This window comes from Colletotrichum fructicola (genome assembly GCF_000319635.2).
Source record: "Colletotrichum fructicola Nara gc5 chromosome Unknown KSG_Nara_v1_contig09, whole genome shotgun sequence".
Lineage (NCBI taxonomy): Eukaryota > Fungi > Ascomycota > Sordariomycetes > Glomerellales > Glomerellaceae > Colletotrichum > Colletotrichum fructicola.
In genome coordinates this window covers 515,461-1,047,501 of record NW_027094059.1, presented here as the reverse complement: position 1 = coordinate 1,047,501, position 532,041 = coordinate 515,461, and the positions used below count along the sequence as shown (strand labels likewise).

The following is a 532,041-nucleotide window of genomic DNA, read 5'->3' as shown; positions in this document are numbered from 1 at the left end:
GGAGCGGGGTTAATTACTTTCAGCCAATATGAAGATCGTGAAGTTGTGAAACTGCACATTGTGGAAAATGTGGTAAGCAGCATCATGCAAGAAGAAATGGAAAGGGTAAAGGAGGGTCGATCTGGCGAGAACATTAGGGTCGTACAACCACACGTCGCTGGAGGCGCCTATCGACGGATGGACTTTTGCGGCAGGCTGAGCTGGCGGTCAGTCGGCTTAGACTGAGGGTGGACTGCTTCGTGTCGTTGCGGATCCATAGGGTCACAATCTCAGGAATACGAAATTAAGAGGGAATCGAAGGGAGCCTTGTTGTTGAGTCCGTATGTAAAAAGTACTGGGGAACCTAAGCATATCTAGTATCAATCTATGTGAAAGAGAAACCCCACGAGATAGGGATCCTTTTTCCTTGACTTTACTGTCCACATATTCTATGTCTACATGTATCCAGTTGTACTTCTGCGTGAGTTTGGAGACAGTAGTTTAAGGACGAAATTCAGAAAAAAGATGACAAAAGCGATACCAGAAACCAGAGGAGCTGTGATTAACGATGCAAATTATAGACAGATAAGCCGTAGACATTAAGTGTCTTATCCGCGTTCAATTAGCAGGTGAAGTCTTCTTAACAGAATCTGAATATCAGACTTCACGAACACCCAAGCAAGTCAGATGGTCTTTGAAGTCCAAAAGAGATACCCCACCTCTCCAGCCCTGCAGCTCCGACAGTGACGATCTCGGCGATGAAAACCCTCGGGGCGGGGCGGACCCTGGCCGTGCCGAGCCGGATGGCGCCATGACCGGCACACGGTCAAGATGCCGTTGAGTGCGGCGTCCCAAGCTGCCTCGATTCGGCCGGACACGGACGAGGTCATACTCGACAATTTGCTGGCACAATCATTACGGAGCTGACAAATATCCGTCTTATCATCGTATGGGAGGGTGACAAACCGTAAATAGACTTCGTTGTCCCGCGCGCTACGCGACGCTCGGGTTTCCGAACCGCGCGGGAACTGCGGGGAAGTCGAATTTCCACGGAGATTTACGTCACCAGATGCTGCAACAGCCTGCACACTATTCTGGCGTGCTCTTTGCAGCTTTACCTTCTAGCGCACCCATGACTAATTGAGCATCCCGCCGACTTCAAACGTCGACTTCATAATTCAGTCAGTTCAATCAGTTCGCATTGTGTCTTTCTCAGTTCACTTATCAACTCGCTCAAGCGCAAAAGGTCATTGTACCTTCATCAACGTTTCCCTGGAAGCAAAGTAGAAGCCGAGTGTTTCCTATCATCAACATGGGCGAAGAGGCATGTCCGAGTTGTTGTTTTCAACGTGCAATTGGCTGACGATCTGGTAGAAGGACCCAATCAGATACCAGCCCGGAAAAGGCGGGGGTTTCGAGCGAACTGAGGCTCAGTTCCGCAACTTCATCACCAAAGACCCGAACTCCAAGTTTCCGGCCGAAAATGGTCGCTATGCACTCTACGTTAGCCCAGGATGCCCATGGGTAGGTTCACTTTCTCTGCAAACACACGGGCGCTGACCGCCTCCCAGTGCCACAGAGTCATGATCGTCCGCGCCCTCAAGCGGCTGGAGGACTACGTCGACCTGTACATCGCCGACATGGGCATGGGCAAAGAGGGTTGGCACTTCACCGACAGCCCCGAGGCCGCCAAGTACGGTGTTCTCCCCGAGGATCCCGTGTACGGTTTCAAGACCATCAAGGAACTTTACCTCAAGGCTAGTCCAGGGTATGAGGGTCGTGTGACGGTCCCTGTTCTATGGGACAAGAAGGCGCACACGCTGGTCAGCAACGAGTCGAGCGAGATTATCCGCATGTTGTATACTGAGTTTGATCACCTCCTTCCTGAGGCCGACCGCGAAGACAGCAGGCCTGGCGGCGGGCTGTACCCTCAGAAGCTGCAGAAGGAGATCGATGAGATTAATGAGTGGGTGTACCACACCGTCAACAACGGGGTTTACAAGTGCGGCTTTGCGTTCACGCAGACGGCTTATGAGGATAACGTCGACCATTTGTTCCAGTCGTTGGATCGCTTGGAGAGCATCTTGGAAAACAGGCCCTTCCTATTGGGAGACCACATAACCGAGGCCGATGTACGACTGTTTCCCACTATCGCGAGATTCGACGTGGCATATGTGCCCATCTTTCAGTGCAACTTGGGCACCATCCGAAACAATTATCCCAACTTGCATCTTTGGTATCGGAGGCTTTACTGGGACCAGAGTGAGAGGACTCACGGTGCATTCTTCAATACCACTGACACCTGGATTTCGAGGTTCAAGGAGGGCTATGGCAATGCGAGGGCCAGGGTTCTAGGCATCCAGGGCCCGCTCATCATTCCGAAGGGACCTCGGGTGTTGATTCATGAGTTGAAGGATGAAGAGAAGTTGTAATTAGTTGCAGAACAGGAAGGAAACTCGACGGGACGATGCGAGGGTGTTAACGGAATCCAAGCCAGGCCCACAGTATGTTAAAGTCAATGACAGCTCTCAGAATACAGATCACAGATTCCGTCACAGCCTACAGGCTATTACTCTGAGTCTGTTCATGCGCAGCAAGCAGTGTGCGGGGTCGACTGTCGGTTGGAAGATCCGGGGAGGACATCGCAACTCCGTCCTCTGCAGGATCAATTGCGCAATTGCGCGAGACTCGATCGGACAAGATGCCTATGAGGAACTCATTCTAGCCAAGTCCGGGAGTCGCCAAAGGGCCGACGACGGCGATAAGAGCTTTTCTCGCCAAGGATGCTAACATCGGAGAGGCACCGACAGAATCCACCGCGTCGGGGCCCGCCCGCCAGCACGCAATTATGCCACCCGACGAGCCCCGACCAACGCCTTCGTGGGTCTCCAACAGCGCGAAGCGGCCATCAACCGTCGGCATCAATTGCCGCAGGGTAATGCTTGACGGTGTATGCGTCGGTGAGATTGTGTTATATATGCATAATACCTTCACTTTGCCAAGGGGTTTGACTCACCGGGGTGTGTTTTCCTTCAGTGTGGTTTTCGATATCTCAGTTGCAGTTCACTGAACAGCGCCAAATCTTACCCAGACTCAAGCGCTGAGACCACAAACACGCCAAAGACTCACTGAAAATTCATCACCCTCAGTGAGCCTCAAAATGACGGCCGACATCCGGGTCGCCATTGACCGCGGCGGCACCTTCTGCGACGTCATCGCAGACATTGACGGCCGCAATCCCATCATCTTCAAACTTCTGTCGGAAGACCCTGCAAACTACCCAGATGCACCAACAGAAGCGATCCGCCGCATCCTCTCAACCGTCGAGAACAAGACCATCCCCGTCGGTGAGAAGCTCGACGGCTCCCGCATTGGTAACCCCTCACCTCAGCCCCTGAATCCGCCGTCTGAATGCCCTCACTAACCTCGCTCACCAGCATCCTGCCGTATCGGCACAACAGTAGCCACAAATGCCCTCCTGGAGCACAAGGGCGAGCGCTTCGCCTTCCTCACCACAAAAGGCTTCAAAGACGTCTGCGTAATCGGCGACCAGTCTCGCCCCAAGCTCTTTGACCTCAACATCCGCAAACCCAAAGCCCTCCACGAGACCGTTGTCGAGGTCGACGAGCGCATCATCCCCGCAGACTACGACCTCAACCCGGAACCCTTCTCCAAAGATGCACTGGCGTCACAAGATGGCCTCATTCGCACGCCGAGCGGCGAGTTCGTCCGCGTCCTTCGCGCCCCCGACCTCGACGCTGTTCGCCCTCAACTCCTCGCCCTCCGCGAGCAGGGCTACACCAACCTTGCGATCTGTTTCATGCACGCCTACCTCTACCCGGCTCATGAAGATCTCGTCGCAGACCTCGCCCGCTCCCTCGGCTTCGCCTTCGTGACAACCTCCGCCCAGACATCCCCGACGATCAAGTTCCTCAACCGCAGCACCTCCACCTGCTCCGAGGCCTACCTCTACCCCGTCATCCAGCGCTACGTCTCCTCCTTCACCTCGGGTTTCCGCATTCCCCCGCAGCGCGTTGACTTTATGTGCTCCGACGGCGGCCTCAAAGCAGCCACCCGATTCCGCGGAAATGAGGCCCTCCTCTCCGGTCCCGCAGGCGGCGTCGTCAGCATCGCCCGCTCTTGCTACGACCCGGCCGACGGCACCCCCATCATCGGCTTCGATATGGGCGGCACCAGCACTGACGTCTCCCGCTACGACGGCCGTTACGACTACCTCACCGAGACCTCCATTGCCGGCCGCACAATCACTGTACCCATGCTCAACATCGCCACAGTAGCGGCAGGCGGCGGTTCCATCCTGTTCGCCCGCAACGGCCTCCTCGCCGTCGGTCCTGAATCTGCCGGCGCACACCCCGGCCCCGCCTGCTATCGCAAGAACGGGCCCCTGACCGTCACTGACGCGAACCTCTTCCTCGGCCGCCTTGTGCTCTCCTCCTTCCCGTCCATCTTCGGAGCTAACGCGGATGAGCCCCTGGACGCGGCTGTCGTGGCGGAGAAGTTTGCTAGCATCACCGCCGACTTCAATGCGCAGACGAACCAATCCCTGACGCCGCACGACGTCGCCCTTGGCTTCCTCAACGTTGCCAACGAGACGATGTCCCGCCCGATCCGCAACGCCACCGAGGCCCGCGGCTTCGCGCCCGAGAACCATCACCTCGTCTCGTTCGGTGGCGCTGGCGGTCAGCACGCGTGTGACATTGCCGACCGCCTTGGCATCCGCCGCATCCTCATCCACAAGTTCTCATCCCTGTTGTCCGCCTACGGTATCGCGCAGGCGGAGCTGCAGCACGAGGCACTTGAGCCGTATGGCAGCAAGCTCGATGCCTCTGCGGAAGCCCATGTCGCGGATCGTCTGGCGGTGCTCAAGGCTAAGGTGTCAGATGAACTTCTCTCCCAGGGCGCTGATGCAGAGTCCTTGATCTTTGACGAGAGTCTCGTCCTGCGCTACTTCGGCACCGACACGAACCTGACCATCTCCAAGCCGGAGGATGGTGACTACGCCGCCAAGTTCGAGGCAACACATCTCCGCGAGTTCGCCTTCTCGATGAAGCGCGATATCGTCATCGAGTCTGTCAAAGTCCGCGGCACAGGCAGTGCGGGCTCTCAGGCCCCAGAGTCTTCCGCCCTCAAGGAGCTCTCTTCCACCACACCGCTGTCGCCCCCCGAGCCACAAGAGACGCAACAGGTCTACGTCGATGGTGCCTGGCATGCAACCAACATCTACCACCTCCCTCAGATCCCCAAGTCCACCGCCATCCCTGGGCCGGCCCTCATCATCGACCAGACCCAGACCATTTTCGTGTCTCCAACCTTTACCGCTCACATTCTCACATCCCATGTCCTCCTCCAGAAACAAACCCTCACCAGCCCTCTCGCCTCAACTCTTCAAGACCCCTCCTCTTCACCCGTCGATCCCATTCAGCTGTCCGTCTTTGCCCACCGCTTCATGGCCATCGCCGAACAAATGGGCACAACCCTTCAGCGCACCTCGATCTCCACCTCCATCAAAGAACGCCTCGACTTCTCCTGCGCAATCTTCTCCCCCTCTGGCAAACTCGTCGCCAACGCCCCTCACATCCCCATCCACCTCGGGTCCATGCAGTTCGCAATCCAAGCCCAACACCGCCTCTGGGCCGGCAAACTCTCCCCCGGCGACGTCCTCCTCACGAACCACCCCCAATGGGGCGGCACCCACCTCCCCGACCTCACCGTCGTCACCCCCGTCTTCATCCCCTCCCCCGCCACCGGCAACGAAGAAATCGCCTTCTACGTCGCCAGCAGAGGCCACCACACCGACATCGGCGGCAAGGGCATCACCTCCATGATGCCCGAGTCCCGCGAGCTCTGGGAGGAAGGCCTCAACGTGCCCTCCCTCAAGATTGTCGCCGCCGGCACTTTCCTCGAGACCGAAGTTCGCGAGGCCTTTGAGCGCGCGGGGTCGTTTCCGGGGTGCTCCACCTCGCGCCGGCTGGCGGACAACATCTCCGACCTTAAGGCGCAGACCTCCGCCAACCAGCGCGGCATCACCCTCCTCCGCAAGCTGTGCGCGGAGGCCTCGCTGCCTGTGGTGCACAAATACATGGGCGCGATCCAGAACAACGCCGAGCTCGCAGTGCGGTCGTTCTTCAAAGCTGTCGCGGCGCGGAACAGCGGGCGCCCGCTGGAGGCGACGGATTATCTGGACGATGGCACGCCCATGCGCGTCAAGATTAGCATCGATCCCGACACGGGCTCTGCCGTATATGATTTTGAGGGTAGTGGTCCGCAGATGTGGGGGAACTACAACTGTCCCATCTCCATCTGCCACTCGGCCATCATCTACACCGTCCGCTGTCTCGTTGATGTTGATATACCCCTGAACGAGGGCTGTCTCGCTCCCGTGGAGATCCGCGTGCCGCCGGGCTCGGTGCTTAACCCAGGCCCGAGGGCAGCTATCTGTGGAAGCACGCTCGCCTCGCAGCGCGTGATCGACGTGATCTTGCGTGCCTTCGGGCGTTGCGCGGCGTCCCAGGGCTGCGCGAATAGTTTCGGCTGGGGCATGGGCGGGAAAGATCCTGCTACGGGGGTTGTTACCAAGGGTTGGAACTACGGCGAGAGCATTGGTGGTGGTGTAGGTGCTGGGGATGGGTATGAGGGCGAGCATTCGACGCATGTGCATTCTACGAACACGAAGCAGACAGACGCGGAGGTTGTTGAGAAGCGGACGGCGGTGTTGGTACGTAAGTACGAGATCCGACGGGGCAGTGGTGGACAAGGCAGATGGAGGGGCGGAGACGGCATCACGAGAGAGGTGGAGGCACGTGTGCCGTTGAAGTTTAGCATTTTGAGTGATAGACGTGTGTATAGGCCGTACGGCATGGGCGGTGGCGGGCCGGGGATGAGAGGAGAGAACTTTGCGTTCTTGAAGGGTGAGGACGGAGGTGAGATGGAGAGGATTAACTTGGGAGGAAAGGCGATTGTGAACTTAGGAGTTGGAGAGTATGTGCAAGTTAACACGCCTGGCGGTGGAGGTTTCGGAGGAGATGAAGTAGAAGATAGACATCGGGGATATGTGTAAACGATAGATGATAGATGGGTTCCCATGCATTTACAATCGAGTTCTGCCCCATGGCTCTACAATTTCCCGAGGGCAAACCAGAGTCTCAACCTTTCAAACTCTTCAGGATACTAATCCCTTCATCAAGTGGTCACAATCGAACGGCCAGTATTCCTCATTGCAGAGACTTTCCGAAAGAGGCGCCTAGGCATAAGATACCCTGGGGAAATGCCCTGATTGGCGGATATCGGGATGGAAGACTGTGGTCATTGTTTTGACCAAGATGGTTGTCATCTTTGGAAGCATTGTATCGAAGGAAAAGTCTTAAATTCAGCCATTTGTGGCGTGGGTTGTTTTCTTCATGCACCTGAATCCAACAAGTAGTGCATGTTTTATCTTCTTGATCCTTCTTGATCCACATTGCTCCCTGAGGTAAGGTAGGGGTTCCCACGCCACAGTCCAAGCCACCAAGTGACCACGATGCATTCTCGCTAATTCTCATCGTCATTATTGTTGTCATCGTTGTTTTCGTTGTCCTACATCATTGCCATCCGTTGTAATCTTTCGTTGTTATCCTGCTTTGTTGTATTCTCTGTTCTCCGCCGTTGTATTCGTCGTCGTCGTCGTCGGTAGGCTAGTCTTCCCTGTCATTGTCCACTCTGTCACCCATGTCCACTAGCATCTGTCAAACCCGGAAGTAAACCGTTTTTGTCGTCATCATAGCTCCGCTTTGGTGGTAGAGTTTTGCCCGTGCATTCTACCATAGCACAGGACGGCCATCGCCGACGACAACTTGGTGCTTCAGCTTGTAAAACATATTGATCACTTTCTTGCCAGCGCCGCTGGTACGGCTCAACGACAGAATGAAGTTGATGGAATAGTCCCCACGCTGAACTCCATGCGAAAAGCGGCGGAAATCCTCGACGAGGTGCTTCGTGTGGCCGTCCAGGTGAAGCTTCTTGAGGGAGGTTGGAAGCTTCAGGAAGACGTTGTCAACATCAGAGGGTCGTTTCTCACACTTCGTGGGAGGATCTTCAGCAGGAGCCTTCTGCTTCTGACCAGATTCGTCGACTGCACTTAGCAGCGCGGCGGTGATCCAAAGTTTCTCTAGGGCGACAAAGTCTCTGAGGTCGGCGATGACGTACTCGTTGTCTTTGTCCTCGGCCAAAGGACGTCTCTTGAAGCCCAGAGTGTGCAGAGTACGGGCATGTTTCTTCAACGCCTCAATCGTGTCTGCGATACTGATCGGTTGCACATTGCCGACGAGAATGAATTTTTTCAGTGTCGTAAGCCTCTGGATAAGTCGACACAGCTCTGGGGTCTTGATAGGCGATAGGTTGAGAGTCAGTGAGGTTATTTTGGACTCAGTCATCTGCGTGGCTTGGAACTCGCACATCTGTCCGTAAACCTCGCAAGACGGCTGCATGCCGAACATGGAACGGAAACCTCTGTCGCGGTCGTCGTCTCGATACTTGAAGGAGGTGATGCTGATAGCGAGGGTTTTGAGTCGTAGAATAGCCGCGTGGGAAAGCCTGATGCAACGTGCTTTTGCCCAAATGTGAATCATCCAGCGGTAGGCTTGCAGGCTGATCACGAGAGTGAGATCTTGTACTTTAGGCAAGAGGAGAATAAGAAGCAGCGTTACGTAGCCCAAGAAAAGGTCGCAACGTAGGTACACGGTGTGGTTGGCGACGTCTTTGAGAGTGATGAATTTTCGATCGTCTCCGAACAGGTCGAGAATCAACTTGGTTGTGTCGATGCTCACGGCGGCGGCGGCGTTCTCCAGAGCTCTTACCGGGATAGGTGAAAGTCTATAGGGCATCTCCACCGTCCGCTCATCTTCCACGGTGTAAAAGAACAGATGGAGGCTGCGGGTGCGAACTCGTCCTCCCGGGTTATTTAGGAGCCCGCCGATCATGGTTATCAGATCCCAGACGGCGTCTTCTTTGAAGTCTTGGTTTGAAACGATCGTGGTGAAGAGTAGGGTGTCTCGGAGGTTGTTGTACTTTTTGCAAGTGCGGCAAAAGCTTTTCAACGACTTCAAGTTGCGGCGGTCGCGAAGGACCTCCTGATACTGGTCGACTTTGCCGGACTCTTTTCCGTCGAGGATGTCCTTGCCGTGGAGATCAGGTCGCACAAAGGAGCAGATTTCGAGAATAGTCTCCGGTGGCAGGTCTGACAGTTGTGCCATGTTTTGTTATTGCCGTCGCTCTGATGTCGTTGTCGTACTTGTCGCACGTCGTTCTTGCACGTCGTCTTCGTCCGTCGTGGTCGTAATTGCTATGGCTTCAAGTCGCGCTTGATCGAAGTAGGAGATCAGTTAGGTACAAAAATGATGTAGACGCGCGGGGATGTGGAAGGTGGTCGCGTAGAATCTGTGTGAGGTAGACGAAGGAGAAAAGCAACCGCTCACTGCTGCTGTTTGTTATATGGGGTAGCAAATGCGCAGGAGGATGATGGGGATCTGGGCAGGTGCAGCTGCCCAGCGCCTTCTCCAGGCATGAATATCAAGAAGAGGGAAGGCCTGTGGGTAGTGCCTGCTTCACGTTCCTTCCTTCTTTGTCGGAACACCGCCTGTTCATGCCTGTCTCTCCGAACAATGAACAAAACACAAAGTTTTACAAGTGATATCATTATCATTGCTTGTAGCCACCTCCCTTTGCTCACACATAGATCCCAATCATAGAAATTTGAGACAGGCCACGCTTCCGCACATTTGATATTTAACCAACACATGAACGTGGTCAGGGCTCAGTGATGAATTGAGAGCCAACATACCGTGAGCTTATGGCCGCCCGGTCCTGTGCTTTGATGAGATTGCCTAACCACCATATGCTAGAGCAACTATCATCCCTATAGGTTCATATATACCTTACAGCTAGTGCTATTGTTATTATTATTGTGATCGCTGTCGTTATTACCTCCACCATCATTTATGGTCGTCGTTTATGGGCGTCTTTTATCGTTATCACTTCTGTTAACTTTTACCCTTTTACCATTGCCCCTGGTTAGACTTACTCAGTATATAGGAAATATAGTGGCTCTGGCGGAGGCAAAAATAGGCAGTCTCTGTTTGATTCCTTTTACGGTTACTGAGCATGATTCCACTGGATTGTAGACGGCTTGTCCATGGCCAGGATGATATGCAATTCACTTCTAATGCTGTTTTGAAGGGACGCTTCCGCATGTCACCGCGGCCCGGATGTCATATATAGCACCCATTGGAACAGACTTTTGTAAGACTTGAAGACAGATACCACGCAAGGCTAAAGTTAGGTTTTGGGGTTGAATGTGGTTCTCAAATGTATCTTGTGGCAAGATAGCTGATCACACAGAAGTCAAGAAGACCAGGCAAAGTCATATCAAGTGTGTATTATTTAGTAAATACGACCACATAGTGGTGAGGTATCCTCATCTCTCATCAACACATCATCTCCAAAGCACCCCGGGATATCATTTCCAGCACCCATGACAAACACATCCAAATACCAATTACATCCCCGTTACAGGTCATATATCAGATCAAATAATTAGGCAACCTCCTTTTCGGGCTTGGGCTCGATCGTGCCTGGCGCAACGACGTCCGCGATGGTCTCGTCGGTGAACTTGAGGTCGTCCTCGAGCGCGACGGTGTCCTTGATCTTCCAGAAGATGATGGGGGCGCCGATGATGAGGGCGGCGGCGAGGCAGCCCCAGGTGGCGCCGAACATGGTGTCGTACGGCTCCTTGTTGGAGTCCAGGGCCCAGAAGATGGCAGCGCCGGCGGATTGGATTCCTAATTATCTATTAGTAATCGTGTATCAGCGATGTGGAAAGATTTGGGCCCACCCTTGTAGAAACCAGCCAAGTTGGCGGCCTTGCGAGAAGAGTTGGACAGAGCGCCCATGTACCAGTAAATGCAAGTCTGCCAGACCGCGTCGAAGAAGCCGTAGAAGATGTAGAGGAACATGGGGCCAAGGTACGTGGAGCCGCCGTCGGTCCAGTCGATCTTAACGAAGTCCTCCGCGCCGGCAGCCTCACGAGTAGGCTGCTTCTTCTGCCAAGCCCAGCCGCCACCCCAGATGACCATGGTGAGCACGGTGAGTGCAATGTAAGAGCCCTTGGCGCGGACGCTGCGGCGGACGGAGTGCAGGTCGAGGGCGTAGCCGAAGATGAGGGCGCCAAAGATCTGGAAGAGCCAGTAGAGCAAGTTGTTGAGAGCACGGGTGCGGACGTTGAACTGGCCGGCATTCATGTTGTTGGTCTGGTAGGTGTAGAAGATGTTGGAAGTGAAGAAGAGGGGGAAGAGGAGGAGGATCCAGGGCTCGTTGTAGAGCGTCTCCCAGAGACCCTTGAACTCGGACTGCCAGGTGGGGTTCTTCATCATGATGACCTTGGAGCCGTCCTCGCGGTAGACCTTGGGGACGTCGCACATGAACAGAGCGATGACGGCGCCGAGGAACATGAGGACGATGAAGGCCGCATAGGTGCCGTCGGACACGGGGCCGGAGATGGTGTGGATGTTTTGCGCGAGGGGGATCAGAGAGCCGATGACGGCACCAAGGTTGAAGATCATCCAGAACCATGAGATGTAGCGACCCTTCTCCTTCTCGGTGGGGTAGGACATCATGATGGCGCCCTGACCGGTCCATAGAAGACCGGCGCAGACACCGAGGAAGGCGCCTGAGAAGATGACGAAGCCGCGGTTCTGGGTGTGTGAGTAGCACAGGAACGAAGCGGCGTAGATGCAGTATCCCAAGCCTCCGAGAGCAAGGGTGAGGCGCAGGCCGAGACGGTTGGCAACAGTGCCGGCGAAGAAAGCGACGACGGCAAAGGTGGAGTTGAGAGCGGTGTTGGCGTCGGTCTGGGCCTTTGTGTCGACTTGACCACCGCCACCGAGACCGGTCAGGGCGTTAAACATGCCGGGGCACAGGAAGCAGATGAAGGACACCATGAACAGCTGGATGCGCGGGGAAGCGTACCACAGCTCATGGCCACGGACGCGGAAGCCCTTGTACATCCAGCCGGCCGGGCGCGGGGCGGGGCCGTCGACATCGGGGGTGGTGGAGTGCACTGTGTCGCCCGGAGTGGTGGCGGACTCGGGTTGGAGTTTCTCTTCTGTAGACATGGTTGCGGCTTGGTGATGTCTGAGGTTGGATGAGTGAGGTGAGGTCAATTGAAGCGAAGTGAGGTTCCTTCGACAAGCGCGTCGCGCCTCGGCAGTTCAAATGCGGTCGGCAGTGGTATGAGCCGGGGCGCTTGTTGTGACTGAGAATTGTCGGAGGTTGCAAACTCAATCGTGACCGGACGATGGCGGCTTCGGCTGGGCGCAGGGCGCAGATTAGGCGCGCAATTGGGGTTGAGAAGGGGAAGGGAGGAGAATGAGACCACGAGGTTGAAAGAAGGGGTCCGGGGACGGATGCGGTGCTTCTTTATGGGACGGTTTATCGGGCTGCAGGTTGCAGTTGCACTGGGCGATGATCGTGAGTGGAGTCGGTGGTCTGGAGGAAGAGCCGGGGTGGTTTGATGGGAGTGTGGGTGTTTGGTGGTGGTTTTGGTGCGTGGCGTGTGGTAGGGTAGCGAGGGGCAGGGAAGTGAAGGGATGGGATGGGCATGGGTAAGGGAGGTGAGGAAGAGGAGGAGGAGGAGGAGGATGAGACCGGGGGATGGTGGTGGTGGCGGTGATTGGAGATTTGGGGAAAGGGATGCTTTGGGGGACGTTTGTTCGGGATGCAAAGACGTTAGTCTCAGCTGGGAAAGAGATCACCAGAGACCGCACGGGTCCTGCTTCCCTCTGATTTACAAAATCCGATACGAAATTCACTTTGCCGGCGCCAAAGGCAGCGGCAAGGCACGAAGGGCATCGAAAGGCAGGAAGGCACGACCACGGAAGCTATGACTGGCCGAGGAAAGATGTGCAGAGCTAGCCGTGGAGGATGAGGAAGGCAGCGCCGACCGAATGGACGGTCAGAACTGGGCCGGAGCTACCCCGGTCTGTAGGTAGGTATCTGTGAGGCAAGGCAAGGTAAGGTAGCAGCGAGAAGGAGCTGCCTGCGGTAGTCGCTGCTGCGCGTGTGCCCGTCTGACGTGTGGTAGGAACCTACTGGCCATAGGAAAGAACGAAAAGGCATCGCAACTGCTGTCCATCGTGTTGAAGGATTCTCGACATTCGCGTCTCCAAACAAGCCCCAGTGACACAACCAACCAGAGGCAAAAAGGTGTGGTAGAGTCCATGTCTTGGACCTGGTGCCTATCAGCTGGAGGAGAAGGCTGGGCGACTCAGACGGGAGGCAATCTGGGCTGAGATCAAGCTGGTGAAGGATGGTGGTAGGCGTCCGGAGATGCGGATTAGGTATGTGGCAGGCTACGGCTACGGTTACAGCGAAGGCGAAAGGCGAAGGGCACATGCACCAACGAGACGAAACGAAACGGACTAGAACACCCATCACCATCAGCACCAATTCCAATTGAGATGGAGTTGCACACTAGCACCAGTCATCCTGTGTCCGCCTCCCCCACCTTTTAGAGCTCGGGCGGACGCCGACTTGACCACTTGAAAGGTGACAATGGCAATCTTTGCAGGTGAACAATGGCTCGTTGGGTCGAGTGTTGGGTCATGATCGTGGCCCGCGCAGAGTGAAATTGAAAAAAAGGAACAAAAAAAAAGCATATGGGTGGTGTGGTGCTGGGCAACGGGGGAGCAGCCGATGGGCGGGAGGAGCCCAGGCCATTTCCAGGGTTCATCAGCAAGCACAGCATCCTTGAGGCTCCTCACCTCCGTTCCTGGGGTGTGTGTTCCACTGATATGGATGGAGACCCGGGACGTCGCCGTTTGATAAGCAACGACGGTTCCCGGTCTTGTTTGGCCGGAGATACGGTCGAATCCTGTCGCATCGTCTGATAATCCGTAGACAAACTCGGTTATGACGAAAGGCTTGATTGACTTGCTCTTTGGCATCAAAAGCCAGGCAGGCAGGCAGGCAAATCATCACCTCATCTCGCCTCGGCAGACACACGAAAACACGACGCCAGGCAAGAAAGATCCGGTTGCCGCAGCCCGTCAGCCAATTTTAGACACAAACTTCAACGGTCCCGGACGGCACGCCGCGGCGATCCCAAGCCATGGCGATGGGGGCGGGCGGCTTCTGTTTGCGGCGCCCGGCAGCCTGCGTGAGTGACTCGCCCGGGAAGTCATCGCACCACATTTGCAGATGCAGCCGGCCTTGATCAACTTGAGAACTGCCAGGTATCGCGTACAAAGTTTTAATCTTAATTCGAGTGCGTTTGTTTGTCGCCTTTGCGTGAAACGTGAGGATTGCTGGCGATCACTGGGCTGTTGGTTTGTGGTCGTGTGCTGTGGCTCGGGAGTCGGCGAGGCGAGATTGGGACTTCGAAAACAGTGAAAACCAGGGCCCCATATGCTCCACTTTACACCAATCGATAACAGTCGAACAAAGGGCCGAGATCACGAGGTGGCGGCGCGACCTCCTGATTTCCTCAGGCTTCGGCTGGCGATTGGCCCCTGCGACTCGTGCCGATTGGGGAAGGAGCACGAACTGCGCCACGACGGCAGACGAAGTCAAGTTTGGTGGTGGCTTCAACTTTGTGGACTTTGGCCTGGGCAAAGCTGGACACTGTGCCATCGCAATGCCGAACGATACATCTACCTACTACCGCACTGCAGATGCCACCGCCATCACCTGCATCCCGTTAAATGCTGACACGAGATCTGGGATAGAAGGGCACCATGCCATTGGCTCTACGCGGAAGACTGACTGTGCGGCGCAGACGACGGACGAGACACAACACAACGTGCGGCTGACTCTCCTTCTGTCTGCGACAGTGGCGCTATTAACTGCTGGGAAAATACGAAGCGCCCTGCTGATGGATAGCGGAATTCCAGTGCGGTGTAAGACGCCTGATTCAGTTGGGGCTTTTGATGCTTCAGACATGCCAATTGTAATGCCGTATCGTGCCTTCCCTTCTCTTTCATCCTTCGCTCCTCCTGTCACTATCCGTCTGATTTGACAAGAGGCAAGTGCGAGAGTGGCTGCATGCCTGCCATCAGCTCAACGCGTGCTCCGCTCCTCCCCGTGCGGAGAAATAAAAGTGGCACACCCCAAAAAGCCAAGATAGAGACAAGCGTTCAGCCAATGGGCGCTAGCTGATGGCGTGGCCCGTGCTGGCATGTAACGTTTCTCTCGATTCCAGACGACCAGGAAGGAGCGTCGCAACTACTCTTTACCTTCCCTACTATCTTTTTCTGCAGCACGAGACCCTTTATCAAGGTTGAGTTTGGTTATCACAAGTGAAGAATCAAGGTGCGACGGGGACTCGAAGCTTTTCTGCAGCGGGAGGCCAGTTGCATTGTCCACCTCCGTCGTCGTGGGCTCGTTACACTGATAAGGCCCTGCTGCAGTGCGTCCCTGTCTTCTTCACTGCCTGACAGCTACTGGCAGGTCGCACCGGTCAAGGTACACTGCTCCGGGCCGTCTGTCAAAGTGAGCACCCAACCGTGCCGGCCGTCCGCAGCCCGGCGTCCAGCTCCGCCATACTCGGGCGCCGTCTGACTGCTTCACGATCCGGTCATGCGCACCTCATTATCGGCCCTTCCGACCCATGAAGTCATCACATTACAGCAACACATCCCATCTGGCCCTATTGACTGACAGCAATATCTTGATACCATTGTTGCACCCTCCAAACCCCCGCGTATCTCAACGGTAACATGCCTTACCCCACACTTCAACGTCCAACCGCAACGACCATCAAAGGTTACATGTCCCTAATGGGCCCCCATTCAGTGTCCCCCAGTTCAAACACGTGGGGCTCCTCTAGCGTCGAGCACCTTTACTTCACTTTTACAATGTTTCCCGGTCCACGGCACTGGGTCTTCTGTCCAAAGATTGTCGTATCGGCCGAGATATGTCCTTATTCACGTTGCTGCTGAGAAATCGTGGTGGTCGCAACGTATTGCCTAGAGTAGCATCAGGTAGCTATTGCCTCATCTTCAGCAAGAAGCTTCCAGCTGAGGCCGGCGTTATCGCCTAAACTCAACGTCCATGCAGGTACCGTGCTACGATGTCAAAGTCGGAGTATTCCTGCTGTCTTCGGCGCCGGAGACGCCCCACTCTTGGTCTTAGGAAGACTTCCATGCTGTCTGTCCCACTGCCGCGCCAGGTAATGTGCTATTGTCCGAGAAGAGTGCCAACTGTGACATTCTTTTTCCATGCCAGAAGATTGGTAGATTGAAGGACGTTAATTCACGACTACTTTCCGCATCGCCGTGCCTTCGACAGCGACTTACCGTTAAGGATTTCAACCGGTTTGCAGATTTACAACTTGGTAGAATTCAACAAAACTAACATTGAGCAAGCTCACCGCGCCACAACCAATTGAATCCCAATCGGGCCACATGTATCAGAAAGCCCGTTGCCTCCGCCAACTCCTCTGCCTCGCACATCATCCCCGGCTCTTTTGCAGGTCTGCAATCGCCTCGTCCTTAGCTTCTCCCTTCTGTAGAGTTTCACTCATTTTCCGAGTTGACGCTTGTCTCAACAGCTGAATAATCTCCACGTTCCCTGCTTTCTCTGCAAGCTTGAGAGCTGTGAGGCTTTTGCCGTACCCCCCTTTCTTTTCCACATCTGCACCATGCTCTAGAAATAGGCGCACGTACTTGATGGCACTTCTCTTAACAGAGAGATGCAATGGAGTGAAAGGAGGAAAGCCGCTCGGCTCATTAGGATCCGCCCCTTTTTGCAGAAGAAGCTTTGCAGAAGAAGCCGCACGACTTCTTCAAAGTCTCCGTCCATAGCAAGGTGAAGTGCTGTTTGGTTAGGAAGACGACGAGAAGTCTTCATGTTTGGGTCCGCCTCGAATCGGAGTAATTCTTGGGCAATCTCTGTCTGAGATTTGAGAAGAGATTCCATGAGAAGACTGTGGTTTGAATGAGGTTGAGAAGCATCAAACGAGATGTTTGGGTCCGCTCCGTAACTGAGCAATAGCCTAACAGGCTCAAGGGTCCCACGTTCGACAGCAAGCCGCAGTGAGTTGTACCTGGAGCTTGTGTTAGGCTGTATTTCTGCGCCAGCCTCAAGAAGGATCTCCAATATAATCTTGCGTCCAGCGCTCCATGAATCATGCCTCTTTATGAACCTGTAAATAATATTTCCAAGGCCTGGAATATGGTCATTCGCGTCGGCTCCGTGTTCCAAGAGATATCGCATTACTTCTGGTGACTCGCGCATGCATGCCATGGCCAAGAAGTTTCCAAGTTGGCTCTGAGAAGCATTGACATTTGCTCCTGTATGCAATAGAATTTCGATGATACGATGGTGACCTCCCGCAACAGCTGCACAGAGGGCGCCCTCAAAGCTACCACCTTGGGTATGGACATTAGCTCCGTTATCTCGCAAAAGCGTAACGAGATCTTGATTCCCTCTCGCAGCAGCCGTGTAGAGAGCGGTCTCCATGATGCCATCATCGGCAGCTGCTGATTTGTCTAGAAAGATCTTAACGATATCTCCATGCCCCTTTTTAGCGGCAACTTGGAGGGCCGTGTCATAGAAACCATAGATCTCGCCTTCGGTATCGCCGTTTGCTCCTCTTTCCAGCAAAAGCCTAACGACATCTTCGTGACTGGCTTGAGCAGAAGCTTTGAGAGCACGCCAATAGGTGTTGCGTTGATCTCTGGAACCAGCTCCTTTTTCTAGCAAAAGCCCCACGATACCTTTTTGGCCCTCCTTCACGGCAGCTTGGAGAACATATCCATAGGCAATGTCTTCAGCGTCGGAATTTCCTCCTTTTTCCAGCAAAAGCCCAACGACATCTTCGTCGCCCCAGCTAACGCCAGTTGTGAGAGTATGTTCATAAGCTTCGTCTTCAGCATTGATTTTGGCCCCTCTGCCCACCAGGATCTTGATGATATGTCTGTGGTACAGTTGAAAAGCTGTTTGAAGGGCGCTGCCATAAGTGTTCTCGCTTGGGGCATTTGAATCTGCGGCTCCGTCTAGAAGAAGCGTGATGATATTATTGTCATTCACTTCAATAGCAGCTTGGAGAGCATGGCCACCAGCGCCGCCTTTGGCATGGACATCTGCCCCCCCATCCAGCAATGTCTTAACACTGTTTGCGCGGCGTAATTGGACAGCTGCTTGTAGAGCGCTCCCATAGGCGGTGTTGCTTGAGGCGTTTGGATCTGCGCCATGATCCAGCAGGAGTTTGAGCGTATGTCGGTGGTTTCCCTCGGCGGCAGCTTGGAGCGCGTGGCCGTGAGGCCCGCCTTTGGCGTTCACTTTCGCCCCATGCTTTAAAAGCGCTGCAATAATCTCATAAAACCCTGCATGAGCTGCTGCTTGTAGCGCGCTGCCGAAATAGCCGCTATCTGCATTGACATCAGCTCCCTCGTCAAGTAGCAGATGCACGAGCTCCACATCCCCTTTCGTGATAGCAATCTGAAGGGGACTTCCTCTCTCCTTGTTATCACCCTCTATTCTATTGAGATCGGCTCCTTTTCTTGCAAGAAGCCTCACCATATCATATTTGTGCTCCCTAAGATCTGCTCCTTTTCTTGCAATACCTAGTCTTGCGAAATGATTTCTTGCCAAAGGCCTCGTGTTATTATATCTGACCTGCTCACAAGAACATCTGAAGGCACTTCCGTAGCTTCTTCCACCACCTTTAGTGTCAGGGCTGACACCGAGGTCTAGCAGAACCCTCACAACTTCCACATGATTCATGTGCGCCGCGATTTCTATGGGGCTCATTCTCTCTTTGGGTTGGTGGTTGATGTCCACACCGCGAGCTGCCAAGGTCTTGGTTATTTCTGGAAGGTTCGAGTAGCAAGTAAAATGGACGTAGCTTGCATATTCGCTGAAATCATGGTGATCCGTTTCTGCCCCCTGGGTACACCAGAATGGATGTTTCTGGAAGTCATTTTGCAGCTGGTCAGCAATAGCAGAGACAGCCTTTGACGACCCCTCGGCAGCTGGAGCTTGTTGGATCCACATGGCGCTCGCAAGTTCAGCAAAGGGAAACAGCATTTCGTGGTCTGCCTTCTGTTCAGATTTCCGCATCCCCATGTAGGGTGTTTGTTTGCTCAGATCCTCCTTTTCCTTGGGGACCATACTAAGCAAGTATGAGAGACAGGTGCGCGCAATGCTCACGCTTGCATCTATACCAACGAACGTAAAGGCAGGGCTCTCGTACCGAAGAAGATACTCCTTCACTGACAAATGGGCCAGATGGAGTTCTTTCCTCGGTGATAGATCTGAAGTTTTGCCACCCACAATTGACAAGAGGTTTGGGCACAATCTAACGATATCTTCAGGGCAGATCCGGTCGGTCGCAGTGAATATTCGAAAGTCGGAGCGCACCGAAACGATGTCGACAGCTTCCGCAATTTGGAGTGGCCTGTGTGCATTGACAAGAAATTGGAGGATACGGACTGCTTTCGCATGGTATTTTGGCGGTATTCTTTCGATGCTTCTCTTGTATGTTTCTTGAATTGTATCCGGCAAGGAGCGCAAGACGTGCTCAATGTCCTCGGGGCCGAGACAACTAACGATGTCATCAATTTGGCATGCTGCATATCGGAACCTATTAATTTGTAAGCCTTTTTTCAACGCAAACATAGCATGGATGCAAGAACTTACATTCCGTCGGCCTTTTGAATGAGTCTTTCTGGAATCCATTTCACTAAAGGATGATTTGGTGCCTGGGTGTGAAACCCTGGCCTTTGTTCTAAATATCCTTTGATGTATAACTCGATATCAGCCTTGATTCCTTGTTTAGCGAGTGCTACGCATTTCGCGTCTGCTAGTTCGGGGTCTAGCCATTTCTTGAAAGCAGCCTCCGGCCGCGCGGTGGTGATGATTTTCACATGTTTTAGGCTGGGTGCTGAGCCCATTTCAAGTATCCATCTTATAAGTTTATCCTGTGGTTCGTTTTCTTCTTTACACTCGTCTAGCGCATCCATTAGGATAATTATCTCTTGAAACGTTTCAAGAACGTCTTTCAAGCATTGCGAAAGGTCGTCAGTGGTCGGGGAATCTTTACCATTGTCGTAGGACTTACGTAGATCGTCGACTTTCTGGTCACTTGCCTCCTTGATTGCATACAGCTGGAAGATTAGAGAGCGTAATAGGCCATCCAAATTACGCTTCTTATCATCGCTGAAGTCGAAAAAGAAATACAGTATAACCCCAGTACGATTTTCTCTGAGAAAATCAAGAATAGTAGAGGTGAGAACTGTTTTGCCGCAGCCACCTGCTCCGTAGAGACAGAGATGTCGGTATTCATCTTCTAACCATCCTTGGAATGCGGGAGAATTCAGGAACCATGTGCCTGCTTTCTCGAATCGCAAATCCTTGGCATGTTTTGCGTTGTCTGATGGCTCGGCCGGGCGTAGCCAGTTTTTGATATTCATTGTACGCTGTTGAGACTCTATACTATCAACTGCGCTTCTCATATCTTTCAAAATGTCATGCTGCTCTGTCTGGATGGAAGCCACTACGTAATTGTTAGACGCTATCAAGACTCTTTTGTTAGGAAGCCCCACTTACCAGAGAGAATAAGATCTGAAAGCTTCCGTTCCCCTTCCACTGCAGTAATATTGACTAGCCCCAAGAGGTCTTTCGCGTAAGCTGCGGCCACCATCGCCGCATAAGGCTGCCAAACTGAATTCTTGTGAGTGTCGGCGTAGTCGCAGATGCCACGAACTACTAGACACGGGAAGTGATTCATAAGGCCTGCGGCTTCCATCTCGAAACAAAGGACCCCTCGTTGAATGAACTTATTCCTCTTCACGGCGTCCTTCATGACTTGATTAGACGATGCAATCAAGCCGTAATGAACAGTTGGGTTGTCGTCGTCATCGCTTCGCGTGGGGCGATGTACTAAGTCGTCTGATCTAAAACCACATGTGACGGCACAATTGCTGAATAGGCCACTGGGATGGATGACCCCGGGCTGGTATAGTCGATCTGCGTCGTCTGATGGGCGAGCATACTTTTTCTTGAATGGCTTGCGTTGCTTCTCCAGAGCTTTGTTCACCTTGGCATTGAGCTGAGGTCCTTCGATGTCGTATTTTGCATCAAGAGCTGCAGCGGCCGTCAATAGGGCAGGGGGTGGTTGATTCAGATGACCCGTTTCCGTGAAGTCTTGACCCTGTATCGCTTTGCCGTAGTCAAATTGAATGACACCGCCAGTACCTTTACCGCAACTGCTCACCACAACGTCGCCAAGTCGGATATCATGTTCCTGGCTTGGAGCCCCCCCACCAATACCAACCATCAAGCCCAGTCGCATTTGTGGAAAGCTGCGTACCATGTCCTTTGCAGTCGTGGCAGCTGTGGCAGTCCCATACTCATTCTGAGGCATGACGGCAATTACCACGTTGTGCTTCCCAATTCTTCCGGTGACATAGCTGTTGCTATCTGACACATCGTTCGGCAACTCATGTCGATCGTCAAGGAAGACCTGCGCTGCTGCAGACTCCACGGACAGAGCGCATATCCAGCCGATGGTATAAGCGTTTCGGTCCAAGATCATGTCTGCCACGACTTTCGTCGCTCTGTCCGTCAGCAGACAATTGGCGAATCTGCTTGGATTGAGAGGGGAGGAATTGTTTATAACGAGATGACGCTCAAGATACCATTAGAAGGGCAGGCGCGGAAGAAGGACAGAAATCATCAGGTGTCGTTCAGTCTCTGATATCCGTTCTTGGTGAAAGTCTGCCGAACAATGAAGATGGGCGGGGTAGTTCGCTTTATGTGGTGCTGGGTCGATCCGCCGAAGAAATCTGGCTGCAAGAGAGCTTTGCTTGCTTACTGATTGCCTCAAGAGTCCGGCATCCTTGCAGGCCAGAGTTTTCTACCACACCATTACCAGTAATCAGCTCCAATAGCGTCAACGCGGTTGAGGGCTGGACCAATGGCACCTTGCAGTTGTCTGTCCAGTCCTTGCGATCGCTCAATCAAGCACGACCTGTAAGCCAAGCCAAGAACACACGGCACAGCTACGGAAATTGCTACATCCGTGGGCCCTTGAATGGATGCAATTCAGTCTGCACCCCCTAGAATAGATACACTTCAGAAAAAGAGGCATCACTGCGGCCTATGTGCAAGGACTATTTCAAAAAGCCGAGTCTCATGCTCACAGCAAAGAGCATTTCCTTAATAGCTCTCGAATTTTACGTAACCTAGATATTGTAACAAACAAGACACCTCTTTAGGAGAATGTCCCCCTTACGCCAATAGCCAAACCGGAAATCATGCGTAAACTTCGTCGCAGCTGAACCAAACATTGTGGAATTGCTGACAGCCAGACCCAGTTGGGCCATTGATCTGGTTCCAGTATCCACACCGTCCGTTATCTCCTCTATCCCAAGTGACGGAGCAGACGCTGCCCTGGCCCGCGCCTCCTGTTACTTTCATGGTGCCTTGGGTCACTCCGGTACCATACGGGAAGTCCCCAGACAGGTACTGGCGAGGGTCGGCCGAGGTCTTTCCAGGAACCCACCTGTAAAGAAATTCGGTCAGTATGAAGGACTCGGCTGGAAAGCTGCAGACATTGGTAGTGTGATGAATGGAACGTACATCTTGCAATTACAATGGTCAAGGATGGGACCACCGCAACGCTTGTCGACCGTGCCGTCTGCGGCCTTTTTGCAGAGGTCTACTGGGTTGGCACATGCTGATGACGCAGCAACGAGTAGAAGAAAAGCCGACTTGAAGTTCATTTTGGAGGAAATCAGTCCAACGGTGTTGGTTCAATCAGACAAAACGAGTGTGGGGATGAGCGGGTTGGTCCTGGTGGTGGCTTGGCAAAGGGTAACGGAATGCTCCTTTCTTTATGCTATTTCATGTCAGGGAGCCGCGGAAATGGCCGAGAATATACTTTCTTAAACACATTGCTGTCAGTATAGCTTATCAGCAGCAATCTATGTCGTACACATTCCTGCTTGTTGACACTGACTCGTGACAACCCTCACTTCGTGCTCACCGATTGACGGTCCATGTCTTATGAGCATCTAGAACGGTTGAGGTGCAAGGCAACTCTTCGAAATCTATTCACACCATCTAATGTTCTTGACCACTCAAAAGTATTGGTACACGTCGATAGTCTTCAACTTGCCATGCGGTAGGAATGGCCAATTTCGACAGCAGAAGCTGCTACTTGAGTCCAGCCCGCCCTTCTCGAATTAGGTGCGAGTGCCTTTAGAACAGCAAAATTTTGACCCCGTGAATGAAGGGCCCAGAGCCTTTTACCTCATTAGCAAAGGTTAGCGAAGTTCAAATCACAATTAATTAAGCACTTCTTTTCGTTGAAGGTATTCTGCAACTGCTGCGGGAAGGTGGAACGTGTTGTTTAGCCTGATCCCTAAGCTCGGTCATTCGTGCAGCAAAGTTTTTCTCGAGATGCAAAAGACTCACATCAAATCACCGATGAAAGTTTACAGATCCAAGACTCCATACTAGATCGACATTTGCGATACCGAGGGGAAGAAATCACCGGCTGTGCAGAGCTTCGTTCAACTTCTTTTCTCTACTTAAACTGCCATTTCGTCGGTTGAAAGTTGTTCGTACGCCATAGTCACCACCATCTGTCTCGTATTTTCCCTCAGAAACTATTCCCAAGATGAACAAATTCTTCCTTCCCGCACTTCGTGTGCTCTTCATGGCGCTCTTCTGGCAACTAGCCATTGCGGAAGCGACTTGCGCGGATGCACCTGTTGAAATTACCCCTCTCTTCAGTTCTTGGACCTCATTGATTCGCCAACCCAGCGGAGTCTACCACGGAACACTGCAAGTCGGTGCCGCTCAGGGCCAACCCCCCAGGGCGGAATGCACATACAGCCAGCCGAGCTCGGCCAGCAAAGGCGTCGTTCAGTTCATCAGCCGCGCCAACTTCCGTCAAATCATGTGCGTTGCTGAAGACAAGACTGATCACACTACGGCCAAATGCTTCTGGCTGAATGCTGGCGATACCTGCAAGACAAACATACTGCTGCGTGGTTACTTCTTCATTGTAAGTAAAACCATGGAAATATACTGCAACAATACTGACTGCATAGGCTGGGCCAAAACTTTGATAACACAATGCAACCGCAACCGCATCGAAGATGGCAGTGGTATTTCTTATGCGAATCGAGCACTGCCTCTGGGGCTGGTGGGTACTATGATCTGCTTATTTTGGTATCACTGTTCGTGTGGGATAGATGTTACCATGCTGCAAGGGCTGGAAGATGGTCTGCTTCCACGTGGTTATCCGTCAAGCTGTCCTGCGGGGAAATCCACAGATTTGCTTTGGCTCGCGGGGTCAGATCTATTTGACAATATAACCAACCTTCGAGCTGTCCTTCGATTTCAATGATGCGCTTCATTGTGGGTGCGATATTATTTCCTCGCTGCAGCATCTGCAGCATGAACTGGTTTTCCCGTTGCGCGGGCAATGAAACCGGCGGAGCTGGAGTGGCAGGAATGGCGACGCCGACCGTTTTAGGCGCGATGGGTGTGTCCGCTCCGGTGGGTGAATCCGTCCCGGTGGATGAGTCCGGCGAAGAGTAGTTGCATCCGCAGTTCTAAGTATGAATTCGCGACGATTATTGACTCGTCGGGTAAGCTGCAAGTTTCAATAATAATATATGTTCCTGAACAGCCATGCCAACATGATCGTCCGACCCGCTCGGAGAAACAAGCTTTCAAAAGGGGGCACATCATCGGACCGCAGGGGGCACCCACGTTTTCGCAATCAACTTTGGAGGCTTGACAGCTTGTTTACCCCACCCTAGAAAGCTTACAACAGTGCGTCCCATCATATTCGGGCTGAGCGTTCAGGGGGCGCTTTAACCGCAATACGAGCCCAAATTGTTTTCGGCGAATGCCTCATTATTCCCCGGTGAATAGCAGGAGGTGGCGGCGGGATGGCCGTAGAACTTAATGATAATAATAGCCTTCATCGTCACACAACGGGTGGGAGATCAACACGGAGAGGACTCTGGCTCCCCGCTAGTTTGCCGTTCATCCGATCTCAGACAACGATCAGCGTGGTTCCTCAACATTAAGAATCCTTTAGGATTCCAGCAGATCCGAAGATCTGCTAGGTGAAGAGCAATATAAATATTGAGGTCTTGGCTCCCCGTCTTGTTCAATCTTGGCAGCACCTTCATCTCCAATCACACAATTACGGGATTTAATCAAACTTGAACTTTACATTCGTTAAAACTATCACAAAAATGCGCACTTCTTTCATTTCAGTAATTGTTGGCTTTGCAGTCTTTGCAGCTGCTAGCCCAATGCCCGAGCCTACCGCGCCACCAGCCGTGAGCGACTGCACAATTACCGTTACACACTTTGACCCTGGGTTCACTGGCGACTTCCAGCCCACGACGACGATCACACAGTACAACAGCACAGTCACTGTACCAAGCCCCGTCGACTGCCATGGCTGTGCTCACGTTACTACTGCCGACGCGCAGGCTCCTAACTGGGGTGGCCACGGACCCGCCTATGAGAAGGTCATCTACGTCCCGGCCACAGTGCCTACGACGGTGACGTCGCCGGTTTGCGCCACACCAACGGCTTTTTAGAGCAAGAATGGGGTTAAAGAATGGTTGGAAAGCAATGGGATACAGGAAACAGACCATATTCAGGACGACATGGGATCCATCTGTTAGCATCCGGAGTTAAAGGTTTATTTGGCAGCTTGTCTTGTCCAGGGAAAGGGAAATTGGAAATCCAGAATATCAATAATAGCCCTTTGGTGCATTTCTGTGTCACATCTATGTCCCTGCCACGTCTCCGCCATGTCTTTTCCGTGTTTGGTGGTACAGTGCAGCTTATTACTTGCAAAATCCATGCGAACCGAGCTGGCCTGAGCAGTATTTAGATGAAAACCTTTTCCATTGGTACAGAATGTCCAGACTTCCATCTGAATCATCGCAAACATTGCAAGAGAACGTTCGGCATTCGAGTGCCGGGTTGCTTATGCTGACAACGGCCGAAGCGAGTAGGCCCGCGCCGGTGTCTAAGACAGTAACGCTCGCGTCGAGGCTCATCATGATCTACACGCCGGATGTCAGCATTTAGACGCAACCGAGCCAAGGAAATGAGAAACGGAAATCACCATTCATAGGTTTCAAAGCTCAATATTCCTGCAACGTGCCACGCTGTGCAACTAACGGACTACTCGGGAGTTCAACGCTTCAATGCCCCCGCTTTGCAGCCTCTCGTCAGCTGTCTCTTGCTTACACGAGCCGGTGAAGATCCCGCTCTGCCTCCGCCTCAAGTCCTCCTCGATCTCATCAAGTGGAAAAAAAATCGGATCCTCGGCAAACATGGCGTCGAACTTCCGCTTGATGTCTTCAGGAAGCTCGGGCGAGTTTTCGCTATCGCTCAGCCAGATCCGGATGAGATGTCTAGGATTCGTGATTTCCTCGGTAAAGCCGCGGCGTGCATGTTGAAGGTGAAGATTGTTCACCCTAAATGGGTCTTAGTCAGAGGGAGAACGGGTACGAGGAGGACTTGAAAGTAACGTACCATTCGATATCACCTACTTCAAGGTCTGTCTTGAGACTGTACTCGTCGGCCACCCATTGCCAGCCCGCAAAGGCCTCTCGCTCTTCGAAGGACAATGGTGGATAATCGGCATCCCGATCGGGCATCTACCAATCGTCAGCCACTTTACTTCACCTATCATATTCAAGACTCACCTCTCCGTAGCCAATGAAAGTCCGTGTCGAGAAATTGAGAAATAGGCGGCCGTCTTTGTTATGAATCAAGTGCACCCCATCTTCGGGTATGCCGTTGCTAAATACCGTGAGAACCTTCCAATTTTTGCTGGGGGATAGACGTACGCTCTCCAGCGGAACTTCTTCTCAGCCAGAAGCCGGACAATGTCAGGTCGATGTATGGCAAGATGGTTGTACACTTGTCCAGCGCTGGCGACAGTCGATGCACCTCCGTGACCTGAAAGGCTCACAGCCATGAGTCCAACTACATCACTGCCGGCGTCGCTGTGAAAGAATTGTGCGTTGGTGTCTTGAGCAGAAACATAGATCTTTCCACGGTTTTCTGAGTTCAAATGCGAAATGCTCTGGCAACTGTCAGCAACCCATGGACGAAGGCGGCATGGATATTTGATGCACACCTTGATGTGGCATATTGCTCGGTCTGCTCCCTGATTGAGACGTCGATCACCGACCCAAGCATTTATTCCGAGAAAAGCAATAATTTGGTCCGTCTTGTCGTACTTCTGGACCGGGAAGCCCCTGAGAATCTGAACCCCGATGCCGTTGTAGATTTCATCGGATATTCCGCGCAGCATTGGCCCCAGGACAGGAAGCGTGAAGTTCGCTTGACTAATATTGGCGAGAGGAAGGGATTGCTTCTTCCAATCCTGTGATAACGGGCATGAGACTTTCGTCTGTTCATTGAAGTAAGGGCGCGCTCGACATGCACTCACCTTGATAGCAGCATCTATCTCATCGATATGCTCTTGGGAGAGGTGCTTGATGTACTTTTCGGCTGCATAGAATCAGCATTCGCCCTTTGTCTCTGTCTTACAAGTACACAACTTACGATGCTGTTCTAAATATTGACCAGTCCACGTCTGAGGCCCAGAAAATTGAGATGGCCACCCCTTTGGAACTAAGCCAAAGCTCGAGGTTTCGGGGTGAGCTGCATTTGCTTTCTCCCATTCAAGCTTATTGAGCAAAAAGCCTGGAGCGTCTGAATAGAGCTCATACGGAATGATGTAGGCAGCCATGGCTGTATTGATAGGGGTCTTTATTGCCCAAAGACCTGGAGGCTCTGTCAGCTCCAAATGTTGATCAATAGTCCGCGGTCAGACGCTCGTCATATTAAAGGGCTTTTTCTCTTCATCGATCTCACGCTCTAGCGCATTGGAAGCCAGACCGCCCACATTCCGGACAATGAGCGATACTTGGTCATCAATCTGTCGGATGCACGATGGCGCAATTATCAGGATTGATGGTAAATCGTCCTAGGCGGTCGGGACGACACGGGTGTTGCGCGGACATGCAGCAAGCCGGCTTTCGGCCCCGGTTTCTGTTAATCGACCACCTCTTCTCCAATCATCACATCTCTCTGCGTCTACTACCTAGGTGACGAAGAGCGTTGGCGTGAAATACCGATCCACAATGCCGGCATTGCATCATTCCTTGGGTGCCATGGTATCAAGAATGGGCAGAACTAGATTGCTCCGCATCGCTTCTTCGCGCTCCTGATAAGTAATACGATCTGCTTGCTTCTTGTTCAAGCCCGTCGTATCATCTGCGAGGCCTTCCAACCAGATCTGCAAAATGGCCGACAAGTCTAGTTTGACTCAGGATCAAGATTCATCGCACACCAAGCGAGATGACATTGTTCATAATGTTGTCGGTGATGTGGAAGGGGAGGCTGCTGGTGAGCGGAAACGTGGTTGGTTTCACCGAAGCGGTAGGTCTGAGGAACGAAAGCTTCTGCTGAAACTCGACTTCTTCATTCTGTAAGTATACTGAGTGAACTCCACTTCCTTCACGTGAGTTACTGACATTACAAGCTCCTGGGCATGTTTTGGATACTTCCTTAGACTTTTGGACGCTTCAAATCTTCGTAAGTACTTACAAGCCTGTCTGCAACGTATGATTCTTACACAAAAACATCTAACCGCTATTGCAGGAAATGCATACGTGTCTGGTATGAAAGAAGTAAATACTTGGAATACGACCACCGGTGGCGATTTCTTGTGCTAATGGCAACAGGATTTGGAACTCTTCGCCGACCAATACAACTACTCTCAAACATTGTGGACAATAGGCTACACAGTTGGCATGATTCCAAGCCAAATCATCGTTACCCTTGTGCGGCCCTCGATTTGGCTCCCATCCATCGAGGTGACATGGGCTATTCTCACCTTCTGCTTTGCCGCTGTCAAGAACTACAAGCACATCTATGCCCTTCGACTCTTGCTCGGACTCGCCGAGTCTCCCTTTTATGTCGGAGGCATGACGCTACTTGGAAGCTGGTACACTCCCAAGGGTAAACATCCTAGCTGCAAGCCCAGATATCCCCAACTGACGACTCAGCAGAGCTAGCCACTCGCGCTACCATTTTCTATTCGGCATCGTTCGCAGCCCAAATGTTCTCAGGATATATTCAAGCAGCGGTGTACACTGGACTTGACGGCGTCCACGAAATTCCAGGCTGGAGATGGCTCTTCATAATGTGCGGAATCATCAACGTTCCCGGGGCGGTCTGGGGCTTCTTTGCTGTCCCTGATAGTCCGTATGACACGCGGGTCTTTTATCTCAATGAAAAGGAGCGGGAACTAGCAAAGTCGCGAGTGGTTGAGGTCGGACGCAAGCGGTTCGAGGGTGTGACGCTTAAGACATTTAGGAGCGTTCTCAGTCGCCCGTTTGTTTGGGTCTTTATTCTCAACTACATGTGAGTTGCTCATATGGGTTAATGTTTCTAGCTAGTTAACACGACGAAGATTCTTCTGCATCGATACCTACGGCCTCGACTTCTTTGCAATTTACCTAAAGACTCTCAACGAGTACACGGTTCAAGAGATCAACGTGTGAGTATTCGACGAGTACGAAACACGTCCTTTGGCTGAAATCTTCCCAGCATCCCCACAGCCGCGTACGCAGTTGGTCTCGTCGGCACAATCTTGTTCGGCCTCTTATCTGACAGACTGGAGAATCGCATTTGGGTCGCGCTCATCATCACCTCCTTGAACTTTGTCACGTGTGTTGTGTTGGCCGCGGTTCCGTCAAAGGCGGGTGCGTTCTTCGGGTACCTCGTCAACCCGGCTACCCTCGCCTATGGGCCTGTAATCATCGTAAGCAGGTTCTCATTCGTTTCTCTTCATAAACAGATGCTGACTCGGGGGCAAGTCTTACCTTGGCGAAACCTTTGGCTCTTTGGCGGATGAGAGAGCTCTCATTCTTGGAATCGCTCAAGCCTTCGGTGCGACTTTCAACGCTTGGGTTCCCCTTCTCATCTTCAATACGGGAACACAGACGCCCTACTTTCGAGTAGGCTGGATAACCTCATCCGTTTGCGCCGTTGCTCAGGCTGGGGGTATACTGCTATTGGGATACTTCGGTCGAAAGGTTCGAAAAGCTACTGTTGATACCTAACTTGATTGCGTTGATTTACTGCAGCTGCAGCGGTAGTCAGATAGGGTCTGCAACGGGTACTTCATGGCGCGGAATGACGGATAAGGCTTTTGAGAAGGCGTAAAGGCTTCCCAGATGATAGAAATTCTAGAGGTCTATGTCTAGCGCTTGAGTCTGATAGTTTACTCCTCGGTCTGATGCCGCGTTCACAGCAATTTCTCCTCCTCGCTTAAGCCGGCCTTCCATGCCTTGTAGTCAAAGCCCAGTTGCTCCAAAGTCGTGACTTCGTGTCTCTTCTCACCCAGCTTCCTCGATGCGATCTTGATGAGTGGGAAGCGCTCTCTCGTCCACCTTTTCTCATCATCCCAGAATGGTGGAATCTTGCCGACGCCATCGTTCTCAAGTCCCTCACGCTTCGCAGCCTCCAGACTCCGAGCGTGGAGCATGTTGATGTAGTCTAAGTCTTTCGGGAAAGCAAGGTTGTGAAGCATCTTGCTTTCGCCCTTATCCTTCAGAATCTTTGCTTCCCATTCCCTCATCTTAGCGGTGCTTGGCAGAGGCAAGCGGTCAGCCCATGCCCGGGCAACGAATGCCGCTTGGCCTTCAGCAACGGGGAAGGGGACGATGCGTTGCGGGATACCTGCGAACGCCAATGTCGGGTCGTTAATGTAGAGAAGATGCTCATACAAGTTGCGAGCGTAGGCGCCGTCTGTGACGACAGGCGGGGAGAGGTCTCGAAGGAAGGGGAAGCTGTAGAAGTAGCCCGTGCAGAAAACTACACCATCAACGTCGGACTCAATCTCGCCGTTGGCAAGGCGTACTTTGCGGCCTTCGGGAATGAATTCGAGGATCTCGGGCACCATCTTGGCCCATGATGAGCGGTCTTCCGCTGGAGTATTCGGAGTGGTCTTTTCGGACACAATGATGGGGAGTTTGCAGACTGTAGAGATTTGGGCACTCAAGTCGATGCCGGACGCTGAGTTACCGACGACGATGACTTTCTGCATTGCCGAGTCAGCCCAGGCTTCGCACGACTGCATATTTGAGTGCGGCTTACCTTGCCCTCATATTGAGAAGGGTTCCTGTAGAACTTGGAATGGGAAATGGTGCCAGGATGCGCCTTGTCAAAGTCGGCGAGGCCTGAAATATCCGGGATAAAGGGGTCATTGTAGTGGCCGCTGGCGACCATCACCGCATCAAACTGGGATTTCGCTGTCTCATTCGTCTTGAGGTCTTGTGTCTCAATCTCCCAGCATACTTGGCTATCACTCTGTACCTTCTTCAAGCTCAAAACCTGCGTCGATAGTGAAATGATGGGCTTCAGTTCCTCGGCGTAGTCTTCGAGATACTTCTTCACGGTCTGGTGAGGAGGGAATAGCGAGGCAGTGGAGGGGAACTTCTTGTCGGAATAGTTCATGAGCGTGTGCGGGATGTTGGTTTCAAGGAAGTCATAGACTGGCGACACGAACTGCTTGGCCTCATGACCTTCAACGGCAATAGCCGTGTCCGGGTTCCTTGTGGGCTGCGTTCTCGGGATGCTGAAGTCATTATCAATGACGCTGAGAGAGCTGTAGGTCCAAACGCCACCGACGGTATCTCTTTGCTCGAAAATTTGGACTTTGGAAAACTTCTTCTCAGCCAAAAAGTATCTACAAGCCGGTAATTAGCATCGAGGTACTCCGGGCTGGCTCGGCCGGACGACAGCTTACTTCGCGGCGGCGAGACCACACGGTCCGGCGCCGATCACGGCGACCCGGTCGACATTGAGCTTATCCTCCGTGTACATGGGCGACATGGCTGCGGGGTTTAACCGGATCGGTGTGGAACGGGGTGTGGAAGAGTAGGGTTGGAATGATGATGAGGGGTATCGTAGCGCCGATGTACAGCTTGGAGGAAGCCTGTGAAGAGAGGAGATGACGGACTTAAATGAGTAAACACCCGTGAAGAGTTGTCTACGCTGGTGAAAGAACATCAGGCGATTGCATTCCCATATCTTCAGATTTCGGCAATAGGCACAAACCACTCATTCAGCTGGTGCAATCATGCTTTGCAATCGGACGAAAGGCCCGCTGGGATGGCGAGGCGAGAGTGACGGCCGATACTAATCGGCCTTGGCCCGACTGGCGCTATTGTACGAGTCGCGCGAACACTGAACTATTACATACACGCATCCTTCAGCCGGACTCCGGCTGCCGGAGACAAGCGGTCTTGGGACGAACAGCAGTCTCATGCAAGTCATATACTTCCCCGTCTTACAATTCTCTTGGCAGAGACTCTATCATTCATAGAGACATGAAGCTTCTGTTTTCCCATGTTCGCCAGTGATTGTAGCACGCACTTGTCTCCCATAAAGTCGCAATCCGGCCACCTAAGCAGAAAAGAAAATTCTTCAGCAGTACTAAGTCCGAACGACAGATCCCCGACAGCGGGGCAAAACATGGGCCATCTACTGGACAATTGTCCCTGAAGAAAGAATTCTCATTCGTCCACCCCCTCAGCCGATAGAGATTGCGTGCTCTGCGCCCGTTCGAGTCGTGCCTCTGTTGATTGCTATCAAACTGACTGCCGAAATGCCTGGGTCGTGCTAGCTGCCGGCGCAAGGCTTGAAAAAAATAAATGCTATCGGATCTGCGCGGACTGGACAGCCTGGCTGGAGTGCAACGCTGAAAGGGGGGAGAGAGGAAAGATTCGCACTCTGCAAAGATGCTGCGTTCTCTACGTCGACATACATGATAGAGATAGAAACGGATTGTTGCAGCATTACCACCACGTCGGAAGGGCCTGGCATCCATCCATGGCCTGAAGAGCAAGCTCAGCATAATAGCGGAGAGAGCCCCGACTCCGACTCAGATCGCCCCCACGACTCCTGGATTCCAAGCCATTCGATCCCCCCTATCATCTATGCGCCTGCGACGCGCCCGCGCACAGTGACCGACCGACCGATCGTCCCCCTTCCGACTCGAGACGGGCGTTGCGTCGGCGTCTCGCCGTCTTCACTGGCAAACCCGTCGCAATGTCTCCCGAACAGATCAAATCCAACATCCACCGCTTCCGCGTCCGACGAACATCCCCATCGTCTCCATCCACTCTCCGCCGCTCGGCTTCTCCGCCCGTGCTGCCTCGCGCATCTCTGCCGCCACCGCAGACATCACCAGCGCCAGCTGGAGGAGCCCCGGATATCACTCCCGATGTCTCATCTTCAGAAGTCGTCTCGGCAGCCGTAGGGACGACGTCTCTGCCGCCCCCTACGCCGTCGATACTGCCAAGTCCTATTGCTGCTGCCCCTGGACTTCCTTCGGGCGGCCCTGTTCCTAATGTCGCCAACGCCACCGCCTCGGCGAACACGGGAGTGGCGGCGTCCTCGCCTAAGGCGCCCCGCGATATTCCCGCTTGCGACCGGTGCCGTGCTTTCAAGAAGAAATGCTCACGCACATTTCCTATCTGCACGTTGTGTGCCAATGCTGGACACAAGTGTTCTTTCTCCACACCAGCTGCGTCGACAGCAGCCCAGACTCATCACCTGAGGGCGAGGATTGAATGGTTAACACGATACATCAACGAAAGCCATCCCGTGCCTGGAGGCGGGGTTGAGCATCTCGATACCGGAACGGACCTTGTTTCGCTCTTAGGGTCTTCACCCGGTGCCCTTTCCCAGCATCAGAGCCAGCAATTGGATATCAACCCATCAACGCCGGCGAATGGAGCCACGCCTGGATCCGCGAGTGTGGGGAGCAACCGAGGGGATGCGTTCCCGATACACGGCAACACCGGGTCGGTTGTCTTTGACCAGCGAAGCTTGGCCGTGAACGTTGACTCCGAGTCACCTTCATCAAGAGGGAATGATCACATGCGTGCTCTTCTCCAGCCAGCACCAGAGCCAGGGAGGATACTTGGTATTGAGTCTATCCGGGATGGAGGCTTCTCGTCATCGAGTTTGCCACGAGATGCTATTGCTCGTCGATTCGTGGACGCATATTTCCGGAACGTAAATCGAGCATATCCGTTCGTGAACAGGTCTAAAGTTCTCAGGGACTTGGAGAACTTGGGCGAGTCTTCCAAACGGCGGCGAGACTCAGATACGACCTTGTTGTACCTCATCATGGCCATCGGTTGCACTACCTTGCAGAGAGCAGGCCAGATACCGAACGACACGACGTCCAAGTTCGACGTGGCTTATGCCGACATTATCCAAGAATGTTTAGCTCGTGAAGACCTCGAGTCAATCCAGATTCTGGTCTTGGTGGCATTATACTCTCTCTTTGATCCGAAGGGCATCTCGACGTGGTCAATAGCTGGAATAGTCTCCCGTCAGGCAATGCTGCTAGGCCTAAGCCGCAGATCTTCTGAAGACAAGACGCTCTCTGCCATGGATATCGAGCTGCGGCATCGTCTCTTCTGGAGCATCTACGTTCTGGATCGGATGATGGCTATCTCATTGGGCTTGCCAGTGGCCCTTATTGACGAGAACATGGATGTTCCATTGCCCGGGCTGACGATTGAAGAATTCGCCTCTCCAGATCGACAACATTTTGCTTCTATTCTCCAGACAAACCGTCACGTCATCCAACTAAGGCAACTAGAAGATCGAATTCTCCGCCAGATTCACACACGAAAGCAGTCCGACGTCGCCGCTCTCTCCCAGGCTGACCGCCGTGCCATTGTCCAGGACATCAGATCAGAGATTGAGAACTGGTACAGCAACGGCTGCCTTGTGTCACCGTTGGAACCAGATAACGTGCCGATTCATAATTCGGTTACCTGGCTGAGTGCACGATACTACCATCTTTTGCTTCTGCTTCACTATCCTTGCCACTTTAACTCTTGCGGCTCTATCGTGTCCGCGGTCGAGCTCTTGCGCTTCGCACAGAAGCATCTTCAATCTACCTCGGTCCTTCTCCAGCAACGTCAGCTGCCGCTAAACCGCGTCACTCTATGCCGCTTGTTCCCTGTCGGGTTGGTCCTTATCCACAGCTTCATCGCCTGCGCCGCAGAGTGCACGTCGTTCTCGGCCAGGGACGAGGTCGCCGTCATTGTCAGCATCCTCGAAGCCTTCCCAGAGGGCTGGACCCACGCGCGACAAGCAGCACACGTCTTCCGCCAGTTCATGAGTCTAATCTCAGGCGTACCCAACAACGGCTACACCACTCTTCACTTCCCCGGCAGCAGTAACAATCTGTATGGCAATAACGGGCAGATGACCTCGTCGAGGGAGTCATACCAGGCGATGGTCCGTCCGATGATCACAAGTCTAGTCACTCTGATGCAAGAAGTACTTGGGAGGTCTACTTGTTACGCTTTCCATGAATGGCCCGATGATTGCGCCGGCCAGCCACCTACTACGACGGGCTTCAGGGGGCAAGCTGCTTTCTCGCCGACAGGAACACGACACTCGGCCGTCGCGGGAAATGAGGACTCTGCTATGGACTATGGATGGGGTTCGTTGGAATTGGGATTTCTTTGAATGCTTGTAGCTACCGTCGTCCTTTAGCGTTGCGCACCTGCTTTCAGATACCACGCGTCTTAAATTGAACAAAACAGTCATTCCTGAGCTGTGACGAAGTAGGAACCATCAAAATAATTGACGTTCCTGGATTCAAATGTTCAAGTGTCTTCGGATCTTGGGTAGCACCACTTCCGGCTTCTCTGCATGCACTCCATGATTCGCGTTCTCGACCATGAACAACTCAGCCCCAGGGATCTTCTCGGCAATCAACTTCGAGTTTTCTGTACTTGATGTCAGCTTGTGATTTACTCTGGTTGCTAACGAAGTTTTCAGTCACGCTTACCTGGAGGGCAGATCCAGTCCTTGTCACCGACAACCACCAACGTCTTGGCGGTAATCTGTGACAAGCGGTCTGTGTAGTCGAAGTACTTCTCCTTCTCTGAGTATAGATCATCTAAAACATGGTCAGTTTACTAAATTCTCCACTGGCATCGTTAACTTACTGTGCGATTCAGCCACATAAACGCCATCGAGATTGCTCTTCAGCGCCGCATCCGGGTCAAAAACCTCCCTGTAGAGTGGCATCATGGCGAAATAGATCAGCTGGAACTCACGATCACTCTCGTACGATCCAAAGACCTTGTTCCTCAGCATGTCAACAGAGAAGCTGGGAACTTTATGTATCCTTTCCTCCAGAGTCTTGATGGCCCCGGCCTCATCTGTATAAGAGTCAGTGATAACAGGGAGAACGCATGGCACAAGAGCTCACGGTGATGAGATGCAGCTGTGCCTCTGAGAATCAAGTGCGAAACTTTGGGGGCGTATTTGATCGCATAATGCTGAGCCAGAAAGCCGCCGAAGCTTCCACCGCAAATGATGACTTGCTTGTCACCGGCAAAGTGCTGCCTTACGCCCTCGATGTCGTCCACGATCTGCTCGAATGTGTACGGCTTGGTCAAAGAGCTCTGACCATGCCCACGGTAATCGAATGACAAGACTCGAATCTTGTCACTTAGCTGGCTGTAGACTTTGAAGTCCGACCTATGGTCACCTAAAGAGCTGTTCAGTCATGCAAAGTTGCCGATAGCAGAAAGGTTTCATGCTCACCCATTCCTCGGCCTCCGTGAAGAGTGATCATAAGAGGCGCGTCCTCCGGACCGGCTACACGATATGCCAGTCGGGCACCGTTGATGTCTACAAATTCAACCATAGTGAGACAAAATCCGACAGGGGCTGATTGGGTCAAAAGTCGGTGAGTTCAGCTCAATGCTCTGTTTGTAACTAAGTTGATACTCAACCGATGTGCAAATCTGGGAACCAGTCAATATCATGCCAGACAGCCTGGGCATTGAATCACGCCTTGATAGCGACATCTGAACCAACTCACCTATCGCACTGAACGCTGAAGCGGCGGGGTTCGGGCTTGCAGAAGGCGAACGGGGGATAAACCGGGGACTGCTGCGCGTACGAGTAAGGGTCCGACGACCGGGCGAGAAACCGGACAGCGTCCGACACAAACTACCTAAACGGGTAAAGAGGCAGGCCCCTCCCCGATACCACCATCAAAGGGACATATCCACCGCGCGGCACCGGGGTAAAATTGTTGTTTTGGCGTCCCAAGCACCCGGTCTTTTGCTGAATGTCACTGAGCGGACTGCCGATGTCGTGCTCGACCCAGAAAAAATCGTTATCCAATCATTGTCGGGCTATCGGCCACCTTGAGAACGGTTCAGGAGAGCGGTGGCTGTCATAAAGATCTGCTGCCCAGTCACCCCCAAACCTTCACCTTCTGTTAAGGGCGTCACCGAGCAGCATTCCTGGGTCCGACGCATGCGTTGTGCGAAGCGGTGCTTCTCCTTGTCTCCGAACACCCGAGTCATTTGCTCGTCACGCAGCCGAGTCAAACATGGCGCACCTCGACAACAACGCGTCGAACGCGATCAAGGCGGTCGACCCGGTCGACCGGGCCCACGACAAGGACGGCATTTCGACGACGTCCGCCGCCGCCGCTGCCGATACCAAGCCGGAGCCCCCACAAGAGCCTGAGCAGGCCGGGTGGTTCCACTGGCATGAGCCGGGCACATCTCCCGAAGAGAAGAAGCTCATCTTCAAGCTCGATTGGTTTCTGCTGAGCTTCGGTTGTTTGACGTATTTCATCAAACAGGTACGGTGCCTCCACCAAGCTTTTTCACCTCGCCGCTAATTTCACATCGGCAGCTCGACCAAAACAACATTTCAAATGCCTATGTGTCCGGCATGAGCGATGAGCTCGGCTTCGGCCCTGGCAACGAGCTTTCTTGGATGAACACGTACTTCAACATCGGCACTATCATCGGCGGATCTTTCGCGAACCTGATCATCACCGTTGTCCGCCCTCGCTACTGGTTGCCAGGCTGCCTCTTTGTGTGGTCGCTCTTCGTACTGTTTCTCTTCAAGTGCAACAGCGCGCACCAATTCTATGTTCTCCGCTTCTTTATCGGCCTGTTCGAGTCCAGCGCCTGGCCGGGTGTGATGTTCACCCTCGGCTCTTGGTACCGCAAGAGCGAACTTGCCCGTCGCTCTGGTCTGTTTGTCATGAGCGGCGTCTTGGGTCAGATGTTCTCTGGATACCTGCAATCCGCCCTTTACACCGGAATGGGCGGCAAGGGAGGTCTCTCGGCGTGGAGATGGCTCTTCATCTTTGACTTCATCCTCGCCATTCCAGTCGTTATCTACGGCGTTGTAAGTTGACAATTCCTTCCGCGCTCTAGTATGCATGTGCTAACCTTTCTGTCAGATTTGCTTCCCTGACACTCCACACACCACCCAAGCCTTCTACCTCAGCGACTGGGAGAAGGAGCGTGCCCGCCAGCGCATCGAAGAAGAGGGCCGCAAGCCCGTCGGTAAGATGAACTGGTCCGTCATCACCCGCGTCTTCGGCTCATGGCAGGTCTACGCCTTCACCGCCGCCTACTGCTTCTGGACCCTCACCTGCGGCTCCTACATCATCCAGTACTTCACTCTTTACCTTAAATCCACCAAGATGTACACGGTGCCTGAGATCAACAACATCCCAACCTGCGTCGGCGCAATCAACTTCGTCTTCATGGTCTCAACAGGTTACATTGCCGACAAGATGCGCAGCCGTGGCCCGATCTGCTTTGCGGTCGGCTGTCTGTTGACCTTTGTCTACGCCGTTCTCACCGCTTGGACTGTTCCTCATATGCTTCGGATGGCTGTCTTTATCCTTGCAGGATGTTATGGCTGCTACACGCCTCTGCTGGCGGGTTGGGCCAATGAGGCATGCGGTGGCGACCAGCAGAAGCGTGCTTTTGTCTTGGGGTTCATGGTATCTGTTGGACAGGCCGTTGTCATTCCGTTCCAGCAGCTGCAGATGCCCAGCGGACAGGCTCCAGCTTTCGCAAAGACGCATGGATGGGGCAGCGCTCTTGCCTTCGTCATCGCATTGACAGTTTGGACCGGTGTTGGACTTCCCTTATTGCAGAAGTGGAGGGAGTCAAGAGTAAAGGTTAGCACTCATGAGAGTGACAGTGATGAGGCTTGAGCTGGCGTATCGTGCGATATGTGCCACGTTGAACTAGGACTTCGCAACGATAATAGGGATATATCTAGTGTGTAATAGAATATCTAGAATGATGGTATGCTCAGTGTGTCTTCATTCTATGCTCAACCAACAGTTCTGCGCTTCTCATCAAATGCTATGCCGGCGAGTACCAGTCCAGGGGAGTTGGGCTACCAACAAACTCCAGACTGAGTATGTCCGAAACTCGCAATATCGGTCCACCCTGGTGCCGTCTTTGTGATGTTCATGATGACGCTAGCGCAATGTCCAGCATGCTCCCACGCATGCACTACCATGTCTGCCTTGGTTCCAAGATTCAAAGATGCGGCTGCTTGAAGAAGCAAGTACATGCAATGCGTCATATGATGTCCCACAGTCGTCCACGCTGGCGTTAAGATATCCAGCCCATTCAGCTCTTCCTCGGATATCTTTGCCCCGGGCTTGCCATCCTCATCTCTGTAGAAGACAAACTCCGGGACATCGCCGTCCAGGGCCTTGAAGACAGCCTCCTTCGCCGGTTCGAAATCAGCTGCGCAGTGTGGCGACATCCATCTGTTGTGAAGTTTGTTGAACGTGCATCCTCTTTTCTTGGCTTCAGCTGTTGTTGGACCGCACCAGTAGTGGCCTTCAGCTACTTCCGCTTGTTTCATCCATTTCAGGACATTGTCTGTGCCTTCGTCTGGCTGGGGATACCGTGGAGGCGGCTTCGAAGGGAATAGAAACCAGGTGATCAACAACAGTACTATCAAGAGTCCGGAAAAGCATTGCCATCTTCGTATCGCGGTATCTTTTCTTCGGAGCTCCAAGGTAAGTGCAGATGCATCTTCTGTTTGCCCATCTGCATCTTCCACTGGTGTGTAATTGGAGTGTCTCAAGAATGAAATTGGGTTCCAATATCGTGTGCCCCTTTGCCTGTCGGCATTGGAGTCTCCGTTTAGTGCATTGTACATTTCGGAAGGTTTCGAATCCTCGTCTTCGTCGTATGTACCCATTGTGTGTATGGGTGATTGCTATTCGGTTGGAAGGACCTAAAGTCAATTATTAGTCGACAGTTTTGACCATTTGAGTATTCTATTAAAAGTTTCCATGCCTTGAATTTGTATCAAAATCAACAACAAGGAGAGTTCAAACTTACGTTGGCCTTTGAGCAAAATCAACGACTGCCAATTTATTAGCAGGAGGGAAGGAATCGCCTACAAAGGGTCTTTGACAACGGTGGCCAATGATGCAGCGACCTCCAATCTTATGAACAGCCCATCATTTTGCTGATAGGAGTGCTGCTATCCTGTAGGACCCTTGTCGGTCTCTCGCTGTGACATTTCGGACCGAGAATCTGAGGGTTCGGACCGCCCATGCAATCAATCTAACCCATTCAGAAACCTTGATTAACATCTCTCATTAAGGTCAGCATTCGAAGCAAGACACTTCTTGATTTTTGGCCTCGCGTTCGCAATTGACTCGTCTCGAATGGGCAGCTAGTAAAAAAATACGCAAATGGTATGCATCAATTGAGAAAGTCGAGTTCTGTGAAATCCGAAGGAATGGGACAGTTGTGGAAACAGTAATCTTAAAGAACAAGCGCCAGAATCGACATGGAAATTTTCCACGTTTTCTTTCACGCCTAGTTGAAAGATGCTGCTACTGCCCTTTTGACAATCACGGTCTCGTCGTTGGTGCACAATTAGCCATAGGCCGGAGGTGCATCACCTGCCATGTCGGCGAGACTGGCAGGACGTGAGTCGCACTCCACGAGACTGCAATCTAAGCGGCGGGTGCAGATGCATCGCGCCCAAGCCATGTCCCTCAAATCCTTGGATACTATTTCTCAAAGTCTAACCCATGACGGACCTCTAAATACATCAGAGACTTCACTCAACCCCCGATCTTCGGCAGCTGAATGGGTTGAGGTATGCGGGGAAGGGGGACTCGCAGTGAAGCTGAGGGAACGCATCCCTGCTGATCTCTCCGCATCGTTCTCTCATTTTCATTACCGCATTGGGAAAGGCTCCTGGTCGCTGCACAACCCCACATCGCTGCATGGCCAACTTATGACACTCGAGGAGTCAAGTCCTAAGTATCATCTTCGGATTGGCTGTCGCGATCTGGACTCTCATTTTCACTTCTTAAATAGGCAGTGAGCTATTGTGGGCTTCTTCCTAAAGAGCTATGAGCTCCTGTAGCTTAGATTCGGTTCCCTCGGTAGAATATGAGTCAAATGAGCCGATGAAAACTGGTATGGCTATGCCTCAGAAGTTTGGCATTTTGCAAAATCCAAATAAAAAGAGGAGGCCCAGGGTGCCTTCGATTCGTCTTGATCATATTTCTACATTGTCTCGGTCACTTCTCCCACAGCTGACTATCTTGTCTCACAACTCCAAGAGCGCAATTTCCACAGCTTCCTCAGACCAGTTCATCAACAGAGATCAGCATGTTCGACGTCGTCGTTGTTGGTGCCGGCCTGAGCGGCCTTCAGGCTGCCTACTCTGCGCAGCAGGCAGGATTATCTGTCGTCGTTGTCGAGGCGAGAAATCGCGTTGGCGGCAAGACATGGAGCGTGCCCTTGGCATCTGGCCGAGGATATGCGGATCTTGGAGCTGCCTGGGTCAATGAAAACACCCAACCACGGATTACCAAGTACATCCGAAAGTTCGATCTTCCCATGGTTGCACAGCGACTAGTCGGGAAAGCAGTCATGCAAGTGTCCGAGAACGAGAGGATCGAGTTTCCATTTGGCATCACACCCGAGGTGAGTGGACGACCAGCATACCATCATGTTATTGTTTGAGGCACGGCTGATTGAGCGGTTGCAGTTCACTCCCGAAGAAAAGAAGAATCTGGAACTCATCCGAGACCACATTCAAGCCGAGTCGCTGAAGGGAGAGACTCCCAAAAGAGAAGATGACGGCGTGTCTTTGGATCAATACGTGCGAAATCTGGGTGCGCTTCCCAAGACTATCGCCATGATCAATCTTTGGGCGAAGGTAATGCATGGTGTCGAGTCTAAGGAAGAGTCTGCTGCTTGGTTCATCGACTACTGTCGTCGCAACAGAGGTCTCTTCTCGATTCGTGCTGATGACAAGACTGGTGGAAACTATCAGCGCTTGCACAAAGGTACATGGCCATTTCTCGTAGGGCATGAATTCGGACTGACCATGGTCGATAGGCACGCAACAAATCGCAAATGGCATTGCCGACCTGATAGGTCGCAGCAACATCCATCTTTCCGCACCCGTCGCGTCGATCGAAAATACCTCGGCTCATGTCACGGTCATCACTACCAACGGCCAACATTTCGTGGGAAGAAAGGCCATTATCTCCATCCCAAGCACCATGATGCGTGACCTGAACATCTCTCCACCCTTACCTTCAAGACTGCGTGAAGTCAACGATTCTTCTAGACTTGGGCACTACAACAAGGCTATCTTATGCTACGACAAGCCATGGTGGAGAGATCTCGGATACAATGGCTTCTTCATGAGCTACACTGGCCCAATCACCTTGGCTCGCGACACCAGTGTCGATGAGACGGGTTTCTACTCGCTGACTTGCTTCGTCAACGGCAAGTTCGGCGAAGAGTGGTCTCAGCTGCACCCCCACGAGCGTCGCAACGTGGTACTCAAGCAAGTAGGGAAGGCTTTCAATGTTGGGAAAAATTCGGAAGTCTTCCGTCCGATTGAAATCTTCGACCAGATCTGGAAGCATGAGCAGTACAGCAAAGGGGCACTGGCCCCGATCCAGGAGATTGGACACTACACGGAGTATGCCGATGTCTACGGCAAGCCCGTAGGCAACCTTCATTTTGTGGGTACGGAATACTCTACAGAATGGAAGGGATACATGGAGGGGGCACTGTGTTCTGGAGAGCAGGGTGCGAAGGAGGTGGTTGACGCCGTTCAACGTACTACACGTGCAAATCTGTAAGAAGATATGTCAAATGAGTATTGAAAATGCGACAAACGTGAGCTTCTTCTAGAGACCATAAGAGTTTACAATTTACAATTTGAAATGTTTAGGTGCTGCCACTCAAGCCATGTCTTTGCCCCCCTAAGTATTTACATGATGAAAACCCGCATACTCGGAATCAGTGCTGGCCAATTCGTCTCGCTCCCACGTCCAGTCTGGTCCCAGATACTTCTCAATAACTCTAAGGCCTTCAGTATGTTCAAAAACTGGTTACGATGATATTGCCGTAGCAAGAATTGTTCAAAGAATGACTGTTGCTCGTGATTGCGGCATTCCAGAGCGGCAATGAAGGTCGGCCAGACAAGGCAATGTTCGCCAACAGACCCGTCAGGTAAAGATTTTAGACCTTTCTGGTACGAGCTAATTAGTTCTGCCGAAGATTCTCCCATGATACTATCTCCCAAAGCGCGGTTTAGGTAGATATTGAACGCCTGCTGGCGAAGGTCCGCCAAGTGGTCGAACGTAGAACAGTAATCAGGGTATAAGCTGTGGTAGTAGTACAGACAATCGAAGCTTTCCTTCCCATGATACATGATGGCATCGACTCCAGCCTCCTGGCTTAGTAGCGGTGCAGCATAGACTCTCATCCTGTGAATACGTGTCAGTGATATGCTCAGTGGAGTAGGTTATCATGGAGGCTCACTTATGAATCTGCCGCAGGAGGAACCCGCCCATTTCCGCACCGTCCTTTATCACATCCTCTCCTCCGACTGCATCAATGGCTGATTCTAACATTTGAAAGACGATAGGGAAATCCGATAACCCGTTGACCATCACAGAAACAAGAAGGACCATGATTGCGAGAATGACAAACTGTCTCGTTTCCTTGTCCCAGTCCACCAGATCTTTTCGATTCAACAGCTGATGAATTGCCCGCGTATAAAGCCGGTACGGGTCTAAGTCAGCCTGGCTAGCAGCTTTTCCGGCAATATGAAAAGCTGACACAGCTAGGACAGAGTCCATTATCATTTCGTTGGTCCACGCAAGAGGAAGAACCAGATGCCGCCAACCGTTGAAACAGTCATCAATGACAACCATTTCAGGCGCGATGGATTCGGAAACTTTTCATTGCGTTAGTATCTCCATGGGGTCGTTCTATCCATAGAGCCTTACAGTGCGCGATCAAGAACTCTTTCCATGGCTCGAGTATGCTTAAGCTTGCCAGCATAGCCGGTTTGCGGGGCCTGACGACCGCCTCAACTTCAGTTGTTGTTGTTGAGGATGATGCATTTTCGGCAACATCCTTTTCTTCGACTGCGCTATTGTTTGGGACCTCGGGATCGGAGCCTTCATCGTTCATCCGTGGACTTGTCTGTAAGCAAGCATCTATCAATGCGTCTTGCTGGGCAGTGTCATAGAGGTCCAGTGTAGAACTCTCCCAATAGATGGCTTCCCAAGAATCATGGGGCTTTTCTTGTTCCAAAGTAGCAGCATGACAGTTGTGATATCGGAATCTCGACGATTTACTGGTTGATGATTGAGCGAGTGCGTCTTTCAGCAGCGCACTCCGGTTTCCAAGAGATCGAGACCTAGCCGTGCGAGAGAAGCCATCAAGAAACTTGTATTGCAAACCGAAACCACTGCACTGGATTCCTCGTGTTGTACATTTGAAGCAACTGGGTTTTGTCCCATCGCAGTCAATGCGGCGTTGGGAACATTCGTAACACCCTGTCGTTTGTCAGCCAAGTAATCCAATTTGAATAGTCACCACCTGAAAGATCCCTTCCGAAACTCACCCTTGACTTTGGGCACGTATTTCCTCTTTCTTCGAGCCATGAGATCTATCAGAACATCCACGTCGTCTTCATCTCAGGCTACTATCCAATGCTGAGGAGCCTATGACCTTGCAAATGTCATGTCTGATGACAGGCGAGGAAGCGGGGTTGCTTAGACCCGTCGAGCCCCAACAACACATCCACCCACCTGACCGGGAGGGGAGCTTATCTCGCTTCCCCGCACTGTTGGCAGCTGGCCTGCGTCTTATGCACCAGGGTTTGCGGCAGTGTTAGTGCATTTAACGCGGCCCTTTCTCCGGAGATCGGCATGCTCTGTGTTATCTCGTACTATGCCCGAAAAGGCAATCCAAATGAGAGCCCAAAACCCAAACACACTTTAAAGACATGGCCAACTAGATGAACTGGTTAGATGCGGTTTACATCAATACCTGCCCGGTGAATGTTTTCTATCACCCAGTCATGGTATATCATGAGTATCTCATTGGCGCAGGACCCAAGAATCCGAGGTTCGGCCGTCTCCTTCCGCATCAACAGAACGTTCTAGCACACGACATTAAGGTCACACTACATCCTCCGTCCAAAGCAATTCGCCCTCAACTAACTATGGCAGGCCACGTCAGGCATTAATTTCTTACTGTAAACGCGAGGTACCATTGATTGGTTGACTGTGATTGGATTGCGTACAATTTACCTGATCCTACATATAATACTTACCTAGTAGACCCATAGCTTATTTGGTTCGGACATGTTGCTAGTCTTCTGAGCCACACGCGACCTAGGGTTTGAGATAAGTCCACCGTAGTCTCCCATTACTCCAACTCCGCAATAGTAGCCTCCAGGAACTGCTTCTGGAGAGTCAGAAAATCTTTGGCTGCATCAACGTCGAATTCACGGCCAGCGCGCTCCCGCTCTCGGAGCTTTTTCGCCCCATCACGGAAGCGTTCTTCAAGCACATCCAAACGATAGTGACTCCACTGATAGTAGAGATCAGATCGAGTGCTGATAGGGCGAGAGCCTGTCAAGACAGTCTCGTCTCTGACAAGGGGACTCTTGGGCCGAAAGGCAGTGACCATGCTGATACGCTCCCGGCCACCCTTGGCCTTGAGGGCTTGGTGCTCAATGTAGCGGCCCTGCATGACGACCCCAGTTCCCTGAAGATAACAACTTGTCAAAGTCCTGCATGTATACTTTGTGAGGGACAACAACTTACCATCGCTGGTCCGCGGACTTTCATCACCTCTCCAGTGCCCGTCCGCATAGCCGTCTCGCCTCCGATCATACCGGTGCAATCGGAGAGCATTGTCACGCAGACAAAAGCATAACTATCCAGATGCCAGGCAAAGGCGGAAGAGTCATCGCTATTTTCGATCGCAGTGAGTTCAGTCGTGACATCATTGATGGAGATGTTGACGTGGCCGACCTCATATTCTATGGCTGGGACAAGGTCCACACCAGCGACCCTCGAGACCGCGTTGAGAACTTCGGGGCTGTTCCAAGCATCGAATATGAAGGGACAAAGTCTGGAAAGACGAGTCAGTACCGGAGCAAACTGACCAAACACCATTTCCCCCTACTTACCTAGGTCCATATCCTCGGATCATGTTCTTCGCAAAGTCAGAGGTGAACTGACAGCTTTGAAGGACGGGCTCGCTGAAGATCTCTGCTCTCATCTGCGCCACGGCCTCCGGTGTAAAGATGGAGAATGGGGAAGAAGCTGCAACCGGGGATATACCCTTTCCACCGAGCCCGATTTCCTGCATGGTAAAGATGCGCTCTGGTTCGACAATGTTCAGGTGTTTCTTTGGATCGAAAGCGACTTTCTCTACATCTCTCACTTCGTCGATCAGAAAGTCGGGCAACCGATTCGTGGGGCGCGTTGGCTCCTTGAGTTTCGGTCCCAGCACGGCTGGTGGAGCTGCAGGCATCAAAACTTCAGCGGCCATTGTGATTGGATACTGTTCTTTGGATGCAATATCGTAGAAGATCACTTGAGGTTGTTCAAGAAGGCTGTTTGAAAGAAAGACTACCGAGTGTCTCGCAGAGCGAAGTGCTGATTTGAGTTTGGTTGAGAAAGAAGTCTGATGAGTTTGGCAACGTGAGTTTTTGTTGATTTTATATCTGATCAAATATCTCCTGGTCGCATCAGAAGTACTGGCACAACTCTTCACGAACAGCATTGGGCTTTCGGAAGAGTCTCACGTGGAGATAGTGTATTTACGTTATGAGCGGGGTTGGGTTCACGCGGGACGAACCCCGGCTGGTAAGATAGATGTCCCGGAAAGTCTAGAATATACCCGCACTAGCTATTTCGAGGAATTATAATGAGACATCTTGAACATGAGTGGCTGCAACTTATCGTCACGAAACTAAAAAGATGCTGAGGGTGTCATCCCACCTCGGGCCGTCATGACAGGCCTAGCTACCAGACACCCTCAAACTCCTTTATCAATGACATGTGTTGCTGGCAACGCCGACTTCTTCCCACTGCCTGTTGGTTTTGTTGGCAGTATCATCTGTGAAACCCCACTATCCACATTACGATATCTCCATGATTCTGAGATCCGGGAAACGTCCCCAAGGCCCCGCAACGGGCGCTTAAAGGCCGTACTCCTCGCCCCAGTCATGTAACCACTTGATGGAAGGCATTGAAGATAGACATTCCCAATTAAGTAATGAAAGAAGAAACCAAGAATCCGAGGTGTACGATCTAGACTCTGTTCTTTCAAATTCTATTGCGTTTGGTGCCATAGTCTTGGCCATTGTAATCGACGACGGCAGGTGTAGAGCAAGAAGTGACCACCGCCTGACTTTGCTCTTACTCAACCAACCAATTCTCTGCTTTAACGTCCGGGATTGACCCTCACAGCCCATACTAGCAGCCAATTGAGCATAACCAAGGCACCGAGGCCCCAGAACGGAATACCAATGGCGTTGGTCTGCAGGCCCCAACTGAGGACCAAGCCGCCGATCACCGGTCCAAGCATACGAGCGCCTGCTGATGTGCTTGCAGCGATTCCATGCACCGTCCCCAAAGCAGCCGGTGGAGCAGCCTCATTCACCAGCAATATAGTGGCCGGTCCAACAAACGTTCTGGACAGCACCTGCGAGCTTAGCACCGCCGCCAAACACACCCAAAAGATATCACCCTTGCCAGGCAAAAGAGACAGAAATGGGATAGCGGTGTATGCCAGCAGACTGAACGGAAGGAAGAGTCGGTAGGAGGACGTAGCTCCGAGCTTTCCACTCACTGGCGGGAAAAGCAGGATCTGAAGAGGAAGGCCAACTATTCCAATGATGGTGTTCGCGAAACCCACCTGTTGTGATGTCAGACCAAGACCACCAGTGAATCGAAATGGTAGATGCTTGTCGACGTTCTTCGATCTTGCGAGTGGCAAGATGATGAAAAGCATGGCGTTATATGCCGACGTGTGGAGTGTGCAGAGGAAGTTTTGTGACAGGGTAAGAAGGACTTGATGAGTGAAGATCGACCGAGGAGCTTCGCTAGAAGCTTCTGTATGTGTGCGACCAGCAACTCGGCCAACGGGACGATCCGACAAAAGATCTTGATCAAGACGGGTGTATTCCACTCCTTCTTTGGTCTTTAGACAGCTGGAAATGTAGCGACCAATCTCCCGGCCACGATCTCTGCTGTCGCGAAGGGCCACGTGTGTTTCGTCCAAGCCGAGAATCACTCCCATCGCAGCGAGAAACAGGAAAGATGCCGACATGAGATAGGGAAGAGCATACGGATACTCCATCATCCATTGAACGCCGTCGGGGCCGCCGATCCGGGAGCCGGGGCCGAAAAGATCCGGATGTGAAGTGACGGGGTCTGCAAGGAAGCCGCCGAGAAGAGGGCCTACAATGACTCCCACATTGAAACACATTGGCAACAGAAGGAACGCTCTTGACCGTAACCTAAGTAAGAGTTATTAGTTGGTTCAAATTTCAATAATCGCAGCTCTCGTTCTACGCACCTTTTATCATCTACTACTTCCGATATCATCGTCCGTAGGACGCCAACGTTGCCGTTCAAGGCACCGGCGAGGACTCGGAAGAAGAGCGCGGCCAGAAAAGATCTAGAAAAAGCCAAACCCAAAGACGACATGCATGTACCAAGTAAGCCCATGATGAGGACGTTCTTCCGGCCGCATCGGGGGCTATCGGCGATGTAGCCCCACCACATCCCGGTCGCGCACTGGGCAGCGGCGAAAGCGGAGGTGAGAACGCCGGCCTGAGTTGCAATGGTTGCTTCCGAGAGGGTGTGGTCAAACCATTGCAGCTGAAAAAATAAGAAAGAAGCCAAGGATCTTTCGGCCAAAGGTTCCGCCAATCGTGCGAAGACGATCATGGCAAGCTGCCCTTTGTGAGGTAAGGCGGCCCATGATACTGGCTTTTCCGGAGAAGGGGACCGGGCCCTGGGATGGGGGGAACAGGAGCCATATCCTCGGGTCCTGGAGCGCGATCTTTCCAGCGATTTGGACATTTTTTTGAGATTGTCAAGTTGAGATCCAAACGCGACTTGTTTTGAAAGGGTCTCGTGCGCCAGAGATAATCGCGGGAGACGGGACCATCATAATAAACAACACCTCAGTCCACTTCCGATATCGACATGGCCAGCCAGCCCCGCCGGCGTTTCTCAGGGTAAATGTGAAGAACCATGCAAAATAACATTTATTAGTCAAGGACCCTGAAAGTTCAACCTCCCGCCAAGATGCGCAATTCGATCGTCTGTCGAGAACTCTGCACGCGCGGATCTAGCGCCTACAGATGTCCGACGTTTCGGCGAACCACTAACGACCGAGACAGTTGGCCTCGTATCGCCGGACTCCCACCAACGGAATACCCACTTAATGACTGGGGACCGTCGATCAGGAATCCTCTCACAGTGAGAGACTCGGCGGTTCTTCAACGCTTTGCCTTGGATACTACTTCATGACAGACCGAATTCGTGCCCCTTGATCGAATTTTCTCGCCACCGAATTGTTAATCGTGAAGACTTCACGAAGAGACGAATGTTTGACGGCAAATAGAATACATGTGATCTGTTGGACACGTGAAAGCCTCTAAATTGTGAGAGCTTAGACGTCTTCTCGTCTTTTCCTCGGGAATTTTCACGGGTTCTGAGACAGTTGGTTCCTTAAAGATGATGTCGGCAACCTTTGAAGTTGCTCTCTCCCACGTCTGCCGCTTTTGCGAATCATGTCACTTGAGTCATTACCCGATGAGGCAGCATTCTTCCGACCACCCACTTCATCCGGGATGGCGCGGTGTAACGTGCTTCTAGACCGACGGCCTAGCCTGGTGACACTATCCGGGATCCAGCTTCCATCTGCCTTGGTCAGTCCACTGAGTAAATTTTGGTCAACCACGTGTAGCCAGGGATGTTCGGACCTTCGGTTTAATTATCTTATCAGATGAAAGGATCTGATATGAACGATCTGGAGGGGCACAACGACGAAGCTGAGCCAAGCTGAAAGCTGAAGGTTGCATGTTAAATAGTGTCCTGTCGCATCAGCTCTCCCGCCTCAAATCCCGTTCTTCACAGACTTCAATCTTGCGTCGCGGGTGCTACTCCCAACGTCATTCATTCACGTCGCTGTGTGCAGTCGGAGCCCAACCCTCTCGTTCAGCCGACATGGCCACCACCGCTCCCCTGGACCGCGATGCTGAGACAGCACGCCCAGCCTCCCTCCCGTCCGACGACGCAAACGAAAAGTCGGGTGTTGCGGTCAACACATTGACCGCTGATCAAAGCGATGACGAAGATACCAGAAAGACTCAGGTGCCCTGGACTTGGAAGTTTGCGTCCATAGCCTTGGTTACGGCGATTGGTTTCGGGTCCCAATGGAGTTCCGGCATCTCAGGAGCCATGAAGAGCACCATCAAAAAGGAGCTAGGTATTAGCAACACCCAGTTCTCCCTGCTTGAGGCCAGCGAAGACTTCATGGTTACGGCCCTGATGCTTCTCAGTGGAATCGTGACGGATAGGATCGGCGGTGCTGGTAGGATTTTCCTTGGCGCAATTGTAGACGGACACGCTAACTCTGAACAGGCGCCATGTTGTATGGCAACTTCATCTACTCTGCCGGTTCTATTCTCGTCGCAGCCGCCGCCCAAACACGATCCTACAAGTTCATGGTCGCCGGTCGAGTCGTTCGCGCCTTGGGAGACATCGCCACACAGGTCGCACAGTACAAGGTCTTCTCATCCTGGTTTGCTCCGAGTAACGGTTTCGCCTCCACGCTTGGTTTTGAGTTAGGCATCGGCAAGATCGGTGCGTTTGCCGGAAAGTCCTCTGCGAACATTATCGCGAAGCGAACCGGGAATTTTGCCTGGGTTTTCTGGGTGGCGGTGTTCATGAACCTGTTTACGAATGTCGTCACTGTGTTCTTCTACTGGTTCACGAAAGTGGCCCACAAGAAGTTCCAAGGTGTCCGCGATCCAGCCACAGGAGAGCAGCTCACTGAAAAGTCCAAGAAGTTCCAGTTGCGCAAGGTTTTGGAACTGCCGTGGTCGTTTTGGGCTGTTATGGCCTTTTCCCTCTTCGAAACTAGCACTGCTATTGTGTTCTTGCAGAATGCCACAGAGCTGGCTGAGCAGCGATTCGGCACCAGCTCTATCACTGCCGGATGGTACAGCGCAACGCTCCAATATGCTGGTAAGCATTAACTTCATTGAAAGTTTTAGGAGATTATCAGGCTAACTAAACCAGGTTTCTTCGTTGTTCCTCTACTCGGGGTGTTCTTGGACGTCTTCGGCCAGCGTATCTCTATCCGTATGTCACCCACTCACCGCCCAACTCGATATGCTTCGGAAGACTAACGTGGGTTTCCAGTTGCATTCTGTGGAGTTGGCATGTTTACCTCCATGTTGTTGGTATGCTTTGCCAACAACACAACAGGTACTGCAGCGAGTTTTGGTGTCTTCGCATTTGCCTACTGCTTCGGTCCGGCCACTATCATCGATAGCACACGTACTGCGGTGTGGGACTCGTCGGTCTTTGGCTCAGCCTATTCGCTGAAGATCACCATGAACAATGCGTACGTACCATCAGCCTCCTAATTCAATCCCCTATCGGCGTAACATACTTACCAAGCTCTAGTATGAACATCATAGTCCGTATTGTGACCGGGGCAATCCAAGACGCGGACAACAACTCCTATGATAAGGTTACCATTGTCTACGTTATATTGGCCGGAATCTCAGTTGTCGTGTCTATTGGCTTGTTCTTGCTAGCTCTCAAGTTCACTGATCTTGGACATCTTCAGTGGTCGCGCAAGGTCCGCATTGCTCGAGGAGAAATCTTGAACGAGCAGAAGCGGAAGTTCCACGAAGAGGACGGCCACAAGAACAGGGTGATCTCCATGGCTTGTTTCGTTGCGCTGATCGCGCTGATCCTGGGCAGCTGGTGCGGGTACTTCTGGGGTGTTGCAACTGGAAACAACGACTAAAGAGGAGGAGCAAGACCACGTGCTCTGTGTTGGCTAACGACGGGTCATCTCGGAAGGACACAAACTAGAAGAGAATCCCGCGATTACGCAACATCTAAATCAAATCACATGATACTTCATGACCACTGTTGAACTCAATTTCATAAGTGCAAGTGCCGAGGCCATGGATTAAGCAAATGCATTGCGCCTGGCTTGAGTTGCCAGGCCCATTTGACTTCAGCGTACCATATCAAGTCAGATATACCGTTTGATTCAAGCGGTCTGGCGTTTTCTTTGGATCCTTCACCAAGAGCATCACTGATGTTCACAATTAGATAACTCATAGCAACCCGCGAGTCGTCGCATAGGGTTTCATTGACAACAGCGATGATGTCTACACCGTCTGTTGCCAAGACTGCAGTGCTTATGCTTATGATACCGATCACAATTTGTGATGCGTACCCTCATCAGCGTCATGTGACGTGAAACCTTTCTCGACTCGCTCTCTCGATGGTCTGACTGGTGCTCGTCTTGCTCCATTGCCAGTATCAAAGAATCACTAAAATGCGACGAAGTTGTTGTGTGTAAAATAGTCTACAGGCTTTGGAGTAAGTGATCAACCTATTCAGCGCTCTTAAAGAGAAGTATTGACTATTATGCTGACTCTGGAGCTGACGGGGAGGAACTGTAGAACCCTATTTGAATTTATTCAACCCGGTTATTGATATTGGTTGACGAACGCAGCTGTTCCAAAAACAGAGAAAACTTGCGAATAGCCTCGCTGCTCACGGCAGTCCAAAGAGGCTGAGCATAAATGACGCGGCCTTCACAACCTAATCGTTTCCAAATCATCGGAACCATGTGATGACATTGAACTCTGATAAGACAACATCGTGAGAAGTTTCTCGACCATGTGGTAAATACTAAAACTTGCGAGCCCGACAAAGCTTAACCGGCCAAAGACACGCAATACGCCGTGCCATTATATGGCTGGTGCGCTCAAATCACCTGCCCGCTTCATGGAGGCCGCGCGATCCAGCGGGCGGGGTGAAGGTGGAAGGCTCGAAACTTGCGCAAGATTTGAGACAGCAAAGGGGGATACAGCCCGTTTTATTCTCTCGTATCGCTAGGGTGAATGAATAAGCGACTCGGTAGTGCGGCAGCTCACCACCAACTGCACCGGCAACCACCGTTCGTCGCATGTCCAAAAAAGGGTCAGTCGAAACTGTTCCCGTCTCAGACGATTCCTTGATGGAACACCACTTCACACGATCAGACGGGCCTGCCGATCATGCTCTGGCAGCCCTGCCTCCACACAAAGTACCCGGCTCAACATTCCGATTTCAGATTTATTAGTTTGCGTGCTCCCGTAGTCTTGGCCAGAAGGTGGCAATCCATCTTGTTTGTTCATTCTACTTTTGGCAGGCCCAAAGCTGCGACTCCACTTTCTCCCGCCAAAATAACTCTATTTTCAACCGTATTCAATATTAAATCAAAACAAACCAATATGCTAGTGTCTACTTTCGCCGCAAGCCTGTTGGCTCTCTCTGGCCTCGCCATGGCCGTCCCCGCTCCTACTCTCAACGATGCCGCTCTGGAGATTCGCGCCAACAAGGACGTCAACCCTGCCGCAGTCAAGGACACCACTTGCACCGACAAGGCTGCGTAAGTACTCCTTCTCCAACAACCTGAGCAGGGACTTGTCAGACTAACGCGGGGTCGCAGCAAAATCGATACTCACGACATGAACGTTGCCACTCTCGCCATCTGTGGTGGCATCCAGGGTTCGATCCAGAAATGCGGCGGTGCGCCGAAGAGCACAACCGGCGTGTCGGGTACAGCCAAGTTCACCTTGAACCCGACCAGCTCTGGCGCTACACTCAATGTTTCTAAGGGCCGTTGGGAGGGTTGCATTCGCGCGGCCCGCGCTACTTGCCCGACTGGCAGCTTCAAGTCAACCTGTGTTGGTGGCGCAAGCACAGGCGATATTGCATTCACTCTTACCAACCCCTAAATGGCGAATGGGCGGGATTTCGTTGTAAATACTTTTAGCAATCAGAGAAATTTGACTCTTGGCTCGTACACCACTGTGCGACTCGCGACTTCGTCTGTTCTCTACGTTAACGGTTCGTCTCATGTGTAAGTGAATCTAACAATCTCAACCGCTGCGCTCCGTTCATTTTAGAATACTGGAACACTTGTATAGATCATGCAAAATCTTCTCTCAATTAAGGACTTTCGTTTTCAGGGAGGACGATTGCAATCTTGACTGTTACACGGAAGCCAACGAATCAATACAAGTTGGGAACGTCGAAAGTAATTCCAAAAAGTTGTGTCGCCTGTACTGTACTACCGGGCATTATGGACTTGCAGACTTTGGTATTCATTAAATATTTCAGCGCACGAAAGCCGGGCGACTGGGCGGTGCAGGTCTTAGTGTGCGGTCGTACTTGGCGGTGGCTGAGCTGAGTGTGGGGGAAGGAGCCCAAGCTAGTCGCCCGAGTGGCCGTCTGGGCCCCATGATGACTTTTGCACTTTGAAGTAGCCTATCCTAATCGAAGCCCCCGTGACACAATTTTGTTGAATCCTTCGGTGCACGAAAGGTCTTAAAGTGCCGCTAGTCTGCCCCTTGCCCATGTGTTGGAATGTTCTGTGAGAGTAAATGAGGCAGTGATCGTAGGGCTTAGACGACTTTTGGAATCCTCAAGGAACCAACAGCCAACAAGTCAGCCCTGCCTCTCCCAATTACTTCCTGGGCATATATGTCTTCATTGATTGCCACCAAAACGCTACGAAGACTTCTTTGCAAGTTTAAGCTGTTCCAAATTGATTCTATCACAACCAATCTTGCGCATCTAAGTTGCCGCTTGCTACCATCATCGTTCCAAAGTCCACGACAAATACCACGTCGGCACATACGCGGCCCCGAAGCCTACAATCTAAGCTACGATGCCCGTGATCAGGTCGGCGGACATCAGCTCCGCAGCCGATCTTTTGAATTTGCTACAGCCATCCTTTTCTATCAAACGCGACTTCAACGACACAGGGAGCCCGAGCTCCGGCCCACCCGCTGCGTTCCCTGCGATCATCTTTGGCTGCGTTGCGATTTCCATGGCAGTCGTCTTCGCGACTTGCATATTTTGCGCGAGGAAACGAATGAAGAAGAGGCAGACCGAGTACATGAAGATGTATATGAGAATAGCCACCTCCACTGAGGGCCCAGCGCAGAAAAACAAGCTTAGGAAGACCGGTATGGGCCAAGGAACATTCCCAGGTCCTCAATACGGCACATCAGAGGGAGGATACACCTATGCCGCTGGCTACAACGGCAGAAAATCTTCCCCTTATGATGGACCGCCTCCGGCTTACTCGAGCCACCAGTCAGGGGATTCAGGCATGGGTTCCAGCGGTGGCAGCGGTGGCAGTGGTGGCAGTGGTGGCAGTGGTGGCGGTGGCGTTTCGTCAAACACAAGTTCAAGTTGATTGCAAGTTGATTTGAAGGGCACTGGAGTTACAGCATCAAAGGCATTCTTATTTTGGGACTGTTCATATGGAGCAGGACGTTAATTGTGGCGATTTATAGAATAATCTTGATACCCAAGGATGAATAGTGATGTTGGCCTGTATAATATACACGTTTCAAAAAGAATAAACAGAAGCGTCTCTGGACCAGACTTTCACATTGCACAATATTGCTGAGGCTTCAATACCTGCGGATGTGTATGTAATCGTTTGCGACTAAGTGCTATCACAACTTGGCGCGAACTTCCGTTACTTTGCCTTGCTCCGAAGTCTCTCTGGCCTCCGCATTAAGCCTCCTCCACATTTCTTTGCGTCGCTCATGGCCGGCCATAAATCGTTCAAACCAGAACTTATTAAATGGCGGAAGTTCTCTGCCTCGGCCATTTGCAGAACCAGCAAGCTTTCTGACAGTCTCAAAGTACTCTTCAAAATCAGGGAACACCAAAGCAAACTTGGCTCCGTCCCCACGCTTTGCCACGCGATCATCTTCCCATTGTTTCTGCTCTTCCACCGGTGGCAATCTCGCCCGTCCAGCGAGTATTCTAGCTGCCAATACAGCTTGCCACTCAAATATTTTGAAAGTCAAGCCAGCATTGACAGCCCCAACAAAGAGTAGAGTTGGGTCTGGCCGATAGATGACATGCAGGTACAAGTCCGGCACCCGGTTATTCTTTGGCTTTGGCGTTGATCTATTCCTGCTCAGCGAATTGAAGAAGGGCAAGGTCCAGATATAGCCAGTTCCAAAAATGATGTTGTCAACATCAGCGACGGAAGTCCCGTCGGCGAAGTGTACGGTGCGGGTTCTAGGATCGATATGCGACACGGAGGGAACCTTCGTAATCTTCGGGTGGTTGAATGCTTCCCCACCGAAGTAGCCGTTGAAGTTGTGGCCAACGGTCACAGCATACACCGGAGCTTGAGCGGTCGAGGTCAGGTCGAAGGCGATGTCTGCTGCGGAAACAGAAGCGCCTACAACGACAACTCTCTGCGGACAATAGTCAGTCCCCATTTCCCATAGTCATCAAATGGTCTAACGCATCTCACCTTGTTCTTATAAGCATCACGGCCACGGAAGTGCTTGCTGTGGATCACACTTCCAGGTTTCCTTTTTGCAAAGTCCCCAAGACCCGGGATCAATGGAATGTAAGGCACGCTGTAATGCCCTGATGCCACAACGACAGCATCGAACCTCTCTTCCCACCAGTAATCTGTTTTCTCGCCGTCTTTGCGTAGAATTAGCCTCCACTCCCCACTGAGTTCATCCTTCTCGGCTTTCTCGACAGTGGTGTTGTACTCCACGAAGTCTTGATAGCCTCTTCTTTCGACAAGAGACCGTACATAGTCTTGCACTAGCGACCAGTGCCGGAAAGGCGTGTCGGCGCCGTGCACAGAAACAGACCACTCTGACTGTTTTTGTGGGAACGGCTCTTGGGTGAACTGCATCGGCAAGAAGTCGACGTTGGTTTCGAGGTACGGATATACTGTAGACTCTGCATAACGAGGATTTGGAAGCTTTGGGGTCTGAGCTGGTAGTTTGGAAGGAATGAAAGGGTAAATTGGGTCTGCTTTGCGTGTGCCGAGAAGATTGAGTTCATCGCGCTGGACAAGTGGCGGCGGTTTCGTCTCCCCAAGCCTGTGAGTCAACTGATATTAGCGCAACTCCGTTGATGAATATGTTCTTTGGGCTCACCAGCATCCGCCAGGACCTTCGCGTCTCTCAAAGACTCTAATAACTTCAAATGCTTTCTCCTGCGCAAGAGCATCGATTGTGATGGCACCTGCAGGGCCGGCTCCGATGACGGCAACGCGCTTTGCAGCTCCCATTTTGGATAACCTAGGCTGGTGAGAGTCGAACACCTCGAGGATCTCAGTTTGGGTTTGGCGACGGGATCGGCTAGGTCAAGGTATATATCGCGTGTGAAAGTACTAGCTTCCCCGGTGATTCGGTTTTGAACAAGCCGCTTCAAGGATGTACTGCTTCCCGATTGGATTTCATTTGAAACCCCGGGAACACGGAGCCGCATTCGAACGAGGAGTTTTTCAATTCTCGATTATATGATCTTTTGACTTTCAAATCCCGACATCTTCAGATAAGAGACCGGCGTTCGTCTTGGCGCGATGATGAAAGATGGCGTGCTTGGTAGGATTGTCACTCACATCCGGAGAAATGTGGAGAATCTTCAGCGAAGTGCTAGTATCTAGCCCGATACCCCATGTTCGGCCGGCATGGCACGCTGCTGAGTGGGCGTTGGGGGCTATTGCGTGATGGTCCCAAGAACGCGGCACCGCGACCAAGAGGGTCGACGGCACAAGGTTCTAGAATGTCTTTCAGGCGGAGTTAATCGATGTGCCTCCCAATTGGTCACAAGTGGACATGGCACCTGCCGAGAGATGATGCAAGAGACTGAGCTTCTGGAGGGCAAATGCCGAACAGAGACGAGACCAGCCTCCCGTCGTTCGGCCCAATAGTTAATCTTGCCCCATCCTATTAAATCTGCCGCCGATACTGCAAGTTGGGAGCCCAACTTGCAGTCTCGAAAGCTCACCTGGCACGATGGCTGAAGCAAAGCAGGAGCTGCAACTGGCCGATTCGCCCGGCTTTGCAACGCCGATATCTGAACAGGATTGGACGAACCATGAGGCAACCCAAGCTAGAAGGAAGTACGCTTCGCCATGTAATGAGGACAAGAACACAATCTGAGATTGCTAACTCGCTCGCAGGATTGACGGCTCAGTGCTGCCGTTGCTATATCTGGGGCTGCTTGTCTTTCAGCTGGATCGCATGAACCTGGCGAGTGCTCTTACTGGTGGTTTCGCGAAGGATATCGGAGTGGACCAGGATACAATCAATCTCGGAAACCAGTTGATGTTTCTAGGCATTGTGATTTTGGAAATCCCGTCCAATATGTTGCTTCAAAAAGTGAGTAACGGGTGCTGAATCATGAACAACACTACTGACATTGATACCATTCAGGTTGGCCCTCGCAAGTACATATCAGCTCAAGTCATGCTATTTGGCTTGGTTGCGACCCTTCAGATATTTCTCCGGGATAGAAAGGGCTTTCTGGCATCGCGAATGTTTCTCGGTCTGGCAGAGGCAGGCTATATACCAGGTGCCTGCTACACACTGTCGACATGGTATAAGAAGAAAGAGCTCGCGAAGCGGGTCGCTGTTTTCTTCTTTGGCATGTTCAGTGGTAATGCTCTGAGTCCGCTTCTGGCATCTGGCATTCTCAAGCTTGAGGGCGCACGGGGATTAAGAGGCTGGCAGTGGCTCTTTCTCAGTAAGTTCCACCATGTTGAGGCGTTTAGCTTGAAGAGACTCATTTTTCCCGTGTGGTGCTATCATGAACTAACATGAATTCAGTTGAGGGAGTGTTCACTATCTTCGTGGGACTCTCCCTGCTGTTCCTCCTCCCTGGGTCTCCCGATACGCCCGATCCCCTTTTGAGCCGAGGCCTCGTCCGCTTCAAAGGCTCGGAAAGAGCCATCATTCAACGCCGACTCGAGTTCGATGACAAGGAGAAGCGACATGGCGCGCAAGGAATGCACATCCCTCCAAAACTCGTGCTCAAGACGATTTTGCATTGGCAACGATGGCCCCATTTTCTGAGTAGCTTCGCCGTCTTCTCCACCTGGAGTCCTTTGACGACTTACACGCCAACTATCATCATGCAAGTAGCACGGTATGTGAGGCGAAGACGTTGTGCTAATCAGGAGTCTTGCAGGAACCTCGGCTTCAACCGCATCCAAGCCAACGCTCTTGCCGCCGTTGGCGCTTCCCTGGCACTTGTCGTCGTTTTCATAGTCGCCTGGATCAGTGACAAGACTAACAAGCGCGGTCTCTCGGTAATCGGTGCACACAGCTGCTATCTTATCGTCCTAATTGTGGCGAGGACTGCCCATCCTCATGTGGGCAAGTGGTCCCGCTGGGGTCTTTGGACAGCCCTCAATAGCTTTGCTGTGGGGTACCATCCAGCCAACAACTCATGGGTGCAGCTGAATTGCCGCGAGCCAGGAGAGAGGAGTATCAGTATTGCGTAGGTCGATGGTGTCTAGGGCGCAAGTTCAGGATCCAATACTGATATATGGCATAGAATATGGGTGATGCTTTCCATCAGTGGCCTGATGGTCGGAACGCAGTATTACCGAGGCAACGACACACCATTGTGAGTCTACAGAACAATTTCAAAGGATTACGACTGACGCTTTCGCAGCTATCAGACCGGCTTGAGGACTCAGATAATTATGGTCTCGATTGGGATGGGGTTCGCCATACTGCAGGTCATCATCTACACCTTGCATAACGAGCGTGTTGCCGAAGGAAAGTACAAGCCGGCCAAGGGGGAGGTGCCTCGAATTTACGTGCCCTAACAAGTAGACGCAAAAATTACAGATACGGGCCTGCTGCTGAAGACAGTTCTTTCTGGGTTAATAATGAGGAAGCGAGCAACGTATCGGAGACCTTGATGGAGATCACGCCTTGAGCTGGGTGATTTCAGTTCTAATCAATTTAAAAGCTTAACACTATCTCCATCCTCAGTTGTGTAATCATCCCCAATGCGTACACAGCAACAGACATTGTAGATAGGTGTGAGAGCATACTGAGTGCTAAGTTGACTTTTCGCGTGGTATCTTCCCTTGATGTGTCACTGGCTCCTCCGACTTGCGCACAGAGGTGATCACCTTTTCATTGTCTTGATGAGAATGTTTCATGGCGAAAGCATTTGTTTTTATGCTACTTTCATAGCCATCCCCTTTGATATCAAATTCCCTCTAGAAAGAGAGATCTATTTCCTAGCAGACATCCAGCACGCATGCCCCTTTGAAAGCTTCAGCACACAGCGTGATTTAGAAGCGCAGCCGCAAAAGAAGAGCAGAAAAATTCGTCCATGTTGGTTTTGCCTTCCTGAACAGTTCGCTATGTACGTCCTTGTTCTCATTCCAAAAGCGCCCAAGACAAGACCCAAATCAAAGCAATTTACCTTCTTCGCGGGCGTCCTGGAACTATTCAATCGAATACATTCAAGACAGAAACCACTAATAACAGAGACTGCACGCACATTGCAGAATGTGGAGAGGACTGAGCGGCTCCTCTGACCTGTTGACTTTGTGATCCGCACGCATACCAACACCGATTGCCAACGCGATCAACATTGCAACGAGACTTTCGAACACCCATTGCGCGGCCAAAAGGACATGGACTACCTCCCTTTACTCCCTTAAATAGATGGGGCAACGACATCATAATGGATAACCCAGCCAAGGAGCATATCTAAGAGTCCTACACAAGAAGCAAGCGTGACCTACCTTAGATTGCTTCTCTTTAAGAAATAATTAATTGTGAGGCGATGTTCTCAGGCTGTCTCTACCAGTTGCTGTTCCTTAACCATCTCATCAAAACAGTCTCTGACCCCATCAACAAGTCAAGTGATATCCTCAAGTAAGTCCTAACATCCAGCATGCTCTTATTCGCCCAACAACAGCTACAAACAGCAATGATGCCCAGCGATAACAACATCCCACCCCAAGACCGATCAAATGCTCAACATGGTACTTTAGCACATAATGAAGAATGAAAGTCAACTGCAGTGCCATCCAGCAAAGGCCATTAGACCTTCCATGGGTACAGCAACATTGCCCTGGCGTCATTTGCATCCATTCAAAGACCTTTCAATATATACTGCAGAGCGATCTCTGCACAACATCAATCGTTATGACGCAAGTGGAAGCCAGATGTACCACCAAGCGCCCTCCAACGTAGCCTTCGTTCGGGATGGCACTTCCCCAGGCAGCATATAAACCTAGTAACCCTCCCTACACAAGCCATTCTCCTTACCAAATTGTCCTTGATTGCTGCATCCGTTACTTGAAAGAAACATCAACACCATCACAGCGCCAACGCCAACCTCACACCCATCAAAACCCACCCACAAACTACCCTCCCGTCCCCCTTCCCACCATCCCTCATTTATCCCATTTATCCCACAGCAATACTATCCCATCACCACTACCCAGGGAGTCTTCCAACCATCATATCTCACTCCCCGCCTCATAAACACTAGCAGGGCACCACCCATCCCCATCTCCACAGCCCAGGTCCCAAAACACCGGTCCTTGGGAGACAGTCAGAAACCGAGTCGAATCAGAAACAATTTGTTATCCCTTCCAGTGCGGTGGTAAACTCGCAGGCCTTTATATGAGGAGCGGGCCCCCGGACCCCTACGACTTCATCCCTCGTCCGCCACATTAACCTCCGAGGAAACAAAACAGGTGGAGCTGGTAATATTACAAGAAACGGCGTCGTGATCCTTCTAGAAGAATCGCTCAAACCTTAGTTTAATAACTACGCCGCTGGCGAAATTTGGGTCTGCAAGCCGAAATTGTCATGTCTCACAGTCACTAAGTGGTAAGTAGGAAGATGCATAATTATTGATCATCAGGATTCTGAGTCCTATTCATGGTATCTACCTCCGCCCGCCACTCCAAAATCTGTATACAGAATTATCCTACATATACAGTGTACACTTTTGGTCTTTTTGGACGCCTCCAATGCTCAAAGAGCCTACCGCAACGCCGGTGTCCAAGATAAGGGCTCAAAGGCCTCGATTGGTGTGCCTCCAACTCCCCATCCATTCCAAGCCATGCCAGTAGCCCATCGGCCGTAATCCAAAATCTTCAAAGTAGGGTACATAGGGAACAGGAATACCACCCGACGGACGCGCGAGCGAATGTGAGCATTCCAACAGTGTGGTGGAGAGACCATCTCAGCCACCTCCAATAATACAGGATGACCACGCTCATCCCAACCGACATCCAAGCAATGCAATAAGCCAGCGCGCATGTATTCATCCATGGCGAATGAAGCCCCGAGCCGAGCCAAGAAACAGGGCACGAAGCAAATTAACGCCGAGTGCAGTGCGTTGATGAGGATAGAAGTCGTTCATGACATAAAGCCTCTGACGTGAGGTGAGAAAAATGGGGTATCAAAAGTGAAGCAGAATAAGGGGATATGTATGTCGTGGAAAATGTGGAAATGATGTTGTCTGTTAGAGATTGCCAGCAAGTCATGGACGTCTTTGACCGAGACCTCACATCGGCGTGGGTGTCGGCGCACCCCGGTCTCCTCGGCTCATCCAGCCGAAGAGGTCGCCGCTACGCTGAGTGGTGGTTGTGCTGGTTTGAGGCTCGGCGGGGGCGCGCATCGCCATCTCGCGAGGCTCCAACAGCAGACTCTTGCGGTAGTAGCTGACCTGGACATTCTGGCCCTGGTCGCTCTCGCGTACGCGGACGATCTGCGCCGTCATCCAATCTTGCATCTCAGGAAGCTCGTTGAGTCGGTAGGGGATCTGGAATCGCTGGAGCTCGCCAATGATCTTGGCCGTACGGGTATGCTTGTCGAAGTTGACAACGGTAAGGCCGCCGCCGTTTTCCTCGCAGCCATCACCTCCAAGTGTGGGAAGCTGTTTGGTGGCGGGGTTGCCAATGTCGACGAAGGTGAGATCGGTCAGATACATGCCGAGGAAAGGCAAGCAGGGCGGGACATGGTCATGGAGACGGGTTCGCAGGACCTTGTTGTTCTGCGATGGCTCGACAATTGCCTGCAGGTGGCGGAGCATATCGCGTCGCTTAGGAGAGACGGCATCCCAGGTCTTGCGGAGACGACTGATGGTGCTGCTGTTGAGACTGCAGATGATGGCCATGAGTCCGTCGTAGTTGTGAAGCTCGAGACACTGGTGAGCAACCTTGATCCATTGCTTTATAACAGCGGCGCGCTTCTTGACCTCGGGGTACTGGAGAATGGTCTCGGCGACGAGGTTGGAAAGATCAGTTGAGAGAGCCGACATGGCCTTGACATTGGGAGCATGAACGCCGCCCTTCTTCATCCACTGCGATGCGAGAAGCTCCTCGGGCATGATCGAGCAGAAAATGTTCATCTGCTTGATGGTGAGTTGACGAGCAATCTCAAGAGGATCGAAGTCGAGGATGGTAGGGTTACTGCCACCATTCTTCCACGACATGAGGTGGGAGAACTGGCTCTTGGTGATGGCCAAGGGCGGGTGGGGAGTGTCCGCCGGGACGTATTGCGCAATTGAAGTGTTGGTCTTGCCCATGGAAGACACCAGGCGAGGGACCAGGACATCGTTTGAGACACGCTGGGCCAATTCCAGAAGGCGGCGACCAGCTGAGGGCAGCACGCCGCCGAGTTCGTACTCGGCAAATGGCTCAATCAGGCTGAGGGCTTCGCGGTCAGTCTCGTCACGCCAGTGCGACTCGAGCCAACCCTTGAAGGCGTTGTAGACGCGCAGTCTGACCGGGCCAGCCATGTGGGGGGCCTCGGCAACGTAATGGAATCGCTCAATGAGAGTCTCGGCCAACTTTAGAGGACTGCAGAAGAGTCGGAAAGTGAGGTAAAATGTCGAAACAAAGGTCGCATCGGGGGTGGACTCGTGAGTTGTGAGACGCTCAACAAGTGCAGGGAGAGATCCGCCAGTTACTTGGCCTTCCTTGTTGAACATGAGCTCGTGAGCGTACGTCTTCTCCAACATCCTAGACTCGACTTCATCCACCTCGTCATGGTTGTGGGCGCTTCCGTTGTTGCTCAGCTCTGACATAGACGGCTTGCTTCTAGGCGCCAACATGTGGTCTGGGGTTGTTGCGCGGGTAGAAGTTTGGGAAACGAGGCTGGCCTCTGAGTCCCGGCTAAGGTAGGTGCTGCTGCTGCCCGCGCTGGATGCGGTCATACTGTCAACGCGGGAGGAATTGTGGTAGTCGCCGTCCTGTCCAACGTTTTCGATGGGGCCATACTCGTCTCCAGGGAGCAGGGATGTAGAGAGTTTGGGAAGAGGAGGCAAAGTCGGACGAATCGACGAGATGGAAGATGCCACGCTGGAAGTAGTATCATCGCCCAGTGAAGATGGTCGTGAATTACGTCCGTTGGAATTTTGCGACGAAGGTCGAACTCGGCGGGACTCTTCATCAGGTGAATCAGTGTGAGGTAGTTGAGGTAGTGGCTTGTCGTTGGCGACAATACTCGGTCGGTGGGGCGTTGGCGGCACAACAGAATGGACAGAGTCAGTACTCCTCGAAGATTCTGCTACGCTAGTCGCCTCGGTCGTTGCAGTCTCTGCAATTGACGGAGCGATGGATGGTCGTCGATAGTGAGGTTCCGGTGCGAGTTCCAATACGCTGAGGTCAATACCAAGCTCTCCAGCCTGGAATTCGCATTCAAAGTCGCCCACGCGCTCGATGACCCATTTAGTTTTGGCCACACATTCGCCAGCAGCTTTCACACAGCCAGTTGCGGCCATCAGCAGCATGCTGTTGTCTTGCGGCATAATGACATCCGCGTCCTGCATTACCGCATGGCGGATGATCTGGCCAGCCGCCGAGACCAATTCGCGAATGCGCTCAAACATCATCTCCCTGGCTCGGACCAGCATGTCCGAGCTAGTGCTATGCCCGCAGACGACATCGACAACAGCCAGCAACTCTCCACCAGATGTCGCTGACAGCTTGATGGCAAAAGCCAACTCCGGCCGAGACTGGGATTGTAAGTGCAAACGACCAATGAAGGATCCCAGGTGTGACAGGAAGGCGTCGTGGCTCTTGTTGAGGCGTTCCGAGACAAGATGACCAGGTCTTGACAGCGGCGAAGGTCCAGCCAATGAAACGCGATGGGAGATGTTGGATGAAAGCCGTTTGACATTCTGAGACAATCGGTGCGAGTTGGGGCTTGCAGGCGAGTAGAGCGTTGAAAGCCGCCTGCTAGCGGGCGATGACTGTGCCGCGTCGGTCGGTTGCGATGGTGCACCCCTGCCAGGTGCACCGTTCGTCATTCGGGAACCTGCATGAGTCTCGTCGAACTTGGTCTGATCTGCAGGTGGCGTCGGGGGAATGTAGGATTCCTCGATGACGGTCGCCATGACGGTCACCGCAGGGGCTCGTTGCCGTCGATCGTCTTCCAGGATGTCGAAAAACCTAACACCTTTGGTCACGATCTTGAAGGCCTTGAGGATCATCTCGTCGATGATGTCGTTAACGTCTTCGCGTGGTTGCAGGATACCCTTTTGCGCCTCCTGCAACTTCTTTGCCGTCTTCACCAACGCCGAAAGCTCAGAGAGCAGCGTCTTTCTCGCGCGCCTCAGGTTCTCGTTACGGGTGATGATGGCCGATTCTCTTGTCAAGCAGTGAGTGCGTTCCTGACGACCAATTAGTCCACTCAAATCCATAGTCTGGGTCACGAGCATTACTTACCAGAAGGTATCGCACTCCAGCGATGATACCCTTCATGAACTCCTGGTTTCCGAAGATCTCGCTATCGTTGACGGAAGTGCTTCGGAGCAAGTCCCAGAAGTTCAGCAGAGCCTTCAACAGATTCCTCATCTCCTCTGGGTCGTAAGCCTCGCAGTAGTTGGTGGGAAGCCATCCTCTTGCGCCCGATACCAGCAAAGTTCCATCGGCCCATCCGTTGGTATGAATTGAATGCACAAGAATAATGTCGCCTTCGTTCAATGGTAATGTCACGCTCGAGTCGGTCATGGCATAGCTCGGGTGAAAGGGGTAAAAGGCTCGCAGGAAGTTGTGGAATACTGGCGGCGGCATCTGCGCAGCCAGATCTTCCTGCGAGCCATTGGGTGTTGCGGGTGGTGTCATGTGTGTTGTTGAATATGACTTGGAGCTGTACTGGTCCTGCTTCGACGACAGCGCATCGCAGGATTGTGATTTGTGAAGCTTGAGAGGTGCCACTTGGAGACTGGCACGCATGGAATGGTCGCTCAGCATTACCATGGCTGCTGCTGGTTGCTCTCGTGGAGAAGCATGGGCGACAACGATGTAAGTGGGTTGGGCGTGATGTCAAGACGTTGATGTCGAGGTTGTCTCGCCCTCGATTAGGTGCAGTGAAAGAAAGTCCAGTCGAGTTCAGACTTCTCTTCAGATACGAATTGATCCTCCTGCTGCGCCTCTTCTGCGGCCCTGAAAGAATATCGGATAGGTCAATGGGTTGCAACTGCGTCGTTCGCAAAACTCGGGTCGATCGATGCGCCTCTAGCGTGTTATCCTTCACTTCGAACAGAAATCGTAAGTCGTAAGCCCCAACGTCGAGTAGGTGGCAATGCGGTCGGGTCTCCTCTTGGGACTGTCAAGGTGTTGTGATGACAGTCAGTTGACGGCGGACAAGGTGAATAGAGGAACAGGATGCTTGGCCTGTGTGTAGGTGGTTTTGATGGGAAGAGGCAGAGGATATGGAATGTAGGGAGGAGATGCGGGCATTGATGTGGGAGGGGAATAGGAACAACAGGAATGTCATAGCCCTGGGACGGACGTGTTGGAGGGATCCTTGCCCGTACTAATGGTGGATAAGTGCATACCAGGGACCAGGGCTTGACTCAAGGTTTCGGGAGCCCAAGAAGAGGCCCCCATGTGAGTGCCCAAAGCGAGGGACGATCACGTAGTAGGGAAGTGGAGGGGAGGAGACAAGCCAGGCCAGGCCAAGCGTCCGGAACTTTGGGAGGGTGGTGTGTGTGTGCCAGTGTGTGTAATGGGCGTTGGGAGTGGGCGACGAGGGGGTGTGGGAGTATGTTCCGTAAAATGATGCCCCGGTAGTCTGTAGCGTGCGTACCTTGCTGCTGCTCGTAGGTGGGCGGCGTTGGATTTGTTTTTTTCTTCCTTATTTCTTGTTCGTTTTGGGGCGAGGATTTTTCGACGTTGAAGATCAACTAGGGCCGCCCAGTCGGCTTGGTTGGTTTAGCGTGGAGCTCTTGGGCCAGTTTGGTTTTGCGACGGAGGCGAGCTTGTTGTATCGTGCGTCAGTCTGGCGTCTCTTGTCTCCCGAGGGACGGGCACACGCGAACCCAGAGAACAAAGGAAGAGTGCGAGGAGCTACGCGTTGAGTTGGTGATGATGGATGGGACGGAGACGCGCGAGGGAAGCATTTGAGCATCCATCCATCCTATGTAGCAAGAGTGGGATTCGCTCCAAAGGCGAGTGTAATTGCGCTCGTCTTTCCCTTTGCAGGGGGGGAAAGAGTGAATGCGAAGAAGAATTACAGAAGGCGCGAGGAATGCGATCTTGTGGTGTGCTGCTCGTGTCTTGTGCATATGCACATGCAGTGAAGGCCGAGCGAGTGCGACTCTGTGTGTGTGACAAGCAGCGACAGGTACGGCACAGCGGGCAGGAAGACAAGACAGACAGATGCCGGCCGCGGCCGCGGCGGCGCGGACGCAGGTGCAGGACCCGTCCCGTATCGTACCTTGCTCGCAGCTCGACTGTCCGCGCCGTATCTGTATCTTGTATCCGCCCTTCATCTGCATCCATCTGCATCCATCTGCACCTGAGGTGCCTACCTGTAGGCAGGCCTTGAAAGTCGGCAATGCAGAGGCGAGGTGAGGTGCATACAATAGCTTGGTTTCTAACAATAATTGCGATGTGACTGACGGCTCGCATTGCTTGCGCTCGCCGCAAAGTACTGGGTGCCCGACAATGAGCTGGAGCGTGTTGGGAAAGAAGGGCGAGGTCTCAATTTTGATCATTAGTCATTTTTTTTTCTGATGGAGTTAGGCGGCCGACGCATTTGTGTGTGCGCTTGCCGGTTCATCTGCATCTTGGACGGCCTCGGACGGTGCTGTGACCGAACAAGTTTGGAGGCGCAACGCGAGCGCACTGATGCCACGATATGATGATGATGGGAGACGGCCGACAGGAGCGCCGTGCGCCGTGCGCCGTTTCCTTTTCCTGAACAATGGGGAATGGCCAGGCCCATTGTGTGTATGAGAAGAGGAAAGCGCAAGTCGAGGCGAGGTCATCGAGGCCGTGGTTGTGTGCAACAACGCAGCAGCGGCGGCCAGGGCGAAGGAGGCATCTGTGTGTCCATGTAAGGAGAACGTGGAGGAGGGGCACGTTAAAGAAGCCATCGTATCCGGAAATCGGACGACAGATGCCCACCCCGAATCCTGCAAGGCGAAGCTGAAGTTGGTGCTGAGGTGATGCCGATGCTGGTTTCCATCGGCTTCCGGTGCTTGCTTGCCTGCTTGCCTCCCATTGTTCGGCTTGCTCCGAACGATGGTTGCGAGCTTCGTCGTGTTGGTCATGGCTCGGGACTGGACTGGGCTGAGCTGGAGAAAGAGCCGTGATCCCATATGGCAATCTCTCCTGCCGGCTTCCGATCATCAGATTGCAAGGCGCCGTCCGACGTTTTGCTGGCAAGATCGGTGCAAGAGCTCCCCTCTCCTTCTTTCTGGACTCTAGACTCCAGAGTCCGCAGTCTAGCGTCGATGGCCACCTCCCTGCCTGCCAAAACATCAGCAGCAACCACCTCACTTCGACAAGCCTCCAGGAGCTCTTGGAGCAACAGCCACTTCAATCGAATCGCCAATCCCAGATCTCCAATTGCTGCGTCTCGGGCCAGAACCGATGCCGCTCCTCCCACCGACCGTGAGGTAGCTTTCCCTTCCCTTCCAGTCGGAGGGAGCTCCCCACCTCTTCCTCAAGCCACGTACCGCGCCTCGCTGTAAGGTACCTTATCCTTACTGCAAGTCGTCAGCCATCGTAAGCCATCAGCCGTGGTACGTACACCGGCTGCGTCAGTGGTCTGGGTTGCGACGGGACCTGCGAGTGCCCGAAAACCTCTTCTTCCCTGCGACTGCGACGGTCGAGGTCAATTGGGACCTTTCCCCGACCAGCAACCCGCCCGTCCCCAGCGGCCAGTCCCTGGCGATGCCTCCCACTCTTAACGGTGCCATGGGTGCTCTCGCTTTGGCCCGTTCGTCACCCGCTTCCAGGCCAGCTTCGTTTCTTTTTCGTCTTCTTCTTCTTGTACCTTCTCCCTCCAGGCCTGTCAGTTGGTCGTCCCCGCCCCCGGTAATGAACTCTCTCTCTTCCTTTTCCACTTCCCCTTCGCACCGCACGCCCCCCCTAAGGCGTGCAGCAAAGGGCGGCCACAATTGCAAAAACCAAACTGCACCAGTGGACCTTTAGCGGATGCCCTGTAAGCCAGTGTGATTTAACAAGGGGTCTCTTAGTGAGCAACGGGGTCCCTCCCGGACTCTAGTCCAGGGCCAGGGTAACCAATTGGTTGCCCCCTTGTTTGCGCCCACTTCATTACTTCGAAGTCCTCTCTTCCCTCTTTCAGGTCCTCTCAGACTTCATCATCGCGAATACTGTATGCATGTGCCTGTGCGTTCTTTCGCTGTTGCTGGTCAGTGGCCTGAGGGATTTGACGGACTGCGCGCCGCGACAAGATAGCTGAAGGCTGCCATCAATCCATCGCCTCGGTCCCAATCCCTTCGACAGACTCACAGACGCTTGGCTGTGATGCTGATACTTGGGTCCCGGACAGAGTTTGTGGCTTTCCCCTGTCCTTTCCCTTTCCCTTGCTGCCTGCAGGACAGGTTCCACGCTTGCGGTTTGCTAGGGAGAGCAAACACGACGGGCAACCAACATCCAGCTCGAGTAAGCTGAGATGTTTTGCAGACCAAGAGGCAAGGCAAGTGGGCAACCGATATCCCAGAACCAGGGAAGCCAAACCCTGCGGCTTGCGACGACGCCCTGATCCCCCCTCTCCCCTCTTTCGACATCGAGGTCTGGCCTCGATCTCTCAGCCCTTGAGCCCTGTGCTCAGTGTCTATCGCCGTGCCCCAAACTGCTGGGTCCAACGAATCGAGTTCTGGTCCGTGTGGGCTGGTTCATATGGCGGTGGATGCTCCAGGCTCTCGGGAGCGACGCCGGGCGCAACGGCCACATCAAGGTAAAATGCCGTCAATCAGCGCCCAGCTAATTGATTGCTGCTCCAGCGACATGATATGATGGCAGCACCTCAAACGGGCTCTTGTCATCTTGTTCCGCCTGGCTCCTCATCCGTAGAAGCCGTGACCCCGTATCACAAGCAACCGTGCCGTTTTCTGTTGGTAAAGAAGCCGGGAAGGCCGTCGATTGCTAATCGAGTAAAAGCTCAATGCCGGCCGCCCCAAGTCACTGACGGTGCGAGGCAAGTAGCTTCGCTTTCGTACCGCAGCAATGCGTAACGGTCTTCGGCGCTCTGCCTTCTGGAACCTGCTGGACCATAAACTCTGTGTCCATGGATGTTTGCACCGCATTCAAGGTCTTCGGGTTTGGTAACCGGGCTATTTTTGCGCGCACTGCCAATGCCGGCGGGCAAGTAGGGCCCAAAACTGGGGCACTGTAGCATGTATGCTTCTTCTGAATCGCGGCATCAGGTCTTTGCGCCTTGCTTTCCGTAAGGCCTGGGACCTGTGTCATGATGCTGGTACCGGGCTTCGAAGCCGGGTGGGTATGCCATAACCTTCTATCCAGGCAATATTCAGAATTCCATGTCTTTCCTGGCCACGACCGGCCGGGGCGAGGTGAGAACCAGTGCGCCGATGCACTTACACCGTCGCGCCTCTGCCGTCTTACTCACCTGCCTGCGTGCCGCTTAATGTAGCGCTTGATGGGACAGTTCCAACAACACGATCCGGCTGCCAGACAAACCTTGGTGGCTTGACGAGTCGCGCTGGCATGCTGACTTTTCATTGAACACCCAGATTTGGAAACATCTAAGTCGTGCCGCCTGATTTGCCATGGCAACAATACGACCAAAATTCACACCTGCTATAGCCAAACAGCATGAGCAGTAAAACGAAGCATGCAGACCGAGACTAGAACTCCCCAATACTTCCGGACACGACCGCGCACAAATGGCCATTGTTCTTCCTCGTGTATGCTTCCTTTTAGTGTCTTGACGGTCGACAAAATTCGTAGACATGGTCTTGGATAGGTGCTTTGCCTGATGTGTCACAAGGAGTGCTCGCTTCTCAGTCGGAGCGCAGGGCGGCCCTGACGGCTGCCCCATGTCTAAGAGGCAGTGACGACAGCATTTGTGCGGCGCGCGGGCGGCTGTGGCACAGCGGGAGGTCAATGTGGCTGTCGTTTGGTGCCGCAGCACATGCCATCATCTGGGACTGCTTCCGACGGAGCAGAGGTCCGAGAGACGGCGCAGACAATCTCGCTGGATAATGAGGTACATTCCGTTGTAATTGGACAAGATGCCAAATGGTCCCGCATCACTTCGTGGTGCCGTTGTTTGGAGCGCGGCTCGGCAGCAGTCGGCCGTCCATCGGGGAGGCAGGCAAACGCAGATGAATCCTTGTTTCTCTTGATCTGCTCGGTGGCCGTCATGCGGGGGAGGGGGCGGTTGGGATTCTCTGCTTGTCAATTTTCTGGACTAGAAGACGGTCCGTCAGCTATGGCCTGATCTGACATGGTGATCAGAGGCAGAGACATGAGCTGACCGTGCTCGCCAGGGCGAAGGCTGACAGAGACAGTCCTGGTGATGGTGTCTGGGACATTATGCCACCTAGATCAGAGCTGTCAGGCTAGCGGCAGGGACAAGGCGAGGCTTGGTTGGCGGGCAAAGCTCCGGCGGCAGCGATGGGCCTTGCAACGAGGACTGGTCTGCGTGTGCATCCTTTTTCCCCATCTTCGTGCTGGAGCTTTCGAGGCCTGGAGTCTAGCGAGAATCGGAGCAGTCTGCCCGAAGCCTCATGCGGCGTGCACGGTGTGATTTGGCGCATGCTATGCGTGATGATAGAGTGATTCGCGGTGTGAAGAAGACGGATATGCATGTATCTGTCAGGGACACCGTCGATAGTGCCAAAGTGTTATGCAGTGCCGTCACGGCGGTTGGAGTTGGTCGGTACCTTACCGTACCGTTCCCCGGTTTGTATGCGATGCGACGTCGGCAGGGTGTAAGTGTGGTTGAGGGCAACGCTCCACGGCGTAATCTTCCATCGGATGGCAGCGAATGGTTCGAGGAATTGCGATTATCGGTGCCTTACGTTTCTCTGGATTGGCAGCCTGCCGTTTCCTTGCTTTTTGCTCGACATGTCAGTTCATGCTGGGCGGTTGAGCGCTTCAATTTCCGAGATGCTGCCGTAGCTGCCAAAGATGATCACCGCCGACGAAGAAGCAATGGAAGGCACTGGAGGCGGTGGAGGCGCATTGCGGTGGCAATGGTCTGGTGGACGGTGGTGATGTTGATGGACATTTGGAAAGTCCATGGTGGTCGTCAGGCTGCGAGGTCTCATGCAAAGGTGACGGAGGAGCGCAGGTGACGAAATTGTCATGGTCTTATCTAATCAAAGGCAGGTGATGCCTAATTCCGGCAGGTTTTCATCAGGAAGGTGCGACCTTCGCTGCTCCTGCTGTCTGTTCGTTGATGTTTTTTTTTTTCTGAGGTGTCGACGTCTTGCACAATCAGTACAGCGGCCTTCAGCAGCCAAGGCCCCCCTAAAGTGCGCTGAATTGCTGAACACCTTCGACCAGCGAGTCGGGCTGTATTATGTAATCAGGCCCGATACACAACCCTCCGACGTGATGCTTCACTTTTCGATCTCTGCACACGACCACCAACGACATGCACTTTCCCAATCTAGGTTCAGCTGCACCTTGTGGCGTCGGGCATCTTCACCGACATCCCCTGCGGGTGCAAACCCACCGCTCGTATCGATATCGATGCAGCCCTGGAAAATGGAAATCACGTTGCCGTCGCCTCTCCGGTCTGCCAAGCGAGCAGCTTCTCCAACCTGGTCAACGGTGCCTGCGGCTCAGCCAGCCCTGTTCCAACGACAGACAATGCAGCAGTCTCGTCACATACGAATACACCATCCACTTCTCGTCGCACTGCTCCAACACCGTTCCGTCGACCCGTCATCCCGTTGATCTCTGTCCGGTTCTTCGCCCCTCATGTCATGCCCCTTCTCAAAAAGGGAACCCCATCAAGGACCCTGGTCGTCTGAAGTTTGAGTTGTTCGCACACCACCAACACCATCCCGTCCTCCAGGCTTCGAGACGGGGCGAGGTAAGGCAGCGGCACGGCTGGAGCACAAGGCAGGATGAGGAAAGATGGTCATGCAGGGGCTTGGCCGCTTCGTCAATCTCGCCGGCCGACCCGTCCTCCGTCGACCAACTTGCTCTTGTCGACCATGACGATCCGGTTCCCCGTGCTTGGCCTCGCCTTGCCACTTCCCCTGGGGCCTCGGGACGGCATCAATCCGTACGGATATGGCACTAGGAGATGGCATCGATGTTTCCAGCAACATCCAAAGCAGCCAGCGAATTCGCTAGTTTGGATAACCTCCGGGTGCCGGTTTTCTAGCTCGTCGCGATCAGCGCTTCACAGACGCTACTGCCACTCCTCCCGTTCATCATCGACGACATTACGAATACAGACAGAGCTTCTTTGCCACAGCACTTCACACATGTCGTTGTTCTCAACTTACGCCTGCGTAATGCAAGCAGCGGCTCCCAAATCTCGTGTCGTGTTGCCATTCCTTCAGGGGACTGCACCTTTTGGGAATACACCAGACCGGAACTGAATATGCCCCTGTCCGCAAGTCGCATCCAACAGGCACGTGCATATTGCCAGCCAGCCCATCAACTTCAGTCTTCGTGCCAAGGAATAGGCCTCACAATGGGTCTTCGTCCGGCTGGCCTCCGGATGGCCAGCCATGATCATGTCCCGACACGTTCACGAGGTGGGCTGGTGGATATGCCACGCTAAGGGATCTATTGTCAATGTTCGCACGCACCACGCAGCAGTCTTCGGGTGATAACAAGCCACATACACATACGTGCGCACGCGGGCATAACGTGGCGACTCGAACTTTAGTCAGTGCACAGCATCTTTCATTTCTTCATTGCACCTCGACTTGCAACGGCTGCAGCGCAAGTACGGTACGAAAACAACATTCTGCAGCACGTCGACGATATGTCTGGACTGAGTCGAGTCCATGCACGCCCCGGAAATCACCGTGGCCGCGAGGGGTTTCGTACCCAGTTTGACAGCGGTGGTCGGGGGGGTTCAATCCGTTCTCACCGGCGCCTCGGATCGCCCAACGGCAACCAGGGTCCAGCGGCCTGCCTCTTCCTCACGACTCCCTGGACCTCACGCAAATTCTGCCCTTGGCCAACCTGAGCGACCCGTACTGTGACCCGTATTTTCCAGTGTTCAACGCTCCCTTCCCCATGCTACTGGGTTCGCGACAACATCTTCAGCGTCAGGTATGCGGTCTTCGGATTCGACATTCAGTCCGCAGGGCGGCTTGGCGATGAAGAGCAGGGACAGAAGAGCGCAAATGGCGATTTGACTCCGAACCGCCCGTCGCTAGCTTGGCTGCCGAAAATGCTCGTCCATTCTCTCACCGTTTGAGCCACTCTGTATTTCAAGCATGATCCTGATGACGTCCTTCGACACAGCTGGGAACGCTTCTGTTGCGAATAGTGTGTGTTGCAAACGCATGGGTCTAGTTGCAGCTCTGGTGAAAGACGGCGCAACATCCCCCTCATGTCAAAGTCAGCTAAGACCTAGGAACGTTGCCCAACAGCACAAAAGCATTCGAACTCAAAGTTTAGTTCACCTACGAACTGCTATTGAACCTGATAGTCCACGTCGCAGCGGAAATCTCCCCTGTCGTCCAATGTCGCCTTGGGAACGCAGGTGGGGAGGAACTTTTTGAACACTCAATGTCGGCAGCGTCACAACTTTTACAAGGCATTGGACAAGGGTCCCGGCATCAGATCTGACCTCGTTCTAGCCTCCCTCCGGCGCGGACATGGCAGGCGGAAGCAAAGTTCTCATCCACTCTTCTATCACTATCCATCAAGCTCGGGCACATCGATCCACTCAATACTTGTGTCCAGGCTCATTAGTCATTCCTCCAGCACAACATCATACATGGGGAATGGAGGTCTCCGTTTAACGGTAACCTCCGATATCCGCGTATCCTCTCACTACCAACAGAGCACGGCTTAGATGACTAGATTGGTCGAGAAGTCAATTTCCATCCCCCATCGCTGGGCGAGCATACCCAGGTACTGGTTACTAACGCCCCGTCTTCATCTGCAATGGAACAACATTGTCACCAACAAGTGCCTGCACGGGGAAGCAGTCCGGACCATGGGAGCTTCAGGAACTTCATCCCCGCTAGCTCGTAGCAGGGGCCAGATGAAGGCTTAGCGTCAAAAATGGACACCACGTCTGAGAATAGATACTAACCGGATCACCGATCCTCCAGCCTGGAGAACTTGCAAGTCGTAACTCAATTTGTCGAGAACATCTGTCTCGAATCACGGTATCCCACGGTTTTCACCTCGGCCTAGGGGTAGAGGAGTCGGCCGAAGACACAAATTTCGCCCGAGTACAAACGTCTGAACCCCGGATCTGTTCCAGAGCACATGGCAGTTCCGACGAAATCGAAACACCTTTCTCAAACAGTTGCACTCTGTCTCGCCTGAAGAATACCAAGTCGGCATCGCAGAGCATGAGTTTATCCACTCTAATCTGCCCTTGCTGACCCCTCGTACTTCAGATGCCTAGCCAAAGAAACGGACCCGGAGGTCGAGCCCGTCTCCGCGATATCTCGGGAAGCTGACCCACATGCCCAGATAGAGTTCCGTGATTGTGCGATCAGCGCCTCGACAATGCCTGGCCTGCTCAAACCATTACTCTGGTCTCAGTGTGATGGAAGACCGCTGATTGAGGGCGGGCCCAAAGGCGTTTTTGGTCAGATCTCATTGTCTCGCAGCAGTTCCGCCAGCTCTTTGCGAGATTATGAGCTTCTGTTATGTACGCCCCGTCATTCTGGAGGACGAGTGCACCCTGCATACGCCCTGCAATCTACTAACTCAAGCCTGAAGGACTTGGTCGCCTGTTGGTTCTCTCAACTGAGGCGAGCGTGCCGGGTTGCATGCACCCAGAAACCCGGAAAAGCGCATGTTCATTGGGTGATGGTCCTATCATCAACCCCAGCAAATGGGACAAACAAGTCCAGAGGAAGCAAACATGAACTCCTGGGAGGCTTTCGCCCCACCACAATATCACTGATCAGTGCAATTGTGGCGCCGGGGATCAGGAACAGGATCCGATCTTCACCGGTGGCAGCTGGCTCTATCCTCCTGGCTGGCTTCGGCGCCTGGTTCTTGGGCGTGTTGCCGTCTTGACGCAGGATTTGGTTGCAGGCCGGAGCCCGTCCGGCGTTCTGGCCGATCCGCGGCCTTCATCCTGGCTTCCGCTCATGGTTGCATACGCGGCTGCATAAGAGGGATCAACCTAAACCCAGGCACTGCGGGAGGTCGTTGGTTCGTTGAGCACAATAACTCAGATATGCAATCATCTGAGAGAAGATCCAACAGGCATCGGACACCCAGGTTTTCTCCTAGGAAGGCGCAGCGTTTAGGACGTCCTGATGGCGCCACTCCCAAACCAGAAGAGTTGTTGTCTTCACTCTTCGACTGCTGGAACAAGATCTCCACTGTGCAATTGACGAGACTTTGAGAAAACCAGGCCCCAGGCAAGCAAACTGCATGTTCGAGGTCCGTCGCGCATCTAGCGCACGACCACTCCTCAACGTGCTTCCCCGGGAGCGGTTGGACCCTGAGGCGGGCAAACAATCCCGACTTTCTCCACTCCACCATCCAATCTCGGCCATTCACTCACTCATTTTCACGCCGTCTCATGTTAGTGGCTCTTCGCGTCGACCTCGACGAGATGGCTGAACTCTTTTTTACTACTCGACAAACTTGGCCCTATGCCACCAGAATAGCTGAGGAATACTTGTGCCAGGGCTTGTTTCCAATTCAGGGTACCGGCCAGAATGCCCCTGTTCCCAGCGCGCGCGCGCGTCGTGGAGCGCATCTTCAATCGATGAGGTAATCGGCATGTAAAGCAGGTTGTTGTTCAATCTCCAAACTAAGCAGCCGCATTCTTCGGTGTGTGTCAATGTGGCTGTTAAGGCATAGCTGAGGGCTGGTGTCTCATCAACAATTTCCTGGGAATGCGCAATGACGTTTGTTTGACGGGAAAGGGCCGCAGGCGAGGCATTATCAATCATGATTTTCAGTCTCGTGCAAGCTCGGTGAGCACAGACTAGACACTTCAGGTGCTCTCTGAGGTCTCCACGAACCACAGCTATCAACTAATACGGCGTATGTGCTGTGCCACGAGGATGAATGCGACTGACTTGGGGGTGTGTCAAGCAGGCCGCGTGAGGAGGTCGTCGAACTATCGGTTGACCAAGCTGCCAACCTGCAAGAATCATCAGACTGCTAATTCTGACGCCCGCGAATGCCGCCGCTCCGAGGAAGCCAGGCTGCTTACGACAGCGTCGTGAGACCGAGGTGTGCCGCGATGCTGAAAAGAGACGGATGATTTCCCAGTCGGCGACCACTAGAGGCGCCCAGATCTTCGAAGCATGGTGCCCAGCTTAATTCAGGATCAGACCTAGCAGTCTCGTCCGTGCAGCCATTCTCTTCGAATGCTGGGGGAGGATAGTAATTACAGCTTATCCGCTAGGATGTTCATCAGGCCTAGCCTTCGAGCTGAGGAAAACAATTGGCCCGGAGGCGACGCCGATTTGTGGCAGCTTACTGCCCTATCGACGCCGTCGAGGGTTGGCTCAGGGTCCTGTAGCCATTCTCTGTGTGTGTGGCTTGTTCACATCAAGAGAGAAAGAGTTCGTGCTGTTTTTAGCCTGGCACGAACGGCTGTAACAGCGTTTCGGGGGGCGAAAATGCGGCCGTCGCATGGAATTGAGACATTCTTTCGAAGCTAGGAACTGGGGGGGATGAACATGCGATTGTTGGCCAAAAGGTGGGCGGCCAGAGCGCTTCTTAGCTCCGAAGCACCGAAGCAGGTCCCTGACGATCTGGCTCTCGTCCTGGGACCGTCAACCAAAGGGAAAGCTTCGGGATTCCTCATTGGGTGAGGAGATGGCCCGATGAACGAGTGATCTGCCTCGGGAAGTCGGCGAGCAAATGAGGTTTTGTTCATGATACGGTGATTTCAATTGGTATCTTAATTTCGCTGCTAAGTACATGTCTCAGAGTTCGTCATTTCGCATCATTAATAGACTAGCTCAGAACTCCCATCCCCCTCAACGGTTTGCGCAAAACCGCTAAAGAATATTTACGAGAAAGGTAAGATCGACGAGAAGAGAACAAAGGCTCAAGGTCCTTCGAGACTAACTGGAGCCTCCATTGAGAAGAGAAAGGGTCGTTTTCTGTCTTGGCGTTGCTTTTGGTTCAGACACCAGACGAAGAAAAGAGGACCCTGATTCATGAATCATGCTGCTGCTGGGGTTACGGATCCATTTCGGACTCGCACCTGACCTCGCTCTCCGGCACACGGCGACCTTGGAGATATAATGCCGATCGTTAAAGGGAACTGCCATCGCTCCGGGTTGGCAGGATACCGAAAATAAAGCCAGCATGGATCTGCAAGCAAAGGATCACGGGCTGGCTGCATGAACGACACTGCTCGGCACATGACAGCACTGCCCTGACACTGTGGCCGCCACCACTTACTTGCCACACATCATCTACTGCGGCGCATAGACGAACGCCAGTCTGTCAATCTCGTCACCGTCCCGTCCCAGGAAGCCGACAATCTGCCATCCTGAGGGGGCCGTGTGCGTCGCGCAGTCTGACGTGGACGCGCCGGCCTCGAGCGTCTTGCCGGCGCTGGTCGTGGCCTGGATGTAGAAGTTGCGCGTCTGGCCGTCCTTCTGGCCCCAGCACAGCTTCGCGGCGGTCCAGAACTCGGAGTCGCCAAGGGTCAACGTGGCGGCGGTGCCACCGGTGCCGCCGTGCGTGAAGACGGTGCCGTCGGCGAGGGTGAGGCCGACGGAGTCGAGGCGGTTGGCGCCGTGGAAGGTGAGCACAGAGGCCTTGGGCTTGGTCTTGCCGGCGAGGGCGGTCAGGTCGGAGAACCAGTTGCCGTGGGGCCCGCCGGAGAAGTCGGACTGGCGGAGGGTGGAGGACAGGGACCAGGTGAAGTTGCCGGTGACGGGGTTGTGGTCGGTCAGGATGCTGCCGTTGGACTGCAGGAACTTTGAGCTCTCGTAGGCGAAGTAGGTCGCCTTGACGTCGAGGATGGGGTTGCCACGGTAGAAGATCTTGTCGACGGTCTCGCAGTAGTTTGTGGTGCTGGGGTTGGCGCAGAGGGTCTCCTCGGTGGGGACGACGCCGTTGCGCTCGAGCTGCAGCCAGACGTCCGTCATGCCGTTCTGCGAGGCGAAGACGCCGATGTTGTCCGAGGTGCGGGTGTAGCGCGAGTTGGTGTCGCCGAAGATGAGGACGGCGTTGCCGGAGGAGTTTGCGTCGATGTAGTCGGCGACCTGGTGCAGGTTGCTGTTGCGGGCCGTGAGGTCGTCGGCCTCGGTGCCGGCGTCGGTGTGCAGGTTGTAGATGTCGACGTAGACGCCCTCGGCGATGCGGGCGCGGATGAAGGTGAAGCCCTTGGGCGTCAGGCAGTCGGAACCGGAGGCGTTGGAGCACGTGTTCCACTTGATGCGCTCGAAGTCGATCCAGTCAAAGTTGGCGAGGGTGTTGAGGCCGGAGCCGAAGGGGACGCCGCCCGAGGTCGCGGTGCGGTAGGCATGGTTGTCCGTCTCGTAGATGTAGGCGTGGTAGTTGAAGTCCTAAATTTGGGTGCATGATGCGTTAGGTTCATGATGCTTATTTTTGTCTTTTTGGGCAGGTCTGCAAGGCGCAATCGTTTATTCTGAAACAGTGACATCGTGGGGTGGTGGGTTTGGTGTTCAGAGGCCTCTTGGGGAGAGTCATGCTTTGGGGGGATGGTCCCTGGTGCATTGATGGGATCGGAGCAACTGTTGGCTCATGCGCAAAAGCTTTTTCTTATTTCTCACGTGTCGCTTCTCAGGGATAAGGGGTTGATGAAGCGTGCGAACAGCATCCTCGCTTGGAGGATGGGAAAGAATGATTTTTTGTGACTTTTGTTTTTGCTTACCTCTTGGACGTTGATGAAGTCATAGCCGTACTTTGCAAAGTAGGATCCGATGGTCCTGGAGTTTGTCGTCTTGTCGCCGGGGACCTCGTTGTTCTGGAGGATCTCGGGGAGACCAGCGACGTTCATCGCGAGGACGGTGAAGTCGCCGGATGTCGCCTGAGCGGAGGCGACGCCTGACATGGAGGAGATGGCACCTCCGGCGAGGAGCATCTTGATGCTGGAGGACTTCATGGCTGCTAGCTTTCTCTGAACGAATGTGGTGATGATGCTTCTGCGTGATGGAATACTCCGAAAAATTAGACGACGGACAGGAGAGCAGATATAGCTTTCGGGTGACTTTCGAGCAGAGGAAGCAAAAGAGAAAACGAGGAATTGGCACAGCAATAGCGACGATAATAGACCAGTGGCGGAGCTGGGACCAAGTGTTGAATTTATTAAAGCTGAAGATCATTCGCATGGAGATGAACCGGTTTCCTAGGCGAGGTGAACCCCGCAATATGGGATGATTTTAGCTTCACTCGTTTACACTAAAGATGGGATCAATAATAGGCATTTTTTTTTTACTGCTCATGACAGGCCGAATGAATCGAGAAGGTGACAGTGACAGCACCACCACCGCTGCTGTGGTGGGTTGGACATGGCATTGGCATGGGCTCTACACGGCTCGTGACGGTCATTTTGGGATATTCTGCCCAGTATCTCGCGAGCCCCCTCACCGACACATTGTAGGACTCAAATTGCACAGCGGCAGTTGTGACCGCTTTTGGGGTTAGCATGGAGAGCGCCCCTGGTCTTATCGGGTTGGCGATGTGACGCTGTCAGCAGCGTGTTCAGGCACATGGCGGAGTTCGTTGGTCGATGGGTGATGGGACGAAGGACGGGCAGGGGGGGCTTGAGGCCTTGAGAGCCTAAGAGGTGGGATTTATTTGGGCGCTATGTGACTGTTGTCGGGGTGGGAGGCCGGTGATGGAGCTTGATGGAGGACTCGTGATGGATGGGATGACGAATTTTGGGTGGTAAGTCGTCCTGGGCGATGGTAGTCTTTGGGAGATTGGAGATCTCGGCGGGTGCTGCCGTTTGCCGAGGCCTTTAGGAAGCTGGTCACGAAGGCATGTTGAGGATGTGATTGGGCAGTAAGGAGAGTCTTTGGAGCTTTTCACTACACGTGGATGGGACACTCGTTCTAGAGTTCCATTACTCTAATCTTGTTTGCCTTTCTTGCCTTTACTCATTTGAATACCGAAGGGGTCTTTTATCGGTTCACGTGGATCCACGTGGAGACGTTGGATTATGAGATTCGTTCAAGCGGGCATATCCCATGTTAATGTGGACTTGCCCAATATTTCTTTCTTTTTGGTCGCTTTTTCTTCAGCGGTAACGGTGAGGAAAAGGACCCGCGCTGGGCAGAAATATATTGGATGTGACCCCCAAAATCGGTCGGTACGCGGAAATCTGGCGAAAGGGAGCCGACGACCGGACCACGATGCGGTCATGGAGCCTATCTGCAGACCCGAGCCCCTCGTGTCCCTCGGCCGAGTTTGCCGGATCAACGAAATGAGGATCCCCACTGCCCTTGAACGAATGGGAAGGGTGGCATTTTCATGAACGGTCGCAAGTCATGTCTCGAGATATGTCCGAACGAACCTGAATGTTCATGTTGTATGAACTTGCGGAAAGGAGATGGGATGAATTGTCTCCGCTGCCGGATGACGGCGCGGCCTCGGATGAGTTTTGGATGAGGGTTGACGTGAACTACATACAACACCACGAACGCTCCGGCAGACAGCAATCTCTCATTCGGAACCGCTGGCCGAAGGCGCGATTCAGCTTCGATTGTGCGGGCATCCGTTGACTATATCTGCGACAGGGCGCGAAGAATGTTGGCTTGGCAGCAATGCAGCCATCTGGAAGACGTTATCCAAGGCAGGACCAGGGCCATGGCAGGGCTTCGCCGGCGAGCGGTTTGTCGTTTCGGCGGTGGTCTGGGGTGGCCGGCCCTCCGAGCAGTGCCTCTCTTTCGCCCCCGACCCCCGACCCGGCGACGTTTGCGAACGGAGCCTCCCGGTTTTTGGGGGTAGGCCGCGGTTCGCGGTCGTCGCCGGGGGCTTATTTCCTGTGCGGCTTGATGATTACGTGCTTTTTTAGGGCGCCGAAGCCAAACTTGCGTCTGCCGAACTACAAAACATTACGGGGCTGTATGCTTTCTTTTGCTGCATGTACTGCTCTCCCAATGATCTGGAACAGGCCCCGCCGCTGCTGCACTTAGCCGAAGCTCCCATTTTTAGAGTCGGTCCCTCAGGTTAGGCATAGGCAGAGACTCTTGCTGCATGGCGGCCTTCATCTGTGAAGGTTTCCAGGGAAGATGGAGGGGGCCCGGCGAAACGATCAAGCCACTGTGGAGATGAACGCCGTCTTTGTCGAACGACTGCGGATAAGAAAACTCAAATCAAGAGAGATTGATCGAGGGAGCGGGTTAGTGAGATATTGTGATACCAGCGGTTCCAGGCCTTTGTTCCTGGCGGTGTTTCGGGCTAAGGAAGTCCGCCGCCACGCAGCGTGGCGGCTGGGTCGGCGTGTGTTTTCTTGGCTTAGGGCCATTTTAAGAAATTCCATTTTAGAGATCGCGCGCGCGCGCTTATTCAGTGTTGAATAGGCTTTGATATGCTGCTATCTATGGCGGTTGATGGCGGCAGATAGATGAAGGCAAGGAAGACGTCATGACTCGAAATGGTTGTCGCGTGGCTGCAATCGCCATCTACGTGCGACTTAATGGACGTCACGACTCACTGTGGGAGACTGGCTGACTTGCCATTGCCCCAGTGGACACAGGGAGGCGAAGTACGCGGTAAGAGGAATAATAGCAGTATGATAGGTGACAGGCAGATAGCATCATGGCCTTGGTTGAATGACAAGACTCGGTCACTTTCGCATCCCATCTGACTCGATTGCTGTTTGGGGATGTCTGCGCACGGCCCCGGCGGTGATCAGGGACCGCCGTCGAGGTCTGGCCGGGAGGGTTGAGCTCCGGGTCTCAGAGTGTGTCGAGGGGACTCCATGCGGAGGAGGGGTGAAGGGTGGGTAGACGGCCATGGGTCCCGCATGGCCATGTGATGGTTATGAGGGCGATGAGCGGGAATTATTCAGATTTCCGTGGCTTCTGCATGCAAGCACTGTGGGAACATGCACCTTTGCCATGCGGGAGGCTGCCGTATGGGCAGAGGCAGACGTGGTGGCATTCGATATCATGGCTGTGCTATTGAGACTCGGTCAGGGTCATGGACGATACTTTTGGACCTGGCCCTACTGCCCTACCGGCGATACCGCCGGCAAGATAGAGTTGGAAAGTCAAGAGTACGTGATTCAGGTGCTTTACCTCGTATGCCTTGTCATTCAAGGCCCCTGGAATTCACATTTGGGCCCTTCAGTGACGGGTTACCGTCGTCACTAACAGACGAAATGTCCCCGACACGGCAGTTTACGGCGTTTGACGGGTTCCCAAGAGCGTGCTTCGTTCGCGATAAAGACATACCTTGGCAAACTCACGCGGCAATGGCAGACACTCGCTGAATCCATGCTTCCGGTTCATCCGGCACACATAACTCTGTCGCAGTTTAACTCGCGAAATAGCACAAAAGAAGTTCGTCTGCCCTGCCAAGACCTCGTGATATCTGGTCCGTGGCCAACATCCTCTTGGCCATTTAGTCAGCCGGCGAGCCGGCGAGAGGGCCTAGACCCGAGTTACCATTCGGCGAATTTCATGTGGGGGTCCGTCGTTGACAGCGGGATGCCGGCATGGGATTCTTGTCCTCTCGTCCTGCGCCAGCGGCCGTCCCAGGGCCTCCAGGGGACCTGACCTTGGACGAAAGACACAGTGCCTCGCCGTACCGTCCTGGCAGACAGAGAGGGTCGGTTCCATTGGGGAGGATGGTGAAACTGGGCCACCGTAGTATTCTAACGTCTGAGTGATATTAAGCATGATAACGTTACGGGCGTCCGGATTGTTTTAGACGGTATATTCCATGACTACGACTTACCCCCACTGGGTTTGGACCCTGATGGGCGATGGTGTTGAGGAGAGATGATGCCTGTCCCATGCTTGACGTGATTACGTGCTTCAAGATGGACTCTTCTCCCGAACCGCGCCCGTTCATTCGGTGTCTGTTCCGTGAAAGTATGGGCCCATCCTCTGAAATTCAATCCGGAGGGAGAGAAAGCAAATCCAGGAAACCGGGCTTTCGGTGGAGAGGGGCGGAAGGGATTCGTAGTCAAAGAAGGCTTGGATTTGCATCCCCACACGCAACTCGTCATCGAGACTTTGCTGGGGGAATGTGGGAAGACGACTATCGGGTCGCAGGGAATGGAGGACCGGAAAGATCGCTGGGGAATCGGCACGGTGTTGAGGGAGGCTCTTGCGTCCGGAGCTGCATACGTGTATTGTGGAATCCGTAAGTGGAGAGGAGGGCATTTGCAACTATCGAGGTGCCAGCCTGCTGGGAACTGGCCTTTTCTCAGAGGGACCTTCCAGGATGCGCCCTTGTGAGAGTCATGAAAAGGATATCTTGCCAAGACAGCTTGGGAGCGATCAAAGCTCCCTCCCACCATCCGAGGCACGGAAGCTTGCGATAAAGAGGATGATCCCATCTGTAACCACGTTTTTCTTCTTGTTGCCCTTGGGTGCGTGGCCCTCCAGGAAGTCGTTCATGCGATCGAAATCAGGGAAATTCGCAATAGCTTGATGTTTCTAATGTTTGGACTCTTCCTCGCAACCAGAGACAAACGCAGCTGTGGAGGGTCACAGGCCGGAACAGGCCGTGAGAAGGACGGTTCTTCGGATAGGCGCTTGTGTCTTGGGTTCCGTCGTCAGGTTGTATCAACGGTGCAGACTGTCTCGCGAGCGTCGAGAAAACGTGGAGCCGCAACGGAAGATGATGGGATGGATTAAGACACACTTTTCCCTTCGCTATCGGTCGCGTCGGACTGGAACGCGGCCAAGGCTGTGTGCGTCTGAACTCTCAGGTGTTTGACCAAAGAGAAAGGGGGAAAGGTGAGCAGGAAAAGTTGGGTTGACTTTTCCTTCCCCTTTTCGAGAACATTTCTCTTCCGGGCAATGTCGTACTCGCACGGGATGCGAACGGAGTTGTTGGAAATCAGTGGCCCGGTGATGTTGGTGATGGCTGCATACGGAGTCGGCGCCGGTACGGTACGGCGTGGCGCTCGCTTCTCCTCCGTGAGGGTCGCCGCTTCGCCGGCCGATTTCCCGAGCCAAGGGAGTAACCCAGTCAATAGTATTGTGCTCATCAACAAGCAAACAACCGAGCGCATGACAAGTGGCGGTCATTTCATCATCTTGATTGAACGTCATTTCTTTTCCCTCTCTCTGAAATGACTGAGTTCCCCTCTCTTCCTCTCCTCCATGTCCTGCACGCCCGGGCCCCCAGTGTCCACCACAACGTCTGATATCACACTCATCCCACGAGAAGCGTTTCACGGACCACGCCAGGCCCTGTGGGATTTTCCGCGAGGGCTTCGCTGTCCCCTCCCTCGCTTGTCTCTTTCCGCGTCCGTGCGTGCCAGGATCACAGGATTTACCCAACTGACAGTCCCGCCGAGAACGACATGCGGGACATCCTCGGCCTGTGGCTGTCTTCCCCTCTCTGACGGCTCTTTGAGAACATCGTTCCGGTGTCATTCATCACATCATCACAGCTCCGTGCCGCCATCGGGCATGCCATCCGCGGGCGAACAGACGCGCCCTTTAGTGATATTCGGCAGTCTCAAGTCGATGCTATTGACCAGGTGTCGTACTTGCGCGCGAGTTAGAAGGGAACCTCTCTACCGCCTCGGTAAACGGCCCTGCATGCCTCCCTTGTATCGCTTGACAGACTGCGGGGCTCCCAAGAAGCAAGCAAGGCCACCGACAGGCCTTTAGACAGCTGAATGTGGACGCGCGGGGGTTAGGCACTAGGTATTTCGCACATAAACCACCCAAGCTCCAGCTGTCAATGCGGGCAGAAAGCGCGGTTTCGCAGCCCATGTTGCGCAGCGAACAGCAACGCTGCGGTGGCTGTCTTTTCTTTCCTTCTTCCTTCCCGCACTGACCCTCCACACCTCCAGAATAGGCCAATACGGCCCTCCCTCCCCCCGGTTCCCTGGCGGGCCTGGTCTGGTCCTTGTCGATATCCCTTTTCGTGTTAATAACTGGCATCGTGGCCTTCAGGGTTCTGAAGCTGTCTGGGCTGAGAAGAGAGGGGTGGGCGTGGACATAGAATCAACACCAGCAAGTGATCGGGAGGGACCACCTGCAGGTCGAGACAAGCAAAAGATTCAATTAAAAGAAGGTGAGCAACGTGCTTCGTGCCATTGACGGGGGTTCGATTGACGCTGGTGAAAGAGTCCTCCTGCAGGGCAATGACACGACACCCCACTGTGATGTCCACCGTTTGACATTGAGATCGGCCCTGCACATTCCCTCCAACGGTGCGAACGCATGGGGGACTCTGCCTGTGGCATGCTCAACGCGGCATATCAGCTAGGCATGGTGGCATGCTATGACAGTGAGCAACTTCATGTGTGTAATATGCCGCGATAAGACGAGATGGCACGTTTTAGCATCTTCAAGCAGTGTGTGTTTGCCGAAGCATATCGCGGCGTATCGATCTAATCTTGCAGCTATTGCTACAGAAGATGCGGTGCATGCTGCGCCTTTCGGCGAGAGATCGGGACGTGTGTAGGTGTTCCCAGTCGCTGCGCAGCGGCTCGCAAGTGTTCTTCTAAAAGAGCTTCGCCGGCAAGTTCATCATGTGATACTCCCCGTCCGTATCCATCCCGCTCCAAGGGCCAAGCTGGCCTGGAAACCTAAATGCAAAAGGCTTCGCCGCTTGCCGAACATCAGACGGAGACCAAGAGCCAGACCAGGCCCCAAAAAAGTGCGCCCGCCTCTTCGCTTGCCTGCCGATGACACAACTCGGTAGGGATGGCCACATGGAAAACTCATCAGCCGAAAGAGAAGGACTTCGGGGTTGAGGGGGGAGAAGAGAACTCCACAGATCGCAGATGGCCAAGGGAAGGAACATCAGGCTCACGTTTCACATCTCGCCGGTAACAGCAGGGCCCCGCGTCGACGTGCTTTTGGGGAAATTTGATCATTATGCACTTAGACGCAACGGAGGGTTTTGCCTATTGACCGCTGGCGTGAAACGGCAATTGAAGGTGACGATTTGCCTTTGTGGCCATGTGGTTTTGGTGGGCGTTTCGACTCGTTCACTTGATGGACGTTTTGGAACGGTTGTGATTTCAGGGCCCGCGGCGTTTTGGAGGGTATAGCGGCTGTCAGTAAAGAGTGTTTAACGTATGATGTCGGGCTGGAAATAGTATGGCGTCTTTCAATGTGCATGATATAGTGACGTGCTTATTGCCTTAACATATTGATAACGAGCTATAGAGTTTCGGGAGTTGGGGTATTTTCGTTCTGAGCGCGGAAAGTTTCGGGGGCGTATTGACAACTCGTTCTAAGGGCTGAGATTCATAATAGCATAGTTTTGTCTAGTGGCTGACGTGAAGGCCGGCTAAGAGAGATAGGCATAGTGACAGCTTTTAATGGCCGAGGCCGCATATGTTTTCATTTGCGACTTGGCCAATCGTGGTTGTGGGATGTCTGTCGTTGATATCGTGATGCTCTGGTCATCCTCTAACCTCGAGGCGGGAAGCTCCGCAACTAGGCAGTTGCCGCAAGTTTCAGTTCTCGTGACCATTCCACAAGAGGCTAACACCCGTCCTGTAAAAGGATACTGCATACGATGATTTGAAAAATGACAGAAACAGAAACGCCAGGGAGGCCTTGGGATAAAAGGGCTTACCATAATCATCACAAAGCTTATGACGAAGATCATATTGACAGGTGTACGCGGACCTTAGCATGAACACAGGGACTATAGTATCAGTCTTCTAGAAGAGAGGTCTTACACGACGATCATGTTTCGTGAGCCAAATTCCATGTTGGAATCACCAACTTCTGGGAAATGGATGGAAAGGTGTGGCCCTTTCCTAAAGTTTCCAGCTTCGAGATGCAAGGCCACCACAACGACGCTGTATCCAAAATGAAACGCAAGATTATTAATAGGAATCTACAATAGTAATGTCCCGCCTGTGTATGGATTCACTTAGAGATGTTGGCTTTGATACGTGCGCATAGCTTGAACATAATGAAGATCTTAATCGCATACACGCATTTGATGATGGCCTCAAATCATGGGGCATTATACAGCAAAGCCCTTGAGTGAGTCATCTTGGTTGATCAGGCTGGGAGTTCGAACGACGCCAAATCAGTGCAGCCTTTCCTCAGCTGATACCTACTTTCGTTCTAATTCGAGCTGGTCCGTTGTGTGCCATGTCTGTCTTTGATAGTTGGAGCTACCCGAGGTTAGGAACTAAATTTTGAGACTGTTCTCATTGCTGAAAAAAAGTGAGGGAACCGTTGTGTGTACAATAGGACAGTCGAAGTTGCCTTCATTTGACTCTGTGTATGCGCATCGGTTGAGCACGCATTGACTGCGTTGAAGTTGTAGCATCAATAGTTAGTTCTCAACATCCTCCTCATCATCATCATCGTTCTCGTCGTTATTAACACTGTTGTTATCATGCCAACGACTTCATTACTCAACAAGCGTCAAAAGGATCATATGGACTTTGGTTTGAGGTTGAATAAATAGCATGAACGTGAATAAGCAAAATGACGACTCGTATAAATATTCCTTCAACGTAGCTGTTTGAACCGTTCGCAACCGCCTAAGTTGCCTACGTATATTGCCAGCGCCCTTCCGCCTTCGAAGAAACAAGTAGACACTTAAACTTGAACTTGAACGTGAACATTCTTTACGTGATGAAGTTTCAACGGCAACACAATGAAATTTGCTTTGATGACAATATGAACTTATCCGAGGAAAAACCACTTCAACTTACACTCCTTCAGGCGGGTACACTAATCCTGACCAACCCTTCTCACATCCATTCTTGGGTCAAACGAGCCGCCGCAGCCCAATTAAGAACTACATTGAACAAGCTCAGGGCCAGAACAGCACACAGTAGTCAAAGAAAAACGGTTTGCGCGAGTCTCTGTAGTGACGAAGGAAGACAAGATGCAGGGCGCCGACCCAAGTTTCCACCACCACACGAAGCTCCGCCCGCCACACCTAAGGCTCCGCAACCTCGCAGGTCTTCAACAACCAATCCGATATGGTGTAGTGGCCAACATGATGCCCTCTCATCTTCGAGAGGCAGGCATAGCCCCGAGTTCGATTCTCGGTTTCGGAAGTCATCCGCAACGCATGTTGAAATATGTCTTTTTGCCTCAATTCACGATATTTCTCAACCAACGCCTTTTCAGGTTCATGATCCGCAACTACTAACTCCTTTGACAAAGTTGCCTGCTTGGACATGACGTGATTGAGAACGACGGTATGTCACCCAACTTCTTGATGAGGAAAATCGCTGTATTCGCCTCATACCCAACTTCCACACTGCATGACATGCAATGCATGCAACCTCAAGTCCGTAATTACGCGCCCAGCTCTTGGTCCCATGTTCCAACTCGCATCAAAACATGCCCAGGACAAGAGTATTGAAGAGCAAGTTACTAAACGTCAACGCCTCATTGGCCCGAAATGCACACTCGTTGGTCTTGCAGGACAGCGTCGTGCGATGTTACTCGCTGCTGACGGCAGATCCCGCCTAGATCCGGATCCCGAGGCCAACCCGCATGTGAAATGCTTGCCCATGCATTGGTGCTGACGGCCCGCATATCTTTGATCTGATATTTGCAGCTCTCGTGTCTGATCTCTTTGGCTCGCCAGTGCTGTGGGCTCCACGGCAGCCTGCACGGCAGTCGCAATCGCAACTCTCAGCCTACTTGAGGTTACAGTGCCGGGCAACTCGTGTGGAGGGCAAATGCGATGCGGTCCACTAGGAGGAGCCAGTTGATCACACTGCGCGACGTATGTAATTTGCGTAAAACTGCCTATATCGGTAGTATGTTAGGTTACACAACGTTGGTTGTTGTTACAGTTGTTGATGCCAAGTGATATCAATGATGGCAGCCCAGAGGCTAGATCTTCATCAATGAGGAGGAGACTCAAACACAAGAAAAGAGGAGACTCAGACATAAGAAGGCAGAGGAGGAGTTGGTTCATGGACCTTTCCCCAGCTCTCAAGTCGCTTCCGTGCCTCCCCTCTGCATTTCTCCAAGTGAACCGTAGCACCCAGCCAAAACCGACATCATGAGCTTATTTTCATCAGTGTTCCACCCAGCCGCTTTGGCATTCATCCTCCTCCCATTCATCTACCTCATTGGAAGTTGGGCCCTCGCAGCCAGACGTCCCAAAAACTATCCCCCAGGGCCACCCGCGATCCTAGGCCTGGGCAACATCCTCCAGGTCCCACCGGAGAAGTCCTTCCTCAAGTTCACAGAATGGAAGCAAACCTACGGCGACATGGTCGGCCTCAAGATGGGCGGTCAGAACCTAGTCGTCCTCCAGACCGCCGAGCTCGTCCGCGAGCTCATCGAGAAGCGCGGCGCAATCTACTCGGACCGGGCCACGCCCTACATCCCCTCCCAGATCATCAACCCGGGCACCGTCATCTTCCAGCCCAACGACCACACGATCAAGAAGACGCGCACGGCGATGCAGTACATGTTCCGCCCTGCGGAGCTGAAGCGCGTCTTCGCGGTGCAGACGGCGCAGTCCGCGATCCTGATGCGCAAGATCCTGGATGATCCGAAAGAGTTCCGGACGCATATGAAGTATTGGGCGCTCGCGACGCCGCTGTCGATCCTGTGCGGGCGGAAGATCCAGGAGGAGGGCCCGAGTTCGACGGAGGAGTACTTTGCCACGCAGGCGAGGTGGCTGCGGTTTCTGAAGCCCGCGCAGGCGCCGCCGGTTGATTTGTTTCCGTTCATGAAGCACTTGCCTGACTTTCTTGCGAAGTGGCGGAAGGAGGCGCTGGTGTTGAGGAAGGATATGTGGAAGATGATTTACTACATGCTCGATGGCGCGAAGCTTCAACATGGTACTATTGCCAAGGGGCTGCGGAGTCATGATAATGAGTCTGTCATGTCGAGGATTATCATGGAAGCTGAAACGAATGAGGATATGCGGATGGGTGACCATGAGCTTGCGGTTTTCGGGGGTGGTACGTTGGATGCGGCGGTTGACACGGTCATCGCCTCCACTTCCAGCGTCGTCATGGTCTTTGCCGCGTTCCCTGAGGTTCAGAAGCGGGTTCAGGCCGAGGTCGACTCCATCTGGGGATATTCTCCTCCCACAGAAGAGAGGCTTCCAGAAGCCAAGTTCTTGAGAGCAGTCATGATGGAGGTAAGCTATCTACTAACTCAGATGTCTGTGATGAAGCTGACCATGATACAGGCCATGCGCTGGCGCGGTGCCGCGCCTCAAGCTGTCCCGCGAGTCTTGGCTCGCGACGACACCTACCGCGGGTACAAGTTCACCAAGGGCACCGTCTTCATCATGAACGTCTGGGCCATCCACCGGGATGAGAAATGGTACGAGAAACCCGAGGAGTTCAACCCGGACCGGTACATGGACAATCAGTGGGGCGTCAGGCCCGAGATGAAGACCGCAGCCGAGAAGGAGAACCGTCGGCCCACGTACAACTTTGGGGCGGGCCGCCGGATGTGTCCAGGCCTTGACTACGCCGAGAACCAGGTGTTGATTGTCTTGGCCAAGCTGGCCTGGGACTTCAATGTCGTCGCGAAGAAGCCGCTGGATCTTGACATCAACACTGGCTTCCATTCTAACCTGGTCCTAGAGCCTAACTCGTTTGATGTGGACTTTTTTGCCAGAGAGGACTTCAAGAAGAGCAAGATTGTGGAGGATGGAGAGAGAGCGAAGGAGGTTGTGTCTGCTTGGGTGGAGTGATGAAGCCTGAGAGATGTATTTGTCCTCGCCATAACCTCTTGGAAAAGGGCTTACTTGAGTTTTGAGACAGCACCAACGTCTACATATTCATGTAGGCTTGCTTGAGTCTTACTTGAGGAGGAATCCAAATTGCCACACGATAGTATAATTAAGAGCAGAGAACACGAACTAAGTACATGTAAAAACGATAATCGCTCGCCATCGTTTCGTGAAAGATCAACTTAGCACACCTATCTTGATGACCTTACCTTACCATTGGAATCTTGCATCCGGGCAGATAGTGATAAAAGGACACCGGGAGTAATAAGTATGAAAACGGTGAAAGTAACGACAGCATAACACCAATTCCGACGACGATAATAAGATCAACGTCGATAATGATGGCGAACACAACAATAAAATATGATTAGTCGCCCGCCAAGTTAGGTACAACTGGGGACCCGGATAGCAAATTTCAACCATGAATTCACTCTTGCTCCAACCCAGTCTTCAAGATCGGAGAGGCAATTCAGCGACAGTGACTACAAACCGGACCACGTGAAGGTTTGCTTCAATGCTTGGTGAAGAGGTTCCAGCTTGAACTGCCCAAGACGGAATGAGCCCCCTGAGTTCTCATGATATGCCTCTTGTGATAGCCCACCTAACTCAGCCGTTGAGTTTACGCAGTTGGCTCGTCGCTAAGCTAGGCGTTGAGGTTAATCGAGTCATCCAAATAAGCTTTTGCTCCGCCCGTCAGAAGCAAGTTCGCCCCAACCGAGGAAGCGAAGAGTTTAGACGATCTAGATCGCCCTCGGAAAACGCTATCAGAGTTCGTGATCCGAACTTTTGCATTGAATTTGAACCCATAAACATGCTCCATGCTCCGGTTCTGCAGGTAGCTTTTGCAGGTGGCTCAACATATTCAATGCCCCATTACACAGTGTGACGGATACCTCGGCGACACGCAACGTACAATACTTGGCTGATGTAACCACCTGCAGGTTCTCCTCACCCCAGAAATATGCATCTCGACACAGAAAAAAGGAGTTGAAAGAGACGTGTTCTTTGTCTCAAAGACCAAAAATTTGGCTTCAGGACTGTTCATGAACACCATCTTAAAGCCAACTGAAGAAGTAAACGCAAGTAAGTGTACTGCGTGGAGCCAACCGCCAAGCATGACTCGAGGTGTATGCTGCTGCAAGTGATTGACTGACAGTCCCAATAAATGACGAATCACCTGCTGCGCATCACAGCACGATCGGAAACAGCAGCGCAGAGACCTCTGCCCATTGCGAAAGCGATTCCGTGCGACGGGGGAGAAGAAACAAACAAGAAGACAAATGCCGTTCCACAGCCCATCGATCGCAACCCGGAGAAGCCGCAATCCTCCCTCCTTTCCGATTCGGTAGCGTCTCCCGGGTCGTCGGCAGGCTCGAGATCGCACTTCATTGGCTGAATCGGTCGTTCCGTCCCTTGCTTTTAATTACCCATCAATGCGGCGGTGCGCGCCTGCGCCTCACGTGGTCCAGCTCAAAGCAAGGCGCCAGCGCATCCAGCAGAGCAAGCAAGCAAGCACTCGCCCAGCAGGCAATATTTTGTGTTGCTGCCGCCCTGCGTTTTGCGACAGCCACACCAAAAAAACGCGTAAGACGGCGCCAGCAGCCGCTCGCTCCATTTTTTCCCTCTTCTTTCCCTTCCAAACATTTCATTTTTAGAGTGCCTGCCACAGTTGTCGTTCCAAAAGAGTTGAGGCCCGTACCGGCGTGCTCCGTCCGTTCCCCATTCCTCTCAACCACCACCCCCTCCGCCGAGATTTGCGTGAGCCGCCGCACTTGAATCGCCATGTCAACGACCGTGTCAACGACCGGCTCCGACGAGGAAGCGAAGAGGAAGCGGGATAAAGTGGGAGAGTTCCTGTAGGCGCGACCTTTTTCCCCTTGCTGTCCCCTGCCAATACTGGGCCTGGCGCACACCGCTTTTGCGCACCCTGGCAGCCCGTTCACTACGTCATCGCGATCCATTCGCGATGGTGAAGGAGGCCGCTTGAGATTGCTCTCACTGACACGGCGAACAGGCAGAAGAATCTCACAAAGGGTGAGCTCGCTCTCAAACACGCCATCGGCCTCGGCCACAAGCCAAATGTCGTTCCCGTCACACAGCCCATCCTCAACGGCCCGCCCCGGCCGGTCGAGGTCGGATGGCACCCTGTCGGCGGCCTCGCCGGAAAGTGGTTCGCGGAGGACACCGGCCTGGGGAAGATGATCACGGAGAGGATCAGGTACTACCCGGACCCGACGCAGCATTGGGCGGTACTCGTTGGAGAGTATGCGCACCAGCTCTGGATGGTTAGTTTTTTCACTGTTCGGGATCGTCGGAATGAGTTCGATGTGGATCCCGCGCATGGATGGTGAACGCTGACTGAGAGGTTGTCGCGCAGGATGAGCAGTTCCATGTCATCTACACCAACGAGAAGGTCAAGCGTGAGGAGTGGCGTACCTTCCCGGTGGGTGAGACGCGCTTTAATGATGATGCTCTGCGGCGAGCTGGTGAGTTTATGCGCTCGACCTCACTCTAGAGACTTGGTTGGCTAATTTTACGCAGGTGAATCCGTGATTCAAAGCATCAGAGAAAGGCAGCCTACCTACAATCTGATCACGAACAACTGCCAGACATACGCCTTGGAGCTACTCGATGCCATTAAAGTTGACGGCCACAAGGACTTCGGTACCACTCTCGCCGTCTACGAGAGACTCACTGGCCACGGCAAGGTCATGGACCTCTTCGCTACTCCAGAGCAACAGCAACAACAGCAACTCGCCGCGATCCAAGGCCCGCCATCACAACTCGCGCTTCCGGCTCCTCCAAGTCAACCGACGACACCGCAATATGGTACGCCGCCACCACTCTCCTCTCCATACGGAACACCACCCCCAGGCGCAATGTACCCACCTCCGCCTGGACCTCCCCCTCCGGGACATCCTCATGGACCTCCTCCTGGACTCCCGCCTCCAGGACCTTACCCCTACGGATACGCCTCACCACCCCCGGGTCACTCCCCGTATGGCACGCCGACTCACTCCTGGGGACCAGGAACCCCGCCTCCAGGCCCGCCGCCCGGCATGCACAATCACCCGGCATACGGGCCAATCACACCGCCTCCGGGCTCCCATCCATACATCCCCGGCTCGCCGCCACCAAGCATCTCCTACACGCCTGGTGCTACGAACGCGGGCACCGTGTCATACGCCCAGCAGCTTATGCATGACAACACGACGCAGCTCAACACGGAGGAGCAAGCGAAGAAGCACGATGGTGAGAGAGGGATGAAGGGGGATAAGAAGAGGAAGAGCTTTTTCTCGCTCTCGCGGTTTACTAAAAATTGAGTGCCGATGCTCTACATGGGGATACTCGGATACCCTTTCTCACGGCCTAAACCTCGCGTTTCCTGAATCCCTACACATGATATCCATAGAAGAGAGAGCTCTGTAGCAGATAATGAAGTAATGATTTTCATAACCGAAGCTCTCAGGGTCCCATGCCCAGTCAACGCCTTGTTCTCCAAAGACAACTGCATCCTGTCCACAACGTCATCGGCACCGAACGCTTTGCTGGTTTTTGCCTAAATTGGGGGTCGAATCTTGCGGTACTCGGACCAAATCAGCGGGAGTGTCTCCTCCGCTTGCCACGAATAAAGTCTGCTCTGTTCCACATCTCTAAAGTTGCCAATATCTTCCACCCAACTACCAGGGACTGATATTGGTGGCTCCTCTATCAGTTGCCAGAATTCTCCTGCAAAGTCTTCATACTCCCAAGTCCACCAAACTCTCCAGTCTTCCGGACGGTGGCCATATGTGATCCCGATGATCGAAAGTCGGGTATAGAGCCCCTTTGCATGGTGAATGAGACAACATCGCTGATTAAATACAACCCCGCGTTCTTGATAAATCTTCTATTCAGTTCGACCGTACTTGAGAAGATCTATGCCCGCTAAAGATACGGCGGTCGCCCAAAATCGAACTGCCGAGGAAAATCTCCTGTTACGTATACTCTGTTTGCCTTCCGTGCGCCACGGAGAGCCCTTGGTTGCGAGAATGATGACGAAGAATGGCGTCAGCGACGTCTGACCATAGTATTGGTACTTCCAAGAAGAGTCAATATGAAACAGACCTTCCGGATCTAAAGAAATGTAAGCGTGAACGGCCTTGAACCAGGGAAACTGAGTGAGAGGCGCAATCTGATTAAAATTCCGGAACACAAGTTCTCGTGCCATATAGTAGGCGAAAAAGTATGAATAAAGGAATAAACCCCGGGGGCTCGAGATGATTGTAACAATCGACGAAGATCGTGCTCTAATTCTGGTAGCCAGGTGGAGAAAACCTCAATATTGTCGACTACAATAGCATCTCGTGCATATCAAAGTCTCTCTTCAACTGGAAGAGAAAAGTAGTGATTTCCCATCACCACACTTAGTTTGCTTGTTCCAAATGGGCAGGGAAACCTTCGGTCCCCCATCAATCGGGGTTCCATATATTCGCTACCCATGAAATGAACCCACAAGTTTTCAGACGGTGCAATAATCTTTCGCTGCACGCCGTGGTCTTTGAGAAGTTGAATAATATCGTTCCCAGGATACGGACAGGCAGGACGCAGTCGCTCAAACATATCTTGAGCGAATATAAGTTCATGATATAACCAATGGTAAGTCAATCTAAGGTAATTAGTTCAGCTAATGCTACTAAGGAATCTGGTACCTACCTGTATCTTAAAAAGGTCACATTCTCAGAGCCAGATATTGTCAAGCCGGCGTTCAGCAATGCCCTCAAGACCTTTACGGATGAGTAGCGACAAGCTATCTGAGTGAATTACACAACGTCAGTGGTGTGCCTTTCCCACAGACAACGCATCGAACGAGAAACTTACTCGCAGCAAGGAGAAACCACGTTCATCACGCACAAATGGGGTCATTCTATGCTCATCTAGGAACCTGAAAACGGCAACAGGGTCATCGTCCCAAAAGTGGAGGAGGAGCACATCAGCCAAAGACTCCACCACTTCATACGCCCTGAGACTGACTTGCCACCCAGAAATACTTCTGAACGCGATGATGGAGTATACAGATGAGGAAAACCAGTATGGTGTCCGCAGGGAAAGTTGGAATTGTTCGTTAGAGCCAAGGGCGAAATGTAAACTGCCAAGGATGGTTTTTGCATGAGATATGCTGAAGATTTCCGCAGGGGCCTTAATTGCATAAACGACCTTGCAGCTAACATACTCTTGGGTCGAGCCAGAGCCATATTCCAGGGGATGTAAATGATGTTCGCCGCTGTCTGACCCCTCATGCTGTTTGGAATGTCTCTCGACATTCAGAATATGCGAAGAATTCATCAAAGCACTGTTCCCCGGTTCAGGCGTGTTAGTCATCAACGATTTCGAGATATAATAAAACATGGGGAGAACAAACATCATGTACTGCCCCTGCGCCATCTTGAAGAGATTCAAAGCTTGATCTAGTTTAGCATCCAGAGCTTTGATGTTGTCCTTCCGGAAGACAGCCTTTGTCGACCCAATCTTGCGCTTGTATCCCCGACCAGCGGTAGCTTGGTCAAGAAGATCGTCAATTATCTCTTGAAGTTCGCCTAATGCTGTTCGAGCTTTGGCGACATACTTCTGGAGAAGAGCGCTGTTCCAGGCCGTCGCAGGAAGCGAGTTCGTGGCCACTTGGAGTTCTGTGTCGACGAGAAACTCCTCGAAGTCTTGGATCTGCTCTGCTTTTTGAAGCAGCATGTAAGGGGCTTCTTTGACTTCATCCCATAGCCTTTTGAGCTTGATGCTGGCCCCTCCGACTTTCGTGGCCATGTCTACGACGGCGATTACACCCGAAGCTAGCCCCAAGGCTTCGGCCATGGCGAGGGGAAGGCTCGCAGCCTGGCGCTCCTGCTGTGGCCAGCAACGGCTAGAATGAACAGGTCAAGCAGTCAAACCAAGAGGAATGAACGGAATGATCCCCTGATGATGGCTTGCGGAGCGGATGAGGAGAGGTTCAAGGTTGGGATGGACGCGAGCAGGTGTTTGAACTGTGCTTTTTACTCTTCTGCAGGCTGCGCTGAGGCTGTGCCACAACGTCACGAGACTATCGGTTACTTTGACAAGTCAGCGTCAATGTTCTCATGCAGTCATCTTTATTTCTCAGGCCAGCATTCTGCCACAAGCAACGAATACTCGCTTTCTTACATGCCGTCCTCCGCCAATAAAATGCCTGCCCTCAGCCCCATCTGCAGACGCAAAGATCCATTGGTTGTCACATCGCCTGCCCGCTTCCCAGCCTGCAGGGCCGTAGTAAGGCATTTTCGCAAGGCTTACCAAACCGTTGAAAGAAAGCGACGATGCTACTGCTGGTATCATCAACAAATGAAGCAACGATATCGACAGACATCCACAGAAGAGTACCATGAATGCACCAGGCACCACAGTGTGTTCAAAATCTCGTTTGAAATGGTATTTTGTCATTGCGACCACTAAAAAAAAGGCCCGCTTAACTTCCTATCTCAAGACTCAGTGCTTAATTGGAATCATGAACGGCCGTCACAGCGAACGGGTTCGCTGTGAAAGTTCCGTTCGGGTCTGCTTTCGCCCTCGCCCTCCCAAGCCTCTGATACTTCTGCTCATCCTCATAGTAACACTTCCAAACCTTCTCATCCCCAAGGTTCCAATCTCCATGAGAGCCCCAGAGCAAACGTCTATCCTGTTTACTAAACGAGCTGTCCGGTCCATTCATCACCGCATCATTCTTCGCCTGCCACGCATCGGCATACTTCTTCGACTCAGCGTCCGCCTCGTGGAAGCAATCCAAAGTCTGGCAGACGGTCGTGTCTCTCCAGCTGTACGAGGTGCCATTGTCCCTATTGGCATAGAAGCGCGACTTCTCTCCGCCGAAGCACTGGATTTGCACCGACAGCTTGCATCGCAGATACCGCTCGTAATTTTTCTCGCCAGGCTGGCCATCAAGATACTGCTTCGGGTTGTAAATAAGGTCAATCCGGTCCACGACGTCTTTGACCCACCCGTCCTTGAGGAGAGTGGTCGAGTTGGTCGAATAGACACGCTTGACGTACGGCAGATCGAACTCGCGCTCCTTGGGGAAGAGCCACTGGCCCGTCATGTCCGACATTTCCATGTCGAACTCGCCAAATTGCAGCATCTCATCCTCTAGGCGGCTCTTGAGCTGGCGAAAGTTGTCGAACCAGGCGTCTATTTTGGCGTCGTACTTGTCCTCCTTGCTGGTGGGACACCATTGGGCATACAAGATAATCGACGCGGGGAACTTGCCGTTCAAGAACGCCAGGAACTTATCCTCGAGAACCTTCCTGATGTGGGCTTGCACGCGCTCCCAAACCGTTGCGTCATTCAATTCCTGGAAGAGCGTGGTGATGGGAAACTCTGTGCTCAGGACACTCACACAGAGGTCGAAGCCGCGGGGGAAGGTAGGATCAGCGGCCATTTTGGCCACAGCTGTGAGCAGCTTCTCAAGGACTTCGCGGGAGTAGATCCAGAGTGCCTTGATACCGTGTGGCCCCTTGAAGTTGTTTGGGCCAGCCACTGTGCCCAGGTAGCTCTTGGACTTGTATACCTCAAGGATGTAGTGAGTGATAATGCCAAAGTTGCCTGGGCTTCCGCCAAGAATGGCATAGAACAGATCAGGATCGTTTTCCTTGGTCACATCGCGGATGACGCCATCGTGTTGAACAATGCGAATAGTTCTGATGCTGTCGCCGAACAGACCAAAGCTACGGCCAAGCTGGCCGTAGCCCCCGGTCTGACCATGTCCACCGACGTTGACAGAAGCGCATTGACCCGTCGGCACGAAGAGTTTGTTATGCTTGAGGTATTGGTTGAGTTCCATCATTGTGGTACTCACGCCCATGTAAACAAGGGTGCGATCCTCCGCGATGGGGACCTTGGGTTTGAGGACCATGAGATCTTTGTAGGTGTTGGAGAGGTCGATCTGGATATTGTTGCCAAATGTAGAAGATGCACCGGAGTACTGGTGACCACCGCTCTTGACTGCCATAGCAACCTTGTTGTCGCGCGCCCAGTTCACGGCCCTGATTACGTCTTCGTCATGTTTGGGACGGACGATGAGGCTGGGGTTCATGTCGTGTTCCTTTTGGTAGGTTGAACTTGCGTATTGTTGGTTGAAGAAGGCGTAGTCCAGCTGCTCGGACTCATCGCCGGTGCGAGAGTATTGCATACCCTCGAAGTCCTGAATGCGAGCCATGATTTGCAAACCTAGTGAATTTGCTAGCGACAGAGTGTGAAGTGGTTGGACAAAGAAATACAATAGTGGAAAATGCGAGAGTCTATATACATATTCGTGCGGAACGGACCGCCGAGTAAGAGCGCACACTGCACATGTTCAGCTGAGCCATCATTATGTGAGTCTTCAATCTTGTGTTACTGTGGTATGTGGAAGTTTCGTATGAGTGGCCAGTTTACACGAGATGCCGGCGACAAGGTGGTCAGCGGAACACGCAGCCTCGCCGTGCGGCGTTGCAGTCAGCCGTCTGCTGCTGATAGCTACTGTCGGGGACGAATATGGTAAGTGTATGTAGACATGGTTTGCCCGATATAGCGGAGTGGCCGTCTTCTTCCAGGCAGCCTCGGGGCACGGAATTGCTTACAGGTGAGACGGACCAATCGAGTGGCTACCTGGTCACAGTGATAGCCTTCTGAATTCTCGCTTGCAACCCATTCCTCACGCCGCAGCTGATTCAGCTGAACTTCATGTGGAGTCTTCGATAATACGACCCAAGCAAGAACATTGGCGGACTGCCCGGACTATGCACTCAATAGCAAACCAATGGGATCTCGAAGCACGCTCGTTTAGCGAGGTTGAAGATGCTTTCACATGTTTATGTTTTTGTCTTCCCAATCAATCGGGTTAAATTGATGAGCTTTTCCGAAAGAAATACAAAGCTGACTTCATCTGTACACCGTATTTCCGTCCGCGTCCAAATTCAGGCGTTGTCTTGTACAGTCTGCTCTCCACTTTCGGAGACGGACCACTCTCCGCGAGTTGACTCGGACGAACAGACCTTTGAGCAGTGCATTCGAAAGAACTAACTTTGGTTGAAGCTTTGAAACAGGTGGTTACTTTGACTATGCGATTAAATCTCTCAAGGCCATAAAGGAGCTCAGGAACGTTAGAAATCGTAGACCGTTGTCAGTGGGGACGCTCTGCTAGGGATCATAGTCATCTTTTGCTTCCACCCCGCCACAGCAAGTTGTCTTCGTGGCTCAGTCGGTAGAGCGTTGGTCTCATATTATCTAATCAATATGACCCTGCCACAGGCAGAGACATCCAAAGGTCGAGAGTTCGAGCCTCTCCGAGGACATTACTTTTGCTTTTTGACGCACCTTATCTTTCCCCAAGTCAAGCTCACTCTGCACTCATTCACTGTGACTTTTGGAGTTGATCAAGAGAGTTTATCCCATGTTCAATGACTTCGAGTCTTGCATGCGTGAGCTTGGAAAGTGTTTGGCTGCATGGACCGTGCTTCTTCTCCACGTGACGCTGGCGAACCCCCAATCGCGTGTCGGGATATTTTCGGAACGCATCCGCCAAGACAAGGACCAGGGCGCCCCGGATGCCTCCCGCCCCCGCTGGTGCTTCGCTTCGTCCAACTGCCAGTCCCAATCCACCAGCCCCTTACCCCTCCATCTTTCCTACGCCTCCGACACCTTCGCCTGCCTGCAGGCGAGTCACACGGGTCCTTGGAGGGGCATATTTCAGCCAAGACGCGCTGCGACCAATTCACCACCGGGCTACCAGGCCATCTGATGGTTGTCCTGTCACAGCTCGCCCTAAACCATGTCACGGGCGCCTCCCACACAGACGATGCAGCCAAACGAGCTAGCTCTGACATAATGCATCCGATCGACTGGACTTGCCCTGCGACCCAGCCGTGCCTTTCTGGGGCAGGCGTTGGGGCAGATGTTTGGTCGCGCCGCCGGTACGAATACAGCTGCCCCGGCTGAGGGCTGAGACACGACACCTACTTGGGTGCGCCAATTCCCGTTCAGCCTGCCTCCATCATCTCGCCCATCCTTCCCTCGAGTCTCCATTCAACCAGGAACGCCTGCTTCTCGACACACACGGTCTTCCTTTGAGCCCTGAACCGTCAGCCTACCAACCACTTCGCCGCCAAGGCACCAATAACACCGAAATCTAGTCACACTTCCAACTATTGATCCGAGTGACCTTCGAGAGGCAAACAAGAGACAAGAGAAGGCAGACGCGAGAAAACCAGCATTTAAATACCGATCACCGCAGCCGTCGTAATCATGGGTGGACAAGACGAATCCAAGAGCCCCGCCGCGTCCTACGCAGACGAAATGCAGAAACAAACCCGCCGAGAACGTCGCTTCGACGATGTGGAAGCCGAGCTTCCCAACCCCACTGTCCCGACCTTGCAGTCAGCCTTCTTTACCGCCAGCGGCCTCCTGTCGCATCTGGGGAGCTACAACCCGTGGGGCAGACCTGTGACCGAGGATGACATTGTCTGGTTGATGGACAACACCGCATACAAGCCCTCGCGGCTAGGCAGCTGGCAAGCCGAGTTCATCGCCGCCGTGTTCGAGAAGGAGCCCAAGTGCAAGGTGGTCGACATCGTGCAGGGTGTCGCGAAAAAGTTGGGACTCGCTGATGATGCGGAGGAGTTGAAGACGATTGAGGAGAGGATACTGCCGTTCTTGTGGGATGTCCAGCCGTCGCGACACCTGCGGGTTATCAACCACAAGAAGGAACTCAAGCTGGGACCTTCGGCGTCGAACGGCATCAGTACCGACACGTTGAAGATCCACGAACAGCCGGCGGGCGCGATGGTTTCGTCGAGTGCCATGGTCCCACAGGGGACGTCGGGTTTGCTGAAGATGCACACGTTCTTTGCGGAGCCTGAGGGGTGGTCCATTCTTTCGGGTATGTATTTGAATGCTGCTTTTTGGGTGGACGTCGGCTAACAGTTGCAGATATTGACGACACCATCAAACTGACCCAGACGGGCGACCCCATTGGCATCCTCCGCGAGACTTTTGTCAATGAGCCGACACCAATCGAGGGCATGCCGGAGCTATACAAGAATATCCAGGCCATGCTGCCTCAGGGTTCTCCGTGGTTCTACCTCTCCGCGTCTCCGTACAATCTCTACCCGTTCCTGAGGGAGTTCCGAGACCAGTACTACCCCCCTGGAACCATCATTCTCCGCGATTCCAGCTGGAAGACCGTTGCAGGATTGCTGTCGGCCTTGACTCTGGCGACGGAGCAATACAAGGTAGAGCGCATCAAAAAGGTGCATGAATGGCTTCCCAAGCGGAAGATGATCCTCATTGGCGACTCGACGCAATCGGACCCCGAGGCTTATGGCGACATGTGAGTACTCACCGTCTAGCACATCCAGCAATTGGCTAACATTGCACAGCTACCGTCAGTTCAAGGGCTGGGTCAAGCTCATCCTGATCCGCAAAGTAACAGACATCGCAGCCGTGGGTCTCGCTGCCAAGAACGAACCGGAGCGCTTCGAGAAGGCGTTTAAGAACGTTCCTCGCGATGACTGGTTCGTATTCGAGAACCCAGTCGACTGTAACAAGATTATCCGCGACGTCATTGCACAGGGCTAAGCATCATTGCCGGAAAATGTGGGCATTATCGGTTTAAGGAGTCTGGCGCTGCATGATGTTTTTCCAATTTGAACAGACACGACAGTAACGACCTCAAGTCTCAACAGAAATTACGTAGCGAGCCTAATTGAATCCATATCTGCAGAAAGACACGCCGCCTAAGCCAATTCGCTGCATCGCGACTGTGAGATGGAGCATGCTGCAGACCAAGCCGTGAGATTGCGGAGAAGTCCCCTCATCCGCAGCAAACCAGCCGGCGGCGCCGTTGTCAGCACCGCCTCACTGAGCCTCCCTCCCGAGCCATTTCACCAACCGGCTTTCTCCAAATGGCGTTCGACCTGCAATCCGTCGCCAATTGGCCGCAGTTTCGTGCTATCAATGCGTTTCCAGGCAGACTGGCAGGCAACATTGGCCTCAAGCACCCTTAGTTTTCCGGCGCCGTGACTCATCCGGCGGCTGCCTCCGTGCGTTTGCTGTCCACTGGATGAGTGAAGCGGCCTGCATTGCGGCTCACGGCTGCCTGCCTTTAAGACACTGATGACCCCGAGCCGCATTTATCAGGCTGTTTGGTGTTTCTGTAGATCAGCAACAAGTTTCAAGAGCGAAATCAATCAATTCCATTGAATCGTCAACCATCCGGTCGCAGCAGGCCAGGCATCGGCACCACGCATCTAGACGAAGCCATCGCCATCACCAACATCATCAACAACATCACAAAAATGGCTAACCTAACCCTTACAATCCCCCTCGCGCCCAACCAGATCCACTCCTCCTCCAAGACCCTCCTCGGCCTGCCCCTCGAGCTCCGCACCCAAATCTGGCGCGCCGCCCTCGTGTCCCCGCCAAAGCACTCCCTCGACCACCACGCAGACTGCCACTTCCGCCAGAACCACACCCGCACCTCCATCGAGCCGCCCGCGCATCTCGTCCTCGAGCCCGCGGTCGAGCTCGTCGAGCCACGCCTGTACCCCTGGGACGCCCCCTCGCAGTGCCGCTGCGCGAAGCGCCGGGGCTTGAACCTGCTGCTCGCGAGCCGGCAGGTGCACGCGGAGGCGGCGCCGCTGTTCTGGGGCGAGAACACGTTCGTGTTCGAGAGCTCGGACGAGTTCACCGTCGCGGTGGGCAGCAGGCTGCGTGAGGCGTACCGGCGGCTGCTACGGAGCGTGTACGTGGGCGGGTTCCAGGAGGCGGACAAAAGCCTGAAGACGAGCGTGAACTTGTTCACGGGAGAGTACCTCGAGCAGCCGATCCAGCGGTGGTGCCAGTTCTGGGGGGTGCTGAACCAATGCCGCGGGCTGCGGGAGCTGGCGATCCGGCCTGAGGTGGTGCGGAAGCACGCGGTGTACCTGGCGAAGCTGCGCGAGCGGCTGCCGGAGCTGCGGAAGCTGGAGATGACGTATGTGGGGAAGCACAAGGACCGCAGTTGTCTGTACCGGCGGGACTGGGGGAGTTTCCGGGGGTGGGATAGGGATGTGCAGCGGGGGGTTGTGTTTGTGAGGGCGGCGGAGGAGGTTGAGCTGGAGAGTCTGAGGGGGATCGACGCGAAGGGGTGTAAGGAGATGTTCCGGGGGTTCACGACGAACTTTTGCGTGTACGTGGACCGGATTGTGCGGGAGAGGTTTTTGGGGTGCGAGGATGAGGAGGGGCAGCTGGATTTGTTTGAGGAGGGGGTGAAGGTGAATGATGCGCAGCGGGAGTTTGTGGTTGGGCTGCCGAACGGGACGGAGACGCGGATTGTGTTTATGGGGGTGCCGTTGAGCAAGGAGACGAGGGTGAGGTTGGCGATGGGGCGGATGGAGAGGGATCGGAGGTTGAGGGCGGAGGGGAAGAGGACGCCTGCGGAGGAGAAGTTGTATGAGGCGGGGAGGAAGAAGAGGGAGCTGTGGAAGGAGATGGAGGCTGACGAGGAGGTGCGCGTGAGGCAGCGGGTCTTGGATGGGAGGAGGTGGAGGGATGAGGACAGGGCCGAGGAGGAGAGGCGGGCGAGGGAGGCTGAGAGGGCTGAAGTGATGAGGGCGGCTGATGTTGCGAGGGATGAGAGGAAGATTGAGAGGAAGAGGGGCGGGAAGCTGGGGGTGGTCGAGGTGAAGGATGTGGTTGAGGAGGAGCTCGTGGAGGTGATGGGCAAGGCGAGGATTACCAAAGGTGCTGCGAAGGAGGAGACGAAGACTGCTAGGAAGAAGAAGGGGATGAGTAGGAAGAAGGGAGGCGTCAGTGAGATTGAGGAGGGCTTGGGAGACTTGGACTGGGACTCTTGGGACCCTTCTGGAGATGGGTGGTAAGGAGGAAGAATGGGAGATGACTGCCACGATAATGATACCCATAAGAACGTACGATCAGCCGGAGTTCAGGATATGAGCTAGAATAATTCGCAATGGCTTACACTTTATCCTGAATGACGATCATCTCTGTGTATTGGATTTCGTCGAAGAAAATTGCTCCAAGGGTTTCATATCCCCGTGGGAGGATGCACAATGGGCGTCGACACACCCCGTCCTCAGATATCTGTTCTCTAACTCGGAGGCTAGCAATATGATAATAGCTCTCACTTGAACAGCATGAGTTCCATCCGTACGGATAGAGGAAGAAGAAGGGGATAGATAGGAAGGAGGGAGGCGTGAATGAGATTGAGGAGGGCTTGGGAGACTTGGATTGGGACTCCTGGGACGCTTCTGGGGATGGGTGGTGAGATGGAAGATGACTGCTACGATATTGATACCCTCGTGATTCTATGATCTCATTTAAGTTGCCCCGGACAATTTCTTGCCTTTTTTGTTACACGATGACGAGCTCGGCCCTCCCGATTCTGGGAGACAAGGCAAGGTCCACGGGGCACTTTGGATCCCGAGGCACGAAACTTGCCCAACCTATCCTTCTGTACACATCTCTCGGGCCGGAAACCGGTAGCAAGATCATGGCATCGGCGGCAAACCAATAACCATCACGTGAACTGACCGTGTGAAGCAAAAGAATAGTCCGACCCTCACCTTCAAACTCGTATTCCGTAACATCCGCTTCCATCGACCCCGAAAGTTTAAAACCAATGTCAGTATCGGGCCAAAAGTGAATCCATCCATCCGGTTGCTTCTTGTACGAACATCCAAAACATGTGCCTCGTACTTCTAACCAAGCATCACTCACATCGGCCATTCCCTCAAAGGCGTTGGAAGTTGCGCCGGCGTCTATAATCTCCAATGCCATATGGTTCTCACAGTTTGGACGTTTCGCGTTAAACTGTGGCCAGACTGGGCCGTCAATAGATGCCCATGACCATGAAGGCGCCCTATATCGCTTAGGGAAGTGGGCCGCTCTCATCTTCTCAAGAGCCGTCCAATTCAACTGTGCGAGCAGCTGCGACCGCCAAACCCCAGCTAAATACGTGTCGCCGGTAAGTTCTTGGAAGGCTTTGGCGACACCAGCAAAAGCGACAAGCTTGTCCTCGGATTTGGTGAGCTTGCATTGCGAATACACGCCCACCAGCTTCTCCCAGAGTTTTAGAGTGGCTTCTGTCATTTCCCCGTATGAAGCTTCGGCGCTTTGTTGAACAGAGGCTAGCAGTTTGTCCATGATGCTGATCGAGTCTTCAAATGACTGGTATACACCCTCCCACTTACGGCCTTCGCAGCATTCCCAGCTAATACGCTGAGGGTGGAAGGAGAGCAATCGTGGGGCCAGAAATCTTTCCTGAAACACCCATCCGCGGTCCGCCAGAGTTGTCACCGTGACATTCCTGCTGTCGAAGTGATCATCGCGAACAACGTATCTCTGTGGTTGCCCTGATGACACACGAATTTCCACCAGGCCAGGGGACACATCGCTGGGGTGTCTGTACCGGAACAGGCCCCCTCCAGGTTCTGACGAGTCGCAGGCCACAACATTGCAACCGGAATTCGCGTACACATCTCTCATGGTAGATGCCTCGTGTTTCCAATCCTGGCTGCAGTCCTGTATGATGCATAGACAATCGATCCATACATACTTGAAGCCAAGTTTACGCGCTACCACGAAGAAGTCCTTGAATGTCTGAGATAGGTCGGCGATCGGCTTTCCGCCGAGAAAGTGTCCCAAGGTCGAAGTTCTTAGCATCAAGGCTTGTGGCTTTGATCCCCATCTATAACTGAGTGTCGCGTACTGGGCTGCTATTAGAATGCCAGCTTGGTCATCAGTGATGATGAGCCTCCAACTTTCATCTTGAGCCTGGCCAATTTCCACCAGGCGCGAAGGTACCCACCCGGGCTTACGAGTCGGCAGACTCCAGCATTTGCTGTGATTCAACCGACAGAACTGATACCAGTCGGCAGCTGTTTGCAACACTTCGGGAGATCCGGTGTTGTTGCTAATGGGAGTGACCGCCAGATCAGGGTCGCATGATGATTCTTGGTTTGATGAGCATATAAGTTCCGAAGATTAAGGGCTTGGGCTTACCTTTTGCGTCGATCAATGCGAACTCAGGCGTGTTATTTGGGTCGTAGAGTACTGCCGCAGCATTCTGCTGATACACTTTCATTCTCAACACCCCTATCACACCCCTCTCCTCGAGGGAAACAAAATAGGAGTATGTCAAAGGACACCAGTTCACCGCCCCAGAGCTTTCCCACTCCTTAGCGCGTCTTCGGTCGTAATTCCATACCCGATAACATATGATGCATTCATCCTTGACGGCTTTGAGAAATCACTCGGTCTGACCTTCTGGCGTTGAGATGCAGTCCGCTTTATTTTCCAAGAGTAAAGAGTCGTGCTGTACTGGTATTTGTTTAAGAACAGAACGGCAAATCGAACACAGTGGTGACAATGGTTTGGAGTAGTATGTGAGATCCTCCTTCGTCTGCAGGCCTAAAGCAGGCGAAGAATCAGATGCCATGTTGAGTTACTAAAGAATTTGCTGAGAAGATGACAAAAGCCCGGATTCAGACCCATAACGCGGGGGCACCAGCCTTTTATTATCAGCTGCGCACCAACAAACCCACCAGCGCCCGACATCATCTTCATAAGCGGCCCAATCAGATGCACAGCTGATAAGCGCAGTCTTTTGGTGGGCGCATTTCTACAGTTTGAGAGAGGTTGTGTTTGGAACGTCCGGCAAGAAGGCATAACGGCAGGTAAAGGAGGCAGAAGATATGATCTTGTGGCATTGGTGTTTGTAGTCTTTGTTCAAAAGCCCCTTATTCCTGTTCATTCCCAATTGTCTTTTTAATTTGTTCATTGTGCACCATCTGTCTTCTCGCGCGCTAGATAATAAAAGCTGGCCAGTAATAAGCAACCCATTAAATGAGACTCATAGAACGCAACCTAGCAACTACTTCAAGACTCTAAACTCATATTCCCACGCTAGTCTACAACCCCTTATTCAACACCGACGACACTTGCTTCCGTCTCATTCCGCTCACATGCTTCTCCAAAAGACGCTCAACTCCAAGACACAAGTACTTGTCCCCAATGATATTCTCTTGCTCGTTTTCGATATTCTGATTAATGAAGCAGTTGAGTCTCAGGAACCCATCACCTGGCTACTACTTTACAGCGACGTGGAGACGTGGACTGAAAGACTTTCCCTGGGGGTTGCCAGCGAGGAGGACGCGCTCCACAACCAAATGGAGTATAAGCATCGGAACAAGGTTCTTAGACAACGATTCCGAGCTACAGGGCTGCTTCGTCAGGTAAGCAAAGCAACCTGCCACTTGATTCAACGAAAATTTCGCCCAGCCATTGCATTCTATCACCTGGACAATAAGCCTGTCACCGCGCTGGTAATCCCTGAAATTGACCTTTTCGCAACTACACACCAACCTTATGCGTGGAACACTTTCAATTCCCTGGAGCTAGAGGTAGCAGCCGACGATAAGCGTCTCATATGGACCCTGCACAGCCCGGGGAGCGGAGCGCAGACAGTGCTCGACTACATACAGCACTACCATGTCCCCCTGCTGGACTGTACCGACCCAGTCCGTCGCGATCGTCTAGCAATAACACTGAAAATGCCTAGTCTCAAGGAGGTATGGATAGAGTGCGGCTGGATTTGGCGGAGACGTTATTGTAGGAAAACTCGACACGCAGGCATCCGACCGATCAGCTCCGGGGTATTTTCCCATTTGCACAAGCTTCAGCCCGTGTACCGGAGGGCATACTTCATCTTTCGGGAGCTTCAAAAGCGTGGTGTCAAACTGTACTGCGTCGGCAATTGGCACAAGAAGGATAAGGTAATTCAGATCTTCGTCACGAAAAACGATACTCAGATGCAATGGGTAAAGCCGAATTGCCCTGATTGCTTGAAAACAGGAAGCTCGTGCAATACAGATCCACATTCGGACACGGATTCGGACGCAGACTTGGGCCCTGATTGGGACTCAGACTGGGATATCTATTATGAGTCCTCTGTCGTTGATGATCTGGACTGGGATGTACAAGATCTATTCTACCCATAGTCACTTGCGGACGGATTCGACAGTGGTGTGGCGATACCGTCCTACTACCACGTTATGGCGAATTCAGACGATGTGTATGCGTCCATATGGCCATGATGCTGAGTAAATTGAAATAGTTTCAACGCAGTGTACAAGTTGTTGTAAGCTTTGATTTGCTGTGTAATCTTCCCCTCATTGAAATCCATGGATACCTCCAACTATGATTCCTTTTATGCTCAAAAACGGGCAGGTCAATTCTCACCGTGGTATCGACCATCCTAAGAACCTACAGTTACTGGTAGAGATCCACAGTGTAACAATACCTACAAATGCTATTGTTTTGTTGGGTCAATGTGACCCGATTTCTTCAACTGGCTACTGAATATAATCTTTCTACTGGTCACTGAGACGTTCGCTTATGGAATGAAGCAGTCGCTTTTCATGCCCCTTGCTATTCCGACAGTGCGAAGGATTGTGCCGACGCTATTTCAGGGCTACGAAGAGTTGTTCAACGGCAGAAAGGGTGAGTCGTTGGATTCGGTCCCCTCTGTTAGTGATTAGCTACGGCAGCCCGGGGGTTCTCTCTTCAGTATGTTGTCGTATTATTGGGTCTTTCCAGGCTTCGGGATCTGGGCTGCAGAGTAAGATGAAGGGCGAGATGACGGGGCTGCGTCCAAGTAATTACAAGCACGTGGAAGAAGTAGAAGCACAAAGTAATTCCAACAGTTTATCTGTGCGTACCTAATGATTTGAAGTTGTCGTCCTCATGATTTTGAGAACCTATAGTCTCCGTCACTATCACCCAGCAGCTGTACAGGAATGAGTCGTAGTAATATGTTTTCAAAATTGGACATAGCCAGAAACCAAGCAGTACCACGGGCACGTCCAATTTATTCTGTCTAAGACCGACCATTGCGGGATCATTTGAGCAAACACTCGAGTGACAGTTTGCTTGAGACTTGACAGAGAGTGTTTAATTACTGACTAATCTGTCACAATGGACAGCAGTATTTGACCAGATACGTGATCCATACGTATGCTTTATCCCGCTGACGACCTTTCTAGCATGACGTACCAGTGAGGAGCTTGATCTACTTATGTACCTATGAGTGACTACACCAGACTTAAAATGCCAGCTCGTCTACCTTTGATATAGAATCCAGTTATCAATCAAGAGATCTTATTTGCGGTTTCCTGTATTTCCTTCATGAATCTTTCCATGGGACTCATTCCATGGGTGTTTCTCGCCACCTTTTGGGCTACCTTCGAATCCAATGTAAGTCCCAATGACACAAGGTTACGAATGACGGCCATTTCATCCCTTCTTTGATCCTCCTCAACACTATGAATGTTTGTATCGATACCAAAATTGTGCTTTGTAAGGGCGGCATGCGACAGGCTCGACGGCTGCTCTCTGTTGTCCCCGCCGGATGCAGGGTTATTGCCACCCGGCCCGTCAGTCAGACATCCTTGAGCAGTGCCATGGGTGTTGGAGCTTCTGGTCCATAGTCAGCAAGGATTGGGGGATATGCTAATCGTGGAATGGAATAGAATGGCCGCGACATACCTCGAAACCGACGGCAAAGGCTTGGATGTGCTCGTCTGCGATGCCATTTGGACTGTGAAAAAGAGTCGCGAGACGTGCAGGTTGACGTGATCTGGACTGGAGATGCTCAGGATACTGGGTAGCGTAGCGTAATGGACAGTCAAGGATTGTAGGAATTTGTATTGGGTTTTGAGAGTGTGATGATTCCGAGGACACACGATTCATTGTTGAGGCCATGATAGACCTTAAATACAAGAGTAATAGAGGAGGGATACCGCTTGAATGACGGAGAAATCGTTGGGATTTCCCTGACCAAATGCTTGATCCACCATGACTTGGTCAAATATGCAAAAACGATATGAAGGGTGAAACTGCAGAAACCAGATTCTTCACACGTCAAAGGTCGTTGATCGATGCAAGTGCTGAGTGCACTCGCATGCGTGATCTAGGTCATGGATTGCAATGATGGACATTGCTAGGGACTATCACAAGGCTAAATCTGCAAAATGCAAATTGGGCACGTTGTTCCCACGGGTGGGAGCCTGGCGGGACGATTGCGCTTATGCAGGAGTGGGACTGCAAATCGCATCAGGTATGAAAATGCAAAATGCAATTTTCCCTTTTGCGCTAGTATCCTCTGACGGAACCACTCTCAAACAGGTTATCCAATCAAGTACGATTTGCACTTTTCTGCGTTGTATTATGTGGTTGTCCACCAACTAGAACTGCAGATTGCGCACAGCCTGCGCCTTGCTAATGCAGGTTGGCACATGTGTGGTGAGTCTGCCCCTTCCGTGGCTTGAGCCTGAGGCCGTCAAAACTCTTCATTTTCCCCGATAAAGCCCCTTCTTCAGTTTGGGTGGCGGTCGCGAAACAGTGAGTCTGTGTTGATAGGTCATGTCTGTGTCCTTGCGGTTCGTTGGTGTTAGTCTCAAGGCTAGTGTTGATCTTTTCTGGGACATTCAGAATGACGAAAGACTGGACGAACCTTCAACATGAGATTCAGCAGCTTTATGTTGTGAACAATCGAAAATTGGTGGACATAATGAGGATAGTCCAAACTCGCCATGGCTTCAAAGCGTCGTAAGTCATGCCAGCCAACGTTTCGGTCCCCGCAACATTTATGATTGTCTAAAATTTTCGTTAGCGAAAGGTCATATCGCACGCAGCTACGCAAATGGGGATATATGAAGTACAATGTCCAAGATAATCCACCGTCAAGACCAAAGCCCAGCACGTCAAAGAGAAATCGCTCCTCCGGTGGCGCTGATGCCCATGTCACCATATCTTCTACTCCATCTCTTGAAAGCCGAGATCTTGGCGCGAGGTATGCTTGAAACGTAGCCACTGGTGTTCTCATTCTTGACCGCGCTAACGAACAACAAGTCTCGTCAACTCCGTCAATGTCTCCGCAACTTCTTTCCACATCGGTCGTATACACAACTCATACTTTAGAGATCAGACCCCCCTTGCCTGATCAATCAACAACTTTAGAAAGACTCTGGGTGCGGAACTCCCATATGTGGCCTGAGGTTGAGGTGAGAAATCTATTTCTAGCTGTCCACAGCCAACATGAGGAGGAAGTGGAACGAGCTTTATCTGAGGGATCCCTGGCCAACTCGCAGGACGCTCAAGGCATTGGCGCCCTTTACTATGCCGCGAGTGGGACATCCTCCAAGATCGTCAGCCTATTGCTGAATCATGGGGCCGATGTGAACGCTAAAGGGCATTCGGGACAAACACCACTGCATCGGGCTGCCTCCAACGCCACAATCACTCATCTTCTGCTGGCCGCCGGAGCAGACGTCAACGCGCGAGATGTATGTGGAAACACGCCAGCTCATCTAGCCGTTCCATTTTCAACAGCTGAAATGGAGGAGACAAGCGCTCTCCATGTCCTTGTCGACCACGAACCCACTCTCAACACCCGAAATTACCTGGGGATCACCCCGTTTCACCTCATCTTGGAAGAACATGAACTAGATCTCGACTTTTTTCTTGAGCGAGGTGCCAGTGCCACGCTATGCTTCCCAGATGGCCGGACACCCCTGGATGTACTTCTATCCAAATTAGGAGATTTCGAAACTTGGGCAGTCCAATCCTGGGCAGACATAGTTCGCCTTATGATCGAGAAAGGCGCAGATCCATGCAGCTTGCTTCCCACGGGAAAACCTTTGGTTTTGGCATACATCGAGTCATTGCCCAAAATGGGCCACAGCTTCCGGGAAGACATGCCATTAGGGAGAGCCCTGTGCAAACATGCCGATTTCAATCTACCAATGTCTATTGGGGTTGAACCACAGGACACTCTATTGCACGCCTTATCACGAAATTGTGGCGCGAATGATGGATCAAAGCTCCAATTTGGTTGCCTATTCGACAATGTTCTGCGGCGGGGAGCGGACCCGAACGTCAGAGACAAGTCTGGAAGAACGCCATTGCTATTGTTGTTAATGAGCCAAAGGAACAATCGCAAAGCAGCGTTCGATTCCGCGAAAATCTTGGTTTCGCATGGGGCAAATCCCTGGATATCGGACTGGGAAGGGAACAGCGCCATTTCAGTGGCCAAAGAACCTCCACGGTACTCCGATGCATGTCTGCATTACCTTTTGAGAGCTTCACTGAAGTCACAGATTGGAATGATCTCGAAATGTGACCCGCGTAGTATTCTCCACTACTGTACATTTCGAGAATGGATCGAAGCAGTTGATGCGGACGACTGGACCGAATCCACACGATGCATCAGTGCTGCAGGTACAAGCTTTCGACCAGAAGGCTTGAAAACGTGTATGTTGAAAGTGCTCGCAGAATGGTACTTGGAAACATCCGTGGAGCGGTTTGAAGGGGTATCAGCGGGGATGGAGCAGCGACGTCGATACAACGCCCAGATCATCAGGGACTGCCACGTATTTGGCATCAGGCTTGACCTCGACTACTACGACTATCTTCTACAGCTGTGTCTTTGACTTCAATTGGGCTCAAGCGCGGGAAGCGGTCAGCTCAGTCCAATTAAGTTGCAACATGAAAAATAGGACTTCCATTGTTCAAAGCAATGTTGCTGTGTTACTGAATTGCTAGAGGTAATACAATACAACATAAAGTGCAAAACACTAGCTCTCCCCGTGATCTCTCGTTTTCTCCAGCTCTTCTCTAAGCCTCTCCAAGAACGGCGCAGAATTCCACTCCAGATCCAAAAGAATCTCGAATTTATCCTCGAGAAGCTCGCCCGTATCCATGTTTGAAACGTCCAGATTCATCCAGTCACTCTTCCACTGCGCCCCAGCCTCCCTTCCCCACACGATACCACGCTCGAGTGCGAGATCCATGAGATCCTCCGCATATCCGGGCATCGACATCCAATCTTTAGCAGTCATCTCTATCCCATTGTCTCTCGCCAACTCCGAGATCTGTTCGCTCGCCTTCTTCGAGGTGCAGAGCGCGTACCAGGCCCGGTCGACCAGGATAGTTCCCCCTTCCTCGACGCTCTTGCGGTCCGCGAAAAAGCCATAGAATTCCGACTCTGAGCCTTCCTCCTCTTTAATTCCTTTGTAGTATTCGAGTAGATCTTTGTCGGGGATACCGTCCGTATCAGACGTCCATGGAACCAGTTTGGGGTGGACCCAGGACCCTTCGTCTTGGCCTACCGTTCCGTCGATAGACTTCAGGTACTTCTGTTCCTCTTCTTCGGTGAGCTTTATCATCATGTAGATTTTGACATATTCAGCATCGATGTCATCGTCATTGGCGACATTGCTGAGCTGTGTATAGTCCCCTTCTGCCGACATGATGATGGTGGGGAAGGAATGTTCCTGGATGAAAAGTGATGCGTTATTCGGCGAACTTGACTCGACTTTGTTCGACTGCAATGATGGCAAAATGGTTGAAATCAGAGACAGCAATAAGATGAGCACTGCCATCATTGTTTGAGAAGAAGCCGGCCTGTTTATATATGGCAAGTAACGAGGTAAGCGGCCCGCCGTGTGCCGAAGATGCGAGGATTCATTCGGATAAGAGACGACCAGCGCTGACCACCCTTGGCATTTGCAGACCTAATCCTGAGGTCGAATCGATTTGCGCAGGATTGCTGCCTGGCCAGCGGCCGGCGAATCCTTCGCAGTGGAGATGCGGATCAACGGCAAAGCAGCGTGATTCAATAGGCAGGTGGTTCAAAAGATCTTTTTCAAAAAAAACTAGCAAAAAGCCTTTGGGTATCTCATCATGTTCATTGTTCTTCATACCCCCCAAACATCCCACTCGTCTTAAAAGGGCATGGCAAGCGCAACACCAGCCAGCGCCGCGAAAGTCCACACTGTAGCCAAGATTCCAACACCACCTCCGGAGGTAGTCATCCTCATGCCGTGAGCTGCACTAGCCCCCGTCCCCGACGGAGCTGCAGTGCCGCTTCCGCTGCCGCTGGCACCGCCAGTCTCTCCGGCCTCGCCCTTATTCACCAAGGTGACGGCCGGCTTGTACGCGACTGGGTACATACTTTCAGTGATCGCAGAAGCCGTGTACGTTGCGGTGCGAGTGCTGTACTCAATGGGACCCGAGGCGGTGTACGATATCACGCGACCCGTCACGACGGTGTTGTTGTAGGTTATGGCGGCCGTGACCTCGGTGTAGACATCGTTTGGGATGACCCTCCCGCAGGCCGTCTTTTCGCCGTATACGGTGTCCGGGACTGTTGAAAAGCAGCCGCCGTTGATGCCGACAGTGTAGTTTCTATTCCACCATTTAACAACGTGGATGAACTAAAGATCCGGGGAACTTACTCGGGACAACAAACAATCGCTGTCTCATCCTCGTCAAGAACCTCCATCAACACGTTCAGCGGCGGGTTGTAGCCAATCAAGCCGCCGGAGCGTAAACCGCTCGTCACAACCGGTGGCACGAATACGCCAGACGACGTGACGTTGCCGTCGCCGCCCCTGTGGGCTGAGCCCGCGGTCGTGTATGAATCCGGGCATTGGCTTGCAGGAGAGAAGTATACGATTGTCGCGCGGTCGTTATTCGCCTTGGTGCTTGCCGCAGATATTGCGTCGTCGAGCTCCTTACCGGACGGGAAGCATTCGCCCAACTTTGCGACGTCACAGTCTTGCTTGTAGTAAGCGGCGACGCGGTCAGATCCCCACGCGCCGCTGATTGCGAGATACAGCTCCGGTGATGCGGTCGCGCAGGAGGTCGGTGTTGTGAAGACCGTTGTTAGGGGTCCGACGTTGGTGATGGCAAATTGGGAGGTTGAAGTCGCGGTAGGCATTTTGACGGATTTGGTGAGACTGGCTAGGTGCAAGTGTACTTCGGCAGCATGGGATGAAGACCTGATTCTTTCAACAGAGAAAGGGGGTTCTTTTAATAACCGCTGGCACCATCGTGAGAACCACGAGGGCGGTGCCACCCGCAAGGGGGAAGCAATTAAGCTTGCTTACCCCAGACCGCAGATCAACGACTCCAGATGCTTAGCGCCAAGTGACAAACACAAGTCGGGCGTAACGACTCCCTGTCGCTTCGCGTCATAATATTCCTTCTTGGATTGACAGTTTGCGGCGAGCCACCTAATTGAGCTCCAACCAGCTGGCTTGGCGAGTTCAAATTGGCAAAATGGTTTTAAGCAACCAAGAAACCATGGGGCTGGAACAGTCGGTCTGGTGACGAAAGTGCCAATGACGGTTGAAGGATTTTGACCCGCGGAAGCCTTTGCAGCGAGGTCGCTTGTGCTGTGTTATGTGCTGATGCGGCGCAGTCGGGCGGTGATGACATCAGAGTATTAGGCGCTGGTCAAGAGTGGTCGACTTATCGTGACACATGGCTCCGCCCATTCTGCCCTACAGTCTTGGCAAGGAGCTATTTGCTGGATTACTCCGCAGAAGCGAATGGCGGCGATTGATGCCTTGGGGCTGTGAGATGGCAATCCGGCCGATCAGTAGAAGGCAGACCGTGAGGCTTCGCGAACTTCACACTCAAGGCACCGCGAGAATCGTGTTCATGGTTCGCGAAAACGATCAGTTTGATTAAGAATTTATCCCAGTCTTCCACGGACTGAGAGAGATACGATCTACGCCAAGATGACTCCCAACCCACCCCACCATTTTCTGACAATCTTACATACCACTTTTCTCATTTTTCCATTCACTGCTCTCCTTCAACCAAGTCTCAAAGTCCTGCAATCTGGGCTCTTCCTTTCTCAACATCTGGATGTCCGCCCCATAGCCTTCTCTCTTGAAGAACTCAAACATCCTTCCCACGTCGTTAATCGCCCACATCATGCCCCGCCCAAAGAACCCATACGTCTGCGGCATCTCGCTGCCAACAACTCTCTTGAAGACCTCCCGGGCCTTGGCGTAGGTGATGTCCTCGCCGGCCAGCGACAGCGCCCGGCGGTCCCATCTCTCCGGCTCCGCAATCGCCCGGGCGGCAAACAGGCCGATGTCTCTCACAGAGACAAACTGCAGTGAGCGGTCGGCCGGTAGGGTGGACCACATCGACGCAAACACCTTGCCAAACATGCCCGGGTTGGTGTTGTCCAGGAACGCCGTGGGCCGCAGGATGGTCCACCTTAGCCGGCGCCCGCTCTTCTCGAGCTCGTCGGCGCGGTCGCGCAAGTGCACCTCGATCTCGTGCTTCTGGTAGAAGTGCGGGACGTCAGTGGGGTTCTCCCAGGACTTGTCCTCGCCGCCGCGGTCGACGGAGGTAAGCACGATCTGCGTCGCGCCGGCGTCGATGGAGGCGTCGACCCAGGCCTTGCCGACGACGTGCTCATTCCCGGGGGTCGTGACGATGAAGGAGGTGTCGATGCGCGGGTGCGCGCGGAAGACGGGGATGGGCGACTTGAGGTCGCCTTCGACGGGGACGAGGGAGATGCCCTTGGGCCTGGCGGCCTCGGAGAGGGACTTGAGCTTGGCCGAGGCGGGGTTTCTTGTGAGTGCGAGGAGCTCGAGGGAAGGGCTGGCGCGCGGGAGGTTGAGGAGGCCGTCGATGACGGCGGAGCCTTGTTTTCCGGTCGCGCCGAGGATGAGGACTTTTCTTGTGGCCATTGTGATGTCTTTGGGGTGACTCTGTTGGTGAAGCGATGTAAACGATTGTCGGTTCAAGAGACAGAAGAGAGGCAATGAGAAGTGAGAGGTCAAAAGAAGCTCGATAACTAGGTACTGGGAGCTTGAGCCTTGTTGTAGGGATGAGCTTCCCGGCTGCCGATGTTTGATGTTTTGATGGCGTCATGACCTTGCGGCCGCACGACCACTTCCCCAACCCATGTCCGAGAGTGCATCTTGCACAGGGAGATACTGATCGCTTTCTCTCTACGAACCGATTACACTAAGCTTCTACTCCGGCCTGAGAAATGGAACATCAGCAGTTTTGTGCTGTGGGCTGGTGAAATGACTACCCGTATGATTTGGTGCCCTCGAAGGATTGTTGAGCTGTTGTAACGACATTGAAGATGTTTGTGACCTAGAAGTTCAGCAAACCTCACGGCCCCAAACTAGTCCGATCGCAAGGGTGAAACACTGCAAGGCGTTGGACGTCTTTGCTAGTACATATGCAACTCTGCTCAACTATTCATGCTGAACCGTCGACAAAGGTCTGGACATGGTGTCAATCCTGCTCCATAAGCTACTCCCGCAGGATCCGATTCCTGGGCCGGAGCGGAGCCCATTGCGGCGCCGCTGCCGTCGGCGAGATCTGTTCTGCATCGGAGCCGAGGTCGACCGGCCAGCAAGACAGAGCGGGACAGACTACAGCGATACCGCAAACCAATCAAAAGCATTCCAATGAAATGAAGATTTCTTTGAGCGACCTGCTAGGCTGCTGGAAAGATCTGGGGACGGAACAATCCAGATAGACGGAGCGGCCCGGCTAGAATGACCAATCCAGTTCCATAGGTGAACGATAGCATAGCATTCTCCATGATTTAGCAGTTAGTCTCGGTCCCGTTCGTGCCCTTTGCCCGTCGGATTGAATCCCTTCGCGACTTGGCATATTATAAAAAATACCGAAGAATTTGTACGATAGGTCACCCGCAAGCACGAAGTTGATCTTTTCATTTGTAAAATCGCGTAATCCGAACCGAATCTCTCGGTGATCGAGAAAGACCACTCCTTCAAACACACCATCACCCGCGCGGTTGCCGTATTCGCCAACAGCCTATTTGTAAACATCCATCGCTATCCGAAGTCGTCCCGGCTCCGAAGCGCGACATCCACTGCCTCATCGGGACCGGGGCCGGAACTACCGGAGATCCCCAAAGTCCGGCATTGAGGGGCCAACGAACGCGCTCGCGCCATGGGAAAGGCGACTCAGGCGGCCCTCGTCGGAGCGCGAACTCTGCGCGCGGAAAAAAGAGAACAAGTGTCTGGTTTAGCGGCTTCTCCTGCAAGACATGTTTCTCCTCTGTCAAAGATCGGACGCTTTCTGCAGATGACGTTGGCGGGGGCCGTTTAAAGAGAGCATGCAGCCCTCTGCGATTTTGACGCCGTTTGTGAGGTTGGGCAGACTTTCCGCAACTCAATTGGTGCTTGGGAGTTCAAGGCTGCAGAAGTAAACGGTGCTCAACTTACGTGAGAATACACTTACAGGCACATACATTACCTGCAAGATGTTTGGCCGCGTCCTGCTTACCCTCGACGGCATCCTGCTGCTCTTCGGCGCGTACCTTGCCGATTGGAATGAGACGCACATCCACAACCCGCGATGGCCTCCGCACGCCAAGTAAGTCATGCCGCTCTTTGCTCCTCACCCACGGCTACTAAATGCCGTTGACAGATTCCACAACGCTCAGACGATGACGCTCTCCCTCATCCTCGGCCTCGCCACGCTCTTCTTCACATGGCGGCCCACCACGTCGCCCGAAATGGCCAAGGAGTCGTTCCGCATCGCGGGGTTCCTCGGGTCCATCTACTGGGTGGCCGGGTGGGCGTCGCTGTTGTATCCGGGGACGGACGGCCTCGATCCCGAGTTCGGCGGGCCCGGCTTCCCGCAGAAGTACCCCTTCACGACGGCCCTGGGGCTCGCCGTGTCCGGGATGTATCTAGAGGGGGCGTTCTAGATTTGCCCTTCTCTTTGTTCTAAAAATGAACTACGGGTTGCAACCGCGAAAGACACGACGCGATATGAAAAAGGGCTGTCAGTAGCGGAGAATTGAGGCAAAGATCCATGGTTTGTGGAGTTTGGCATGTTGCAGCGGGAACGGGAATCCCAATGTCGGGGATCAGGGGGACGATGGGCGGGATATTTTTTTAGGGTTTCTCCTTTAGATTGAGGGCTACGTGGACGGCGGGCTGAGCTTCTTTTTTGTGGGAAGAGGGAGCATGTGTACATAGCTTCGAGCAGTGTGTTTATGTTTGCGCACGCATCACGGACTAAAACAAAACAATAAGCTGAGCCTCTTCATTTTTGACGCCCGCCGTGAAAATGGAACGGAGATAAAGTGAAGGGAGAAACCCTCTTTCGTCTGCGGAGGCAGAGTGACGACGACGCCGGAGGATTACACGCAACAGAAGCCACTAAATTGAGCCGGAAAGTGGGCGGACCACGGCAGCGGCGCATGACCGAGCGGGCGGCGTCCTCAATGGCCAAGACCCTTCCTCCGGACGGGACGACCGAATTGAGGAAAACCTCGGAGGGAGGCAAGGCGAGAAAGAAAGCAGCGGGAAGACGAAAGATTGGAAAGACGGACGGAAGGGTGAAAGCTGACGTGGAAAAGGGCTGGTTCTTGAAGCACTCACCACTGCGTCAATCTGTCTCGCCCAACGTTTGTTTCAAAGAGAACCGTTGTGGAACCCATCGAGACATCCTGTTGCACCAGACGAGAATGTTGCCTGGGTCGCTAAATGTCTTGGGCGCGCTTCTGCTTCTGAGGTGCGTTAGCGAATTCGCATGTTTCTCGACCCCCCCCCGGTTTCTGCGTGAGTGAGTTTCCTGGTTGGGCGGCGCGGCGGCGGACATTTTTTTCGTGCTTGGGAGAGTGAGAGAGGAGCCCAGAATGACGTGTGCTGAGACTCTTGGACGAGCAGGGGTCCAGGGGTTGGGTTGGTGGTGCTGGACAGGCTACTGGCTGTTCTTGTTGCTGTGGGATCTGGAGGAGGAAGAGGCGTTTGGTTCTTTGGTTGCTCGGCTCGGGTTCGCCCCATGGCTTTAGCCCCCGGCAAACGGCACAGGCACAGGGCGCGATGGCGCAACACTTGTTTGGTAGGGGGCAGCATGTTGCGGTAGAGTGGCATGTACGGTGACGGTGAGCTGGGACTGGCTTGGCTGGTATTTCTGGGTTGGGCTTGGGTTCGTATCTATACCGTTTTGATGGGAATGAGGACGGCACACGGCCTGTAAGGCGTCAAGCCATTTCGCGATCCAGCCGCACAGAAGGGCAGGCTGGCTTTTTGGGGAGTTGGCTCTGGAGATGGTGGAAGCAGGTCTCGGCGGCGGCTATCCGGTTAGCTCGGGATGAGACGGTTGGTCGCTGATCTATTACTGCATACAAACATTCCCAAGGAGCCAGCCAAGCTTGTCAAGACTCAAGACTCAAGACCGGTACAGAGTAAGAGTGGCCGTATTCTTTGGGGAAGCACACGAGCGCCACACACCGAAGCTCAATTTTAAACTGCGATTTTGGGTTTGGCAAAGAACCCTGGAGGTGCATCGGCAATATCTCCCGCTGCCATCCTCCTTTCTTTTCGTCGATACGGTCTTGACTCAACAGCGGAGGTACTCGCGTGACGTGTTACCGTACACCGGAGTGATGGGCAGTGGCAGTGAATGAACCCATCCCATCCATTTGGGCGGGAAATGGAGTCGCCGCGCAGCGGACGTGGGGAACCTTCGGGATGTGGACCTTGGCAAGTCATGACCCGTCGATGCGTATTTTGCAGCATGATGATGATGAGCCTGCTGCTTCTCTCTCCTCTTGTTGATGCAGACCTGGGAGGTTGCGCGTTGTCCAGACGGCAATAATACGTGCTCTTCATTCCCGGCAATCGGCAGCCGTTCAAGCCCGGAAGCAGACTAGACTCCAGCCACACCGACTTCTTTAGAAGAAAAAAAGGGTATTCGTACGCGCTACTGTCCAAGACAAGCGCCTCTTCAGGGCCGGCGGAACGCCCAGGAAATGGTAACACGGATACAACGGAATCGAAACACAGCACACGCACACACAAGAGTACATCCATCCATACAGCAACAGCAGCAATGGAGACCTGAACCACTCAATGTTGTGTGTCTGCCGCCAACCCGCCAGCCTCTCTGACGGATGTACGTCGTGTTCCCGTCGTCTGTCTGCAAAACCCCCTGATTCTCCTCGTCAATTCGCCGTTGCATACGGTTCTCCCGCCCGGCTGCCCCCCCGTCGCATGGCCCTGGCACCTGGGAAAGCAAAGCCGCAGCCACACAGACGTTCATCCTCACCCCCCGTTCAGATGACGGTCCCCACTGAGCTTACGACGACTGCACATCAAAGCAAGGATGTTCAGCAACGTCCACCACCGCAGCAACTGGAGCTCGCTCCCCGGTTCATCCCAGGTTTAGGGATTGTAGACGTTCGGAGGCAGCACAAGCCATCAGACGCCTGGCGAAAGCCTCTCCCGCCCTTCTCCCCGTCCAATCACTGTCTGTATGCGGCCGGGATGACGGTGAATGTCTCCTTGCGGCTTCGCCTCCAAATAGCAATGAGCGCTAGATGGCCCTTTGGTATTATTTTCCCCGTAGCCGTAGCCGTAGCCTGCCGACGAGGAGACGGGTTGTATGTACACCAACGTACGTGTACCGTAGCTACTGCGCCCAGAACAAAAACGCTGCTGGGCCACATCCCGCTTCGTAAGAGGAACGGGGAAGTAAGAAGAAAAAGACTGGAGAAGGGAACCACACCATATGCCCCCCTCCCTCCCCCTCCCCTGGTCTGATGCGCGCCGAGTGAGGGTCTGAGGGCCCTTTTTGAAGTCACCATCTTCCCCGTCTTCGTCGGCTCTCTGCCATGTTCCGTTGCTGCCAATCCTTCTGAACAAAACCCTTATTCACTGCATACCCGCCCACAGTGACGATCACTTCTTGCAACTCTCTTCCTTCTTTTTCTTTGTTTGTTCTCTTGTCTGTGGTTTTTTACATTCTAGAGCGTACCCCAGGCCAAACAAAAAAGCTTCGAGATCATCCGGTCGCCAGCCCAAACATTCCCGCCGTCCCGCCCGGCTCGCTTTTCTTGGCAGCAATTGACTTTTTGTTGTCTCTCGACTGCCGGCTTGGCACTGTACCACCATAAACGTTGTAACGTCAGCACACGACGGGCTTCCCATTTGGGCAGCTGAGGTGTTACCGCGCGGTATAGAGGAATAGAGAGGAACATCGACGACTAAGCATCGACGACTCAGCGAAGGCATCAAAGCAAATTGATTTATTGGGAAAAAGAAAGGGAAGGAACAATCGAAGAAAGAACACCGCCTGACAGCGCCTTCTTTCGACCGTCGATACTCATCACCACATCAAAAACCGACGAAAATCCCCATTTTGAGGGACGTATCATCAACACCAAACCGACATATCGACACCGCGAAGATCATGTCGAAAGAACTCCCCCGCCACGAGCGGCGGTCCTCATCCCCGTCCGGTCTCGGCGGCGGAAGCCCGTTCGACTGTAACCTGAGCCTCAAGACGCTGCTTGGCTTCATCTCAACGCGGGTGCTGCGCGGCGGACCGCGCTTCGTCATCCAAGTCATCCTCGCCCTCTTCGCCCTCATCGTTCTGGGCAGATTTTTCACCTCGTCATCATCAGATCTTATCAACGCACCAAAGTGGTCGTGGTCGCCGTTCGGCGGCAGTTCAGAGGATGCTAACCTGGCTGGTGGCGTGAGAGTGGTCGCCTTTGGATCTCCCGATATTGCGACGCCTGTCACCGGCAAGGGCAAGGGGTGGACCGAGATGTTCTGCGAGGAGGTAAGCTGTTTCATCATTCCGAAAATTCTCGTGTGACTAACATGGCCCAGCTCGGCTGCTCCGCCCACCACTCCTTCGTCCCCAAGATCAGCCTCCCCGCGCAGGCTCTCACCGCCCACGAGCACTACAACGAGACCCTCCAAAAGGTCCTCCGCGAGCTCGAGCAGGAGAAGGCGCCCGGCTACGACTACGACTTCATCCTCGAGCAGTTCCCCCTCGCCGGCGCCATCGCCGACCTCGCCGCCCAGGTCGACCAGTTCCTCGCCCAGCCCCAGGAGCGCTACCTCCCCAAGGAGACCATCTGGGTCTTCAGCTTCGGCACCTGGGACGTCTGGACGCTCGCCGCCCTCCCCCGTGACCTCGGCCAGGGCATCGTCGATCTCGCCGTCCGCGCCCTCTTCGCGCAGGTCGAGCGCATCTACCAGGCATCCCTCGACACCAACTCGGTCGCCTTCTCCGACTTCTGGGCCTACCAGGGCGCCGAGATCATCGACAAGCTGAACGCTATGGACACGGAAGGTGGCGAGGTTGACGAGCGCGAGGTGGAGAACTTCAGGGTCGTGATCCCCGAGATCTTCGATGTTTCTCTCACCCCCGGATGGCACGCGCAGAGACAGAGCCCGCCGGGCCCGCACACCAAGGCCGAGCAGATGACCAACGCCGCGCACCTCACGTCCCGCTGGAACTCTGAGATCCGCGGCCGTCTGGACGAGTGGACGCGCACCGCCGACCCGCAGCCCAAGGAGGGCGAGGAGCGCGGCCAGTTCGGGTACATCCCCGCCAGCCAACGCCGGTCACCCAAGCTCCGCCGCGCCGTGAAGGGAATGGAACCCCCCGCCGAGGGCGACGCGCTGCGTGTACCCTTCCCGCGCCGCGTGGGCGCGCAGGTGAACCACGCCGAGTTCGTCAGAGAGGCGATCGTGGAGCGCCAGATGAGACAGCACGGGCTGACGGACTCGGTCGGTCGCGGGAACAGGACCGAGCAGGACCGTGGCGTGTACTTCGCCGAGACATGGACACCGTGCATCTGGGCCAAGACGAGCGAGACGCCCGAGGTCGACGGCGGGTTCTCTGCCTGCGACATGCCGGGCGATTACCTGTTCCATTCGCCGTTTACGCTCAGCGAGCGCGCGATCCAGGAGGCTGCGAAGATTGCGGCGGCGGACGCGCGCGAGAAGCTTGCGTTCGTGGATGCTGTTGTGGAGAAGGAGAGGGAGCAGTTGCTGGGGGGTGGAGAGCAGACTGCGAAGGTGAAAAGGAATGAGAAGAGGGGCGCGAGTACCTTCCAGCGCATGGTGAAGCCGAACCACGCGTTGAGGATTGTGGAGTCGGCGTGCCCTACGTTGGATGTCTGCTAAGGGGAGCCTTGGAGATTCTGTTGGATAAATGATGGATTATTTGGCATTTCACGGCATTGGCGTTGGGGATGGGGGTTGGCACTCGTCATGGCATGACGCCCTCAACGAAAGGGCTGGATGGAGTTTAGGGGTTCCTTTTTTTTCTAAGACAGATACCGGGGATCATTATCCCGATGGTCATAGGCAATGACATTTCTTTATGTTCAATCATCGAAACCCTTTCGTCGCGTGAAAGTCTAGCGATACGTTTGGGGGGAAGGTTGTGTGTGCCACTTGTATCGGTGAATGATGGCACTCTGTCACTCCCCTTACACATATGTATAGGTGACTGGTCGTCTGTGGTCTGAGGGGTTACCAACATTCCGCTTGACTCTGCGTGGATGTAAAGCAAAGCATGGTGGAAGGAGGTCGGGCAGAGGCTGGGGCAATCAACAAACACAGCGATTCGCTGTGCGAATGTCTCACAAGCTGGTCATTGGTTGACAACAGCGTCAGCAGGAGCTTCGACATGATTGGGCTGCATCGAACTGTGTTCCTGCCGATCTTCCCGCAGAAGCTGACAACTGCAACAACAACACCATCGTGGAAGCCCCCACAGCGTCTCACGAACAAGATGGATCCATCGGTCTCTCTTGCGGCGGCAATCTCTGTTCGACGTTTAGGAAACATTTCCTTGAATGATGCTGCCTATCTCAGCCACTCATAGGCTGCGGCATGAGTCGAAAGCACTGCCCTAGAAAGCGAAGCACAATGAACGTTATCCCAAGTTTTTGACCGCGAAAATTACTGTCCGCCGGTTTGCAGTCAATATCCGCATGCACGCACAAGGGTCAGCGCCACAGATGCCTGTCTAGGCAGTAAGTACGACCAGTCAACTGCGCCCGACTAAATTTACATGACGTGTCTTCGTGCTGGGTGAGATAGAATGCTACCCCACGCTGCAGCCCAAGGCCAAGTGATCCTGCCGATGAGGGCTTACGGCCATCTTCAATCAGTAGCCAACAGCGACCGGTGAAGAAGCGACCTCACGGCTTGATCTAGCCGAGGTGTGTCCAGCCATGACTTCCATCAGACGGAAGTCCTTCCCAGCAAGCTCGACCTGACTGCAGCGGTTCGTCCCATTGGGGCAACTTCATGTCCATCTATTTCGGGTCGACCCGACATCTAGTCGGCCAACACAGCCGCCCCCGCGAGTCTACCTTCGCGACGTCGGCGGGCTTCTTCCGCGCCCGTCCCATTTTGCTACTATTGACGCAGAAACGCGGCGTTCGACGGTCAGCTCCAAGCGACCGCATCCCTCCGTGCAACCTTGTCTTCCCGCGCACGCGATCCTTCCAGAGTACGGGGCATCAGGTGTGTAAAAAGGACGCCGCAGCGGCGGAGATGAATCAAGCTCCACCGCAAACCCCATTCACGCAGAAGAAGCCAGAGATGCACTGCAGCTGACCAGCCACGAACACCCCGCTTTCCCACGCGTTTGAGATAACACGACTTGCTGTTCCCGTCTGTAGGGCTGATGCGGTGAGACTCGAAGGATGAAGTTGTGTGCTACCGTGGGCAGTGCCTGTTCGCTGGCACTGCCTTCATGTCAACCTGTGGCGTGAGTACAGTCTCAAAGGTGAGGATTTGAGGCTATTATCGTGACTCTTCTCCCAGGTGGTTGTTGCGATGTATAAAGTGAGAGGGATGCTCCGGAAAAAATGCACTTTCTCATCTCACAGAGCATCAAGCACTTCTCAGCATTCCAGTTCACTTTTCCTATCTCATTTCCTATTTCTCCTTTGTCTCTTCTCGGGGTTCATTGCTTTCGCATTTTCTTCGATCTAAACATATTTTCAACCACCATTTTCCTTTCGACTTTGTGTTGTGCGGTGTCTCATTCTTCGACTTAACCATATTGATCTCTTATTTCCCTTCACACATACACAACATGCCTTCCAGAACTTCCATCCGAAGCTTGTCCAGCTCATCTGGATCTACCCCATCCTTCCCAAGCCCCGACCTTTCCAGAAGAACATCCTTCCCGTTCCCCACCACAGACCTCGACAACATCCACTTCCCCCGGGCATGGGAGGCTGCATGGGACGCCGCAGGCCAGTCCAGTTTCGAGCGAGCCCAGGCTTTCCTCTTCTTCTACCGAGGCGACGACGTCGCTGTCAACACGGAACTCAGATGCATCGCCTCCAACCCTAAGCACCGAGATGTTGCATCCCTAGCTGCTGCGGTACAACAGCGCGTTTTCAGCAACCGCCATGCCAGCTTCAACACAAGCCCGCTCCTACAATGGGTGCGCTTCATGCTCATCAAGAGCCAAGCGCTCATCTCTTCCAAGACCAAACCTGTTCGCGACTTCTTTTTCGACCCATCAGTCGCTCGCAACCTCCCCCAACTCCCGGAAGATTCTGTTGAGTACTCTTATCCAGCCGCCCCCCTCAAGGTCATGATCGTTGGTGGCGGTCCTACCGGTCTCGCATCGGCAATCGCCCTGGCAGAGAAAGCAGGCACCAAGGTCGAAGTCCACGCCTACGAGGGCCGATGGGTCCAGCAGCCGGGAAGCTCGTTCGTCAACTACCCACCAGGCGCTCGCCGCCGCGATCAAGTTGTCACCCTCCAAGACTCCGTCACCGACCTCATGAGCGAACGAACTAGACTCGCTGTCTTTGGCGGCTGTCCCGAGAGAGTTTGGCCAGGATCAAGCAACCTCCAAATCCGCAAGCTCGAAGACGGTCTCCTTCGTCGCGCTCAAGACAGCCAGTTCCGCGACCTCATCTTTCTGCATGCCAGCCAAGTCCGCAGGGAAAACCTCGCACAGTATGGCGACTTCCACATCATGCTTGGTGCGGATGGCGCCGGATCCTGGCTTCGCGGTTCCTACTTCGAGGGACAAGAGTCGGTGGTCGGCAAGAGCTACGCCCTCGGGGTGGCCTTCGATAGACCCCGAGGTCTCCCCCGCTCTCAGCCTATCAACGTCTTCCTGACAATGGGTCAGACGCGTTATCTGCTCAATGCAAGCGACTTCGACGGCACGGGATACCTCAACATGCAGCTTACTGAAGCTGAGTGGGACCAGATGGTCTCTGTTGACGGCCACCCATGCACCTTTGGTCAGCCCAGCTGCTTAGAAGTGGGCGGTCGTTTGCCCGAGGGTTTCCAAGAGAACCAAGTCTTCGCACCGTCCCGCGACCCCAACAGTCCCCTTTGGAAGGCCATCCTCGACGGCCTCGAACTCTATGGCTTCAAAGAATGCGAAGTCACCAACATCGTCCGCATCCCAATCGTCGTCCGCAGGATCAATAAGGCAGTTGAGCAGCTGCCCCAATGCGACTCTTCAGCCCTCCACCGTCCTCATGGGCTTGTTGCTCTAGCCGGTGACGCTGCCATGACAGTGCACTTCTGGCCCGGTCGCGGTGCCAACTCAGGCATGAAGGCCGGTATTGCATGGGCCGATGAGGTTGCCCAAGCTCTGAACCGGGGGCATCTCGTCGGCCTGCAAGTCGGATCTCTCGGGATGTACGACGATTTCCTCCAGAAGCTGCAGCAGCGCGAGCACGGCGGCCGCAGCTTGCCCATCGTCAAGCAGTCCGGTGACCCGAACATGATGGCCTGGCTGATGGAGAACGCTCGCCTCATCCCACAACATGTCGCCATGGAATGGCTCGTCGGCACAATGCGTCGCGATGCCGTCCGGATCCAACAGCGTCCAGACTGGGCTTTCGAGCAGGAGACGAATCTTGAGTCCCAGCTCCGTGATATCTTGGAGAAGATGGACCCCATCAGTCTCCAGGAGATGGCCGCCACCTTCCCCTGGCCCACAAGGGAGATGGCTGGAGCTGAGGTTATGCCTATGAGGTCGGTCGTTGATGCCTGTCTGAGACAAGATGGCAGCAAGCAGAAAGAGATTCTCAAGTTAGAGAAGGAAGCCAAGGCGAAGAGGCAGGAGCGGAAGAAGAAGTCCAAGAGCGCGGAGATCACAATGTCAGGAGCTGATCTGTCTCCTGCCTTCTTGGCTACGATGGCGGGGGCGACGAAGCCTGCGCCGCGACAACGGTCTTGGAGGCCGTTCAGCTTTAGCCGGACCCCGCAAAGTGTCCAGGGATGATTTGATGGTTAAGATAAATGATGAAACAAACGAGTCAAGGTGCATTCAGCATTGGATAGCGTTGTCTGGGTTTTGGGAAGAGGCGTTCTGGGGTTCTTGCACGCATGGATCGTCGCCGGAGGTTGCATCAAAAATATCTTTCAGTCGCTCCTTAGTAGCTTTCACAATTGGAAAATCATAACGAAATCCAAGAAGTGCGCAGATGATTATAGAAGTGGTGATAAATCTGTTTTCCGTTCCCAGAGGGTTCCTTTGTCCCGACTCCCTGTAACTCTGCAGTACAAACTTTCAGTCGTAGCCGCCCAAAGCCCGGGTGGGTTGGTCAACTTTTATCCTTGTGTACGGTAGATTTGATGCCTCGTCAGGCCGTCTGTTTCTAAACCATTTCCTGCTGTTCCCATGATTCTGTAGTGCTGAGGTTCTCACCTAGCCGCTGAACACGCGACTAGATCGATCTGATGTTGTTCCTGGATGCAGGCAGTAAAATTTAGGCTTTGTAACAATAAACGCTTCTCGGTTCAAAGGCCGGAAAATTGGTCTTGCAATCGTCGCCGTTGTTGATCCAAAATAAGTTGTTGCGGACAGGAGTTTCGCCTCCTTGAACGGGGCCATTGACCGAAATAATGAACCTAGGGCCATAACCGTCGGACGCGATTCGCAATACCCCAGACGTGGACCCGGCGGAGGGAGGAGCATAGTGGACGTATACATGATCGCCGCATATAGCCTCATATCTTGGGCCGACTTTGAGGGTGAAACTCTTTACGTCGTATTCTTCGTTGTTTGGGGTGGGAGCTTGAGCGCATGTGACCTGTGCCCAAGCATGCGCCACAAGAGATGAAAAGAGAATTATTTGTATCATTTTCGATATTTCGTATGGTTCAAATGGACTGAACAGTGAAGCACTGAAAGAACAACAAAGGGGGGTTAAGCAAATCCGCGGTGAGTTTAGCAGCTTTCGTGATACTTACTTATAGTTCTCAATATGGATGGCTGTTATAAGCGAGCAGGCGCAAACGTCAGGGGTCTAGTAATAACTAGACTTAAGTTTCTTGGTATCTGCATAGCCATGTTATCTCCACCAGGAGAAGCCCGCCCGAACTTTAAATGAGGACAATAGAACAGATTAGGCCATATCTTCAAATTTTCCCAGACCACTAAGTAATCTCCAGCCGGAGTAGTCCTGCAGTGGTCGCGAGTCAGCCCATCCATCCCGTGAGACCCGGTTCGCCAGTTCTACGATAGTCTAAGATGATCCACCGGAAGAACTCCTTGGGCACTTTTCATCTGTGGTTGGTTCGTGGACCATGATGCTAATCCAATAGTTGGAAGCCGTCATTGGAATGCGGTATCCACATTTCCAAAAGCATTAATGTACTATTTCCTCGGTATTGAAATTCAGTATTGATGGGACTCAGCAGAAATATTCAAAAACAAGTATGTAGCGTTTGCTTCTCGCCGTCTACAGTCCGGCAACATGGCTGAGCTTCATATCTGGCCTGGAGCATTCCACTATTGCGACGCGTACGTTGCGGCACCGTTAGTCTCACAATGTCATGAGGTCTCAGGTCACGTCAGGTGGAATGCGTCTACGAGACTACGAGTACTTCATTTATATTGAACAATAATGACGCTCTGAAACTCCAAAGTCGCAAGCCGCTCCTGGTTACGGGCAACTTAGCGACTGTGTAGAATCAATTCATGGAAATGCTGAACATCGACTTCAATCTTTCTATCCCAACAATCGCTGAGAATACGTGCGAGATATCTACGTCTCTTTGATCTTTCCTCAAGTTCCCCCTTGAACATTTGGTCTGCTTTTCTCAAATGCTTTTCAGCCAACGCTCTCAGAATGGCCCTGGTCAAGGCTCCAGCGCATGGCATCTTCAAAGAACTAACGGAACCTTCAATTGTGCCCAGAGCTTCATCCCAGCTCGCTACTAACGCCGCTTGTTCCCACACAGATCAACGGTCACGCCACTGAGAATCGGCTTCGTTTTCGCATGATTCACTACTTGCTTCAAGGTATCCCAGGTCTGATTGCAGTAACAGCGCAAGAAGCTTGCCGGTCTTCTTGGAGGTCGCAGCTACAGAGATCGCGCTATTCCCTGACGAGTCTCGCAACCAAGGATTTGCATGATGATGCAACATGCATGCCACAATCCCCAAGATTGCAGAAGAATGGCTTTCAGTGTTGGAAATCAGTAGTTGCAGTGGAGTTACGCCCTTAGAGTTCAGCTTATTCGGATCAGCGCCTCGCTGGAGCAAAATCTGTACACAGTTCCGAACCGGAGATCGCTTCGACAATATTGGGTGCTCCAACAGCTCATGTAATACAGAGTTGCCGGCTGTGGTGACGCTTCCTGGTATAGACGAAAGCCTCGCAACCCTACAAAGGGCTTCTGACAGAGCAAAGGTCGCATTGGAGTGGCAGCCAGGCAAACATTGGAAGTAAGTCAAAGCACCCACTTTCCGGCCACCCCTGCATTCCGGCCACCCCTGCATTCCGGCCACCCAAAAATGATGCATTCATAACAACCACCACTTTATTAATCAACTATCGACTGGGTATCGCTGCCACTATTATACAGCTTTCGGCCTCACTAGGGTAATCAGAGGCGCTGGATTCATGTGTATCATCGAGGGCATCGCCAGCCTCAATCTGGGCCTGCCGTACGTCGCCAATGGTCGCGAACTTCGTGTTTGGGTCGATGTGAACAGCCTTCCTCTTCCTAGTGATGCTATTGTTGACTTGGGCCTGGAGGAGCTGTATTTGATGCTGGGCGGTAGCCAACTCCATGGACTGCTCTTGGAAGCCTTTCTTCACCTTTCTAAAGAGCTGGCGTTGTGTGGCGATACTTTGTTCCAGTTGACTATACAGATGTAGTTGGTCGCCAAGGTCCTTCATCTTCCTTGGCGTAGACCACTTAACAGCAGAGGAACCAGATACCCATTCCTCGTTATCCTGGGAATTCTGGGCATCATAAGCACCCTTAGCCTTCTTGTTGAGTGGTGTTGATAGTGCTAGTGATGCTGATGATGCCTTGGGTAGTAGTAGGGAGCTCATAAGTGGCTTTGCAGCAGCAACAGGCCATAACCCAGTGTATTTCCAGCCACTCTTTATATTGCTTTCTGTTAGACCAGCAAGGCGAGCCTTCTGATAGCATGTTATGAAGTTCCTCTTGCCTATGATAGTCGAATCGTTCCACTGGGTGAGGTAACTAAGCTCCTTACGATAGGCTGCCTTGACAGGGCTGAAGACTGACTGATCAAGTGGCTGGAGGACATGGGAGGTATGTGGTGGTAGGAATAATAGATGGATGTTGTTGGTATAGCATTCCCACATAAAATCTGTTGTCGTATGGCTCCCATGCCCATCTAGGATAAGCAGTCTGACCTGGTCAGGTTGAGAGGGCCTAGTCTGAGGGAGGAAGACTCTTTGCAGCCACTCAACAGCAGTATCATCAGTAGTCCATCCATTTTCTGTTGCTGTGAATTCCCATCCATTGTATGGGTCAAGGTCTAGAGGAAACCACTGCTGTTGGACCTTCTTGCCCTTATATATAACCAGTGGATGCAGTGCCTTGCCAACAGCAGAGATACACTCGATGATAGATACCCAGGCTCGTGATCCAGGCTGCTTTTTCCTAACTGACTTCGTGGCAGCCCTTCCCAGCACCAGCCCATTATCCCCCTTGCCCTCAAGGATGCCAGTCTCATCCATGTTATATCGATTAGCTGGTTTGATGGCTGTGATGCGAGGCATCGCGAGATATTTGAACCATTGCCTAATAACCTCAGTAGATGCCCCATTAACACGCCTGGAATCAATAGAGCGACTTCTCTGGACCTTGATATATGGGTTTCTTCGCAGGAATCCATCCATCCATCGCTTGCCTAGGGGTTGGGTATCCCCCATGGCATGGAGGATGCGCTGGGCGAAGTCCTTCACTTGTTGATGGGTTGGTGGCAGCCCGAGGTCAGCCTGGATTTGCACCCAGCTGGCCAGCTTAGCCTCCTGGGTATGGGATAGTCGCTGGAGGTCCTCAAAGGCAGCTGCTCTCTGTTGGGCGCCTTTAGTCCGGTCTTGAAGTGTTGATCGTGGTACTCCCCATCGCCTGGAGGCATTGCGGGCCGATATGCCATTTGCCATATCGGCAAGGGCTTGGTTAATCTCATTTTCGGTATACTGAACCATTAAGTAATCAAAAAGGTATCCTGAAAAAATGATGGAGTTTGGATAAAAACAGAAAATGTTGTAGTAGTTAGAAGTAGGAGGTTATCTAGAAAGTGGGTGGCTGGGCGGCATTTTTTGGGTGGCCGGAATGCAGGGGTGGCCGGAAAGTGGGTGCTTTGACTTATCCGGGAACGAGAGGCGCGCCGCAAGGGAGAAGTGTTTCCGGATTTGCCCCTTTCTCTATAAAGAGTTGGATCTCGCCAGCATGTTGTTCCTCATGCAAGAATGATGCTGATGCTTGGATTCTGCCGATATTGGCCAGGTAAGCCTGCAAGGGTGTTGTTCCATTGGGCAGTTCTAGTGCGATGTCGGCTCCGTGGGAAAGAAAGTGTTCCAGCCACGATGAAAATTGTGAGGTATGTGCGTGCTGATGTCCAACGAGCAAGTGGAAAGGCGTTGCCCCGCTGTGATTAGGAATATTGAAATCGCAGGCTGAGCGCATCAGTACTTCGATAGAAGAAGCAATCGATGCGGGATCTGAGTCCGCAATGGCTGGGAGTAGTGCTGTATGAAGGGGTGTGTTTCCATGGTGATCTTGCAACAATGGCTTTGCCCCAGCCTCTAACAAAATTGCCAGATTGGCACTGCTTGACACAGCCGCATGCAGAGGACACTGTCCAAGGTGCCCCCTAGCATTCACATCAGCGCCAAATCTAATCAAATGATGGACAATGATTTCAGACCCTTTACCAACGGCGTTGTGAAGAGGCTCATTCTCAGCAGTGTCTTTGGTATCCACAGGGGTACCGCGGTCGAGAAGACATTGGACTTTCTGGCTGTCTTGATTAATGATGGCGTTGTGTAGCTCCGTTTTGTCATCTTCTCCAGTGTAGATGTCGCTTGATGGATCAGGAAAGTTGAAGGAGAACTCAGGCGTGGCATTGATTGCTGATGGTGTTGAGTTTGTGCTATCGTAGCCGATACTACCGCTGCTGTTCGAAGTAGACGATACCCTTCGCGAAAGACTTTCCGAAGAATGAGTGAAATGAAGTCTTCTAAGAGAATCAAGAGAAGGTATCAATCACCTCGGAACTGTTGATGTAGCTGTCCTGCGACGGCGCCCAAAAGGCCTCGTTCCCAAGGACGCGGCTGGGTTGGATTCGGCATGATATCTCCTAAGCCCTCACTCTTGTAGCTTGCTGCGGTACGAACGTTCTCTGTGAGTATCGTGGTAAGTACATTGCCCATTGCCGGCCTATAGTTGCTAAAAGCACAGACTTACGAGGCACTGAATCCATGCCGCCCACGTATGATTCTCATGACATCGTCGAGCGTCTTGTTCCGAACATGGTAGAGATCATGAATGTCCGCCTTGACAGGTTCCCAGTCGATTGCCATGTCGAACAGTCGAATGATACAGCCATGCCATGTGCTTTGTCATTGAACAGGGGGCGCCAGTGGGTGACACGAGTCAAAGGCTGCGAGTTGTCGAGTTCTCTTGTCCGAAAGCGCCCTTGAGATGTGGTAAATGGCTGCAGGCTCAAGTCAAAGATCGCTGCGCACGGGACACGGCAGAGTTCTTTTTGGATCGAGAATGCTTGAGACGAGACGCGAACTGCGTGAGGCTCCGAGAGCTTCTTATCAAAGGTGAGCATTGAAATTCGATGTTTCGGCAGCGCCGCAAGAGGGGGCTGCGTATTCTACACCATAGCCCCTCCTTGGTGGCGATGTCTGTGGCGTGGCCGTCTAGCTGTAATTTTCCGAAACTGCAGAAATACCTTGCAGCGTGGTTGTGGGAGCTTGTGGACAATCTTACTGGCACTTTGGCCGCGGGGTGCAGTAGACGCATTTTGCAGTTTGATTCGTTGCCACTCGCCCCGAACCGCAGCCTGCTGACCAACTTCGACTGGTACTCTACGGGTGTGAGTGGTCCCAACCCGCGGGGCAAACGGACGTGGCGAAATGCTGAAGCATTGGATTCCGCCCGCTATCGTATGATGTCGTCATTTTATGGCGTTGAGAGTGCAAAAAGAGAATCCGACGACTGTTGTGGGGTTTTGGGAGGCGGTCACTGGAATTATCGCAGCTTCGCCAAATCTGAGTAAATGCGGCAAAATTGCAAATTCAGATTAGATGTGTCCTGATGACTGTCACCTTCAGCGTTGAAACCTTTTCGGCATTGCCTATTGCCACGGGACGGAACATGATGGCCTTGTAATTTGCACGGGACGTTTGATCATGGCGAGGACGTACAAATAAAGCCGTATGTCTACGGCTTTTCGAAGTCCGAAAAGATTCATGGTCCTTCGAACTTGCTGTTGTCGGCTTGAAACTCTAAGAGGAACGAGGTCATCACTGCGCAATTCCTTGAGCCAAGCAAATATTACGTAAACATGAGGTACGTGTTTGCAAAGCCCCTTGACATAGGCTTTTCTCATGTGGAGGAAGCAGCGTTGGTGAACACTCATCAGCGCACACTTGCAAGTTTATGTCATCTTGGTCGTTGACCTTGGACGTTGCGACTGACAAGATCCTCTGCAGTACCCACCAAAACCCCAACGCGGAACTGAAGCCTCTATCTGCCGAGAATCTTTCGACACATTTGGCTGCACCACGACACAGCGCGAACTATCTCGAGCGTATCCAAGAGCAAGATCGACAGGCCATATTGCGGGGCATGCGGGCATTAGGAGGGAAGCGCAGCATTGGGATCGAAGAGAAGGTTGCAGTCTCTGAAAAGGGCATGAGTCCAATGGAAAGGCTTTTGGGGCAATCTCAGATCGTGTCGGACAAGCAACGTGCCACAAGCAGCCACCATGCAACGAAGCCAGACTCTGATTGACTCCACGGGTGCCGCCAATCAAGTCTAGTTCTGCATGCAGGAACCTTAGAAAGTCCATATACCATCAGTAGATTCAAGATGTTGCCAATGAAGCCTCTTAAACACATCAACCCAGCCTGGGCGAAATGTGAAATGTTGCCCATCGGTTCTGTTCACCGCTGTTTCCCTCATTTCGTTGCTGACCATTGCTAGGCACCTAGGTACCTAGGCATCCATCCAGGCACTTCCCTTTTGGTTATCAATTGGTGCCTGCGAAGCCTGGCAAGAATGCAGGCAACCAAGCAGGCAAAGCATTCAGGAGCCGTAGGTGGCAAATCACATGTTCTAGCCAATCACTAGCCTAGACAGGTTTATTTGCCGGTCCTCATAGGCACCAAAAGTTTCCTTTTTCCATTTCCTCCGCCGTTCTAAATTTGGCCACCAATCGTGTATTTCAGCACGAGGCCGCCACCGAACAACAAGACGTTCCCAGCCACTGGCCCCGTCATATTGAGAATACTGAACGGCACCAACCATTTGACCTCCACAGGCTGCCGGACGGCATGATACAGATACCATGGGGAGGTGACGGTGAGCCATGTTGAAACCCAAATGTAGCCTACAATCTTGTGCCACAGTGGGACGTTCTTAGAATCCTCTGCACCCGCAACGCGGCGCCACACTTCCTGAACCCCGTCTTCAATCATGATAGCCACAGCAAAGGAGCCAAAGAAGGCCAATGTTGGCGCTTTGAGAGATGGCTCCCAGCAGAACATGTCGAGCATAACGTGGACTAGACCCGAACCCTTGAACACTAGAGCGATATTGAGATAACGCTCTAGACGCGAGGGTCGAGGAAGGCGCAAGAGGTCTCGGCAGATGTAGTTGCTGACTGACGTGAGAAACCAACGACAGTGTTGGTGCCAAAAGACGCTACGCATCCTCTTAGTCACAGAACTTCATTGCAAAGACTGTGTGGGATCTACTCACCTCCAAAAAGCTCGGATCGTGTATGCATCCCAGATGCTTCCAAAGAGAGGCGGCCAGTCCTCCGGAGATGCCATACCGCTCATGACAGAAACTACTGATAGGACTCGATAGACGATGTCCATTGTCACTCGAGCCGGGGCTAGCCAGGAGATTAAGCCAACAGCCACACGGGCTCCCCACTGCTCCGCGTTGGCGTTGATATACAGGAACTCTTTACCGGGGCTAAAGAGCTTCTCCGCGTCTTCCGGTGACGTATCCAAGGACGAGAGATACGTGAAGTCGAGAAAGAGGTACTGCCAGCAGATAATCTGCAACTGTCGCGCCACCCACGGCCCTTTGCGCAATTTTCCGTTCTCGGTATGCTTGTCGAGGCTCTGTGGAGCCGCGTTAATACGTGAGATCTGCCATGACGTGCCAATGCCTCGCAAGTTGAACATCAACCCAATGACGCTCTGAAGCTTGCGAACAAGCCCATCCGACGGCTGGTAAATATTTCCCTTCACGAAATCACCGGTATCGAGCCGCGTGAGGATGAGGAGATTGCAGCTTTGCAGAAGGACGAGACAGAGCTGTCCCATGGCAACGGTGTTGAGAACATAACTTGTTGTTATACCAGACAGCTGCACGAGTAAATGTCTAGCGATGAAGGGGACGACGGCGATCCAAGCGTATCTTATCACGGAGCTGGGGCCAGATTTAGGCGTCGAGATGAGGATTATCGCCGAAGGGACGCAAACGCCGAGAAGGAGGATTGCCGCCTTCGCGCAGCTGACGGCGGGGGTTTCTCGGTCGAGAGGCGCCATCATCGCTTCTCATATGGCATTTCGAGTCAATTTAGTATCGTGGGCGGTGAGATGCTTACGAGCAAAGTTTGAAAATGGTTGGAGAGCGCGTGTCGTCTTTTTATCCTGTTCCCCTGACTAGGTAGTGTGGGGATAGGACAGGGAACACTGAAAACGGCCGCTCCACGTCGGCTGTCACTGTTCCTTTCGAGCCCTTTCAGGGCTCGAACGAAGACGCGCTATGGGACTTTTGGTCCCTAGGATCCTCGCGCGCTTTTCCCGAATGACCCTAGTTTGAGTTCGCAAGTGCTTATCCCAGCGGCTCTCTGGAGCTCTGTTTGCTGGGATTTTGGCAAACGCCAAGGCCCACATCAGTAAATTGCCATTGTCCCATCCAAGCCAAGGCCATTGTCGTCTTCCCAGAGAAGACTCAGAATCAGATCTTCTCCGCCAAAATCCAGTGTCCCGAGATCGAGCTGAGAAGTGAGTAGGTTCTCGGTCGCAACTGTAGCTCCTGCATGCATGTTGTAGTTGTGATCTCTGGCATGGATCCGCGTTCCAGCATCGTGCCGGCTGCTTTCTGGGCTGCTTGACTTGTTGATCGAGAGCAGTCGTTCGACATAAGGGGCGGCGGTCTTGTCGCGTCCATGTGCAGAATGGTTACGATAAGTCTCTAGAGCGTGCGAGAAGCTCGTTAGGACGCGATGATACTGTCCCGCTTGCGGACTTAGACGTCCAAGGAACTCCAGTACTCGCAGCGTGTTGCGAAATGCGGCGCGGTTGTTTGGTCCTGTGTCTTGGTCAAGAAGTGAGAAGCCAAGAATGAGACCCGCGGCAAATAGCCAAGCCCTGATGGTTTATCAAGATTAGCAGGGTAAGTCGGAATGCCTTGTGTTTGCAACGTACTTGAGAATGCACATGTTTCCCATGATCACACCGGTGTCCAATGCATCGGAACACATCTCAGCCATATACGCAGCCGCGTCGACGCAAACTTTGGCCAGCTCCGCCGTCTTTTCGTTATCTTCACTTGACAGACAACCGTCAGTCACCACCCCCGCCTCGACTCGACCATCAATCTGAGGCATAATATGCTGGATAAGATACTCTCGCGTCGTCGTAATTATTCCAAAATAATATGCGCAAGCGACGTGGATGTTGCCTATTGTCGTCTCTCGGTCTGATGACGGCCGGGATCTGGCGGATGCATGTCTCAGCCCTTGCCGCAGTGCCAAGGGTAGGTTGCTACTCCAATCGCGGATCTCCTCTAGGAAGTCTTCAGCCACCTCGAGGCCGAGGTAGCCTTTGTCCGTGAGTTTCTCTACTATTCGATTCATGATTGGGGAGAAGTGGCAGGCTGCTGCGACCGACTGGCTTCGATGGTTGGCGGCGACAGGAGTTGTTGAAGAGCCCCCGTTACTGCGCCGCGGCAGACTGCTGGTCGGCCTTCCGAGAATTGAGCTGCAGACTACATCAAAGAGTCGAATGCTGCGGTCTATACGGGATCTGTGATGGATGGTCAGGGCCAAGAGGCAAAGTAGAAACTGAGAAGATTTACCTCAGGCTTCGCTCCGCTTCCGATAGCGACTGGAACTGGTCCGACATGTGCAGGCCTAATACTGAGGCCGCTTTGGTCGCGACCCCGAGATACATGAACGCCGCGTTGCGACGGCAGGCACCAAACATGTAGAACGCCATCAAAACGAACCCCCGCGCCATATTCAGCGTGAGATCTGTCAAGAAGCCGTGGAACGAGAGCGTTCGCGCTTGCGAAAAGTACTGGAATGCTTTCGGCATGTCTTCAGGACGACCTCGACATTGAGCGCCGATGGCAATCATCATGTACAGACAAACCCGGCCCTCGATGTCTGTGGCGAAGCCGGTGCTGGAACTGCTGACGCTCTTCTCTCGTGGATGAGTTGCATCCACGAGCGTGTCAATCTCGGATTTGTCGAAGAGGTCCAAGAGACCGCTCGACTTTGAAGTCTAGGTTAGCTATTGCGGTGAAAGCATGCATGAAAGACAGTTACTCACGGCATCTGAGAAGAGTTGGATGAGTTCTAGTTTCTCTTCATCGCTCATGTCATCCTGGAAGCCATCTGGTTGCTGGAGCGGCACCTGCGCCTCGAACATGCGATGGCCATTGTGGCTGATGGTGAAGCCGTTGGAACCCAGTATGTTACTCAGGCTGCCCCTGAGAAACTGCAGAAACGAGATAGCTGACGCATTGCCGACGAAAACTAAGAGATCCCACTATTGTCAGTTTGACTCAATTGAGCAAGCACGAGCACATAGAATCTGGCTTCTCGACCATACCCTTCTCTCCGCTGCATGTGTGCATCATGACCGGCCGAGGACCTGGCGGTGCACTCGACTTGTTCAAGTCCCTGGCATTCGAATTGGCATCACGATTTCGCGATGTAGGCTTTGCGCGCCGTTGTCTAGGTGAACTTGGCCCATCACTACGACTCTCCAAACTGCCTGGCGTAGCCTGTCGCTGATCCGTCCTGCGACGCGTTCTCGCGCGTTCGGAATATTCGCACGATGCCCCGTTGCCCCGATTCACGCAGGGCAGACATGGTGATCCTCCGTCGCATCGTTTCTTGGTGGAGCGGCACGCGATGCATGCTTTAGCCGACCGCTTCCGGTCCTCCGGTCTAACCGGTGGGCGACCCATAATGTACTGAAGGTAGGCGGGTCCGTTCAGGCCGAGCGGGTACGGGAAATATGGGGCCGGGCGCTGGCGCTGGGAGGTCGATGTTTTGGAGAAGTGGTGCGGTGGTGCAATTGCCGCTTAACAATTCAACCGAAAAGACGTATGATGTTGCAATTATTCGGATGGGAAAATGACCCTCCAGAAATCATTCTAGGAGGAGAAAGACCCCGTAAGACCGCAACGCCGTAAATCCGTATGTCAGCGGCGGAAGAGATAACTTAGTGAAGCGCCATTGGAAGATGGCTTATCTGAGGATATTGGGAGGGTCGTTGACCGGGATGTTTGCACTTTGTGGGTGCTCGGCCCGCGCACCAACCTCCCCATCCGCAGGTTTGTAATGCGGCACGTACGAATGGAGCTGGTTTACTAGCGGCTAGGTTAGCTAGGAGTTGGCATTGTTCATCGCTATTTAGTGAATCAAGAATGTCATTTCGCAACCTAACCCACGATTTCGGCCGGCGCTCGGTCCGGGACAGTAATACTGGGGGATAAGTTGGAGAGGCTTATCGCCACATGGGACGATCATGCGTAGTTGGCTTGATGTCAACTATGGGGAATATTTATTGCACTCGATATCCATTCTCACTTGAGGTGCGCTTCGGCTTCTAACCTTATCGTCAATCACCACATCACATCACAACGCAGCCTTCTCAATCATGCCTTACGCCGATATCACCAAGCCTCCAAAGCCTCTGCCCCAGAATCATCTAGAGTCTGTTGCAGAGGGAATTTCTCTGCTTCTACCACTGTCCCGGCGAGGGGTTGGACCTGGCCTCATCCTTCTTGTGCCTTCCCTTGACAAAGCTCTTGCTATCGAGGAAGGAGTACCTTCATTGCCAGTAAAATGGGCTGAAGAAGGATACACCGTCGTGGCTATTGAGCAAGGAGCTACGCAAGAAAAGGCCCCAGACGTTTTGAAGGCTGCAACAAAGGCTCTCAAAGCCTGCGATAAATGCGAACCTAAAGACGTGGTGGGTCTTGCTGGTAAGTCAATCAATATGTGCTTTGTCGTTGAGTTGCAGTGTTTGACACAGCTGCAGCGTATGATCCAGAAATGTGGAACTCGATTGCAACATCAATCTCAGAGTTCCCCGAGATCGTCAGTGCTGTGGTTTATGCGAATAGCCCCGACAAGAAGTCTCTAGCTCCATTACCGGTACCAGTAGCATACCACTTTGCTGGGAAGTCCGAAGGAGATGCTGAGCGCTCAAGCACCCGCATGGAGTACTTCTACCCAGCAGCAAAGTCTCACAAGTTCGCGACGCCGTTTCAGGACCATTTCCACTACAACACCGAGGCCCTCTCACATACCCGCAATCTCACACTTCTGAAAGGGCGGATGAAGAGCCCCATATTTGATTTGGAGGCCATTTGGGATGAGCATACGTGGTATGAGTTTGCGGACAGATCAGTGGAGCACACCATGAGCACAATGGTGCAAGAACCATATGTGAACCACGTTCCCACAGTGGGTGCCCTTGATATGTAGCGTCGCAAACTTGATCACTGACTGTTTTCCTCAGCTCACCGGTGGTGTAGGCCGCGGCCCGCTCACCAATTTCTACCGCCACAACTTCATCTTCAACAACTCAGCAGACACTGAGCTGGAGCTCATTAGCAGGACGATTGGTATTGACCGCGTGGTGGACGAGTTTATTTTCAAGTTCACCCATGAGCAGGAGATTGACTGGCTGTAAGATACACACTGCGAAATACTTGGACGCCTTGGCTGACCTCCTTCCCAGACTTCCCGGAATCCCTCCGACGGGTCGCTCAGCAGAAATACCCTTCGCGGCGGTCGTCAACATCCGTGGGGATCGGCTGTATCACGAACATATTAGCTGGGATCAAGGGACGGCATTGACGCAACTTGGGCTGCTGCCAGAGTATCTCCCGTTTCCGGGCGGAGAGTTGGAGTACCGGGTTCCCGTCGCAGGGCTGGAAACGGCGATGAAGTTGAGATCTCGCCACTCGGTGCAGTCGAATGAGATGTTCAACTTTAAAACAAGGAGCCTGGAGGACTCGGCAAAGTCGTAGCCTATATTAATAGTATATCAAAGTTGATTAGCCATCACATGCGGTGAATACCGACACATGAACCTGATCTCAAGCTCTGGGGTGCAAGACGAAAGCTCCGGAAGCTGAAGCAAGGGGCCGCTATAAAACAAATATCCCGCAGCGACATTTCAAGGATCAACCGGATATTTGCAAAGCGTGGAAGAACGTCGTTGGGAGACGAGCAGTATTCCGATTACCTCAAGCGGAAGAAGCTTTGTCACAATACGAACTCAGGAAGGTTTCAAATACTTCTTTACTTATTATCTTGGGTCTAGGAAGCTTCATGACACCCATCAATCAATGAGAGAAAGCAAAAGAAGCTGTAACCCAAGCAAACAAGTGTTCGCGTGTCTGATGGAGTTGTTGTGAGGCTGTAGGCTATAGCTTTTCACGGTGATTTCCTGGCAGTCAACAAGGTGTCAAGTGCCTCCATATTACTGCCTGCTATACGAAAGTATGAAAAAGGTTAGAAGGAAACACAATGGTCTCCAAATTAGCCAAACGTCGTCGTATTCCTCGTGATTGTCAAGTTTTCTATTCGAGCTTTTTTTCACGGGAAGTTCCTGATGAAAGCCGTCGGTTCGAAAGAAAACAAAGGAAAAGGGAAAAAACATGGAATCTCACTGGATTTTGAGGTCTTACTTGCCGTAGACTCAAACAAGTGGCCGAAGACCAGCATTATGTTTCGAGCCCGGTTCGATTCATACCATATTGACTCCTTGTAGAACTACGAAGATTTGCTTCTGCCAGGAATTCGTTCGGTCGCAAGAAATTGCGTATCTGCGGCTCGTCGCGCTGTTGAAACTGAGGTGGTTTTCAATGTCTTGTGTAGCGCCTTTGTTTATGATGCTCCCTGTGAGAAATTGTTCCGTTTGGATACATTTTGTTTGAGTGTCAAAGGCTTCGGAGCACAATTGAAATTTCTGGAAGAGATTCCATACACCGTCCTTGTTATTCCTAAACAACGCGCAGCGCTTCTGAATTTGGTGGCATGCGAGTTTATATCTTGAGCTTCATTCACCCTGCCCTTTTGCCTCGCCCTCAGTTCTGTCCGTTCGCCTAGCTACTCATTAATCTATCGCCCTCTCTAGATATATTGCTGCAGGCCACTCCCTCGAACTACTCTGGGTACCTTCCACTGGGGTCTATCATGTCCACAATGTCCGAGCCGAGTCAGCTTACCAATGGCGCTGATCCGAAAACAGATGGCACCTCGAGCAAGGAAGAACTTATGGCTGTGTACGAGCAGCTGAAGGATGAGCCCGGCCTCAAGTCCGTCGTCTCTGCGGACGATCATGAACTTTTGGCCAAGATGTTCTTTGATAGAAAGGGCTTGTCGCAAGAAGAGGGGGAGAAGGCAGCGGAGGATGCCAAGGTAAGCTATAGTTGCTAACTCCTTCCTTGCCACTGCTTTAAACCCTTTGCTTGACGCACAGCCGCTTTTATCAGAAGCCCGCGGGTGATGAGTGCGATTGTTGTTTAAACAACGTCTGCTGACAGGAGCTCCAGAAACTATGGCCTGCTTTGGTGACACTTGGCATGGGTCAAGTCCTTACAGGACGAGTTATGCGCATCATCTCGGAGGTTGCTGCTAAGCTACCTGAGGATTGGATATTCGAAGACGAAGCGATGGGTTTGTGGTTGTTTCTCATGGTGCGCGAAGCTAAGAAGCATGAGGAGGACCAGACTCCGACCGTTGAGTGAATGGGCGGGCGACTGGATGGTAACTCGTTTCTCATACTGGGGGACGTGGCTAGAATACGTTGTTGGAAAGACATTGTTTCCAAGGATATGTATAAACCTAGACTGCGGCGAAGCGGGTGATTCGTATGTTAGTTGAAGTTCGATGCGACAATCGGATCACAGTGTTTCCACAATGTCAAAGCCTCACGCCGCAATCCAGTCTCAATAGGGACGGAACCAGAGAGTGTCTTGGCTGTTGGTCTGATCCCCAGAGACAGATCATCATGGAATAGGGTTGTTATTTTATTACACCATACGGTTCATACGGTCCATGCGATCCATCCGGCCCATCTCGTAACTTTCATTATGCCCATCGTAATCACTTCTCGTGTCGTACTGCACCACCACCTCGTTCGTCTTGACGATCTTGCCAAACTCCACCTCCTCCTCATCCCCGAGGATGCTCTTGTCGCTTCGGTCGTCCGCGAGCTTGTCTTTCCTTCTGACGGAAGGCTTTCGTGTTGTCGTCGTTACTGTGACAGTATTCGTACGGGTGATGCCACCGCCGATCTGAGACCTGCCTGTTCGGGTACCGGTGGATCCGCCGTAGTATTTGCGGGCGGTGCTGGCGACATCGCGGACGAGGACACGGAGGACGGGGATGGAGGCGGCGGCGATGGTTACGCCGGACTCGCAGGTTCCCCAGATGACAAGGTCGCTGCCGTCGTCTGCAATATCGATCAGTCGAAGGCATCAAATCATAATGTGAAAGACCACTTACACGTAAAGTCACCCGACAGGAGGGTGGGGATGGTCGTGCACTTGACGATCGCAGTTGCACCGGCACTGGAGATCGATCTTAGCCGGAGGTCTGGAGGAATGGAGCGATTGTACCCACAAGAGACCCATACTCATAGCGATGGCAACGCCGATCTTCTCCTTCAACTTCATTTGGAGTCCCCAAACCAACTTCCATGGCAGCATGGCCAGGAGGATGTCCATCAACGCGGAGTATCCTAGACTTCCGTTAGATCATTTCCGCAACAAACTTCCACTGGCAACATACCGGCAGCAAAGACACCGTAGTACGCGGCAACCTTTGGATCCCAGCACTTTCCAGGTAGATCAGGATGCCAGTTCTTCTCGATTGGTGCACACTGAACCCAGCCGGCCATCGCGTTGAGCGCCATCAACAGGTTCATGCTGACGATGGCGAACCAAATCAAATGTCGTGTCCAACCCTTTCCTTCGATCCTTAGAAGCGTCATCGCGAACGAAGTCTTACTCCACACTGCTGCCGAGATCGATATCGTGCTGGAAACTTGGCCGTTGAGGCCGATCGCCGGGAAGTTGACGGGGTTAATCTCGAAGACATGCTTGCCGAAGCCGAGGGAAACGTTGACCGAACTCAATATCGCTGTGATTAAAAGGGCGACCTGCTCCATGTCAGGTTCGGCTCACGATCGGCTACGACACCGATCGAACTCACCCATGATGCTATGAGCACATGATCGTCCCACCACAGACCTCGATGCTTCTTGAACTTGCAATACACTCTCAGAGAGAGGAAGAAGGCCGCAAGCGCAACCTGAGACCAGACCACCGCATTGATCGTCGGGCCGTAGTCTGCTGGCCGCCCCATTTGACCAGCCAAAGGGGTGAAAGTCGTGATAGGCCCACGCACGTACCAGACGTCAAAAGAGGGTTGATGGAGGAAACAGACCAGCCGTTAAACGAAGGACGCGACGCAAGAAGCGGAAAAGGGAACGTCAAGAATGGCAACGCAGCGAGCGATGGGGTATCAAAAGGTAAAATAGATACAAAAGAAGGCAAAAGTGGGAAAGAGGGAACGTAAGACGGTCGCATCCACCGGGCGTGTGGGGGACGACTCTCGAGATATGCACCATCGGTTGACTTGGCTATCCACTCTTGGCCCTTTCAGCCTGGCCGCCAGACCCTGCAAGCCCGACATAACCATTCCACTGGGCTGCAGATTGGCCCTTCCCTGGTCTCGCTCCCGGTATGGAACACAGATGCCGGTGATCGACTTGTAAGGATGAGACGATGATCACGCAAAGGTGCTGACTGGATGTAGGGTTGGCCCCGGTTTCACATAAGGAAACCGGGGAAAAAGAAGGATGGGCGTTCTAGAAGAAAAGAAGCACAGTCACTCGTCTCAGCGTCTGCGGTGGTGGCCTTTCCATGTGGCGTGTCAGGAAGGCGGAGTCCAGCAGCTGGGCATGACAGAACGCCAGACGCCGTTCATAAAGGGGGAACTGGCGTCTCTGCGTGGTGGTGTGTGCTGTCATGGATATCCTGTTGCGTGTTGTGGGGGACGAACGACGAGACACTAAAAGAGGCTCATGACTCGACGTGCAAAGAAAGTTGGCTGTGTTCTGTCACTGCTGCGGGCACGAAGTCTCTTGGCGGAAAAGGGAAGTTTGGGGGAGAACCTGTGGTCTTGTCTCTGTTGTCCTTTGCTCGGGTTCGGTGTCGAGAAACATTCGCCGTCAAGTTTTACTTGCCGAGAGTGGAAGGGGCCCCGGATTGGGAAGCTCGTCGTTTTGGATAGACTGCGCCTCGCGTCTCTGTTAAACTGGCCGCGGGAGCAGCCCCGGCAGGGGTCGGGTAGGTGATGAACCCGCCCTAGCGCAGTAGTCAAAAATGATGGCTTAAATTGATGAGGAAGGTTACATTGACGTCCATCTAAGCTGTCCACGTCGCATTCTGGATGCTGGATGCTGCCCCTTAAAGTTAGGCAGACCGGATGGCAACCCCAAGGCGTGCATGCGGCCAAGCCCTTCCCTCATCACCCCCCTCTTTGGAAGATCACCGCGGGATCGTATCACGAAATTCAGAGGAATCCCATAATCTCGCGTGGGCGAACGCAAAATCGTCTTTCCTAGAAAAACCTGGCATTTCGCGATCTGTGCAGGGATGTTGCCCGAGTCAGAGGCTTTCGGGCTGCAGGACGGGAATCGTCCGCCGCCCCGAGACCGGGTCATCTGGCAGGCGCATGAGCGGACGTCGTCTCAGAGTGTCAATGCGGACAGGGAATTAACCTTTATCGCTCATCGCTCATCGAACGAAAAAAATGAGAGAGCCCCGGCCACGATTCTTGCCAAGACGTTGCACCGCTGGACCAATCGTATGGTAGGGCTGGGGTGACGGGGGAACGGTGTTTCAACCGATGTTATTTCGTCACCAGGTTGCTATTTAGGGGGAAACAGGTGGGTTCCAGTTTTTCGGTGTGGCCGTTCTTGTTAAATACAAGCACATTGCCTGCTGCTGCAAATTCCAATTCCTGATGTGAATCTGGCGTCTTGACCAACTGCCACGAGCTTCTTCCGTCGGTCGGATGATCTTGCGCACTGAAACGCGACATCTTCGCTCTGCTTGGAACCGTTAACAGCGTATTATGGACGGGCTACTCCGGCGCAGCCTTTGGAAATGATGCACAATCGATTCAATTTTAGGTTTTCTTTTCTCGCGTCTCTATTACGGATGCATCACTCCTGGCCTAAATCCAAAAGATTGACTCCACGACTTGGCTGGTTTCCAATTCCACCTAGGAAAGACATGACTTATCAAACCCAACGATGAAGCCCAGGTCAACTGGCAACACCAAAAACCTTGCCATTGACAAAATGAATTCTTGATAGTTTGCAGGTTGTTTCCGACAAGGACCCAAATTTCCAGTATTTCTGACACCCTGTTTCTTCACAACCAGCCAAGGTCCTCGCAGTAGCCCTGATTAGGATCAGCCCTACGTGAAAGAAGGCTATCAGTACAGGACCACGGGCAAATTATTCGAAGAGTGGCAAAGACTTACATGTATTCCCAGTTCCAATAGCCTGTTTGCCCGCCGTGTTTACAACCGTATGCCTCCTTTTCCATACCGTTCATACACTCTTTGGTTTTGATAGTGTTCGTTCCCCAGTTGATGTACTGAAATGCGTCAGTGATGATACTATGGTTTAGCTGGACATTGAATCGATGTGCAGTAGGACAAACAAAATGTTTTTGGATCAGGTTCCATCGGCGCCAGCCTTACCTTGAGCATAAAATCCCACTTCAGCCCATCCTTTTCTTGCATGCAAAAGCGACGTTGCTCCCCCTTATGCCACTTCATTTTGCCCCCACCCGCAATAGCGTTGCAAACAATTTCCATACGAGTCTTCTTCTTGAGTTCTTTTATCTCCTCCTTCAAAAACTTGCCCTTTTCGGCTGTCATCCCGCTGCTGAAGCATATTGCGGCCACGGTAGTAGCGGCTAGGATCATGAAGATCGCGGCTGATTTCATCTCGGCAATACGGTGATGCTGCGAAAGTATTTGCTGAAGATTGAGGCAATGTTGAGTGAGCTTTGAGTTCGAGCGTCTGGTTGATGTGTATGATAGTGATGAGAATGTCCTACATAAATACAGATACACAAAGCTGCTTGATACCGAATGACCCGGTGTTCCATGAGGCATTGTTGCATTCTCTAGAATCATATAAGACGTCATAAAAATAGCCGAGTGGCATTGGACATTGAATTTCGTATCGCAGGCTTAGGCTGAGTAACCCAACCAACAAAGACAGGCATTTTTGAATGATAGTTTTCATTTACACTCACTGGCGACTGACTTATGCTTGAGGCGGTTGGTAAATCTGCCTAAGTCTCAGTGCTTCACTTGAGTCCCCCTCCATATTCTTGCCAGATTATGTTGCGTTCGGCCACCTCATGACCATTACACGCGAGGGGATAGAACCAAGGATGAATGGCCTAGAATACGAAACAGATTCTATCAATACGGCGGTAAATCAAGGGAATATTTGATGCCAAGGTGATACCACATTTCACTGCCTAGTCTCGTGTAATTGTAAGCTCTGGGGATCTCTCCAAATGGTCTTCTGACAAAGAACAATAAGCGAAGGAGGGGCGATGATGATCACGAACTTTGAGTCTCCATGTGTTACGTTGAATAACGCAAGGAGACAAACTGTTACACTAGAAGCTATGTAGTAAATGATCAGTTCAAGGAAATAACAAAGAGTCCATCTTTTATTGGCTAATGATCTGGATGCTTATTAGGAGCAGTTCAATAGGATATGACGCCCAAGGGCTGGTGTGCACGCATGATCCCATTCTTTGCTACGATGTCGCCAATCCTCTCATGCCTCTCGCCATGGAAACCCTCATGTGCCCGACAACCAGGGGTTGTTCCTTGCTGGTCTCAACGCCCACTACCATTCTCATAGTGGTAATATTGACGACAACTATAGACCAAAGACAGTAGGAAAGCCGGATTGTCTCTGAGACACATGACAGCCCTAGGGGATTGGGTAGTTTCTTGGTGTTACCAAGATCACCCAAAAGAACCATAGCCAAAATACTTAAAGAAGCTGCTGGGGGCTAAAGACCTAGGAATTTGTGTCTGTAGATCATATGAGCCTCAAATTCGCTCTGAAGTTGGTCTTCTTGTCATTGTTTGTGACGAATTCAATATGTATCTGTCCTGGCAAATCCTCATATGGATCGCAGCATTGATTTCCACCACAGTGGCTGGAGTCATTCCCACGAGCGACGGCAGTCACTTCAACGAGGAATCGGACCTCATTACAAGCATTCAGCAGGAGCTTGTTGCTCATGGAGCAGCACCCAAAATCGAGGAAGTCACCAAGCTGGCCGTGGCTACGGCCCTTGGGGAACGATCAATGTAAGTTATCTATCGCTTTCTGTTGTATGAAGGACAGACTTCTGATCATGATTGAAGTGATGCTTCGATTGAAGCATCCTCCAGAGACACGGATACGATGGTTATCGGCAGCAACCCAGTCATTGACGTGGTGAGGGAAAGCCCGGAATCAATGAATGATCCCCAGTCATAGTAAGGTTTGATTCAGATGTATCCGATTCCACATTGGACCTTGCAGTGCAGATTAACTGATCACACCTGATCTGACAGCGATGTCATCGTTCGAGACCTTGATGGAAGCGGTGTGACTAATATGACAATGGAGTCGCTTGACAAGAGATCCATCGACTGGATATGGGATATCTCAGGTTTTAGTCGAAAGATGATATGCTGTGTGAGCACCCTCCCCCTTTTTGCCCGCATGGCGCAGTGGCGTGCGTCTGGCAACCCCTCTCCATCGTAGAGGGGGCTGGTTCGATTCCAGCTGCGAGCAAAAAAGCGTTTGGGTCGCGCTTTGCCACAGGCAATGGTTGAACCCGCTATATGCGGGTCTTCCGGTCTCCCCCAGCCGGAACAATGTGAGACCGGCGGCTGGTATGTCGTTAAGACCACTCAGCGGGGCCTAGGACCCTTTCCGGGCCCCTGCCAGGGTTTTCTCATATCCACACCCTCTAACCAAGAAAAAGTGGGCATGCGGCGCGTACACGTCGACAACCTAGTACTGGGGCAGGAATGGTCTTGTGCGAATCAGAACATGTACGAGGGCCTTAGCCCTCTCCGGACATATACAATTGAACTGGGGTACCAGTGGGAACCAGGGATAGACAGAACACATAGTAGCCTTCGGGCATGATTTGGAGGATGATTTGAACTGTATCTAGTAATAGTTATAGGGCTACAGCTCTCCACGCCATATACCCTTCGGGAGGTCGGCCGCAAGGGCGGCTGCGCCCTTGCCGCCACGGCGTTAAATACAACACACACACACACACACCCTCCCCCTTTTCGATCTCCAGCAGATGCAATCGGGTATGGCGGACTAATCAAATTCGACCTAGATCGCTTGCATCGCTCATTGCAGGACTCTCGTCATTCATAGGATTGTCGGCAGGACTGCCCCAGAGGCGATAAAACAACAGTGAGTAGATTGAGACCTCCAGAGTAGTCCAACTAATTAAACAAACGAATAGCTGCGTTTTCTCCACATGCTTTGCAAATTGGGCATGTGGACCTGATGAAGCTTCAATATATCAAAGAGTGTTTTCGGGTGCCGGTGAATTCGCACCTGAAGATTGCGAAGGTGCTTGTACTATCGCGGCTTATTACGATCCTTCTTGGCTGTTAGGACGACGTGCCGAAAATTCGTGCAAGAACTGTTGTAGATGACCGTGGCTACTCACCAACTGAAGCCGCACGGTAGGTATTTATCATGCCGCGAGGTTTCTCCCGACGGGCATCAATAAGGAGAAGGCACGAGTTATGGCGGATCCATGGATGCATACAAGTACTTGACTGATGAATCGATTTATGGCGAGCAGCATGGCGTTTCACATCAAAGAGTGCATCGTACTCTTTGATATCATCCACACTATTAGAATGTGGCTTGAGAAGTCTATCAAATCCAATCCTTCGGACTGCTCAGCCCCAGCTCTAGACTCATTTCAGCTGTTTCTTTCGCTTTCTTGTTGACGCTTTCCATCTCGAAACCGGCGACCTGCTTGTACACTTTACCGATACTCTCCAATTCTTCCTTTGGGACCACGTCGTAGACGTTCTCAAAACCATCTGGTGCTCGTTCTTCACATAGTTGCAGAACGTGGTCGGGGCCATTGGCGCGGTTTGCCATGATAATTCTAGCCGTGGCCGGGAGCCTCTCTGATTCGTAGGCTTTCAGAGCTGCCTCGATATCACCGACACTCTCGGTAAGAGTTCTTGCCAAAGTCTCCGCGTCGATGATGGCCTGAGATGCACCGTTCGAACCAATGGGATACATGGCGTGAGCAGCATCTCCAAGAAGAGTAAGTCGGCCGAAACTCCATCGCTCGACCGGGTCCCGATCACTCATTGGGAACTCAAACACCTTCTCTGTCTCGTCAATGAGACTCTTCATATCGAGACCTCCACATTTCCATCCGTGGAAAGGTCGCTCGAAGACTGATTTGTCCACAGCCTTGGTCCAGTCCGTTTTGGGTGGTGTCAGGTCTTCATCGTCCTTGTCTCTGATTCTGAGTTCCGCAATCCAGTTCACCAAGCTCTTGCCTTTGTCTGCTGACCGTTGGCTGATTGGGTATGCGATGAACTTCTGGTCGGCATGACCGGCCCACACCATTGATGCTCCAGTCAAGTAGGGATCACGCTCCAAGCAGCCTCGCCAGAGCATACGCCCAGAAAAGCGTGGTGGTCCTTCGTTCGGGTAGAGAATTCTTCTCGCGGTTGAGTTGATGCCGTCGGCAGCGATGAGTAGATCTCCCGTCACTTTAGACTGATCTGCTGGCGCACCATCCCTTCGTCGTGAAAACTCGGCTGTGATACCTTCGGCATCTTGAGAGAAGCCGGTCAAGGCGTGGTTGAGTGTGACGGCGGACTCGCCCAAGCGTTCTTTGACTGCGCTCAAGAGCAGCATCTGGATCTCTCCTCGGTGAATGCTGAGCTGCGGAACAGCATAGCCCGCTTTAATGCCTCTTGGCTCACTAAGAATTGGGTGACCATGGCGATTGTAGAAGTTCAATTCCTGGGTCTTGATGCCTGTCTTTCCCAGGGCTTCAATCAAGCCGAGGTTGCGAAGAATCAGCACGGCGGAAGGCTGGACATTGATTCCGACACCAAGCGTTGTGAGTTGCGACGAAGCCTCAAAAATGTGGATGTCGGTGAATCCGGCGGCGTGGAGCGACAGGGCCGCGGCAAGACCACCAATGCCGGCGCCGGCTATGATGATCTTGGGCTGGGGTTGCCGGTGGGATGGCATTGTGTCGGCTGCAAGACTGAGTTACACGCCAATGGTTGCAGTGACAATTGTGCCTAGATGCAGTGGCAGAACTCAATTGAAAAGATGCTTTAAAGCTGGACGTGACGTCGATCCCGAGTTCCGAACTTCGGAGACGGTGGAGTCTGTCGACTGCCGAGGGTTGATGCCGTGATCTGGAGCAGAATTTTCCTAGATCCACCAAACCCCATTTTGCCGGCACCCCGCTCACCCCGGATCGTGCGATCTTGCGGCGGCGGGTGATCCCGTGCTGAAAAGGTACGAGTACGGCCATATTTAACCTGATTGTCAGCCTCAAGGAAGTTGGAAGCTTATTCGAACTTTAAGGGCTAACGCAGGCACTCATGTGTAGTACCGGGTGTGTCCGTCGCGCACATTAAGATGCGGCACATCTTGCCGCGTACCATATGAACTACATACAACGTGTCAATGGCCACATATCACTGCGTGATAAAGTCTAGAACTTCAAGACCTTACCAGGTCTGATATCTGGACCGGCAATCTACTAGAGCCAGTCTGCGCGGCAATCAACGGACGTCAGGGGTTCTCCAAAGTCTTTCGAGGGGTGGCAGGAAGGGAAATTGCACCTCGGAGTCGCCCAGGATTGGCCCTGGAATGCGTTTTTGTCCTCATGCAACGCCACACGTGGCGCAAAGCCAAAATGGTGGCTTGCCTCAACACCCATCTCTCCTAAGGACGTAAATTATGCCATTGTCTGAAAGCAAGAATTACATCTAAATGAAGTTGTCTTACCGAGCTGCACTGCGATATGAGAACTACCTTTTTCCCCCGTCTATAGCCCTGCCAACTGGCTAAAGCAGTCAGCTCAAATGTAGATCAACGGTGCTATCTCAATACTTCGATTCGAGCTGAGATGTTACACATTAAACAGCAATTGGATCAAGACCAGAAGCAATCATGAATGGATTATGCGAGAGCTTTTGCAAGTTTTATATCTACATTAATTATCCAGAGGCCATCGATCAGAAGCCGGATGGAAGAAGATAGAACGTGATCATCCAAGGTAAAGATTCTTGAGTATGTCAGGCCCCACGCGGAGTGAATGAAGGACTGCAATCGTACCTAATCTTTTCAACATCCTCCATGAACGGTGGAACACCGCTCTCTCTGTTCTTTGCTTATTAACCCCAGGCATTGACCAAGTTGCTGCTATTGCGTGACCGTAATGGGCTTATTTGAAGAGTAAAGTGCTGCACCTACTTCATAGTGTACGGCAATTGCTAACGGAAGGCAACCAAGTCCTACCATCCGTGGATCTCAACGCTTCAAACTAAGGATTTGCTGGTAATCATTTTGATACTAGGAGCTTGTCCGTATGTTATCTTCAGGATAATACCACAGAATCTCATGGTGGCGTGGCCCGTGATAACATACCCCGGCCCAAGAGTATGTAAAGTGTGCTTGCCTCGGTCCTCGGTAGCAGTCATCCTGAGTCAAGCAACCAGCTTGGCGAAGCGAAAACGCGCGATGAGGAACATGGAGTCCTCAACAATCCTACCTTGAGCTATGGCAAATTTGTTAGACGAGGCATGGGCAGATTTAAAACCACTGGTGGCCGCGTAAGCATGCAGAGCCGAAAAGCCAAGTGTACCAAGTAGTTACAGTACAATGTCCAGCCCGGCCGGGGCAAATAGGCCTAAGCATCAATCTAGTATTAGCAGACCGTAATTCTTTTAGGAAGCGGTGCGGTATTAAATAGTGAAGTTTTGCCTCCTGAGGACTTGCTTCAAAAGAGATACACTCGCAGTGGATACTCACGGCTATCCCACTACAGGGCTCCGCGGCTATCAGCTAACCGAGCGTTCAAGGGAGATGAGCAAGCACATTCGCAATCGCAAAACCCTAGTCTGCTCAAGTTTACGTTACATCATCAGCTCGCAGCGCATGGCCGAGAGTGTACAGTCGTCTACAGACTGCAGAATTGTGATAATCGGCGGGGTGCCGTCACGATGTCCTGCTGAGGAATTAAGAAAAAGCAAGGTTGTGTAACACATCACGGTTAATTTCAAACAACTATTTTCGTGATCGTCATGTTTCTGCCAAAATCTTTTGGCTAATATTCTTTGTGGTTTTCAAGCTCCTGTACTATGGTATGGATCATGATAGCACCATAGCACCCCTTACATGTAGGCTTGAGTTACCCCAACTCAACCTGATACGTCAAGCCCCCCAAAACCAAGTGGAAAGCCCTTCCAAAATCACATCTCACATCATTTCTACCAATCCAACGCGCGACACGGACTTCGGGGCAGGCCGCCACTCCGTGATAGTCCCGGCGCGAAGCAAGGTCGGTCTCTGATTCTCTTCAAAGACTGGATGAAATAGGGGCCGCCCCACATAATTGTCCAATAGCACTGTGAGGGCCGTTAAGGGCGTCGTGCCTTGGCCCGGCGCCAAAACTGCACCTTCGCCGCTCTGCCACTGGCCCGAAACGGACATCTGTGGACCTTTCAGGCCGCGATTGAGCTGCTCCACACCGGTCAATTCCACATCTTGTCCGATTTTGTAAGGCCGGGTCCGATCCGGAAGGAATTCGCACTGTACCGACGTGCAGACTCCAAAAAGTCGATGACGGGGCGTCGTAGTGGGAGCCGGAATTCCAAAAAGGGGGAGGGCTAGTACTACACACGGTGCTTCTGACGGCTCGATTATAGCTAACAAGATTTGAGGATAGCAAAATGATAAATAGCTTGAGATGTTCTGCCATCTCAAACAATTCTCATCAGCATCTCAAACCATTTCTTCCTCATCTTTAAACATCACTAGCTTGCTTCTTTCATCATGAGCTCTTCAGCTTCTCAACTCCGCCAAATCGGCATTCACCGCAACCTGCCGACCTTTGACGACTCGCTCGATGGACTTACGGCCATCATCACCGGCGCCAATGGCATCTCTGGCTTCAACACCATGAGGGCTCTCCTTGACAGCCCCAAGCGCTGGAAGACCATCTACTGCCTCTCTCGCAAGCCCCCTCCGGAGGAGATGATGGCTCTTCTGTCCCCTGAAGCTCAGTCCCGCATCGAAATTGTCACCTGTGACTTCTTGCAGGAGCCTGCTTCGATCGCCAAGAGCATGACCCAAGCTGGTGTTCGGGCCGACCACATCTTCTTCTACTCCTACATCCACAAGGATTGGTCTGAAGCGGAAGCCCTTGTTGAAAGCAATGTCAAGCTCCTCAAGAACTTTCTCGGGGCCCTGGAGCTCGCCGAGATCAAGCCCAGCCGGTTCGTTCTGCAGACCGGCGGCAAGAACTACGGTGTGCACATTGGCCGTGTGCGGACTCCACTGTTGGAGTCTGACCCCCAGCCGCGACACCTGCAGCCCAACTTCTACTACCCTCAGGAGGACATGTTGAAGGAGTTCTGCGCAAAGCACGGTACTTCGTGGAACATCATCATGCCCACTGCTGTCATTGGTACTTCTTCGAACGCATCGATGAATACCTTTTGGTCTTTCGCTGTCTACGCTGCCATTCAAGCACGCAAGGGAGAGTCCCTTGCATTCGGGGGAGACTGGGAGCAGTGGCAGTATGAGTACTACCACTGCTCTGCCCGCATGACTGGCTACCTCAGCGAGTGGGCGGCCCTCGAACAGGGTTGCGCGAACCAGGCGTTTAACACTCAAGACGGTGGTCCGTTCACCTGGGAGCGTTTCTTTGCCGAGCTGGCCCGCTGGTTTGGTGCGAAGGGCGTGGTGCCGCCTCCTGATGACGAGTCAGGACTCAAGACAGTCGAAGGCAGGTCGGGCAAGAAGACCCCTCTGGGCTACGGACCCCCGCTGTCATACAAGTCCAGCTTCACTCTTCGGGACTGGGCCGCCGACAAGAAGAATGTAGAGACCTGGCATGCGATCATGAAGGAGTCTGGAGGCAAAATCACTCATGATCCCTTCAAAGACCCGGATACTTTCTTTATGGGAGACTTTGCTTATCTCAGGTTCGGAAGCGTGTCCTTGAACAAGGCCAGAAGATTTGGATGGACCGGATTTCTTGACACCATGGAGAGTATCTTTGAGTCTTATCAGGAGATGGAAAAGCTGGGCATGTTGCCAAGCATGCAGGTCGATGCTGCCCAGCCACTCGGCTGCTAGACGAATCATTGCCGGAGGACAAGCACCACATGAGATAGAGAAGGTAGAATTATCAGGGCAGTGAATACAATCCATCTGAATTTGGCCTCACTTTTGTAAACCTATTGAAGGACGGACCTTGAAATGTTATTGTTGATTAATGTGGGCTTCAAGGAAGCATATTCATAGCTCGACTACCTCTGAACTGGAGTCAGTTTGACATGCATCTTAGGCTTGGCCCAGAACACAACGGAAGTGAAGCTTGGCTTCACGTCCCAGTCACTATCTTCCGGTTTAAGCTCGATATCAAAGTGCCATATCAGCTTCGCCAGGAACATGCGCATCATTCCATAAGCAAAGCTGTTTTACTTGCTGTCAGTTGTGTCCTCATTGGATGAAGGGTGGAATGGCTTACCCTTTTCCCAGGCAATTTCTGGGCCCCTTAGCAAAAGGTTGACAGGCACCCTTCTGGTCTGCGGCAAAGCGGGGGTCGTCGGCCGAAGACTTCAACCACCGCTCTGGCAAGTAGGAGTTGGCCTCAAAGAAGTTGGAGTCCATGTGATGAGTTGCCCATTGCGGTACGCCCACAGTAGTCTAACCATGTTGATTAGCTTGGAAGTATGAACGGAATCGCAGGCCGCTTACCCCCTCAGGTATGTAGTGTCCATCCACCATGCCTCCGCCAGGCGGTCCAACTCTCGGAATGACTGCGGCAACAACAGGGCGCATGCGCATGCCTTCATCGATGCAGGCTGTCAAATACTCCATGGTCGCGAGTCTAGAGATGGTGATCTCTTCGTCACTCTCGATGGTTCGAAGCTCCTCAGTCAACCTCTTGTAGGCGTGAGGAGTAGTCAGGAGATGGAACATGACCACGGATAGTGTCGTGGCTGACGTCTCACTTCCGGCGAAGAAAAGAAGCTGAGCAAAGTTGATGATCTTATCCCTGGTCCATGACTCCCGGTCGTCATTCTCTGCCCAGATCATCGTCATGAAGTCGGGCCGGTCGTTTCCCATCTTCTCCCGCTTCTCGGCCTTCTGTGCAACAATATCTACTGTCTCAAGCCACGTCTTTAGGCCCTTCTGGCTTGACACCATCTTGTACAGCAGCCTGGTCAAGGGCAACCTGTTGAACAGTTGTAGAAGGCCAATGAAGGGGGAAACGTTCAAGATCATGTCAACAAAGGGATCCATCTCACCCTTCTCCATGCAGTACAGCGACTCGCCGGTAGACAGGTCGGCCATAACATCGGCAGTAGCGAATGTGACCCAGTCAACGATGTCGACGTCTTCCTGGACCCTATCACGGAGCTCCGAGATCATCATGTCGGCGTATCTCTGGATGATGGGTTCTTGGGCCTTGAGAGCCTTTTCCGAGAAGGCAGGTGCGACTTGGCGTCGCAGCGCGCGATGTGTCGGCTGGTCGGCCGAGATCATTGAGTCGTTCAGGGGCGTGCCCCGGACGTCATAGAAGACTGCATCTTTGGGAAACTCAAGCTTGCCTTTGGTCTTGACGCCGTAGATATCATCTAGAGCCTGGGCTGACGAGAACGAAAGCTCGTTGGGCCCGACTCTCACGACTGGGCCATACTTTTCGTGAAGGGCTTTGGCATGCCTCCAGTAGTCAGCCTTGTAGACTTGTCGGTAGAACTTTGGGAGCCAGGAGACAGCATAATGCGATGGGCCAGGGAAAGATTTCAAGGGATGGATGAAAAGATTGTAAATAATGATAGAGAGTCGATATGCAACAAACTGCTCCTGGTTAGTCAAGACCATTGCAGAGGGTCGTAACTTACGGCGCAGACGGCCAGTTGCCACATAGAACCCATTGCCAAATGAACTTCTCAACACCTACTGAGCGGTTTGATCTGCGCCGAGTTTACCTCCGGTGTTCGATTGTCTATATGCACGCGGCTCGTTCCTATCCTTCTTCTTCTAACTTTTGTTTTTCACAGTTTGCCGCCTGTGGCGCACCTTTTTGACTACCGTATGACACTGACGGGGAAATATGTAATGACCAGGATGGCAGAGAAACTTGTTGCTATTCTTTAGAATCATTGATATTAAAGGGCCAGGTTCCAATGCCCAGGAGATTTCTTGGCCGTGGAAAATCGGCATTCGATGTTGTTCTAGGTTCCCATGAGTTGCGGAACAATCCGTAGGCTTGCGGAATCCCACTTATTGAGACTGTCCAATGCGGCCGACCCATTCGGGCAGAAACGTGCCGATCAGGCGTAGCCGGGCAAGGTTGATGAATCGACAAACTGCGTTCTTCAGAGCGCCAGTCTTTTGATATATCCCACGTGGTGAACTGCCGGCGAACGACGCCCGTTCTTGGATATGGTCGAGCGTGAATGGCGGTAAAATAAGTGGGCACAAACATTCGGGGTCCCCGTGTGGTACGCTTCTCGCGTGTAGTATGGCCAATTGGTCACATCGGCCCTACACACTCACAGGATGCCAAGAGGAGGTCAGCACAAGCTTCAAGTGAGCACGAACTTAATCGTGTGCCCTGTAAGGCGGAGTATTTTCTGGGGAATCTGTCTCTAAGTGCGACTGCTATCAACCCCAGATTGGGAATGTGCGCCTGCAGTGTCTCCTTGATAACAAGGGGCAAATCAGGGATCGTGCATCATCAATTGAACGGTTGACCCGTAAACAACCAAGCTTCTCCAGTTGAGGTCGCGATAATTCACATGATGGACCCCTGGTGTTGAAGTTGAGGCTCGTGAACGGACTCTAGCAGGGCAGAATTTCAGCGAGTAATCTTTCCGCTAAAGGTCAACGTGTGGTGCGCGAGTCATTACTAAGCCCCTCGACGAGTGCTTTGATCTCCTGTCGTGGATATCGCGTTCATGGTGCTTGAGTCATATGAGAATCTGTCCCGATTCTTCGGGAAATGCCGTGATATCTAATCGAGTTGCATACTTTACAAGCCTGGGCGGGAGAGACGGCATATACATGCCCCATAATACCCAATGTGCAAAGTCATTTGTACCTTGTTTACCTCGTCTTATGTCTCTCTGCAGACCTCTGTGTCTTTTCAGTACTGAGTTTAGTACTTCTGTGTTCACACCTTGGATTATGTCTATTAGGGTTGCTTGGTCCGTTTCCATATCTGCACCTTGCTGTATATTGTACCTCGGCGCAGAGCACACTGGTCGTTGCTTGTAAAGCCCTTCTCCTCTTTGAGTTCTTTTTCACTATGGGCACACCTTTTTGACTGCTGTATGACGAGGGCCAGAATGGCTAACGGAGAAACGTCTAGGGCCACCCATGGGGTATATTAAGAGGACGCATCGCTGCTCGTAAATACAACAGTGACATCGAGACGCTGAAGTGTGAAAATACAAAGGCGTTGCACTCCAGCAAAAGATCGATCGCCAAAGTCCATTGCCCTCTTTCGCTACCACCAATCCTTTCTCTTCTTACTAAATTCATCAAAAGATGGCCGAAGAAATGTGGAAATATTCGATTCCTATTGATCCAGAGACGGTCAAGAGGACTGGGTGTTTCACAACTTTGCCAGTCAGAATCAACAACCGCGACGATCTTGCGAATGCTGCGTCCTCTCGCGTGCTCAAGGACTGGGCAGAGCACACCGGTAACCAAAACATTGACCCGAATAGAGTGTCATTCTCCCCAGTGGGAAGCTTCTGCTCTTTGATCTACTGCGAAACCATTCCCGAACGCTTGGATTCCATATCTTATCTTACGGATCTTTTCTTCTTGATCGACGGTATGTCTGTCAGCTTTTCATTCCGAGAAGGTTTACTGACTTAAGAAATCAGATGCAACCGAAGAGGTTGAGAACGACAAGGTCGCTCAAGAGCAATGGGCCGGTTTCTCAGGAGCCATGACCGATTCGCTTGGAGAGACACCCCAACGCGATCATGACTTGGATTCCATGAAGAAGAAGAAGCTGGTCGCTCGTGTGATGCTCGACTTCATGAGGTTAGACTCAGCCCTCGGCTTGGACCTCGTCAAGAGCTGCAAAGCTGGCTGGACTCCTCTAGCAGCTGGTGTTGAGTGGGAAACGATGGAGGACTACCTTCACTTCAGAAGGCTTAGTGCAGGCCTTGAGTAAGTCTTCGTGCCCCGGTATTGGGATTTTGTCGCTAACATGAGCAGCATCTACTGGACGAAAACTGTCTTCGGGCTTGGAGAAAAGCTCTCAGATGATGAGGAGAAGCTTATCCGGCCCATTGTATGGGCTGCTGAGAAGGCCGCCATGCTCAACAATGACTACTGGAGTTGGGATATCGAGTACTTCCAAGCGAACCAGAAGATCGACATGCTAACCAACGCCGTCGCGGTCTTGATGCGGAAAGAGGGCGTCACGGCCGAGGAAGGCAAGGATCGCATCAAAAACCTCATTCTGGGGTACGAGGCTGAGTACTCTCAGCTGAGAGCGCAGTTCTACCAAAGCCACCCTTCAGCGCGGCTTTACCTGCGCAAGCGAGTCGAACTTGCAGGCTCGATGGCGGCTGGTGTCAGTTTCTGGAGCGCCAACTCCCCTCGATATCACCTGCCAACGGACAAGCCCGGGTCATCCGTTGTTCCCGTAGAGGTCAAGTTCGAGGAGATGACCCTGAAAGGTTCTGCTGAAAGTGTTGCCAGCACCGAAAGCGAGAATTCAATGGACGAGAATTCGGGAAGCGGTACTGAACTTACGAGCCAGAGCTCACATTCAGACGACTTTAGAAAGCGTTACTTCGACGTCCCGAAATTGGGCCCGGCGGCAATCAACGAGCCCATCGACTACGTCAGCGGCATGCCGTCAAAAGGCGTTCGATCGTCCCTAATTGATGCCATGAACCAATGGTGTCAGGTCCCATCTGCACAGCTGGCGGTAGTCAAGCGTGTCATCGATCTTCTCCACAACTCGTCGTTGATACTTGACGACATCCAAGACGATTCGCCCATGCGCCGCGGCAAGACGGCGACACATTTGATCTTTGGCGAAGCCCAGTCCATCAATAGTGCCACCTTCTTGTACGTGCGTGTCGTGCAAGAGGTCCATGCTACTGGCAACGCCGCCTTGATGAAGGTGCTCCTTGAGGAGCTAGATGACCTGCATGTCGGTCAAAGCTGGGATCTGTACTGGAAGTATAATCTTAAATGGCCGACAGAGGAGGAGTACTTTAGCATGATTGACCTCAAGACCGGCGGACTCTTCCGGATGTTGGTGAGGATGATGCGCGCCCTCTGCCATCCAGAGTCAAATGAAGAGTTTGTCTGCGATGATCTTGTGTCCATGGTCAGCCGCTTCTTCCAGGTCCGAGACGACTACCTCAACCTCAATTCTCGGGAATACAGCAACCAGAAGGGGTGGTGTGAGGATCTTGACGAGGGCAAGTTCTCGTACCTCATCATCCACTGCCTCGAGAACAGCCCCAAGTATCGCGACCGGATTATGGGCCTCTTCAGGCAGAGGACTGGATGTTCAGGTCCGATGCCCAGCGTTGGAAAGGTTCAGATTATCGAGTACTTGCAAGAAGCAGGAAGCTTTGATGCCTGTTGGGAGCTGTTGAATAAGTTAGAAGACGAGATCGAGGCTGAGATCAGGAGATTGGAGGCCGTCACAAGGGAGGAGAACCCTCAGATGCACCTTCTGCTCAAGCTTCTTAGTGTGAAGAACGAGAAGCCAAACAAGGGCGCCGTGGTTGTACCATTAGGAGCGTAGCTTTTCTTTTTGTTAACTACACCTCGTCGAGATTACTTTCATTGGATATTATTTGAAGGTTCAAAAGCATTTGCGCTGTTCCCCGAGTAGCTGATGGTAAAGCAAGCTTCAGTAATGTTAACATCAGGCTATTGCCAAGCAAACGGTCGTGATAAATTAAGCCAGTTTCTGCCGTATTTGATAGACCTTGTCTGGCTTGTCCCCAGCCGTCTGCGACCTGGAGAAGATGGCCAGTGGTTGCAGTGAGCTCATCGAGGTAAACCATCGAGGTGAGCCCATCGAGGTCTGTTGGTCTTCAATGCCGGTATCCACCTTGAGCTACTTTGTATTGCTATGATTTCACTCAATTTGCCAAGAATGCTCCCTTTTATTTGAGTCTATTGCACGCCTTTACCATGTCATCGCCGATCTATTGGTGTCCAAGGTTGTCTCATCATAACCCCACGTTCAAATACTTTGGCTTTTCCAGGCATCTCACCCTCCGTGATGGTATCCAAATCATTTTTGATTATTTGTCCTATCTAATTCTTCTGATGTGCCTCTACCTTGGTTGATCTTTCTACGTAGCTGCTCGTCGCATTACCAAGGAATTGCTCGCTGCCATCTCACTCTCAAGCGGCTAATGGATGCTTACTCCTGCAGCAATGTGGCACCGTCCACATTCGAAGTGGAGTTCATCTCATAATTAGGTGATGCTGGCTGACCTTCAGACCAACCCGTTGGGTAAGAAAAACAAAGTTCGCTCAAGCTGCTCGTTGCACAACGTCGCCAAGCATAGTCTCGTGGGGTCGCAAATTAGCCTGCCATCCCATCTCTAACCTCTATTGGTATCCGGCAGTTTAAATCGCCGGCGAATTGGCTCCTCGTCCCGATGAACCCTGGTTTTCGGCCGTGCCTCGGTCTTACTTTCCCCGGATTTCGGTTTCGGGGGTCCCCCCTCCCGGCGTGGGTTGCAACCCCGCACGCCACGGTAGTATTCCCCCGCCAGGCTGGGCGAACTGCAAAGATGACTCCAATATCGGTTCCTGACCGTGATTTGATGGTCTGATGTCTGACCACGTTCGTGGGGTTTGGCTCGGTCGGAGGAACCTTGAACTCACATCCAGCGCGGATAACCAGGGTCACTGAAGATCCTGCACGGTGGTCGGTATTTGAACCTCGATGTTCCCCTTCAAACGAACTACCATCGGGTTCTTTCCATGCCCCTCATCCTGTTTTGAACCTACCGGCAACAGATCATGGCCATCGTCGGCGCGAAAGAAGAACACGTCGATCCGCAGTTGACGCGGATCGCGCAGAACGACAAGAAGGTATGGTACAAAAAGCCGAATCTGAGGTTCTTGTACCTTATCCTCATCCCGACCGGTCTCGGCGTGGAGTGGACCTCCGGATTTGACTCTTCAATGATGAACAGTCTTCAAGCCGTGGAATCATGGTTTGAATGTAGGCCGTCCTCTTGCCTCAAGACCATCAGCCGTGATGAAGCAGCTGACATTCCTATACAGACTTTGGTCGCCCCAATTCTTCTCGACTCGGTCTTCTCAACGCCATGTACTCCCTCGGTGCTCTCATGGCTATTCCTTTCGTCCCTATTGCGAGTAACTACCTCGGCCGTCGTCGCACAATCCTCCTTGGTTCATGGATCATGGTTTTGGGAGCGGGTCTTCAGGCTGGCTCTCGAAACCAGGACATGTTCTTGGCCTCACGTTGGGTTCTTGGTTTCGGCATCCCGTTCGCGATCATCAACGCGTCTTCTCTGCTGGGAGAACTCTCATATGCCAAAGAAAGATCCATCATGACGAGTCTATTCAACGCTTCCTGGTTCGTGGGTAAGTGATTATAGAGACGAGAAGTCAGCAAAGCCCGGGTGTACTGACAAGCCATTCTTCAGGAGCGATTATTGCCGCAGGCGTGACATACGGTACGTGCTTCTGATTCACTCTTGAGGTACCCAAGCGAAGTAGGATCCAGTACTGACGTGAAACCTGAAAGGCACGTTTCAAATGACCAGTACTTGGGCATGGAGAATCCCAAGTCTTCTTCAGCTAGTGCCCAGCGCGTGCCAGATCTGCTTCATGCCCTTCTGCCCCGAGTCGCCCCGATGGCTCATCTCAAAAGACCGAGGTGATGAAGCATTTGCAATCCTGCAGAAGTACCACAGTGAAGGCGAAAACGGCGATGAGTTTGTGCGTCTTGAATACGCCCAAATCCAGTCCACCATTCAACAAGAGAAGGCGGTTGCCAGCAAGTTCGCTTGGGGCGATGTCTTTAGAGATGCTGCCATGCGCAGACGTTTCATGATTGCAGGCATTGTCGGCTTCTTCACCCAGTGGAGTGGAAACGGTATGATCGAGATAATCGCAGATCTGGAATCTGTACTAACAATACGCAGGCCTCCTGTCTTTCTACATGAAGAAGATTCTTAACCTTGTCGGAATCACCGACAACCGAACTGTCCAGAAGATCATCCTTAGTAACACCTGCTGGGGTATGTTCCCCTTCCCCAATATGAGCATGAAATTCATGAATTACTTGATCGTTGATGACGCGTTTGTGTCTGCTCCTTTTGCAAGATTGATACTGACTATACAGGTTTGATAAACGCCACACCGATCGCTCTTATTGCGCCACGCTTCCCCCGTAGAAGGATGTTCCTCATTTGTACTATCGGTAAGGAGCCATGCTTGAAAATCTCCCAATTCTCCGCAGAGTCCACGGTGTAGTTGAAGCTTGATACATACGAGACCGTCACGAATCATGTTGAAGAAAAGAACCTCTTCAAAGGCCGGTGAGCATTGACATTCATCATCATGCTAATGGACTCGAACAGGCACTGCATGCGTTTACACCGTCTGGACTATTGCCTCTGCTAGGTTCGCAATCGACGGATCTAAAGCAGCCGCGATTCCCGTTCTGGTCTTCATCTACCTTTACTCGCCGTGAGTCAAGCTGACATACCCAAACATCTCGCTCAAATATTTGCCAGCTAACGCTTACTCTAAGATTCTATAACATTGGCTGGAATGCTCTCACGTATGACAAACCCTTCCGAAAAGACTGCGGAGACTTCTCTAACCATCAGCAGATATACCTATATGGTCGAGATTTTCCCGTACACCGTCCGGTCTCAAGGTATCGCCGTTGAGCAACTTACTGTCAGATTCGCTGTGTTTTTCAACACCTACGTGAATCCGATTGCCCTAGACAGCATCGGCTGGAAGTACTACTGCGTGTACTGCGTTTGGATCCTCGTTGAGATCGCGACAGTCTACTTCGTCTTCCCAGAGACATACGGCCGAACTCTCGAAGAGCTCAGCTTCATGTTTGAGGGCAAAGAAGTGCAGGACAAGGTGCAGAAGAACACTCAGAAGGTGCTCCAAGTTGAACTCGAAGATGTGGGCACGCGTGGTGGCTCCCGAGAGGAAGCGCGGGACACGAAGGTCTAGCGGTGATCAGTGGTCGGAAGTTCGGGGTTTAGCGGAAGTATGTGTGATGCGGTAATCGAATGGTCACGATACTTTCTTTGGGTATTTTCATTGAAGCTCACGTAAAAACACCAAAATTGATCGACAATCTTATCGTGTTGACCAAGCGTGATCCAGAGTGACGTCAACTTCTGGTCTCGAATTTGCCATCGGCCTGCGGGGGACCGCGGAGACGGGCCGAGTGGACCCACATTGTACGGAGGTTAGCTCCGCACGAAAGCCTCTCCGGCATGTAATTCTCAGAGATGTCCTTGCTCAAAATTGTATGAGTTTGTATGGTAAAATGCAATTACAAGTCCATCTCCCGGACGATTGCAAAAGTCTAACAGTAATAGCTCAGGGGCGCAAACAGGTAGACACGCGAACCAGGGGTACAGTGGAGCTCGCGGTCGCTCAAGTGAGACAATCAGAGGGTTGGGCCACCTATTAACAACCAGGAAGGGCTGTCTGGGAAAGGGACCCGATTTGCTCTCCATCAAATCGTTATTATGAGTAAATCCTACATGTGCGAAAGAGGCAAATTACTGAACGATCTTCCTCCCATCCCACAAAGTCAGCCTGTCAAACGAAGTATGCATGCGACCTTGCCGTGCTCCTGGTCCTCATGTTACTTTCTCAGGGCAACGCCAATGATCGACAGAGGGTAGTATAGTACCTGTGGCTTGGTATCTGCAGCTTTCCTCGCCTCTAGTGTCAGCCGCGTCATCTTCAGGGATTCCCATCGTTTGATGAACCGCATATCCGACGCCCTGCCAACTTGCGCAAGATGATCTTCAGCCCCGTGCTCGTCCTTCCTATCGTGCAGCGAACCAACAGGCCGGAGCTGCTGCTCCTTTACTTATTCCGGCCCCCTAGCACAGCATCCACCTGACCGCGGCGTGGCACGGCGTGGGATGTTTGCCAACAATAGCTGGCCCGTCACACAACAACATGGCAGGTCCTGTTGTTCCTGTCGCACAGCTGTTGGGTTCCGGCGATTCGGGATGACGACAACAGCACGTCAATTCGAATATCGGCTCGCTTTCAGGCAGTTTGAAGTCAAACAGACGGCATTAAATTGTTTCAAACTTCATACCTGTTTTTTTGTTCTGCCTTGGCGGTGAAGTCTCTCCACAAATTTGAAGAGCAGTGCAGTATTAAATTGCCCCGAGCCACACTCTCATAATGCTCACGATGCTCTTTACCTGTATTTAATATCGTCATTGTCGACTACAGCTTGCTACGCTGCAAAATCTCAGCAATTTCGCCCTTACTCCAGACTGATACAAGAGAACGTATCATTATTCATTCCCATATATTTGCAAAACAACATGTCATTGATCGCAAGAGCCGTTCGCGGCGCCGCGATATCGGCCCATGTGGGGCCGTCTCCGACATTCGTCGCACCGACAGCCATCACCCGGAAGTTCTCCGCACCGCAACCTCTGCATCCGCGCCGACCGTTTCACAGCACGCAATCCCGGAATCACGCTAAGCCCAAGAACCCCAAGCCAACCGACCACCCCGCGACCGAAATCAAGCCACCTCGGAGTACCAACTTTGGCAGCGGCCGCTTTTCCGACTTTGATCTGAAAGGCCGTACGTTTATCGTGACTGGTGGGGCGCAGGGTCTTGGCTTGAGCCTGGCAGAGGCGCTAGTAGAAGCTGGCGGCAAGGGTAGGTCCAGTGATGTCAGCATGACTTTGCAGTAATGGGTATCTGACGATGTCTCAGTTTACTGTCTTGATCAGCAAGAAAGGCCCCACGAAGACTACGCAGAGGCATCGAAACGTGTCGTTCCGGAATGGGGCGGATCGCTGCACTACAGACAAGCCGATGTTGTGGATACCGAAGGCCTTGACAAGGTCATCACCGAGATCGCCGATAAGAACCAGAGGCTGGATGGCGTAATAGCTGCTGCTGGAATTATGCAAATCGAGAGCGCCATGGATTACACAGTTCCCCAGATCGAAAAGATGCTTGCGGTCAATTACACCGGCGTCTTCATGACTGCGCAGTCCGCGGCCCGGAACATGTTCAAGTACAAGAACCACGGCAGCATCTGCCTGATCGCAAGCATGTCGGGACTCGTCGCAAATATCGGCATGCTTTCGCCTGCATATAACTCTTCGAAGGCAGCAGTAATACAGCTTGCACGAAATCTGGCAATGGAATGGAGTCCGATGAGGAAAGATGGCTCTGGAGGCATCCGAGTCAATTGTATTTCACCCGGCCACATCTTGACGCCGATGGTTGAGCAGAACTTCAGAGAAGTTCCGGGTTTGAAGGAGGAGTGGGAGGGCCACAACATGTTCGGTCGACTCGCCGAGACGACTGAGTTCAAGGGTGCTGGTCTATTCCTGATGAGCAATGCTAGCACTTTCATGACGGGAAGCCAGCTTGTTATCGATGGTGGTCATACTGCGTGGTGATAGTTCATTACGCTTTCTGTATTCAAAACTCCAGACTAAAAAATATTGTCAGACATGTCGAAGCCCGTGAACTACAATTCAGATGATCTTAACACTAACCTTCTGGAAAATACAAGAAGCTCGCAGTCTCAATTTCGGACCCTCGGCCCTGGGATGAAGAAACAGAAGTTTGAATCCTTTACCCTCTGGAACAACCAGAATCTTGTCCATTGACGAATCGTCCACTCCCCTGCAGCATCGCTGTTGACGGCCGGGTTGAGATTGATGCACGTTCGTCCTAAACAGCTACCTAAGCAGTAAGATGAAAGTGACTCAGGTAAAATGATTGACTTTACTACCAGAAAACAAGATTTTACATAATCTCCAACCCGTACAGTCGTGACGCGGAAAGCCAACATATTCCAACATTTGTTGCTAAGTCTTGCAACCTGCAGTGGGCCCTGTTACCCACGTGTTCACCAGCATCAGTACCTACTAGTAAATCAAGATAAGAAGCCCCCAAACCTGTGATCAGGACCATGAGAACCTGATGTTCTCAATGTCCATCTCCTCCTCTTGTGGGTCCCTCCCGGTCCGCACGTCTATGCTGATTTTCACCGGTACTTGGCCGCTGTTTGCTGCCCTGGCGATTTCCATACGAATGGCTTTTTCAAACTTCGCCTTCATCTCCTCAAACTGCTTCTCTTGTCCCAGTTCTATGACATCCTCTACCTCCGTATTTGAGGTCTCCATGAGGAATTGGAGTGACTCCACATCAGACAGCTGTACCCATGCTGGAAACTCAGTCAGTAGTTCAGAAAGCGTCTTTTGCCCGAAACCTCTTTTTGGCTTCCAGTGTCGCTCTCTGTATTTCGGATAGTGTGTCATAATTGTGTAGGTAAATTTGGGCTGCGCAACAACAGTTCTCTGGCCGACGCTGTTCGATTCAGCATTCTCGCTGCGTTGAGAGTCGGCTTTGGTGGCCGTTTCTTCAGGGACGACGGGTTCGGACATGAGAGTCCTAGTAGAAGGATGCACGCTTAAGACCTCTGATTCCATGTTCGGTTTCTCAGCCGCCTCTCCTTTCCTAGTCGTATTGGGAGACATTGCGAGATTCTTGGGAACATGTGTGGTCGTCAGGATGACCTCTGTGTCGGCGTTCTGTTGCATGGTCCACTCATCGATGAAATCGTTGACGGGGTCCTCTTGCGGTCCATACTCAACAGTTGGCCGAACCGAAGACGTGGCTGTTGCAACAGTAGCACCATCTGAAACACCCGGGTTGTTTCCAGTAGACTCCAGGTTTGATGGGCACTCTGGAGACTCTCCGGCGGCCCAGTACTGCTCCGGTGTAGCCCACTCCGGCTCTCTTCGCGGCTTTCGTTGTCTAGTCGATGAGCGATTGGCAACCTGTGTCGATGATGTGCGACCTCGTTTTGCAGACGACTCAGAGCGCGCGGACGACGAGTCAACTTCTCTTGCTCTTTTTGTCGACGGTGTCATCTCTGCAAATGGCGCAAGCTGCTTTGTGTTGTTTCATGATCAGCCGTCAGGTGCTCCCGTAGTCTGAATACATCATTCACAGGTTACAATTATGGACTTACAACTGGAGCCTGAGCACTGAGATCAGGGCTCTGTGGTACCAGATACGTATCTCTTGAGATGACCGAACGACTAGAGGCATCATCGGCAAGTTCTGACTCATTCGGGCCCTCGTCAACTGGATCCGCTCTCAAGGTGTGACTTCGCTCTCTGGCCGATCTATTGGCCCTATGTAAGCTTCATACCACAGCAAGACTTCATCATTCATCGCCTACCTCAGACCGGGCGGTTTTTCATCCTCGTGGCTCTCCACGTCTATGGGGTCACTACGATGGAGCCCGGATTCAAGTCCCTTGCCTACGTCATTTCCTTTACTCAGTGGGTTCCGACTTTTGTTGTTGCGATGGTCTTGAAGATTGAGTCGCCAAAAGAGTTGTCGCAAAATGTCCTTGATTCTGAAAACTGGTTAAAATGAAGTTCCCCTCTCCCGAGGGGTCTCGTTGCAGCACTCACCTATTCTGATCCGTTGAAAATTTGAGCTTTGTGGTATCAAGTGCACCATCATCTGGCCAAAACCTTTGTGGATTCCCGTCACGGTCTAGGAAGGATTGAACCATCTTCGACAGCGCGTTCTGTTGGTCACGAGATTTCCAGTCAATGAGATCTTTACCATTAAGTCCTCCATCACTCACGAAGACGTCTCGAGAGGATGCCATGGCGTTCCTAAATTTGGTGAACATCTCTTTCTTTGCATCGCCGTAGCCGAGCTGTGCCCGTAGGGCAGTGACGCTAGGAATAGCGGTTTGATTCGTAGGTGCTGGCATGATGAGGAGGCACGGGTTTGGTACAAATACGGGGACAAACGCGGAAGCAATCAAGGCTGAGTACTCCAGTATATGAAAGATGATCAAGACAATGACCTTCTGTTTTTGAAGGTCCTGGAGCGGCCCCTCCTTAACGGTCGTAACGTGGGCGCAGGCTGGCTTCCGTGGATCGAAGGCTCACGCAATAAATAAACATTAAGAAACTGTGGGAGGCTATCCATTTGGTCAAATACCGCAATGCATGAATGAATCGCTCACGCACGTTGGTGCGGCCGTCGTAGACGGCCGAACGACTTAACTATCGCTGCAGCACAGCCATTGCAGCCTGGCAGGGGCGTATCGTCTTGAGTGGTTGCAGGCCGAGGAAGTGTCCAGGTTCGAGCTGCTTCCTCCCCTGCAACTGCAGCTCTCAAGTCAGCCTGGTATACTGAGGGATACTATATTGATCGTTGGTGGCTTTCCCGTGCACCATTGACCGTTCTGAATGAAAAGCTTTTGATCAGTCCACGACCGCTCTTCAGTTGTAGGGTAACCGTTTGTATGAAGGCTGTTTACCTAGGTACCTATGTTACAACGTCACAAATTTTGTTCGTCTCAGGCTGCCCGCATCTTCGAGTTTGATAGGACCTCGTTCCAAGAAGACAGTCGGCCTAGGCATTATGATGCACAGAATTCATCCTTGTTGCTCATCATTGACATGCAGGGGGGTGCAGTGGTGTTAACTAGGTCAGTGACATGGGCAAGTTTTGTGACGTCGATATCTTTTTTTGCAAGCCCATGGTTTGCAAAGTTTGGATTTCGAAACATTCAGGAGGTGTTGTTCCTTTTGTAGTAGCGTCTCCGAGTGACAGTGACACATGAGTGGCTGCTGCGCCGCAAGCTTGCAGCGGAACCTGTCCAGGCCGTACACACAAGGCCCAGCTCGTTGGCGTTGGTTCTCAATACGAAGTTCTTTTGTCTCAGAAGTAGTTCAGCGGCTAATGCTCAACCGACCGTTGCTACTTTGGAGGTCTGGCTAGCCGCTTTTCACGCATAGGCGGCCTCCCATTGGGGCAGTGTGCTGCAGTGACGTCGAAAAGTCTTTTCTCGACTGGGCATGGCATCCAGGCTGTTATTTAGTGGAAGGTGTTTTCTCCACTTTCTTCCCGCGAAAGTGCGAGCAAGTGCAGGATTATGTTCTAGCGAAGGACAGAATATGACCGCAGTACCCTTCACTCCGGTTTGTATCACGGCTTCGATTAGGAAGATATATCGTGAATGAAACACTCCGGAAGTGCATAGTCTACAGTGAAATATTTCGAGTCAATACCACGTGCATTTAGTGCTAAAATCAAGGGACTCAATGCAGGCAACAGTACCGTAGTTGAGCATCAGCCTGTCAACAACACATCTAACATACTGAATTCCCAAATTTTATCAAAGCACATGGGACCACAGCTAGCATGCCAGAATAGGGTGGCAGGGTCCTAGACTGGCGCGGTTGGAGAGAGCACAGAGCTGGTCTCCAATCTCGAGCAGGGAGCTTTGCTGGCTACTGACGCCGTCCACGGGTATTCAAGGAGCTTGAGGCACAGTAGATGTCAGTCCAAGTTCAGCTCCGCATGTAGACTCTGGCAAAGGACACAAAATGGCAGAACTAGAAGTATCGAGACTTTGGACTAGTCTCCCTTCTGTAGGTCATGATGATATGTCATCGACGAGCATCCAGGATGAGGGCTAAGACGTGCTCCACTAAGGGCATACCTCGTAGATACGCTCAGATCTGATGTTGATATTCCAAAAGTGCTACCATACTGAGGAAGCTCTATAGAAGAAAACAGCCGTAAAAGCAATTCAGTCGGGGCACCGTCCAGCAAAGGGACTGCAATAGGTATACCAAGATATACCTCAAAGCTTTAGCTTCCTGGCAGGGCCGACGTGCCGGTACTCACTTAGCCTCTCGTTTGAATAAGACGCTGTCTTATCTTCGGCTAAGCCGACGACCTCCAATCCTCTGATGAGCAGGTGGTCTCATTGTTTAGTCTTTTCTCTTCAAGAGCTCCCGTAGCCCCTAAAAGATCCCAGACATGGTGATCATTTGACGGAGCCGCGCGATGGTGCGTGCCTCAATTTCCCACGAAACCCGCAGAGAAGTGACAGATTGTTTTTCAGCAAAAGGCGAACCATTTCGACAACCGCGACAATACTTGTATATTTGCAGTCTTCAAGAACTGATTGGCCACGGCATTAATTCGGTAGGTAGGCAAGGCAACCAGTACACTTGGTGCTTACAGAATATCTATTGCAGGTGGGCTGTTTTGCGCACCAAAACCAATGGATGGAACACACGTGCTACTATCAGTGGAAGCCTGGGCCTGACCCCTCACAGGGCTTCGTTGGGCTTACTTCGTCTGCGTTGCTGTTCCATACCTTGCCCTCGTGTACGAGCTTTCACCTGCCCAGCCAGGGTTATTCTGCCCATTCACCTACGTTAAGAAATCTTTCGCTGGCATCAGGTTTGCCATTCACCTTCCAACGGACGTACTACCAACCTCAAATCTGCACCTGTTGTGCTGAGGAGGGTCAACGCTGACGACCGAATATGGATCACTTCTCAGCTGCCACCGGCGTCGCTGGGCTCATCTCCTTGGGCATCCAACTGGGCAAAGGCCTCAAGACTTACTGTGAAGACTTCCAGTCAATGGACGATGATATCGCTTTACTCAGTAAGCATGCAGAGAGATTGGCCACCTTCGTGAAGATGCTTGACACTCGATTGGAGGGGCAAGATCAGGTCGACCCAGCGCTTTCCAGGTCTCTGAAGGAATGTTACGACGCTTGTAATATTTGTTTGCAGGACTTTAGAGCTCTGAGCACAAAGTACTCTCGAAATCCAGGAACCAAGCCCAAAGGCATGCGAGAGCGCTGGGAGGCTGCCTTGACTCACTTTCATTACCCGCTCCAGAAGAAGAGATTCGAGGATCTCGAGGCTAAAATGGAGACGTTCCGATTTCAGCTTTCGGCGAGACTTCAGCTTCTGAACTAGTAAGTCTTCTCATTTCGTGGTGGTGGTTTACGACCTAACGAGAGAACGCACACAGCGATGGCAATATTGAGCTCCGCAACAGCATCACCGTTGAGAATGCCAGACTTTTGTCTGCCATTGAGCCATTACAGCAGATCAAACAAGCTATTGATCAATTGCCTGAGATCCTTGTGTCTCAGATTATCACGGCTTTGAAGAGCGATTTGAACCTAACTAGGAAATCGACTTCACAGCTGTGTTCTGGCTCTGTCGAGAAATCGAAGTTGCATGTACTTGGCTCAGTCAGTGACACGCAGCAAGCGTCATTGCAACACGGGAGTTGTTCCTCTACGACTTCGCATCTTGGATATGTTGCTACCACTACACAAGAAAACACTCAATTTGTTGCAGCACCGGCTAGGCTGGAAAGACCAAGGGAGATGTTTTCCTCTAGACTGGTCATGCTAGCCGCATCATCCCAAGCTGGTTCAGTTCATCATGGTCGTTTTCAATCTTCGCGATTCCATGGTTTTAAATGCACCTGCAAACCCACGAGTCCGCGCCATCGCTCGGCTTCTCGGCGTTCTATCGATACTCATCACAAGGGGGACTGTCCAGTTGCCTTCCTCAATAGAAGTCGAGCTAGTGCAACAGGAATTCGTGTTCTCAAGACAGTTTTCAGGTGTTTAGCTTTGGTTACCGATTACAGAGTCGAGTACAATTTCACAGCTCGAGCGATCGTTCCGGGAAATAGCCCTGCTTTCCTGCTGATTGACAACTTGAATGACTTGAGGCTAGCGAGAAATGAATGTCAGCTAGAGAGCAGGTGTTTGACTATCCTAACAGACCTTAGGGAGATATTTCAGCAACAAAAGGGGTGGCCAACGGATACCTTATCGAATGACATGAACTTTCTCCATGTAGGTCAACAGGCCCCAAACCAAATCAAATTTCGGCTTGTTCAACCCTTTAACTCTGAATCACGTATCAGTGGGCCTGCTCTCGAATCTGCTGCGAGTGGTCTGAGCCTATGGCTCATGTTTATCTCAAGTTTCTTGAAGCCCTTGTTAACATGGGTGTCCCGGTTAATGGAACTGGTTCATACGGGTGAGTTACAATCGAGGTCACAATGCTATCGGGGTTACTAAATCAGCCTCAGTACCCCGCTACGATGGTTATTAAGTACCGGCTGCGCCAAACAGCTCGATTTCCCCAACTCTACTGACGCACTTCCATATGTGGCCAGGGGTTTGATAGGCTTGGACGCTTACTATGCGGAAAGTCCAAGCCAGTTTGGATATGAGTCGGCACACCACAGCAGTATGGGGGTATTCCCGTCAATTTATGGAGACCTTTCCAACTCGCTGGAAGGTACGTAGTTTGCGATGCGTTCTGAAAGTTTCAATGGCAATTGACAATTCCAACCAAGAAGCTTTTGATTACGGAGAGCTGTGCTGTGCACTTTTCCGGAAGTCCGAAGCATCTGTTCTCCAGATCATGAGCACATCGCCCGACCATATCTTCGAGAGAGGCCATCACAATCAAACGCCGCTCCACATAGCTGTCTACTGGCCGGACGGTTTGAGATTGCTTTTTGAGCTAGCACAAGAAGCGTGCCACGACATTATTGACGAGAAAGACAAAACCGGGTTAACCGCGATCCAATGCGCCATTGCTTGGCAACAAGCCGAATCTGTCAAGCTGTTGCTCGAAAAACGAGCAACTATCAACTTAGAGGATACGAGGAGCTTTTTCACGCGTGAGGCATTGTTTCCTCTCGGCCATCATACCACCACAGTCTGCGAGATACTAGCTAAGGAGCTGGCAAAGCAACGGAAGTCTATGCGAGACTATGCGTTTGACCAGCTTCCCGACAAAGAGGTGGAACGTTTTCAGCTGGGACGCAAAATGATACTACAAGGAGAGGCTCACGATGTGATCGGCTCTTTAAAGGCTGAAGGCGTTCGGGTTCCGGGGGAGTATGATCTTGTGCGGCCAGGATCAATTTATCACTCGCCAGTCATGACCGTCACCATAGCCGAAGCACTATTTCAGGCCGGCTTCTGTGAGGTTGATTTAATGTGGCAAGGCTACACTCCTCTGATGGTTGTGGCGCACTTGGATCTATGGGAAACATCGAGACTCGTCGACTGGTTTGACGAACATCAAGCCAACCTTTTTACCCCAATACCCCACGCGAGGGAAGCGAGCGATGGCCAAGAATTGAACACAAATGAGGAGGACTTCAAGGTAATTCATCGTTTAGCATATCTTCTCGGGCTTTGGACCTCAAGGAGAGTCCAATACTCCCCTCAGCCTCCTCTACTCTCGGGAAAATTCTTTACCAGTGCTCCTAGGGATCCTTGTCAGTGCTACTGTGCTCCAAACGGCTGCACTCCCGCTTCTGTACTTGCAAAGGGATGGTTAGGGGCATGCAAAGATAGTGGTCGACTTGATGAGGAAGCTTTTTCAGTTCATGGACGACGTCTCTGCCTCCTTCTTGAAGAGAATCAAGACGTTCCGGCTGACGTTATTCGAGTCTTTACCTTCGAAAGACTTGGAATGCGGCACACGTGCTGTGAACACAACGAGTACGACGCAAGAGTGGAGGACTTCGACATTCTACACTTCGCAGCTGTCCACGGCTTTGTCTCGGTAATGGACCCCTTTGAAGTGGCTGAGATAAGAGGAGATGCGTGTGACAATGGTAATGGGGGAGAGGATAGATATCTGGCGAAGGATTTGGAAGGACTAATGACGGAGTTCGGGGCTGCTCTTAATGATTTTGAAGATTTTGAAGAGTTTTGGGATTTCTGGGACGGTCGAATGGACAGGTTGGAGCAGGAAAAGCCTATGATGTCAAGAAATAGTAGACAGGGTCTTTCAGATCTCGGAGTTCATTTGGAGAGAGTACACGAGATTGAATCGGACGAAGAAGCTTCTTCTTTCTCCAAATGTTGATGTAGGTAATTCAGCTACACGGGTTAAGAGTTGCACCATGGCGGGCCGACGCGTGAAGCTAATGTGGTGTTGATTTCCACAGTCTGTTGCAGACCCATTCATTTTCTGGGTGCTTGATACTCCTGTTCGGTTTCGTCTCGCCTCAGCTGACGTCCGATATTTGTATCAGCTCAGCCCTGGGGAGCTCAACCCAGATGAACTCAAAATAAGGTTCTCAAGCTGAAGACTTCCAGATCCTTCGATTATTAAATCTTACTCGCAGAATTTGGGCGCTTTGCTTTGGCGCTTGGTTGGCCTAGAATGATAATAATACCTCAAACAAGGCCGGGGCCGCCGGTTGCAACTCTCCTTATCCCACCGGCTTCCACTTGACGCCAGAAAGGCCTCCCAATCTGATGACCCAGTTTTACGGCAGCCGATGGGATAAGTTAGGAGACAGTTTCACTTGGGTAGAAGACAGCTTATCACAAACCTCCCATCATAGATGTGTGCTTACTATGACTATAGTATATACTTCAATAGTGTAATCAGAGAAAATATTGACTTCCAGCATCTTTTATAAAAGCAAGTCGTAAGGCTTGAATGTCCCACGTTTAAAATCACTTACTCAACTCGGCTCACTCACTCATCAGTCAATTGCCTACGCCAACCCCCAAGGTTCCCCGAACACACCAAAGAACAACTCTTCATGTAAGCGTTCGGTGACGTAACCCTAGACCGTGTCAATCACTTACGTGTTTCTAGATTGTCCTACAAAAGTCAAAATGAAGTTCTACGCCCCTGTTGTCGGTCTCCTACTCTTGCAAACTGCAAGCTTAGTGACGGGTGCTTGTACCTGTCTTTCTGTGACCCCGGGGAAAAGGGATGATAACACCCCGGCTGCACAGAGATGCTGCGCTAAACTAGGGGCCAAGATGTCAGGCGACCTTTGCAGTGCTTCACAACAACAAATGAAGGACTGTTGTTCAACCGAGGCCGAAGGTCCGGGCGTAAGGTCTGCAGGTGTTAGGTGCGTTGGATAGGTCTTCTACATCTTTCTAGGGCCCAGGCGGGATGAGCATTCACTCTCTACTGCAGTACAGTTTAACTGCGGTTTTGTTTGCAGTCATTGACTTGGGGGGTAAATAGATTCTTTGAGTGAGAGGTGTTAGTGTCGCATAGATTCTATCTGGTATAGCAATGACAGAACATTCTACGTGTAGTATGATATCAGTAGCGACGATGGCATTGAATGATTATCGAGAAGACTCAGACGTCTCCATTCCGATGGTTAATTGAATCACGGCACTTCCCCGCAGAGTCAGCTTCTACCCATCGCAAGGTCGTTGCCGTTGTTGGGCCACCGTATATGAGGCCCAGAAACAACAGGGTCGCAAGCACCATCGGCAGAAGTCGATACCGGAGCCTGCCAGTCATGCCCCAATGATCATTCACAACCGCATCGCAGACTATATAACAGTGCCGGACAGGATGTCACCAGACTTTAGTAGCCCAACAGTGTCATCCGGCCGTTCGATTACCCTCTGCTTGAATGAGCTGAGGGACAATGCTGTCGAGGAGAACTCTCTATCTAGTTCTGCTAGGACTGGGGCGTCTTAGCAGCGTCACGTTGGCTCTGGTTTACTGCACCAGTCTAATGACCACGTAGAACAGCTATTGATATGGTCCCTAGCAGTTCACTTCCGCTGGTTAACAGCAGTCGCGTAGTTCTCCAGAAAAGATTGGAAATAGATTCGTAATTATGAAGCCTTGACGTTCGTTCCAGACCTGTCCTATAGATTGCTTCAACAACCTCGTTGTAATTGCACGTCTGCTAGAGTTGCTATGTTTGACTGTCATAGCCGTCTAATTCGAGTATTTGCAGTGCTTACACGGACCATAGGCCGGAAAAGGATGTCAGTGAGTGTGTCTCGATTACACAGAGACCGGGAGCCATGCCTGCTTTCCGCCGTCGTGGCACTATAGCGCATGTGTTCTGTACCGTAGCCTGAGCGTATCTGTCTGCTGCTATCATTACCTCCTCGCAGCTCAGTAACAGTGAGCTTCTGATGCTGGTGACGTTCTTTCATCATCCAAAATGCAGGGCGTATGTAAGTCAACACATGACATCATATGTCGTCCTCATGCATCTTTCAGATTCATATCCAGGCGCGTTTCGAAACGAAACTTCATTAACGACATCGCAACTTGGGACACAGTGTGTTCGCCTCGAACATGCATCGGCAAAGGTGCATGGACCTGTTTGGCTGACAAAGTTTTAGTGGCGGATGATGAACCCGGATAGTTACGTTTCGCAGCCTCCCATGAAAATTCTACAATGCCCGCATTCACCACTTAGCATCACCACCTTCATGGGGTGGGCAGCGACAAAATGAAGACCGAGACCGAGAGCAACGGGTGCAATCCGAAAGCGGCCTACCATGCGCGGGCACAAACACATCCACACCCAGTCGCCAAACGGCTGTTCGAGATCGCCGAAACCAAGAAGTCGAATTTGATCATTTCGGCCGACTTCAGAACCACCGCAGAGATGTTAAAATGTGCCTATGGTAGGCTCCCCATACGTGCTCTTGACCCCTGGACTGCCCTGCTGAGATAACATGTTCCAGACATAGGACCGTACATCGCCGTCTTCAAGACACACATCGACATGATATCAGACTTCTCCGACTTGACGATCAACGGGCTCAGGGCCATCGCGCGAACGCACAATTTCCTCATCTTCGAGGACCGAAAGTTCGTTGATATTGGGCACACCGTCATCGGGCAGTACCACGGCGGGGCGCTGCGCATCTCTGAATGGGCAGACATTGTCAACCTCTCCATCCTCGGCGGGGAGGGCATTGTAGATGCGCTCGACCAAACCATCAAGCACCCTACCTTTCCGTTTCAGGGGCACAGAGCGCTGCTGCTTCTAGCGGAGATGACCTCGCAAGGTAGTTTGGCCGGCGGCGAGTACACAGAGAGGTGCGTAGAGCTGGCGGCGAGGTACCCGGAGTCTGTCATTGGGTTCGTGGCCACCAAGGCTTTGACCACGGTTGGAGAGGGCGGAGACTTTGTGACCTTCACGACGGGGGTGAACAGGTCCGCAGAGGGGGACGAGCTTGGTCAGCAGTACCAGACGCCAAGGTCTGCGGTCCTTGGCGGCTCGGACTTCATCATTGCTGGAAGAGGTATTCTTGGGGCAACCTCTCCGGTTGCTGAGGCTATTCGGTACCGAAGGGAAGGTTGGGAAGCGTACCTGGACCGTACTGGACAAAGATGAAGAAATTTTTGCGACTTACTGGAGAGCAATATGAGTCAAGAGTGGTTTTGCGTTTCGCTTTGCTTTGTTAGATGGAGCTTGTTGTATGTTGCCACTGATCCAGAGGTTGCGACAGACCTGAAGTTGTGAGTCTCTTGAGTTTACCTGGAGCTTGAGTAATTGGAAGAGACTTTCACGGCAGTTGTCAAGGTCTGAGGTGCAGGTTCCTGAGCGGACATAGTTGAACTCAACTTTCCCAATCAGACTCGGTAGTATGGAGAGAATTTAGTTAATTGGGTAAAGGACTTGGTCATTCCTGTCGCCAAGGTGCTTTTCATTCTTAATCAAATTCCAGTTGTTTCTGTGGTCGCTCAAATTTGTCTCTGCAGTCCGTCCCCGTAACCACCGTTGTACCTCGCTATCTCCACTGTGATCTCTTGCAGTCATCCCTATTGTTCCTGGCTCCAGGCTGTCTTCTCTTTTGTCCTTGAGCTGCTGCGTCTCTCGCTGCTGTTCTTATTATGCCTCACAATTATCTCTCGTTCCTCGCTGTCATGTCTGCTACAGTCTACAGTCCCTCGATGCTGTCTCTGGCATTGCTCGGTGTTTTCTTGCTCGTGTGTGTTGTCTCTCGCCTGGGGTTTTCGCTGCCCATACTTCTCCGTTACCTCTACCATCCACCATTGAAGGTTACTACGCCACCTCCATCCATGTATGTCAACTTTGTAGTCTCTACTGTCACCTTTCATACATGCCAGTTGAAAACTTTGAAGAGCTCATGAATTCTTGACCCTAATGGCAGGAAAGATCGTAGATGGATGGATGGTGACAAATCCATTGAGCAGGAATGATACTTAAGCTGAAATTCCCTCTGGCCTGCTGCTGTCCTTCTTTCCCTTCCTTCTTCATCCTCTCGAGGCATACTACAAATCCTTCGCTTTTCAACATCGAACTTCTTCACTTTTTACTTCACACACTACTTTCACTTATCACTTCACACGCTACCTTTACTTCTCACTTCACGTATTACTCTATTTCCCACTCACCTACTTCATAATGAGCTCTCTTGCCTGGTCCGCTAACGCCGGCCCCCTTGCTCGGAAGACTAATAAAGCCGTTATGGCTCTTGGTGTCAGTAAGCGTGTTAGAGAACTGCGCGGCCTGCCTTCTAAGCGCAGTGATGAGTACCGTGTGAAGAAGAACGTTCGATCCCGCCATTCACCATCTTCTTTGTGGCTCGAAAAGCTGGATTTACATTACAACCCCGACAACCTCGACTACCTCCTAACCAAGCGCGAGCCCGTTCCCAGGCACAAGCGCTCTCGCCTTCTCGCGCCGGAGAGCTGCTACGAGGGCCTCAAGATATACGAGGATCCCAAGGAAAAGGTGACCCCGAAGAGGCCCGTTTCCGATGCCGAGGCCAGGATCCTCCAAGCCCTCACCCCGGATGAGCTCGCCACCCGCACCTCCAACTTCGATCTCTGGATCGCGCGGTTCGGCCACATCAACCTCGTCAACGGCCCAGACAGAAAGCTACCCGCCGGCGACGCCCTCAACGACGCTTTCGACGTCGGTGTCCGCGCCCTCAGCTATCCCTTCAAGGAGCGCGACGAGAAAGTCCTCATGTTCCTTCTCCGTCTCGTGGAGAAGCGCATCCACTGCCATGAACGCGACCGAACCGGATGGCTGCTCAGCGAACCAATCGACTTAGAGGTCGAAGACAAGTACCAAGTCGAGGACTTGATGCGCGAGGCCAGGTGGTCCCATGACTTTGGCTTCCTCAATTCCGTGGCCGACTCCATCGCCAACCGCATAGAAGAGGGTTGGGGCTTCACTGCGGAAGAAGAGGAGAACATGGGCCGCAACTCCTCCCTTTCCTACTTCCGCGACTACTAGCACCCCTTGCGCCGTCACTATCACGTCTGTCTGTCTCTATCTCAGTCGACGTCCGCCCCCGTTTTCTTTGTCCCGCCTCCCGCTAGCACTGCGTCCGGCTCATGTCAAGCAACAAGGTCAACCCACCCACCAAAAAAAAAAAAAAAAAAACACCAAGAAAACCAGGTGGCTGGACCTACGCATACCACATGGGAGGGCACCCAGCAACAACACAACAACCAGAAAAGCAACCAGTGCCCGGAACATCTTCAAAGCGGCCTGCGAGTACCACATTGAAGGGCACCTAACAACCAACATAAAAACAAAAACAAAAAACCATCAAAACCAATGGCTTGGACACCTTCGCAGCGGACTACGGACATCACAATGAACAACACCTAACAACCAACAACCAAAAAAACAAACCAAAAAAAAAGAGGAACAGCGGCTGGAACACCTTGCAACGGCTTGCAGAAACCACATTAAGGAGCGCCCAACAACAAAAAACAACCCGGAAAAAAGCCAGTGGTCGAGATATCTCGGCCTGAGTGAATGGAAGGATGGAGCTGGGGCGTCTTTGCAGCGACCTGTTGAGCAAAAGGACTCCAGGCCCCGTTATCTGCCGAGCCCGTGTCTCGTGAGGTCCCAGCATGGTGGATGATGGTAATGGGAAGTGATGATGGATAATGGATGATGGATGATGATGATCATATTAATGACTTATGATTGATGATGGGTTTCATGATGGATTATGATGATGGATGATGAGTTTAATGATGGATGATGAGGTTAATGATGGATGATGAGGTTAATGATGGATGATGAGGTTAATGATGGATGATGAGGTAAACTGGGATCAAGGTGGTGGATCCCAGGTGGTTCATGTGATGTGGAGGAAATGCTTGGACAACTTGGAGCTTCAACTCACAACTTACAACTTCAACTCGCAACTTGCTCCGTATTGCTTACATAAACTGTTCCAATACACTTAACCAAAACCAATATTTGAGTCTTCTGTGCCTTGTGATTATTGTTACTGACCTTGATTGTGAGATGTGTGATACGATGAGCCAGAATGATAAAATTTTGAGAGTCGCCGTCATCAACGAAGACACTCAAACAGGGTAGTCTCTTCCATCCAACCCTTCAAGACGATGGAATTCAGCAGTTGTGCCATTGTCTCGGCCGCCGTTCCCGCCAAACACAAACGGTCCTACCCTGGCGGGTTAGCTCGAGCCCACGGACCCCAGGGGTCGCAGTGCTTATCCCCCTGACGGGACCCCGCACTAGTCCTGTTCGGGCAAGGATCGCATGTCAAGCCAAATTGAGAGGACTTCTGTTTGCTGAAGGGAACTTCACGAACCCCGCCAAGCGGGTTGCAGAGCTGCTCAGCGAGGTGCCGGCCACACACGGGCCTTGGGCTTCGTCCGTCTTCATCCCAGTTCGTGTTTGCCCTTTCGACGATTGATACCCATTGCGCTGCGGCAGAGCTGAACGAGTCCAGTTTGCTACAAGTACTTGAAGTCCGACGGTTCGTCTTCTCCAACCAACTCCCCTTTTTTCTTCAATCCGGCGAGCCCCTCACCGCGTTTGCTGCCCCGCCTCGACCATTTCTGACCGCCTCCAGCACGCAAACACCATCGCAAGAATGGCCGACACCAAGGTCTACCGCGCCAGCACCACGGCGCCCGTCAACATCGCCGTCGTCAAGTACGCACATCTCCAACCTCACTCTCTCTCTGACAGTCGCTAATCGTCCACAGGTACTGGGGCAAGCGCGACGCCAAGCTCAACCTCCCAACCAACAGCTCCCTCTCCGTCACCCTCTCCCAGGCCGACCTGCGAACCCTCACGACCGCCTCCTGCTCCGCCTCCTACACCGACGGCGACTCCCTCATCCTCAATGGCGAATCCTCCGATGTCTCGGGCGCCCGCACCCAGGCCTGCTTCCGCGAGCTGCGCGCCCGCCGCGCCGCCCTCGAGGCCCAGAACACCTCCCTCCCCAAGCTCTCGACCTACCCCCTGAAGATCGTCACCGAGAACAACTTCCCCACCGCCGCCGGCCTGGCCTCCTCCGCCGCCGGTTTCGCCGCCCTCGTCCGGGCCATCGCCGACCTCTACGAGCTGCCCGACTCCCCCTCCGAGCTGTCCCTCGTCGCCCGCCAGGGCTCCGGCTCCGCCTGCCGCAGTCTGTTCGGCGGCTACGTCGCGTGGCGCATGGGCGAGCAGGCCGACGGCTCCGACTCCAAGGCCGACCTCGTCGCCGAGGCGTCCCACTGGCCCGAGATGCGCGCCCTCATCCTCGTCGTCAGCGCCGCCAAGAAGGGCGTCTCGTCCACCTCGGGCATGCAGCAGACCGTCGCCACGTCGGGCCTGTTCAAGCAGCGCGTCGCCGAGGTCGTGCCCAAGCACATGGCCGAGATGGAGGACGCCATCGCCCGCCGCGACTTTGCCCAGTTCGCCGAGGTCACCATGAAGGACTCCAACTCGTTCCACTCCTCGTGCTCCGACACCTACCCGCCCATCTTCTACATGAACGACGTCTCCCGCGCGGCCATCCGCGCTGTCGAGCAGATCAACGCCGCCGCCGGAAAGACCGTTGCCGCTTACACCTTCGACGCCGGCCCGAACGCCGTCATTTACTACCTCGAGGAGAACGCCGCCACCGTCGTCGGCGCGTTCACCCCCGTCTTGAGCGCCGTCACCGGCTGGAAGGATGGCGCCAGCAGCCTGCATTCGCCCGTCACTCTGGATGAGACCGTCGCTGGCATCATCAAGGGCGGCGTCAGCCGTGTCATTCAGACCGGTGTTGGCGAGGGTCCTATAAAGTCGGACATTTACCTTGTTGGTGAGGATGGCCAGCCCGCTAAGCGGTAGGCGCGACCGAAGTTGAATTTTCAATTGAGTAATAGTCACTGCAAAAAGCCACACATATAGAACAATTCGTATAATAAAACCACCTGTCGAGTTTCGCGCATCAACTTCCTTGTTTTCTTCTGTGATTTGTCGTTTGCGGCGTTGCTGCCTTGTTGAATCTGCAGTCGCACCTTCTCTCCCTGGCCTTCACCCTCCGTCCTTCGACCGACCCCACCTCACTTTCTGCCTTCTTCTCCAAGCCACATCTCAATCTCCATCACCACAACACAACCATTTCGCAACAGCCGCAAAATCGAGGGCGACGAGCAAGATGGCGTCGTCCAAGGAGCCAAAGGCGATCGTGATTGACGAGCGAGACTCCTCCGGCCTCATTCGTCGTCGCTGGCTTCACGACCACGACGGTCGCCTCACCGAGGTAAATCTGGCCCTGTCCAAACTCACCTTCACATCCTAATAAGCCACCCAGATGCCCACGGAGAATTCCCCCACCACAATTTCGCGTCTCTTGACAATGAACATCCGTCAAGTCTTCTCCGACGCCTTCTTCCCAATCGGCTACCCCGATTCCGTCTCCAAAGACTACTTGGGCTACCAGCTCTACGACTCCCTCCAGGCCTTCTTCTCCACCATCACCTCGCTGCTCGCCAACCGCGCGATCCTCCAGGGCCTCGGCGTCGGCGACGCAGACTCCTCTGCCACCTACGCCCTCCTCCTGACCATCCTCAAGGACGGCATCTCCCGCCTCGCCACCATCGGCTTCGCCTACCGCTTCGGCCTCGTCATCGAGCCCGAGTGCAAGAAGTACCGCTTTCTCGCTGATATCTTCAACGACAGCGCCTTCTTCCTCGACCTCTTCTCCCCGCTCTTCGGATCGTGGACCAAGGTCGCTGCGCTCGTCGTCGCCGAGGCCCTGCGCGCTATGTGCGGCGTCGCCGCCGGCGCGAGCAAGGCCGCGCTGTCGAAGCACTTTGCGCTCCGCGGCAACCTCAGCGAGCTCAACGCCAAGGAGTCGTCGCAGGAGACGGCTGTCGGGCTCATCGGATTGATCGTCGGCAGCTTCGTCGTGCGCCACGTGGAGAGCAGAGAGGCCGTCTTTGCGCTGATGATCATTCTCGTCTTCGTCCATCTCGGCATGAATTACCTCGGCGTTCGCTGCGTTCAGCTTAACAACTTCAACCAGCAGCGCGCCACCATCTTCTTCGAGGAGTACATGAAGACTATGGGCAATGTTAGGCTGACGCCTGCTGAGGTTGCGAAGAGGGAGAACATCATCTTCTGGAAGCCCGTCATCTACCACGACGGCCGCCCCTTTGCCAAGATTGTCTTCGCCAAGAGCTACGTTGATGCCATGGCCCCTGGATACGTGGTTCTCAAAGAGACTAAGCAGTATAAGCTCTGCCAGTGTAATACCTCAGGTCTGATCGTCATCAAGGTCCTTCTCTTTGGACACCCTTTGTCAGAGGGCATCAGCACCACGACCCTTTATGCCTGGTTTTCAGCGGTGTCTCTGGTCCACTCCATGATGCCTGACAATGACCCGGAAAGGGACTACGTTGAGAAGCTTTTCGCCAACCCTTCTCATCTGGCTCGCGCGGGCTGGGTTCAGGGCGATGTCAGCCTGGATACTTCTGCTGCATGGATGTTGCACCCCAGTGAAGAAGTTGACGGTAAGAAGGATCTGTAGACACGGCTCATGTTTCATGGAGTCTATCCCGCGGGGTGAAGATCAATCACAAAGAATCAGGGATCTGGCGTTCAGGACTGGCATACGGACGGAAGGAAATGTTTGCTCAATCACTTGCACCATAAGATACCAATAAAGCCTGAGGGGCATTGTTTGCTATTTCTCATTGCCCTTCGATGATATCTCATGATTCTCAGAAATAGACATCAACTGGTTTAATCATGAAGCCCACGAGGGGGCTCTTTCACACATGTTGTAGACTCAGGCTTACAAGCCTCCCAGGTCGCTTCTTCCCTAACTAGGAGGTACAGGGTGGTCACTTCCATGAAGGAGCACCCCGGACCTCCATTCCTGCCTTATTTGGTCGCTGAGGTGAGAAGAGACGCAAAAAGACTAAAAAAGAGTGACTAGAGCGCGGGTCGAACGATGCGTAAGATGAGAAGCGGCGGAAACTTCACGCACACACCAGTCACTGTGCCACCACCTCTCGACCACCTAGCCGGAATTGTTGGAAGGGAAGGAACCCTAAGTTCTTGATGAAGGTAGGTCTCAGTCTGGAGGCAGGTGCCCCTCCACCTCCTTCCCTTCATCTCTGACAATGATGATGGAATATGCAGGCCTGCTGGCCACACCTGTTCGAGATCGACCTTTTTCGTGGTCCTCTACTCGGCCACACTCGTGATATCCTCCCATCTCGGGAATATTTTGTACAGTGTCTGAGTGGGAAGACCATGCCCCCAAGGCATCTACGTCTATTACAAGTACAATATCAGCACAACCCCGCTATCAATGCATCCGCACATCATACCAGCGCTCTCTCGACGCATTTACACGCCTCTCTCACGCCAGCCCGGCCCCTCTCAGCGCCCTCATCTTCACACCCTCCCAGCTATTCAGCTTCGGCCTTACATCGAGGTAAAAGCTCGGCTTGCCCTGCGCGTCGGGCCGCCCCGCGTAAAAGTCAATCACATAATCCACCTGCACGCCGCAGCGGTCAATCACCCAGTCGTGCCGGTCGAACGGCGCCTGGTAGCCCAGCAGCGTGTTGAGTCGTGCCTTGGGGGACATGTTTGTGCTGAGGCCGGCGAAGGAGTGCAGGCGCGGGCCGTCGCAGCTGTGTTATTCTTTCGTCAGCAATCTCACATACCCGAGTTTGTTGTTTCCTCCGGGCTGGTGGTACTCACGCGGTCCCCTGCGTATACGGCACCTCCCACTCTTTAATCTCCTTCCACGCCCGCTCATTGACGGCGTTATGGATCGGCACTACGGTGCGCATGTCCGCCGCGCGCGTATCGTGCCCCTTGCGCTTCATGGCCTCGAAGAACATCTTTTCCGAGGGGTACACCCAGTTCCCCGTCGCGGCGTCCGCGCCCGTTTCCTGCTCGTTGTTTGATGGGGCGCCGTGGCTGCTTTGTAACGTCGTCGGCGGCGGCGCGGAGGCGGAGGGGGCGTCGTAGGGGTAGCTCGAGGTCGAGGTGCGCGGGATCGTGGAGACTTCGCGGTAGGTGTCGAGTGGATTTCTTCCCGTCGGTGATGGCTGAGCGGGAGGGGGAGGTGGCGAGGAGGTGAAGGGGACGTAGGAGCGGAGTGTTTGTGTCCAGGATGTCGTGGAGGGCGAGGGCTGTTGCGCTTGGGGAGGGAGGGCGTACGGCGGCGGGGAGTCGGGGTGAGGAGCGGCGTTGGCGTTGGCGGCGCGGGCTTGTTGGAGCCAGGCTTCGCGGGATTTATGGTCCACGGGACATGCGTCTGCGCCTGTCGTCGACGTCGTCTGTGATGATGTCCCGGAGAAGGGCGTGTAGGAGAGGAGAGATTGCGTCCACGACTGCGTCGTCGGCGGCGGGGTCTGGTTCGGGATCGGATGCGGCGGGGCTGGAGGGGTGGCGGCGTCGTTCGGGGCCGCGGCGCGGGCGTGCTGGAGCCAGGCTTCGCGGGCCTTGTGGTCGACGGGACACGTCTCGGCATCCTTTGGGTCTGCCATCTTGGCGGGGGGCGGCTGTGCGGGTTGCGTTAGGAGGATGAGGTCTAGTAGGTCTGTGGTTGCGGTGGACATGGTTGAGGATGGAGGGGGGCGATGATGCTTACCTAGAGTAGAGGGGAGGAGATCGGTGGCGGGCGGGTGCTGTCTACTTAAAGATGACCCGGTCGGCGGCCTTCAATCGTTCGTGGCGTGGTTTGTTTGTTTGTTTGCGGGGTGGTTATGCCGCATTGAATGCGCTGGCGCAACGGAGCCGGGAGCTTGGGATGCGATGACAGTTGGATTTTGCTTCAACTTTTTTGGTGGGTCCCTTTTTTTTCTTGGATGATGTGATTGGGTTCGTGTGATTGGTCAAGAATTGCAAGCCCATGTCGGGTCCATGTCGCGCGTTACTTCACCAGCACCAATGACGAAATAAACCATGTGATTTTGAGTAATTGAAAATAAGTTTAAGAATTCCGGTATTTGAAATTAAGTGTTAAGTTGCAGTTGACAAAGTAAGATGCTGTATTTCTCTATCATCATTTATACAAACGGCAAAATGATTCTGCTGGGGTACTCGGGACCAATGTGAACCTTGTGGAAACCCTTATTCTTGTCTTCAACCGGCGCCGCCTTCGCCTGTTCGTACTCCGGAATCATCGGGCTTTGCCCAGATATTTGCACCCTAAGGCTCTCGCCTTCTTCAAAATCAATACCCATAGCCCAGAGCCCAACTTCCAGCTCGACGACCTCACCAGGCGGAATCTTATCCGCTTTGGAGTGTGTGTGAAAGGGGTACTGAGGATGGATCGACATGGACGAGTCAATGGCTCGGTGGCTGGCCCGCAAAACGCCGAGGGGGCCAAAGTACAACAGAAGATTGCTCATCTCGTCCAGGGGTATGTCTTCCATCCTACAGTATGGCGCGGCCTTCCACGGGATATTGAGGTTCATCATCTCGTGACCGTCGCGATCCAGCTTGCGGATCAATACATAAATGACCATGTCATCAAGTTCATCGCAAGACATGTAAACAACTGCTTTCGGAAGGCCCATGAGACGCGTTTTGGATGTGAAAGTGTGCTTGAATCCGACAAAACCGTCTGTATCACCTGCCCCAGTCTCGGCATCGTATTTGACCGCGCTGTTAGACGTTGCAGGGCTCGAGCTGAGCGTCCCATCTTCCCTAAAGAACATCTCGCGATATTCTGTTCTCGGCAGTGGGAAGTCATCCTCAACGATGGGGTAGATTGGCTCCCGGTTGCCGAAATTGAGAGAGCTCATTCGGACTTTAGGTGTCTTGTCCCAGCCGTTGCTCTTTTCCCCTTTGAGATAATAGCCGAAGATGTAAGGGTCTAGGACAAGGTCGATGCCATTGGTCTAGCCTACTACTACGAGTACAATAAATCTTCTTGAAGAACAGGAAACAGAACCGTATCCTCCCTATTTCCTGGGCATTCTTATAACCTTGGCATTGACCTTGTCGATATTCCTGGAACCTTCTAGCGAATGCGCCATTGGATTTGGTGGGTCCAATGAGTCGTGGCTGAGGGTCTTGCCGAAGGCCGAACACCGGTCCATAGACCGTGACAATTACCCCCTCTCTCCCTCTGTAGGGCTCGGAAGAGAGTTTTTGAGTTCTTCATGTTTTGATAAGTATGTTTGCAGGGCGTCCGTCTCCATCAGTTCCGTGACCGGTTCCCATGTTGGCTTTTCGTATCCCGACCATTTTACTAGCACAGAAACCTTTCCCGTAGACTTATTGTGCTTGTGGCGAAGAATTTTGTCGACATAGTAAACCTCTTGTCCATTATCATCGACAATGGCTGGTAACTGTGGCTCGTGAACGATTTGTGATGGCAAGGGATCATTCGCTGACCTCCGAATGTTCAACACATGGAATACGTTATGAGGACCAGGAGGTGTATTCAACCGTACAGCGTGTGATCCGATTAACTCGGTTACCGTGTATTTGGCATTTTTCCAATCCATCTTTTTCGACGGCCTGTCGGTTTTCATGTTTCGAAGACTGAGCCAGACTTTGTCTCCAACTTTGTATTGTTCTGCGGGTTGCCTCGATCGATTGGCATATCGTTCGTAGTGTTCTTGGGCGTCAGCTATTAGAGCTTGCGCTACTTCAGAGGCTTGTCGGATCTTGGCAATAAAAGCCTCCCCTTTTGCAATAGGCGAGTCGGAGGTGGTACGAAGAGGCTCGTGTACTTCGATTGGGTCGATGTGGTAACCATGTGTGGCGAAGAAGGGACTCATTCCCGTTGCTCGTGAAGTTCGATTGTTTATGGCAATCATTGCAATAGCTAACAATTCTGGCCAATTGTCTTGGAAGTAGGTTGTATAGCATCGTAAGTAGCCTTCAAGCTCTTGGTTCATCCGTTCTGTGGCTCCGTCGGTCTCAGGGTGGTAGGCAGTTGAAAGCCGTCTTTGGATCTTCATCAACGCACAAATTCGTTGCCACATAAGTGAGGTAAACTGCGGACCTCTATCAGAAACGATGGCTCTGGGGAAACCATGATGCCGTATGAAACAGTCTCGCATTGCCTTGGCAACCGCTTCAGTGGTGATCTCTTTCATCGGTTCGAATATCGTGCTTTTGAACAGCCTATCAGTGACTACCATTATAGATGAATAGCCGTTGACGGTAGGTAGGTCTGTAATAAAGTCGACGGAGATTTCGGTCCACTGACGGTCTGGAATCGGTAGGGGTTTGAGTAGCCCTTGTCGTCGTTCTCTCCAAACTGCTTTGCTTCCGCAAATGTCGCAATTTCTTGTAAATTGGCGGACATCGTTAGACATCCCTGGCCAAGTGAATCGTCGGCTAATAATGGCTTTGAGGAGATCTCGTCCCGGGTGACCGGTAGCAGTCGAATCGTGAGATTGTTGGATAATTCGAGTACGCAGGGGCTCAAAATATGGAATCCAGATACGGTCCCTCCAACAAAGCCGTTTTCCATTATCGATAGAACACTCGGAGATTGATATCGGGAGCCCCCATTTGCTCGGGAACTGCCTGTCTGATCGTAAAACTGCCTGGCGGATAAGCCAGTACCGATTGTTGTTCTGGAGTGCTTGATCCCAGAGGTTACGTAGTTCTTCATCCATGAAAGGGCTTTCGGGTGGCTCTGACATGTCCGCGTTTTCGTCGGTAGTATAGTCTTTGTCGCCGCCAGACACCCATCCACTTGATATTTGCGTCTGGGGTTGTAGCGAGGTAATTGTTCTTGGAATCTGTACGGATCCGTCTTCTGCTACTTCGAGGAGCTGTTGGTAGCGTGCCCGTAGCCTCTCATCGTCGGCATCCTTCGGAAGGTCCTGGTCTCTGCGGGATAACGCGTCCGGAACTACTGCCTCTTTACCAGGCCTGTGAACGATTCTGAAGTTGTATCGTGATAGCTCTAATGCCCATCTGACTTGTCGCTCGGATAGTTGTTGTTTTTTCATAAAGTATTCGAGGTTCTTGTGATCCGATAGTACGGTGAATTCCCCAACGCTTCGTAGCATTCCAGACCATTGCTTTAGACATTCCACCACTGCCAAGAGTTCTTTGTCATGGATGAGGTAGTTTGACTCGGCGGAGGTATATCGTCTCGAATGGTAGGCTACTGGATGCCACTCATTAGTCTCGTTCAGTTGTGATAACTCTCCGCCCATAGCGTATCCGGATGAGTCTGGCTGCACGCGAGTTGGGCGTTCAGGGTCAAACTTCGCCAGGACGGGGGCCATTATTAATGCTGTCTTGAGCTTTTCGAATGCTTGTTGGCAATTATCGGTCCAGTGGTAGGGGACATCCTTTTTAGTGAGGTATGTTAATGGCGCAGCTGTTGTGGAAAAATCCGGAATGAAGTCTCGATAGTAGTTGGCGAATCCAAGGAATCCTCGTACGCCTCGAATAGTTGTTGGTGTTTCCCAGTGCTCAATAGCTTCGATTTTGTCTGGATCAACACTGATACCCGAGTCCACATCGACAATGTAGCCAAGGTACTTGACTCGTTTTTGTTCAAACTCGCACTTGTCGACATCCAGTTGCAGTCCGGCTTCTTGGAGCTTTTGTAACACCTTCAGGACTTTTTGTCGGTGATCATGTAGTGTCCCGTCCGTAAAAATTAAAATGTCGTCGATATAGGCAGAAACAAAGTCGTCTAGGTATTCTCTCAGAACATGGTTGATGTACCTCTGGAAGGTCGCTGGGGCACCAGTGAGGCCGAACGGAGTAACCAGCCATTCAAAAAGGCCATACCTAGTGCGGAACGCCGTCTTCCATTCATCCCCTTCGCGCATCCTGATTTTCCAAAATGCAGATGAGACATCCAGCTTGGTGAACCATTTTGCCTTTGAAAGCTGACGGAGAGTGTCTGCGATAAGGGGTATTGGGTATCGGTCTTTGCGGGTAATGGAATTTAGCTTACGGTAGTCCACACAGAACCGTAAACCACCTCCTGGCTTTCGTACGAAGAGTATAGGGGCAGCAGCAGGGGAGTTGCTGGCTCTGATGAAACCTTTATCCAGCAGATCCGTCAGGGTTTTCCGGAGAACTAGTAGCTCCTCCTTGGACATGCTGTAAATGGGCCCCCATGGTGGTTGCTTCTCGTTTCCGTGGTCGTCTTTCTCGAGCTGAATAGCGTGGTCAACACCAGGTCGGTGTGGTGGCAACCGGTCGGCTACTTCCTTCTTGAATAGATCGATCATATGGCGATAATGCGCTGGTAGTTTGGTTGCTGGATCGGTCGATTTTTTTTGGAACCTAGCAAGCGCTTTTTCGATATCTTTCATGGTAACCGAGAAGATCTGGATCGGTTTGTGGGATCGCCGAGAAGAACGTATTATCGTCGTGAGTGTGCTTGCAGCGACTGATCGGATCGTAGGGTCTGAGTCCCAGGTGGGGGAGTGCCGGATTGTAATGTACGTTCCGGTCGTTCCAACGTAAAGCTCGTTGTATCGGGGCCTGACTTGAACGTCTTGCTGGCGGGCCCAAGGGATACCGAGAATGACGTCTTCCGTTTGGTCTGGGATGACATAAGCAAAAACTCTCTGCTGCTTGTGTCCGTCGATATCGATATCAAAGTAGGCCACCTGTGTGATGGCTCGTTTTTGAACATGTGAGACTTGCAGAAGGTCTCTAGGGGTGATGTCGATAGTTGGGAGTCGAAGCTTTCTGGCCAGTTTCAAAGAAATAGACATGTAGCAGTGGCAACCATCGTCGTATAGGGCTCTGGTAAAATATGTTGTGTTGATTCCGATGTTCACATATAACCCTTCTTGGTCCATGCCGCCTTGATTCTGAAACTGATTCCATTCAGCTGTGACTCCCGCGCGTCCCTATTGATCTTCTTCGTTGTCTTCTTCGACTGCGGCTTCGGTAACTCTGTCTCTGTCCTTGGCGATGCTTCTGTAGTCAGATGTCTTCTGACCAGATGGGGGTACTGCTGCTGCCAACGGACAATAATCTATCCTGCAACCGTCTCTTCCACAACGGAGACACCTCCTCTCGATCCTTCGTTTCTCAAGCTCCGATTTATCGACCCACTTTGCTCGTTTTCCGAGAAGGGATTGGTCCTCTGGCCGCTGAGAGGGGTATCCGGTAATGTTCCTCTTTGGGTTGAATGTTCTAACTTGAACAGTATTCGTGGGCTCCCACTCCATCATGTCTCTCGTGGGAGCGGCATTGGGTTGCGAACGAGGCCACGTGGGCTTTTGCGGGGCGTTCGTTTTCTTCTCATAAGTCCATTCTCCAAACAACTCCATTTGATTGCTGATCTCCTCGCATTTCGTTGCGAATGCTTCATATAAGTCAAGTTGCGACTGGGAGCAGCCGATGAGGTGGGCTTTTAGCTTTGGGTGAAGAGCGTTTCGAAGGTAAGATATCTTGGCTGAGTCTTCCCATCCTTCGGCCTCCGCGTTGGCAATCTCTTTTTCGAACCGGGGGTAGAATGTGGTGAACGATTCGGTGTCCTTCTGCCGGATTGTGTGGAGAGCTTGAATAGCCTTGTCCTTTCGGTTCCTCTCGCCGTACAAAAGATCTAGTCGTCGAATCAAAGCCTGAGGCCTGGGGTATTCTTTTCCGAGTTCGAGTTCGTAGAAGGTGGTGATATTCGTTTTGGCTGATCCTTCTAAACGGGTGTATATATATCGCAACTGTGACTTCATGTTCCCAATCGCATCTGCGTCCTCCTCGATCTTGCCCTCCATCTCTAGCTTCCAACCGCGCCATTGCGACTTCAACCCATTGAACATCGGTGGGTGGGGAAGGCTATGGCGAGGTTTGCTGCTTTGTGTCTTCAGAACGTTGACAGGTGTTGGGCTGATGCCTTCGTTGGTCGCCATCTTGTCGATTCGTTGATGTGTTGAGATCTTCCGTAATAGTGTAACTCGTTCTGATTCCTACTGATTGGATAGTCGACGAGGTGCCCTGCGAAGCAGTGACCTTCTACCTGACGACTGAATGACTGTTGAACTGTCGACGAGGTGCCCTGCAAAGCAGTGACCTTCTACCTGACGACTGAATGACTGCTGAACTGTCGACGAGGTGCCCTGCAAAGCAGTGACCTTCTACCTGACGACTGAATGACTGCTGAACTGTCGACGAGGTGCCCTGCGAAGCAGTGACCTTCTACCTGACGACTGAATGACTGCTGAACTGTCGACGAGGTGCCCTGCGAAGCAGTGACCTTCTACCTGACGACTGACTAATTGTTGTCTGCGTCGACTACGGTGTCGCGTGGGCGTTCCGAAGTCTAAAGAAAAAGAATGGAAGAAGATTTATTGTAATGTAAGGGTCTAGGACAAGGTCGATGCCATTGGTCTAGCCTACTACTACGAGTACAATAAATCTTCTTGAAGAACAGGAAACAGAACCGTATCCTCCCTATTTCCTGGGCATTCTTATAACCTTGGCATTGACCTTGTCGATATTCCTGGAACCTTCTAGCGAATGCGCCATTGGATTTGGTGGGTCCAATGAGTCGTGGCTGAGGGTCTTGCCGAAGGCCGAACACCGGTCCATAGACCGTGACAGAAGAACTGAGCAAGCTCGTCCCTCGACTCTTTGACAACCCAAAGGTCGTACCATTCCTGGTAAGGGTCCCATCGGAGCCATTTCTCGTCCGTCTGCACGTCAAGCCAGCCGCGGACCGAGCCCATTGTGTGCACGAACGTGGAATAGGAGGCCACCACATAGGTCGGGATGCTAATCTTCTTGATGTCTGCGCGCTTGTCGGCCCAATAGGGGTTCATGGTCTGGCACCGGCGGTACATCTCGCGGAAGTCCTCTAGACCGTTGTGGCCGCGAATGACTTGTTTGGTGATGAGATCGAAGAGCCCGTTGTCCCATGCCCCGCCACGGACGAACTGCTCACGATACAGGTCGCCGCACGCTTCCCAGGGAGCTATGGCCTTGAGTGAAGGCGGCTGCGTCGCCGCGATAAACCACTGCACAATGCCTAGGTGAGAGTTCCCTGCGAGGCCGACTTTTCCGTTACACCAGTCCATCCCAGCTAGGGCTTCGATCACGTCGTGTCCATCTTCACCCTCCTGGGTGCCCATGATAACGATATCTCCATCGGAATGGCCAGCGCCGCGCGCATCAACGTTGACAATGGCAAAACCTTGTGGGCAATATTCGGCCGGATCCGGGCCTTCGAAGCGCTCCAGGCCACTGAGACAGCCGTCGGGGACGCCAACGCCCCAGCGGATCTTCTTCATCATCCCGATCCCGTTGTGATTCTTTCCAAATGGGCTCCAGCAGACGATTGCTGGGACCTGCGTTGGGTATTTGTGAGGCCGAAAGACGTCGCAGTATAGTGTGCACCCATCGCGGACCTTGATGCCAAGATCATGCTCGACAAAGATGTCTGAGTCGAGGGCGCGGGATTGGAACTTGTTCCAACCCTTTGGCAGGACCTCGGTGCGGTGTTCGAAGCCAACGTACCCGTTGTGGCCGACGGAAGGCTTCTCAATACGCAGATTCGCTACCTGGAAGGGTTGATTGGCCGGCATGGTCTGCAGGATTTTAGAAAGATTTGGCGATGTACAATTGCGAGTGCACTAAGCAGGATACCCGGGGCGAGCAATCACGTCGAGGTCGGGATAAGCTTGGTGCTGGACACATTGCAAGCTCTTTGTAGAAAATCCAGTCTCCATCGCGAACTTCCTACCGTGGATGTTCGTTACTAGGTCTCTGAGAACTGGGATTAATTCTCCGCGGGAAGCTGGGGGAAGCCAGATCCGGCCGACGGGCCGTGTGGGGGATCGCCATAGCATGCCGTGGGGGAGGCGCCGGACAACCAAACGCATGGCAGCGTGGCTATTGCTTTTCAGGGCACGTTAGCCAAGCGATGCGTGTGCGCTAATATGGTGTTATGAGTAAGTGAAACCTCCCGAGATGGTATGCCCCCTTTCAGGACCCGCGGATTCACGGACTATTCCGCCAGATATTCGGCAACGGATCGGACTCGATTGCTACCGCGTTTTCTCATCCGGCGGTTGGTCGCACGCGGAGCTCTACACAAGTGCGGCAGCATTCCCCGAGAGCCCGTGGCAATGGTGGTCAACTTGTGGCAACCGATGGTGTAGGTGTACTTGATGTCTTCAACTGGCACTGGTGGGTTCCTGGCGTGAATTATATAATGAAACAGACTCTTTAGCCAACGAAACAAAGACGATTTAATCGGCTTCATCACACCAGTCACCTTCGATATACAACTTCCATACTTGTTTCAGCGCAATCCCTCAACTTCACAATGGCCAGCGTAATCACCGAAACCGCCACAGAAGCGAACAAGTCCATTTTCGCCGTCCCGGACGACACCTCCGTTGGAACATTCCAAGACTGGCGAGATGACTTCTACCGTGATGGCTACGTCGTAATCAAGGGCGCCATCCCTGGAGCCAAGGCGGATATGTACCGCCAGAAAGCCTTGAATTGGATCACCAGCTTCAACAAAGGTCTCGACCTTAACGACTCCACGACCTGGACCAACGCCCACCTCCCTCAGAGCTTCAAAGCGGGCATGTACCTCAACTACTGCGCCGCCCACGAGAAGTACGTGTGGGACGCCCGCCAGGAGCCGGGTGTCCTCGAGGCTTTCGAGAAGATTGGGGCACTAACGAACTCGTCGTCTCCTTCGACACCATCAATGTCACCTTCCCGAACCGCAAGGACGTCAACTGGTCCCCGTGGCCGCATGTCGACCAGGCTCCTGAGCGCAAGGGCCTCTCCTGCGTTCAGGGCATTATCAACCTTTCCCGCGCGGGCCCCAAGGATGGCGGTCTTCTCCTCATGAAGGGGTCATCTAAGCTCTTTGACAAGTTCTTCGCGCTTAACCCCCCTGACAGGAGCCAGGGCATCGGCGCTAAACACTACGATTTCTATCCCTTTAAGGAGCACCACGTCAGGTGGTTCAAGGAGCAGGGCTGCGAGCTGATCAAGGTCTGCGCCGAACCCGGAGACCTCATCCTGTGGGATAGCCGTAGTATGCATTATGCTGCCTTCCCTGAGAGCGATACTATCCGCACTATCATCTACGCATGCTATACACCGGCTCGCTTTCTTCTCGAGGAAGACCGCCAGAAGAAGGTTGAAATATTCAAGCGATGGGAAGCGACTACTCACTGGCCCCATTGCAACCTTCACTCTCACGGAAAAGCCAAGATTAACGGCGAGGTGGACCCAGACGAGCGTGATGAGCCGATGGAGAAGCCAGAGCTTACTCCACAGCTCCTGAAGCTTGCTGGAGTCATCAAGTATGAGTGATTGGCAAAGGTTTGGAAACAAAGCGTCTGGTGGAAGTCAAGTTAGTTAGTGCTGTCGCCTAGTATGTTTGCGTTTGTTTTTCGTTGGCGAAGCAGGATTTCCTGTATAAGTTCGAAAACTCGTACCTTCCTTTCTTACCTTTCTTAGAAACGAATTGCAATTCGTATATCGCATAGCCGTAAAATACTAGGACAAGCGTATGTGCAGAGTGACATCCTTTGTCCCTCGAAGAGTGTACCTGTGACATTCTGAGCATGCGAGTCAAATGCATGGCATGAAAATGACATCACAGTTCCGTTTACATGTTCGCTGAAGGCCTAAACAGAATATTATCTCTTCAGGTACCTGAATAACAAGCAACTTCAACCGGTTTCGCTGGTTGCAAGTTTGTGGGAAGGAAGGAACAAGAATCATGGGGGAAAAGAGAGAAATGCAGCAAAATGGGAACTCATACAGTAACATTCTTCGGATGATTCTTCATCTGACATCTTTGAAATACATTTTCTCAGTGAATTCAAAAGGATTATCGAATGAATCAAGCTCAGAAACTCCATTCGAACCGCTGGTGTCGTCCTCCTCTACTGTCCTGGCCACAATATAGCCAAAAGGATCTCCCCAAAAGCCCCCCTCGACATCCAAAACAGCTTTTGCCGGGAAGCCCGTGTTCTGTTTGGAGTGATAAGATGCACTAATGGGATCAGCTGATGGCGCACCTATCAAACCATGACTACCATTGAAGGGATGATCCACGTGGAGATCCATATCTTGGCCAAGCGCAATGTCTGTCTGATTCACATCATGAAACAGCTGTTGATTGCCGATGGGCGTACTCGAGGGGTCCCAGCTCGAGCCGTCAAATTTGGCCTCCAAAGCTGACGCAGAGCTCACAAGCTGGGACACATGGAAGATGATCTCGCGCAATGGCTGTTCGTCTGGTACAGAGCGATGGTCCAGCCTAGATTCGAAGTCGAGTAGCGATCTGAGAATCATGGGACCCCTCTTCGATATCACACTCCCGCGTCCAATAGACTGCAATGCGACAATGCACCTTTCGACGCAATTACGGCGATGCCGAAGATCGTCAACATCTTCACCAGTACTGAAGAAGAGCAGGTCCAAACACATGAAGACGCCAGCGGCAACTGTCGATGCTTGAACGATCCTAAATAGCCATGCGTCAGAAACAGAGCGTGCGTGGAGTTCGAGATCTGTGAATACCAGCTTTTATTGAATAAGGGGGGAACATTGCGATGCTTCTCCCGAGCAATGATCTCAGCCGCTTCTCGCGCTTTTGCGTGAAACCCATCTGGGTCCGGCTGACGTCGCATCCAGCTCGTGATTAACGGTCTTGCTATTGTGAGGCGTAAGAATTGAACTGTGTGGTTGGCAAGGTATTGCTGCATGGACATCCACAGAGGCTGCCCGGTCTCGAGGTCTGTTTCTATCGAACGAAGATGACTCTGGCATTTGCTGTACACAGCCTCAACCTCTCTCATGGCTGAAGCTAACCTTTCGTAAGCAAAGGCTTCCCCGCGCCTAAGCTTTGAGCGAACGATGCCAGCCAGCTGTGACAATAAAGCGTGATAATGAAGATGTGATGTCTCGCACGAATCCGGAGAACTTGGGCCTTGCAGTGGGAGACAGACATCCTCGAGAGATCCTGAGGGATCGAGAACGGTGTCAAAACTCTGTGGGAGGACCGTTGAGTCGTGGTTCATCATGCCAAGCCTGTTATTAATTAACATCATAGTCAGCGCATCGCGAGAAGATGGGGATCAGACATGATGAGAAATACTTACCATTCGCAAATTACAAGTGTCCACCACAATCTTCTTCCTAAAGACCTCTGTTCATAGGTTGACCACAAGGGTATATTCTTGATTTCTGGAAGGAGCGAATCTTCGTTCCCGAGTTGGTGCATGTGAAGCATTCGGGCTATTCTCAATGCCGCGCTTAACAGTATTGCCTCTCTTGCCTTTTCACCAAAGACAGGACTCACAAGAGTCAAAACCGCGAATACTTGTAATGTCTCCAAGCGAGGCTTCCCTAGAAAGTCGGCCCTTTCGAGGACACGGAGCGAGGCTCGATACCAGTGCTTCGACGCTGATAACAAGGCATCCTCCCGGTATATCATGGGGTTGAGCCTTGCGTGAGACTGAGTATATTGAGGGTCAATGTAGTAGGCCCCAACCTGGAACAAAATCGGTATTCGTTTGCCAAATTTATCTTTCAATCGGAAGGCTTTTACGAACAGATAACACTGCAAAGTAAATGGCAGCGAAGGGAGTATCCAACGCCAGAAGGGCGGGGTCAGCCTCCAAAGCGTCCCAGAACCGACAGTGCTCTGCAACAAAGATGTCGGCCCTCAGCGCGCAATGAATCCATCCAAGATAGGTCATGGCAAACTGAACTATCGTCAAGCTGGTCTCTCGAGAAGGAAGATCTACTTGCGTCGTAGACTGTGGGGTTGTGCCAGCGACATCGGACACAGTAGCAGGGGTATCAAGCTCGCCATCTCCGAGCCCTAGGTTGAGCTGTTCAAAGGATATCTCTAGCATGTCATAGCTAGTATCCTTGGCGCCAGATATGTTCAATGGCAGCGAGCATGATGCCTCTGAATCTCGCCTATACTGCGCTAGTTGCTCCTCCAAGTCGGCAATATGCTCGTACAAGATAGCCACGGCCGGGCTAACAGGCGCATTGGAATCGAGGCTTAAGCCGTCAACTGCTAGGCTAGGTGTCAGGAGTCATGTTGTCAGCCTATGCGCACTTTTTACCCGACTCTCGTTACATGGCATTCACTACTATGAACCCACCGACTACTGCCGACGTGACTTGCCGCAGCCGCGAGAGGCTTCGACTGAAGGCAGAAGCGGCCAATGCCACGGGAAAGACACGGCTGGCATGGCCGCTCCCGATCACACCGTACTTTGCGACGAGAGCACTCATCACATGCCCGAAGTCGCAGGCGGCTGTTGATGACATGCATATTCAGGCCTCTGCCCGGCCAGCGTGGAAGAGTCTGCGCAAACCTCAGGAAGGGTTCGAGTTGATAGACTCGGCGGCGCCATCAACATCCAGTTTAATTGCATGTGAGGGACAGGGGGGCAGAGAAGAGATGAGAATGTCAGTAACCTGTTAGTGACTACATCAATCTTCCCCGCCGCAATCCGAGATCTTCACTTCCCCGTGGGGTCGGCTGTACGCGCATGTGGCAACGCCGCATTTGCCGAGCCGTGCCGATATTTCCACTTCCCGCCTGCTGCACTAGTTCCGTCCGAATCTGGGGTAGGCAACGCGGAGCAAATTCTCTGACTGAATTCCAAACACGTCGTACGCTTTACGACAGCTCACCCCCCCACTCCAAAATCACTGAAGGTCCAATGTTTTCCCCCTCTTTGTCCTGTAGCAGGGCGCTGGTTTCAATCTTGCAGCGTGTCACTCCTTTTCGCTTACTGAGGGGTTACTCCACCCCTCGGGGACTGAGTCTCGTTGGCCGCACAGGAATACTCGATGTTGACTGTTATTGATAATGCATGGCATTGTGCGCTCGTTCCAGAAAATGTTTCCCAGTGTGATCTTTATGTTTATTCGTTTTATGGAAACCGGCCTTCGATAACATATTCAACTCGAATTACATACGACGCCCTTGAAGTCTAATTGTCCAATCTTGTTCGCGTAAGAAGCTACCCAAGTCCGCGATCATGGCCAAAACAACCACTACCATCTCTCGTAAGGAGAGTGAGCTCAATTTCGCTGAGGTAGAAAACGCCTGCACGAAAGTCGAAAGTTCCGAGGCCAAAGCAGTAATGGGAACCGTCAGGCTTTTCAGCGATGATAACGACATTATTCTTATACCAACCCCCACCACGGATACTCATGATCCCCTCAACCTTCCTGACTGGCGAAAGATAATTATTGTCATCAATGTCTCGATTTTCGCTGCCGTCGCTACTCTCATAGCATCGTCCTTTGGTGCCATCCTACCGGTCGTCTCAAAGGAATACCCCGGAGATCCCGGAGTTCACGATCTAATTACCTTTCCGGCTTTGTTCATTGGTGTGGGCAATGCCATCTTCGTTCCGATCTCGCATGCCGTTGGCCGGCGTCCGGTCTACCTGTTCTCTCTTCTCATGATCATTGCATCCAGTATCTGGTGCGCTTGCAGCACCAGCCTGTCATCGCACGTCGCCGGAAGAAACATCCTGGCCCTGGCTGCTGGACAAGCAGAAGCCCTATGCCCCATCATGATTCAGGTATGCAGCAGCCACATCACTTGAAGTTCCTGATTTGCTGATGCATGCATCAACGAATGCTGATTGCGTCCCACAGGAAGTGCACTTCTTACATCAGAGAGGCACCATGATTGCCATATTCTGCGCTGCGCAGACTCTGGGTACGGCAATTCTGACAGTTGCCAGCTCTCACTTGGCCTTGGACCTTGGGTGGAGATGGTGGTATGGTATCTTTGCCATAATCAATTTCATCTGCCTCCTGGTGGCTGTCTTCTTTGTCACCGAGACCAAATACGAGCGATCAACAGAAGCTCTTTGTAGGTCCTTTCTCATCACCACATAAGCCTTCCAAAGTCTGATGTAGTATAGCTGGCAAAGGTCACCCCGGGTCGCTTACCCCTGAGTCCTTTCAGCCCGTCACCTCTCGTCAACGGCCTCCGATCGACCACGACAGATACCTGCCACGTACTCTCAGGTCAGACCTGGCTCTTTTCCATGGTCCTTTTCAATGGCACGAAACAATCACGTGCTGGAAGCATATGGGTCAAGTTGCTCTGTTCCCCAATGTCATTTGGCTCTATCTCGCTAGTGGCGCCTTTTTGGGCGTATTTGTAATGTTTGGTGCAGTGTTTGCCGATATTCTCGTTGCCCCACCGTACAACTTTGATTTTGAGTGGCTGGGCTACGTCTTTGCCGGGCAAATTGTTGTTTCCTTTGTTGTCGTACCTGTCCAAGGATACTTGAGCGACTACGTGGTCAAACTAATGGGTCGACGAAACTCTGGCATGACCGAGGTGAGAATCGGAAGTTGTGTTTAAAAGTCAAACCCAGGAAGCTGATCATACTCCTTGAATGCGCAGCCCGAGTATCGACTGACCACACTGATTCTTCCGTTTACGGCCGGTATCATTAGCACCGTTATCTTCGGCCAAGCTGGCGAACACCCATATCGTTGGAGCTGGGCCGCAATCGCTGTCACTTTCAACGCCGAGTTCTACGGCTTCGTTGGCGTCATAGTTGCGTCGTTCACCTACGTGATCGACAGCTATCCCTCTCGATCAGATGCCGCTCTAGTCGTACTCTGCTTTGCACGTGGAGTGGTGTCATTTGGCATGTCATATGGGGCCATCCGTTTTATCAACGCGAAGGGATACGCTGGATCTTTCAACATCTGCGCCATCATCATGGGATTGCTGGGTTTCCTCGGAATTTTCGTCTACGCGTTTGGCAAGAAGCTTAGACGCGTAACGCAGGCGTGGATTCACGACAATTCCAAATAACCTTCAAAATGGGCGCTAACAGTACACTAGTAGCTCAACTACTGAGAACTGAGGAAAATGTTTGATGCAAATTTTAAGAAGTTGATGGCTTGGCTTACACTGCACATCGTTGTTTTCGTACGGCAAGCTTGAATTACTCGTTCGCAACACGACTGGATGAGTCTCGTTATCATTTAGACGCCTAGTTTGCCTACATGTAATAAAAATTGGGTTTATTGAGTCTCACTCCTCTATTTTATCATTCATGAGGTGTTCAAAACCTACTCTGATTGCTGCTGCTGCTGCTGCTGTTGTTGTTCTACTTTTCGTCATCAGAGGTAGGCTCATATCGCTCACACCTACTTCAGGTATTTTCTCCATAACCCTCGTAAGCACCTCAGTTCCAACAACTACTGTTTTATTGATTAACCGTAACCCCTTGTGTTGTTGAATTCACTGTTATTTGCTTTTCTTTCTTTCCATGGCAATTGTCAAGTATCAATGCGCGTAATCACTTGTGCACAATAGGAACAGTATCATTAAGATTTTGTTGAAATGACTACCGCAATAACTGAACAGAAACATTGTGAGATGTTGTCTTATTGAGGAAGCTTCATAGCTCGGTCACCCTCTAAGAGTGTCCACAGTTGGTAAGTCCAGTAAGAGCACTTCGGCCGGTGCTTCGTCCAGTGAGAAGATCACAGTATACCTACGTACTTAGGGGTGAGATGTCGACTTAGTATTGCTTTCAATACCGAGCGTCCCTAATGGAGCTTAAATTTCTTCCGCCGCGAGCCAGCATGACGGTGACATGAGGGAATGAATATGTTATGACGATGGGCAACCCCAACTCAGCAAATCCCCACAATGTCCAAGGGCACCCCGCCGGATAGATGTGCCCGGAAAATGAGGGGGCCCGTGGGGTATGGAATCAGCGGAGGTTGCATACACATCGACCAAGTGTTCCGGACGATTGATCCCCTCGGGATTCATCAGCATTCCGATTATGTGGAATTTAGGGCGTTCGCGAGGACGGGTGGCGTTGCCACCGGAGAAGCGGAGCAGCTGGCGGAGATCAGCCATCCGGGGCATATGGTCCTTCGAGACACCTCGACTGCTCTATTCGGAATTGCGGGGCGAATGGCTCCAGAAAGATTCTTTTACTTTGTCTAGTTTAATTCACACGTACTCAAATATTTGCGGCGATGCAATAGATCATTCGAGGCGGGAAAAAGGGACCTAACCAACCCAAGGTAAAGCCACACGGTAACGGCGTCAAACTACTTCCGTCTTAGCACTTACGGCCAGAACATCAAAGACAATAGGAATTTGAAGAAAAAAAGTCAACATGAGCAAGGACAGTCAAGCTGCGGCACTGAAAGTTCTCATCGCGGGAGCAGGCATTGGTGGCCTCTCGGCAGCCATCGCCCTCCGTCAAGCCGGACATGCTGTCGAAGTAATGGCGAAATGTCTCCCCTTTCTACCTGTTCCAATCGCTAATAAGTAAGGAAGATCTTCGAATCGAGCAAATTTGCAGCTGAGGTTGGAGCTGCCATTCATCTACCCCCAAACGTAAACGTCCTCTTACGTCAGTTTGGCATGAACCCCGAGGAGCATGGGGCCAACGATGCCGAATGGGTGAGACAGGTCCTTGATCCATTCAAGAGCTGCTGAGAATTATAACACACATTGAAGGTTACTGTTTTGTCCTCGCAAGGAGACATTATCAGCCAAAAGTCACTCGCCGGCCTTAAAAAGGAGTTTTCCTGTGTACGACTCCAATTCCTCCGCGTCTCTAAGATATCCATAGCCTAACAATCGTCTCTCAGCCATGGCAGCTGATCCATCGGGTAGACTTACATGAGAGTCTGAAGACCATCGCAACGTCGCCTGAAGGTAAGGGCACGCCTGCTGTGTTGCACCTTGACGCGAAGGTCGTATCATGCGACCCAGCCAAACCATCTGTCCTTCTGGATGACGGTCGCGTTATCGAGGGTGATCTTCTGATCGGGGCCGATGGTGTTCACGCAAGTATCCCATCAAAATTGGGTTTTCGTTTTTTCGTTGTGTTACTAATTTGGGTTCAAAAGTCGGCTTTAAGGGCCATCATCAGCGGTGAAGACATTCCAACCTTCCCCTCTGGCGGGAGCGCGTTTCGTTTCCTTGTCCCCATCAACGAGGTAAAGGCAAACCCAGAAACAGCTTCCCTGGTTGCAAGAAGAGGAGAGCTGCAACTCTGGGAGGGGAAGTTTCGAAGACTTGTCATCTATCCTTGTCGGTACGTTCAAAAAGCTGGCTCAGTGGTTGATTTATAAAAACCAACGAAGGTTTGCACAGTTACAATACGGAGTTGAACTTCGTCTGCCTCCATCCAGACACAGCTAGTGAGAACAGCCAAGAAGGCAAGTCCTTCATCGCCCTTGTCTCTCGATCCGTGAGAGCCGTACACGCAGACAAAATTGATTGTTGACCAGTATAAGCAGGCTGGAGCAATGCGGCATCGGTAGAAGACCTCCTGAAAGTTTTCAGCGAGTATTGCAAACCCATGCAAACACTTCTGGGCATGGCAGACCCCTCCACGATCAAATTGTGGAAACTTTTTGACCGCCGAGTCTTGAAGACTTGGGTCAACGGTTACGCCGCCTTGCTGGGTGACGCAGCTCACCCTTTCCTACCCCACCAGGGTCAAGGTGGAGCACAAGCAATTGAAGACGCGGCTGCTCTTAGTGCACTCTTCCCAATGGGCACCCGCAAGGAAGATGTGAAAAGAAGATTGGGCGCTTATATGAAAGCGAGATATGACCGCGCCACGATGGTTCAGGACTTTTCAAGGCAGATGGCTTTCCAGACCGACGAGCAGGACAAAGTGGGTGGCTTTAGTATGGATCCGATGGAATTTTCCAAGATCAACTTCAACCACAATGCCTATGTTCACGCGAGGGAGATTTTGAATCAGCAACTCTAGATCGGCCTGCGTTTTGAGGTTAGATCTGTGAGTTCATTTGTCCGAGGATTATCCCCATAAATAGCCAACACTACCTAGTTACAATGATATTAGTCTATCCCAGATTACTTTCATTAGAGATTACTTTCACTAATGAAGAGTGAATTGGCACATTGAGAACGTAAGCAGACTTGAATGAAGCTGCCGTATTGGTGCTCAGGGAAAGGATTTGATACGTTAGTTCGGTCATTTCACTTGACATCTGACGGGTGAGTGGAAGTAGATATTCAGGGTTTTTGTAGCATATGGCCTGTTGTAAAGACGTATATTCCATGCGGCATTTAAAATCGCTATTCACAATGAATTTGTAACTTTATGAAGTTATGCCGCGGTGAAAGCACGCGAGATCAATCTAGATGCAGGAGATGACATTTTACAAGCAATACCTCAATACTATTCTTCAGAGATAAACAAATGTGACCCACAGGGATTCCACAAGGAATCTCATTCCTTCTTCATTGTGCCACAGCCAGAATTTGCACCCAAGAACCACCTATGAAGAATCTCACAACCTGTCTATTTCGATGGAATGATCGGCATCACCACGTAATTCTCATAACTGTTGCCAAAGTGGATTGAGTTTTGTCCTCCAAAGATGGAATGGGGTCTAATGCACCGTCAGTGTTGAGACCCAGGTATTTGTGTTCGATGTGGCCTTACCGATCCTTTTCATTCGTGTGTTTAAACAAACCACTGCCTTGAGTGTCGCCCGAACTGACCTCGAAAATGAGCTTTCCTCCCTTTTCCACCACGACATTGGTCGGCCACAATTCGATATCAACGGTGTAGATCTTGTCGTTCTCAACCTTCTGCACATCAGTGGAAAGATACTCCCTGTAAGGTAAATATTCTCGGTGGCGCGGGTGGTTCTCGTTGGTCTTTCGCAGGCTGACGCGCAGCCAGCCTTTGCAAACGGGGACATTGTCGCCAGAGGAGCCGGTGTAAAAGACCTCCTTTCCCGCGGGAGAAATGTGGCGCAGAGTAACAAAAATATCTAGATCGAAGTTTTCGGGAGGGGGGCTGGTGGCGGAGGTAGCGGAAACACTCAGTCGAGACACAATGTGGCCAGTGAACTCCGTCTCGTGCTCGAATGGTTGAGTGGTGAACTGGATCAAATGCTGATTCTCCATACTGCCAAGCGCCTCGTACGAGATCTTGGTGGTGTCTTCGGGTAGAAAGTCCGTGGTGAGACTACCTAAGTTCGACAGATAGTACTTGGTGTACTTGGTGCGTGCTATAGGCCACTCTTTCTCGTCTCGACGGCCAAAAAGCTTTTCAGCTTGCGGATTATTGAATCCAACGTCTCCCTTGCGGAGACAAACGCTCACAGGCGGCACTTCTCCTGTTGACCAGCCATCCCTGTCCTCACCTTTCAAAAAGGCGTCCAAGAAGCTTTTCTGAACGTCGACCTCTTCTTTATAGTAGAACGGCAAATCATGGCGTCCTACGATAAAGCGCAAGAACTTGTTCTTGGAGCCGGCCCACTGGTAACCTTGGATGTTGCCCCGAAGATGAAGCAGAATGCCACCCCAGTTTGCCACTGACAGAACAGGGACGTTGATTTGACCGAGGTCAAACTCTTTCGAGGCGTAGTAATCATCATCTCGAAAACGATTGGCCTCGTTGTCGATATTCTGATCGCGACGATTCATGGCACTAAAGGTGTTAGTAATCACGACATGAGATCTCGAGGAAAGTTAGGAACGCGAAACATACAGCTCCGACTCAGAAAGATCACCTTCGATAGTGTCTTCACCCCACTTGGACTTTGCTCGACCTGGCCTTCCATATTGATTTGTGATTACCTGCCGATTCCACCAGAAGTTGATGAAGTTGTTGGAGAAAATTCCGCCGTGGCGGCACCTGTCTCGATAGTAATCAGACATTCCCTCCCACGGCACTATTGCCGCGAGACCCTTGGGCCGCCGGGCAGCGACCCGCCATTGACTCCCTAGGCTCGGAGTATTAGTGACATGGTCTGAGAGAGCATCTCTGGCGGGTAATAGAGTAATACCTGCGTAGTAACTGACGCCCAGCAACCCGACCTTTCCAGACGACCATGGCTGTTCAGCGGCCCATTCTACTACTTCGAAGAAACACTCGCTCGTTCCCCTCGACATGGTATCAAGCAGACCGGGTGACTGCCCAAGCCCACGCTCGTCTGCTCTCACTATAATGTAGCCGTGCTTTGTCCAAAACACTGGTTCAGGAGTCTCCCATGCTGCGTATCGTGATTTGTGCTCGTTGGGCACCTCAGAGTATGACTTCTCATGAAAGCTTCGTTCGGATTTGAATCAGCCCAGCTCCTCTTATTACTCCCACGTCAATCGGGATGAGGATATACATACTCCCCATACCAAATGTCTTTTCCATAGGGACCATAGGTGACGAGCACTGGGTAGGTCTTGTTGAGTCCGGAATGTACAGGACGGTAAACGTTGCAACGAATCGGAAGGCCAGAAGTTCTCAGCGGAATATCTATATTCTTTTCAAAAATGAGGCCAAACTCTTTGTCTTCGAATACTTCGTGAAGTTTGCGCATTGAGTTCGGCATCGTGGCGACTTTCGAAAGGCCGTGCGTGGATGTCTGTCTTTGCCAATGTGAGATTTCTTCGTCGTGAAAACATTCAACAAGTAGTCGGGTTCGATAAGGTAATGTTATGACTTGCTTCAGGTCAGCTTAATCAACAGGAAAGCTGTTGATAAACGACACTCGCTGGGTGGTGGCACCCCGCTGTGAGCGAGGATTGTCGTGTGGTGGCGATCGGGCCGTGCTGACCTGGCGGACGGAATACGCGGCGGAACCCTCCCCCACCAGATCCGGTCAAACGCCGATCCTTCAGGCACGGGACAGGACGCTAGTACTCTCCCAGAGCTCATCTCTCAGGATTGTGACAATGTGCTTTTTTCGATGGGGTATATCGCGGTTTGTTCTAAACATCTAGGATGGCTAGGCTTTTAGTAGTCTGTCGTCCTGTGTAGCTTCCCAATTCAATGATCTCGATAGAACTTTACGGGAACACATCAGTATGCAGATTGAAACTTCGCGTCAACACTTAAGATTTCATATCAATTTGCCGAAGCGATTACTAACTCTCAACATACAGCACTACTTATTCCTGGGTTTACTTTCTACCACTCCCCTCCGATCCTGTACCGCGTCAAGCCTGGGTACCAGAGGCCTCCCGTGGCTTCCCATGTGCAAACCAAGGTCTGAATGTAGCATATGAGTAGTCAGTACCATATTGAAGTTACCCTTGTCCCAAAACATGTCAAGTTCAGCACATGGACACACTTACCGACTGAAGATGAACGCCGTTCAACATGACGGTTACGAATAAGAATTCAAACCCATTGGCACCGTTGGGTCTCTCGGCCTGATCCAAATGTCTGTTCACGGGACGATATGGTGGAATTCGGCGATATTGTGTCGGCCAGTTTGAAGGGTTTGGTGGAAGTGCTAATGAGGTTGGAATGGTTTCACTATGGGATTGCGTACTGGCCGATGAACCTGAAAGATGCAGAACATAGTCTTTCAGGTTGTTTTTCAATGTGGAGTACTCAGTAACTTCGGTTATTGCTGCTGCCATTGTCGCTGAAGCACTTGCAGTTGTGTTGCTGATTTGTTTTTTGGGGGCGTGAAACTGTTGAAGTCAGTGACAATCTATGATCGGGCCTAAAAGATGTAGATAAGAAGCACCGCAAAAAGAAAACTGTCCCCCATGGCTACATATCGGCAGAACGGATCGAAAACGCTTCTAATCTCCCTGCCATTTCGGTATCATAGATCGTTAGAGTCCCCCGCCTCTTCCGGATCTTCAAATCTGCTTGACCCAGACCGACTGTGGGCCTCCGCCCCCCTCTCTCACCCCACCATTACCGAGTGATGTCCCGGATTGTTCAGCAGCGGTCCCTGGTCCTGTGTAAGGGAAGAGCCCTCGATTGATATTGGCCAACCCGAACTGATAATTACCACTATTCTTGCCAACTCTTCAGCTACGTAATTCATCACAGCCGCAGCAATGGCTAATCACAGAAACAATGATCTTGACCAGATCGTTTTAGATCGCGTCACGGCTGCAGCTATCGACCGACGGGCGCATAACATCCGCTATCGACAACAGCAGCTCCAACAGCTCCATTCTTTCTTACGCAAACATGTCGACACCATCTGCAAACTCACCATGCAAGACTCTAATTACACTGATGAAGAAGCTGGTGTCGAGTTTTCTCTTACGGCCAATGCTGTCAAGACGCTATACGACCAGCTCGATTTTGATGAATGCCTGAAGAAAGAGTACGCGATCAGCCGGAATCAGAGCAACATTGGAGCCCGGACTCCCATTGGTATAGTTCTCATACGACCTGGAAGCCATTCAAGGTTCTTCTCCATTATTTCTCCGTTGGCGGCAGCTCTGGCATCAGGCAACTGTGTGATTCTAGAGGTTAGTGACTGGTGTTGGCTAGAAAAGCACATCATGCTAACTGAAAACAACAGCTACCACCCAGCCTGAGAGAGCTTGATTCTTTTCTCCGATCCGAGCTGACTATCTTGGACCACGATGCATTCGTCATTGTTTCATCTGCAGTCACTGATACCGATACACTATCCAGATGTTGCATTGTGGACCAATTAACCACAACGCCGCATGTGGGTACAACGCTGTCTTCAAAATCGGAATCCATGACAGTGGTTATTGTTGATAGAACAGCTAAAATGGAGGATGCCGTTGATGCTGTATGCACCGCGCGATTCAGCTTTGGTGGCCAGTCACCTTATGCCCCTGACTTGGTGCTGGTCAACGAGTGGGTCCGAGACGAGTTTGTGACTCTCTGCGTACAAAGATTGAGTGCAGAGGCAGCGAGATCAAAATCGGAGACATCCTCGGGTAGGGCAGTACGCCAGGATATCCCTATGAACGGCACAGCCCCTGTCGATGTTTTGTTCGATACCCGGGGCATCAAGCTGGTTGAATTACCTAGAAAGTAAGTAAATCTTTGCAAGCGTCATCTAATTCACGATATAACGTCCCTAGCACGACCAGCACCGACTGTAGCAAGGTATCGGAACGGACACTGAGGATAATGACAGTAAGTAGTCTTACTGATGCCGTCACTGTTGCGTCAAACAAGTAAGTATCTTGTGCCGTTCCTTCCATGACGATGACCTGAACAGTTCAAGTGGCCCATACCTCGCTGTTTATGCCTTTGGTAGCAAGGGCGTCTGTAAGTTTCTGTGTCAACATGTTGACTCGGACTTGGCCTTCATTAATGGCATTCCCGCATCACTCCTCGGTACAATGAGATCAACCTCCCTGTTACCTGCTTTTACCAACTAACCTTCGTCGCAGTTGGCCCAGCACGACCTGTTTCGGCAGCGAGCCCTTCAAGTATCGAGCTGCGGTATGAGACCCAAATGATGACGAGAACGCGTCCGGAATTTGTCTGCAGCCTGACTGGAGAAAAGTTCGAAGACATTGCCCTCGCGAGAAGTGCAAACGACACACCAAGCGGCCTGCGCAAAGAAAATGCTTACCGAAGTCTCCGCGAAGACGCATTGAGATCTCTTCGACCCATAGGGCAAGGCTCGGGATCTTCCATTGGCTTCTTCGACCAAGGCATTATTACGGGCATGTTGGCATTCGCGCTGCCCGCGCTGGCTATGTTGGGCTACGGAGGTTTTAAGACTGTGTTATTTTGCTGGAAGCTTTATGAGTCAAAGATGTAATGGAACTATGAACTCACCAGATCTTGAATCTCCAGATATGTTAGCTGTGTAACGTTCGAGTATAAGGATGTCGTGGAAATTGGAGCTGGGTTAGACGGAGGATATCTAGGCTATAAACAAGTAACACCGCATCAAAAGCAAGTAAGACGTTATATTCAGCTTGACTATCTAAGAACAGGGAGTAATAATGATGCCAGAGGCAGCACTACCGAAGCCTTTGCTTCGTGCCACAGTTGATTGCCTTGGCCCGCTCGGCACACTACCGATGTTCTAGAGTCGGGCTCTATGGCTGAATACTTGGCAAGAGATGCTTCCTTGTAAGAATGGACCTTTGACGTCTCTTAGGCGGTAAACCATACGCAATGTCAGTATTTGATCACGACATATTACCATTCTAGGCGAGTGGCTCGACTCCAAGCATGCTTATTCACTGGGCCAATTGATGAGCATTAAAGATCTTAGATAATTGTGCTTGCTCTTCTCCAACGAAACCTTCTTCGCTCCAGTAGCAGGCCTTGAAACGTTTCCGTGGTTCAAGTGGAAATCAATGAAGCACGCCCATGGCATAGCTCCCAGCTTCCCCAGGTATACTGCGAATTACACATATTGGTGAGCTCCCAATCCTCCGCCCCGAGCACCACGGGGCTTCCGCAGTCTTCATCTGAGCCTACAAGGCCCGCAACGAACATCGCACTCATGAAGTGGTCGTCAGTGGCATGTGCGTCCCGGTATATGGGAAGCTTCATTAGCATAGCCATCGCCTTGCGCAACGCTGGGCCACTGTTTTTTGTGACGCAGTCCTCAAACTCCTGACGGAAATCTAGAGCCCAGTTGCCAGGAGGAGTCTCCATGGCGAAGTTATCAGCGTAGCGCAATAGTGGTTTCCATACGTTGCGATACAGATTGTGGACGGCGCCTCCGGAACCAATGAAAAGAACGTTCTTCTCCCGACGCAGGTAGCGTAGAGAAGCACCGACCCGCATGTGGTAGTGGGGATCGAATCGTGCATTCATGCTGATAATAGTTGTTGGCGGGCAGCCGTTGGGGAATGCGCGGATCAAGAGTAGGTACACGTCGTGGATCCACTGGAAGTCGGGATTCGGGTTGCAATTGAAGCCTTCCTTTCTTAGAGTGTCGATCACCCTCAAGGCCATACCCAAGTCAGGGATCAGCTTGTAGTCGACATATTTCCGGGGATGCACCCCGCCAATGGGCGCTTTTGTCGGATTCGGGTTCGTAGCTACTTGGATCTCATCCCCGGTCGCGGCCCAGTGAGCTCCCTTGAGACAGAGAGTTAGCCCGTTGAAATACGACGGCAACAACAGAAAGACTCGCCATGATGATGATGTGCTCAATTCCATTAGCCAGGGCAGCGTCTCCGCACTCCTTCCAGTAGTCTGCCGATTTTGACTCCTCGCCTAGCATCGCTGTTGAACCGTGAGAGAAGAAATGAACCGGGGCCAGGTCCTTGGCAGGGGATTTTTGGTTGCGAACGTCCATTGAACAACAGTGACTTTTCGGGAGAGCTTTTAGGTGACGGTATGCACAAATGATCGGAAATAGCCAATAGCGTCAGCGAAGTATTCCGATCGACAAATATTCAGCAGACGTTTGCTTACATATTGGCCGTTCCACCAGGCCCAGCCAGCGTCGGCAACACGTTTTAACGTCAACCTCGAGCCGTTGCTGACCCGACCCGAATACCCACGGGGTTGCCCCGCCTCCCCCACTCGGCCCGGAGCAATGTATTTCGGCATGGTTTGACAGCCACGAGCTATCTTTTATCTACCAGCCCACCTGTTCCGGCTACCCCGATAAACTTTCGTCTCCTTCATTGCCCGCGGATCCGCTCCAACCAATGCCTGCTGCTGGATTCTGCGATAGAATACATGCGGAAGACAGAAAGAACGAATGTCTAGTCCTCGCGGAAGCCAGGCCTCGGATCCGGTGGCCGAGACAATCCACGCTTCGCCACAGACGCAGCCGGGGCACGAGTGCAGCATCTGCCACAAGAGATACGAGCGTTCAGATCATCTCAAGCGTCATGTAGCATCCCGTGAGCTTTCTCCCGTATCGAACAGTTGCCGCTACACAAGATTCAGCATTCACCTTACTCATTGCGGATCAATTGCTCACCGCATTCCTTAGATCAAAACTCTCGTCCTCACGCCTGTCATCGATGTAGTCGCAGATTCAATCGAAAGTAAGACCCAGAGGCAAGCCACCAAGTCGTGGTCTCACCAGTTCTGCTTGATACACAGTAGCTTATGCTTACACAGAGATCTTCTCACTCGTCACTTGGCTAACCACAATCCGGAAGGTGGAGACAATGGTGATGGATCAACGGGTCTTGAGCGTGCTCTGCAAGCATGTGAGCCCTGCGTGCTAGCAAAAACAAAATGTAGTAATCATCGGCCTTGTAGGCGTTGCCAGACCCGTGGCGTGTCCTGCAGGGACAGCGCTTCCAAGAAAACGGGGAATTTGCCCGCAGCCCCGGCCTCGGCGCCAACACAAGAGCCTAGCCCATCCGCAACGACCCCACAAGCACCGGGTACCTCACCTCGGCCGGATGCATCCGAGAGTGCTGCGATCCATGGTTCCATGGACCTGGACCCCGTTTTTGACCCTCTAGACCTCGCACAAGATGGTCGTGTTATGGAGCAGGCTACGCTCCCTGTGCCTTTCGAGGCTATGGACCCAGCCATGATGAGCGAGCCGCTTTGGGAGAATTTGAACATACCTTCTGGTGTGTTCCACTTTTACCAAGATGTGGACTTCCTGTTTGATGACACATTTCATAATCTGCCTCCAGAGCACAAGCACGGTTATCAACAGGGACGCTTGACGCAACATCTGCCAGGAAATAACGCTAGAAATGAACACATTCTTGAAGGCAGTCCGCCTCCAGATCTGTCTCAGGCAACCCCGACGAGCATCCAGTCCGACACACACGTGCCAGGTTACGAAGCCTTTCAAAAGTCACCATGGTTATGGGCTCCTGTACGGCAAGATCACGCCTACGCGGAAAGCCAACAGTTATCCATCAACGAGGCGCAACTCATGGAAACGTCCGAGGTAGAGGAAACGGCGCGCGTGTCCCCAAGGATGCCGAAGATGGCGCACGCGTCAACGAGAGACGAGATTCTATCTTTGGCTCTCAAGTTCTCGCAGTCAAATCTCAAAATTCGATCTTTTCCTTCGTTTAACCTGCTCAACATACTGATACAAGCCTTCTTTGTGCGACAAAGCACACTCATCGATGCCTGGATCCACGTCGCAAGTTTCGATCCCGATCAATGCCACAGCGAGCTGCTTGGCGGCGTTGTTGCAGCCGGATCGACACTGTTCGCTGTGACAAATGTGTGGAAAATGGGATTGGCTCTGCAAGAAATTGTGAGGCTGGCAACATGTGACGCCATTGATCGTGACAATCGACGGGCAAGAGATCTTCAATCAATACAGTCGTTCGTCCTTTGGGGCGATATCGGGCTGTGGAGCGGCTTTAGGCGTAAGATGGAAATCGGGGAGGGGTTTGCACACACAGTCCCTACGGTACAGTCTCATTCATACCCTTTTTGTGATGTGCAACGGTCCAACTTACGAGGTGAACTCACTTACAGATGTTACGACGGGCCGGTGCTTTCCGCCGGAACTACTACCCACCGATTGAGACGCCTACAGCTGATGATGATGAGGATGTTCTCCGCAAAAAGTGGCTCGCGTGGGTAGAACAGCAGTCTTTCAAGAAGCACGTTCATCCTTTCTTTTCTTTTCTTTTTTGCTTGAGTTATTACTGACATGAACTAGACTAGTCTTGCAGGTCTTCATCAACGATATGAGAAGTTCCATAGCATTCAACAGAAACCCAATACTCTCGCCAGTGGAGATGACTTTCACCCTACCTGCCCCACGAGATCTATGGGACGCTCGAGACCCGTTCGAGTGGAGGGCAAGATACCTTTCAAAACCAAACCGTCAAGTGACTATATCACTCGTTGATGGGATGCAAAACCCTTCCAAGCTTGACTCGGAAATCGAACTCATCGATATAGAGCTCAGCACCCATGCCATCCTGTACGGGCTATGGGGACGGGTTCATTCTTTCTTTGATGCCAAAGCGTTCGCTCTCCGCGACTCCTCATCAGCGCCTCGATCAACTTCAAACCTGTGGGTGGAGGCTCAACGCCAGGATTTACAACAGAAAATCCGTGCCGCGCACACCAAACTAGGCTGGATTTACCCGCTGTCTGCAGAAGCGGACCTTATTGGAAACTTCCTCCTAATGTCGCTCCACGTGTCATCTGACGATATTCAAGCTTTCGCTGGCCGATACGGTGAAGAAGAACTCAGACAGGCTATCCCGCGACTTCGCGAGTGGGGACATAGCGAGGATAAATACTCCACCCTGTGGCACGCCGGTCAAGTACTCAAGGCCGCCAGGTCTTACCCTCCAACTTTGCTTCGAGGTTTCCATGCTATTGCGGTCTACCACGCATGTCTTTCGCTCTGGATTGCGAGCATCATATCAAGTAAAGAGCCATCCAGTGCCTCTCAAGTCGTGCTTGATGGTGACGAGACGCCTGGGATTCAGCGTTTTATCGCCACAGGTCATGGAAGGCCCTGTTTGCATGTTGGTGATGGTATAGGCGAGCTAGAGGATCCTCTGATTATATCGGTAGTTCTACTGGAGGTGTTTACCAAAAACTTCCCATCTAGGTCCCATCCAATTCCTCCACTTTTGGAGAACTTGGTGAGCCTTATGGGAGATATAAGCCGTGTGCAAACACGCATACCTGGATGAACCCATGGTATTAGCAGAGTTGGAGTTTGGGCGCGTCAAATGAGGGTCAACCTTTTTCTTAGAGAAAACCTCTATTCTTTTGTCAATCGTTGAATATCTGAGTGACCTCCTCTTGCAACCTTTAATGGGTGGCATAGCCTCCTAGGCGTTTACACCCTCACAAGTCATTACACGAGAATGCCACCAGACAAAGTGATCATCTCACGCCAAATTGTTCCCTTCCCACATCAAGAGGAACTTCCTCAAACCCCTCACTTGCTTCCACCGCCCCCACTACCTCACATCCCCCACCCGGGCCGGACCGGCTTCATGAGGTGTTGAATGGAACATCCTTCTCCAGAACCTTGCCATGAACAACTGGCTTGTTAGACGCAACCAGAATGCAAAGCAGCCGCGCCCACTCGTCCGTTTCGTTGTCCCAGCTGTGCATGGTAGCCTGTTGGACTACAGACTCGTTCACATTCACTGTAGTCCGCGAACCGTCGTCGAGCACAAGCCTCACCGTACCCTTCAACACGAAAATGTAGTCCAGGGTCATGGAGCGATGCATCAACCCTTTTGAGTGTGGGGGAAAGTCGACAATCCGCGCGATGGTGCCATCGTTGCTCATCCCTGTGTCTGCTAGCCCCATGTCGGCCGAGGTATTGACATCCGGCGGAAGGCTGTCGCTTGACCAGAGAAGCTGGATCCACGGTCCGTGGGGGGTCTGCTTGCCGTGGATGAGGCTGTCTGTCTTGATTATCGCCTTGGCTTTGTCACCATGGCTGGTGACAATGCGACGAGTTGAAGGTAGCGGTTGATCGAGAGATGAGGCCATGATTGGAAAGTCGAAAGATACCTATTAGTCTACGTTGGACTTTGTTGGTGGCTCAAGCTGCCTCTGACCCAATTAGAGTATGAAAACGATGATGTGATTCACGAACATTCAAAGTGATTTCATAGTACTATATACTTCGTTGGTCAATCGGGACCGTAGCGGAGGAAAATCGCCATTGAGCCGGTGGAGGGCCGTGGGCGGTTAAATGGGGCGGAGACTACCCGCAGCCGATGGGGGAAGAAGAAGCAGCGGACCTAACATCGGTTCACAGTAACTGGATTGCAGAATGTGGAGGCCAGTTTCAAAACACCCGGCAAAAGGGATGAACTTCTAATTTGACTTCTTTGAATTGATGGACATATTGATGTGCAACTAGGAAGCCATGACAAACACAAGCATATCAGTGCGGACTCTCTGTGTTAAGATCCATCTCCTCAACTCTCATTATGGTCCCTGTTTTACATCCATAATGAGACGCGATTTTCGACCCCACATTGCGGGAAAACTCAGCTTGTTCGAAACTCCCACCATGCCGAATAAGTCCCCGAGTATGCCAAGTAACTTGCGTAGGGCAGTTAGAGCATATTAGAGCAGAGATATTGCTCATCTGCGTCTCGACCGCCCCCAAGATACTATCCTCGCTGAAGTGCCACTCGTAAATCATTTTCAGATTTAAGAGGTCTGCTCGCCATCAGTCAGTCAGTCAAGCCGACTTCCGTTATCGCGCTGGTGCTACCCACAAAGATCTGGCTGATACTTGAAGTTTCGGTCACGGTGGAACTGAGCTGCTTCCCTACCCCAGAGAGTATCGAAGTACTTCCGGCCTCTTGCCTCTCTTGCCTCCTCGCTCTCCCTGCTCTTATTAGCGGCTGCTTCGAAACTATTTCGCCTGCGTGTTAGTATCATTCTTAAAGGGAAAAGAGATGAGATGACCGGGACATACCGGGGTCCATAGTGATCGATATGGCTGTCCGGAAGACTATCCCACAGGGGCAACAAGGCCTGCAAGGATTTCGGCACACCATAAAGGCAACTTGTCTTGAGAATAGCCTCCTTGATGCGTCGTTGGACAAGTTTCTCCAATTCCAAGGTCAGACCTTCGGTCGCAAGACGGTATAACTCGATTGTGTCCGAACCAGCACCAGCGGCAGCCACAGCCGAGGCCTAGAAAGATATCAGCAAACCCTCTGGTCATCTGAGCCACTTGGAGCACGATCCTGTACCGCAACTATGTACCAGGTGGACTTGGCTACATCCGTGCTGGCCTCAAGGTCACGAAATTCTACTAACAAGTCGGTAAGTGACATGATGCAAAGATCTGAGATGGTGTGCTATTGCTGAAACGGTGCAATGTGGAGGTTGGCTTATGAACTTTTGGCGGGGTAAGATGCTCCATGAATGAGGGATGAAAGAGTTTCTCCCTCTCCAAATTTACCGGGCACATCGCCCCGTCCCGAAAAGCCGAGTGTGCTGTGTTCCGAGGCTAATAGTGATTTCCGTGGGGGGGAGGTCCTGGATGACACCAACCACTTCGGATGAAGAGGCGGTTGTCTGAATTCCCACAAAGATGTGGCTCCTCATGCGAATAAGGCTTCGAATCAAGACTTATATCTTACAGGTGGAAAACGTTAGATTCTGTGGACGTTTTCGAATGGCAAGGGTTCCGTCAATAGCCCATTACTATTCTCATCTCTCGCATTCACACCACCTCAAAATGACTACGCAAACTGGTCCTATTGAGACTTCATTCACTAAAGCAAATCCCAACTTTCACAATTGGTGGACAGAGTTCAACCCGTCGACCCAGATCCTTCCCCAGGGATGGACCAGAGAACCAGGCCGTCGCCCTTTGAAAGAGGATATGATATGGGAGAAGGACGTGGCTATTCCTCTACGCGATGGTGTCAAGCTTCGTGCCGACATTTTTCGTCCCGCGAAACTAGAGGGGCAGAAGCTGCCGGCTCTGCTTCCTTGGTCCCCGTACGGCAAGACAGGTTCAGGTACGTAACGGAAAATCGAAGCCCCGCAGCTTTTCCTGAAACAATATTTTAGGTCACCATCAAACCACCAATTTCAAGTGGCTTGGGGTGCCTAAAAGCTGTTTGAGTGGCCTGGAGAAGTTTGAGGCTCCCGATCCGGCAGAGTGGTGTCCGAGAGGTTATGTTCTGGTGCAGCCGGATGCGCGGGGCTGCTTCAATTCCGAGGGGGACATCGCTGTGTTTGGAACCCAGGTACGTTTGCTTGGCACATGATGCTCCCGATACCATTTGAATTCACGAGCTGATAGCCCGGGCTCGTCTAGGAAGGGCGTGATGGGTATGATACCATCGAGTGGATTGCGGAGCAGCCATGGTGTAACAAATCAGTGGCGTTGGTCGGAAATTCCTGGCTCGCCATCACCCAATGGTACTGTCATTCCCCGTATACAAAAGATTGACAATCTAAACCCCACCTCAGGTTCATTGCCGCAGAGCAGCCTCCTCACTTGAAAGCAATTGCCCCGTGGGAAGGCTTAGGTGACTTCTACCGGGAAAGCATATGCAGGGGCGGGATACCGAACTTTAAGTTTTGGGATCTCCTCATGCAGGAATTCAACGGTCTCAATAAGCGAGAGGACGTCGTCACCATGATCAAAAAGTATCCTCTGATGAACGAATACTGGGAAGATAAAAAGCCGAAGCTGCAGAACATCAAGATCCCAATGTACGTTCTTGCGAGCTATTCGACTGGGCTTCACACTGAAGGGTCCATTCGTGGGTGGAAGTATTCCGCATCTAATGAAAAATGGTATCTCGTCGTCACACATACCCCCTTTTCCGTTCATCCAACCGCTGACAACTTTCAACAGGCTTCGGATTCATCCCACGCAAGAGTGGTTTGATATTTATCAACCGGAGACCAACGACGACCTCCAAAGATTCTTGGATCATTACCTTCTGGCGAAGGACAACGGGTGGGAACTCACACCCAAGGTTCGCCTCTCTATGCTCCGTTACAACGCCCCTCCCATCTCCTTTCGTACAGAGGACGATTACCCACCCAGCCGGGTCCAGTACAAGACTTTTTATCTGAACAGCTCCGAAGGAAAGCTGCAAGACAAGGCTCCTGCCACAGACGCGGTCACTTCTTACCAATCGGACTCATGGGAGGACGACGGTGCGCACTTCACCCTCACGTTTGATAAATACACCGAACTCTGTGGCTTCTCTAGAGCCAAACTCTTCGTTTCCTGCCAGGCCTTCGACGATATGGATGTATATCTCATCATTCGCAAAATAGACAGAAACGGCAAGGCTCTACTGAACTGCAACATCCCGTCCATTCATCAGAAGCCAGGCCAGAAGCCAGAAGACATCCCAGACGAGAACATCTACAAGTACATTGGGCCAAGCGGCCGGCTGCGGGCATCGAAGCGTATGACGGCCGAGGAGCCAGGCTTGACGGATGAGATGCGGGCGAGGAAGGATCCTACCGAGCTTTGGTATCCACACTACGAGTCGCAAAAGGTGGTTCCAGGTGATGTTGTCGAGTTGGATATTGCCATTTGGCCGGGTGGAATTGTGTTCGAGGAGGGCGAATCTTTGCGGTTCGAGATCAAGGGCCATGACCCGATTTTGCCGGAATATCCACCTCTATTCGAGAGTTTGGAGAATCTGAACGTCGGGAAGCACAATGTTCATTGCGGACCATCCTTCCCTAGCTATGTCATGCTTCCTTTGATCTCTTAGTAAGGAACCGCGAGAAATTCTATTGAGAGTTGGGTTCACTGAAGTCTTGTATGTTCACACGTCTTTTGAGCCCCAGTCTGAATACATTTTGAGACCGGTTGTATTTCGTAACTCTGCAGCCCAGTAATCTTGTCTCTGTAGGGCCTTGCTACCCTACAAAATTCCATATCTTTTCTTAAAAACAGAAAGTAGATACGATTCTAGCTAGCTTGACTTACTTGAGCATCATCAAGCCATCAAAATTTGACCAACTCACCAAAGATGCTGAAATGAATTGAAGACATACTTTGCAACCAACTTCAGCCCCTTATCTGGGGTTCGTGCGGCTACTAGTATGATCCTAGGATAAGCCAGTACAAGCGGGACACAATTCCGAAGCAGTCGCATACACTATTAATAACATCATACTTTTGCACACTTGCCAAAACCTGCCTCCCGTCAGTCTGCCCCGCCTGGAGTGGGACTTCGTCACAAGCATGAGGCATGTTGTTTAAACTCCTCGTCAACAAGCGAGATCTGCTGCATAGGAAGGGGAGAGAGCGGCGACTCGTAAACACGGCCACGCCCGCCAAGGGGAAACAACACGGTTCAGCATGTGGTCCGCAAAAGTCGACCTTCAAAGTTTTTCACAACCAATTTCAACGCTAACTGGCTTACCCCAAACTCGTGGGATTGTGGATAAACAACAAAGTGCAACACGAAGAGGGTAACCGGGGAAAGGCGATGGAATATGACTGGAGAAAGACTTTTTCTTCCAGTCGTAGATCATGCCGACGCTAATGAGCCCTGGCGATGCCGAAATATGGGGAAATGAGGCTTTGGAGAGCTCCGTCAGGAGACCGAAGATCTACACTGCACAGTAAACATAAAGGAAAGCCCATCATCACGATGAAGACGTCCTGCCCATCTCGACCTACACTCGTTACCTCATTTCTTTGAACCGTCACTCTTTACCAATTCCCCCCACCCATCGTCCCTCCTTCTAATTTTTTCATAATGCATCTCATCCCCCTCCTCGCCGCCCTCCTCGCGGCCACAACCTCCGTCTCCGCCGCCGTCCTCCCCCGCGCCGAACCTTGTACAACCCCCTCCGTCCGCAAAGAATGGCGCGAACTCGCCCCGGCCGAGAAAGCCGACTACCTCCGCGCGGCAGTTTGCCTCCGCTCCCTCCCGCACCAAAAATACGCCCCCTACGAAGCCGTCGTCACGCGCATGGACGACCTCACCTTCACCCACTGGGCGCTGCAATCGCGCATCCACTTCGTCGCCAACTTCCTCCCCTGGCACCGCTGGTTCGTCCAACTCCACGAAGACCTTCTCCGGAATGAATGCAACTACACCGGCGTGCAGCCCTACTGGGACTGGACGATCGACGCGGACGCGCGGGCGGTGCCCACCTCGCCGCTCTTCGACGCGGACACGGGGTTCGGTGGCAACGGCCAGTTCACGGGGAGCGACGTGCCGGGGTTCCAGCGATGTGTGGTCGACGGCCCGTTTGCGAACACGAATCTGACGCTGAGCATGGGCTGGCCGGACGTGGGCGAGCCGGGGAACAGGCTGCACTGCCTGACGCGCGAGTTTAACAGCGGCGACGGGGCGGACGAGAACGGGGTGACGATTGTGGGGGACATGCAGGCGGGCGCGTTTGATTCGAGGGTGATGAATACGATCTATGCGTTTGAGGGGTTTGGGGACATGGTGACTATGCTGGAGGGCCTACCGCACGCGCAAGGTGAGTTTACCCTTTTCGTTCGAAAGAGTGAACGAGGGATGCTAAGAGGAGTGCAGTTCACAGCATCATCTATGGCGACATGGGCCCGGCCACCTCGCCCAACGAGCCGTTGTTCTTCTTGCACCATGCTAACGTCGACCGCGTCTGGGCAAAGGTTCGTTCTACCATCGACAACTCCAACCCCAAGTGTGATTTAGTGACTGACACCCAATGACAGTGGCAAGGCCGAAATGCCACCCGCCTGGCCGACTACACCGGCTTCCAAGACACGGACAAGATCTACCCGGCCGCCATCACCGACAGCATGCCAGTGCTGGAGCTCGCCGAGACGGACCTCCTCGTGCGGGATTACATGGACACGTTATCTGGTCCTCTGTGCTACACCTACTCATCTATGTAAAAGGAAATAAAAAAAAAGGAAAGGGAAAAAAATCATCATGAGCCTGACGCGGGCGTAATCTTTATACCATAATAAATTAGTTTTAAAAAGACAAAAATATCATTAATCAGGCTGAGACGAATACAAACGCAGTTGAATATGTAATCGAGTCACCCACAGTCAATTGGTTTCTCATCTCATAAACCGCACATCCAACGTCCAATTTTCTTAGTTCAGTCCGGACGCAGTCGTACATGTGTGTAATGTCATTGGACACTCAACCCGCGACCCCGGAACCGCCTCATGAATCTGAAAAGGGGAGCAGGCTCAACCTCTCCAAAAGCAAGCTCCAGCACCGCCGCGATGGAATCCCCTTCACACAGACCGCGAACTACATCATACTTTTAGAAGCCAACTTACATAAATTGCGCGATCCTCCCCCATGGTTCAGTCGAAATGGGAACACTGTAAACTCTCATGCTGGACTGAACGCTAAACTCCCGGTCACGCCGGGACCCTCGCACCTTTTCCCCTTCCAGGTTCTCTCCCCGCAGCTCGTTCTCCACTACCTTACCAACCACACTGTGGCTGACGACGCACAGACCACCGCTTATCGCAATCAGCATCCATCAGTGGCTGGTGACAAAAGCTCGGCTTCCTCCAAGTCGGCTACGTCGGGAAATGACGGAAGCGATTCAGAGGTGCGGGGGGGAAGCAAGCTGCGAAGCACATGGCACGATCGGATGAAATAGGCGTAGCATGAGCTGTCGCGCGTCCGCTTGACCAGCACCACGCAGTCCCGGAGCTACGGACGGCAACGTTAGGTTATTTAGCTGCAGCCAGGTGCGAATCATCACATGCGCGCTCTGGGGAAAGGGGGGAGGGGACCAGCAGCAGTTCGGAGCTTTGGCATTGGCTCGCAGTTCCGGAGGTTGCATTGGGAACACACTTGAACCTCCGAGATATCCACGAGCGTTGGAAGGCACATGCAGTCGAAGTGTATTCTGCACGCAAATCACATATGATAACGCCGAAGGGGTGAGGTTGAACTTTTCAGTTGTTTTTGGGGGTGCTATATACGCAGGCTTTGCGCCGAGCTAGACTTGTTGGTACAGAGCGTGCTCTGCCCAGGTAGTAGACGTGTAAAGGAAAATAGTAGGCCACCTTGCTCCGAGTAGACAGGCATTGTCTCCCGTTTGTAGGTATCAAGTAACTCCCGAGTCCGCACCAGGCGTCGTGGTGGTTTCCCGCCAACGCAACACTCTTGGTGTATCGCAACCAGTCGCGGCGGGTGTACGCCGCCGCCATCCATTTTTCGTTCATCGACCCCGGTTGGCGTCGTCACATTACATGAACGCCGAGGCTTCCGTACCCAGCCGAGGACATCCCCCGTTTCGAGGGACAAACAGCTTTGGATCCATGTAGTCTTTTCCTCGTCTTTCGTACACGCGTGCCGCCTGAAATTTTTGAGTTCCCGTCCTTGGTATCGCCCCGTCTGTCGCTCATACCCATAAAAAGCACACGCAAGTGTTTCGTTTTTTCTTCTTCTTTTTACGTTTTCAAGCGAGCGTTCTTGGTAGTATCTCAACCGAAGAGGGCAGCGCCGCCGGACTCGACGGCCTCAATCTCGGCCATGTCGAGAGGCTGGCGGCGGAAGCGGGCGGGGAGCTCGGAGCGGTCGAAGAAGATGCCGGAAGCGGGCATGACGGAGCCCATCTCGTGGCCGGAGGTGCCGCCGATGCCGGGCTCGCCGTTGCGGATGGAGCGCTGGAGGGGGCCGTGCTGCTGGGCGTGGTCGCGGTAGGAGCTGAAGGAGGTGTGTCTGGCCGGGGCGGAGCCGTTGCCGAAGTTGGGGGGGAGGGTGCCGGTGGGCGAGGCCGGGTGAGGGGCGGGGGTGTGGTCGACGGAGGCTGTTGGCGATTGTCAGTATGTAGGCCCGTTGTGAAGCGGAGATGGGGAGGTGGACGTACAGGGAATGGTGCGGCGGCCGAGGAAGCGGATGCTGGGGGTGCGCTCGGCGTGGGCGGCAGCCTGGCGGAGGACTCTGGTCGCGAACATTTTTGCGGTTTTTAAGAAGAGTGTGTGGTGAAGAATAGAAAGATCCGAAGCTGGTCGGTTGTTGCGTGTGTATGTACGTGGGTGGTGGTCCGTCGACTCTCCTCCTTGGTGATAAAGCTGTGCGTGGCGCCGGGCGACTTGTGCTGGGAAGCTTGATGGGATTGGGGTGTTTGGTGTTTTGTTGTCTGGGACTATTGGGCGAATGCGCGAGGGAGGCTTCGTCGCTTTATCAGCAGGGAGGAGAGCGGGTGGGAGGATTATCTCGGGATTGGGGTGAACGGTGGTGGTTGAGGGAGGAGATGAGAGGAAGACACGGGCGAGGTCGGGACGGCGGGCTGTTCTTATTTAATTTTTTTTTTTCTTTCGCTCTCAGAAGCAAGGTGTGTCGAGCCGAGAGGCCGTGTCTGTGCCTGCCTTGGGTCCTGGGTCCATGGGCCGGCCCATGTGCGCGTGCTGTGCCTGCGGTGGTGTGGTACCGTGCCGGCGGCCACCTTCCCTCTTTTTCCCCCTCACTAGGTCCCTCTCCTCTCCTCCCCTCTGATTTTTTGTCCTTGGTCCGAAATTCGTCAATTGCAACGGCGTGGTGGGTTGGGTGCCGAAGGTTTTGCATGGTGGTGCGGCGCCTGGCGCGTGTGTCGACCGCTAAACCGGAGTGGACGGTGGACATTGCGCACGTTTAGTGGGCTGTCGCACGGGCAGGTGGCAGGGTGGCAGGGGGTACCTAAGGTAGTTTGGCAGGCTGCACCGCTGCTGCCAGGAGGGGAGCTACACCACTTAGGTTCTCAACAGTGTGGAGGGACCGGGGGCATGTCCATGTCGTTAGGTTGCTGATGTGCTTGCAGCCTGCAGATGTGCGAGTGCAACGTCCAAGCCGGTCCCTGCTGCGTGCTGCTTGCTGCTTGCTGGCCTTTCCCGAGTGTCACTGTCAAGTCTTAGCACTGAAGCCTGCTGCTCGCTGCACCTTAGCAAGGAAGGTCAGCCAAACAAATCGCAAAAGTGGCCGAAACCCGAACCTCGGGCGTCGAATCCGCGGTGCACACACACACACAACACAGCGTACTCAACACCACCGAGCAGGAACATGATTCCCGTCGTCTTGGCCGCCCTCACTCTCAAGCCCCGAGAACCACCCGAGGGCCACAGGGTTCGGTTCGGTAGCAGATGGCCATCCGGGGTTGCTTGCGTGTGAGAGATGACGACGTGGTGCTCCAACGCCCAACAACACAATGGTCATCTTCCTCCCCTCGTTGCATCCCGATGCTCCCTCCTCCACCGGCAACAGCCAAAACAGGCAAACATCGAGGTCCCCGACCTTCGGCCTCCTGGAATGTCTTACAAACACCCATTTCCAACAAGGCAGGTCCGCTATCAAACTCGTCCGGTCGGCTTGATCGTCCCAGTTTCAGGGGTCCCCCACCACCATCTACAACCCAAACTCCAGAAACGGCTGCCGTAGCCTATGTGCTCCTCTCCGAGGAAAGGAAAACCGCGCCATTCTCAGACACGACGTCCAAAAGCTTGCACGGGCAGATTCGCTGCTGGCTGACAGGGAGTCGAGCTGCTGCTACTGCAGTGACCCCCGAAGAGCCCACAGCCCTAACAATGCAGCCGCCGGGGGTTGGGGGACCTGGATATCCCACGCGTTCGGCCACAACCAGCACCACCTGTGAACCAGTCCACAACATTGAATGATATGGACACCATTGACAATTCGTCACCACCTCTCCAAAACCTCCAGTGGTGCCCCTCCCTCCGCCGCTGGCCCATGTCTCCTCGTCTCCGTTCTGTGTGTGTGCTCCGCCGCAGGCTCCCCTCCACGTCCAGCAAGAAGCTCCGCTCTCTCACAGACATCCATGCAGCACCGCGAGAACGAAAAAAAAGTGACCAGTAACAGCGCAGCTCCCCAATGGCGGGACAAATAACTATTTTACACGTGAATTACGCCTTATCTCTCCCCTCCCACGTCATGGCTCCGAATCGTTCGATTTCCTAAACCCCAAAACGCTAATTTGCACCTGTCTCCATTCCCGTTCTCCCCTCCTCCAGATCTTCCGGCTCCAGTTATCTCGCATCCAAACCGAGAGAGAAGAGTCTCCCAGACTTTTGCAAGTTGCAACAGTAGCAAAGACGAACCACACACCCCCGTCTCAACTCGTTTTGGCCTTGGGTGTCTGGCGGCTGCTCATCTCGGACCGCGCCTTTCAACATGCTCCCGCTACACCTCCTCCTCAACACCTCAACAGAGCCTGTGTCGCAAGCACCGGCACCCGAACAGACTTCTGTTGCACCAAAAGCATCCAACACCCCTGGTCCCGTCCAAACAAACCGCTCCAATCGCACACAGCTCATCCCCCCAAGAAAAAATCATAATTCGAGCCAAGAGATTCATCCAACCTTTTCCTCTCGCACGAGCGTTCCGTACAAACCTTGCGTGTGCAGCGACCCCCCTACATCACCCACCTTCACCCGCGCCCATGGTTTCCCCAGACTTTGGTGTGCTTGATGTGACGCTTTTTTTTTTGTGATATGTCAGCCGGATTAGCTTCAATCTGCCACGGCGTCCGGCGGTCTACAGCGGGCGCGACAACAACCACCATTCAGGGACGAGGAATCTGACAACCTGTCGGTGGTTCGGGAATACTCCATCAGGCAAAAGAGCAGAAGAGACACGGCCACGCCAACGGCAACGGCAGGCAGCACACCCAAAAGCAGAAACAAGCCTTTCCGCGCGGTCTTCACGGCGTTGGCGCCCCGATCCCTGCCACCCACCAGCTCACCCTTCTTCTTTTCCCTCCGAGACACAGAAAAAAAACTCGACTGAGATGTGCAGCCTGCATCGAACGATTCTGCGGGCTACCGGAGACCGGAGGCTTCCATTGGCGCCTGAACCTTCTGCGCAGCCGCGCCCGAGGAAGCAAGATTCTGCTTGGCATGGCTGCTGCCCATCTATCCCAGCCCCCGCGGCGGCACATCGAACGTCCCGGGGGGCGGAGAGGGTGTGGTCGTCAATGGGCTCTCGATTTCTAATAGCAGCCTGTGACCAATTATGTGTCCTTTGGTGAGAGATGATAGCGTATGCAGCAGCAAACTGCAGAACGACACAGCACGCCAACGCAGCGGAGACCCGGATCTCGCGCGGCCAAGGAAAAGACGTCGTATCCCTCTGGCAAGATGTCCGTTTCCCGCCCGAACCATACCTACCCAACACCCCCACGGAGGAAAGGCGACCTGGGTTCCAGTGGTCGTGCATCGCATTGCATCAGATGCGCCGGGGGGTCAACTACGCCCTGGGGCACCCCCAGCTTTGCCTGCCATACAAGGTAACCGCACGCCGGGAAGGACGTCTTGTCTGCCCTCGACTCGAGTCTTCCCCAGGCAGTATTGATGTCTGCGGGGAGAAGCAATCGTCGAAATCCTTAGGCTCCGGCTTCAGCTTCTTTGCCAAACACTCAAGTCCTGAAAATCTCTATGATTCCCATTAGCTAGTTTCCCCGGACTTTAGGATACCTTGGTCAAGGTGATCGTCCGTCCCGCCATCAACGGCAAAGCGGGAGCGCGCTTCGCGCTCCTCCGACGCTCACTGTCCCCCTCGTCGTCTCCTTCCGGTTGTAGACGGCCGCCGCCGGTGGGTGGGATGCGCGGCCGATAGCGGCGCTTCAAGGCGAAAAATGGGTGGGAAACCGCCTGTATGCCCGGCCGCCCTCCCCTCCTCCAGGCCTGCTCCACACGTCCATCAGTGATCTCCCAGCTTTTCAGCGTGTTCAGCGTTGTGCCGTGGAGCTCCACCTTCTCAGTCTGCATTGTCAACCTCTTAATTGCTCCTCTTGGCGCGCCTCCCGCCTCCGTTGTCGGGACTCGGGAACCAGGGCAAGTGTGGTCGGCTTTGGACCGTTTCTGGGCACTGCTCGTCCGATGTCTGTTCCTCATGCATTCCCGACGCGGGCGGCTGGGCGGGATCGCCGCTCGCGCGGGTTTGGGTTTGATTGAGACCTGACCCGGCTGACTTAACCGGTCCTAACTACCTGGCACGCGAAAACTCTGGAGGGCAAAATATCCCGAGGCGCGGCAGCGGTGCACCGTTTGAGGCAAAATCTGCACTCCCCGCATGAACCGCCCGGTCCGGTCGGGGGAGGATGTGAATTATTAATCTGGGTTGACGACATGCGATCTACGCGCCGTGGAGTGTCGGCAGACGTGTCCGGAAATTTTAACGTTTTGCCCTACTACACGCCTCGGTATTTTCTTGCTTACTTTCGTGGGTTTGAAGAGGAGGTTTGTTCTTTTTTTTCTCTTTCCCAATTGATTGAACCCCGGCCCGCTGCTGTGATAGAGGCTCTGTCTCTTCGTAAGTCTGCGTGGCTCGGGCCTACCTCTTGAAGACCCCGAGAAGGAATCTGGAAAATATCTCTGCCGCACATATATGCCAAGCCTAGATAATACCGTATAAACTCGTTGGATGGAGGATCCGCACCCCCCTGCTCAGCAGGGGCAGCTTCTTCTTCTCCTATTGGTGATCTTTGGCTCTAAAACAGCGAGCGGATTAAAAAGGGCCCGGAGAAGGGAGTCCAATTAGTCTGACAGGGCGGGTGCGGATCCTCCATCCAACGAGTTTATACGGTACTGCCGTCTGCTCTCAGCACCCGCATCGTCTAGCCTCATGTAACTGCCTCTTTGGACGCCCCCTCCGGCTGTCGTGATTCTTACTCGCTTTATGGGGCTCTTAGGCCTTCTCATCTCTCCCAGAGCTTTATAACGTTTTTGGGATTCTATGAGGACGCGTACATCCTCGTAGCCGAAACCTACTAGGCATGGCAATGGACTAGTAATTGGTTTTCTATCGTTTCTTTCCTTCGTGAGTTTTAGTGTTTTTACCAAGCCCTGTTAGGACGTCGCTAGGAATACTCCTTCAACCGCAAGGATCACGACCCAGTTAAGATACCTTACCTAGTAGTTCTGGCAACCGTCAGTATCATCAACGAGAAGACGAGGGCCAAAAGGCGTGAGGCATAACTCGGAATTCGGCTATTTTATTTGCAAAAAGCATAAATCATTAGATATAATACCCGTAGAAGGGGAAAGTCTCTAAGCTTTACCTTCCTGTTCTTTTGCTCCTATCCTCCCTCTTCTGCTATCCTGTCACCTAGAACAAGGCCATAGCCCCGATGAGGTGATACGAGGAAGCAAGCACTGTTTTTTGACAAGAAACGAGGAGAGCAACTTTTGTTTGACGTAGTAACTCAGGCTGTATGATTCTGCGGCCGGGTCTGTCTAACAATTGTCTTTGGGGCTCCACGACTTTTAGACCTACTCCGAACCGGACGAAGTCTCCGGATGGTGTGGTTTCCAGGTCGCGGCAGTGACAGGCTCTCACAAAACGAGTCTCGTGAAACTTTCAGTTGTTGATTCTCATCCTATTCTTATTTGCATCTCCCACAAAGAAGCATGTGGGAGTATTTGCCGTGCTTTGCTTCTCCAGTAAAGGGAGGTCTCAAAGGCTCGTTAGGTAGGTATGCTGGCACAGCCCCTTCTTCCGGCCGTACTCCAACCATACAACCCGCGCCACTGACTTCTTCCCTGCTGAACCACTTCAAATCATCTAAGGGGAGCACACGCTGCTGCCGCGGATGTTGCAGATGGCAACGCAGTCGGTGCTCTCGTTGTACCCCTCATTGCAGTCGCATCTGCCGGTGTTGACGATGGTGCAGCAGCATGTCTGCAACACATATGAGAAAAAAAATCAGATCACATCTTCTGTTATTGCGACTCGATTTCTTGTTGGTGAACATGCGCCTCTCGAGGATGTAACCTGGACGACCGGGGAGAATGCATGTGCTTCACGATGGGGGGAAGAGAACGGAAGCGGTAGACGTACCTTGGCTGCGACGCTGCTGACGAGCGCGAAAGTGGCGGCGACGACGAGGGCGGTGAACTTCATTTTGTTTTTGTGCTTGAACGAGCGGGAAGTTGTTGGTTTCGATGGACGAGTTGATGCTTTCCACTGACTTGAAATGAAATGTTGATGGTTTGGAGCAAGCCTACCTACTGTCACCCGCAGAGTCGGTCTCTTTTTATACACGTCGTTCAAGTCCCCGGAGCACATCCCGCGATCACCGGCTTCACGCCCGTGTCTTCTACTTGACTCATAGTCGTGTAAGGCATTTGAGGCTCAAAGACTATAATAGATTAATATTGGGAACTCCTCGGGAACCGGAGAATAGGAGATTGTATAGTCTAAATGTTGAGTTGCCTTCGGCTGGATGATTCCGTAACGAAGCGGGACTACTCCATACGAGCAAATCCGGGGAACTTGCAGTTTCGGGACCAATCAGAACGTAATGCGACAGCTGTGGCTTGACGGCGCCGGGGCCATCACATCTTCGGGCTTCCCGGACAAGCAGGCGCAGCCGCTGCTCGGTAGCTAGGCTTCTATCTAAGCGTCCTATTTCATTCGGATAAATTTCCCTACTAACTTCTTGTGGAGTTCCTTTCTGTCTTTATTGATTGGATACCCTGCCGGAGCTTCTGGAAGTTTGAGGAATTACTTAGCAACTGTGCCCTTTGTTCAGCATATTCAGTCTTGCGTGCGACTTTTGTCTCACTTGAGGCGCTTGTCTTTGCTCTTCCCGAGACCATGGTAGCTGTGCTTGTCCCAGAGACGGACTGACTGTCGGTTGCCAGGTCTGTCGTTAAGTAATTCAGCCTCTTTTTCAAGCTGCCTGGCGCTGGAAAGTCCGTCTCTAATGACGAAAATCCATGGAGGCCGTTGCCTGTCGTTCCAAGACTATATTGTCTGGTTCAGAACGAGCCAACTCATTCTTGCGGAGACATATGTGTGTTTACTGACTGGAACGCACACACCTCGTATCTGCAACCTCTATCAGTTGCCATTGATAGGTGGATTCTCTTCGCTCGCAACTCCGAGAAACCTAGGCCAAATCAACTTTTAAATACACGTCGACACAGACTCCCTTCATCAGCACCCTGGAAAACCCCCTAGATTGTTACTTCTTCATGGCAGAGAAGATTATTTCTGCTGCTTGCTCCGCCAAGGCATACGTCGCGACCTGCAAGTTCGCCGAGACAGAGACCGGGAAGACTGAAGTGTCGACAACCCGGAGGCCAGAAACCCCAATGACACGCAGGTCTGTATCCACGACTGTGCCCATCGACGCAGTTCCGGCCGGATGGTAGCATCCACTACAAACCAATTAGCAACGAAACCACAACTTTACGAATCACACGAGGGGCTAACAACATACCCTGCCATCTCCCGCACCCGGGCATCAATTTCCTCGTCAGTCGAGTCCACCGTCAACGGGCTGGCAGCCAGCTCGCCGGCGATGACCTCCCGACCGAGCACCGTGTCGTTCGAGGTCAACAGCCTGATGTTGCGGCGGATCGTCTCCCGCGCGGCGTAGCGGTCGACGGCCGTGCCCAGGAAGTTGGGGTCGATGAGCGGCGCGTCATTAATATCCGTGGACTGGATCGTGACGGAGCCGCGGGCGGAGTTGATGAAGAAGACGGAGATCATCAGCACGGCGGACCCGTCGACCGAAACCCCGGAGTACTGCAGCAGGTGCGAGGAGTGCGCTCTGTCCTGGTTTAGGAGCGGGTGCGCGGCGGGGTCGGCGATGGGGCACTCGTCCTGCTCGATCGCGGCCTTGAGGCCGTCTTTGGGCAGCGAGACGACGGTCATGAAGTCGATGAAGGCGCCCTGGGTGTACTGGGACTGGTTGAATACGGGGTTGCCGGATTCCTTGGCGTAGCCCGCGGAGGCGTTCTTCAGCTGCCAGACGGTGGGGATGAGGACGTGATCGTGGAAGTTCTTGCCGACTGCGGGCTGGTCGAGAACGACCGGAATCTCGAACTTGTTCAATGTCTCGCCGGGTCCAATGCCGGATAACATCAAGATTTGCGGCGTGCGGTAGGCGCCGGCGGCTAAGATGGTCTCGCGGCCGAGGATCTGTGTTCCGTTGGCAAGTTGGACGCCGCGGGAGACGAGGTCGCCCGTGGCTGATTTCTCGACCAAGACCTTTGCAACAAGGCTGTCAGTTAGCACTGTAACCCCTTCAAGAGAGTACCTGAGTGAAGCTAGCTGCCTCTTTCCCTTGTCGCGGTTCTCTTGCAGATCTGCGACGCCCAGGTTGTTTCCCGCGTTATTGTCAAACTGGGAGAGCGCATCGACACCAAGCTCTTTCCAGGAGTCGAGCAGAGCATCACGCAGGGGAAACACCCTATGAGTCGAACCGGGAGACTGGATCTTGATAGGGCCACTGTGGCCATGTGCCAGCGGGTTTGTCGAGTTGTCAAAAAGTGTCTCAGTCTTGCGCATGTACGGCAGCTGGCCCTCGTAGCTCCACCTCTCATCGCCAACCCGCTCGGCCCAGATGTCGTAGTCTACCTTGTGACCACGGGCCCAAGCAGCTGGACAAACGTTAGCACTCCGAGATGACTGTGGCAATGTTACATTTGTGCTCACCTCCATTGATGATCGTGCCTCCCCCGAGGCCTTTTCCCACTGGCGAGACGATCTCTCGGTTATCGAGGTTTACCTGCGGTACCGATGAAAAGCCCCAGTCATATTCGCCGCCAATCGCGCTGCTCATGTCAATCCATTCAATGTTCTCGACGGCATGAGTGTTGGGGCCGGCCTCGATGAGCAAGATCTTGAGGGCAGGATCCTGCTGGAGCAGTCGGTTTGAGACGACGGACCCTGCGATGCCCCCGCCCACAACGATACAGTCCCAGAATTGCATGGTTTTGGGTCCCGGTGCACACATAAAGCCGAACGAAGAGATTTGGAGCCTGAAATAATGGTGGATTGCTGCAGTTTCGTCGTGTCAGAAGGTTCACTTGAAAGCCTGAGATTCATGGGTCATTGGGTTAATATTACAGACAAGACCCGAAAGCCATCGACATGGCACCATGGCAGCAATGAACAAATGCGTAATTCATTTCCGTGTGATCCGCTCGTGATATCAACCCTTGGAAAAGATGCAGCAAGCTCCAAGTGAGCTGTTTTCTGCATGTTACCCGGCACGCAGAGGTGCATTTCCTTGATACGACTTAGCGGCATGGAAACCCAGCTACCCGGACCATTCTTGTCGAGGAAAGACTTGGCATAGTGTGCGACCGCACAGAGTTGTCTGGATTGCACAACGCATTTCTAGTTTCTTACTTTGATCCCAGGACATTGAGATTCAAGCATCTACTGGCCCGCATCGGCGCACATTGCTTCTTGGGTCAGTGCTGCGGTAATCTTGCCCCCCAATCTCTCTAAACCACCTCATTCCATTGGCCGACAGACAGAAACCATATCTTTCGGATGTTTATACCTAGCTCCCCGGCTCGATCAGAGCATCTAGAGCGCGACTTAATCTCTGTTGGTTCTTCGCCAAGTACCGGCTAGGTTCCGCGATCTGGGTTTTGATCCTACGCAGAGTCGGTTGGTAAGCTGTGCCTCTTCCTGGACAATTTCTCTTGCATACAGACCGGGGGAATATGCGGTTTCCATACCAATCTGGCTTCCTGAAGAGGGCTAGCACAGAGGGTCGTACTCGGTTCCGTTGGTTCGATGTTGCAACGAAGACATGCAATTGTGGAACCGCGGGCTTGTAGTAGACAGGGGTTTGTTGCTTCACCTGACGACTTCAGAGTTCCTGCTTAGCGGAAAACCGGGAGGAAAGATACCGAGCGTGATATGACGGAAGCGAAAAGACTTTCTACTGTTGGACGTCGGTGCAGGGCGGTCTTCATCGGGAGAACGTCCGCCTTAGCCCTGGCAAGAACCAAGCATGTAGGAACGAGAAAGACTTTGGCCACGCGCAGACATACCTCTTAAGTAATGATGTGCCACCCCGCGGCTTTTGGTATAAGCCACACAAAGTGCTCGCTATGGTCGTCAAGGTGATGCATTTTCCATCGAAGTATTGTGTCTCTCTGTTATAGGTAGTCACCGACCTGGAAGAGATAACATGGAGGCGATCACATCTCTTCTATTCGATGTCAGACAGGAGTCTTCCACCACCATCACCGACAAGTATCCGCATATGACACAGGATGGGGCATCGCTTGTGGTCACAGCTGGTATCATGATGGTGCTAACCACCCTCTGGACGATAATGCGCCTCATTGCCCGTCAGATCACCGGAAACTCGTTTCAATTGGAAGATTATTTGTATTTCGCCGGGCAGGTATGAATGACCATAAGCCCATTATTCACGCTTTGAAGCTTGGAACTATCTAACAGACCTTTCCAATCAGGTGCTTTACTACGGCGTCGCGACGAGTTTTATCCTGGGTAGAGTACCCCACGCCGATGTCCGCTATCGACGATATGAGCATAGAGGAGGCTTGAATGCTGACTTGCGTGTATATCAGGAGTTGTACTTGGCGGTGCAGGACATGACGTTGAGGTTCTGGATCCTGACTTACACATCTCCCACTTTGTCAAGATTTTCCTTGCCGCACAAGTCATGTACGCGAGTGAGCTGCTGGCAATCAAGCTAAGCATTATCGTTCTGATGCAGCGGATCTTCTCGCGTAGTAGTACGTGGTTTCGATACACTAGCTGGGTTGCGATCTTCCTGTCCTCTGTTTGGGCGTTGTACACAGCGTTGTTGGGTTTCGTCATCTGCCAGCCAATCCAGAGCGCTTGGGACATCTACATCACCAAAACCGGGTGTGGCAATTATACAGTCGCCTTCAGTGCTGTCGCAATATTCGACATTATTACCGACGTTGTCATTGTGGTCCTTCCCATCAAGGTTGTCAGCGGCCTCCAGATGGCTAGAGCACACAAAGTAGCAACTTGCGTCGTCTTTGGTGCTGGATTTATGTGAGTCGATATCAACCTTTTCGAGAGAACCAGAAAGTGGAGTTACTCGGGAATTATCTGACCACACTACAGCACCATCATCTTCTCAGGCGTCCGTCTGTATAACACCCTGACGGCGGATTTCGTCAATATCACTAAAGGTTTCGCGTCCGCGTCTGTCAGTGGCGTGCTTCAGTCGGGTATCGCCGTCATGGTGGCCTCGAGTCCTATGCTACGCCCGGTGTTCGACCGCACCGTAGTTCGATGGTTTAGCCTATCAATTGGCAGTGGTTCACGAACCACTGGCACTGCGCCGTCAAAGTCGCAAGGCCCTGCAACGATCGGAAGCCGACCCGGTCAACATGCGTCTCATGTCCGAAGCGATGGGTTTAAGCAAATGTCGGACAGTGACGAGAACTTGTCTTGGGAAATGCAAGGTCTGGGAGACTTGAAACGGAAGAAGGGTACTCCTCAGAACCGTGCTTTCGTAGAAGTTGAGACTTTCAGAAACTCTAGTCGCGGGTCTCAAAATGATGTTGGTATCGAAGTTACACGCACGGTTGCGATAGAGAGATAGCAATTACGAACAGCATCAGCCAGTAAAGCCCAAATCATCTCGGCTCTTGGTAGAAATGGGAGTAATCTTTTCCATATTTTGATGTATTTGCAACCGACAAAGGCTAATATTTACAGTCTTGAACTAAAGACACACTATTTACAACCTCATGTTCATGGTAGAGTTGATCTCGCCGAAGCGAATGTTGCTGAAAGTGACCTCGGGGTTGGGCTCAACCTTGACAATGGAGTCGGGGAATCCCTCAGTGGCATTGCAAGGGCCAGCGGCATTGGTATCGAGCCACTCCATCGCAGTCGCGTCGTCCCACCAAATGCTCATGGCCAGGACCATGCCGCGGGTCATGGACTCGCCCATACCAGTCATCCCACCCAGAGTCATGAACTGGTCGGCGCCGGTGGCCTTGCAGTAGTCGTCGTTCATGAAGTTGATCTTCGGGGGACCCTCGATTTGGACGACGTTGCTGGTCACGACCTTGCCGTCCTGGATGTACAAGCGGTGGAGCGACTTGAGCTTTCCGTCCTGGGCGGGGAACTGGGTGACGACGGTGAACTTTCTGGTCGTGTCGACCTTGAAGTTGGCGCCCCTGCCGTAGAAGGTTGTGTCGTTGCCACCGACCTTGTACGGGTTCCATGAGCAGCCGGACTTGTCGCAGACGCCGGTCTTCTCGCACTCGTCGCCAGTGCACTGGTACAGACCGGGCTTGTTGCAAGTGTGAGGGGCAATGTGAGTGGCGCGAGAGTTGGCTTCCCAAATGTCGAGCTCATTGCAGCATGAACCCTTGCCATCAATGTTGCCCTACAGACACGTGTTAGTCAAGATCCATAACCGTGCGCAGCAGTCAAAGTACTTACGACTCCGTTAATGAAGGATGTCTTGAAACATTGGGCATCGCAGTATCCAGTGCCGTAAGCGGGGCCGGCCTTGTTCAGCACGCTAGTGTTCTTGCCTCCATCAGGCAGCATCTCAGAGAGGTAAAGCGCGCTGTTCATGCCACATGGCAGCTTCACCATGTCAACATCGAAAGTGAACTCGTTGCCGGTGAGATGCAGCATCTCGTAGCGCTGCTTGTTCTCCTCGAGCAGATACACACGGGGAGAGACCTTGTTGCCATCCTTGAGGATCTGCATGCGGAGGTCAGTGCCCGAGGTCGTGACACCCTTGTCGGCATAGTCGGTGATGCCCTGGATGATACAGTTCTTCGCACAATCCTCGGCGTTGGGGCAGGCGGTAACGTTGGGCGGGTTGTTGCCAGTGAGACAGCTGACGCCCTCCTTGGTGTTGATTTGATGCTGGCTGGAGTCGGCGACAATGAAGTTGGTCTTCTTCACGCATCCGTCCTTGACGGTGCAGCGGAATGTTTCAAGCTTGGGGTGGTTATCGGTTGCATTACCAGGCGTCTGACCGGCGACGATGCTGGCGAGCAGAAGAGAAGCGGAAAGAATGGATAGAGCCATTTTGGCGAAATGTTTTAAGAATGCAGATGTTGAGTTGGTCAACAGGTTGCAAGAAACGAAGGAATGAATGACAAGAAAATGCTTGAACGAATGAGAAACTTCGCAACCAAAGCCATCTGATGTGGCGGGACGACCTAGCTATATACTTTTGATGAACTGCATGATGATCAGATGCCGATTCGTAAGTCCTTCCATCATCAAACGAGTTTCAGTCACAACGCGGAGAACTCGAGAGAGAACGTCCTTGACAAGCTTTCGGGCCAAGGTGGCATAGCTCAGGGGTAAAGGGGGGCCACTCTAAATCCTTCAGTAAGGGTTCTTGGCCGAATGCCTCGCAAACGGTAGCTGTAATCTAAAGTCTATACTGGAGGCTCAAGTGGTAAAAACGCTGCGCAGGAAGGGATTTGCTGCCCGGACTATGGAGGACTGGTGAAAGTCCGGACGGTTCGTTGGTGTGCGTTGGCCACTCAGGGGTCCAAAGCCGGAGTTGGGGGCCAGGGAGCAACCTTGCTCTCGGCCGGCACGGATGCCATTTACCACTCTTTCTCACGGATATGTCCGCCCCAAAATCTCTTCCCAATCCCAAAACGGACTACTCCTCCCTCCCGCATCTTTACGAATAAGCGCAGTTTAAAGTTCTCTCCTGTAACGAAGAGATTGTTTCCAGAAAGTTTATCGCACATCCCACCCTCAAATACAGAGCCCTACATCCCACCGGCTGAGACATGATTCGCGGCTTAAATGATCCCTCACATATGAGCCGAAGGAGAAAACAGCCCCCACGAAGTCGTTAGCCTCAAATCTCTCGTGTGAACATCCTGAGCCATTTGCAGCCCAATGTCCGTCCCATGTTACAAGTTAATTATTTCCAGACAGTAGATCATGTTGCGGCGGCGCAGACGTGTTCGTCAAAGGTCGGACAAACCGTGGATTCGTTGACCCGCGGGGAGGGTTAGTGACAGACTGACAGCTCCCGCTGCTTCGGATGTATTTGAGGTTAGCACGAGCTGTATCTTCGCCGTCCGTCACGAAATCGCTACGTCGGCGTTGTAGGTTGTTTAAAGCGTACGGAGTTGGTCAAGCATAACTGAGCCAATTGCGACATCAGTACCCCATGTAATATCAGCACAATTTTCTACAGATACTCACACACGAGTCAACTTCACGGCACGCAACAAGCTGAGCCTCATTGATTTTGTCAACCTGATGGAGCTCCGCCCAAGGTCGGTAGTGGCCCCTGTTCATCCCACTCGGATCTTTCCATCGGCCATCTCGCTTGTGGGTTGACAGACTCTTGGAATCAGCTGTCGGCCTGCGCTAACTCCCCGGCTTGGCACCTTCACTCGCTGAAAAGCATTCGCGTAATAATTCTCATGAGCCCCTTTGCGCAGGCATGTTCGCATGTATATGAAATGTTACATGGATAAGCTAGTCATTAGCTATCACCGAGCCGAGTATTCGGGTAGCACGCAAATCGCTATCGGGTACCTACAAGGGCACCCCGACTTGGGCCTTAAAGAGAGTATTTGGAGAATGAAACATGATCTCCGTAGCGGGGTATCGTCACGAGTGTGATTCGTGCCCGCTTGCGCCTGGAAACAGTCTCAGATCCTGACATTAGTTTCGTTTCCTGACTCTGATGCAGGCAGGTATTCCATGCTTGCTCAACAACATCGTTGACGGACGACCGACGATAATAGCATCCTTAAGAGCCAAAGACTTGACTCATGAGGTAGAGGATAGTTCCGAAGAAACCTTGTGAGCCTTCAAAACGCCAAGAAATTGAGGAATCGCCGGCACGGCTGCGAGTAGATACGGGCACATTTCGTTAGTAGAGTCACAGTCAGCAATCTACAACCATGAGGCTCGGGGTGCTTTACGAATACTGAAACGCGAATAGATGTGCGCCGGGTGTATAAAGCGGTAGTTCTCGTACGGTGTGCAAAACCTGCAGTTTTACAGATACTACAATCACATCTGAATTGGGATAACGCGCACACCCGCATTCAGGCTGAATTGATGTTTTGGGTCGCAAAGAGAATCAGACTTCAGCTTTTTTGCGGTAGCGGGGATTACTGAGGCTGGGGCGAAGTCCTTCCAGCGATCCTTTAGTGTGGAGAGCGTAAGATTAAACCGAATAAATCAGCTGCTAGGATTGTTCAGTTAGTTGTCACCACAGACCTCACGGAAATATAAAGGGGAGGGTCTGCAAATGGTTCGAAAAGCCAGAGTCCTCTATGTCGATCTTGACAGTACGCTGCCAAGCGCAACTCCGATGATTGCGGCGCCGAGTAGTCCACGCCAGCTAGCGCAATGGGCAGAACCAATAATGCATCAAAAGTGTGCTTGGATTCTTCTAGAAAAACGGGCTTGTTGCTGCTGTGATGTGGTGATTTGAGGGGTGCAACATCACCACCGCGGGGATTGTTGCATTGAGCTAACTTGTCCTGGCCGCCCGGCCGATAGCCGACAGGACGATCGGGCACGATGGATGTTGAACTGACAACGATCATTCAATTTTGTACGGGTGGCACGAATGACAACGGGCGATTGCCGGCGAGATCCTGCGAGATCAACACCGGATGTCTAAATAAGCGTCGATAAGACCGAACGGCCTCCCTCACGTTCCTCTCCAACTTCTGTAGTACCATTGTCTCAGAGCTTTCAAGCCTAGCTTTGATCACTACATTCGTGACTTCAAACCATGCGGTCATCTCACTTTTTCCATGCCATCATGGCAGCAAGCATGGTGTCTTCGGCATCGCTAAGGCCGAAAAAGCCCAACATCGTATTCATCATGACAGATGATCAGGACCGCCGGCTTGGCTCAACTGATTTTCAAAGCATTCTACATCGTGAGCTGATCTCAAAAGGAACTGAGTTCACCAATCACTGGACCACCACAGCGCAATGCTGTCCCAGCCGTGCAGGTCTGTTGCGAGGTCAGCAGAGCCACAATACCAACATTACACATGTTAGCGGTGCAGGGTAGGTTTCGTGGCCCGTGAAGGTTGATTCTTGCAGAGACTAAGATTTGGTGAAGAGGGAGTTACGATAAATGGACTCTAGCCGGCGAAGACAACGACTACTTGCCCCACTGGCTGAAGAAGGCAGGCTATAGAGTTGAATGTAAGAAACTCAGTCTCAGCAACTCCGCACCAAAGGACATAGCTGATTCAGAGAGACAGATATAGGAAAACTTCTCAACGGATACAACACAGTTAACTATAACAGTCCGGCACCGAAAGGCTGGGACTTCATCAATAGTTTAGTGAGTTGCATAGATCGACCATCTGGTTGGAAAAGACGGCTGATCTGGTCATAAGACGGATCCTTACACAATGGACTTCAACAACATCGTGATGTCCGAGAATGGCGGGAGACCACGACACTATCCGGGTTTTCACCAAACAGACATTATCCGGGCACAATCGTGAGTTCTTCAGATCCGCTTCCACTTCACTCCGACTAATGACCCTGTAGTTTAGACAGGCTTGAGTACCTCACATCTCAAGAAAAGCCATTCTTCTTGACGATAGCCCCCACCGTTCCACATGAAAACTACAACTTCTACGCTCCAGTCCCACTTCTCCGACACAAGGGCCTCTTTCCCAACGTCACTTCTCCAAAGCCCCCCAACTGGAATCCCCCAGATGAACTTCAAATGCAAAAGTCTAATTGGATGAAGAAATTGCGCCAGTTGAACGAGACAGAAATAGCGCAAGGTGATTGGCTCTTCCGTCAGAGAATCGAGTCACTTCAGGGAGTGGACGAGATCATTGAAGATGTTGTGCAGTTGCTGGAGGACAAGTCAATCATTGAGAACACCTACAGTAAGTTTCCGCAAAAAGGCTGGAAGATGAAGTTCTGACGGAGGCGACAGTCATCTACACCACAGACAACGGCTGGACAATCGGAGCCAACCGTGTCGCAGCCGGTAAAGCCACTCCATACGCAGACGACACAAACCTCCCAATTGTTGTCCGCGGCCCTGGCGTGCCCAGCGGCGTCAAATCTTCTCTCCCCGGATCGCATGTTGATCTCGCTCCAACATTCCTAGAAATCGCTGGCGTCAACCCCGAAGACTTTCCTCCATTTCTCGATGGTCGCAGTCTCTTTGACCAATGGCTTCAGCCTGACTCAGACTACAAAAGCCAGAACCAAGGGGTAGGCAGGGAGTTGCTGAACGTGGAGTTCTGGGGCTCCAGAATCATCGAGGCACCCGCTGCGTCTGAAGTTGTAACGATTCTGAACAACAGCTACAAGACTCTGCGGTTGGTTGGGAATGAATTCTCGTGGTTATTTGTGAAGTGGTGCACCAACGAGATGGAGCTCTACAACACTCAGGTAGGCAACGGCTTCACCAGGATCAAGCTTATTTAGGAGCTGACTCGAGATAGGATGATCCTTACGAACTCGTCAATCTGATAAACTCCACTGACACCTCACATCAGCGACTGCTCACCCGCCTCAATGCAATCCTCCTGGTCACCAAGTCCTGCACCCAGGGAACCTGTCGCGACCCCTGGACCGTCCTGCAACCGCCCAATTTTTCCCAAATCACGACGCTCACCGAAGCTCTATCGTCTGATCACGACGCTTTCTTCGCTTCTATACCGCAAGTTCATTTTAATGAGTGCATGCAATACCAGTATATCCCCAACGAAGGCCCTTTCTACCCTGTGGGTGCGGAGGAAGGATTGAGCAAATTCCGGCAATCGACAGATAACTTTGTGGAGACCAGCGCAGTCAAGGTCATCAAGCCGGATCTCACGAAATTTTACGGCGGACCTGAGCAGAGGAATGTGAAGTGGGCCGAGATACTTGCGGCCTCGAGGCCGCTGACGGACGAGGAACTTGGATCAAGCGTTGATTCGAGAAGTTTTGAAGATCGTGATATCCTAGAGTGGTACAACTAAAACGGCGGTGACGATTCAATTGATAATCTCTGGCAAAGACGCGATTTGAACGTGGATGAGGCATGCCACGGACTCATCCCATCTCCGCGTAACCACGTGGGCTTACCGCTGCTCTTATCACTCGGTGATCGGTTCGACAACTACTCCCGTTGCTCCCGAGACTATGATGCATGAGAATCCATTTATTAAGGGGATCTACGCCCCGAATAGCCATATTTTAGACGTCAATTAATATCGAGTCATTCGTACCCCCACTAAGGGATGCTGTGCAATTTAAAGCCAGCACAGGTGATTGTGATGCTGACTCGCACTCGGATGCCGTCTTCCAGAAGTCCGAAATCCATATTTAACACCAATCCGCCTGCCAGAGTGCAGAGATCCAGCCGTCCAACGAAATCGAAAGTCTGCCACTCGAATCGACCATGAAGCTCTCAGCCCTTTTTGCCGTTGCAGCGCTCGCCGTCGCCTCAACAGAAGCGTGCGCCAAGTACAAGGAATGCTGGTACAACTCGCCGCAACGCCAACTGGTCGACGCATGACTTACTTTGCAATGCAGGTGCGAGAGAAGCAACTTTGAGTACCAAGGGAAGATTCAGAACAACATTCCCTGGGATGACGACACCACCAAGGCGTGCGCAGACAACTCCGGAGAGGTTGGCTACTATGGCCAAAATTTCAAGGAGTGCTACCGATACAAGAAGAATTGGTTCGCCCTCATCCCATCCAAGGCTATCAACAACTGTGACTGGACAAAGGTGAGTCGGACTCAACGCAATGAACGTCATTTCGAAACAAGGGCTAACTTGAGCGTAGTCATGCGTTGCTGCTGGTGCCACCACGGGTTACTGCCGCGATAAGATTTGAGCAAGCGATGGAGAGCATTGTTTAAAGATACCCAATTTTAGCATACCTAGTGTTATTAATATACCAACACCCAGCGTTGGCATTTTCTAAGCACAGTGTCCTGAGGAACATCAATGAGGAACGTTTCTGCGTAACTTGCATCTAACTATTCGAGCATGGGCGAAAATCCCACCCGATTGCTTCGAAAGCAATAATGACAAACTATGAGCCCTCTGGCCCTAGCGCAAGAAATACAGCTCAGTCCACGTCAGATATCAAACCAATGAGCAGATTCAACGTTTTCATCAACGATGATTAGGGTGGAGGCCTATCAGAAGTAGCCTCTGGCAAAATCTTTAACGCGACTGAGTTTGGAGGAGTGTGGAATGTAGAAGTTATGCAGCATTAAAATCGAGTCCACGGATTTTCTCTTCTTAGTGCATGGGAGACCATGAGGTCCACAGCAGATGGTGGTGTAACACCTCAGTCCCGACCCAGACTTATGAATTCAGGCATTGAAAGAGACTGCAATGAAGCTCATAGCGTCGACTTTAAGAAGGGCTAGACTGGTTTTGTGATAAAGACGCCTTGGAGCCCTGGCAGTGGCTATTATGTCTGTCAAGGTGTCGTGATTTCTATGAAAGAGAATTGAGTAGAGGTATCGCATTGGTCTGGTCACTTGGCACATTGCAGCAATGATACTCGGGGCATTCGCCAACTTCGCAAAACAATAAACTTTTGATTTCCCTCTCGCTATGCAACCCAACTCCATGAATGCAAAATCACTTATGTGCGTACTTGCTCCTTCCTCTCAACCAGGCGCCATACCGTACCAACATCGGCGGTACAATGCAAAGACCCGTAGCCAATGCGGCAAACAAAGATGATGCCCTGTTGAAGTCCAGGGCATCAAACAAAATCCGTCCAAAGAGCGGGAATGATGCGCAGAACAGAGAACGAGTAAGCGCTAACGCCGCAAAGCTACTAGCCGTGTACGTTTCGTAGCAGTCGGATATGTACCCGGCTAAGACGTGGTCAAACTCGTTGACCGCATACCCAACCGGAACGAGGGCTAGGGTCGGGACTATCCAGTGGATAGATGCGTATGGAGGGATCGTCCACGCGAACCACCACAGTCCAATGGCCAGTGCCGGGGCTCCAATGAGATATCCGGTAAACTTCGACTCAGGGGAGACGGGCAGTTTCGCGTTGGCCAGCACGTGGCGGTCGTAAAATCTGGTAAGTACGCTGAGAAGCATACCAATGACTAGAGCAAGGAAGGGGATGTTCTTCCAGCCGTCGGTGAAACCCAATTCTTCATAGACCATTGGTAATACCTCTGTGAAAAGGTAGATGAGCCCGAACGCAATGGCGCTGATGAAAGCTACCAAGAACACGATCGGCTCGGTGAACAGCAGGCGGAGAGGTCGAACAATGTCGAACTTTTCGTAGCTCAGCGGGATGTGCCACTTGCTGCCCTTGCTTTCGGCATCATCCTTAGCCATCGCGTGACCCAGCACCACCGACGGACGCGACTCCTTGATGGTGAGAAAGAGAATTGCCACGACAGCTGTCACGATTGCCGCAGCATAGAACACCCATTGCCTGATGAAGGTTAGTCGAGGCACCCAAAGACTAGAGAAAGTGGTTACGTACCAAGCAGCCTGCGCCGTAATCAACTCTCCAAAGACAGGCCCCGCGAGGATACCAAGGTTGGCCAACAACGCCCACCAAAACATCCACCACACTCGCGCGTGTGTGTCCCAGAGGTCCTCGATACTTCCAGTCGCAATCACCGTCGGGATGGCGGAAAGGAACCCGCTGCCGAAACGGCCAACAACGATCCCGGCAATGGTAGGGACCTTTCCGATTAGAATGCAGAACAAGCTGTAGAAGACGGTGCTAATGACGTAAAGCTTCTTGCGGCCGAAAGACTCGGAGAAAGGGGGAAAGACAGCCCCTCCGATGGTTTGGCCGATGAGATATCTTTCTTCTCTCTTAGTACATCTGTCTGTGGGCATTCCGAGAGTTGACACTTACGTCGAGACAAACATGCAAGTTGCTACAACAGGACTGACACCAAGCTCATGATGCAGGTGCGCAGCGACAGGCGTCTTTCGAACAGGTCAGCATTCATTCTGCCACGCGCTCCGATGTCAGTGAGACCTACTCCTGCAGTGCTAACCATTGTCCTAATGAAGTTAGCATCAGCGTATTGAAGAGAAAGAAAAGGTTTCTTACGTGAAGAACTCAAGGAATACAATCAAGCTCGTGTCCCACGTCTTTCGAGCGCGTCCCCACGATCGAGGATGAACGCCCTTCGGCGCAAGCGTCTCTTCCGAGCTGGCGTGCGGTCCAAGGCCCAGCTCGACGACATACTGGCCGTCGTGAAGTGTCGAAGAACGCGACATATTGGACATTCGTGGAACTGAAAAGGTCACAATTCGACGCGACTAGCCATAGACGCAGACGAAAGTGATTCTCGATTGTTGCTGCGTTGTCCCTGGTTTGCGAAGACTGACAAGTTTTATACAAACAAACATACTGAATTCTACAGAAGTCACGGAAATGGACTTCAAGTCCGTCGCCATACATACAATTCCCTCAATCACACAATCGAAGACTGTAAGAATGCGAATGTCTTGGCGCGCAAATTTGTAAAGTCAACTTCATTAATTAGTAAAGTCTACTTTGCACCGGTCGATCCGCACAAGGATCGACCACTGCTATTCATTGGTTCAGGCGGTGATCGCGAGTAACAGGCCTGAGTAGCTGTGCTAGGTCCCCTGAAAAAGGAGAAAATGCGCGTAGCACGTCGCTGGGTGTAGGGTTTTTATGGTTGAGTCAGGGCAGGCATTTACATCGCAAAGCACACACGTCGGCAATAACGAGCTATCATGATCCCTGTAACACCCTGCAAAGCTATGCCTCACATCGACCAACGGCACTCGCTGTAACTCAAGCACAGCTCTTGGCACTTGCTGAGTTGCGCTGTTTATGGATGAACGAGGGCATCTTCAGAAAAAGGAGATGTTCAATACCGAAACCGACTTCACTGAGAGCCTTGCTCAGAATGAAGCCTGGCGAATCGCACACTAATCAAGTTGAGAAAATGAGAAGAAAAGGCCCCATTGCCGCCCGCACAGAAAAGCTCCTTGTTTCAAAGCCTTGCTCAGAATGCTGATCCCTAATTTGTTGTGTATGATTTGCAAGTAGGGCTTGTCTGCATTACACAGAATGCGTTGCGCTGCTTGGCTAAAATAAGACCCGTTCACTCCGCACTTGCTACGGGAGGCAAAGTTTAAAGTTCATTCCCGGTACGGGGTTCCCGCGCGCGGGGTCGGCGACGCCGAGACACAGCCGCGGAGGCCGTGGCCCGTCTTTCGGGCCGTTTATTACTGTTACCGAAGGCTACGAGACTCTCGGGTTTTTCTTTCTGTTTATTACAATTGTTGCGTGTAGAAAAAAGCAGTCTTTGAGTTGAATTATACTCGCTGACTTTCAAACCTCTGGCAGGCTTGAGTTCCATGTATGAATCAAAAACAATGCTTGATAGCGTGATGGAAGTTGAACTTCGTTTAGCCCCTATGTGAAGAGGATAGGTGGGAACTTGGCTCTTGGTGAAAACTTTCTACCAAGCTGTTAGGATGCAAGTCGTTGCCAACGAGTTTGCGAAATGTTCGCATTCCGTCAAAATATGTATATTCGTACTTCTTAATACACGTATACTCAGAGCAAGGACCTCTCTGTCAACTGGCTTTCACTGTCTGTGTTGCGGCATTTCTTTAGTCATAGTCGGTCGATCTACGGTGCGTTGGCAAAGCCCCGTGGCGTCCGAGAGGATCCATGAATGCAACCCCCGCCTTTCCCGTCAGCCCGTAGGTCCCATTAACACTACAACATTGTAGCCTCTTTCGTACCATTTAGCTTTTTGACCAAGACATATTCGAAGAGATGCTTTGTGGTTCTATGCAGTGTACCAAAGAACCTTTCTGCGAGTCTCGGCTTGACTGGGTTTTCTTTAGGCGTTTGAAAGGTTCATAAATGGATCGAATCGCCATCTTGTGTCGTTCTCTGACCTCGGTGTCGCTGCGACGGCCCGGTCCTCTTGTCCTACGGGGTTATTTTTTGCAGTACAAAAACGGTCACCTGTTCTATCGCGGACCAATCGAGAATCAGAGTAGCCCTCAAAAATCTTTTATTGTTATAGTGCGCAGAGGGCTTGCCCCTCTCTGCGAGAAAACTCGGGCAATCCACCTGAGCACGGTCATACAGCGTGATGGCTCTGACGATCTGCCCATCAGAGCATCATTTAGATGCTTATCGTTCCATGGTTATACCAATGCCTCTGAGCTCGCTCAATTCTCGAAGCCGATGAACTTCCGGTCTTGATCGAGCTCATGCGCCTCTGGACGATCCGTGCCGCGCAAACCACAGACTTCCGCGTAATCTCCTTTCTCGAGTAGTAGCGCAAGTGAACTAAGAAGACACAATAGAAGATGACCCCAGCTATGATGGACATGGTTGCTGCAAAAGTCTTCCAGCGGCGATTGTTGAGATCGAAGGATACAACAACAGCTCCTTTGGCCTCACAAGTCGATGAAACCACCTTTGCTACTCCGCTGATCCAAAACCAGCCGCCGAAAAGACTTGCTACTGCAAGGAGAAGGTTTTGCAGCAAAAGTGGCATGTCTGGTCTGAGCACGTATGTGGGCTTCCCAAGACTGTCCTTCTTTATGAGCAGGCTGTAGAGGACTCGTGATAGAATAGGGCAATGGCGCGATAACAAACGATGAGAAAGTCTACCGCCAGAGGAATATTGCGGACAGTGTTGATCACAGTGCACAGGACGGTGGTGAAAACAATATCAACGTATTGTTGACGAGTCGTACGGCTGAGATCATCTGCCTAGAGGTGTCGAAGTTGCGAAGCAAGAAGCCGGCTACCCACTAGAACTAGAGACCAACACGAACACCCATACCGTACAAGTCACCATCCCCAGTTGTACAGCAGCTCTAAGTCATGCTTTAGGGTTCAAGTCGTTGGCGTAGGTATGGGTGTAGTGGTCAAAATCTTTGAATGCTAGAGATACCTAGGCTGCTGACAATTGGTCTTGCAGGATGGAAGATTCTACCATCTTATATACCGAGTGAGGAAGGGGGAGAGACGGGAGAAATCAGGCAACACGGCAGACTACGACCGACCCTCTTTGCTGCATGTGCAGAAGCCCCCTACCAGCTGACTTGTCCAAAGCCTGCAAGCCGCTTCCGAAACCTGCGAATATAGAATGAAGCGTGCTGCCTCTCTGAAAAGACACGTCACATGCACGAGTGCCCTACCTGGCTGTGCGCTCCCCGGTAGTGTCTTCCAAACGTTTCGGGCTGCAATATTCGCACACAGTCCCTCCCAACACGATGTTTGTTCGAGCCTCAGAATCCCGCTTCAGCCTTCTTCATATGCCTAGCTCCCCGCATCTTTCTGCTCTTTTCCCTTCCCTTTCATGTTCGTCGCCTTCTCCATCGATGTCCTTGAACGCCGGGTCCGTCATACTGTATACGACTCAGCAGTCACCAAAGGCCAGACGCGGTCCCTCAGCCAGTAGTCTTACCGTCCAACAGGAGCGTCTACACGGAAGGATTACATAGATCAGATCAGAGCAAGTCCCACGCGTTGGATCCTGAGTTGATCCCTCCAAAAGAAAAGCATCTGTCAGATGGACGGATAGGCACTGCACTATCTGCACTCAGGTTCGCAAAGTATTCTCTGTGATAACGCCTGACCTGGTCGTCGAATGGCTTCAAGGGACCGCATGCGTAGACACCCTCGTAACGAACTAGGACCTAGAAAAGTCTACATCGGGACTTGGCCTCTTAGTGCCGGCCTCCCACGTCTCGCGTGCTCGTCTCCGAAGCCTCCAACCCGACATCTCCATCTCGATCCGTCCGCCACATCGCCATGGACACTCCTACCCACGTTTAAAACACCAGCGTGGGGGTTAGGGTGGCGGAGCGGCGGGAACCGGCACGGCCTCATCCCCGGGACCGTCATCCCTGGAAGAGTGATGTGGCATCTGCACACCATCCCTCCCTCCGGATATGCAGCCCTCTCGGAAAACGATGATGGGGTGGTCCCTGTTCCAAAACTTGGGCCAAGCCTTGCGTAGAGCTTTATGGAGCTTACTTGGAGCTTGGGTGATGTGACGTACAGCTACTACGAAGCTGACCGAAGCAAGAATTGGCTTGTCTGGGTGCTTTTGCTTGAGCTCTTGGGCCCATATTCCAGTCTTAGACTATCCACAAGATGATGGAGTCATAATTTCACCGGGCGCAAATCATGAAAATTTTGAATTAAAAAATCAACTTTTGTCTACTCTATGAAATCCCTGAACGCCGTCCTGATGCGTGTATTATATGTATCTAATGCAGCCCGCTCTCGCCAGTCTCCGCCATGTACTTTTGGCAGTTGAGCATGATTCTGAGCTGATCACTGACTTCCTCGAGTCTACCCAAAACCTTCTTGTTTCCATCAACAAAGCTCAAAATAGAGTAAGGAATGCCGGTATCCGCACAGAACTCGCGGACAAAGACCTGGGCCTTGCGCAGGTTGTGACGGGGCACGCGGGGGAAGAGGTGGTGGACGGCCTGGAACTGGAGTCCGCCGTGGATGAAGTCCAACCAGGCAGGGCAGTCGACGTCCATGGTGGTACGCAGCTGGCGCTGGGGGAAAGACTCGCTCTCGCCGAGGTCCGAGGTCGACATGCCCCAGTGGCTGAGGGTGATCTGAACGTGGAGCGGCATGGTGATGATATGGGAGACGAGGACAAAGGCGACACGGATGGGCCAGGTGGGCAGCGTGCAGAGGATAAGGCGGTAGCCGAAGATGTACCAGAAGCAAGCCATGAAGGCGATCTCGGTCGGGCGAATCCACCAGGCCTTGCTGTTACCGAGAGCAGAGGACTTGGTAGACAGGACGTGAAGCCATGAAAGGAGGTACAGGTTGAAGCGTGCGATGCCCATGACAGGGTAGTAGGTGAAGCGCTGGTACTGGACGAGGAAGTCGGCGGCAGCGTCCCAGACGAAGGTGAAGTCGTAGTAGGAGGAGCGAAGGGACTTGAAGAAAGAAGGGCACGTCGCGAAGAGAGGGACGTTCTGAATATCGGGGTCGTGTTCCTGAGCGTGTTAGTGAAATCCTCGGGCAGATTCAAGCTGGCTGACTTACAGGCTGGTTGGTGATTAGGTGGTGGACGTTGTGACTGCTCTTCCACCATCCCATAGACAGACCGCAGCAGAAGTCGGCAATGAAGAGACCAATGAGGGTGTCGAAGGAGAAGTTGTGCGTGATGGCACCGTGGCCAGCGTCGTGGGCGGTGAACATGATTTGATGCTGTGTCGTGTTAGTCCTGGTCCATCAAACTGAACATGATGACTTACCCAGAAAAGACCCAAGAAGCAAGCCGACGTCATGTACCATTCGTAGTGGAGGAAGATGAGGAAAGATACGAACAAGGTCGTGTAGCGGGCCATCTCCTTGCCATAGTCGAGGTAAGGGCAATCGTAGAGACCGGCGTCCTGTATGCGGTCGTGCAAGGCGCGGTACTTAGCCTGGATATCCTGCTGGACGGCAGGGTCGAGAGACGGATACTCGTCGAGATCCTTCTCGATGCCCTGCTGCATGGCCCAGTCGGTGAACTCAGCGGCGGTCTTGGGGGCCTGGCTGCGGCTGGACAGCTTGAGGCCATCGTCGGTGAAGTCTTGAAGATCGCCGTGGGCGGCGAGACGTCTCCGGATGCCGGTGTCGACCTTGTCCTGGACCTTGACGTCCTCCTCGGCAGAGCTGCAGTCGGATGTCAGGGATGTGCGGGAGGTCCCATCGGAGACTTCGCTGACGGCATCGTCTGTGGAATCCTCGTCGAGATCCGACGAGGGGCAATCGACGATGTCGGCAGGGGCATCGGAGACATCTGCGGCTGCATCTGCAGGCGTGGTGTCTTGCTTGGTGTAGACGCCGCCCCTAATTGGTGGTGTCATGTTGACCCAAGGACCCGCAGGCTTCCGGCCTATCCGGAAGGCCTTCATGGTCTTCAGTGTGGCCGCCGAATGATACCTAAAAGAAGCGATATGTCAGCACACTAATTCCACTTTACACATCAACGACGGAGTCTTGACAAGTCCGAATGCGAAATATTAATGGCCCGTTCCCATCCTTCACCCTCATCTTCGCTTTCTCCAACCTGAGGGGCCGCTGCAAAAATAAGCTTAACCAGACTTCTGGTCCATCGATGCTATTCTGCCAGCCTCCTGAACCCTTTTTCCGAATTCGGAAATGGACCAGGGGGATCCCACCCAGATCTCTTGTGGCGCATAGCGAAGCAGAGTGGTGGTGGACGGGAGCCAGAAGGAAAAGAAAAATGTCCGCGAGGTAAGTTGAGAGTCATTTACACTTTGATTTCGTCGGTCGCGTCTCTTCCCACCATGTGCAGGATAGCCAAGCGGCCGCCGGGGTGCTTCTGGAGCCAGCTGTCGAGGCGAAGCACCATCTCGTCGAGGATGACGATGACCTTGCCGTCGGCGATGAGGCCCTCGACCTCACGAGGGGTGATTATCCTGGTGTCGCGGTCCATGATGGCTTATGGTGTCTGTATTATGCGATGCGCTCGGAATTCGGTTCGATGGTCGACAAGTGTCGGTCGCAAAAAAGAGCGGCGGAAAGAAGTCTCGAGGGGGAAGGAGCTCGAGAGAGGTGAGAATGCGGGAGCCTGGCGATGGGCTCCGGGAGGTGTGTTGGTCGACCAGGCGAAGCAAGTCAACAAAACCTCGATCAGGAAAGAAGGCGCTCAACGAAACGTGGCGGTCGAAGAAAAAGTCGAAATCGAATTCACCTTCCGGGTCGCAGTCGCTCGCAATTCGATGATTGGGGCGGGTGGGCTGGTGGCAGGAGCGGAAAATCGACAAAGTTCGACAGAATGAGAAGGACCGTTTGCGCCCAGATGCAAGAGTCGGTGGCAGGAGCTGAGCTATTTTCTACTACCGGATCGCCCTCGACAGAAGCTTGGTGCTTGCTTGACTGGATGGGCCTGGAAAAAGGCTGAAGAGTCAAGACCGGTCGAGCTTCAGATGATCGAATCCCTGTTTGGCCACCTTCACAATGGCAAAAGAGAAGTGTCGGAGGAGAGTCGCGCCATCATCAGACGAGAGAGAGACGACACAATTCCGGGCGGATGGGGGTAGGATAAAGGCCAACGACGGGCAGGCAAGGCCAGGTACGGGAAGGCAACAGGCGAGGCAGTACCTTCGCATGGGATAGGACAGGACAGGACAGGACAGCATGGGGACGGGGATGGAGATGGGGATGGGTATGGGGCTGGGATAGGGAGACCCGACGGCGACCAAGACTCGTCGTACCCCGTACGAGTGACGACCGTGGTGGTGTGGATCACTTTTCTTGTCGTCCATCCCGCGCTGCACATCCCAAGCCCAGGAAAAATAAAAAAGACTGGGAACTGGGAACTGGGAACATGGTGGTGCTGGTGAATGGCAAATGCAATGGGGGAATTGAGAATGACTGGGGACCGGGAAGGAACAAGACGAGAACAGGAGTCAGGCACACTGCAAGCTCGCAGGCACCACACCGCACCGCACCGCGGGCCAAAAAGGACAGAAAACAGCTTGTTCCCAGCAAGGCAGGTCGGAATCGAAACAGTGTGCGTGGTGGGTTCAAGGTTCCACGTTGCCGTTGCGAGATGCGAGAGAGAGAGAGAGGGACAGAGAGAGATTGAGTGCGGGCATTCCATCCATCAATCTGGGCCCCCAAACCAAACGGGAAATGGGAAAATCCCCTCGTCTCCTGCTCACCTACCATTCACCAAGCCGCGCCGTACTCCGCCAAGCGCAGAATGACAAGCAAGCAGCTAACGGCGACCCGCGGCACACTCTCACACTCTCACACACCCCTCTTTTCTTTCCCAATCTTGTTTCCCCCTGCTCCAATCCAGTAATTTGGCCGCTGGTGCTTTCGCTAGCCCCGTGGCGCAGCGTATTGTCTTTCACTGTGCATTTGTGCAGCTTCGCGTCTGTCTTGGGAAGCTTAGGGGGGATAGGATGGGGGAAAACGGGGAACCGAGGGCACACAGCAGACCCGACTCGCAAAGAAGTTGCGGCCAAGGACAGCAGCCGGGACGCTGGAGCCGTGGGCCGGTAGCAGCTTATCTGATTGACCGAGGGCCTTGACAGGACCCTGAAAGGCTGAAACGATGAATTTCGGGGTGCTGTTGAATCATGCGGTGCGCGTATTGGACCATACGCGGGTGAACCGTGATTCGGGGTCCCCATCCAATTCTCCAGACTTCTTTTTATGGTACCTTCATCGAGGCACCAGTACCCGTACCTGTACCCGTACCGTACACAGAGAAATCTCAGTGCGAACTCACACACGCTGAAAAAGTTGGCAGAGTCAAGAACACGCGTCAGAAGCGAGAAAGAATGGAGAACGAGTGGGACGGGACCCAGGACCCTTGAAACTCAATTCCGTGCACGGCTCTGGACGTGGCAACTGTGAGCGCCAGCGTCGCCTGTGGTCCAAAGGCAGAGGTGCTCAGATGCTGCAACGCAGGCGGTGGGAGAATGTTTCTCGAAAAAGGGCACACGCCGGCCTAGTCTTTCTTCGGCTTGGCCTTGGCTGGCTGGGCTGGGAGTGGTGTGCGCCTCTTCGAGACTTGTCTTGGACTGGAACTTGGGACCAACGGCCGACGGCTGGGCAGTTGGAACAGTTGGAAGTTTGCCGAAGTTGGAGAAGGCTGCACGGAAATACGCGCCTGATTGGAGAAAAAGGAGGGTGGGCATGAAATTTCGACTCGAGTTTCGCCTGCTGATTCCTTGTTTCCAACTCGTTTTTCGGCTCTTCTTTTCGTTCTCATTCTCCTTTCCCGAGCCTTCAACAAACTGGCGGGTAGAAAGCGAGCAGGAAAAAGGTTCGTTTGGCGAGCCGAGCTGCTGGAGCAAATTGGCCCGAGAGAAATGGCGCTTGTCAAGCACAAGAGCGGAGGCCGTTTCCCATCAACGACAATGACGACCAGGGGGGTCGATCCAGGCTCTTGGCCACGGAAATTCTCCTTGGCGGCACCCGCTGCGCCTCAAAGCGAACCCATAGAAACCTTGCAACCAAGTGAGGAGACGCGACATGGATGGTGGCTTCTTCCGTTGGGGTTTTGGTCAAAAGGCCGCCTCCAGGCTCGTTGCCTACTGCAATAGCGAACCTGTCAGTCTGCTAGCGAGCGCCAGTGGCACAGATAGTGGCTTTCTTCCCGACGGCTGACGATTCGGACTGGTTGAAGGAGGCGGGAAGCGTCGTGGATGTTGGAGAATGCTTGGCGTCCGCCCCCAAGCCGGTGACGGGCCCAGACGCACCAAACATGCTCCCCAGCGAACGGACGTCCCATCTCATCTGATGTTTCTGGCGCCGTGCATCACGATTTTTCAAATAGCGCGTTTCTTCGGCAGGTGTCCTGGAACCTGGAAGGCCAGCAGCAGTCAGCCCGTGGTCAATGTTCTGCAGATGATGTTCGAAGGCATACAGAAAAGCAGGAGAAGTGTTCAGCTCACCTCAGCTGGCAGCCCCAACCGACGGCAGCAGCACAGCAGTAGCGAGCGCCACAGAGACGAATCAGAACCCCCGACAATAGTGAACGGCTGATATGCTTGTCAATCTTGAACACCCCACTTAACAGCCACGACTAAGGCGAGATCCATTGTCAGTGTTCACAGTACGTACTGAGGCGTCGCATTCGCAGCGTACGTAATATCCCGTATCCATATTGGAGTAGCTGCAATCGGTCCAATGATGGCTGTTTGTGTGCGTGGGCGGTGGAAAGTGATAGGCAAGGGGAAACCCCAAGAATAGTGTAGGTGAGCGCCGAAGGTGAATCGAAAAAGTGGTTCGGCACCACTTGCGAGCACCGTCTGCCCTCTCTGGGCGGAGGGGCGAAAAGGGGGTTGGTGGGAATTGGATTGCGATGCCACAATGCGAAAAGAAAGATGAGGAGAATCTTGGTTGAGATGGGCAGAGGGTGTGATTGCATGCGCATCAATGACCAAATGGCTCACTCCTATTCCTTGGAGCGTGTTGGAGATGGATTCATGGAACAACGAAAAGTGGAGGGCCTGCGCAGGAACACCACCACGCGAAGTCGATCCGAATGGGCGACATGCAGCGCCTGTCGTCAGGTCGTGGTTCTTTGGATGCGCGCATCCAATACGCGTGAAGCTGGGCGAGGAGTCGAGAGGAACGAATACGTCGTTTGTGGAGCCTGCAGAAAGGGGTATAACGGCTTTCCCTTTCCCTTGGAGACTTTTTGGAGACGGCTTCGGTTTGCCTCTGGGCCTGTGGCATCATTGGTGCCGTCGGTGATGTCGAAGTGAGGGGCAGCTCGTCTCGTCGATGGTCCTGCGCCATTCGGACGGGTGGGGGGAGGAGTTGAGAAGCGGAGGGGGTTTGCTAGCGCAGTCGCAGTCGCAGTCGTACCTCGTACGCTAGGCACTTGGTAGCGTGTCCCTTTCCAAGCTTGTCCCAAGCTTCTCGCAGTCTTGCAGTCTTGCAGAGGTGGATGGCCCGGTCGCACCTTCCCCCAGGGTGATTATGCTGGGTCTGGGCCCGTCGTCGACCCGCGTTGGACCCAGGGCGATTGTGATTCGACACCAGAGGCACGCAGATCACCGACCGTTGCGAAGCACGTGTCGGCTTTCATCCCGACCCAAGACGAGAAGCTCGGATCAGCTCGGAAAATCTTGAACCTGCCTCGGATGAATCCACTACTTCCTCATTGAAGTGGAATTGAAGGCAGAGCAGGTGCCGCCCACGGGTCCTAAGTCCCCGGAAGGTTCCCCCGTCCCCGACGGACCTGCCTCGCCTGCTTCCCGTCACTGTCGTTCTCTCTCATCTGGAAGGCACGGGTTGCTCCTCCTTCCAGATCTTCCAGAAACCCACCCGCTAGCGCTTCGCAGACTGCTGACTAAGGTTTCATCCTGTTTCGGTCGCCACTGCCATCCGCTTGTGACGGCTTCCAGAAATTCGCCTTTCTTTGGCAAGAAGAAGCGCAAAACCACGACATTGATCCGTTCCAGTCCACCTTTCTCTCAATTCTTGACTTGCCAAGCAGTGTAAAAACTTTTCAGCGACCTTCAAAGACAGCAAATGTCGTGAAACCAAAGCTGACTCGACGCAGAAACATCGGCATTGCTCCGGGTCACGTGGAGACATGTCATCGCAACCGCATTGGACGAAGAGCCGAAGCATCATCTCCGCCAAGATGAGGCTGCAGATGCACTTTAGGCAGAGTTCAAACCTCACGGGAAACCGTTGTGCCCCATGAGCCAACGAGCTGCTGCTATCTTTGCAAATTGCGAGCATCGTACAACCCAGTTGCACACGCGCGCACACAGACAAAGTCGGACAGTCGGAGCGAGCTTTACGCGGGACTCGGGAACATCAGCAAACTTCGGGGGTGCATTGCCACTTTCGGTCGAAATTAGGAAACCGCCTATTCTTGGTGCTATACCGACTACTTTTCCTGTGGCCTACTCTACCCTACTGTCGTCGTCGCTTCTGTCGTCGTCGCTTCTGTCTTCGTCGCTTCTGTCGTCGTCCCTCCTCGTCGTCCCTCGTCGTCGTCGTCGTCGTCGTCGTCGTCGTTGTCGTCGTCGTTGTCGTTGTCGTCGTTGTCGTCGTCTCCGACAGGAGTAATTAAGTAAACAAGAACCGCGCAGACACCGGAAGATTAGTCCCAGACCATCGGAGCCGGGCTCTTGACAGCGAGCCGCATCGGTCCGATACCGCGCACGGGGAAAACGAGAAGCCCGCCAATCATCCGCTGCGAGTGACGAGGTCGGCGGAACCATGACCGCGTATCAGTACGAACCGTTGTCCCCGGGCTCCATCCGGCTGCTGGTCCTCCAACCCTCCGCTTCCCCCGACGCCGATCTCAGGGGATCCCTACTTTGCACTACGCTGTCGGAGTGTAATTACGACTTGATCGACAATTACACAGCCCTGTCTTACGTTTGGGGAAGTAACGAAAGGCCATGTCTGATTTATCTCGATGGCAAAGAGTTCCCCATTACGCAGTCCCTGAGCGATGCCCTTCGCGACATGCGTGACGCTACACGTGCCCGGAGGATTTGGGCTGATGCTCTCTGTATCAACCAGAGTGACATACTTGAGCGCAATAACCAAGTGAGGCTCATGGGGAAGATCTACGAAGTGGCATCCAATACTATCATTCACTTCGGACGACTCACCGAGGATGCGGCCAAAGTTTTCTCTGCTACTAAATGGAAGACCAACGAGGTTGACTACGAAATGGATCATGAGGGCAAGGCAGCTGCACCTGCTGTCGCGGAAGTTCGTGCAAAGCAAGCGAGTGCATATGCTCTCGTCGTCGCAGCATCCCGTGATCTTCTGACGAGGCCATGGTTCAACCGTATATGGGTGCTGCAGGAACTAGTTTTTTCCAAAGATCCTTGGATACAGTGCGGTCGTCAACGGGTTCGTTGGGGCAGCTTTTGCCGTTTATTGCTTCGCAAGCAAACAAATATGCCTGATACACATCGGGCGTTGCTGGACGTCTTATATGACATGAACGAAACCCGCAATTCTCAAGCTAGGGGTGTCGGGAAGTCTCTCTGGGATGTTCTCAAGATGCGTCGGGGACTCGGCGCTACTGATCCACGAGATTACATATTTGCACATCTCGGCATCATTAATGACTTCCGATCCGCACGCAAATACGTCAATATTGATTATGGGGATTCTATGCAGGCCGTGTTCAGCAGAATGGCTGCTTATGCGGTCAGCACGCAAGGTATACGGTGGTTGATGTCACAGATCTGCGATATGCACCCCGAGGAGCGTCCCCAGGGCTTGCCATCTTGGGTTCCTGATTGGAGATACCCTGCTTCTACCATTACATTTCGGCAACAAGAACCTGCTCATAAGGGAGAATATAATGTTCTGGACGTCGATGATGTCCCATTGATCCTAGCGCACACAGGATGCAAGGTTGATGTGATCAAGAGTGTCAGCGCTGTCTTTCCTCTGGACCGCAATGTTGCCAATGCTCTGAAGGCTACAGAGGAATACCTTGAAGTCCAACAAACAATTTTGCAGTTGCACAGCAGCTCTCAAGAGGTGAGAGCCTTAAAATGGCTAAAAAGGGACTCTGAAAGTTCGTCCAAAATTCTATCTCATCACGAAACCCTGTGCAAGAATCATGGTCATGCATGGGCTCGATTCCTCAAAACATTAGATCAGCAATCGAACGATGAATCTTCAGGGGATGCGGCCTTTGCTGCCCTGTTTTCTCGATGGATATCCAAGCAAGCGAGCACACAGCGAGCTGGTTATTATTGGACCGAGGGGTACGTCTGTTACGGCATTGCTCATCTTCTTCAGAGATACCTGAGATACATGATTGATGAGGATCTTCCTGGAAGACGACTGGCCGTCACCGACAGCGGGGATTGTGCGCTCGTTCCAAGGCAGGCTCGCAATGGAGATGCCTTAATCGTCCTAGGCGACCCTACTGCCCCTGTGCCGCAAGAAAAGCCACTTCTCATCGTGCGGCAGAAGGAGGTACGAGAGCTCGAGACAATCAACGCCACAGTGATGGAGGCAATATACAACCACAGGATAGAAACGGGTCAACCGTTCGAAGGCATCTTTGATCTGGAACGGTGGCCTGCCTTTCTGGCACGGGGCTGCGTCGAGCACTACTGGGTGATTGGACAAGGTTATGTTGACAGCGTGCCCGGGGAACCTTACGATGGGTCTGGTAAGGAGATGCGTGTGTTCGCGCTGCACTGAAGACCACCAGACAAGATGAGGACGACGACGAGGGGTAGCGACAGGGGATAACGATGAGGAACGACAGCGATAGACGATAGCGATGGACGACGACAATAGAGGACGAAGATAACGACTATGACGACGACGACGACGACGACGATAGTAGTCATAATAATAGCGAGCACACAGCAAAAGTAGTTGATCTAGAGGAAAAAAAGGGCGATGCGGCTAAAGTTGTCGCTGCCGCGAGAAGAGTCAACGAGGATGACGTTCCCGAGTCAGATATTTGGGACACTAAGGAAGCACGTGCCGTAGAATGCCATCACGAGCAGGCGAAGGTAAACCTTCTTCTCCAAGTCGCTTGTCATGATCTTCTATCCCGACCGTGGTTCAAACGCGTCTGGGTGCTCCAGGAACTACTTCTTTCTACAGATCCCTGGATACAGTGCCACCGATCCACGGGGTTATGTGTATGCGAATCATAGCATCATCAATGACCTGGGATTGGTCGGCAAACACTGTCAATGTTGATTACGGGGACTCGATACAGAATGTGTTGTCTAAGATGGCTACATACAGCGTTAGCGCATGCCGCTTCTCAAGATTATCAACACAAGTTAACGATATGCATCCCGAGGAGCGTCTAGACGGCCTACCATCTTGGTTTCCAGACTAGCAATACCCGGATCCCTTCTTAGACCCCATATACAGCGCCCGTCCGGTCACTCCGTCAATTGAGTGTGAAAAATACGGCTATGTTCTGAGAATTGGTAGTGCACCACCAATATTGGCGTATACAGGTTACAAGATTGATTCTATCAACAGCGTTAGCGCCGTCGTCTCCTTCAACCGCGATGTTGGTGAAGCTTTATTGGCTTCGGAAGTATGTCGAGTGCGCGCCAAACCAGAAAGTCGACTTGAGTTTTTAACCTCTATAGAAGCCATTGTATCCAGAATCAATCACGGCTAGGAATGTAGCGACGTCATGCAGAAGCGAGAGAAACGGGGCTACTGGCATGCGTGCGTTTCCGCTGGATGTCTTTTCGAAAATCCCGGCGGCCACCGCTCGTAGTCCAGGTCCATAAGCGTGATTCCGTCTTCTGGCTGGTAACCCTCCGGCGCCCTTCTCCACTCCTCGGGGATAGAGATGTACGTCTCGACATAGCTTGCGTTACACGACATGCCATTGTAAACAGAATCCGGCTTGCCTTTGTTCGTTCCAATCCCAGGGGGCGGCGAGGGCAACTCTGTGTCAAAAAAGTATACATGCTGTGGCAACTCTTGCACTAACGGGTCGAGCCGTTGCACACCTCGAGTCATATCAAGCCCTATTTCCCCCGCCTTACGCTCTAGAGCTTCACGATAATACACATTGTAGCTTCGCCTGGACTCATTCAGAAGACTGAAACTCGGCTCGACGGGCTCGCCACCGTCGTCCCCGGCAATAAGGCTATCGAATAACGTCTGATTGTCCGAGAAGATGGCAGCACGAGCGACATTGGGCCGCATTGGGGGGATGAGGCGTGCGAGAGCCTCATACGTCGAGGAAGCAGCGACGGCAGGATACCAGATCAGTCGGGGCCAGGCTCCGTTTGGAGACAGGATGTAAGACAGATCGTTGTTCATGATTCCTCGCGCCGATATGGCCTTGCGGATGGGCGATTTATCGCCCTCGGGTAGTGGCTGGCTTTTCCACCATTGGGCAAAAGGCGTATTATGATCTGCAGAAAATGTCAGAAGCTGCGAAAGGCCTCCTCTTGCAAGGGTTGGTCATACATATTCCGCGGACAATACATCCGATCTCGTGGTCAAGGAGTCGAGGTCGTCGCAGTCGATGGTACCGATCGATGTCACCGTTGTATGCTGCCATGAGAATGAGCAAGTCTTTATGGCAGGTGGTCAGGTCGACTGGGAGCGGCTGGCAGAGAATCTTCAATGCCTCTTCATCAGAATTCGGGACTACTGGGGTAATTAAACCCGGAAGTCCACCATTCCCGTCGAGATCGATGTTCATATCCTCGGTGATGTTGAAGCGAGTCTGTATGAAGCCGAGCGGAGGGCTGAGGCCCCAGGGATCCAACTCGTCGTCGTCAGGCTCGGAATCCCCTTCTTCGTCATCCATGCAACCAACTGGAGGTCCAAACGCCTGGGTCTCCAGCAGGTACGGTCGGATTGCCGTATCGCCGTTCAAAAAAGCGGGCTTCGGTGTTGTGGTGTTAATCGTGCGGTTGTAATCGTCAAAGACTTTGTACCGAAAGGGCGCCTCCATGATCATATTGAAGATGGCATGGTTGCCGTTCTCGCGGGCTTCCTCGGCGATAGAAACCTCGGGCAGAATTTGAACGGAGAGCTCCTTGTAGAGCTCTGTGTGTCCGGCGACAGCACACGCGCGCGCGGCCTGGTAGGCCATGGCGGGAAAGCACCGGACGAGCTCTCTGAGGGTGTCTTCCGAGGGAAGGTCAGGAAACCATATGCAGTAGGGCATATCTTCGGGTTGATCGGGGTCCATGTCTGGGATTCGATTGCTCATGATGGCTCTCGCGTTTAGGGTACGAGTAAAGATTGGTAGCGATCCGCGGAGGACGGCGGCTGGGCCGAAACAGAAGTCCGCATGGAACCTAATGCCGCGGACGACGCAGAGACGCGTGAGCTCTCGGCCGAGATCATGCGGGAGTCGTTCACCCTCGAATGCTGCTACAGCATCCGCGTGGATGTATCTGCGAGACCGCAAGCGCTGCTCTAAGTCGCCTGTAGCCGCTTGCTCTGCTGCCCGGACTGGCAGATCACCCATTGTGGTTTGCGTCTGAATGGGGGAAAAACAAACGGAAAAAAAAAAGAAAAAAAGGCAGCAACCCGATGGCGCCTGTGTTGTCAAGTTGTGTTATAGGGAGCTGAGAGGGGGAAGGGCGTACGATGAAAGAGGGGTGGTGGTGGTGTTGGGGATGATAATTATGCCCCCACCTTCCCTATTGGGACCGGGCCCTTTGAGAAGCCAAGGTACAATAGCTTAGACTAAGGTACAGAGTTGGTAGTGTTGCCTGTCCGTCCTTACCCCTGGACATGGATCACGGCTAGAGGAAGACATTGAGCCGGCCAGTCCCTCCACACTTCTGGCCCGAATTACCGCTACAGGCCATGTTGCAGTCTCTCTCTGCGGCGGCTACGGATCCTGCAGCCCTCTGGGCGCCGCAGAAGCATTCGCGAGCGAATTGCACACCGAACCTGGAGAAACCCCTGTCGATGCAGAATTTCGCGCATTTTTCAACCGTCATGCCGTCGTTGGCCAGAACGGCCATTTGGCGACAAAGAAGATAGGGTTGGCACTCAATGATGTTATAAGGTTGGTACGAACTTGCTGACTACTTACCTCCGTCCAGGGCTCTTCCGCCCGTCGAGAGCTCCGTGAAGCAGCCTTCGTACCTAAACTTCATCGGCTGCCACTCCAGCTGCCTGTTGTAAAGGCTCAGTCTGTAGGATCCATCGCACGTCTGGCCCGAGTTGCCGGCGCACGGCATATTGCACTCGGCTTCGGCAGAAAGGAGCAAGACAGTTCCAAGCACTAAGTGCCACAATCATGAAGGAGATCATAAAGACAGGGTGCTACCTCCTCATAGAGTACCAACACGATATCGGAGTCAGTGAATCAGAACTCCCTGCACAGGAGGGTGATTGCGTCTACCACTGCTCGGTGGTTGGGCAAGGTTTTGTTGACATCCCCCGGATTCCCCTATCGGTCAGCTTATCAAAGACCAGCTGTATGTGTTGGCGTTACATTGAAATGTCTCAGACAAGACGATATGAACCAGGAAGCCGGAGAAGAGACAGCTCTCGATGCAGCAACTGCACGTATGACGACTTTGTTGCGGCGTCTGACTTTATGTTCAATCGATCATCATTGAGGCTACCACATGTAATTCATCTAAGTTGACATTAGTTTATTCTTTGAGTTTTACCAGCCGGGCGGAGTACTCTATAACTCCACCGTACCCAATACTTCTATCAGGATGACGGTAGTAGGGAAAAAGATAGGGGTAGTGATAATAATGATGATGATGGACGATGATAGATGATGATGACGAAAGACGACGATGATGGAAGACGATAATAGACACTGCCCGGATAGCCAACCGGCACTTTCCGGCTAGCAAAACTCTCTTACATCTCTAGAATCAGACCAACTGGGCTTTGCATGGCTGTCACATTCGATCCCCCTCCCACCTCGGAGCATTCAATATCAACGCCATCAGCGACCCAGACAGCAGCGCCGTGACAGGCACAGTAATAAACCATCCAAAATAAATCCACGCCACCAACCTCGGGTTAATACACCTCCAATCCCCATTCGCAAGCCCAACACCCACCGTCGCGCCCGCGATACACTGCGTCGTCGACACCGGCAACGCCAGCCGCGTTGCCATCAGCACCGTAATCGCGCTCGCCAGCTCCATCACGAACCCGCGGCTCGGCGAGATCAGCGTCAGCCTGTGCCCGAGGTTGCGCATTACATGGTATCCGTACGTCAGCAGCCCCAACACGATCGCGCCGCCGCCGAAACATAGAATCCACAGCGGCACGCCGACCGCTGTTTCCACTCTCCCCGAGCGCCAGATGTCGTAGGCTGTGGCAAAGGGCCCGATGGAGTTGGCCACGTCGTTGGCGCCGTGGATGAAGGACGCTGTAGAGGCCGTGAGGATCTGCAGCGCGCTGTACATGTACTCTGCGCGGTTATCGTAGTGCGGGGCGCGCGCGTGCATGTCCTCGATGTCCCAGCTGAGGAGGGCATTGCGCTTTTGCAGGCTGACGACGTCCTTTTCGAGGCCGCGGAGGACGAGGCGATTGAGGCGCCAGAGGAGGACTGGAAGGCTGTTCCAGGGCCCGGCCGGGCGCGGGGGGATGATGTCTTCCGAGGAGCGGCGGGAGGTCACTGTTTCTGCGGATGAAGGGGTTTGGGGCAGGGCGAGCGCCGGAGAGGGGAGGAGGACAACGGGCTCGTCTTTGAAGAGGTCGGAGGGCGTCTGACTTGTCTGGATCGATTCGAGGAGGGTCTCGGAGGCGCGGACGTAGGCGAGCTCGTCGGCTGTGAGGTGGCCGCGGTAGTAATCTTTGATGTTGATCTTGTTGACGCCCGGCGGGGGCGGAGGGGGTGGCGGGCGGTTGAGGAGCCAGGGACCTTTCCACATCATTGTCCACTCGAGCTGCCAGTCCTCGTTGACGATCTTGCGCCAGAGGTAGGGGAGGATGAAGAATGCCTGGAGAGAGGTGGCGCCGGTTGCGACGGAGAAGACGGCGATGAGGATCTGGGCGGGAGTGAGTTCGACCTCGGTCTGGACCCCTTTCCACGCCATGAGCACTACAAATATGTTAGTGATGGGCGAACTCAATCAACTGAGAGATTCGTTTACTCGTCAACGCCCCAAAGGTCAGGAACGTGTAGAACGGGATGGAGTAAAACGCCTTCCTCACCGCGTTCGTCTTCGTCAGGACGAACTTCTTAGTTACAAGAAAGAGCCCCGCGCCCAGCACGCCCGATAACCCCGGCGCGACGATCCACGCCGCAAAGACCTGCGACACGCCGTCCCAGCCCCACGAGATCTTGCCAATACCGACGGACGCCGTCGCAGCGCCGACGATGCCGCCGATGATGGAGTGCGTCGTCGAGATGGGCAGGCCGTTGCGGGTTGCGATGCTGAGGAAGACGGAGGAGCCGAAGATGGCGCACATCATGACGAGCAGTAGCACGCTTGGGCGGTCGTCGTAGAGGTGCGGGTCGATGATGCGGTTGCGGATCGTGTCGGCGACGCGGGAGCCGATGGAGACGGAGCCCCCGAACTCAGCGAAGGTGGCGATGACCATGGCCTGCTTCATGGTCAGGGAGCGGGAGGAGACGGAGGTCGCGAAGGAGTTGGCGACGTCGTTCGCGCCTGGGCTAAGTCAGTGGACGGGACGGAGTTGGTTTGAGCGCGAGATGGGATGCCCCTACCAATGTTCCAGGCATCGAGAAAGGAGAATATGGTGGCTATCGCAAAGATGTAGTCATATTGGTGGAGGGCCGCCGCCATGACGGCTCGCCCGGCGTACGGTGGCACGGAGGTGCGGTGTTGGGAAGTGGAAGATGCTCGTCTCGGCTCCGGGTATGTTCGGCGGGGCCAGTCCGGCGGGACACGGCTCGGCCGCGTTAATGGGGACTCATGTTACGAGTCAGGCCTTCAAAGCATTATCTTTCTAGTAATTCTGTTTTGATGCAACACGGCGGTTCGCGATGAGGAATGAGCACGACATGATCCGCGTTGGATATTAAGAGAGTGGATGCTGCGAGCGTCCGGGGGCTAGGGGACGATTATATGGATCGCGCATTCTGGCCTGTCGTAAGCCGAAAGCCTCAAATCAGGGCGGCTTCTCGCGCGGGATTGGCAACGATGTGGTATCAGGGGTCTTGGTGTGCCTGGATGGGCTGCGTGGGCGAGATGACAGGCGCATGCTTCTGGGCTGCCTCGTCCGCCCGGCTGGCCTCGCGTTAGTGGCATTGATATTTCCAGACCCCAGCTAGCTGCGACAGCTGGGAGACTAAGACACGAGGCGGGGAGGTGGTCGATGACAGGCTAGATAAGCTGTCTTGGAAGCTCCATATTGCTGACCGACGGGGGCGGAGCTGGCGGACGCGAAAGGGCGAAACACGGCACACTTTGGGCGCTCGGTTTGTCGTTTCCACTCGGCAGGCTCGGTCGCTATGCAATAATGGTGGCATGATCAACGCCTGCAGAAATGCGGCAATGGCTGAAGGAGCAGCTCTCCCAGAATCATTGTGACACGAAAGATGTGCGAGATCTGGAGAGCTTGGCGGACGTTGAAAAAAGGAGCCAATTGATTGCTGGGATTCGCGCACGCTTCTCAACGCTGCGAGTTCGCCAAGACCCACAACCCACGCGGGCGCCGGGATGGAGGGTGACATGGGTTGTTCCTTTTCGGGGGTGCTGTTGGTGTTCTCCTGTACCAGCGACGCGCGGTGCTATTCTGCGTGGGCCTTGCGGATCATCGACTCTTCCGCAGTGTACATACTCGGTGCTGGGCCTTATTTCATGGTTCTTTGACTATAGCCAGGAGTGTTTTAGCACGAACGACTGCCAGAATCGTGCTGTTGAGATCCAGCAGAGCTCGGGTTTATGGGTGTATAGCCTGTGTACTAAGGCCATCGTAAAGATCGTGACTCCTATTGGCGGGGTTGCCACATTGGCCAAAAACAACATCAATGGATTTTTGTCTTCCATTCTGGCCTGGCTGGAGCGTTCCAAAGATGTCACTGGTCAGCGTGATTTCAAGGGGTTTCAACTTTTCACCCTCAATGGACTCCGCAACCAGAATGTGCCTGAGACATGCAAGACAGCGTTAAGCGCAAAGGTCCTGTGCGACTTTTGGGTGAGCATTTTGAAGAGCCGGGATATAGAGGTACGCTCAGCAACAAGACGCTGACTGACTCGGTTCGTGACTCAGGTTGCAGGAAGTCACTATTACAGTCTTCCTGCTAGCTAGAGGCTATAATAGTAGCAGCTAAGACTATATATAAATAAAGTAAATAATAATAATAGGAATATAAATATAATTAATCCTTAGGTTTTATATTCTATAGTTTAAAAAGGGTACCCTCTTATACTTATAAAGTTTAAACTTTTATTTCTAATATATTAAGAGTCCCTATAAGTATAACTATAATTATTTATATACTTAGCTAGCTTAAGTAGAAAGGCTTATAATATGTACTTCTCTTTTAGAGATAGTTATCCTAATTATTCTTTTAAACTATATATAAATATATTTCCTCTTTATTTTTTATTTTATTTTTATTATATTCTTTTATAATTATCTTATTATCTTTCTTATCAACTTATTAATTAATTAAATATAAATAAAGTATAACTATATTTAATAAGAAGTATATTAATATTAATAGTAGTAAAATACTTTATTATAATCTTTTATATCTTTATAATAGAGGTATAAAAATAGTAATTTTAGTACAAAGTAGTAATTTCAGTTTATTTGACTTTATTTATAGTAGTATAAATCTTATTAGCTACAGTTTACTTAATTATAATATTAATTTTAAGTTTAATAATATAAGAGGAGAGCTTATTGATAGTAGTAATATTAATATTTTTAGCTATAATAATAATACTATTAGTAGTAATAATAGTATTATTTATAATCTGTCACGGGCTAGAGCCCGGATTGATATCTCCGGCTTCGCCGGAGCAGTTACCGAGATCCGGCTCCGTTGGACCCACTATTCTGCCGCAGTACGCCGCCTAACCCGGCCTGCTTCACCGCTGTTAGGTGCCTATCCCTGTAAAGTCCTTTCTTCCTTCTTCAGCTTAGAATAGTCAATCGACGGCACCTCTACGTTGAACAAGCCTAGGGGCCAGCCCCTTACATATTCTAAGCTCAACAACAGAAGACGCTACGCGAAACCTCACGAGAGCGACACGATGGATTCGCCAGAGGGTAGCGCAAACGACGCGATGAACGCCGAGATTGACCGCCGGATCAACGAAGCGGTTAACGCAAGCATACGTCCTCTTCAGGACCAAATGGCCCAGCAGACGGCCCAGATGACGCAGCTCTTGACAGCTCTGAATGGGCTTATGTCACCGGATAGAGCAACCCCTACGCCGCTTACGAGTAGCGTACCGACCCCGTCCACAGCCGATACGACTATACAGGCTCCGAGTGACGATACAGTAATGGTAGCCGAAGGGCGGAGAAAGCCCCTACCGAATCCCCCGAAGTTCACGGGAAGGCGCAAAGACTACCCAGCGTGGTCTCAGCAAATGCGCGATAAGACAACCCTAGATGCAGGACTTATGGGGGGTAACGCCGAGGTTTGGTACTATATCAACTCACGACTCGACGTTGACCCTCAGCAAGTTGTTGCTACTTTCTACGCCGCCGGAGGCCCCGGGGGCGAGCGAGACCCCTCTGAGTTCATGAGGTACTTGGACCGTACGTACAAGGACCCAAGTGCTGCCTCCCGCGCAGCTGCTACGCTGCGAACGATCCGTCAGCGGGACGACCAATCCCTCGCCTCCTTTCTTCCCCGATACGAGAGAGTATTGTCAGAAGCTGGGGGGGCTAGTTGGGCAGACCAGGCGAAGATAACCCTCCTCGAGGGAGCACTTAGTACGCGGCTCCAACGAGCCCTCGTTACTGTCGACCTTCCGGTCGATAACTACCATGGATGGCTCATGCGGGTACAAGACGTAGCCGCAAGGCTGGAGAGGCTTCCAGCTACAACGCGCAGAAGCAGCTCGTACTACCCTAGAGCCCCCGAAGCAAGCAGGCACCACGACAACGATGGTGATGTGGTGATGACCGGCGTAAGCCGCGCGAGGAACAAGAAGGGAGCTCCGGAACCGCAGCGCCGCAGACGCTACTCCTCCTCGTCTGAGTCCGAGGGTAGTGAACAACCGCAGAAGGATAGTCGGCGTTGCTATAACTGTAACAACATCGGCCATATCGCTACACGGTGCACTAAGCCAAAGCGTCCAGGGCCAAAGAAGATCAAGAAGGTCAAGAAAGCCAAGAAGTCAGAAGAGAGCAGCAACGATAGTGCCACAGAGGAGCTGGGAAGCTCTGAGGCTGAAGAGAGCTCGGGAAAAGAGTAACTCCAACGCAAAGTCGGGCGTTGGAGGCAAAGCCTAGTGATATCATCGAATGGAAGCAGTTCAAGCATCGCATGAGCAGCAAATCAGCAGTGATCACTGCCCGCATACATAAGGGCACTCAAGCAGACGCCCTGGTAGACACTGGGTGCGACCTATACGCCCTTGTCGACCATGACCTCGCCCGCAGGCTGCGCCTACCAATAGTAGACCGCTCAGAGCGGATACTAGGCAGCTTCAGCGACGCTACAGGCGCCACGAAAGCGACAGGTGTAGTTGTCTTTAACCTAGAGCTATGTGGCTATGATGAGAAGATCTTTGCGTATACTGTCCGCGGTCTTGGGGATGACCTCTTCCTTGGGAAACCGTGGATGGAACGGAACTGCGTCGTATATGACGCTTCTGCGCAACAGATACGTCATAGGAGAGGTGGTGTAGACTTACGACTGAAAGGCGAGGAAGAGCCAGAACGAATACGCCAGATTAGAACTGCTCGACTCCTCCCAGGAGCCCCCTTTACAACGCTCTACAAGAGGGCGCAACGACAAACTGGAGAAACTGCAGCATATGAAGTGCGGGCTATTAGCCTGGCAGACATACAGAAAGCCCTCGCGAAGAAGACAGAGAAAGCAGACCTTAAGGCTCTCCTTCCGCCAGCTGTTCTAGCTGAATTTCGCGAGCTATTCCAACCCGATGAGGCTGCTAACCTCCCACCACATCGCCCCGGGGTCGACCACGAGATCCCTATCAAGCAGGACAGTAAGGGCAACGAGGCTGTACTACCATGGGGCCCGCTCTATGGGATGTCACGAGAAGAGCTCCTCGTCCTCCGGAAGACCCTGCGAGACCTACTAGACAAGGGCTTCATCCGCGCTAGCAGCTCCGAAGCATCAGCCCCAGTACTGTTCGTACGGAAACCAGGAGGAGGGATACGCTTTTGTGTTGACTACCGCGCCCTCAACGAACTCACTAAGCGCGACCGATACCCCCTCCCCTTGATTCGGGAAACACTACGGACTATTAGCGCTGCAAGGTGGTTTACGAAACTGGACGTAGTAGCAGCGTTCCATAAGATTAGAATTGCAGAAGGGGAGGAGCATAAGACAGCATTTCGGACCAGATATGGACTATTCGAGTGGCTAGTCGTCCCCTTTGGCCTCACAGGAGCCCCCGCCACGTTCCAGCGGTATATTAATGGCGTACTTCGAGAATACCTTGACGACTTTGCGACGGCGTATATGGACGACGTACTGATCTACTCAAATGGGTCACAAAAGGACCACGAAGCGAAGGTCCGGCTAGTCCTCCGCAAGTTAGCTGATGCTGGCCTCCGGCTGGACCCGCATAAGTGCGCGTTTTCTGTGAAGACCGTTAAGTATCTTGGGTTTATTGTTACAGCTGGTATAGGCATCTCCTGCGACCCTGAGAAATTAAGAGCAATTAAGGAATGGGCTGCGCCAAAGACAGTTAAAGGAGTCCGGAGCTTTTTAGGATTTGCAAACTACTACCGGATCTTTATCCCAGCGTACTCAAACATCGCTGGGCCCCTTATAGCCCTTACGAAGAAGGGTGCCCCATTCTGCTGGGGTAAGGAACAAGAAGCAGCATTCCAAGAGCTAAAAAGGATCTTTGCAGCAAAGCCTGTCTTACACCAACTAGACCCTGAGCTTACAACCTACGTTGAGGCTGACTGCTCAGGCTTCGCTCTTGGGGGAGTACTATCGCAAGAAGACGAGCACGGAAGACGTCACGCAGTAGCATACCACTCGCAGCGGCTGAATGCCGCCCAGTTCAACTACCCAATCCACGATAAGGAGATGTTAGCTATTATGAGCTGCCTGCGAGAATGGAGGGCAGAGCTACAGAGCGTTGAGAGCTTTAAGATCCTATCCGACCATAGGAACCTCAAGTACTTTATGCAGAAACAGAAGCTCACGGAACGACAAAGCCGATGGGCAGAGGAGCTATCTCAGTATAACTTTGAGATACAGTACCGCCCAGGAAGCGAAGCGGTAGTGCCAGACGCACTCTCTAGACGTGAACAAGACGTACCTACGTCCCTAGAAGACGAGCGCGAACAAGGCCGGATTCTCCAGCTTCTTCCCGAAGTAGCCCTTCCCTCAACGCGTACACGACGTGTAGAGGTAGCACCAGCGATGCTTGTATTTACCGACGATAAAGAACTACAGCAGCTCTGGGATCAGACCCAAGCAGGAGACGAAGTCTACCAGCGGGCCTATACTGCTGTGAAACAACGAGAAAGAAGCTTCCCACCTAGCCTCAAGCTAAAGGTTCAGATTGCTGAGTGCGAGATCGATAACGGTAACCGACTGCTATTCAGAGATCGGATCTGGGTACCAGGTAGCGAAGACCTGGATAGGGAGGCGAACACGCTACGTACTCGTATCGTCCAAAGTATCCACGACTCAGTGCTTAGTGGCCACCCTGGTAGAGATAATACCCTCGCGCTAGTCAGCAGACGCTTCTACTGGCCTGGCCAGTCGCAGTTAGTACGGCGTTTCTGCCGTAACTGCGATGGTTGTGGGCGAAGTCATATCTGGAGAGAACGCCGCAAGGGACTCCTAAAGCCACTGCCGATACCACAGCGTATACGGAGCGATCTTGCTATGGATTTCATCACAGATCTACCCCCTACAGATAAGAACGAGAGGTTCCTTTGGGTAATTATCGACCGGCTAGGTAAAGGCGTAACCCTCGAAGCTATGCAAAGTATGGAAGCCGAAGCCTGCGCTGAACGATTCCTGAGCTGCCACTTCCGCTTCCACGGCGTCCCTACATCGATTGTGAGCGATAGGGGAAGTAACTGGACAAGCCGCTTTTGGCGGCAGTTCTGTAAGCTGTTAGGAATAGAGCAGCGGCTTAGCACTGCCTACCACCCGCAGACTGATGGAGGCCCAGAGAGGATGAACCAGGAGATCCAGGCCTACCTACGTAACTACGTCACCTACTCACAGAAGGACTGGGCATGTAACCTTCCAGCAGCTCAGCTAGCGCTTTGTAGCCGCGATAATAGCGCTATTGGGATGAGTAGCTTCTTCCTAGAGCATGGATACAACCCAGAGCCTATTAAGGTCAAGGAAGCAGACCCAGCAAGCTCTGAAGGCACCCGTGAGGGCCAAGCCCGCAAGTTGGTAACAAGGCTTCAAGATGTGATGGATATGGCCCAATCGACCCTCGCCTCAACACAGCAACGCTACGAGGAGCTGGCTAATAGGAAGCGCCAGCCTACAGAGAGACTAGAAGTAGGCGACAAAGTCTGGCTTCACATGGGGCATTACAGATCCCCTAGGCCTTGCAAGAAACTGGATTGGTTACACCACAAGTACACAGTTACGAAAGTCATCTCACCATACGTGGTAGAGCTTGATGTACCGGCAGCCATATACCCACGCTTCCATGTGGATATCCTGAAGCGCGCAGGTAACGACCCCTTACCTGGTCAAACGTTAGATGACGAGCAGCCGCCACCAATTATAGACGATGAAGGCGAAGAGACCTGGAGTGTAGAGAGTATCGACGCTGCTACCTGGAAGCGTCGAGGGCGCGGGCGACGCCGCGAAGTTCTGGTTAAGTGGGAAGGATATACAGAGAGGACCTGGGAGCCTGTCGAGACGCTCCAGGGGACAGAAGCAATGGAGGCTTACGAACGCCGTTATGGCTCTGCGATGGAGCACGATGGAGACCCAGCCTTAGCGCCGCGGGCGCGCCGCCGGAGGGGAGCGGGGGGGTGATGTCACGGGCTAGAGCCCGGATTGATATCTCCGGCTTCGCCGGAGCAGTTACCGAGATCCGGCTCCGTTGGACCCACTATTCTGCCGCAGTACGCCGCCTAACCCGGCCTGCTTCACCGCTGTTAGGTGCCTATCCCTGTAAAGTCCTTTCTTCCTTCTTCAGCTTAGAATAGTCAATCGACGGCACCTATACGTTGAACAAGCCTAGGGGCCAGCCCCTTACATAATCTTCTTAATACTAGGGAGCAGCATTTTTTACTTATTACTACTACTTTTTAGAAAAAAGGCTAATATAAGAGGTTTATTTAAGTAAAAGTATTAAAACCTCCTTTATAAATCTAGTTTATTTAGATATATTATATATAACCTCTACTTAATATCTTTATATAAATATTACTTAGTAAGTAGTTTAGTTTTAAAAGTAAGTAAAATATTATATAATTAGATAAAATTACTAAAATATAATAGTTATCTTAATTATATATAAAGTAATAACTAAAGTTTAAGTATTTTCCTATTAAGTTAATTATATATATAAACTATTAAACTATTTACTATTAATAATTTAAACTACTTTAAGTAGTTAATCCTCTTATTATAAGTATATATATATAGTTATAACTATTTAATTTAGTTATAGCTTTATTATTTTATATATAGTATTACTAATTTTACTTCTTTATTTCTTTTATTTATATTCTTTCAAGTATATAAATAATAGAGGGATTAATATAAAAGCTAACAGCTATTTAGCTATTAGGGATAATTTCTTAAAAATAAATACCTCTTATATATAAGAGTAAGTTCTTAAGTTAAGAACTTCTGCTCTTTAAATATTATAAACTAATAATTATTTATAGTTAAATATAACCTCTTTTATTACTTTAGTATTAGATTATTATTATAAACTAATGTTAACACAGGTATAAGCGTATTCAGGGGCGTGGTATATACGCCTATATAGTATAGGGTTATAGATGGGCTTATGTTATGATGAAATGTAATAATCCAAAGCATTTATAGGCATTTAATCGTATCGAGAATAAGAAAGGAATTGATGCATTGTGATTACTCTTATTGTTGTTGGCAGGTTGCATCCTCTAGTAGGGAAAAGTGAGGGGAAAGATAATCTGAAACGTAACTCACTAAACTGCTAATTACATAAGGTGCCTACGTAACTATACGTATTACATAATCAACATTATAGTTATAAATTGTAATAAATAGAGTATTTTTATATAAGGTTTTATACCTTAAATGTTATTAGTTTATTTTATATAGAATATTAAAGTAAGTTAAGCGTTGTTATTATTCTTATATTGTTGTTATTATTATTATAAAAGAATGTTATATGTTAACAGTTAGTAATCTAAAAACTTTTAAAAAGTATTTTAGTTTATGTTTTTATTTTATATAACTACCTTATTAATAGCTACATAGAAAGTAAATTTATTATTATATATAAAATTATTTTCCTCTTAAGAGGTTCAAATAAAATATACTTTTAATACTAATAATTCTTATAGTTATAATAAAGACAGTATTAAATATATTATTAATAGCTATAATATAGTTAAACCAATAAAGTATTTATTTATACTCTAAACTAACTTCTTCTTTTTATACTTTATTATCTATATTAATAAAAAAAGTATTAACTATTATTATTTTAATTAATAAGATATAAGATTATAATTTAATTATAAAATCTCTTATTAAAACTAATAATATATTGATAGTTATAATATTCTTACTAAAAAATTTATAACTTCTTAGCTATTACTTAATGTCTTAAGTTTAATATTATAGCTCTTCTTAATAATTAGTTTATTAAAAAAGGATTCTTATTACTAAAAAGAGAAGTATTACTAAAAAGTAATAAAGTTAGAAAACTTAAGTAGTTAGATATAATTATTAACTATTAAGCGCTATTCTTTATAAACTTTCTCTTCTTTTTACTACTTTTTCTTATACATTATATTAAAAAACTTAATATAATAATAAAATCCTAAAGTTATATTTTAAAGTTAAGTATTAATCTAAAGATTATTCCATAGCTCTTATACTATTTTTATGACTATTATTAAAGATAATAATAAAGTTATAGAGAAAAAAAGGTTATATAAAAAAAGATATTAAGTTGTACTACTAATTATTATAATCTTTTTACTAATTAGAAGCTATAGTAGTAGTAGCTAAGACTATATACAAATAAAGTAAATAATAATAATAGGAATATAAATATAATTAATCCTTAGGTCTTATATTCTATAGTCTAGGAAGGATACTGTAAGGGTCTAGGACAAGGTCGATGCCATTGGTCTAGCCTACTACTACGAGTACAATAAATCTTCTTGAAGAACAGGAAACAGAACCGTATCCTCCCTATTTCCTGGGCATTCTTATAACCTTGCCATTGACCTTGTCGATATTCCTGGAACCTTCTAGCAAATGCGCCATTGGATTTGGTGGGTCCAATGAGTCGTGGCTGAGGGTCTTGCCGAAGGCCGAACACCGGTCCATAGACCGTGACAGATACTCTCCTATACTTATAAGGTTTAAACTCTCACGTCTAATATATTAAGAGTCCTTATAGGTATATAGTTATTCATATACCTAGCTAACCTAAGCAGAAAGGCTTGTGACAGTCACTGCAAAGCTAGCTTAATAACGTTGATGCTAGATATTAGGGCTATAATATTTCTAGGGAGATACTAACTCTTCATAGAGGACGTATGTTAGGCAGGATACAACAAGACCTGTCTCAAAGATTCAGAAACCGGGCTTTACTGCAATGATTTGGACCGATAGACGATCAGTCAACTCAATGAACCGATGAGGCTAACAACTACAGACTTGATCGCTAAGTTCAGTAGCGTCACCTCGATCCGGGAAATGCCACAGTCCGAGATGTGCTCCGAATGCAACATCAACCGTCTTGATCTCACGCAGGGTATTTCATATTCAACTTACGACGATACAATTTACGATGATAATTATAAGAGCAACTTGGAACTCGTCTACGAGACTTGCGGGGAAACCGGACCGACTGATGCTCCCCCACCAGTGTCCCCAAGACCTGATGAAGGGTCAAGTTTGTGCGTATCCGAGAAGTGGCACACCGCCAGTCAGGGAGGCGCATCGTGCGAGCAAGTGGCCTCTATCAATAATGTCTCGGCCATTGCATTGTACGGCATGAACCCTCAGATCTTTGACTGCAACAGTATCCCCGACAATACCGAGCTTTGTCTACCGCTATCCTGTGGTCGTATTATTTCTTACACTCATCAAGATACCGTCCTCATCCCGGTGGAACGGGTTACACGTCATTCCCGATCGATCCGCCAAACAACGCAACCATTGCGGAGGGAACAACGATGAAATGTGGAAGATGGCATATATCCGCGGAGGGTGATAGCTGCGCTACAACCTGCTTGTCGTCGGATATCAACATTGCACTGTTTGTCGCCGCTAACCCGTCACTTGGGAGCGAGTATTCGGAGTGCACGAGCAGTTTGGTGTCTGGGAACGCGTACTGCTCCGGGCCAACATATGACTGGGAGCATACGGAGGAGCTCTGAACATGGAGTGCCACGCGATGTAGTCCCATTCACATTATTGCACTAGGATAATACTACCAGTCAACGCCTGGAATACCCCAAAAATTCAAAGCCCCGTCGGTCTCGGACCACGGGTCTTCAGCCCATCCGCTTTCCTCGTAGATAAAATCCGGATCCTCTATCTCGAACCACATCCCCCAGAATTCATATATTCCCGCACGACACCATAGTCTACCGCGCTTCGGCCATCCACGGTCAGCCCATTGCTCTCCAGTGACGAGTTTGATCCAACGCTGGTTCCTAGGCGGATCCATAACGGCAGTAACAGTTTCCCGATCCTCAGGCATGGCCAGAATCGCATCGATACTCTGCTGGTCAAGCATCAAGCAGAATCTAAAACGGGCATTAGGAACATCGCGTTTGTCGGTAGAGTTGAGATGTTCCTTGACCCAGTCATCGAACCGTCTTCCAACCTCCTCCACATCTGCTCCAGCGAGTCCCGGGTCCTCTATGATGTCGCTGTAATACCGACTTGAAAGATCCTGGTTAGGCAGAGGGTCTTGGGGCTCTCGGCCTCGGCTACGAGCGAGGTCATGATAGGCCCAGTGTTTGGCGTAGTTGTTGAGCCGCTCAACGGCCTTCGTGAATTCCTCATCAGACTCGTAAGCGGTGCGAAAGATGGCAAATCCCCAGCAATAGGGATAGTCATGGCTTCCATCGTAGTCGGCCATTTGAAGTAGATATTGCCTTGAGCTCCGATTCGTTTCCGGATCTTTAACGAAACGAGGCTTTGGGTTGGCTATTGCCATATCGATGGGCTGGAAGTTCGCCATCGCTTGCTTCCAGTTTGCGGGAATTACTGTATGAGGCGCCAAGACGGCGTGAGGGGAAGGTATGTTGAAGCAAGAGAAACCAACGCTTTTTAATTCTCTTCAGGTGCCTGCATCTTTGCTGAGTAACCCGCCCGGGTCGGGATCTAGAGTGGGGCCGGAACCATGGTCGACACATTGTTGAAGTTATCTGAAGAGCACGATTGAATCTAATATCAGAAGAGCTCTAGCATTAAAATCAATAACTGTTATTCATCTCTCGTTGATTATCCAACCTATCACGCTATGCATATTCCTTTTACCACTCAAACTCCGATGACTAAACTTTTGCCAGCCCCCACCCTCCTTTCGCAATACGACAAGCAATGAGGAATGATGTTCCTAAGCACAAGCAGAGACCTCCGAATATGAAGGCGTACGTGTACTCTCCCCCGCCGATCTTGATCAACGCGCCGGCGAGAGGGGGACCGGTCAGGTTGGCAAAACTGACGATGGAGTACACCATGCCCATCCGTGTGCCTGCCTTGCGAAGGTCGATCGTAAGAGACGATAGGGCGGCTGGGAAAAGACCTTGTACCGTGGCCCCGAAGATGCCTATAAGTCGGAAACACGTTAGCGATGTTTGTATCTTAAACTCGATAACTGCGTAGGGGGCAGGTGTCCAAGGCAGCTCAACATTGACGTACCATATATCACAGCCCAGGCGTATAAACCAGCAGCACTCTTGATTGCCATCCAAGAAAACAGAAGGATAGTGCAAACTGCAGCAGCGGGTGTGACGACATTGAGAGGTCCCAGGAACAGATCTGCGAGAAAGCCGGGTATGACGCGGCCAATGGCTCCAACTCCATTCATTATCATCAAAATATCGATCGAGGTATCATAGGAGAACGACAACTTGTCCCGACTGAAGGGGCCGATGCTACTTCGTGTTAGTGTCTGATGCTAAAAGGGGTTATCATTGTTGTGACTTACTAGTAAAAAGCAAAGTAGACACCCCAGAAATTCTAAAAGCGGTCAGCATCTCCTGCAAGAGGTTGGAGTTGTTCAAGAAGGACATACAAAGAACATGCCAATCGTGAACAAGAGATATGGCTTCTCCTTGAAAGCCGACAATTCGACAAGCGAGCCGGCGCGTCTCGGTCGGAGCCGAGACCTCATAAAGATGTTGGCAACCAGCAAAGTCACAAGCTGCACCAACGCCATCACCCGCATCGTCCACCCGAAACCAATCTTGGGCAAGAGCTGGCGCGCCATGACCGGATATATCATGCCTCCCGTAGCCGAGCCGCTGATGGCAATGCCAATAGCCAGGTTCCGTCGGCGCTTGAAGTACGTAGACAAAACAGCCATCACCGGGCAAAACAACCCGCCCATCCCGAGCCCGATGCAGAGCCCCTGTGACAGGAACAGCTGCCAGTATTCCGTTGCGAAGGACGCTGTCAAGCTGCCCAGAACGACAAGCGCAGAGCCGATGCCGAAGACGGTGCGAAAGTATCCCGCGTCCGTGAGCCGTCCGGTGAAGACGCCCACGACGAAGAGGAAGAAGACCTGCATCGAGCCTATCCAGCTGATGTCTGACGCCGGCCGGGAGAGGTAGTCGCGGTAGAATGTCTGGAAGATGCCGAAGGAGTTGATGGTGCCCCATGTATTAATGACGACGAGGTGTGCCATGAGGGCCTGTGTCCAGGCTTGCAGACCGCCGTCTGGGGGTGGTTCGTCGGCGTCGGCGGGGGAGGTCCTGGAGGCTTCTTTCGTTGGGGCATTTTGTTCGATGTCTTCGTCGGATGTGTCGAATATTACGGACGTTGAAGGTGATGGGTGGGAGCTGGAGGTGTTGTCGGTCTGGTGTTTATCTTTGGGGTATTGCCCTGCTCGGGGCTGCGTGGTGTCGTCCATGATGACGGGGATAGTTGTCCAAACGGCACAGAGAACTCAACAAAGGGGTATCGTCAAAGCAAGGCAACCTCAGTAGTTACTTCACATACACACTAAGAGAGTAAATATTTAATCAAGCCAGACATTAGTTTATATTCTCAGCAGCCGCCGAGTGCATACCGCCGACTATTACACTCATCCAAGCGTTGCTATCGTCGTGGCACTTACACCTCCCATGTCTGCCGCCGCAAGCCGAAGCGCTCAGCCCAAACGACCCGATAACTTTTCGAGAATATCAAAAGGAACATTCTTAAAGCCCCGTACTCTGACTCAGGATGCCCAAGTGCTGCGGACGAGGGGTTTCCCGCACCAATCCCCTTACACCAAGGGTTTCCCGGCAGTTTCCCGGTAGTTCCCCGACGAGTTTTCCGGCAATCGGCGAACTTTTCCGCGGGAAAGATAGCGAACAGGGGCACGAGTTACACTCAGCGCCGTCAGAGCTTCGGAAAGCGACGCAAATTTTGTTTTCAGCGGAGATAGCTTTGCTTCAGATTTCCACTTTGGGAGGTTAGTCGCTCGGTTTACGTCGGCGTGGGGACTGATGTCCAAGTCTCATTCTGTCTCCACTCCTGACTTAATAGAACATCTTGGGCCTGCTTTCGGGTGTAAGTGACCGACAGCTGGTTTCGGATCCTTGAATAGCTAGCTTATGTACCCTTTATTCATCGGGGACAAGAACTTGAAGCTCCCCAGCCTTGGCTTATTTTTCGAAAGTTTCAGTTGACTGTAAATGTCTCATTGGTGAGAGAGAGCGTCGACTGTTGCTGAGTGTCAATCCCGCACGTCTTGAACAGTAATTATACAGTAAGGTAGTCTATCTGTACCTACTGGGGTGTTGAAGGAAGCGAAGGCCTCGAAAGATACGAAACCCGCCAAGTTACGTAAGGTGTTTGCTTGCGAGCGTAAACTCTACCCTGATGTCTCGGCAGTGTGTGTCATTGGAGAAAGGAAAATGGATGTGGCGCCTTCGACTTCGTGAAAACAGCGACCATTGGCCCAGTGACAATTCATAACTTGACTCACCAAGGTGTTCCTGCAAGCTCCTTTTACCCTCTATTTCTTCAAGCTGCCCCCTGAAAATTTTCTTTTACAGTCACACAGATTCTCGATCCATGGCCATATCTCCGCGCAGAGTCACGAACTAGCTCATCCCAAACATGGAGAACGCATCTACTCAGGGAAAGACGAGGTTGGATCGGATGCCACCCGAGATTATCTTGATGATTTTCAAAATCATACAACTCCGAGACATTCTAGCCTTGAATCTCACCAGCACTACATTCCGCAATTCTTTTCTCGCGCATGAATGCATCATCATCGGCGAATTGGTTGATTCAATTCGACGTATGCTACCCGATGACTTGCTTCACCTTGCCATGGTCGCCGTCTACCTCCGCTTCATGAACGCCAAAGTCGACTATACCGCAAACGACATCAACCCAACGGAGCATTCCGAGCGCCTGATTGATTACGTCGAACGCTCTTTCGATGACCCAGTAACGAGATGGCCGCAACAGCAGCTTCGTCCGGTAGACGTGATGGCAATCGGAGAGCTAGTCAACGAAGCCGAGTTGATAGGCGTTGCAAGAGAAGACCGTCTAATGGAAGGCAATGATGTTGACTTTGTGTTTCCGTGGAAGCTTAGAAACCCAACCGCCCTCAGTGTGGCCCGCGACAAGCTTCCGATCTTGATCTTCGAGATCTGTTGCCAATGCGTCCTTCGTCATGGCGAGGTTCTTGACACGGCCGAGGAGACGCGGTTGCTCGATAGAGTTGCGCGAGTTGTCCGCGACGGTGTCTCAAAGCTCTGGGGCAGCAATGGACGTATCGAGGCCGTGTGGGCGCAAGGTAGTGACCTGATCATGAGACCGGGGGCTTTTCTCCGGTCCCTTGGGAGTTGGCTTTGCATGGCCCTCGCACCTCGTCTCAGACACGCTGTGCGTAAGGTGGTCGAAGTTCAAGCCATTGATAATCGACCGTATGCGCTGTGGCCAGAAAGTGTCCGACTTTTGAGTGAGTCTTTGTCATTGCCAAGCGTGCAAGCTTCCCTCGAGAATCCCGCGGTATTGTCACGCTCAGCCGCCCTTATGCAAAGAGGCCTGTACCATGACGGGAGATTAGGACCGTTGGATTTCCGAGAACGTGCCTGGCTCCAGGATCTAAGCCCGAGTTTGGGCATTGGTGATTTTGAGAGGATGCCTTTATCAGTAGTCAACAAGCTGGCCAAGGTAGGCCTTCTCCAGTCAGCTCAAGTTGTTGCCTGGCGGGTTCCATCACCACTCTATCGCATCACTTGTGTGGGCGAAGGCGGCAGCGGCGATCAAGAACTTCTCTTCATCAAGGCTCCTGGAGGCCTCAGGGCAGTGGCTTCACTCAAAACTATATGTCAGCACGAAGATTGGACTCGGTTGGATGAATTCTGCTGGATATGGCACAAGCTCTCGACTGGAATCCGGCCTCTGGTGGGACTTTTGCGAGTGGGACAATATCAGAGCCGACAGCAGTGCCTCCGGTCTTTACGTGGGCTCAGCGCGAGGGCCATGCAGAAAACGCTCCTCGAGCTTCAGTCCTACGACCCCTACGAAGGTTGGTATCCCAATATTTCCTCATTTAAATCCTCTGTCATCATGTCGTATGCGCCCAATCAGATCGGAAAGCCTGGGCCATGGAAACCCAAGCCTTTTGTGGAGGAGGTTCGGGATGAGGAAGGATCGAAGGAATTCAGGGCCGTCAAATGGTGATATGGCCGTGCCTGTCTTTTATCAGGGGAAGAGACAATTTTTAGCTTAACGGCGACATAATCAGTAAAGGAGTGCAGGAATTCGGTTTATTGGCCAAAAGACTTTCAAAAAAGCGCGGTGTGCGAAAGACGGCACGCTTCCCAGCGTACGGCGGCACTGCGGCTTATCAAGCCGGTCATAGCAGCATTTTAGTCGATAGTCTAGGTCCATGGAGGGCCGTTGGTAACATATCTTTGGACAGGCATATGAAGAAATCTAACAATATTCTGCGGCACAAGCATCTATGGAAGTGGCATCGAAGCGCAGGGGGAGTAACGGTCGCCCCTAACACTGCCTCGGCTTCGTCCCAGCAAAGCAAATACCAAATAGTGGCCGCGACTGACGCAAAAACAATCAAATACATCATCATCACATCTAATGTTCAATTTATTAACTAAGTTGTATTCAAACGCTGGCTTACGTTTCATACCATTCTGCATCACCCATATGACCTCAATTGCCGAACGGCTCGATTTCTGAACAGCCCCAATTATACGCCCTTTCCAAATATTTCCAAGTTGACATGAGATGTCTCTCCAACTGCCTTCTTAGTCACCATCACGAGATCATCGACCGCGCCAAGGAAGCGTGTGAAGGCGTTGATGGCCCCAATCAACTGCCTGCCATCGTGGCCTTCAAGCTGCTCTCGGACATTCAAGTCATCCTGTTTTGCCCGTTGAACTTCTCTAGCCCTGAGAGCTCTGCTTATCAGAGGCGTTGGCAATAGGGCAGGCAACGGTTCGCCCGAATCTAAAGACTGTTGAACAAGTGATAATGTTGACATTAGATCCACAACCAGGTTCTCTTCATCGATACTCATGGAAGACATGAGTCGAGCCCGGAGCGGAAGTGGCAGCTCGGTCATGTAGAGACCGAGCTCTGCCAAACTTGCATTGATGCTCCTACAAAGATATGTCGCTCTTCGAAGCGTCTCAGTGTCGATGTTGGAAGTAGAGAACTCGAACTTGGTCAGTTCTATAGGCCTACCAATGGCGTCCAAGATCCCATCGCACATGGCTGTCTCCTTCTCGATGAATTGGACGAGATCCTCAGGAGGCATGCGCCAAGTCGACACCAGCAGAGCATAGCGGTCCTTTACCCCCAGTAAAGACGTGGACAGAATGTGTCGATACTGCCGACTTCCCGTCATTGGCCGAGGGAATAGTCCGATGAGCATGGCGCTAGCGTTTCCAACGAGAACCAGAAGAACTCGCCGCCAGAAGATCTGATACCCAACACCGGGATTGCCGTAGGTCGGCACGTGCGAGTCGATCCAGCTGTACGCAACAACCATGTATGCAGTGGCGGCAAGCATGATGCCCGCGGCCAAGTGCTCTGGTGGTGTGAACAGCCTCCACCACATGAGAGGGATGATCAGCACAGCCATCACAACAGCGAGGCCGTATGGGTTGCCTGGACCAGACCCCGCACCGATGTACCAACAGACCAAGCCGATGATGCCACCTGCCACTGTGCTAAGTGTTCGGATAATGATTCCAGACAGCAGGTCCGACATGTACGGCTCGATAGCGAGTTGGCCCATAACCATGGCCCAGAATCCCTTTTCGCGGTAATAAAAGCCTGCAGACGAGGGGATGACGGCCGGCAGCGCCAAAGCGATGGTCACCACCAGTGTACGTAAAGCGTGAATGCCTTCAACGTCAGTGAACCAATGAATTAGGCCTAGGAAAACCATGCTTGGCTTGCTCCTCATTCGGCTCGTAGGGTTCCTCATGCTCTTGATGAGTGCGGCCGCCGTGTTGAGGTCGTCGGTCTTTTCTTTGGTCTTCTTCTTTCTGCTAAAAAGTCGAGACTTCTTCTCCGGTCGTGAGACTGTGGACATGGTTCGAGCCAAGTCCACTGCTCCCTGTGTTGTGCTCGGAGTTTCAGTTTGGGATAGACCCAGACCAAAAAGGCGTTGCAACCCCTTCGGCAACCCAAGGCTTTTCCGAGGTCGGGACTGGTCGATCTTGATCACTGTTTCGAGCATCGTCGCGGTCTTCCGGGATAAGCTGATGAGTCTCTCCTGTAGTAAGAGTCCCACCATCAGACCGTATAGCGGAGGTACCTGGCCATTCTGGTCGTAAATGACTCTACCATCGGCGTCAAATAGATGGGAGTGCAGTGCTGTAAGCTGCTGAGTGGATGCTTCAAAGTCGACCAGTGCCTCGTTCAGCAAATTCAGCGTTTGCTGGCGCTCCAAGTCGGCCGATGAAGTCGACTCTCCTTCAAGTGCAGACACGATGGCGTCCAGAGCTTGACCCAACGCACTCAACAAAGGCTGGGCGGTTGATGATACTACATCTAACGTCTTTTCCAGCATTTTCTCCGTGTCTGGATGTTTGACGCTGTCGCGGACACCGATTGCTCTGGCGATGTGATAAGCGAGCGGGCGCTGTTTGTTACCAGAGTCCTTTTGGTCCTCGAGAGCCATGGCAGCTTCGGTGAGAGCACTGGCTTTGAGACTCTTCTCTTCCATGGTAACAAACAGCTGCAAAATTCCGTTGAAGGCAACAGAAACCTGCCGGAGCGGGTCCTGTAGGGACTTAACATCCTCAGGACTCCATTTACGGAAAGAAAAGTCCAAGGCCAGGAATCCGACGGAGGACCCAAGACTCTTGTGCGCCATCGCTAGTTGGCTCTTCAACTGCAACAGTCGATCCAAACTAAATCGACTCTGGCGGTTTGCGAGCTGCCAAGTCAGAGCCTTGATAAAACCCTTCATGGGGCTCAACAGGTCCGCCATACCGTCCAGTACGATTTCTGACGTAGACTGCGGGAATATGGCAATATTGCAGAATGCACCAATACCCACGGCAATTCCAACCGGGATCAGCATGCTCTTGGGGATCGTTCCTTGGAATGTCGGGATCGTGGGAGCACTCGTGAGGTAGATGTCGGCGGTGATGAGGGCGAAGATGCCGACCAGTGTCATGTTTGGCGCGGCGACTCGGATACGAGCCTAATTCCCAGTTAGCATGCTTACGCACCAGCTCAAATGCTACCGCCAGACTCACCATTAAATAGACAAACAACCCCATCATGCAGAAGTATGTCGCCGTGACTCGTACGTCAAGCAGACGACCCTCGAATATGGCGATTTGCAAAAAGTTGGGTTCTCCCGCGTTTGGCGATTGTTGCAATTCCTGAAACTGCCTCATCAAGTCTGCTTGGGGCCTCGTAGCCAGTGCGGCTTTCATCGTGATCGTACCCCAAGCCCACCCTATTGCAAGACCAACGCAGATCATCAGGCCGCTCAGGATATGGATGAGGACAACGCCAGATGGCGGCATCATGAAGAGAACGATACTACGACTGCAGTCAGTACCCTGGATGAGGAAAGGAAAGATACCATGGGTCCCACCATCCGAAGAAGACAGCCTGCCCGATGACAGCCAAAGTGGCTTTAATGAAGATGAAGAGAGTGAGGATCCAAACGGCTAAGGAGCACTTGAATAGAATCTTGAGGTCTTTCGCGTTGAAGTGATCGAGCCATGCGGGCAGTCGTTTGGGCTGATTGAAAACATTGAAGTGGTGCTCAGCATCAGCGTCATCCTTAACGCGACTTTCGTCGTCGCATTTCGGATTGGGCTGTGCCATTCTGGTTCTGGTGCTTGTCGTCGAAGCTTTGGATGCTTGTTGTTGTCGATGGTGATGATGTTGTCGGATGGATGATATGATGAAGCACGGGAGAGGCAAAACAATCAGAGAAAAATCTCGCTAAGTTAGGGCGAACTCTGTAGAAGTCTCAGCTCTCTATTCCGACTTCTGCGTATCGGGCAATGATCAGATCCTATCCCCAGATGTTGGAGGCTTGAAGGGGTTAAGAAGCAAGATCCCGAGATTAACGTGGCGTACGAAAGCGAACGCGAGAGCGACCCACTTGAACAACAGAAAGTCGACACCTTGGCGAGCTTTAAAGTGTGCGAGCCCATGAAGAATGCCTCGCCTGATCACAGCCCAAGCTTATATATACTACGCCAACTTCTGCTCCAGAATGCGATTCTTTGATTCCCATGAGTTGTGTATGGGCTTTGCACCGAACAAGAGGTGAATTGGAGGTTCGTCCTAGATCTCACGGCGGGGCATGGGTGCCCTGGTACGAATGCGAACGCGACGGCCGCCCCCGCTGCTGTGGAAGACCAGGATCACGGGTAGTGCGACGAACCCGACTGCATACGATACAACCCTCCTAGAAGTTTGGTATTCTCCGTGCAGCCCAATAAACAATAAATACCGGTGCTTGACCATGGCGAGCTGTGTGATTGGTTGCTCAACCCTAGTTTATTCAGGCACTTATGGGTCAAGTACGTCTACAGACAATCCGTACAGTACGCCGCTTGGTGTTTCGATTGCTACGAGAGATGACCTGTAGGCGCTATACTCTCTTGTGGGGAGGCACAATGATCATTTTAAGTGCGGACGATGATGCAGCCTTGACTCAGATGCAAATACACGTGAGCATCGCGTAAGTTTCGCGATAGTTCATGCAGCCTCAAGCTCTAGCCTTCTGCGCGTCCGGTTCTTTAGCTGACGCTGGCTGTTTTCAAAGTGTGAAAGCGCGGCCATTGTCATATTCGAGTCTTCATGGATGTCTTTATTGTTAGTGATCAGATAAGGCTTGTACAAGAGTCAGCGCAACTTCAGAAAAGGAGACAAGGCTTTCTAGCGGGGACTCAAAGCATCTTAGTAGAGGGAACATTTATTTCATGGGCTTGCTTCTCCACATCAGCTTTCCTTCTACTTCGGATCAGTGGCGAAATCCCTCTCGGTGTTCGGCTTGTCTTCGCGTGCGAAATTTGGGCACATCACTATGCCCAAGATTATCAACGTACTCCTGGACTGCGATAGAAACGGACTTACAACTCTACAAATTTCTTGTAAGGCCTGTGGCGCCACCAGTACTGGGCCTTGAAGATATGGCATGCTCCGATCTGTTTTCAAAAGTCATCATATTAGCCAAAATCACTCTGTTCTCAATACTGGGTGTTAGCACAATGCATATTTGAGTTCTTAGTCTTCAGACCTAACAATGCATGTATTTGACTAATAAAGATTGTCCTAACGTAGGGTTTCTTTGCAGTTTTCTCTTCTAGTTTCTGTTCCGTGTCGAATACATGAACACTATCAACCTGTTTTCAATCGACGCCACTGATCATATTGCTAAAGGAAAGCCAAAGGCATCCTGCCCTGATTCGCCAAAATTAGGTATTTATGCTCAAATCCTGCATCAATCCGCTACAGTCGCCCTGAAGAGTGAAATGACTGCTGTTACAAACAGCTTCAAAATGATGAGGAAGTTCTGCATCTCTTTAGACTCCTCTTGATGACAATTCGTGGAAGAAAGTGCTCAAAAGTTTTGGGCTGAGTTGTATCAGTACGACGTCGGCCGCCAGGCTGACGCGGTGGCAGTCATACTCATATCCTCCCCATCTTCGTCTTCGTCCTTCCATGTCACCTTTTTTTCAAGACAGGAAAGTCCATTTCATTTCTAAGCAGGAATGAAGTTACACTTTTTAATAGAAAGCACGTGCTAATGCAAGCTCTACTCATTTTTATCAACCGCTAACCATCGCGTGAATGATTGTTTGAATGCAAGAAGCACCATGAGCGCGTTGAACCCCCCGACTTGGTTGAGTCATGGCCATCGCAACTACAAAACCCCGACGGACATTAAGAAATTTCAAAACCAACAAATGTTGGCGCCATATGTCGCGCACGCCCTTTGCGCCCTTGACGTATGCTTAAAAGCCGTGACGCCCTGACGGATCCGCAAACTATTAAGTAATTTTTCCCCATTACAGACTGAATGGTTCCATTTTTACACATCCGAACATGGGGCTCTTCCGGGGCTCCACGCTCGGCCGATCTCGGGCACATCGGTCGAAATTTTGCACAATGAAGTATTTCTACGCCGGGTGACCGGTTCGCTGGGTCTATGGTGATATAGTGCTGGAGGACTAGCAGTTTCTGAGTGATCTTCTTGTCTGGTGAAAAGGGTAGTCTTCCTGGTCACGACCTAGTGCGACGTTGTGAATCGAGTCAGGGTTGACAATGTCGACAACTACGGTTGAGGTTTTCAACGCTCCAGCATCGCCTCTGGCGGAACTTTCGGCCTCATCATCAATTATATCGAGACCCAACCAGCCTGTGTTTCCCGCAGAAGATGCCCAGCATGAAGACATTTCCAAGGGCAAGACGGTGGTTGTCATCTCATCGGTGACTTGTATCACCGGAATTAGCTCCCTCTTGGCTGGCGTGGTTACCGTCTGCATCCCTGCAATGGCAAAGGATGTGAATCTTGAAGGCAACCTGCTGCTTTGGTATGAGCCTTAGCGATATCTTGCCGGTGAACCATTGCTAACACCCCGTGAAGGCCTGCCTCGGTGTACGCCCTGACCTGTGGTTGCACTCTGCTCCTGTCAGGCGCCATGGCCGATCTCTTCGGAGCTCGGCAACTCTATCTCTTGGGATGCTTCCTCCAATCGGCCTTCACCCTGGCCTGCGGCCTGGCCAAGACGGGAATCCAGCTGATCATGTTCCGGGCCTTCGCCGGCATCGCGATCTCCATGTGTCTGCCATCCGCCGTCAGTATCATCACACACGCATTCCCCTCAGGCAAGCGACGCAACATCGCGTTCGCCTCCATGGGCGGCGGCCAGCCCATCGGGTTCTCCGTCGGTCTCAGTGTCGGCGGTGTCTTCACAGACACCATCGGCTGGAGATGGGGCTTCCACATCGCGGCCATCATCAACACTGTCATCTTCCTCATCGCCCTCAAGTGGCTGCCAAGTATCGGCAAGCGCGAACCGGTGACGTGGAACCGCTTCCTGACCGAGGTGGATTGGATCGGGGCGTTCCTGGCGAGCGGCTTCCTGGCGATGGTATCCTATGTTCTTGCGTAAGTCCAGCCCTGCGACGATCGGCAAATCCCAAAGATGAGACGAGGAGACAAACTAACCCGCCCCTCCAGCGTCATGACCGAGAGCCTGAGTGACATCAAGAAGCCGGCCAACATTGCTCTCTTGGTCGTCTCGGGTGTCTTGATCGGCAGCTTCATCGGATGGGTCGAGCGGCAAGAGCGCCTCGGCCGCCCAGCCATCATCCCGAACTCTCTTTGGAAGAACCGCAGCTTCACCAGCATCTGCGTCAGCGTCTTCATGGTCTGGGGCGCCTTCAACGCGACAGAGCAGCTGAGCTCCTTCTACCTGCAGTACGTGCAGCGGCTCTCGGCGATCGACACCTCGGTCCGCTTCCTCCCGGCCCCGGTGGGCGGCGTGCTCGCCAACGTCGTCGCCGGGCTCGTGGTGCACCGCGTCCGGGCCGACCTCGCGATCCTCATCGCCGTGGCCCTCGCGGCGCTGTCCCCGATCCTGATGGCCGTTGCGGACCCGGCGTGGAACTACTGGTACTGCATCTTCTGGGCCATGTTCATGAACGCCATCGGCGCGGACACGCTCTTCACTATCTCGAACCTGCTGATCACCTCGCTGTTCCCGTCGAGGACGCAGGGTGTTGCGGGCGGTGTGTACAACACCATCGCCCAGATCGGCAAAAGCGTGGGGTTGGCGTCGTCGGGCGCGATTGCGAGTGCCGTGACGGCCAAGTCAGGTGTGGCGGATAAGGAGAGCCCAACGGCGCTGCTGGAGGGCTATCGGGCATCGTTCTGGTACTGCTTCGCGCTCTACGGCGCAACCCTGCTTGTGACCATTTGGGGACTCAGAAAGATCGGCAAAGTGGGTGTCAAGAAGGAGTGAGAGGGTTGCGGACGGGAACCCGGAGTAATGGGTCGAAGGACACCTCTATTCTCTCTCAACATCGCCCAATTCAGGGGATTGCGGCCGAAATGGCCAAAGTTTCAGTGACGCAGTGCAAACTCTACTCTACTCGGTGTGCGGAGTTGATGCTTGCCAAGACGACGGTGTGAATGCTTACCAAAATTCTGAGAGCAAAACACGTCAACGGGCTGTTCTGGAATCACGTCCTAAGAAAGCTTGGGAGTCGGGCCGGGGCCAACCCAGCAGATCTTTCTCAGAGTTCGGCGTGTCGGTGCGGGGAGGATCCGCGTGCTGCTGGCGGCGAAAGCGGTCGAAGGTGGACGGACTGACTCAGCGGCCTAAGTTTCCACCAGCCGGTCGCATGCCTTCGAGAGCCCGAAAGTGTGGAAAGGGACACTGACGGGATGGGGCTGGAGATAAGGGGGGGGGAATAGATCTAGAATTATGAACCGTCTCATGAACTGCACGTGGAAACACAGTGATACTGAAGAATTGTTTCCGCTAGCTAGCTGTTAGTCTCGTAAATATGGATCTGGCCGTTCAACATTATGCGTCGTGCTAGAGCTGCGGATTGGCGTCATTGTGAGAGATCGGACTCTCGATAGTGATCCCGGAGCCCGACATGTTGAACTCCGACTTTACTGACTAAAGCCAGCCTGCGAAAAGGGGGGAAAGAGAGGAGCCCTTTCAGTGGGAAATTGTATTCGTACATGGTAAGCAAAGTGATCTGGCTTGTTTACATATCGCAACCCCTATCTCCCCCAAAGTCCGACGGATCCACTGCAAAAAAAACCAGTCAAATCCGCAGTCGGGGAGATTCAATTGTTGGTAAGCCTCATAACATCGGTGCGTATTTGACAGCCGCAGCAACAGCAGCAGCCCTGCCGAGAACGCAAATCTCCCGAAAGAGGGTCCGCCAGCGGAAAGTGGAAATCACTGCAACTCAAGATTTACGAGCAGTGCAGGGCAGAGAGATATACGGACTTACGGACCAAAGAGAGAAAAGGGGAACAATCCACTGAACCAGTCATTTTTACGAGTGCCGTGGGCTAGTGCCCAATGGGGGGGGCACCATGATGCAATCGGAACATGGTTAACACAGTTCAGGACACCTCGGCCGAATTCCAGCAGATCGCACCGCCGCAACAGGCCTAGCCAACGACCCTGACTCGTCTCTGGGGCCGCGGCGCGGCTCCTGCGTGGCTTACGGTAAGCACCTCTCGGGGCCTTGGAGCTCCCCGACGACGGGTTGCGGACTCGAGCTGTGCCTTCAACACCCCGCCCGGACCGTAATCCATGGTGCTGGGAACGCGGGAGCGGCCAGCCTACAGACCATGCCACAGGAGAAGACGGGACCACCCACGCATACAGATGCACACACACATCAGACGGGCTGACATATCCAGCCCTTCCCGCAAATGGAACAGTTTCGGGGTGGTGAGAAGGGTCGTCGGGCGGGAACTACAGGGGCATGACCTCATTGCCACTTCACCGGGGCCGGCGGTCGGGCGGGTGCTCTGCGAACTCCGCACACACACAACACAGCTTGAGTCGATTGTTGACTCGGCCGCGTACCAGCAACAAACTTCAGCGCTGGGGGAAAGATGGGCTGGGCTTGGCGGGCTTGCGGCGCCTTGTTCGGTGGCCCCGGTGTTGGTTCATGTCCGCAAACGCACACTTCTCTCGCGTCTGCCTTTTTTGATATAATAACACAGTCATCCCATTCATGCTATCGTTCTTGTTACTTCCCCAGATCTCATCAACAACTATCGAGTGTAACCGTCTGTGAACGTTTCAACTTACACGATACATCGACATCAAACACACAGATCACCAATCACACTGTTCAAAGATCAAATACTACTTAATAATATCAAGCTCACTTGAGCTTAGCCGTTGGCAACACACCCCCAACCATGGCACAACAACGAACCGACACACGAGACTCAACAGGCTCCTCTATCACAATGAACGGCAGAGCCTCATCAGAACAATGGGAGGCCGGCTTCGCCCCCATCAACACCGGCAAGAACAATGGCGACTCATCAGACGACAACGCCACCCTGTCCAGCCCTACGAGAGATACCCACCGCGACACCATGATGATTGAGGAGGAGGACAGGAGAGAGCTTCAGAGAATCGCAACCACCTTGTCACGGCGCCAGAGCGGCGTCAGCTTCGGCGAGCCGCAACTCTCCAACATCGCAACCAACGATCCCTCCCTCGACCCCACTAGCAAGTCCTTCGACCTCTCAAAATGGCTGCAGAGAATCATGCAGCAGATGTCCAACGAGGGCATCAGCATCAAGAAGGCCGGTGTCGCCTACAAGGATCTCAACGTCTCCGGAACAGGCGCTGCCCTGCAGCTCCAGCAGACCGTTGGCTCCTTTCTCGCGGCGCCCCTGAGGATCGGCGAGCACTTGAGCTTCGGCAAGAAGGAGCCCAAGAGGATCCTCCACAACTTCGATGGTCTCCTCAACAGCGGCGAGCTTCTGATTGTTCTGGGCCGTCCCGGATCCGGATGCAGTACCCTTCTCAAGACCATGACTGGTGAGCTTCACGGCCTGAGCTTGGGACACGACTCTGTCATCCACTACAACGGTATCCCTCAGAAGAGGATGGTGAAGGAGTTCAAGGGCGAGACTGTCTACAACCAAGAGGTTCGTAACTTCATCGGCCATCTCATTTGTGACATCTAGCTAACACATCTTTCACAGGTTGACAAGCACTTCCCCCATCTCACGGTCGGCCAAACCCTCGAGTTCGCCGCCGCCGTCCGCACACCCTCCAAGAGACTCCAGGGCATGACCCGCGATGAGATGTCCAAGAAGGCCGCCCAGATTGTCATGGCCGTCTGCGGTCTTAGCCACACCTACAACACCAAGGTCGGCAACGACTTCGTCCGCGGCGTCTCTGGCGGCGAGCGCAAGCGTGTCAGTATCGCCGAGATGATGCTCGCCGGATCCCCTATGTGCGCGTGGGACAACAGCACCCGCGGCCTGGACTCCGCGACTGCCCTGAAGTTCGTTCAGGCTCTGCGCCTCGCGTCCGACTTCACCGGCAGCGCCAACGCCGTCGCCATCTACCAGGCCTCCCAGGCCATCTACGACCTCTTCGACAAGGCCGTCGTCCTCTACGAGGGTCGCCAGATCTACTTCGGCCCTGCCAGCGCCGCCAAAGCGTACTTCGAGCGCATGGGATGGGAGTGCCCTCAGCGCCAGACCACCGGTGACTTTCTCACTTCCGTCACCAACCCCCAGGAGCGCCGTGCCCGCCCGGGCATGGAGAATCAGGTCCCTCGCACGCCGGAGGACTTTGAGATGTACTGGCGTCAGTCCCCCGAGTACGCCGCCCTCCGCCAGGAGATTGAGCTGCACCAGGAGGCCTACCCTATGGACTCCAACAGCCAGGCTCTCACCGAGATGCGGCAGATGAAGAACGAGAGGCAGGCGAAGCACGTCCGCCCCAAGTCCCCCTACACCATCTCCATGGCGATGCAGGTTGGCCTGACCACCAAGCGCGCCTACCAAAGAATATGGAACGACATGTCGGCAACAGCAACGTCAGCAGTCATCAATCTCATGATGGCTCTCATCATCGGCTCGGTCTTCTACGGTACACCTGACTCTACTTCCGGTTTCTACGCCAAGGGCTCTGTTCTGTTCCAGGCTATCCTCATGAACGCTCTCACTGCCATCTCCGAGATCAACAGTCTCTACGATCAACGTCCAATCGTCGAAAAGCACGCCTCCTACGCCTTCTACCATCCTGCCGCTGAAGCCATTGCTGGAATCACCGCAGACATCCCGATCAAGTTCATCACGGCAACAACCTTCAACCTCGTGCTCTACTTCCTCGCCGGACTACGACGCGAGCCTGGCCAGTTCTTCCTGTACTTCCTGATCACCTACATCTCCACCTTCGTCATGAGCGCCGTCTTCAGAACAATGGCCGCCATTACCAAGACCGTGTCGCAGGCTATGATGCTTGCTGGTGTCCTGGTCCTAGCTCTTGTCATCTACACTGGCTTCGTCGTTCGCGTTCCCCAGATGGTCGACTGGTTTGGCTGGATTCGATGGATCAACCCCATCTTCTACGCCTTCGAGATCCTCATCGCCAACGAGTTCCACGGTCGCGAGTTCACCTGCTCGGAAATCATCCCCTCGTACACCCCGCTCAACGGCGACTCCTGGATCTGCTCTGCTGTCGGCGCCATCGCTGGCCAGCGCACTGTTAGTGGCGACGCGTTCATCAACACCAACTACCAGTACTACTACTCCCACGTCTGGAGGAACTTCGGCATCCTGCTCGCTTTCCTGTTCTTCTTCATGATCATCTACTTCGTCGCCACTGAGCTCAACTCCGCCACCACCAGCTCCGCCGAGGTCCTCGTCTTCCAGCGCGGCCACGTTCCCGCCTACCTCCAGGACGGCGTGAACCGCAGTGTTTCCAACGAGGAGATGGCCGTCCCGGTCAAGAGCAAGAACAGCGAGCCCGATGCCAACGTCAGCTCCATCCCGCCCCAGAAGGACATCTTCACCTGGAGGGACGTTGTCTACGACATCGAGATCAAGGGAGAGCCCCGTCGGTTGCTTGATCACGTCGACGGCTGGGTCAAGCCCGGAACTCTCACCGCTCTCATGGGTGTCAGTGGTGCCGGCAAGACTACTCTTCTCGATGTCCTCGCTCAGCGCACTACTATGGGTGTCATCACTGGTGACATGTTCGTCAACGGCAAGCCTCTCGACGCCAGCTTCCAGCGCAAGACTGGCTACGTTCAGCAGCAGGGTAAGCAGCCTCTTCCTCACTCTCACTCACGCATGATTGCTAACATCTCCCAGATCTCCACTTGGCTACCGCAACCGTTCGCGAGAGTCTGCGCTTCAGCGCCATGCTCCGCCAGCCCAAGACCGTCAGCAAGGAGGAGAAGTACGCCTTCGTCGAGGAGGTCATCGACATGCTCAACATGCGCGACTTCGCCGACGCCGTCGTCGGTGTCCCCGGTGAAGGCCTCAACGTCGAGCAGCGCAAGCTCCTCACCATCGGCGTCGAACTCGCAGCCAAGCCCAAGCTTCTTCTGTTCCTCGATGAGCCTACCAGTGGTCTCGACTCCCAGAGCTCCTGGGCTATCTGCGCCTTCCTCCGCAAGCTTGCCGACGCCGGCCAAGCCGTCCTCTGCACCGTCCACCAGCCTAGCGCTATCCTCTTCCAGCAATTCGACCGTCTCCTCTTCCTTGCCCGTGGTGGCAAGACTGTGTACTTTGGCGATATCGGCGACAACTCGCGCACTCTTCTGAACTACTTCGAGTCTCATGGTGCTCGCAAGTGTGACGATGATGAGAACCCTGCCGAGTACATGCTTGAGATTGTCAACAACGGCACCAACTCGCGCGGAGAGGATTGGCACAGCGTCTGGAAGTCCAGCGAAGAGCGCACTGGTGTCTCTGCCGAGCTCGAGCGCATCCACCTCGAGAAGGCCAACGAGCAGGTCGCCGGCACCGAGGAGGCCGGCGCCCATTCCGAGTTCGCCATGCCCTTCACCACCCAGCTCACCGAGGTCACCGTCCGCGTGTTCCAGCAATACTGGCGCATGCCCAACTACGTCTTCGCCAAGTTCGTCCTCGGCATCGCCGCCGGCCTCTTCGTCGGCTTCTCCTTCTACAAGGCCAACGGCACCATGGCCGGCATGCAGAACGTCGTCTTCGCCGTCTTCATGATTATCACCATCTTCTCCACCATCGTCCAGCAGATCCAGCCTCACTTCGTCACTCAGCGCTCCCTCTACGAGGTCCGCGAGCGCCCTAGCAAGGCCTACTCCTGGAAGGCCTTCATGTTCGCCAACATCATCGTCGAGATCCCCTACCAGATCGTCACCGGCATCCTCATCTTCGCCTGCTTCTACTACCCGGTCATCGGTATCCAGAGCTCCGTCCGCCAGGTCACCGTCCTGCTCTTCGCCATCCAGCTCCTCGTCTACGCCTCCTCCTTCGCGCACATGACCATCGCCGCCTTCCCCGATGCCCTCACCGCTTCCGGCGTCGTCACCCTCCTCGTCCTCATGAGCCTGACCTTCTGCGGTGTCCTGCAGTCCCCGACCGCCCTGCCCGGCTTCTGGATCTTCATGTACCGCGTCTCCCCCTTCACCTACTGGGTCGCCGGTATCGTCTCCACCCAGCTGCATGGCCGCCCCGTCACCTGCTCCGCGGACGAGACCTCCGTCTTCAACCCGCCCGCCAACCAGACCTGCGGCGAGTACCTCGCCGACTACCTCAAGATGGCGCCCGGCCAGCTGCAGAACCCCGACGCCACCGAGTCGTGCCGGTACTGCTCGCTCAGCAACGCCGACCAGTACCTCTCCGGCAGCAACATCTTCTACGACGAGCGCTGGCGCAACTTTGGCATCATGTGGGCCTTCATTTTCTTCAACATCTTCGTCGCTGTTGTGTCGTACTACCTTGTCCGCGTCAAGAAGTGGAACTCTGGCTCGTCCAAGACGAAGAAGGAGTCCAAGGGAAAGGGTCTCGCCACTCAATGAGTGCGACCCTGGAATGAATACAGATCAATGAGGACATAGGTTGTCCAGATATAAACTCTAATAGTCTTTTACAAATTCATGTAGCGAGCGTTGCTTTTTAAGGAGGTATCCCATCATTAGTGTAGAATAAACAAGACTTTCAATCATACGCTTTCTTCATTCGTGTGTCCTACATTTATGCTATATAATGGTAACTCTTTCATTGCGCCAATTTGGAAAGAATCCTGGCGAAAGGAAGCTCGGCAATGATTCCTTGCCCAACTTGAGAACCACCAGCCCAACTCTTTCAAACACACTCGGTTGACAGACCGACCTCCCGAGAACCAGCACGTAAGCATACTTGTCTTCGCGCCCAAAGCATCCTGTGGTCAAAAGAAAGCACCAGACAGGATATTCAACCGCTTCTTGTCGATAGTGCGCACTGGAAAGTGTGCCTCGGACAGCAGTGTTGACAGCCTCGCCATTCAGCTCGACATCGGCAGTCCCTAGAAACGAGTCTGCGAAGAACTCCCCAGCAGGCCATTCAGTCAAAAAATAGTGTCGGCCCTCCTGCGACGGCGGTGGATTGTGGAGATATTTTGCCGTGGCCTTGATCAGAAGACCATCCAGAATGACATATCCGCTTTCCACGGACCCGAAGGGATTGATCTCAGAGGCCGGAGTGCATTCTATTTCGACAACTTGGCACGGCTCCGTGTGTCTCAATGATTCAACGAAGGAGGATTTCCACCAGGAAACGGTACCGTCGATGGAAGCCCAACTCCATGACGGCGCACCAAGGCATCCCCTCGACTCTTCTAACCGAGATCTGTTCCAGCTTAGATCATGAACTAGTTCTTTTCTCCACAATCCTGCGAGGAAGTCGTCGTCCACCCGCTCTTGGAAGACTCGGGAGATCGCTGACAAAGCGACCAGCTTGTCCGCTTGGAAGGTAAGCTTACGCCCTGAATAGGATGTGACGACCGATTTCCTCCATTGACGATGGAAATAATGGGCATCTTGCGTCGACATTTCGTCTCCTTTGGCATGTATTCCCACCGAATCCCTAAACCTCCAGCTGTTGTCCCCTTTTATACCCACCTGGGATTTCCTGAGGTCGAATTCGTCGCATTCGCAGTCTTCAAGTGAGCGACAAGCCCACTGGAGCTCGAACTCGCCGAATGAAACGAAGCGCTTAGCAAGAGCCCTCTCTTGGAAAGCCCATCCGCGCTCTGACAATGGACCATCAAAGTTTGCGTAGAACAGCGCCTTCCTGTGGTTCAACACCGGTCGATAGTGGATTTTGCTGAATTTGCGCGGGCTCGCTGAGCAGGGGACCGTCACGCTGCCCCCGGAGTAATGGCGGCGGCCCAGGAAGCCCTTTGTACCGTCAGACGCAGACGATGCGCCCAGAACCAGATAGGCGAAGCCGTAGACGTCAGCCATCCTGGCGGCTTCGTACTCCCAATCCAGAACGTCGTCTTGCACGATGCAGAGAGAGTCGATCCAGATGTATCGCATGCCAAGATATCGTGTCACGGCGACGGCATCTTTGAAGGTTTGCGGCATGCTGCTGAGGTCGATCCCGTCTTGATGCAGCCCGATGTTCATCTTCAAGGTTCTGAGTGGCTGAGATGGCCCCCAGCAGTGGCTCAATGCGATGTATCTTTCGTCCTTTTGCGACAGGTTTGCCGTGATGACAAGCTTTGGGGGGTTGGCGGTGACATCGAGGACCCTAGTCGGCAGAGGGTGATCTGAAGGTGAGCAATCGGCGTGTGAAGCCTGGCAATTTTCCATCCAATATTTCAAAAGAAGGAGGCATTCTTCTGAGCCAGCAGTGTCCGACATGTCACGGTCATAAGGGATACCCTCCCATGGAAACCGAGAATCTAGTTCAAGGATAAGTACAACGTGCATTTATGCCGAGTTCACTTGCAGCAAAACCGTCATGCAGAATTGCAACGTACCGGGAAAGTTGTAAAAGAAGATTGTCTCCCGTTCAGCTGGAGGCGTGTTCATGTCTGGCGTATTGGGGCCCAGGAGGAACTGTTTGCGACCGTCGCGAGCGTTGCAACTGTACACAGCAATTTTGCCTTTGTCAAGGTCTGCAAACTCTATCGCGTGCTTTGTCTTGAGCTCATCGTGCAGAGCGACGATGAGATGACAGAAGTTGCAGTATAGGGAAGCATCGGTCCAGGTCCTTAGGCCGTGCTCACGACTTAGGTTCGAGGTACTTTCTGGCTTGAAGCCGCAGGTATCACACCCATTGGTCCTGCGGCCATAGAATGGATTCACATGGCGTCTGATGTGGTCAGGGATCTGGAAGGATGCATGTGGATTCGGCCGAGAAGACGCCATGTCGCGGTTTGTGAACGGAGCTACCGGTGGAGGAAATGGTTCCCGACTGCCGGATCACCTCTTTTCTTCTGGGTCAGCTGACCATGTTTTGCAGAATGATGTAATCCGTGGGGCTTTTTGTATCGACTGGGGGGTTTTGGCAGCCGAGTAAATGGTTCGACTTGTTGGTGCCCTGTGATTGAGCACCAACAGGACTGGGGCTTGCCAAGCTGGGGTTCTCATCGCCGAATTTCGTGAACATCAGACTATTCACTGTATACAACATCACAAGATCATATTAATATATTTGTTCGGAGTGCGATTCAAGGTCATCAATGCCAAGTTGGGCAGACACTGTACACCAACAAAGGTAATGATGGGTTAAAATCTCAGGCTTGGTTCATGGTTTACGATGTTAGTTGAGACAGACCTCACTTGTCAGGTAACACTTATCTCACCTGCCCTGCGAATGCTTGGTTTGCCTGATCACTTACCGCCACTCAGTCTCGCAATATCACGGTAGCATCAGAGACGAAATATTCGAACCTTCAAATCACCAGATATCACCAGCAAATTCACAGCACCACGTGAGAGGTAGCGCACGGCGCAGTCTCATTTTTAGAGGTCTTCGACGCTGGACTGTCTCAAATTACATCTTTTGAACTCCGCCATCGCCATCCCGGCATAAATCGTCCCGCACGAAGCTATTCCGTAGGTTCCCACAGAGCTGTTCACGTCTATACGGCCTCGCATCTATTTGCCGCCCTTCTTGGCCTGTAATTGCATCAGTCTCAGATTCTTTTGCCTCAGGGCATGTGTGGAGACTTACGGCTTGCTTGTTCTTCTCATTCTGCTTGCGGCCGTCTTTGAACTCGCCACCAAGCTTGTTGAGGGTGGCGTTGTCCTTCTTAGGGTTGCCGGTCAGGCCCTTGGCTTGCTTAGACTCCTTTGCTTGGGCACCTTGAACCTAAAGTTCCAATATTAGTACCGAGATCGCATGGTTTGCATTTCCGAGACATCTCACCTTCTTCAGGCCATCGTTCAGTTGCTTGTTCTTGGGGTCGGCGTTCTTCTGGTTCTGGGCACGTTGCTTCTGTCCAGCCTTGATGTCTTTTTGGAGGTTGGCCTTCTCCTTAGGGAAGTTCTTGGTTCCCTCGGCCTTCTGCACCTTCTTGACGTCCTTGGACTCGTTCTTCTGGATGTTGATGTTCTTGTCGATGCCCTTGACCTCCTTGGCAGTTGACTTGGAGCTACCCTTATTGCCGCCGCCACCCTTCTTGCCACCGTTATTGGCCCGCGCCTCAAGTGCCTCGACAGCTTCTCCGTCTGCCTGTGCCGGTACTGGCAGGGCAGCGACGAAGGAGAAGAAGAGGAAGATGGAGAGGATGAGCTGAGTGAAACGCATTTTGAAAGGTTTTTAAGAAGGACCGAATGGTATTAATAATAGACCAATAGGATTAGTTGATGAGGGACCAGCCGATGGATGCAAGTCGTGAAGGACGTGAATGTCTGATGTGGATAATAATCAAGCCCGAGGAGATGGGCGATTTCCGGTTCATATATATAGAGAATCCGTTGACTGTCCCGAGATCACCATTTGCGAGTCATCATCTCTAATGGAGGAGCACATGTGCCGTTGTCCGAGGGACATCGAGCCATCTGGCCATCACCCACTGCAGGATGGCTCCGAGTCCTTCAGCCGCGATGCTTTCGAGATCGTTTCGCTCTTCCGTGATTGAAGCTCCCGGAGTGTCGCAACCCACACGGAGATTGCGCCCGCTCTCTCGTCCGAAGTCAGAAAGTATTGACAAGCGACAAGCTTTTGGGTGGAGTCGAGACGAAGAAAGTTTAGCCGCACATGTGTTTTGGGCTGAACCTAGATGCCAAGGCCCGTTTCCCTTTCTAAGCTTTCGGGACATTATTCCACTTTAGATGCCAAGATACGTGGCTCCCTCGCTCGGCCGCGATTGCGCTGTTTGACGCGAACCTGTCCGTTCATAGGGTGCAGCAAGGCAGGAGGAAACAAACTTGGCTGGATTCAAGATGGAAGCCACACTAGGTCCAAGTTGGTGATAGCTCTCTGCGAAGCGGGAAGTAAACTGAAGATGTCACGCTTCATCCCAATGACCTAGTAGACAGCAATCTGAAATCCGGCCGCCTCGCACAACCCGAGGTTTACATCCCATCAAGTAATCACGATGATCTGCGGCATGTTGTGAGAGTCAGAATCTGCTCATGGAGAAGGAGGTCACGGGGGCAGAATCACTTCATTCCGGTTACCGAGGCCGTGGCGCCACAAAGTCGCCGGTCGACTGGGACGAACTCTGCAGATCAGGGCGATCATATCAGGGCAAAAGATGCCTCTTGCATGGTCCGTCAGACCGCATTCGTAACATGAGGCCTACGTCGGGCTTCTCCAAACGAATAACAGGGCACCCTCCACATGGGCCCCCGAAAACGAGGCTCCACATCCGTACCAGGACAAAGTGAGTAGCGGATGCTCATCCGGTGTCTGGCAGACTGTAAACACGCTACTCGCGGCTCCCGCCGCCCTGCGAGGCGTGCGGCCGGCCTCCACCTTTTCTCCGCGTTGCCGCCTTCCCCGCGGCAAGGTGGAGTGCAAAAGAAAGTTTAAGCTATCGGGACTTGACATAATTCTCGCGACATAAACTCCTGACTAGTGCCGAAAGCCCTAAGCTTCTTTTTCATCGTTGTTTTAGCCATGTTGGAGGATTAAGCTTATCGCCCGCTAACTTCTTATGACGCTGCCATGCAGGAAGGAGTAATTAGGCAAGGGGATTAGAGCCCGACTTTGAGTCCTTGGTGTCTTTGACCGGGGTGTGTCCTGGGTGATCTACCGATCCTCGTCTGAAGATTGTGCTCACGACAATGTTACCACATGATCTCCGTCCGTCCAAACAACACCGCCAAGAAAGGTCCGTCGCCAAGAGCTGCCAATGATGTGCCGTTCACTGCACCGTCGATCCCTCTCCGAGCGCTCGGCTCCGTTGACGAGTCAAACACTTTCCTTCGCATTATTCTCTCATCACAAGCCATGACTAAAAAGCCCTTACTCGTCAATCCGATCTGGCCTGTTCATTGCGCGTCAACCAGCACAGAAGCAGGTCTAGCCGTAAGTAAGGCGTACCGTCTCATCACTTGCCCCCCGTTTCAAGCGCGCGCGCGTTCAAAGTTGAGGGCCACCCCGGCGCTAGTCGGAGCTTATTAACGAGCGTTGAGTCTCAGGATAACGGGACTGCAACTTCCCGCGCCTGTCTCATGCGCAACATTCTCAAGGCGCTCAAAGCAACGATGCGGGCAGAATTATAATTTGAGGCTTGCTGCATAGTACGTGCAGGCGGCAGATCACCATCCCCTTTTCGGCGTGACGCGTGGTCGGAAATACGGCAAGCTGAATCCCACTTGCGCCGGGTCATCCCAACTATATGCCGGCGGCATTTAGATAAGTTCCGGATATGGCCTTAAGGGTGTGTAGAGCTTCTAAATGCTAATTTGAGGCACCTTACGCCTCGTCGACACGGTCAACCTCACGAATGTTTTGGTCTAGACTCTTCCCATCGTCCGCCTTCGCCTGTTGGCTGTGAACCTGACGATCACCTTCATATCCACTAAGTGGCAGAGTTAGCTAGTTGCACCGAGATGCACACAGTCTTCGGAGGAAGCAGATGAGAACATACAATAGTGTATCCATCTGGTCAATAGTGACACCCTTGGTCTCAGGAAGAAAGAAGAATGCCCAAATCGTGGCCGTTAGCATCCAGCAGGCAAAGAAGAACCACACGCCATAGTCGAGACTGCTGAAGATGTACGGCAATGCTTTCGTGATGATGAACTGAATGAGCCACTGCGTGAAGGCCGCGAAGGTTCCAGTAAGATTTCGAAGAGCGCCGGGGAAGATCTCAGCCGAAACGATCCAACTAAGAGGAGTTAGTATTGCAGTCACGCAATTGCATCTAGTCGCGACTTACGGAATACCGTTGAGACCGAAAGACCAACTAGGGGAGCACGTGTTAGCTTAATTTTAATTGTTTATGCAATTTAAGGGCTGAAGTTACGACTTAGAGACGAAATAAACTCACAAGACGGAATAAATCATAATAGCCGCAGTAGCAGCTTGGCCACCAGATTTAGTGGACGACGAGAGTTCACCACCTGCAGCAATGATTGGGGCCGGGTTTCCGACCTGAAGCTGTTAGAGGCTAAAACAGGATTTCGTGATATTCCAGAAGAAGCTTACCTTTACATAAGCACCGACAAACCACAGGCAAAGTGAACACGCTAGTGAAGATATGATCGTTGGTCGACGGCGACCCCAAATGTCGATGAGAGCTCCATAGAAGATGATGGAGGCGACGGCCTTGACCAAACCATAGATTCCGGTGTACAAAGCTACGTCGGAGATACCAATAGAGCCGAAGAGTGTTGGAGAGTAGTAGTTGATAGCTGACAGTTTGTTAGAGACTGTCGATTTCGGCATGAAACGCGACGGATGTAGAGAATATCTGTGGCGAGGAATGCTTCAAACTTACCTGCGGCACCAGACATGTTCTGCAAAGTGAAGGCAGCAAACACAAGCAGAAGGCGGTTCCACATGCCCTTTCGCGACAGCTCAGACAGAGAGCCGCGGATGTATGCCCAGAACCCGTTGCCATAAGCCTTCGCGACGGCCGCTTCCTCAGCAAGTCTCGCGCGGATCATTTCCACCTCTTCTTGCATGTACTGATGGTCTTCCGGAAGACGTCGGAGCGCCACGAGGACCTTTGCTCCCTCTTCCTCCCGTCCCTTTCTGTAAAGCCACAGCGGCGACTCGTGCAGGAAGAAGCCTCCGATGAGCAAGCCACCTGCAGGGATGAGCTGGACGGCCATGGGCAGGCGCCAGGACGCGGAGCTGTTCGGATTCATGTTTTGGTTGATACCGTAGTTGATCCAGAAACCAATGAGAGACCCGGTCTGGTATGTGACTTCAAACAGGCCGGTGAGGATACCACGAATTGAGGGAATGGATAGTTCGGCGATATAGGACGGCACAGTCGCGGTGATAACGCCGCAGCCCCAGCCGGTCAAAGCTCGGCCGGCGTACATTGATGCTAAATCATTCGTGGCAGCGACCATGGGAATCGCGCCCGCGAGGAAGACTAGATTGCTGATGATGAGGGCCCATTTACGGCCGACATATTCGGTGACTTTGACAGTTAGCCTGGCTTCATCGTTACGAGATAGCTACGGCTTCATACTAAAGAAACACATAAGCGCGCCGCCGAGCGCGCCAGCCTGGAAGGCCGAAGTGATGTTTGACGATATCTCTTTCGACGTAGCCGAAGTGATGCCGAAGTCTCGCACGAAACTTGCTCGCGCGATCGTTGTTCCGATGAACGCCGAGTCGTATCCAAACCTAGGCAGAAAGTATTAGTTAGGGGCCATTATCTTCCGTCTTCTCTGCGGGTAACCTGAACCAAAAAGCTTGGGAACATACAGCAGGGATCCTGTCGCAATAATCGCAGACTCGATGTAGAGGCGCCAATTGTACACCTCCTTCGGCGTGGGCCGATCCTCGACCGCGCGAAAGCCGCCCATCCTGCGTTACTATTGGTGAGCCCTAAGAGGCTGGCTGGGTTGGTTGAAACGTTGCGACAAGCTTCAAAGCTGTATGCGAGTCTGTTTTAAGCTTTCGAGACCTTGACCAGCTGCATACAATCACGCGCGCATTGCAGGAAAGAAACAAAAAAGTGAGCAAAAGCAGGAGAAGGTTCCGAGGAAGACGAGGTTCATCCTCGATTTCCGCTACTTATCCCCGCAGACGATCACCCTTCCCCCCCGTCCCACACTCGGTCCATGGGTGCGGGGGAAATCTGGGGAATGGCGCGCCTGCCTCGCGAGTCTGGCACTCTGGTTTTGGAGATGGCAGGGGTTTGTGTGGCCGCGCACGTCGCCCTCGTTAACCCGATACCGACGAATTTCCAAGGCAGAGTTGCACCAATGGGGCCGACCTGAACCGAGAGGCAGGGAAGCTGGTGAGGAAACGGCGTGGCAATTGGAGAAGGGCCTGGCGATGGTGGGGTTGTTGGAGCTGAGTGCCGTCAGGATTGGACAGTTCGATCCCGTTCCTGGCTCGGTGGCTGGGGTCATGAGCGAGAAAATCTCGATCGAGCGGTGAGGAGTTCAAGGTAAAGCGTTCACCCAGAATTAAGGCACGCTCAAACATTCTTGGGACGGTTGAACATGATCAGCTCAGTTTTTATATGATTGTTCCCAACTAGTTTGAAATAACTTGTTTCTTCTAACACATGTCAAGACCTCAGGTAATGACAATATCTACACCTATCACGACATGAAAGTATAAAAATTGTATGAATATCTTCACTTCATTGAAAGAGAGAAAACACAGATTGCTTGCCATGTTGTCTGATTTGAGGATGGTTTGTCAACAACCCTGCTCACCTTGAAACGCATCCCCGGTGTCCAGGTCTCCACCCCCACTTGCCTTAACACCGTCGCGGAGAAGTTCCGAACCTAATGCCAACGATTGTTCACGATGCAGGTACAGCAAGAGCACGTGGTAGTGTTGTTGGTTTTGTTTAGTCGCCGGCACGTCCTTTAATCCATCAAGGACGTTCACGCGGAGCTGATTACAATATACCCCCTGAAAGAGTGTAAGCGTGGTACTTTGCCCTAGTAAGTGTATATAACTGGTTAAGGTCTGACAGCGAATAGAGAATCTATACTAAGTAACTCAATAGAGAGCGTCGATTCTAGCGGAGCACTTTACTAGTATAGAGGGTAACAAACATTTAGGGGTCGTATTGTACATACGAAAAGGAAACGGAACATCGTAGATGTAAACAAAATCAACTCCCCCGAAGTAAAACACGCGCATCGCCAAGTCTAGTGACGTTCATTCCTCGCAGTCCACTGAACAGAATTCTTACTACGTAGTAGTGAAAATCCGAGGCTCTGGTTAAAAGCATACTGTCGCCGGAAGCGAAAGAGTCGAGTTTCATCAAGTGACAGCCAAAGCACCTAATCTTCCAGGTGATGCCAAACTGCCTGAACTCCTATTCCTCCTTTCTTCTACCAACATGGACAGCTGGCACACAGAGCAGCGCAGCTCCCAAGCAGATACTCAACCCGCTAAAGAGCTGACCGCGACTATAATCATTCGTCGCAGTATCGACAAGAACACCCGCAATCGGCGCCCCAATCAACGCCGCAAACGCAACAAAACACCACATCATCCCCGTCCTAGCTCCGACAACGTTGGCATACGGCGCGAGTCTCGGTACAATAGCATTCGGCAAGGCCACAGCGATCCCGGACATGAACCCGACTGAGACGCCCCAGATGGTTATGCCCGTCACATCGCGGATGCCAATCCACCCCAGGATGAGCGCCCCGAGACTCAGACACCCGACTATCAGGACCCATATAGGCCCGATGGTGCGGACTTGCGCGATCCACGCGGGCAGGATGCGTCCGGCTAGCGAGCCGGCGTTCATGTATGCTAACAGGTAGAAGGCGAAGTCGGCGCTTGTGCCGAGGGAGAGCTGGGCGTAGGGGGCGATGATGAAGGGCGGGATCCAGTAGCCGAGCTCGACGAAGAAGAGGCCGAGGCAGAAAAAGAGGTAAGGTGTGTCTTTCAGGGCCGAGGAGTCTAGCAGCTCGCCCCCGCGCCTGCGGGGAGGATTTTGGATGGGATCTGGGCGGAGGAGGATTAGGGCGAAGAGCGAGGTGACAAGGACCAAGACTCCGAAAATGCGATTGACCCAGGGAAATCCCATGCGCGGCTCGAGATTCCGGAAGAGAATGGGGAAGAGGACCCCGCCCACGGCTGATCCGGTTGCTGCGATGCCAGTGGCGATGGGGCGCTTGGTGGTGAAGGCGTTAGAAACGATTGAGACGCCAGGTACGTAAAGTAGCCCACTTCCTAAGATTACGTTAGCTCCATGAATAACAGGTATCAAGAATTATTGCCACTTGCCGACGCCAATGCAAACACCTTGAGAGAGAACAATGTGAAAATACTCCGCTGCCAAGCTGAGCATGAAGAAGCCAAAAACGACAAGGAAGCCACCGACGGCGAGCAGACTTCTGATATATCCGCTATCGTACAGAGGACCTGCCAGAATACCGGTGAAGCCCAGTAGAAAGACTTGGGTAGTGCCGATCCATGATATCGCCGAAGGCGAGGTTGAGGCGAGTTTCTCGGTCTGATAGTACGCCTGGTAAGCCCCGTAGGTTGACGCGATGCCGTAGGTGTTCATGAAAATGAGCCAAGAGCCCCCGACTTTGAGCCAGGCTTTGCCTCCATTTGGGCAGTTGGGAAATTGGGAGACAGTGTTTGAAGCTGGTTCTTGTGTTGCGTCGGGGACTCCCTCGGTGAGGGTCCTTAGCATGATAGTTTCGGGTTCTGCGGAAGTCATGGCACACTCAATCTTCCGTGATCGTCTTGAGGGTATATCCGAGACGTCACGATAGACGTCGAACGACTCTTGGAAGTCGGACTTGCCCAAGGGATGGCGGGACGTCCCATGCTAGCCACGTGTCGCCGCAGGTGATAAGAGATCCGCTGGCACGAGCAAGCGGGGTAAGGCAGCATTCCTCCGTCATGATCTTCAGCTTGCATAGCCGAGTGCCATTGGGTGCAACTTATAGGGATGAGGCTCTCAATTCTTATCTAAGTCTGTAAAGGTAAGATCGCCCATCCCGTGGACTCCGTAAACTGCGGTCCGATGTCCATGTAGGGTGGTTTTCAGGAGTGGTTGCTAATTTGTTATGTACATCTCCCAGTGATTTGCTTCTACTTGTGATAGTGAACAATAGTTCTGAAATGACAAAGATGACATCCTGCTTCGGAAGGCATCTGGCTATGGCGGACAGGTCCATTTGGAAGGTACGACTTTACCAGTCGTGCTAGTTACTCGAAAATTGCGTTCACGCAAGCTGCTTATCCAAGGTCAAGTGAAAAATGAGCTGTTTGGCTTAGTCCACAATTCTACGAGGATGGAACACGCTCTTGGACTGCAAATATACGGAAACGCACCGGAACTTGGAATGACGATCCGGCGAAGCTTGCGGATTGTCGAGCGGAAGACTGGGCGCTCGGCCCCGGTGATGCGGGCCGCGCAAAATTGCGGGTATCGGCCCCGCTCCACCGATCGAAAACCGGGATTCCGCTTCCAACTCGCGGAAATGACAGATAGCTCGTAGATTATAGCTTTTGGGTTTGCACACACTGCGGGCGAAGAACCCTTTGCACTTACTGAGAGTTCTGCCGTTGACGAGACCAGAGAAGAAAGAAAAATCAGAAGATTGCGGAGATGCGTTCTTCCGTCGGCAAACCCGGGGGTTTTCGCCCACTCTCCCTGTCCCGCGCGTGATTCCTCATCATTGTCGACTGCCGACAGACCGACTCCAGAACCATCCGATCGGCTTCGCATTAGCGACAAAACCTGCTGAGGCTGGCCGGCGGAACTGATGAGTAAATATAGCGAGAATTTGACAGCTCGCGATGGGCCATCAGCTCACTAGCATTCGTTCTGGAAGCATTCTTGCGTGCGCTCATGACCAACAAAACCTGACTCTGCATCCCACTATTCCCCCACACTGCCTCCGCAAACTCATTTTAATGCCTCCGCAGAACTCTATTGCCCCAGTGGAAGTCGTCCGAACGACAGCGCGAGCTTGGGCCAGAAACCACCCGATTGACTGGTACGAACGACGCAAACAAGACGCAGTTAAGAACAGGGTGCTGGCACATGTACCAAGGTCGGAATGGCATGGCGCGTGACAGCCCCCAAAATTCGCACCAGATCCAACGAGATCCATCTGGCGGCGGGGCTGGTCTGGCGATTCTTCGGCCGTTTAACCTTGCGTCCCCCCATGCGTGGTAACAGCGAGCAAAGCACCGCTGGAAATTGCAAATCCCCACGAAGTCATGCGCCCATGTTGGAGTTGGCGGTTTGGCTACGCGCCTTTTTGGTTGCCGGTCTGCTTCTTCTTGCATCGCAGCAGTGGCTGGCCAGTCAGACGACGAGCCCTGGCTGGACAGAGACTTCCGGGGAACGAAAGACGTGCAGCTATGCTTCGTGCTAGGTTGGCTTATCATGCATGCGAGAGCGCGATATGAGGCCAAGAAACAAACGCCCAGGCCAGCCCGTTTGTTTTTTTTCTTCTCCCCCAGTCCATCCGCACGAGGAGTTTCAGCGAACTATGTCCCGACCGACCCCCGCGACTCCGCATCTCCCGCAATTTCTCCCTCCTTCAACACCACCAACAGTGCCACTACCCACCGCCGCCGGGGTAGCGCGTCTCCAGTCCGGCTTGGCCGCCCCGCGATTCCCATCCCCATACCAGCGACTTCCCGACCGCGTGGTGCAGTTCCTTTCGGCCCGCAACTTCAGTCCAAGGAACGACCTTTCCCTTGGCTCGTGTGCCCATAGTAGGCAATCTTCGACTAGCCATCGTCAATTCGTCATGACCAGCTTCGCCGAGCCGCAGTAGCCCGGGATCATGACTCCGTATCCTTGCGTCTAACGGCGGAGACTCAATCTTGGCTCCGGCCCTGGCTGACGTCGTATCGACGGCCTGCCTGACAGCCTCTTCCCCGGGTGGAATGGGAATTGGATGGGGTCGGATCGTCTGATGCGCGCCGCCTGGTTCGTTGGTATATAAGATGAACCGCTCACGGTTCACCGTCCAGAATGTCTGGGACGTCAAGCGGCGGATTTACCAGTCTCTACAGCACAGCATGGCAATTCTCAAGGGTAGCGCCGTCTTCACGGCCATCGCGTCTCTCGGGGCCATTGCGGTCCCCGCGGCGGCGACTGTGCCGACGACCATCACGCCCGAGTACCTCGCGACGGCGGGCAACAACACCCTCTTCACGCGCTGGAGGCCGCGCTCGCACTTCCTCGGGCCTCACAGCTGGATGAACGACCCCTGCGGCGCCGTCTACGACCCGGCCACCGAGACGTACCACCTGCACTACCAGTTCCATCCCAACCACGTCAACTGGGGCAACGTCTCCTGGGGCCACGCCGTGTCCAAGGACCTCTTCCACTGGACTGACGTCCGCGACTGGTCCAACGACTCGTCTGTTTCCCTCGCCGCCGGCAGATACCCCTCCGGCCCCCTCTCCCAGTTCACCGGCACCACCCAGGTGGTCAACACCGAGGGCCAGAACGACGGGACCCTACTGACGTTCGGCACCGGCATCCACGCCCTGCCCACGAACTGGAAGCAGCCGTACATCACCGGCACCGAGGTCCAGGCCATGTTCACCTCCGACGACCACGGTGAGACCTGGCAGGAGGTCGGCACCGTCATCTACGGGCCCCCCGAGGGCTGGAACGTCACCGGCTTCAGAGACCCCAGCTTCTTCCCCTCCACCGACCTCGACGCCCTCCTCCAGGTCGCCGAGCCCCACTACTACATGGTCCTCGGCTCCGGCCTCAAGACCGGCGACGTCCCCGCCACGCTCCCCGGCGCCGCCCGCCCCGGCTTCATCGGCCCCCGCATCCCCCTCTACTCCGCGCCCGCCTCCAACCTGACCGAGTGGACCTTCCTCGGCGCCCTCTGGGAGCCCGCCGCCAACTCCTCCCTCGGCGCCCCCGACGTCACCGGCTCGTACGGCTACAACTTCGAGGTCAGCTCCTTCTTCGACCTCGCCATCGGCAACTCCTCCGACAAGGCCTGGTTCGTCTCCATGGGCGCCGAGGGCGGCAACACCACCTCCCACTGGAAGGAGCAGTGGGCCCTTTGGAACCGCGGCGACGTCACCCGCCGCGACAACGGCTCCGTCGAGTTCACGCCCACCTCCGGCGGCGCCCTCGACTGGGGCATCTCCTACGCCCAGGCCACCTGGAAGGACACCCGCTCCGCCAACGGCCGCCGCGTCATGTGGGGCTGGGCCAACGAGGACATCGCCTCCGACTACGCCTTCAACACCTCCAAACAGCTCGGCTACCAGGGCGCGATGAACCTGCCCGTCGAGCTCTTCGTCAAGGAGACCGCCGGCGTCCTCAACTGCGGCGAGCAGCAGGACGGCTCCCACTGCATCGAGAGCTGCAACGGCTACACCGCGCAGACCCTCGGCCTGCGCCCGCTGCCCGACGTCATCGCCCTCCTCCGCGAGGGCGCCGCCGAGCAGGACATCGAGGTCGGCGAGCTCGCCGACGCCTCCAAGTCCGTCGCCGCCGACCTCGGCTCCTCGTACGAGCTGACCGCCACCCTCTCCGGCGCGGACCTCCTCTCCGGGCCCGCGGGTATCGTCGTCGCGCAGAGCCCCGACGACGCCGAGCGCACCACCATCCTCTTCGACCCCGCCGCCTCCGAGATCCGCGTGCTGCGCGACCGCAGCTCGCTCCTCCCCAACTTCAACAACGCCACCTTCGTCGGGCACTTCCAGCCGTACGAGATCCACGCGAAGGGCAGCAACACCACCGCCACCGAGGACCTGACCTTCCATGTCATTCTCGACAACTCGCTGCTCGAGATCTGGGTCAACGAGCGCTTTGCGCTGACGGCGCGCATTTACCCCTCGCGCAACGACAGCACCGGCCTCAGCTTCTTCGCCGGTGAGGCCGCGCAGCCCAGCGGTGCTAAGGCCAGCTGGACGGACGTCAAGGTCTGGAAGGGCCTGGCGGAGGCGTGGCCTGAGAGGCCGGAGGACACCAGCGTGCCGTTGGTGTGGGACACCGCGGAGCAGACGAACAACTACACGTGGTGGGCGGGATACTAATGATGCATCCTGGGAAGGGCCAGGCATGATTTAATGCATGATTTAGACGTAAAAGTAATCTTTATAACTTAAATACGAGTATTTGAAGTAATATTTCGAACCTTCCTTTATGATGATCTAGTGGTGCATAGGTAAATACTATTTGTTTCGCCTGGTAGCTCTCACCTGATGCAGCGCTCCTGTCCATAGAGACGACATCAAACGACTGTCTCAGCAGGCATGTGGTCCCTGTGAAGAAAAAGTAAGGGAACAAAAAAATCAATCTGCATGTACAACAAAAAATGAAAAATGAAAGGGACGAGACTCGAACTCGCGCGGGTTGCCCCACCAGGAAACAGATGTTAAGCTGACCTTAACCTGGCGCCATAACCAACTCGGCCACCCTTCCGTATGGTGATCTTGGTGATCCGTTGTTGCGTTTGGTGCGACTGCAAGATCGCCATAAGCCCTAGAGTGGAGCCACGCGGGCGCTGCGTCTGAGCTGTGGTTAGCGTGGAGGAGCAGGCCTGGAGAGAAATGTCCGAGTGGAACCACGATGGCGGCAGCCGTTGCCGCTAAGCCGGCAGCTGAGGGTGGGAGAGAGGCACCATGAGTGTTGTTTCTTGGGAAAACAGGTTGTTTTGGCAGGATTAGCTCGGTGAGGTGTTGGATCGGCTGGTCCAGGCGAGAGGCTGGTCTCCAACCCCGCGGGTGAGGCTGGACTAGTTGTGTCTCTAGGATTCAAGGGATAAACGAGGATAATAAGGTTCAAAGCAAAATGCCGGGGAAAGTTGCTGTGTTATGTCTGCGTTCTATTTAGAATGCATCCGTTGAAGCGATTGAGAAACACGCATCGAGCGGTCATTTTACTCTCAAGAGACTTACATGGCCTCCACTACGTCGAGAGCGCAGTCCACGACATCCCCACGATGGTGTTGTCCACTGATGATATGACTTCCGAACGCAGTAGCTTGGCTCTAGTCTCTCGAGACAAACACGAAGAAGCCCGGCCAATGATCGCCCCCATCGAGCTCGGATGATGTTCAACTTCCCTAACTTTCAGGGATCGAACGTGCGGTGCGGCCTCTCCCTTCTGCATCAGGAATGCAGCTGCAGCAGCTGCAACAGCAGCCGTCAAACGGGCAGGCGAGAGGATCCAATCATCCGGTAAACAGGTGTCATTCCTTCCCGCGTAGCCCATCCATGTGGAGATCTTCCGCGTGTGATCATCGCGATCTCCCTGTCGGAGCACCAATCAGTGCATGCGCGTCTCGTGACGTCATGAGTCCGTTGCCCAAAGCGGAAAGCTGTTGCCAGCTACGCGCTTGACGTCGGCGGCGGCTGGATCTAGACCTGGCTCCAAACCATGTTTTTCGAGCTCATTGCAGCTTCAAAATACGAGGGGCTCCCTGGCTTTTGCATCCAGGGCCACCCTTTGGTCTCCATCCCCGACATCCTGCAGACACCATGTTCAAGGGACACTCAACCGAAGACGACGAGCAGCTAGCGGCGCAGCAACAGCCGCCGCCAGCAACTGCAGCAGCAGCACTCCACCCAATCGTAGACCCCTCAAATACGCCAACTCAATCGGACTTTAGCTACTCGAGCCAATCCACGATGGGACAAGAACCGGAGATCGTGGAGGCACATGAGGACGAGAGGCCCACGGACAGCCACCACCTTGCAGACATGGCGACCAAGGAGACGCCAATCGAAGAGAAGGGACATGCGCAGATGGACCACAACGAGGTCGAGGTCAAGAACTTGGGCTGGAACACCCACGCCAAAGAGGTCGCGCAGCCGATGGTCGGTGGGTTGTCAAATGAGGAACTCTGGATCCTCGTCCGACGTTTCGACAAGGTAGGGCCTGGATGCACTCTAAGACTGAATGTTGTGCCATTGGTGGCCGATACTGATGTGCCCCTAGCAAGTATTTCACGTCAAATCGATCCCAGAACCACCGGTAAGCTTCGTCCAATGATCCCATCCAACCCTCCCCGGTTTAAGGTTCTTACACCCTGCAGCTGGCGTCTCTCGACCTTAACATTGCAGACGAGGAGGAGTTTTCGCCCGACAAGCTTCGGGCCCACGTCGAACGCCTGTACATGACAGTTATCGTTGGCGCGTTCTCATTCTGGAAGCACATCGTCCGCATCCGATCGTGGCGCGAGTGGAAGCGCACTTCGGCCTTTCTATCCGTTTACACCGTCGCATGGCTGCTTGACTTTGTTATCCCCGTTCTCGTCAGCTTCCTCATTGTCCTTGTCCTAGTTCCCGAAGCCCGTACCTTTTGCTTCCCTCCCGCCCCCGCATCCCTCATCGACAGCAAGACTGGCGGCGTCAAGAAACCCGCGTCAGGTGTCCTTGCTTCCGACGACTCCATAACGGGAGCCCCCGAGAAGCATGCTGGCGAAGCCGTGGAACAGGAAGCGCACAGCTTTGTGACAAGCATCTCATCGCTGGTTATCAGCACCGCGGCGGGCAAACATCCTCAAGGCGATCCCCACACCGACACCGCTGCGCCGGACCCTACTAATATCACTGAAGATGTCGTCAACGCCAAGGACAAGACCGGTGGGGCTACGTCGCCTACTCAGCACGACAAGACCAAAAAGCCGGTCTCTGAGACGGTCTGGACCCAGGCGAGGCCTGTGATGCATGCTATTGCGGATGTGAGTAGACACGTATGCCAGCTTTGGTGGAGGCATATCTGATTTGTTCAAAGTTGGTTGATACGTACGAACGATTTGGAAACGCCCTCAGCCCGACGCCACCATTCCCCCAACAACGACCCCGACTTATCCTGGCCAGCGTCCTGCTCCCGATGCTCCTCGGATCGATCTTCACAACTTCCTACATGCTTATCAAGGGAACCGGATTCATCGTCGGCTTTACCTTCTTCGGCGACCCGATTATTCAAAGAGGCCTGGTGTTCATCAACCGGTCAGTATTCCTATCAACTCTGATTGCTCGCGTGTCTAAAGTATGTCAATGTCCAGCACCTACCCTCATTGGAAAAAGTATGTTGAATTGCGAAACACCATTCTCAAGGGCATTCCCACAAATGCCCAGCTTACGATCACGCTGCTCCGTATTGGTGAGAGAAACAAGGCGCCCCTGCCGCCGCCGCCGGTTTCTTCGACGCCCCCTCCTGATGAGCCTCACGCCGCTGCGGGTCAAGGCCTAGAGCACCTTGGTAAGTTTCAACGGCATCCTGCTCACACTCAACGACTCACGAACTTACAAGGCGTCGACCAAGACGAGATAGACGAAGCTATCCAGCCCGACGAAGTGGCCCTCGCCCCGGCGGAGTCGGAGACCGAGGAGCACAAGCAGAAGAAGGGCCACCGGATTTTGAATTTTATCAAGAGCACCGCCAAGGGTGGAATCAATACCACACTCGCCGCGGACAAGGTCAAGGCCAAGGTCGGAGCCAAACACGCAAAGGACCGCCTCGGCGTCGTCAAGAAGCAACCCGACCCTGAGAAGGGTCCGATTAGCTTCCCGGCGAGGTATAAGGGTAAGCGCGGTCACGCATTTATCACGGCAACCGCTACGACTCCGGCGTTGAGTTGGACAACGGAGGCGGAAGATGTGAAGCCTGTGTGGTCTGTAGCCACTGGAGATATTCAAGTAAGACTTTCCCCCGTAAAGCTTGAGGTGTCACGTTCTAACATATGTTGTTTCCCAGGAAATCCGCAAGGTTGGAGGTCTCGGATGGAAGTCCAAGATCTTTGTGGGGTGGGCGACTGATCGTGAGATTGCCGATGGTCTTGTTATTACCGATACTATGGGCAAGGAGCACCACCTCACTGCGATTGTCACCAGGGATGAGTTGTTCAACCGGCTGGTTGCAATGGGAGCCCAGATGTGGGAGGCATGGTAGATGCAGGGGAATGACTTATGACGAACAGAGAAACGATAAACGTGTGCTAGCATATGTGATTTGAGCGAATTCAATAACATCAACGAAATACATCTACTAAAAATGTCTTCTCGTGTTGCCGTGAAGATGCTGTAGGAGTCCCCTCCATTGAGGGTAAACGTTGAAAATGGAAGATGGAGTATTTCTTTCAATTGACCGTCTACAACGCAACGTCGTCAAGTTCACAACAACAAATCACTTCAAACTTCAAAATAGCAAAATATATAATACTTCGTGGAAACGGAGATATCTTCTGTTCGGTGCAAGTTACAATAGCGTCAATCACGCAGGGGTAGACTCTAAACTTCCGATGACCTCATCCCCTGATGCTTGCAGATCGTCTCCTCCCTAGCTCCTTGCCAGCGCCACAAAACGCGTCCACGTCTGGGTCCCTGAACCGTTTCCCCAGCACACCGAAGGCTCCATCGTCCGCATCTTGCTCTGAACAGTGAGAAACTGAGCTTAAAACTTCTTCAAGCCAATCCTTTTTTCTTTACTTGAAGAATCGTTACCATGCCTCAACGCGGCACTTCATTACGCGGCGGTCGCGGGGGCAAGGCCGCCGGCGGGGCCGCTAAGCGGAAGCGGGACGCGTCCGATGCGGGGAACATGGACGGCATCCAGAAGCGGAGGACCGACAGCGACAGCAAGGAGGAAGGGCGTGAGTGGACGAAGCAATACTACCAAGGCAAGAGTGTGCTAGATGAGGATATGAAAGGCATGGGGTGCGGCTGGTGTCGTCTCATCACGCCGGAGGTTCCGTTCCAGTCGCCGTTCGCCTGTGCAGGAAACATCGAGGTCAGCTCTGGTACCGAGGGCCCTGGAGGTGGAAGTATTCGACTTTGTGGACCTAAGAACTACTTTGGTTTCAATAAGGACGGAATATTTGATGCGATTTTCTTGATTCCGTTCCGACACATCGGTAGGCATTCCCTTCCTCTCCAGAAGTGAGGCACCCCCTGACCAAGTTATAAAGCAAGTATTTATGCTCCCAAACGCACCGAAAAAATCAAATGATGGGCAGATGTACGATGTAATCATCGTGCCCACTGGTGCGACGGGATCATCGTCCATAAAACGTGAGTATCCGCAGATGATATCCTTCACTTGGCCCGACAACCCGACATTCACAATCGAAACAGACAACATCACTTTCAGAAATCCAGGCTTAAAAATCTGGCACTAAACCGATTAAAGCTTACCCGTACCATTATAGACAGATCTCATTCGGCATCATGGCTGCACGCGGATCCTTGTCCGATTGTCGTACGCCAGAAGAAAAAGCCGTCGCCAGGCGCAAGCTGGAGCGCATGATGGACCCCGCCGACGCGGGAAACCTGAACGGAATTCAGAAGCGGAGAACTACCAGCGCCGAAAGCCGGGAGGCAGGCTGCGCATGGGAACAGCAGTACTACCAAGGCGTCAGGTCTTCCAAATTCCCCGGACTGGGGTGTGGTCTCTATGCATTCGGGAGCCCCCGTGTACCCTTTCAAGCGCCCTTTACCTGCGATGGCAGATTCGAAGTCATGTCGGGACTCGGCGGACCTCGAAGCGGCTCCATCCGTTTTTGCGGCCCGAAGGACTACTGGGGCGTCACTAAACCCCTCTTTCCTAGGCTTGACGCAATCTTCATTTTGCCGTTCAAGCATGTTGGTGAGTCCGTGTTGTATCTTTTCCGTGTCTATATTGCAGTCTTCACACGATCGGTCTTCTAACTTTGGCACAGAGCAGGTTATCGTCATACCAAACCTGTCCATTTCAGTGACTAAAAGATGAGGCGTATCAAGTCATCGTTCCTACAGGCGCGGTAGGCGCGTCTTCTGTGAAGAGAGAATACCCTCAGATCATCTCATGCAGCTGGCCAGACAAGATGGCGGATAAGGAACTGCATAGTCATGAGGCTGCAAACCCTGAGAAAGACACTTACCTTTCCGTGTTTGTGAAGGCTATGAACGATCATCTTAAAGCCTTCAACAATGCTATGATTGACCTCACCTCTGAAACAGGAAGTGAGTCTGTGATTGAGCGGACCGCAACCCTGTCGCCACCAACCGATTCGAGAGTCAAAGCCAAGACCAGAGGTAACAGCACGAAACACTAGAAATCTTGGATAGACAATGCTAATCTCAACAAGGTCAGCTCTACCTCATAAATCAAGGCGTCTTCTTCAACTCTCGATCGCACAGAGCTTACCTATCTTTCGATTCTGTGGAGAAAGCAATGACCGTCCTTGCTCATGACATGAAGGACGAGGGCAAGGTCGCCGGCCTTAATTTGATTTTCAGGGCGACAGAGCCATTCTACAACGCTGAGGAAGAAGAGACAGAAAGTCAGACTCTAATCAAGTTTGTTCAAGTCGACCATACGCTTCTGGATGATATCAAGAATTACATGAAGCAGCATAGGGTCGAGTTGATGCTGTGTGAGCAGTCATTCTATGATTATGATAATGATGTGCCAGCAAGTGGCTTCATGCCGATGAGATGAAAGTAGACCTAGGTACTCTAACCATATGTGCAATGGCCTATCTTTTTGTCATTCCAATGGCCCCAAATACTCAGTGTTGAGACAACGTTGAACAGTATGTGTATCTAGGCACGGCGCCCCACTACGGGATCGAGTCAGTGACTGCCCGTCATCAAGGGGGCACGTCAAGCTTGGCTTCACCACGATCAATGTAGGTTTATTAGATCTGCGATTTACTCAGCGCTCTCGGTGAATACGGATTACCGTTACGCAGCGTGAACTCCCGATTTAATATCAAAAGACTCCACCAGCCGCGATAGCGGATCGTACTAAAGTTGCCAGGGACTCGTTGGCGGGCGGAGGTTCAAACGCCGTCGGCGATGACGATACTCTCCGAAGTCGAGCCGCAGTTCTTAGTGCTATTGATATCTATGCAATATCATAAGATAACTGAAGGCTTGGTTTGGCAAATGGATAAATACTTGGTTTGGATAGATGACGCTCACTTACATTGTTCTTTGACCTCATTATCGCAATTCGACATCAGATCTTACTACACTCTTTAGTTGCGCCATCGGTATTCAGTATTTTTATTCGTCCTACAGATATGCGATCAATCACCATCGTTCTGGTCATTTTCAACGTTCCGGCAATCTTCGCCGCTTGCAGGACCGTCGTGCAGCCATGCGTAAGCCTTCCGGAGAGACTGTGTACCTCGGGGAATATCCTTTTGACTGACAGTGTTCCAGACAAACTTCCAGACTTGTTACGCATTGGAGATGCAATCGACCTGTGATTCTAACGAGCACGTCGGTTCTGGAAGTTGCCAGTCCACAACCTCTGCTGCTAACAGCTACGTCACGGTAAGCCATCCCTCTTTTGCATCAACGAAGAACGTGCGGCTGATGGGGATGCCCAGTGCGACTGCTGTACCTAGAAAGAGGCGGTCTATTCGGGGGTTTGGGGTGAAAGATCAGACATTTTAACTTGATGGAGGCAAGGCAATTTCGTCTCTCAGAATAAGTGTAACAGCTACCAGGTCCTGTCGATATACCGTATATTAAGTTAAGAGATGCCCACGAAACAAGTCTGTTGGCTCTCCGTCGTGAACAAAGATGATACAATCTGAGCTGCCCAGCTTTTTTATTTTCGAAATTTCATTCATCCAAGCGCTCATTTCCCCGGCGTAACCTTCTCCGCAAGTTTATCAAAGTCCCCTGCTGCCGGCGTCGTCGTGCCCTTGGGCTTTCCCTTCAGATGAACCAAGTAGGCCCCGACGCCAACTCCCACAGCAGCGATCGCTGCCAAAGTAGGCCTGATTGGAGTCAGTAACATATAAAAGAACCGATGGAAGTGAAGGACAACTCACCAACTCTGCGACGCGCCGCTTCGTGGAGGCACAGGCTCCTGGCCACCCGGCCCGCCGAGGTCTCCGTCATTCGACTTGGCGCTGTCCCATCTGACTTGTCTGGCTGCTGCGATGGGCATTGAGGCCCGCGGGATACTCCTCGAGATGGCTGGGCGGCGGACTGCAAGGGCTCGTGTGAACGACATTTTGACTTTTGATATTGCCGTCTAACGTGCGAATCGGGGTCGTGTTCCGAGATGGATGGTCTTTCTGGATAGATTGGTCGGTGAAGCGGTGTTGTCAACAGGATCGGGCAAAACCAATCACGTTCAAAATAATTTGATCAGAAGTTGAAATCGCAATGTTGTCAATGGTGGTGACGACACATTTCACAGGGGGTGCCGTGAGCCGCGAGTGCGTCATAGGTACATCATCTCCAAACCGTCCCCTCCCTCTCTCCCTAAGAACTCCAAAAGGCAGGGTTTCCCCAAAATGCCAGTCTAAATACTTCAGCTAGCCTTCCAATCAAAACCCTCTGAGCTAATGAAAAGGCCGACATGGGACGGAAGCTTTTCAGCTGAAGACTTTCCGTGCAGCGTTCTAGAACATGAATGTTGCCGCATTGGCGTGAGAAATGTCGTTGAGGTGCGGTTCTTTGGTCCGAGCACCATCCTGCAGCGACCGATATCCTATGTTCTGAAGACTACGTAAGTTATGTATTCAGATTAAATGAACATATGAGTGAGGCGTGATTGAGATAACAAAAAGATAAGAACCCCTATGGCCTTTTGTAAGATCAATAGGACTTCACGGCATGGAGCTTAGCTTCTCAGCACCGTGAGTCGTGGTAATGGTGGTGGTGGTGGCCCAAGGGGACTAGATCGGCAACGCAAGATGGTGCGCAAAGGGCGTTTGAAAAATTTGGCCTTGGCCTTGAGATGCAACTAGATCAAACAATCTGGTACGATGTGACGAGACACATAAAATGAGACGGCTCAGGCGACGGGAGATTGACGAGGCTCAGCGGAGCATCGGACGACGTGCGTGTTTGCCTTTGGCGGCGAGTGAGCCAAGAAATCGGGCATTTTATCACCGGGGGCTGTGCGAAGTAGGCGGTCCAGTCACAACCACCAATACTGGATGCTACTGCGTGCGGTGTCGCGCATGAATGTCTCAATGGACCCCCACGGCCCATTCATCGTAGGCCACGGGGGCTGCCTTGGGTTGCAAGCCAAGGGGGCCAAGGCAAGGGCGCTCCCGAGAGGTGGCTTTCCGTTTCTTCGAAATGAGGCTGTTCCGACGTCAGAATGTGCCTGTGTTTTGCCTCTGGCCTGCGCTGTTTCCTCGCTGGCGCCCGTTGTTCCCGGTGGTGGCAGTCGGTGGTTTGGGGCCCCACTATTAATCGTTTCTGGTCTGATGGGGAAACAGCTCACTGACATGCCACTGACGGGCCGCTCCTGTCCCCTATTCGTTTGACTTGATATCAGTCAATGGGTGCTTTGTTTTTCCTTGGAAATGGTAGAGTACGTTTTTCGTCCAATCATGGCCAGATTTTCAGGGAGGCGCCCGGAAATTCAGTCAAATTCAGTCAGAGATGGGCTCAAGATCGAGCCAGGCATTGACCGCTTGGCGACTTGTGTCATGCTCCTAGGGGACGGGACGGTTTAGTGAGGTGTTAGCGACCAGTCAACGGCGAGAAATGGCAGGAGAAGGCGGCAAGGAACCGGACCCGAGAAATTTTCATTGCCTCATTTTTTGATGGTTTTTTTCTTGGTACTATCAAACGGGAGTCATGCAATAGCCTTAGGATAGTCTTATTTTTTACTCATTGATAAAAACCATCAAAGGGGCTCCGTTCCGGTTCATCTTCGCCCAGGCGCGTCCTTGCTTCTGTCGTTTTTTTCTTAGATTGTGCAGATCCTGATACCATCAAGACTACCTGCCTGCCTGCCGCCGCTGCCATTGTTCTCTCTTTTCCATATTAAACGCCTTCGGACCGTTTTTCTAGAATCACCTTACACGCGCAGCGAAACGTCCCAACTGCAACGCACACAGTTACCGCCAAGTCGGCTGGCGTTCTAGACTTCGCAGCCGCATCAGACGGAAAGAGCAACCCGAGAGCAACAACAGCGGTATCAGACGTGGGCCCGACCTACGACCCTGGTGAATCTGCTGCTGCACCTTCCCGCCCCTGCCCAAAATCCAATCCACCTCACCCTGGAAGGCGCTCCCTTCACCGCAGAAGCCAGTCCGAACCCGACCGGACGACCGAGCACGACTTCCTCCCATCGCGATAAGAGTCGGATTTGATACTGGACCGCCCCTTCCCTCTCTTCTCTTATTAGAGTCTCGACTTCCATCCGGCAAACCCTTCACTCAGCTTTTTTTTTTTTTTCATCTTCTTTTTTTCCGCTTTTGTTACTCACTTCGATCGGGATTGTTCCTTCCTGATGAGATTGCAAGAGTCGCCATACGACCACGACCCGCGCTTACACCATAAATCTCACCAACACGCCACTTTCACACCACACCCGTCACCACCTTCAAGATGCCACTCTCAACACCCACGACTGGCTCTTCCCTGCTCGACCCAGAGGCTATGAGTCTAGCGAGCGTAGATCTCAGTTGCCCCTTCACCCGCTCTTTCCACAGATTCAACGATCTCCCGCCAGAAATCCGCATTCGCATCTGGCGTCTGGCGGTGCCCCGGCCTGCCGTGATCGAACGCGCCATGAACTACAGCCTCATGGAGCACACCCTTCGCCGCCAAGCGCCGATACCCGCGGTTTTGCAGGTTTGCCGAGAATCTCGTGCAGAGCTACTCTATGAGAGGGAGCACCGCCGGGGTAGAACGCAAGAACAGTTTGAGCTGGTGCACTCGTCAAGCGCAAGCGGAAGTGGGGCGTACGTCAATTGCGAGAAGGATACGCTCTATATCTATAGAGGTAAGAGCTTGAAATTGTCTGAATTTGAGGATTATGACTGACAAAAACAGCTCCTCCCCGCGCCATCATGCCGGATGCAGCAAACTTTGCCAACATCCAGCACCTCGCCATGGACTGGGGTCTCCGTCCGTGTTGGGTTCAAGGGCAATGCCTAGTTGGCATCCACTTCATACGACAGTTTCCCTCTCTCAAGACGCTCACTCTGCTCGTCACGTTTCACGTCCACGCATTCGGCAGTTCCGAAGATGGCGAGTTCGCCTCCAAAGTCAAGCAGCAAGAACGGATCCAGCGTCGCCGCGCTCTCTGTGAGATCAAGTCCTGGGTTATGGACGCGATCAGAGAGACGAAGGAGTCCTTGCCAGATTGGAAGGCACCCGAAGTGAGAGCCGTCCGGAAGACCGACTATTGGACTGGTGGCAAGACGAGCACCCCGCGCCCGATTGTTTAGGATGCCAACGAGCCCCATGGTGCCCATTCGTGTTACGTAGTTGTTGTGGCTTTCGTAGGACTGGACCAGGTCGCTATGAGTTACGGGTGGTCACCGTTTCCTCCCATGGCATGAGGGAAGACAACGATGGGGGACGACGACGGGGGACGATGACGGGGGAGAACAACGGCGGAAAAGACGACGACGGGAAAGACGACGACGACGGCAGACGACGGCGGCAGGAGACGACAAAAGACAACAGACAATTCAGGGTAGACCTGGCTTGCAAACAGAAGCATTGCGTTCTGTAGGGATACGTTTCTTATATTCATGGCATGGCGATGGCGTCAAAGGTAGCATCAGCATTTCGAGTTTCTTTTGGGATGCATCACAGGCATGTTAGATACCACAGGAAAAAAAGCACCTCTCACTTTCTTCTTCAGCGCATCGAGTAAGCTTTGTGTGTGACACATTTCTCTTTTGAACTCGTGATGACTTGGCGACGCCGTCTGATTCACAATTTTCATTGGCCTCATACTCTGCTATTCGAATCTATATTTCGATTAAGAATACTGGATTACTGTGAGTGTAGACGATAGCAATACGTGCCACCCAAAAAAAGATGAACAAAAAAAAAAAAAAAGGTAGAAACGATGGTAATATTAGAGATAGTGATGATGAAGGTGACTGAAGGCGACGACGCCAGCAACGACGACGACAACAACAGCAATAATAGCGATAGTGAATAGAGAGTCCCACAGTCTCATTTCGACGACTTCACGTCTGTATTTCACTTCTATTTACGTGCGAGAAACCTTTTGGTTCTTTTCACAGCCGCCATAGCATCCCTCTCTGAGCTTGGCATCCACTCTCTCCAAGAGCCGCCCGCAACCTAACCTAAGGTGACCCCCACGAGCTGAAAGGTATCAGACCAACACCCCGTCCCGCAAGGTCCTCTTGGCAAATCCGACTCCGGAGACTTTGTTGTCTCACATTTCGGGCCGTTTCCGAGATATCAATCGCGCGTGTTATCATCTCCGAACGAGTGGTTGGCGCTCGGGAATACGAACGGCGGTCGAGCTCGGGTTTTGCATGTCGGGCGAGGAGGAGTTGTTGGTTGTGTAAAATGGCGGAATATGAGATCTTGGCATTTTGGTCATTGTGGAAAATGTTTATCCAGTCTTTTGGGGATGGGTTAGGTGAGGTTTTCTGTTTTTTTAATTTAGTTGTGAGGGGGTGCGGTTTTGGGGTTCTGCTTCCGACTGCCACGCTTGACCTGCATAGCTCTTCAAGGGTCTGTTTGTGTTTCAATTTATACTGTAGGCGTAGTCAGCGCCCATGCATATATACTCATTCTTCCAATGTGGATGCCTTCATCAATTAATTCATGGGGTGTGTGATGTTACTGCAAGGGGGACTGCAAGAGCCGTACGTGGACGACGGCTCTCGAACGACGGCGCACGATGCAACGTCAACGAAATGAGCCTGAGCATCTTGCTGACACGTGAATAAGTCTTCAGAACCCGGCCAAGATACCTCCCCAACTCAGACCACCTACCTTTCATGTGCTAGGGAGGCTTCTTTCTGAGTAAGGTATATCTACACTATTGCTATTGTCGTCGTCGTCGTCTTCGTTGTTATCGCCTCTATCGTTATTATTGCCGTCGTCGTTTGCCCCTATCGTTATCTCTACCACCGTCGTCTCCGATCGAAAGAATACGGTACTACCAAACTGTAGCCATGGGAACAGCAAACTCAGGCACTCTTTAGTCAACCCCACACTCGTCTTCGTCAAAAGACGAGACTCATCATTGTTCGGTCGCACAGGCCGCCGTCTGGGATGCCTCTCATAATGGCCACATAGCTTCACTTCACCACAAACTAAGTCCACGTCTTAAACATTGAAGAATAATAGTAATAATAGACTGAATGGCGTCATTAATACTCTAACCCACCTTAATCTTCCGACACCAGTCCCGCCCCCTACTAACCTGCCACTCACACAACCGCACCTCCATCAAAATCCCCAAAAACCCAGCAATGCAAATCCCCCCGCTATCACTCACACTCGTCGCCGCCAGGCTAAACTCCCTATCCTCCGCCGGCACCTTCTCCATAATCTCCGCAAACGTATTCACATACACCGCGCCGCCCAGCAACCCCTCCCAGAACACAACCACAAACACAACCCACACCCCAGGCAGGAAGTCAAACATGGCCTGCGCCGTCAGCAAGCCCAGGTTGCCCACCTGCAGGAACGAGGGCAGGTATAGCCTATGGATCCGCAAGAACGGCGTCGACGAGCGCGAGATGAAGACGCCCAGCTGGTACAGGAACCCATACATTGGGTAGAACTCGCGGAACTCCTTGAACGGCGACGACTCCAGCGGGAACAGCAGCGTCGGCGCCACGCCCTGGTTGATCGTGTACTCGGCGACGTAGACCAGCAGCAGCGGCAGCATGTAGGGAAAGAACAGCCGCTTCGCCCGCGCCAGGTTCGCGTCGAACGACGCATCGTGGTGCTTGGTGGCCGAGTACGCCGTGCTCGTCACCCCCGGCCCGGGCGCCAGCAGCGCCGACGACGCCGCATCCCGCGGCATCTCCTCCACGTCGTCCTCCTCGAGGTCGTCCGCCCCCGGCACGGCAGTATACTCCTCCTCCTCCTTCCTCCCCGCCCGCAACGGGCCCTTGGGCAGCACCAAAAAGAAGCTCACAAACATCACCGACGGCAGACTCGCCGAAAACAACAGACTGTTCCGCACAGAAAAGCCCCACCAGTCCGTGAGCGCAACATACAGCCCCGCGCCCACCAGCCCCGCGGCGCCCGTCCCGCTGCCCCAGCCCGCGAGGCTCATGGGGCCGTAGTAGTGCGTCAGCCCGAGGAAGCTGAGCTCGCCGCCGCCGGAGGAGAGGCTTGCGATGCCGACGCCGACCATCTTGACGGCGACGGACTTGTCGGGCGGGGTGAGCGCGACGAGGAGCATGCCGCTGACGGAGAGGGCGATGAGGACGCAGACGCGCGCGGCGTAGGGGACGCGGTGGATGAAGTAGGGCGCGACGAGCTTCGTGAAGAAGGAGGGCAGCACGTCGGCGAGGAGGACGACGCCCTTGGGCACGGCGGAGCCGACGAGGTCCTGCGCGGCGGAGAGGATGATTACGTAGAGGACGTTGTTGATCAAGCCTGTTTTTTTTCGTGAGATGTTAGCAGGAAGGGGGTGACGAGGCAAAGGGCGGACGACGGGAACGCACCGAGAAGCCAAAAGGCCACGACGACCTGCGTGTCGGCGTGGCGGAACATGGCGGACAGGCGGGCGCGGTAGAGCGCCCACGACGAGGACGGCGAGCCGGGCATGGGGAGGAGGCCGGAGGACGAGGGCGAGCGGCCTGTCATGTCTGGCGCGGCGAGGTCATTGAGAGCGGTGAAACCGGAGAGTTCGTTGCTGTCGGGGCGGGAGACGTCTTATCGCGAACTGGGAGAGTTTGGGTGGTGCGGCTGTCGGTCACAAGATAACGGCTTTGTCTCAGCGGAGGGCCCAGTCAGCGGTCGGAGGTTGCCGTTTCGGCAGGCTGGGGGACCCGACCCCCCTGGCTGGGTGAATTGTCACTGGCCCCACCCTTTTGCGCTGGGAGTCCCTGTCAGGTCCACGCGACCCGGTGGGTGTGACTGCACCGTGACGTCGTGGCTTGAGGCCGTTGATCGTCGGAGCTCGTCCCGGGTCAGTTTTGCGATGCCACGAGTGAAGCGCATGGGAATCACGAAATCACTTCTTTATGCAGCTGATTTCTGGTTGAATCGGGTATTTCGTGTCCCGCGTATGTATGTATGAAGGTAAATAAGCATCTCTACGCTCGCTGTCTCTCATGTCGCAAACCCACTACCGCTGCAAAATGTCACATAGCTCCCTCCTTTTGTGGAATATCAATAGAACCGTAAGGAAAGCATCACAACGCCGGACCGTCCCATGCGTCTCTGTTCATCCGCATAAAGTACGACTGCTTGTGGGAGAACGCAATCTCGCGCTCTTTAGCGAAGCCTGCACTCTCCAGTAGTCGGAGGAACCTGTTGTCCATTAGTACCAACACCACACTCAGAACCAAAGGGTGTCTTACCTTGTGTTGTCTATCCGCGGCTCTAAGCAAACATTCATCGTACGGTAGTCGTCCGTTAGACACCAGTGCACCAGGCTGGACAGCCACGCCGGCACGCGGCCGCGGGCCCACTCCTCGCCGATGAAGAGGTGGATGCCGCGGTCCCAGTTGTCGGCGTCGTTGCCCAGCTTCTGGCCCAGGATATCCTCCTTGACCCAGTATATCTCAAAGTAGCCAAACGGAATGCCGTCCCACATGCCAATGACGGGGAACGAGTGCTTCGAGCTGAGGGCGTTTTCGAGGAAGTTCGGCGTGTAGTCGCCCCAGAACTCTTGCACTCGTGGGTTCGAGAGCCACTTTTGAAGGAGCGCTGTGTCGGAGAGGCTCATCAGATGCAGGTTCTCCGCCGGCTTTGGGCCGACTGGTCCAAGGTAGGGCACGGCGTTCGGGGCGAGGGAGGCGACGCGGAAGGACAGGTACTGGCCGGCGCTCGGGATGTAGCGGGAGTAGAACACTTCGCCCATGCGGCCTGGCTTCGGGCGGATGGGGTGCCGCACGCCGTCTGTGACTGTGTACATCAGTGGCGCTGGGGGGTAGTACGTCGGCAGATGCGAGCTTGAGTAGAACGGGCCGATGGGGAAGCTGGGCGTAAGGACCGCAGACATGGGCGGCGGGCCCCCGGGGAGGTCGACGTCGAAGCGGCTGCCGGTCGACTGGTGCGGCGTGTGTATGGGCGTGTGGTGGCGGGAATGGGTCGAGTCGGCGCGGACAGGCGATGTCGGTCTGCTGCCCGTCGGCGAGTCTGAGGGTCCTGCGCCGCCCGTCTTCTGCAATGTGAACAGGAACAAGCGACCGGGTATCTGCCAGAACATCTTTCGTGAGACAAACATCTGCGACCACTCCTCCCCGTTGTCCTCCAATCTCGTCCCAACGGCCGAGTCCAGCGAGGCAATCAACCCCATGCGCTCCAACTTGGGTATCAAGTTCCGCCCGCGCAAGACGCCGTCGCGCTTGATGTTGATGCGCCACTCGCCCTTGGGACGGGCTGCCTCGGGGGTGAGTCGCGAGGCCTCAGTGACGAGGTAGGGAGAGGGTCGGGGCTGGTGGAAGTACCAGTACAGGGTCACCCAAAGCATCATGGCAATCTGGCGGGTGGGGCTCGCGGCGGGCTTGAACTCGGTGCTCGAGGGCTGGGAAATGGACGAGATGAAGAGATTGTCGTTCTGCAGCGTCGGCTGTTTGAAGCTGTGGATGTGCCGGCGGGCAACGCGGGCGCGCTCATCGTCGCTGTGGTCGCCGTTGACGGCGGCATCTCCGAAGGGCTCGGGGTCGTTGTCCTCGGTGTTTAGGACGATGGTCCAGCCGATGGGGAACGGGTTGTTGTGGGTGTTGAGCTCGTGGGACTTGAAGAAGAGACCGGCGAAGACGGGGGTTACTGTGAACTTTTGGCCGTCGGGCAGGTGGATGATTTGGGGAGGCATGGTGGTGGGCTGGCGTGCTCTGGGCGGTGGAGCGGAGCTACGACCCTTAGGGCAGTCGCCTTAGGTTGGGAAGCCTGGTGGAGGGCGGGAGAGGGGCCAAGGAGGGGTCAGGTCGCGGTGAGTCGGTGTGGTTGCACGAGCGAGATGGAGGTGTGCGCTGCGGTATTTCTCGAGGTGGTCGTCTCCAAGTTGCCGTCGTCGGGGATTGCTAATGTGCTGGGAGCAAAGGGAGAACCTTGGGAGAGAGGAGAGACACAGCCGAGAAGGGAGACGGCGGGGTCGAGGAGAAGCAGCTTCTTTAGCGACAATAAGTACTTCCAGACGCGACAACGCGAACAACGGACGTCGTGAGATGTCCCCAGGCACATGCGGCTATCGTCAGATCCGGGGAGGCCTTCTAGAACCCCTCCTTCGGTCGGAGATGGCCATTCATCGCCGTCGCATATCGAGGGTAGGGAGATTCTGACAAACAGGGGCCTGTTGGTTGGGTGGTGGCATGATGATGCGTCAATCATGTGGGGTGAAGCTCTCCCGCTGGCGGCCGCGGCGGGTGCCACCAACCGATAAGGGCATGGTACAGGCCTGGAGCTTGGGTGACGGTGGCTCCTCGCCTGTGAGCTTTTCTGTAGCGCACGTGTTAGCGTCTTGGGTGTGCTGGCTGGTGAGAATGCTGTGCAGGCTCATGCCCGCATCGCTCGGTGAGGCCGACACGTCCCGTCTTCACCGGGATACACCGCCAGAGGTGGGCTGTTTGCCAAGGTGACGGGGATACCAAGTGAGGAGGTTGCATTGGGGGCCCCGGGGAGCTGGAATTTCAATTCAGCATTCTATTCGGCCTGACTTTTTAGCATCTACACACCAACACTTTCCCGTTCACATCGCCAGTAACAGCTCATGACGGAACATTTGGACGCTTATTACTATCGCTGTCTATCATGCTCGAGATGCAACGGTGAATAACATCATACACTGTATCGGGGTATCGCACTGGAAAGAGGCAAATCCTCTACGACGCCTTCTTGCTGTCGTCGCCCTCGGGTTCCTTTTGCCCCTGCTTCTTCTGATCCTTGCGCTCACGCGCGCGATCGTCTTCGTCCTCGTCCACGTCCTCCTCGTCGTGCTTACGTCGCCGGTCCTTGCGCTCCTTGTCGAGCACCTCTTGAACCTCCTCACCGCCGAGGTCCTTGGTCTCGTCCCAGTCGACGTCGTACTCGGTCGCCACCATCTTGATCTCGCGTCGCAGCGAGTTGGCCTCGTGCACGAGCTGCTCCCATGTCTGCGGATCGAACCCGCGCGCCTGGTAGAGCGCCTGCTGGCGTTTCGATACCGTCACGTTGAGCGCCGCCTTGTAGCTGAGCTCTCGGCTGATGTACAGAAACCAGAGGTAACCGCCCATGATGGTGGTCAAGCCCACCAGATATGTCACCGGTTCGACCAAATCCCAGCCAAAGTCGGTGTGGAAGGTCACATAGTAGACTACTCCCCACCAGCCCAGCAGAACTCCGAATCCGCCTTGGGCAATGCGATGGGCGCCTCGGTGGGCGAGGGTGTCGCACTCTTGCTTCAGCTTCGCGAAATGCTCGACCTTGTGCGACAACTTGCGCAAGCGGATTCGCATGTAGTATGTTCGGTCGTTGAAGCTGGGCACCGCCACGCGAAGCTCCTGGTCGTAGCCCTCGATGCCGATAGAGAACTCCCGTCCGCGTGCAGCGTCTCGAATAAAGTCACCTACCTCGGTGCTGCTGCTCCAGCGGACCCAGTTGGTATCGTCCTGCTTCTTCTTCGGGCCCTCACGTCCTAGGCCGGAGTACGAGGCAACGTTGCCCTCTTGCTTCTTCGTCGCAGCCTTGTGCTGGTCATTTCCTTTATGGTCCGCCTCGGCTCGGAAGTATATCCTGGGGATTCGCTCCCGACGGCCGTCGTCAATTGGTGGGATCTCGGCCTGGAGCAGCCTCTCGAGGTAGGACAATGGCTGCTGGGGGTGGACGAGGAGTGCAAGGGGAGCAATCTCCTCCTGTTCACCATCTTTCTCGCCGTCTTTCTTGGGGGCTTGTGTGATCCTCGTTTGCTCGGCGTAGAATGGCAGCGGCAGGATGAGCTTCAATAACCGGGTCGGAGTTGTGAGCAGGCGTCCTAAAGCAGGGTCAGCATGCAAGGCACTGCAAGCTTAAGCATTCGAAGCGGGAAGTCGGTGCGTACCGCGGGTCTTATCACCGTTTGTCGGATCTTTGGACGACTCCCGCTGCTCAACCTCATTGCCAGCGCGGTGCCACGGCCTCTCCTCCTGCTTCCTCAAGGCAAACAGCTCAGCGCGTTCGTCCTTCTCCTTCTGCTCCTCCTTGTGCATGTCCTCCCTGTTGGTCTTCTTGGCCTTGGCGTTCTCGACCTCATCCCGGCGGTTTGCAGAGTGACTGGCCGCGCGTCCGAAAGCTGGGATGCTTCTGCCGATGCCGACTCCGGCTGGGCGGAAAGCTTGACACAGCGAGCCATGCTTGGTACCGATGCTGGCAGGCAATTGAAGGCATACGCGACGGAACGCGTAGCTCATTTCGAGATGTGTTGGTCTGGAATGGTGGGTTGGGCCGAGATGTTCTTTTTTTGAGTTTTTGTCTACTTGATCACAGTGACATTTTCGTTTCCAAGAGGAGGACAAGAAATGTAGCAGCAACCCAAGTGGGAAACAAGTATCCCGTCGCTCCTACTTCCAGCTTTCATTGCTTCCTGCTGGTACGACGCCGCCATGACGTCAATGTCGGTGGCTGTCACGTGTGGCTGTGGCTGAGCCAGCCCAGAGGAGCTTCAGCTCCAGCTCCAGCTCCGATGAGCTCGATGCAGCTGCAGGTCCCACGTCTTGGTCTTGGCCTTGACAGCTCCACCCCGGTCTCGTTCTGTGGGCTTCAAGCTTGATTCCCGGCACTTTCAGCATCATCACTCATCACCGCCCAATCTCCGTCGAACCCCAGCTGCAGCAACACGTCGCCATCGGTTGCCCTTCCACATTCCGAATGCCGGACGTCAACAAGCGCTGATCAGAGGCCTGCGACACGCGACTAGCCCCTCCACGACTGGGGCCATTGAGAGCCGCCTGTCATCATCACCAACGTCAGTCGTACAGCTGCATCATCATGCTTCAGTGCCAAGAGAAGCACTTCTCTGAACAGATCAGAATCAATGGGCGAAATGATTTCTACGGCTTGGCAACCTAGGACCCTCACACCACTCAGCTGGTGTATTGCCATTTGACCCTCTCCCACCCCTCCCGTCTCGCGACGCGGGCACCGAAACCCTCGCCATTGTTGATCGGCCGGGCTGCCGCAGCCGTCATCGGACACCGGTCCATCTTTGGGGCCGCAGTCGTTGCCTTCTTGTTCTCGTCCAGCGTCGTCACGTCAAAGCCCAACACCAGCGAAGCCACGAACCCCAGGTTTTCAGCAAACGCAAAGTTGCGTCCGGGGCACAGGTGCCTTCCGCCACCAAAGGGGATGAATGCAGCCTTCTTGACCTTCTCCATCATGATGTCTCCCTCAGCCTTCTTGTCTACGAACCGATCCGCCACGAATTTGTCGTAGTCTGTTCCCCAGACCCTCTCCAAGCTATGCGAGACCTCGTGGGACAGCTGAATGTTGCAGCCTTCCTTCAAGAGGTACGTGTTGCCCCTGCCGTCGGAGATGGTCGTGTCCTTCATCACACGGCGATGCCCCATGCCCTTGTTCGACAACCGGATGGACTCGCGGTAGCAGCTCACAAGCAACGGGCACTTTTCGTCAATCGCACCGATATCGATGGTCACTTCGCCGTTCGATCCGTGCGTGGCAATCGCTGCCACTTCTTCTCGGAGCTTGGCTACCAGCTCGGCGTTGGTGAAGACATGCGCAACAAACCAAAACAGAGTCGGGATTGTGTTGGATGTGCCCACGTGGAGGAGAGCAATCTCGAACGTGCCAACTTCCCTATCAGGGATGCCATGTTTTCGGAGCACGTTTGCTCGGTTCTTCACAATTTGCGCCGCCTCCTCGTGGTCATCCTCCCTTGCTCCGTAGTAATCGCTCAGCACCGCCTGAAGTTTGGCGCGGGCCTGGTAACATCTCTTCGCAATGATGGATGGGAAGACGCCCAGCATGAGCAGGCCCAAGCCGGCATCAAAGGCCCTTACGTGGTGTCAGTGAAATCAAGCGAGATACGCTGCAGGTGAACTTACCAAACCTCTTCCATCAAGCTAGCATCCTTCGCAAGCGGGTTCGCAGGTCCATACAGCGCCTCAGCCGTTGCCAGAGTCATCAAGTCCCTAACCCACAAGAAAAAGTTGGTGGTCTCAAACGCCTCCCCAGCCGGAATCTCTTCCAGCACCGTGGCCACGTATCTCAACGCATTCGCATTCATACGTCGCACGTTCGTCGGCGTCATCCCCGCGTGGATCCCGTCAAAGAACTCCGGCATCAGCGTCGAATCCCGCAGAATTTTGAGCGTATCGTTATCGAACCCCAGCTCCCGCTGCGCGAACTCGAGAGCAAACGGCTCGAATGAGAGGTCCTTGTTGCGATGCACAGCCTGTCCCAGCATAGGACACCACACACCGTACACCTTTCCGCCCAGGATAGGCAGCGTCGCGATCCGAAAGCCCCTAGGTCTGCATCACACACATGATCAGCTCCGAGTTTCTCAATCGCGTCAGGCCCACCCCTCATTCGCCATGGAAACTTACTCAAGAAACTTGAAGTAATGACTCTCATGCTTAATCATCCCAATCAAGTGCCCAATCACAGGAATTGTAGGCTTCATCAGCGGCGGCTCCCGCTCCTCCACCGCAGGCGACGACAACATATTCGCCAGCACCAGAATCGCCAGGACCGCGGCGAATGTCGAGTACAGCACCGGCGACCTCTGCACGTCCTCCGCGAGGAACGCGAGGAAGCTACCTGCCTTGGCCGTCCCGTTCCCCGCCAGCTCTCCAATCACGGCGGGGGCTGCGCTGGCCATGATTCCGTCGTCTCAACTCGTATGCGTTCGTGACCTAGGACGAAATCCGCAGATGGGATGACTGAACCTTTTCCGGAAAATGCAAGACTGTGAATGCTATCTCACAGAAGAGGGGGTTGCGGACGGCTGCATGACATATACCCGACGAACAGCAGCTTTCCCCTCCTCCTTCGTCCCGCCCAGAGACTCGGATTTCCCATCCCAGAAAGAAGATTAAATTCATATTTGCGGGCGTTTTACGTCAGAATTTAGCGCTGAATCCTTCTTTTTTGACGACTCCGGTTTAGACCTACGCGCCGGTTGCCCCTTGTCTCAATCTGTCCAAGAGGTCAAGGGTAGCGCGGCGTCACTGCTTGGGCGCTTTCGGGTCCACAATCCTGCAGAAAGGGGACCTGGCCAATTGGGTTCGTTGCATTAAGAAGTGCTTGATTGGGGATGGTGTTTCTTGGGAGAGCCGTTTGAGTCGTGGCTGTCGTGGAATGGGTGCCTGGCTGCCGCGGTGGGTTCAGGGACTTTGGTGGAAGGAGGGTCTTTTGGCGGCCATGGAATCGGTTGAATAAGGTACCAGGGTAGGATCCGGGCATATGGGTACGGACATTTCCCAACGTGGGACGGCAGTCTGGTCCGGGCCGGCGTAGGGTTCTGCCCCATGTGTCTCGGAGTGGCCCCGTGCTTTCCTCCGTCTTTCCACGACTTCTAAACGTCAAGGCGTGTAGTTCCAATACCTCCAATCCGAATCTTTAACTCAAAGCTGTGCAACTGCAGAGGCTTATCTCGTCTCTTGAGGAAATTATCGAGCAATGCGGCTGGCCGTGTGCTCGGACTACACGACTCGAATGCGAGCGAGCCAATGATGAGCCGGGCGGAACATCCTCTAGAAGTCGCGGTCCACTTAGCTGAATTCTGTCCACGCTTGAGGCTGTTGGGCTAAAGTCTGATATTTCTTGCGTTCGTTTATCTAAGACGGAATTCTTTCTGCTCCCCTCCATAGAGTGCGGGGACATTTCGACAAGCGCAGAGAAGGTACGTGTACAGCGGAGGGGCTGACCTGCAGGCATTCTTTACCACGAATGCTTTATAAAGGTCCTCATGGCTTCTTTATAAGGACTCGTCGCTACCATTATGGCCGATCTGCAGCAGTATTGACTTTGGGCGTTGGTATCAGGGCGGGAGGTGGCGTAAACAGTGGTGGCAGACCTGTATGTCTCTTGCACCAAAAAGAATTCTTGGCCTCCGGTCCTGAACGTAGAGTCCACCACCACACCATCAGTTCTACGAAGCATCTCAAACACCAGGACCTCGACCAGGACCGCTGGATCGCCGAGTATCGCCGGCTGTACGCCCATGAGCACAGCCAATCGCTCATCCGGGCCTTCCCCGACGCCGACCAGGTCCTGTCGAGCCTGCGAGTGCGTAAGATCCCCGTCGCTATCATTAACAACAAGGGCGTGCAGGCCGTCCATGCGGCGCTGCAGAACGATGGCCTTGATGGGTATGTGCTCGAGACTTTGATTGTGGGTGATTAGACGCCCGGTGCGACGAGGAAGCCTGATGTTGGGAGTTTTACGGACGTGCTGGTGCCGAAGATGCGTGATGCTGGGCTGGCTGATGCGGTTGTTGATGCTTCTAAGGTGGTAGTGGTTGGGGATACGGTTGCTGATATCCAGTTTACTCGTAATATTGGGGCTAGGGCGTGCTGGACACGGCATGGGTATGGTGAGCGTGTGGAGTGTGCGGAGCTGAAACCGGATTTCACAATTGAGAAACTCATGGATGTGATGACAATCATCGGGGTAGCGGTTCTTACAAGTGATCGTACAGCAATCGATGCGCATGAACAGAAAACTGACGAGGAAAGGATGAGACGCGGAACTCGTGAATTTCGAAGCCAGGCCGGTACAAGTGCTTGAAGCACCCTGTAATAAAACATGAGAGTTGCCGTGGAGCAGGATGAGCTCCGAACTCAGTTTGCTCCCACGTGAATTGGCTTGGTCCGCTTGTCATTTCTACAATAACAATACAGCAGCACCAGAGCCAGAAGGGGAGCGGACATGTTCCTTTACCACTCAGCCTCCCCTCTCCGATTCCGAACACCAATGTTGTCCTCAGAGATCATATACACAACGTTCCAGTGCGTGATTATACTGACTTGCGAGTCTGCCCATTGACTGTCGTCAACCAAACCCATGGGGGTTGGACAGTGGTCAAGACACATATTGTTTTGATCTGACCCAATCAGTCCTCCGTCCCAAGCCGGGTGGCGCTTCAAAATTGTCAGCACCCAAGGGCGGTGGTGCAACTTGGTGGCTTGATTAGGTGAGAAGTTGGGGGTGTCTTGCTTACGGCTGGGCGGCTGTTGTTGGGTAATCGAACGGAAAGTTGGGCTTCTACCACAAAGATTCGCAGCTCGCCGTATAAAGAACACCTACACGCATGGAGTTTGGCAATGAACGTTGCGGTCAGCCTGCGTGGTTTTGATCAGTTGCTACTCCCACAGAACTAGTAGCTGGTATTAATGGTGCGACCTAGGCAGATGTGTACTCTACGTTTAATGCCAGTGGCCCATGTGTTAGGAAAGAACTTTAAGTCTGATGTAATGGTCTGATCTACTTTCCCGCATTTGACTCAGATCAAGGAAACTGATTAATATTATTGAATTGGACGTCGTTTATCTTTCATAATATTCATTGTGTGAAGAAAACCAAAACCAAGAGTCCCCCGCCTTGCATGTTGCTTCGACTTCATCGCCGCCCCTCATCCCGTGCTAGCTTATCGTCACTCTGTCCACGAATAGTCTTCAGATACTTGTTGAAAGCCGCCGAAGTCTTCATTACTTGATCCAAGTGCTCCCATTCCAACCGCTCCTTCCGGTGTTTAGCCAATTGTCTTGCCGTGAGTAAGGCATTGCGGATTTGCCTGCCGTTCATCTCTTCTGAGGCTAGCTGATCCAAATGACCTTCAAGCTCGGCGATGTTCGCGTCTTCATCTGCAGAATCCTCAATCATCTCGAGGAAGTTTTGCCAGATGGCTTTGCGAGACTTCTTGGAAAGATTTTCGTAGTGGATTGCCACCTGGATACGTGACTTGAACGCTTCGTCGAAGTGGCCAACGCGGTTCGACGTGAGGATGAGGATACCCTCGTAGTATTCTAGTACCCGTAGAAAAACTATTCGCATGTGATTAGATACCTAATACTGTGAAAAGAAACAACTTGTAGCAAGATTCCACACTGACCTGACACTAGACTATTCCTTTGCAAGTCTGCAAATGTTCTTTCTTCTAAGAAAACATCGGCTTCGTCGAGAAGAAGAACTATAAAGCATCGGTATTCATCCGTATTAAAGGTTCCATTATTGCACTTACCACAATCCCATAGTTTGCCCAGGTATAAGACGGTGGCGAGGTACTTTTCAACATCTTGGGCCTCAGTACCGATGTCGCCGCAGGTAACACGGTACAGAGGCTTTTCCGCGATTTCTGCGACACTGGGAAAACTTCAGTAAGGGTCGAATTCCCGGCCTGGTCAGCGTGCATGTCTCACCTCTCGGCCGTCAAGGTCTTCCCAGTACCTGGGCTACCGTGAAGAAGAACTATGAGACCGTTGCCCTTCCCAGTTATGATGTCGTCCATCCTTTTTGTTGCTGTTTGGATGTCTACGAGAGCATATATCATCTCCTTTGTCTTCTCGTCGAGGACCAGACGCTTGAACGCGTCCTTGTTCCACGCGACCGGGTGGAACTTGTCCACCTCTAGGTCCACTGCTCACTCGTTAGCATTTGGAAGAACTCGGCGTGTGGGAATTTCCTGAGTTGGGATCCCTCATACCCCACTTCTTGTCTTGGAGATTGAAGCCGTAAACGGTTGAAGGAAGAAGTAACATGATCTCGGGCGTCATTTCATCTTCCAACTTGATCCTTTCTGGCCAGGGCTGATTCTTTTGACGACTATTCCAGAGGGGAATATCCGACCGGTTCGACGGGTGCATGAGATGATGAGTAGCCAAATCTACCATGAATCTAGCCGAGTTCTGAGTTTGTTTAGCAAAGCACCACACTTTGGTTTGTATCGAGCTAAGATGAGCATGGGTGACCTACGTAGCAATGATCATGTTGATGATCCCAGCCAGTGTAGCATGCGTAGTGTTGCCCCTTCATCTTCCAAAATGCTTGGCCTCTATGAGTCAGTTTCTCAATATCTTCTTTTCTTCCAAAGCTGAAAGGGTGGACCTTGAGATTGGAGATTTGGACGTCTTCACTGGCAATGACATCCATGGTCTCTCTCCGCATCTTCTGTCGCAAACAGACTTCAGTGTAGAAATATGACCATCCTTCAAACGACATGCCTTCCTTCGAGATCTTCGGAGCTTGGTCCAACGCATAAACATTCAAGTCTTCAGAGGTCTTCAAAATGACCAGCTGGTTTGGCTGAAAAAGCTTTTGCAGATGACGGGCGTTCACGAACCCCCGATCGAACATCCTGACTGCTTCTTCATACTCGTCCGTGTAGTTTTCATTCAAAAACTCTAGCAACGGCGACAAAACTCGTCCGTATGCATCGTCCTTGGAAAGTTGGACGAGCCTTTCTCTGTGATGAAACAGAAATGGATAAGGAGCATCCATGCTTATTCCATCTTGGACGATATTGCAACTACTTTCAAGGTTGTACTGAGCGACTTGATCGAGGGCCTTCCGGAGGAGTGGTGATAAAACTGTCAATCTTTCAGATCTCTCGGAGAGCGTGCCTGTTGCGTCGGATCTTCGATCAGATGCATCTTCATCCGGTTCCCTAACACAAGTATGTTCTTTGATGACGATAAAACAGAACTGTGGATGTTTATTTAGATAAGCATCCAAGTTCTCTATCTTGTTCGTGGCTTCGACCTTTGTCACCAGAGGTGATGCAGACTTGATTTTGGCTACTGGTTCGTCTTCGAAAAGGGATTTGTCGTGATCGTGACCTGGCAAGCCGCACCAAATTCGATGGAGGGTTCGGAAGCACGGAGCCACGGGAACGCTCTGGATGGTCGGTTCGTCTGAATCGCTCCCAGTAAAACTGACACTTCTCTCAGATCCGGCGTCTTTGTAGTTGAGTTCAGCCTCCAGCATCTGAATTGTGTCGAAAAGATAAGATACAAATCTTGAAACATCTCTGGATTGGTCAAGAACATCGAGGTTGAGGTGTCGCTCCGCAAGTGTACTCAGCGATTCTGCAAGAGAATTTACTTCGACTGATTTCCGGGAGGTGGCGACTGAATGATCTCCTGTATCACCTGCATCTCCTAGGAGATTTCCAACATCATCTCCAACAGCTCGGGGCTTGTCGTGAAAAATTGGGCCCTGATTTCTTTGCAAGTTTCTTCGCCATTTAGAACTTCTTGATGATTTCACAGTCGAGTAGAGTGACCTCTTCTTTCGGAACGGCGGCGCCTTCCAACTCCGTGACCAGTGTGCAACGGGCTTGATATTCGGGAGCTTTGATTTCGTGGGAGGGCGTGGTGTCGGTGGAGGCTGCCCCCAATCCGGGCGAATATCTGAGGTACGAATGGGTCCTGTTCGCATCCCAGGTCTAGGCCGACCAAGTGCGCGCGGCGGCTCAAGGCCAAGACCGTCCGTCTCGCCTCGAAGCGCAAGACCTGTATTCATGTCGGTATATGGCTGCTGGGCTACGGCAGTAACTGAACCTGGGTCGCCAATTCTGGGGGCACCCTTTCCGACACCGGAAAACATGCGTCCAAATTCGCTTGTGACTTTGGACTCCTCTGCAGGCTGGTTGGGCTTCTGCGAGCTGTTTAATCGCAGAGCTTCTGGCTTCGTCAACGGAGACCCAGCAATGGTTCTCATAGAACTTTCTTCATACTTAAAGAGTCAAATTTCGAATTCAGTCTGGGAAGTAAGCCAGCTTCCTCTCTCCTTTCGTTGACGTCGCGCGAAATGGTTTGATCGATGAAAAATATGCCGTTGATCCCTCCTTCCGAGCCGGTATTCATGTCGGAACCTTTAGGTCCCGTAGGATAAAATGTGCTCACGCTGAATGATATTTAGCACGTCTAGTATCTGATGCTCTAGTCAGTCGGCGTCAGACACTGCTGTTATGCTTGGCCTTACAAGAAGTGCGGGCTTTTGGTAAAGAAGTTAGATTAGAAGTAACATAAGTATATGCCAGGCGTCGAAGAGAGTCTTTCAGGCCATTGGCCAATGATCTGCTTGATAGCTGGATGGGTAGGCTTGGGCCACTGACTTCAATCCTGAGATCAGGCGAATAGGCAAAACCCCTCAATATAGCTGCTAATGCTGACAACAGCAGTAGATAAGGGACAAAGAGAACTCGCTCAGGCGAATCCCCATCCGTTGTTCTTATGCACGTGACACACCCATGCACGAGGCCACTTGCATTTCAACATTTTAATGATTGGGTGAAAGCTTTCCACGTCAAATTCTGCCTAGCTTGGCGCGGCAGGGCTCACCTCACCGGGCCTCACATTGTCTCAACTGTCTTACATTTCATGCCAATTTTCCTCATGTGTCTGAGCCATGTTTTATACCAGCATGATTACTCAATAGTCTCTAAGTTATATCTGCCCAACCTGAGGTGTTTAAGCATTCGCTGAGACTCCTCAGGCCATGCTAGATCTAAATCTAGCCATAGTATGTCGCTGTTTACCTCTATCTACCGCTCGGAACCTAGGTTGTTTCATCATCAGCTCCACATGGCGTCCTCTATCAGTACATATACAGTTCTCCCTGAAAGTTTCCTCGGCGTCTAAGTTCGTGAATGAGCCGAATCTCCATGAAGTAATAACCACCTTGAGGCCCCCAGTCACCTTTCTCGACACAATAGCTGCCATGTTCTCGACGAACTTGTCCGTGCTTAGTGACTGAGCTTGCGACTCTTCATGCTGCAGCGCCATTCCAATGAGGCTCATATCAATCACAACAAATAAGCGTGAAGAATTTGTGATACATCGTTCAAAGATATCAAACCATTGCTGAACTGTCAAAGTACTTTTAAAATGTTGGTCTGTGAGGGGATTGATACCTTCAACCACAAGGTCGGGATTGACTGCCAAGGTTTGAGATATGAGCGATCTAAGAACTCCGGACAATGATACTGGTGCCGCTCTCTCGCTAGACTCGGCTATCGTGAATGGAAGAGCCCAAACAACTGGGTAGCCGTGATCAATGACGATATCAATAAAGTCTGCGGCAAAATCGAGCGGACTCGTAGTGACACCTCTGCCTTCTGCGAGTAACAAAGAGGAAGTTGGACTAGAGACCCATAGCTTGAGCCTAGATAATGCCGGTGAAGGTAATTGGGTGAAAGACCTTTGCCGGCGACGATTTCGCATAGACCGACACCAGTCCAAGCTATCGGCTGCTATTGGTGTGTCCGAGATAAGTATCGCTGATCGTATGGCGTCTATCTGCGTGTTTTGAAACATTTGCTTGTGTTGTGTTTGAAGAGATAGGATTGACTGGCTTTGCACTGGGCCGGGATCAGCAGTTGTCGAAACCTAACGACCTTGGGTCGTTTGCGCTGCAACTCACAAGCCACCATTCCGGTTAGTTGTGCTACCGACTGGCTGAGCCCATGAACCTTCACGTGAAGGTCTCTGATCTCAGCCTTAGAAAGAGCACTAGCAAGCTCGTCAACACGTATCGACCTCTCCCTGATTTCTTCAATTATTGGCTTGAAGGTCAAGCCGAAGGGCTTGACAATAGAGGCTATAGAATGTGACAATTTTCCTTTCTTATAGAACTGGATAGCCTTAATCGAGAACTGTAGGATTTTTACATAGAGCTGGGCCACGTTCTCCTGCATTCTTGGGGTAGAATAGAGTAGCGAGTGGAGCTCGGTTCGGGGTAGTACGTCGGCAATTCGAGAAACGGCTTTTGAAACTTCCACAAGAAGCTCCTCGTAGTTGAGAACCGCCTCAGAAAGTCAGCAAAGAGCCGGTAGAGGTGGCAAGACCAGGACCACTCACAATAAATAGAAACTTGAAGGCACCCCATGCCAGAGATACGTATTCGGGATGATGTTGCGAGAATGTGTCGAACACCGCTGCCACATGATGAGCTTGATTCCTGGAGAACTTGGCGTGAAATAACATCGGCCTACCGGCATAGTACATTACTCGAGACGAGCACTTTGCCAGCCAGTCTCGAACCTTAGAACCCTTCGCCTTCTTCTGGTACTCTTCCAAAGCCTTGTCAAGAGCCAATTTGACATCTTGGATTGAGTTGTGTTCTCCCAGCCATATTAGTTCACGCTCGGTTGTTGTGAGCTCTTTTCGTAGGATTTTGACCGCTTCATCGTACGCGTGCTTCGCTGGATCGAACGATCTGAAATCAAGATCATTAGCTTTCGAGAGGCTTGAATGCATGCTTTAGAGGGACGAACTGCTGGTGGACGCTGTTGATATACCAGTCAGAGTAGGGGTTGCTGTCCCCACCCCATACGAGACTCGTAGACAGCAGGTTAGAAGAACTGCTGGGACTTAGGAAAGGCGCGACCGTGGTGCCTCCTGAACCAGTAAGAAAATGCGCTCGTGGATCCAGAGGTAGAGAGCGGTCGGTTGGCTCAGATGTACTACGATGCTGAAGCTGATTCATTGTTCGCTACCGAGGCCTGAAGAGCCCCGACGAAGGGCGAGCTCCGAATGACGATGCCGTTTGTGAAATTCGAGATCTCGCGATGCTGCCTGATCCGGTACCCCTCCCGACAAACGGGCGCTTCTACAGCCACATCTCCGGTCAGACGTTAACCCGAGCTGCATCAAGATCACTTGCGAGTCCGGTTCCGCCTATAGGATTGGCACGGTTGGTTCTGCGTGCATGGCTGACAGCATTGCTTTTGGTGAATCTTACTGGCTCTTCGTCATGCGCATCCCGTGACACAAGACCTCTGCTTCAGGTTACCCAATAACGGTCGCCCAGCCGTAAGCAAGACACAGCCTGCTATGATTCAGTTCTAAATCATGGTAGTTGAATCGGAATAATGTGAGAACAGTTGTGGATCTGAAAGAAATATTGGTAGAGGAAAGTCCCTTTGGGATAATGCGATTGGTTCCTATTATTTTTGAATCGATTTGGCTTTTCACAATTATTTCAATCAGACAACTACCCCGTTGAAATAATTGAGCAAGGTGCTTTACTATATACAAGAATCAAAAGTTTCAGCTTCACCTGTGCCCAAAAAACACTCATCATCCCCACAACTACATCACCCAGCAACTGGCGGCATTGAACCCTTTACTGGCGAACAAGCAGCGCGGCCTCCTGCAAGGGCGCAAGCAAAGCGTACGCAAGGGCGTTGTAGAAGAGCACGTTGCTGCCGTTCTGGCTGAACTGCCCGGTCGCCGCGTCTTTGGTAAAGAACTCGCCCGAGCGGTAGTCGCCGATGCCCTGCAGCGTGACGAGGGTGCCGTAGCCGTCCTCGTCCGTGAGGCTGTAGAGGTGGTAGCCGATGGTCTTGTCGGGGTTGAGGTAGGCCGTGGCGTTGAGGTAGTACTCGTTGATCACGGAGGCGGAGATTTGCACGGCGCCGGGCTGGACGAGTCCCCTGATAGCGGAGGTTAGTGACTTATTGTCGTGGCTTCTTTTCTGTTCAAAGGGTATGTTCTGGCGGATGGGCCGGTTGGGCAGAGAGGGGCTGAGACTTACTCTATGACGGGGACGTTTGTGGAGACGACTTTGTTGGTGTCGACGGTGACGACAGCGGAGAGCGTTCGGCGGTCGATGGTGCTGGCTGCGCTGAGGAGCGGCAGGGCGAAGAGGGCGGCGATGGAAGTGAACTTCATGGTTGCGCCGAGTTTCAAAGGGTAGATCAAATGACTAGACTCTATACTCTGAATAGTCGTGACTGAAGATGTGACCGATTTCCCAAGAAAAGGTTGAAGCGACACGCAGCTATTTATCCAAACTTGGCCCCCCGTGTCTGTTCATCACACAATGCGTCGTGGGTTGTTGCGCCACTTCGGCCTTTCCGCACATATGTAGAAGGTTGCATTGAGCCTGCATCATGGGAACCTTTCGGAACCAAAAATCTCATTCAGAGTTGGAGGTAATATCTACGGTGGTTGTTATTCGCTGCCGCTTCACGATGCATCACAAGTCTTCCCTGCCTCCTCTCGGAAGAGTCGTTCATCATCACATCTGGTCCTCCTCGAAGGCTACTGAAGTATGCGCCAAGACAATTCTTCATTTGTTTAAAGTGAAGTGGTACATAGCCGAGCTTCTTCTGGCAGCTCGGGGGAGAGCGCGGGCCGGCAACTCTCGACACGGCATCGTCCCATCAGAAGCCGTAGTCAAGGATCCTGCATGTCACAATATTACATTAGCATTATGTCTTTCTGCTATAACGAGGAATTGGGGAATCCGGAATTTGTTTACTCCCAGACTCGTCGGTATTCTGGTCGTAGAGTTACATGTAATCTTGCAACTCCTGATTTTGGGGAGGCGGATATTTCCCAACACAGACGTGCACTTTCCAGATTCAACATCCAACTCCCCGCAAGGCCCGCAGGAGGACGTGCGTGCCGCGCGCTACCCGAGAGAATCACGGAATCTCGTCGATCTTTGCTCATGGATACTTGTTCCGGGCACGTCTCCCGATGCAGGCAGGGCCATTGTGATGCGATGCTGGGTTGTTTGTTTATCAATCAGTGCCAGTGGAGCTGGCAGGTCGTCTGATGGTAGACTTTGGATCTCGTGTTCATCTGATTATGCTCTGTGATCGAGATCGATAGCTAAGTGTCTCATTCATTCCCGCCGTTGCAGGGATTGACGCCCGGCAAAATGGTCATCATCCAATCCATCCCTACTTACATCATAAGGATGAGTATCTTCAAAAGTCTCGCAACTCGAGTAGAACGCCTCTAGCCGTGGCGATGGGTATCATTCGTGTACGTGAACCAAAACGCCTAAATCTGCCGCCCCCCAGTCTCATAGCGCATCCCAGTTCTTTCACCCTTCCCTTTCCCCTGCCCCTCCTTTTACCTTTTTCCCTTCCGGGCCATCATCAACCCCCGCGTCTTTAAGTCATCATTCCTTGATGCATTACACATAACCCATTACACATGATCATGAAATACCCCTCGTCTCTAATATCTTACTCAACTCCTTCAGCCTGACGGGCTTCGTCAAAAACAAATCGATCCCGCTCGCAAACGCCTCCTGCTGCGCGCCCGCGGACGCCAGCCCTGTGAGCGCAAAAATGTTACACCTAGACAATCCATGCGCCTTCTCATGCGCGCGGATGCGCCGCGTCGCCTCAAAGCCGTCCATGACGGGCATCGAGATGTCCATGAGGATGCAGCTGACGCCGCCGGCGTTCTTTTGGAAAAGCTCGACGGCCTGCTTGCCGTCTGTCGCGCTGTCGAAGACGTGGCCCAGCTTTTTTAAGTACGAGGCCAGGATCTTGAGGTTCAGCGGGTTGTCGTCGACGATGATGAGCCGCGGCTTGTCCGGCTTGGGCGTCGTCGGTGTTGCCGCGCCGGGGTGGGGGGCAGGAGCAGCCGACGGCGCTAGGTTCGGCGTCGACGGCGAGACGTCCTTGGACCGGTCGGGCAGGGCGATGCCGTCTATGGGGTTCCCGATCTCTGTCGCCGAGGGCGGGGTTTGATGTAGATGCAGTTGTTCCTCGATCGGAGGGAACTGCGGCTCGCTGATCTGCGAGTCGGGGGAGAACACGTCGTTGGGGGTGTTCACGTCCGGAAACGCCTCGGTGCTGCTGGCACTGGGACTGCGGGCCATCTTGGCTAAACCCAGCCCCGTCAGTCTGTGGTCGCCGGCCTCCGCAGGGGTGGGTTGATCGGTGGCCAGGGACATGGCCGTGGGTGTAGGGATCACGCCGGCCTGTAGCTTCGTCCACCGCCTGAAGCTCAACAGAAGGACCTTTGCAAGTTTTCTCGGGCCGATACTGAATGCAAAGTATTGTCAGTATCACATTGACAGTTGATACGCGGAGGGGTGGATGGTGGACTTACGGCTGTGAAATAAACTCGAGGACAACGTTTTTGGTTGTGAATCTCGGCGAGAGGGACAGTTGACGCGCGGCGAGGGCATTGCGACAAATGACCACGATTGGAGTGTTGATAGTGCCATGGCGTCGGTCATATAAAAGTTGGTCCAGGTGACGGTCAGTGGAGAGGATGAGATCGGGGTAAAGCGGTTCGGCCGACTGCTCTTCGATAGGGTGCATGTGCAGCCATTCCCTGCAGAGGTGCTCTAGTAGGGCACTTTCGCTGGCAATGGTTCCAGATATACCCTCGAGGTTTTCGACCCCGTAATCGGTTGGGAATCCCAAGAGTCGGACCCGAAGGCCTCTCAGCTCGGCCACTTGCGCCTGGAATTCGTTGAAGCCCGCAGACTTGAGTGGACCAGATGTTGCGGCAGATTGAATGGCACCATGTAGGGGAAGTCGAACGGTAACTCGGGTGCCGAGGTTCAACTTGCTCCAGACGTGAATGCTCCCGCCTAGATTGACAACAATCTGGTGCACCAAGCTTAACCCGAGTCCTGTGCCCGCGGATAGGTTATCCTCCTGCGCGAAAGGGGTAAACAAGTGATTCTGAAGATAGTCTTCCGAAATGCCCTTTCCTGAGTCGGTAATGACGATCTCGACATGAGCGCCTTTTGCATTGTTGTTGCCCTTTACAGTGCTCTGGTGCACGTTGATGTTGACAAAGCCGCTGCTTGTGTATTTGAGTGAATTGCCCAGCAGATTCATGATGATCCGCCGTATCGCACCGGGCTGTGTGTGAAACGTCCATGAGGTGGCTGGGCTGATGTCGAAATTGACCGATACGTCTCCAAGGACCAAATGCACGTCTCCGTGTTTTCCGCCGCTCGATGCCATGTCCTCCATCGCCTGCATGCTGTCCAGTCTCGCCATCGCGTTCGGTTCGATGTTATCAGCGGCGCGGCTGTTGACAAGTTGGGCGACAGACATGCGTTGGTAGCTGAAGCCAGCGCAGACGCTGTCGACGACCTCCTCGGCAAGCACGTCGATCTCCACATTGGAGGAGATGCTCATCATGCCCGCCTCGATGTTTGCCTTCTCGTCCCGACCTCTCAGGCCACGGTCGCCAACGCTGCTCCGTCGTCGTTTTGATTGGGATCCAATGAAGTTGTTGATCTTACTCCAGTCCAGGAGATGGTCGATCGTCTCTAGGAGCGTACGGCCGCAGTTTTCCACCGAGACCAACGTCTCGCCCTGGAAGGCATCGAGGGGAGTATCGCGGAGCAGTTCCGTACCGAGGATGATACCATGTAGCGGTGATCGAAGTTCGTGGGATAGTGAGCTCAACAAATCCGTCTTTGCCTTGTCGACTAGTCTAGTGTTTATGCGATCAACCTCAGACATGACGACAGCGCCGAAAGCACGGAGGTAGCTAAGTTCGCCTTCGATGGTCAGGACCCGCGTCGCGGTCTTTGTGCAAGCGAACCCGCCGGCGAACCAGCGCTGCTTCTGTACGTCCCACAGAGGAACAACTGCTATGCTTCGAGCCCCTGAAAATATTGAGGTAAGCATATTCCCTTCGTTTTTGCGTGAGAATGGGTTGCGACCCCTTCGGCGGGATTTGTGAGTTTTGTCGTGTGCGTGTGTACTTTCTCGCGCGTGCGCGGACGAAACCACAGCCTCGCTCAATTCCTGGACAGGAGTCGGTGTCGCCTTCGTGTCATCGCCCGAGAAGTCACTCGATTGAACGGAACCGTTCTCGTCAAAGTTGAAGATCTTGCCTTCGGGGTATCGCCGCAGCAATTTGATAAGGAACTTTTCTGATATCGATGCGTGACTTTGGGACGGGAGCCTCCCGTCGATGCTCGAGGATGACGAGGTGGAAAAGCCGAGGACGCGACATTGAGTGTCTTCCGCGCCAGCGTCACTGCTCGCAGTGCTTCGTGGACTGCCTCTTTCGTCGCTGGAAGACGAGTTTGACTTGGTAGACCCCGACGACCGGTGTCCGCTGGACGAACGAGCGGCGGCCGCCAGGCCTCCAAAAGAACCTATAGTGGCATCCAAGAATAGCACGCTCTCGACTTCGATGGCTTCGCGGATCACATTTGCTGCTTTTGAGAAGACGTGCTGAATGTTCTCGCCGCTCGCCCCGGATGTTACAGTCTTCACTGATATCTCCGAAACCGACGGCGCGATCGTCTCTTTTGCAGAGGCTGGTTGCGATGGCGAAGATCGCTTTCTCGGCAGCGGCGAAACTTGCGGGCGTACTGGTGGTGACGGAATGTCGCCCTCCGCGGCCTCTTCCTGCGCGAGCTCTTCCTCCTCTTTTTGTATCTGCTGTTGATTCTGGTTGAGACCACCCTCGAGAGACGGATTATCCTTCAACGAATCTGCATTGGGGTTCATCCTCCAGCCGGACATTGTGGTCTTTCCCTCGACAAAGCTGCCCACGCCGCGAACCATTCTGTCTGAGCGACGGTGGTTTTCCCTGTTGCTCTTGGTGTCGAGGTATTCCATGGTAATTTGGGAGAGGTCCCGCAGAGCGCGCACCGACACAGCGTCGAGTGACTCGCGGGGCGTGTCTCCAAAGACGCAAAAGACGCCGATATTGATGCCTCTATGCGTCCGGATGGGCACCCCGGCATAGAAACGATTTTGCGGCGCATGGCGGCAGAACGGCCGCTGGGCCGCTCTGGGATCCGTCGCCATGTCCGGGATCACCGTCACCGGCAACTCGCTTTCGTTTGGAACATCTTCTGTGACGGGCGACAGAGGGACGGCGAGGGCAATTTCGCATATGCCAGCAGATCGGGGAACTGCGGTGCCGGACAGGAATAGTTGCTCCTCGTCGGACGCATCTAGCTTGACGTTTGGGGTCAGGGCCAGCGAGGGGGTCGCTTCGGCGACGATGTACTGGTACTTGCTGTCGAACAGAGATATCAACGCGCGGGTACCATTCAGACGCAGCACGCCAAGCTCGGCAAAGGCAGTCAGAGCCGCGTCGGGGGAGGATCGCAGCTCTGACGGCGGGACGATGTTGTTGACATCGTTGTGGACGGCCTGGGCGATAAGGGAGGGGTCATATCTGTGAGGGCATTCAGCACTGTTGGGCGGCGAGCTGGGACACCAGGCGCGCTTGCGCTGTGGAACGGAAGAGGGCCACCAACCCCGCCCCGGGAGGCGATATGGAAGGGCCACTGATGCAGATGGCCGCTCTCGTCGAGAGCAATTACGAAAGCAGAACAACTGACCTGAAAGTCTCCCTTTCGCGGCGGCTCTCAGAGACGTCACGAGCAGTGTAGAAGCTGGACATGACGGGGAGAGTGTGTGAAGCTCCTCCACGCGCAGCAGTGCACCAGCCTCAAGGAACGTGGTCGAGGGAAGCTGCGCTGCGCTGCGCGGCGGCCAGTGTTGCTGTGCTGGGGAGATCTGGAATACCCAGTGCAAGGGGGGATGGCAAGAAGGGAGAGAGGCCCACCCGCCACAGCGATTGTGCGAAAGGGACTGGAACTGCAGCGGCACGGCGTGCTCGCTTGGGGCGGACCCTACTCCGAATGTGCACCTGTTAACGGGTAGTCTAGTCCAGCCCAGCCAGGCCTAGACCGTTCGATGCTGCTTCACCTCTACGTTAGCCCCGTTGCTCCCAAGTAAGGCAAGGAAGTCAAGGCGGCGGGGTTGGGGTGGCTTGTACGACTGATAGGGGAGCAGACACGCAGAGGAGAAGCGAGCGCACATCGGTGGCGATGTTCAACGCGGAGCGGAAATGGCGCTCAGCCGAGGCATGTATCGAGGTACCTGTCGCCCAGTTTTTGTTGGTATTCCCAAAGTCTAATGGGTCTGTGAGACGTATGGAGAGAGACACACAGAGAGGAGAATTCATACACTCCCGGTCGTCTGATTCGATGGTTTGACGACGATTTGCAGAGACGACAGGATGTCATGCAAATCGGCCTGATGAGCGTGTCCAACAGAAGCACGTCAAAAAGGGAGAAATCCGTTCCATCCAAGGGATTTGCCGACTTTCGCATACCCAGGTACTTTGGCTGAACTTTGCTTATTCGGGAACTATGCAGCCAGCCCTGCCTTCGGGCCGTGTTAGGCCGTGTTAGGCCGTGTTAGGCCTGCCGGTCGTAGGGTATTTGTTACAAACGTCTCCCAAACCGTCGGTCTTGGATATTGTCGCAATGTTCTACGTACTGCGCACCAAGGACAGGACTAAGCGCTCTGGCTGTGTTTGTCCGCCATTGAGAGAGAGTGCATATTGCTGATCATAGATCATCCTATAATCGTACGCGACTTGAATACGTATCATCATTCTTTGCCCAATTTTCAACGTCTGATGGAAATATCATTTTGGAGATATGACAGTGTAACGACAGCCAGGGTCTATGGGATTCTCAAAATCCCATCAGATCAAGCCCGAGAGTTTGCTGAGCAGGCTGTGTGTGTGGTTCTTACAGCTGGGACTGTGGGGTTCACTGCTGAACATGCTTCTGGAGAAGCCGGGGATGGTCTTGGTCCAGGTTACCCGACAGTTGGATTTTCTGAAGCACTTGCCCTAAGCTTCATAACTACAGGAGTTGACAGCTATGGTCATGCCGCGAGTGCCCGGCTCTTGGGACCGAAGAGTTCTTTTCAGGGGCAACGCTGTGGCACTAGAATCGCACATAGACATTGCCTAGTTCAGATACAATTAAGGCAAGGTCAGTAACGGGAAGCTTCCGTGTCCGGTCGATTATACGGGATTGTGCGGGCGAGTATGCCGTTTGGTTTGGTTGCTCTCCGTGTTCCACTCCCACCGCTAGGGGCTGACGCCCAAAGAGAGGCATAGCAGCATATGTGGTGATACCTCTTGGTCGACACAGAACCCCGGCCCAAAGTCGCCCAAACATGCAGGAAATTTCGTAAAATGTATCTCGGCCTTGTATAAGCCGCTTTAGCATGGTGGGGATCTGTTCTGGTGGTCAGACAGTGAGAGGCTTTCCTCTGTTGGTATGAAAACAGCAGCGTGGCAGGATGACGGCCATGGGGTCGCAGGCTCAGTTTCCCCTCCTAGAGTCCTACAGCATGTTTCTTCCGCTAACCCAATCGCTCAAAGACTCCCACACCGCCATGCCGTCTTCCCAGGCCAGCTGGATTTCGCCACAACAGCCGTGGGACTCAGCTGACGGGCAGGAGAGGCTGCGAGTTGCGACATGCGGCGTGCCGGAGACGTGCGACTCTGGGTGTCTTTGGAGAGCACGACCAGGCTGCTAGAGAGAGGGGACGCTGACTAGGAATACAAGCGGTAGCCAGGGCGGGCGCGGCTGCCAGTGTGAAAAGTACTGACTCCTGGTTCTGGTTATGGTTTGCCGGCCCCTTCTGTGAGTCTGGACCCCCCAACATGAATCTCCGTTCAGCGCCGAGGCATCCGCATTTTCATGCCGAAGATGGTCCCTCCCGCTCTGAACGGTCCTGATCATCACGAGTATAAGATCACCAAGCACAGATTGTCTCTGGAAAACAAGATCTGGCGAGCGAAAACGTCAGACGCAGATCATGTTCTCGACAGGCCAGACCACAGTAGAAAAAGACGCAGCAAATCCCCACCATTCGGCTGTGGATGCCTATGCCTGCCTGCAGATGGATGGTGAATTCTGTTTCGACGAATCTAGTGCTTTGCGGACTTTACTCCGCTAACACCCCCCTCGAGGGTCCCTCTCGCCTCGGAAGACACTCGAAAGACCAGCTGCTAGCAAATACTTGATAAAAACGGAGGAGACGAACCAACTTACATCATTGCGCCGGAGACGCCCTGAGAAGCTCCGGTCACCCATCAGTTTTGGTGTGCGGCCAATCAGCAGCAGCCGTCGACGCCGGAAGAAGCATCCGCCAATCACAGGCCGCCCTGAGCGACGCCAATGACGTACGGGCTCCTCTCTCGAAACGAGACGTGAATGGCCAGTTCACGTGTTGGGGGACCCTGAGCCCCACTCCCGCCAAGCGGGCAAAGACCCCTGCCCCACACCCCGTTCCAATGTCGGGTACCCTGCGCAAGTCCCTTCCCTTCCTCTTCGCTTCTCCATCGTCTGCTCATTTTTTTACGTGGGAAATGGAGTGAAGTGAATGCGCAATGAGACTGGCCAGCCTGGAGCCAGCCAATCTGCTGCTCTGCTCTTTGCGTCTTGGGGTGGTCGTATTGCTGTGCCCCCTCCTCCCGTTGTCACTCTTGTCTGCTGTTGCTAATGTGTGTTTGCTTGCCTGCTTGCCTTCCTTGTCTGTCTGTGTGTGTGGCGATTTACCTAAATAAAAGAAGACTCTGCCCGTGTGTGGTAAACCGGTTTCCCATGCGTCTTCTCGATCTCGATTGCCCATGATACATCATCGAGGATCGATCGAAAAAACCACCTACCGGCCACCGCACAGCACGAATTCGCATCCCCACTCTATCAGACTTCTCTGACATTTCGATCAGGCTGCTTTGCCCATCTTTTGAAGCATCCCATTCTCGAGATCGGCCTTTCTGACACCATCGACTTTCCCAAATCCCTATCCCCACAACAGCAGCAACGGCATCAACCTCAGCTGGCCTCCGGCCGCCCTCACCGGCGGACTGTTCGCCTGATGGCCTCCAGCCACTCCAGCCCCATTCGCCCTTCTTCCCCGACTCATGAGCTTTCGCCTCCGCGCAGACGCCGAAGATCCTCTCCCAAGGCGAAGCCGGTCGGGGCCCCCGGCGCTTCTGCCGGTAATGCTGCTCAGCAGGACAACAGCACTGCTTACGGCGAGGATGCCACCCAATCCCGACTGTCCTTGAGACGGTTGAAGCAGGGCGAAGGCCATCAAAGGGTATGTGTCTTTTTCCCTCTCTGTCCGTTTTTGCTTTTACGGGTGTTTGGGCGCTGCTCTGCTGCTGCATTGCCTGTTTTCAGTTGCTGTACAGCCAGAGTAGGCACACAGCGAATAACAGGGCGTCGCACACTGCAAGTTGAAAAACATGGTTGAAAAAGCAACAATCGAGGGTGCACAAACCAACACAACAAAATTTAGCTAACACAACATTCAAATACAGATTCGCCATGGAGCATCAGAGCTGCTGCGTCTCTCAGAAAACTTCCCCGGCTACCATGGCCAATCTGGAGCGGGCGGCTTCCACTCCGCCCACGACCAAGCCCTCCCCAGCGACAGCGACCTGCGCCACATGGCCCAGCTGTCCCACAACATCGCCAACGACATTTTCGACATCTTCGCCCTGAGGAACGAAGACCCCAGCAGCCAGCACCGACGCGGCGCAGACAGCCGGCGGCATCACCAGTCCCAGAGCATCGCGCCCGGCCATGCGAGCGTGATGCGCAAAGGCGGCAAAGGCGATACCGCCGCCGACTTCTACTGCCACAAGTGTCATCGTGTCGATACTCCCCAGTGGCGGCTCGGCCCAGACGGACCCATGACATTGTGCAATGTGTGCGGTTTGGTTTACGCCAAGAGACAGCAGAATCTGGATGATTTGACGATGCCTGGTTCCCCCAGCATGAACAGGCACTGCCGGCAGGACGAGTCGTCGTGAAAAGAGATGTTGTGACTAAGTCTCTCGACCGTAGTGTGTGTATGTTTCTGCCACGAATATCTAATGTCTAGCGAAAGCGCTTTTTTCACGAGAGTTAATCATTGTGTAATTGACGCGGCGCAAGGAAATGTTTTGGGAGTTATTGGGAGTAAGCTTTGAAGGGCTGGAGGCATCTTGAATATACCCGGCAAGACTGCCATTTTTAGTTCTTCGTCTTATATCTCTACGTAATTGCAGCGCATATGATACCTCGCACAAGTCTGGAATTCCATCGTGATCGTAGACTGAGATTGTGAAGAAGAGCCTAAAGCCGTTGACCGAACTGTACCCATGCAGAGACAAAGCTGATATTACCCAGAGATGTGCTCGCACTTGCGGGCTTACGGGGGCGGGACTTTGGCATTCAGTATGAGTCCAAGCACCCGTTTCACGCACTCTCTGCAGTCCATGCTCCCAACCAAACTTAGACATCAACATAGGAAAGTCTGGGACCCTGGGCCGCCGGCTGGATAAGTGGCAGCCACCGGTGATTGGGTCGTCAAGGAGTGAAAATCCCTCAGTATGGAAAATCACAGTCCCTTCCGTTCAGCGGCGTCAGACTCAAGGGAGTGGCCCAAACAGCATTCGGCCTTCAGCCCTTTCTCGCGCACGTGGCTGGGGAGGGAAAGCGAGATGGAAACCCTTTTTCCAAAACTCAGATGTTTTTCCAGCCCCAGAAAAGCAAACAGAGTTGTCAGATATGCAGCGGGAAAAAACGTGCAACCACTATTTAGGAATCTGCTGTTGGCGCGGTGGCGAAGAAAGGGGGTGTGTGCGTGTTGCGGCGTGCCGGCGGCGTGTGGCGCAGCAGACGACCGGTGGAACGAACCTCAACAGTCCATCACAATCACTCCCTTCCGGTAACACAGTATATAGACGGTATTGTAGAGATCATCTGCCATCTTCACGATCTCAGGCGGTTGTACACAGACTTGATATCGTGATTGTTGTGCCATCGGAAGCATGAGAGAAAAGCCTTCTGTGCGGCGTCGGTGGAGTCCACTGTGACCTGTTCCCTAAAGACAGTTGGTCTTCGCACTTCTGAGGACCTCTGGAAGAACTCCTTGAGATATCGAGTCAGAAACTGGTGTTCATAGCTGCCGAGCGGCACTACAGAACATGTTGGGTGCCTATCTTGTCCTGTAAGCTCGATCATCTTCCGTGGGGAAGCATGAAGCCGCTGTTGTGTCCGGCACAATCCCCCCTTCCGCGAGACCCAGCCCAACAAACTCCGCTGTAGACAGACCTTATCCCTCCTCCTCACTGCCGGCAGTCAGTAACAGGACCCAAATGCTACCATCAGCCCCAATTCATCCCCTCGAATCCCCATACTCTTGCTCGCGTTGTTTGCACCCAGTCCAATTTTCTCTCCTGGACCCCCGAAGCTTCCGTCACGTGCGGTCCCTTGTCGTGACCACAAGTGGTAAGCGTTCCGGAGTGCATACGACCCACAGTCATCAACACCATACGATTCAGCTGCTTTCTCGCGAGAAAGTATTCCATTAGCCTCAAAATACCTTGTTTGACAAGATGCTACGTCCATGATCTCTTCCTCGACCGGCCGAGAGTTGGTCTAACTCCGGTTAAGTCCATCATGTCGCTCCACGGGGTATCAAGGAAGACTCTGTCGGTTTGATTCTTGAACAAAGTCGACAACAATGGCATCGTTAAAAGGTACCGACGCGCCCAAAGAGCCTCTTGAAGGACTGGTCAAGGTATCACGGGCTTGAACCACCTCGACATCCCCACAGCCGGATAGTCTGCCTCCTCGACTTGATACGATTCCACAATAACGACAACAACTCCAAACGACACGATGAAAGCCCTCGTCCTATCCCCCTCCGAAAGCTCCGTCTCTGTCAGAAATATTCCGAAACCATCTCCAGGTCCTCGAGAGATCCTCATCAAGATCTACGACGTCGCCCTAAACCACGTTGACGCGCTCTACGCCAAAAACCCCATCGCTGCCCAAGACGACCGCGTCATTGGCAGCGACTTTTCAGGAGAGGTTGTGCAACTCGGCGAGGGCCTTGACGTTGTCGATGACGCCCGAGCAAAGATTGGAACTCGCGTAGCCGGGTTTGTCCAAGGAGGTAAGGATTCAAACACCATCGCGTCATGTACCCAGTCACAACCCAATCCCTATCATCTTCTTCCTACCCACAAAGCACACGCTGTGACTATATCTTCCGTGGCTGTAGCAGCCCAAGACCTTGTACAAACACCTCGCAACACTTCGCCGCGCTTCCTCGCCTTCGGGTGTCCTTCACTAGCTAACAGCAGCAACAAACAGCCTGCTCCGTCAATCTCCGCCCGGGCGCCTTTGCAGAATATCTCGCCGTCGAGTACGACCTAACGTGGCACATCCCGACGACATTGTCCTTCGAAAGCGCGGCGACAACCAGTCTTTGCGGTCTGACGGCTGCCCAAGGCGTCTTCGCCCGCCTGCAACTCCCGTGCCCATTCTTCAACACTAGAGGTTTCTCGGGCCTCGGCCTCGGTGACGACAGCATCGTCAACGTCTTCATATATGGCGCGACATCTTCCCTCGGCCTGTACGCCGCGCAACTCGTCCGCGCGTCTGAAAAGACCTCCGGCCGCACGATGCGGCTCATCGGCGCGGCCAGCGCCTCGAAGCACGCCATGTTGAAGCAGGGACCGTACGCCTACGACGTTCTAGTCGACTACTGTAATGTCGACTGGGTCGAGCAAGTGCGTCGTGCGGCCCGGGGAGGGGTGCAATACGCCATCGACGCCATATCCAAAAGCCCGTCGGTTGAGCAGGTCGAACAAACACTAGCAGAGGACGGTCAGTTCGCCGTGTTCCGGAGCCCTGCCCTGGGCGGATTCGACGTCTCCAGGATGCGGTTCAAGCCTCTGATCGGAGCTGTCTGGGAGGGGTTGGGAGTCGAGACATTGTACCAAGGCAAGTCAGCGTTGGCCCCCTTTTGACTAACGCATCGACGTGAGACACCGTCGCTAATTCCGGTTCGTCTGATTCCAGGTGCTACTCTCCCTGCGAACCCCCACGCGAGACGATTCACGGCCGAGTTTTATAACTACATGGGCTCTGCAGCCTCTTCTGGAGTTGTCAAGGTGCAGCCGAACCCTGTGCGCCTGATGCCGGGCGGTTTGGAGAGGATCGCTTTGGAAGGGTTTGCGTTGTTGACTGGTGCCGGAGGGGAACGGCCCGTTAGCGCCGAGAAGATTGTGTACACCATCTCTTGAGGATCCCCGTCCTGGACCTCAAGGCAACGCGGTGTCTCTCCTTGCAGCATGTCGGTGCATCATCGAACGCTTGGTGAATGTCAGCGCCATCCGCGGTATCTCAAACGTACGAAGTTCTTATAGAAAGCAGGTACCATTGATTGGACAGAAACCTCCCAAGATCATCTAAGATACAAAATAATTGTGTGTCATAGAGACTGCACGCGTCTAGGGGAGATAAGAGGGCCAGCAAAGAAAGTACAATCACCGAGTACCATTGCTCAAGCTTGTCGATTACAAACTTGCTCAGGAAATGGTCTGCTATTTAACGCCGAACGCCACGCCGACCTTCTCAGTTGACAAGTGTTGCTTCAGGTTCGTCTGAACTTTGCTAATAGTTTTTAAATTGTTATTCAATGAAGACCTGTAGCTAGCCCGCAGCCCGTGTAGCTAAGGTATTGTAACACTCCACCAACAGTCTTATCACTTATCCATCGTTACCAATACGATGTGCCTGGAGCTGAGAAAAATATTGTCGCCGCTAATAGTGTGAATCCAACGTCCGTAGATACTTTTTCTATACAAGGACTGATAAATGCTGGAAACTGTTGTCGTCATCTTAATATTTATTGGCGATGATCCACGATCTCCCCGTCTTCAAGCCTCACGTCCGGTACCTTGTCAACCAGGGATTATTGATGTAAGCGGTGAAAGTTATCAATTCTAATTGAAGGGGTAGTGCGCGTGACACATTCTCTAAGCTTAGCCATATTTCTCAGCTATGATTATCTACACTTGTTTGGGCAGCATATCTTTGTCCCCGTTCCTTTCAGCTACCAAGATAGAGACACTAAGCGGAGCTCAGAGTGCCCATGTACGTTCATATTCAACGCCCACAAGCAACAAGTAAAGATTGAGGGAGAACCGGGTGCGCGTGGCTACCTAATTATAATCGGCGATCGAGTCACTGCATAGACACTCGTGGACGCGTTGGGAACTTCATAAAGAATGTCTTGGTCAGTCTGAAGAATAGACACAAAGGAACAGCGGCAGATCAGCTTATGCGAACACAGCTTCTCCCGACTGACATCCTCTCTCACTCATACTCAGTAAGATTCAAGATTGCGAAGGCGGTGGATGTGAGGTTAGAGAAGAGCATGTTGAAAAGTATACTGAGGAGACATCTGTTAGTAATCCACAAAATAATAGGTAAATTGTCCAGAACAACCTGAAGTGAAATACAGATTCGAGTATTGAAGGGAGCTTGGCTATCATTTGTAGTGAAATGCCATCGACGGAAACTGCTATTCTCTTTATTGCTGGATTTAAACGTCCCTCTTAAGTTAGCATCTGATTGCAGGATGAATCTACGTGAAGCATCACTGAAGGCTTTCTGAGGTGCTCCCACGTATTCTTCAAACTAAGCTAGTAAAGCATTATAACACACTTACTTAATACAACTAGATGGGCAGAGCCCAAAAGGCCATGTAACGGTGTCCATGTCCAGGAAGATTTTGCTTCCAGTTTAGACACATTATCATATCCTTTTGACACAACAGGTTCCAGCTTACACGGTAAGTTGCCAATGAAGTTATGCCATATGCAGACGAATCCTACTTAGCTCCTGTCCTGATGCCCTCCACTAGACCAGTCTTTGTTCGTTTAACTGTGACGTTGATTGGCATGCTGCGACTAAGGAAAAGCAGCTGTTTCAGAAACCATGACACAATCAAGATGTTGATCATGAGTTCTTTCGGGAAGATGACCAAGCCACAAGAAACGAAAATCTAATAGGTTAGCGACTGCTCATGTTTGACAGATTAGTACCGCTCACGTGGAACCTTCCATTTAATGAAGCCTAGGAAACATTGCGCGGCTGCTTCAGATTGCAGGAAAGCTACATATTTTCCTCGAATTTCCAACCCGCTTCACATGCATTCATGCTGCCTTTATTCAGCCGCAGGAACCACGAGAGGTTCAAGTGGGGAGATTCAGCTGCGTCCGTTCTAGGGTATAGCCCGCTTGCGGCTATGTGGAGGTCATCTCACCAAGCGGGGCTCAGCCCCGTTACTCCCCTTGGTGTAGTTGGTTCATCACGTTCGACTGTAATGGTGTTGTATCCACATCCATCGAAAGGTCTCTAGTTCGATTCTGGAAGGGGAGAACCACATTTCTTTTTGCAGTCGTTTGCCTTGAATGATTCTGGGTTGCGCTGTCTGAAAGTGACGCTGAATAACGGGACAATAACGCAGTGGGGCAGGCATTAGCTAAACGGCTTATAGTTCTATCTTTTTCTTTATAAGTCAGACTACTGGACGTATTGATCTTTTGTTATAGCATTCCACGAGTTGAAGTTCTGAGGTCTATTAGAACGCTTCGTGGTCTTGTAAACAAATACCCTCTAGTAGTTCTACCTGCACGTAGCATAGTTCAGTCTCGAAAGACCAGTCGCATTTAACGCGGACTTAATTCTTGGAGTTAAATTTATTAGATGTACTTATCTAGCCACTTGTCACTCAGGCTGCTGATACTTCCTAATAGACTAAGAGCCTGGAAGAGAAATACAGGCTGCTCGTTAAGTAGCTCCTAGAATCTAGCTCAACAGGCCCTCTTCCTATGACAAATAACTGAGGAAAACTATGTCACCCTACATGCAGACCTCTGCAAAGACGTTCATAAAGTGTGCGGACATGGGACCATGTTTATGTGTCAGGCGGCCGTGATAGATCTGTTAGATCTGTGATGAATGAAATTCTGTCGTCAGTCCAGAGACGCAAAAAGGCAAATCAACGTGTCTGAATATCAAGTCTTTTTTGGTTGGCTTTCCTTAGCACTGGCCAAACATCAGGGGTCAAGAACTCGCCGCTAATGTACCAGTAGGGCGCTGCGCTGATCCTTGTCAGGGGCGCATGTCTGCACGGCAACATCGAGGCCAGGGAAAGCAATTCTCGCATTCATGTCGCCGGATCTCACGTAAGACGAATATGGAAAGCCAGCTGGGCCACAGTTTACCGACTCGGGATATTCAAGCGAGAGCTGGTAAGGCTTAGGAAGGATATCTGCATATCCAAGGAACCAATCAGACTTTCATACCAGGCAAGTATCCCGTCTTGGCATTCATTTAGTAAGACTACGTGCCTGGCGCCAAACACACCGACGAATAGCTTGAATCGATCATGACCTGGAACACAGAGCCCTTGCAGCAATGACGAAGATCTTCTCCGTCAGAGGGCATTCTAATATGTCTCCCGACACCTAAGATTTCAACTCCGATCGCTCTTTCCTAGCGTAACTCCCTCTCTCTCACGGCGCGAGGAAGGCAAATATGCGACACCTTTTCGGCCAACCCCTCAGCGGCTGGCGCGTGTCGGCCCTGACCTTTGTCTGCGCAATATGGACACTGACTCTCATCCTCTGGGTTCTCCTCGCCGTCACCCGGGCCCGCGGGTCATCAGACTCACTCGTCTTCAACATTTCGAAGATCTTTGAGGGCGACTGCGACTCGGCGCGTGTGCGTTTGATGGCCCTCAAAGCATTCGTCAACGCTTTCTCCACCTTGATTCTCATTTCGTCAAACTACTTCATGCAGATGCTGGCCGCCCCGACGCGGGCGGATATCGACGTCGCGCACCGCCACTCCCGGTGGATGGACGTGGGAATTCCCTCCATGCGCAACCTGCGCTTCGTGTCGCCGTGGCGCGGCGTATTATGGAGTCTGTTTGCGTTGAGCTCCGTGCCGTTTCACCTGCTCTTCAACGCTTGCGTTTTCGGTTCGACTACAAGCACGGAGTGGGTGACGGCTGTTGCGTCGGAAGGGTTCCTCGAGGGTCGGGAGTACTACCTTCCCGGCATCGGCGTGGGCCCTGACCCTGGGCCCGCTATCCAAGCGTACAGTGATGTTGTCCCGGGCGAGGTGCAGTATATGGCCGCCAACGCGAAGTCCTGGGAGCGTCTCACTGGGAAGGAGTGTCTGGAGGCGTACAGCGTGTGGATCAATGTGCGCAGTAGGAGACACATGGTGGCAGTGGTGGAAGCGGACAACAACGGCAAAGGATGGACCACGGCAGAGAAGTCTCAGGCATGGGAGGCTGAAATGCTGAACAACACGGTCTACAGTCTATGGTACGCCGGCTTCTACGGCTTCCACTCTGGTAACAACAGATTCACAGGCTCCGGCTTGGCCACGGGCATGACCATAAAATGGGAGAACGACCACGGCCCATACGAGAACGTTTCCGTCATCTCGTCAAAGGGCCGATTCTGGGGTCTTCTTGACCTCAAAACCGGCACGTGGATGGATGAGCTGCTCGACAAAAAGGACAACTGGGTCATCTCGTGGGACGCCGTGGGCGCGCCAGGCAACGTTCCACTACTCAACGAAACGCTGACGGTCAAGTACTGCCTCTCGGAGCCCATTGTCGGTACCTGTAGGGTGCGCGTCAACAACGACTTGTTTCTGGCGGTTTGCATCGTTGCGCTGTTCAAGAGCTGCCTTTGCGTCGTTGTGATAGGCTACTTGTGGAAGAGAAAACCGCTGGCTACTATCGGGGATGCTGTCGACTCCTTCATCCGCCTGCCCGATGCCACTACCAGAGGCATGTGCACACTCGGGTGGCGGGACTTCTCGAGGAGGAGCCGCTGGAGACCCCGCAAGCGACCGGAGGAGTACGGCTGGCTCGCCGAGCCACGAAGGTGGGAGAAAAAGACGCAGCGCTGGGGCGGCTCGGTCCATCTCTCGGACTGGATCAAGACATATTCGATTGGCGTTGTGGGTTTAACTCTGGGCTTCCTGGCGTTGAACTCTTTCGTCAGCGAAGTGTAAGAAGCCTGTATCCGTCCTGTCTTGACAATTGCTTTGCTAACGTGGATATGACAGTGGGGGATGGAAGCGCGCCTACACATGGGGAACTTTCGGGCAGGATCCCGAGAACCCCGTCTTCGCAATGAAGTACCCGTCCAAAGCCCTCGAGAACTTCGTGGGGGGCTTGGCCATAAACCCGATCGGCTCATCCCTCCTGTCCAACCTCCCCCAGCTCGGGCTATCCATCACCTGCCTCCTCCTGAACGTCATCTACACCCGCATGTTTATGGCCAGGGAATGGACGTCCTACAGCCTGAACCTCAAATCACTTCGCGTCAGCGTGCCCAAAGGCCAGCAGCAGTCTGAACCGTTCCTGGAGATCCCCCTGCCATATGCTATTGTCATGCAAGCAGCGGGTCTGTTGGTTCACTGGCTGTGTGCCAACTCCGTATACGCCATCATTATAGAACGTGAGTTCTTTTGAAGCTTCCATTGGTGAAATCCACTGACGCAGTAAAGCACTGGAGGCCATTCCGCCAGATCAGATCGTGTCGAGCAGTTACGGACAAGTCACCATGTACATCAACATCCTTCTATCTTTCAAAGCCGCCATCGCGACTATGGTCGTCCTATGCGCCATACTGCTCGTCCCAGTCATCGCCTCACGATTTCGTCTCTCAGGAGAAACAGTAATGGTCGGGAGCTGCTCGGCTGCTATCTCGGCTGCCTGTCACGTTCTCCGGCCGAATCGCGAGCTATCTACAGTGACTACCCCCGAGCCGCTCTCGTCGTGGGGACTCTCAGATTTTGATTCACTTCCCCCGAATCAAATTGACCAAAAGGGCGGTCACGTTCATTTATCGGAATACGACGATGGCGATTGGCGAAATGACCTGGCTGAGAGTAGGTTGATGTGGGGGGCAGTTTCTGGGAAGGGCTTGTCGGCGACGGAGTACAGTGACTCGACCGATGGTACCGTTTTGCACTTGGCATTCGGTACGGCAGATAATGATGTGAAAGGTGTCACAGTGGGAGCAACTTATGCTGGCATTAGGGACTGGGACAACTAAAGGTCGCCGGAAAGAAAATGGGCATTTGGCGTGGCGGTAACCGTCAATTTTCTCGAAAACATGCTGCCAGATAGTCAAACGCTATGATGTGTGATTCTTTGAATCTGAAGGTTTACATAGGAAAAAGAGACAAAGAAAAGATACGACAATAACATTGACAAAAAATGAACGTCATGTCTCCCGGTTTAAAGCTGCAGGGGTCCGTGGACGTGCAGTCTATTGGCCTATCAATCCCGGAGTCAGCAGGATATTCTGCATAATATACCTATACTTATCAAACCATGATCTCGTGTTCATCTGATTGCTTTAACAAGTTTACACTAAAGTGGCTTTCTCGATATACGATCCCCTCACATTAAGCATCATGATGAAGTCAACTGTGGAGCCGTCATCACCCTCGCTCTATGGGCCGCTTGCGGCTCCATCGAAATCATCTCACCAAGCGGGGCTTTAGCCCCGTCACTCCCCTTGGTGTAGTTGGTTCATCACGTTCGACTGTAATGGTTACATTGTCATCGAAAGGTCTCTAGTTCGATTCTGGAAGGGGAGAACCAATTGTTTTTTGCAGTCTTCTTGGTTGAAGTTGACCTGGCCTTAAGAGTCATCATCGGGTTATTTCGTGCCCGTGAGCATACTGTGCACTAATGCCTTTACTTTTTCCCTTACATTCTTGCCTATCAACATTTGACTTTTGAACAACTATCAACTAAGAACAATCTTCTTCATGAAGCTCACAATCTCATTCTCTTCCCAACCAAACGAGTCAAAAAACGGAGCTACTCTCATTTGCTCCTCAATTTCCTCGTTGTCAGGGATTCTCTGTTTCTCGTACGTCGCTGGTCCACCCTCAATCGAGTGCGGAATAAAGACGGACGTGTTTGTCGTAATCGGTGTCCGGTCTTCACGGATTCCCATACCTGCCGGATCGCCGTCGATGAACCACAATCCTATCACAGGGTAGTATGTGTTTCCATCCGCGGCCCTGAACTCTGGAAGTAGAGCAAGCTCCTGCACAACATACCCTTCAGCGCCATAATCTCCCGTAGATGCATCCTGTATAACTTTGCCATCACGTTGTAGAACAACATCGGCACCCTCTCGCGCAAAGATTGGCTTGCGTGCAAAACTCGTCATTGACGAGGGTGCCTCATTGACATACGTCGGGAGAAGCCACTTCCCCCTCGGGTCGTCTTTGAACAGTCTCCAGAGGATGGCGAAAATTGACTTGTTGCTCCATAACATTTTGTACGGCGGCTCGATCCAAATGGTCCCTCCAACATAGTTTCCTGCTTCGTCTTGCAACCCAATCTTCCCCATATCCTGGAAGCAAGACTGCGCAAATGCCTCCTGCACCATAAATTCCCACGGGTAGAGCTTAAAGATGACGTCGAGATGGTCGCCGTTTGCATCGTAAAATCGTCCATCATTCTTCGAGACAGAGATCTCCTCAACTGTAAGTGCCTTCGTCTGCCAGCCCGCCTGCTGGCAAGTATCCATCAAGAACATCACATTGAAGGCATCCTCCCCCGAAGATTCTCCTTCGCCTACAGCGAAATGAACCACAGGCTTGTGTCCCAACGTCTGCTGGATATGGGTAAGATTGCGTTGCCAAGCCGTGATAAGCTTTTCGGTGATACTGTTGTGTTGATCGCTTCCATTTCCAGTCTGTTCCAGCCATAGCCATTGGATTGAACCAGCTTCGAGTAACGAGGTAGGGGTGTCTGCGTTAAACTCGTAGAACTTGGGCTGCCGCAATCGAGGGTCCGGATGGTCTAAGCCACCAAAGCACACATCGAAGCGTCCATAAATACTGCCCCATGCAGGCTCTCGATTCCACGACTTTTAATCTCGCTCAAGGCAAAAGCGGGCACCGCTATGTCTTTGGTGATGATATCTTGGTTTTCTGTCAGGTAGTCTGCTGCCTCGCAGCACATCGCAAAAACGTCTTTGGCGGCGCCTTCGAGAAGGTGTATCTCTTCTTCGGTAAACGAGTAGTACCGGTCGTCCGGCCAATACGGCTCCGAGGCACCGGGAGCTACAAGGTCTGCGAAAACTAGACCCTGGCTTTGGACCGGGCGCGTATGGTTCGGCCGTTTCTGGACTGGAATACGACGCATTCTGTTGAGCAGTGTCTGGCTGAAAGCGTTATGGAATAATTCGAATGTCACCCCACCGAGCGAAAGATTGAGCCAAAAGGAGTCTCATTCTTATATGGGGCATGGGCTTCGATCCCCATACCACAGACCCCCTGCGAAGTTTTAGTGAAATCAAGAATGTGACAGATACATACCAACCGGCGAGAAAGATTTCACATTGTGTGGTTCCATAGTTGCTAGTTGCAGATCCCCCTTATACGAAATCCTCGGTAAGTTTCGGCTTCAATCCGACAACCGACGGAAATTTTGATACTCTCGCACAATTTGGCGACTTTTGGCTAGAGTTTCATAGAGTTGAAGGCTAAAGGTATTTCCTACGGTTTCACGCTCCCTTAAGTCCACAAGGGCGTTTCGTAGAAGCAGCTGTGCTAGGGCATACGCGACCATGACACGATCTATCACTAAGTGCGTCTAAGTTGGTTACCTGTGTGCGGAAGCTCTGCGTTTAGCACTTCCCCTCTTCCAAGGTTCATGGTGGTTGAACGCCTTCCGAATGAACGATAGAATTGGGTTTGGCCGTTCGCTCTGTCGGACCGAGTTGTCGGGCCAGGGCATCACAACACCAAAGTTTCCGAGGATAGTCGTGATGATGCGGACATCTCTATGTACAAAGCTTTTAGGAAGTTCCATCGCCGAAGTCAATTCCCGACATTACGAACAAGACGCAACTGTGCTTTATTCGAGACCTAAGCTATGACAGAAAAGCCTTTGTGTCCTACAAGTCTTTATCTGACTGTCGTAGAAGTCCGAAGCACTCGTACCCTTTCCTAACGAGGTTCGTCCCTGGCGAAATTGACGAGCAGATTGTTTCACCATCAACCCGGCAATGGAAGATGAATAGTTTCTTCCTTTCTTTTCATTCAATCTTCTATATAAAACTCTGCCAAATGGTATAAAACGACGATCTTCGTTCGTCCTAAAAGTTCGTTCTAGCTTGCCGTCACAAGCAATCAAAGCCTGTTACTTTACTACCATCATCTCAACTAAAAAAGAGCTTAGCCACACAAACACGAAGTCCACTCACCTCTCCCTTTCGGGCCTCCAGCAGCTCGCAGTCGCCGCCTTCTTTGCGGCTGCTGCCGATGCTAGGCCTTACTGCGCCGACCAGCATGGCCAAGTTGTGGCCCTTTCCAATTGCGATACTGCTACTACCCAAGCAACGGAGAAATTCGTGCTCATCGAGCATGATGGCGGAGACCTTCAAAACGGTGACAGTATCATGGACGATAAGGCTGGCGGATCTCCTATGGTCGCCCGAGATGTCGAGGGCCCTGATCCTGACCTGGTCAGCGGCGGCTTCGGACGAAGGTCTCCTCAGCGTCAGTGCGACCCGTCTGTCGGTCATTGCGTCGTAGGTGGTGTTCGAATTGGGTCAGGCAGCTTCGGCGGCGGAAGCAACGGCGGTTGAAATCTGTCAACTCTTTGGTTGTGTAGAGACTGAGACCTTCATCAACGTGTATTAGCATGAACGGAGTCTCGGTGGGGATAGAGTGTATGCTTGTTGATTGCCATTTCTAGCTAAGTGGGTTCAACAAGACGTTATCTAAACTGAACCCACATCCAACCAGCCAGAAGTTGTGAGTTAAACAGGTTTAACCTCCGCCGCAACAAGCACTCTTACGCTACTGAAGTTTCGCGACTGTCTAGTGCGATGATGTGTGTTATTCGGCTTAGAATACCACCCGTAAAATGACAATACTTAGCGCGCAAGTAAGTAGAGGGATGTTGTACAACGGTTGGTTCGCCAGACTCTTCTGTTCCCCTTTTGAAACATCCGCAACACCACCAGACAAGATGTTCCCTTGTATCTCTAGAATGCGCTGAGCTGCCCTTTCCGCAACAGTCATGATCGGTCCAGACGGATTGGTTGTGACCATTCCAGGCATAATCGAAGCATCGACGATGAACAGATTTTCTGTACCATAGACGCGCGTGTGAGTGTCGACGACGGACGTGCCACCTTCAAGACCGCTGTCGATTCCCATCTTTGCGGTACCGAGATAATGAAGCCCACGCCGTCTTTGGAGATTGACAGGCATCTGTAAATTATTAGCATCAGTTACAGAAGGCCGAGCCAAACGCCTGTGATCATACCTCTTCTATGTATTGTTCCACAGTCATATTTGCGGGCGGATGTGTGAATACGATGTCAGGATCAGTTGACAGGGCCTTCATCAGATTTTTGATACTAGCAATGATGGCCGCTTTATCCTCCTTTGTTTGCTGGTATGGAAGAGTAGAAATTGACATCGTGAGATTTGGGTTAATCGTCACGGCACCGACAGATGTGCCGCCTCTGCCAAGGAATTGCGAGATTGTCATCGAGTTCTTGGTCGCTCCTGCCACTCGCGCTGTATACTGAAACTGACGTGGTCCATCCGGTCCATCAACGACTTCCCACATGATAGGACCATCATTTGGCGCCGTCATGGTGAGCATCCCAGTTCGATTCTTCAGGTAGGCCTCCACATCAGCTTGAATTGGACTCTCCCATGCACCAACCTGAAAGTCATAATATTTGACGTCTTTGTGAGTGATCTGCAAGTCAGTGACAGTGTGGTCGTGAAGGTTTCGACCTACTGGTAGCTTGATCCACTGGGTTTCTTCGATGAAGTCGGGGCCATCGGTGCTCTGCTGGACAATGCGGAGCTGATCCTCCGGTCCGATGCCGCTTCGGAACAGCAGCTTCGGTGTGCCATAGTAGCCGCCTGAGATCACCACTCGGCCAGTTGACTCCGTTACGTTCACGATGCCGCATCGGCCTCCGTCACCACGAGACTCGATCTCAACCCCTGTGATCCGACCTCGATCGCGGATGACACGGCGGGCCATCGTGTTCGTCCACATTTTGAAGTTAGGTCTCGAGTTTGCCGTGACTAGGTAGGTTGCCAACGGACCATGTCGTTCCCCGTTCTGATACATGAAGTTTGCAAAAGCAAATGTTTGGCTTTTCGCGTTGGGGTTGTCTGCCGGGTTGACATGATTCCATCCCCCGGCTTTCAAGGCGCGCGACAGTACATTATAGCCCTCCGGAGCATAGAGAACACCGTCGGTTGAGGGCCTGTCAGTTGCGGGTATTCTCTTGAAAAGCGCATCCGCGGCAACCTTCATATCTGCTGCCTTCCAACCCTCTGGATAATTTTGATCCCAGTCAATGTCAGGAGACTTCCACCAGAGACCCGCATTGACGGCCATTCCTCCGCCAAGGACGCAGCCAGATGTGTTCTCGTTGATGTCGTCACACGTGACATTCTTCCCGTCTACCCAGATTCTTTGACACAGACCTGGGACGTCGAATCTGGTGAGATTGGTGCCTCTAAGCCATTCCGGTCGCCAGTTGTCGAAAGAAAGTTGATATTTGAGTAAAGTCTCCTTGGGAAACCATCGACCAGATGAAATAGGTCCCCTTTCAATCATGAGGACCTTATGGCCCGCCTCGGAAAGCCTGTCTGCCATAGGCATGCCACCGGCGCCTGCTCCGACGACGATGTAATCATATCGTTCTGAATCGATGGTATCCTTGGAAGTGCACTCGGCCGTCGAAATTTTCAGGCCAAGAGCTAAGTAGTCAGTAATACCTTCAACTCGTCAGTAGGGCATGAACCCACTAAGCAGGGTCAGCAGAGCATATTTAAGTATCCGCATGATGTCCACTGAACTGGTCTGATGTTGATGGCCTATGGTTTTTTGGAGCGAAGGCTGTCGGGAGATATTTGCAATTATGCGGGGAAATGGCTAGCAAGAGAATATGTATCTTTTTGGGCACAATTGAGACATTTTGGGACCATGTTCGACGGGCCTCCGTGGGATGCGTGGAATGTGACATTTCCTTCCGCGCCGGCGGGATGAAGCCATTCAACTGGCCTCTTTCTCAGTTAAAGTTTTACGGGAGACCTATGTTGCATCGCCAAGCAAAGGGACGGCGTCTTTCAAACAAGGTCCTGGGTCTTATGGAATCTTTTGGCATAGAGCTTCAACCTTGACCACTCGACACTTCAATCAAACTCGAATTCTGTCTATCAATCTGTGAGTAAGATAAGCATAGGGTTGCAGGACTCCTTTTGTCCAAGGAAAAGTTGATCATACAGTCCAGCACCAAGAGGTCTCTGGAGATAACGTTAGCAGTGGTGCCTGACGCGTGGTTTTCGTTGGTTGGCTGATTCTCGATCTGTCAAAGGAGTTTAAACCGCCAACTGACAGTTTTAGACTCCTACTAAGCGGCTATAAGCGCCTGTTATACATCATTCAATCGTCTACGCAAGTGCTCTATCATCACTCAGGCGTCAATACATGACGAAAGGGAGGTTTTGTAAGGCAAAGAGGAACGATCATGTGGCAAGTCTTATTCGGGTACATGCACATTGAAAGAGTTATTGAAAAGGAAAAGGTCATGATGCAGGTGTTTTTTGCCCCCTCTTCAGCCTCCCTTACTAGCCATAATATACGTCGAAGTTTCAATCAATTAACGTCCAAGAAAATATGAGACCAGCGAGTATGTTGAGATGTTCTTGATGGATTTTATGTACTCGTAACTCAAATCGGTTCGGCCCGCCCGGATGCAAGAATTGCCATAGTAATATGCCGTGCTGGGGATGAAACCAATCATCCCACCGGTAAACGCATTTTATTCGAGTCCCTCGAGTACTGGGGCCAGTAACCCGAGGAGCTCGTACATTATAGTTCACAACTGTAGATGTGTGAAACTTTCCCCGTGTCAAGGGCCTCGGACGCTCGGTCATCGAGCTCCTCGATCTGGCTCGAATCCCAATAAATCATTGGGGTCCCCATACCAGATCGAGCACTGGCAGGTATCGCCGCGTGTTATTTCTTAATTCAACTACAATCAAAGATGTTGGATACTTCGGCCACTTTAACCCAAGTCACGCCGATTCCAGCGAGCATAACACGCGAGAAAGCTCTCGCACTTGTTCAAGATGCGGAACATCACATACGGTCCGACTCTGATATGAAGTCTTTTTCACCTTGCGATCTTCAAATTCCGGTCAAACTCCCCAGCGACATACACCCAACCGAGGCGACGAAGGCGTACATGGTGACCGACAGCGTACCGGCATTATTTGGTCACCGCGACGCTGTAAGCTACAATGAGTACACTCGCACGAATGACGGCATATTCGTTCACACCGTCGCTCCCATGGGCGTGGTGTTGGACACGCGATGGCGGGTTCGAGAAGCACAGGATGGAGGGTTGGAGATGATCGCTGTTGTGGAGATTAGGTGTTCTAAGCTGATGGTTGGTATGGTGAAAAAGACTTGTGCGAAGAATTCGAAGCCCTTCCATGAGAGGTTGCTTAGTGGACATGGGGCAAACAATTGACATCCGACTTATGTTGGATGGGGCAAGACATGGAAGCCTCAGTTGGTTTGTTTGCCACAATATTGAGGATCAAGCCAGTGGTCTTGAATTCTGATACACAGATGTATTCGTCGTGGACCATGATCCCGAAGCATTGATATGTTGGTGAAATACACATCTCTGCTCTGTACACCTGTTGCGATCGGTTTGCTACGCCTTAAATCCAGGAGTCAGGGCACCAAGAGAGGATGCGTTTTAGTAGTCAAAAAATCAATTTCTATTCATATGTACAGTCTTGGTCTAGTCTTTGCTCCACATCTTCCAGCCAGTATCCAACTTTTTCTCAACACACCTAATCGTATCGAAACTCAGGTCCATGCCATGCACGATGAAGTCGAGCGCGAATCCCGTGTGCACTTCGTGGACGATCACGCTGTCCAATAATCTGCAAGATGTCCAACCGATTGTTTTGCGATTCCGGGTGATGATGAGACGGGCCCCGGAAGTTCTCCTCAACTTCGTGAGTTGAAAGATCCTGAGGAAGGGTTTGAGCGCGGCAAGCTGGGGAAGACTGGAATCGAACCCTAGCTGGCTCGGGTGTTGGTTCTCGCACGTATAATTGAGGCTGGGTCAGGTTGCGGCGCGGCGGGCTGTACTGCGGTGGAGGCTGAGAGATGCGCTGCGAAGTTGCTGTACTATGATAAGCGGGAGGGGGAGATGGCAGCCGGTTGACATGTCGAGCGAGTGTTTGTCGGGGTGGAGATATCTCTGCGGGAAATCTGAGAGACCGCCTATGAGGCGGAGTCAGTGGTATGTCCTCCTCTTCATCGAGCTCATCTTCGTACTCGTAGTCGTCCGCGTAAGGATGAGAGTGTGGATGACATCTATGGCAAGACTGAACGTAGGTCTCATCGATGTGTCGGTAGAGTGTGCCTCTGCACCACTGCGCTGGGGTTCTGCATGATCTACTGAACTGTTGCACTCTCACGCACGGTTCGAAATTGTCGCGGTAGAGTATCGTTCTGCCGCAGTTGATGCAGTATTCAACATCCTGCGTGATTCTGCACATGACTGCTGTTGCTGTTGCTGTTTGAATTTAGACGGGGCTCACTTACGTATATGAGAAGCGGGCCTGAAGCTGACGTTGTGGTTTAGTGATGAGATCTCTGGGTAGGCTTGTTGTGGTTCCAATGTAGCCCCAGACACCGCCGTCAATTCGCCCCTTCTTAAGTAAGGTTATCATTTATGAGCTTGCCATAGTTTCCGCAAGAAAGCTCTTTGGCAGTCGAAACAACAGCTCTGTCTTAACTCAATGTTCTACTTCGTTCAACAACACAATTCTTATTATTTTCGATGAGTCTGTGAGCTCTCTGCAGAAGGCCTTTGGTTTTGAACAAAGCATAGACTACATGTTGATACTTGGTCCAAGTTCCATGAGATAAAGAGCGTCTCCCATAAAAGCAGTATTGTTCATGACTGTCAAAGGCTCGGCGAAGATTCTCGCCTGGAAGTAAACCAAGGACTTAATGGGGTGCCCCCATTGGCTGTCACTGTGGGGCACTATTGCCAAATCTCTCCAGATTATGTAGGGTCATAATCCACGTTCTTGAACAGGGCAGTTCAGCAAAGGAATGATGATTTTTTGGTTTCGGGTCATGTCAAACCAAGAACCTTGACTGAAAATACCAATGAAGACTCCAAATAAGTTTCATTTCCTTAGCACGTGGAGACCGACAACATGAGGTGAAGCCAGCCGCCCCCGTTGCTTCTGGGTATGGCTAGAAAACGTTGCTCCTTGCTTTCGCGCGCTCGGCATGACTGAATGCTTCTCACCTGATTTTGACTTAGTGACTAAGATCATTCATGTGTCTACGACAACATTTGCCGACAAGTTCAGCCACAAAAGAGTGCTGGGGTTTGGGAATATCATCCCGGCCAAGACAATCGTAATCTAGCCAATCATCCTCTTGAATTCCAGACCCGTAAAGACTACGGATTCAATTTCAAGTAGCCGGGGTTCGAGATAGGATGCTACGTGAAAGGGGAAGATTCCTTCCTTATTCCCTTCCTTCAAGAAATCCTCGTCACATGCGGACAACTCGCGTGCTCAGGCTGTCTCAGACGCTCGGTACCTTCCAGCCCTACAGGCTCCAGTGTTCAACCTGGCTGTTCCTAGATAATTGCCGTTAGCCGACACAGCCCAGAAAAACATTGGGGGCAGAAACATGATTCAAGGCTATCCAAACATGAGCTAGCCTCTAAACTCCAAAGGCGGGGCCCGCGGGGCTTCTAGATGAATGTTGTCCCGCGTCCGTGCTAGGATCGTGATCCTTCGAACCGTCCGAGTTATGGATAGGGGCTTCTGGATTGGGCTTCGCATCGTGGGCGCATCGCTGCCTCTTTGGGAGGACACCCCGCTGTACTGTCGTCTTGGGCCTCTGGGCATCGTCGAGTGACAGTCGGATTATACCCAAGAAACTAGGCATCCTCCCGGGCCGACTCTGTTGATGATAGCGATCATAGCCGCCTCTCCGGAGGAACTTGATCCATGCTCCTTTGGATCCGTGCAAGTTTGGGCCCACTCATCACACGGACATTCGGTTTCCCGTGAGAAATTGATGGACAGCTTTCAGGGAGCTTCAAACCCGGATCCTAGCATTCACTGCAGCCTTAGGAGGGAGATGCTCCTCACTAACCCAAGAAGATGCTGTACATCGCAGGCAGCAACGTTGCGGGAGCCTGCAGAAGAAGCTAGACAGGGACTGAGACATTGTGGCCTCCAGGCGGCCACTGAAGGCACTTTTCAGCAAGGCTTTTGGTTGGACGGACCGGATTCTTTCCCAAGATGTGCGTCTTCCCAAGCGAAGGATTACGCCAACACCGGTTCATCATCAGTTGAGCATGGCGTGTCCGCATCAAGCAGGCGGACCTTCCGCCGAAGTTGAATAGGGGTAAGAGTATCCAAATATGACTGCGCCTCGATGGCTATCTTGGTACTTGCCTTGGGGTAGCAGCGAGGGATTCGGATCGATGTTGACCCTGGCATGCGGTAGAGCCGGGGCGTCTGGTGTCTGAGCCCGGGAGTCAAGCGGATCACTGTAAGGACCAACGAGGCACTGCTCAGCAGTTGACCTCTCACTGATGATCACTGTTGGAGATCGTTCCTTTTCAAGGACCTTCGGGCTGAGATTAGGCGGGCCGGCCCTGCTCGGGCTGTGTTGCAGTTCCCAAGGAGCCAGAGCCAACTCGCGGGGCAGCATCAGCTTTGTCTTGATGACTTTCACTTCCTTTCCCACTCGCCTGTAATTTTGAGGCAATTCTTGTGTGCATCAACTTAGCGAGAATTGATGGACAGGAGCAGAGTGCTGCAGTACGTTCGTGGTGACGTTACGAACACCCTTCTTTCGGCAGGTCGCAGGCAATAGCATGCATTTACACTAACTTGATTCCTCAGGTCTGCCACACTGACGATGCAGGGACAACTCACCGAATTAGGCACGCCAGCTTACTGACAGCTCAAACAGCACTATACATATTGCTTTCTCGTAATATCTTTTCATTCAATTCGAATAAAGCTTCAGGTTAGCTAGAAGTGAATCACAATATGTCGTGCCCGAATCTTTAGAGGCATGCTGGTGATTGACCTCAGTGCTTTTTTTACCATGATGATTCAGGCCCGAGTCCCCGTCCCACCATCAGGATCCGTTTGGACTCACAAAATCAAGTTTGCAGTCATTCAGTTGTCACAGCCGTAACAGCTGAGATGCTTTCTTGCCAAACAGTTGTTTCGTTGTGCATCTCGTATATTCACCTTCACAAGCAGTTTAATTCACTTTATTGTTGTGCGCGTAGGTTGGAAAAAGCAGATTTGATGCAAGACCTATTTATGCATTGTTGCCTGTCTCGCAACGAGATGCCCTCTCCTCCTTGTCACGCACTTCCGTACCCCGCTCCCGACACCTCGACTCCGATCCCCACCAACGAGAGCCGATCCCTAAAATCCCTAAACCCCTCATCCCGACCTCTCTTCTTACTCGACATGAAGATCAGAGTCATTGCCTGGAAGTACTCCTGCCCGGTTCCGAGTTGCAGAAACCTGGTTGATGTTCAGCTGCAGACGCTGTATCCCCCTGGAAGCTCATCAAGCAACCCTCTCGGCTCTTTCCAGGGAGAGATCATTCTCGAGCACTACGACATCCCCCACAGAGGGGAGTGCAGGATTTGCAACCTGCGCATAGAGAACGCTGAGCTGCGCGGCGAGGGTTGGACGTTGGTGGATGAATCCGATTTGAATTGAGACCCAGAAGTTGTTTTTCTGAGCCATTCGGTGATTTCACTCAACGGCGTTCAAGTACAATGGATGCCAAGGAAACAATAATTGCCAAAGAAAAGCACGTTCGCCGCAAGTCAGAGCAGACGTTGAGAAATTAAAATTGGGAACTCGGGGAAATCTTAGCCGAACGAAGATCATACACTTCACAACGAAAACAACGTTCAATGCTAAGGTAGACTTGATTTGTGCTATTTACTCCCGTACCAGACATGGCACAGGTCTGCAGTCTCAATTTATTTACGAAAGGTTTAAGTCTCCTTCACGCCAACCTTCCCCGTACAATCTGCCAAGCACCTTACATGTTCCGACAAATTTCCGACTTCGCTGCAGGAATCAGAGTTGCCAAGGCACGCGCACTAATATGCTGGCCCAGTTGATCTTCCCCCTTACTTCTGAACGCCCAGGAGTCCGAGACCCATGTGCAAGTCCCTCATCTTGAGCTTGTGAGGAGCAGCCTCGGCGCCGCCGGTGATAAGGCTGGTCGCCTCACCAATCATCTTCGTGACGCTGAGGATGTTCTCGAGGGTAACGGCCTCAGCCTTCTTGGTCCATCCAAGCTCCTCGGGCAGACGCTCGTTTTCTGATATGCATTGTTAGACGGTTGCAACTCTGAGTGGTGATCTGGGGGTTCGACTTACGGAAGAAATATTCGACGAAATCCTTCTGGACAGTTCCGGCGACCATGTCACCGAAGACAATAATAGGGGCAGCGACCTCTCCAAGACTGAAGTTCTCGACGCTGGCGGTGAAAGTGTAGTTGGGGTTGAACGCCCTGGAGGTGACTTGACGCGCAATCTTGCTGTTGGCCAACTGCTTGGGGTCGAGGATAGCGTTGGTCCAGTAGGCTCTGGACTCGTCGAAGACGCTCTGGTTGAAAATGTGGTTGTTGCCAAAGAAGGCGTCGGTGCGACTAGGACGAAGTTGTCAGAAATCAGTAGCAGAGTCTTGGTGTTCTAGTATTACTCACCTCAGACTGGCATCGTGCTCGAGGACGTTGTGACGGTTGAGGTGGTCCCTTGCGTAATGGTCAGCATGCGAGGCTTTTGGGAGGGACTATATTTAGCTCATACAAGGTAAAGAACGTGGCATTAGGCTCCGGATTGGCGACAGTAGCCTGGTTAAACATGATGGCTCCAAGGGTCTGGTTGAAGTTGATGCCGTCTTTCAAAGCATTCACAACAGTGTCCTGCGTGAGGTTTCTGCCATCACGAGGCAGGAAACCGTGGTTCGCCAAGGTGTTCATCATGGGACAAGGACCGCGAACTGCAACATATCAGTGATCCAGTCTAAGAGAGCATTTAGGCTTTATCTTACAGTCATCAGGTCCAGCAGGAGCCCACTCGCCGCGTTCGGCCCGCTTGAAGTGAGGGTTGTTCACCATGTTGGTATTCATCAGCTCAGGCCTGGCCGAGACGGCCAAAGCAAGGCCGAGAGTCGCAGAGGTAATAGAGAACTTCATTTTGGGTTTGTTGAAAGATGTCAAGTTAAGCAAAGCCTAGTAAACGAGTGAAAGATGAGATGATTGCGATGCTTGTGTGTTTCTTCCGATGAACAGGACATGATTCTAGGTTGTCTTTATACTCAACAATGCCGAGAACGCCGTTTGTGCCACAACCCCCTTTTTCTTCCAACCACCACGTATAGTTTCACCTTGAGGTCACCACAGCCGCGACTGCTCCCCCCCTCGTGGCCAATGCCAAATGACAGAATGTCGATGTCCGCAGATCATTCCGTCTAGAATCTCGCTCTCGCTCTGCGATGAACCCTTAAAACCCCACGAGTATAACACACAGCCAATTGGAGATCGGATGATTACCATTGCGCATGGTTGTGATTGCGGGGACGATGGATGGTTGCAGGCATTCGCGTAGCTATTCCCAGTGAAACGCGTACCGGGCTGGCCGCTAAGCGGATTTTTATACGCGGAAACATTTTTATGCTACGTCATACCATCACGAAACACAACATATACGCGGATTGGATATGATTGCTTTTCTTCAGCGAATACGTGTATTAAGAAACACTGGCTTTATTGACGACTTTTAATGTTCGCTACCAGCTTCGTACGTCAGTAAATAGACGTTCACGATGAGGTCAATGTTACACCATGGACTTGGAATGTCACCATCTACAAAAGTGTGCCTCCCTCCTATCTAAGAAACCAATATGTTGCACATAATCTACAAAGTGAGCCAATCATGTCTAGCAAGTTTCAAATCCATAATCCTTGGGGCCAGGGGATCATGTAAATAACCTTTTATCGTCACTTTCAATTCTCCGAACTCCGCTGATGAGGCGTTTTGATAATGAGCTGTCCCATCTGCAGACCATTCCATTGGCAGGCAATCATCAGCAAACCCGCTACTCGAATCAAGCATAGAATACCCCCTACCCTTTCGCCCTTTCATTAGGACCGCGACCCCGGCTCTTTCCCGGCTGGCAAGAAGGCGTCGTCAACCTGTGACTTCATCCAGCCACTCACATCGCCTTGTGGTCCCCTCGAGTCGTTGTTCTTTGTGCTAAGCCCAGTACTAGCGTCCGCCAAGCTTAACTGCCGCTGCCGGTAGTAGCACACCGGTAACGCATTAGCAAGGCTCGCCGCCGCTCGCCACAGCGATCTGCTGACTTCATGCAGTTAGAGAGCTGGTTGAGGCTGGTACTGGGCTGAGGCTAGGGCTGCTGGGGCCGGTCTGTTTCGCAATTCGCAATTCGCTTTCGGGCTCGCTTTCGGTGCCCCCAGCTTACCGGTGCCGGAACGCTTGGCGGAGGCCGAGACACGCTACGGAGGGCTCCGCTCCGTCTACATACTAATTGCGCCGCTCCGCCCCGGGCGTAGTTCATTTCGCTGCCCGACTTCGTGCGATGACAAAAAAGACACGGAGCAACGCGTGCGCAGCTTACTGAATATTTTGCTGACAACCGCATGCTTACTTCACGGACGTATTCTCGGACTTTGGAAAGCTGACAGGACCCCACGTGTGAGGTACTTCCTCTGCTACGGATCACACGGGAACTGAGCCCCTCACTTCGCCTGCATTTTTATGCCGCACCAAAAGAGAATTCGTCGAGCGATAGAGACGCGAACGGCAGCTTCGGATCGATCAACTAGCAGAAATTGTGTCATCTGAGTAACTACGAGAATTTATGTCCTATCGACTGCCAGTGAACTACGGTACATGAGATCCGGAGTTCTATTCAACGAGGTGTTCTCCAGAAAGCTCAGCATGTTTTCTAATGAATAGCGAATGGCGAATTTCTTGGTTGAACGGAAACAAAGAAAAAAAAACCGGGGATCCTAAATGCCGGAGTCCACCAACAGTCGATGGCATACCCTATGACTTTGCTTTCACCTTCACCAACTGAGACAGTTACTCATGTTATGGGCAAGTCGATGCTAACATTAGTCACAATAAACATACGTCTTGCGACACAGGAATGTCCGTTTTCTACAACATCATGTGTGATCAATCTCCCGATATTTCTGCGAACACCTGGGACAGCCATATTACCAGTCTTCGAGTTTCTATGGAGGAGAATGCCCATTTCCCTGCGTACAAGGCATGACCTTTCCTACGATAGCCCAATATTGAGGGTAACAATCTGTTTCCCTACTTGGCTTGGCAACACCCAGGAGAACCATGCAGTTTGACCGAAACCGAGACGGGCTAGGTACTCAATTCGCTGAATTGTAAACCTGTTGTGTGCTTCGTCAGAAACCCCTTTTCGGCCTCACTTAGCGAGTACACGTTTTCCTTTTGATACTTGACCCAATTACTGACGAGAGCAGAGCACGAGTTCACATGAAGCTGCAGCGATTCGATCTCGGAAGGGGCCAAGAGCTAAGCCCGTTTGTGCCGATGGATCGCAGAAACAGATGCAAGGACCTCCGAGGATTTAGGGATGAACATGGGAGCGAATCCTTCCAGCCAATCTGTTCTGACAAATCAAACCCTTCGGATTCGGTATCGAGAGGCGTCGTGGAATTCCATTTGACTCCGCTCAACTGGCCGAATTTTCTCCCGTCGAGGGTTAAATGATCACAACAACAGCTTCAACAACAATATTGCCAGTCCACGGAAACCACGCGCCACACCTCCGGCGGCCGTCATCGTCACAACCGATGTTACTCAGTAACTACGAATGATGACCCAAGAACAATCCTCGGGTCTGAAGGCGTAATGGGATGTACAGGGTGAGGGAGTGACCGGGTGATCTTTCCACGAACGCGTCGACTACACAACCAACCCGCGATCTGCCACGTGAACCTCGATCTCGTTGCCAGTCAGCTGGGTAAGCAACTCTCCGATCCTTGAGCTCGTGATGCCTGAGAACAACAGCTGACTGAGCGCCTACCTTAGATCGCACGATGCTCTCCAGGACAGGGAATCATTGGTTCTTCAAGCTGGGTCTCGGCTTACGGTGCACCTTGCGCATACATACCCGGAGACGGCGAACGCTGTTCGAAGCTGAGAGTAGTCCGATCGAGATCACAACGGCTCACTCGAGTGATTAGCCTATGCCGCGTATGCCGCGTAAGCCTTGATCGCAAGACAACAGTAAGCAACACAAAGGCTTCACCGGAATTCCACCGCTCGAACAGTCTCGATTGCGGAAGAAGAAGAAGACGACCACTGGGACTGGGGAACAGGACGGAGGCTCAGCAACAACATGCAAGAGTTAATATTGATACCCGGAAGATCTGTCAAAGGCCCGATGACAAGCATGTTGGATGGGCTTCGACTAATGGGCTTTGCTTGAAGCTTCAGAGGGTTGCAGAAAAAGCACTGGCACAGGATGAGATATTGCTTCTCTATGGCACCGGCAGCGACGTACAAGGCGCGTGATTTCAGTGAAGAGCCTTGTGGTACGCAAGAGCTTAAGGATGGCGGGAACTGCCTTCTTGCATGTTCAACTCCCAAATGTGACGGCAACTGTACTGTCGTCCGGTCTCTTGAGAGACATCAGAAGGGCACTTGACACCCGCATTCCGACTTCAACTTCATAGCACGACCCTCGTAACCAGTTGACGCATCACGAATCTGACCCGTACTCCCTCCCGCCCGGCAAGACTCCTCCCATACGCCTGCCTCATCATCACCCTCACCCACGTTCGAAGCGGCCCGAACGGACGGAATTCCACAACCCCAAAACACCGGAACCGTCCCCCACAAGCCAACCAACCCACACTCCTCCCCCAAAGGGACATTAAACAACACCCGCAAGCCCCAGACTCGCTCGTCACGCCGGGTGTTTCCTCCCACTCACCCGGCGCCTTAAGGCTATCCAGATGAAAATTCTCCCCGAAAACAAGCTCCTTGTGTAAACCAACCAAAAAAGCAACCAAAAACGAAAGCAAAAAAAAAAAAAAAAACCGCCCCCAAGGCGCAACGCCGCCGCCCATCGCCCGGGGCCGCCCACACAACGGCCCCCCGCGGCCCCATGAAGTTGACAAGGCCCGCGCAAAAAGGCTGACGACGACGCCATCTCCCGCCGCCATCGTCATCCATGCCACACAATCTCTCTTGACAACTCAACTCTTTGCAACTAGGTTAACAAAGTCTGAATCCCGTAAAGTCCCGGCGCAAATCAAGCAACGGAACAGTGGAGACCCTTCATCTATCTCTCTACAACTGTCCATCCCCTCGAGCCTCCTTCTGCGCCCGAGAAGTCACCTAGAAATTGAAGACAAAGTACCCTTTCCAGGGGAGCCCCCTTCTTGCCCCCCTTGCTGCGCCTTACCAAGAGATTTTCGATATTTCTGCCCAGGCTGGGATTGTGCAATAATCTCCGATGAGAGGTGGAGGGGGGCGTGCTGTATCTCTCTTGTGCCAAACCGTTGTCATGATTCAATCACGAACCCGTTCCCGTCCCATATTGATATCCCGTGCCCAAAACATAACCCGCGCCTCTTAAGACCCGGGATCAAGCAACTTCCACGGTATCAAAGAGCGTGGTGTGGAAAGAAAACACACACAACGACCCATGGACCATGTCCATGTCCATCCCACCCGTCCGTCCAGCGTCACAAACAAGAAGAATGCCAAGACCAAACCGTCTCAAGCAGTCCCATGTCAAAGTGGTCAAGGTCCAGCAAAAGCTACCCCTACCTCTCAGTCCTGTCTCCCTCCCTCCCTTGGAGAAGGATACCCCAAACCCCCGAGAAGGGAAAAACCCAAAACCTCGACTTCTCTCCAAAAATTCAAACCTCCAAGTCCTCCTACCCCAGCCCAGCCCAGCCCAGCTAGCAAACCCAGCCTAACCCTTCCCTTCTCCCCCCAAAACCCTTCACACTAACAGACGGCAATCCGCACTACTGCTTCACACTACACTACATCCGCGACAACCTCCGTCCCCTAATCCAAATAACCACCATGCATGCCACGCACTCTTCTACCGGCATGCTCTATCCCCCTCAGGCTTGCTTGGCCTCTCTCTCTGTCTCTCCCACCGGAGACGCCTCCGTGATCCCAACCACCAAGGAAAATCCCGTCTTTACACGTTCCAATCTCCCAATCGACGAAATAAACCCCAGATAGCCCAATCAATTCAAATCTAGATAAGGCACCACGACAATCAGCAACATCCATCCATCTACACACCCCCAGTCCAAAACAGAAGATCTACACGCCAAAGTCACTGACACCAGATCAAATGCCCAAAGAGAAAACGGCAGAACATCTCCTCGTGCTGCCGGATCAAACCCAAAAAGAGCTCATAAATCCAAATCGCGTGCCTCGCAGCAACAGCGCCAATAGACGGGGCCTACATCCCCCCAACGACTCAAGCAGTACATATACCGCCCTGGCTGCTCCGTAGCGCGCGCCGGCGCGGCTAGCACAACCCAAACCTAGCCATCGAAGCGCACCACTACCAGGATGAACAGTGCACCTACCGCAACAGAGCTGTTACAAGAACGAACACGAGCGCCATCCGACGACCTCGTTCTTCTCGCCTTCTCTATGGGACACCCACCGCACCGCACGCGGGGCAAATGAACGGTGAACGGTGAACCTAAGCCTCGTGGCAAGATGAGACGAAAACCCTACCTCTCCCAGACCCGGCAATCACGCAACATGTGGCTCCTCCTGCACCACTTGCCCAACTATTGCCCTTTCTTCAATGCAAAAGCCGTAAAACAAACTTGAACCATGGGACGAAAAAAATGTGACAACCGGATTCTTAGCCCAGCAAGGCACTGACTAAGTCAAGCTGCAACGGCAGCACACAACACGTCAAGTTCCGTGTTACGAACACTTGACAAAGCAATAAACCCGTCCCTTTTTTTCGTATTTTTATAGCAACAGTTCCCAAATAGGCCAAAGAAACAAAAAAAGGTATCCGTACACGCAGTGACGAAAAGGAAACAATTGCCCCTCCTGCTGGACCGCCCCCCCCCCCCCCCCATCGCGAACACCACCGCCGCCGCCTCCGGCCGGCGTCCCGCGTGCCCAATAATGCAACTCTCCATGTCGTGCAGGTAGCAACGGGACCCAAAAACTTACTCATTCACACATATTGGACACAGCCTGCTTGCTGATGCTGACTTGGGCGCGGCTCCGGGACGGGGGGACGGGGGGCCCTCTTATATCTCTCGGTTAATGCCGAAGTATTGCATATCAAAAAACAAGAAAAAGAGAATCACAAGCAGTTGTTCTTTTTCTCTTCCCACTTGGCAGACCCCTCCCCTCCCCTCCGTCGCTGCCCAGGGCTGGCTGTCTCTCTGCTGCTCCCCACTCCCCCTTTAACAACGATTCGCGCTGTTTTCCCGAGCCGATCGCAATGACGACACTTTCTCTTCCATCCTGTGATGCGCGGGTTCCACTGCAACCACAAAATCGCAGCAAGAGGTAGCACCCCCCCATCCGGAGCGCGTGCTGTACCGTGTTAGCGCCCTATCCCACCCCCCGGTTCCCCTCCTCCGACCCCCAAATTTCACCTTAACCACCTTGCCGCATATCAGATATACATTGTAGGAGGCAGGAGCAGTGCCCGAAACATACCAAAACAACAGCGATCTTACGGAATTCTTTCCGACTTGAGACTTCTTGCAATGAGGCTTAGTCCGTCGTCGTTCCCTGCCGCTACTGGGCCAGGTTTCTTTAAGATTGCCAGCCCTGCTGCCCTGCCGGGTTGCCCAGACCCAGCCTTATTGTCTGGGGATCACCTCTTTTCCCACTTTCCCACCGAGCCATGTTCATTCTTCACCCACTCAGAGGCTGGGAAGGGGGAGGGACGGATGGGAGGGAACCGGACGGCACGATTCACACTCTCGCCTACGGGCGAAGAAGCGGGACCACCCCCAGAACCAAGTCGGTATCCCAGCTTCTTTTTGACGAACATGAACCGCAAAAAAGCAACGTTGCTTGGCGAGCTCCGTGAAGGCCAAGGAACGAACCTGTGCTGGGAAGATAAAGTGAGGACGACGCGAAAGTTATCTGCACACCCCGCGATTCATGTTCTCGGAGCGGTCTTTGAGTCCGAAGGGCTGTGATGTTGGGCAGTATTGGCTTGCCTCGCCGTGGAAGGCACACCATGTCCCGTGTCGTCAATCCGGAAAACCCGCCGAATATTGGATAACACACATAGTAATAGGTTTTGCCGGCCATTGCCGTCGGCAACGGCGATATCAGGTCACTGTTAAGGTGATTCACCCGTAGCGTACGGAGGACCGCCGAAGCGCTGGAGAGAGATCGTGGATGCCGCGTGGTATTTCATCAGGCCAACGAGAACCACCAGGGGCCAGGGAACAACGAAGAAGCTGGCTCCAGCAACGAGCGGGCGAGCCTTTTTGCGTCGATTCATTCGCTGGGCCGGGCGGGCGCAAAGGACTGCTTAATCTGTGAACCTTCGTTACCGTCTCGTGGCCCTGATGAAATGGCAATGCTGCACTGCTGGTTTGGTTCACCTACCACCACCCCCGGCCACCGCCGTTTAGCAGTGTTACCACGCGATGCGATGCCGTGCGATCTCCAGGGCCACAAGACGGCAGGGCTGTTTAGCGCCCTTTCCTCTCCTCCTTTTCCCAGCGCGTGCTGCGTGTCAGGAGTGTGTGCTGTGTGTATGTGTGTTGTGTGCAGGCATTTGTGTATCCAGTCCAGTGGTCGGTAGGATCAGGCCTGGGCGAGGGAGGCGCTCCCCCTTCACCGCACTTTGCAGCTCTGCCGTGTCTGGCGACGTCGGGCGGCATCGCGAAACCAGGGAAGACCCTCGCATCCGTGACAGGTACAGCGCCGGTAGCGATCTCCACGACGATGGGGCCCAGTCAGCAAAGTACATACCTGTCGCCGCCTGTGCTGACGGGAAGAGCAGAAAGCAGAAAATCCTTCAGGGAAGATGACTGAAGCCTGGCAAAGGTGACAGGCTGACTTGCTGCTGTTGCACACACACACCGAGGCTTCAATTCTTCGCGGTGGTGTACGGATGTAGTATAAGTCGTCCGTTGTTCGACGTTCGCTTGATGACGGCCACACACCACACCCCTGGTTCCTGGGCGGCAGTGCAGGCAGGTCCAAGAGGGAACGAACGAAACAGTTGCTGAAGAATGTGGGGCCCCTTCTCGAAGAACCATCAAAGTCAGAAAAGAATAGGGCCGAGATCGGGAGAGGCATTCTCTCTTCTCATCCTTGAGATGACTGAAAGAGGGGACAACTACTGCACCGTAAGCTGCTGATCGCGTGGAAAATGGGTAAACCAGACGGGGATGAAACGCCCTTTTGCGGATAGTTGCTACCCCTTCTTCGCCTTACCACCGAAGTGAGAGCAGCATCAGCAGAGAGAAGAGGAGGCCGTGGTGGTTCCTCGTGTAAATCCTCGTAAGTCGCAAAACAGGCCCCCGTTGGCCCCCAAAACTGCGCGTGCAATGTCCAGCAGCCCAGGGCGTAAACTCTAACAAAGTGCAAGACCCCTTGCTGATCCATCCATATTCCGGCATGGAAGGGGGGGGGTTTGGTCAATTGGGGGTTCACGGAGCGATGAAGAAGCACGCCGCCTGGGAAATGGCGCGGCACACGCCTAAAGGCCCAGTCAAGATTTCACCGATTGATTACCTGTGGCCCCCTCCCCTCCCTCTCTCGCCTTGGGCGGGTTCTTCCTAAGTTCCATTCTCGCTGAGGGAACGCCCCCTCACCCCAGCAGGAACCCTTAGCAGAGCCAGCCCTGACAATATCTCGCACGGCAGGGTTGATGCGCGGGTGGCTGACGTGCCAGTGACGTTGGGCAAAGAAGGCAGATTTGACAGCGGACGAGACGGCACGTATGGGGAATAGTTCGCGATGCGATCCCGTCAAGCTTCGAGGTTGCATGAGGAGAGGCAATGGAATGGTGGAAAGAACCCCGCGCGTAACGCTGCTGTGGCTCGGCATCTGTGTTTGTTAGGGGCTCGAGACGCGGTTTCGATCGCGGTAGCGTAGCTAGCTTTGTAGCTCAATCGCTTCGTCGTTTCTGTAGTTTGTTACCAAGCAGTGTGTAATACTGCTGAATACTAATCAACAATCGAGCGCTGCGTCTGCGTGAGGGAGGTTGACGCTCTCGAGGGCAGCTAGCGTGCGGACTATTGTAAGCCACGGTCCGAGATGGAACCCCGACGATGACCACAGCGCAACAAAGTGGTCGGCGATTACTGTTGCTTTTCTTCGCTTCGCGTGTCCTTCGAGAAGGTGTGCTAGTTTAGTTTTAGTATGAAGCATCAGCAGACGGCCGGTTCCCGCTCACCCGAACGCTGGCGCCGGCGCATGTCTCTCCCTCCCTATTATCGACCACCACCACCACCACACCGTCAGATGAGCCCTAACGAGCGAGTCCGATAGAGGCTGCTTTGCCTCTTCCGCCCTACGGGCCTGTGACATATTCCCAGCTGGAGGGATAGCGTGCTGTCCTAGCGGCAAACGGACCCTTGGCGTCGCGTTCCCAAAGCCCCCCAAGCTAAAACCACCACCTGTGGCCGGTAGGGCGGAAAGTGCGGGATCATGATCAGCGTGGTTTCGGCCATGGCTGTGAACGCGCTCTACCAAAAAGGGAGGCTATCCCCGTCCACGACCTCGGCACGTCGGGGGCCTGGCCTGGACAGGGCCAGTTGAGGTTGATACGGGGGAGGACTGGGAAAGCCCTAGCGTGTGAGAGGGGACCACGGACTGGAGTCCAAGGAGATAATTAGGGGAGTTTGTCGATTAGCGCAGTTCAAAGGGCCGACCCCTGGTCCTTTTTCGAAGCTCCAGCGATCAATCGCCCCAAGTCAGTGACATCGTCGGGCTTGGTTGGCGATTTGCGTGTCGGATGGAGAGTGTACCTCAGGTAGGCAGGTATTCGTACGGGTGTGTGTATCATGATGGGGTCTCGCTCGCCTGTAGGCACGGCACGGTAATTGAACGCTATCGTAGCTTCGTCCAAATCGATACAGGTATGAACCATTGAACACAAATTGCCCTGGTCTATCGTCCCGTCTTTGTCCCAGGTGGGAATCCTGCCGAGATTGAACTCAAAAACAAGCACATGAAACCCCGCCTTGCCAGCTTTTTCGTTCCTTGAGCTAGGAAGAAAGACAGAGCAACGGCTTTTGTCGCCCAACAGCACAAAAAGGTCGATATGACTCGTCGATTGGCCCTCGTAACCTCCTGGACATTGCTTCTTGCACTGCCACACTCGCCGGTCGACCAAAGTATCCACAAACAGGGCCGGTCAGCGGTAGGGGAGATGGGGAGGGATGGGGAGGGGGGCCGGCCTTGTCCTCGATACCAATCTCCCTAAAACGGGGGCGTCGCGGGATTTTAGTGTCCAGTAGGAAGGGGAGAGTTAGAATGCGTTAGGGCTCCGGCAGTCGAGACGCCGGAGACGGGATTCCAAGACAGCAATTCCTCCGGCCGGGGCACCGCGGGCATTGGCTGCCGCCGCGGAACGCGTGCGTAACCAGGAACCTTCGGAGCCAAGGGTGACACGCTTTTTGTTTTTTTCGCCGTCCACCAGCCCATCGAGCCGTTTGCCTAGGGCCTAGGGTACCGTGCTGCAAACCCATACCGAACCCAGTGCCGTGAGGGTGGGAATGGAATGGCAACACAGCCTTTCCGCTTGGAATGCGTCCCGAAGCTCTGCCAGGAGTCGCTATGGGGAACAACAATGCTCTTTGATGATGCTCTGACGGCTGCCTCACAGAGAGAGACAGAGTCGCTACAACACGAGCTGAGCTCCGTTCCTCAACCCCGCCGCCACCCTCCGATGACCGCGTAAGCACCGAGAAAATGTCACTTGGTCTGTCACTCTGTCAAGCTTCTGCCGGTGAGAAACGGACAGGAGCAAGGTATGTAGCAAGTTGATCCCGACTTGCCTGCGTCGTTGCATTCGCGCCGATGAAAGGGTTCCATCCCGGGTGTTACGGCTCCGGCATGGCTGATCGCTGGGCGCAGCTTGTTTTGAGCAGGAGACCTCAGGGGCCGGCACTCTTGGAGGTCATCTCCCAAGGTCATCGAGAGCCGTTCATTCGCAGCGTGAGAGAAGCCAGCCACCCCGTGCGACATGAAGATCTCGGTTGACCGGAGACACCTAGGTGTCGAGAACACCGGCGCCAAAGCCCAGCCAAAGCCCAGCCCTCGGCGGCTGAAGCAACAGCAGCCGCAGCCAAGGCAAACATGGTCCGCCACCGCACCCGTGGCCGGTTCGGCGCAATTGCAAACTTCAACACCTGAAGCGAGGCCTTGCACACGCCCACTGGCACCAGTAGCATGGCTTTTCAGGCGTTGCGAGACCTTGTTCCTCAACCGGTGCTACCGCGGGGCTGCTGTGGCCGGGGCGGTAGATCATCGCCATCCACCCAACCAAAAGCCTCCTTTCAAGGACATTAGGCGCGGCGGCGACTTTTTCCGCCCAGCAGGGCTCCAGCCAGGCGAGTCAACTGCATCCTGCATCCCGTGTCATGCAACGTCGTAAACGCTCAGGTGGCTAGTCATTGAACAAATGCCACCCGACACATTGGTAGCATGACGTCTTGCAGGACATGCATGCGTCGACAGACTTTGCGCGTGTCTTGCAAATTTTCAAGATCCAAAGGCCGCTGACCAAAAGGAATCACCGGCATAAGCTGACAGCGAAGATACTAAGCAGTCGAGCTTCCAAAGTTCCAGAAGCCTTCTGGACCAATTCCATGCGCTTGCCGAAAGTGGCAGTTCCCCCGTCTCTTAGTCTTTCAGCCCTCTAGGCGAATGCCCTTCGGCGTCGTTGTCAGGCTGTTGGGTCGTATAGTGCGGAAAGCCGATCTCGTGATGAACGCGCTTGCTGTCCTGTCAAATTTAGATGCAGCATCTTACCTGACCGTTTCGAGTCAGCTCAGATGGACACCCCCCGTGTTGATGGAGCATCATCCCAGAGGCGACGTGAAGAGTGTCCTTGTCTGGAACATCACGAACTCCAGCTCTCCCGTGTATTTGCGGGGTCTAGAGCGAGCCAAAATATGGATGTCAGCGTAGCTTTCTCTACTAGTTCGCGATCCAACATAACCACGTCCTGGACAAGTCGGTCTTTGTAACTCTGCGAGTGGGCTCTTCGTCGGATTTTGAGTAATGCACTGACACCTCCGTCGTCCAAGAAGGACTGAGCGTCTGTCGTTCGTCACCCGGAGATTGACTCGTCCAGGTCAGGGAGGTGGCGATGCTGCCGCGATGGATCCGTATCCGTAGAACGGGAGACCGCGTAGATCTACTTTGGGTACGTTGCGAACCCAAAACATCCAGACGGCATCAGCCTTGTCTGGACCATACGATCTTCTCCCATGCACTTTGATATCCACGCACCTGCTCGACGCATCGGTTCGGCCTCTGTACACCGTCTCCACCGAACGGACACCCGACTGATCCGGAAGCTAGGCCGGCATGAGTCCCACTTCAGCCCCGAACGGGCCTCGGCAGCGCGTCGTCATCCAGGGCTGTTAAATGGAGGACGCGTAAATATCCTCAATAGCTTCAAAGAAACGATATGAGTTGTAATGCGCATTCTTTGTTTGGCCCCGGCTTGTTGACCCCAGCCCAACGCCCCCTTGGGGGCATGCTACATGATCCCTTGGATTGCGCTCAACCACACGGCCCGGAGACGTCGTCGAGAGGCAATTTGACGTGACCTCAGACGCAGCACCTAGGTCGCGGTGAGGCCCGGATGCATAAGCGTCAACTGACTGCAGACAGAGAGACCACCAGAAGAAAGTCCGAGGTGCGCATGGAAGCTCATGCAGGATAGGAGGTCGCACCTTTAGACGCCCTCCACCAGATCTGTCTGCAGTCATTGAGTCGAAAGCAATGTTCCAAATCGGACGACACCAAAAATAAGTAGAGAAGGCAGACAATGAGCTTGTCACTTCATTCAAAGTCCTTTTGTCATAAGGTTCTCACTTCCATGTGCCAGGCCGCAGTTGCAGCCCGCGACCTGCGTATCAGCAATTTTGAGCGAGGACATGTCCTCGCAGATTTGGTGCTTGAGCCGTCATTCAAAAACGCACTAGCCCCTTGGTGCAAACGTACGGAGCGCGACCACTCACGGCGTCCACGCAAACGCTGGTTTGCGGCGGCGTCAGGCTTGCAGATATAATCCAGGCTTCTCGTTGGTCAGTATACGGCTTGACAGGATCGGAGGATCGTGGGTATGTTGCGAGGGTGCCAAGATCGAGGCTGCAAGTTAAAGGCACAGTGGCTGCTGACAGACGATAAGGGCCGTGGAGATCTGCCGTTACGCCCCCAAAGTACACACGCCATGGAGAGAAAGGCAAGAAATATGGCAAGGCTTGCCGCGGGGGACAGCCGGCAACCCTATCTGGCTCGTGGCCAACGCCGGGCTTCAATGCCAACGTGTAGGATGCAGCACGGTCCGGGTATTTGCATCGAAGAAAAGCGGTGTCGTATCGGGTGGTGAAGACGACGCGAGAACCCGCATCTGTCTCGTGATGTCTAGATAATCATTCTCGTCTCCCTGTCACGGAGGCGCATCTTGAAACGAAGACACTGGCCAATATTGGAGTTCTTCCATCACCGAGACCCAAGATGCCGTTGTGTTCCCTCTTGGCGCTGTAGTTCTGCATGCCTGGCAAGGCTGAATTGTGTAAGTGGCTGGCCTGGTTTGATTTCCCAAAAGGGTGGCATCACCAAAAGATGGCAAAACCCCATGCAGCATCGCTGAGTCACAAGACTAAAGAGGGGGGAAGGTCGAGACCGCCAAAGAGACACTGTCTTCCCCATTCCAGCGTGGGTTCATGAGCTGACAAGCAGTTCCGTCGAAAACTGTGCGATTTCCATCGGCATTGTGGGTGTTGGTATGCCCGAGACACCAGTACAAGCCACGTCCCCATGATCTTCTCAGTCAGTCATGACATGCCACTTTTGACGTTCAGGCCCTGCCACGTCGGGCGAAACAACTATGGTCCATTGCGCCTCTGGTGAGCTAGCCTGCTGGCACCAAACCATTATGGTGGTGTCTCGTCAGCCCATGCATGCAGGTCGCCGAAACGGGCAAGGAACTCATTGCCATGCTCCGACGCGGGCGTTGAGGTCTCTCAGCCCTGTGGTTCCGGTTGACTGTTGGAGAGGCATGCAGTCCGGGTGCTTGCGTTCAGACCCAAGAGAGTCTGGCCTGCCTTTTTGTTGGTGGTAGCTCTGGGAATGAAGCAAGCTGACCGACAGGGGTGTCTGGGAGACCGGCCTGGAATCCCGGTGATTGATTGCACGTTACCAATGGCTTCTCTTGGAGTAGCCTGCCTGTGTCGTGCAGTCTGTCGAGGACAATTGCTCGCACGAATATAGACTTGGCCTGGTAGATGTTCCATCCGACGCGAGACATGCATGGTGCTGCTCCAATGCTGCTGCAGTTGGAAATTCGGCTGTCAGCTTCGAGACCAGGCAATTGGCACCATGGCGTTTGTTACAGACCATGAGTCTGGAAAGGGACGTTGCGATTAGCGCTAAGCAGCAAGGGTGCCGTGACGAAACCCATACCGATGGAAAACCGCAATACGAAGCAGCATGGCCGAACGTACTCAGTTATTACAGTTGACACGCAGCTCGCAAGGACGAGTCGTGTTGGTTGTGCATGCTTAAACGGCCAGCCTTGCCTGGTCGAGCCCATGGCCTTCTAAGCCTGACTCTGCAGAGTTACCCAACTGTTCCAGCCATGCTTTGAAGTGCTGATGACGTTGGAACGTCGCATGCTTGAAAAAGCGTGGACGACTCAGCCGGTGGCGATTACAGTTCGCTTCCGATTACCATGTCTAAGCTGAGGCTTCGTTTGATTCTCCTCGTAGGGCTTGGTCTGCGTCTGTGGCGTGCCACTCTGCCCTTCCAGGCTTGAATTCGCAATTCCGGCCTTTTGCTTCCGGCATGCACTTGTAAGTGCTGATTAAAGCCAGCATTGAAACATGTTTCCTTGGTACTTGATTGGTTCGTGCGTTGCGCTTCTCTCCCAAGAACCAGGCCGGGGGCCCCCAGCCTTTCCAACCCCAACATTGCCAGGCGAGACATATCCAGAGACTTTGACTCAGCCACAAAGGACCAAGTCAGGTCGTTGCAAAGCCAATGTCGTTGCCGCCGCGGGTGTGTCATTCTTCGAACGAAACTGACGTGCGTCCCAATGGTTGCAAGTGAAACTTGATGGACATGTATCGACCATCCAGCCCGAACTCGAGGCTTTGGGTGACACCTTTTCCTGGACCAATTTCAGGTTGACGGAATTGAGCGATTGGACAATCCAGTCCAGCTCGTTGATTGATGGCGCAAAAAAGCTTGTGCGGCGTCATTCAAACCCCAATCACCACCGGATGTGTTCGTGTCGGACAGTTGCTGTTTCGATGCGGTTGCATCGTTGTCATGAGTATTTGGTTCCATGGAATGAAGATGCCGGCTTCGCCTTCTGCTCCGATTTTTCGAGCCGGGAAGTGCATCTTGAGGCGCTGTATCAAAATGAAAGCTAAGCCCCAAGACCTTTTCTTTAGTCAACTGGAGGTCTCATAGAGGCATGCCAGCGAAGGTGTTATGAGGACAATTGACCAGGATCTTCGTACGACTTCTAGCCACGAAAGTCAACAAATGGCACATGTGCGAGTCAGCCAGCAGACATTCCATGGCGATGGCCTGCTGGATGTGATTTGTTGCTTGTGCACCGGCGTCATTGTGTTCCTGGGGATGATCTCGGATGCCGGTGGTGCTCTGCGGTGATACGGGTATCATCCTGTTGATGGATTTAGGCGCTATGTTTCTCCTCCGCGAGACTGTCGCTGGATAGTGAGTCAGTGTTGGGGGCTGCCCTTCACCGCCCGATGCGCAATTGGTTTGTCGCACGACCTGTGTGCTCCCCACCGCCAGAGAGGCGAGAAACCAACAAGAATGTCAAGGCCGACATTTGACAATACTTTCGTCAGAATAATAAGCGCCGTTAGCCAAAGATATTCAGTGTCGGCCGCACTCGCAGGCATGCGCCACAGCTACGACGTTGGTCAACGCTCAACGCGTAACGTCTAAGCCTTGCCAGGTGGTGTCGTTGCAACAGACTTGTCTTCAACAGCCAGATACATCTGGACAACATTGTTGCTGGACCCTGATAGTTTGTCTGCCACCCTCGTCTCTTGTCATGCCTCGACCCTGCTGTCGTCCCCGCCGATACGAGGCCAGACCCCGACGACCCAAAGGGACAGGAACAATGACATCCAGTCCTTTGTCAGTCGCTTGCATGATGGACCGCGTTGCCTTGGAAGACGACATGCAATGACACCCAGTCGGACTAGGTTGCGCTTCTTCCTTTCCAAGAGTGAGGAGGCCACCTGTCAGAAGTTTTTTTTCTCTCTGTTCCTTGTGAATGCCGATGCCAATCACGGCGAAGCGCGCCGCCGTTGCTGGAGACTTTGGGTCCGGCCCCCGGACACTTCGGTTTCCTCCAGCACCGAGAGTTAGTCAGCTTGTAGAAGTGCAGATTCCAAATTGCACAGAAGTATCGAACTGAGATGTCGCTGTTACCAAGCGCAAAAACATGAATGTTAAGCGTTCAGTAATCATTAATGCATGTTCCAAGCCTGAGCGCCTGTCCGGTATGATGAACGTCACCCAAGATCTTCGACGGACTGAACTAGAGTCCCTCCTCGACTGAGCCATTTTGCGTCTAGGTCGGAGATGAAGGCTGGGCGACCCACCGTCTAATAACGAGAGGCTAAACTAGTCGTGGGAGAGACAGACGTTCCTGAGTCGAAATAGTGCCCTGCATCTTGCTTACGCGTAGGTTGTAGGCAGCTACAGCAACTTCGCAGCGCTGGTAATACAGGCCTGGCAAATTTGCTGCCACTGATGGCGGGACAGTGACATGCTGCAAGGAATAACGCCTCGTTTGATACGCTCTGAGGTGTTGAATCATACCACGGCACCCGGCCACCCGACGACCTTGCCATTCCGCATATTGAATCCCGATTGATGTTAGCTGGAACATGGCTTTCTCACCCAAAGTTTGATGAATTCGAGATGGCCCCCACGACCCACCGGGAATCCGTATCGACCCAGGTCAAAAAGAATTGACACCCGGACAGGTTTGGTTCATGTGCGTTCTGGGTCTCGCTGCTAGGCGTTTGTTACACTGCACAGCAGCCGGCATTAGATGCGCGTTCTCCGAAGCTGGTTGTCACCGACAATGTGACAGCACCTGAAGCTGTCTGGTCGAGATCGCAGAATCTGGGCGTGTCTTCCGCAGTACTTCAAATTGTGAAATGTTGCTAAAAACAGCAGCCGTGCGGCCTCTCTTGATCAGCAGCACCGTCCCAAACTCGCCCTCGCCATCATTGGATCGCTTAACATGGAAAATAGGGGTGTGCGACACAAGGCTGGCGTCGTGGCCGTGTAAGTGAGCACGAAGTTACTCGAAGTTCGAATGGACATGTAACGCACGCGCTGCAACGGGGTCTGGGCGCTGCCTGCTAGGGTGGAAGATCTCGTCCGGCAGGGGACTAAGATCTACGGGGGGTCTGAACAGGAGCCGGATTGACTGCATTGAACTGCACCGCAGGTCTCAATTGGTGGTCACACCTCTCTGCAAGCCGTGCTGCTGTTATCGGTGGAAAGGATGCCAGATGTTGATGTCAACTCGCGCGCTGATGGTGGGCCATTGAAGTCTTCGAGCCGAGACTAGAAGCTGTGATCAACACAAACGAAATTTGACTTCCTGCGAGCAAGTCGTGATCCGCGCTGCGGAGATACCTCGCTGCGGAATGTGAGTGCGATGGTGATCTCCGGGGCGTGATTGGTTCAGGCCCTGCCTGTAGAGGACGCCAATGACGGGGGGACGCTTAGACGGTAAGTCAACTCTCACCGAAGACTTGACAGCTTCAAATCTCCGCCCAGCCACGATATCACCTTCTGTCAGACAACCGGAAAAGAAGCTTGGGGGCGGCTGCAAATGGCAGCTCATCCTTATGAGTCAGCTCGTCGCGTGGCTCGTGACTCGTCCAGGTCCAAGCGATCGACGGTGCAAACCGCAAGCCCTAAGGGCACCACGGCCATGTATGTTCATCGCTTACCTGTGAACGGTGCCTCGAGCTGCCCGCTTGAGATCAAGACACCGACCGGTATGGTTGATCAAGCGAGTCGACAAGTGTTGCTAGCTGCTTCGTTCAAACTACAGCCGATCGTTGCACATCTGACGTGCCTCTCTCCTGCCAAGCCGGCGAACACCCTCGGCAGTTGGAGGTGGGAAACCAGGGGGCCAAAACCCCTATGTGACCTGCATACCAATGGTTGTGGGTGTGAGCGAATTCGGTATGTGCTGTAATGGCTGCGGTCAATGAAAATTGAGGTGCATCGTACACCGTAAGCAACCCTTTGGCATGTCCTACTCTATGTCGTATGCACCGTCTCGCCCCCCGCGGCTGTCCGGGTCATGATTCAGCAATGATTCTGCGTAGGGATGAATAGCTTGGAGCTTGGATCATTGAGTCGCATATGCGCCATGCAGTACTGCGGTATGGATGGACGAAGCTTTGGCTTTCGGACAAGTGGTGATGTTTCATGCCGTTCCTGTTCTCGGCGGCTTATTGGGCGACGAAACTCGGAGCTCTGTCGAATACGGAAGGCATCGCCCTTTCGCCCATCGGAGCGACTCCATCAAGCTCCATCGCACTCCGCTGCACAGCCTTCCAGTCTCCAGCCCCTAGGGTGGCCTCTGGGTCTCCATGTGCCGAGGCATGGGGACTCCCACTGCCTAGGATGTGATGCCTTATGTTACATGGTGGTGAATCGGCTAATGTGGCTCGCCCTACGAGGACAAGTGATTGAAGGTGTGCGTGGCATCGTCTCTTTTCAGAGAACTTTCCATTCAACCCCCCCTTGTTGATCAGGTTGTCTGCCAAGCTCTGCCACCGGACGCTAGCCTCGCGTAGAGTGGCAATCCCCAATCCTGGGACACCGCGCACGTTTGAATGATTCCATCCGTCTCGTCTCCGTTCACAACCACTAAGGTAGATGCGCCTTGTTTCGGGCCCTCGGTGAAAATGTGGGGGATACTCAAGATGAGTCGTGGATTTCGTTGACGTGCAGTCGAGGAGGGGGCCATCGAGCAGTCGCGTCTCTTCGAGCGGCGGTGGTTTGAGGTTCAGTGGCAAGCCCCTGAGCTCCGCCAGACCGTTGGTCCGGGGTCCTCTCGCCGTCAGGGAATGGCCATCGGACCCGGGGGACTCTTCCGGATTACCTTTGCCGTATCCATTAAATTCACCACTCCGGTTGCGACTGAGACATTTGAGTGGTTGACATTCTTAGTTTATGTGAAGCTGCCATGACAGAGCCGGCTTTTGGATTGCTCGATGTGGCTGCGTTGTACACGACTGTTCATGGGTCCGGCGGCTGTCGTGCTGCTCATCGCTTTGCAGTTTCAGTGTTCAGATGTGCTTGTCATCCAGTATGACGTTAGTTAGCCAACGCCCCTAAGACGCAGCGGTTCATTGACTGTCAGCGTTTGTGTGCTTATCTCGGCCGAGTTTCGTGCTGCCAGAGCCGCTAAATTGCCTAGCGAAGTAGGAGACACGTCCGTGATAACCCCATAATGCGGAGGCCCGGACTGGTGGCGGAGGCATAATCGACCTCAACCACGACGGCGGGTTTCCTCTTTGCCCTACGGGCGCCAGCTTCGCAACAAGCACTGGATCCTGCCTAGACTCGCCTGATAGATTTAGACGTGTGGATTTGGCTTCAAAATTGGCGTCGCTGCCAAATTCGACCATTATGTTGATTGTTGATGCCGTCCATTGAAATCTTAAAGTCATGCAACCAGTCACCCAGAAAAGGTGGCCCGCCGCAACTACGGCCGCGAGTTGGGCCTGAAGATAAATTATTATTAGAATGGTTGGGGATCTTGCCGCTGTGTGACACATTCGGGCGCGTGCTGAATACTACCTTTCATCTGCCTTCGAAACACAGGAGGGTCGATGGGATTGGGCCAAACCATTCCCAATGATGAATAAGACGCACAAGAGCTGGGGTCTTGGGGACAATGACAAGCCGTGTCCCAAAGCGCTCGCAACGATCCCAATCGCTGTCTCAGTCTTTGGAGGTTGCCAATCCATGCTTGGCAATCCAACATGGTGATGGTTGCTGGCATGATAGGATTGCAATCTCGAGCGAAGGTCTCGTTATCGTGTCAATGAGTCCGTTGTCCGTCGGTTCCCCGCATGAGGGAGAATGTTTCGATTGCGCGCAATGTGCACGAGTGGTTCGCACCGGTGAGATCTTCGCCCTGTCTCCGCCCAGAGCCCTGAGGGAACATCCCTGCATGAATGTTGACGCCAAGTTGGTGGCAGGAAGCTAATCAGAGGCCTAAACGGTGTAGGGCTGAGAGGGGTAGGCTTGGACTACCGCCTCGAATCGTCCTAGTGCGACGCCGCCTCAGAATCCGTCCAGCACAATCCTGTCGACTGGCTTCTGGTTTCCCAGTCTCCGCGGATGTGGTCAGAGATGAAGGTCGCTGGCTGTGGCCTCGCCACATGAAATCGCTCAAAATGTTTCCTTCTTCAATTCGATATGAGTCTTAGGATGACTCGCGCGACGATGATTGTCCACCAGTAAGGTGATTAGTCGTGAGACAAGGAATGTTGACTTTGACATTCGATGGTAGGAACAGGGCGCGGCGCTTGAGACTGGAAGACTTGCATGCAGGACATACCTCATCGGAGTCCATGAACACCGCTGCCCTCCACCTTCCGGCGCTGTTTTGGTGTCCTGTGCCGCTGCAGGAGGCGACTATTTCAAAACAGACGGTAGCAAGTGAACATAACAAAGACGGGCCTGGTGTGGGAGTTCGCAACCCCAAAAACCATGATAGCTTGCCCTTCGATTGGACGGGTTTTGTCGTGCCTACCAGGCAAGCACTGTTCCACGTCAACGACTCGTGGCTGTGGCTGTGAGTCGTCGTCTCTGACGTGTGAAGGCAAGACAAGCCGCTGTCGGAATGAGCTCCGTAGCGTGCATAGCTGAACAGAGGTGTCTGTGGCTGACTGAGCACAGATGTTTAGGGGCCCCTTGGCAACAACAGCAGAGAATCTCCAAAGTGTAATTGGATGGTTTGATCACGGTATTGGCTGAGACCAAGCTCTGTGGACAGTGCAGATTGACAAGTGTGTGGTGCATGCCGTCGTGTTCTGGAAAGAAACGCACTGGATTGTGGTTGATGGACTTCCGACGACAAAAATGACAGCAAGATTTGGCATTTCCTTGCTGGCCAGCTCTGGCAGTTGCTCCACCGATGGAAGGGATGACTTCGGCGTGGCTGGATCTTCATGTGAAAGTTGGGACGAGCAAGCTGTGCCGCAATCAAGGCCTGGATTGCTCGTGGCCGTTTGGTGTTGCTGGGTGGTTCAATGCACCGAAAAGGAACGACGATGCACGCTGTAAACCTCGCTCAAAGTTCATGCTGCAGCATGACCAAGCATAAGTATGTCTGTGTCTTACAGGCGCCGATGTCCCGACCAAAAGATACTGGGCCCAGCTGTTCCATACCAAGTCATGTGCGACAATGTCTTGTCTAACAATCTGTCACCTTTCTGGGACAGTTCGAACTGGTTGGTTGATGGCGCGTTTGACCAAAAAAGAGCTAAGCCGGGTTGCTCATGAGGGACAGAGTAAAATGAAGTATGCGTATCCGTAGGATGCAAGTTTCTGGGTGAGTTAGGTAGGCCGGTAAGCGAGCTAGGGCCTCCGTCTCTGTAAGGCGAAAGTAGGAAGAAATTCAAGAAGGCTGGCTAGAAGTCGACTGGGGTGAGAAGCCACAAAAGGTACCGCCAGAATGGCAGGATATTACGGTGTCAGCCCTAAATGACGAAATGGCATCTGCGGCGCTTGGAGACATGGTGAATAGTCGTTCCAATACGGGCACCTGTTCCCGTGAAGACTTCAGAGTCGTGGGCGCTTGGTCAAAAGTTGGAAGTTGGCCCGAGGAGACTGATGCCCTAGGTGCTTCAACATTGTCGGCAAGGGCAACTGGCGTCTCATCAAGCCCAGGAGTTCTGTGCCCAGCTATGCGGCAAGCGGATAGCGGCCTGATTGGGGATTGGTGCGTCGGGCATGAGCTGGGGTTGCCTTGACAAAGGGAGTTCGGGCAGTTCAAGCTAGATCAGACGGGGGATTTCGCGAGCTTCCAAATTGTTGTCAAATAATAAGCTGCGCGGCGATGAAGTCGAGTTGATGGTAGAAACGCGTACGGACCGAGGCTGATGGTCCGTCGAATATCTTGTCCTTGTTTAGTGGGACGGAAACTTGCTCCATTGGGAATACAGTCCGTAAGGGGCGTCATAGGTTTGGTGCTAAGTCCCAATGGCCAGCCGGAGATTGATATGCAAAGAGGCATAATGCGCGGTTGAGCGATATCTCGGGCTTCTTTAGTGGCAGACTCCAGACCGGAGCCGCGGAAAGAGGTGGATGATGATGAAAAGGGGACGTGTGCTGGTGCGCACACAAACGTTGTAGTTTAGGCTCCGCCGTCCCGTCCCTCTCTGACTGTGGTGGTGGTGCTGGTAAGCGGCAGCATCGTGTGGGTAGGAGATACCTCACAAGTGTGCTTCTTGCACGTCGAGGCCGAAAGGGGGAGTGCATGGTCGGGCGGCGGGCAGACCTGACTGACAGCAGATATGCAAACGGTGGGCCCCAGGGATAGACGTTCTGACGGCGTAATCCCCGAGAGGTTTACGATGGCTGATTGGTTGAAGAGACGAAGTGCCGGCATGCACAGCCCCGTGAAGACGGGCGGACTGGCAGGCTGATCCCGTCCGTGTACGTTCCGAGACGGTTCTGCGCCAAAGTGGGAGCGAGATATTGGAGATGTCGTATCCAGATGGCAGCCCCTTGGCAACATAGAATACTGACTAGGACTGGGCGATGGTTCCAGACTCCGATACAGAGGAGCCGCAGATGGTCCAGGCTCGATGTTGAATGGTGCTAGTCGTCGAGTGTGTCTCATTGGCATCGGTCGGCTCAGCAGTTCGGATGCATGTTGCTTCGGAACATCTCAAACATGCAGCATTTGGACGGAGACTGCCGTGGCCCTGGCGGCTCCGTGAGCCTCTACTGCGTACGGAGGCTTGCATGACCGCAGATTCAGATGCTCCGAAGCAACAACCGCTAAGGCATGGAAGCAGGCACCTATCCTCGTGTCCATGCCGGCCCCGCTGGGTCCAGGCACCGGGCATCAGACAGTCAGTAGTGCTGTTGTCCAAAAGGTCCATGCCGGGCAACGTGCCATTCTGAATAGTCTGTGTCGTTGAGGGCGGAATCCAAGCAAAGTCTGGCTGGGTTGACGGAATCGTCCAGGCCGTCACGGTGTATGTTATGTTTCTGCCTTCGACGCCCGGCATAGCCCTTTCGGACGGTGAGTCTGGTCCTCATCGTAGAAACGGGACTAGGTTGACGTGCGTGGCATCGACCCCACTAAAGCAGGTTACTGTAATTTGCGAGGCAAAAAACTGCCCTGGTACGGGACACCTTGAATCGAGAGCGAAAACGACGTTGACGGTTGACGACGACGACGACGACGAAGCCGACTGTAACAATTGGTGGTCAGGATTGATGCCAAGACTCCACCATATGGCCGAGCGGACGGCTGGGAAAATGCAGTGAAAGGTGTGGAGGTCGGAGGTCTGGCGTTGACAAGTCTCAGGTACCTGGGGCCCAGGGAGTTGTCGGCGCGTTCCGAGGTACGGGTACTCTTGTACCGCTTGTACCTCGACTTGGAGATGGCTCCAGCTCCAGCTCCATCTCCATGCCTCCTCCGTGGAGAGTGCCCGAGTTGCCCCAGCGCGAAGAGCGCGAGGCAGAGAATGTCGGTAAGGTGCCATCGTGATTTCCGTTGGCAAGGCCATGGTCATGGACATGGGTGATGAGTGATGCTGATGGCGTTGATGACGATGATGACTCTTGGTGTTTGCCTTGCGAGGAGCTTAGAAGATGTGGGGAGAGGAGGGGGGCCGAAAAGAGGATCATGTTGACAAGACTTCAGCCTAGCTGACAAAGGAATCGCGAGAGAGACAGGGCAAGAGATCAGGCGAAAGACAGTCAAAGTGTCGTCGACATGGACTTGTTGAACTGCATGTGTAGAGTAAATGTGGTTCCGCGGTCCGTCGTACGCCTTGGATATCGTGGAGGATTTGATTTGGCATGGCGAAAGCTGCTGCTTGCTTGCTTGCTTGCCAAAAACCCAGCACGATGCTGAGGCACTTGGTAGGTAGGCAGGTACGTATCTGTGTCCGGCTGGCATTTTTCACCATTGGATGTCTTGCCCTTTGCCCTGCTCTGCTCTGCCTGGCCTTGCCTGCCCTGCTTGGCTGCCACCTGCCTGCTCTGTGCGAGGTGCCTCATCAGCCCGCTTTACGGCGAAGGCAGGTTCGACTGGTAGCAGTTAGGTAGTGTAATCGAGGTAGGCACATTGTAAGGCAGGTGCAACTTGGGGAAGCAGGAAGGAAAGGAAGGAACACCTTCTCTGTACATACGGATGCCCTCGCAAGTGACCTGTACTCAGAGAAAGTGCTACTTCAGGGCAAGTACTGGTCCTTGGTGCTCCTGCACCTTCTGCCAACGACTGTCCAATGGCATGTCGATATCGGGTACCCACCCCTCCAGCGTCGCTCTGTTCTTCCCGTGCGAGAGACAGCCAGGGCCAGCAGGGCCAGCAGGGCTAGAAAACACCCCACCCTCTCAACGTCCTTCACCCCTTCCCATGGCCGCGTTCATTGGAATGGGGCGTGAACCTACTTTGTCCACCCCAGTGCTTGGTTCAGCAGAGAGAGTGTGCGCTGGTAACCCACACCCCTTTTCCCACGCCCACGCACCCCCCTCCCACGCTACGAATGGGTGAGTGTGGAGTTGTGTGCTTCCAGTCGTCTTCTGCGTTTCTCTCCTTGCCTTACCGAGCATGTAGGTTAAAACCACTGCTCTCTCTGCGGTGACAGGAGCGAAGGAGAAAGGAAGAGTGAGAGGGCGAGACACAGAGACATGCGCGCAGAGGGATCGATGAATGAGTAAGATCAGCCAGGGTGTCTGTCGTCGCAACACAGCAGCAGCAGCATTTACTCAGATTACTCTAATTAGGCAGTATTTCTGAGTCGGGTCAGAGAGAGAATAACCAGAGGGGACCCAGACATCAGCAGGACGATAGAGTCAAGGTCTCGTTCATTGCGTCCCAACTGAGAAAGAAAGCACCGAGACGGCAAGGAAGCGGCAGGTATCTATCTATCTAAGGTATCGTCGAAGCTGCATCCATCGGTTTGCTGCTCACCTCTGAGTGAAGGAAGTTACTGTGAAGGAGAGGACGTGGAAGAGGGAAACGCCCAACCTGTGTACCGAAAATAAGGTCCACTCCATTGGCTGCCTGACCCACCATGCGACTGCCCAGCCCAGTCTTGTCCTGTCTTCTGAGTGCTTTCCGTGGGCCATGTCCTTCCTTCCCTGCCTGTCAGCCCCTGCTCTTTCCTTCTCTCCCCTCTCCCACCCGGTCTCTGCATGGCGCGCTAAGCCCGATAGGGCCCCCTGGAGCTACCTGCCGCAAGGTAAGGTGCCTCGAGGAAAGTGCTTTCCATTCTGCCCTGCCCGAAAGACACTACTGTCTCTCGGTGCCATCCCAGGTCCAGGTATTCGTACACATGCATTCTGCTGCTCGTCGTTGACAATGAATGGCTTTTCAGCCATGAATACCAGAGAGCGGGGACCTCACCAAGATGATGCATCATGTGCCCGACGGGCTTACTAAGTAGATAGACAGACGGGCAAGCAAGCAGCGGTAACGTCGATTTGCCGTGGTTGTAGCGGCTGCAGGTTGATGATGCGGTGAAGAAGATAATTCTCTTCTGCCTTGCCTTGTCCTGGGCCGTGGGGCCCCATCTCCATCTGTACGTGATCTGCCTAAGGTACGGATACCGTAGGTGACTTAGCTAGGCCAGGTATCCGTAGCTCTTGCTTCCATCTCACCGTTCTTGACCGTGTGAGTGCGGTGTTTGTGGCGGCTTCCTCCATCTTGTTTCGTCATCGCAGCGCAGCAAAGCAAAGCAAAGCAAAAAGGAAGGAAGCACTTGCAAAAGGCAGCAACGAACAACATCACGAAAAGTTCTCAGACGCCTTCTGCCTGCCTCGGTCAAAAAGTACCTTGCACGGTATCCGTCCCATTGCGCCTGCCTCGCGCAGCTTCTCCTCATCCGTGCCGCAGGACCAACCCCCAAAGGTCCCTTTTTTCGTTCTCGTGGAAGGAAAGGAACGCGCATGGAAGCAACAGACGGCCGATCAGCTGAACTAAGCTCGACTACTCTCAATCTCTCCTCGTCTGCCTGGGCCGCCGCTTCCTACATACGACAAGTTTGTTGGTTGCTTGCTCAGGAAAGCACAAGTACTCGGCGCCTCCCCGATACGCCTGCGAATACATTGGATACCTTCTCTCTGCTTCACTGCAATATCGACGCCGGGCTGTCAACACCTTTGAACCCTTTCCTTTCCTTTCCTTTCCTGCCTGCCTTGGACCTCCAAACTGCAGACAGACACACAGAACTAGGTTGTCTGCCTACATTAGACAGGCACACTCTCAGATCCACGCTCGCATATCGCTTCGTCCACTCACACATACACGTCCTCGCTGTCACTGCCACACACAACACACTTCGTTCACGCGCGCGCACACTCATCACCGTTCACTCACACCTGCCTCTAACTGCTGCGGCGTCTGCCTGAGCTGCTCCTGTACGCTTGCTTGTGTGCCCTGCCGCCCGCAAAGCAAAAAAGCAACATTGCCAGCGGCAAAAGCAGCAACACAGAAGCACCGCAACACCAGCACCGATCCGCGTGGGCTTCATCACATTGCAGGGTCATCAGCATAACAATAATAATATCAACACACAACCCCCCCTTCTCTCAAACTCTCGAACTCTCGATCCGAGCCAACCCCCCGCCAGCCCGTCTCCGTCCCTCATCCCCGTCCCCCGTCCCCCCGTCTCTGTTCCGTCCCTCATCCTGACTCCTCGACGCCGTCCCCCGTCCTCATCCTCGTCAGCCGCGACGATATCGACACTGGATCCTGTCCCAAGTCGTCCGTCCGTCCCAAAATCCCAAATCCTGTCTGGATAGAGAACCCCGGCGTCGACCACGACGCACCACGCGCACCCCCGAACCCGACCCCGACCCCCCGACCCAAAATTGACAGACAGGGCTGCATCGCTGCTCTGTGCTTGCATCCCACTAGACAGCCATAAGAAACAGCCACACGCCAACCGTCGGGCTCCCTGGCGTGCTACTAGTCAGTCCTTCCGCATCCTATTCCTCTTAGGGCTGCCCGCCGACACCGTTCCCGCTACCCTACCTTACCCGTTGTAACTTGTCCCTCCCCCCCCCATCCACTCACTCCTCTCCTCTCCTCTCCTATCCTATCCGTGCTGGCCTATCCCCTCTCCCGCTGGCTGTACGTGAGTGTGGTGTGCGTGTGGGCGTGTCTTGTCTTTTGCGTCTCCTCATTCCCAGGTTTCTCCTGCCTACCCAGCGATCCATCTCTGCCTCTGCCTCTACCGGGCACTCCTTCATCTACATACTGTTACGGCGTAGACAGGCTCTCAGCCCTCCTGTCTTGTCTTGTCCTTGTCTTGACCTGACTTGGGCCTTGCACTGATCCGACCTGGCCATCTATCAACCTGTCTCCTTGAGGAAAGGAAGGGGAAGGAAAAGCGGTACTTTGTCCCCTGTGTTCTTCTCTGCCCTGGCTGGCCCCCCTCCTCCTTCTCCTCCTCGACCGAACGACAGCAAAGGGTACCTGCCTACGGCACACACCTTTTCAGTGAGAGAGACGGGAGAGAGACAGAAAGAGAGAGAGAGAGAAAGACAGCCGAGAGAGAAGTGTAGTGCACGCCCCCCTCTGACCCTTACCGCTCACTGGGCGCTCTGCTTGCCGCTGCCGACGCCAGCACCAGCACCAGCACCAGCATCAGCAGGGCTTCTTCTTCTTCTCCTTCTCCTCACTCTTCCATCTCCACCTGCCCTACCACGCCAGCCCTTTCCACGCCCACCGTACGCTTCTCTTGTTCCTTCACCTGTCACCCTTGACACCACTGACTGGACTGCCTACCCAGGCTACCTTAGGTACCTGCCGACCTTACCCTTACCCTCCTCCCCTAGCCGTACCCGACCTGGTCCTGGACCTGGGAGCAAGTACCTTACCTTGCCCTGCCCTCGCACATCCTGGGTGGTACCTGGCTCAAGTACCTTACCCAGAATACAACCCACTGCTAAGGTCTAAGGTAGGGTGCTCTCGACAAGGATTGCAGAAGCAGTACCCGCCCATACCTTGTCGACCTGTCGCCTCTCTTTTTTGCCTTAAAGCCCCCCGGGGTTCAGCGGCGTCGTCACACATCGCCTCTTATTTCAGCTGTCCGCTCCCCACGACATCGACCCGAACTCTGCCCACCCCAGCACCGGCCACTCCTCTTCCTCCGACGACATTTGCACTTCGCATTCCTCGACGCCGTCCGGTCCTCTGCTGTTTCTACCTGTCCTGTCTGCGAATAGATCGCCAGACTCGCCCTGTCCCGTGTACAACTTCGACCTCTTTCGTCGACTTCGTTTTCGAATTCCCATTCCAGTACCGGTCGGCTTGCCTGTTTCCCGTTCCCGCTGTCTTGTCTTTTCTTCTCCAACTCGCCCACTCCGTCCGCTCGCTGCGAGGGAGACAGTCCACCAACAACAACACAGAGACAGGCTCTTTTTTTTTTTTTTCTCTCGACCTGCATTGGATTGGCATTGGCCCCCGGCCCCAACCAACGGCGAACCCGACCCTCATCGCCACCCACGGCCTGCACCGCATCCTCCTTGGCCTCGGACACATCTCGTATCCCGTCGCGATCTCAATTATATTCCCCCTGGCGCATCACCCATGACGCCCGTGCTGCCGTCACTATAAACCTTAGTGGCCTCCGCTTCAGCTGTGATTGTCACAAAGCCTCAGCTGTCATTGCACAGATATTAGCCGACACCATGGAGGCGCCATCACGATACAGGGAGCCTGCTGGCCTTCCCAGCATCCTTATAGATTCGAACCCCAGATCCTCCGACCGATCGGACCCTTTCAGCATGTACTCATCTTCTGTTGCCGTATCCATTCCTGGTTCAGACAGAGGAATCAACGCGCCGCCCCCGTTACCTCCTCCACGAATGCCTTTTGAAAGTCCTATGCATCCTCAACAGGAGCCCAGACAATACCACCGCGACCCGTCATCCTACAGCCCTAGGGAACACGGTGGCTACGATAGCTTGAGCAGCTTCGATGACAGGCCTCACTACAAGAGAGCAGGCTACAGGCACGAACGAGATGAGGGTTATGCCAGCATGGGCTCGGCCTCGTCTAGGTAAGTCGGCCTTTACAGCCTTAGCAGCCAATGTTTGTTGTCAGTCTTGAATCCAATGTGCTAACGAGCCAATGTTTTGCAGATCAGAATGCTCATTGCCAAGCATTAGTGCTGGTTTCGGACTGCACCACAACAAGTTCCAGTTCCAGTCCGGTGCTGATGCCTTCACCGACATGAAGAAGAAGCTCGACCCTTTAAAGACCTTCGATAACAGACCGAGCGTGTCTCTGTTGAGTGCCTCTAGCGCTTCTTCCACAGACCCCTTCTCTAGAAGATTGTCCGGTGACCTGAGATCTCCGCTTTCCCTGCCCTCCGCGACCCTGCCGTACCACCTCAAGACGAACGTGCTGGATTCGCCCGACAGCTACACCAACACTCCTCCTCATTCTGCCGTTACACCCTCACCGAGGAGCCAGCCTTTCCACTTGGGCCAAGAGTACTCGCCGCCCACCAGGTCAAGAAGGAATAACAGCGACGATGCATCTTCGCACAGTTACGAGGTGGAGGATATGGAGATGGAGGAGACCAACTCAATGAAGAGACTACGCATCGAGGACCCATTGCGAGCGCACTATGACGGTGCAGGAGTCAAGCGCCGCGCATCGGCCGACCCCGACGATAGCGTCCCGATTGGCTTCACGACCCAGGGCGATTTGATGCGTCGCCGCGATGGTAACTCGAGAGGCTCCCCCACGCCCCGGTTGAGCGTCATCCCGCAGGGGTCTGTATCCTCGGTGTCCTCCAGCGGGCGTGCCGGTTCCTACAGCTCCAACCTGTCACTGCTCACTGGCAGCATCGCCAGCATGGGTGCGTCTTCGTATGGACGTGTATCTCCCGGAGGTATCTCACCTGGCGGTATTTCACCAAACGGCACGGACCCTAGCTGCAGCTCGCCTTACAGTGCGTCCATGTCGCTGAACCCCTCACCTCGTGGCTCGTTGTCCCGTGCGCCACACCAGCGAACCATCAGCGAAAACAGGCCACTCGCTTCCCCGCGCAAGCTCGCCGAGGTTGGCAAGCCTGGTAGCGCCAAGATCTCGGGCTTCTTCATGTGCGACTGCTGTCCCAAGAAGCCAAAGAAGTTCGAGACGGCCGAAGAGCTACAGTAAGTTTGGGTTTTCCAACACGCACGAGACAATTCACTAACAGACGTAGCGCACACGAGGCAGAGAAGCAGTACGAGTGCTCATTCTGCGGCAACCGATTCAAGAACAAGAATGAAGCGGAACGCCACCAGAACAGTCTCCACGTACGCAGACACAGCTGGAGCTGCTCGGCTCTGCACAGTTACGACCGCGCTTTCCACGACAGCACCAACCGACCTGGAGAAGCTGACACTTGCGGCTACTGTGGAGAAGAATTCCCGCGCAACGGCCGGGGACCTGGTGCGACGGCACCCCGTCATGCTACGGACCAGGATTGGGAGGAGCGTATCCGCCACCTGCAAGAGGTTCACAAGTTCCGGGAGTGCAACGCCAGCAAGAAGTTCTTCCGCGCAGACCATTTCCGACAGCACCTCAAGCACAGCCACGCTGGAACCAGCGGAAAGTGGACCAACATGTTGGAGAACGCCTGCATGCTGGATGAGGATCCCACCCCCAGGTAGACGATCAACCAGAGCAATCTCGACAAGTGACTGAAAGACCCGACATGCTGGAATGAGGCGATGGGTGTCGAGTAAGGAGGTTGTCGAGCTTATAGCAAGCCCCGCGAGCACGAGTCATTCCGCAGGGATGCGGTGGAGGGCATTATTTGCGGCAAAGGACGAGTGAGAGGGGCGGCATTTGCGACTTGGATACCCGACGAGGAATCGTTTCCCAGCGCAAAGCGATAATTTGGCGGCGGCAACCAGGGATTTGGATTGCACTGATGATGGCCACATCACATATCTCGTTTCGTTTTGCTTATCCAGAGTTGAAGGATTGGAAAATACCCGCTCTTGGCTGTGGACGAGACGGCTCGCTGACAGCTGGAGCAAATCAAAAAATCAAAAGTAGTCGATTCAAGCATGTGGCTCGGTGTCCACAGGTGGAGGCCTGCCACTTCGGAGCTTTTGGAGTACTGGTGATTGCAGCAGGGGGCTTTCAGGCACCGGGTATATACTGATGGAAGTTGTCTAGTTGCACATGTTTTCATATTTGTTGGAGGAAATACCAGGCATTGTTGGGCCAGAGCAGGGGAGCGACATGATGACATGATGGCACTAGAAAGAGCGGCAAGTCCGCGTTGTATTTTGTACGGGCTCCGGGAAAAACAAGTTGGTCAGTAGCGAATAAGAATAGTATAAGACAACAAGAAGATTCAAAACATATTCTGGGTGCCGCTGGTGACTGAAGTCTGGTTCTGTGTCGATGATGATCTGCCCGACGACAAGGGCCGAGGGCAATCCTGCGGATGAGTATCTCGCTAAATGCATCCTTCACAGTGATGTAGTGGCGCTTTCCTCGGCACAACAGCCATCTTGTCAGCGTCGGACACGTTCCCAGGCCAGGATATCCGTACGGATCACAACACCATCATGGCCATCGTGATGGACGAAAGAGGCCGCCAAACGTCACATGACTTCAGCCCTACAAGCCACTCGCGTATGTATGTGGCGATTCACTAGTGTGGCGAAGGGGGGAGGGGGCGGTGCAGCGAGAAAGCGGGAGGGAGAAAAACGATCGGCTTCTTCTTTTGGAACACTAAGGGTCACGTTGTAGTGGGGTTCGGGTTGCTGTGAGAAAATGTCTTGGTGAGGGGCAACTCGGGGGTACTTACCTAGGTACGCCGTATGCTGTGCTAGGTGGGTGAGAAGTCACGAAGTGAGGGGAGGGGAGGGTGCCTGGTGCCACGAGGTCATCCGAACCTTTACCGCGGGTGCCTGCCGCAAGCGAATTGATGGTGGTGAAGGAGAAGAGCAGCAGCACGCACCTGCTGCCATCGCTGACTGCAGTACGAATACCTGTGTACACTAAGGTACGGATACACGAAAAGTGGAGACGTTGACTCTTTTCGGCGCAACCCTTACTCACCTTCTCCCAAGCGCTGCGTCAACTGCGTCATTCTCATATCGCAGCACCTTTTACACCGAGCAACACGGAATTGCTTTTACGATTTCCACCGACCAATTCCTTGCTTCTTTCCAAGCGGCTCATCACACTTCGGAAGGTACCTTCCGGTCAGCAGGAGGGACAGAGACGGACGTAGCCCCGCCTTGGACGAGAAAAAGTGCGTGTGTGTGTTCATGGGCCTTGGCGCAAACGCGGAGGAGAGTGAGACGACGCGGCAGACACAAGGCACCAGCGACGGGGAAATTCCATTTGAAAATCTCGACGGACGGGAGCAGGCTGCGGCGCTACACCAGCTCATCAGAAAAAGCTGCGTTGAGATGGCGCTGAACCGTGTGGATGGGAACGACGAGCTCTACGTCGGCGGGTGAGTTTCAACCTGCCTGCCCCTCCATAACCCCGCCATCCTAACGACGCAACGTCCAGCATCTGGGCCCTCCGCCGCCCGTCGGCGCTCAAGGAGCGCAACATCACGCACATTCTCTCCGTCGTGCGCTTCGACCCCGCGGGGCTGAAGAGCGAGACGGACACGTGGGAGAACTACGGCAAGAGCTACAAGCATATGGTCATTGACGTGGACGACGTCGAGGACTCGGATCTGCTGGTGCATCTGCCTGTGGCGGTGCGCTTCATCGAGGAGGGGCTGCATCCTGGGTCGGCGGCCGCTGAGGGCAAGAAGGAGGCCGAAGATGAGGACAGCTTCGAGGAGAAGAAGAAGAAGCTCAAGGCGGCTGTGAAGCAGGACTTGGCCGAGGATGCAGACGTCATCACGCCTGCCAACGATGACGCCCCGCCCCCTGCGAAGGAGTTCGACGAGCTGAAGCTGGAGACGGACGAGAGCAAGCCGCCGGCCGTGTACGTCCACTGCGCCATGGGCAAGTCGCGGTCCGTCTCGGTCGTCGTGGCGTACCTCCTATGGAAACACCCGGGCCGCTTCGGCCGGTCCAAGGCGTCGACCGAGGCGGCGCAGAAGGCGTCCTTGTCCAAGATGGACGAGAAGACCGCCGCGGGGGTGAAGCAACGCGCCAAGGAGGCCGTCGAGGCGGCGGTGAAGTGGGTGCGCAACACGCGGGAAATCGCGGAGCCGAACCCCGGGTTCATTGCGCAGCTGGAGATGTGGTGGGCGATGGGATGCCCCGCGGACGTGGAGGGGCACCCGATCTACCAGCGGTGGGCGTTCCAGCGGGAGATTGACGAGAGCGTCGCGGCGGGACAGGCGCCGTCGAGGTTGCGGTTCGAGGACGAGGAGGTGAAGGAGGACGGGGAGGGGGAGGGGAAGGAGCTGCGGTGCAAGAAGTGCCGGCGGACGCTGGCCACGCCGCGCTTCGTGCTCGAGCATGAGCCGCAGGGCCAGGCGCAGGGAGAGTGCGGACACTTGTTCGTCGAGCCGTTGAGCTGGATGCGGGAGGAGCTCGAGAAGGGAGCCCTCGAGGGCCGGCTGTGTTGTCCCAACGGCAAATGCGGCGCGGCGGTGGGGAGATATAGCTGGAGGGGCTTCAGGTGCAGCTGCGGCGGATGGGTCACGCCGGGGTTCAGTCTGCAGAGGGCGCGGGTTGACGAGGTGAAGAAGGTCGGGACGGGCGCGAAGGGGATGGCTAGCTTGGGGATCCGGATGCCGCCTGGGACGGGACGGCTTTAGGGTCGTGGGAAACGGGGTGTTTGGAGTTTGGGGATGGGCTGTTTGGGATGCATAGGAGGGTGGAGAGGCTAAAAGGCAACGTGCATGAGCAGAGACATAGAGACATGAAGACTGTAGACAGTGTGGCGTGCTATGGTGGTGTTTGTGTCTTCCTCGATCAGGGGGTCGACTCGCGATGAAATGGAAGACCAGAAGTCACCGTCAGCGTCAACATCCCTTGGGTGAGCCCTCCAGGAAGATCCCGCCATGTGAGAGAAGTAAAGGACAGCCAGCACAGGGACTTTTTTGAAGAGAAAAAGAACAAGTCGTTGTCAATGGCGAACAAGACAGAGTTTCTTTCGCATCACTCTCAAAGACGGTCTTTCATCGGTTTGTCCCACGACAATCTCCAACTCCCGAAACAACAACATTGTCAACCAACGCAAAGACTGTTCCCGTCCCAATTCCCCATCTCGACCACCTCAGCAAGCCTATTTAAGAATGCCTCTTCTCACTATACTAATAATCTCAGACACAACCTCCAATCCAAAGCATCACCAACCAACCACCTCCCCCGCCAACTCGTCCTTCACCACCACGTACCCACTGAACCAGACTGAACCGGACACAACCGGAAAGATAGAAAAGATGTGCCGCACCCTCAAGGTAACCAACAAATGCCACTTCTGCCGCGCCGTGATGGGCGCTTACTCAGTCGTGCACAAGTGCGCGCAGCGCGTGCTCCTGCCCGTCCGCGGCGCCGACGGGCTGATGTGCACGCGGCCGTACTGCCCCGTCGGCCGCGTCGACCGCCTCGAGGGCTTTCTGCCGTTCTGCGAGGCGTGTAGGCAAGATTTGGATGCGGGGGAGTTGGAGCGGCCTGGGTATATGTCTTTTAACCAATGAGTTTTGGGCGAGATATGATATTCAACCTGGCTCTATATCTTGGAAGCTAGGGCTGCGTACTTATTTGAGGCTTTGAAAGTATGTGAGAAATGAACGGGCGTCGGGGAGTCATATTGAAGTCTTGGTTTTGTTTTCTGATTTGAGGTAGCTTGAGGTACGGGAAGAGCTTATGCATCGCTTGATTTGAAAAAGGGGGCGTTTGTCAGATGATGATGGTTTAAGTGCTTTCATTGAGACACCAGATAAATCCCCGCTGTACTTTTGGGTAATATCTAGATACACATAAGATCTCTTTTGCATCAAATAATTAAAAGGCGCACATGGCGCTTCCCTTGCCCTTGCAACAGCTCGTAAGCGCGTCGAGTCCGTTGTCGGGAATCCAGCATTCCGTCTGCCAAGAGTTAGAATATCTCATCATGGGGTTGCTTAATAGGGAACGGATTAGTCAGGGTTCATGTCAACTTACGCCGTCGAAACGTCCCCGACAGCAGTCCTGCGTCTGGTCGTTGTGCGGGACGACTTGCTGCTTGTCATTGCTGGTGCAGCAGTAGCCCGAAGTCTCGGCAAGGGCGCTTTTCGGAGAGAGTCAGCTTTCATGTCGACGGTACGGTAATGAAATAAACTGGGGAGAGTCCGCTTACCAGACGGCGAACAGACCGCCGGAGAGGAGTGTGGACAAACGCATGATGGGGTATCTTTGAATGAGGGTGGAAATCAGATAGCTGGATGGGGAAATGGGAAGGTGTCAACTCAAGCCTTTCCTCTAGCGGGCCAAGAACACAACTTATATGAACACGAGCAGAAACCCAACAGCTTTCTACGGGGATACTGGCGGTGAATTGGCACCCCGCGAAGTCCGGCGGTTAATGTGCCTGTTTTACCGACTGCCTGGGTGCCGGACATCATGCGATGAACTCGGATTGAGCCCCGTAAGGCTGCCTGACTCGTGGGTGAACGGAGCAGCCCGCCGGGGGCGTGTGGGTGATGCTCAAATGCGACACACGTCCTCTAAGTTGCAATGAGTTGGCTGTGAATCATACTTTGCTGGAAGGAATCCGAGAGTTTCCGTTTTACTCGGAATTGGGTTCTGCAATGCTTTTACCGTCGAAAGGGAGACATTCTGCCTTGCTTGGTTGAGTGAGAAGAACAACTTGCGGTGGAGATGCGGATTGAGGATGTAATCTATTTGGGTTTTGTCTGAGTCGCGGGTGGGTGGAAGTTTCGAGTCGATTACTATTTCCTACCGCTGATCAAAATTCCCATGCCATCCCAACCTAGGTAAGGCAACCCGCTTGGTAACTCAGCTTGTAGACTCAACTCAATGAAAGACAATTTGACAAGTACCAATAAACGCCTTATTCAGTCTCAGGTGGGTGTCGTGCTACATCTAGCTGCAAGACAGCTAGGACTGTAGCAGCAACGCCGAACCCAAGGGTGAAGAAGAAAATCAACAACCCAAGCCAAAAGGTCCAGAATTGCATGGAGTTTCTTCTATCCTTCCAGATAGTCGTCCAACTCTTAGGTGGATTCAAGAATTCGTAGGCAACGTCTACCATGCGTGGCTTATAGTACTTGAAGTCTCGGAAACGCGGCCGATCCGGAATGGGATCTTGGAAGTCGTGCATATTTACACCTTCTCGCTTGAGCAGCTTCATAGTTGCCCTGTCCCACGGGTACAAATAGTTGAGCGTGTCGATGGTTTCTTGAATGACCTCTTTGGGGACAGGAAAATTCCTAGCTCGCCTACTTAGTGTGATCGCTCTAGCAAGCAGCAATCTATACGTACTCCATCTTCACGGCGTCCAAAAGCCATCTCATGTCTCGGAAGACATAGAGCGTTGTGTATTCATACGTCTCATACAACTTGAGGTGATTGGGTAAGAATTGGGTTTCCTTGATGTTGATCCTAGTGTATTTCTTAATGTTGACCGCAGTCAGTCTATGTGTCAGACGCGACTGAATACCCGCGACCTCAGAGGCATCGGGCTCCGGAACAACAGAGGATGATGAGGGCAGGGACAGTTTCCCTGCGTTGAAGACGATTGCGGCATATTCGCACAACGTCTTGTTATCGGGCCAATTAGGTGATTCTTCCGCAGTTTGGTATTCGCTCGCCGCGTTTATGCGGAAGGCCAAACGGGCTGCGAGTTGTGCAATACTTGCCGATATCGTTCCTGGAGGCTTCCCGGCCCCCATTGCCGTTATGACTTCAGCCCTCGTTCTGAGCCTCTTATTTCCCGCGTCGTCTATCTCCTCCTGAGCCAGAGTGACAGCTTCCGATGCCAACTCGAGGCAATTTAGAAGAGCCTGGCTATCCTTGGTTCTGGCTTCGTCCTCAAGTTGCCATCCGATGAAGTCAAAATACGTCTTGCGCTCATTCTCTTCCTCGGTACTTTGGGTCACATTGAACCAGTCAAGTACAATCTTATTGTGGGCGGTATCCGTAGCGGAAAGATCTGCAGCGCTTAAATTCAGTCAATTAGGGCTTAGACGGTGTTCATTTCCAAATGTTAATAGTCACCTTATAGATCAATTGCCATGACCAAGCGAGGCTGAGAACCGAGGGCTTCTGCTCACTTTATGTAGATGTTCCATGTATCAAAGTAAATGGCCTTTCTAGCGAAGGGGCTCTTGGATTCTATTTCGTGGCTTTTGAAGAAGCTAGGCTACCCCTCAGCTTTTTGCGGAAGGATAGTTATTGCTTCGTATCCAGCTGAGAAACATGGTTCGATGTCTCCAAGCAGTATCAATCAATAATTATGCAGCTTAGGGTGCATTTATTGAAATACAGCGCACCTAACATATGCGTGATGCATGTCAGCCACGACGACCGGCTGGCGACTGGCCAGATGGACCAGGATGACATGTCAGCTGCGTTGTTTGTGAAACCACACCTACTAACCGGAATGCCAGGCTCGGGTCATTCCGCAGGTCGAAAAGTTCGATGCCACGGTCAGCCTTTTCCCCCAATTCGAAGATGAACGAGATACTTAGTTTCGTAGGTCCCCTTCTCGTAAGCCGATCTTGCTCACCTGGACGTCTTTGGGCGTCTTTGCTGATTTCAACAGAATAGTCTACGCCCCCACACATCTTTCCTCTGTTTAGTGACGGTTTTGCATTGTGATCAATATCAAAATGTCACGACGCCATCTTCCCCAACATTTGATATTACGGAGAGGTCGACTAGCCGCTGCTGAAGTCATTGAGTATTTCAGATCGGATTTTGACATTCTCGAGGCCACAGATCCCCCCTTAGTCCCCGACAGGTCAAAAAGAAAGCTAAAGAAAATTCGACCGCAGCTGGAGAAAGATATCGCTGTGATAATGCAAAGCCCAGAATTCGATGAGAAAGATTACGTCGGCTACCTTCTTGAGCTGAGGGTCGTGGAAGATGTCCTAGGGCGCCGCAGAATCAAGCTCGTGATCCAATGTCGAAGTTCTGTTCTGCTGGATTGTCTTGAAGATAAGCTGTGGAAGCGGTCTCCCAAACTGCGCCACGGAGGTTTTGGGAAGCCAGTCTTTGAATTACTCCAATTCACCGCAGACCAAGACACTCTTGAGTCAAACCGCGATTCAGAATCGGGAGATGATGACATGATCCTTGATTCGGACTCAGGAGAAGACGAGAACATGTCTTATTCAGAGTCGGTAGAAGACGACAGCATTCTTGGCTCGATACTCTACATCCCAGAAGAATTATACCCGAGAGGCAGAGGATGGAGAGTAACTGTTGGCGGTGTTGTCATGGTTAATGGGGTACCGCACGGTCTGACTGTTGGGCACTACCGAATGCTCCCCTCGGTATGGCTATTCAATGAAGAGGAGCACCGGAATTCATTGCATGAGGTTGGCTCCCTTCCTAAGGATGACCCTTTAAGGAATGAAGAAGGCCCCCCTCCAAATGAGGGCAGTCTCCCCCCGACAACTGATGGACCCTCATCTCACGAAGAAAGGCCCCTTTCAGATGACCAGGAGCCTCCTCCGAATGAGGGCAGTCTCCCTCCGACAACCTCATCTCACGAAGAAAGGTCTCTTTCGGATGACGAGCAGCCTCCTCCGAATGAGAAGAGAACATTTCACGGGGAAGTCCTGTCAGAAATCTTCGCATCAAACGATAGTTTCGGAAATGGATCTGACTGGGCGCTCGTCAAAATGATTCGGCCCGCATCTATTAGCAATTGCCTGAGCCTCCCGCCTTCTGACTTGCACAAAATTCCCACTGGCCGCTGTCTTGTAGATGAAATCGTTGACATCCCGCGTTTCACGGCGCTGGCTGGCGATAGGCCGAGACTGCGGTGTCTAGTTGCCACCTACTCTTGGCTTATGCCGGCGCTTGTGTACGTCGAAACCTCTCTAATGGTTTTGAATGAAGGATCTTTCCAGATTTTGAAAGTTCGCCTACAAAAACCCTTGCGTATGTTCTCCTGTCCTCAGCACCCTTATTTAGGTTCAACATTTCTAATCTCCTGTTCCAGCACTGGGTTGCTCAGGCTCATGGGTCATTTTGGAAAATCGGTTGTTGGGGACAATCATTGCCACACAGGAAGACGAAAAGTTCGCCTATGCTATCCCGATCGAGGACACGTTTCGCAGCATTCGGAAAAGAATGAACGATGCGGAAATACGCCTGCCTTCTAAAGCAGAGGTCCGTATTTTTGACATCGAGAATTTGTCATCGACTTCAAAATGGTCAAGTTCAGCGGTTTTTGAACTTGATCTTCTCTATGCGACCAGACAGTCAGAAGAGGCTCTCCGGAAGAATAACTTGAATTCTGGAGGGATATCTCCCGGTACTGGTTGGTGAGGGATGAGAAGATCTGAAATCTTGGGACTTGAGCCAGGGACTACCCATTTCATTCCCGGCGCCACGCTAAAGAATCGAGCTTACGGACGTCTCACGAGCCTGAGGATGGATACTATCAGGTCACTTATAAGAATCGGCCATATTTTCCCAGTGCACAACATGTTCCGGATCGGACTTAGAGAGTGGGTTGCTGACCACAAAGTCTCTCACATCCACATTACTCGAGCTGCTGCTGTTCGAATCATCCTCGACGAGTGCCTTAGCACCGAAGCTGGAGAGAACCTGCTTGGGCTTGTCTTTACGCTAAAGGTTCTGCTTCGTCTAGAGACTTCTCCTGTTTACGAGCACGACACACAGGAGCGATTGGCGGCTTGGATTGGCACGCTTTTCATGGCAATATTCAACGCTCTGGAAATACCGTCAACACGAATTCCCAGTGAACCCCAGGTACAAGCCTTTGCATTGCATTGTTTAATGGGTTTCAAGGAACTCCCGCAGCTAGAACTCAGCGAGCGGCTCAGCGTATCAAGACGTGCACTTGATGTAACTGCAACCGGAAAGACCATTGCCGAACCACCACGGAATGAGACCGCATACCCAGCGCTTCTTCTTCCAACAACAGCCGATTCGCATGAAAGCCGACTACCCGAACTTCCTGTGAAGGAATTTGCTCAGATGTTGCTTCAGCTGAGTGATGTTGCCCATAGCAATGACCGAAAGGTCTTTATTTGTGCCGGAAATCCCTGGGCAAATTGCGCTCGAGGGGTTGCGCCACTGCTCGGGCTTTCAGTTGATGTCCGGTCACGCAACAGTAGTGGATTATTTGAAAGTAAATTCACGAATGATCCAGCTTCAAGTGTTGTGGCTTTTGTTGACGTCGAAGATGTTGTTTTGGAAGTTATGGACAAATATGCCTTGCCGTCGTTTCTGAGCATTTCAGATGATCAACGCGACATTCGCAGGGTACCAGTCAACCCTTGGAGATCACGACAAAAACCTAAATTGGGCCCACGTTTTGTACACTGGACAGTTCGAAAGCCAATTCCTGACGAGGGCGTTTGACTTGGAATTCTCTAATGGCAGAAAGGTGTTGGTGGAACAGCGGCGGGTTGAGAATCGAGGGATGTTGATATTTTCCCTTTCAAAATTGAGAATGTTCTTCTCGATCACATATGCGCACAACCAAAATCCAGTTCAGAAGAAATTCTATGAAACAAACGTGCATTGATATTTTACATTAGAAATGACCATACGTATCAATAGCCAGACCACTTTCGTGTCAGCAAAGCATCTTTGATCAATCTCATGTGCATTTGGTGCTGGAATCTTTCCCAAACTTCAATCTCAATGCACCAAGACTTCTTGAGTCTCTTAAAGACCAGTCAGATAGCTCTGATTGTTTCAAGGCCAGAGAAGCTGCTTCTCCCATGTACCTGCCTCTAAACCGATGCTGTAAGCCAATCTCTGATGGAGGCGACTCTGAGCACCTTGCCAGAACTCAACAGTCGTCGGGTCAACAGTATATACCGTCCATCCCTGAAGAACAAGATCAGGATCCTCTTCCACAGTTCGGCGTGCCGCATCCAAAGCTTGAAGGAGCTGGTTCTCATTCCGGAGCACCTGGCTCTGTTTGGAAGCTAGAGCAGACACCTTCGAAGAGGAAGGACGATCAGCAAAGTCACGCCGGCTCTCATTCACAGGAAGCGGGTAGGCCTTCCCGCGAACGCGTATCTGGCGGCCTTGTTCGGGCCAGTAGAAAGTCAGAGCGGCGTGACCGTTGCTCGACAGTTGATGGCCCTTTGGGCTATCTGCCTTGATCGCAAAATGCCAGCCACGATGGTCCATGTTCTTGAGGATCAGGACTCGAGCATCCGGACACCCTTGCGCGTCAACCGTGGAGAGAGTCATTGCGTGGGGCTCCTTGACTCCAGCTTCTACGGCCTCATGAAGCCAGCGGGTGAAGGCTTCTTGGGGCGAAGCGGGGAAGGTGGTGAAGTCGCACTTCTCGAGACATCCTTGAAGGACTTTGAGATTACGCAGCTGCGTCCGTATGGCGTTTCCCTCATGGTCGGCCATTTTCGTTGGTCGAACTTGATAGAGTCAACGTCAGGTCAAGAGCAGCGATTTCTACTTACCAATGGGGGCGAAAATGATGAATGAGAATTGATGCTTTTTGTCTGGAAAAGAGAAGTTGAATTGCGCGTTGTCTCGGGCTGGCTCTAAATAATGAGCTCGCTTGAGTGACTCACACCAAAGTCAATTCAAGGGCGTGATGTTGGCCCGTTTGAAGACCTCCGAGGGACGTTAGCGTGTGCTTAGAATTGAGTTCTATTGGCTAGATCGGCTCAGCAGTTCCGATCGCCGTCAAAACTGCATATCAACGCAACTGTCTCGCAACGAACCAAATTACTATAGAATGTTTTACGGCTGATTGTAGAATATTTTGTAGAATGAACCAATGTCTAGTCAATGTTGCTGCAATCTGGAAATGACTGGCTGGGACGGTGCTGCGACGTATCACGAATTGCCGCTTCTAAGGCGATGTTAGAATAATCACCAAGTTCCGGCACAGCCGTGATGTTTACAGATGAATGGTTTCGGAGTTTGAGTTCACTCCGAAGTCCTCATCCGGTTATTGAAGAAACTGAGTAAGCAGCAATTGACCAAGCTTTGAACAAGGAATGCCCCTTCAACCCCAACATCTGAATGACACGGATCCTAACGGCTCGACACTTTGAATGACACGCAGGCGTACCCCTGATTCCAACGAAGAAAATGAATAGGGGTCGGAGAAGGTGAGACGAAAAAATTTCCCGCGAATGACTCTCGGAAATGCATCATCGCATTTCGTCCCGCCACGGTGGACTTCCCCGTTCGATCGCTCGTTCACTCATTCATCTATCCTCTCCCCACACTCTCTTTGGCCCCTCAGAGACCGCAACTTCAGCCTTAAACGCAAACTCCATCATATTTGATGCTGTGTTATAGCTTATTGATACTCTCTCTCATCCTCCGTCCGGCGATATCTCGGAAGTTCTCCGACATGGCACACGCAAGCAAGTCTCAACCCCTATCTCTCATCACGAACTCATCGTAGCTAACCTCTCACCAGACATGTCTTCAACACCCTCAGAAAAGGTTCCGGCCCTCTTCGGCTGCCCCTGCATCTGGAGCCACGTCCCCCTCTACGGCGCCGCCAAACGCCGTCTCCCGTACCACCACGCGCCCGCGAAACCCGGCGCACCCGGCCTCACCCGCCGCCTGCCCTCGGAGATCATCCTCTGCATCGTCGACGCCCTCTTCGACCTGCACGCCAAGGAAGTCTCCCTCGGCTACGAGAAGTACTGGGAGTCCTCCTGCCTGCCCTACGAGACCGAGACCTTCTGCCCCTTCTGCATGCTCCCGCGCTTCGAAGTCTGGCGCGAAGTCGCCAACCTCGCCGCAACGTGCCGCGCGCTCTACGCCCTCGTCACGCCCGTGCTGTACCAGAAAGACGCGCGGCACAACCACGCCTCCGCGCTGCTGATCGCGACCAAGAAGGGCAACGCGCGCGCCGTGAGCCTGGCCCTGGAGAACGGGGCGGACGTCGACGAGGACGACCACACCATGCCCCTGCAGTGGACGAACGAGTGCTTCCGGTACTGCGAGAAGTGCGAGTACCAGGTGTGGTGGCGGGAGCCGCGGAGGCTCGACATGGGGGCGCTGCATTGGGCTGCGATGTGCGGCAGGGAGGAAATTCTGACACAGCTGCTGGCCCGCCGGGCGGATGCGAACAAGAGGGCGACGGTGCAGCCTGTGCTCGATGCGGGCAACTACGGGTCGTTGAGGTATGTGGAGGACTTCTGCGACGAGTACAACGCGAGTTTTCCGTGCGAGTCGCTCCAGACGAACTTCGACATCCGGCCGGAGTTGAGCACCGGCGGAGCGAACCCCTTGTACTTTCTTCTTGGAACGAGCGGGATGAGAGCCAAGGGAAAGACGACGTTCATGGCGAGGGCGTTGATCGAGGCCGGCTCGTCGCTTATCACGCATCAAGGGACGGGCCTGCATGCGCTTCACCAAGCTTCTGCGTTCGAGAACGTTGAAGTGATGGAGTATCTCGCCGCAGAGCACAAGGTTGATCCCAACGTGGCGGATGCGACTGGCAACACAGCGCTGCATCATCACCTTCTATCGCGGTTCCGGTCATCTATACCAAAGGATGAGAAAATCCTTGAGAAGCTCATCAGCATGGGGGCATATGTGAATGCCAGGAACATGCGGGGATCCTCGGCATTGGATCTATGCTTGGAAACGGCTACTGTTACGACGGACAAGTTGAAGGTTGCGGTTCTGCTGTGCACCCACGGGGCGACAATTCGGGAGCAAGACTTGAATCGTTATCGGATCAGGTTGAATGAAGGACAACGAGACCAACTTAACCTGGCAATGGAGGTAGCAAGAGCTTGCGGTCGGAGCGATTGGCGTGAAGTGATATAGACACTTCTCAAGGCGTTAAAGGTGTTGCATAGATAAATCGGGATGCATTGGGAAATGACATAGGACTGATCAGTGTGTGTACACTCAGAGTCGAGCTGAATTTATTAGACTTGTATTATTAGAAGGCTAGAGAGACTAGATTCAAAGCCTGGTGTTAGAATGAGTTGAAACTCAAGCATGACAACTCAAAGCTCTGAAGCTGAACAAGACTTTGAACTCATGATACGATTTCCCCTGAGTTATCTGATTCCTTCAAAAAGCAGCACACATACTTAAGAGATTGTAGCCATTGTACCTTATTTCAAATTCAAAGAGCATCAAAACAACCCCTCCCAGACTCAACTCAAAAGAACCCCTGACGTCTCGGGTATAACACATGCTAAGCAAAGGGGACGTTCAGATAAAGAGGATTAGTGGGCGTCCCTCAAGCTCAAAATCTCAAAATTCCTCCTCATACGCTTAAGGTATATCATCAGATCAGACCGCCAGACCAGGCCCTAAGATATCTAACTGCTAGAAGTCTCTAACCAAACACCACGACATCGAAAACATCCTCGTCACCCGGGAACCGACTACCGGCATAATCACAACCGCACTAGGCGCCGGATCACCACATCTCCACGTAATCGCCGACATCCTCAAACAACCAGCAAATCAGAACCTCCCCCGAAGTCATCAGCACAAAGCCACATCACCATCCCTCATCACAATCACAGCACGTAAAGTCCCAAAATGTTCAAATCGAGTAAGTGAGAAGAAAGCCTGCTGATCCCATGCCCCATCCGCAAATAACTCACATGCTCCGCCGCCGCCGCCGCCGCCGCCGGAAAACACCAAAACAAACTTCTCACGTAAGATTACCACAACTCCCGTCAAATCTTGGTACGCGTGCTGCAAAACACAGGGTTGACAGCCCCTCCTTCCAAGATCCTGATAGTTTCAGAAGTCGAAAACAAGCGATCTGCGCAGCATCAGAACGCGTAAACCCCCCTCATGGACTGAAACAGCCCAAGGAACGAACTCATATCTGATGCCAAACGATGACATCCGCCAAAGCTTCAATCTTGTTCCTATGGATCAAGTCTCAAATGCTTAAGGGGTGCTGACACTCATCAAATCTGACAGGAGCCCCCAATCCCCATAGGCCCTGTCCCCAAAAACGCCTTGTTTCATCCTTTGCCAAAAAACATGATCACAGCCGGTCTGCTTACACCGACATTCTCACCAGCCCTCGGCACCCCCACAGACGGAACCAAACACAGACGGCTCAGTAAGCATCTGATAAAAAGAGTCCGCCTCAGCCAGCTAGCCCTAGTCCCCAAGCCGGGGACCCGCCTTGCGTCCCGGCTTCCCAAAGACCCCCGCCAAGGTCCGAAGCGTCCAATCTCCGTCTTCCCACCCCCGCGCGCGTGCGCCCCCGGCACTTCACTCCGCTCCGTCAGCACCTCACATCAAGGAAACAGAAAACCGGGAAGGCCTGACTCATACACGGCATCATAAAGCATTGACGACGCAATGACGTCTGCTCCATGCCGAGGAGAAAGAACCTTCTCATCTTCACGTTTGCATGATTTTGAGCTCAGTCTCTTCTCAAGATCGTCCGTTGTTCGGAGAAAAAAAAAGAAACAAAAAACAACAGACGGCATTGTAAAACGCCCGCGCCGCAGGAGCTGTCATCACGCTTCTCAGCATTAAGACGGGTCCGTGCCACCAAGCGCCGTGCCATCAACGGACGCCTTCATAAGCAGGGCAGATCAGGAAACTACTCAGCCCTGGCCGTGACGTCGATGGCAGTTCGGATGAAAGAGCGCCGTGAGGAGGCCCAAGCGAGGAGTTCCCTTGTTCGACACGGTAGTTGAAAGGGCTCCATCGCATCGATTTGCCCACGATTCTGTGTATGTGCCTTGGAAGTCTAACAACCCCTAGTCATCTTCAAGTTCATGGGGGATGTGCGAACGTGGGCCGGCCGGCAAGGATGGAGGGCGGGATAAGAAGAAGAATTTTCAATATGCAGCGGCAGTCCAAGAAGATCGGTGAGATTGAGCTACGTCAAGCCACGCGCATGCCACGCCCCCTCCACCCATGCCATGCCGCCATGACGATACCCTCACGCCCACGGCGCGAACTCGCCCAACTTGACAATACCCCAGTGGCGTGAGGCAGAGATGTCGCTAAGTTGCTGACAACCCCCCCTCATTTACCCCCGTTTGCTTTGGGTACTTTCATCAGGAGCTGGACAAGTACCTCTTTTCGAAGATACTTTGGCATTTTGGCCCCCCCTCCAAGTGGTCTTCTGGGTACGGGTAGGGGAGTAGACGGGCACGGTTCTCCCCCCACCATGAATAAGACCCTAGGAGCGGAATCGAGTTCTGCTCTTTGATCGATGATCGTCGTCTGGGGCAGAGAGTGGAGACCGGAGGGGGGACCATATGGTGAGATGTATGCGTGTGGCGCCCCGATCACCTCTTCGCTTCGCCGTGGCAGACTCCTGTTGGAAACTTGGCGGTGCTGTATGCGAGAGCAAGTATGCCATTGGAGTGTAAAGAAGCCATCTTGTTGAGCTTTCCAAGCTTACCCATCCAACAGTCCGGTGCTCAAGATGGTGACACAAGCCACAGCAAACACCATCCTCGAATCGAAACCATATCTGGACCACCATCAAACCGTAAGGCTGTCAATGTTCTATTGGCCTTGAACGTCGGAACGTCAACGTTCTCCATTATGATCACGTCTCTTTGGGGACACATATCTCGGCTGTCAACGCTTTCAAGGAAGTGCGGTATTGCTGACGTCGAAGACAGGCAGCTGCTCTCACACTGTTGTCAGGTAGCCTTAAGTCGGGCGCGCTGATGAGAGCCTCGTGCCGAATGTGGCACCGCGTAATTCTGACGTGATAATGGTAGTGATACCAAAGGCCCAACGTACGGTGGTTAGCGTGAGGCTAATCGAGGTAGTGTCCGCTGTCCAAATGCCTCCAGGTACGACGTTGATATGCAGTGCCTGCTGAACCTGACCACACCCAGTTGCCTCGTGGCTCAGCCAGCCACCGTTTCGGAGGGGCTGCTGAAAAGAGACAGTAACTCGGCTAGCGGCTAGAGCCTAGAAATAGGCAGAACCCCAAAAATCACTCTTCTTTGCCGACGGAAGTTTCTTTTTCTCCATTACAAGGGTAGCTGGGGCGTAAGCATGCGCCGCAGCTCTGCGGCGGCCGCCCGAGGCACTGTAACCGGGCTCAGAATTAAGGCACAACCTCGTTTCTAGTGGGGTTTCGTCCGAACGGAGTGCCTGGTCGAGAAGAGATTCTCAAGTGGTTTGTAAGATGCGGTATTTGCCGCGATGGAGGCTCTGCGACGGTCAAAATCTTGACGGAGTTGTCCTCGAAAACTGCATACGATCTGCTGTGGGGTCAGAAAGACCCTTGGCCTCCCCCAACATGAGTCACCTGATGCCCAAAGACCTTTTCTGACAAGTGAGCCCTGCCGGTCTTACTGGCGTGGAACTGGGTCGAAGATGCAACGAGATAGTCGTATTCGCTTTCTTATCGTTGTTGAATTAACCGGTCGGACGGATGGCGCGGCTGGTAATCAAGCTGGGTGCAGATCCAGTGGACTTTCTAGCATAGTGTTCATCTTCAATCACGCCTAGGAAGGCTGACGATTTGCGTCAAACTGCAAGTTGAAGCTGGTCTTGTACTACCAAGAGCTCCTTTGTGCCTCAAAAGTGATACTCTAGCAACTGTGGAACAATGTTGTTGCCATACCTGAGTCTCTGCACTGAAGGACCCGATACGGCCGCAAGCCACAGGTTCCAGACCGGCTGCTAATAATGGATTGTTTCGGTGCCGTGATTCTTGAGGCGTGTCGATTGATCGCCATCCGATTAACGCAAGGTAACACGCGGATCCAGCAGCTGGTGTCAGCCCTAAGCTTCTCTGGGTGACGGTCGCAGCATGTTGGCCCTGTCGCAACCCTGTGGTGTGAGTGCGTTTACCGAAGTCCCAGGGGCCACTTGAAACCGACCTGGCAATGTTCACTCTGCGTGGCGCCAACATCATCGTTTCGCTGAAAACGACTCAGCTTGGCTGCGTACGTGAACCTTCCGGTTGGCTCCAAGGGACCTTGGCGCGGGCCGGTGATAGGACCTTTTCGGGTGATCTAAAAGCCGACGATGCCGCTCAGGTCATGTCCGCGTGAGGTGGCAGGAGACAGGGTGGCATCCGCTGCATACCTCACGCAAAACGTGACGGCCTCATGTAAGTTGCTGGGGGACTTTCAGAGTGCGAGCACTCCGCTTCATGATGTTCTTCCGTGGTTCGCTCTTGGCAATCTCTCAATGTAGTGCACTCCGCGAGTTGAAATGTTTCTGATTTGTGGGACAGGGGCACACGCAGATGTTGCCCGGCAGCGTAAGCATTGTCAGCACTAGGCCCGACGCGGGACTTGGGTGACATGAAGCATGACGGCTGGAGATCGTTGGGAGGCACAGATGGAGGGACAGGTTTCTCCAATTCCCTGCAAATCTAACAGTTGTGGATCAATTGTGGTCCAATGTCGTGCTTGATAGATGAGTCGAACAAGGGCGTACGGAACGGCTAGGAGGCGTCGATAACCGAGACCAATGCCTGGACAGGCCACTCCGTTGGAGTTATACAGCAGAAGGCTGATATTGAGAGGCAACTCGGGCCGTGGTGTAGTCTTGAATCTTGGACGTGTTCGGTCCGTAAACGCCAGGGAAGCACTCCGAGAAGAGGAGATGAGGTAATGCAGGGAGACTTATTGAAAGATGCTTCCAAGACTGAATGCAAGGCGGCAACGGGACAAGGTAATCTCTGCAACGGAGGTTGGAAAACCCCTCATTAGTGCGTGCCGCTGTTGACGGCAGGTATCCGGGGTATTGCTTCGAATTCTGTGAATGTCACAATTATCTGCATGAGATCGAGTCCTGGGTCTGTCGAAGAATTTCCCGCTAGAGACTTCCAAGTTGCCCGGATGCCATAGCTACACCCCCCAGTGATCTTCGCAGGGATAATAACGGAACTGCACCTTGAACGGCAGCTCGTGCTCCCGCGCCGCTCCAACAGCCCATTAGGGCTACTGCAGGTCGTCTTACGCTGCATGGAAGCAATACCAGTAGAAAGTCAGCACACCGTAGACACTCGTAAGTGAGCCAACCAAAAGGGCTCCTTCGGACAGCGGATCCCACGGTTGTCGAACCCGAGGTCAAAGCGTTGCTCAAGCAGACGGATGATAGCCGGCGCGGTTCAAGTTGGAGGCACACGATGCAGCCGGCCTGATTAGGATGCAAATTCCCTGCACATGGCTTGGCGCAGGTGTGGCCCAGGTATCAAGAGCATATGATGTGAGGGGGGTGGATCACAGCAGCCGTGACAACTTGCTGGGAACTGGGATGCGGCGGTTGAAGTCGATGACCAGGCAGGCTGACGTTGATTGATGTGACATCGCGAGACGCTTATGGTGGAGCGTACAAGCCGCCAGCCTTGATGTAATGTGATGGAGCCATTTAACTACCTGGGGCGCCTTTGGGGACCGAGGGAAAGAAGTTGGGCTGTTGGAGACGCTCCCGGTTCCTCTTGGCAATCTCCATCTGGCGCTTTTTTTCGAGCCTCATTCCATAGAAGTTTCTGACGGCAGATGGTTAGCGTCGCATGGGCATATGCAGGACCAAGAGATCATCTACTTGTGGAGCGCGAATACTCGAGGCTCTTCTTCCGCGGATGGAGTTTCGGTGCCGGCACCGTCCTAGACAGCTGTTAGCCGAAGCTCGGGGAAACATGTACGATGCCCCGGAGTCTAGTCCGATATCCATGGCAAGGCTGGGGCTTTTACCTTATCAGCAGCCTTGCTGTCGTCGTCCTTCTTCTCGTCGTCAGCCTTCTTTTCGTCCTTGTCTTTCTCTTTCTCCTTCTCCTTGTCTTTCTCCTTGTCCGCGTTCTTGTCCTTCTCCTTCTTCTTCTTCTGTTTCTCTTCGTATTCTTTCTTGACCCGCTCAATTTCTTCTTCCATCTCCTTCTTCTTCTTTGCTTCGACCGCCTCTTTGTCAATGATCGGGGAGCAGAAGTTCTTGTCCTTCAAATGGCTCGGGCAGACGTAGAAGAAGTCCTGAGACAGAGTCAGACGTGGTCAGCGTTGGGCATCGCAACAAGCGTATCGCCCACCTTCTTCTCGTCGGCAACAAGAACACTACTCGTAGCTCGATAGCAGACGTCGCATCCCTTGGCGGCGTTCTCAGCTACCTTTCGGTGAGTGTAGACGTTAGCGAACGACATGATGATGGCAGACAGCTTCGGGCGGGCTGGGGAATCGGTCGTGGGAGGCGTGGATGAGCGCCAAGAGATATCGAACTGTGTCCAGGCAGGTGTCTGAGTGTGGTCAATCGAAGAGTGGCTGACGCGTAGTAGTCGCGTCGAGAAGGTAGAGGTGAAGGGGGAGACGTGATGTCGGAGGTGACGATGGCAGGAGGTGAGGTTCTTGTGCCGGTGGGGGCAAGGAAGGAGCCAGCGGTGTTGGCGCTGGAAATCCAATGGAAAAGGCAACCGCGGGGTGGCTGCTGCTGTCAAATCAGCACCGGCTGGCTGTAGGGGCTTCGGCTGGCGCATCCTCCACTGTGACGTCGGGCTTTCAGGGGAAAACTGAACCCTTCGGATGGTCAAAGCTCCCCTTAGCTCGCGATAAGGTCGAAGATAAGACAAGGCTGAGCTTCCGCGTCTCTAATAATTAAGGATATGCGGGTACAAACGACTCAAGAACCTTGCAACGCTCTCCCCTCCCTCCCTGGACAATTGAAAAACTGCACTTGATCGAAAAGTCAATTGAGTCACTGGCTTTGAATTTATCTTCCTGAAGTGGCTGCCAGTTTCATATTTTCTTGACTCGAATACCAATTGGATCCCCCATGATCGAATACCCCTCCACACAACCGTCACGATGGCTTCAGGCTCAAAAAATGGCTGAGAACAAGCTGTGGGAAGGTCGTTTTACTGGTTCGTCATCGCCGTTACCCCTCCACAGGCTGCGAGCGAGGGCATTCACCCCTAATCGAATTGATAACTGCTCGATACCGACATGAAACTGGCGACACTCAGGCGGCCTCGGATCCCTCCATGGAGCAGTATAACGAAAATATTCACTTCGACAAGCACTTTCACAGCAGGGTATCTACGGCAGCATTGCCTTCGCTCGCGCAAACTTCAACAACGGCATTCTTACTCAACACAAGTTCGAGGAGATCGAGAGGGGCCTGCTGGAAGTCGGGAAGGAATGGGAGGCTGCCAATTTCAAGATCGTCCAGGGTAATGAGGGTATGCATGCTGCCGCTGCTACAAGAAAGTTAATCAAGATACTGACGCTGGAAAGACACTCACGCTGCCAACGAGCGCAGGCTTGGCGAGATCATTGGCAAGGACGTTGCCGGAAAGCTTCATACCGGCTGAAGCCTTAACGAGCAGTTCGTCTGCGACATGCACGTGTGGCTCCGCGACGAGCTTCGCAAGCTCGAGGGGCACCTCATCAGCTTCTTGGGGGTCACCGCCGACCGAGTAGAGAAGGAGATCGACTCCATCGTGCCCGGTTACACCCACCTGCAGCGCCCCGAGCCCGTCCGCTGGAGCCACTGGATGCTTTCCTACGCCGTGGCTTTTGCCGACGACCTCGAGCGCCTCCGCGTGATCATTAAGCGTGTGAACAGGAATCCATTGGTCGCTGCGCACTGGCTGGCAACCCCTTCAACATCCACCGTGAGACGGGCATCCCGATGAACGAGCTCTTCTACGAGCAGCTTAAGAGCGTCGACGCCCGTTTCGAGGAGGACATTGCAGAGACCTTCAACTACGAGAAGAGCGTCGAGATGACGGATTTCAAGGGCGGAACCAGCAGGTCCAGCGTCCTCGAGCAGGTTGCTGTCCTGCGTGCCTCTCTGCAGTGGAAAACCAGTTTGTGTTTCACCATCGAAAATGATTTAGGGCGTCCTAGATTCAATGGCAGCGAGTACTAGGTAGGTCCTGTGTTGAATGAGTGGGAATTGGCTACGACAAAAAGAAACTGGAATCAAGAACTCTGTAAACTTGGGATGAAAAGTTGGGAAAGATGTACGTGTGTCGATAGAAGAAGTTCCAAAACATTTTCACAGTGTCAATGAACAATGCCCATTGTCAATGCCCATTGTCCCATTGGATGTTTGACGTAACGATTCAGTACCAAATGAGCCAGCGGCTTGGAGAGAAAAAAAGGGGGCGCCAGGTGAGCCAAGCTGGAGAGGCACTTTAACCGAGTTAAATCCGCCACTGGCAGGCAATTCGCAGCACAGCTCAGTGTAAGGTAGTGCGCCGCCCATGCAGCAGCTCCAACACGTCACAACCCAAAAATTCAGATCGACGTCGCGTCAAAAAAGCACCATCAAATTCGCCGGGCAAAAACATCACCGATTTTCCTACTATCGTCCACGCACCCGAAATTCCGTCCAAATCGTCTGATCAATTCCCGACACGCACCTTGGACGGCAAACATCTCGAGATTTCCATAACATGTCCGGCCTTGACAGCCAACGGCTGGGAGCCGTCTTCCACTCCCGGCCAGATATTCTGAAGGGCATTGCAAAGGCAGCTGGTACGTTTGGCAGTTCCAATTGCCCGTATTCCTATTTTCGAGGCACTCAAACTGATCGTCGCTACTATCAGATACCCCCGACCGAGTAGCCCTCTTCAACAACATCGCCAGCTTCGTACACGAGCAAATTCACGGACCAGAGCCCGCCTCGAAGCGCAGGCGGGTAGACGAGGGCCCAGCAAATGGCTTCAAGTCCACAAATGCGAACGGCAAAGCTGCAGCAAGCGCGCCTAAGGCTGCATCCAGCCCAGGCAACGCCGCAGGCGAAGATGTTCTCCTCGAAATCAAGGAGATTTCCGTCTCAGTGCCCCAGCGCAAGAAATACGAGCTCTGCTTCACCGCAAACTACCTCTACGCGCGCGCTCCGGGCACCACTGCGCCCGTGGAGGGCATCGTCTACGCTTGGGAGGACATCGGTGCGTCCCTCCTCTACCCGGAGGAATAAGCACCGCAAGCCAAAGCTAATCAACTGCACAGAGTACGCCTTCTACCTCCCCGTGCCCGAAAAGACCCAGGTACAACACAACTACGTCCTCTTCCCAAGGGGAACCTGCCTGCCAACGAAAACGGCGCCCGAGAAGGAGGCCCTCGTCTTCACCGTCCCCTCGACGCCCCCGAAGCAAGGCACCATCGCAGGACCGAAATCCAACGCCGCCGCCGCCGTCTCGGACACCTACCACACCCTCTTCGACTGGGCCCTGACCACACATCTCAGCTCCGCAGGCAACAAAGCCGAGATCGTCGCCGCGGACCCGTCGAAGTTCCACAGCCTCGTCCGCCAGCCGCACCGCCCCAATGAGAAGGCCGTGCACGTCAAGGCCTTCCGCGGGTCTAAGGACGGATACCTCTTTTTCCTGCCGAACGGCATCCTGTACGGTTTCAAGAAGCCGCTGGTCTTCCTGCCCACGGACCGCATCGTGGCGGTTAGCTACACCAACGTGCTGCAGCGGACGTTCAACATGGTCGTCGAGGTGTTTGGCGAGGGCGACGCGACGGAGGAGATTGAGTTTGGGATGCTCGACCAGGAGGACTACGCGGGCATCGACGAGTCCTACGTCAAGCGCCACGGGCTGCAGGACCGCAGTATGGCGGAGCAGAGGAAAGCCAAGATGGAGCTCACGGAGAACTTGAAGGCGAAGAAGGGCGAGGAAGCAGAAGCCAATGGGGACGCTGGGACGGGCCTGTCTGAGCTGGCGAAGGCGCACCTGGAGGCGGAACAGAATCTTCAAGATGACGAGGACGAGGATGAAGAGGATTATGACCCGGGCAGCGAAGGGGAGAGCGAAGGTTCTGGGTCCGATAGTGACGACGACGACGACGACGACGACGATGATGATGAGGGCGATGACGACGATGAGGAGATGGATGATGGTGAGGGCGAGGAGTAAGGTGCTTGGTGCTTGCGATGGATTTGGTTGCGGTAGACTGCCGCGAGATTTGAGAAGTGTACGATATTACGCCGTCGAACAGTGACGGACACCGACGTCTCTGCAAACTGGCATGTAGAGAGAAAAGCGCAGTGACGTAGCCCGGGATGAATACAGAGGTTGGTCACAGAGCGACGTTACGCATTTAGGTCGCCATTCCGTTGCGGACAGTTCCTGACATGGCTGCCGCCGCCATTTGTGTAAAGGCTTCGATGCCTTGGCTACCCTCAGTCTGCTCAAGAAGACAGTGTTTTATGAGAAATCAATCGGTAAGAGCACACTCTATGATAATGTAAGCATCTATCCCAGCACGGTGAGAGATGAACGATCCGCTCTCTCTGGCTGCCCCCTTTTCCTTTTCTCGGGGAAGTGGTGGGGGTGGGGGTGGGGATGCGAAATCTCGTTACACGAGGCCATCTACAACTTTCAAGACACCGACTATGCCATCACGCAATATCCGAGGCTCGGTATCATATGCCATTACTGGCTCTTAGCACATCTTCAAGGTATTTTCGGACTTCATGAGAGGCTTGTCGGTAGAATTTTCGCTTGTCTAAAAAACATACAGCTGAAAAGGTCAAATTATGAGCTGTTAATGATGGGCCAGGTTGTTGTATGTTACACTCGGTGCATTACTTTTCGACGCCGATTTGTCATCTGAGGATAACTATCCCGAGACCAGGGTCTTTTTCAACATGTGGGAGGGGCGTTCGGTGTCCGGACGGCCGTTTATGGAGTTCCCCCATTGTCGACACAATTGGGGTCGTACAGAATCGGTCCATTTGATATGCCGTAAGAACGTTCAGATTTGCTAAAATCTCTCATCCTGGCGAGTTGAAGAGCTGTGCTGCTCCTTGTCTCTCAAAAGTCTCTGAGATTGTGATATATGAGGAAAATGCAAGCAGAAAATCTGCTGCAGCTCGGAATTCTGCTAGAAAGAATCTTGTTGTCCGCTAACAGCTTGGGATTAGAGGACCTTAGATTACTGTGCCTGCAATCAGCTGTGTGAATACGTCTAAGTTTCTCCGCAACGCAAGTAGTGTTGATAGCGGGCTGTCTTGATGAGGCTTAACCAAGAAGTCAGTTCCGGGACTAAGTGCTCAGCAACCACGACGATTTTCTCATAATATGTTGGCTTAGGCGGTCTGATTTTTCCTAACTCCTCTCCAGCGCGCTGGAGCCTCTCAAATCGATAGCCATTCCCGGAGTCTCATTGATATGTTCCAGGTGCTCGTCGTGTAACTGCTGCTCTCCGTTCCAGACAAGTGAGCACCGTCTTACTGCCCTCTCTTGAAAAACCATCGTGAGTCAGACAGCTGAAAGCCATCATCACCACATGGTAATTCGCTTACTGAAGCTAGGATCCATTGGCCCACAACACGATGGCGGCTCACCTGAGCGCCAAGTAGCTGCATATTGCAAAATTGGGGATGTTAGCCACACATCACGGCTGCTTGAGCCTTCTTTCAATGTCGTCCGCAAAGTCTAGCCCTATTTGACCCAGACGTCCGAGGATTAGACTGCATGTGACTTATCACACGCTCCGTCCACCCTGAACGTCGGGGCGACATAACGTCGGCCATCGGAGACTACACACGGCCCGGCAGAACGAGACACGCCGGTGTTTTCCCCCGTCGAGCAGAGAAGATGCCTTTGACAGTCAACAAGCGACTTAGCTGAGCTCGATGGGACAGTTCGCGGGACTCTCGGGGTCTCAAGCGCTGCCTCAGCTCAGTCTAGCTAAATTTCCCTCCTTCAGATCTTAGAATATAAGAGGCTCTGGTTTGCGCACTGCTGAATGAAAAGCTCTCAAGAGTGCAACAGGCAGCTCATCAGTTCAATCCTCAACAAACACCACACACTATGAGATTCCTGGCATGTCTTTGGCTGTACGCCCTCTTTGGTGCTTCAGTCCTATCGCTCCAATGTGCAGAACCACTCGTGCGCAAAGAATGGTATGCCGGCCAGAAGCTAAGTTTGAGTGCTCGTTTGCTGACAATCTCAACCGATAGGCGTTCGCTATCAGTCGAGGAACGTTCGAATTACATCGCAGCCGTGAAATGTTTGCAAAACAAGGAACCGACTTCTTCCAAAGACACCCTCCCGGGCGCAACCAACCGATTTGAGGACTTTGTGGGAGACCACATACTCCAAACCGTGACGCAGCACTTCACCGTAAGTACCCAAGTCATGTAATGGCGAGCGCTAACCATACTCAGGGCACATTTCTCGCTTGGCATCGACTCTTTCTTTCTGACTACGAACAAGCAATTCGAGAATGTGGCTTCGAAGGCGCCCAGCCATACTGGGACTGGTCTCTCGACGCAGAAGATCTTGGGGCCTCGGAAGTATTCGATCCAGAGACCGGTTTTGGAGGAAATGGCGACTGGGTTCCAGGTACTTTGGAAGAACCTCAAGAAGGAGTTCCTGTCACTGCAGAAGGTGTGCCTGTTTCGTTTGATGGCCGAACAGGCGGTGGCTGCATCCCAAGCGGACCTTTCGCGAACATGACGATTCACATGGGGCCGGGAGCCAGCACAACGTACTACGAGTGGTGTGTCAGACGGGACTTCATGCCGCAATTCTTCAATGAATCGGCGCATTCCACCGTGATTGCTGGGCTGATGCTCTTGCCTGATTTTGGGCAGCTGACCCGTCAAGCCGAGATCAGCGTCCATGGCGCCGGACATCCGGGCGTCGGTGGTTTATATGGAACATTGACTGACACCTACTCCAGTCGTAAGTCCCATATCTTGTTGCTGATCAATCTGCGAAGTGCTGCTGACAATCAATCAAGCCGGAGATCCTCTATTCTATCTTCACCATACCAACCTGGACCGACTTTGGTGGTCATGGCAGTCAAGGGATCTGACCACACGACTGAGCGACATCTCTGGTCCTGTTGTCGCTAATGACTGGACAAACGAGGTGGACCGCAATGTCACGTTGGACGATACGGTCTATGTCGGCACTTCCAACATAACCACACGCACAATCAAACAACTCATGGACGTTCGCGAGGAGTTGTTGTGTTATACTTATGAAAATTTGTACTAAACACGAGACTCTGACTCAAAAACGTATCATCTTGGAGATTCTGCCAACGGGCTCTGAATCACCTCCAGTTCCATAGCATCAGCCATCAATCACCAAAGTTTAGCCAAAATCATCATTTGGTTTCGTATCTAGTTGAAGATCATGTGAAATACAGCAGCTCGGTATCAAATTGATGCAAGGTAGGGATTTCATTTTGCTGACGGCTGCCATCCTAAGCAAAGTACCTAAACTTCCATCAAGCCTATGATTCATGAAGAAGAGTTTATTTACCAACAATATTTTTTGTGGACGCTGAATCTGCAGTGGCAAGTATAATCGTAAGACTCAAAGCCATTAAAGTGCAGTCCTGACCGATGAGAACTATCAGGTCTCGGAGTCTTTCTTGAAAGGACTATACGATGGTATCAGACACCCATGACTTCAGTATCGTCAGACAACGATACCACCAGGAAGACTCAGATGGCTATTTACCGATGCTCGTCTGGCAAATACTTGACCATCAAATAGTAGGAGATCGAGTCCATATACCTAGCACTCAGATGATTGATGAATTCGACATATATAACTTTGCCAGAAAGAAGAGGGTGGTAAGAGTACATGTACATCAATTCCAATCATAATCACTTTGATTGAGTTTGCAGAAGCTTTGACGTTGTTTGTCCCGTGAAACAGTCAACACTAGATAGATCTCCGCAAACAGCCGGATACATGGCACACCATGGTACCTGGTCTAGCGTTATCAATTCTCGGATCATTATCTAGTCAGATATAGCTCAAGAAGCCTACATACGCAATGCTATCAATGAAATGCTTCCACAATTCCAGGTGAGAACTCGTCATGAATCATCAGTTTGCTTTGAACAAGCATTCAATTCTAGTTTGGAGTCTCTCGTCTGGAATCTTGCATAGTAACCTCGAAGACTCCCAAGTTGATGTGCTTGTGTGCCGCATTCCAGGTTGATTCCACAGACGAAGAAATAAGAAAAACTGGAAGGACGGTTGTTTGTAGGATCAAGCTTCTGAGGCCCACTCAACACGTCTTGCCGTCTTTAAAGTTTGATTTGCAAAAGTCGCTGCAGCTTTGATTGTCTTCAACTTGCGAGAAGCCGAGGCACGATGATCCTTGAAATGTGCAAGTGCACCTCTGTAACAAGGTTTCGTTAGAAAAGCGTCGTAGAAAAGAAAGGATTAAGAGGGAACGCCGATTCTCTCCTGTCATGTTTCTTGACTGAACGACAGCAAACCGCAAAAAAAGCGTGACGAAACGAGCAAATTTTGAAGTGGGTTGACTCGACTTACGTGTAGCGCAAAAGCATTTCCAAAAAATACAGAAAAGGATACGGCAATGATAGAGAGCCTCATTGTGCTGATGGTACGAAGATAACGAGACTTGGGATATTTTAACTTGTCAGAGTCCGAAGATGCGCCAGTGGAGGAAAAGTGATTGCTTCGAGTTGGATTTGGGCCGCCTTTTATGTGTTGTGGAAAAACAGGATTGACATGAGACTTCGCAATGATTATTCCGCAATGTGCCATCCCTCTATAGCCAGACCCATTTGCCGAACTCTTCTCGCAAAAGTCACCGGACCGGCGATATTAACAAGTGCATTAAGTTGACAGGTTCTGCCTGCGGTCTCGCAGGCAGTTCACAGCTCTATTTCGGCTGCAAAGTCAACTCTCCAGGCTTCTACGAAACCTGGCCTGGTCTAGACGAGACGCAAAGGAGGTCAGCGAAAAAGGCCTTGAATCATAGACGCAGAGAAAGCTGACTCAGATCATTCTTCTGATCCGTGACCAGGGTGGTAGTGATATCTTCGATCTTGGGGAAAACAACGCTCTTGGGAATTTCACGCAGCTCTGCTAGCAGATTTGCAACCACATGGGGATATTTTACATGGGCCTCGCCTGAATCACACAAAACTTCTCAAAACTGCCAAGCCAGCTTCACCCTGACTTGCTCATTTCGGTGCGCTCATGTCACGGCTGTTAAATACGAGTTCGGTTCATAGAATGGGAGACATGTTGCGCGTCGCTATGGGGTGATGACAAGGATTAGGGGATTTCGGAGTCAACAAGCTCCCCGTTCTCGGAAAAAGATTGCCCAAAGGGAAGCAAACATCGCCGAGCCAGAAACCGAAGTCACTGCCATTCTGACTCGGAAGTATTTTTTGTGTTCTGCTTGATTCCTTATAAAGCCTCAATACTTTCTCAAATGTAATCAAGTCTGGAGTTGTGCCGAGTCAATTCCCATCTACTTTAGCATGGAACGATGCAAGCCGAGAGGCTTCGTTCGTGACTGAGCTCGGCTCGTCGAGAAAGGGCTCAGAGGCTTTTGCATCATCTAAGCAAAACCTTCTTGATGAAAGTGGCCAGTAGCAACGTGTCTCCGCGGATTCTGCACAGTTTCATTGGGTAAGGAAGAGCAGATTGTCCGATGGAACATTTCGCCAACATTTCTGAACCCGCTCACAGAGAGTATCCGGTGCCGACATGGCAAATGCAGGGGGATTTCGCTCGCCAAAGACTGAATCTTTGCATACGGTCTGGGGTGGCACGAACGGTGAGCACGAACGTTACAGTTCCCGGGCCGGTCACTAAGCCTTCTTTCGAAGATGAAGCCGACATGCGGAGACCCACCTTCGGCCGCAGATGCAGCCGATCTTGGGCCTGGAGTGGAGCCTGTGGACGGACAGAGCTCCGGTCCGCCGCAGCTACGTTGAACCTGGCGGCGACAGCTGTATGGATAATGCACGGCTCCCATAAGATTTGTGTCGTTTGAGTCAATCTCTTGAGACAGTAGATCGTACAGGCAGTAAGTCATGTTGTGTGCAAACGTCCCTCAACCCAACAGATCATATGAACGTTAGGACATTTCCTCCCACGTATTCGAAGGATAACTCCAATCTACCAAGAAGCTATCGTAGGATTCGTTCTATTTTCTCGATCGCGCTGAAGATTAGAAAGAGCGCAATGACATCCAACACCCACTTGACGCACATAGCCAGACGATTATTTCTCATCGCACCTTGGCGTCTCGCAGTCACTGAGACCACGGACCGCCCAAGCCGACAGCAACACGCTAGTCTCAACGCGAGCCAGACACTGTCGCTTTGGCCCATCTAAGATTGCGAGGCGTTGGTGATTGGCCCCGACCGAGACGTGGCTCACTTCCCTCCAAATTTCCCGTCAGCACTAGACTCGTTCCCGTTGACAGGTCCAAGCGAAAGGGCATCCCGCGAACTCCTTTTATTCAAGACGGGAACGCCCGACCTGAACTCTATCAGACGTTTCCCGTCGTCTGCACTCCGCCCTACTCTCTTACAAGACCAGACATAAGACCGCGACCTCAACATCATGGACGGCCCATCGACGGACGGTGCCACGACGTATGACTGCATCGTCATTGGTGCGGGATACTCTGGCCTCGCAGCCGCACGGCTCCTGAAAGACTCGGGGAAGAAGGTCCTTGTCCTCGAAGCGCGCGACCGCGTCGGCGGACGCGCAAAGACGGTGCACCTCGAGAATGGCGACTACTGGGACGTCGGGGCGACGTTTCTCGGGCACAAGCAGGACTTGATGTACGACCTTGCCAAGGAATTCGACGTGTCCGTTTTCAAACACCCGACCGAGGGCAAGATCGTGCTGGCGTACCGGGGGAAGGCACGCAGCTACAGCGGCTTGATTCCTCCCATGCGGCCGTGGGAGGTCCTCGATGTTGGAATGTTTGTCCGGAAATTTGAAAAGCTCTGCGACACCGTCAACATGGAGGAGCCGTGGAAGACGCCGAATGCGGAGGCTCTGGACCGGATAACTGTGCATGAGTGGATGAAGAAGAAGGCCTGGACGCAGGCGACAATCGACATGGGCAATATGGCGTTCGAATCAACCATTGCGGCAAACACATCCTGCATCTCCATGCTTCATGCCATGTTCTTCTTCAAGGGGCTTGTAAACTTTACCTCGGCGTGTGGTGTAGAAGGGGGAGCACAGGAGCATTTCGTTAAGGGCGGTGGTCAGCTGATTGCGGAGAAGCTAAGGGGGTATCTTGGTGATGATCTGGTCCGACTGCAGGAGCCGGTTCGGTCCGTTTCTTACACGGAGAGCGGTGCGACAGTGCGGACATCGAAAGGGGAGTATCAGACCAGGAGGATCATCTCGGCGATTCCGCCCCTACACATCCTGAAGATTGACTTTGAACCGAGACTGCCGGTCGAAAAGATGACATTGCTTCAGCACACGCCAATGGGGGCCTACATGAAGGTCTTTGCGACTTACAAAACGGCCTTCTGGAGAGACAAGGGGTTGACAGGAGAGAGCACGAATCCGACAGGGTTTCTGAGTGTTACATACGATGCGACGCCGGAGTCAGGATACCCTCCCAAGCTCACCGGATTTATCGTCGGCAGCAAGGCGAGGGAGTTTATCAGCTTCAGCAAAGAGCAAAGACGACAAGTGGCCCTGGCGGGGTTTGCTTCTGCGTTTGGACAGGAGGCCTTAGATCCTGAGGATTTCTTTTTTCACACAATGATGGAGGATGAGTGGGCTACAGGATGTCCGATGGCGACTCCTGCCCCGGGAATGTGGACGTTGCTAGGCGAATGGGTTCGGAAACCTGTTGGTGCTATTCACTGGGCTGGCACGGAGACGTCGACAAAGCACTATGGCTACATGGAGGGAGCGGTTTTCGCGGGGCAGAGAGCTGCGAAGGAGGTGCTGGAAGAGTTGAAGTGGAAGATTTGAGGCTCGTAAATTGGGAGGAAGAGACACAGAAGTCATGTGTCGAACTAGTCGTACTTTCCTATATCAGCGTACATCACATTTAGATACCTTAATTATTGACCGTCGATATTCTATTTCCGGGAGTGGTATTTGCCATTCTCTGTTCTATGGGGGTCTATATCTCTCACGATCCGGCTGAAGAAAAGTCTAGGTCCTTATAAACAATGCTACAATGCGTCGTCAAATTAAGGAGAAAGAGACACGCAGCCGTCAGCGCTGTCCTCCTCGAAGATGCCTCCGAAGATGATACCCTCGTTGATGCCAGACTCGTGGAAACCAGTCTTGGTAGTGTCGCCAGTGCCGTTGATCGACTTCTTCAGGACGCCAAAGTGGAACTGTCCTTGGCCAGAAATATCGTTCTCAACCGGCTTGCCCTGAGCAACGAGGGGGGCGCTGCCCTGGGAGTAGTAGATCTGGGTCATGCTTCGAGACATTGTTAGCAGTGGCTATTAGAGTGAGATTCTCTCTGCTTACTTTTTGGTGAAGTCCAGTGTCAGCGCAAAGTTGTGGAAGACCCCGTCCGTGAACTTGGTCCTGAAGAGCTCGGGCTGGAAGGGCTTGGTGTTCGAGTTGCCGAAGAGAACCAAGACATCAGGGTCCGCAGGGTGGATGCCGATGAGGTCTCCGTACTTGAGCGCGTACTGGTTCGAGCTGAAGATGGAGCTTTCGAGGAAGACCATTTGGTACTCGTGCGTGAGGTTGAGGGGCTTCTTCGGGTCCTTCATCATGCTCCAATGAACTGTCTTGATTCCAGCAGTGGATGGGTCTGTGCCATTGTTGCTCATTGGAAGCATCTCCGCACGGCGAAAACCTGTTTGCACGTTGGTCTCGGTCGGTGCAAAGATGGAGCGGTCATCGATGTTGACTTCGAAGGGCTTGCTGAAGTTCGCATCGAACTGTACAGGGCATTAGCAACGGGGGTCGTCTATCGTCAAGCTTAAGCAGCGACCCACGAGAGAGTTGAGACCCGAAGGAATGGTCACGACATCGCTAGCCTTGAGGCCCTTGCCGAAGACAAAGCCGTTGTTGAAGGGACTGGCTGACGTATCGAAGTCGGTAGGAGTGAAGTTGGTCGGCACTCGGCCCTCGAATTGGATGGGACACTGCTTGGCAGCATTAGCGGCGCCAGCCGCAGATAGAAGGAGGGACAAGGTGGAAACGAAAGAGGGCGACATTTTGAAAATAGTCTTTCTGATATGCTACACCGAATTGAATGGGAAAAGAGCGAATAGATCGGACGATCTGAACGAATGAAGACGGAAGAGACCTGCTGGGCAATTGTTCACGAGGGACCAAGAATCATCCGAACCAACAACTTGCAGATCATTCTGGTTTTATAAAGGCATCGACGCGATATCCCATCGGCTTAGTCTAAATTGTAGATTCATCTCTCCTGGTTTCTCATTCGTTCGGACCATCTGCACCCTGCTGACAGTCGCGACGAAGCTTCCGGGATGCTGCTATCACGATTCATTCGAGATGATGGACGGTATTGGAAGGGTATCGCAGCGGCCCGTTCGGTATCGCAAACTGGCCGTTCAAATGTGTACTGTCCAATCATTTGGGGGCACAGTCCCATATTCTCTCTCTGTTCGAGTCCGCCGGTGACCGGTGGGATCGGTTTCTAATTTGTCTGAGACTGGAATAGAGTTTAGCTACAGTCCCGGAGCGAATTCCTCTGTAGGCTCGCAGCACACGATTCATGTCAGGGGCGTAGAAGGCCTGTTCATCTGTTGTTGAACAGAGCTTACAGGGGACGTCTTCAGTTACATATGACGACGCGGTAGCGCTGCCGGTGGGATACCACATTCCACATTCCCGGGACCACGTCTATGGGTATCACAGGATGAGGACGTGGTCGTAGGATGATTGTACGGAACGAACCCTGAAGATGGATTTCGGCATGCTGAACTACCCGAGAGAGCCGGACCAGTGGGAACGAGCTGGCATCTGTTTCTTATTGACAATACTCTTGCGAACCTGGATCGAAGCTTTCCTGGTTCATAAACAGCATCACGATGCTTAGTAGGCATTTATCAAAGAGAATTTTCATAGTGTGGCGTAAATCTCCACAAATCGGATGTGGCTGGGCTCAAAAGGTAGAAGAACTGGCATCTAATAGAGGTTGTTCTTGCTGCAGGTCTTATCTACAAATCCTCATGAAGTGGGCATTTTGTTAGCTAAATGCCATTCAAACGCTGAACATAGAACATCGCAATCAGACATGATCGTGAAATTAAACACCAGACGTAAGGGATCGTTGACGAATACACATGCCTTTGACACAGATCATGCGATGGTGGGCCTAAACAATTGCTTTTCTCGGGAACGGCGTTCCGCTGGCGTCGAAGGGCAAGTTGAAGTCCGAAGCATGTCGTACTCGAACGATGCATCATGACCAGAGCCTAAGAAAAAGTTGTGCGCAACTGATTGATCGGCTCTGTTGGTTTCGATATGCCATCCCTTGCCCTCATTGCATGGCACACACACACTTTCGAGAAGAAATGCCAAACCCTTGGCGTGGGGAGATAAGGGGCAGGGAGACCAGAACCACGCTACCTTGGCAACACAATTAACCATCTTGTCTCTTAGCACGTCGGATAGTACCGATCTAACGCTCTGATTCGTCTTTGCAGACGCTTTCAGCTACCAAGCCACATGGCAACCAACAGCAAGACCACTCATCTCCCGTCTGCAGCCCCATCCCTTAACACGCAAGACCTGGACGCTAGAGCCACCCGATGCAGCCAAGCTTCCTCCTGTCAACGATAGTCTATCCCAAGGGTCAGGAACGGCAGCAAACATGGCGCGGCTTTATTCACGTTAAGCTTGCTTTTCGAAGCTGCAAGCTCCGGGAGAGATTTCGCGATTAGGGAAGAAGAGACACTCGCTAGACCTTTCCTCCTTACCTCTATCGGGTTTCGATGGCTGCACTATGGGCTGTTCCAGGCTCGGCGTCTGGACGGCAGATGCATGGCGCCCATGCGGTCCTTCTTGTGTGTAAGTCCTGCAATGAGTCCGTCGGGTGTCTCGCCAGGATTGATGATTTCTGTCCTTCTTCCTCTTGCACATTCGTCTCGGGGGCTTTTCTTCAACGGTGCGCTCTTCGAGCCCATCATCACGGTCCTTACCAGGTTGTTGTGTGCGTCCACACTCGTTTCTTGCGCATCGCATTTGCTTGCGGTGAAGTGGTTCTATCGAGACCGATAGCTTTCACCAAGCCGCCTCAGATTAGGTTCTTCGAGGCTTCCACTCGTTTTTGTCGATCGCTTCTGTCAACTTTAGAGGGCTCTTTCCCAAAATAGCCGGTTACAAAGCGACGATCTTTCATGATGACACTCACGAACCACGACGAACTGAGGGGTCTAGTCGACGCTCTTTACCAGTTAACCCCCGACCTTATCAAGACCGATGAACGATTTCTTTCCTTACAATCCTCGAATTTCGACCGCGAGGAAATCCTCCGATCACTCTACGCACCCAAGGAGCCCTCGCTCATGCCCCTCTTTCTCTTGTACACCCTCTTGACCGAGATACCAGGCTCCTGGCCCCCACTGCCTCTCATCGACTGCCATACCAGACTCACCAGATGTCTTCCCGAAGTAACCAGAACAAACCCCGACGAGGACTCAAAATGGCTCATCGAAAAGACGAGGAGATTGGTGAAGGAGTCGTACCACTCCTTCGGGCAGTTCATCGGACGGGACGACAGGCCAGCGCTGCGGTCGACGAGTCCCAGCAACTACGTCACCCACCGCGGTCTCAGGAACTTTGTCGAATGTTTCCGATTGCCCCTCGAACACGGGACACGAAAGCCGATTGTCGCCATTGCGCTTCCGAACGGGCCGCTCTTGGCTGCGGCGGCCATGGCCGTTGCAACGTACTACACCGCTGCGCCCATCAACCCCGCGGTTGGCCCGGAGCAGTTCCAGGCCGATGTTCTCCAGGCCGGCGCGCGGTGCATCATCACCACGCCAGAGGACTACAAGAAGCTGGATTTGAACAGTGCTTGGGTCTCCAAGTCCGGTATCCAGGTCGTCTTCGCCGAGTGGAACCACGGCGACGACATCACTCTCCAGACAATGACGGGCTCCCCTCTGCCAATCTCAGACACCCCAAGACCCAACAAGGCCGACGAGGTCGCATTGATACTTTTCACCAGCGGGACATCGGGGACGAAGAAGGTCGTCCCTTTGACCACACACTCCATGATTGCAGGCATTTCTTTTGTAGTCGACTCGTGGGGTCTGACGTCCGCGGACATCTGTCTCAACATGATGCCGCTGTTCCACGTGTAAGTGAAACCGCAAAACAACCACAGGCTTTTGGCCCAAGCTAATGGTGTACAGCGGTGGCTTGGTGAGAAACATCTTTGCGCCCATTTTCTCCGGAGGCTCAACGATATGCTGCCCCGCCTTTGACCCAAGTCTCTTCTGGGATATGAACGAGGAGATCCAGCCGACGTGGTACTACGCATCGCCGTCCATGCACTCGGTCATTCTGGCGGGGGCAGAGTCACAACCTACGGCCTTGCTGAATAGCAAGATCCGACTTGCATGCAACGCGGCGGGTGGTTTGCTCCCATCGCTCGCCTGCCAGCTGAGGGACACGTTCAACTGCGTCGTGTTGCCGAGCTACGGAATGACTGAGTAAGTCTAGCTCGTTCTCGCGCCAAGCTATCGCAACTGACGCAACATTAGGTGCATGCCGATCTCGACGCCTCCGCTAGACTACAAGTTAGACCGCCCAGGAACATCAGGAATCAGCACGGGGCCGGACCTGACCATCCTCGACTACTCCGACGAACGTTCAGCACCCGGCGAAGTGGGAAGGATTTGCGTCCGAGGAGAGCCGGTGTTTTCGGGATACCTCAAACCGGACGGATCTTTCGACAATTCGCCCTTCAATGGAGATGGTTGGTTCGACACTGGCGACCTGGGATACATGGATGATGACGGGTATCTGTACATCACGGGCAGAAGCAAGGAGGTCATCAACCGCGGCGGGGAGCTAATCTCGCCTTTTGAGGTTGAGAATGCCATCATGGCCGCATCGATGGCTTTCGGAACGCCGATTTCAGGACGCATCTCACAGGTGCTCGCGTTTTCTGCAACTCATGATGTTCTTCAGGAGGTTGTAGGAGTCGCCATCGTCCCCGCCGTGGATAGGCCCCGAGTCGACTTGAAGACTATCCAGAACGCACTCAAGCAATCGCTGCAGCAGGCGAAGTGGCCCGTCTGCATTGTGTACATGGACGATCTCCCGAAGAAGAACAACAAGATCTTGCGAATCAAGTTGACTGAAAGGCTGGAACTGCCAGAGCTGACAGATACAACGCCTTACATCGAGAGACATTGGGAAGCCGACTGCCCTCCGCCAGATACCTCCCTCGACGTGCCGATATCCTCTCGCCTGTGCATCATAGATCCTGACGAGCTAGCCGCTTGCCTGTGCTCCATCACGCCGGCGAGCTTTGAGGGCTATCTCCGTTTCGACTCGAGACTCGGCATGGCCGAGGCCTTTCTCGCACCCAAGACTCCCGGGTTAGAGCCCCTTAGTGTTGAGTTCTTGGACCACGTCCGGCAGGAGATGGCGACTCAAGTCCACAACTACATGATTCCCAGCAAGTTCCACGCCATGAGGCTGCCGCTCCCTCAGTCTGAGAAGGGAGTCATCGACGAGACGAGACTCCAAGAAGACCTGAACCAGCTCCTCGCCGACCAGCTCCAGGGTCTATCGAGCACGACCGAGGGTAAGGTGACCAAGATCTTCGCAGAGGTGCTCTCATGCAGCCCCTCCGATATCCCAACGGACACCGACTTCTTCAGCTTGGGAGGAGACTCCCTCAGCGCCGGAAAGCTCATGTCCGCACTCCGGTCAGAGCTAAACACCAGCATTCCAATCAGTCTCATCTTCAACAACGGAACGGTCACCGAGATCTCAGCGCACATCGACAAGATCTCCGCCTCGACCTTCCACGACGAAGACGCCAAAGCAAATGACGACCATCTCATCACGACCGAACCGAAAAGCTCGACAAACCCATGGCTGATGGCCGTCCAGCTCCTTCCACTCGTCGTCTTCTACCCCATGCGCAGAGCTCTCCAGTGGACCGTCTTCCTCGTCGCCCTCGCGCAAACCCAGTTCTGGCCCACCAACGAATCCGTCCCGGGCCGCCTCTTCAACCTCACGGCCTCCATCGTCTTCGCGCAGATCATCATGAGAATCACCATGCCGTTCGCGGGCATAATCGCCAAATGGGCAATCATCGGACGCTACCGCGAAGGTGTCTATCCCATGTGGGGCCTCTACCACACCCGCTGGTGGATGGTCCAGAAGATAGTCAGCCTCTGCGGCGAGGGCGTCTTTGGCTTTTCGGACTACACGATGTGCCTGTATCTGCGCATGCTCGGAGCAAAAATTGGGAAAGACGTCAAACTTTCCGGCGTCTCGTTTGGGGAGTGGGACCTCCTGGACATCCGCGACGGCGTCGTCCTCGCCAAGTGTATCTGCCGCCCCTTCGCGGCGGAGGCCAACACTTCGATGTACCTCGGACGCATCATCATCGGTGAGAAGGCCTCCGTGGGCTTCTCATCAATTGTTGCGCCGGGGGCCGTCATCCCGCCCAACACCTGCATAGGACCCAACTCGTCCAGCTGGGAGCTGGATGATGCGGATGAATCGAACAGGGACACACTTCCGACAAAGGCCCCGAAGCCACACTGGCTGCTCACAGTTCTCGGGACCATGCCTTTGATAGCCATCGGTTGGCTCCTGTCGCTGATCCCGTGGCTCAGCGGCCTCGTCGGCATGGTCCTCAACCAGCCTCTCAGCAGTCACTCGCCGATGAGGGACATCCTCGAGTGGTTTACCCACAGCCACCGTGTGGGATACCACTACCTCGCTTTGATCCTGCGATCCATATTCACGCCCTTCTTCGTATTTGGCTTCGCCGTCCTGGTGAAAATCCTCTTGGACGCCATGTTCGGCCCGCTCAGGGGCGGCCTCAACAAAACCCGAGGCAACATCGAGACTTGGCGGATGGATCTCATCCGGAAGCTCCTCCCAGGTGCCCGTCTCCACGACGTCACCGGGCTCTTTGGCTCGCACTACGAGGCCACCTCAGTCGCCGTCCGCATGATGGGCGGGAAAATCGGCAAACGGGTGTACTGGCCCGGCACCGGCCCCGTGATCACCGACTACCACCTCCTCGACATCGGCAACGACGTCGTCTTCGGGTCGCGTTCTCACTTAATCACCTCAGACAGCATCGGCTCAGAGAAGATCATCATCCAGGACCGCGCCATGATCGCCGACCGCGTCTGTCTCCTGCCGGGGGTGGAAGTCGGCGAGCGGACCACCATGGGCTCCGGCGCGTTGACGAGACGGAACAAGCTGTACGCCAAAGGCGGCACCTTCGTCGGCTCCAAGGGCGGAGACGCCGTATGCTTGACCACCGGCCGCGAGAGCTTCAAGCAGGAGAAGCGAGCGAGCCGGTACTTCCCCAACGAGAAGGCCATGGCCGCCGACAGGTTCATCGTGCCGCGCAAACCCCTCCCAACCCCCGCGCCGAAACCAACAACACCGGCAGCCGAGCCAGACGCCAACGACGCGTCCCCGTTCGGAAGGGCCTTCTACCTCAACCAAGCATCCTACCGCGTCCTCGGGCCGTACACCATCTTCCTCTACTCCACCTTCATCACCGTCTTCACCGCCTTCTACTGGAACGTACCCACCATCTCCTCAATCCAGCTCATCAACAGCGTCTACGACATCTTCCACGCCGAGAGCAAGAACGACTGGTACGCCGTCATCCTGCTCTACGCGCTCTCCTTCGCGGGCATCTCCGTCCTCATGACCCTCCACGCCGTCGTCGCGCTCGCGCTCGTCGTCGGCGCCAAGTGGCTGCTCCTCGGCCGCCGGCAGCCGGGCAACTACGACTGGGACAAGTCGCCGTACTGCCAGCGGTGGCAACTTTTCCTTGCGATCGAGCGGCTGCGGCGGCACTGCTACCGCGGGCACGGGGTGCTGGGCATGCTGACGGGCACGCACTGGATGGTGCTGTACTTCCGCGCGTTGGGCGCCAAGATCGGCAAGGACTGCGCGCTGTTCGCCAACGGGGAGCCGAGTTTGATGTTCACCGAGCCGGATTTGATTACGCTCGGAGACCGGGTTGTGGTGGATGATGCGAGTGTTGTGGCGCATATCAACACCCGCGGCAAGTTTGACTTGAACCGCCTCGAGATTGGGGACAGGTGTGTGCTGCGGACGGGGAGCAGGTTGTTGAGCGGTGCCATGATGAAGAACGATAGCTGTCTTTTGGAGCATACTCTCATCATGGGAGGGGATGTGGTCGAGGCGAAGTGGACGATGCAGGGGTGGCCAGCTGAGAGGTTCTCTGGTTCCCGAGTCGGGGTCACGGTGAATAAGGATGACGATGAGAGTGATGTTGATAACATCATCGACTCATACAACACGTGGTAATGTGGGATTAATAGGTAATGTTTCTTGTATATATTATGCATCACAGCAACATGGCGGATTGGATCGCAGTATCGACCACCGCTTCGTCAAATACAAATACCGCTTCTCATAGAATCTCGTTTCTCAATCAATCGACGAGGATCGCCGCTCCGTGCTACCTCCGTTCCGGCGATTTGAAAGTGGAAATCGTTGCTCCAGCCGAACGGACAGCCCCGCTCTCTTAAGATCTGAAGTTTACCGGATGCTTCGGCGTCGCGTTCGTCCCATTGATGAGAACAAATCCAAGGATGCTCACATCTTGGCAAGCTTTACAGGGTCACAACAGACCACCATTCATCTCCAAGTCAGATTTAGGCTCATTGCCGGATGCAACGCCGATCTCCACCCTTCAATTGGTGGAACATGAACCAGCCATCCGGACCTCGATTGACTGCGGCCGGGGGTCATGATGCGCAGGAATCCGATGAACTCATCGCTCATACCTCATCCGACGCTTCGAATCGCGTGCTTGACGGACGAGCAATCAAGATACGCAATGTTGAAAAGAAACCCCAGCAGCACTCAGTGTTATTGAGAAACAATCACATTTTCTTTGATTAATCACACCTTTCGCAATCACAATCACAACATCGCAGACGTTGCAGTAGCTGCCCCTCTGAGTTTAGCTCATGCATCCGTCAACCTCCCCCGTCCCCACCGCCGGGGGACCCCGGACTCGGTCCATCTCGGTGCAGCATCACACCGTTGGCGCAAGACGAAAGTTTTCCGACGCGCTTCTTTCGACCGCGCGCCAAGATGAGAGAAGAGGGGGAGCTTAAAATGAGGAAACATTTACTGAGCAGAAAACATTCATAAGGCACCGTCAGCCGCCCGGTCTGAGAATGTAACCCTTCTCCATCGTCTTCATCCTCAATCTCCAAAGGCAACCCGCGCACAGGGGACGATCCGACTACACGCCGCCCACCCCGCCCCGCACCCGCGCCGAACCTCCACCGGGCCCTTCCACCCCTCCATCAAAACCACTTCCTCCCCCGACATCCTCCTCCCCTCCCAAGATGCGCCTTCTCACCCCCCTCCTCTCCCTCGCCCTGCCCGCCATGGCCGCCGAACAACTCCTCTACTCTAACCCGCTCAACTCTACCGCCGACGTCGCCACCTGGATCCCCGAGGGGCCTCTCAACGTGACCGCCGTCAACGGCACCATCGAGCTCGCCGGCGCCGGCGGCCCGGACGACTACTTCGTCTACTGGGTGCCCGAGGTCTTCCCCGACGGCATCCGCATCACCTGGGAGTTCTCCCCGCGCGCCGAGCCCGGGCTCGCCATGTTCTTCTTCGGCGCCGCCTCCGCCGCCGAGGACGGCAAGCTCAGCATCTTCAACCCCAGCCTCAAGCCCCGCAACGGGAGCTACCCGCAGTACCACTCCAGCGACATCCGGACGCTGCATGCGTCGTACTTTCGGAGGCGGTGGCCTGAGGAGCGGGCGTTCCACCTGGCCAACTTGAGGAAGTCGCCTGGGTTTCATTTGGTTGCGCAGGGGGCTGATCCGTTGCCGCCTGTCCCTGATGCCGCAGGGGCGTTTTACAAGATCGAGGTTGTCAAGGATAAGAGGGAGGTCAAGTTCAGGATTAATGAGCTTCCCATCTTTGAGTTCAATGATGATAAGTCGACTGGGCCGGTGATTCGGGATGGCAGGATCGGGTTCAGGCAGATGCAGCCCCTGGTGGCTCGGTACCGCAACCTGCAGGTTTGGAAGCTCTGAGATGGGATGAGAGTTAGCAGATAAGGTAGTAATGTAATGAACCAAAACGCCATTTCTTGAAAGTTGATGTTTCCCAACCGCACCTTGTGCAAATAACAATTGAATTGTGGTAACTATGATAGCATATAAGATACTCATTCTGCCGATTGAACATTGACACAACCGATTGCGAAGGTGTCGCATCATCAATCAAACACAATGTCGGTGCTGGTGATGCTCATGTGCCTACAAAGCTGTTGCATTCAGTGTTGTCACATTCTCGCAAATAGCCAATATTGCGTATCTGTCGTCCATCGTCATCAATCAGTTCTCGCGAAGTATTCCGCAACTGGTGAGGCATATGTAACCATGATATTACACAACGAGAATCCTGCACTTTCAGGGGCAACGATGACCGATACTTTCGAAACCGTCGCAACGACGATGTCTCAAGCTCAACAAGCTCGTTGCACACAAGGCCACGAATGGTGGATTGCTCGAAAAAAAGCCGAGTTCAATGGTGTCCCCTCTTTTATGGTTGGAAGCATCGAAGGTTTGAAACATGGCTGAAAACACACCACCAACGGGGAAAGCCCCTCTGCTATAAAGCACTCCTAAACGACGCAGCGAAAGAAACCTAACAAGAACAAATCTGGTTTGTCGTTCTTGTCTATCGAGCCTGGATCTCAACTACCGCAGGTCACCTCGTCTCAAACACTACATCACGAAAACGCAGCGCCAGTTGGATGTGTGGTTGTGCACTTGTCGTCATTCATCCATTGGGTATACAAAAGGGAGAAGAACTAGACGGCAACGCTGCGCGGCGGGCAAAGAATCAAACGAGAAATCCGAACAAGCAGAAAAGCAAGTATCGAGACCAGACCGAGCCCTGGAAAGGAACCGCCGCAGCTATGCATTAGAAAAAGGGACAATGGAACGCTTAATTTTGTTGTTAACCACTCTCATCCTCCTCATTTTCATTCTATATGTGTCATGTCCAACAGATATATTTGGTTGGCTGACTTTCCTTGGAGTGGTTGTTGCGGGGCTTCCCCTATCGCGGAGGTGGAAGGAGGCACCCAGGATGTTTACAGTGAGGCGAACCAGCCTTATCTGGTGGGACAGGGGCTTCTTGCTGGATCATCTCGAAATGATGTTGCCAACGGAAATCACTTCTTTTGAACTTTGATGGCAATGGTATCTCTATGCATTAAGAACCGATTATCGACTTAATCATCATCTAGCAACTGTCTCAGTCATCATAGTAATCATGCAACTCCTCCTCATACTCCTCCCTCGCCTCACGCAACGACTCGCGATCACTGCTGCTGCAGCTCGACCCCCGCGCGCTGGCCAGCTCCTCCTCGTATTCCCTCCTGGCCTCCCGCAACGACTCCCGGTCGCTCTCGTCGCGCTCGTACTCGCGGTAGCGGTGCTCGGATCCAGAATCGCTGCCTCGTTCGTATCGCTCCTGGTGGCGCTCTTCATCGGAGTCGGAGTCTGCAAAACTGTTAGTAATCTGGCTTGACAAGAGACAAGCAACATACCCAGAGCGTTCGCAATAAGGGCTCCTCCTATGGCGCCAACAGCAAGACCACCCGCCACGCCGAGAAGCATGTTACTGCTGCTGCTCTTCTTCTTTTTCTTCTCCTCGCTGCCCTGTTCGTACTGCTCACCGTACGGGTGTCCGTACGCCTGCTGCTGAGGCTGGCCGTACGGCGAAGCTTGCGGCTGCCCATACGGCGATCCGCCACCGTACGGGGATCCTGAAGGCTGGCCATATGGAGATGCGTGAGGCTGTCCGTACGGAGATCCCTGAGGCTGTCCATACGGCGATCCCTGCGGCTGGCCGTATCCAGGCTGACCGTACGATCGGTTCGGATCATGATACTGCGGCTGTTGATGAGGCTGACCCTGCTCGTAATTATGTCCCGCGTAGTACCCCGCAGCAGCACCCGCAACCGCTCCCGCCGCAGCAGCACCAGCGGCATACTCCGCCGGCGAGTGCCCGCCATACCCCGGCTGGGGCGAGTGTCCACCATACCCCGGACGCGGCGAGTGCCCTCCTCCCGCATACCGATCCTCGTACCTCGGCTCCGGCGGTGGCGGCGACACGACGGGCGAGGGCGGCGCAGGCGGCTCCCACTGCGTCGAGTTGTTCGGGCTGACGTAGTACCACCGCCCGCTCCGCTCATCGAACCTCTTGGCCCAGCCCTCCGGCAGACGCGGCGAGGGCGGGCGTTCATAGCCGTGCTCGGGCGGCGGCGGGCGGTACGGGTTCGCGCTCTCCCCGTACGGCCGGTGCTCGGGGCGCGGAGACTCTGAGGGGTAGGGGCTCTGCTGGTCGCCGTAGCGGTGTTCTGGGCGTGGCGAGTCCGTGGGATAAGGGGCCTGGGCGCCGTAGGTCCCGGCTGCGGCGGCAGAGAACGCGCCTGCACCGTAGGAAGCGGCGGCGGAGCGCTCTGGGTCGGCGGTGCCGAAGGCGTCGGGGTGCTCGCGCTTGTACTCGTCGGCGCCGTTCTGGGGGCCGCCGGCGTAGCCTGAGGGGGGCTGGCCGTCGTAGCCGCCGGGGTGGGAGCCGTGGTTGCTGTAGCCAAAGTCCTTTGATCCTGGGGGCGGGTCAGAAGGAGCCTGCGGGAGTGATGTGAAGAGGCTCACCGTATTCGTGCTGGATCTCGGGATCGTCGGGGATGGTGAAGCCGCCTAGCTGGGAGGCCAGCTTCGCGACGTCGAAGTTTCCGAAAAGCGACATTTTTTCGTGGTTGATGTGTTGCTGTGCGGTAGTGACTGTCGGAAAGTTGGGATGAGCGCCAGGTGAAAAAAACCGTGGATGTCGTCGCGCGACGGTGGTGAGGTGGTTGTGACCTGAGTGCGTCGCGGGGTCAAATGACGATGCGATGCGATGGCGGGGTGTGACTTTTTGAGGTTGGTTGGGCCACGAGGGGCTCCCAAAAAAATCAGATGCGAGCACAAAAAGTACACAGCAGAGAGGCCAACCACCACTGACCAGCGGACCCTCCCGTGGTCGACTGGAAGAGCTAGTGCCTGCTTGACGGAGGATTCGTAATGTGGTTGATTGGTGCTGCAGGCTGCTGCACGTCAGATTGGCTCTGTTTGGTTCTGTTTGGCGACGATGGGATGCACCTCCACGTGTTTCTCGGCACCTCGGAAGCGTGGCAGCTGGGCGTTGTTTTGGTGTTGCTGCAGTGGAGGGGCTACCAACACCCAATTTTACTGCATAATAGCAGAAAATCAATAGGTAGTGACATTCGCATGGCAGGGACCCCCACGTTCTGCTGCCATCGTCTAAAGTCCGCCGCGGGACGACCCGCACATCTGATAGGGCTGAATCAAGGCGTTCTTCTTTGCATTCCTGATATACCTTATGTCTGCTTCCTGCCTATTTTGTATTTATGAAAGCATTCCGTGACACAGGAGCAATAGATTGCCTGGTTTCCCCGTATCTTGGTGACCATCTTTGATGCAGGGAAAACATCTTCAGACTTCGTAAAATTAGAAATGACAACAACTAGTAGAAGTAATAAAAGGAGAGATGCCAGTGCAGCTGGTATAGCCACTATAGCATAGTCAGTTGAAGTAGTTCACCGCGATTGTAAATATCCTGGGACTATGCATGCTTCAAAACAGAAGACTCAATTCATCATACTGGACCGATGAACGCCAGCAAATGCTATTCAAAACCCAAGTCTACCCAACCCCCAAACGCCCATTATTCTACCAAGACCCATGATCTAACCAACATAATCCTACAACCCGTAAACCACCTCACTCATCATGCTCCAACACCGCCGTCCTGACCCCCGCCCGCAACCTCACGCCCTCCTCCTTCTCCTCCAGCGCATCCAGCCCCTCAATGAGATCCGCCACATCAGGCGGCGGCCGCGTCTCGAACACAGCCTGAATATCCCCGTGCGGACTCAGCCCCGAAAACCTCCACCACCGCCTCCTCCCTCCTCCCCCGGCCACCCCCCTCCGCGCCCGCCGCGAGAACAGCCGCCGCTCCCACAGGCTGATCAGCAGCAGCGTCGGCAGGTTTACCACGCGTATCAGCGCCACATTCACCCTATGAAACGTCTCCGCCTCCACGAAGAACCGCACCGGCGCGAGCACCACCAGCGCAAACACATTAAACGGCGGCGGGTACATGAACAGCGCGTCCGACCTCACCCCCTCGAACGTCAGCACCGCCCGCCGGAACTGCACCTCCGCCTCCTCGCCCCGCACAATCTTCGAAAACGTGTTCGTCAGCATCGCCACCAGGATCGTCAGGAACAGGGTATTCCCCAAAAACGCGAACCCGATCATCAGCGCCGGGCCCAGCAGCACGTGGAACTGCACGCTCTCCTCGATCCCCGTGCCGTCGAGCCCGAACCAGATCCAGAGCATCCACTTGCCGATCGTGAACCAGGAGGGTGTCTCGTTGAGGTTGTCGTTCGAGTCGATCAGCCACTGCAAGGCTAACAAGAACCCCATGAAGCACCAGCACGCGAGCAGCGACACCAACAAAAAGTCCGCCATCATCGCGTGCAGCGAGATCAGCACGATGTTGTCCGGCGCAATGTTGAACGCCACGCGCGTGAGCAGGATCGGCGCCGCGAGCGGGAGCACGTGCGGGCCGTGGCCGTCCGGGAAGCTGCCCGCCGCGACGTCGTACACGCGCGCGAGGATGTAGACGCCGTAGATGCACGAGAAGGTCACGTCGAGCCAGGACCAGAGGTTCTGCGCGTGCACCGCCCAGCCGTGCTCCACGATGGCCGCCACCTCGTCGAGCACCCACCCCGCCGCGTATATACAAAACAAAAACTCGTACACCTCGTTGCTGCTGCGGCGGTACAGCATCGCCATGAAGTACAGCACCATCAACAACAAAAACTGCCCCAGCTCGATCAGATTCCGCGCGCGCGGCACGATGAGGCGGTAGTGGTTGAGTATCGGCGCCTTGCGCGGGTCGTACAGCGAGATGGGCCGGTACTCGAAGTGATCTGGCAGTATATCGACAAAACTAAGCGGCGTGTAGACCACGCGCCCCTCGTACACGGCGGTGACGACGCGCTGGCAGCCCGCGGAGGCGATGAAGCCTTTGCTCTCAGAGAGGATGGCGAGCTCGAGCGCCGTGAGCTTGCGCTCGTGGCCGCCGGGGCGCGGCTGCACGGCCCACTGGCGGCGGCTGCGGCCTTCGAACTCGACGGCGGAGGGCGCGCCCTCGAAGGGGTCGAAGCCGCCGACGAGCATGCGCGAGAGGGCGAGCAGGCCCTGCGCGCCCGGGTTGTCTTCGTGGAAGCGGCGGAAGAGGCGCGTGGCGACGAGTTCGGCGAGGGCGGCGCGGGCTTTGGCGAGGGGTTGGTGGATTGTTGAGGAGTGCTGGCGGAGGAAGTACAGGCGGTTTGCGAGCAGGCAGTAGACTGTGCCGGATGTCAGTGTCTGGGGGGTTGCAGGTGTGAGGGTGTAGGCGTACCTATCGTGACGTCCTTTGGGTTGTAGAGTCTGTCCACGAGCGGCCGGACAATGCGCACATTGAGCCGCGGGTCGCTGAGCTGGTCGACGGTGTACGGGTCGTCTATGCTCGCGACAATGAGGCGGCGGACTCTGGCCTCGGTCAGCACATACTCTGCACCTCTCACATCCACGGAAAGCATTTACCGATGCATCGACACGTATACAGGCAACGCCTCCCCCTCCTCGACGGGCCCTCTCACCTCGTCGTCACCGAGACACGCCTCCGTCTCGGAGCCGCCAGCGGCCGCGGGCTCTTCATCCTCGTCATCATCCCCAAACCGCGGGCTGAGCATCGGCTCGCGGCCCGTCCACAGCTTCTCCTCCTCCATCTGCGCCAGCTCCTGCTCCGACCGTCTCATTGTACGTCTGCGTCGCAAGTACATTCACGTCTTCACAGTCACATGTGGGAGGTCTTTTCTCTTCCTTGGGGGCCGGTTTCTTAGGGACAGTCTAAAAACGTAGATGGGAGAAGAAGGGAGGGTTTGTGAGTTTATGATAGCCTCGCAGGGTTGCTCACATAAAAGGGACACGGAAAATGGCAACAGGTATCCTTTTAGTCATGGTAATCTTGGCGTGCTTCATTTGCTGCGATGCCCGGCACGGGGGAGAACCCATTAGGTAACGGGTAAGCGGCCGACTCGTGGCACCTACGCGGATGGCTTACCCCTGAGAATGGGCATTTGCAGGGCGGCGGCATATCGAAATGTTCAGTTTGCGAATGCAGACCTGTGATGAGAAGACCAGGTATGAATGCATGCTAGGTCAGCCAGGGGACTGTGGTATGTCATTCGATTTGAGCCGAATCGGTAGATGAAGTTGGCCTACACAGACGCTTGTCCGGTTATTCGAGTTATCCAAACACGGAGAAGTAGCATAGGTTGAAAGTGTGAACAGGAAATTTTAGAATCGCACAAATTGCGATGCTCGGTATTCGGCAGTCGACATCGTATTTGATCTCGGTTCCTAATCCCCGGAATGAAGCTGAAAGACCGGGATTGGTCAGCCAAGCCTCACGACCTACAGGCCAGCATGGAACATGGCACATCGGATAAACTCGGCTCCGATCCCACCGCGGGGTCTATCGATACGCACCCAAGCTCCCGGCCATCACCACCCGCCGTCCACGCAACGTCATCCAGGCAACCAGCACCTTCAAAAACAAACACTCACCACCCTCCACCTCCCAGTACTACCAGCACCACCACCAGAACCGTACATCGCCAACCCACTCCCATATCGTGCCCGCGGCACCCCCAACCTCACAATGAACCGCCTCTTCGGCGCCGCCCCCAAAGGGCCCAAGCCGACCCTCAACTCCGCCATAACCAACATCGACGACCGCATCTCCTCAATCGACGTGAAACTCTCCGCCCTGACCGCCGAGCTGCAAACCTACCAGTCCAAGCTCTCCAAAATGCGCGACGGCCCAGGCAAGAACGCCATCAAGCAAAAAGCCCTCAAGGTCCTGCAGCGCCGCAAAATGTACGAGGGCCAGCGCGACCAGCTGCAGTCCCAGGTCTGGAACATGGAGCAGGCCCAGACGATGCAGGACAACCTCAAGAACACAATGGCCACCGTCGACGCCCTCAAGACGACCAACAAGGAGCTCAAGAAACAGTACGGGAAAGTCGACATTGACAAGATCGAGCGGCTGCAGGACGAGATGGCGGATTTGATGGACATCGGGAATGATATCCAGGAGAGTTTGGCGAGGAGCTACGATGTGCCTGAGGATGTGGATGAGGCGGAGCTAGATGCAGAGTTGGAGGCGCTGGGTATGGAGGCGGAGCTGGAGCCGGAGATGGGCACCGTGCCGAGTTTCTTGCAGGACGAGCTGCCCGACTTTGTGGACGAGGAGCCGGCGAAGGAGGGTGCCAAGGTCAAGGAGGCTGCGGGTTAGAAGTGATGATTGTTTGCACGGAAAACACGGCGTTGAGGGCGTTGGGCCAGTTTGCGAGCACGTGTCGTCCATTACTCTTTGAATTTATACATCTACCGTCCAAACGCCACTATGCCATGATAAACCTGTCAACTTCCCCTCCTGATACAACTATGCTATGTCTGTGAATGCTGTCCAACATCTAATCTACTGATCCAAAGAGGCAGAGGCGCGCCACTTCGCGCAGCTCCTCGTCGCCATTCGTAAAGTCCCACCCAACAATGACAGTTGTCTGACTACAACAAATGATTCTGTGGGCGTCGTACTGCAGCTTGAACACCCGCGCGGGCCCGTTGTCTGCGTTGGCAATGTGCGGGTGGTGCGCCGCCGCGCCTCCATCAGCGTCCGGCACCGGGTTTTGAGCTCCCTGCACCGGTACGGGCGTAGCCTGCGTTTGCACAGGGGCGCCGGGCTGTGTGGGCTGCGCATTGGCTGGGGGCTGCGACGATGAGCGAGCCTGGCCCTGGTTCTGGTTCTGACCCTGAATCAGCAAGTGCCCTTGCACCGCCGGTGATGGCGTCTGCGTTGCGCCGGGCGTAGCCGATCGTTGAGGGATATTCGTAGGCGCTGAAGTAGTGCGCATCGACTCGAGGTTGGCAGTTGTCGTGTGGGCAATGTAGTGCCGTCTCGCAGGTCTTTCAACATCAACAGCAGGAGCCTCAGATGGGCGGAACGGGGGCGCAGAGAAGTCGATTTGCGTCAAGTCAAACCCGCCGGGCGCACTGTCGTCTAGCTCAAGCGAAGGGAGCGTGGCCGGAGCAAGCGGCTGAGCCTCACGGGTGGCAGCGGCAGTCGCAGCGGCTCGAGCACGAGCTTGGGTAAACTGGATTTCCAACGACGCAGCCTGCAGAATCTGCCTCAGCTCAGTCCTCGTGCGCGGGTTAGGTTCTCTGGCAATGGTGGCCTGGATGTGAGAAGTGTAGGCAAGCATCGTAGGGTACTCCATCAGGGCGCTTCGCAAGTGCTGAGGTCCTTGAGGTACCGTGATTTCAATCATGTGTATGAATGATTGAGCGGACTCAGGGGTGATGGTCGCAATGATGGGCTGATTGATGGATGTCCTGGCTTGAGCCTGGGCCTTTGCCTCAGATGCCGCTCTCCAGGCAACCTGCGCCGCCGCCGCACCTTCTTCTTGACGCAAACGATGAACGTCCTTCCAAACACCCTCTTTGTCGCGGCGCCAGATGATGATAGTCTGATCGTACGAGCCGGACACGATGCGGGCATACTTGCCGCCGCCACCTCCAGGAGGAATGTTGGCGCCGTAGGCTGTGATGTCTTCGGGCTTGCTGCTGCCGGCGTTCCTAGGCCTGCTGCGGCGACTGCTACTGCCCTGTTCACCGTACGGACTGACTTCGCCCTTCTGAACCGCCTCAAAGTATTTCTGATCGACTCTCTTCGCCTCCAGCTTGTCCTCCTCGGCGCTGTACGGGAGATCGCCGAACCCAGCCTGAACGGTTCGGACAAGGTTATTGTGAGCGCGCAGGCTGGCTACCTCGAGACCAGTGAACCTATCAAACACCTTGACCTCGTTGTCGCTGCTGCCACTAACAATTCTTCGGCCATCGTACTGCACGCACGCAATGCCCTTGCTATGGCCAACGACGGTTCGGATGCAAACCTGCTTCGCCCAGTCCCATACCTTGATATTGCGATCTCCGCTGGCGGACACGATTTCATTGTCGCAAATCTGAACAGCGTTGACAGCGGCGCCGTGGCCGTCCAAGACACCGATCATTGTGTAAGGGGGCTTGACCGGCAGGTCGTCCATCGGATTGGAGTATCCGTAGTCTCGCACGTGGGTTGGGACGGGATAGATGATGTCAGAATCCCCGTATCCGGGGTCGCCGTACTTGAGCGGCCTACGGTTAAAGATCTTGATCGACTTATCCTTTGAGCAAGTCACCAAGATGCGCTTGTCGAACTTGACGTTGAGCACAGATTCTGTGTGCGCGTGTGACAACCGCTGGATCATTTGACCTGTCGAGAATCGCCAGAGAATGACATCAGAGTCACTGCTGCCGGACACAATCAAGTCCTCGTCTTTATCCGCGTCGAACTGCAAGCACAAAACGGAGCCGTTGTGGCCCTCAAGCGGTTTTCTTAACAGCTTGTAGTTGATCAAGCTCCAAATGCGGATTGTGCGGTCCCGACTACCGCTGACGAGGTATTCCTTGTCATACTGCAAAGTATAGATGCACTCTGTGTGGCCATCTTGGGGACGGTCAGGACGAGGAAGCTGGAAGTTAGAATACCTGCCGAGCTCCCAGTTCCTCTCGAGACGCCGACGCATCGTGTAAAGATACCTCCAGTTGAGACGATACTTGGAGCTTGAGGCGTCCCAAGACCACAGCTTGGACTCTGGAACACCGGGGGGGCGCCCATCACAAGCGTTCGTCGGGACCATGGACGGCAGCGAATCTTCCCCAACAAGCGTACTCTGGTGGAGCGGGGATGCTATGCCCTTGCCCTTGGAGTCAACTCTGTCCGCACTACGGCTCTTGGACCCTGAGGAGCGGTCCATGTCGACGTCTACAGGTGTGGGCGTGGCGGAATTTCTGCCGAAGCCGGTGAAGGACGACGCGGGGCTACCGAAAATGCTGTTGCCGGTCACGGACTCCTCCGTCTTTAGGGGCCGGTCGACGTCGGTCATTTCCAAATCGTTGTCTTCGGAGATGGCCCGCTTCTTATACGTGTGGCCGTCCTCGGATGATCGAACCCGGTGGAGGGTGTAGTTCTTGTGCCGCTCGTTGAGACTGTCCTCGTGTCTCTGGATCGCCTCGTAGTCGGCCTTCCAGCCTTCAAGGTGGTACAGCTGCTCCCACAGCTTCCTGTCGAGAGCCAGGTCATGCCACGCGCGGCACGAGCCGGCGACGCGGATCAGAGCAACTGGGTCGAGGTAGCCTAAAATCTTAAGACAGACTTCGGGAGGCAGGTACTGGATGAAGTCGATGTAGAGGCGGGGGTGCATTCGCTTGACGAGCTCGACGACGCCGGAGGTGGGCATGTTGTTGATGATTGTCATGGCGAGTTCTGCAGGAACACACAGTCAGTTCGTATGCATCAGAGACTCCTCGTCGCGATACTTACCCATCTTCTCATCGTTGGTCAAGCTGGGGACGCGCCTCTGGAGGATGGCCGTCAGTTCCTCGTGGGCAGGCGTCCTACCGCTGGTGCCAGAGCTCGAGGCATCCTGGGCGCCGCTGAAGCTGGGGTTGAGGGGGTCCTCTGAGTACCCCTCGTCGGGCTGAGAGATGAAGGCGGCCATTGTGGGCGGCGGGGGTCGTCGGGGTGGTGAGATGCAGCGCGGGCTGTGGTCGCTACAACTCTAGTGATGGGACGTGTCGTCGCGGGCCATGCGGGCTGGCGGAAGAAGGCTGAAGGGCTCGTGCTCGGCGGCGGAAGCTGTGCGGAACGACGGGGGATCAGACTGGGTTTTGGTTTGCAGCGGCAACGACGGTGGCTGACGGACGGGGGAGGCAGCCGCACGGAGCGAGTTCAAAGCAAGTATTCAGAGCCTCAGGCAGGGCGATACTGGCAAGGCAACTCTGGTCGTTGGGTTGCGAATTGATGCCAGGGTCAGCGGTGCGGGTGACGTAAATGGGGCGGATGATGTTTGGTGCGGTGGTGATGTCGACCGCGATGCAATGGCACGGTACCGTCTAGTGTTGCATCCAAAGGAAAAAGCAGGGAAACGATGCTGGATGGTTTGCTGGTTGATGGATGGGTCGAGAAGATGGATGGAAGGGGAGAAAGGAACAAAAAGGAGGAGATGAGATGGGACGAAATGGGATGTCAGGTTTGCTTGTTGTTGGTCGGTTGGTTGCAATATTTGCCTTGCCTGCCTCCAAGCTGCAGTCAGTCAGTCGGTGGGTGAGAGCGGGAGGGTGAGGTGTGGCTGGAGGAGGCGCCTTCACTGGCTGGGGAGGGGGGCCCTTGGTCTTGGGAGTTGGGGCTTTGGAGGAGCTGGTTGGTATCCCGTACCTCTTGCAGTGGGCGGCTTTGGGGGTCGCAGCAGGTGCAGCCTGGAGCCTGTTTCTGTTCTGGCAATTCTGACTACCTACGCAGTGAGTTGGAGGAGGGGAAGGGGAAGGGGAAGGGGAAGGGGACACTCCCGCTGGAAACAATGCAACGCCTGCCAGACCTGCAAGCTGCACGACTGTGGCGTCGCGGATTGGCCGGCTTGGGGGAGGACAAGAAAAGGCAGCCCGCCGCAAATGGAAGGACGCACAGCGACACAGACTGACAGACCAGACCTCCCTCACAATCACCACCAGTTCAACTGCCCGTCAACGACAATGAGCGGCACCTGAGCCAGCAAGAGGGGCACCAGAGCAGAGAAAACAAGGCAGAGGCAAGCCCCCCGTCCAGGGGTCCAGCGTCCCTGATCCTCCCCCTCCACAGCATTCCACCCGTGGCGTTGAACCCTGAGCCGATTTTCAGTCGTGCGGAGTCCCGCCGCCGCTGCGCTGCGCGGGCGGCCACTAGGAACGGAGGCGACGGGGCCGGGAGGCGAATCGGCGGCAATATCGGTGGTGGTGGTCGTCGTCGTCGGTATGCGGCACCATCACCTTGAATGCTTCTTCTCCCGAGAAAGAAAACTCACGATAGCTTATGCCAACCTACAGCCTGTCCCCCATATCTGCGATTCCCCTCTGATCGTCGACAGTATCAACAACACCATCAGCTAGCTTCATCATCTTGCTTTAAGTCGCTGCATGTCATCACATCAGAGTGGCGGGCTGCAGATCCAGAGGCCATCGCGGGAAGACCATGACCATGACCTCACACAGGTGGAGTCTACCGGTGGATCGCACCACTGTGCATGATCAAAAGGCGGAATTGGACAGCGGACAGCCAGGCGGCAGCCCCAGCGAAGCCATTTCCATCCCCCTCCACCACCAGCCGCAATGCCTCATGTACTGTGTGAAGTCTGTCATCATCAACTCCAACGCAGTCCAATGCGAGCCTTTCCACAGTGTGAAATCAAAACCCTCTCCTGGTGCCTCACCCACACTCTCTCATCTTCATGTGTACTAGTGTCTGTATAATGCACCAACACCTTATTTACGCCTCAAGATAGCCTTTCCCCTCGCAGCTGTTGCCGTCTCTAAAAGACCAAAACTCAATCTCTCCCATTCCAACCTTGCAGAAGAAACATCCCGAGCACCGAGCCTCTGGTCAAAATGCGATTCCCATAGTCACCGATGATCCTTACCTAATTGCCATGTCTCTCATCGTTAGACTGACTTTGCTAAGCCTCTCGGTCCTCCGACACTGGTTCATCACATATCGACAATATTCTTCTGAGACCTCTCCCGAAGCTTCTTTCCTTCAAAATCGTCACCTCGACGCCAGTCTTGACCTCACCTGTAAACTCTTACCTGTTCAGGCGCAGAGTCAGCATCATTGCCTCTTCATATCAATGATATACTGTGGCTGACATCAACGGTTGCAAGCCCTGCACACGGGGCCGATGCGAGGCATATTTAGACACCACAAGTGCAGATGCCAGATACCATGATCTGCATCTAACCCCTCAGCCGCATCGATCAACGCGGAACATTCAGTCCTGTTTGCTGCTGCAAATCTTGTCCAAGGTTACCTTGCTCTCTTGAAAAACCTTCCAGCCACCTGTCAATGACACGTGTAGATCAGCGAGCGGCAACATCTGCCCTGATCAATAATAGTAGCTTCCCCCCTCACTCGCGAGCGTAAATATGACCAGCTTGCTAGGATTCGTTGCTTGGCAGGTTGACAGAGCTGAACTGCATCTGCGAATATCGTTAGCTCCAAACAACAGACATGCGTTTCTCCAAGGCTGTCCTCTTTTCGCCATCGCCGAGCCGGACAATTGAGCAGCAAAAGCAAGCAGTAAATGTCGGGGCTTTCCACTAGCATGTCGACTCGTTCGGCCGCCGCACCGACCGCTCTCTTACCCCTCCCCCGATGGTCGCCCGCTCCGGTTACCCACATGCTTGCGTCTTTTCTCTGCCCCCTCTTGAACAAGAGGAACCCATCGTTGCTCAAACCCGTCGTTGCACCGCAAGTCCACATGTTGCGCAGAGCAACCGTACTGTACGACTCGCTCAATGAGGCGACCGAGACGCGCGATTCAACTCGGCACATAGGCAAGGGAAGGTTCCGTCGCAATCAGTCAGCACAATATGTCGCCCGCAGAGCAGTGTCAAACCCAAACTGAGTTCCTGGGTGTTCGCTTTTCCATGCCTCGCCCGGGTCTACCTCGCTCCCCAGCTGCGCAGAATCTGCTTGATGGCATCATGGTTCTTGGCAACCAACCCGTCGTGCCCACCACCCTCCATGCTATCCGCCCAAGCAACTCAGGATTCGGGCCGTTGCGCAATAATAGCAGCAACTGCGGCCAAGAAACTTTGATCGCATTCGCAAGACTCAATCTTCACCTCACTCGCGTGCGGAGCGGTGACATCTTCCGGTCGGGCGGGCTGCCGCTTCGAAAGGAATTTCAGAGAGACAGCGGACCACCCTAAAAGGATTTTCCGGGGTGCTTCGGCTCTTGGTCGGATCCACTGCGACTCCCACCAACGAGGGTTAAGCCGATGTGGTGCATGGGCGGGAGGTTTGTCCCGATAGACTATGCCGAGTTGGTGACTGGCTCGAGAGCCTCAGCCCAATGGCCAATAGCGATATCTTGGCCAGACCTTAGACGCCGCCGCCTGGTCACTTGAACTGCTACTTCCTTCTGATGCCCTCGTGCCATTTTGTCGTCTGGATACTATTGGGTCTCAATGCCTGATCAAACGGTTGTTGCAGACCAAGACGAGGTGAGGGGCAGAGGTCGCGGTAACTTGCAATGCAGGCTTCGGCGGCTGCTGCGTCGCCGAAAGGCATGATCGAACGAGCCCGCGTACCGGTGAGCCGGTCGCAAGCACAGTCCATTTCCCCGTTCCCTCAAGCGGGCGCTGAGTCTCAACTATGCCGCCTCAGTAGGGCTCCGGCGTCCATGATCAGTCACCGTCGACGCCTCTATCCCACCCTCCTGCAGAAAACCGCCCATCCGGGCAGCATCCCGGACAGCCCAGGCCGAGAGTGAGACGCACCGTTGAAGCCTCAAAGGCCCCTCACGTCCGGGGCTGAGGTGAAAGTGGTGACACAGGCTCGCACTTTGCTTTTCAGAGCCACGCGAAGGGGAAAGAGAAGGCGCGAGCGTTGGGCCTAGTGTCAATAGCCACCCACAGCCAAGTAGGAAGTAACCTGAGGGTTGCAGATAGAGCTGCAAGGCATCGCAAACAAGGCACAGCGTTGCAAAGCAGCGGCGGTTGCAGCAGTAGTTCCTTGGAGAGCCCTTCATTCGGAGTGGGTTCCGCGGTCGCCTTGCGGTGCGGCCTGGCCCTGGCCTTGTTGCAGAGAAGGGCTGATTGGGGTGGTATGGGTTCGATTCGTACCTGATCCCAAAATAATTGTCATGTGAGGCTCCAACCGTTTCTCTCGTCGTGGTGGAGCGGCCTTCTTCCAAAACCTCCCAGAGTGCATGAACTGGGTGTTTCAACTGTCTTGACGTGTTTTGGTTAGCCGCGATGGAGGGTCTGGCCGGGCTGAACCCGCAGTTCTCGTAAAGATGGGCTGCTGCTCCTCAGTCCTGGACCTACAGACATCATCCGGTAGACGATTTAGGTTTTTTGATGGGTCGTGCTGGGCGAATGACGATTTCTGCCCACGGGCGACGGAAAGGCCGTGTGTCGAGCAGACTGACAGCGACTCTGCAGAAGGCGCTCGAAAGGAAGGCTTCAAGAGACCCTGAAGGGACAAGAGAGCAGAGTCAGAAAAGGCCAGGATGGGCTGTTTTGTTGGAAATCTGGCAGGGTAGCTCCGTGCATTGAGGCATCGAAACAACAGACGGATGGGAGACGCTCATGCGCCTGTCTGAGAGCCCGCGGGCGGTAGGTAGTCAAGCTCGCAGCTGTCGGTCGGGCGGCTTTAGTTGAGTGCTGACGGGCAGCCCAGCACAGGGATTCCATCGAAAGCATTGGCCCTCGTTGTCGTTACCTTAGCAAGCGGCAGAGCAACAGCCGGCGTTGGTTGCTAGAAGGGACGGAGAGCGATGTGATCTGAACCGGGGAAGAGACGGCGAGATGATGGGGGAGGCCCGAAGACTGCAGACACGACACGGCGAGAGGGCTGTGCTGGGCGGCGGACGCAGTATGGCGCGCTGCTAGTTTCGAGCATGAGGCGGCCGAACCCGACAGCACCATGGCAGTTGCGCAGTGGTGGCCAACGTCCGACGACGCTGCGACTGGCTAGGGTTAAGGAGAAAACGCAGCTTTGGGTAAATCTAAATGGTGTTGCTGAAGTTGAAGTCGCAAAAAGGTACAATGGACGAGACTCGTGATCGTGACATTCGGTGCTTTCCCTCGGGTGTCTTATCGCACCTGTCTTCCTTGCCTTATCGGGAAAGGGAGCAAGAGACATGGAGACTGGAAGGCACCTTCTTTCTGGTAGGAGAAGGCAGGCAGGTACGGGGTACTTTGCACGCATGAGGTACCTGCGCAGGAAGGAAGGAAGGACTGCACGGGATCTACCCTACCTCCTTAGTGGGAACGCCCTGTCTTATCAAGCAATCACCTCATCGAGACGCTCCATCTTGCAATGCAGTTGTTGGGTCTCTTACTCTTTGGTCGACTCGATGAGAACTTTTGCAGTCAACTGTGGTCTGAGAGATGCTGGAGGAAAGTGGGCAGTCGGCTCATTGCCCTTCGCAACGACGATGACGGATCAATCCAAATTTGCAGCGGGGAATCCAGGCGAGAAGGTTTACTGCATAGTACGGCCTACTCCGGCACGATAGTGAATCAAAGGTTGACGATTACCAACGGCCAGCGATTGCGGCAGGTAAGCAAGTCAGGCATTTGTGCTTAGCACAGGAGACAACCATTAGATGTGGTGCGCCAAGTACTCACGTACTGCAGCGGTGATGGAGCCTGGTCAATCAATCTGGGACCACCGGCGGCCAACTTAGATCCGAGGAGGAACTGCGGGCAGCGGCTGTCGTTGACGTCTTGCGTGTACTTCATTTACGTGGGATGGCACTGTAATACTGGCAGCAATATCACGGCTACTATGCCGGGAGATGCCCGTTGGCGATATGCTCGTCATTCAGGGCATGATGATGGCTCACGTCAAAAGGAGGCAGAATGGTACACGGGCAGAATTCCGTTTTGCTGATATGGATCGCACGAGAATATTCTCGCGATGTTTCCCATTATTTGTGTCTGTCCCTGGTTCCCTCTCTCTCTCTGGGTCAGACTCTTGCTTTGCATCTGCAGAAGGAGCCAGACTGGATAGATGCCCCTCACCACCACCCCTATTTTTACGTGCCTGTGTTATCTCTCGTTCCATTGACCTTCTCGAACAATGCAGTGCACGCCGTGTCGCCCTCCCTGCTCTTTTGCTGCCCTTCTTCAACCCGGCTAGAATTGTTCTCCCTCGCAGCTGCAGGACCGGGGTCGAGGGTTTGGTGTGCCTGCTGCCCACCACTACGCAGTACGTTGCCCTCTCTCGACACCATCAGGTGTCGAACGTCGGAGCCTCTCTCTGGCCAGTGAACTGTACCAATGATGTAGGCCCGACTGCGTGTGTGTTCGTAGATGGGTATGGATATGCTCTTAGTTGTGGTGTTGAAGCAACTCTGAAAGGACGCAGCGAGCCACCCAGGGCAAGCAGGACTGCCAGGTGAGGTGCTCCGTAGGGTAAGGATGCCACGCGGGCACCATTCCAATCAATGGGAGACGTGAATCTGTCCACTGCGACGGGAGGCCAGTCTCGATCAAGACTAGCGCGGCAACCCGCTAATTTGAAACGCCCAAAACCTCCATCGGAATCAATGCGCGCAGCCTGAGGCCCTGAGAGGCCTTGCCCGGCTTCCCAGGTCGCTCCTTCCCTGCCCGAGAGGTACAGCGTACCTACCTTACCTGCTGCTGTTGCGTACATGCTGCACCTGAGGTGGAGGGGAGCGTCACTGCCAGGAAGGAACATCCGGTGCGTACCTACCTAAGGTACTGCGACGTGCCCTGAGGGTGCTTGCTCTTCCAGCAGTCATTCACCACCTCAGGCTATCTGTGTCTTCCCAGCCGCGGGAGTCTGTCCATCTGTCTGGTCGGTCTTCACACCCACGCCAGATGTACCCGGTACTCCCAGGCCTCCCCTCCCCTCCCCCCCATTTCCCTACCAGATTCCCTCCTCTCGCAACAGCGCAAAGACCGACACCGCATCCAACGAGAAACTGCATGCTGGAATCAGACTTGGCTGGCCTGACCTGACCTGGCCTGACCTTCTTCACTTGGGTTGCCTTTCCAGTCCACCACCATGGGCTAGGAGACGCCGGAGACACACACACACACACACACCAACACACACACACACACCACACAAACGCACATGCACACAGCCTACCTTGCCTTAAGGTACAGCACGATACCCTCCTCGAACTAACCCGTCCCTCAACTGTCAAGGCTTCCCCTTCCTTGCCTTACCTCGCCTTACCCTGACCCTCTTCCTACTTGTTCTCTTCTCCCACCTCCCAAGAAGAACCTCGTCCCGGTTGCGCACCCAACCCAGGTCCCAGTCCCAGCCCCAATCCCGGATCGCTTCCCCTCAGGTCACAGGTTGGGTCGAATCAAGACTCGCTCATGCACCCCGTCTGCAGCTCTCTGCGTCCTGCAACAACAATACCATCCCCCAAACTGAGCGACATCACCGACTCGACTTGGTCTGCAAACTTGCAACCAAACCCGTCCGTTTGAACAGATACCTGTCTCGCCCAAAATTCGCCTGGGGATCCAGCAGATAATACAGCGCTAGGGAAAGGGAAAAGAGGACAGGCACTAGGACTCCAACAGGGGTAACAGAGGCATTCGTTTCGCCCCGGTAGCCCGCATCGCTCCGCACCGCTCCGCAACTTCGACTCGTCGACTCGAAATCAGACCCGCCCGACCTGCCCAACCTCTCCCTCCTCCTCCTCCACCGACACTCGGCGCCGGCAGTTCTGTCACACTCACTCTCACTCTCGACACGATTGCACTCTTCCTTCGAACCTGCTGTCCATTTGCAGATCGCAGCAGAGGGGCTTCCGACACCCGAACAAAAGCGCCAACCCAACGCCGACCGCCCAACAACAAAGGCCCTTGTTCTCGCTTTCCGCCTGACCAGAAAGAACGGCGCCCCTTTTGCGACGACTCCCGACTGCTGCGAACCGACCGTGACCGCCAGATCGTCTCTCGCCCCAACCACCGACACTTCTAAACCCCGGAGCCTTCCCGACTTGACCGACGCTGAGAGAAACCCTTGCGCTGGATGACGTGAACCTTGTTCCTACCTCTGGACAAGAAAGCGCTTCATCAATTTTCCACCGCCTCGACCCCCCGATTTCCTCCCACGATACCCAGCCGACTGCAGCCTCTCCCGACCGCCCTCGCCCACAAATCGCCCTTTCGCTTCCTCTCCCCTCCTACATTCGGATGGGTTAGGACGTCATGGCTCATGCTCCTCTCCTCAGAAACAACACCGCTCCCGTATTCCAGAACCAGAACGGAATTGGTGGTCTACCCAATACCATGAGTAATGCGCCCCGCGCCAGCCAGCTTTCCGGCTCGACAGCGTTCACATCGGCCGGTTCAATCAACTCGTTTGCGAGCACCTCGACCATAACCCCGGCGCAGAATGGCGGCCCTGTTATCGCGACGGCGAACATCATCAACCAAAAGGCCGATGCTTCCCGATCCCTTTACCAGATTTGCATGTCGTTGAAGCAGCGTTTAGCACAAGTCCCAGGCTTCGACCCCTATCTGCAAGAGTTGGACCCAACCGACCCCGTCGAGTCACTGTGGAGCCTTTTCCGCACCGGTTACCCGTTCTTGGATATCTACAATGCCCTGCAGCCCGAAAAGCCCCTCGAAATCGACGGTCCGAACGCTGCGGCGTCAGAGAGCAAGAAGTCCAAGATCGCCATTTTCAAGTTTATCCAGGCATGTCTCAAAGAGCTCGGCATCCCGTCCGCCGAATGCTTCGTCATCAGCGACGTCCTCGGAAACGACACTACTGGATTTGTCAAGGTATGTGAAAGTCGCCTCTTCGCAGTCGCGCCTCGGAATGACTCCGGCTTTGACGACAGAATTGAATCTGATTGTATCGCAGACAACCCAAGTGGTCAACCTCGTTCTCGATCTCGCCGAACAAAGAGGACTACTGCTACAGTTGCAGCCTTACCCTGAAGATGACATGCCCAAGGAGCCCGGCTCCAAGTTGAGCTACAGAGACCACATTATTAAGGAACTGGTTGACACGGAGCGCAAGTATGTGCAGGACTTGGAGAACCTTTACGATTTGAAGAGCAGCTTGGAGACGAAGGGTATCATTACTGGCGACACAATCCATCAGATTTTCCTCAACATCAACGCCATTCTCGACTTCCAGCGTAGATTCCTCATTCGAGTGGAAACGACAAACTCCATGCCGCAAACCGTTCAGCAATGGGGTGCTCCCTTCGTCACGTACGAGGAGTCCTTTGACATTTACCGACCTTTCATCGCCAACCAACGAAAGGCTGCTCAGGTCGCCGGGCAGGTGTTTGACCAAATCAAAGCTTCTGGACACCCGGTCGCAGCCGATTTCAACACCCTAGATGGCTTCTTGCTCAAGCCAATGCAGCGTCTGGTGAAGTATCCTCTTCTGCTGAAGGACTTGTTGAAGAAGAGTGAAGACGAGTCAATTAAGGCCGACTTGGCGGGAGGTATTGAGGCGGCCGAAAGAGTGCTCTCTCGGGCCAACGAAGAGGTTAATCGCGATCTTCTGGACGAAGCCCTCGACGATCTCCGAAACCGCGTGGATGACTGGAAGAACCACCGCGTAGAACAATTCGGTAGGCTGCTAATGCACGGCGTCTACACAGTCGTCACTGGAAAGAGCGAGCAAGAGAAAGACGTAAGTTGATTTTGCACTTCCCCTCGATATTTCGGGATAAGTGTACTAACTGACTTAGTACGAGATTTACCTTTTCGAGTGCATCTTGCTCTGCTGTAAGGAAATCTCGGCCAACAAGAGCAAGGATAAGAAGGACAAGACGCGGTCGACTGGACCCAAGATCAGAAACAAGAACGCAAGATTGCAACTCAAGGGCCGGATTTTCATGACGAATGTTACCGACGTCGTCTCTCTGTCCAAGCCTGGATCGTACAGCGTTCAGATTTGGTGGAAGGGCGACCCCGGTGTCGAGAACTTTATGATCAAGTACACAAACGAGGAACAGATGAAGAAATGGGCCAACGCCCTCGAGTTGCAGCGGAAGGACAACGCCCCGAAGGCATCAACGAGCCCTGATTCGGCCGCACCCGATTTCGCCTGGACTCGTGAGCATGGCGGCAAGCTCGAGAACCCGTATCTCAATCAGCAAGACGATGACGACGAGGACGAAATGTGGCCACCTGCGTCCGCACCAGCCCAGTTCCCGATGCCGACACAGTCTACCGGAGGCACCATGCTCCCTCGAAACGCGTCTAGCACCAGCCTTCGGCAACGTGCTGCTACGGGCGAGAGCCTTGCCGGCATGGTGAGGGCGCCACCACCCCGATTCCCGCTCCCGCAACCTCCCGCGCCCTTGAACGTGCAAACACAGATGCCTCCCCCAGGTGCATCATCCCCGGGAGCCCGTGGCGGCGATTCATACTTCTCGCCCGTGGCCGAATCGCCAGTGTCATCGCGTACGAGTACCGCGAGTGGCATGTTCCCTAACCCTAACTACCAGTTCCCCAAGTCCCTGACGCCCCAGCCTGGATGGGAAGATCCCAACCAGAGATACACTGCGCCGGCTATGCCTCGCGCGCCGTCCAGGGATGGCGCTCCCCAGAGAAACCCGCGTGGACCTTCTCTGCCTGCTATGGCATCCAACAGCCAGAGCGCCGCCCAACAGCAGCGCAGCAGGTCGTACAGCACACCCGACATCAACGGCCCAGGTGGCATTCGCCGCACGCAAGGAGGCACGCCCGTTCCTACGGTGCCCAGTATCCCAGCACACCTGCATCCTGCTCATGATAACAACATTCCCCGATCCCAGACCGGCTCCCCCAGAATGAACGACCTCCCCATGCGCGCAAACACACAGAGCCCTGGTGCGCAGCGAGAGCGCCAATATGGCCACCAGCAGTCTGGAAGTTACGGCGGCAGCATGTCACAGTTCCCCGCACAACCGATTTACCCCCGCCAGGGAACACCCAACTCTATTGCGCATGACCGGCAGCTCAGCATCGACGCTGCTGCATCAATGAATGCCGTGCTGTCTCCTCCACTTGGCACCGGTGTTAGCGCAACTCAGTCGAACCCGCTCGCCAGCCCGGACCTCCCGATTCCTACCCAGCTCAAGGTCAAGGTGAACTTTGTCGACAGCGGAAACTACGTTACCCTGGTCGTTGCCTTCAATATTACCTACCAGTCACTGATTGACCGAATCGACGCCAAGTTGGCACGGTTCACGAACAGCAGCATCAGCAAGGGAATGCTCAAGCTGCGTTACCAGGACGAGGACGGTGATTTCGTCACCATCGCCAGTGACGATGATATCCAGATCGCCTTTATCGAATGGCGTGAAGGTGGAGTTGGCGAGATCGAACTCTTCTGCGTTGGAGACACGGCCTAAACGCCCCATTTCTATGTCGAAGTAGGTCTTTTGGGAGAGTAGGACTTTCCCAGGCGCATCATACCATATACCCATCGGGGGGCATTTCTTTGCATACAAGGCGTCCGGAGCAGATTGTTTCACCTTATTTTTATACCTCTCAGCATCGCATCATAATCGGAGCAGGTGGCTGCCAGTCTACAAGGCGGGCTTGTAGCGGTAATCATTCTGCAACCAGGAAGCATTCGGACCTGCGAGATTTAGACGGCACCATCATCATGATCACTTTTTCCCCTCCCGCCCCACGACACACAAGTACCACTTTAGGCGTGGAGTCGCGCTTCAACCGGACTCTTTCTTGGAAATATTTACGACTGTTTCCCGACCCGCAGCTCTGGGCGGACTTTGCATATGCCCATCGGGCCAACGAGACACCAGACTGAGGGCCATTGGTAAACGAATCCAGGCACTCTTTCTACTTTTTATTTTTCACTTCTTACGTTGGTGTTTTACTCTTGGAATGACTGACCCTCTTTCGATCGTTACGACTTTGATGATGACGGAGAATTTTGATTCGGGTGTTGAAGGGTTGATGGCTGGTGGACAGCATCGGCCGGAAGTGAGATGCTTGGCCTTTCGTTCGCTACAGTTTGGGAATGGCTCTTGACTGGCGCTAGCTAAAGGTTATTGAAGAATGGACAGGCGTTGCTGATCCTTCAAGTTGACTCTGGTCCTACAATATGCACTGTGCTTGTGATGGTGTTGTGAAATTGCTTTGTCTTGGCGCAAAGTCGCATTGAAATCAGTCATCCTCGCGTGCAACCTATGTCGAGCCTGTCAAAGAAATGCCTATTATGCCTACATCTTGCCTTGCGTTAATAAGTCACAACCAAGACTAACTTGTGAATATTGCTGGTCATAAAGCTCTCCATATTTTGTGGTGGAATGCGGCAAAGTATCTTGCCAGATATGATACATAGTGTACAACAGCCATGCTCTAAAACGCCTCTTCCGGTGTAAGAAAATCTCAATTCGTTCTTCATCCCACGGCCGCTGGGCAACTGGGCCATGGGTGGGCAACAGTTGGCCCAATCCTACGAAAACGATGGCTGGTACCATGTTCGTCTTACTCATCCGCGCACCGTCACCAACACGCCCCATCCTGCTAGCCTCCTCCTCCTCCTCTGTGTCTCCGACTGCCCCGGGTTTACAAGTTGCGTTTTGTCGGCTTGACGTCCTTAGAGTGGGGGACGACGCGGTCCTTCATGCGGCCGAGGTGGTAGTTGATCGGGGAGGAGGGCTTCTTGGACTCCTTGGGCTTGTCCATGCAGGCGCGGAGGCTGTTTTCGAGCGCGGCGCAGCCTTGGGTGTGGTAGCCGGCGGAGGCCCAGCAGGCTGTGGATGGAGGTGTTAGCTGGTGTTCTGATGGAAGCTTGGGTGGTGATTTTGGGGTGTCTACTGGGGTTGGTCCAGTGCGCATCATCGCAGCGCAGTTCTCAACCCCCGGCACCGAATCAAAAAGGCAATCGCAGGGTGGATGGGTGAAGTTGACTCACCAAGAACGGAGGTCATGACGGCGATGCACGGGTTCTCGGGCTTCTTGTTGGGCTGCTTGACACGGAGGACGCTCACAGGCGGCAGGCGCATCGGTTTTTGCGGCATGATGGGCGGTTGTGCTCAGCTCTGAGTCTTGATCACTGAATCGATAATTCTTCGTGTCGGCTTAGCCGTCGGGGGCTTTTACGTATCGGTTCGTATCGTCGTCGTCGTCGTCGTTCCGAAAGCTCTCACCGGCTCCATCTCCAAGCTCCCTCCATCACGAAAATCTCCAGAGCGCCACTCCAATCTTTTTTCGCCAATCACGTGCCTTCAGCCTTGCTTGACGCCACGGGAAATTCATGATTGGCCAGAAACGCGATGTGGGGTGCCAGAGCCAGGCGCACGGATCACCGCTGCAGACGCTGGAACCGCGCAGCAGAAAAAAGGCGGTGGAGGGGTTTTTGAGAAATTCAATTTAGCGCCTGCCGTCGGGAGCTGCCGATTGGCTGGATGCAATGGAATGTAAACAAAAGAAGAACCAAGAACAATAGGAGGGGAGGGGAGGAGGGAAAGAGGCGTTGCTAGCAACAGAATGAGCCGCACTTTTGGGAGGGACCCTAGGTCGATTATTTGCCGTCTGTTATGCCCTCCAATACAAAAAGTGACTTGGTCCCGGTTTCGTCTTGAGCAAACCGGCAGGTACCTTGAACCCTTTGTTGAAGCATTTCTCGAGGCTATACATACATGCGCTTGCAGAGATACTCGTCATTGCAATTGTATACTGGAATTGGACTTGATCTTCCGATACGGCTTTCGTAGTCATTGATTCTTCTCGGTTATTCAAAGTCGAAGCGCGTCACGGTCGCTTTTTGGTTGGTCGCGTCGGGTTTGCCTCGCTAAAAAGTATTGTTTACTTTCGAGTTGCGGCCCCCCGGAGCCCGTGTCCCTTTTCTCTGCGCTACCTACCCCAACTGCGCGCAACCTCTTCCCGGATCCCAACCAGACAACCCACAGTCGCATTGCATTGGCTATAGCTTTCCAATTAGCTCGACACACCACCACACAACTTGTTCCTCGATTACCTCATTTTCCAATTTACGGACACTGAGCTTCATATCACTTCCACCCCCAACCTTCACCAAGCCAATGTCTTTTCATCGCATACGATGAATTTCTCCGGCCTCTCTCTCTCGGCGCGTCAGCACGACGCGCCGTCGAATTCCCCTTCGCGCTCCAAGTTCGCCTCCAGCGAGAACCCTAGGGTGGCTCTCGCCGGTTTCGCAGACTTGGAGGTCACGCCTAACCCCAATGGCGCCATGACCGCCAACCTCGACTCCTTGAACCTCGGGTTCACCACGCCAACGAAGCGTGGCGCTCCCTCTCCCAGGTCAAAGTCGACTACCAAGAAGAACGCACCAAAGTTCGCGGCCATGTCCCTCGGAGACAACGAACCCTCAAAAAGCCTACCCACGACGCCAAAGAGCGCGAAGACGACGTCGCCCAAGAAGCGCGTTAACCTATCTGGCGGATTCTCCGTCATGTCTCTCGCCCGGGACAGGGCCTCGCCCAAGAAGACGCCCTCGCCCAAGAAGCTGCAACTCGAGGACGCAAGCTTCATGTCGGTTAACGGCTCGACACCAAAGTCTGCGTGCGATCTGTCGCCGAGCAAGCTCAGCCCGACCAAGTCGTGTTTCCGAACGAGCAAGACGCCCTCACCGAAGAAGGTGTCTTTCGCCGACGAAGCATCCTTCCAATTCGCTACCGCGTCGACACCGAAGTTGTCACGCGACCCTTCACCCCAGTCCTCGCCCTCGATGGTAGAGACTTCAGAGTTCTCGGTCATGTCGACCACATCCCCTGCCGCGTCACAGGCTTCACAGGACCCGTCGCCCGCGTCGAACGCAAGCAGACTCGACGAGGAGGAGTACGACGACGAGCAGACGGTTTCGTTGGTGGAAACTCCCTCGAGGGCGCCGATTTTCAAGCTGCAAGTGGAGGATACTCCTGCGAAGGCTTCCGAGATAAGCTCATTCACGCCCTCCAAGGCCTCCGACGCTGGCAGCATCTTCCAGTCGCCCTCAAAGATTGATATCTCAATGCACGACGTTACCTGGATGTCAGACTACGCGCCCACGACTGGTTTCCAGACGTATACCTTCGCGACGACCGACCTGACCGACGTTGCTCGCGCCTTGAGGTATGCTCATCTCGATGGTATTTGTGCTGGCCTCGCTAACCCTTTTCCGTAGTGGACCCTTCCAGCCGGAGCTGTTCGAGAAGACTGACTACAACACCACCCTCTCACGACCCTGGTCATTCCCGTCATCGCGTCTCCAGCAGAAGCAGGCTCGCGCCGTCAACAGAAAGAAGAGCCAGCGCCGCACGAAGCAGGAGGCCAAGATGTTGATGGTAGAGAAGGCGATTCTCGAGCAGGTCGCAGAGTCTCTCACCCTGGACGAGCTCGACGCTGCGCCTGAATTCCGTGTGATTGCTCAGATCGGCAAAAAGTCGTATGTGATTGGCTCTCGCAAGAGACAGAGAACCGAGGAGGACCTGGGCAACGACGTCGCCTCGTGGTATGACATCGAGGAAGGTCTTGGCCTGGGGCTTATCATCGACGCTCAGCGTAAGTTTCACCGGCAATTTGTGAAGATGGCTTTATCTAACAGGCATGTAGGCGAGGTTCGCAACCAGCTTTTCCACCTCCCAATGGGCCCAACCGTTGGTGAAATTCGCAAACAGTACCTGGCCGATATGAAGAGGCACGGCGAGCCTATGGTACCCGTTTGTTCGAAGCGCAGCTACAAGGGGACGCCCAAGCGCGCGTACAGTAATGATCTACTCACGCATATGGTGATCCAGCAACTGCTCGAGTTCCCCCAGCCCGAGCTCTCCTATGAATTTGTCCTCGAGCATCTTATCGCGGAATCAGACAAGGCCCAGGGCCGGAGAACACGTCGCGCACGAAACGTTCGACAGCTTATTGCCGCCTACGGCGAACCCGAAGTCTCGATTATTGAGGAGGATGAGGAGCCTCAGAGCCCGACGCCCAAGCTGCCTCACTTCCCTTCGACGGCTACGCACCATTCCAGCGCAAGTCGCAAGCTGAGGCTGCTTCAAGGCGCTGACAACCTGCGCGCGAGAATCGAAAGCCTTGCCTCCATTCCCGAGCCTCCCTCGCCCTCTCCCGCTCCTGAAGAGCCGCTTTCTTCGCCGATTGGTCCCGGGTTTACCTTCCAGTGCCCCTCATTTATGTCTTCACCTAGCGCTGATAAGACCAGCGAGAAGGACGAGGCCGAATTTGTCGAGGAGGTCGAGGAAGAAGAGCAGCCTGAGCCTGCAGCCGAGCCCGAAGTCGCCGCAAGCCCCGCCGTCGCCAGCCCGGTCGTCGTGTTTAAGGATCGCACGCCCGCCAAGACGGCCTTCAAGAACAAGCGCCGCTCTCTTCCAGCCTTCGCTATCGCACCCCTCTCCTTCTCCTCGCCCGCCCGCCGTGCATCTCTCCAATTCGTCGCCAGTTCCGACCAGCACTCGTCGGTGCAGGATCTTCCCCAAGATCCAGCATCCGAGTCGCCGGTGGTTGCTCCCACTTCGGTGGTTGAGCTCAGTGAGTCACAGGTGCAGAATCCCGTCACGGTTGATTCAGCATCTTCTCGCTCGGAACCTGAGGCTTCGCCCGCGCCCGCTATTGAGGAGTCGCCCAAGGCTGGAAGCTCGTCCCCTGCTTCTGTCGTGGTTGACGTGAGAGAGAACATGGACATTTTCGGATCGTCGCAGGAGAGAACTGGCTCGCCCGTTGACGCTCTGGCTTCCCTTGCCCGCGTATTTGAGGAGAATAAGGAAGCGAAGGACGCCAAGGTTTTCGTTGAGAGGTTGGATGGACGTTTGATTGTTCGGTTTAAGGTGCCGGACGAGCATGCTGCCGTGTTCACGGAGGAGGTTGCCGCTGTCGCTACTGCCTCGTCTTCTCCCGTCGCCGCTGAGTCGCCCATCGCCGCGTCTGCTGCCGCCTCGTCACCTGTCGACGCGAACGAGTCTGCCGCACCAACCTCTCCCAACGTTCTGCCAGCTTCACCCTCGCCAGTCCCCATCATTTCTGTCCAGCAGAATACCCCCGAGAAGGATAGTGAAGAAAAGGACCTCGAAGAAGAGGATGACGATGTGTTGCAAGTACCCACCGAGGCCGGAGAGACTCTTGTAGCAGAGACCGCTGAGGTAGAGGTCGAGGACGATTCCGAGCTGGCGTTGCTTAGGAGCTTTGTCTCTCGGCACGCTGCCTCGCGCGCTGCCCGTGCCGCCGAAGCCACCGCGCCAGCTACCACTGCTCCCGTTGTTGTGTCGCCCATGCCGAGCGCCCCGATTCTGTTGTCCGCCACGCCCGAGCGCCGTCCTCAGGGTATTTGGGCTGACACTCCATCATTCTCCGTCGAACGCCCGCGCACTGTCGCCTCGCCCGCCCCGTCCTCGACCCGTCAGCCTCTTGGCGTGCTCGACGCTAACAGCCCGAGCCCCAAGAAGGTCAAGCGAAAGGCTGACAACGTCGAGGAACGGGAGTCGTCGCCTGAGAAGCCCGCTTCCAAGAAGCCGCGCAAGGCCAAGGCCGACAAGAATACGCCCGGCAAGCCCGAAAAGGACGACCGTGAGGACGACAAGGGGATAGTGAACGTGACACCCGTCCTGGAAGCAGACCCCGACGGTGCCCCTCCCGCTAACGGCCCCCTTCCCGGTGTTCGAACTCGCGCCCAGCGTGCTGCCGCCCGTGGTGAGACGCCCGCTGCGACGAGAATCCCCATGCGCCACCAGGTCGCCAAGGTCAGGAATGGTGAGAAGGACCTCGCGACCCTCACTCGCCAGAATACGAAGAACAACAAGGGAGGCGCGATCCCGGCGGACGAGATGCTCGAGAAGCTTAAGAACGCTGCCCCGACCGTCGAGACCCGCGCCGCCGCTGCTGCCAAGAAGGACGGGAAGAACGTCTCGTGGGCTGAGCAGCTGGCTAGGAGCCAGAGCGAGGAACCCCCTCTGCTCTCCCCGTCGCCGGAGCTCAGCCAGGAGGAGGAGAAGGAGGTGGGTAAGGCAACGAGAGTGAAGAGGGCGGCTACGCCGAAGAAGCCAGCGAAGACTACGACGACAGCAACGACGAAGGCTGCCCCTGTCGCCCCTGCTACCCCCGCTGCCACGGCTAAGAAGCCCACAGCGACTACAAAGCCTGCCGCGACTACGAAGATCGCCAAGGCGGCGGCCCCATCAAAGCTCCGTCAACCTGGCACCCCGGCGGCTGCCGCGGGCCCCAAGACGGAAGGGGCCAAGGTCACCAAGACGACGAAGAAGGTGACTGCGGCGGCCAAGAAGGAGGTCGTCGGGGCTGTCAACGGGACGCCCGCGAAGAGGAGCAGAAGAATCGCAGAGAAGAAGTAAGGACGATGACGGACGACGAGGGACGAGGACAAGGATGGAAGTGGAGGACACCGCATCAAGCGTTCGCTTCAAAAAGACGTGCATAGCTGTGGGAGTTTTGTGTTTTTGTTTTGCCTGTTTGAAATTTATTCGTTGGCTTCTTTGCCCGCCGCCACTCGGCGTGGCCGTCTAGTTTTTATACTTTTCGTATACCCAAATCAATGACTGACGACGAGTGCACAACCATCCATGCGATTTCAATCCTGCTTCTCGTGACGTGACCGCTGGGTACATAACACCATGTTTGGGAGACGCGGACAAACCGCAGCGATCCTTGAAGACAGGTTCAATTGGCGTCTGCTGTCAAATGCTCTGCTTGGTGACCTTGATCGGGGTGCTTTATAGTAGTATCGTCTTCTATTTGCTGGCACGCTCATAGTCTGTTTTTCAGAGCTTGAATGTCGTGTATGAGATCCAGTCCTAGATGTCTGGCTTCTCTTGTAACTCTGAACCTAAGGATACGCCCGCCATCTTATTGCTAACTCTCAAAGCCATGTCCTACAAAATGAGGAATACGGGGCGGGGATCGTTGGCAATGATGATGGATGCTGGAAGGGTGGTGCTGAACATTTGAAGTCTTGGCGGGCTTTTTTCCCAGTCAGGTCGACCAGGCTTCTCTCAAAAGTATGGGAGCAACTTGTAAGGAAACGTTTCAGTTAGTGTCCATTCCCAACAAGAGAGAAATCATAGTTGGTAAGCTGTTCAGAGAAAACATAGTAATGTGGACGGTTTAAACATCCTCTACTTAAAATATTTGAAGTTGCGAGGAAGTTTTGCGAAACATGCTGCCTGGTTAACCTGCCGTGAACCATAGAAGGAAAAAGTTGATTTATCCTGGTGAATAAGGCTACATGGCTCTAAGTAGTAATGTGAACGAGAGATAGTGTTTCGTCGTGACTATTCTAAATGTTTAGTTTGGCTTTCGAGCTCATTACTCAAGTCCGATTCTCTGGGTGTAACTTCCTTATTATCAGGTGCTAAGAATCGTCTGTCTCAATCATGAGCTTATGAATAATTGCATGTTTGCTGTGTCCCCATTCAAAGCGTCGCAGCCAGGATCTTCCAGGCCTGGCTCAAGACGGTGCCAAAAGAGCATACTATCATCTACTCAGATGGCTCTAAAGCCCCTGATGGCGCTACAGGATTTGGCTTTGTCATCTACCGTAAGAATAAACGCATAGCCCAGGGCTGCGGACGCCTCGGCATAGCAGAAGTATTTGATGGCGAGGCCGAAGGGGCGGGGGCAGGGCTCCGACGGGCCCTCCTTACCTCCCAGGGCCAGCCTATACATATCTGTATCGACAATACCAGCGTTATCCAGGGGATCCGAGGCATGGCCCCAGACTCCTCACAAGCTGCCTTCCTTGAGATCCAAGAGGCAGTTAGGATATACAACATACAAACCCACTGGTCCCCAGGGCACCAGGGCATCAAAGGAAACGAGGAAGCAGACATCCTAGCCAAGGAGGGCACAACCCTGCCAGCCCCTAGGGGCCAACTAGCTACCCTATCAGGGATCAAACGGCTTGCTAGAGAGCGTATATACCGCCAGCATAGAAGATGGTGGAAGCAAGAGGCAACGTCCTGCCACACCCAACTAGGGCTAAAGGCTTCCCTCGCCTGCCCTCCTGAACTGACCCTGCCACGGGCGATCCTTCACCATCTCCTGGCAGCCCGTTCAGGGCATGGAGACTTCGAGCAATATCACCAACGCTTCAACCATACAGAAGCACTACTTACCTGCTCCTGCGGGGAGGCAAAGGCAGTAGACCACCTAGTCTACTGCCGAAAGACCTTAGTGAGGCGGCTTCAGTGGCCCACCCTCCACCCTTCTAGTTCACAGGAGCCTATAGGGCCTATAGGATCTCTTGAGCAGTACTATAAGGGGCTAATTACTGATCATGAAGGCTTCCAGGCCTTTCTCTCCGTGACAGACTTCTTCCAGAAGATCTGCCCGCGGTACTAGGGACTAGGTCTTGACCTAGACCTTAGTAACAACCCCCTCCTCGTAGAGGATCGGAAGACCACAACGGAACTAGGGAACCAGCGGGAACTAGGGACGAATAGAACACATAGTAGCCCACGGGCAAGATTTGGAGGACGTTAGGAAGAGGCGTGTACTGTAGAGTATATAGCTTGAGCCGGCGACCCTCCACGCCGTATACCCCTCGGGAGGTCGGCCGCAAGGGCGGCTGCGCCCTTGCCGCCACGGCGTTAAATATAACAACAACAACAACAACAACATTCAAAGCGTCACCTGTAACACCACAACATCACCCCGGGTGTTTGTAATCCTTGTGAACTACGTGAACTTTTTATCTTCTCGCACAAAGAGAGATCTGGTCGCAAATCTCAGAAACAAAAGCGCTCGTCCCAGGCTTCAACGTCACACCTAGCAAATATTCGAATGAACATTTTTGGCTGCATCGCTCGTCGCCTTATTTATGGACACATCCCAATCACATGTCTCATTATCGGTCGGTATTGCACTATGCATTGATCGAGGTTATTTTCTTATCAGCGTTCGGGCTTCGCCTCGAGGCCAGAAGTACCGCGCATGAAGGCGTCGCTTGGGTTGGACATCGCCAACTTCCATTCGAGGATAGGGTTCCAGAGGCTTACGGGCTTATCGCGGGGTTCATTTCAAGGCGAGCGGCGTCACGCATGTGGTATTTGACCAATGGTGCTCAAACACGTTGAGATACAAACGACAAATGCATAGCGGAGTCCACGGAGCGTTGTGGAAGTTTTACTTGTATCCGACGTTTCTTCCTATGGCCAACTTCTTACGATCTCACTTACTCTGACATCCATCAGATACTCATATGGAACGCCCAAATCATTTCTCTCTTTGTGTCGTCTTCAAAACCAAGGGCCTGGGTAAATCTTTCGCAAGACAATGACTGCGAGCCCTCCTGAAACACGCTTCAAGCGCAGGGGATCGACCCTTGAAATTCCAATTCGAGAGCGTTCTGCAAGCCCTAACCACTCAAACAATCTTTGCGCTAGGTGCTTAGAACTTGATCTGGAAAAAGGATTTGATGGTACCGCTACCCGCGCTGATGCCGAAGATTACATGCCGAGACTCGAGGTCACGATTGCCGAAGTTGGAACATACTACCGCCAGCCATCGGGTTCGGGCTGCGAATTGTGTGTTCTGCTCTGCAATTCTCGGCTAACCGTTGAAAATCTTCCATTCTATTTCAAAGAAGAGGAGGACTTGGATGAGTTGCGTGCTTATGAAGTGGCCCGAGACAACATCTGGGTGAATTCTGAGTTCGCTTCCTCTGAAAGACAACGTCTTCTTGAAGGGGAAGGTTGTCGCTACTTGGCTGTTGTGCCATCCGGCCTTGAATTTGACAAATTCACAAGATACCAGTATTCTCTGGCCATGTCCAAACGCGGTGAGACGCAAGGCTTCCTCATTTTTCGTCGACGTGGGTCCCCCCAGCCTACAATCTTTACGCCGCGGATGGTGGCGCCAAATTTCGACATTTTGTTGGCGAGAAGTTGGTTCCAGTATTGCCAGCATCATCACAAAAAGCTGTGTTCCCGAGTCACACGGACAACTGAAGGACTCTGGCTAATTAATTGCCAATCGTTGACCTTGGAACGTGGTTTGCCGCAGGCGAAATACGTAGCTCTGAGCTACGTATGGGGTAAACCTCCACAAGAAGATAACTCATCGGCACCCTGCTCTGAAATGGTCTTCGGTCAAATGCCTCCCCAAAAAGACCTTCCAGCTGTCATTCGTGATGCTATGAAGGTCTGTATCGACATGGGCTATACGTACCTCTGGATAGTTAAGTTCTGCATCGACCAACACAACCCGGAAGAAAAGCAACGTCAAATCAGACAGATGGACTCAATTTACCATAATGCAGAGCTGACAATAATTGCTGCCGCGGGGTCTGATCCAACATACGGACTTCCTGGAATCAGCCACAGCAGGCCAAGAAAACCACCCCCCACAGTTACGATCAAGGATATCCACATCATTTCCACGCTCAGGCATCCACAAGTAGCCATACAATCATCAAAATGGTCTACAAGGGGCTGGACGCTTCAAGAGGCTATTCTTAGCCGTAGTCGACTTGTTTTCACGGATGACCAGGTCTATTTTGAGTGTAATGCTAGGAACTGCCAAGAAAGCCTTTCGATACCCTTCGACACATTCCACGTCAAGGACAAATCTAAGTTCAGGAGCATCATGCGGGCAGGAGTTTTTGGTCGAGGCAACAAAGATAAACAATATGGCCTTTTCGACGAAGCAGCCATCTCACCAATGGATAATTTCTTCCGCTTCATCGACATAGCTCAGCAGTACACCGCCAGAAACCTGACGCACGACTCTGACTCCTTGAAGGCTTTGTACGGCATTGTTCAAGAATTTGAAAACTCAAAGAGTCAAATACTCCAGATTCATGGAATTCCGTTCTTATCTTGCGTGCCAAACAAGGCTTTGGTGTCCTTTCTCAACGCACTGACGTGATATCATGAGAAACGGTCTGAAGACCACATCGATGAACCGAGACCACGACGAAGAGAGAACTTCCCATCATGGTCGTGGGCTGGTTGGGCTGGCAAAGCTGACTTGAAAAGTAGTGGTTTTGGGAAACACTTCCCACTAAATCGCATTGATATTACTGACATGTCGATCAATATCAGAACGGGCACAATTTTTGATTTGTCCGAGTGTGCTCAGGGTGTGCGGGTCGAAGATAGATTTGAGACAAGCCCGACATATCTCCAGTTCCGAGCGCCCCTCGTACCTTCTTCTTTGTTTTCGTACGATGACTCGTCCGAACGTCCGAGGTTGACTGTGGGCAAGATGTATGGAACCCTACGCCTGTCAACTGGGCCGTGGGATCCATGCGAGTTTCTACAAAGCCTTCGAGAAGGCGGATCTCGACAATGCATCTACTGGGGCAGATGGGAGATCAATAAGGTAGACGTTGTGATGGTCCTACAGTCTGAGAGCAACGACACTTGGTCTAGGGTCGGAATTATTTCTTTTATGGAGTCCCCTTGCAGGAGTTCTTTTGAGAAGCTATGGTCTAAAACAACTTTGAAAGGTCCTGAGTGCGATCAATGATTGAAGGAGAGGCCGACACGTTATTTTCGGGTTAGTTGAATAGCTAGATCCCTCGAAGATTGAGGAAGTGGCGGCTATTGCGTCCTAGGATCGACTCCTACAGTTTTTCATTCTCTTCCATGGTTTCATTCCTTTTAGTTCGAGCGATCCGGATACTGGTCAAGAATTTGCAAGATCTATTTACCTTAACGAGACAGAAAGTACAGATCGATCAAGATTCCTACTTGGGTCTCTGTTTGTACATTGAATCTTGAGAGATGCACATTTATTCTTCAGTTTCCATATCAGCTGTGAACATGAGTGATGTTTCAGGCAGTAGCTGAACTAAGTAATTATGAAGATCAAGACTTCCTGGTAGATGCCGCGAAAGCCACTTCACCCGCTAACGCCAACGCAGTAATAGTATTCAGGCCGGATTTGCGTCCCACAGTTCTCACCCCCCGATCCGACAACAGGATTCCAGCTGCAAAACTGCTCCAACGTAATGCCGCTATCGGTGGCCAGCTGCCAACACGAGGCGCCGGATAGGGCCTGAGCGAATTTACTGCAGCTTGCCGGAATCCCCGCCTGCGTCTGCGAAGGTTTCGGCGCCGTCGCCGTCGTACTCGTTGGGGGCGCTTGTGTGGTAATATTTGGCGGATCTGATTTCACCCCGATACAGTAGAAGTACCCGGGCCAGATCATGTCGCAGCTATCGCCGTTGGCCAGAACCGTGTTCCACTTGTAGAAGGAGCTGAGCTCGATGCCGGCGTCGTTAGCCATCTTCCAGCAGTCATCATCGTCTTGAGCTTCAGTCCATTTGTTGCAATTGGGAGTTGTGCCCTCGTGGATGGGCGACGGCGTGGGAACGGCCGTCGGCTCCGAGGTGGGCACCGACGTCGTCGCCGGCGGGGCCGTTGTGGTCGGGCCTTCGCCGGTCGTGCGAACGCAGTAGTAATAGCCAAGCCACACTTGCGTATCGCAGCGCTCGCCCGACCCGCCGAGAACGGGGTTGGGCTCGAACAGGCGCGCTTGCGAGATACCGCCGTCATTGGCGATCTTCCAGCATGAGGCAATCGTGTTGGGTGCTGTTGGCCTGGACGTAGCGGTTGCAGCCCGGCGCGATGCCTTCTTGCACATTCGCGGGCGGCGAGGTTGGGTTTTCCAGAATGGGGAGACTGGGAGTGCTTCCCGATCCCCCACGAACCGGCCCTTCGCCATCGTCGGGAATTTCCGACTCTGGAGGACCTACCCAACAGCCACGCGACGAGTGATGCAGACATACTGGTTTGGGACCAGGAAGTCACATGCCCCAAGGACGTTTGGGTTCTAGGTCGCGAACCGTACAGCAGTGATGGGATTTGTATCATTGGAAACCGCCGCTGCAATGGAGTCACTGCGTTTGGCGAATGTTAGTAGTGTGACAGACTCAGCCGTTATATTCACTGCCAAGTATCCCCTTCCTTCATCCGAAGAAGCTGACACGCGGGCGATCCGCAGAAGCAGCCCTCATCCGAGTCCTCATCATCCAATAGGTCTTCTAGCTCCATAGTGCAGGAGGAACTGCGCGCTATCACCATCAAGTCGCCAGTAGCAATGCCATGCAGCTCAGCTAGCTCATTACACCTCTCCAAGTCAGTCTCAGCGAACGTTATTTCACGTGTAGCAAAGGTATCAACTCATTAACCCAGCTCGCAGCCGGGGTCCGAGTTTAGTACAGCAGGGAATTGCTTTGAAGATTTCACCGCTGAAGTCGTAACCAAGGATAGTAGACCGCACGCCTGTCAGCAGGGCGCATTTTGCATCGGCGGGATTAACAACTGAGAACCAGACTTCAAAAACCACCTCGCCCCCCCCTAGTTCGAGAATTAAAACATCGCGTATGACTTACAGATTGCAGCTATTGTCGACGAACAGGGCGGGCGCGGTGGAGACAGACGCTAACATGTCTCAGGAATAGTAATAGGATTGTACTGCGTGGTGGGTAAAACAGCGTGGTGATGATTAGTGCAGGGGAAGTGTGAAATTATAATGCAAAAGCGCCTTGTTGAAATGATCGATGCGGAACTGCAACCGTGTCCTCAGTGAACCGATCTGGCTGGTGGGCGTCACTTATGCTGTAAGCTAAGGTACATGTTCATCTTACTGCGATTTGTTTGCCTTACTACTGATTCATTTGTCGCTACACGCCAACTCGCATAATCCGTAAATCTCTCAGAGGGGTATTATCGTAGCAGCAAATGTCGTACTCGGTGAAATAATTGTTCATCGTCTGAATAAAGACAGCTCGGGCGTAACCTCGGCCGAGCCTTAAGCATGGACTGCGGCCGAATCTTCGGGAGATCATTCCCTGCATGTCAGTGCGACTTCTAGGATGTTGTATCCGCTGAAGTTTGTGATGAGATCGGAAGGGCCGGACTTAACCTATTCGTTATGACGTAAGTAGACCTCGGTCTGGCATGTTTGATGAAATAAGAAGCACCGTCGGGACATCTTATGGCGCCTGAAGCTCTTGGTATTTTACATGCAAGTTTTCATCAACCGGATATATTGCCGCATACATAACGTATCCTGTTATTAATACGTCTGCCAATGCTAGACAATGAAAGCATTTCGATTTGAAAAACCACGCGCTGGATTGAGCCTCCGGCACATCCCAATTCCTAAGCCAGGCCCCAACCAGGTTCTCATACAGGTCAAAGCAGCTGGGCTCTGCCATTCAGATTGTCATCTACCGAAAGGGGACGGGTTAGTGACAACACCCATCACTCTTGGACATGAGGTGTCTGGAATTGTTGCGTCCGCTGGATCTGAAGTCAGGGGGCTTCAGCCTGGCGATCGAGTAGCGATAGGCTTGCGTTCCCATCCCTTCGAGAGCCAAGAATGGACATCAGCACCCGGTCTTGGTTGTGATGGGGGCTACGCCGAATATGCGCTCGCGTCTGCGGCACATCTGGAACGAATACCTCAAAATGTATCCTACGCACAAGCGGCGGTCGCAACGGATGCCATGGCGACTGCGTATCACGCTGTGGTAATCGAAGCTGGTGTGCGCCCGGGGATGACGGTTTGCATCATTGGTATCGGAGGCCTAGGCATGTCGGGACTTGTATTTGCTGTCCTGCTAGGAGCGGATGTATACGCCGTTGATGTGGTTCCCACGAAGTTGAAGGAGGCAGTCCGCCTGGGTGCTCATGAGTGCTTCGAAAACCTATATGAAGCTAGGGGCGTGGAATTTGACGTCATTATTGATTTTGCCGGCACAGGGCAGACAACGAGTATGGCTGTTGAGAAAACCAGGAAAGGTGGCAAAGTGGTGGTTGTCGGCTTGGCGGCGTCCAGCATCACAGTCTCCGTCACGGCGTTGGTAACACGCAGCATCAGCATAATCGGTTCGTTTGGCGCCAGTCAGGATGACTTGAGGGCTGTTTTCAAACTGTTGGCAGATGGAAAAGTCCCCCTGGAGTTGTGTGAGATCGACTTCGCAGATGTTCCAGCCGGACTGGATGCCTTAAACAACGGCTGTGTTAGTGGAAGGCTTTGGACGGACCCGAGCAAAGCTAGAAGGAACGAAATGGCTAAGGTTTAACTGTGCATTTGATTCAGTGGCACGAAGGTACTGTATGATTTAATCTATCTTTAGCTATTCTGACTACGCTCCACCATGGATTACTGCGATTTGACAGGGGCATACCAGTCGACGAACCCAGGTCGAATCCCCAAAGAGTCGTGCCATTCTCTTGGCCTTTCCCTTGGCGGCCAAGCCGTCAAGTCAGTCCAGATATTCCTTGGAGAGCGAGATAACCCCCTTGTTAAAAGAAATTCGCTTCTCCGTCATTGACTTAGGTAGGACCACAACGACATTGTTAACATGGCAGCTGATGAGGATCGTGGCGGCTGAAACACCATTCTTATCGGCAACCCGCTGGATTTCGGAATCAGACATAATTTTCGCGCCTGTCAATTCAAAGTGCATTAGCTATGACCAGTGTACTTTCACTTTCGATGGGTTTGGGCGCGCTAAGCGTTAGGAAATAGCACGCGGTGGCCGACCGAGGAGGAGCTCCTTGAGCACTTCGGCAACCTCCCGTGCAAAGACAAGGCTTTGCATCTCTCCCATATGCGCAGGTCACAGCTCGGGCTGCCGCATGGGTGGATGCCGAGTCGCCGCGGCAGACCGCGTTCGGCAGCGGGGATCCGCACGTGACGGAGTGAGTTGCCGACACGCTGGCGACGGCGACGGCGACGGCGACGGAGGTAGCGGCCGAAGCGGCGGCGCTTATCACGCCTGAGCCAGGCCCCGCTGCTGTGAACAAACTGATGTAAGGTGATGTAGAAAGCTATACTATGTATGAATTCCATTTGTTCCAATGAGCTCCCTTGTCATTGGGCAATCAAGAAGATTGGGGTTGTGGTCAGTCTTGTTTTCCTGCAGAGCCCCAGACTTAGTCAACGTGCTTACTGCCAGTGGTGTGCATCATGCATGCAAGAGGGATGCAAGCCAATACATACTAACTTCTTCCATATAAAGCCCCTATGACCCCCCAAGTGTCCTCTCATGTTCACCTTCTGCCATTCTCCGAGCATAAAGTGATCACCGGCCGGCTGGAGATAGCCAATATAAATGTTTGTTTACGTTTTACCCCTGTCCGCCACTTTTCTCTCGTGCTCCAAAGTGTTAACAGTTGGATTTTGAAACCCGATTGTACAAGTTACAGGCCTCCTGAAATTCTGACCACCTCTCAACTCTCCCCATGGAGAGCGTATCGTTCCATCGCGACGTAGCCCAAGGCCTCACGCAGTTTTACACCAAGTTAGCCACAACGCCTTATCTATCGCCCGACGATATCCAACACCCCCCGCCCGAGGGATGGACCGACTCTGAGCTAGACGTGGATGGCCTACGAACTATCCTAGGCCGGTCTGATACTGCCGTGGACCTCCTACGCCACCTTCCCTACTTGCGGCCCGTCGATGCAGGCCCTCATACGGGGCAATGGCCCATCTTCCCCAAGACTAAAGCCATGCGATACTTGCGAGACCGCAGCTCGCTGCTGGAGGAACACTTGGAGGGTTTGTTTGAACTAGTTCACCTTCCTCCAGACATGATCAGCTTCACGTACCCTGCTGGCGAATACACGCTTTACGGTCCGCAATGGTGGCTTATGGACTGTAAGAGTGGCCGGATTGTCAGGTACGCGGGACCACCACGCGGCGAGGCGTTGGGGAAGGAGTTCGAGACCGAGTGGAAAAAGGCACCATCTTACAGCCCGGGTGACTTTTTCGCAGAGATAAACGCGATGCTCGGCAAGGACTACTACCCCATCCCCGGCCTGGTCGACGGCATCGAGTCTGACTTCTCCACCCCTGATCGCGGAGAGCTTGCGTCCTCCATATACCAGACCTACATGCTGGCAGGCTGGCAGCACGGCCGCGGACCTGGACCCGCCTTTGATCGTGAGAAATGCCGGGAAGACTTGGAAGCCTTTTTTGAAGGATCGACAGGAACACGAGTCGAGGAAGCGAACGGCAGAGGCCTCCCGGCACGAATCTCGACCGCCGCCACGAGAGAGAAGAGATCCTGCGACGTATCCCACTGGCTATGACAGAGACGTCATCGTTGCCGGCCTGACGAAGTACTTCGAAACGTTGACACAGATGGCCTTCTTTCCTGCATCGCTCATACAGTATCCGCCAGGCGGGCGCTGGGGTGATGATACCTTCCTGCCGGCCGATAGCACGCGCCTCCTGGGCTTCAACGAGCGCGTCATTGACCTGTTACAACACCTGCCGTATCTTGACGTCGATGAAACCCACGAAGATAACCGCTGGCCCGTTATAGGTCGCAGCGAACCGCAGCGTTACCTTGGGGACAACCCCGAGTTGAACGAGAACCTCACCGCGGACAAGGCCACACCCGGGCAGCTGTGCGCCCACGGTCTCTTCCCTTTCGCCGAGAAGATGCCCGACGGTCTGGTACCCATCGCGGGCGGCGGGGGCGAGGGCAGCGACAGTGGCGAGTGGTGGATCATCGATACTGACGCTGGCAACGTCATTGTCTACGATGTTGGAAACAAGCAGGTCCAGGATGCCCCGAACGATCAGCCGTGGCTGTGGACGCCGCCGAGACCTGCCGGGCCGTTCTTTGAAGCGCTTGTTGACAGCCTGCATTCCCTTGACTTGGTGCCTTTGCCTCGCCCTGATACAGAGGACGCAGAGTATTATCCCGAAGTTTGGGGTGCCATTCGAGAAGGGAAGGAAGAGGAGGATGAAGTAGCAGACTCCGGGATTGAGGTATGTGTCTTCCTTGTTAGTTTCAGTATCTTGTATGCGATCTGGTAGCATGTCAGACTGACCGCACTGCGAATGATTATAGGATGCTCGCGACATCTATCGAGATCATGGGTGGCCAAATCTGGCTAGGTTCCGACGACAAGAGTGCTATGATGCCTTGGTCGACTCCCGAACGAAGTTGGCGGAGGAGGATGAAGAAGAGGATTATGGGCCTGCTTGATGGGTTGGCGGCATATAATCTCGGAGGCTATGCCACACTGTCATGAACTCAGTACGGCTTAGAGATCGAAATTGAAGGCGAGAAAGCGACCGAGCATGCTAACATTATGGAGAATATCTAGGAGGAAGCAAAAATGTGATCTAGATTAGGCAAATGAAACACATCCTTGTGCGGCATGCCTGGCACTTAGCCATCACGACGAGCATCCTCCATCATGTCCATAACGTGGCGGCTTTGAAGGAACCACTCCTCCAATTGAGCAGCCTGCATCCTTGCTTCAGTGATCTGATGAGCAGTACTAGATTGAGCCAAATTCGTGTCATCGATAGCAGCCCCAGTCGGCTGAGACTGTGATGTGGAAGAGCTGTTGCGTAGATCAGTGAAGCCAGTGCTATCAAGAGCCATTGTGGTGGACGGGGCCGAATGCGACATGAACTGGTCCAGCGACGTCAGCGCCGAGATATTGTGCCATTGTACTGGATCCGCCACAGGTGCTGTTTGGTGATATGCCATTTCGAAGGTAATGTTGTCGGGCACCGCCCCTGAGGTAGAATGAGACTTTGCTTCAAAATACTTGAACGCCGCGTTGTACAACGGTTTGAAGGTCTTGAGGAGATGATTCGTGCTGGAGGTATCCCGATCCTGGCCTGCCTGCAGAGAACTGACCAATGAGCCTAAGAGTTCGAGGTCTGCCGTGTTCAGTGTCCAAATTACGTTGCAAATAATGACAAAGAATGGAACAAAAGTAGATGAAAGAAGCGTCCTGTGCGGAGATGTTAGCGTTTTCCACATTGGAAATCTAGGACTGATGGAAGCAACCAATTGATACACATGTCAAATAAGTGGGTGTCGCGGGAGTCGATCAGAGACATGCTTCTTGTATGTTCCTCAAGAGCTTCTCTAGCTGTGCTGATGCATTCTTCGCAGAAAGGTTCGTTGTTCTGGCATATGCTGCGGTATATCAAGCACATCAGAGAGAGGTGTGAGATCTTGTCGCATTGGATGAGGATGTCGTCGATTGTGTTGCCAAGGACTCGTCTTCTTTCTTGAAGGAATTCGCTCTACAAAATCAAGTCAGCAATCCGCAAGATACAAGCAAACCACAAAGACTATTGGGCACTATGTACCTCGTAAGGATCTGTATCGTTGATGATCTCTTTCATGTCAGCTATGAGACCCCGAGCTCGAGAGTTCCTCGTGTTGGAGCCTTGATGCAGTGCTTCTGGGCTGTAGATCTCATCGTACACCCTGCCCTCGATTTGCGAAATTCGTAGCCATTTTGGAGAAAGAACGCCTAGCGAGCCTCCTATCTGGTATCCCATCTTGATGGCCCTCAGTGGGACCGTGATGTCGTGATCGCGGAGTGTCGAAGATCGGCCGAGTTGCAAAGAGAGATTCTTCTCCAAGATGAACATTGCCCAGAACAGTTTGGACTTTTGGCGAGTTTCAGAGTCAAAGCTATGGTCCTGTTGAGAAGCTATGCGGTGCAAGCCCATGGCTTGACTCATTCGAGATGCGGTACTGATGTAGGTCCATGCCATAGTGGGTTTACACTGGCCCATACAATATTCGGTCTGGATTGTCCCCGCTGTCAGAACAATCTTGCGCAATACGCTATGTATGGTAGATCTCTATAGTCGGAAAAGATGGGCCGTACTTACAGCCATTGTAAGGGCTAGAATGTAGTCTACCGATGTGGGAAGATGGAAAGACAGTTTTGAGAGGACAGAATCCGCTTGACTCTGACATGCAGAGCCGTAAGACAGATACGTCCGTTGAACAGAGGTATCAGTCGAGAATTGACCGCTTTGAGTGAACAACCAGTAAAGACCAATATGTGCGATTATCAACTCTGCCATCGATGGGGCTCTATCGGTTGAGTAGACGCCGAGCAGCTGTTCAGTGACCTGGCCTACGGATTCAAACTGCATCATCCAGAAGTACCTCATCATTGGAGTTTCTGTTGCAGGTGATGTTAATGAAGGACAGCCTGATTGGCACCGCAACATCTAGTGGATACCTCCAGCAAAACAATTACGTCACTAACCTTTTAGCATACGTAAACAGTTCAACGTGAGCTGCACGGGCGGCAGTGATTCCTGCGGATAGTCTTCGCTGCCGGGCGGTGTTGCATGACAGGTGCCTGCGACATTACTATCAAGGGTACTTACTGTCCTGATGGTGTTTCGAATATCCTTCATCATGGACGCCATTTCGTCATAGTGGGATATGGGCAGGTCTGTAGTGACAGCATTCTCCAAAACTCGAGTCGTGAAGTCCGCGTGGGCAGCTAGGGAGGAGTCACCCTCGTACTCCACCTGGTCGCCAGGATTTTGGGGGTCCCGTTGACTTCCTTGATAAACTGTCCCTGAGTCTGCTGAAACCTGATGACTTCCGCTCGAACCCACGAGATCGGGTGTTGACCTAACCGGTTTGGGCCGGCTGCTGTCCTCCAACATGATGCACAGCTTCTGGAGCTTTTCAGCAATGTCATCTACCTTTTCCTCACTTGCAAGGGCTTAGCCAAGACCGGTTGATAAAATAACATGCATGACCTACAGATGACCCATCAAAACACCACTGCGTTCTCGCTTCGGTCTTGCTTTGTATCCCATCATGTACGTGCATTGTACATCTAGGCGGCGGCATCGTGAACACGGCTTCTGACGATCACAGCCAACCTGATAAAAGGCCGTCAATATCAAAACAGTCGACTTCTGTATCTGGTTTCAATCCTGTGTGAAAGTACCTTTCGCAGACGGCAATTGTCACACTGTCAGAATAAGGTATGTCAGTCGATTCTGACCCATTCACAGCACAAATTCAGCACGCCACGCGGGAACAACAACCCGTCTTTTTTGCTTCAGAAGGATCCAAACGGGGTCGAAGGCAAATGCACAAAACTCCACTCACAGAAAGATTGTGGCGGTCGCTGCCCCCACGCTCGACATGCTCTGTGACTGAATTTGGACCAGAGTCTGTGGTCTCTTGCGAAGTCTCCATCATTAGACTGATGATAGGCCTAATCAGTGCCAAATCAAGGTCGCGGTTACCAAAGATGGCAAAGTTCGGATTGTATCGGGGTAAAAGATGGCAACCACATCCGACGAGGCAAGGGGTGAGGAACTTGAAAGACAATCGAACGGATCGGAGACGGAGGCAAGCTTCCTTATACATGCAGGAAAGTGGGGCCAAGTGCGGAGTTTCGGGGGGCCGAGCTCTCCGCACAGCTTTGCCATGCCGTTCCGGGCTCGGCCCGCCCGCCCACCGATGATTGGATATCCATCATCCAAGATTGTATTGCATGCTTTTGGCAGAAACTCAGGGGCAAGGAATGGTAGTGGATTCAGCAAATTTCCTTCCTGGGCTTGCCCTGAGGAGAAGGTACGGCGGCCTAATACTACGTCACCGAAAGGGGAGCATTGAAGGCAATCCCCCAAGGGCCCCGCGTACATGGTTCACCAGCAAAGCTTCTGAGAAAAACCACATCCTCTTTGAAAACTTTCCACACGGAAACCGCACCTCCAGAAGTCAAATTGAGTTTATGTTTGGCTACTCCCTTCACTATCTTTGCCACACATTCGGCCGCAAACCTCCTCAAAATGTCGCAGATCATACCGCAGGATCCGGGCGCTCTCGACTCTTCTGCTGTTACCGCCAAGTCACGCTACCGCGAGGACTTATGCGACAATCGTGTCAGTGGAGATGCTTCTGGCGAGACGCTGGCCGATGATCTCCTTGGCCACCTTGGTTACGACCCTCAGCTCAAGCGAAACCGGTCTACGGCTCACGTCGCTTTCATGGCCTTTGTGCTAGCAGCGAACCCTTACGGCCTCGCAACCACCTTGAACTATCCTCTCATAGGGGGCGGTCCAGTGAACATTATCTGGGGATGGCTCCTGGTTGCGCTGATTGTTATATGCGTTGCCGCCTCTCTTGGCGAGATCACCAGTGTGTATCCAACTGCGGGAGGTACGAACTTCAACTTTCATCTTGTCAATGGTGTTTGCCAACAATATTCGTTCCTTCAAGTACCTGACGTGACATGTAGGTGTCTATTACCAAGCAGCAATGTTAACGCCGCCCAAGTATCGGGCGCTCGCAAGCTGGATCTGTGGCTGGCTGTTTGTGGTGGGAAACATGTCCATCACTCTTTCTGTGAATTTCGCAACTGCACAATTCTTTGGTGCCTGCATCAATGTTTTTGAGTCCGAACCTGGCAAGGGAATATTTCCTGGTGAGACATACCAAGTCTTCCTCATCTTCGTCGCTATAACGTTGTTGTGCAACGCCGTCTCGTCTCTCGGAAATCGCTGGCTACCATGGATTGACGTGAGTCTGCCTCCTACTTATACCATTAAGGATGCTCGCTGAGGTGCAGGCAGACGGCTGCTATATTCTGGACATTCGCCGGAGTTTTCGCTATCAATATTGCTGTCCTAGCTGTTGCAAAGAATGGCCGACATCCAGCTGCATACGTTTTCACCCATTTCGAGACACAATCTGGGTGGCCTCATGCATGGTCCTTCTGCATTGGCCTCATGCATGCTGTCTATGCTACATCGTCAACCGGCATGATTATATCGCAAGTTCTCTCAATACACTTAGTCTCAGAACGCTAACTAACTTGCCTCTCTGTGCAGCATGTGTGAGGAGGTTCGGCGACCCTCAGTCCAAGTACCGCGAGCCATGGTGGCAACAGCCTGTATCAACACAGTCGCTGGCCTTCTATTTCTGATCCCTCTTGTGTTCGTGCTCCCTGACATTCAACAACTACTCGCCGTATCCGCTGGCCAACCTGTTCCGACGATAATAAAATCCGCCGTCGGTTCGCCAGGCGGCGCTTTCGCTCTACTCATGCCACTGGTAATACTGGGAATCATCTGTGGCATCGGCTGCTCCACAGCATCCTCGCGATGTACTTGGGCATTTGCAAGAGACGGTGCCATACCGGGCTCTCGGTGGTGGAAACAGATTCACCCTACACTCGAGGTTCCGCTAAATGCGATGATGGCCTGTATGGCTGTAGAGATTCTGCTAGGCTTCATATACTTCGGGTCCCCAGTCGCGTTCAGCGCATTTTCTGGCGTGGGTGTTATTTGCCTGACGTGCTCGTACGCAACACCGATCGCGATCAGCCTTGCGACAAGGCGTAAGAGCTTGAAGACGGCGGCGTTCAACCTTGGGAGGATGGGCTACTTCTGCAACATTGTGAGCATAGGTATGCGCCCCTGTCCCTCGTGCAATGTCTCGCACTAATTATGGTGTTTGAGGTTGGTCTCTGTTGGCGGTACCCTTATTCTGCATGCCATCACCCCTTCCTGTCACGGCAGCGTCTGTCAATTATGCATCTGTTGTCTTCGTTGCCTGTGCCATCTTCTCTGCGGGATGGTATGTAGTTCGGGGTCGTGACCACTACTCTGGGCCTCCGACCACAAGTTAAGACTTTGATACCGAGCTTCGATTATCATTCTATTGAAACTTTAGAGCTCCTTGAATCTGTGACTTTGGCACAGTCGCGAAGTAAGTTAGTAGTGTACCAATGCCAGGCGCGGGTTCAGTGTCAGCTAATCAACGGCGTAGTGGGTCAATAGAAGCGTTGCATTAGAGCCGCTCGATTAGCCATGGCAAGGAAATTCCCACATGAAAGCTACCACAGCTTGGAGAGCTCTCTGAAGACTCTGGCACATGGCTTTTTCTCAGAAGCTACCACAGCCGCGGGAGCCTAGAATCACTAGCTACTGCGACACCTATACGAATATTGAAATTCGATTTTCATGCATCCTACTCTTAGGGTTGTTCATTCAGCCTATGTGTCCTTGACTGACGAGGACAAGTTTGAACCCAAAGTGGTGCTGCTTATGTACAATATCCAGTATCTTATACATGAAAATTATGAGTGTGAAAGAATAAGAGGAAAGAAACGAAATGAGGTTTTCCAGGCCACCTGCAGCAACCAAATGGTCAAGAAGGAGACGATGCTCGAGCTTCAGATCTTTCCCACACCGGCATTGCCGGTAACAGTGCTCTTCACATTGCTGGCCTGGATAGGAGTGACGAGGTAGGCTTTGGCGCTTGCCATGGCGGAAAGACCAGATGTGTCTTTCATGCTGGCAAACTTGCCACTGCTGGACAAGGAATTCGCAACGCAGGTGCGGCCAAGGCTGCTGGAGCAGAGGGCCAGAGAAGCCGAATCGGGAGCGTTGAAGATGGTGCTGACCTTCTCGGCCTCGGCTGTCATCGGCAGGGTAACTGACTCGAACACATTGCCCTCGATCAAGGCGGAAGTGCCGGCATAAGCGTCAAAGGCGTGTCCCAGCATGTTCGAGAACAGGTTGTTGCTCGCCTGGACCGTGGTTGTAGCACCGCTCTGGCCAAGCTTAGGGGCTCGGCCGGACAAAGCATGCCAGTAGTTACGGTCAAGAGTGACTTTGTCGCCGGTTGCGATGAACATCGCAGTCCAGTAGTGGTTCCCGTTGCAGGTGGCTGACGTTGTGGTGGTGCCATCGAATTCCGTGTTGGAGATGGTCAAGCGGCTGGCTGCGAAACTTGATAAAGCAGTTAGTTATTTGTGTTTCTCTGAGTGTACTGTAGCGTGGTGAACGTACTGGGTAACAACAAACATGCGGCCAACCTTGCTGAACTTGCAATGGTCTACCCAGACGCCGTCATTGCCTTCGAGCTGGAGGGCATCTCCGCCCCAGACATCGCGGGGGTTGATGTTCTATGTCTATCAGCAAGAAACCAGGTAATGAAGATCCGACGACTTACCGTGATGTGCACATTCTGAATGATCACGTTCTTGGAGGTAGCGGGAAGCCTCAGACCCTTGCCTTGAATCACACCCTTGCTCCCAACCCCGATGATACTCTTGTTACTGCCGACAACCAAAGAAGTCGCTCCAGCCTTATCGTAAGAGATCGAGGCTGAGACCATGCCGGTTCCGGTGCAACTGTTGCTGCCAATGTAATCCTGACCGCCGTTGGCCAAGGTGCATGTTGTGCTGGTGCATCCCGTTTCGGTCGCAGTACCCTCCGAGCCGACGAAGTCGAAGGTTTTGTCGATGAGAATGACACGGGCAGTACTGTCGGACAGCCAAGTGGCAAGCCTATAATCGCGAGTCCACCGATCAGTTTTCCGTTCTTTCAGACAACCTAGCCATTTGAGCAAGCTTACTCTGTAATGTCCTTAGGAGCCGCAGCAGTGGCAGAGCCTCCACCAGTGACGCCCTTAGCAAAACCATACGCGGTTCCCTTCACTTGCGCAGCAACGAGAACAGGGGCAAACCCGAACAACATAGAAGTAAAGAGATGCATTGTAAACGAGAGAATGAGCTGAAGGGCTTAAAGATCGGATGGAGTCAAGCAGAAAGGTATGGCTCTCAAGACAATGAGTAACATTGTGATCGTGTAGGCTGTGTCTCTTAAATATACCTTACATATCCTTGGTAGGAGGAAGGGAGCCAAGTGCCACGGCGCTGCTCAAGAATCAACCGTGAAGGTAAAGTAATGCTACACCATCGGCCGAAATTTGATCAAGACAAAACAATATCGTGTCATTCAACTCCTTTAGGATACGTCAACCGATGTTTCAATGTAGTGTATGTGGGAGACTGAGCAGCGGCATCTTCCGTTGTTAGTTCCACAACTGGACTTCCACATCGTTAACAGAAACATCAAAGCTATCTTTCCCCGCTTCTCATCCTTCGCTTACCATATTAATACACTACTTGGACTGCATTGAGACAGAAGCGGCAGAGACGGCTGGGAGGAACTATCCGTGCGGAGTGAAAGTTATGTTACAGTCTCTCCCTCCACCAACCACATTTCTCAGAAGAGGGAGGAGTTATCCGGGGGGGGAAAAGGGCGATTCGTATGGTCCCACTCTTCCGCCAATCACATCCCTCAAACTGCCCTCCGCCAATGCCACCTCCCCCAATACAGATGGTCATTTCTCCGAACTTCTGACGTCTGATCTGAACTTTTAACTGAGTCTAACCACCCTAAGGACACATCCTAGTTGCCAGAAAGTACACTCGTTCGTTTCATTTATATCTGTGGCTTTCCCTCGAATCTTGCGCCCAGTTCATCCTTCGATCGGCATGCAAGCGGTACGGGTGCATGCCATACGTGGTGTGAGTCGCCACGCCGCCACGGCGATCAGGCGACAGCGTAAATAAAAAGATACTGGACCAGTTGGGCGACGATCCGCGGTGCACTCTTCTCGCTAGCCAGAGCACCCCTTCGCTACAGTGAATCGTGGCTTCAGTCTGGCTCGTGGATTTTCCCTCGCAGAGAGCTAGTACCAAATGTCATTCGTTATTGGTGTACTCAATAGCGAGCGTTCTGAATGCTAAGAATGGAAAGCATGAATGACCTTGTCGATCTAGAAGTCTCGCACTAGGCATACAAGTGTCCTCAAATATGACGCTGATAGGAAGGGCAGTTCATCAGTGGAGTGGTCCGCCAACACCCTTTTGATCTACTTGCCTGCGCCACTGATGTTGGCGAAAAAGGTGCTTCCTTCGGAGATCACAGGTGGACACGACGAACATGTCAGGGTAGGACACAGCATGCATGCGTGCACAATGATGATGCAGCTTCAACTGCGATGAAAGGAGGCAGGCCGCATCGAAATATTTTGGGCAGGATTGGTCGTTTGAGTTTGCTTTTGAGGTGCCCCGGCCCTCGTCACTTCTTCTTAGTAATAATAACAGCAAAACTCCCTAAAACTAGAATAAGAAAGGTCTGTTAATATAAGCCAAATACTAATGTTTGTAGCCTGTGGCATGGTTTCTGCGGGCTGGTCTGTAGTCTGTGTTTATGATCATTATGTCGGTAGTCAGACCACAAGCTAAGACTGTGATACTAAGGTGCAGTCATTATTTCAATAGGATTTTAGAGCTAGGATATTTTGTGTCATTGAATCAACAATGAAATTAGCATACGATAATACGTCGGAACGATCACTTGGGGAATAGCAATCATGACAGAGATAACACTTTTCTAGGATATGAAGATGTCCCTGGAGGAACAACAAATACCCGAGCTTGTCATACCTATCCCGAATGCGACTCAACGGTTTTCATGTATATCTTTATGTTCATACCCGCTTTCGCCTTCACAAACGGAATAGCTGGAGAGGGGCCGACTCGTCCCACCTCAAAGCAAGCAAACTTGTCAAGTTCAATCAATCAATCAATCAATCAATCAATAATGGAGCTGTCGGCAGGCAGTCAAGTCAAGTTTGAGCCTCAAAATTGTTTGATTCCCTTGACTCTTTCGAGGTGGAGGGGGGGGGGAGCTTGGAGCGGCCTTGAGGGGGATCATGGAAAATCCGGAAAGCTGTTGATCCATGCCGATTTCCCCGGCCCCGAAACCCCGGCCCCGGGGCTTCCCTGCTCTACACTCTAGAGCCCTCTCTTCTAGGGGCCCCCTTATGTATAGGTAGGGATATTTGCCAAACACTTGCAATTGATTGGCAATCAATCAAGTATGGCATCGCGATATGACAATCAAGTCAAGCTTGGGCCTCAAACTTCATTGATTGCCTTGGGGTGGGCCTTCGGGATGAGGAAAGTCTGAATTCAAGACGCTTAACCCAGCACTGATTTATCAGAAATCTCTTCTGGCAAAGCCAGAATTACTTGAGAGCAACTTCCATCTCTGCCATCTCCACCAGGTACATCTCGGTAAATGCGAGCTAGTCTGATCTCAGTTTCCTGACTCACCGCCTCGGTCGTCTTGGTCGGAGTTTCGGAGGGGGAAGAGTTTCTCAAGACGGTGGCCTGCGGCACGACGTCAGTCCCGCTCCACCCTTTCAACTCGGCGAAATGCATCTGGATCACCACAGCAGACGGATCGTTCCCTGTCAGGGGTGTCAACCTAATCGAAGTCTCCAACCTTCGGCACCCGAAGCTTCGTCTCGCCGCCAAGAAATGTTACTGGTGAGCGAGGAAATAGTCGACAAAGAGGGATGAGTTATAAAGCATGCCATTCTTCGTAAAACAACAATGGCCTTTTGCTATGATTCAATTTTCTGAAAACGTCTACTACCAATATTGCAAATTAGCTAGTCTTGGCTGTTGACATACGCTCACTCAACATGGCGTCACTACTTTTCGGCGAGGGTAAAGATTTCGGTTTACCGTATCTTTTGCTTGCAACGGCGCCTTTCATCATATACTTTTTCATGTGCAGAGAGAGTCTTCATGAGGGCTTTCCGGTGGCTGGACTTCCTCCAGATGGGCATTGCGACCTCCAAAAGGCTCGTGAGAGATGGCTTGTGGACGGTCCAAACATCCTTCGCGAGGGGCTCAAGAAGGTAAACGACCTTCTTAGCCGACTTCATGCTTCCATACTGATATGTCAACAGTTCTCCGGTTGTTTCCAGGTGATCACAACTTCAGGGCCAAAACTCATCCTACCTGGCAAATTTGCGGATGAGATCCGAAACGATACCAGAATGGATTTTAGGAGGGCCATTCACAAGGTACGTCAACGTATGATTCTTCTTACCTTGTCCTACATCATGTGCGGCTATTAAAACATCCGACGTTGCGATAGGAATTCTTTGGTAGTTATCCCGGATTTGAGATGTTCGCTGAAGGCCCTCAAGATCAGATTCTTGTGGAGATGGTAAGAGGGAGATTGACTCAATCTCTGAGTAAGACAACGCTCCATAACTTGTGAATGGCTCAGAACTTACACGAGAACGCAGATTTCATCACAGCAGATCTGGCCGAGGAGACCGCGCAGGCGACGGAGGACCTTCTTGGCGCCCCCAAGGGTATCCATTAACCCCGAGGACTCCCACCTTTGCAACAGCCTTGCTGACGTTCGATAGACTGGACAGAGTGTCAGTTCAAGTCAGTGCTCTTACAACTCGTCGCCCGCGTTTCGTCACGTGTATTTGTAGGCCCCGAGTTGTGCGCAAACCAAGAATGGTTGGACGTTTCAGTCAACTATACTGTTCACTCCATGATTGCCGCCGAGGCTTTGTCAAAGTGGCCGTCGTTTCTCCGACCTTTCGTTCACTGGTTTCTGCCCGAAGTCCGAACCCTGAAGGCAGAGGCTTCTCGTGCGCGACAGATCATCAAGCCAGTCTTTGCCAAGCGGAGGGAAGCGAATCGTATTGCTCGCGACGCGGGTGAGAAAACCACAAAGGTTGCCGACACCATTGGATGGCTGGACGAGGTTGCCAAGGGCAGAGCTTATGATTATGGTCTCGCACAGCTTGGACTTTCATTTGCCGCCATTCACACAACTTCGGAGCTGTTGAGTGGTATCATCTCTGATCTCTGCGACCATCCCCAGTGGTTCGAACCTTTGCGAGAGGAGATGTGTTCGCGGATCAAAACACACGGCTGGTCTAAGAAGGCTCTGCAAGACATGAAGTTCACAGACAGCATGATGAAAGAGTCTCAGCGTCATCATCTGGGAGACATTGGTGAGTCCAGAGCCTCCGGGATGTAGCTCTCCCCTTTGCTAACATATTCAGCGGCAATGCACCGTGTGGCATCAACAACGGTTGAACTTTCCGACGGAACTCGTATTCCCCAAGGTGCCTACACAATGGTTGCACTTGACAAGATGGAAGACCCCGCTATGTTTGAGGATGCTTCAGGCTACCATCCGCGGCGGTTCCTAGATATGCGTCAAAAACCAGGTCAGGAGAACAAATGGCAATTCGTGACGACCGGACCCGAACACTTGGCCTTTGGTCATGGTCTGCACTCCTGCCCTGGGCGATTCTTCGCGTCCAACGAGATCAAGGTCATCCTGGTTTATCTCCTCACCAAGTACGAATGGAAATGGGCCACGGATGGGCGTAAAGAAGATTCATTCAGTGGCCTCTTTGCTTCGGCGGACCCCACTGCCACAGCTTTGATCAGAGCCAGAGATTGTGAAATCTCTCTTTGAGGCCTTCTCGCATGGACCATTGCCCAGGAGAATCTCTCATAAATGGGTTGATAACCTGACCCCAGAATCCCTGGAATAACGGCGGGAAATAAAGCTATTGGCATACTACGTATCGTTGCTAGAAATACTCTTTGGTAGATAGTATCAATCAGAAAAGCCTGAGGCAAATTCTCTCCAGGTGTCAATAGTTGCCAAGTACTACTCTTTAGGTTGATCAATAACATCAAGGGCATGGAAGTAGCAATGCAAAGTTGAAAGGGAAAAGGGATACCCGCTTTTAGTAACAAGGTAAATAACTTATTCCATGGCACTTGGATGTGTAAACGTATGTAGAAAAGCTGAAAGAGTGCACAAATTGTGCGGCAGAAGTGCGGCAGAAAATCCCAATTAGTGGTACTTTATTTAGCCCATTAAAACAGATGGGTTCCTTACCAATATCCTCGCGACTGCCATCCATGCATTGCAATAAAAGGAATCTATGGTTCATTCATGACGCTCTTGACGACAAGTAAGCTGAAAGTCTGTCTAAATGATGAGCAAATCTCTCGAGCGGAACCTCAAGCGCGAGACCCCGGCTATGTCATCGTCGTAACTCGGGCTCCGTGGGTTCCATGAGCGAGGCGATCTGATGTCCGCGGAAACGTGATCTTGGAAAACGGGGTTTCGCAACATGAACTCCCTCCGAAACGCCGCTTTCTCCTTTTCGCAGTATTGGACCTGCGGGACTCATTCCAAGACAAAGTAATTAACATCGGCCTTTTGACAGCTTTGAATGATTGTTGTTGACGGGGACGCAATTTAGTGGTAGCGTCGAAATTATCGGAGGCGGTATGTCCCACGTCCGCGAGCGCGGACGTTCATCTTGTTGACTCTCAGTGAACAAGTCCAGCTTGCCGAGCTAAAAACTCTCATGCCACTTAAAGGCTCGTAATACTGCCCAGATGGAATGATCTTACTTTGTTTCATCTCATCTTTCTCCCATACTGTCAAACTCCTTACTCACTTCTCTCTATTTGAATTTTAATCAGCTGGAAGCTTCAATGGGCACTTCCCGGGAGAAATTATCAGCCAAAACTGGCGACCAGCAGGGAGCTACCACCCGAGGTGATCCTGGAGTTCTGCCGAGCTACTTCGTAACCAAATACCTCCTTTTGAATGTCTTGGTGTTAGAATTTGTAGCTGACGCGGATTCCTACGACAGAGAATATTTCGATATGGCGACACCACCGATATCTCCATGCAGCTCGTTGCAGCAACCTGCGCACTTGCATCTGGCGTCGGCATGGCCATGGTGAACCTCGTGTTCGGTCAATTTATCACTGTGATCACCGATTTCACCACAGGCGCATCTTCGCCAGGAGAATTTCGCAGCGAATCAGCGCGACTTGCGTACGCCTACTTATCACTAAATCCAAGAGGCAGAAACTAACAAAGTTAGGCTCTATTTCTTCCTAATTGGCATCGGCCGATTTGTGGTTTCCTACGGTTACAGCACCCTGTTTACCCTCGCCGCATACCGGATCACTCGCAACATTCGCCATGCATACCTAAAAGCAGGACTCACTCAAGAGATAGCTTACTTTGACTCGGGCATTGGCGGCTCGGTCGCGGTGCAAGCTACCTCTCATGGTAGACTGGCTCAAGCTGGAATCTCAGAGAAGCTTGGCCTCGTCATTCAGGGTCTCTCTGCCTTCATTTCAGCATTTGTTCTGGCCTTCGTCACTAACTGGAAGCTAACCCTCATCACCGGCTGCATTGCACCAGCTACAATCTTTGTGATGAGCGTGGCATCCTATCTAGAAGCCGCGATTGAGATTCAGATCCTCGGTTGGAACGCGCAGGCTGGATTGTTTGCGGAGAGCATTCTTGCTAGCGCTCGTACTGTCCAGGCATTTGCGCTTCGATCCAGGCTGATCACGGACTTCAACACATACCTCGAAAAGTCAGCCAAGCTTGGGAGAAAGAAGAATCCTATATTGGGATGCCTATTTTCGGCGGAATATTTCATTCTCTTTTCTGGCATCGGACTTTGCTTTTGGCAAGCTATTGGCATGCTGGCGAGAGGCGAGACTAAAGCACCCGGAGATGTCTTCATGTGAGCTCAACACCAATCACATCCAAGAATAGCTGCTGACCTCTTTCAGTGTCCTGATGTCCGTCATCGTCGCAGCTTCGAGCCTGACCGCCATTACTCCCTACCTCATCGACTTCACCCGAGCAGCTACTGCAGCGGTAGACCTTTTCAGACTCATCGATCGGAAGTCGATAATAGATCCGTTGGACCAATCTGGTGATCAACCCCAAAACGTCATCGGCAACATCGATTTTGAGAATGTCTCTTTCAGTTACCCCATGCGTCCGGACACAAAAGTCCTCGACAACTATTCCCTTCACATCCCAGCTGGAAAGACGACAGCCTTGGTTGGTGCCAGTGGCTCTGGTAAAAGTACAATTGTTGGTTTGCTGGAACGATGGTATAATCCTGCATCAGGAACAATCACCTTGGACGGAAGGCCAATCGAACAGCTCAACCTCCAGTGGCTGCGGAAGCAGATCCGACTTGTGCAGCAGGAACCGATCCTTTTCAGTGGTACCGTATACGACAACATTGTGAACGGACTCGTTGGGACACCATGGGAGAACGAGCCTCGTGAAGCCAAGCTGGCTCGCGTTCAACAAGCGGCAGAAATTGCCTTCGCACACGACTTCATCAAGACTCTCCCAAATGGATACGACACAGTCATCGGCGAGCGTGGAGGGCTTTTGTCTGGCGGTCAAAAGCAACGTGTCGCTATTGCTCGCAGCATTATTTCCCAGCCCCGGATTCTTCTTCTCGATGAAGCTACTAGCGCGCTTGATCCCCATGCAGAACAGGTGGTGCAGCAAGCTCTTGACAACGTCTCAAGAGGGCGAACGACCATCACGATCGCACACAAGCTGGCTACCATTCGAGATGCTGACAATATCGTTGTCATGAAACAGGGTCAGATCATCGAACAGGGCACCCACGACGCACTACTAGCAATGAACGGCGCGTATTCTCGACTCGTCATGGCCCAGGACTTAGCAATCACCGAGGAATCTTCTGACAGCACTTCCAATTCTGACACCATTGCCGAGGACGAAGACAAGTCCGTCCGCCTCAGTCATGCTTTGACAAGATACTCCACCGCAACGCGACTCCGGGCGGAGCAACGGATCGACAAGGACAACTTCGACAACTGGAAACGTGTTGGATTTTGTGCCACGGTCTGGCGGCTTTTGAAATGTACTCCCGAACTCCGGTGGTACTACGCAGCTTTGACTGCAGCATGTTTCATTGCGGGTATGTAGCCAAGCCCATTTGCCCTCAAGAGGTTTATTGTTGCTGACTTGGCATTCACAGCGGCGGCGTACCCCGGACAGGCCATCCTGATGTCAAGGTTCATCGAGGTTTTCAAGTTCACTGGGTCACAGATGCAGAAGAAGGGCAACTTCTTCGCCCTCATGTTCTTTGTTGTCGGTATTGGGGCCTTTGTGGTATACTTTGTCATTGGATGGTGCTCGAATACCATAGCTACAGTCTGTTCAACCTCTCCTCTCATGTCATACTTGTCTTCATCTAAGCTGACGCCTACCCAGACCTTCAACCAGAAAATGCGAAGGGAGCTTGTGGATAACATGCTCAAACAAGATCTTCAGTTCTTCGATCGACCGGAGAACACAACTGGGGCTCTGACGAGTAGGACGGACTCATACCCTCAAGCTGTGTTTGAACTCATGGGATTCAATATCTCTTTGATTCTCGTGTCGATTGTGAGCGTTCTCGCCTGCAGCATTCTGGCGTTGGCATACGGATGGAGATTAGGCGTCGTCATTGTCTTCGCTGGCCTACCCCCAATGCTCTTTGCCGGTTATGTTCGCATCAGGATGGAGTCTGCTATGGATGCAAAGATATCCAAGAGGTTTTCTTCCAGTGCCTCCATCGCATCCGAGGCAATTACTGCCATTCGCACTGTCTCTTCCCTGTCCATCGAGAAGTCTGTTCTCGAAAGATACACGAGGGAGCTAGATCACGCCAACAGTTTCGCTCGGAGGCCGATATTGCTCATCATGCTGCCTTTCGCCTTCACACAGAGTGTTGAATATGCTTTCATGGCCCTTGGATTCTGGTATTTCATACTCAAGTCACTCCATTTACTTCGTCGCTTACTTGTTGACTTAGGTATGGCTGCCGTCTGGTATCATTCGGCGACATGAGCACGGTCAATTTCTTCGTCGCCTTCCTGGGCGTCTTCTTTTCTGGACAACAGGCCTCCATTCTCTTTGGCTTTTCTAGCAGTAAGTGTCCATTCTGAGTGGCAAATGCTTGCCGACTAATGTTCCAAAGGCATGACGAAAGCTGTCAACGCAGCTAATTACCTTTTTTGGCTGTCCGAACTGAAGCCATCGATTCGGGAAACTGATGAGAATGCATGCGTTGGGCCCTCGGACTACTCAACAATTGACCTTGAGCGCATTAAGTTCTCTTGTCCTTTGAGGTCTGAAACAAAGGTCCTACAGGGCGTCGATCTGTCGGTGAGTTGTGTCCTGTATGCAGCAACCAGGAAAAATTGAAACTGACGAGATCTCAGATCAAGAAGGGACAATTTGTGGCCTTTGTCGGAGCATCTGGATGCGGAAAGAGCACTATGATTGCCATACTCGAGAGGTTCTATGATCCAGTCAGCGGTCACCTGAGGGTTGATTCTGTTGATGTTGATCGGATGAACCCGTGGCTTTTCCGAAAAGACGTCGCACTCGTACAGCAAGAGCCTGTCCTTTATCCAGGCACCATCAGGCACAATATCTCCATGGGTATTCCGACAGAAGACCCGTCAACCATTTCTAATGGAAGCATCATCGAAGCCTGCCGTATGGCCAATGCATGGGAGTTCATCAGCTCCCTGCCCGAAGGTTTCGATACTCAATGCGGAGCCAATGGCACTCAACTTTCTGGTGGCCAGCGCCAGCGAATCGCTATCGCACGTGCCTTGATCCGTAAGCCTCGTGTACTGCTACTCGATGAAGCAACAAGTGCACTGGATACACAATCAGAGCGCATTGTGCAAGAAGCGTTGAACCAGGCAGCTTCGTCTGGTGAGCGGATTACCATCGCTGTGGCACATCGGCTGTCAACCATCAGACACGCTGATGTGATTTGTGTTTTCCACGGCGGTAGAATCGTTGAAAAAGGTACTCACGAGGAACTTTTGGCAAAGGGTCCCATGTACAAGAAGATGTGTGAGGCCCAGAGCCTTGGAACCTAGAACTTTGGGAACAGATAGAATAATAGGATGCATAGAGCACCCAGCGCACTTAATACACATTTCGCGGAGTTCATTTACCTCAGCTGTCCGGGTATGTTATGCCCAATTTCTCAGATATTATTTCAGTCGATGCCTATCGTCTTCTATTCACGAGATTGGAGCTCCCGAAGCACCAAGAGTTGCGTAAAACAATTTCGTCCGTCCCATGATGACCATCCGGCCATCTCCGGCGAATTGAAAATTGGAGACGCCGGAACCAAAGTAGATCTTCCCAATCAACTTTCCAGATGGATTCCACACGTGAATCCCATCCCCGCAGCCAGCATACACATTACCCTTTGAATCGCAGTGAATTCCTGCACCCAGTCAAAGTCAGAAACAATCGCACATGAGTCACGCTCTGGGATGTGCTTACCGTCAGGGATTCCAGGACTAACGTAGGCGAACGTCTTCCGGTTCTCCCAGGTGCCGTCCTCTTGTACGTTATACCGATAGCTTACAAAAGTCAGCGCCATTTCCTTCCATAGCATCGGATGAGTGTCAATCGTAACTCACATTGTCGAAGGATCTGTCAAATTCTCGCCAAAGAACGCATGAGCCATGCCGGTGTCTGTGACGTAGGCGTATTCGCCGTTGGGTGAAAACGTGATCCCTGCATTGGACCTAAGTCAGCCATAATCAAACAATGGGTGCTTGGGCTTGGGACTTACCATTTGGCAAAGTAAACCCATCAGCCACAACTGACAGTGAACCTGTGGAAGGATCGAGTCGATAAACTTGATTCCTCAGGCCGGGCGCCGGCCGGAAATTCTGAAGATATCCGTAAAGGGTGTCGGTGAAGTAAATGTTTAGATTACGGGGATTGACAGAGACGTCATTGAGTGAGTTGAAAGCTCTGCCAAAGAAGTTGTTGACCAGGACTGCACATAGGACGTTAGGCGCAACCATTCATCAAATGCTGTGATCGACTCTGGATACCACTCACCTGTAGTGTTGTATGGTTCGACAGGATTCATCAGATAGAGCGCTGATGCAAGACGGTCTCCTTGGCCTGAGCCCGCAAAGACCAGGTTACCCTTGTAGTTGGTGCCGCCTTCTTAATCTCAGCACACATACGACATCGGATCTTTCACGTGGGAGACATACCATTCGGGTTGATCACTTGTGGGGTCGATGGCACTGTATGTACTGGCACTGCTGTAGCACCGAAAGTCCCGTTCCTCAGTTCTTCGGCATCCAGAAGGGAGATCTTCTGTATGATAGAAGACTTGTTCAAGCCGGTGCCTGCGTCTGGATCTCCCGCATTTTGGACGAAGAACATTTCGTCAGTTGTTGGATTCCTTCTCTAGTCAGCGCGAGGTCTGGGTCACCCAGATTAGCATAGTGAACATACCAAGTGACTGCCTCGTGGAAGATGGGGTCGGACTCCGAGGTCGCGATGAGGGTGAGCGACGGATCATTGCCAATCACCTCATAGAACTCCGTGCTGTAGATGTGAAATGGTCTCTCCTTGAGCGATGAAGAGTTAACGCCACGCCATAAGAATTCCTGCGATTGTTGTAAGTCGTAGCCTTTTCTCGAGCTATGGTTGCACGAACCGTCGATGCATTGGCCTCATAAGGAGGCAAGACTTCTTCCAGCACATTCTGGCTCAATTGGTCGATGATCTGAGCCTGTTGCGGCAACGTGGGTGCGCCGTCCGGAAGGGCCTGTGCAACGGCTCCTGTGAGAAGAAGGGCGATCACGCCGGCAGCCATGTTGAACGATGCCATCCTGGGATGCGGTACGACCTGCAGAGGTTGAAAGGTTGATCATAGAGATGCGTCATGTTCTTATATGCCGGGTCACTGGTGCCAAGCAAACGCCTTGTCTCAGCCACGAGTAAATGGGTAGGACTCCACTGGCCCAGCGGCCAGACCGGGCATGATATATTGGCCACTCCATTTCTTGGGTCGCGACACACTAGAAAGCCGAAGTAGAAGGTCGGGAAATTGCCTCACGTTGCACAAGGCGACCGGTGGGATCTGATGAGGACACAAGGGTTGGGCACGGGTTATTATGGATCGGACACAGCGATGCTGGAAGCTCGATCTGTCAAAGACCGATGAAGTTCGCCATCAACATCAGACGAATTTATCGTACTCGTGGATTTTGTCCATTATGCATAGGCTTCCCTACCGTGTCCATGCTTGGCTGGCGGGTTACAGTTCTCTAAATCCCCCCTATCCCTAGTGGAGACTGCCAAAATCTCGTAGTAACTGCTTCTTGGCAATATGTGCTAATACCGGGCTGCGGATCCGGTACACCCAGCCATGAATCGTAGCACCAGATCAACGGGCTGTTGCATGATGCCAAGCTTAACGATCTACGCAAAAAGCTCTCATTTGTTTGTCTTAAATCCGAGTCAAACTGCCGCCGACCTAATCTTATCTTCCAGTCGTTCGTCTGGTTGAGATATGTTTCTCCACTAATTGTTTAACCACTACTCCAGCCCTACCTACTTAGGAAATCAGAGGTTCCGCCCCTGAGACAGGCCCTGCGACCCCACGGAGGATGGTGCGGGCCAAGGAAGATTTCCACGAAATCGGGACGTGCGAGCAGGTGAGGCTGTGGGCTTCTGGCTCTTCGGCTCCCCGGCGGCCACCGAATTGTTCTCAATAACGGGGGACTTACTGCCCCAATCTTGATCTTTCCATTTTCTGATTGAAACCAGCCAGCATAGTATCGTTTTGTTAGGTACCTTGTATTGGAGGAAAACTCGGCACTTTTTGCTGAGTACTCCTGCGTATTTCGGAAGAGGTGGTCGACCAGCAGACGGGCTTTCGGAGGTCCGAGCTACCGCCATTGTCCTCGCGCGCTTTGCTTTCGGTTTTTTTTCTTTTCTTTTTTGGACCCCGTTTTCAAATGACCCACGCAACGTAGTTGAAGGAGATCATCGGCATGCGCAACTTGGACGTCGCAAAGAAGAAAAAAGATAGACAAAGAGGATTACCAGCGGCATGTTCTTCAAGCCAGAGTTCTCTGGGTAGGCACGAGCAGTAGAAACAGCACTCGCTCCAGATTGCCAGGCCAAATCAGCAGACAACTTGCAAATATCAGCCTAGGTAGTCAGTCTTTGGCAAAAAAATGTTGGTAGTAGGCGCATGAAAATGTCCGAGGCACATCTTCCCGATGTGGGAGCCACAAATATATGAATCACGTTGGGGAATGGATCACTGCAGTATTCGCACCTGAACCAAAGGAAGGGCCCAGTTCCGGCGTAGATGGGTAATGTGGGCGAGACCATTCGCAATTCTTTGAATCGGGTGATAGGGATGCACATGCCAACAGTTCTCCCAGCTCGTACCGAGGATTCAATCATGCAGTGTGCTAGGTAGTTGCCAGATGTCATGATGAAGTAGAAATCGCCTTCAGGAGTGATGCTACCGTCAATGAGCAAGAGAATGTCTTCACCTTAAAAACGTGAGCCAGCCAGTTTCGCCACTTCCTACCAACCCCCTCGACACAGATCTTGTATATATGATTGCTGTGTACCGAGTTCTTGGAGACTGGTGTCGGCCCTGACAGAACGAAGTCGGCAGTGTTTTCACATGTTTGATACACTTCAAAGCCATTACTAGAATGACGTGCTGAGCGATTTTTAGAAGGCTCTAGGTAGTCTTCCCAATATCAAGTCTCTATCGCCACTGGGAGCACAAGAGAAGACGACCCCGTCGGTAAACGGAATGGCAGGTCCCTGATCCCTTGTAGATTTTCTTGCTGCCATTGATCTTACTACCTGTCCAGCTGATGATACACAGCTCTAGCCTTGGGACCGGTTTTAGTAAATTCAATTAAGATATTAGCCATGCATACTTTATCTGTCCTAGCGCGACCTCTCAGACGGGCGCTTCCCTGCAATAGGAGCACTTCATAGCCTGTTTGAATGTCCTTCATTACTCAAGAGTCCGCCTCCCTCCTAAGGCAGCGAAGCCAGAGAAGTCTACTTTAGATAATTCTCTGTGAGCCTTCCACTCTGTGTACTCTCTGTTACTGATTGGCAGCCGAGCTTTTGGTGAGGGTCTGACTTCTCATTACCAATCTGGAACATGGCCTGGAAAGAAAAGAAGCAGGTGACGAGTCAGAGGGTTTTCCGTCTATCATGACATGTCTCTCTGTTGAGGGATTGTTTTCTGTACTTCACTTCGGGTGGTGCAATCGTACGACGAAGGGCCTGAAAGACTTCCAGGGGTTCCAGATGCAACAGTCTGCTTTTTTAGAGATCCTGCTGATGATGCAAGTCCCGATATCCATGGCTATGGTGGACAGGATCATGATCCTGGAGTATACTTTGTCTCGCGATGAAGATACCCAAGATTCCCAGCCGTTGCACATTATGTAGGAATAGCCCATTAATAGAGGCGATTCCACGAACCATACCAGCAGATCACCAAACAGTTGGGGTGCAAAGTCTTTTGAGGTCTTTGAGCTCAAGATATATTGAAATTCTCTTTTTGTCAAATTGAAATTCCATATCCGGATCTTCAAGCACATGAACAAACCCTGCTACCTGTTATTCCCAAGGTAGCTACTTGCAATTTGTAGTAGGAGCGGCACTGCCCAACCCTACAGAAGCCCTTTTAAATCGTAAGCTTGAAAGTCTGGACATCTTTGAGAAATACCTAATAGAATTGCTAGTTCCATGTATAATACCTTGAGCGATCCTGATTTTGAAATTCAGATACGATATTCCCGGCTGGCAAGACTGTGCTGACGATCAGTATAGTTGGATGGTAAACTTTAGATTTAGAGTCATTACGGTGTTACGAAATTCGCTTCAGCTTATTTGGACAAGGTACGATAGTCTAGCGCTACCTCCAAGAACTTTGTAGTGGGAGGTCACCCAATCGTAGTATGGCAATGTCCTCCCGTTGTGACTCGCTGTTGAAACTTCACACACCGAGCATCCATGTCTGCCGCTTGCGACTCTTGCAATGAGTTGTTTTCTTTCAAACCAAATGTTTTCAAACAAGTTATGCTACACTCTAGCCTGATGAACTCCTTCAGCAGTGATACCATCCCGACTGCAAGCCTCTCTGAAAAACTGACTGCTTTTCCATACATCCGAATGCGTGCCGTATGCCTGTACTCCACCCTCGTCGAGCACAAGCACTCGGTCAAATGACATCGCCACTCTCATACGATGTGAGACTGCTACCATCGTGCGGCCCTTCAACACATCCCTCGCCATCTCCGTGACATTGGCATCTGCCTGAACGTTCAAACACCCAAGTGTCTCGTCGAGGACACATACTCGCGGTTTATTGAGCAACACAGCCGCCAAAGCCAACAGCTGAGCCCTCCCTGTTCCTTGGGCTACCTGTTCACCAGCTATGGTGTCAAGCTCCATAGGCGGCTCATTCTGTAGACCGGCCAGCATATCCAAGTCCGATAGTAGTCGAGTTATCGCAAACGGAGAATGGCTGTGATTAGGATCGACCATCTCGCGAATGGTGCTATTGGGAAGCAGTACAGCGTCATGGGGGACAGCTGCAATGTGGGATCGTAGCACATGAAGTGGTACGCCAATCATGGATACACTGTCCAAGTTGATGGTGCCAGTCGACGGGTCAAGTAAGCGCAATAGGAGAGAAACGAGTGTCGATTTCCCTGCGCCAGTCGGGCCTACGACCGCAACATGCATACCGCTCGGTATGCTGAAAGATAAATCGCGCAACGCTGTCGGGGTTTCTTTGCCGGGTTCCTGACGATGAGAAACACTCACATTCCGGAAGGCCAAGTCTCCAGAGACTGGCCATGATGCGTCATACGCAGTGTGGTACCTTGAACTGCGTTTTGTCTCCCCCTCGCGAGGTATACTCGTAGCATAAGATGACAGACGTTCTACTGCAACCATAGACTGAAAGGCGCTAGTAGAAAATCTCATGCCTTGTCTCAAAGAAGCCGGAAGAACTAGAGCCTGACTCATGATGAGACCAACAGTTGATGGTGATAGTGAAGCGGATGAAGCGACAACAAGAGCACCGGTCAGCCCAATAGTAGTAGCCACAATCGCGTCAAGTCTGACTTCAAGCCAGCGTAAATTTGCGGCGGCCAGAAGTCGAACGTTGCTCCATCCATTTAGCCGCTGGACCAAAGTTGACCGAGCCGACGATTCGATTTGATAGACTGAAATAGAGTTGGAGCCTTCGACGCTCTCACTAAATGCAGCATTAACACGAGCACGCAGTTCAGCCTCCCGACAGCGAACAGCCTTGAGGCGTGGAGCATATCTGTGCATCATGGCAACGACTGCAGACAGACCCGGTAAGACGACAAGTAAAAGCTAAGGGAAACCTCGTAAGTATTCATCACTCATGTTGTGATTGCCGCAGGACATACCTTGATTTCCATCGCGAGCATCAAGGCAACGCCACCAAGTAATCGTGCGAGATGAAGTGTAGCGTTTCGGGTCGACTCTATCAACTCCCTGTCCGTTATGTCCGCATCTTTTGAGAGACGATCCATGATGCTACCAAGTAGAGAGTCTTGGAAGAAACCCATGGGCGCAGCAACGACTCGCCTCACCGATCGTTCCCACAAGCTATGGCTTGCATGTAACATCTTCGTGGTGATGGAGAGGCACAAGACATACGCTAGTAGCGCTTCGCCAAAACCAAAAATAGCAAATAGCGTCACTGACGTAAAGCCGGAAAGACCGAACCGGTCAGATGTCCATAAAGAAAGCCATAAAACGACAGCTGCAGCAATGACTTGCCATGAGAAGACAATACCACCCGCTACGAGCGCTGCCTTTGGCCCACCGCTAAGTCCTAGATAGAATTGAAAGGAGTCACGTCGTTTTGTGTCTTCATAGGATGGTAGTGATTCCGACGTGCTCCTGGAATCTGGGGTAGAGGCTTTCGTTGCAGCCTGCCATGGGGAAGACTGAGCTTCCTGTTGTTGGGTTGAGGAGTTTTCCACAGGTTCTTCTCCCATGAGGGATGAGAAATAGTCTTCAAGTTTGCTTGAAGAATTGAGCCAGGTAGCCTCTCCATCTTCGAGCCACAGTATCCGGTCACATTGACGGGCCACCCAAGCCTGGTTCGTCGCGACAATTCGTGTGCGATCTTTTGCTAGGCCACAGAGACCATTTTCAAATACCGTTTTGCTACTTGAAGGGTCAAGGTTTCGAAGGCAATCATCAACAAGGACAATATCCGCATTTGAGTAAATCGCTCGGGCGATATTCACGCGCTGTGCCTGTCCACTTGAGAGACCTTGGCCACCTGCTCCAACAACGGTGAGATCTCGTCGGGGCATGCGCTCGAGATCGGCCATAAGAGCACAAGCGTTGATGACCTTCCAATATCTGGCCTCCTCAAACTTCTGGTCGAAAATGATGTTGCCCCGGATTGTGCCTTGTCTAATCCATGGCGTCTGGCTAGCCAAAGCCGCTTTTGAGCCGATACCCAACTCAAAGCTTCCTGTTTCGAGACACATCTGACTTGCAATAGAGTGCATCAGAGAGGATTTGCCAGACCCTGGGCGGCCGCAAATAGCTACCAGCTCACCGTTCATAACCTGAACCTGGGTGTTGAAAGAGAGGTGGAAGTCATCAGCCGACGATCTGGCTGGCCAACTGAGAACAGTGTTTTGGGCAACATCGACCGCCCACTCCGCAGAGGTTGTTCTCATTTCGTGCGGTTCTTCCGTCTCCAACCACATCTCAATCGCGCGACATCCGACAAGGAGATCTTGCAACTGGACTGCTGCCTGTGCCGCCCGGTTGACATGCGGCTTGAGAGCCAAGAAGAGAGCAAAGGATGAGAAAGCTTTCGCTGGATCTGGCACACCCTCATGCAGAGTATCATACAGAATGAGACTTGCCATAGAGGCTAAAGTTGGCAACAAAGCACACGCCGCTTCTAGCAGGGCTCGGTTGTGCCACAAACGGCTTGCCGTCACCAACTCAACAACTCTCATCCCGCACAACTTGTTCAAAACCATTGTTTGAGATGACCATCCCGCAAGCTTGATGCCACGAATGCCTTGGATAACCTGTGAAGTACACGCAGCACGATGTCGACAGAATCCACTGAGAGCCTTCTGCTCATCCCAGATACGGAGGGACACGCGCGTGAAAATAGGTAGACCCAGGAGCAATACGATCATGCCGCCTAGCGACGATGCGTCAACATTGGTGGCCAACATAGGAATTGCGAGAAGAAAGCTAGCCGGCACAGTCCATATGGCGTTGATGCCGCTGATACAGTCTTCTATACGAGAGGCCTCCACTGATGTGAGGTTGAAAACGGTGCCAGAGTTCCATGTTTGTTCTGGGCCATCCTTGTTGCGATCTTGTGGACTTCGAACCACATTGGTGGCTGATGAGGATGGCGGGGCCAAGAAGGCCTTGTTCATTATCACGTATGTGAGAGCAGCCTTAGCTTGGGCTCCAACACCTTCCAGCCTGTATCTTGAGGCGTTGATGAGTATACCGGCGGCCATTTGCGTGGCTGCCATAGTGGCCACCAGAGTATAGCTGTGCGAGATGCGTATAGTGTGTGGTTTGTGAGCGTCTTGTGTACTGCTCGACATGGCGGGATCGGGATTCGTTGTTGGGTCAGCTAAAGCCACGAGAAGCCAGCGTAGAATAATCGGCGGGATTGCGGCCGTCAACATGGCTGCAAGCTCGATCAAACCCCCTAGAACCAGGCCGCTGCGAAGACATCGGAGAAGGCTCAGAGCAAGTCGACGGCCTCTAAACTGAGCCTTTCCTGAATCTCCTGAATTTTCATGCCAACACTGTGACAGTTGTAGTCCCAGGGGCTCTGCCTTCTGCCAATCGGAAAGCATGCCCTTGAAACTACTGGCATCCTCCTTCTGATATTCTTCTTCCGTGTCGGGATAATCAGCTTCGTCTTCCTCATCCTTTGAGATGGCATCAGGTGTCGGCGGTGCCCAAGAAAAGAGCATCATGCTGAACACCCATCTCGCCCGGGACCACATATTGCAATTGAGAGACGTGCCTTGCGTCGCAAATGGCAAATAGGTATGTCAAGGACTGTTGACGGGTACTCTTCAACTTGGACAATGAAAAAGACGGCCCATAGTACTGTGAAGCGGGACCAGAATGTGTCGGCCTCAACTCAATGGAGCTCACTGTCGTCACCTGTCATGGACCCATCCGCCCGAACTCCGGCGGGAACGCGAGGATATCGCGGAGCCAGAAGGTCGGAACGCGGGGCGCAGCAGCCAAGCCGGGGCCTATTGGTCTCGGGTCTGACTCGACATGAATGTTTCTGCCGACTGTGCCGGTAATCTAAGAGACTTTCCCAGACTATGACGATGCTCACCGTAGATTTCGGTTCTGGTGGGGCCCGTCCCATCCCACCGGCCGACCCGTTGCTTGTCCAAACCTTAGCAAATTTCACCATTGTGAGGCAAGCCTCAAGGCAGCGGGAACAGGCAAGTCCCTGAACCTTGCAAGGATCTGTGACAAACTCCGGCGGCGTACAATTTCATCCCGTCTTCTTGAGCAAACTTCAACTGACAGTCCACGAGTAAGGATGAATGGGGTATTAGTGCACGGAAAACGCATCACTTTGGGAACAAGGTTTACCAAGTAAAGCACTAGGTCTCTCAAAAGTTTGGGCCATCAATATGTAGCTCTAGATTGATTATGGGAAGGTGACAAAAGCGCTGTGGTAGATAGACGATGTCCCGAGTGCATCCCGTGCCATGTTACATGTACTGGATATTGGAGCAAATAGAAGCCATATTTCAATATTTCAATGCATAATACAGGATTACTCGAGTATGACGCTGCCCACACATCTGTCAGTCGGCCAGGAATTCAAATCTCTAACGGCGATCTCTCCCTGTTATATCTACTTCTTAGCGGCGTTTTTGATCAAGCTATATGACCACCAAAACAAATCGCTGCGTACTTTTCTATAACCACGAAATCAAGGTTGAGAAACACGCTTGCCGTACTTGTCGACGGGAATGTTTTCAGCCCTCACTCTCTTGATGACGCCCTTGATTGCTTCCCAGTCACGACACGTGTGCATTTCGTGCTGACCGACCAGCTTAGGAACAAAATCATCGTGGCCAGGGTAATGGATGAATTCGAATCGCTCCATATTCATATTTCCTGCGCACATCGTCGCCTGCGATCCCTTAGTTAGTATTACAGTAAGGCACACTTGGATCACATCAATCATGTCTTACCTGACGAAGACTCTCCAAGCAGTGTTCAATGTGCTGGCGTGTACAGACGTCGTAGCCGCCGTCCAAGTCCAAAGCTAGCTTCATATACGTTGTGCGAATGCACACCTGATCCCCAACTTGTTAGCAAATGGCCCACAAGGCGGCGAGCAATTGCCAAACAAGGTCTCGTACCAAACAATGAAGCTGATGGAAGACATTCCAAGCAACAGGCTGCAAACCTTCAGGTTGAAGTGCATCTTTGTGGAAATAGTCGGGCAATCCATACTTGGCTGGGTCATTTAGCGCAACAAATGGTTTGCCAACTTTGAATTTTGTGGTCAGTGATTGTCAGAGAGATAGAACAGTATGCATTGAGACTCACATGAGATCAGATCAAGCCATTTCTGGTTGGCACCAGGAGCTGTGAAGTTGTACGAAGAGTCATGTTCAAACTTCTTACGGACCAGCGGCACTAAGACTTTGGTGTTAATCGTATGCCAAGTTAAGCAACAGCATTTGAACATACCGTCGGTGATAAAAGGTGCCTCATCAATCGTCGCCATGCCAAGTCCGGTGGCTGGATCAGCCTTCTTTGGCTCCGGAACGCATGCTGTCTGTCGCGCAGCCAGAGAGAAGCCGTATGTGCCCAGAAAGAAGCCTACCGCCACCGAAACAATGCAGCAAAGGAAAGTAGATACCATGAGCATGCGATACCCAGAGTGAGTAAGTCTATTGGATGGCGGTGGCATCCTAGGACTACCTTCCCCATCCGAGCCCTCTTCGCTCTGATGCACCTCCGAATATTCAGTCTTGGTGTTGAATACCATTTTCTCAGATCATTGGACGAAAGATTGGACAGAGAAACTCATGGGCCTCTACTCACGGCTAACATATGCCATCCTTTTTAAAAGGACTCTCGAAACTCACCCTAACACGCAAACCATCCCATTGTCTCCCCTGTACTTGGTTGTGCCAAGTTCCTGAGTGGAGTCTGCCCCTCGGTCCTCTTATAGAGTTTTGCTTTGCGCCGTCTTCCTTGCAAGTGGAAGAAACTGGCGGTGTTTTACGCGATGCCGATTGCCCTCGGGACTCGGTCGTCTTCGTAAATATCGCCGTGTCCGAAAAGTCCGGTCGGTCAGCTCAGGATTAGAGTTTATTGACCGCTGTGACGAGTCATTTTGACGAGACGGTCAATGCTGTTCGCGCGTACTCGCAAAGACCAACTTTGAGTTTTGCCCTGGACAAGAGGCCATACGTAACCGAGGAACTTGTGCAAAAGTGACCACGATGCCTGGTCGGCCGTAAGCGGCTTGGAAGAGGGAAGGAGTAGGATGAACCGTCAGCCCCGATTTCCACTCAGTCATCGTGACAGACGAACATGTCTCGGGAAGGGTGGAATTTTAGGGACACCCTATACAATCAGACAGACGCTCCAGTGCCAACTTCTGTCTTGGATGCTTGTTCGTCGGAAGCGAATGCACTCGTCGAACACGCAGTCTACTGGAATTTGCGACTCACCTGGAGCACTCCATACCAAAGCTTGCTGTCGCTGCAAATTACTCATCTTGATCAAAGTTGATGCAGGTCAGCTCATGTTAGCTGCGCTCGTTTAGCTATGTGCTCAACCTCATCTTCGGTTCTTTTCTTTGGTGACCAATCCCTGGCACCGAGCACGTACGCCGATGCCCTGAGGTATCTACGCAAACGAGCCACACTATCATCAGCTTGTCTGCATGCCTACTCGAAGCTCAGACTGAAAGATAATACGGACGAACCAAACCATGTTCTTGATTGGGCGGAAATGGCCGCGTCTGATCTGGGTTTACAAACAGACCCCATAGCATCTGCTCTTGTTCCCTGCATCTCGCAGCTTGGCTCTGTAATATTGTGAGTTGTCTCCAAACATCAGAAGGATGAAGACATTCCCAGTCGATTCATGGTCACTGATGGACGGGCTATGCCCACCTGTCTGTAGGAAATGTCAGACCGATCCGAGCATTCTTCGACACAACCAGCAAAGGGTATTCGTTGGCGAATGTATTGGACTGATCCTGGCGTGCGCTGTTGCATCAGCCACAGACGAGAGACACCTCGCTCAACTCACTTCAGAGACACTCAATATTGTGAGGCGTTTGACTGAGTTTGCCACTCAACGATCACGAGAAATTGAGGATCGCCCAGGCTTGTCCTGGGCTGTTGCAGTTCAGCTGCCAAGACAGGACTGCGTAGATGCCCTCAAGTATTGCAAAGATTATACAGTGAGACATCTTTCTCTTTCCTATGTTTCTATGCGTGTCTAAAGTTGCCCGTATCTTTCTTGCGTTGACCATCCAATATTGACAACGTGTCTACCCAGGAGACACCTGCTCACAAGCGCGGATATCTGAGCTATGAGCTGGATGAATGGTCGGTCATTTCTGGGCCACCCTCGACTTTGAGTCTTCTCCGCTCAAGTGCCTTTGGTCATGTAGCAAAGAAAGACCTGCCAATCTTCGCTGCGTACCACGCAGAACATCTTAGAGAACCACCGTAAGAGCATTCCTGCCAAGCTCGAATAGGCGTATGGGGAGCGGTAGCTGAGAACGCCATCACCCGATTCTAGATACAACGATATCCTGGGATTTTCTCCTCTCTTGGACGCGCCACCTTCACCCGGAGTGAGAATTCTGTCATCAAACACCGGCGAGGTGCTGCAAGGCGGCTCATTTCGTGACGTATTGCGGCAGGCAATCCGTGACATCCTGCAGCGTCCGTCGCGTCCATCAACAGTTCTTGGGACGTTGACGGATTTCTTGAAACCAGATACTTCTATCCCAAAACTTTACACTTTTGGACCGGCGGCTCAGTGGAATGCATTTCATCGTCGTCTGACAGCCAATGGTCGCCAAGTCCAAACGATCTCTGGACTTAGCCTCGACCGGCAACACAAGATAGAGGACCGAAATTACAAAGTGAAAGACAGTCATCAACAGAGCCGAGAAGATTGCGAGGACGATGATGAACACAATCTGATTGCTATTACTGGCTACTCCGGCAGATTTCCTGGGGCTGAGAGTGTCGACGAGTTATGGCAAGTTCTTTGGGAAGGCCGCGACACATCAAGTCAGGTATGCATACATGTAGGCAACAAAGACTGCCTCGTCCAGCATGCTGACGAAACCTGAAGATGCCACAGGAAAGAGTCTCTGGAGCATCCAGTTCGGCAATGCCAACTGGATGCTTCATTGATAGAGCAGGCCACTTCGACCGGCAATTCTTCAATATGTCCGGTAGAGCTGCTCTGCAGACAGACCCGTCGCAGCGCCTTCTACTACTAACGACCCAGGAGGCCTTGGATATGTCAGGATACAATCCATCTATTCATACAAAACACGTGGGTACTTTTGTCGGACAAGCTACAGACGACTGGCGGGAACACAACATGGCACAGGATGACCCCTATTACGTGACTGGAGGCATGCGTGCATTCGGTCCGGGGCGTCTAAACCATTTCTTTGGGTGGAACGGCCCATCACTGTCTGTTGACACTGCTTGCTCTTCGAGCGCCATGGCTTTGGATCTCGCCGTTCAGTCTCTCCAAGGAGGCAAATGCCAGATGGCAATTGCTGGCGGCGTTAGTATCATCTCAGGTGCTGCAGATGCAGGCATGTACACCGGCCTTAGTTGTGGCGGCTTCCTGGGTGCCTCAGATACAGCATGCAAGACTTTCGATGCCGCGGCAGACGGCTACACTCGAGCAGAAACGGTCGCTGTTGTGGTTCTCAAGCGCTTGAGCGACGCTCGCAAAGACGGCGACGTTATACACGGTGTTATCAGGGGTATTGCCACAAATCACTCAACTGACACCAATCCCATCACGCGCCCTTCTACAGAGGCCCAAAAGTCATTATTGCGCCAGGTTCTCCAACAGTCCTTAAGGTATCCTGCAGACGTGTCGTATGTCGAGGTGCACGGGTCGGGCACTCAAGCTGGCGATCGTGCTGAAGTTGAAGCGGTGGCAGCTGTCCTTGGCGGCCGCCAGCGCCGCCGCAGTAGTGTGCTCAACGGCTCGTCTAGAAAACTACGGATTGGCAGCGTCAAGGCCAATACCGGACATAGTGAAGGTGCGGCTGGCATTTCAGCACTCATCAAGGCGCTGCTGATGATTCGTCATGGTCAAATACCTCCACACATTGGGGTCAGAACGACTGCAAACCGTCATTTCCCTGATCTGGACAAGTTGGACATTTCTATCAATTCGAAACAGGTGTCTTTGATACCAGAAGATGAAGCGGAGAATTCTCAAGCCCGCGCAAACATCATTATCAACTGTTTTGGGGCAGCCGGTGGAAACACCAGCATGTTGGTCGAAGGCTTCACGAATCACACAAGCCAGGCCGAAGAGTACTTTGACCAACGACAGGCCAAAACGATTGAACAGCACCACCGAGTCGTGACGATTTCGGGCAAGACTCCGTCTGCTCTCCAGGTCAATAGGTTGAAGCTACTTGAGCTTCTGGAGGAGAAGCGCACCACACCCATTGATGACCTCTCTTACACTACGTGTGAGAGGCGCAGCCATTATCCATACCGGTCTGCATACACAGCTAAAGACACCATGGACCTTGCTAGGCAGCTACGAGATAGCACGAAAGCAAGTGATCATACATCACCTCAGTCATCTCGGCCATCACAGCTGCCAAACGTTGTTTTCGTGTTTTCTGGACAGGGTGGAAAGGTGGTCGGTGCTGCACAGCAATTGTTTAGCCTTAACAACATCTTCAGGCAAGCCATTTGTGATTACAGCCAATTGTGCGACTCACTGGGCTTCTCTGGCGTACTCGATCACCTTACTGTCCCAGCTTCAGAAAAGGCATCGTTAAGTGCAGTGTTGGAGCAGGTTGCACTCCTCGTATTCGAGCTTGCCCTCTGCAAAATGTGGCAAGCTTGGGATATCCAGCCCTCTGTCGTACTTGGCCATAGTCTTGGAGAATACGCTGCGCTTCACCTAGCTGGTATTCTCTCTGCTTCAGATACGATCTGGCTGGTAGGGACTCGTGCTGGTCTGGTGCAAGAATTCTGCAAGGCCGATACGAAACGCATGCTTGCTGTCTTTGCCGACGAGGAACGCCTTATTCCCTTCATCAAAGACTGTCCCGTGGAAATATCTTGCAAGAATTCGCCTTCACAGACGGTTGTTGGCGGATCTTTTGACGACGTCCTGGAGCTGAAAAGCCGTCTTCAGAAGCGGAATATCAAGAGTGCCCTGGTGGGAATACCATATGCCTTCCATACCGGTCAAATGGACAACGTCCTGGAGAGTTTGCGATGCAGCGCCAAACAGATCTTGTTCAAAGACCATCCAGAGATCAACCTCGTGTCGACTATGACTGGATCACGTGTGGACTCCTGCCCATCCTGGTCAGAGCATTTGGTAAGGCACACTCGCCAGCCAGTCCTTTTTGCCAAAGCTATCCAATCTGCAATCGACTTGAACCCGGGCCGGAAGACCATTTTTGTGACTATCTCACCGACGCGGATATGCAAAGACATGACCGCTGCTAACATCAGTCCAACTGAAGGATATCTGGCAGAAGTACTAGATGGTATGGGTATTAGTACTCATGGGTGCATTGACAATATCGCTTTCGGCTTGGCGAAGATTTACAATGCCGGGATTGACATCAACTGGAGCGCCTATCACAAATCAATGAAACAAGCCGGGAGGCTGCTGGAATTGCCATCTTACGCATTCGACCTCAAAGATTTCTGGATTCCCCTTCATCAAAAGCGGCCTATCTCTTCATCGCCGATGTCGACCTCACGATCATCGTCACCAACCGCCATCAACACCCCTACCACAGATGAGGATGATGAAGATCACTGCCTCAGGGTAATGCAGAAGACGAATCTTCAGGAGCAACCCTTCAGGGGCCTCATACTTGGCCATGTGATGCGAAACAAGGCCATCTGTCCTGCAGGCGTGCTGATTGACATGGCTTTCGACGCCGCGATACAGCTCATGGGCGAACTCTCCAAACTTGACACTGTTGAATTGAGGTCATTGTCTCTGCAGGCAGCTGTCACAATACCCGACGACGTGCGTGTCAACCCAGTTCATATTCTTCACACTAGTGTGGAGAAGGTCAGAGGAGTTCCTGAATACGCCGTGACCTTCTCAGGCGAACGTGGAGTACACCACGCAAGTTGCTTTGTGCGGACGACAGGAAATCTTAACGTTCTTGGTGCCAGGACTACAGCAACATCTCTCCTCCGAGCAGTATCTCGTATGACCCGCCTGCGAAATAACACGGACGCGAACCGCCTCACATGGACAATGATCTATAAGATGTGGGCACCAGTCATGCATTATGCCCCGGAGTATCATGTCCTTCAGGATATTGTACTGTCGCCAGTCGGCTACGAAGCTTCCGCAAAGCTCATGACAACAGCAAGGGAGCCAGGCAAGCAGGCATTCATGTTGGATCCCGTCTGGCTAGATGGTGCGATGCAAGCTGCTGGCTTCACAGTGAACATGAGCGTCAGCGCTACTCCTGGAGCGGTGTATGTTCTGACCGAGTGTGCAAGCATCCGCTTCTGGGAGGCTCCGGTAGACAACAACGTCTACACATGCTATGTAAAGGGAGAGTCGGACAGCTCAGGTGACGTTATCATTAGCGTTACAGTTTTCGACGAGGAGCACGATCTGCGCCCAGTAGCTACCATAACTGGCATGACGTTCCACAGGCTCAAAGGCAAGAATGAACCCAAGCCCAATTTACTCAGATGTTCCATCAACACGACTGAGACAACGGAAGCGTTGTCAAATTCGACCCGGCTCACTGCGCCCTCGACAACGGCGGCCTTGAACGGAAGTTTGTCCCACAATGGGTCGAACAATGGTCCCGGGCAGACAAGTTCAGAAAACCGGAATGGACAGCTTCGAACGCTCATTGTAATTCTTGCTAAAGAGACTTACGCCGACCCCGCAGAGATTAAAGAAGAAACTTTGCTGGCAGACCTGGGTATGGACTCCTTGGTGGCACCCACTGTGGCAGATGCCATTCGAGTCCAGCTAGGGATCGAAGTGCCGCTGATGTCATTGCTCGAGGCGCAAACCGTCAATGATCTCTCGGCAATCTGCTCCAATCTGATCATAGCAGACGAAGACGGGAGGACTGAGCCAGTAAACCATCTCGAAGCGGTTGTTGCCGGGAAGGGTAACACACACGGCGCTCACCAAGATGCAGCCGCAACGGCCTCCGCCAGCAGCACTGAGCTTTCAAGCAGAATTGTGCTGTTGCAGGGCTCCAGTCGTTGCATACGCTCCTTATTTCTTCTTCCGGATGCTTCCGGTAGCAGCGCTGTGTACGCCGGCCTTCCACCGCACCTGTCCGCACAGACCAACACTGGCATCTTTGCTCTCGAGTCTCCGTATTGTGGTATGAGCAGCTTTCCTGATATATCTATGGACAAGTATTGTTACATTTTCGTCGAAGCAATTCGTCGTTTTCAGTCCTCGGGGCCTTATCTGCTTGGTGGGTGGTCAATTGGTGGCCGCCTTGCTTATGAGTGTGCGAGGCAACTCGTGCAACAGGGAGAAACGGTTGCGGGGCTGCTTCTCATTGATTCATACGCAGAACTCACATCAGAGCTCTCTTATGGCCCCAACGCGATCTCACTGGATCATCTGGAAGCAACAGGCTTCTTCAAGTGGTCTGGACGCGGATCATATGCCATGCCAGAGTGGCAAAGAAAGCACATGCTGCATCTCATACTCATGAATAGCACTTACAGCCTCCCGACTTTGGGTATAGATGCGAACGACAACACGGTACCAGTGCAGCTGGTATGGTCCGCCTATGGAAATTTCGATATCTTTCCAACGAAAGTCTTGGAGAAAAGACACGAGATGGAAGACGTTATCATGAGAAGAACGGACAGATCTGATCAGGATCTCTGGTTGAAGGAACCACGATCAGCAGATGTGACGGCCAACCTGACTGAAAAGTGGCGACTACTGACAGGACCGGTTTTGCGGCAAAGTATTGTCGAGGGGGACCATTTTGACATTATGATCCCCAGTGTACGTGAGGATTTGGGAACTGTGATATTGCAGGCTTTGAAATGGTTTCATGGGGACCCGTAGCAGATGATTTAAACAAGAAAGAGTCCGAGAATATGCGTAATTTTTCCAAACATGTCGGATTTCATGAGGTCCAAAAGAATGCCGCAGTTTCTTTCCTCGTCCTTTTCCACAGACATCGTCATGATTTTGTAGATCTAAAGCCTATTCCAGGAGAGTAGCAACAAGCCTGCTTCTCGGCATATTTTCCACAACAGAAGAGTCTACACCCCTTCTGCTGGAGACACGCCTGCACCCGAGCTCATGGATCAGCATCAAATTGAGTTCAGCTCCAGGTTCCGACGTTTTAAACTTTCCGTACTGCCTCGGGACGAATACGAGTCAGCTATATGTGTGACCATAATGCTAGGTCATGCCCCTGTTGTAGTGGAAAGCTTGTCCGCACTATCCGGTAGGCGCCGGTGGGCTTCAGCTAAGGAAGTGGACGACGAATGACAGGGTAGTGGACGAAATAAAGACCAAAGGGCCACGAATCGATTCAACTCATCGATTTTAACAGCAAAGTTGGCTTCAAAAGACGCAACGATGTCACAAAAAACGCGCCTGATTGACTCCGTCCAAAAGACGAGGACGCGCCCAATGCGGCTGCTCCTTCTTGGTCTCCCAAGGACTGCGACAGAATGTGAGTGATCCAATTAGCGAAGTTCATCCCAATCCTCACGCAGATTTTGACTTTCAACTCTAATGATCGTTGGATACTGACTTGAACGAACAGCCCTCAACAGCGCTCTGGAAGAACTCGGCTACAAAGTCTTTTCATTCCAGGCCATGTGGCCGAATTGGGAAGAGACCATCCCACTCTGGACCGAAGCCATTGAAGCCAAGTATCATGGCCGCTGTAAGCCTTACGGTCGTGAAGAGTTTGACAAGCTGCTCGGGGATTACGACGTCGTGAAGTGCCCTCACGCGTTGCTCTTTGCCGAAGATCTCGCCGCTGCTTACCCAGAAGCACGGATCATCGTATCAAAACGCGACTATGAGCCGTGGCGTGCGTCAATGGAAAAGACCGTATTCAAGCTGCGCCGGTCCCTTGTCTTCCGCCTACTTCATCCCTTGGACCCGTTTCGCGCTGCATGGTGGCCGTTTCTCCGCCTCATCATGGACACGGCTTACGGAGGCTGGGCCGAGGCAGATCCGGGACGAAAACCCTATGACGAGCATCACGCCCGCATCGAAGCTATCACGCGCGAGACTCCGGAAAGGATGCTTGTATTTTCAGGCCCGAAGGATGGATGGGTTCCACTGTGCAAGTTTCTTGACGTGCCGGCGCCCGAGACGCCATATCCGTGGACAAACTCGGGAGCAGATTTCTTTGAGAGGCAAGGACACCGAGCTGGTGAACGATTGTTGCTGCGTAAGCTGGTGGAGAGGCTAGCAGTGGTAGCAGGTGTTGGAATGGGAGTCTACTGGTACATGAAACGACCATAGATAGACGTAGCTCAGCAGGAAACATCGAGAACTGAAAATATACCATGGCAGTATTTTCTAAACATTTTGCAAGATGTTTGAGACCAATGCCTTTAACGCAGGTCTGAACTGACGAGTCTCCTCCGCACCGGTAGAGGACGAAGCACTGTCATTGAACTCAACGGATCCGAGTGGCTGGGATCGAATATACCGCGGAGAAGCCCGTTCTTGACACGTGCTAGTTGACTGTTCTCTCTCTTGCGCTTATTTTTCAAGCGGAGAAGGTATTAACATCAGTATATCGAACCCACTTTCACCACATGGGCAATTCCTTCAAAAAGTGCAGTCTAACAGTCGGTCGAACCAGGAACTTGGCTTGAACCATGATAATTTCTCACCACTTTGCGTCTCCGGTCAATTGTCATCGAATTACAGACAACTGATGAAGCGCTGGGGGCGGCGATGCCCTCAGGCAAATCAATTGGTCTCTGTGTAGCACGAAACAAACAGCCTCCTACTGGCACCCGAGCAAATCCTAGAGGTCCCGTACCACATGAGTACACAAACTGCATATTGTCATGAAAGCCATAATGGAATTGTTGTCGTACAAGAAACGCACGATTGCCTCGAATTTATCTCGAGACAAAGATATTCGCAAATTTGGGCCGTAAACCAGGCCACTCACTGCCTGTTACGAAGTTTTATCAAGAAGTAGCCCTGCAAAGTGGCGCCTTCTCCCGTCAGGAATGTTGTGGTTTTCTTTTCCAATGATCACTTGATTGACAAACGGACTTCTGACCTCGATCTTATTGCTTGTTTACCAGGAAGGTACGGCCGTGGCTGCTCTTGCCATTTCTTTGCGCGTCATATGGCTCGCTGCTGCTTCTTTTGAAACAAACTTCATTTTCGAAGGTAGACATCGGTTTAAATATCTTTCGACGATCGCCGCTCATCCTCCCGGAACCTCCCTGCAGACCTACTGCTTTCTCACCCCTTACCGTATCAATGCACTTCGTCACTGGATCAGTCAAGATGAAATTCACCTCAGCCGTTACTATCCTCGTCGTCGCCTTCGTTGCTGGCTCCGCGGCCGCCGACATCGTGCCAGGCAACCCCGCCGGCGGCTGGTTCAAGAAGAGTTGCAAGGATTATAAGTTGACTTTGCGTCCGAAGGGGGGTGAGGGCAATGGCAATGGACAGCTTGTTTCCCTCGAAGCTTCATGCCGAGCCAGAGATGGCAGTTACAAGGATAACACGCTCGATCTCGCGCTCTGCATTGGCAACTTCGATGGCCAAATGGGATGGCGAAAGCTGTAAGTTCTCTCCTCCCTGTTTTTCAACCCATTGGTTGCAACCTCTCTAATGCGGTAAATTGTTTTCAGGGGCCTCTTCGACGACGAATGCGGAAACTGCAAGATCGTCGACCAGGAGAACGATCAGTACAGCATGGCATGCTATTGTAAATCAAGCGGTCAGCTTCTAAATCCGAGGAGCACCATCAATCTTAGTATGTATCCTTCGCTCTGTTAACCCGTGGGTGTTACATTCATTGCTAAAACTGTCTATCAGATGGCAAGATCCGTAACGAGGACGGTATCCTTTGGTGCGGCTATCTCTCGAGAGAATACCAGCCACCTGCGTAGTTGAAAGAGGTGATGGACTAGGCTATATGAGCATGAAAAGGAAAGCTTGCAGTGTCGATGGCGGCAACGGCTTTGGCGAACAATAGGTTCATACTAGCACCAACCCACATCGGACGTCAACGGTCAATTTGGGCTGCTATGCAATAGTCTACGGCTTGAATGTCAGCTTCACAAGTCACACGTAAAAGCCCTTAGACGTAATGATGGGTGGTAGTCAACCTCATTTGATCTCACGGCATCATACTGTTATTACTGTATCATATGTGACCCAATATTTGCTTGACAGCCTCAAATGTGGCTGACATGGACATTCACCTCCCAAAAGCACCAATCCATGGGAGCCAATTATGCATCATGCCGGAGTGTGGCTTTCGCGGACTTTGATGTTTCCGAAAGGCCGCTATTCGTGGATAGTGGAGTTGATATTTCAGGGATTATCGCATCGTAGGCCGTGAAGTTCAACTGTCGGTACTTCGGTGTTTGCCCGTATGGCGGGGCATGTGGGAGCCGATGAGACTCGTTCACGAGTCGGTGTAGACGGACAATCGTTTGCGTGATGAACGGATCTAAGAATTGCTACCCCGCATCAAGAGCTATATTTACTGAAATCGCCCATTGTCTAATCTCGTTCCAGTCTGTTGGATTTGTTGGCTTCGTAAACGATCACACGAGCATCATTTACCCTTCACTTCGTTCATTGCTTGATAAGCCTCCATATTCAAAATGCAGTATGATACTAGAGAAAAGATAGCGCCATTGGGCGTCCTGTCGTGCGTTCATGCGTCTGTGATGGCTTATTCCTCTTGACTATTAAACTAATTAAACCATTTCGTAGGACCGAGTTTGAAGAGGTTCGTACACAGGCCTTTGAGTACACTAATTGCTGGTATCAGCATCCTGACTGTTTGACCAGCACATGAAGGCGCACCCCTTTCCTCCTCTTGCGCCCCCAAGTGCCGAACTTCGATCCGTGATGGAAGCCCAGCGCATCGCGACACAGCAACCAGATACGAGTACCGAGTATTCCGTCAAAATCACCATGCGAGATGGCTTCTCCTCTGAAGCTCACGTCCACAAGCCATCTGCGGAAGGGAAACATCCGCTTCTAGTGCTGCTGTTTGGCGGCGGCTTCATGTTCGGTGACTGCGACCAGTTGAGCCCGTATGCCCGGCTTGCCACGAAGCTTTCGGGTGTTACTGTGATCAACTTGTCTTACCGCCGAGCCCCGGAATACAAATTTCCCACTGCACCAAACGATGTGTGGGATGGGATTCAGTGGATCACGAAGAACACGGAGACGCTTCAGGTTGACCTGGCGGCAGGATTTGTGGTAGGAGGCGTCTCGGCGGGAGGAAACTTGGCCGCGGTCACGACGCAGAAGGCAGTCGACGAGGGACTGAGTCCTCCCGTCACCGGGCTCTGGCTAGGCGTTCCATGGACTCTCGAACCCGAGGTGGTCCCCGAGAAGTACAAAGACGTCTTCTTCTCCAGAGAACAATGCGCCGGGGCTCCTGGATTGAATCAGCAGGCTATGGACATGTTCAACATCGCCTATGAGCCTGATCTCAAGTCCCGGGACTTTTCTCCGTTCAACGCCCAAAATCCGCATCATGGAATGCCGCCAACATACATACAGGTCAGCGGTGCAGATCCCCTCAGAGATGATGGCCTCATCTATGAGAGGGCGTTGAGGGAGGCGGGGGTGGAGACCAAGTTGATGGTATACCCAAACATTCCTCATTTGTTTCCCGACTTCTTCCAGCTCAAGGCATTCCAAGACTTTCATTTCGACATTTTGAGCAGCTGGGCCAGTCTATTTAAGAAGAGCGTTGCAGCAGAGGATATCAGGCACGCGCTGGCCAACAGCCCGTTTGCTTCCAGTAGTTAGCTTCCATGTACGCGGGAATTGATGGCAAGTTCACCATTGCATATTGAGATATATGGATAGTCTGGGGAATTCTAGACTGTAATCGAACGTTATGCAATATACTCAACTCACTGTGAATAACAGCATAAGTGACATTAAAACAACATTGCTCTCCGCATGACACGTTTACTCGGACAATAGAACCAACCTATCTTGTAGGTAGGCGCATTAAGTTTGGTTGTCTGTGTATGTCAGTTGAGAAGCTCCTGCTAAATTTGCGAACGTGACAAAACCGGAAGGAAAGCAATCGTTGGGCGACTTCCCGCTACAAAAGGTTCTTGGATTATACATTCACAAGGAATGGAAGGTGCAAGGCTGCAGCTTCCTTCCAACATTCAGCATTACCACTACCACCCAGTGACAAAATCTGACCAGAGACGTCGTAAAAAAATCAATCTGACTCCAAAACATCTATCTCACGGTTGGTTGATACCAGCGCGCGAACTTACTCCGGGATGTCATCCTCCAGCCACGTTCCGACCAAGGCGAGACTATCAGTCGACCCCTGACGCTCCTGTACAAAAAAATGCCAACCTGCCAAGACCGTCGACATCACGAAAAAGATGGTACGCGAGAAGTCAATTTGAACGACCTCAGGAGCTGGATTCGGCCTGGACGGTCCTCAGTGTTGGCGGTCACAGACTACACTCGATACATGTTCTGTTCCCCAGAAGGATCGATCCTGGATAAAGACAACAAGACTGACACACACCGAGTCGGCTGATCAATGTCCTTGCCTCCAGTCAATTATGCAAGGGCATCCACACAATTCGACCCAATGTCTTCCTCGCCACGAGCTCGAGTCCCAACCGGCTGCCCCTTTTTGACGAAATTTCAACGACACTTCGGACACTTGCCGCCACGACCCAAGCTGTGCACCAGCCATTGTTAGCCCGAGGTCAGTATTGCCACTCGCTTTCGTTCTTTCGCCTTCACGATGGAGTCGCTGGTATTAATGCCCAGCAGTATCTCGCCGTCCGGCCCGACGCCGTAAGGCTACCGCGAGTCGGGAAGGCACTGCCTCGGCAGTTTGGCTCGATACCCTGCCACCGAGACCGAAGCCTTGCCAATAGGCACTCATTACTCGGCGTCTCCGCACCTGGCTGGACCACTTCGACCTGCAGCTTGATGCCGTT

The 532,041-nt window shown here is 52.8% G+C and overlaps 158 protein-coding genes across 158 annotated transcripts; 76 read left to right on the top strand and 82 right to left on the bottom strand.

Annotated features, from left to right (window-relative positions):
- Positions 1-1,291: 1,291 nt before the first annotated feature.
- Positions 1,292-2,411, top strand: gto2-0 (Glutathione S-transferase omega-like 2; the record flags this gene model as incomplete). Its single annotated transcript, XM_066153121.1, has 3 exons — positions 1,292-1,307; positions 1,385-1,503; positions 1,551-2,411. The coding sequence occupies 3 exons, from the start codon at positions 1,292-1,294 to the stop codon at positions 2,409-2,411; spliced, it is 996 nt and encodes a 331-aa protein (XP_066007412.1).
- Positions 2,412-3,139: 728 nt separating this feature from the next.
- CGGC5_v014579 (Uncharacterized protein) lies at positions 3,140-7,057 on the top strand (the record flags this gene model as incomplete). The annotated part of the gene is made up of 2 exons (XM_032029438.1): positions 3,140-3,353; positions 3,417-7,057. 2 exons carry the CDS (start codon positions 3,140-3,142, stop codon positions 7,055-7,057), a joined length of 3,855 nt encoding a protein of 1,284 aa, XP_031890882.1.
- Positions 7,058-7,793: 736 nt separating this feature from the next.
- Positions 7,794-9,227, bottom strand: CGGC5_v014578 (uncharacterized protein; the record flags this gene model as incomplete). Its single annotated transcript, XM_032029437.1, has 1 exon — positions 7,794-9,227. The coding sequence occupies one exon, from the start codon at positions 9,225-9,227 to the stop codon at positions 7,794-7,796; it is 1,434 nt and encodes a 477-aa protein (XP_031890875.1).
- A 1,339-nt stretch (positions 9,228-10,566) lies between these two features.
- CGGC5_v014577 (UNC93-like protein) lies at positions 10,567-12,143 on the bottom strand (the record flags this gene model as incomplete). Its single annotated transcript, XM_032029436.1, has 2 exons — positions 10,567-10,811; positions 10,865-12,143. The coding sequence occupies 2 exons, from the start codon at positions 12,141-12,143 to the stop codon at positions 10,567-10,569; spliced, it is 1,524 nt and encodes a 507-aa protein (XP_031890876.1).
- A 10,141-nt stretch (positions 12,144-22,284) lies between these two features.
- On the bottom strand, positions 22,285-22,754 carry CGGC5_v014576 (uncharacterized protein; the record flags this gene model as incomplete). Its single annotated transcript, XM_032029432.1, has 2 exons — positions 22,285-22,534; positions 22,612-22,754. 2 exons carry the CDS (start codon positions 22,752-22,754, stop codon positions 22,285-22,287), a joined length of 393 nt encoding a protein of 130 aa, XP_031891090.1.
- Positions 22,755-23,653: 899 nt separating this feature from the next.
- CGGC5_v014575 (uncharacterized protein) lies at positions 23,654-24,107 on the top strand (the record flags this gene model as incomplete). The annotated part of the gene is made up of 2 exons (XM_032029431.1): positions 23,654-24,043; positions 24,090-24,107. 2 exons carry the CDS (start codon positions 23,654-23,656, stop codon positions 24,105-24,107), a joined length of 408 nt encoding a protein of 135 aa, XP_031891089.1.
- Positions 24,108-25,250: 1,143 nt separating this feature from the next.
- On the top strand, positions 25,251-25,604 carry CGGC5_v014574 (uncharacterized protein; the record flags this gene model as incomplete). The annotated part of the gene is made up of 2 exons (XM_066153120.1): positions 25,251-25,337; positions 25,398-25,604. 2 exons carry the CDS (start codon positions 25,251-25,253, stop codon positions 25,602-25,604), a joined length of 294 nt encoding a protein of 97 aa, XP_066007460.1.
- A 252-nt stretch (positions 25,605-25,856) lies between these two features.
- Positions 25,857-26,143, bottom strand: CGGC5_v014573 (uncharacterized protein; the record flags this gene model as incomplete). The annotated part of the gene is made up of 2 exons (XM_066153119.1): positions 25,857-26,078; positions 26,141-26,143. The coding sequence occupies 2 exons, from the start codon at positions 26,141-26,143 to the stop codon at positions 25,857-25,859; spliced, it is 225 nt and encodes a 74-aa protein (XP_066007461.1).
- A 48-nt stretch (positions 26,144-26,191) lies between these two features.
- On the bottom strand, positions 26,192-27,781 carry CGGC5_v014572 (Taurine hydroxylase-like protein SAT17; the record flags this gene model as incomplete). The annotated part of the gene is made up of 7 exons (XM_032029429.1): positions 26,192-26,495; positions 26,554-26,678; positions 26,727-26,823; positions 26,871-27,109; positions 27,164-27,412; positions 27,479-27,540; positions 27,595-27,781. 7 exons carry the CDS (start codon positions 27,779-27,781, stop codon positions 26,192-26,194), a joined length of 1,263 nt encoding a protein of 420 aa, XP_031891083.1.
- Positions 27,782-28,337: 556 nt separating this feature from the next.
- On the top strand, positions 28,338-30,161 carry SEO1-2 (putative transporter SEO1; the record flags this gene model as incomplete). Its single annotated transcript, XM_032029428.1, has 8 exons — positions 28,338-28,522; positions 28,577-28,629; positions 28,696-28,724; positions 28,779-29,055; positions 29,106-29,460; positions 29,510-29,596; positions 29,647-29,860; positions 29,916-30,161. 8 exons carry the CDS (start codon positions 28,338-28,340, stop codon positions 30,159-30,161), a joined length of 1,446 nt encoding a protein of 481 aa, XP_031891082.1.
- Positions 30,162-30,346: 185 nt separating this feature from the next.
- fmo1-0 (Thiol-specific monooxygenase) lies at positions 30,347-31,935 on the bottom strand (the record flags this gene model as incomplete). The annotated part of the gene is made up of 3 exons (XM_032029427.1): positions 30,347-31,141; positions 31,198-31,789; positions 31,850-31,935. 3 exons carry the CDS (start codon positions 31,933-31,935, stop codon positions 30,347-30,349), a joined length of 1,473 nt encoding a protein of 490 aa, XP_031891081.1.
- Positions 31,936-33,153: 1,218 nt separating this feature from the next.
- On the top strand, positions 33,154-35,601 carry STB5 (the record flags this gene model as incomplete). Its single annotated transcript, XM_032029426.1, has 1 exon — positions 33,154-35,601. One exon carries the CDS (start codon positions 33,154-33,156, stop codon positions 35,599-35,601), a length of 2,448 nt encoding a protein of 815 aa, XP_031891088.1.
- A 132-nt stretch (positions 35,602-35,733) lies between these two features.
- On the bottom strand, positions 35,734-36,793 carry pip-1 (Proline iminopeptidase; the record flags this gene model as incomplete). The annotated part of the gene is made up of 5 exons (XM_032029425.1): positions 35,734-35,864; positions 35,927-36,037; positions 36,087-36,302; positions 36,353-36,634; positions 36,691-36,793. 5 exons carry the CDS (start codon positions 36,791-36,793, stop codon positions 35,734-35,736), a joined length of 843 nt encoding a protein of 280 aa, XP_031891087.1.
- Positions 36,794-37,489: 696 nt separating this feature from the next.
- On the top strand, positions 37,490-39,127 carry liz1-8 (Pantothenate transporter liz1; the record flags this gene model as incomplete). The annotated part of the gene is made up of 3 exons (XM_032029424.1): positions 37,490-37,747; positions 37,801-38,304; positions 38,360-39,127. The coding sequence occupies 3 exons, from the start codon at positions 37,490-37,492 to the stop codon at positions 39,125-39,127; spliced, it is 1,530 nt and encodes a 509-aa protein (XP_031891086.1).
- Positions 39,128-39,315: 188 nt separating this feature from the next.
- Positions 39,316-40,137, bottom strand: CGGC5_v014566 (uncharacterized protein; the record flags this gene model as incomplete). Its single annotated transcript, XM_066153118.1, has 1 exon — positions 39,316-40,137. One exon carries the CDS (start codon positions 40,135-40,137, stop codon positions 39,316-39,318), a length of 822 nt encoding a protein of 273 aa, XP_066007361.1.
- Positions 40,138-41,573: 1,436 nt separating this feature from the next.
- On the top strand, positions 41,574-43,066 carry maoA-0 (putative flavin-containing monoamine oxidase A; the record flags this gene model as incomplete). The annotated part of the gene is made up of 3 exons (XM_032029423.1): positions 41,574-41,891; positions 41,956-42,256; positions 42,309-43,066. The coding sequence occupies 3 exons, from the start codon at positions 41,574-41,576 to the stop codon at positions 43,064-43,066; spliced, it is 1,377 nt and encodes a 458-aa protein (XP_031891085.1).
- A 131-nt stretch (positions 43,067-43,197) lies between these two features.
- CGGC5_v014564 (uncharacterized protein) lies at positions 43,198-44,884 on the bottom strand (the record flags this gene model as incomplete). Its single annotated transcript, XM_032029421.1, has 4 exons — positions 43,198-43,696; positions 43,752-44,169; positions 44,222-44,776; positions 44,845-44,884. 4 exons carry the CDS (start codon positions 44,882-44,884, stop codon positions 43,198-43,200), a joined length of 1,512 nt encoding a protein of 503 aa, XP_031890860.1.
- Positions 44,885-45,653: 769 nt separating this feature from the next.
- CGGC5_v014563 (uncharacterized protein) lies at positions 45,654-46,787 on the bottom strand (the record flags this gene model as incomplete). Its single annotated transcript, XM_032029420.1, has 3 exons — positions 45,654-45,995; positions 46,055-46,364; positions 46,423-46,787. 3 exons carry the CDS (start codon positions 46,785-46,787, stop codon positions 45,654-45,656), a joined length of 1,017 nt encoding a protein of 338 aa, XP_031890861.1.
- An 897-nt stretch (positions 46,788-47,684) lies between these two features.
- On the bottom strand, positions 47,685-49,195 carry CGGC5_v014562 (uncharacterized protein; the record flags this gene model as incomplete). Its single annotated transcript, XM_032029419.1, has 2 exons — positions 47,685-48,762; positions 48,822-49,195. The coding sequence occupies 2 exons, from the start codon at positions 49,193-49,195 to the stop codon at positions 47,685-47,687; spliced, it is 1,452 nt and encodes a 483-aa protein (XP_031890864.1).
- A 1,287-nt stretch (positions 49,196-50,482) lies between these two features.
- Mfsd1-0 (Major facilitator superfamily domain-containing protein 1) lies at positions 50,483-52,298 on the top strand (the record flags this gene model as incomplete). Its single annotated transcript, XM_032029418.1, has 5 exons — positions 50,483-50,849; positions 50,900-51,505; positions 51,560-51,622; positions 51,683-51,887; positions 51,950-52,298. 5 exons carry the CDS (start codon positions 50,483-50,485, stop codon positions 52,296-52,298), a joined length of 1,590 nt encoding a protein of 529 aa, XP_031890866.1.
- A 1,486-nt stretch (positions 52,299-53,784) lies between these two features.
- CGGC5_v014560 (uncharacterized protein) lies at positions 53,785-54,291 on the top strand (the record flags this gene model as incomplete). Its single annotated transcript, XM_032029416.1, has 2 exons — positions 53,785-53,942; positions 54,003-54,291. The coding sequence occupies 2 exons, from the start codon at positions 53,785-53,787 to the stop codon at positions 54,289-54,291; spliced, it is 447 nt and encodes a 148-aa protein (XP_031890862.1).
- Positions 54,292-55,226: 935 nt separating this feature from the next.
- On the top strand, positions 55,227-55,760 carry CGGC5_v014559 (uncharacterized protein; the record flags this gene model as incomplete). The annotated part of the gene is made up of 1 exon (XM_032029415.1): positions 55,227-55,760. One exon carries the CDS (start codon positions 55,227-55,229, stop codon positions 55,758-55,760), a length of 534 nt encoding a protein of 177 aa, XP_031890863.1.
- Positions 55,761-56,025: 265 nt separating this feature from the next.
- Positions 56,026-57,623, bottom strand: fmo1-1 (Thiol-specific monooxygenase; the record flags this gene model as incomplete). The annotated part of the gene is made up of 3 exons (XM_032029414.1): positions 56,026-56,784; positions 56,844-57,432; positions 57,490-57,623. 3 exons carry the CDS (start codon positions 57,621-57,623, stop codon positions 56,026-56,028), a joined length of 1,482 nt encoding a protein of 493 aa, XP_031890869.1.
- Positions 57,624-58,353: 730 nt separating this feature from the next.
- Positions 58,354-60,173, top strand: CGGC5_v014557 (putative transporter; the record flags this gene model as incomplete). The annotated part of the gene is made up of 7 exons (XM_032029413.1): positions 58,354-58,460; positions 58,521-58,719; positions 58,774-59,083; positions 59,167-59,485; positions 59,528-59,839; positions 59,897-59,968; positions 60,017-60,173. The coding sequence occupies 7 exons, from the start codon at positions 58,354-58,356 to the stop codon at positions 60,171-60,173; spliced, it is 1,476 nt and encodes a 491-aa protein (XP_031890870.1).
- Positions 60,174-62,890: 2,717 nt separating this feature from the next.
- gefA-1 (Ras guanine nucleotide exchange factor A) lies at positions 62,891-66,590 on the bottom strand (the record flags this gene model as incomplete). The annotated part of the gene is made up of 2 exons (XM_032029412.1): positions 62,891-66,001; positions 66,057-66,590. The coding sequence occupies 2 exons, from the start codon at positions 66,588-66,590 to the stop codon at positions 62,891-62,893; spliced, it is 3,645 nt and encodes a 1,214-aa protein (XP_031890867.1).
- Positions 66,591-79,171: 12,581 nt separating this feature from the next.
- Positions 79,172-80,832, bottom strand: spmT (Sphingomyelinase; the record flags this gene model as incomplete). The annotated part of the gene is made up of 2 exons (XM_032029409.1): positions 79,172-80,272; positions 80,602-80,832. The coding sequence occupies 2 exons, from the start codon at positions 80,830-80,832 to the stop codon at positions 79,172-79,174; spliced, it is 1,332 nt and encodes a 443-aa protein (XP_031891071.1).
- A 10,040-nt stretch (positions 80,833-90,872) lies between these two features.
- Positions 90,873-92,531, top strand: patH-0 (Cytochrome P450 monooxygenase patH; the record flags this gene model as incomplete). Its single annotated transcript, XM_032029407.1, has 2 exons — positions 90,873-91,967; positions 92,019-92,531. 2 exons carry the CDS (start codon positions 90,873-90,875, stop codon positions 92,529-92,531), a joined length of 1,608 nt encoding a protein of 535 aa, XP_031891073.1.
- Positions 92,532-94,352: 1,821 nt separating this feature from the next.
- Positions 94,353-95,893, top strand: CGGC5_v014553 (uncharacterized protein; the record flags this gene model as incomplete). The annotated part of the gene is made up of 5 exons (XM_066153117.1): positions 94,353-94,426; positions 94,585-94,855; positions 94,948-95,056; positions 95,112-95,399; positions 95,616-95,893. The coding sequence occupies 5 exons, from the start codon at positions 94,353-94,355 to the stop codon at positions 95,891-95,893; spliced, it is 1,020 nt and encodes a 339-aa protein (XP_066007466.1).
- A 768-nt stretch (positions 95,894-96,661) lies between these two features.
- Positions 96,662-98,414, bottom strand: CGGC5_v014552 (uncharacterized protein; the record flags this gene model as incomplete). The annotated part of the gene is made up of 5 exons (XM_032029405.1): positions 96,662-96,686; positions 97,066-97,218; positions 97,266-97,363; positions 97,431-97,902; positions 97,972-98,414. The coding sequence occupies 5 exons, from the start codon at positions 98,412-98,414 to the stop codon at positions 96,662-96,664; spliced, it is 1,191 nt and encodes a 396-aa protein (XP_031891075.1).
- A 655-nt stretch (positions 98,415-99,069) lies between these two features.
- Positions 99,070-100,785, bottom strand: CGGC5_v014551 (FAD-linked oxidoreductase; the record flags this gene model as incomplete). The annotated part of the gene is made up of 1 exon (XM_032029404.1): positions 99,070-100,785. One exon carries the CDS (start codon positions 100,783-100,785, stop codon positions 99,070-99,072), a length of 1,716 nt encoding a protein of 571 aa, XP_031891074.1.
- Positions 100,786-102,851: 2,066 nt separating this feature from the next.
- Positions 102,852-104,183, top strand: APP1-0 (Phosphatidate phosphatase APP1; the record flags this gene model as incomplete). The annotated part of the gene is made up of 3 exons (XM_032029402.1): positions 102,852-103,485; positions 103,536-103,935; positions 103,985-104,183. The coding sequence occupies 3 exons, from the start codon at positions 102,852-102,854 to the stop codon at positions 104,181-104,183; spliced, it is 1,233 nt and encodes a 410-aa protein (XP_031891076.1).
- Positions 104,184-104,902: 719 nt separating this feature from the next.
- CGGC5_v014549 (uncharacterized protein) lies at positions 104,903-106,465 on the top strand (the record flags this gene model as incomplete). Its single annotated transcript, XM_066153116.1, has 1 exon — positions 104,903-106,465. The coding sequence occupies one exon, from the start codon at positions 104,903-104,905 to the stop codon at positions 106,463-106,465; it is 1,563 nt and encodes a 520-aa protein (XP_066007370.1).
- A 493-nt stretch (positions 106,466-106,958) lies between these two features.
- On the bottom strand, positions 106,959-108,690 carry CGGC5_v014548 (uncharacterized protein; the record flags this gene model as incomplete). The annotated part of the gene is made up of 4 exons (XM_066153115.1): positions 106,959-107,270; positions 107,325-107,734; positions 107,798-108,559; positions 108,609-108,690. The coding sequence occupies 4 exons, from the start codon at positions 108,688-108,690 to the stop codon at positions 106,959-106,961; spliced, it is 1,566 nt and encodes a 521-aa protein (XP_066007420.1).
- Positions 108,691-111,754: 3,064 nt separating this feature from the next.
- On the bottom strand, positions 111,755-112,198 carry CGGC5_v014547 (uncharacterized protein; the record flags this gene model as incomplete). The annotated part of the gene is made up of 2 exons (XM_032029397.1): positions 111,755-112,082; positions 112,152-112,198. 2 exons carry the CDS (start codon positions 112,196-112,198, stop codon positions 111,755-111,757), a joined length of 375 nt encoding a protein of 124 aa, XP_031891061.1.
- A 977-nt stretch (positions 112,199-113,175) lies between these two features.
- CGGC5_v014546 (uncharacterized protein) lies at positions 113,176-113,607 on the top strand (the record flags this gene model as incomplete). Its single annotated transcript, XM_032029396.1, has 3 exons — positions 113,176-113,213; positions 113,278-113,457; positions 113,517-113,607. The coding sequence occupies 3 exons, from the start codon at positions 113,176-113,178 to the stop codon at positions 113,605-113,607; spliced, it is 309 nt and encodes a 102-aa protein (XP_031891060.1).
- Positions 113,608-115,240: 1,633 nt separating this feature from the next.
- CGGC5_v014545 (uncharacterized protein) lies at positions 115,241-115,915 on the bottom strand (the record flags this gene model as incomplete). The annotated part of the gene is made up of 1 exon (XM_032029395.1): positions 115,241-115,915. One exon carries the CDS (start codon positions 115,913-115,915, stop codon positions 115,241-115,243), a length of 675 nt encoding a protein of 224 aa, XP_031891063.1.
- A 474-nt stretch (positions 115,916-116,389) lies between these two features.
- Positions 116,390-117,387, bottom strand: CGGC5_v014544 (uncharacterized protein; the record flags this gene model as incomplete). The annotated part of the gene is made up of 2 exons (XM_032029394.1): positions 116,390-116,852; positions 116,903-117,387. 2 exons carry the CDS (start codon positions 117,385-117,387, stop codon positions 116,390-116,392), a joined length of 948 nt encoding a protein of 315 aa, XP_031891062.1.
- Positions 117,388-118,228: 841 nt separating this feature from the next.
- Positions 118,229-119,161, bottom strand: CGGC5_v014543 (NmrA-like family domain-containing protein; the record flags this gene model as incomplete). The annotated part of the gene is made up of 1 exon (XM_032029393.1): positions 118,229-119,161. The coding sequence occupies one exon, from the start codon at positions 119,159-119,161 to the stop codon at positions 118,229-118,231; it is 933 nt and encodes a 310-aa protein (XP_031891065.1).
- Positions 119,162-120,720: 1,559 nt separating this feature from the next.
- On the top strand, positions 120,721-121,170 carry CGGC5_v014542 (uncharacterized protein; the record flags this gene model as incomplete). The annotated part of the gene is made up of 2 exons (XM_032029392.1): positions 120,721-120,833; positions 120,888-121,170. 2 exons carry the CDS (start codon positions 120,721-120,723, stop codon positions 121,168-121,170), a joined length of 396 nt encoding a protein of 131 aa, XP_031891064.1.
- A 3,494-nt stretch (positions 121,171-124,664) lies between these two features.
- Positions 124,665-126,397, top strand: CGGC5_v014541 (uncharacterized protein; the record flags this gene model as incomplete). Its single annotated transcript, XM_032029391.1, has 2 exons — positions 124,665-125,039; positions 125,090-126,397. The coding sequence occupies 2 exons, from the start codon at positions 124,665-124,667 to the stop codon at positions 126,395-126,397; spliced, it is 1,683 nt and encodes a 560-aa protein (XP_031891067.1).
- A 1,930-nt stretch (positions 126,398-128,327) lies between these two features.
- On the top strand, positions 128,328-130,496 carry CGGC5_v014540 (uncharacterized protein; the record flags this gene model as incomplete). Its single annotated transcript, XM_032029390.1, has 1 exon — positions 128,328-130,496. One exon carries the CDS (start codon positions 128,328-128,330, stop codon positions 130,494-130,496), a length of 2,169 nt encoding a protein of 722 aa, XP_031891066.1.
- A 2,557-nt stretch (positions 130,497-133,053) lies between these two features.
- POGK-0 (Pogo transposable element with KRAB domain) lies at positions 133,054-134,220 on the bottom strand (the record flags this gene model as incomplete). The annotated part of the gene is made up of 1 exon (XM_032029388.2): positions 133,054-134,220. The coding sequence occupies one exon, from the start codon at positions 134,218-134,220 to the stop codon at positions 133,054-133,056; it is 1,167 nt and encodes a 388-aa protein (XP_031891068.2).
- Positions 134,221-134,230: 10 nt separating this feature from the next.
- On the bottom strand, positions 134,231-136,071 carry Trpv6 (Transient receptor potential cation channel subfamily V member 6; the record flags this gene model as incomplete). Its single annotated transcript, XM_066153114.1, has 7 exons — positions 134,231-134,284; positions 134,347-134,685; positions 135,182-135,362; positions 135,417-135,698; positions 135,759-135,822; positions 135,886-135,890; positions 135,956-136,071. The coding sequence occupies 7 exons, from the start codon at positions 136,069-136,071 to the stop codon at positions 134,231-134,233; spliced, it is 1,041 nt and encodes a 346-aa protein (XP_066007354.1).
- Positions 136,072-137,922: 1,851 nt separating this feature from the next.
- On the bottom strand, positions 137,923-139,290 carry TRI7-0 (Acetyltransferase TRI7; the record flags this gene model as incomplete). Its single annotated transcript, XM_032029385.1, has 2 exons — positions 137,923-138,427; positions 138,485-139,290. The coding sequence occupies 2 exons, from the start codon at positions 139,288-139,290 to the stop codon at positions 137,923-137,925; spliced, it is 1,311 nt and encodes a 436-aa protein (XP_031890851.1).
- Positions 139,291-139,637: 347 nt separating this feature from the next.
- On the bottom strand, positions 139,638-141,607 carry CGGC5_v014536 (Filamentous growth regulator 27; the record flags this gene model as incomplete). The annotated part of the gene is made up of 5 exons (XM_032029384.2): positions 139,638-140,115; positions 140,173-140,772; positions 140,825-141,243; positions 141,301-141,506; positions 141,583-141,607. The coding sequence occupies 5 exons, from the start codon at positions 141,605-141,607 to the stop codon at positions 139,638-139,640; spliced, it is 1,728 nt and encodes a 575-aa protein (XP_031890854.2).
- Positions 141,608-142,638: 1,031 nt separating this feature from the next.
- Positions 142,639-144,019, top strand: CGGC5_v014535 (uncharacterized protein; the record flags this gene model as incomplete). Its single annotated transcript, XM_032029383.1, has 4 exons — positions 142,639-142,966; positions 143,023-143,450; positions 143,506-143,675; positions 143,728-144,019. The coding sequence occupies 4 exons, from the start codon at positions 142,639-142,641 to the stop codon at positions 144,017-144,019; spliced, it is 1,218 nt and encodes a 405-aa protein (XP_031890855.1).
- A 1,180-nt stretch (positions 144,020-145,199) lies between these two features.
- CGGC5_v014534 (uncharacterized protein) lies at positions 145,200-145,744 on the top strand (the record flags this gene model as incomplete). The annotated part of the gene is made up of 2 exons (XM_032029382.1): positions 145,200-145,415; positions 145,550-145,744. 2 exons carry the CDS (start codon positions 145,200-145,202, stop codon positions 145,742-145,744), a joined length of 411 nt encoding a protein of 136 aa, XP_031890852.1.
- A 285-nt stretch (positions 145,745-146,029) lies between these two features.
- CGGC5_v014533 (uncharacterized protein) lies at positions 146,030-147,365 on the bottom strand (the record flags this gene model as incomplete). Its single annotated transcript, XM_032029381.1, has 5 exons — positions 146,030-146,451; positions 146,505-146,569; positions 146,622-146,739; positions 146,790-147,159; positions 147,213-147,365. The coding sequence occupies 5 exons, from the start codon at positions 147,363-147,365 to the stop codon at positions 146,030-146,032; spliced, it is 1,128 nt and encodes a 375-aa protein (XP_031890853.1).
- A 2,078-nt stretch (positions 147,366-149,443) lies between these two features.
- Positions 149,444-150,026, bottom strand: CGGC5_v014532 (uncharacterized protein; the record flags this gene model as incomplete). The annotated part of the gene is made up of 3 exons (XM_032029380.1): positions 149,444-149,489; positions 149,556-149,671; positions 149,778-150,026. The coding sequence occupies 3 exons, from the start codon at positions 150,024-150,026 to the stop codon at positions 149,444-149,446; spliced, it is 411 nt and encodes a 136-aa protein (XP_031890858.1).
- A 1,186-nt stretch (positions 150,027-151,212) lies between these two features.
- Positions 151,213-151,596, top strand: CGGC5_v014531 (uncharacterized protein; the record flags this gene model as incomplete). The annotated part of the gene is made up of 2 exons (XM_032029379.1): positions 151,213-151,424; positions 151,482-151,596. The coding sequence occupies 2 exons, from the start codon at positions 151,213-151,215 to the stop codon at positions 151,594-151,596; spliced, it is 327 nt and encodes a 108-aa protein (XP_031890859.1).
- A 1,422-nt stretch (positions 151,597-153,018) lies between these two features.
- phzS (5-methylphenazine-1-carboxylate 1-monooxygenase) lies at positions 153,019-154,368 on the bottom strand (the record flags this gene model as incomplete). Its single annotated transcript, XM_032029378.1, has 1 exon — positions 153,019-154,368. The coding sequence occupies one exon, from the start codon at positions 154,366-154,368 to the stop codon at positions 153,019-153,021; it is 1,350 nt and encodes a 449-aa protein (XP_031890856.1).
- Positions 154,369-157,188: 2,820 nt separating this feature from the next.
- gsfE (Short chain dehydrogenase gsfE) lies at positions 157,189-158,496 on the top strand (the record flags this gene model as incomplete). Its single annotated transcript, XM_032029377.1, has 1 exon — positions 157,189-158,496. The coding sequence occupies one exon, from the start codon at positions 157,189-157,191 to the stop codon at positions 158,494-158,496; it is 1,308 nt and encodes a 435-aa protein (XP_031890857.1).
- Positions 158,497-158,669: 173 nt separating this feature from the next.
- Positions 158,670-160,251, bottom strand: aclL-4 (Cytochrome P450 monooxygenase aclL; the record flags this gene model as incomplete). The annotated part of the gene is made up of 3 exons (XM_032029375.2): positions 158,670-158,835; positions 158,891-159,069; positions 159,121-160,251. The coding sequence occupies 3 exons, from the start codon at positions 160,249-160,251 to the stop codon at positions 158,670-158,672; spliced, it is 1,476 nt and encodes a 491-aa protein (XP_031891059.2).
- A 1,671-nt stretch (positions 160,252-161,922) lies between these two features.
- On the top strand, positions 161,923-164,161 carry PaFS-0 (Fusicoccadiene synthase; the record flags this gene model as incomplete). Its single annotated transcript, XM_032029374.1, has 3 exons — positions 161,923-162,214; positions 162,267-162,558; positions 162,607-164,161. 3 exons carry the CDS (start codon positions 161,923-161,925, stop codon positions 164,159-164,161), a joined length of 2,139 nt encoding a protein of 712 aa, XP_031891058.1.
- Positions 164,162-165,399: 1,238 nt separating this feature from the next.
- On the top strand, positions 165,400-167,607 carry CGGC5_v014526 (Lactose permease; the record flags this gene model as incomplete). The annotated part of the gene is made up of 9 exons (XM_032029373.1): positions 165,400-165,604; positions 165,667-165,990; positions 166,053-166,082; positions 166,154-166,504; positions 166,554-166,649; positions 166,754-166,831; positions 166,992-167,100; positions 167,165-167,194; positions 167,247-167,607. The coding sequence occupies 9 exons, from the start codon at positions 165,400-165,402 to the stop codon at positions 167,605-167,607; spliced, it is 1,584 nt and encodes a 527-aa protein (XP_031891057.1).
- A 1,349-nt stretch (positions 167,608-168,956) lies between these two features.
- lxr3-1 (L-xylulose reductase) lies at positions 168,957-170,057 on the top strand (the record flags this gene model as incomplete). Its single annotated transcript, XM_032029372.1, has 2 exons — positions 168,957-169,302; positions 169,360-170,057. 2 exons carry the CDS (start codon positions 168,957-168,959, stop codon positions 170,055-170,057), a joined length of 1,044 nt encoding a protein of 347 aa, XP_031891056.1.
- A 510-nt stretch (positions 170,058-170,567) lies between these two features.
- Positions 170,568-172,402, bottom strand: CGGC5_v014524 (uncharacterized protein; the record flags this gene model as incomplete). The annotated part of the gene is made up of 5 exons (XM_032029371.1): positions 170,568-171,560; positions 171,641-171,797; positions 171,854-172,033; positions 172,092-172,210; positions 172,271-172,402. The coding sequence occupies 5 exons, from the start codon at positions 172,400-172,402 to the stop codon at positions 170,568-170,570; spliced, it is 1,581 nt and encodes a 526-aa protein (XP_031891055.1).
- Positions 172,403-174,983: 2,581 nt separating this feature from the next.
- Positions 174,984-175,427, top strand: CGGC5_v014523 (uncharacterized protein; the record flags this gene model as incomplete). The annotated part of the gene is made up of 1 exon (XM_066153113.1): positions 174,984-175,427. The coding sequence occupies one exon, from the start codon at positions 174,984-174,986 to the stop codon at positions 175,425-175,427; it is 444 nt and encodes a 147-aa protein (XP_066007380.1).
- A 5,311-nt stretch (positions 175,428-180,738) lies between these two features.
- On the top strand, positions 180,739-181,632 carry pyrG (Orotidine 5'-phosphate decarboxylase; the record flags this gene model as incomplete). The annotated part of the gene is made up of 2 exons (XM_066153112.1): positions 180,739-180,916; positions 180,977-181,632. The coding sequence occupies 2 exons, from the start codon at positions 180,739-180,741 to the stop codon at positions 181,630-181,632; spliced, it is 834 nt and encodes a 277-aa protein (XP_066007381.1).
- Positions 181,633-182,667: 1,035 nt separating this feature from the next.
- CGGC5_v014521 (uncharacterized protein) lies at positions 182,668-183,507 on the top strand (the record flags this gene model as incomplete). The annotated part of the gene is made up of 1 exon (XM_032029366.1): positions 182,668-183,507. One exon carries the CDS (start codon positions 182,668-182,670, stop codon positions 183,505-183,507), a length of 840 nt encoding a protein of 279 aa, XP_031891050.1.
- A 1,133-nt stretch (positions 183,508-184,640) lies between these two features.
- On the top strand, positions 184,641-186,363 carry mvd1 (Diphosphomevalonate decarboxylase; the record flags this gene model as incomplete). Its single annotated transcript, XM_032029365.1, has 4 exons — positions 184,641-184,711; positions 185,011-185,017; positions 185,114-185,196; positions 185,250-186,363. The coding sequence occupies 4 exons, from the start codon at positions 184,641-184,643 to the stop codon at positions 186,361-186,363; spliced, it is 1,275 nt and encodes a 424-aa protein (XP_031891049.1).
- Positions 186,364-186,673: 310 nt separating this feature from the next.
- CGGC5_v014519 (RUS1 family protein-like protein) lies at positions 186,674-188,047 on the top strand (the record flags this gene model as incomplete). Its single annotated transcript, XM_032029363.1, has 2 exons — positions 186,674-186,778; positions 186,830-188,047. 2 exons carry the CDS (start codon positions 186,674-186,676, stop codon positions 188,045-188,047), a joined length of 1,323 nt encoding a protein of 440 aa, XP_031890821.1.
- A 746-nt stretch (positions 188,048-188,793) lies between these two features.
- Positions 188,794-191,288, bottom strand: CGGC5_v014518 (putative cytochrome c1 heme lyase; the record flags this gene model as incomplete). Its single annotated transcript, XM_066153111.1, has 7 exons — positions 188,794-188,799; positions 188,856-188,915; positions 188,957-189,161; positions 189,232-189,959; positions 190,000-190,040; positions 190,130-190,170; positions 190,558-191,288. 7 exons carry the CDS (start codon positions 191,286-191,288, stop codon positions 188,794-188,796), a joined length of 1,812 nt encoding a protein of 603 aa, XP_066007408.1.
- Positions 191,289-192,388: 1,100 nt separating this feature from the next.
- On the bottom strand, positions 192,389-196,340 carry Tf2-8-2 (Transposon Tf2-8 polyprotein; the record flags this gene model as incomplete). Its single annotated transcript, XM_032029360.2, has 7 exons — positions 192,389-192,441; positions 192,500-192,609; positions 193,069-194,063; positions 194,191-194,203; positions 194,257-194,371; positions 194,426-195,228; positions 195,544-196,340. 7 exons carry the CDS (start codon positions 196,338-196,340, stop codon positions 192,389-192,391), a joined length of 2,886 nt encoding a protein of 961 aa, XP_031890814.2.
- A 600-nt stretch (positions 196,341-196,940) lies between these two features.
- Positions 196,941-198,011, bottom strand: cocE-4 (Cocaine esterase; the record flags this gene model as incomplete). Its single annotated transcript, XM_032029359.1, has 1 exon — positions 196,941-198,011. The coding sequence occupies one exon, from the start codon at positions 198,009-198,011 to the stop codon at positions 196,941-196,943; it is 1,071 nt and encodes a 356-aa protein (XP_031890815.1).
- Positions 198,012-198,754: 743 nt separating this feature from the next.
- CGGC5_v014515 (uncharacterized protein) lies at positions 198,755-199,767 on the top strand (the record flags this gene model as incomplete). The annotated part of the gene is made up of 2 exons (XM_066153110.1): positions 198,755-199,056; positions 199,109-199,121. 2 exons carry the CDS (start codon positions 198,755-198,757, stop codon positions 199,119-199,121), a joined length of 315 nt encoding a protein of 104 aa, XP_066007488.1.
- A 477-nt stretch (positions 199,768-200,244) lies between these two features.
- CGGC5_v014514 (uncharacterized protein) lies at positions 200,245-202,716 on the bottom strand (the record flags this gene model as incomplete). Its single annotated transcript, XM_066153109.1, has 5 exons — positions 200,245-200,929; positions 200,986-201,495; positions 201,567-201,958; positions 202,020-202,495; positions 202,584-202,716. The coding sequence occupies 5 exons, from the start codon at positions 202,714-202,716 to the stop codon at positions 200,245-200,247; spliced, it is 2,196 nt and encodes a 731-aa protein (XP_066007487.1).
- Positions 202,717-203,471: 755 nt separating this feature from the next.
- On the top strand, positions 203,472-205,282 carry CGGC5_v014513 (putative MFS-type transporter; the record flags this gene model as incomplete). The annotated part of the gene is made up of 4 exons (XM_032029356.1): positions 203,472-204,023; positions 204,100-204,319; positions 204,372-204,796; positions 204,863-205,282. 4 exons carry the CDS (start codon positions 203,472-203,474, stop codon positions 205,280-205,282), a joined length of 1,617 nt encoding a protein of 538 aa, XP_031890818.1.
- Positions 205,283-207,806: 2,524 nt separating this feature from the next.
- xlnD-2 (3-hydroxybenzoate 6-hydroxylase 1) lies at positions 207,807-208,226 on the top strand (the record flags this gene model as incomplete). Its single annotated transcript, XM_032029355.1, has 1 exon — positions 207,807-208,226. One exon carries the CDS (start codon positions 207,807-207,809, stop codon positions 208,224-208,226), a length of 420 nt encoding a protein of 139 aa, XP_031890819.1.
- A 555-nt stretch (positions 208,227-208,781) lies between these two features.
- Positions 208,782-210,819, bottom strand: cocE-3 (Cocaine esterase; the record flags this gene model as incomplete). The annotated part of the gene is made up of 5 exons (XM_066153108.1): positions 208,782-208,872; positions 208,926-209,921; positions 209,982-210,216; positions 210,280-210,542; positions 210,614-210,819. 5 exons carry the CDS (start codon positions 210,817-210,819, stop codon positions 208,782-208,784), a joined length of 1,791 nt encoding a protein of 596 aa, XP_066007407.1.
- Positions 210,820-212,449: 1,630 nt separating this feature from the next.
- Positions 212,450-213,993, top strand: aldH1 (4,4'-diaponeurosporen-aldehyde dehydrogenase; the record flags this gene model as incomplete). Its single annotated transcript, XM_066153107.1, has 5 exons — positions 212,450-212,710; positions 212,764-213,251; positions 213,302-213,397; positions 213,442-213,491; positions 213,617-213,993. The coding sequence occupies 5 exons, from the start codon at positions 212,450-212,452 to the stop codon at positions 213,991-213,993; spliced, it is 1,272 nt and encodes a 423-aa protein (XP_066007360.1).
- Positions 213,994-214,526: 533 nt separating this feature from the next.
- On the bottom strand, positions 214,527-215,418 carry LIGB-0 (Extradiol ring-cleavage dioxygenase; the record flags this gene model as incomplete). Its single annotated transcript, XM_032029351.2, has 2 exons — positions 214,527-215,273; positions 215,317-215,418. The coding sequence occupies 2 exons, from the start codon at positions 215,416-215,418 to the stop codon at positions 214,527-214,529; spliced, it is 849 nt and encodes a 282-aa protein (XP_031891018.2).
- Positions 215,419-215,904: 486 nt separating this feature from the next.
- On the top strand, positions 215,905-218,631 carry hxnR-3 (Nicotinate catabolism cluster-specific transcription factor; the record flags this gene model as incomplete). Its single annotated transcript, XM_066153106.1, has 7 exons — positions 215,905-216,049; positions 216,142-216,196; positions 216,273-216,364; positions 216,485-217,545; positions 217,614-217,714; positions 217,801-218,522; positions 218,585-218,631. 7 exons carry the CDS (start codon positions 215,905-215,907, stop codon positions 218,629-218,631), a joined length of 2,223 nt encoding a protein of 740 aa, XP_066007379.1.
- Positions 218,632-219,101: 470 nt separating this feature from the next.
- On the bottom strand, positions 219,102-219,611 carry CGGC5_v014507 (uncharacterized protein; the record flags this gene model as incomplete). Its single annotated transcript, XM_032029349.1, has 1 exon — positions 219,102-219,611. One exon carries the CDS (start codon positions 219,609-219,611, stop codon positions 219,102-219,104), a length of 510 nt encoding a protein of 169 aa, XP_031891024.1.
- A 732-nt stretch (positions 219,612-220,343) lies between these two features.
- Positions 220,344-220,918, bottom strand: CGGC5_v014506 (uncharacterized protein; the record flags this gene model as incomplete). Its single annotated transcript, XM_066153105.1, has 3 exons — positions 220,344-220,491; positions 220,555-220,775; positions 220,841-220,918. 3 exons carry the CDS (start codon positions 220,916-220,918, stop codon positions 220,344-220,346), a joined length of 447 nt encoding a protein of 148 aa, XP_066007394.1.
- Positions 220,919-221,325: 407 nt separating this feature from the next.
- On the top strand, positions 221,326-223,339 carry cocE-2 (Cocaine esterase; the record flags this gene model as incomplete). The annotated part of the gene is made up of 5 exons (XM_032029347.1): positions 221,326-221,611; positions 221,664-221,842; positions 221,914-222,017; positions 222,069-222,314; positions 222,460-223,339. The coding sequence occupies 5 exons, from the start codon at positions 221,326-221,328 to the stop codon at positions 223,337-223,339; spliced, it is 1,695 nt and encodes a 564-aa protein (XP_031891026.1).
- Positions 223,340-224,335: 996 nt separating this feature from the next.
- Positions 224,336-225,471, top strand: ustQ-4 (Tyrosinase ustQ; the record flags this gene model as incomplete). Its single annotated transcript, XM_032029346.1, has 3 exons — positions 224,336-225,071; positions 225,128-225,225; positions 225,289-225,471. The coding sequence occupies 3 exons, from the start codon at positions 224,336-224,338 to the stop codon at positions 225,469-225,471; spliced, it is 1,017 nt and encodes a 338-aa protein (XP_031891021.1).
- A 1,563-nt stretch (positions 225,472-227,034) lies between these two features.
- On the bottom strand, positions 227,035-227,508 carry CGGC5_v014503 (uncharacterized protein; the record flags this gene model as incomplete). Its single annotated transcript, XM_032029345.1, has 2 exons — positions 227,035-227,360; positions 227,421-227,508. The coding sequence occupies 2 exons, from the start codon at positions 227,506-227,508 to the stop codon at positions 227,035-227,037; spliced, it is 414 nt and encodes a 137-aa protein (XP_031891020.1).
- Positions 227,509-234,509: 7,001 nt separating this feature from the next.
- On the bottom strand, positions 234,510-236,435 carry betA-4 (Oxygen-dependent choline dehydrogenase; the record flags this gene model as incomplete). The annotated part of the gene is made up of 4 exons (XM_032029340.2): positions 234,510-234,705; positions 234,768-235,932; positions 235,988-236,332; positions 236,402-236,435. The coding sequence occupies 4 exons, from the start codon at positions 236,433-236,435 to the stop codon at positions 234,510-234,512; spliced, it is 1,740 nt and encodes a 579-aa protein (XP_031890794.2).
- A 1,047-nt stretch (positions 236,436-237,482) lies between these two features.
- On the top strand, positions 237,483-238,901 carry CGGC5_v014501 (Satratoxin biosynthesis SC1 cluster protein 4; the record flags this gene model as incomplete). Its single annotated transcript, XM_032029339.1, has 4 exons — positions 237,483-237,701; positions 237,772-237,808; positions 237,889-238,345; positions 238,418-238,901. 4 exons carry the CDS (start codon positions 237,483-237,485, stop codon positions 238,899-238,901), a joined length of 1,197 nt encoding a protein of 398 aa, XP_031890801.1.
- Positions 238,902-239,039: 138 nt separating this feature from the next.
- On the bottom strand, positions 239,040-240,355 carry GUNC (Endoglucanase type C; the record flags this gene model as incomplete). The annotated part of the gene is made up of 2 exons (XM_032029338.1): positions 239,040-239,696; positions 239,753-240,355. The coding sequence occupies 2 exons, from the start codon at positions 240,353-240,355 to the stop codon at positions 239,040-239,042; spliced, it is 1,260 nt and encodes a 419-aa protein (XP_031890802.1).
- A 2,797-nt stretch (positions 240,356-243,152) lies between these two features.
- ARS-2 (Arylsulfatase) lies at positions 243,153-245,274 on the top strand (the record flags this gene model as incomplete). Its single annotated transcript, XM_032029337.2, has 7 exons — positions 243,153-243,343; positions 243,399-243,484; positions 243,544-243,626; positions 243,682-243,788; positions 243,839-244,188; positions 244,239-244,702; positions 244,756-245,274. 7 exons carry the CDS (start codon positions 243,153-243,155, stop codon positions 245,272-245,274), a joined length of 1,800 nt encoding a protein of 599 aa, XP_031890799.2.
- Positions 245,275-245,696: 422 nt separating this feature from the next.
- On the top strand, positions 245,697-246,138 carry CGGC5_v014498 (uncharacterized protein; the record flags this gene model as incomplete). The annotated part of the gene is made up of 3 exons (XM_032029336.1): positions 245,697-245,776; positions 245,831-246,029; positions 246,088-246,138. 3 exons carry the CDS (start codon positions 245,697-245,699, stop codon positions 246,136-246,138), a joined length of 330 nt encoding a protein of 109 aa, XP_031890800.1.
- A 761-nt stretch (positions 246,139-246,899) lies between these two features.
- On the bottom strand, positions 246,900-248,528 carry CGGC5_v014497 (Multidrug transporter; the record flags this gene model as incomplete). Its single annotated transcript, XM_032029335.1, has 5 exons — positions 246,900-247,722; positions 247,774-248,103; positions 248,158-248,231; positions 248,288-248,309; positions 248,359-248,528. 5 exons carry the CDS (start codon positions 248,526-248,528, stop codon positions 246,900-246,902), a joined length of 1,419 nt encoding a protein of 472 aa, XP_031890797.1.
- Positions 248,529-252,533: 4,005 nt separating this feature from the next.
- On the bottom strand, positions 252,534-254,737 carry SLD-1 (Delta 8-(E)-sphingolipid desaturase; the record flags this gene model as incomplete). The annotated part of the gene is made up of 4 exons (XM_032029334.1): positions 252,534-253,286; positions 253,336-253,500; positions 253,548-254,220; positions 254,556-254,737. 4 exons carry the CDS (start codon positions 254,735-254,737, stop codon positions 252,534-252,536), a joined length of 1,773 nt encoding a protein of 590 aa, XP_031890798.1.
- An 8,222-nt stretch (positions 254,738-262,959) lies between these two features.
- Positions 262,960-264,742, bottom strand: CGGC5_v014495 (uncharacterized protein; the record flags this gene model as incomplete). The annotated part of the gene is made up of 3 exons (XM_032029332.1): positions 262,960-263,198; positions 263,298-263,672; positions 263,728-264,742. 3 exons carry the CDS (start codon positions 264,740-264,742, stop codon positions 262,960-262,962), a joined length of 1,629 nt encoding a protein of 542 aa, XP_031890796.1.
- A 1,405-nt stretch (positions 264,743-266,147) lies between these two features.
- Positions 266,148-268,010, bottom strand: pho-4-0 (Phosphate-repressible phosphate permease pho-4; the record flags this gene model as incomplete). The annotated part of the gene is made up of 3 exons (XM_032029330.1): positions 266,148-267,301; positions 267,354-267,872; positions 267,932-268,010. 3 exons carry the CDS (start codon positions 268,008-268,010, stop codon positions 266,148-266,150), a joined length of 1,752 nt encoding a protein of 583 aa, XP_031890999.1.
- A 2,421-nt stretch (positions 268,011-270,431) lies between these two features.
- Positions 270,432-275,356, top strand: CGGC5_v014493 (Transposon Tf2-6 polyprotein; the record flags this gene model as incomplete). Its single annotated transcript, XM_066153104.1, has 3 exons — positions 270,432-271,603; positions 271,645-275,045; positions 275,103-275,356. The coding sequence occupies 3 exons, from the start codon at positions 270,432-270,434 to the stop codon at positions 275,354-275,356; spliced, it is 4,827 nt and encodes a 1,608-aa protein (XP_066007532.1).
- Positions 275,357-278,990: 3,634 nt separating this feature from the next.
- On the bottom strand, positions 278,991-281,645 carry apdF-6 (Aspyridones efflux protein apdF; the record flags this gene model as incomplete). The annotated part of the gene is made up of 5 exons (XM_032029326.2): positions 278,991-279,775; positions 280,146-280,340; positions 280,433-280,668; positions 280,722-280,753; positions 280,809-281,645. The coding sequence occupies 5 exons, from the start codon at positions 281,643-281,645 to the stop codon at positions 278,991-278,993; spliced, it is 2,085 nt and encodes a 694-aa protein (XP_031891001.2).
- A 1,196-nt stretch (positions 281,646-282,841) lies between these two features.
- Positions 282,842-284,425, top strand: CGGC5_v014491 (uncharacterized protein; the record flags this gene model as incomplete). The annotated part of the gene is made up of 1 exon (XM_032029325.1): positions 282,842-284,425. The coding sequence occupies one exon, from the start codon at positions 282,842-282,844 to the stop codon at positions 284,423-284,425; it is 1,584 nt and encodes a 527-aa protein (XP_031891000.1).
- Positions 284,426-284,954: 529 nt separating this feature from the next.
- On the bottom strand, positions 284,955-288,064 carry CGGC5_v014490 (Uncharacterized protein; the record flags this gene model as incomplete). Its single annotated transcript, XM_032029324.1, has 3 exons — positions 284,955-287,426; positions 287,482-287,773; positions 287,829-288,064. The coding sequence occupies 3 exons, from the start codon at positions 288,062-288,064 to the stop codon at positions 284,955-284,957; spliced, it is 3,000 nt and encodes a 999-aa protein (XP_031891007.1).
- A 2,454-nt stretch (positions 288,065-290,518) lies between these two features.
- On the top strand, positions 290,519-292,221 carry CGGC5_v014489 (putative MFS-type transporter; the record flags this gene model as incomplete). Its single annotated transcript, XM_032029323.1, has 3 exons — positions 290,519-290,787; positions 290,841-291,365; positions 291,438-292,221. 3 exons carry the CDS (start codon positions 290,519-290,521, stop codon positions 292,219-292,221), a joined length of 1,578 nt encoding a protein of 525 aa, XP_031891006.1.
- Positions 292,222-294,209: 1,988 nt separating this feature from the next.
- Positions 294,210-298,777, top strand: ZRA1-4 (ZEB2-regulated ABC transporter 1; the record flags this gene model as incomplete). The annotated part of the gene is made up of 3 exons (XM_032029322.1): positions 294,210-294,902; positions 294,960-297,030; positions 297,084-298,777. 3 exons carry the CDS (start codon positions 294,210-294,212, stop codon positions 298,775-298,777), a joined length of 4,458 nt encoding a protein of 1,485 aa, XP_031891005.1.
- Positions 298,778-299,607: 830 nt separating this feature from the next.
- CGGC5_v014487 (uncharacterized protein) lies at positions 299,608-300,775 on the bottom strand (the record flags this gene model as incomplete). The annotated part of the gene is made up of 3 exons (XM_066153103.1): positions 299,608-299,676; positions 299,858-300,510; positions 300,724-300,775. The coding sequence occupies 3 exons, from the start codon at positions 300,773-300,775 to the stop codon at positions 299,608-299,610; spliced, it is 774 nt and encodes a 257-aa protein (XP_066007551.1).
- A 1,071-nt stretch (positions 300,776-301,846) lies between these two features.
- CGGC5_v014486 (uncharacterized protein) lies at positions 301,847-302,498 on the bottom strand (the record flags this gene model as incomplete). Its single annotated transcript, XM_032029319.1, has 3 exons — positions 301,847-301,867; positions 301,923-302,060; positions 302,118-302,498. 3 exons carry the CDS (start codon positions 302,496-302,498, stop codon positions 301,847-301,849), a joined length of 540 nt encoding a protein of 179 aa, XP_031890780.1.
- A 2,118-nt stretch (positions 302,499-304,616) lies between these two features.
- Positions 304,617-306,688, bottom strand: qutD-6 (Quinate permease; the record flags this gene model as incomplete). The annotated part of the gene is made up of 8 exons (XM_032029318.1): positions 304,617-304,722; positions 304,792-305,031; positions 305,083-305,109; positions 305,194-305,297; positions 305,352-305,557; positions 305,644-306,297; positions 306,349-306,506; positions 306,588-306,688. 8 exons carry the CDS (start codon positions 306,686-306,688, stop codon positions 304,617-304,619), a joined length of 1,596 nt encoding a protein of 531 aa, XP_031890781.1.
- Positions 306,689-308,166: 1,478 nt separating this feature from the next.
- On the bottom strand, positions 308,167-309,504 carry asaE-6 (MFS transporter asaE; the record flags this gene model as incomplete). The annotated part of the gene is made up of 2 exons (XM_066153102.1): positions 308,167-309,035; positions 309,108-309,504. 2 exons carry the CDS (start codon positions 309,502-309,504, stop codon positions 308,167-308,169), a joined length of 1,266 nt encoding a protein of 421 aa, XP_066007552.1.
- A 551-nt stretch (positions 309,505-310,055) lies between these two features.
- Positions 310,056-310,548, bottom strand: CGGC5_v014483 (uncharacterized protein; the record flags this gene model as incomplete). The annotated part of the gene is made up of 2 exons (XM_066153101.1): positions 310,056-310,081; positions 310,152-310,548. 2 exons carry the CDS (start codon positions 310,546-310,548, stop codon positions 310,056-310,058), a joined length of 423 nt encoding a protein of 140 aa, XP_066007558.1.
- A 1,235-nt stretch (positions 310,549-311,783) lies between these two features.
- Positions 311,784-313,850, top strand: CGGC5_v014482 (uncharacterized protein; the record flags this gene model as incomplete). Its single annotated transcript, XM_032029316.2, has 1 exon — positions 312,816-313,850. The coding sequence occupies one exon, from the start codon at positions 312,816-312,818 to the stop codon at positions 313,848-313,850; it is 1,035 nt and encodes a 344-aa protein (XP_031890872.2).
- A 1,446-nt stretch (positions 313,851-315,296) lies between these two features.
- CGGC5_v014481 (uncharacterized protein) lies at positions 315,297-317,715 on the top strand (the record flags this gene model as incomplete). Its single annotated transcript, XM_032029313.2, has 7 exons — positions 315,297-315,689; positions 315,757-315,792; positions 315,854-316,501; positions 316,555-316,772; positions 316,829-317,025; positions 317,077-317,462; positions 317,521-317,715. 7 exons carry the CDS (start codon positions 315,297-315,299, stop codon positions 317,713-317,715), a joined length of 2,073 nt encoding a protein of 690 aa, XP_031890777.2.
- A 552-nt stretch (positions 317,716-318,267) lies between these two features.
- Positions 318,268-318,771, top strand: CGGC5_v014480 (uncharacterized protein; the record flags this gene model as incomplete). Its single annotated transcript, XM_032029312.1, has 2 exons — positions 318,268-318,676; positions 318,731-318,771. The coding sequence occupies 2 exons, from the start codon at positions 318,268-318,270 to the stop codon at positions 318,769-318,771; spliced, it is 450 nt and encodes a 149-aa protein (XP_031890779.1).
- A 218-nt stretch (positions 318,772-318,989) lies between these two features.
- CGGC5_v014479 (uncharacterized protein) lies at positions 318,990-320,241 on the top strand (the record flags this gene model as incomplete). The annotated part of the gene is made up of 4 exons (XM_032029310.2): positions 318,990-319,407; positions 319,481-319,515; positions 319,583-319,835; positions 319,889-320,241. 4 exons carry the CDS (start codon positions 318,990-318,992, stop codon positions 320,239-320,241), a joined length of 1,059 nt encoding a protein of 352 aa, XP_031890773.2.
- A 1,152-nt stretch (positions 320,242-321,393) lies between these two features.
- Positions 321,394-321,774, bottom strand: CGGC5_v014478 (uncharacterized protein; the record flags this gene model as incomplete). The annotated part of the gene is made up of 2 exons (XM_032029308.1): positions 321,394-321,535; positions 321,590-321,774. The coding sequence occupies 2 exons, from the start codon at positions 321,772-321,774 to the stop codon at positions 321,394-321,396; spliced, it is 327 nt and encodes a 108-aa protein (XP_031890775.1).
- A 2,342-nt stretch (positions 321,775-324,116) lies between these two features.
- Positions 324,117-324,961, top strand: CGGC5_v014477 (uncharacterized protein; the record flags this gene model as incomplete). The annotated part of the gene is made up of 2 exons (XM_032029306.1): positions 324,117-324,513; positions 324,564-324,961. 2 exons carry the CDS (start codon positions 324,117-324,119, stop codon positions 324,959-324,961), a joined length of 795 nt encoding a protein of 264 aa, XP_031890976.1.
- A 1,845-nt stretch (positions 324,962-326,806) lies between these two features.
- Positions 326,807-328,331, bottom strand: BTN1-0 (Protein BTN1; the record flags this gene model as incomplete). Its single annotated transcript, XM_032029305.2, has 3 exons — positions 326,807-326,821; positions 327,007-328,121; positions 328,190-328,331. 3 exons carry the CDS (start codon positions 328,329-328,331, stop codon positions 326,807-326,809), a joined length of 1,272 nt encoding a protein of 423 aa, XP_031890975.2.
- A 551-nt stretch (positions 328,332-328,882) lies between these two features.
- On the bottom strand, positions 328,883-330,510 carry sidL (Acyltransferase sidL; the record flags this gene model as incomplete). The annotated part of the gene is made up of 2 exons (XM_032029304.1): positions 328,883-329,000; positions 329,051-330,510. The coding sequence occupies 2 exons, from the start codon at positions 330,508-330,510 to the stop codon at positions 328,883-328,885; spliced, it is 1,578 nt and encodes a 525-aa protein (XP_031890968.1).
- Positions 330,511-331,516: 1,006 nt separating this feature from the next.
- On the bottom strand, positions 331,517-333,058 carry CGGC5_v014474 (Calcium uniporter protein 6; the record flags this gene model as incomplete). The annotated part of the gene is made up of 2 exons (XM_032029303.1): positions 331,517-332,643; positions 332,710-333,058. The coding sequence occupies 2 exons, from the start codon at positions 333,056-333,058 to the stop codon at positions 331,517-331,519; spliced, it is 1,476 nt and encodes a 491-aa protein (XP_031890967.1).
- A 672-nt stretch (positions 333,059-333,730) lies between these two features.
- Positions 333,731-335,487, bottom strand: CYP7B1-2 (25-hydroxycholesterol 7-alpha-hydroxylase; the record flags this gene model as incomplete). Its single annotated transcript, XM_032029302.1, has 3 exons — positions 333,731-334,658; positions 334,709-335,137; positions 335,213-335,487. 3 exons carry the CDS (start codon positions 335,485-335,487, stop codon positions 333,731-333,733), a joined length of 1,632 nt encoding a protein of 543 aa, XP_031890970.1.
- An 800-nt stretch (positions 335,488-336,287) lies between these two features.
- CGGC5_v014472 (uncharacterized protein) lies at positions 336,288-337,013 on the top strand (the record flags this gene model as incomplete). The annotated part of the gene is made up of 3 exons (XM_066153100.1): positions 336,288-336,299; positions 336,506-336,510; positions 336,653-337,013. 3 exons carry the CDS (start codon positions 336,288-336,290, stop codon positions 337,011-337,013), a joined length of 378 nt encoding a protein of 125 aa, XP_066007514.1.
- A 1,215-nt stretch (positions 337,014-338,228) lies between these two features.
- Positions 338,229-339,962, bottom strand: CGGC5_v014471 (putative 26S proteasome regulatory subunit-like protein; the record flags this gene model as incomplete). The annotated part of the gene is made up of 6 exons (XM_032029300.1): positions 338,229-338,653; positions 338,722-338,799; positions 338,851-338,972; positions 339,029-339,245; positions 339,313-339,514; positions 339,582-339,962. 6 exons carry the CDS (start codon positions 339,960-339,962, stop codon positions 338,229-338,231), a joined length of 1,425 nt encoding a protein of 474 aa, XP_031890972.1.
- Positions 339,963-340,851: 889 nt separating this feature from the next.
- On the bottom strand, positions 340,852-341,473 carry CGGC5_v014470 (uncharacterized protein; the record flags this gene model as incomplete). The annotated part of the gene is made up of 3 exons (XM_066153099.1): positions 340,852-340,994; positions 341,168-341,287; positions 341,344-341,473. The coding sequence occupies 3 exons, from the start codon at positions 341,471-341,473 to the stop codon at positions 340,852-340,854; spliced, it is 393 nt and encodes a 130-aa protein (XP_066007435.1).
- Positions 341,474-341,533: 60 nt separating this feature from the next.
- Positions 341,534-344,096, bottom strand: CGGC5_v014469 (uncharacterized protein; the record flags this gene model as incomplete). The annotated part of the gene is made up of 7 exons (XM_032029298.1): positions 341,534-341,540; positions 341,592-341,603; positions 342,960-342,969; positions 343,032-343,416; positions 343,469-343,545; positions 343,603-343,826; positions 343,885-344,096. The coding sequence occupies 7 exons, from the start codon at positions 344,094-344,096 to the stop codon at positions 341,534-341,536; spliced, it is 927 nt and encodes a 308-aa protein (XP_031890974.1).
- Positions 344,097-344,735: 639 nt separating this feature from the next.
- On the bottom strand, positions 344,736-345,283 carry CGGC5_v014468 (uncharacterized protein; the record flags this gene model as incomplete). Its single annotated transcript, XM_032029297.1, has 2 exons — positions 344,736-345,045; positions 345,147-345,283. 2 exons carry the CDS (start codon positions 345,281-345,283, stop codon positions 344,736-344,738), a joined length of 447 nt encoding a protein of 148 aa, XP_031890973.1.
- Positions 345,284-346,565: 1,282 nt separating this feature from the next.
- AHK5-0 (Histidine kinase 5) lies at positions 346,566-350,758 on the bottom strand (the record flags this gene model as incomplete). Its single annotated transcript, XM_032029295.1, has 3 exons — positions 346,566-347,403; positions 347,471-350,530; positions 350,697-350,758. The coding sequence occupies 3 exons, from the start codon at positions 350,756-350,758 to the stop codon at positions 346,566-346,568; spliced, it is 3,960 nt and encodes a 1,319-aa protein (XP_031890749.1).
- A 3,290-nt stretch (positions 350,759-354,048) lies between these two features.
- On the top strand, positions 354,049-354,991 carry gtaG-0 (GATA zinc finger domain-containing protein 7; the record flags this gene model as incomplete). Its single annotated transcript, XM_032029294.1, has 2 exons — positions 354,049-354,273; positions 354,497-354,991. 2 exons carry the CDS (start codon positions 354,049-354,051, stop codon positions 354,989-354,991), a joined length of 720 nt encoding a protein of 239 aa, XP_031890750.1.
- A 1,855-nt stretch (positions 354,992-356,846) lies between these two features.
- ccsC-2 (Trans-enoyl reductase ccsC) lies at positions 356,847-357,982 on the top strand (the record flags this gene model as incomplete). The annotated part of the gene is made up of 2 exons (XM_032029293.2): positions 356,847-357,123; positions 357,324-357,982. 2 exons carry the CDS (start codon positions 356,847-356,849, stop codon positions 357,980-357,982), a joined length of 936 nt encoding a protein of 311 aa, XP_031890743.2.
- Positions 357,983-361,562: 3,580 nt separating this feature from the next.
- Positions 361,563-364,108, top strand: CGGC5_v014464 (uncharacterized protein; the record flags this gene model as incomplete). The annotated part of the gene is made up of 3 exons (XM_032029292.1): positions 361,563-363,055; positions 363,114-363,508; positions 363,558-364,108. 3 exons carry the CDS (start codon positions 361,563-361,565, stop codon positions 364,106-364,108), a joined length of 2,439 nt encoding a protein of 812 aa, XP_031890744.1.
- A 702-nt stretch (positions 364,109-364,810) lies between these two features.
- Positions 364,811-366,225, bottom strand: ygiC-0 (putative acid--amine ligase YgiC; the record flags this gene model as incomplete). The annotated part of the gene is made up of 2 exons (XM_066153098.1): positions 364,811-365,854; positions 365,920-366,225. The coding sequence occupies 2 exons, from the start codon at positions 366,223-366,225 to the stop codon at positions 364,811-364,813; spliced, it is 1,350 nt and encodes a 449-aa protein (XP_066007508.1).
- A 1,013-nt stretch (positions 366,226-367,238) lies between these two features.
- On the bottom strand, positions 367,239-367,609 carry CGGC5_v014462 (uncharacterized protein; the record flags this gene model as incomplete). The annotated part of the gene is made up of 2 exons (XM_066153097.1): positions 367,239-367,247; positions 367,289-367,609. 2 exons carry the CDS (start codon positions 367,607-367,609, stop codon positions 367,239-367,241), a joined length of 330 nt encoding a protein of 109 aa, XP_066007507.1.
- Positions 367,610-367,934: 325 nt separating this feature from the next.
- Positions 367,935-369,909, bottom strand: CDH-1-3 (Cellobiose dehydrogenase; the record flags this gene model as incomplete). Its single annotated transcript, XM_032029290.1, has 3 exons — positions 367,935-368,303; positions 368,359-369,824; positions 369,873-369,909. The coding sequence occupies 3 exons, from the start codon at positions 369,907-369,909 to the stop codon at positions 367,935-367,937; spliced, it is 1,872 nt and encodes a 623-aa protein (XP_031890742.1).
- Positions 369,910-372,211: 2,302 nt separating this feature from the next.
- On the bottom strand, positions 372,212-372,650 carry CGGC5_v014460 (uncharacterized protein; the record flags this gene model as incomplete). The annotated part of the gene is made up of 3 exons (XM_066153096.1): positions 372,212-372,372; positions 372,427-372,524; positions 372,574-372,650. 3 exons carry the CDS (start codon positions 372,648-372,650, stop codon positions 372,212-372,214), a joined length of 336 nt encoding a protein of 111 aa, XP_066007506.1.
- Positions 372,651-376,300: 3,650 nt separating this feature from the next.
- CGGC5_v014459 (putative sterigmatocystin biosynthesis peroxidase stcC) lies at positions 376,301-377,373 on the bottom strand (the record flags this gene model as incomplete). Its single annotated transcript, XM_032029288.1, has 5 exons — positions 376,301-376,494; positions 376,553-376,824; positions 376,882-376,929; positions 376,985-377,177; positions 377,229-377,373. The coding sequence occupies 5 exons, from the start codon at positions 377,371-377,373 to the stop codon at positions 376,301-376,303; spliced, it is 852 nt and encodes a 283-aa protein (XP_031890748.1).
- Positions 377,374-406,384: 29,011 nt separating this feature from the next.
- CGGC5_v014458 (uncharacterized protein) lies at positions 406,385-408,361 on the top strand (the record flags this gene model as incomplete). Its single annotated transcript, XM_032029287.1, has 3 exons — positions 406,385-406,755; positions 406,838-407,860; positions 407,911-408,361. The coding sequence occupies 3 exons, from the start codon at positions 406,385-406,387 to the stop codon at positions 408,359-408,361; spliced, it is 1,845 nt and encodes a 614-aa protein (XP_031890745.1).
- Positions 408,362-409,635: 1,274 nt separating this feature from the next.
- Positions 409,636-411,444, top strand: yvh1 (Tyrosine-protein phosphatase yvh1; the record flags this gene model as incomplete). Its single annotated transcript, XM_032029286.2, has 3 exons — positions 409,636-409,713; positions 409,781-410,172; positions 410,232-411,444. The coding sequence occupies 3 exons, from the start codon at positions 409,636-409,638 to the stop codon at positions 411,442-411,444; spliced, it is 1,683 nt and encodes a 560-aa protein (XP_031890746.2).
- A 1,192-nt stretch (positions 411,445-412,636) lies between these two features.
- CGGC5_v014456 (uncharacterized protein) lies at positions 412,637-413,014 on the bottom strand (the record flags this gene model as incomplete). The annotated part of the gene is made up of 3 exons (XM_032029282.1): positions 412,637-412,720; positions 412,796-412,901; positions 412,971-413,014. The coding sequence occupies 3 exons, from the start codon at positions 413,012-413,014 to the stop codon at positions 412,637-412,639; spliced, it is 234 nt and encodes a 77-aa protein (XP_031890701.1).
- Positions 413,015-413,684: 670 nt separating this feature from the next.
- Positions 413,685-415,145, bottom strand: CGGC5_v014455 (uncharacterized protein; the record flags this gene model as incomplete). The annotated part of the gene is made up of 3 exons (XM_032029281.2): positions 413,685-414,063; positions 414,116-414,793; positions 415,126-415,145. The coding sequence occupies 3 exons, from the start codon at positions 415,143-415,145 to the stop codon at positions 413,685-413,687; spliced, it is 1,077 nt and encodes a 358-aa protein (XP_031890836.2).
- Positions 415,146-418,515: 3,370 nt separating this feature from the next.
- Positions 418,516-420,225, bottom strand: pdxH (Pyridoxine/pyridoxamine 5'-phosphate oxidase; the record flags this gene model as incomplete). Its single annotated transcript, XM_066153095.1, has 4 exons — positions 418,516-418,572; positions 418,661-419,223; positions 419,269-419,310; positions 420,222-420,225. The coding sequence occupies 4 exons, from the start codon at positions 420,223-420,225 to the stop codon at positions 418,516-418,518; spliced, it is 666 nt and encodes a 221-aa protein (XP_066007431.1).
- A 22-nt stretch (positions 420,226-420,247) lies between these two features.
- On the top strand, positions 420,248-421,612 carry CGGC5_v014453 (Protein fem-1-like protein C; the record flags this gene model as incomplete). Its single annotated transcript, XM_032029277.1, has 1 exon — positions 420,248-421,612. The coding sequence occupies one exon, from the start codon at positions 420,248-420,250 to the stop codon at positions 421,610-421,612; it is 1,365 nt and encodes a 454-aa protein (XP_031890832.1).
- A 5,520-nt stretch (positions 421,613-427,132) lies between these two features.
- On the bottom strand, positions 427,133-427,898 carry CGGC5_v014452 (UPF0589 protein; the record flags this gene model as incomplete). The annotated part of the gene is made up of 4 exons (XM_032029276.1): positions 427,133-427,253; positions 427,310-427,371; positions 427,459-427,731; positions 427,788-427,898. The coding sequence occupies 4 exons, from the start codon at positions 427,896-427,898 to the stop codon at positions 427,133-427,135; spliced, it is 567 nt and encodes a 188-aa protein (XP_031890833.1).
- Positions 427,899-428,575: 677 nt separating this feature from the next.
- On the top strand, positions 428,576-429,062 carry ASL2 (Argininosuccinate lyase; the record flags this gene model as incomplete). The annotated part of the gene is made up of 3 exons (XM_032029275.1): positions 428,576-428,612; positions 428,769-428,930; positions 428,986-429,062. The coding sequence occupies 3 exons, from the start codon at positions 428,576-428,578 to the stop codon at positions 429,060-429,062; spliced, it is 276 nt and encodes a 91-aa protein (XP_031890834.1).
- Positions 429,063-429,089: 27 nt separating this feature from the next.
- Positions 429,090-429,622, top strand: ASL (Argininosuccinate lyase; the record flags this gene model as incomplete). The annotated part of the gene is made up of 2 exons (XM_032029274.1): positions 429,090-429,260; positions 429,317-429,622. The coding sequence occupies 2 exons, from the start codon at positions 429,090-429,092 to the stop codon at positions 429,620-429,622; spliced, it is 477 nt and encodes a 158-aa protein (XP_031890835.1).
- Positions 429,623-430,151: 529 nt separating this feature from the next.
- On the top strand, positions 430,152-431,621 carry RTT106 (Histone chaperone RTT106; the record flags this gene model as incomplete). The annotated part of the gene is made up of 3 exons (XM_032029272.1): positions 430,152-430,233; positions 430,305-430,649; positions 430,711-431,621. 3 exons carry the CDS (start codon positions 430,152-430,154, stop codon positions 431,619-431,621), a joined length of 1,338 nt encoding a protein of 445 aa, XP_031890933.1.
- Positions 431,622-433,523: 1,902 nt separating this feature from the next.
- On the top strand, positions 433,524-434,717 carry ustQ-6 (Tyrosinase ustQ; the record flags this gene model as incomplete). The annotated part of the gene is made up of 4 exons (XM_032029271.1): positions 433,524-433,615; positions 433,673-433,835; positions 433,880-434,399; positions 434,458-434,717. The coding sequence occupies 4 exons, from the start codon at positions 433,524-433,526 to the stop codon at positions 434,715-434,717; spliced, it is 1,035 nt and encodes a 344-aa protein (XP_031890932.1).
- Positions 434,718-438,071: 3,354 nt separating this feature from the next.
- On the top strand, positions 438,072-439,457 carry Maoa (Amine oxidase [flavin-containing] A; the record flags this gene model as incomplete). The annotated part of the gene is made up of 1 exon (XM_032029269.1): positions 438,072-439,457. One exon carries the CDS (start codon positions 438,072-438,074, stop codon positions 439,455-439,457), a length of 1,386 nt encoding a protein of 461 aa, XP_031890926.1.
- Positions 439,458-439,681: 224 nt separating this feature from the next.
- Positions 439,682-440,671, bottom strand: CGGC5_v014446 (uncharacterized protein; the record flags this gene model as incomplete). Its single annotated transcript, XM_032029268.1, has 3 exons — positions 439,682-439,919; positions 439,971-440,392; positions 440,450-440,671. 3 exons carry the CDS (start codon positions 440,669-440,671, stop codon positions 439,682-439,684), a joined length of 882 nt encoding a protein of 293 aa, XP_031890925.1.
- A 2,157-nt stretch (positions 440,672-442,828) lies between these two features.
- On the top strand, positions 442,829-447,980 carry CGGC5_v014445 (putative peroxisomal-coenzyme A synthetase; the record flags this gene model as incomplete). Its single annotated transcript, XM_032029267.1, has 3 exons — positions 442,829-443,790; positions 443,846-444,145; positions 444,197-447,980. The coding sequence occupies 3 exons, from the start codon at positions 442,829-442,831 to the stop codon at positions 447,978-447,980; spliced, it is 5,046 nt and encodes a 1,681-aa protein (XP_031890924.1).
- A 1,055-nt stretch (positions 447,981-449,035) lies between these two features.
- On the top strand, positions 449,036-449,740 carry yesU (Uncharacterized protein; the record flags this gene model as incomplete). Its single annotated transcript, XM_032029266.1, has 1 exon — positions 449,036-449,740. The coding sequence occupies one exon, from the start codon at positions 449,036-449,038 to the stop codon at positions 449,738-449,740; it is 705 nt and encodes a 234-aa protein (XP_031890931.1).
- A 1,231-nt stretch (positions 449,741-450,971) lies between these two features.
- Positions 450,972-452,471, bottom strand: CGGC5_v014443 (uncharacterized protein; the record flags this gene model as incomplete). The annotated part of the gene is made up of 3 exons (XM_032029265.1): positions 450,972-451,219; positions 451,267-452,328; positions 452,378-452,471. The coding sequence occupies 3 exons, from the start codon at positions 452,469-452,471 to the stop codon at positions 450,972-450,974; spliced, it is 1,404 nt and encodes a 467-aa protein (XP_031890930.1).
- Positions 452,472-453,505: 1,034 nt separating this feature from the next.
- CGGC5_v014442 (Calcium channel YVC1) lies at positions 453,506-455,595 on the bottom strand (the record flags this gene model as incomplete). Its single annotated transcript, XM_032029264.1, has 3 exons — positions 453,506-455,142; positions 455,196-455,326; positions 455,381-455,595. The coding sequence occupies 3 exons, from the start codon at positions 455,593-455,595 to the stop codon at positions 453,506-453,508; spliced, it is 1,983 nt and encodes a 660-aa protein (XP_031890929.1).
- Positions 455,596-456,500: 905 nt separating this feature from the next.
- CHMP5 (Charged multivesicular body protein 5) lies at positions 456,501-457,136 on the top strand (the record flags this gene model as incomplete). Its single annotated transcript, XM_032029263.1, has 1 exon — positions 456,501-457,136. The coding sequence occupies one exon, from the start codon at positions 456,501-456,503 to the stop codon at positions 457,134-457,136; it is 636 nt and encodes a 211-aa protein (XP_031890928.1).
- A 181-nt stretch (positions 457,137-457,317) lies between these two features.
- Positions 457,318-460,443, bottom strand: fbxw1-0 (Beta-TrCP; the record flags this gene model as incomplete). Its single annotated transcript, XM_032029261.1, has 2 exons — positions 457,318-460,208; positions 460,266-460,443. 2 exons carry the CDS (start codon positions 460,441-460,443, stop codon positions 457,318-457,320), a joined length of 3,069 nt encoding a protein of 1,022 aa, XP_031891091.1.
- Positions 460,444-468,682: 8,239 nt separating this feature from the next.
- On the top strand, positions 468,683-471,837 carry scd1 (Rho guanine nucleotide exchange factor scd1; the record flags this gene model as incomplete). The annotated part of the gene is made up of 3 exons (XM_032029260.1): positions 468,683-469,261; positions 469,344-470,129; positions 470,188-471,837. 3 exons carry the CDS (start codon positions 468,683-468,685, stop codon positions 471,835-471,837), a joined length of 3,015 nt encoding a protein of 1,004 aa, XP_031891092.1.
- Positions 471,838-473,023: 1,186 nt separating this feature from the next.
- CGGC5_v014438 (mitochondrial 37S ribosomal protein mS37) lies at positions 473,024-473,478 on the bottom strand (the record flags this gene model as incomplete). Its single annotated transcript, XM_032029259.1, has 2 exons — positions 473,024-473,211; positions 473,373-473,478. 2 exons carry the CDS (start codon positions 473,476-473,478, stop codon positions 473,024-473,026), a joined length of 294 nt encoding a protein of 97 aa, XP_031891098.1.
- Positions 473,479-474,521: 1,043 nt separating this feature from the next.
- Positions 474,522-478,773, top strand: CGGC5_v014437 (uncharacterized protein; the record flags this gene model as incomplete). The annotated part of the gene is made up of 3 exons (XM_032029258.1): positions 474,522-475,552; positions 475,605-475,981; positions 476,033-478,773. The coding sequence occupies 3 exons, from the start codon at positions 474,522-474,524 to the stop codon at positions 478,771-478,773; spliced, it is 4,149 nt and encodes a 1,382-aa protein (XP_031891099.1).
- Positions 478,774-484,448: 5,675 nt separating this feature from the next.
- CGGC5_v014436 (LysM domain-containing protein) lies at positions 484,449-485,107 on the bottom strand (the record flags this gene model as incomplete). Its single annotated transcript, XM_032029257.2, has 2 exons — positions 484,449-484,524; positions 484,578-485,107. 2 exons carry the CDS (start codon positions 485,105-485,107, stop codon positions 484,449-484,451), a joined length of 606 nt encoding a protein of 201 aa, XP_031891097.2.
- Positions 485,108-488,640: 3,533 nt separating this feature from the next.
- Positions 488,641-490,400, top strand: CGGC5_v014435 (uncharacterized protein; the record flags this gene model as incomplete). Its single annotated transcript, XM_032029255.1, has 3 exons — positions 488,641-489,343; positions 489,420-490,180; positions 490,263-490,400. The coding sequence occupies 3 exons, from the start codon at positions 488,641-488,643 to the stop codon at positions 490,398-490,400; spliced, it is 1,602 nt and encodes a 533-aa protein (XP_031891095.1).
- A 186-nt stretch (positions 490,401-490,586) lies between these two features.
- On the bottom strand, positions 490,587-493,403 carry CGGC5_v014434 (putative transcriptional regulatory protein; the record flags this gene model as incomplete). The annotated part of the gene is made up of 8 exons (XM_032029254.1): positions 490,587-491,163; positions 491,220-491,461; positions 491,528-491,974; positions 492,062-492,360; positions 492,448-492,908; positions 492,960-493,081; positions 493,150-493,173; positions 493,314-493,403. The coding sequence occupies 8 exons, from the start codon at positions 493,401-493,403 to the stop codon at positions 490,587-490,589; spliced, it is 2,262 nt and encodes a 753-aa protein (XP_031891096.1).
- A 599-nt stretch (positions 493,404-494,002) lies between these two features.
- Positions 494,003-494,774, top strand: BAT1 (Amino-acid permease BAT1; the record flags this gene model as incomplete). Its single annotated transcript, XM_032029253.1, has 2 exons — positions 494,003-494,372; positions 494,452-494,774. 2 exons carry the CDS (start codon positions 494,003-494,005, stop codon positions 494,772-494,774), a joined length of 693 nt encoding a protein of 230 aa, XP_031891093.1.
- A 1,615-nt stretch (positions 494,775-496,389) lies between these two features.
- Positions 496,390-497,716, bottom strand: pelF (putative pectin lyase F; the record flags this gene model as incomplete). Its single annotated transcript, XM_032029250.1, has 4 exons — positions 496,390-496,948; positions 497,009-497,124; positions 497,172-497,508; positions 497,577-497,716. 4 exons carry the CDS (start codon positions 497,714-497,716, stop codon positions 496,390-496,392), a joined length of 1,152 nt encoding a protein of 383 aa, XP_031890894.1.
- Positions 497,717-500,504: 2,788 nt separating this feature from the next.
- On the top strand, positions 500,505-502,321 carry P450-1-3 (Cytochrome P450 monooygenase 1; the record flags this gene model as incomplete). The annotated part of the gene is made up of 6 exons (XM_066153094.1): positions 500,505-500,723; positions 500,775-500,891; positions 500,966-501,037; positions 501,101-501,188; positions 501,246-501,848; positions 501,900-502,321. 6 exons carry the CDS (start codon positions 500,505-500,507, stop codon positions 502,319-502,321), a joined length of 1,521 nt encoding a protein of 506 aa, XP_066007395.1.
- A 1,237-nt stretch (positions 502,322-503,558) lies between these two features.
- Positions 503,559-507,609, top strand: pmd1-2 (Leptomycin B resistance protein pmd1; the record flags this gene model as incomplete). The annotated part of the gene is made up of 8 exons (XM_032029248.1): positions 503,559-503,710; positions 503,760-504,416; positions 504,466-505,646; positions 505,707-505,882; positions 505,943-506,472; positions 506,526-506,641; positions 506,691-506,878; positions 506,935-507,609. 8 exons carry the CDS (start codon positions 503,559-503,561, stop codon positions 507,607-507,609), a joined length of 3,675 nt encoding a protein of 1,224 aa, XP_031890900.1.
- Positions 507,610-507,756: 147 nt separating this feature from the next.
- Positions 507,757-509,366, bottom strand: gnl-2 (Gluconolactonase; the record flags this gene model as incomplete). Its single annotated transcript, XM_032029247.2, has 8 exons — positions 507,757-507,965; positions 508,025-508,104; positions 508,165-508,261; positions 508,320-508,529; positions 508,595-508,702; positions 508,756-508,949; positions 509,003-509,157; positions 509,208-509,366. The coding sequence occupies 8 exons, from the start codon at positions 509,364-509,366 to the stop codon at positions 507,757-507,759; spliced, it is 1,212 nt and encodes a 403-aa protein (XP_031890899.2).
- Positions 509,367-513,963: 4,597 nt separating this feature from the next.
- On the bottom strand, positions 513,964-516,570 carry ABCC1 (Multidrug resistance-associated protein 1; the record flags this gene model as incomplete). Its single annotated transcript, XM_066153093.1, has 1 exon — positions 513,964-516,570. The coding sequence occupies one exon, from the start codon at positions 516,568-516,570 to the stop codon at positions 513,964-513,966; it is 2,607 nt and encodes an 868-aa protein (XP_066007489.1).
- A 989-nt stretch (positions 516,571-517,559) lies between these two features.
- ustYa-3 (Oxidase ustYa) lies at positions 517,560-518,630 on the bottom strand (the record flags this gene model as incomplete). The annotated part of the gene is made up of 5 exons (XM_032029245.1): positions 517,560-517,763; positions 517,825-517,929; positions 517,996-518,126; positions 518,186-518,275; positions 518,330-518,630. The coding sequence occupies 5 exons, from the start codon at positions 518,628-518,630 to the stop codon at positions 517,560-517,562; spliced, it is 831 nt and encodes a 276-aa protein (XP_031890901.1).
- Positions 518,631-521,224: 2,594 nt separating this feature from the next.
- On the top strand, positions 521,225-525,931 carry PKS12 (Non-reducing polyketide synthase PKS12; the record flags this gene model as incomplete). The annotated part of the gene is made up of 1 exon (XM_032029244.1): positions 521,225-525,931. The coding sequence occupies one exon, from the start codon at positions 521,225-521,227 to the stop codon at positions 525,929-525,931; it is 4,707 nt and encodes a 1,568-aa protein (XP_031890896.1).
- A 522-nt stretch (positions 525,932-526,453) lies between these two features.
- CGGC5_v014425 (uncharacterized protein) lies at positions 526,454-527,356 on the top strand (the record flags this gene model as incomplete). The annotated part of the gene is made up of 2 exons (XM_032029243.1): positions 526,454-526,550; positions 526,644-527,356. The coding sequence occupies 2 exons, from the start codon at positions 526,454-526,456 to the stop codon at positions 527,354-527,356; spliced, it is 810 nt and encodes a 269-aa protein (XP_031890895.1).
- Positions 527,357-528,367: 1,011 nt separating this feature from the next.
- On the top strand, positions 528,368-528,978 carry CGGC5_v014424 (uncharacterized protein; the record flags this gene model as incomplete). Its single annotated transcript, XM_066153092.1, has 3 exons — positions 528,368-528,648; positions 528,718-528,842; positions 528,905-528,978. 3 exons carry the CDS (start codon positions 528,368-528,370, stop codon positions 528,976-528,978), a joined length of 480 nt encoding a protein of 159 aa, XP_066007463.1.
- A 723-nt stretch (positions 528,979-529,701) lies between these two features.
- CGGC5_v014423 (AB hydrolase superfamily protein) lies at positions 529,702-530,866 on the top strand (the record flags this gene model as incomplete). Its single annotated transcript, XM_066153091.1, has 3 exons — positions 529,702-529,748; positions 529,814-529,829; positions 529,892-530,866. 3 exons carry the CDS (start codon positions 529,702-529,704, stop codon positions 530,864-530,866), a joined length of 1,038 nt encoding a protein of 345 aa, XP_066007424.1.
- Positions 530,867-532,041: the final 1,175 nt, after the last annotated feature.